Source organism: Schistocerca gregaria, chromosome 2 (assembly GCF_023897955.1).
Source record: "Schistocerca gregaria isolate iqSchGreg1 chromosome 2, iqSchGreg1.2, whole genome shotgun sequence".
NCBI lineage: Eukaryota > Metazoa > Arthropoda > Insecta > Orthoptera > Acrididae > Schistocerca > Schistocerca gregaria.
The window spans coordinates 670,311,106-670,887,821 of NC_064921.1; the positions used below are offsets into that span (position 1 = coordinate 670,311,106).

The 576,716-nt window shown below is 40.9% G+C and overlaps 2 protein-coding genes, 2 non-coding genes and 1 pseudogene across 6 annotated transcripts; 2 read left to right on the forward strand and 3 right to left on the reverse strand.

The window, feature by feature from the left end:
- Positions 1–35,834: 35,834 nt before the first annotated feature.
- LOC126334714 (eukaryotic translation initiation factor 3 subunit B) lies at positions 35,835–115,265 on the reverse strand. The gene is made up of 13 exons (XM_049997225.1): positions 114,744–115,265; positions 87,107–87,302; positions 86,899–87,018; positions 70,175–70,361; positions 58,254–58,408; positions 48,598–48,802; positions 48,368–48,510; positions 47,468–47,609; positions 44,221–44,416; positions 43,803–44,011; positions 37,390–37,593; positions 37,186–37,294; positions 35,835–36,324 (listed from the first exon to the last, which is right to left on the reverse strand). The coding sequence occupies exons 1-13, from the start codon at positions 114,877–114,879 to the stop codon at positions 36,230–36,232; spliced, it is 2,097 nt and encodes a 698-aa protein (XP_049853182.1). The 5' UTR covers positions 114,880–115,265; the 3' UTR covers positions 35,835–36,229.
- A 66,724-nt stretch (positions 115,266–181,989) lies between these two features.
- Positions 181,990–471,340, forward strand: LOC126334715 (multiple inositol polyphosphate phosphatase 1). 3 transcript variants are annotated; one of them, XM_049997228.1, is made up of 11 exons: positions 182,007–182,098; positions 251,544–251,773; positions 335,484–335,770; positions 386,060–386,191; positions 420,443–420,621; positions 429,248–429,367; positions 438,139–438,289; positions 438,372–438,472; positions 462,066–462,175; positions 463,009–463,212; positions 470,171–471,340. In XM_049997228.1, exons 3-11 carry the CDS (start codon positions 335,578–335,580, stop codon positions 470,415–470,417), a joined length of 1,437 nt encoding a protein of 478 aa, XP_049853185.1. In that variant the 5' UTR covers positions 182,007–182,098; positions 251,544–251,773; positions 335,484–335,577; the 3' UTR covers positions 470,418–471,340. The 3 variants fall into 3 exon arrangements, with proteins under 3 accessions (XP_049853183.1, XP_049853185.1, XP_049853186.1); XM_049997226.1 differs by lacking the exon at positions 251,544–251,773 and having other exon boundaries at positions 181,990–182,098; XM_049997229.1 differs by lacking the exons at positions 182,007–182,098; positions 251,544–251,773 and adding an exon at positions 318,739–318,879.
- On the reverse strand, positions 336,039–336,112 carry Trnap-ugg (transfer RNA proline (anticodon UGG)). Its single transcript has one exon. It is a non-coding gene; the product is annotated as a tRNA-Pro (tRNA).
- LOC126337515 (U6 spliceosomal RNA) lies at positions 336,805–336,913 on the forward strand. The gene has a single exon (XR_007565087.1). It is a non-coding gene; the product is annotated as a U6 spliceosomal RNA (small nuclear RNA).
- On the reverse strand, positions 447,758–447,875 carry LOC126337406 (5S ribosomal RNA; annotated as a pseudogene).
- Positions 471,341–576,716: the final 105,376 nt, after the last annotated feature.

Here is a 576,716-nt window from a genome sequence, read left to right on the forward strand (position 1 = left end):
GGACTAATTTTTGTTTAACATGGGTTGGAAAATTTTCTAAACTTTTGAATTGCATGTAGGGAGGAGAGCGATTTCCGGCAAGCTGTGACTGTTCTTCCCAGTTTAGGTGTTCATCCAAGATTATTCCAAGGTCTTTTACTGTTTTTTGGTATGGTAGTTGGGTACCATTGAGGAGTATTTTAGGGACTGTTTCGCGAAAGTACCGGCTGATTAACTTTGGATGAGATATAAGTATGACCTGGGATTTCTTGGGGTTTAGTTTCAGACCTAGGTTCTGTGCCCATCGAGAAACAGAACAAAGATCTGCGTTCATACTCGCTACTGCGCCAGCAATGTTTTTGGGGCTTGCACTTATGTACAGTTGGATGTCGTCGGCATAAAGATGGTAGTTGCAGGAGTGAATCACTGAAGAAATATCATTAATGTACAGTGAGAAGAGTAGTGGACCAAGGACGGAGCCTTGGGGAACTCCAGAGCGCACGCTTTTCCATGATGACTTTTCCGACCCACAAATGACTTGTTGACTTCTGTTTTTGAGGTAGCTGTCGAACCATTGTATTGCGCTGTTTGAGAAATTCAGCTGTTTCATTTTAATTAGTAATATATCGAAGTCAACTGTGTCAAAAGCCTTGCTAAAGTCAAGCAGTGTTAGGATAGTAGCTTCACGTCTGTCCATAGCATGTTTAATGTCATCAGTTACTTTGATTAATGCGGTTGCTGTACTATGGTGCTTTCGAAAGCCTGACTGATATTCGTCATGGATGTTATGAGTGTTGAGGTAATCCGTCAGTTGTTCATGGACGATGTGCTCTAGGGCTTTAGAAATTGCAGGTAGTATGCTGATCGGCCTGTAGTCACCTGGCGACTTAGGGTTGTCAGTCTTGGGTATAGGCTTAATTAAACTTTGCTTCCACTCAGTAGGATATGTACTACTGACAAGAGACAGGTTGAAGATGTCTGTGATAACTGGAATAATAGTGTCTACGACGTTCTTAATCATGCCAATGCTCACTCCATCACTTCCTACTGCCTCGGAAGAGATTCCCATAATTGCCTTGTGTACTGTGCCGGTAGTGACATGTTTTAGGAAAAACTTGTCTCTCGAGAGATTGATATCTTGGGGCTGGTAATTTGTCGCTGCGTGGCAGTTTGCAGCTGTTGAGAAGAAATCGTTTAATTCTTCTGCAGACGCTTGATATACAGCGTCAGATCTTCGCTTCCCTATACCGAAACTGCGCAGCTTTTTCCACAGTGCAGCAGGTTTTGATATGCCGCATACGACAGAGCGGGCATGTCTGATTTTGGCATTCCTCACGCTTTGCTTGGTTCTGTTTCGGAGTTTCCTATAAGCTTCGTACGCCTCGGGAGTTGGGTTACGCTTGAAGGCCCTATGTGCAGCATCACGTTTATTCATTAACTGACGTAATGCAGTGGTGAGCCACGGAGCGGGAGCTCTCTTTACCTTAACAGTGCGTTGAGGAGCATGTTTATCATACAGTGCAATAATTTTGCGACATAATTGCCGAATTTTTTCGTCTAAAGTCGGTTCATCGTTTATATCATGCCAAGGGATGTCTGAGCAATCCTTTTGAAGAGCGTCATGGTTAACATTTTTTAAGTTTCTGTAGGTTACCAGGTGAGATTTTTCTTTGGTAGTATGCATTGAGTAATTTAAAAATATCACGTCATGAGCAGAGAGTCCCGGAGCGGATGTCTGATTGGCGCGGATTATTTTATCTGGTCGCTTTGTTGCTATTATATCTATGATTGTGTGGCTGTGTGGCGTGTGATGAGTTGGGTCCAGCGGTGTTAAACTCATATCATTGGAGTGGAACAGTCGCCTTAGTTTTTCGGCAGAGGGAGATTTTAACTGTAAGTCGATGTTTGTGTCGCCCATAATGATTATGTGTTCATACTGTGTCACGAGTGAGGACAGGGCAGACTGAAAGGAGGACATGGCACCGACGTTTGGAGGTTTATAGATTACTCCAATTAGCAGTTTCTGATTTGATGTATTTATTTCGAAAAACAAGAACTCTGCTTCTCCTTCGCCCTTTGCATCCGATGTGCATAGCACAGTAGGTGTCAGATCAGAGCGAACATAGGCACCCACACCACCCCCGCGTCGTGTTTCACGATCTGCCCTTAGGAGAGAGTAACCAGCGATTCGGATAGCGTCGGAAGAAATGTTTGGTTTCAACCAAGTTTCCGAGACGAGGATAATGTGGAACAGCGATTGGCAGAACAGGTCACAGAACTCGTCGAAGTGAGCCGTTAGCGACTGCGCGTTCGCGTGGGCCACAAAGAGCCCGCCGCCTGAACCGGTCCGTCCCATTGTGGCCGCCTGTAGGACCGAGGGCGCTCCGTTTACCTGCTGGCCGGAAGAGGGACAAAAGCTGGATTTCGCGGGGCAAGACATATTTACAGGTGTGTCCTAGGTCGTGACTGACTCAAGCGTCTGTGGACTAAAGGTGAAAAACACGCTGGAAGTATCGAAGAAGGGAGTGAAAAGAAAGATGGAAAGTGGCAGTAGTAGTTACGAAAAAGATAGTAGTAGTAGTAGTAGTAGTGGTAGTGGCGAAGATGGAAATAACAGATATAGAAAGGCGGTTGTAAGGAGATTCCTGTTAATGGAGGATGTTAATTCCCATTTGACTGACAATATGAATATACATGAGCACTTATAATAGACAAATAAAGAAACAATATTTTTGTGAAACAATTGACTGATTTTAAATAGAGTACTTATGGTACTTATAGAAATAACGGAGCAGTATTTAAGCTAAAGAAATGAAAAGAAAGAATAAAAAAATTAACTTATATTAGACAGATTACAATATGAGACTTTGTGTCTCGCGAGATTTCGCTCAGTCTTTCAGTTCGAACATGTTTGTCACCGTTTTCCTCCCTCCTTCCGTCTTGATTACGATCCTGCCATCCTGGGTCCATACATTTTGAAGGCCAAACTGTGTGATCGCAGCGTTCAAAACTTTTAGTCTTTCGCGCGTCAGATCTTCCCTCAGGGTAACCCCACTCTTGGCGAGTTTTCTTTTCTGAGCAAACACTTCAGCTCTTTTCCGGTAAGACACAAATTTAATTATTATGGGCCTGGGTTTCATGGCACCTGGTGTCCTGCGCCCAACACGGTGGCTTCTGTCAATATCGGCCACGTCGATCTGCACGCCAAGTTTCTCACGCACGAGGCTAATGGCCAGGTCGTCGGTGTTTTCGCGATCGTTTTCAGCTACCCCGAACAAGCGCAAGCTGTTCCTTCGCTGATACTGCTCAATTTCATCGGTGGCAGCAGACAGTTTAGCCTCTAGGTCGGCGGCTTTTTTCTCTTGTGCGCCCAGGGACTTTCTAAGAGACTGGATTTCGGTGCTGTTGCGCCCGACAGACTCTTGTAGTTTGTCCATGACCGCGGCCGTCACGGAGTCCGTGATGGATTGGACGATTACGTCTAGCGTGTCTTTGCTGTGCAGCGCCGCACTCACCTGGGACCGGACGAGCTCCCCGATGTCGGGAAGCGGGGCCTCACCTGCCGCCGGAGACCGGGCGCCCGCGCTGCCTGCACCCCTGTAGCCTCGCCTGCTGCCGCTTACTCGTGCTCTTCCCATTTTTCACTCACTTATCACTTATCACTTGTGGTAATCAACGGAGAACAACACACTACGGCAAGTAACACTTGTTTAGTCGGATGCACACGTTGTGGACTGCCGCACTTCTCTGTAACACCTTCAATGAGCGGAAAAACTCGCGAGCCGAAGAAACGCGCGTCACTCAGTGGCCGCCATATTGGATTAACCTTCACATAACGACTAAGTATGTCTCAGGTTCAGAAATAAACACTGAAATGCTTTGTTTTCAAATGAGAAATAAATATTTCAGACTGGTGTATTAGTGACGGTTACTAGCAAACAAAATATTACTGCCAAATTTATCGCTGCAGTTTCCCCAGCATGAAATCTAAAATCTCGCTCTGGACTCCACCTGAAATTTGCAAACAGAACGTTGTCATTTTGTAATTGTCGTACCTCTGTTATTTAGAAACTTTTTTTAACTACAGTCGCTTTTGCGTTTTCTTTTTCTGGCGTCTTACCGTCACTATAAACGGAGCGCAAGCTCCCAAACAAAGAAGAGAGCCCGTAGCAGACTACTTGCAGAATGAGGCAACGTATGGACACAAGAATGCCCATGCATACATGCATTTCTTATGTGCATTCCCTTTTATTCTCATGTATCTGCAATTGTGCACGTGGAATGAGGCCAGAATGTGGATATACCTTAGAATTAGTCGGTATTTTTTTTTCCTCTGGAAGTTAGCTAGCTTTTCACAAATTACTCTTAGAGAAATCTGCCAATGGTTTATAATTATTCATGTCAGCTGTACTACCGTTTTTTAGAGTGACTTTGTAACGGATTTGCTGTATATCTCATATCTCTGTTCTTTACCCAGTATCACCTTTTCATCACAATAAACACATCACAAACTCCCAAGCAAAGAAGGGAGATCCACAATAATCCACTTGAGCAATGAGGCAACATGTGGACCTGAGAACATACACGTGCACATATTTTTGTGCTTGTCCTTTTAATCCCGTGCTTCTGCGATTTCGTATGACCACATGGTGAAAGAGGCATTGTGTGGATATACTTCATAGGTATGTCCACACAATGCCTGTTTCGTCGTGAGCAATCGCAGACGCATGGGAATAAAAGGGCAGGCAATAAAATTGCCGAAAAAATGTATGTATGTATGGCTGTTCTTGTATCCACATGTTGCCTGATTGCGCAAGCAGTCTGCTATGAATATCCTTCTTTTCTTGGGAGCTTGTGTTGTGCTTATTGTGATGAAAAGCAGACAAAAAAGAAAACGCAAAAGCGGCTGTAGGTAAAGAAGTATATGAGTAAAAGGTGTACAAGAAATAGAAAGTGATGACAACCTTTTGTCTGCTAATTGCGGGAGGAGGCCACGACGAGATTTTAAATTTTCTTTCTTGGAAACGGCAGCGAGAAGGCTGGCGATAGAATTTTGTTAGCTAGTAATTGGCATCTTTACATACTCATTTGAGTTATTTATTCCTCATTTCAAAACAAAGCATTTCAATTCTATCAAATTTGTTATTTGTTATGTGGAAAGATCGTAATTTAGTAATTGATTACTTTATACCTCTTTTCACCACAGGAAATGCCCAGACTTGTAATTATTATAATATTTTATTCCCATACAATAGTAGCATCTATGAGTACTGTTCTCATGTATATCTTTACGACTTGTTCGATATCCGGGGTGGGGGGTGGGGGGGAGTCACTTGTATACTAGAACATCAGAACAGGAACAAATAAATAAAATAATAGCGGTTATTCTCGAAACTGAGAAATGGTTCTTAGTTGTTATATTAAGGTTAATTTACATTTAATATTTCTTTGTATTTAAGCATGAAACACGATATGTAGATTAGCATCCTCGGACTCGACAAATTTGGGAATTTCATAGACGCCAGAATCCACTAGAATGGAGGTTGCGTTTTTCAGTTTCGTAATTTTTGCATCATCAATGCACTTCATTTCTATTTCTTTGTGATTTGTTGATGAGCTTTGCTACCCCATCATTTCTGTTGTTCCGACATCAAGCTCCTCAGTAATAGTGCTTTTAAGTCGCCATAGCATGAATACTCGTCCACAGTTTTCACATATTCTTTTCATAAATATTTGCATTATTCTTCTCAGTTTTTTTACTTCGAAACTTACGGTATCTTATTGTTTACAAAAATATTATAGGAGACTTTTTGTCTATTGTGTGATGGTCAGGCCAACACATATCGAATCTTATTCAAATAACGTTTAGAAGCGGCATTACATACGACTTCTGTCTTTGCTTGTAATCACCTATTAACTTAAGTGTGTTTCCTTTGAAGTCAACATACATTATTGCACAGTCATCACTTTACAGCATAACCTCAATGTGCTACAAGTCAAACACATCTGGACCCCAGCTCCCCACCATCTGCTAAAAAGCACAATCATTCCCACTGATGGCAGGTAGCAATGGGCTGTATGCACAGCCAGTATTACCAGGCAATTACGCATTCACAATTGTGCATGCATGGTTGTGCTACTGGAAATTAATGGGCATGCACAAAGTTGAACAGATAAAAGGCATAGTGTGGACACACCAGTTCAATCTTTCTCTCAAATAAACAACCTCAAGGTCCCCAACCCTCCCACAACACACTACTAATACATGTTTCAGTTTGTCAACACTGTACAAAAAGACAGATTGCAACTGACATGTCAAGTTCCAGACAGGCATGATTAAAAGACTCTTATTGTTCATATATCTTTCAGCCACAACCTTCATCATCCAGCCAGAGATGCTAAAGTTGGCGGTCATGTGTGCGTGAAGTGTGCTTACTTGTGTGTTTGCGTCTCTTTTTACTGATGAATGTCGTGGTCGAAAGCTATATGCATGTGTCTTTTAATTATGCCCATCTGCACTTGACATCTCTTCTCTATGGAAAGTAACGATCTGTCTTCTTGTAAACCATTGATATTCCTTCCTGGAGTTTCAATTCTTTTTTATTTCAGTTTGTGTTTTACATTAGTTTTATTGTGTATTGATTTCTTAACATTCGTACACATTAGGTTATTCAGTTTTTCAGTAGTTGTCAGTAGAAAAAGTTACTGTAGAAGATGAGATATAAACTTTAGGCAAATGACTGTAGAAAAAGGGATAAAATATTCTAACATAAAAATCGCCTTCACCATTTAATGGTAACGAAAGAAGATAATGTCCCACAGTGGAACCAAAATGCGCCATTTCACTTCGCTCTTTCTATGAGAACACATGTACATTGGTACAGAGAGTAGAAATTAATTAATTTATTTTATACTCGAGCATTATGCGTGCTATTGATGTTAATAGTTTGTACAAATCGAATAATACGTAATAGTAAGTATAACAATAAAAAACTATTAAATCATGTGGATTTACATACAAACATACAATGAGTATAAGGAAAATTTAGATCATCTTTTGCATAAGCGGAGAAGTCCTGTGTGGAATAGAAAACCTTCCTTTTAAGCCAGTTTTGTAGAAGATTTCCAAAAGTTTTTAATAAGGTAGTGTGTGCTTCTGGTGGCAGTGCACTGAAGAGTTTTACTACAAGGTATATTAACTGTAGTGAGGCTTGTAAACGGTTGGTCAGTCTTTTTTTTTGCAGAAATGAAATGATTGCCTTAATCTGTAGCTCTCTTGGTTTTCTTGTGTAGACTAGGCAATTAAGAATAACAGGGCCATCAAAACACTCAGTTCCTTGAAAAGTGGCCTACAAGACATGTTGTTTCTGAAAATACCCATTACTCATCCGATAACGTTTTTCTGTCACAAAAAAAACTGTTTGCCCCAATGGAGCTGCCCCAAGCAGCGTGCAGTATAACGATGGCTATGAAAAAATGCATAGTAGGAGCTGGGCATCATGTTTTCACTCACACATGCTCTTTAGGTGTATGTAACAAGCATTTGACTCTTGATAACTTAGTGCATTTAGAATCTGTGGACGTTAGTCGATTTGGAATCCTAGTGCACACCAAGAAGTTTAATTGATACACAATCACTATTGGGACTGCATAAACAAAAAAATTCATTTTATGTTTTATTTTGGTGTACAGTTAATTCATTGTGTTTGAAACATAACAGTCTAATTGAAACTAATTTCAACACATAAATTTTAACCACAACAGTAATTTCTGACATAGTGGTGTATGGAAATATGTACTTGTGGAAAAGTTACGAAGAAAATAATTATGGAATCTTAATTACACTAATGTGTAGAAGTCTATTAACTGGTAACAACATTTAATATGATATGAATCTTCTGTAATTCGTTAATATAACAAGTGTATTGATAACATTTGATATCTAAGCATTTATACACGATACAAGTTATATAAAGATTAGAATTAACTAATGTGTTTAATATATAAGAGTCAATGTAATCATAGAAATGTATCATTTGTTTTAGGATGAGAGTTTTAATTGTTAATTAATCAAAGATGGTTCTAAGCAATGTAGAAGATTGTTTGAGATTGTTAAGAAAGTATAAATAGTCACAGACATAGTGGCATACAGGATTTTATAAACTTTTATCGGGCAAAATCGTGGCTTTAGCAGAAAAAAAATCTAGCGGCTTTTTAGGTAGTCAAGACTATGTTACCTTTTACATCTTTTGCATATGAATCGGTCTTAAAACTCAGTCGCTTTCGGCTATGGACCACAGCTACATCTTCAGTGTTGTGCTAATTTTCTTTCCTAATAAATAGCAACATTCTTTTACTTCCCTAATTCCCATTGTGGGGAGGGAAAATAAAAGATTACTCTATGGAGAAAAATTTAACACATGCATATTGTACCGCAAAATACTTTTACACCACCAGTATCCACTAGAGACTTTAATTAACTCTTTGTTTAACTCGTATAATATAGTCTATTGCCACTCAAAGCGCTTCCTTGCTATCATGAACTTTCTTACGATCTGTTAATTTTAACAATTTTTTTGGAAACTTATATGCAGCTATCTTAATTATGTACAAAAAGATCCACATATTTCCTTAATCTAGTACAAAAATGCACATCTGTGTTTACTTTTCTTTTTTAATGAAACCAAATACTAGTATATTAATAGGTACAGACTGGAAAAGTTGTCAACTGACAAGCTTATTTGTATCCCAGAAACTGTCGGCCATTTACACAGTAGTAACATCATGAAAAGATGATAAAGAGATTTTTGCCAGTCTCGTTAAGTGTCTAAGTTCTGATGCCAAACGAGTGAATAGAAAATATAAAAATATTTTTCTTGCAAGCCTAAAAGTGTAAGTATGTTAAAATGGGTATTTTTTAAAAATTCCTATAATATTATTCACATCCCTCACAGCATTCTTTGGAAATCTAAAAAGTGATAGTTTTGAAAGCTGCTGCAATTTATGGTCCCGTAATAAGTCCGAAATACGACCACATTTTTATTTTGAATGGCTTTTGCATTTCATTTACAAAACGCACTATCGTTTCACAGCGTTTATACAGAGCTGCCCCTTGGCGGCACTGCAGTAGCGAACCTGCAGAAAAACTGTAGCTTCTTCGTGACTCAACAATGAGTGAGAACAAGAGTACTGTATTGGAACTGGACTGTTTGGAATGTCATATTCATTTTAGTTGTATCGATGCGTTGCGGTGTCGTTAGTTCTTGCAGTTGTTTACAAATTATCGGTTTTGATTGTGTAACGATAGTAGTTGTGTGGGATTAACGCAGTTATAAAAAAAATCATGGAAGTGCCGCCTAAAAGAAAAGTCTACAGCCAGTGTTATAGAAAAGAGAGGGAGAAATGTATGGAGTTCAAACATTGGTTGAAGCCTGTGTCAGGTAACTCAACTAAAGCCTATTGTAGCTATTGTCAGTCCGAAATGTATGCAAAAATTAATGATTTGAAAAAGCATTTGGAAACGAAAAAAACATAGAGCAAAATACGAACTACTTTCTCAAAATAAGCAACTGACATTTTCTGCAGTACCAGTGAAAGCATGTAATTCATGTGCAAGAGCTGAGTCTACATTAGCGTTGTACATTGCTGAACATAGCTCAATTTCCAACATTGATCACTTGACTGATATCTGTAAAAAATTCTTTTAAGGATTCGAAATCAACATACGATATGAAATTTCATAGAACCAAATGTATGGAGCTAATAAATTATATTCTAGCACCACATTTCAAAAAGGAACTTTTAAGTGGCATAGTTGACCAAGAATATAGTTTATTATTAGACGAATCAACAGATCTAAGCATCAGGAAATATCTCGGGACCGGTGTAAGATATTTCAGTTTAAATAAAAAAAGTTGTGTGTGCATTTTTAAGTTTGCAGCCCCTGGAGAGTTCTGATGCCATTGGAATGGTATCGACACTTTTACGGTGCTTAAAAGCTGAGGGCCTCAAACTACAAAATTTAATTGCAATGGGAATCGATAATGCAGCTTTTATGACTGGTTTCAGCCATAGCATGTATGCAATTCTGAATAAGCAACACAATCTTCTACATCGCATCTCTTCCACATCTCATCATACATAGTGCATGTCACTCATTACTGTTGGCAATAACGCACGCATCAGAATTCACTTTGCCACGAAACAGAGTTTCTGGTCCGTGAAACCTACACCTGTTTCTCACACTTGTCAAAGCGCCAAATTGAGTTTAAAAATATTTTTAAGCTAATTAATTGCGGTGATGCACTGTTAAAAATACTGAAAGCGTGTTACACATGATGGCTAACTATCGAACTGGTTATAGCGAGAATTTTATCCCAGTGGGATGAATTAAAATTACATTTTAAGACTACTGAAGATGGATATTACACGGCGGAAATGCTTTATAATATGTATTCAGATGAACAGAATCGACTCTACATGTATATTTTGAAAACAATTCTTGGTGAGTTGCAAGAAAATCAAAATCTTTGTGATTGAAAAAGCAAACCCCATAAAACTGTTAAGTTGTTTGATGGCTTTGCTACGTCGTTCAGTCTGCCAAAGAATTCTGTTGCCGAAGGCAGTAACAACCGATCAAGACTACATAGATCTCAAAATAAGAGACCACCTTAATCCCGTCCCTTACCACAGATATCTTTTTGAGTCACATGTGCAGAAGCTTCCAGTAAATCACAATGTTAGTATTGCAGGAATAATAATAATAATAAAACAGTGTATTGATTTTAACGTAAAGTTAGGAGAAGTAACCCAAAAAAGACTTCCAGCCAACTGCAAAGCTTTAGAAAAAATGACACTCTTGAGTGAGGAAGAAACTTTGAAACAATCAAAAGACACATCATTAACTAATCTTGTAAAGGAAATGGGATGCCTTGACGAAAAAATTGATAAAATCTTGCAGCAGTGGCAAACTATTCACTTCGTTGATTGGAATCGTCTAAATAGGAGCACTATTTGCTTTAGGACTAAGTAGCCAAACATAAAAATGCGATTGGAATAAACACCTTCAAGGATTTAAGTTATTTCGCCATTGCTGTTCTATCTTTACCACATTCAAACGCGGAAGTAGAAATACTAAGAATACTGTGAAAAATAAGCTTCGGAACAGACTTTCTGAACAAACTGTAAATTCTCTTCTTCTCATCAGAAACCAACTCAAGAATAAAAATATGATTTGCTCGAATTATGGTCTCCCAGAAGACGTTATTAACCAAGTCGGCAAAGGAAGACCAAGAGAAAAGGGAGAGGCTTCAATTTCTTCTTCAGTTAACGCAATTGATGATCCTGGAGACTTCTTACATGATTTTGTCCTTAAGAAAGTTTAGCGACATCTAGCGGATTTTTAGTGACCGTTATTTTACATATCTAGCGGATTTTTTAACAACGGCTAGCGACTTCACACATTATGCAACGGCAATTCTGGTGGCATAATAAGTCAGTCTGGTTTTTTTTTTTTGTTTTTGAGCAGTGAGCATGTAGGTGTTCCTTTTGTATTGTAATTGCCTTTGTAATAATAATTTAATTTTGCTTTCAAAGTATAATAAATATAATGAAACATAGTAAAAAATTGATTTTTAATTTTAACTTTTCCGAAGTTAAATTTTTTTACAGTTACTGAGAACGTAGGACTCTAGCTGCAACAGATCTGCAGGAAGGATGATGTAAACCAATCTTGTATTTTGTTTCAGAGCTAACCCGCTTGTTTAAATAATATTCCATTTTTTCGAGAACATGACAAAGAAGAAAGTGAGTAACACTACAAAGGACGTAGTGATGCTTATGTGAAAACGCAACTTGGAGAACCAACTGTAAATAGAAAAGTTATTTGAATTTTCACTTTTGGAAATTGTTTTTCGTCTGCATTGTCATTATGGAGGGTAATAGGGAGATTGACAACAATAGGGAAGTTGAAGATAACAGGGAGGTTAATGGAAACTTGCAAAACAGCGTAGATATTACTGATAATAATGTAGTTAATTGAGACAATGAAATCGGAGAGGATAGTGATCACAGTAGTGTATGTTCACTCTTTCGCGGATTTGAACCTAATGCATCAGCTTTGGATACCTTAGTTCAGCTTATGGAAGAACAGAAAAAGACAATTGAAAAATCGTTTGGTGAACGTAAAACCTTTCTTGATCAGAAGCTTGATTCTATCGGTAAAATGTTAGAGAACCATGGAACCCAAATTCGCGAGACAAAGGAGAGTTTCGATAAACGTCGGGAAAAAGTAGACGAAAATTCCAGTAACGTGTCGACTATACAAGGGGAAATTGTCACCTTGAAACAAGAACACCAAAAATTAGAAGAGAGACTAGATTTCGTAGAAAATTTCGGAAAAGTTGCTACTGCTGATGTGCTAGAATTTAAAAAATTCAACAAAGATTTCGTAAAGAAGTTCACAGAAACTGACCAAAATATACAAAATTTCGCCAAAATTGCAAATGAGAATTTCGCGGAGTTAAAAGAAGATGTAGGCACTTGTTTAGGTGAAATTTCGAACTTCAAATCTCAATTTCGAAATCGAAGATACCGTCGTTGTGAAATCTTTCTGTAGTTGCAGTCCATTGTGGAACAATTGTACATAAAAACATTTTCAAGGGAGGGCAATATACATCCAGTTGATTTCATGTACCAGATAAAAGACAATTTCAACGATAAAATGAGCAATAAATTGAAAGTTAAATGTCTTAAAAAGTTGTTAAATGGGGAGCCTTTGTCATGGGCGAACCAAGCAATCAAACCCAAAATGTCATTTAATGAGGTAGAACAAGCTTTCGTGAACAAATTCTCGTCAGAAACTGAACAAGTTAGAATTAATTCAGAATTTTTGAATGGGCCAAATTGGCTAGTGGACGCAGGAAAACCTTTTGTGAATAACAGTTAAGAACTTTAGTACATCTTGATAAACCACTTGTTGAAATTATCAAATAGACACATTAAAATGAACAGGAATGGAATTTGGCCTATGGGCCTGACGACACCATTGACGAATTTTTAAGATTTGTAGACAAATTGGACTTAGTATATGAAAGAAATGAAGGCTAAAACGACAGGCAAAATGGCAGTAGAAAAAAATGGTTCAAATGGCTCTGAGCACTATGGGACTTAAAAGCTGTGGTCATCAGTCCCCTAGAACTTAGAACTACTTAAACCTAACTAACCTAAGGACATCACACACATCCATGCCCAAGGCAGGATTCGAACCTGCGACCGTAGCAGTTGCGCGGTTCCGGACTGAGCACCTAGAACAGCTAGACCACCGCGGCCGGCAAATGGCAGTAGAAATAGAAACATAGCTTACAATTTCAGAAAGGGAAGGCGTAAAACAAACATGACATACCAAAACTACGCATCCCAAAGACAATCTGTAGTGGACAGAATAAATTTTGATAGGGAATTTCGGGAGAATTTTCTATCTGAAAACAACGATGAACAAAGAAAGAAAAGAAAATCTTAATTAAAAGTAGAAGAAAACATTTTGACAAATTTCTTTAACAGTAGTGATGCAGTAGTAGTTGTTGACAGTGATGAGAACAGATCTGATGAATATGGTTTAGTGAGAATGTTGAATGATTGTGAAATGAGTGAAAATGCTGATACTGGTGCTGTATGTGTGGAAGCTGATGTTCATGTGCTCAGCAATGGAAATGAGAATGACAGAGTAATTCCAGATGAAATTGCAGTAGACAATAGACAGGAAAATAAGTATGAAGTAGAACAGAGTAGTCATAGTGTTAAGGGGGTTGAAGAAGTGTGTGAAGAAAGAAATGAGTTTGGTGTTGAAAATAATATTAAGTGTGGTGGTGATGTTTCTAATGAGAATGTATCAGATGATGATTATAATGATGTTGACAATGATATGTTACTTACAGAATTAGATGGGGTGGTACATGTAGCCTAGAAGTTAAAGTTGATGATTTGATGCTGAATGATTCAGGAAATTTCTGGTTGTGTTCGAGTAATGAGTTAGAAACCATTAGAGCAGTGCCTAATAGATTATTGTTAGCAGTTGATGTTAGTGATGTTGTGTCTGAATGTGTTTGTGAAAATGGAAAAGAAGATCTAATTAGTGATAGAGTACGAAGTGTAGTCAATGAGCATAGTAACAAATGGCAGTATGGTGATCAAAAGTGTAAGGTCTTAAGTGAAATTTGTCAAAGTGTGTACTCAGATGATGAAATAGCCATAAAAATATGGAACAGTCTCCTGGTGGTAATATGATTAGTAAATGTGTAGAATCTGTAGTAAAAGGTAGTGATTGTGATAAAGTGTTGAAAATAGAGTTTGAAACGATAAATGAAATTTATCAAAATGTGCATTTAGGAAAGGAAAGTTGTTTTGGAAATTTGGAACAGGCATATGATAGTAACTCAATTAGTGAATGTGTAAAAGTTGCAAAGGAAGGGAATGTGTGTGTGTGTGTGTGTGTGTTGAAATCAGTAGCTTGCAGACAGATTTGAGGGAGCTTTGCAAAAACAATTACCTAGTTAATGAAAGTACCACAAAACCGAATAAACAACCAGCAAATAGAAAGCTTGTGTTGAAGAATGTATACTCTATGGCACACAGAAAAACCCATGCTGTACACCTTGTTAAGACACGTTATGAATATTCTGACCCAATAATAAAGAAGATACTAATTGAAAGAAAATTACAACTCATAAAAGATACAGTTAATGTTCACTGGTTTTTGCAAATGCTAACACTGAGAAGTGAGAAATCAGATAACTTAAAACATTTGAAACTAGTACTGTAAAATATTTTTTGTAGTTTTTATTCATATTTCCTTTGTGTGTGAATATTTGCATTTTTTACCTATTTTTGTCTATTCAAAGAGTGGGGGTTAAAAAGGGTACGTTTAACATTTGTGTATGCTTTTACATGGCATAGATTGGGGGTTGTTTTATATTTATGTAAGACTATTTGAATGTGTTGTTATTTGGACTAAGGAACATGACACAGCTGAAATTGCGCAGACTACTTTAATCACCCATTCAGCATAATTACATTTGTTCTTTAATATTTGACACACCATTGGAAATTTATTTGTTATGCATCTTACCTTGCACAGTCATGATCGTACTGTATACTTAATCAAACTCTACAGTGAGTACTTTAACCCAGTAAAAGTGAAATAACCAATAAGAGGAAATTTATTTTCATTTTTTGCTATCTCTGAATATTTGACTTTTTTTTGAGTTGAAATAGTTGAGAATACATTTTGTGCACTGCATAGTCAAGGCAAAATCTGGGGGTGAACATGCTCTCAGAAACATTTTTCAGTACTTTTGTGGTGAAATTTAACAAGTAGGATCTGTGGTACTTTCATAGTACAAATGTATAAGAAGTACAGGTTACAATAAAAAGCCTCAAACTGAAACACTGCAGGCGTGAACGATATATCTGATTTCATTATAAAGAAATATGGGGACTTGATCACTGATCCCTTAACTCACCTATGGAACCTATCTTTTGCTAAAGAAATTTTCCTTCATGTTTGAAAATAGCAAAAGTAAAGCCATTATACAAGAAAGGAAACAAAGATGATATTTCCAACTACAGACCATTGGCACTTTTGTCCGTTTTCTCAAAAATATTAGAAAGGCTCTTCAATAAGAGGCTAACAGCCTTCTTAGAGGATAATGGCATTCTGTCAGGATCTCAACATGGATTTATAGGAAACCGTTCAACTGAATCAGCAGTTCAGTCCTTTTTATTAGAGGCACTGATAGCATTAGACAACAAAAAACTTACCATGGGCATATTTTTAGATTTGTCAAAGGCATTTGACACCATAAATCATGACAAATTGCTAGACAAACTAGAAAATCTTGGCATTAGGGGAACAGCTAACAACTGGCTCAGCTCTTATCTTAAGAACAGGGAACAATATGTGGAAATAGATCAGGAAAGGGATAATGTCATTAGAAAATACAATTCCAAGCTACTGACTGTTAAATATGGTGTGCCACAAGGATCAGTAATGAGTCCCGTTCTGTTCTTACTATATGTAAATGACCCAAACTTAAGCAATGACAGCAGTAAAATATTTCAATTTGCTGATGATGCGAGTGTTCTAATTACAGAAAACTTAGAAGAAACGCTTGTAAAAAACATAAGAGAAGCCACTGACAGGCTAACATGTTACTTTGATGACAATTACTTAAATAATTAACGCTAGAAAAACTGTAGCAATGGATATACACACAGCACAAACAAAAAATCTGATATCACCCAATCTAGAGCTATATGGACAGACAATTGCCAAAACAGCCTGTACCAAATTTCTTGGACTCCATCTTCAAGACAACTTGAAATGGAAAGCACATATTGAGCCATAAATCCCAAGAGAATTGGATGAACTACTTGAAAACACAGAAGCAATCAAGCAACATCATTCGCAGTGAAAAAAGACAGTATAATAAACGGCGACTGACAGAGGTCGAATCGGACCTCATGAAGAACAATACAAGAAACTTCTACAGAACTTTCAGAGAAAATATGACTGGATATCAACCACCCAACTTATGCTTCAGAAGACCGGATGAAACCCCAGAAACCAATACCAAAAACAATTGTGACATGCTGGCAAAGTACTTTCAAAAGCTGCTCAACACAGACCCCCCAATGGAAGAAATGATGACAGAAACGGGCACGTGCAATCCAGATAGTGAACCTCCAACTCTAGAAGAAGTTAAAGAAATAATCAAGTCACTCAATAATCATAGAGCACCAGGAGAAGATGGCATCATCGCGGAAATATGGAAGTTAGAAGACCCAGAACTCAACAAAGACATACACAGGATCTTGGAAGACATCTGGAAGACCATGGAAATTCCTGACGACTGGAAAACTGCCCTGATACACCCACTACACAAAAAAGGTGACAAGACTGACCCGAACAACTACAGAGGAATATCCCTACTACCGGTCACATACAAGATCCTCTCTAAAGCTTTACTGAACACACTAGAATGCCAGACCAACCACTTGATTGGGGAATACCAAGCAGGCTTCCGTAAAGGGTGGTCTTGTGCGGAACAAATTTGGAACCTGAAAATGATTTTACAACACAAACAGAACCTGATCATTACCTTTGTCGACTTCAAAAAGGCGTACGACTCTATCGACTGGAAAACTCTCTTAAAAATTATAGCAGAATACAAAGTAGACAACAAAACACAGGCTATCACAGAGCAAACTTTAACCAACCTGACGTCCAAAGTAAAGTTCTGTGGGGAACTATCAGAGCCCTTTGAAATTCGCACAGGTGTCCAACAAGACGATGGCCTCTCACCTCTCCTTTTCAATCTGGTGTTAGATAAGGTCATAGAAGAATGGGAAACATCACAACAGGGGATAACCTAAGGAAACCTACATATTAAATGCCTGGCTTTTGCAGACGATTTGGCGATTGTCACAAAAGGTATAAAGGAAACAAAAGACGCTATTGAAAAACTGCACGAAATCGCTTCCAAAACTGGACTACAGATCTCTTACGAAAAGACACAGTTTATGAGCACAAAGAAACTCTCATCTCTGAACACAAAGTATGGCACGATTTACAAAACGGCAAACTTCAAATACCTCGGTGAAACACTACAAACGAGTAGACATAAAAGAGACTCAAAGAAAGAAAGAAAGACTAAACTGGACAAGGCATACAAATTAGTGTGGAATCATTACAACAAGAAGTCTATCTCACAAAAAGCAAAATTACGCCATTATGACACAGTGGTGCTCCCCGAGGCACTATATGCAGCAGAGACCACATTAATCCTAGGGCATACACGTATCAGACAATTAGAAAAAGTAGAACGGAAAATACTTAGGAAAATATTTGGCGCAATTAACAACAATGGAATATGGATCAAGAACCCTACAGAGGAACTATACAAACATACGGAGACAATCACAGAAAAGATTAGAAAACGCAGACTACAATTCTATGGACACCTATACAGAATGCCATCACACAGGCTGACCCAACAGATCTTTGACTGGGTAACAACTAGAAACAACAAATGGGTGGCAGAGGTAGAAAACGACCTGAACCAACTCAACATAACAGCAGACACAATAAACGACAGAATAAAATTCAGAAACATGATTAAGGAAAGTAAACTACATGAGATACAATGCGACAAACGAACAGGCATAAAATGGACTGAAGAATGCAAGCAAGATCACAGCCAGAAGATGTAAGAAATATGGGCAGCCAAAAAGGGAATCAAGATGAAGCAGAAGACAGAAAGCCGACAAGAAGCATGGACAGAGGACCGGAAACAGAAACACAGCGAGCAAATGAGGGAAGTTTGGGCAGCAAGGAAGGCAGCAAAAGGAACTGGCCATGTAGTTTAGTCCAAATGCGCTCTTTAAGGGCAAAACACCAATAATAATAATAATAATAATACAAAGTTGATGTGACTTACCAAAAAAGCGCTGGCAGGTCGATAGATACACAAACATACACACAAAATTCAAGCTTTCGCAACCAACGGTTGCTTCTTCAGGAAAGAGGGAAGGAGAGGGAAAGACGAAAGGATGTGGGTTTTAAGGGAGAGGGTAAGGAGTCATTCCAATCCCAGGTAAGTCTTTCTGCTCCCGGGATTGGAATGACTCCTTACCCTCTCCCTTAAAACCCACATCCTTTCGTCTTTCCCTCTCCTTCCCTCTTTCCTGATGAAGCAACCGTTGGTTGTGAAAGCTTGAATTTTGTGTGTATGTTTGTGTGTCTATCAGCCTGCCAGCACTTTCATTGGTAAGTGAACTTACATACAAAAAGGCCACTCAACACTCAAAATCACACAATACACAGCTATGATACAAGACAAAAATTGGATGTACATGTTCAAAGTGCCAACAAAGTTATTTCAAAACGGTCTTATCCATTCTAGTGTCGACAATGCCTTACCAAATACCATTAACCACATACAAAACATTGGTCACTTCAAGTCTAAATTGAAGTCGTACTTGGTTGATCACTGCTTTTACATAGTTACTGAATACCTACAAAAATAAATTTTTCTAAGTTAACCCAATGTAGTCTCATTCAGAAGAACATTTGTATTTTATCTCTCTGTATATAGCGTAACAACATTTATTGAAGTATTCATCATTTATTTATAAATTAATGTGTGTTATTATGTACAAAGGTATATTATATGTAAAATTGTTAATATTAACACAAAAATCCAAATATCTCTTGTACATTGTGCAGCTGTAGATGAAAATAAATCAATAGATACACCGTGTGGCATATGGTGCCTTGCCCCAGCCAGTGACTCCATATTTATTTTCTGGAATCACTTCCCTTTTATTATCCTATCTAGTTAGTAAGAGCAGTTAGGACCCTTCTACTATCTTAGAGTATACAGTGTGCAAATTGTAAGACCCAAGTCTATATCTTGACCAGGCACTTAGTGTGGAAGAACAAAACAACACAATTTCAATTTTTTTTGGTAACCAGTATTTTAAAAATAATATCCATTTTTTATTGAGATTTATCGTATAGTGGTTTGCTACTGTGTACCAGTAAAATATGAACAGAATAATTTAGTATATGGTTCTTCAACGTGAAGGAACAGGATTTATTACACGAAATTTTCAATGTAAAAGCAGATGATGTGACTGACTGTTTGTGTGGTAGGGATATTAAAATCTCTGACAGATGATGTTCAAAAATATTGTGTGATTCTATGAAAGCCATGAATTCTGATGAAACATGTAGTGACAAACATAACAATTCTGTGAGAACAGTAAGTACAGATGCTATTTCAAATGGTGGCAGCCTCAAATCATTTTAAAAACATATTCCTCAGGAAGTTGCAAGCTCTTTTCGCAATTTGGGGGTGGCAAACCCAAGGCTCTGAGCTGGTGTGTGACTTTCCCTTTCAAGTCACATCCTCTCTTACTTTTCTGTACAAACTCAACCTCTTCCACTTTCTTATTTGGACAAATAGAGACTGGATGCCAAAAGGAACTGGTGCACATAGTTTATACTAAATAAGCTGCCTTTTTCTGGTTATCTGGATACGAGTACAAACTATGGGCACGTTTAATAATACAACCAGAGTATGAATTTTGAGGAGAGTTGGTGTATAGTGACATTCTATCACTTTACAACTGAGATGTCATTACGGTTAGGTCGGACTGTTTGTAGCCTTATATTTGTGTTCTCATTTGGTTGGTCCTGTTACTATACCTATTATGTGAAAGTCACTGGATAGCCATTGATTTACTATCAAGTATGAAAATACTTTGTCATGATCCTGTCCTTAACATGTATTTGATCTACTAATTAATTGGAAAAGGAACATTCATTCATCAGAAAGAAATTTATTATGTTTGTATTACTTCTGTAATCCATCTCTGGAGGATAAAGAAAATGGAGATTTATGTTGGAGATAGGTATTGGGGCAGAAGTGTTCTGATTCCCAGTTTTATTTTCATGTAATTTCTACCGCTTCAATGACTAGACCATTAGTAGTCTTATTTAATTATTCTTTTGCCATCTTAATACTATAAAAAAGGAATAAGGTTTGCTATTGTCTAGTATCTGTATAAGTCATGCTATCACCTGAGTATAGATATGAGGTGTTCTTTGTCACAATGTGTACACAAATTTGAACTGTTCAATACTGCTGTATGTTACAGTCAGTCAGTGCTTTTCTATGGATACAAATGTTAGCTTACTATCTGATTCTTAATGAAAACTGGTCAGATTTCTCCAAGATCTTATTGAAAATACTCTGATGACCTCTAAAGATTCATATGTAATGAGTAATGGAGCAAAAACTAAAGACTGAGGATTTGTATTCATGACAGCTACTTTCAACTGAAGTCTAGTTGATTCATTAATATGTATATGAGGAGGAAATATATGTATTTCTCATACCTTTAGAGTGGCTGAACTAACCATTTTTATGTTGGAATTTACCTTAATCTGTGCCCAATTTTATTTGCTGTCTGATCTGATGTCGCTACATCGTGTCTAATACACTCCTGGAAATTGAAATAAGAACACTGTGAATTCATTGTCCCAGGAAGGGGAAACTTTATTGACACATTCCTGGGGTCAGATACATCACATGATCACACTGACAGAACCACAGGCACATAGACACAGGCAACAGAGCATGCACAATGTCGGCACTAGTACAGTGTATACTAGTACAGTGTATACTAGTACAGTGTATACTAGTACAGTGTATACTAGTACAGTGTATACTAGTACAGTGTATATCCACCTTTCGCAGCAATGCAGGCTGCTATTCTCCCATGGAGACGATCGTAGAGATGCTGGATGTAGTCCTGTGGAACGGCTTGCCATGCCATTTCCACCTGGCGCCTCAGTTGGACCAGCGTTCGTGCTGGACGTGCAGACCGCGTGAGACGACGCTTCATACAGTCCCAAACATGCTCAATGGGGGACAGATCCGGAGATCTTGCTGGCCAGGGTAGTTGACTTACACCTTCTAGAGCACGTTGGGTGGTACGGGATACATGCGGACGTGCATTGTCCTGTTGGAACAGCAAGTTCCCTTGCCGGTCTAGGAATGGTAGAACGATGGGTTCGATGATGGTTTGGATGTACCGTGCACTATTCAGTGTCCCCTCGACGATCACCAGACGTGTACGGCCAGTGTAGGAGATCGCTCCCCACACCATGATGCCGGGTGTTGGCCCTGTGTGCCTCAGTCGTATGCAGTCCTGATTGTGGCACTCACCTGCACAGCGCCAAACACGCATACGACCATCACTGGCATGAAGGCAGAAGCGACTCTCATCTCTAAAGACGACACGTCTCCATTCGTCCCTCCATTCACGCCTGTCGCGACACCACTGGAGGCGGGCTGCACGATGTTGGGGCGTGGGCGGAAGACGGCCTAACGGTGTGCAGGACCGTAGCCCAGCTTCATGGAGACGGCTGCGAATGGTCCTCACCGATACCCCAGGAGCAACAGTGTCCCTAATTTGCTGGGAAGTGGCGGTGCGGTCCCCTACGGCACTGCGTAGGATCCTACGATCTTGGCATGCATCCGTGCGTCGCTGCGGTCCGGTCCCAGGTCGACGGGCACGTGCACCTTCCGCCGACCACTGGCGACAACATCGATGTACTGTGGAGACTTCATGCCCCACGTGTTGAGCAATTCGGCGGTACATCCACCCGGCCTCCCGCATGCCCACTATACGCCCTCGCTCAAAGTCCGTCAACTGCACGTACGGTTCACATCCACGCTGTCGCGGCATGCTACCAGTGTTAAAGACTGCGATGGAGCTTCGTATGCCACGGCAAACTGGCTGACACTGACGGCGGCGGTGCACAAATGCTGCGCAGCTAGCGCCATTCAACGGCCAACACCGCGGTTCCTGGTGTGTCCGCTGTGCCGTACGTGTGATCATTGCTTGTACAGCCCTCTCGCAGTGTCCGGAGCAAGTATGGTGGGTCTGACACACCGGTGTCAATGTGTTCTTTTTTCCATTTCCAGGAGTGTATTATCAATGCTCTATTCCTTTCAAAAGAAATGCACATACTATAATTAATCTACAACATACAGGCACAAAATTAGAACTACTGATGTATTTACATATACTATGATGTACTGTCACATGCAAACTAATTCTCTGTAATTATTTATTGTATATGTGGTAAACTGCTTTCTTGTGGCATACTGCCTACCCCAGCTATTATTAACAGCAATATCATAACTATAACTTTGCTTTGTATAAAATTTTGTAACATTATAAACACATGAAATATGTCCTTGAACTTATTTCAGTAACTTTAATTTTATATCTCAGACCTGCTCCCTGCTTAATTTTGAAAGTGCAACAAAAAATTTTCTGTTGTTGTTATCATACTTAGCTCTGTGGTGTTTAGCAAATACATGAATGCATATGAAAGTACTTCACATAATGTGAACATTGTAACAATTGGTTGATCTGCCCTATGAGGCAGTTGACCTTGTTTATTTTTTTATACGAGGTACGCTGTAATTCGACGCATTTGGCTACCTTATTTCTATCTTTACATATTTATATAATATGTTTATGTTTAAGCAGCAACAGATATCAGAGGAACACAGTAATTCTGTACCTCACTTTAGTAATTTTCATGTATATGTCTTAGATATGCCACAGGTTTCAATATTTTATGTTTATGTAATTGATTATATTTAGTCAAGCCCAGATACAAAAGGGACTGCTTGTAAGTCAGCTGATATGATCTAGCATTTGTTACTTGGTTAATAAATTCAGCATTGTATTTGTCATTTACTCTGTGCAACAGAATGCTATTTGTTCATCCTTCGTTGATCAATCAGTAGGGAGTGTTGGGGTTAATTTTCGGGGACTGGGAAGGTGAAGCTGTGGCAAGTTTGTTCTGCAGGGAATGCCGAATACTCTTCTGCCTCTTCCGCCACAATGAAGTACTGGAACAGTGGGGGTCCTGGGTAGGAGGTTTCCTGTCTGTGGGGTGTATCATCTTTTCTTCTTCAACTCCAACATTCCAAATTTTCTATGTCATTTCTTACGTACCATCAGAGTACAAAGCTATTCTTCCCCCATGCCCGCCCCCCCCCCCCCCCCCAACTCACACACTATATGCTCAAACCAACTTAATGTATAAAACCTATTCATATTTTGTCATGATGTACCAGTCATTTAGGATTCGTTTATTGTGTATCCACACCTAAGTGGTGAACACTTACCAATGTATAATACCTAACCATGTTTTGTCATGATGTACCACACATTTTTAATTCATTTATTGTGTATACTCACCCAAGTGGTGAACCTTACACGTTCCACACCATTACTAAGTGTTTTATTCATGATCTATGGAACAAGTACTAATATAATCTCTAATCACATAGCTGTTGTTGGTGCTGTTTCAATTACTTATAGAACACAATATGATGTATTAGTCACTTATTCAAGTTATTGTATATTGTCACTCAAAGTAATACGTAGCCGCACCCATATCATTCCGTTATTGTTAGCACTTACTGTGAAGGGAAAAGCAACAACTGCGTTGCACAAATATTCCTGAAAAAATACATTAATTAATGTCTGGAGGATTGTAAAAGACGGGAGTGAAGCATTGGAAGTGCCTTGACAAATGAAAAATAGAGAGAGATTGGACATTGGTCAGACATTTCATTCTATATATGTAGGGTGAATTATGTTAACTGCTGAGGAACTGTACTCCAAGAATTTAGTTGTACTGTATTATAGAAATATATTTGTTATTCAATACTGTATGTAAATGTCAATATAAATTGCAGAGAATAGTGCTGTAGCACTTTAAACATTTTTTGTACTAGTATGATTTTAGTGCTATGTTATCAAAGAACAAGTTAAAATTACAGTATGAGATTTAAGACAGGAAATGTGTAAATATGAACAGTTCGAATTTTGCTCAATTGACTATTTTTTCAAAACAATTAATTACACAATATATATGGTGGTCATAAGGTGTGGAGTATGAGCAACATTTCAGGTTTTTGCAACGAACTTCTGATGAACAGAAATCTACAGTGTACTTCAATTCAGTCCTCTTCATTGCACGTAGAGGAGACTGAACACTTTGTTAATTATAGTCTAATACTTTGTATTTAGCCACCTCGTATCTTTGGCAAGTACACAAACTAATATGGATTTTGAGTATTGTAGTATCTGATTCTACCGCTCGTTCCTCAGGGCATCGTCAATATTGAGAGAGTTACACACACCAGTATCTCCATTGCACTCAGGAGAACCTGGAGGATCTAATGACAGACATAAATATACAGAAACCAGACCAATTCAGCTAGCTTCCAATAGATAATTTTTCTGATTGAAATACATTTACCTCATATTCATGTTGTAATACATGCTGCAGACAAATCCTACGAACTAACTTGTTCTTTCTTTGTGCTATTAATAAATGTTTTGTTTAACCTACTTGTATCTGATACAAAATAATTTATGATAATTTTACATACTTGGTTGTACATATCTTTCGCAAATTGTTTGTTCATCCAGTTGATTGTAAAATGAGGACTGTTGTGTAGAACTGCCAGAAAAATTTTGTTCAACTTTCAGTTGCACAAATCCTTTTGGGGGTTGTTGAAATGTAACAGTAATTGAAACTAATTTCAACACGTCAATTTTAACCATAAACAATAATTTCTGACAGGTGTATAGAAATATGTAGTTGTGGAAAAGTTATGAAGAAAATAATTATGGAATCTTAATCACACTAATGTGAAAGTCCGTTGATTTGTAGGAACATTTTACATGATATGAATCTTCTGTAATTGATAAATATAACAACTGTATTGTTAACATTTGATACCCAAGCATTTATATACGATACACGTTATATAGAGATTGGAATACGCTCGTGTTTAATATGTAAGAGGCAAGGTAATCATTGAAATGTATCATTTATTTTAGGATGAGAGTTTTAATTGTTATTTAATCAAAGAATGTTTCTAAACAATGCCGAGGATTGTTCAGGATTGTCAAGAAAGTATAAATATTTACAGCCATATTGGCATAGTAAGTCAGTCTGGATTTGGTTTTTGAGCAGTGAGCATGTATTGTAAGTAATGTTTGCCTTTGTAATAATACTTTAATTTTGTTTTGAAAGTATAATGAATATATTGAAACATAAGACAATTGATTTTTAATTGTAACTTTTCTGAAGTTAAAATTTTTTACAGTTACTGAGAACTTAGGACTCCAGCTGCGACAGATCTGCAGAAAGGATGAGTGCACATAAACCTCAAAATAAATGTTAAATCTAAGAATAGTTACATTTTATAGTTACATTACAGTGTTTAAAGCAGTTGTTATAAGTTCTTGGATTGGATTGGCTTTGCTTTGTTCATTTAGAACATCTGTCATTCCCAGTTGCAGTGAAAGTGGTATCATCAGCATACAGAACAGATTTGTGTAGCATGTATAGTCATTAATGTAATTATAAACAGTAAGGGTCCCAGTAAGGAACTTTGATGCACACCTCATGAAACACAAAGGACTCCAAAATTTACTTTCAACTTTGTGTTGTCAAGATACAAGTCCATAAAGGTGAGTCCTGTCAGTCAGTAGAGCATCATCAGATAATGTTGCTTCAAAGACACTCGAGTATGGTTGAAACCAGATTTTCAACAGCTTTCAGTATCAATGAATTTGTCCTGGAGCCATATTGAGTGTTTTCCAGTTGTCCACTGAGGTGTAATGTTTGTAAATTTGTTGGTACAAGCAATATTCAACTATTGTCGAAAGTATTGTTATAAGAGAAATAGAATGGTAGTTGTCAACACAGGACTTGTCTCCTTTGTTTATGTATGGGGATAACTGCTGTTATCTTTAAGCAGGTTGGAAAACAATAACTCATAAAAGTCCCATTTTTTAACACAAAGTGGTTGTAGTATATGTCCACAATCTTTTTAATAACAAAATTAGATAGACCAAACAAGTCTTCAGAGTTTGAGTTGCTGAATTTTGCTATAGCTACAGCGACAGCAATTTGTGTCCACTTCACTCTAACTGTTGCAGGTTTGCTGTGCAATATGAATGAGCGAACTGACATCTTGGTTTGCTTGGTAACAAATACTTGTATGCAATTATATTTTCTCTTGCGTGGTAATGTAAATATTTGATTCTGTTAACTTTCCCCAGATTGCAAATATAGGAGTGAATTTGTTAGATGACATGCATTCAGTTTGGGTTGATCTTTCATCAAAACAGAGAATCTGAGAAGCTCTTGAAATCTGTTCTTTTTCAAAACATCCATGATGGAAGTAGGTCCCCAAGAATACAGCCAGAGATGTCCTTTGGCAAGTTTTGCCAGACCGGGATTCGAACTCTGCTTAGTAGGCAGATGTGCTGACCACTATGCCATCCAAACAAAGTGGTTACCACAACTGCATGGACAACTGTAGCATGCCTTCCACAGACCCAAATTCTCAAATTATACCACATACTACTGATGTAGTGCCCCTGCTCATTAGCCTCATTACTCGCAACATCTCTTAAGAGTCTGATGTGCATCTGCACAGATTTTTTCTAATGGATGGAAATGTAATGGGGAGACTTCATGAAGCAGAGGCCATCAATTTAAAAGACAACTTTCTTTTCTATTGAGACACCAAGATGGGATATTCAAAGGGCTGACACGGTACCACTACATATTTCAAAATTTCGTCATTAACGTTACGAATCATAAATGCCATGAGTTGTGAAAGATATGGACTTCATTAATGGGCTGCAGACAAATAACTTCACCTTGAAATCTGATCATATGAGAAAACCCTAATTTCCAGATAAGTGTTAGAAGGAAGCAAAGTACCCACAAGGGTGAAGAAAATTGAAGATATTAGAAAAATGTGTAAATTTGTTTCTGATAGTGAAAGTGTGTCATCTTTCTGAAATGAAATATTAACTTGGCCTATTGCAGACGGGGAAAAAAACTTTGCAGGCCTACACTAAACCTTCAATACAATTTGTTTTTGTACCTCACAAATTTTTTTATCCCCACACACACTGATTGCAAAAACAACTTAAACGCACAGCATAAAATTACATTTTACAATACAAATGGCATAACACGATGATGTGAGATATTGTTAATAAACTTTTTGAGTGCTACTTAATCTTCAGTTTAAGTTTCACCACATTCTAACACGCCATGTGTAAATTGTATTTTTTTCCTTCTTAAAATTAGGTCAATGTGACTTAAGTTGTCTTTGCAATATGTGATTCATATGTAGTCTCACTTGTAATATATCATTGAGATATCTAACTTTGTATTCAAGCAACTCATTAAAATCTTTCAGCTTGTAGAAAACGGCCTGATCTCTGTACATCCGCTTTTTAATAGATAATGACATGACATCTTCAGGTGTATTTATGTGTCTTACTTGGCAGTCTATTTTGGTGTAAACATTACATGCTTTTTTACCCTCCCACTGTTCACACTATACCCAAGAAAGGAGGTTAAGCATAGCATAGCCGACTTCGATTTTTTGTACCCTCTGTAAGATTTATGATTTTTATCTGGAAGCCGCATGATCATCTGGTATCTTAGAGGAGTTTGAAGATGGAATAATGTAACACTGAGATCAGTTGCAAATAAAACCTATTTAAACAGCTGAAGGTGTTATCACTATTACATCAACAACTGCCACAGCGACTACACGAGGTCGAATCAAAAAGCGACTACACGAGGTCGAATCAAAAAGCGACTACACGAGGTCGAATCAAAAAGCGACTACACGAGGTCGAATCAAAAAGCGACTACACGAGGTCGAATCAAAAAGCGACTACACGAGGTCGAATCAAAAAGCGACTACACGAGGTCGAATCAAAAAGCGACTACACGAGGTCGAATCAAAAAGCGACTACACGAGGTCGAATCAAAAAGCGACTACACGAGGTCGAATCAAAAAGCGACTACACGAGGTCGAATCAAAAAGCGACTACACGAGGTCGAATCAAAAAGCGACTACACGAGGTCGAATCAAAAAGCGACTACACGAGGTCGAATCAAAAAGCGACTACACGAGGTCGAATCAAAAAGCGACTACACGAGGTCGAATCAAAAAGCGACTACACGAGGTCGAATCAAAAAGCGACTACACGAGGTCGAATCAAAAAGCGACTACACGAGGTCGAATCAAAAAGCGACTACACGAGGTCGAATCAAAAAGCGACTACACGAGGTCGAATCAAAAAGCGACTACACGAGGTCGAATCAAAAAGCGACTACACGAGGTCGAATCAAAAAGCGACTACACGAGGTCGAATCAAAAAGCGACTACACGAGGTCGAATCAAAAAGCGACTACACGAGGTCGAATCAAAAAGCGACTACACGAGGTCGAATCAAAAAGCGACTACACGAGGTCGAATCAAAAAGTGAGTTACGCTTCCAAGTTATGGTCACTTATTAAATGATATACACACAGGCAACACAAGAAGTATGACAACATACAATGTAACTATTCTACATAGTGGATGATTATTACGAAACAAGGTGATTTCTACTCATTCAGTTGGTTACACATTCCAAAAAATGTTTACTGTCTCTCAGGGACTGAGATCTTTTTGCATCTTGCCCGACATACGACAATTACATGGTGCTAGGTCTGGACTGTACACCACATACCTCCCACTCTAACTGCACAGCAGTTCTGATGTTTGATGGTCCGAGTGTGGTGTTGTGATCATGCAACAAAAATCACTCCAGCACTCTTGTTTTCCCTGCCACTTTTCTTAAACTGCTTTATGCGGCAGGTGCAGGATTACTCTCTGCTGTCATAAAAGCTATGGAAGAGTATAGAACACTGTGGACCCATTTACGGCATGTTATCTCTTTGCCTTCTGATAGCTATCTTTGGCAGCAGTTATTGTCTGTGGTGCAGAAATATAAACATTTCCGTTCTGCTGTTAGTGTGAAAATTATGACACTGTTCAAGCTTTTTTGTATGATTTACCATTTAAAATGTCAAGATATAGTGGTAAAGCATTTAAGAAAGTGGCTAAAGCTTGCCATTTACACGTGGATAAACAGTTTCTACAAGTGAGTCAACGTAATTCAGCGGAAGATAATTGTGAAGCTAAGACGACGAGCAGATCACAGAGCAAACTTGGAACTGGTGTAGAGTTTCAGTCCAATAGTGGTTTTAGGACAACTGATTTAGAAATTGTGTGTTCTATTGTTAGACTTTCATGTGCACATTGTAACTGTGGCAATAAATTTTTAAGATTATATGACAGCAATGACAGAGATGGTATTGTGTGCAATATGCACTTGTTTTGTGACAGCTGTCAAACTACCATTCAATTCAAAATATCAACTGCTAAGAATTGGGCGTATGAAGCCAATGTAAGATTCTGCTATGGGATGAGATGTGTTGGAAGGAAGGTAGCAATTTGTTTTGTGCAATAATGAATATGCCATCTCCATCTGCCTTATACTCAACATTAAGCAATTATCTTCTGAACACCTTGGAAACTGAATGCAACAGCAGTTTGTCAGCAGCCCTGAAAGTTGCAGTTTTACTTAACAAAGACCTTCAGACAGAAGTAAATGACTCTTTGCCGTCTACAGATCTGTGTGTTTCATCAGTTATAAATATTGACACAGGAAAAGCTTTGGATTTGCAGGTGACATCCAAATATTGCTCTGTTTGTGCACAGAGGAAAATGTTAGATAATAAGGAAGAAGAGAGACAATGGAAAATAAAATACAAAATAATTATGCAGCAAAAATTATGATTATGATGGTTCTGGTGGTGGCATGCAGCCAGCAGGAATGAAATTAATATTTCATCGGAGCGAAATGAGGCTTGGAGTTAAGATATGTGAAATAATGGTGATGGAGATTCTAGTGCTTTCAAATCTGTTGTGGAAAACAAGCCATATAGAAATGTATGCAACAATGAAAATCTAGAGTGTGTGGGGCACATTCTGAAGAGGATGGGTGGGAGATTTGTGAAACTGAAACAAGAACAAAAAGGTGCAAAACTCAAAAGATGGAAAGCCACTGGGTGGGCCACAATGCCTGCCTGACAGATGCACAGTTTGCAAATATATTATGGCAGAGCAATAAGGTAAAACACTGGAGATTTGAAGGCAATGTGTGCAATATTTTTTTCACATGTTGTCAACTGATGAGAAGCCAGTACAGGAATTGTGTGATATATCGTGGTGCAAAAATAAGCAGGAAACAAAACCTATTCACATAAACACAGCATTCCTGAAGCAGTCTTAAAACACCATAAAGCCAACATCCCAGTTTCTAGCTCATCCAGAATTGTTAAAGAAATGTACTTTTAGTGGAACACAAAACCCAAACGAGGGCTTCAACAGTCTCATTTGGAAGAGATGCCCCAAAACAACATTTAGCTCATCTCCTGTGTTAAAATTGCCATATAATATGCATGTCATGTTTAATCATGGTAACATTGGAAGAATAAAGACCTTTACTGGTCTCGGATTTGTTGCAGGTTGCTTCAATGAGAAGCTATTGAAGAAGAGATACTGTGTGTGTTGCACATTCTGAACTGTCTGAAGGATATAGCCAAAAGGGGGTGCCAGAAACATCAGATAAAGAGGAAATAGGTACATGAAGAGCAAGAAGACAATGTATGGTTATGGTCAACATTAAGATACTAGTTTATGGTGTAAATCCTTATAAAATCTTTTATGTGCACTTCCTAAAACTTTCATTTTTCAGTGTATAAGGAACATTTTCCACTGAACCACTGCAGATAGAAAAGTGAAATTTTCTGCAGACTTTGTTCATAGTATAACACAACTTTCTGTAGTACATTTTTTTGAAGTGTATTTCTAAAAAAAAATTTACTTTTCTGTGAAATTGCTTTGTTTTATAGATGTAATTTTTTTTAAAATTAATTGTAAGAGCTCTAAAACCGATATTAAAAATCAGTTCCACACGTTTGCTTATGAATTACTTACCACAATATGAAAGTTTTTAAAGAAAAGTAATTTTTGTGAAAATGTTCCTGCATGACAGCATGAGTTGCGAAAATTTCCATCAATTCCATGATCAAATTTTTTGGGCAGAAAATTTGAAAAAATTTGAGTAGCCAATAACATAATTACCTTACATGTAAGATTTGATTCTATTATCTTTCTAACACCAAAAACTGTGTTAGATTATGAAAACACGTCCATTTTCTTCTATGTCCCCTCTTAAGCCCAACTGATGGAAGGAAAGACAGCTAAAAACAAGGACTTCGAGAAAGGACCATAAAATACGCCACTGAGAAATGGAGGGCTTTAACTAAAGATTAAATGTCCTTCCTCATATTGCTACAATGGATAAAAAGTAAAACATGGTCAACAGCCTGTGCATCATTTGTTAAAAGCCGGTAATTCAGGTTGTAAAAATAAATGAGAAATATATGGGGGTTAAAAAAAGAACATTCTGTCAAGAAAAGGTGAACTGTCAGAGGTTGAGGGCAATGAGCACATAGTGGTGGGGAGCTTCATTTAACAAAATGATGATGGTTAAAAAGACAGTGCTCAATTCAAAACCTGGCTAAAATGATCTCGCGGCGAGAGCTTGTTTCCATGAAGGGAGGACCAGTGCTGGTGCGAAAGTGACACCATGTACTGACACATGGGAAAACAGATCATTGGAAGAAGTGAAAGAACTAGCAGGCCGAGGTACGAGGACTGCAACCTTGGCAGCAGCATCAGCAGCCTCATTGCCCATCAGATCGATGTGGCCAGGAACCCACAAACATCACTGGCTCCACCAAGAGTGAGCAAGTGACACCTTTCCTGTACCCACTGCACTAAGGGATGGACTGTGCTCAGCACAAAGAGGCTTTGAAGGTCACAGAGAGGGCTGGAGCAGATAACAATTGAAAGGCCTGTGTCGCCAGATGTACTACGCAGCCTGAAACAGAGCAGAGCTCTGATGTAAATACTGTGCAGTGTTCCGGAAGCCAACACCGAAAAACATTGTTCCCACTGATGAAGGTACACCCGACACCACAATCAGTCTCAGAGCCATCAGTATACACAAAGGTACTATCACGAAGTTTTGTGCAATGTTTATGAGACTTACAGTGATAGAGTGAGGCTGGAGTAGTGTCTTTAGGAAGCACTTTTCCACTGGGAAACTTGCAGGGAGCGTGAAGTTAATCTGCCGGAGCAAGAGCAGAAAGTGAACTCCAGGAGGTAACAGAAGAGGGAGCCACCCCATACTGATGATCAAAGGAGTCACCAAAGAACACATAGGATGGGTGGCCAGGTATGGCAGACAAATGGCACGCGTATCTGCTGAGGAGAAAGTCAAGGCAGTTTGACAGCGGTAGTCTGGCAGCTTCGGCATACACACTCAACTGGGCTAGCGTTATCAGGTACCAGTGGCCAGACAGGTGCCACGATGGTGGATAGTACTGAGATGGCTTAGGAGGGATGGACATGCAGATGCATTAACGAAACACTCTCAGTCTAATTTCAAACGGACAATGGACTGATACAAACCGAGGGAGTCAGAGATGCCCGGAGACAGGCTATTACAGGGTTAGTGACGATAGCAAAGAAGATGACACTCAGAATGAAACACTGAGGCACACAGTTTTCCTGGATAACTATGTCCGACAAGGCAGAACCCATATGTACCTTGAAAACTCATTCTTTTAACAATTCCTGAAGGAAAAGGGACATGCAACCAAGGAAGCCCCACATGTAGAGAGCATGGAGGATACCAGTCCTCCAGCAGGTGTCATAGGCTTTCTCCAAATCGAAAAGCATGGCCACAGTGATATTTTCACAGAAAACCGTACATTAAATGGATTGACAAAGTGAAAAGATAGACAACCACAGCATGCACTAAATCCACACTGTGCAGTGGTTAGTAAATTGCAAAACTCAAGCCACCATACCAGCCGGGTGTGAATCCTATGTTCCATCACCTTGCAAACACAGCTGGAGAGAGAAATGGGGTGATAGTTAGATGGAAGGTGTTTGTCCTTGCCAAGTTTAGGCACAGGACTGACAGTGGTTTCGTGCCAGCATCTGAAAAATGTGCCCTCTGCTCAGATGCGATTGTACATATGAAGGAGAAAAAGCTTGCCCGCAAACTTGCAAAATCTGAATGTTAACATTGTCCAGTCCTGGGGTGGAGGATAGGGATAAAGTGAGAGCATGATCTAGCTCCCTCATAATAAAGGTGGCATTGTAGCAATCACGATTCTGAGAAGTCTCCTCCACTCGCTTCAGAGGGATGAAGACAGGGTGATTGTGGGTGGAGCTCAAAATCTTCACAAAATAGTGACCCAAGGTGTTAGAGATAGTAGGGTCCACTATATCTGCACCTGTCACACTGGAAATTGGGGAACGGACCTTCATCTCAGAGAGCCGTTTGAGGTTGGCCCATACTCCAGAAGAGGGAGTAGAACTGTTAAAACAACAAGTAAGGGAAATCCAGATAGCTGGTCATCACAACTGGGGAAATGTTCATCGAAGGTTTCCATGGAGTATTAAAGACTGCTGTCAGCTTGGAAAGTTGCCACTTGGGTGTTTATGTAGGTGGGGTAAGTCAGCAGTCTGATAACACATGGGAAATGGTTGCTCAAGTACGTGTCACGGAGAACAGATTACTCAAGATGATGGGCAAGCTGGGAAGTGTAGGAGAGGTCCAAATGGAAATATATATGAGTGAAGTGTGGAAGGCAAATGGCTGCTCCCATGTTAAGCTAGATGAGATTAAGGTTACTGAGAAGGTAACCCAAGACGGAATCTCTGACAGGTTCTGAGTGAGCCCCAAAGGGGATGGTGTGCATTAAAGTCACCCAGCAGCAGCAATGGGCGAGGGAGTTGTGCAGTAAGCTATGAGAAATCTGTCCTGGGGACACTGAATGACAGAGGGATGTGAACGGTACAAACGGGGAAAGGTCAAGCGAGAAAGGAAAAATGGGGACTACAACAGCTTGAAGCCCAGTAGTCACGCAGATGTGTTGATTATCATCATCCCTGATGAACAACATGACTCCCCCACGAGATGGAGGAAAGTCAAAGGGGACCAGGAAAAAATGTGAGAGATCAAAATGGTCGTGAGGACACAGTTTGTTTCCTGGAGGCAGAGAACAAGCGGATGCTGCGATTCTAAGAGCAGCTGTAAGTCCTCTTTGTGGGGTTGATGGCCGTGAACGTTCCATTGGAGGAGAGCCATGACAATGGAAGAGGAGGAAAAAATGAACGAGTGTCTCCGTGCGGCTAACAAGTGCCTGCCAGCCTTTGAAGACTCACTGCTACAGAGCACAGGGGCTGGAGGATTCTGCTCCATGAGCTCTACAAAGGTGTCAGCATTCTCCCCCTGTTGATCTTCGGAGTCTAGTGCAGAAAAACTGTGGTGCGCACCAGCCACATCGATGTCAGCCACACAAAGGTGTCATATGGGGACACCATCCAAGAGGATCTCTGAGTCAGCAAAGGAGAACAACATTTGGCTTCTTGGAGCCTTTCTGGTTGGCAGAGGAAGGATAGCAAAAGGGGAATGAAGAAAGGAAAAAACAAACGAAAAACCAGTGAGGAGACTGTTCTGATATCGGCTACTGAATATGCAGAACATATTTCCAAAACGTCCCAGACATGGTCCCCAAGGCAGGGGAAAAAGAATAGCCAAGAGGACAGAAGGCAGCATGATGTGGCAAAGGCTGAGGCTCCGTAGTAACTGAGCATGAACCCACGAAAAAGCTAGAAAGTGGGCTGCCATCCAGTTATTTCTTTTCGAAGTACTTGGTGTGGTTCAGCTTACCTTATAAACATAAACTGGAGGAACTCAAGCTACACCGACTAATGTAAACAACATTGCCACAAAATTTTTGAAATAGCGTAAATGAAAGTCAGTCATCCTAATTCGTTCACTGAGCACTGCCGTCACTAAGAACATGGGGCAACAAGAAGCCCTCATTACTAACACAGAGTTCTTGGAACAACTGGCCAAAATTATCCCTTGATGGACATCTGATATCCAGTGACTCAACAGTCTATACTGAACTGTAAGTTTTGTGCTACAATAGTACTTACTAATGAAAAAGGGTTGAAATGATGCCACAAAGACTAAAATACTTCAGTAATTTTAAACACAGTTTTTACTATGTGGCACCGATAGGCACTGTACAGTGTAATATAGTATACTCTTTTTGCGATTTTCCAAATGATTACGAACACTTTTCTTATTTCCAGCTATTATAGCACAATCTGTACAGATGAAATGCAATTAAAAAAAATAAAATAAAATAAAAAAAATAAAAAAAATAAAAAATAAAATACATTTATTTAATTGCTGGTATATTCTATATGGAACATGGTAGAGTTTGCCAAAATACAGTTTGAATGGTAATATTTTATAACAATGTACTGGTAAGCAACTCAGTATTACAAGGCCACAACACACAAATGAAATTACCGACTTAAGCACAGACTGCCCTGGACAGTTTTTCATAAATGTCATTCTAGAAAAACAGAGTTCGCAGTGATAGGAAGTCACACTCCCCCAATACTTCTCCACACAATACAGAGACATACTGAAGTTACACATGGGGACCGCTCCCCACATTCACCAATACTTAACAGTATATCTACAAATACTGTATTCCTGTATGTCCACTGTCAGAGGTTTCCAAGAATGGCTTCTACTTCAGATCCTCACTTTAGTCCAACAATATCCTCTCTTCTTTGACAAAAAATTCTACTACTTCCTCTTCAAAGTTTCTTGGGTCTGAATCAAGTTCATCAGTATCAATATCTGCAAGAAAGATAACAATAATGAGTAAATTTGAGATAAAACATAGGCACAAATTACATATTTAATGTTGCGACAGAAATGCAAAAGTATAAATAATGAAAGAAACAATAAGACTTAGAAAAGGTTACCATTTTCTAATAGGAAAAACTAGAACCATACGAGCAAGGATGGGAAAAAACCCACTAACTTTTAGAGTCAGTCATTTTTTTTACATGTGCATGTGATGCCAGAAGGAACGATGAAACGATGGAATTTCAAAGAATAAGATTTGAAGCACCAGAAAAATATAATTCAACAGGGACAATATAACCGCGCGCTGTGTGTACATACACAATTTCTTTATTAGTTAGCTCTGAAGACGGGCACTGTCTAAAAGCATAGCAACATTTTTGATCTCTTATCTGTGTTTATCGACCACTCAACACCATATATCATAAGTGGTTGCATTCATAGCCACATTTGTCTCTCTAACTTTCCACTGTTTCATTAAAATTTTTGTAGCTATCGTTGACAACAATGACTTTAATGCTTTCTTGTAAACACACAAGCAGCTGTACATAACAGAAACAAGTGCACCAGTTAACATATTTATTTGATTATAGCTAATACTGCTTACCTTTAAATATACATAAATGATAAATCTTTTATTTGGAAGAGATTCTGAATCGCTGATAGGAAGGACCAGCTAAGAAAGGGCAATAATATCTAAATTGCAATACTTGACATAGGAATATCTCATACACAAAGTAATATGGTCAAGCATTGCTAATGGAAATGAAGAATGTAAAAACCAGTGATATTTGTATTAAAGTAATGACGAGCCTGCTGATACAACAAAAAATGGGTAAAACAAACACTCACTGTTTCTGAGAGCCATACGCCTATCCTTTTGCTGCATCCATTGATCAGTGCATTTAGCTCTATACTCTGCAAATTCATCCTTTAGTTTTGCTCGTTTCTCTATCAATTCCTGGAAGTTTAAATGGTTAACGTTTAAGAAGCTGAAGTAACAACAACAAACTGGGCTACAGAAATAGTTACACGAATAATGAAATCAACAGTCACCTTTGATGCCTTCCACATACGTGTACGATCTTTTGATTCAAACTGAGAGCTATATTTTTTAAGATTCTTTTTTATTTCATTCTGTTGTTTCTGTGTCAACAAAGTTGGCAACCGAGGTCGCCATGTAAAGCAATAAAGCATATCCACAGGTGTCCGACTCAGTATTTTTCCTTGGAATGACCAGATCCAGTAAGCATTGTCTTCCTTAAATAAGAAAAATTGAAATGGCTTTATTTTCTCATATGCAAGCAGTATTTGTCAGATAAACAATGAATAATTAAAAATACATGTCCCCAAGCAGGGAAACTCTTCTACCACTTTAGATTTACTTAGATACATACATATTAAATTGTGAAGCATAGTTACTTATTAATGCAGGGTTTTCAGTAGCGAGTCTTCTAATGAAAAAATTGTTTCTACAGTACAAAAAACATTTTTTACTTTTATCTGCACTGTGAATATGCAGGTCAGGCAGTCACCCCTCCCTGGGCCTAGCCTGTACCACGGATATGCGCGAACCCTACCTATAAATCCGGGACTGGGAATTACGCGTTACCCAATCACCTGTTACGCACCAGGCGCCTTCAGGAGCTCACAGGGAGGAAGAAGAGGGAACTCAAACACCGAAGCAGAGGAGGTATAAGAGAAGGGGAACGAAGAAAGAGAAAAGGAACGAAAAACAGAGGAGAGGGTTTTCTGATATCTGTTACTGAAAACACAGAACACCTTTCTGAAAATATCCCAGACATGTTCCCCAAGGCAGGGGGAAAAAGAATAGCAAGATAACGGACATGCAGCACAAAAGGGGAAATATGCTGCAAAGGCTGGGGCCCCGTGGTAGTCAAGCACGAACCCACCAAATAGTGGCGAGCCTCTGGGGTAACTTGTTATTGGCAAAGGACAATATAATGCCAATGTCTGAATGTGATTTGATGAAATTCTGCCAGGCTCGTAACTGTGAATTGCCAAGTAGTAGTGTATATGCAAACTTAAGGTGAAACTGGCCCACTTTATATTATATCAACATTACAGGCTATAACAACTTTAAGTGCTGTTTCCCTCACAATTAGGTCACATCTTGCAGGCATAAGTGTGAACTTATTAAGCAGTGTGCATTATTATTTTTAGTGGTGTACGTGAAATAACTAATGAAATTGAAATCGGATAATAGCAAAGTAGACAAATAAATTAATACAGATTGTGGAAGGAACATGAGTAACTAATTCTGTTTGATTACAATAGGTATGTAGTATTAGCAACTACATAAAAGGGAAGATTCTAATCAGTAACAAAGAATGAAGTAAATATAAGAAATCAATGCTACCGTAATTTTCAGAAATAACCCTTCATCCTAGAAGCAGCAATGATTTTGCCGTGGTAGTTAAGTTTCTCTGTTGCCAATGGAGAAGATTGTCAAGGAGTTAGGCTCACTACCTATTCACTGCATTTTCACATTTGGCAGCAAGACTTAGAGGAAATTTATTCTACCATGGGCAAAACTGCCTGCCTGCATTCTCCTAGTTTGTATTTCATTAAATCATATAGAATTTAGCAAAATTGTTTAGTTTGCTAGTTTTTTGTCAAGAGCTGAAAAATAGAAATTAGAAACTGCCAGAGGCAAATTGTTTTTGAAAGAGAATCCGACAATATGTACATGAACAGGTTTCAGCAAATGCATGTTTTGCAACAAAAAGAACCACAAAGCAAGTAATATTTGTGACATTACCTACAGCATGCGTACACATGCACACCGCCTTGGATAGGAATAAGGTGAATACCAGGATTATTTTAAGCTGCATTTAATTTCAAATTAGGCTGGCACTCAGTGGACAGAAACACTTTCTGTTAATACCTTCTCACAAATAACTAGGATGCAGCACAGCAAGCATTCTAACAATAAATGGATACTGGAGTATATTTTGTCAAACAATGGAAAATCCAGGATGAAATACTGACAGTATTATAGTAAAGGATAGATTTTTAACACTTTTGTGGCTACTTGATGATGACCTGCTTGTTGGCTTTTGTCTCGGGTTCTTTGGCTGATGCTCGTTTGATGATTTCTCTGATGTTTTGCCAGCATGAGTGGCTGGCATTGTCAGAGCTTCACCCTCCATTACTGGTGATAGACTGAGTTGAGTTCGTGGCCACAGACTATATGTACCTGGTGTGCCAACATCCAAGAGCTCTTCTGTGGTGATTTCAGGTTTTGTTCTCCCCGTTATCTGCAGCAGGCATTCACAGCAGCACGGGAATCCAGGATCCGTTTACCTTGAGGCTTTCTTCTTTCTTGTTGAAGCTGTTCTTAGGTATGTGCATTTCTATAGCTTCTCAGAACAAGCAGGTGTGAGAGGTCTTGTCTATAGCCAAGAACTTCTGCGTTGGCAAATTTTGTTATGTGGTTGCCTCACACACTGCGTGCGCCACGGACAATTTCTCCACCTGCCCCAACCTGCAACACTATGTTCTGTGATTGTGGTGTTGATTGATCGTCCTGTCATTCCAACATAAACTTTTCTGCATTACATGGTATGTGGTATATTCCAGACACTGCAAGTACTCTTTTCTCCTTTGCCAATCTGAGATACTCTTTGATCATCTTTATTGGTTTATAGTCTTTACACACTGTCTGCGCAATTTATGGTCCATTCTGTCCTCCACTCTGGGAGTGTATGGCAGAAAGGTTGTACCCTACATTTCTTTTTACAGTGTGTCATTTTGCCGAGTGTTTGACTGTGACAATTCTTGTGTAAATGGTGGAGCACTTATTGCTCCTCATAACACGTTCCAGGTGTTGCATCATGTGTCTGAGGTGCTGCAACTCATGTATTCCTCTTGCTCACATTACGAGCATATTAATAGTGCCTCTTTTCTGGCTCTGGTGATGATTCAACAGTTTGTGCAGGTTTCAGTCCCTGTGAGTCGGTTTTTGATACATGCTGTGTCCCAGGGTATCACCACCACTTGTGGCCAGCACATCTAGAAACTGTAGCTGTTTGTCCTTTTCTACTTCCATGGTAAATTTTATGTTGGCATGGAGGCTGTTCAGATGTTTTAAGAAGTCATCAAGCTGTTTCTCACCATGACTCCACACATATGAAGGTATCATCGACATATCTGTACTACACCTTAGGTTTACAAGGTGCAGAGTTCAATGTCTGCACTTCAAAATGAAAAATCATCAAAAAAATATCAGCCCAAAAACCTGAGAAAGTGTGAATGACGTTCTCTCTCACCTTTCTGTCATGGTGTGGGGTGACGGGGCTATGTCAAAGTTCTTAAAATGTCTTTTGACCACCACCTGAGGACACTGAATATGACAGAATGGAATAAGTTTTGCTTTGTGAGTGAATTCATGTAGCACGGAGATACTTGGCAACAACAGATGAAGTTTTGGACGTTCTGTAACAATTAAGCAGCAGAATGCATTGAGACAACTGAGGTAAGATCAACAGCATCACTCGCAGGGGCATGCAGAGTGAACTTGAGTGCTGCACTGGAGCAATAGAAGAGAAAGTCTGCAAGACGCTGGAACCAGCTTAACAAGACGATTCCTGGCTTGTCTTGCACAGTGGTCAATCTCACTAAATGACAACTTATCAAAGAGTCTATCCTTCAAAAAGGAGGGAATTTTACTATCACCCCAAGAACTATACCCATTGAGGACATCATTGCTAATACCGCAGCAGCCATCTGGACCCTTCCTTGTAAAAGAGCTGAGGAAATATGCACTAAAACAACCAGGGTACTGCACAAAGCAAACCCACCAGCTTGCAACCAGAATAAAGAAGACGCACAAGCTATGAAGTCTTAATCCCAACAGGAGTATATTGGTTCTGCCTGCCGATAGGGGAAATGCGACCTTCGTAATGAAGACTGAAGATTACAAGTGGAAGATCCTGGACTTACTTGGTCCAAAGACGCACCGAAAACCAAGTGCAGATCCCGACGCAGTAGATCACACGAAATACTGATTGGTTAATCAAAGTGTCTTCTCTCTCAGCGGGCATACAGAGGAACATGTGCAACATAGGAGCCGTATCACCTTTGCTGTATAGATCACCAGATGACCATAAGAATATGTACCATTAAGACCAATTGTTAGTGCTCCTGGCTCACTGACGTATAAACTGGCCTTGGCCTGTCTGCTGTAGCTGCACATGGGGAAGACATACATACATAAAGAACTCAGGGCATTTCACCAAGAAGTTGAAGGAACTAAAACATTGACCAAATGACATCCTGACCAGTTTTAATGTTGTGTCTCTGTTTACCAAAATGCCATTCAGTGACACTCTGGAGCAAATTGGTTCCCTTTTCCTCCAACAGATAACCAAGCTCTTTCACGCATGGTTCACCGCGCGTTATTTCACATGGAATGCCATCTTTTACAAACAGCTGGAAGGCATCACCATGGGTAGTCCTCTTTTGTGTCACTATGGGTAGTTCTCTTAGTCCAGTTGTGGCAAACTACTTCGTGAAACATTTCGAAGCACAGGCATTGACTTGGCACCTCATGAACCTAAGGTGTGGTGCGTATATGTCGATGATACCTTCACTGTGTGCAGCCATGGTGAGGAACAGCTCGGTGACTTCTTAAGACACCTGAACAGCCTCCATGCCAACATAAAATTTACCATGGAAGTAGAAAAGGGCAAACAACTACCTTTCTAGATGTGCTGGTCACAAGGGATGGTGAGAAACTGGTACACAGCATGTATCTAAAAATGACCGAACGGATCAATACGGGCACAAACCGTCAAATCACAACCCGAGCCAGATAAGAGGCATGACTAATACGCTCGTAACTAAAGCGAGACGAATATGTGAGCCACAGCACATCAGACATGAAATGCAACAACTGGTAAATGTTCTGAGGAGCATTTTCACCAGTTACGTAAGAAGTATTATAGAGTCAAACACATGACTAAGTGACACATCGGAAACAGAAATTTTGTGTACAGCCTCTCTACAATTCCCAGAGTGATGAACACAGTGGTCGTATGCTGAGCAGAGAGTGTAAAAACTATTTATAAACCGACAAAGAAGATCAAAGAGCTTTTTAGGTTAGCAAAGGAGAAAAGGGGCCTAATTGCTATGTCGGGAATATTCCGCACATCATGTACATGTGGGAAAGTTTATGTCAGAATGACTGGACAATCAATCAACACGAGGGTCTGAGACCATAGTGGCACTGCAGGTTGGGACAGGTGGAGAAATTGACCATGGCAGAGTACACACTCCGAGAGACCAAAAAGTAAAATTGGCCGACACAGAAGTTCGTGCTATAGGGAAGAGCTATCACGCCCACTTGTTCAGAGAAGCTATAGAAACACACAAAGAAGAACAGCTTCAACAAGAAAGAAGAAAGCCTCAAGGAGAATCGATCCTGGATTCCTGTGCTGCAGTGAATGACCACTACACGTAACAAGGAGAAAACCAAACTGAAATGACCACGGAAAGCCTTTTGACACTGGCGCACGAGGTACATATAATTTGTGGCTGCGAACTCTACTACATTACATAACCAGCAATGGAGCGTGAAGCTTTGACAATGCCAGCAACCTGTGCTCACAAAATGACAGAAAAATCATTGAACAAACATTGGCTGAAGAATCCAAGACAGAAGCCAACAGGCAGTTTGTCAAAGCATGTATTGCTGCTTGCCATATAGAGGAGATGTTCATTCACAAACAAGCACAACAAAAAGACTGCTATACATTTGAGCCATCGGCCAAAAGGCCTTCTCCTAAAGTATAAAACCCATGCCCCTCCCCCCACCCATCAATACACCCCTCATTCACACACGTGATCACTGTATGTGAGTTGTGTGTGTGTGTGTGTGTGTGTGTGTGTGTGTGTGTGTGTGTGTGTGTGTGTGTGTGTGTGCACTTTAGAAGGCCTTTTGGCTGAAACCTCAAATGTATAGCAGACTCCTGTCCCCTTCCAATAGCAAGAGAGAACTGATTCAGATTAGAGAGTACCACTTGTTACAGCAGAAAATGAAATTTCAAAAATGTGGAGGCACACTTAAGCAATTTTAAATTAATAAACACATTAATTTTCACATATTTTTATAAATTAATTCTAACTAATACCCAACTGGTTTGTAAATTTGTCACAACGAAGGGAATCGCTTACAATTCTGGCAAAACATCAAATGCATCAGGCCCAGCTTACTGACAAACTTAAGGAATTTCCCATGGTAGGTCCTTATGAAACTAATTAATGACCTGACATAACGAAGAGTTCAGTAAGGAGTTAAGGAAATAATTGGCGGAGAAGCAAGATATTAGGCAAATTACTGTCTTTAGTTGTTTGTTTGAAACAAGGAAATGTTGAAGGTCTAGTTCAATTACTATAGAAGCGATATACCTTAATTTAACTTACAAATATATTAAAAGTGGTCTCACCTTCGCTTTCCAGACTGTCACCGCAGTAACAACATACCGACCTGTTGGGTCCCACTCAATATGTGACACATTAAAATGTTCTGTTGTATTCATTATAACAAAATCATTTGTGTCAACAAACTCCAACGATCCAGCATCACTGGCTAAAACAATGAACTGTCCGCATGGTGCCCAATACATTTTGTTACAGTTCCTCTTCTCAAATTTTTCTGAAAAGCATAACAACCTCTGCTAATACTGGTACATTTTCAAATTTACATAGAAATAAATGTGATCAAAGGAACATTACTAACTAGAGAAGTAAAATTCAGAATAAATTAAAAAGGGGTTAGCCTATGTAATTTATTATAAATATTTATTTCTGAAGATGAACACAAAAAGTACTGCACATGAATGTGTAGGAAAGATGAGAACATACTCAGGAGTGTTGGTGCTTGTCCTGTTTTGACACCATAGAAGCTTACACTAGTATTGTTTGTATCACCATGGATAATTGCAAACTTTGAACCAACTGGTTCCCAATCAAACTGCAGGATGTTTTCTTTGATTTCAACACTGTCTACAGGTATCTGCTTTTCCCTCATGTGAAAAATTTCAAAATTGTAATACATTCCCTGAAAAAGAATACACACATACATAAATAAATACTGAAATGCTCTAGATTTAGTCAATCCAAAAATTGTATTGTGTGAATCCTTTAAGCTAAACATGAGAAACTGGAGAAAAAAGGACACAAGGAGAAGAGTAAATGGTATGTCAAATTAACATAGCATAGCAATAAAAGAAATTATTCATATAGTGAAGGGAGATGAAAATTTAATAGTCATGGGTGACTGGAATTCAGTAGTAGGAAATGGGAGAGAAGGAAACTTAGTAGGTGAATATGGACTGGGGCAAAGAAATGAAAGAGGAAGCCGCCTGGTAAAATTTTGCACAGAGCACAACTTAATCATAGCTAACACTTGGTTCAAGGATCATGAAAGAAGGCTGTATACATGGAAGAAGCCTGGAGATACTGACAGGTTTCAGATAGATTATATAATGGTAAGACAGAGATTTAGGAACCAGGTTTTAAATTGTAAGACATTTCCAGGGGCAGATGTGGATTCTGACCACAATCTATTGGTTATGACCTGTAGATTAAAACTAAAGAAACTGCATAAAGATGGGATTTTAAGGAGATGGGACCTGGATAAACTAAAAGAACCAGAGGTTGTACATAGTTTCAGGGAGAGCACAAGGCAGCAATTGACAGGAATGGGGGAAAGAAATACAGTATAAGAAGAATGGGTAGCTTTGAGGGATGAAGTAGTGAAGGCAGCAGAGGATCAAGTAGGTAAAAAGACGAGGGCTAGTAGAAATCCTTGGGCAACTGAAGAAATATTGAATGTAATTGATGAAAGGAGAAAATATAAAAATGCAGTAAATGAAGCAGGCAAAAAGGAATACAGACGTCTCAAAAATGAGATCGACAGGAAGTGCAAAATGGCTAAGCAGGGATGGCTAGAGGACAAATGTAAGGATGTAGAAGCTTCTCTCACTACGGGTAAGATAGATACTGCCTACAGGAAAATTAAAGACACCTTTGGAGATAAGAGAACCATTTGTATGAACATCAAGAGCTCAGATGGAAACCCAGTTCTAAGCAAAGAAGGGAAAGCAGAAAGGTGGAAGGAGTATATAGAGGGTCTATACAAGGGCGATGTACTTGAAGACAATATTATGGAAATGGAAGAGGATGTAGATGAAAATGAAATGAGAGATATGATACTGCGTGAAGAGTTTGACAGAGCACTGAAAGACCTGAGTCGAAACAAGGCCCCCGGAGTAGACAACATTCCATTGGAACTACTGACGGCCTTTGGAGAGCCAGTCCTGACTAAACTATACCATCTGGTGAGCAAGATGTATCAGACAGGCGAAATACCCTCAGACTTCAAGAAGAATATAATAATTCCAATCCCAAAGAAAGCAGGTGTTGACAAATGTGAAAATTACCCAACTATCAGTTTAATAAGTCACAGCTGCAAAATACTAACACAAATTCTTTACAGACGAATGGAAAAACAAGTAGAAGACGACCGCAGGGGAAGATCAGTTTGGATTCCGTAGAAATGTTGGAACACGTGAGGCAATACTGACCCTACGACTTATCTTCGAAGCTACATTAAGGAAGGGCAAACCCACGTTTCTAGCATTTGTAGACTTACAGAAAGCTTTTGACAATGTTCACTGGAATACTCTCTTTAAAATTCTGAAGGTGGCAGGGGAAAAATATAGGGAGCGAAAGGCTATTTACAATTTGTACAGAAACCAGATGGCAGTTATAAGAGTCGAGGGACATGAAAGGGAAGCAGTGGTTGGGAAAGGAGTGAGACAGGGTTGTAGCTTCTCCCCGACGTTATTCAATCTGTATATTGAGCAAGCAGTAAAGGAAACAAAAGAAAAATTCAGAGTAGGTATTAAAATCCATGGAGAAGAAATAAAAACTTTGCGGTTCGCCGATGACATCGTAATTCTGTCAAACACAGCAAAGGACTTGGAAGAGCAGTTGAACGAATGGATAGTGTCTTGAAACGAGGATATAAGAAACATCAACAAAAGCAAAACGAAAATAATGGAATGTAGTCGAATGAAGTCGGGTGATGCTGAGGGAATTAGATTAGGAAATGACACACTTAAAGTAGTAAAGGAGTTTTGCTATTTGGGGAGCAAAATAACTGATGATGGTCGAAGTAGAGAGGATATAAAATGTAGACTGGCAATGGCAAGGAAAGCATATCTGAAAAAGAGAAATTTGTTGACATCGAGTATAGGTATAAGTGTCAGGAAGTCATTTCTGAAAGTATTTGTATAGAGTGTAACCATGTATGGAAGTGAAACGTGGACGATAAATAGTTTGGACAAGAAGAGAATACAAGCTTTCGAAATGTGGTGCTACAGAAGAATGCTGAAGATTAGATGGGTAGATCACATAACTAATGAGAAAGTATTGAATAGGATTGGGGAGAAGAGAAGTTTGTGGCACAACTTGACCAGAAGAAGGGATCGGTTGGTAGGACATGTTATGAGGCATCAAGGGATCACCAATTAAGTATTGGAGGGCAGCGTAGAGTGTAAAAATCGTAGAGGGAGACCAAGAGATGACTACACTAAGCAGATTCAGAAGGATGTGGGTTGCAGTGGGTTCTGGGAGATGATGAAGCTTGCACAGGATAGGTTAGCATGGAGATCTGCATCAAACCAGTCTCAGGACTGAAGACCACAACAACAACAGCAATTTAATAACACAATGGGGGGAAAAAAACTTTTTCCAAAGATGTTTGCGCATTATTTATGACCTGAACAACAATCTGTGTATAGAAAGCTTAAATTTTATCTCACTTATGTAGAATTTTCCGAAGTAAAACAGTTAATTACAAGAGGTTTTCCCTCTACTTACTAGTACAGCATTTCCTCTGGATAACAATCAACTAACACTCTGGTACAGTATTTATATTTGATGCTAACTACCAACCACCAATTGGTTGAAACAACTTTTAATTAAATGACAAGCAGTAGACATGTTATTTGTAAATCTGAGACAACATGATCACAACAAAACAGTTTTATGACAAACAGTTTAACATCTAAACAGAATTAATTACTGGAAAACATCTACTCACACTGTATTTGATTTCATTCTTTTCCTTCCTTGTAAGTTTCATATATCGATTCACATTCACACACAAATAGTCTCCTGTCTTTTGCCAATACATCTTGCAATCTGCGACATTGAAAAGATTCTTTGCTCTGACTTCATTGCGACTGTAAAAAATGCATTTTTTCTTAATCAAGATTATTTAACAACAACCATTTTTTTACATATATTAATATAATTACATCATTCCATTTACAGTTACACTCCACAAGTGACCATACAAACAGAGGACTTTCATTTGCCACTTTTTTATTCCACTTACATAGGAAAAATTGCAAGAAAACCCGCTTGTAACTAGACGCTGCAAAACAGAAGCTCATTGCTTCAAAACCTCAAACAGGCACCAAACAGCAAGTCTATTGTTCACTGCATAATTACGAATTATCCCAATTACAAAGTTGGTAGTACACCGTTGTAAATCGGTTTCTCCTCTGCAGAGGAAAGTGCTGCAGCAAAATGGGTAGCATTAATAAAAGTGATTCGAAACATTACTGCCTGTTAAGTTTAACTCTTGTATCAATAAATGTATTTTTTCAGCTGTATTACTCAATATGTTAACATTCAATAATTTTGATATGCAAATGCTTTTGCACATAGTACCCCAGCTAATAGGAATTAATCAACTGAAGATATCTTGTGCTTGTTCCATTTAGCAAAAATTTTGCATTCAGATAAACTAACTTAACATTGAACATTCCTAACACTAAAATTACAAGTTAGAGCATCATGAGCCCAGACCTATACCTTTGATAAATGTTCATAACAAATACTGAAGTGTATCTCACATACAATACAAAATTCAGCCTCCAGAAGGCCAATGGCAATTGTCTGAAATACATATAGTTGCAGTGGAACAGTAGCATACCTTGGTATCTCAAGAAGTGAAACTCTGGCTGGCACGTCCTTATCTTCTGCTACCCAGTATGCCAAAACATTATCAGATGGTGACCAGCTGAAATCTCTTATACCAGTAATCTTTATACTCTTCTTGTCCAGTAAACCAAATGACTGAAATATCCAAAGATTTATAGATACAAACAATGATCTGTAATAATGTCAAGATATTTCCCATAGAAAATATGTTCATACACTTACCGGTGTTTCATAGACACTAAGAATATCAGTACCTAATTTTGCAAAATATCTGTCATCGTGAGACCAACGAAGAATTGGCCATATTGTCGTCGTCGTCGTATCTAGAGGAAATGATCTTTTTTCCTGTCCAGTGCGAATGTCCCATGCAATTGAGGTTTTTTTATCACTATGACCATCAGCTACTGGCGAACAAGTAACAAGGTATCTGTAAAAATAGATTAGAAACCATCTGTCTAACCACTTCTTGTCCATATCTGCAGTTTATTTAGGGGTGAATTCCACTACAGTAGAGAAATTTACAAGATAAAATTGAGGCAATAACCCACTGTAACTCAAAAGCAATTTTTTGCTCAAATTAGAACAATACAACTGAATACTCAACACAGAATTTTATTCAAATATAAGTCAGAATTCCTGAAAATTACAAGTATTGCACACCATGAGAATAATTGCAATATTTCAGTTTACTATAATCAACAGAAATTACAAAATGATGGGTGGAAGTATCTACTTATATTTGCTTATACAAACAGTGTACATGTATCATTAAAAGCACAGGTGTTTACTAGTCTCTTTCTGATGACTATAAGCCTACATTTTCAACATACAGCATTTAACAAATATCTTACTAAAATAGAACTTTCTTCTAGAACTCGGGTTCTAACAGTTGCCATTTCTGAAGAACACTTTTCTCAAATGCAATACAGTACAGACGTAAGGCTGGAGTAAACTTTCTCATTATAGATTACAAAAACTTCATATGAAGGATGTGTTTAAAGTGACTAATGCTCGTTTCAAAAATCTTCCTGGAATTCACATGGATTTTGATTCAAGACTGACTTGGGCTACCATTACAGAGATTACCAACAAGTGCAGTACATTTAAAAAAATACTGATTAACAAAAACTAAATGTCACAAACGATATATTCATTAGGAATTAATAAATCTGGCCAATTTCTGTCAAGTGATTTTAAGCAGATAATAGACACCTAGTGAGAGCGTTTTCCTGGTACACACAAGATAACAAAAACTAAGTATTTTAAATTAGAGACAGATAATCCTAGAAGAGACTAACTAAATAACTCGTCGCATATGTAAGGCTGGCTAATCACTGGCAGGAAAAAAAATGGGAACGGCCAATCACTTTGAGACAAATGTCCAACACAAAATCTTAAAAATCATCCTTGCTCCAACAGAAAATTTATTATCTATCAGAACCACAAGAATGGTGTTGGTGAGCGCACGTGTTCGTGTGTCAAATACACAAAACCTGGTAATTTGGAAAAATGCTGTAATTGTAAACATAATGGACAATGCCTGAAGCACCCACACGAGACTGATGAAATGAAATGGGCTGAGAACACATGTGATGTTACTTCAGTGGGGGAGGGGGACTTTGAAGTATGAGCCCACTTATCAACAGAATGTTGCATCACCTGTTGACAGGATGTGGGCAATGATATCGTTGGCAAGGATGTCATAACACTGATGTATCCTATCCCACGCTGATGTATCCCATCCAAAGGCAAGCTGGCCCACAACTGCTGAAACTGGTCCCTGATGTCCTGGTTATTGGCATTAGGATATATTCAATGTGAGCTTTTCCCACAAATGTTCTGTCGGAGACCAAACTGGGGATCACAGACAATTCATTCATTAACACTTGTGCCATATGTAAAACACTGTCATATTGAAAAATGGCACTACAATACTGTCAAATGAGAGGTAACACATGAGAACACAGTATGTTCATGACCTACCATGGTGCTATCAGAGTTCTATCCATCACTAATAGCTGTGACCTGAAGTCACATCCGATGGTTCCCACGCTGTACCATGAGTAACATTGCTGTGCCTCATCGAAACATTGGAAGAATAGGACCCCTCCCCAGGTCACCACCATACTCGACAATAATGTTCATCTGGTATAGAGAAAAACTGCGATTCTTGCTCAACACGATGAGACACCATTCATTAGATATCCATGTTTCCCAGTTACAGCACCACTCCAAACACAGCTATTTGTGTTGTGATGTTAACAGCAGCCCAGGCTTGGAACAGCAATTCTGGAGTCTCGGTGCTGCCAGCTGCCAACCAAAGGTGCAGAATGACACACAATGGTGTAGGGACCCTGTTACGTGGTCAACTGGAATTTTGACAACATGCCTGCCCCCACGTTCCTGTGCAGTCTAATTTAAGCCACTGACATCTGAATGCCATATAGATTGCATCATTTGACCAGCAGCCAAATTGAGAACTACTATGGGGCTCCTTCCAAACTCTGCCAGGTGCTGATAATGCTATCTTACATGAATATACAGTGACCACTAGAACCCAGATTTTACATAATTAAATGTCCTATTCCTTTATATGTAATTATTTAAAAAAATAATTTCAACAGATTACACTGAAAGAACCATTACTGCAAATAAATTACAAATTTTACACACTTTGTGGTATAATACATATTTCACACTATACTAGATAATTTAACATATGTTAATATTATTGTGAAACTATTATACATTTTCATTAAGTTCCATAAATTTTTGTTATATAGCTAGAAGGGGGGGAAAAACGTTAAGTTTTATTATTGTGTCTCACACTGTTGTCCATCCCGTTGCTAAACTGCACGAGTTCAATGAGAACAACAATGACTCATTTTAAATGCTTTCTTTTCTTGTGCTCAAATGCTTCACAATGTGTAACAGTCAGTTTCATTTAAGTTAACCATGGCAATGGTCATGTCTTCGTTGTCATCAGAGCTGAAACATGGATTTCTATTGCCAGTGCTTTAATCACTGATAGTAAAATAGTCCTCTGTCCAACTTGTGATAAATATACAGGATGCAGATGATACCTCAAACTGAGCAATATTTACAAAGGAATCTACATATTAGGAATAAACAACGGATTTCTTCAGACAAACAGGTTCTACTTACACAGTTGGAGCGACAGCCTACATAATCCAATAATGAATATTTCAAAGAACTGTGTTTTGCATTGATTTTAGGGAACAAACCCTGCAACAAATGTCAAGTACCTAAATTTAAACATTTGTAATAAAAATACTGCAACCGCAACATTCCTGACGAGTCCCCTCAGGAAGAATTTTATACAAACATTCGATATGTGAACCATGAGTGACCCAGCAGACACCCATAAGGTAATCAAATTCTTGCCATACCCATCCCAGCATGGCATTGTCGACTGTGGCAGACGCTTCATGTATTCTGTCCCGGAGCTCTGCTACAGCACATGGCAAAGGCAGTACATACACCAGATTTTAATGTGTCCCCACAGAAGAGAGTCACACAGAGGGAGATCTGGTGATACCAGGAAGCCATTTAACGAAACAGCTGTCCCCTTCAATAGCACGGCCGACCCATCAATGCAGTAGCTCTGTGTTCAGGTACCCAAGAACTTCACAATGAAAATGGGGTGGAGCCCCATCCTGCTGAAAAATGAAAGAAGCGACTGATTGCATTTGATGCATCAGCCATTGCAGCAACATGCTTAAGTAGGAATATCCAGTGACTGTGCTCTCGGCGAAGAAGAATGGCCCATACAGTTTTCGACGTGACAAGACACAAAAACCATTTACTTTTGGGTAATTACCCTCAAATTTCAGTGCATTCGTGGGGATGCTTTGTACCCCAGATTGGGCAATTATGCCTGTTCACTTTCTAATTAGTGTGAGAAGTGGCTTTGTCGATGAAAATTAAGTGATCAACAATGCAATGCCATCCCCATCCAATTGTTGCAACTGCGAACAAAACTCTAAATGCCTGTCTTTGTTGTCATCATTGAGCTTCTGCACTAGCCCTAATTTGAATGGTTTCATAGACAGCTTCTGTCGCAGGACTTTCCACACTGTCATTGGAGCCATTTCGAGTTCACAGGATGCACTATGAAGCAATTTCTTTGGACCCCTTACGAATGTGTCTCATATGTGCTCCACATTCACTTCACTCACACTGGGACGTCCGCTTCTATCTGCCGTGCACAAGCAACCCACCATAATGAATTTGTTGTGCCAGTGGTAAGTGGCCTTCCTTGTTGGTAGCTTCTTACCATAATTGGTTCTAAATATCTGTTGAACAGTTATAGTACACTTGGTTTCATCTAACTCCAACACAGAAAGCTCGCTCCGCACTCGAACTCGCCATGTTTCCCCACTAGCGCTGACTATGGGCAAATTACCAAACTATGCTGTGGCAGTATACATGGAGAAAAGAAAAAACTTTCAGGGGTTTTCTTCAAAATGACATAATATCTGTGCAATGTTGGTTCTTGTGCAATAAATAAAAGTGTTCCCCGACTATGTACACCATGTGTAGATTTCTGCTGAGGAGATGACATGTTGTAGCCCATTTCATCAATAACCTAATTATGAGCAAGTTGGGCTTTGAGGTAGAAGACGGCGAAAGAAATGCACTGCCAAGTATTTGGGGGGGGGGTTACATTTTCGCCGCACAAAGAACAGCTTATAACAGTGGTTTGTACAGCCCGGCCCACATAGTGCGTGACTCAGCAAATCACTCACGCAGTGCCGCTTAGCGGAATTATCCGGATTCACAGACACCAATTTTAAGCACTTAAAAGCCCGGTTTACAATGGAACGAATGGAAGCGAACATGTGCAAGTGAGCATTTACAGAAAATTCATTACCATTTGCTTGTACATGGGTAGAACCGTTCATACTAGAGGGAACAGAAGAGAACACGCGGTAGTGAACAGTGCCTATGAAGGCAGTGTTGTTAGTTTATGGAGCTAATATTCAGCATACAATTCTATCTTGTTAGAGCCACAATGCGAAGTTTTGCTATTCAGTGAGGATTATTTTGCATTGTGAGCGCACTGTTCTTGATGTAGTACACAAAACGGCACCAAGAACGAAAGCGTCTCAATTTGTATGGAAACATGACATGCGTGGAGATTGTACACTTGTCTCAATTGCATCTCCATCTCCTTAGCAGTGGTCCAAAATTTTCCTTGTACGTCAGTTGCCATTTTTCCCTGGCTTTTCATTACAACTGAAGGGAAATTTAAGAACAGAACACTAATTACTGGCATCAAGCATCATCTCAAGAGGTGACACATAGAAGGTCTAATGGTCATTTTTTTCCACCTCTAAAACCAAAATGGTCTATAGTGGTAACATGCATGCTTCATGATCCAGAGAGTGCAGAATCAAATCCCATTCAGACCACAACTTTCATTATTTTCAACCGTAGATTCACTTCTCACAGATGTTGGAGAAGCCACGAAGTACATGTGGTTTGGATTCCATGTTCAACTGTAGGTCTCCATTTTCTGGTAAGGTAACTGGGGAAGGTTACGGACACGCAAGTAGCTGCAGTGGCGTCTAGTTGAAAGACCTGCAAGAGGCATACCAGGTACACAAGAAAATTCTCTTTTGCTTGTGTTTGTTAACTTGTTTGTTCCGTTGAAAACCTAGCTTAAACTATACAAACATTTTTTTTTTTAATAACTTCATATCGACAGTTCAATTCTTGCATATGTAATTCTGATAAGTGGCCAGCAGAGAAAATAAAATCATTGCAATGTTTGATGTAACATACTTCCATCAATGAGGACTTTTAGTTTGTTGAAAGTATTACATTTTATAACAATTCCTGTAGGCCACTCCTTATAATAATTTTTGAATGCAGTACATTTGACAATCAGTGAAACAGTTCTTTGTTTATTCTCTGTAGTCACAAAAATGCGAAGTGTGTATTGAATGGCAAAACATTTTGCTTGCTCCAGGCACACCGGACAAAGGAAAAATTGACGCTGTCAGGCACTTCACAGTAACCCCTAGTCTTATTTAGACATAACTGGGATGGAATCAGAAATGGTACCAGCCATTGTTCTGCATGTTGTGCTGCATACCAAGCATACTTTATCAAATGTATGGCAAAGAAAACTGGTAATGAACAAATGACAAGCTTAAGAATACTGTTCTGCTGATAAACCTGAAATGAGAGAAGTATTGGAAATTAAGTTGTCTGATAATTTCCTGAAAAATTCTTTCCACTGTTGAAAAAATTCTTTTTCGAGAGGTCGAATCGCACTAGTAGTTCCAGGCAGATTTCATATTACATCAACAAATTTTTTGTCGACCTCATTACCATGAATCCAACAAAAGCAATGAATTAGTTTCTGCAGATAATAGGAATACGTTGCAAAGGGAATGTTGAAAATTATCCTTTTCCCATTTTTTCCAGATTTTAATACGTCAAATACAAGATTTTTGCAACTAAGCAGTCCATCTTTTATTTTTGGTCCTAATTTGCCTTGTGGTTCTTATCAGAGTTGTAAACAGCAGTTGCGGGGATAACAGCAAGATTTGTCTTTATATCAGCTATGAATTTCTCTTTAACACTGTTAATCACCGGCACCTGCTCCAATGTTTAAATGATGTAAACTTGGTAATTTTGTGACTTCCTATTCTGTATGATTTCCTGAACCTGCAAAGCCAAGTTGATGAAGCCTGGAAATTAGAAATGTTCATGTCATATGCACTTTGGTGGGCACAGTCTTTTATATCTCCATCGATAACAGTGTATAGCCTCTCATGAGCGGTTCTAAATCTTTCGAACAGTTTTTCATTCAGATGGTTTCGGGATTCCGTTTCTTACTTCATGTAATTTATTCTTCCATTTGTACAGTTCAAGCTTCAATTTTATGAAACAAAAATGCCTTCACACACTGTAACTTCAAGCGTTTTTCCTCTCCTTCATTTAACCAGTGTTTCCACTACCTTTTCTTTGTCACTGAAAGCTGTTACAGTCCATATTTTTATTAGACTTGGAAGGCATTCGTCTTCGGAACTGTTACTGGCACAATTGACATCATCTGAACCACAATTCGTGGAATCATCACAGTTATTTCCTATTTCTTCTAACATGTCCACAATTTCAAAAGAAAGTTGATATCATTCGGATGAATGTCAAGGAAATCAACTAACAAGTGACACATATGTACGTCCTCAGGAGAAGTAGGTGATTTCAGCTGGAAACCATGTTCTTCATATTTCATCATAGCTAAATTGAGAATGTCAATTGGATTCCACATTACTGTGAAACTGGAGAAAAAGGTACTATTAGCAAGCATGCCTTACAAAAGAACAATAAATATTAATTCAGCTTTGTGTGTGTTGTCAATACTCGCCCATACTGCAAAAAGCAACTGATAATTTTGAACAGATGTTACTTAAGCGACTAATTCAAGAGAATAGTAACTGTACTGTAGTGTAGTGTCAGAGAAACTATCAACGAATGGTAACCTGAAATGTCCTTTACAAATTACAGTTAAAACGGAACAGTGGAGACTACAGATCTGCTCCGTGAGAATTTTTCTGATCAATGCTGACAGCTCACCTCGTTTTTGCTTTTTGTGTGGCAAGTTTGGATATTTCATTGCTTTTGATGACTTCTTTTACAGTCTTAAAGAGAAGCCAATATTATTAAGTCATGCAGTGAATTACTTCATGGTGACCTTATGTGTAGTTCAAGGAATTTACATTTGTTACCACCAGACATTATGTCAATATTTAAGACATGAATGTTAACAGGCCCAACTGTATCACTGGAAAATAAGCATTTCTGCATATTTCTTTGTAGGCTCTAGAGAGACCGGCGATTTCTATGACCCATTGTGGGTGTAGCAACTGTGCTGGCTAAAGTTGATGCATAACCTAAGCAACTTCCTTGGCATGATCTGAGGCAAACTGTTTTAAGCTTCCTTGTTCACAGTGCTAGGCACTGTGGGGCAGGCCAATGCTGGTTTCTTGCACATTATAAGGATTAAAATATCCAAAAAGTAAGAATCATTAGAGAAGCTGTACAGGAAGAGTACCACTATCCAGAATATATTGTACGGTAAATGTTATATAGCATAATATTACACAAAATATGAACTTTTCTGTCAGCAATAATAATAGCTGTAGCTATTAAGAAGAGTGTAGTGGCAGCTTAAACCATCTCACCCCTGAAGTTCTTCATTCCACAGATAGTGATACCTTTGAGCTTAAGGGTGTCAGTTCATCTCAAGCAGGTCTCCTGCAGACAAACACTGGCCTTTTGCAAAGGATTTCTCTGCCTCTATGTGGGTCTGAAATGTCCACTTTCCAATCTAGTACTAATACAATGTTGACCATTAGTCAGACATTTTTTTTAGAGTAGTTCAGTTCTTCTGATTCATCGAACTGACCACATACTGGGCACACTACTTTTTAGGTATTATTCTGATGATTTTTCTTATTTCTGATACTGCAGCTACATCGATCACCGAAACTAGTTTCAAGTCAGTAGTAGACTCATTCGCAACTCCACTTCTGCAGATGCAGTGAATGAGCACTTCCTTGACTAGTGGAAGCATTTATCATTGTTTACTTTTTGCTACTTTTTACTGAGTACTCACAAAATTTTTTGATGATTTAGAGGGCAACTTCTACACTTTTGTCTTAGTATACGGTGCTTAATCACTTTCAATTCTTGTGCTTTTCTTGAAAGCTGTAGCTTTTGAGGCTCCACAATATGAGCCGGAGAAATTGACTCCAAGGCAGATTTATGTCTTTCCTTCAGTATGTATAGCAATGTGACGCTACCTGATGTTAAATACAACTTCACTATACCTACATTATGCAAGACACCTAGCAGTGTGTTGAGGGACCTTTGTGTATCACTGTCACTCCTCCCTTCACCACTCCAGTTGTGAATGGTGGGTAGAAGAACAATTGTTGGTAAGCCTCTAGTTGAGCTTGAATCTCTTCATTTTACCTTCAACATCTTTTCACTAGATACATGCATGTGAGAGAGTAATATATTTGTGACTTCTCTAAGAGCATGTGCTCTGAATTTTAATACTAAACCACACTGTTATGCCCAACATTTCTCCTAAGCATCTGCAGCTGGAGATGACATTATCTCCATGATGCTTTTGCATTTACTAAATGAACCTGTAATGAAAAGCGCTGCTGCACTTTCAATCATCTTATTTCCTCTATCAATCCAGTCTGACTATTAACACTTAAGATACGCCCTTTCCTGATGATTCTTCTAATGAATCTCAGTCGAGCATGTGCCTCACCTGTGATTTGTATGTGTACATTCCATTTTAGCTCAAACTAAGTGGTTACTTCCACATTCTTATGGCAGTTACACTGTATTGTGATGTGTCATCAATAGCGCAATGAAACATTAGTGGATCTCTGTCTTTTTATGCATAACACACTACATTTACAGCTTCAGTCTACTGCCAGTGCCTGCACCAAGATCATTAATACATATTGTAAATATGTGGAAACCCTACATATCTCCCCTGGGATACACCCAAATATAAATCTACGCCCAAAATCTCTACACTGAGATGACTCTTCAATCCCACAACACAGCTGTTCTGCGCACTTTTATTTTGTTCATTAGGCAGCAGGGTAGAACTGTACTTAATACCTTCTGGAGATCAAGAAGGAAAGCATTAATCTGGGTGCCAGTAAATGATGCCTCCTGGGTTTTGAGGACGGACAAAATGAACTGGGTTTTATACAATACAGCTACTTTACTATACTAACATGAAAGACTTTTCCACAATGCATATCAATAAATTAATGTTATTCACAAATTAAAATTTGACAGAATTAACTTACTTTTCACATGGTGAAAAATTAATAAACTGAATTCCAGGATGTGAAAATCTGAGTTTATCGAATTTTTCTCCATACCACAAAGCCACACCTTGCTTGTGGAAGGTAGCAAGGTAAGTTCCGAGTGGGGACCATATTGTGTGGGACTCTGACCAGCGCTAAAACAGAGCAACATCTAGTAATGAAACATCACAAAGAATTAAACAACTTACAAAAACATGGAGAGAGTATTGTTCAAATACTAAATACCAGAAAAAATGTCAAATATGCCAATGTTATTTCACAATTAATACTGTGAAGGATCTGGAGGGGTGACATCACATGTGGCTGGCTGTACACAAACTCCATTGCTAAGCACAGTTTACACAAAAGAACTGGAATAAAAAGGAACCCAATTCAGATCTGTGAAAATACATGTACTGTACCAGTAAATATAAAACTGTCATCAACCTTATTTTTTTTTTTACCATGACAGTGCTTTACTAGGCATGGTCCTACTGGAAGTGGCATGCTATGGCCTTCCTCCAAATCTCTAAACTGGCTAATCCACAACAGTTATAGGGGATCTACAGTTCTTCCGACACCTCCAAGGAAAGCAAGGTCAGCCAACAGTTTTGCTACATCACCACGGCATCATGCCAAACAGCCCACAGTTAATGTGTACATAACAGTTTGCAGGAACCCCAGCATTAAATTGCATATGAAGGATGCAAAAACTGTTGCCAACACACTTCCAAAATCAGTCAGCAGTGTAACTAAAGTTGAAAATGTTCTGAAGTTATGTACAGAATTAATTACTGTCAGACAAGAGAGAGAGAGAGAGAGAGAGAGAGAGAGAGAGAGAGAGAGAGAGAGAGATTCAAACATATGTTCTTCACTCCCTCCTTGAAACTTCACCAGTTACAGAAGGTATGAAGAACTACAATGCCCTTTCAATCCAAGGCTTATCATAAATTTGATACAGAGCTTTTTATTCTATACTATTTCCCACATGCTTACAAGTTTCTGCAATCATCTGATTTTGTCCTTCTACTGCGCCCAAATTCATTAACAAAGCTCAGCTGCAGTATAAATGTGAACCCAAGTAATTCTGAAGTCACTTGAAGGATGAAGTTTGATGTGTGGAACAACGTAAACTGTGTGGCCTGTGTGTTTATGCGAGATCCACATCAAGCTACACACAGATTTTAAGGCAGGAAATATTACTGGACTGGCTTTGGATACTGCTGATGCAGCAGCCAGGGCACATGTATTCACGATTCAGAGTATTCTTTCTGCTTTCAAAAAGATTGTGTATACACTGCCTGTGAAGAAACTGAATGCAGAAATGTTGTTTAAAATATGATTAAACTGGTTACTGAAGAGTTCCATGACTATGTTGAAAATGGTTTGGTTGAGTTGGGGCCAGTTCATAATGTAGAAAATTGGGAGGGTACAGCCAAATTTACAAATTTGATTAGGACCTTGTGGTACAGTGTAAACCCTTTAACTGCTCTGGACATGTTAATGTGCATGCCTTTGTACCTGTCTCTGTGTGCTCTGAACGTGTTTACGCGCACCACCAGTCCTTCCACATGGTACTCTTGAATGTGCGTATGCGTAGACACATTCAGAGTTCCAGATAGAAGGACTGGTGACACGTGTAAACATGTTCAGAGTATAGAGGGTAAGGTGCAAGAGCGTGTGCAGTAACATGTCCAGAGCAGTTAAAGGGTTAATGTTAAAGCACCTCTGAAAGGAATTCAGCATAAGGAAGAAATGCTACAGGCTCTGACCAATAAAGCAGCAGACATGTGTTATACTTTCCTGGATAAATTTATTACTTAGCACAATTCAGTCTATACAGATAATATACAGACAATTAGGTGATGCCAGTATTATATCTCACTTAGGCAGTTGTTGGAAACTGGAAAGAAATTGAGACTCATGAGTATCTTAAAACTAAATGTGCGTCAACAAGAAAAGCTGAGAATTTTAGAGAAGCATAGTTGTGATGAAAGTACCGTGAGCATGTGATATTAGTGATTCATTTTTTAATTTCAATGTCAGTAATGATGATTTCAAACATGTTGAATTTGATCTCAGAGTTATAACATACATTGTTGGTTCCTGTTGCGACACATTGATAAGGAACTTCAATGTACAAAGTGCAGAGATTTTTTTTGGCAATTTATAGTCTGTGGCAACTGATAAGCAGTTTAATTAGGCAATAGGGCAGAGTGTCCGTAATTCCCATATGAATTTCCTGTGACAGTAGTTACATAAAGCTATTTATACAGAGAACCAAAAAAACTGGTACACCTGCCTAATATCGTGTATGGCCCCAGTGAGCATGCAGAAGTGCCACAAAACAACATGACGTGGGCTCAACTAATGTCTGAAGTAGTGCTGGAGGGAACTGACCCCATGAATCCTGCAGGGCTGTCCATAAATCAGTCTGTCGGAATGCTCAATGGACATTAATGGATGCAGATGATCAGACAATGCTTACGTACGTGATCCCTGTCAGAGTCGTTTCTAAATGCATCAGGGGTCCCATATCACTCCAACTGCACACACCACACACCATTACAGAGCCACAACCAGCTTGAACGGACCCCTGCTGACATGCAGGGTCCATGGATTCATACCTGTACACGCCCATCCCCTTGATATAATTTGAAACAAGACTTGTCTGACCAGGCAACATGATTCCAGTCATCAGCAGTCCAATGTCAGAGTTGACAGGCCCAGGCGAGACATAAAGCTTTGTGTCGTGCAGTCATCAAGGCTACACGAGTGAGCCTTCAGCCCCGAAAGCCCATATTATCGATGTTTCATTGAACGATTCGCATGCTGACACTTATCGATGGCCCAGCATTTAAATCTGCAACAATTTATGGAAGGGTTGCACTTCTGTCACATTGAACGATCCTCTTCAGTTGTCATTGGTCCTGTTCTTGCAGGATCTTTTTCCAGTCGCACTGATGTTGGAGAATTGACATTTTACCGGATTCCTGGTATTCATGGTACCCTTTCTGAAAGGTTCCACAGGAAAATCCCCACTTCATAGTGCGACCTCAGAGATGCTGTGTCCCATCACTCATCCGCAGACTATAACACCACGTTCAAACTCACTTGAATCTTGATAACCTGCCACTGTAGCAGCAGTAACTGACCTAACAATTGCACCACACACTTGTTGTCTTATATAGGCGTTGCCAGCCACAGTGCTGTATTCTGCCTGTTTACATATCTTTCTATATTTGAATACACATGCCTATACCAGTTTCTTTGGTGCTTCGGTGTATGTGTGGTGTCTGTTCTTTCAGGCATTTTGCTCCAGCGACCCTTAAGACACAGGAATTACAGACATTGGCTGCAAGTGACATTGATTTAAATCAATGGGGACAGACGAAAATTTGTGCCAGACCAAACATGGGTTTCCTGCTTAATAGACAGATGCTTTGATCATTGGCCATCCAGACACTGCTACTGCATGGACTACCAATGATTGGCAAGGGGCACTACGTTAGTAATGCGTGTATAAGCTGAGAATTTTAGTCTGGCAGGAGGCATGTTAGGGTAGCCCGAGCAGTTGTGATGATCACTGTCTCCAGATGGTTCAGTAGAGCATCTGCCTAATAACCAGGAGACCTGTGTTCGAACCTCAATCCAGCAGAAATTTTCAACTTCTGCCCATTGGTTTCAATCAATGCCCACTTGCATCCAATGTCTGCAATTCCTTTGTGTCAAAGTTATTCGACATTGCAAAAGTTGTTTGTATAACACTTTCCTTCATGAAGCCACTGAATCAGAACAGTAGCAGCTGAACTCTTTTTGAATATAATTATGGCTGATGTGATTTGTGAAAATTGTTGTCCTCAACACACTGTACCAGAAATATCTAACAAAATTATATGGACTACTGGAAATATTCTAATGAATAATTAGTACAAAAAAATGAAACATTTGTGCAATCTCTTGAAGGCTTTAAGAGGGGGAAACTTGTGTGCTCTAACCTGAAACTTTTTAAAATTTTTGTCTCTTTAATCTTTACTACTTATTACTGCCTTTCACAGATCTTCAATGCATAACGCTTTACTATTCGATGCCATGCATAATGTTTTTAGTGTAAAATCAAATGGCTATGAGCACTATGGGATTTAATATCTGAGGTCATCAGGCCCCTAACTTAGAACTACTGAAACCCACCTAACCTAAGAACATCACACACATGGCAGGATTCGAACCTGCAACCGTAGCGGTCACGCGGTTTCAGACTGAAGAGCCAACAACCACTCGGCCATACTGGCAGGCCCAAACTTAAGTGCTGTACATTGTCTTGAAGATATTGAGAAACAAAACTCAAATTTTTAGGACACTGACAACATTGTCTTTTATTGTTTTAGTTACCTGTCACTAGTCTACAGACAAGCCCAAAATAAAATGCTTTTACTCTTTAAATGAATGCTGCAATACATATTGTGCTCAGTAGAAAGTGTAAAATGGAATATGTTGCACAATCTCTTGAAAATGCTAAGAAATAAAAAGTCCAAAGTTTTTGGGCACAGTCTGATATGAAATTCTGTTTACATGTTTAATAAACAAAGGCTTTTGTGGCCACTTGCTGACAAATTTCTTGTTGGCTTCTGTCTCGGGTTCTTCAGACAATGTTTTTTGATGATTTTTCTGATGTTTAGTCAGCCCGAGTTGCTGGCTTTGTTGAAGTTTCACCCTCAATTGCTGGTGGTGGATAATAACATATACACTTAGAGTGCCAGTTTTAAATAAGTAATACATGCTGATATTCAGAAACTGGCTACATAAGAAAACAGAAAATTTTTCAGTGTTTATTTTTTGCTCCCCCCTCTGATTACATAGCTAGTCCTAAAATCTATTTATGTTTACAAATGCAACTGCTTTCTGAAGTAACATGTTACTGTCCCCCCCCCCCCCCCCCCTCCTCCCATAAAGAGCTTATTTCAAGTGGAGGGTAGGTCATTTAGTATAACTTTTCACTGCTAAATGAAGACAAAAAGCACAATAATTAGTTGACTGAATTGCAGTATTTTGTGAATGAGTAACAAGTGTAGCAGGCCATGCGATGTAGCAGTTTACGTGGGCCGCTAAGCATGACGTCACAAGGTTGGTGGCATGCCTTGTATTTTTGGAAGTGTCGGTTCAGCGTGGACTCTAAACTATGGTACACCTTGGCATTTTTTTTATATTAACAAAGTTTTTCAGAGGTGTAGAAGTGTTATGTGACAGATACAAATATGTACAGTTAACGTACTTATAAATTTACTTTTAACACATGAAAAATTAATTGATTGGAAAATTAAGAAACCTGATCTACTTTGTAAACATTTACAGGGTGTATACGTGGACAAGGAAAAAAATTCCCGGATTTTTCCCAGATTTCCCAGTTAAAAATACACTTTCTCCCGTGTGAAAAGACACTTTTTCCGTGTTAAGTGACAGTATACTCTTCTCGGCACTGTAAAACTCATCAATTCTGTGAATGTTTATGCTTCTATATACCGATGTTTTTAAAGACCTTTGATGTGCAGTAACATGTATCCTGCATATTTCTGTATTACAAAGGTATAAAGTTGATTTCCACTAAACACCGCATGTCACTTTCCGAAGCATTGAACTCTAGATTGTGAGGTGCTTTTGTAAGCCAGTCATGGCTCACTGTCACGTGATCTCGCCAGCTGATGACAGCACGGACACGTGATGTAGGAGGCCAATAGCAGGATCACTTAAGTAGCGCGAACACACAAATAAGAAAAGTTAATGGTTTAAATTAATATACATAGCATTCACATATAATATTGGTTTCTAAGATTAATAAGCTGGAAGAGAAGCTAAACTTACACATATAATGTTGATCTTTTTGCGTGTGTTACATTTTAAGATACATCACATAAATGTGCCAGTAAAATTTTTAATAACGATGTAAATGTTTGATCTTGTGGGCTCGAAATTCTTCTAAATAGTCATCCTCAAGAGCTGGTTTTTTAATGAGAGGCAAACGTTTTGTGATTTAAGTAATTCATCGTACATTTTCACACATAGTTCATCTTGCGTAAAAGGAAATTTGGTTTGAATGTAACGCTTTTCAAACCACCATTCGCAATATTTTCCTGCGACCTGTTACAAATAGGTTTATTTCCAGTTGGAAGAGAGCTCTAGATAATAGGCGTCACCGCAATTACGCAGCTATGATGACACAGGAAGCCCATATGTTCGTACATGTAAAACATTAAAAGATCTTACATTATATCATACAAGAAACAAGACATCAGAGGATACTTCAAGGGCACTGGAATTTCGTGAACCATGCTAAAATGCATAATTCAGCTTAAAATGCATATTCATATGTCCAGATTCGTGTGTAAATTTTCTTGGAGAATCAGTACTGTATTATCTCATGTTTGGTTCTTTATTATGGCATAATGCCATACGTGCACTTGAAATGCAGCGAACAGTTGAAACTAGCCAGAAGCCGAAATGAAACACCTCGCTTCAAATAAAACAGAAAATATTAATGAAAGCCAAATCTCTTTCGCAAACCGCCAAAAATAACTTCATTGTTCTGCAAGGCCATTAATGCTTAACTGTCAGGAAGATGGAAATAAAATCTAAAATTAATAACATTTTAGCCTTCTGTAATTATGCGAAAGTATTTTAATTCATCTGATAACTCCCGGCCGCAAAAATCCGTTTTTGTTATCATTTAACATGAGAGCAATAAACTAAGAGGAAACAACAAAATCATTGAACTTAAACACAGGTCACATGGTGATGACCCATCTCCCGACCACAACTCAGACTGTTCTGGGCATCAGTGCCAGATTTCCGAACCGTTGTAATATTAAGAAGTGGTGCCCAGCCATAATTCTGTAACCAGAAGCGAAAGAAGGTACTACTCATACGCGACAACTGCGCATGCGCAAGAGCCCGCCCGCCTCTGCTCAAATGAATCCAATTTGGACAGTTGTCACATCACGGTCATTGAGGCAATTTGTTGTTAGGAAGCATTGCATAGTCTTCCTAAAGCCTTTGACACGCTTTGCTGTTGGCAGATGGTTGTATGAGCACTGTGTTTTGTTGTTCTATATGGCACATTTCCTTTGCAACTTATTTTTTTACTTTTTTTCTCTCGTTCATGTTTTGTTGTTGCAGTATTATTCTGCAATAGCGGTATACAGTAATATCCTTTGTTAGAATATTGGTTCTTACCAGACAAAATTCACAAAAATTTAGCTGAAAACAGAAACAATGAAAATTTCCCGGAATTCTAAAAAAATTCCCGGGTTTTTCCCGGATCTCCCGGGTCGTATACACCCTGATTTAATAATGTAATAACAAGTCCATTAAGAAATATTATTTTAAATGGATTTCAGTATAAATTACGTGGAGTGAAGATGTAGTTTCAATTTCCAACTGTGACAACAGATGTGTTAAACATAACTGTGGATAAACACTGCCTATTATGATTAGCACACTGAAAAATTTCTTATAGATGAATTATTACTCAAACTGATGCCACTTGTAATGGAACTGACAAATAGACATCATTTTGTTATGTTATACACTAAAGTGGTGTTAAAAAAGCTTTTGCTTAAGATAATACTAAGTTAGGTGTTGCGATCAATAATCGATATTGGAATTGTATGTTCTTTGTAGCTTATGACTGTGATCTTTGGTCTACAATGGGTTTACGGCCACTTGAGTGTTGGCCATGATTGAGTGTAGTTGTGTATATAGTTTTGGCAATAAATGTGTTTTTGATACAAAGAAACCATGAAGTACTGCGTCATTTTTCAACAGTCCAGTAATAATTAAAAAACCCACACCTCTTCTTGGACCCAGAGCATCAAACGAATCATTGCCTAGACAACGAGAAACCACATGGACAACGCAGACTCAGCAGCATCAACAAAGGAGACATCATACCCAGCTCTACTGAAGTATTATGCAGCCATTAGCTACACCGTAACGGTGTCCTTATGGAGATAAATTTTCCTGAACAGTAGAGCGGGTTCGTGACACACTGTAAATTACTTAGTGGAAGAAAGCAAAATGCACTAATCTACAGAGTGTCTGACCTCATAACATTTTTTTGTTTTACTCTTATGATTTTAAAAGACTAATAAAATACAAAACTCAACAGGCTAGTCATGGGCAGCCCATGATCAAATATCTGTTAACAACATTTATTTAGACGTGTACTTATTTTGTGAGTTCCTTTTACCATTTTACACATCTAAAAAAACATTTCAGCTGGGTAACAGTTCCTTGATCCAGGAGTAGCGTCTGATTAGTAATCAAAATGTCCTCGGTCCCGAGTTTGAAACCCGCCACCAATTATATTTTGATTAATAATCAGCATTGGTGGCCAAAGATTTCCAGCATAAGAAGTCACTCTCATTCTGCCAATGGCCTTGTCGAAGAGGGCTGAGGAGTGGAGGGAAGTTCAGGGAACACTCTTGCCCTTGGGGTGCGAAACTGCCTCTAAAGGCAGAAGAATTAGCCATGATCAACGGCATGAGGATGCAGAAGGTAATGGAAGCCAATGCATTAAAGACACATATGGTGTATCCATAGGACATGTGGCCTGCAACTGAAAAAGTTTCCTGCTGATCGCTCCATTGGAAACAGACTCCTGAATAGTCCCCCATGCAGATATGTGGGAGGGGACTGCTAAGGGAGAGGTGTCCATGATAAGAAGATTGAATAACCAATGATGTGACAACATTCTATGAGTTGGGACATAGAATATCAGAAGCTTGAATATGGTAGAGAAGCTAGAAAATCTGAAAAGGGTAATGCAAAGGCTCAATATAGATATAGTAGGGGTCAGTGAAGCCAAATGGAAAGAATACAAGAATTTCTAAACAGATCTAAAAATCAACAGCAGCAAAAAATGATATAATGGGAGTAGGATTCATTATGGATTGGAAAGTAGTGCAGAGTGTGTGTTACTGTGAACAGTTCAGTTATAGGGTTGTTCTTATTAGAATCAACAGCAAACCACCACTGACAACGATAGTTCAGATAAATATGCCGACGTCACAAGCTAAAGATGAAGAGACAGAGAAAGTATATGAGAATATTGGAAGGGCAAAACAGTATGTAAGGGGAGACGAAAATCTAATAGTCATGGGGGATTGGAATGCAGCTGTAGGGGAAGGAGAAGAAAAGTTTACAGGAGAATATGGGCTTGGGACAAGGAATGAGAGGGAAGAAAGATTAATTGAGTTATGCAATGAATTCCAGCTAGTAGTAGCTAATACTCTATTCAAGAACCACAAGAGGAGGTGGTACAAGTATACTTGTAAAAGACAGGGTGATACAGGAAGATTTCAATTAGATTACATCATGGTCAGACAGAGATTCCGAAATCAGATACTGCATTGTAAGGCCTACCCAGGAGCAGATACAGACTCAGTTCTCAATTTAGTAGTGGTGAAGAGTAAGGTGAAGTTTAAGACATTGGCCAGGAAGAATCAATATGCAAAGAAGTTGGGTACAGAAGTACTAAGGAATGATGAGATATGGTTGAAGTTCTCGAAGGGAATACAGCAGTAAGGAATAGCTCAGTAGGCAGTACTGTTGAAGAGGAATGGGAATTTCTAGGAAGGGCAATTGCAGAAACTGGAAAGATAGACATAGGTACAAAGAAGTTAACTGCGAAGAAACCATGTGTAACAGAAGAAATACTTCAGTTAATCGATGAAAGAATGAAGTACAAAAATGTTCACAGAAATACAAGTTACTGAGGAAAATAAATAAATAGGAAGTGCAGGGAAACAAACGAAATAGCGGCTTGAAAAATGTAAAGAAATTGAAAAAGAAATGATTGTCGGAAGGACTGATTAAACATCCAGAAAAATTGAAAACAAACAGCCTTTGGTGAAATTCAAAGCAAGGATCATAACATTGAGAATGCAATGAGTATTCCACTGTTAAAGAGGAGAGAGTGAATATGTGAAAAGGGAACTCAAGGCCTTTATGAGGGGGAGAAGCCGTTCGACAATGTAAAATAGTGCAAGACGTTCAAAATTCTGAGAAAAATAACGACAGGCTATAGGGAGAGATGGGTAATACACAATACTTTGAACAAGAGCCAAGAGGGAATAATAAGAGTGGATGATCAAGAACGAAGTGCTTGGATTAAAAAAGGTGTAAGGCAGATGTAGTCTTTTCTCTCTACTGTTCAGTCTGTACATTGAAACAATGATGGAAATAAAACACAGGTTCAGGAGTTGGATTAAAATTTAAGGTGAAAGGATATCACTGTTACGAACTGCTAATGACACTGCTGTCTTGAGTGAAAGTGAAGAAGAATTACAGGATCTGTTGAATGGAAAGAAGTATAATTGGTAGATTATGGATTGAGAATAAATTTAAGAGAGACGAAAGTAATGAGAAGAAGCAGAAATGAGAACAGCCACAAAATTAACATCAGACTGTTGGTCACAAAGTAGACGAAGTTAAGGAATTGTGCTACCTAGGCAGAAAAATCACCAATGACGGACAGGGCAAAGAGGGCATCAAAAGCACTTTCATTGGCAAAAAGAGCATTCCTGGCCAAGAGAAGTCTACTAGTATTAAACATAGGCCTTAATTTGAGGAAGAAATTTCTGAGAATGTATGTTTGAAGCACAGCATTGTATGGTAGTGAAACATGGACTGTAGGAAAACCAGAACAGAAGAATATCTAAGTGTTTGAGATGTGGTGCTACAGGTGAATGTTGAAAATTAGGGGACTGATAAGGTAAGGAAAGAGGTGGCTCTGCGCAGAATTGGAGGGGAAAGGAATGTACGGAAAACTCTGACAAGAAGAAGGGACAGGATGATAAGACATCTATTACGACATCAGGTAATGACTTCTGTGGTATTAAATGGAGTTTTAGAAAGGAAGAACTGTAGTGGAAAACAGATATTGGAATACATTGAGCGAACAATTGAGGACATAGGTCACAAGTGCTACTCTAAGCTGAAGAGATTGGCAAAGTAGAGAACGTCCTGCTACTTCTCACAAATCAAACAAGATTTTTGTTCTTTTCAATAACTTAAATGTTAAGTATTATCTCACAGCTCACTGTAACCTGATATCAAAGACCACACGTATTATCATCAGATTTATAAGTTATCCATTTTTTAAACTGTGTAAAATTCGACTATAGTTGTTTTGAACATTACAAATACTTACAACAGACAGATGTAAGATTTATTACCTCATGAAAGACATCAATATAAATTCAATAAATCATTCATCCAATTGCCAGCAATCCACATTGTCATTTTATGAGGAATATCTGCGAACTACAAAAACAAACATGTTCCAATCATACCACCACCATATTTAGGCCTTTCTTAAGAGGTACTACAAATAAGTGTGAATGTTAATACATGACAGAGCTGCTACTTATGTATTTTTTCAAATAATGCATGCAGCACTTATCATGAGACATGACAGGAATGCAAGGGCTGTGACAAAAGCTGGTCTGAAATGGCTAATCAAGATATTAGCAGACAGACACTGGCTTTCACAGTGATTAATTGAAGTTAGCTTTTTATGTCTCAACCTACCCACTACCTTGTACCTACAATGTGTTAATACGGCATTCTACAACTCTTTGCAGCTACTGCAACCTGTAACAACAATTTGGGCTACACTACAAAGTCAAGTACCAATTGCTAACATGGCACAATCTCTTAATATCGAAGATCTCAACTGCAGCATTCAAAAGTCATCCCTCATTTTATACTCACTCAGTGCTTCAGTAAAACTAGCATCCCATCAGTTATGTACAACTGATGTGTTGCTAACATATAAGGAATGTATGAAAAAGTTCTGGCTGGCACTTTTTCTGTTCTTAACTTTAGTTCATACAACTAAGCATAAAAACAATACTCCTACTTACATCACGTTCCATTATCAACTCAGGGGTTGGACTGCTGTTGAGCCAAATAGACACTTTCAATTCACCCCCATGTGAAACACAATACTGGTCAAATGCATCCTGTTCTAGCATGTAATAATGTAGATTTCCCTGCTCCTTATATGGCTGGGGTTCTGGTGGCTCCCATTCATCAGAAATTTCTTCATATCTTGAAGAGAAGGTTCTTTATTACTAAGAGGTAATGCTTCTCAATAACTAAAATTTACATGAACATTTTAAGCACAGCAACACAAATTGGCTCCTTCCCACCGTACTCCATCTACGTTTTTTGGCATTTTTATGAGGCTGCTTTAGTTTCCATTGAAGTGACATCAGCAGTCTAATTTCTTTGACATCAGAAAGATGTCAAAGTTCCTTTTTGTATTTAAATTTAAGTTGCTAACCAGAAATTAGGGGGCAACAGTACAACAAGCAATCAACATTAGCTGAACCTAAGTACACAGTCAAAAATGATTTTAACGCAGCATGCACAGTTAAATCTTCAATTTGTCATCCATGAACAAAAAATACAAAGCATCAAAATTCACCCCGTATTCGATGTTGAAATTGTAATAAATATCAAGGTGTTCTAATGGTGGTCGTTGACTGCAGACGAAGGGAGAAATATAGAATACCACTGTTTTCAATTTTTCATGTACAACATTTCCGATGTGTTGCTTCATGGATACTCTTCACACTACAGTATTTGAATTTTTAACTACTTGGGTATTTAACCACCCTAAGAAAAACCTTTACTTCAGAAACTTACTGGTATTTTATAAATTAATGGGATAAAACTAAGACAAAGTTAAATCTTCACCAATCAAGTATCTAGACTTAAAAAGAGCAGTGGAGAGAAGTGGAGGCTGGATTTATCAAGCCATCAAAATGGGCAAAATGACACAGTTTTACTTATGCAAGGGTCTTACTTCTGAAAAATGACATTTTGTTGCAATAGGTAACAGTGATATCTTTTTATTATTTTATGAACAAAAAACAAAGATTCCAAGACTTACCAAGCGGGAAAGCACCGGCAGACAGGCACATTAACAAAACACACAAACACACACACACAGAATTACTAGCTTTCGCAACCGATGGTTGCTTCTTCAGGAAGGAGAGGGAAAGATGAAAGGATGTGGGTTTTAAGGGAGAGGGTAAGGAGTCATTCCATTCCCGGGAGCGGAAAGACTTCCCTTAGGGGAAAAAAAGGACAGACACAAGTCTGTGTATGTGCGGATGGATATGTGTGTGTATGTGTGTGCGAGTGTACACCTGTCCTTTTTTTCCCCTAAGGGAAGTCTTTCCGCTCCCGGGATTGGAATGACTCCTTACCCTCTCCCTTAAAACCCACATCCTTTCGTCTTTCCCTCTCCTTCCTGAAGAAGCAACCATCGGTTGCGAAAGCTAGTAATTCTGTGTGTGTCATATATATATATATATATTACACAAAATAAAGCAGCTGAGGTGTACTGTTACAAATGAGAAATCATCAAAAGCTTATTGATCATATATGAAAGTAGGTCAGCGATACAGTGTCACAATCTTGATCAAATGTATTGTTGTTGTCAGTCCAAGGGCCAGTTCAGTTCAATGCAGCTCTTCGTACTAGTCTACTCTGTGAAGGCCTCCTTATCTCTACATAGCTGCTACAACCTACATCCACTTTAACCTGTTTACTGTAATCAAGCCTCAGACTTACTCCACAGTTTTTAACTGCCACACTTCCTTTAATTACCAAATTAACAATTATTTGATGACACCACATATGTCCTATTGCTGATCACTTCTTTTAGGTAAGTTATGCCATAATTTTTTTCCTTCCTCAATCTGATTCTGTAACTCCCCATTTGTTATCCAGTCTACCCATATAACCTTCAGCATTCTTCTGTAGCACTGCATTTCAAAAGCTTCTGTTCTCTTCTTGTCTGAACTGTTTACCATCCACATTTCACTTCTGTACAAGGTTACGCTTGGCCAAAAATCTTCAGGAAAGACTGCCTAACACTTAAATTTATGTTTTATGATAAATTTCTCATTTTATTACTCAAATAGCAAAAGCTCATCTCCTATTTTGTTTTATTAGCTAATCTAATTCCTCACTATCACTTTATTTAATTCAAATACACTTCACTACCCTTGTTCTGCTTTTGGTATGTTCATCCTACATCATCCTTCAAGACACTGTTGATTCTTTTCAACAACTCTTCCAAGTCCGTTGCTGCTTCAGACAGATTTACAATGCCATTGGCAAATCACAGTTTTTATTTCTTCTCCCTGAATTTTAATGCCTTTTCCAAATTTCTCCTTGGTTTCTTTCACTGTTTGCTCAATGTACAGAGTGAGTAACATTGGAGATAGGCTACAACCCTGCCACACTCCATTCTCAACCAACCACTGCTTCGTTTTCTTGTATCTGCCATCTGGTTTTTGTAAAAGCTGAAATAAGCTTTTGCTCCCTGTATTTTACCATTGCTACATTCAAAAATATAGAGTATTCTGGTCAATATTGTCAATACAAATCTACAAATACTAGAAACATAGTTTTGTCTTTCTTTGACCTATTTTCTAAGATAGGTCATAGGGCCAAGCATTACCTCATGCGATCCAAACTTTCTACAGAAACCAAACTTATCGTCCCCAATGATGGTTTCAACCAATTTTCTCGTCCTTCTGTAAAAAATTTATGACCTTTTTTCAATCATAACTTATTAAACTGACAGTTCAGTAATATTTACACCTGTCAGCTCCTGGCTTCTCTGGCACTAGAATAATCACATTCTCCTTTAAGTGCGAATGTATTTCACCAAGACTGAATGTATTTCACCTGTCTCATATCTTACACACTTGGTGGAATGTTTTTGTCCCCCAAAGATCTCAATAATTCAGAGGGGAATATCACCTGTCCCATGGGTCTTATTTAGACTTACACCAGTCAGTAATATCTCCAATTATTCTCCTAATACTGTATCTCCCATCTCCCCTTCAACTACTTGCTCTGCTCTTTCTATTGTGTTGGCAAGTTTGTTTCCCTTAAGGTATGCATCCACTAGCAAGCAGAAGCAGCACATGGCATGGGTCAAGGGGTTTCTGTCCACAGACTCATGTCTTCAAGGTTATTGCAGTATTTTTTAACCAATGAAAAATGTTCAGCTAGGACCATTAAAAAGTCTTGATCACAACTAGAGATTTTACTCATCATAGGGCAATAAATCCCAATGGCTAGCAAGCATCTAGTGACATTAACTTACAACATTTGCTTTTGAAAAACTAGTCTGCAGTATGATTACGTAAAGGTGGAGGATACCTGGGCCCATAGTTCTCAAAACGTTTTGTATCAGCTATCCATTGTTTCCAGTTTATAGTTTCAGTGATCTAACAGGAATGGCGTATGAGCAGCAGTCCTACATGTTGTTATTAATCATTACGCGTCATTGACAATCTACAGAATAAATAATGAGTGACAAAGTAATTGCTAGCCCATCAATGCCTGCCCCCATGACACCCGGAAGAGTTAGAAGCTATAGGAGAAATGTCATTTGTGGCGAGGCTACGAAAATAATAAATCAGGTCACAGAATGCAGCAGTCTGAAGGAGGACACTGGTGAAATACTGTCCTGCATTTGAAGCTGGCCGTCCTTATAACCCACTTACACAAATCGTTACTTCTGTATGTAATTTATACCATAGCTACAGACCAGTATAAGGTGCATACATCAGTGGGTTGCCAGCCCTGGCCGACAATGGAGGCCTATAGTGCGCGTCATTTCGAAGGCGGCCGAGTTTAGGTTCCTTCTACGCATCTGACGTCACAAAACACAGTCAGCCAATGAACATAGAACGACGTTGCCAGAGCTCGACTGCAGTGCACAGCACGGACGAGTAGCTTTAGTTTTAGAAATGTTCAGTCATGAATAAAGTAATTGAACAAAAGCAATGTCTTGATAGCAGACTCTTTTATAGAAAGATTGGAAAAGCATTCTTTATACCAATTGCTTCATTTTCTATTAATTAAGTAAACCAAGCAAGCAACAAGCCTCCTAATTCAGGCGATAACAAGGAAAGGTGTTTGTATCATTCTCACGAACCACTTTTTCGCAATAAAGAACAGTGGTAATTGTTTATTTCCTATTGTGCTTAGATGAAACATGAATAATTCATAGTCATACCAACAGTGTTTGTCGGTATTTTACGTTATATTTTAGAGTCCTACAGAAGCTCTGTCATATGACTAGCTGCGTTAGCGTAATGGTTATGGTGTTTGGCTGCTAAGCTAAAGGTACTGAGTTCAAACCTTGTTTGGTGCTTAATATTTTCTCTATTTAAAAGCAATATCGAATAGTCTTACTTCATGAATTTTAATCGTTTGAATGTAATTTTTGGAAATTTCGAGTGCTTTGTCTTTTCATTATATTCAGAATAAGTTTTCGGTTTTTCTAATTTTGTCCATTATTTCTTTTCACAGCAATTAAAAACAATGAAAAGGCACACATACAATATTCATATTATCTGTTTTGTTTGTGTATCTTCTCTTCCGCAGTCACTGTTTTACTATTCATATTGAGATATATTCTTTGCAACAGTATTAAAAGGCATGGAGAGCTGCATCAAACCAGTCTCAGGACTGAAGACCACAACAACAACAACAACAACAACAACAACAACAACAGTATTAAAAGTATTATTTAGAGCAGAATTTCGACTCTTATGTTGCCGAGCTACTTGACTGACGCAATTCTTTGCTTTGCTGCTTTGGCAGCATCATTATATTCAATTTTTTCGTCAACTGATCAAGGTTTTACAAGTTTTTGCTGTCCGTTGTGACAAACGGAAATTGTTTGCGCGCTGCACCCCACTGACAATATATTTTAGTTTCTATGTTTTATTACGTCCACAATTCAGTTTTGTTTACTTCACCAATTTTGTTTTAATCAGAACATTTAGAAAAAAGTGAAATGACTCTGGTATAAATAAAACAATTATTACATTCGCGAAAGATAGAATATTTCTTAATATTACATATGACTGGTAATTAAATTAAATGAGATATTGTTATACAGTAATTTTTATATGCAAATTAGGTATCTTGTCCACATTTCATTTTCAACATTGTGGCAACTAAAATCAACCATACGGAAAGTACACACTATGGACTTACCTCTGCAAACTCTTCAAAATTTCGTGCAATGGTTTACTACATTTAATGCTATGCAATAACTGCGTTGAACATCGAAACAGAATTAAGTCATTCATGGGGGGACGGTATCAGTCAAGAAGATGTGTAATAATCAAATTTTTTGGCCAAATAGTTTTTGTGAAACCGAATGATAAGTGTGTCAAAGCAGTTGGAACACCATGTGTCAGCACAGTGATGACAAAATCGCGCACAGTGCTGTAGCAGCGAAAGGGTTAATGCGGCCGTGGTGGCTTTACTTCATAAACTGCGCGCTCCCCCCTAAACGTAAGTTTGCGAACTATACTATACTATGGCGCTGCTTCTCTTGGCGAGTGCGTCGTTTGCAATGGGCAACACAGCAATCTCCCACATCTGGGCGGGCATGCGCGAGCCACCAAGATAAAAGAACCGAACTATAGTCATTGTCCGTCCTATCGCCACTTTCCCTTAGCCTACGCGCCTTGTTTCCATAATTGTACTGTACCTGTCCATTATATGTTTGTTGACAGCAGAATGTAGAACTCAACTTTGTTTACATACAGACGAAACCAGATGGCCAAAGAAATGTGAATGACGCGTGCAGCACAGCACTGTACGGTCACATCAATACTCAAACATTATTATTACTATATATTCTCAACATCTGTTGAAATGGATAAATCAACACACAAACATACAAAATGGAAGAATACGATCAGAAGGTAAGGCTTTAACAAATAACCTACATAAATTTTGTCATGAAGAAAAGTAAAAATGTTAATATCATTAGCAAGAACTATGGAGGGTGCAAAAGCAACAGTATGAAGTAGTGTAAGAATATTCATACTGTGAACACTGTAAATGAAGATCCAGAAATTAATTTCAAAGGGAAATTAAACACTTCCTGGAAAAGTAGGTCGGATTTCGTTTTATAAACTAGTGCTCCAGATGACATTCCACTTTTGGGCGAACAGCGATTTGACATAGATCTACATATCCGCAGCTGAAATCATGAAAGGAAATGGTGGGTAAATATCAGTATACAGGAGACATATAGGCACAATATGCTGAACTGAAAGCGGCACACCACAGAATGATGGATCATCCTGCCAGAAGAGGAAGCCTTGTGTGAAAGGGCTTTGCTGGTAAGTCTGGTAAGTAAATCCTGCTCCTAGTGGCGAGGCTGACACGAAGTCCGTCAAGCCTTTGTGGTAGATTTGTTGTCTAACACCTGCAACCATTCAGTCTGGGATAATGCATTGCAACGGGATGGGTCATTGATGGACAGCACCATCCCAACATGCTTCCTTGACAGCTTTGTCAGCCATGTTGCCCTGTATCCCAATGTGGCCAGGTACCCAGAAAAAGATTGGAGCTGCTGTAAAAAGTCATGGATGAGCTGAAATCAGCAGGTCTCCCCTGATACATTTGGTGAAGTGCTTGTAGTGCACTAAGAGAGTCAGAACAGACAAGAAAACTCATATGGCGATGTCTGTGAACCCTCTCCAGTGCCATCAGAATGCCAGATAACTCTGCATCATAATTTGTAAATTGTTCTGGAAGACTTACTTTAAAAACCTCACCAGGGAAAACCACAGAACAACCGAGAGCATTCTCCTGCTGGGATTCATCAGTGTAAATAACGATAAAACTATGGTACATACTTAACATAGACGAAAACAAAGTTGTAAAAACCACATCTGGGGTACAACTTTGATTTTCAGCACCTGTTGAACCAAAAGGATGCGTCACCGAATCCAGAGTGGTTGTTCACGAGCCTCACCACAGGTCCGAAAGGCTCTAGTCGATATCCAAATGCGCTCATGATGGACAACATCTAACATCTAGAGGTGTGAAGAACAGGCCAATCCGCAGACCGCACTGCCATAGGCTAGGCATGATCGAACAAATGTCCTATAAAATTGCAGGAGCCGGGACCTGTCAGCTCCCCAAGGCATTTCAAAATGTTCAACAACCAGAAGCCCTTTGTTTGTAGGTCTCTCAGGTGTGATGTTCATTTTGAGTCAGATAATAAACCCGGAAAGTGAACAGTGCCTTGAAAACACAAAATACGGTCCCCCACTGTAAGCTGTGTGGGGTTACGTGAGTGACGCGAGTGCGGGGTTACGTGACGCGCGCACGCACGCACACACACGCATGCCACAAACAAAGAGCAGTACAGGCTGGATTAAAAGAAGGGGAAAAGGACCAAACGTTGGGGTCATCAGTCCCTTGTGCCAAATAAACCAATGCCACAAGTGTGAGAATAAAACAAACGAGACTGACAACTCAAAACAGAATGAAAGGAAAAATCACAAGACCGATGAGGAGTAATAACATGTAAATGGACAAAAGGGGGCAGGAAAACCACAGAAACGCAAGAAACGAGATGAAGAAATTAAAACAACAAAGCAGATTACATGGCTGGCTGACCATGAGAATAAAAAAAGGAGAAGCCAGCTACTCTGCAACACATTAAACCTCCACCCTAGGAGCACTAGGGTGGAGGACACAGAGGGACAAAGGACATGTGCTAAAATTTAGACCAAATGATAAATCCCACCCTCACAAATAAAATGTAAAACTAAATCAGCCAATGAGGCATTGTCAGATAAAATTAGCAGCAACGAGTCCGGTAACCCAAGACTTCATTGCTGGGCAGTCAAAGTGGGACAGTGCACCAGAATATGGGCCATTGTCAACCGGGAGCCGCACAGACACTCAGGCAGGTCTTCACAGTGCAGGAGGTAACCGTGGGTTGCCAAAGTGTGGCCAATGCAGAGCCGGCAGAGTACAACTAATTCCCTGCGAGAGGGCATGGAAGACTTCCACACATTCATAGTCTCTTTAATGACAAGCTGTTTGTTGTGTGTACTGTTCTGCCATTCCGCCTCTCAAAGCCGAAAAACCCTAGGTGTAAGTCAGAGCGCAGGTCAGGTCCAGAGATGCCCATCTCCAGAAGCGGTTTCCACGTAGCCTGTTTGGCCAGCCTTTCGGCAAGTTCATTGCCTGGGATGTCTAAGTGTCCTAGGGTCCACAAAAACACCACTGAATGACGGGACCGTTCCAGGGCATAGACTCCTAGATGCACACTACCAGAGGATGGCGAGGGTAGCACTGGTCGATAGCTCGTAGGCTGCTCAAGGAGTAAAGTACATAGAAGAAATGATTCAACGGAGCGTGAACAGATATACTGAAGTGCATGAGAGATGGCCACCAGCTTTGCAGTGAATACACTGCAGCTATCGGGCAAGGAATGCTGTTCAAAAAGGCCTCTGTGGACATAGGCGACCATCAGTCATCGAGCCATTGGTGTAAACCACTTCAGAGCCCTGGAACACACCAAGAATCGAGAGGAAGTGACAGCGGAGCGCGGCAGGACTAACTGGGTCCTTCGGGTCACGCGGAAGGTCCAGACAAATCTGTGGCCTAGGTGTACAACATGGAGGTGCATGCGGATGGACCTGGATGGGAGGTGGTAAAGGGAAAGACTGCATTTCAGACAGAAGGGATTGCACACACACCACAATCATTAGCCCCAATTTGGGCTGTTGATGCGGGAGATGAACTGCTGTGGGTGGAAAAAAAAGACGGTAATTCGGATGCTCAGGAGAACTATGAATGTGAACAATTTAACTGGCGAGCAGTTGTGCACGGTTTTGCAAGGGCATTGTAGAGCCCCAGCAGAGTAGAGTGATCTGCACCCCTGTTGGCGTTGCTCAGGCAGTGGAGGCCATTGAGGTGCTGCTAGCACTTCCGCTTAAGCTGACAAAGGTGAGGTAGCCAAGTCAATTGGGCATCTAAAACCAGTCATAAGAATCAATATATATCCACTACAGTGAGTGGATCATCATTAAGGTAGAGTTCTGGTTCCGGACGAACAGTACGATGTCGACAGACGTGCATGACACACGACTTAGCAGCCGAAAATTGGAAGCCATGGGCAAGAGCCCATGACTGCGCCTAGTGGATGGCTCCCTGTAGCTGCCACTCGGCAACACCAGTACTGGTGGAGCAGTATGAAATGCAAAAGTCATCTACATACAGAGAGGGTGAGATGGACGACCTACAGCTGCTGCTAGATCGTTAATGGCCACTAAAAATAGTGATACACTCAACACAGAATCCTTCGAGACCCCATTCTCCTGGATATGACGGGGAGGGAGGGGGGGGGGGGGGGAAACTATGGGAGGCACCAACTTGGGACACGGAAAGTACGGAGCGACAGGAAATTCTGGATAAAAATCTGGAGCGGACCTCAGAAACCCCATCCATATAATAGGGCAAGGATATGATGTCACCAGGTGGTGTCATATGCTCTGCGTGGATAAAGAGAGACTGCAACAAGGTGTTGGCATCTGGAAAAGGCTGTTCAGATGGCAGACTCGAGGGACACAAGATTATCAGTGGTAGAGTGCCCCAGGCGACAGCCACCCTGACATGGAGCCAGTAGGCCAAGTGACTCCAGGACCCAATCCAATCGCCGACACACCGTATGTTCCAGCAGCTTACGAACAACGTTGGTGAGCCTGATGGGCCGATGGTGCTCTCTGGCCATTGCGATGGAATGACACCATCACACCAGATCCGGTTGAAGATGGCACGGAGGTGGCGCTTGTAGTCAGACGAGACGATTGATCATCTGACTGTGGATCCTATCCAGCCCAGGAGCTGTGTTGGGGCAATGTGTTAGTGTACTTTAGAGGGTTCACTGTGGTGTGTAGTGAACAAGAGGACTTCCCTTTCCATCTGCCTCTTGCGAGTGCGAAACTCTGAGGGGTAGTTCTCCGACAAAGAGGCTCGAGCGTAGTACTCAGCAATCCTGTTTGCGTCGGTACATAGCATGCCACTGATGGTAACACCAGAGACACCTGTTGGGGTCTGGTACCCAAAAAGACGTCTGATCTCCGTCCAGGCTTGGGAAGGTGGTGTGTGGCACCCAATGGTCGACACGTACCTCTGCCAGCACTCCTGTTTCCATCGTTTCATAAGCTGGCGTACACTAGCACGGAGCCACTTAAAGGCTATCACATGCTCTAGGGAAGAGTGTCACGTATGCCACTGTAGAGCTCAGCAATTTCTGTGACCAACAAATGACTGTCTTACGCCGGGGGCACGCTAAAGAGCAAGAGATTGCATTTTCTGCTGTAGATAAGATTCGGGTAGTCACCTGCTCAACCATCACATTAATGTTACCAAATGGGAGTGTGTCAACGGTGACATCAGAGGTGAAAGTTCCCCTGTCCGCCTTGTTTAAAGCCCATCTGGGCAGGCATCCGTGGGCTTGATGCCAGGGCAGTGACAGGAAGATGGGGAAGTGTTCACTACCATACAGGTCGTTATGTGCATTCCAGTGGATAGATGAGAGAAGTCATGGGCTGCAAGTTGATAAATCAATGGCCAAGTAACTACCTCTAGCCACACTGAAATGCGTGGCGGCCCCAGTATTTAAGAGGCAGAGGTCGAACAGAGTTTCGACATCTTTGCCTTGACCAGTAAGCATGGTTTCAACCCACAAGGGGTTATGGGTGTTAAAATTTCCCAAAAGTAGGAAAGGTTTAGGGAGTTGATAATTCAGTGCAGCTAACAGAGGCACTGTACCATCTGGAGGCAGATATATATTGTAGACAGTTATTTCCTGCATTGCCCGTATTCTGACAGCCACAGCTTCAAGAGGGGTTTGAAGCGGCACAGTTTCACTACAGACCAAGTTGAGGACAAACACAAACTCCACCTGACAATTATAGTCACTATGGTTCCCGTAATATCCCTTATAGCCATGGAGGGCAGGGGTCTGCATTGTCAGAAACCAGGTTTCCTGGAGGGCAATGCAGAAAGCAGGTGAAAAGCGTAACAGTTGCCATAACTCAGCCAGGCAGTGTAAAAAACTGCTGCAATTCCACTGGAGGATGACATCATCTTGAGACTGGGAAGGCATGGAACATTCAATGAGGCAGTCTACACCTCAGGGTCACCTGCTGCCACAGACTTTTTGCCTAAACAGTCTATATCCATTGTGCCTGAGGGTCCAGCGAGATCCAGGTCCTCAGCGGATGCCAGCATCTTCACCCCATCCTCAGACGCAGAGCTAGGTAGCAGTGGTGTGGGTGCCACTGCAAGTTCCTTGTTCTGGGGGGGGGGGGGGGCTTTTTCGGTTTCTCGTGCTGTTCCTTGGTTTCCCTGGCTGGGAGGACTTCACTGAATCAGTCTCCAGGACTGACAATGAGCTTGAAGCCTTATGACCAGCTGCTTTTGGGCTCTTCAACCACTGGCAGGTGTCATCTCTCCCACTAGCAGAAACTTGTGAAGGAAGTGATCCAAGGGACCCCTTCCTACCAAGGGGAGCCGAAGAAGCCTTGTGTTTCTCTGGCTCATTAGTGGGGACTCAAATCCCAGATGGTTGGGGGTGGGGGGTTTGCTCCTGAAGTAGGTTGTGTGGGAGCAACAGGCAGGGAAGTGCTCCCACCATCGAAGGGGCAGGTGTAGTCTCCCTGTTCTCAGAGGTGACCGGAATTTGAGGAACTGATGGGGCAGCAACTGTTCTCGTAGTGGCAGCATATGAGGTGGTCACAGCCACAGGATGTAGGCGCTCAAATTTCCTCTTAGCCTCGGTGTAGGTCTGTCTGTCCAGGGTCTTATATTCCATGATTTTCCTGTCTTTCCATAAAATCCTGCAGTCTGGTGAGCAAGGTGAATGATGCTCTCCGCAGTTGACATAGACGGGAGATGGAGCACATGGAGTATTGGGATGCAATGGACATCACCATCTTGACAGATGAGGCTGGAAGTACAGGGGAACTCCCAGCACTTTAAGTACCACATCGGGGGAGGGATATGTGGCTGGAGTCACAATAGTAGACAATGGATGCACCAGACGAAATGAACACCTTGCCCCTCTAAATTGGTGTGCAAGCTCGTCATCAGATTGCAAAAGAAGGTCCCTGTGGAATATAATACCCTGGACCATATTTAAGCTCTTATGAGGCATGATGGTAACAGAAACATCCCCAACTTGCCACAATCGAGTAATGCCCGCGACTGGGCAGAGGATGCTGTTTTTTTTAGCAAAACTGACCCAGAGCACATTGTGAACAATCCCTCCACCTTCCCAAACTTTCCTCCAAATGCTCCATAAAAAACTGAGGCTTCATGGACATGCAAGATTCCCCATCAACTCTCGTACATACGAGGTATTGGGGCGAATAAGCTTCACTGCCATCCTTAGCCTGGCTTTCCTCCCGTGGTTTGGCCAGGGAGGGGAACGACTTGGGGTCGTATTCCTTTGCATTACAGTTAGACTGTCCGCTTAGAGACTGCTGGCGGCGGACCACCAGCAAAAGATGACTTACTACGCTTCATGGCATGTCATCCACCCTGATGCCACCCACTCCAACCAGGGGCCCTCCCCATGGGCGCCACCCAGCTGCAGCAAAGGCCACCTGGCAAGATGGCCATTGCCGGGAGTCCTGATGCCCCAGGGTGACGTGCATCTACTCCTTGGCATACACAGGAGTTAATGGCACAGCTCTCAGCAGAGCAATCCCTGTGTTGTCAGAGGGGTACAACCAACAGGATACATGGTGGCCCCACAAGAGACTGGCTACTGTGCTGGATGTGAGGTGCAAAGAATTATATGGTCATTGTCGGCACAAAGTGACACTGCATAGTGCATGGTGGAAAATGCACCCAGGAATGTGTCCTTGCCCAAGAGATGGGGAGTGGATGGGACTGCAATGAGACGACGAGAAAGTGGGCTAAAGATCTCCATGCACGATGGACATGATGCACCATGTAAGGCGCCCTTCCCCAATTGGCTCACTCTTCAGGAAAATTTTGAAAAATGGAGGTCGAACCCTACGGGGACCATCACATAAAGGCCAAAATGTGTGAGGCTCCTTTTAGTCACCTCTTACGAGAGGCAGGAATACATCAGGCCTTTTCTAACCTACGGGCCCGCAAGGGGAGGACAAAAGGCTGAGAGATTCGAGTACCCAACATAATCTGAAGCTGATCATCCTTTCGATCAGTTTACAAAGTACATTTGTCAGGCTAATTGGGCAGTAGCTGTCTAGAGATGTTGGATTTTTTCCGGGCTTAAGGACGGGTATAACTATACTCTCGCACCATTGTGACAGAGAAGCACCCATGAACCAAATGTGGTTGAAGACCCTGAGGAGCTATTGCCTCAGGGGAGCAGCCAAGTGTTGCATCATCTCGTGGATGGAATCTGGGCCTGGGGATGTTTGCACCAACTCCCATCCAGTGAAGGGTGTGTTATAGGGCTCAACGTGGTGCGGCATGAAACAGAGGGGGATCTGTTCAACTCTACATTGCTGCCAGAGAAAGGTAATAGAGTAGGAAGAGGACAACGATGCCGCTGCAAAGTGTGCCTCGAGGTTTTCTGTGAGAACCAATGTAACAGTGCACAGAGCACCTTGGAGGTTAAGACCCTGGACAGTGGACTAACACTGGTGGCCCAGAAGCACTGCATAGATGGAGGGACATACGGTTTCACGTCATATCTGTATCACACAACCTTGACCTTCTCTGAGAGGGTATCCCCCTCCAAAGCCAGAATGAAGGCGCCAGTAGCAGTGCAGTTGTCTAATCTTCTCCAGATTAGCAGTTTCTCATCAGTTTGCAGGATGAGATCCCAATGAAAAATTACTCCCTGGACCATATTCAGAGATTGGTGAGGAGTAACAGACACTGGGACATTGCCAAGACAATCACAGGCATGAAGAGCTGTGGAAGAAGAAACTTTGATCAACAGGGAGTGCGACTGCCACCTTACTAAGAGATTCAACTTCACCAAACTTGTACTTTATATTTTCCACAAAAAACAATTGTTCTGTGGTGGTGAATGTGTCCCCATTTGTCCTAGTACAGATGAGGTAATGGAGAAAGGGTTTCATCCAAAGACAGCGGCCTGGCCCTCCTCTCATGATGTAGCCGGGAAAGGCGATGTTGCTAGGTCATACAAACCAGCATTGAATGATCCTGCCCTATCTGAAGAGAATGCCATTTAAGAATGGCCAAATTTTTGCAGCTTGATACGCTTCATGTGCCATGGCATGGCAGCTGTTGCCGGGAGTTCCAATGCTCCAAGAAGATAAGCAATCACTCCTTGGCATACATGGGAAGGGAACAGCTCAGGTATCAGTAGCGTTATCCCTGTGTTGTCGGGCAGCTCAGCCATATGGGTACATAACAGCCCCAACACACAAACTAGCTACACATGCTGGTGACCTATCAGGGTGGAAGGTGGCTACAATTGGGAAGGGAGAGGGGAAGGAAGGGGGAGAGGAATCCAGACTGTAGGTGCTAGGGAGGGAGTTCTTCCCCATATGGCTCACCCAAAAAACAGGAAGTTTTGAAATGGAGGTCAAACCTCAAGTCGGGACCTAAGTGCCAAAAAGGGATGAAAGAACAGGCAAAAGGGATAAAATTGCAACCAATACAGGAAACCAGGTGGATAGCCAGGTCAACATAAATCAGAGCACAGAGAGGGGAAGCAGCCAGCAACGGGGAAGGAGCGAGGATAGGGTGGGAGTTTAGGGGGAAGGAAACGCAGCCAGGGAACAAAGAATTAGCTGCAATAGCTCGGTGCCCCGTGTGAGCCATGCACCAACTCACGAAAGAACTGTGTGCCCCCTCGGGGTGTCACACACACATTGACTAAATGAGTGCGAGAGTGTCTGGTGTCACAGAAAGACAGCAGTCAGCCAGAGCGTGCTCATCATGTCATTACCCCTTCTTCCATTGCTGCAATGCATGCTACCATTAAAAATAAACAAAAGCTGATGGTGAAGACATTCAGCTCATGTTGGGCATGAGAATCTGAAGTTCCAGAAAATCTGTGCACAGTGGATTCCTCGCAGTCTGGTCTGCATCATTGTAGCATCTCAAATGTCCTCAAGATATCCTCTATTGTGATAGGAGAGCAAATGTCAGAGCCAACAAAGGAAGCACTTCGATTCAACCCCACTGCAAAAAAATCCAAAGCTGTGTATGTGGGCTCTGGGAAAGTCATTATGACCTCTTCCTTTGACTGCAAGGGCCCACTGACTTCCCAGAGCACAGCACCACAATAATGCACAGCAGTCAGTGGACACTTCCATGGCAGCAACGACCATCTTGCCTCACAGTGAGATACATATATTAAAAGTTATGGCAATTTCTCTTGAAACAAGCAGTTCATTTATGAGGTCTGTTCAAAAAATTCCCAAACTTTGTCCACAAAATGCTTCAAAGCTACCTTTTACGTACTGTAAACAGTCTCCAAAATAATCTCTTCCACACTTGATAAACTGCTCCCAACACCGTTTCCACTTCCAGAAGCAGTCTTTGTATGTCTTTTGCTAAACAACAAAAAGTGCCGCCTGTTAATTTTCTCTTATCTAACATTACAAATATTCATCTTTCCAACAGGGTTTTCAACTCATTTGGGGGGGGGGGGGGGGGGGAAGAAGACCACAAGGGACAGCTCTGGTGAGTACAGAGGATGAGGCAGCACAGTGATTTCGTTTTTGTGCAATACTCACGCACCAATAGGGATGAGTACGAGTGCATCATCATGATGCACGAGCCACAAATTGTCTCGCCACATTTCAGGCCATTTCCTTCTTATGTTCTCACAGACGACGCATCCCATAGAACCATCTATTAACATTTATGATGAGCTAATCCTTCAAAGTCAAAGAAACCTTTCAGCATGGTTTAGACATTTGACCTGACAAGTTTTTTTTTTGGTCTCTGAGAACCTTTTCGACCCAATGTGAAGATTGAACCTTGGTCTCAACATCGCATATGTAGACCCACGCAAGTTATGATTCTCTTAAGGAAAATCTCATTCTCATTTGCATTGCGAGGCAAAGGTCTTGACTCATGAGCCACCGGATAAACTTGGCAGCAGCATGATATGTTACAAGACGCTGTGTCAGTATTTCATGACATGATCAAACTGGAACATTACATTCTTCTGCAATCTCTTGGACTGTCAGTCTTTGATTGGCACGCACAATTTTGCTGACGTCCCTGATGAGAGAGTCGTCGGTACACGTCAAAGAGCATCCTGAACAAGGGTCATCTTTAACTTTCTTCCAGCCATTTTTAAACCGTGTGAACCATTCGGAACACTGGGTACGGCTCGAGCATTCATCACCGCTAGCTTCCTGCATCATTCGGTGTGTGTCCTTAACAGTTTTCTTGAGTTTTACGCAAAATTTAATGCAGACGCATTGCTCCTCTAACACTGCCACCTTGAAATTTGCAAACCGTGCAACACAACATTCTGCTCAATGCAGCACTGAATAATAAGTAATCGACGTACAACAGCGAGACTTTCGCCAATTACACATTAAACACAGGCGTGTGCAGGGATGCCAACTGCATTTCACTCCAACACGCCACTGGCACGAAATAACGAACGTTTCGGAATTTTTTGAACAGATCTCATAGCATTATCTCTTTTTTTCATTTGATTATCCCTTATACATATATTGAAAAAACAAACAAAAAATACTGAGTAAGTACGCAAATGTATACTCACTTCTTGAAATCTGTGAACAGATTTACCAAAAAGGTATGCTGCCTGTCTAGCTTGTGGTTATTCAGTGAGTCAACAGCATCCGAAGCAAACTTTGGGCTGCTGTACTCGAGGAATATGTACCTTAAAAATTAAAATATATTTTTTGACATTAGCAAACAAAAACTTGCTATTTCAAAAATGCAATGCATATACAGATAAAAATTGTTACCCTTTTGTTGTGCCATCTTCTGTTTTCGGATAGTATTCATTAACAATGACACCAGGTTTGGAAAACAGTTTGTTGATAACAGAGGATAATTTTTCAAATCTCTCTGGTCCAACCTGAGGTACTCCATCAACAACAACGACAGATTCAACTCCATCAGTTTCACGAGGTTTTTGCATCAACAGATCACCAAGCAATTCTGAAATAGTGCACAAGCCAAATCTTATACTGGCAATAGGGGAAAAAAAAGTCACAAATAAACAAATATACTTAAAGAAAATCTATTTCACTAAATTACAAAACGTGATGTATCTCTTATAATATTCATAATGCTAGAGACCACAACAGGCATAATTTATTAGGGCTAAGAAGTTTATTTATAGTTTTACTGACCTGTGGTTCACTTTTACAGGCATATTGTGCATGAAAGACTAATTTGCAAGAGATAGCAAATGCTAAATGATGCGAAGAATACTGTACATTAGCTTGATATTCTTGTGTTTATGGGGACTGTGTACAAAAGAGTGCTCCGCAAGCTGCCTGATGGTGCATCAGGAGACATAGATTTCTCCACAGCCCTGCTCCATGTCATTAATGGTGTATAGGAATGACTTAAATCTATATATGATTTCTCAGACTTTTACTATTTTGGTCATTTTACGAGAGGGTTAGATGAAAGAGCTACAACTCTTTTTGGACCGTGCAGGATTAGAAATTTTACATTAATCCTCTCCAAGACACACAACACCTATTTGTAAGGTCTTGCCAGTGGAGTTGTATGAGAACCTTTGTGATGCTCTCTCACTAAATGAACCTTTGCTGGAATGAAGTGAGCTATTGTTATTTAGGTCTTGCCTACCTTTCCTGTTAACAGTACATGGTGCAGATCACTCCATATCAAATGCACCAATTTTGGTTAATTTTTGGACCTTGATGACCCAGATTTCTGCAGTTGCCATTTCAAAGCTCTTGAACTGCACTTTAATTTGATGGATAATACTACATTACTGAGATTAACTTAATCTGCAAAAATCCATTAAATTTTGGTTTTTCAAAAATCTAAAACCACCCTTTTTATATAGTCTCTAAAAATATGTGATTCTTACACATTTCTGTTTGTTCTTCGTGTAATTTAAAGATGGAGGAAAGATGTGTTGAGAGGTGAATTAATTTTTGATATAGTACTGCACATGATTGATTTTCCTCGCCAACTTATGTTCATGATCAACAGTTATGTATCATTGAGAAGGCATTTGAATGTAATTGACCTCAGCTTCTATCATTAGACCATGTTCAGTGTATAATTTGTTGCACACCAGTTTTCTGGTTATACTAAATAACTCACAAGAGGCACAATATCTTGTAACATACAATTTTGCTGAAAATAGACTAATGGTGCTTTATGATGGATCATCAGACCACCAGCCAAGCCACAGTGCACTGTTTCATAATATGTGACCACGGGGATAACGCTGAACGCATACATGAAGTAAGGTTACCGTCACACTTCAGTAATTCAAAAACCATCCAACAGACTAAAACTACAGTCTTCCATCACAGTTCCTGAATTTCAGACAACAATTAAGCTGTACTCTTTGAATGGTAAATAGGTATACAACTTATTTCTACACAGCATACTTCCTCAGAAGATTTACACTGTCAGTAGTTACCACTAGCAGTTCCACTTCTCGCAGCTGGTAGCTGGCTTCTTGCATTCTGAAATATTATCATTAATCTAAAAAAACTCATCCAAAGAGGACACCTGCTTCATTTCTTTTCTTATCTAAACCCTGAAAACTTATATTAAATCCATCATACAAATGGGGCTTCACGTACCCTAGCTCAGGAGATTGCTCTGTGGGCTTCTTTTATTAATTTTTATCCTCTGGCAGAAAGACACAGTTAAAAAACTAAGTTTTTCTTAAGTAGTAGTTTCTATTTTAGGTAAATTTTATTACTCAAATATTTTGCCAGGTATTTACTTTAGAATTAATGAAGTTTTAATTCAATTTTTTGTAATACCTTAGCTGGGACCTTACATGAAAGTAGTGATTTCATGGTTTGTTACTTAATGAAATTTATAAATGAAAAATATTTTCTTAATTTTATTTCTCATAAACCCATTATTTCAAATTAATGACGATGTAAATAAAACAGAAAGAAACTTCCACATGGGAAAAATATATTAAAAACAAAGATTCCAAGACTTACCAAGCGGGAAAGCGCCGGCAGACAGGCACATGAACAAAACACACAAACACACACACAGAATTACGAGCTTTCGCAACTGGCAGTTGCTTCGTCAGGAAAGAGGGAAGGAGAGGGAAAAATGAAAGGATGTGGGTTTTAAGGGAGAGGGTAAGGAGTCATTCCAATCCTGGGAGCGGAAAGACTTCCCTTAGGGGAAAAAAAGGACAGGTGTACACTCGCGCGCGCGCGCACACACACACACACACACACACACACACACACACACACACACACACACACACACACACACACACACACACACACACACACACACACATATCCATCCGCACATACACAGACACCGCGTATGTGCGGATGGATGTGTGTGTGTGTGTGTGTGTGTGTGTGTGTGTGTGTGTGTGTGTGTGTGTGTGTGTGTGTGTGTGTGTGTGTGTGTGTGTGTGTGTGTGTGTGCGCGCGCGCGCGCGTGTACACCTGTCCTTTTTTCCCCTAAGGGAAGTCTTTCCGCTCCCGGGATTGGAATGACTCCTTACCCTCTCCCTTAAAACCCACATCCTTTCATTTTTCCCTCTCCTTCCCTCTTTCCTGACGAAGCAACTGCCAGTTGCGAAAGCTCGTAATTCTGTGTGTGTGTTTGTGTGTTTTGTTCATGTGCCTGTCTGCCGGCGCTTTCCCGCTTGGTAAGTCTTGGAATCTTTGTTTTTAATATAAACCCATTATTTCTTAATATTGAAGTTAAATGTACTTTTTGTCAACAAACAAGAAAAACAATTATTTTTGGATAACAAAGGGAGAATATTTTAAAGATTTTCCAACATTTATTTTTTGGATTTTAATCACATGAAGAAAATTTTACAGCTTTACTGTGCTCAGTACCAAACCAAAGCTTACATTAAGTCCTTTACAGTAACATATGTTTCAACTTTCAAGCCTCAACAGCTTTCAAATGGACATTTTGGTTTAGAAGACTCTCGGGATACGGGCCAATTTCCATTTCTTGATAAACAAACAAGCAACACTTCGAAAGAGGATGAAACACTGTAGTTTTTTTGTTAGTGAATAGGTATCAGCAACAATAAAATATTGACAAGAATCTGACTATTAGGTCCAAACCTTTGGTTGATCCATGGATTGGCCAGCAGTATGTGTGCCATAGCACCAAGCAACATCCTTCTTAATGGATGAATGATACTTCTGTAGGATTATTACATGTCAAACTGGCATAATTATGATGTTTTTATAGGGAGTCTACTATGGAAACAGCAACTTAAGTCTATCCAAATGCAAACTACTATAAATATAATGACTAATTCTTTCCAGTGTTTGCTCATTAATCAAGTAACTAACAAACAATGTGCCTTCCCAACTATTTGTTTGTAATGTTATAACTGCTTATATTAAGGATCAACTGTATCAAGTGTCAATCCTCTGCAGATGGTCCTAGATTTTGTTGAAAGTTTCTGGTTTTAGGACTTCCCCACATACATTAGCACAAGTTTAAAACAATAGTTGATCATACACTGGATAGATATTTACTCAGGAGAACAGTTCATAATGGTAGGGACCCTACATGGCACACAGTCAATCTCAAGAAACTCCTAAGGTAACAGAAACTACTGCTTAATAGATATAAAATAAAGCATAGCACTACAAATAAACACTAAATGGAATGTGTTTAGCTGTCAAGAGAACTAAGTATAAAACCTTGAATGACACCCATGGCAGAATATTGTCAAATGATATTTCACAAACCCCAAAGAAATTCTGCTTGTACGCAAACGCTGTTAGTGGCATCAAAGATAGTGCCCAGTCACCCATGAATGAAACAGGAACTGAAATCAAAGGACAGCAAAGCAAAGCTGAAATGCTTAAATCAGTTTTCAAATGCCCCTTTGCAAAGGAAAACCCAGGAGAATTGCCCCAATTTAATCCTCATACAATTTGAAAAGAAGAATGAACCAGGTGTTCATGTCAACAGATAAAACAAAAGTAAACAATGCTCCATGGCCCTATGAAATCCTATAAGATTCTATAGTGAATTTACAGTATAGTTTGATGTTCTAACTTCAATCTATCAGATTCCTTGGACAAAAAACCACTTCCAGGAGTTCAAAGAAAGCACACACCATACCCCTTTACAAGAAGGATAGTAATAGTGATTGACATTGATTTATTGTAGAATCTTAGAATATTCTGAGCTGAAGCATAATGAGGTATCTCTAACATAACGACCTCCTTCATGATAGCACCAACAACGACGACCTCCTTCATGACAACCAACATTGCTTATGCGAAACCCAAACTAATTTTCTCACGTGACACAATATAAGTTCAGGATGAAGGCACTGAGGTAGTTGCAATATTTCTTGATTACCAAAAAATATTTCACTCAGTGTCACACCTATGCTTATTGTCAAATGTACGATCACATGGTGCATCAAGCTAAATCTGATTGGAATGAGGATGTTTTGGTAAGAAGGATGCAGTGGATTCTCTTGGATGGAGCGACAGCAATAGATGTGTAAGTAACATTGGATGTGCCAGAGGGAAGTGTGTTGGGACCCTTGCTGATCATGTTGTATGAATAATCTTCCAGTCAATATTAATTACAACCTCAGACTTTTTGCACAAGATGTAGTTATCTATAATGAAGTACTGCCCGAAAGAATCTGTAAGAATATTCAGTCAGATATTGATAACATTTCAAAGTGAAGCAAAGATTGGGAACTTGTTTTATATGTTTAGAAACATTAAATTGTACACTTCACAAAATGAGAAAAAACTTAGCATCCTACAACTAAAACAGTAATCATCATAGCTGGAATCAGTCAACTCATACAAATACCTTGGTGTAGCACTTAGCAGGCGTATGAAATGGAATGATCACATAAGCTGTCATGTGTAACACAGATAGTAAACTTCAATTTATTAGTAGAAAACTGGGAAAATGCAGTCAGTCTACAAAGGAGACTGCTTAAAAATCACACAATCAAACCATTCTAGAATACTGCTCAAGTGTGTGGCAACTGTGCCAAACAGAACTATTGGGGGATATTGAACATATACAGAGAAGGGCAGCACAAATGGTCACAGGTTTGTTTGATCTGTGGGAGAATGTACCAAACATGTTGAAGAAACTTAACTGGAAGATAAATGTACACTATCTTGAGAAAACCATTCACCAAAAATCAAGCAATGGAAACTCCAGTAGGAATATCAAAACTGCAGAAAAAGACAGATTGCTACTTATTGTAAAGAAGACATGCCAAGTTGCGCAGACAGCACAATTAAAGACACCTACATAAAAGTTTTCAGCCACAGGCTTCATCAGTAAAAGAGAGACACATTCTCAAACACACAGGCAAGCACACCTCACACACAACCACAAACTCCAGCTGCTCGGACCAGAACACCACTGGCCCAAGATGCTGGAGTTGGCAGTCCTGTGCATGAGGGGTGCTTGCTTGTGTGTGTGTGAATGGTATGTGTCTCTTTTACTGGTGAAGGCTGTGGCCAAAAGCTTTATGGAAGTGTCTTAATTATGCCTGTCTGCAACTTGATATGTCTTCTTTACAGTAAGCATCAATCTGCCTTTCCTAAATTGTTGACATTCCTATCTCAAGAACTTTCTAAGTAAAGTTTCTTGAAACAGTTTTAATTTACGACTTTTAGGAATGTACAATCCTCTGTATCGATCGCTTAAGGATTGTAAGGACAAGATAAGATTAATGACAGCACTCAGACATTTAAACAATCATTCTTTCTGCAATCCATATGTGAAGGGAATGGTAAGAAACACTCCTAACTTGTGCAATGGCATGTAGCCCTCTGTCATGGTTCGCAAAGTATAGGTGTAGATAACCAACGGCACATCTGTCAACAGCCTCATGGAGCTTCAGACTTCTGGCAAGGTAGCTAGAAGGTGGAACCAATGTGAGATTTTCCTCAGAGAAATAATCTTGAAAGACAGAATTCAGTATTTTGAGCTCTTCTGTATCCTCCACCATTATGGTGGCAGTGCAATCACTTAATGACAACACTTTTCTGAATTTTTCCATCACTGATTTTCAGTTTCAAATTCATCAAACACTTCATATGCTCCTCACAAAACTTTTGGCTTCAATTAAATCTGAGATTACACGCACTACTTTAGCAACAAGTCCCAACAAGGTTTTCACCCATGAAAGATCTTGCCCATAGCTCATACAGTTACTTGGTGCAAATCATTTAGTGTTTATATAGGTGTCACAACCTAAGAAATCCATTTGTGTGCTTGCCAAAGTCTAAGCAAACACTCACTCAATGGAATGTAGCAATGATAAGCTGAATAACCAATAATGCCACCATATAACTTCTTCGTAATCAATGAGGAGCATCAACAATATCTGTGATGCTGAAGACATTGTATTGCTGGGAAATTGTGCTAACTCCCAAAGCTTCATTTCTAAATGTAAATCCATGCTGGCATATACAGTGTTATGTGCTGTTATTGTTTCCAACTTTGTTCACAGCAATATTTGTTCTCCACAGCTCTGTTCACATCAGTGCAAAAACTTTCGTATTAGAATCTGGTAAGGCCGCATAGAGTGACTACTAATTTGTGGAGGTTTATGAATAATACTCAACACTATAATGTGACAAAACTACCTCCACTTGAACACGCCAGGAAGGCCCAACAGTAACAACCGGCCACCGTGTCATCCTCAGCCCACAGGAGTCACTGGATGCGGGTATGGAGGGGCGTGTGGTCACATACCGCTCTCCCGGGCATATGTCAACTTACGAGACCGGAGCCACTACTTCTTGATCCAGTAGCTCCTCAACTTTCTTCGCAAGGACTGAATGTACCCTGCTTACCAACAGCGCTCAGCAGACCAGGTTGTCACCCACCCCAAGTGCTAGCCCAGCCCAGCAGCACTTAACTGATGTGAACTGGTGTTACCAGTGCATGAAGGCTGTTGGCAAAGTGATGAAGCTAAATTGGTAATTAAAACATCTATAGAAAATGTGATATACAAATCATTTCATAATCAGACCATGGAAGTTCAATTTGAAAATAATAATAATAATAATGATGTCAACAAAGCAACTTTAGCAAACCAGATACTTGCTGCTATTCTATTTTCAGGCGAGCAAAGATATTTCAGATTTCAAAGCGTACCGTAACTGAAATACTATGTGCAACACTGGTTGACTGATTTTGTAAAGATAACCATGTTATACAAATTACACTGAAGAGACTTTTGTTTCCTTCAACCATATTTAATTTCAGTATTGTATATTTCCATTTAATAGTTCTTGCAACACCGGAAAACAAATTAACAAATTATTTCAAATGCTGACAACTTTCAGTCACCGGTTATAAATAACAAACTTATTCGACCAAGAACTGCTCTTCCACCATTGCACAATAGAGACTGATGGGACCATTGTTCCTCAATGTCCCGTCCCAGAGGAAGAAATTGATTTTAATTGCAATTGTTAATTTATCAATATGCTACTTGCATTACTTGTAGCAAGCGGCACTTCTCTTCAAACAAGCTGGTTGCCAAAGAAGAGTTTCAGATGCAGGCGTGCTATAGAATGCCTCAACTGGCAAACTAGTACAAAAAGTTAACTAATTTTGTAACAAAACAACAGTTTGCATGGAGAAGGTTGAGGTGCTATCATAAGTTTCGGTAGCGAATAATGTATTCACGCTGTGTGAAACTTGACAGAGGAAGCTACTGACAAAAGGAAGGAGTGGAATTTTTTTATTACCTTTTATTAAGGGTATGAATGGTGACTTTCACTATCATGTTCCCTGTATGCAAGTCTTTTGGAAACTCCTGTTACTAGAATATGAGAAGGCAAAAAAAAAAAAAAAATTATTTATGTTAAGAATCACTCATTTATTTCTGTGTCCGGTCAGCATTTCCAGAAGGTTGCAACTCTGATGGCCTTGTTTCCCTCAATCAGGTTCTGTGTTATGCAGGGTTGTTCAGTTGAAGACAAATTTGCAGGTGGGCCGGGTCTTACGTTGTTCAGTGCTTGCAGGCTGTATCTCCATCAGCTGGAAGAATGCCCCCATTTTCGGCATGTTGGTCTTGCAAAGAGGAATGCCCACCCTAAGACAACTGAGCAATCTCCAAATAGTGTAGGGGAAGTCATTTCCTGGAGCTAGCTCTTCCTTTACAGGGATACCAGGTGGTAGCTTGATCTTCCACCTGGTGATGCGGTTTTGAATCTGGTGTTGCCTCTAGTGGTTGAGTCCTGGTGATTAAACTCACTCAACTTCAGTCAACGGACTACAGACTCATGATCATGCAGTGGATGTCGGGGATCATAAGTTTGCTTAGTCCTCTCTACATCAGCAGCAACAGCCTTTCTAATAGTGGGGGTAGCAATTCCAACAATCTGGTGGATTTTACTGACTGGAGTTGACTTCATATATCACAAAAAGATCTGGACAGTCTCACTGATTGCAATATCAACCTGTTTGGTGTGAGTGAGTGCACTCCACACAAATGAAGCATACTCTGCAGCGGACACACATAAAGCAAGAATAAAGACCTAGAATTTTGCTTTACAGTCAGCCCCTTATCACTATGACAAGCTATTTTGTAATACATTGCTTATATTGCCACCAAAAAATCCTAGCTTCCCACTATGACTTGAGTTTTCACATGTTTTAACCTTTGGACTCTTCTGTGTGGTTCATAAAAATTTAAATTATATAAGCTGTGATTATATAAATGTTGTGGTCTTCAGTTGGAGCTCTCTATACTAGCATATCCTGTGTAAACAACCTTACCTCTACGTAACTAAATGGTTCAAATGGCTCTGAGCACTACGGGACTTACTTCTGAGGTCATCAGTCCCCTAGAACTTAGAACTACTTAAACCTAACTAACCTAAGGACATCACACACATCCAGGCCCGAGGCAAGATTCGAACCTGCAACCGTAGCGGTTGCGCAGTTCCCGACTGTAGCGCCTAGAACCGCTCGGCCACTCCGTTCGCCTCTGCATAACTACCACAACCTCTATCCATTTAAACCTGTTTTCTGTATTCAAGCCTTGGCCTCACTATGCAATTTTAAACTCCCCAAACTTCCTTCAACTACGAAACTGACAATTTGTTGAGGCCTCAGGATGTGCTCTATCAACAGATTTCTTCTTTTAGTCAAGTTTTCCCACAAATTTCTTTTTCCCCCAATTTGATTCTGTACCAGCCCCCCCCCCCCCCCCAAGTTTCTTATTAGATCTATCCAATCTAATCTTCAGCATTCTTCGGCAGCAAAATAATTCAAAACCTTCTATTCCATTCTTGTCTGAACTGCTTATCGCCCATGTTTCACATTCATCCAAGGCTACACACTCCACACAAATACCTTCCGGAAAGGCTCCGTAACACTTAAATTTACATTTAATGGATTTCTCTTCAGAAATGCTTTTCTTGCCATTGCGAGTCTAAACTTTATATTCTCTCTACCTTGGCCATCACTCAGTTATTTCAGTACTCAAAAAACAAAACTCTTCCACTACTTTCAGTTCCTGTTTCCTAATCAAATTTCCTCAGCATCACCTCATTTAATTTGATTACACTCATTACCCTTGTTTCATTTCTGATGATCCATTCTGTTCTTTTAAGTCCACTGCTAACAGACGAGTTTGCAATGTCATTGGCAAACCTCTAAATTCTTATTTCTTCTCCCTCAATGAAGCCCCCCCCCCCCCCCCCATTCCAAATTTCTCCTTGCTTTCCTTCAAATCTTCTAACTGTACAGATTGAGTAACATTGCAACCCTGCAACCCTGTCACACTCCTTTTTCAACCACTGCTTCATTTTCTTGCCCTTCAACTCTTGTAATTGCCGTCTGGTTTCTGTGCAAGTTTTACATAAGCTTTCGCTCCGTGTATATACCCCCATCCCACATGAACCTTGCCGTTGGTGGGGAGGCTTGCGTGCCTCAGCGATACAGATAGCTGTACCGTAGGTTCAACCGCAACGGAGGGGTATCTGTTGAGAGGCCAGACAAACTTGTGGTTCCTGAAGAGGGGCAGCAGCCTTTTCAGTAGTTGCAGGGGCAACAGCCTGGACGATTGACTGATCTGGCCTTGTAACAATAACCAAAACAGCCTTGCTGTGCTGGTACTGCGAACGGCTGAAAGCAAGGGGAAACTACAGCCGTAATTTTTCCTGAGGGCATGCAGCTTTACTGTATGATTAAATGATGATGGCGTCTTCTTGGGTAAAACATTCCGGAGGTAAAATAGTCTCCCATTTTGATCTCCGGACAGGGACTACTCAAGAGGATGTCGTTATCAGGAGAAAAAAAACTGGCATTCTACAGATCGGAGCATGGAATGTCAGATCCATTAATCGGGCAGATAGTTTACAAAATTTAAAAAGGGAAATGGATAGGTTGAAGTTAGATATAGTGGGAATTAGTGAAGTTCGGTGGCAGGAGGAACAAGACTTCTGGTCAGGTGACTACAGGGTTATAAACACAAAATCAAATAGGGGTAATGCAGGAGTAGGTTTAATAATGAATAGGAAAATAGGAATGCGGGTAAGCTACTACAAACAGCATAGTGAACGCATTATTGTGGCCAAGATAGATACGAAGCCCACACCAACTACAGTAGTACAAGTTTATATGCCAACTAGCTCTGCAGATGATGAAGAAATTGAAGAAATGTATGATGAAATAAAAGAAATTATTCAGATAGTGAAGGGTGACAAATTTAATAGTCATGGGTGACTGGAATTTGGTAGCAGGAAAAAGGGGAGAAGGAAATGTAGTAGGTGAATATGGAGAGGAAGCCGCCTGGTAGAATTTTGCACAGAGCACAACTTAGTCATAGGTAACACTTGTTTAAGAATCATGAAAGAAGGTTGTATACATGGAAGAACCCTGGAGATACTGACAGGTTTCAGATAGATTATATAATGGTACGACAGAGATTTAGGAACCAGGTTTAAATTTTAAGACATTTCCAGGGGCAGATGTGGACTCTGACCAAAATCTGTTGGTTATGACCTGTAGATTAAAACTGAAGAAACTGCAAAAAGGTGGGAATTTAAGGAGATGGGACCTGGATAAACTAAAAGAACCAGAGGTTGTACGGAGTTTCAAGGAAAGCATACGGGAGCAATTGACAAGAACGAGGGAACGAAATACAATAGAATAAGAATGGTTAGCTTTGAGGGATGAAGTAGTGAAGGCAGCAGAGGATCAAATAGGTAAAAAGACGAGGGCTAGTAGAAATCCTTCGGTAACAGAAGAAATATTGAATTTAATTGATGAAAGGAGAAAATATAAATATGCAGTAAATGAAGCAGGCAAAAAGGAATACAAACGTCACAAAAATGACATCGGCAGGAAGTGCAAAATGGCTCAGCAGGGATGGCTAGAGGACAAATGTAACGATGTAGAGGCTTATCTCGCTAGGGGTAAGATAGATACTGCCTACAGGAAAATTAAAGAGACCTTTGGAGAAAAGAGAACCACTTGTATGAATATCAAGCGCTCAGATGGAAACCCAGAAGAAGGGAAAGCAGAAAGGTGGAAGGAGTATATAGAGGGTCTATACAAGGGCGATGTACTTGAGGACAGTATTATGGAAATGGAAGAGGATGTAGATGAAGATGAAATGGGAATACGATACTGCGTGTAGAGTGACGGATCACTGAAAGACCTGAGTCGAAAGAAGGCCCCCGGAGTAGACAACATTCCACTGGAACTACTGACGGCCTTGGGAGAGCCAGTCCTGACAAAACTATACCATCTGGTGAGCAAGATGTATGAGACAGGCGAAATACCCTCAGACTTCAAGAAGAATGTAATAATTCCAATCCCAAAGAAAGCAGGTGTTGACAGATGTGAAAATTACCGAACTATCAGTTTAATAAGCCACAGCTGCAAAATACTAACACGAATTCTTGCAGACGAATGGAAAAACTAGTAGAAGCCGACCTCGGGGAAGATCAGTTTGGATTCCGTAGAAATGTTGGAACACGTGAGGCAATACTGCCCCTACGAATTATCTTAGAAGCTAGATTAAGGAAGGGCATACCTACATTTCTAGCATTTGTAGACTTACAGAAAGCTTTTGACAATGTTGACTGGAATACTCTCTTTCAAATTCTGAAGGAGGCAGGGGTAAAATACAGGGAGTGAAAGGCTATTTACAATTTGTACAGAAACCAGATGGCAGTTATAAGAGTCGAGGGGCATGAAAGGGAAACAGTATTGGGAAAGGAGTGAGACAGGGTTGTAGCCTCTCTCCGATGTTATTCAATCTGTATATTGAGCAAGCAGTAAAGGAAACAAAAGAAAAATTCGGAGTAGGTATTAAAATTCATGGAGAAGAAGTAAAAACTTTGAGGTTCGCCGATGATGTTATTCTGTCAGAGACAGCAAAGGACCTGGAAGAGTAGTTGAACGGAATGGACAGTGTCTTGAAAGGAGGATATAAGATGAACATCAACAAAAGCAAAACGAGGATAATGGATTGTAGTCGAATTAAGTCGGGTGATGCTGAAGGAATTAGATTAGGAAATGAGACACTTAAAGTAGTAAAGGAGTTTTCTATTTGTGGAGCAAAATAACTGATGATGGTCAAAGTAGAGAGGATATAAAATGTAGACTGGCAATGGCAAGGAAAGTGTTTCTGAAGAAGAGAAATTTGTTAACATCGAGTACAGATTTAAGTGTCAGGAAGTCATTTCTAAAAGCATTTGTATAGAGTGTAACCATGTATGGAAGTGAAACATGGACGATAAATAGTTTGGACAAGAAGAGAATAGAAGCTTTCGAAATGTGGTGCTACAGAAGAATGCTGAAGATTAGATGGGTAGATCACATAACTAATGAGGAAGTATTGAACAGGATTGGGGAGAAGAGAAGTTTGTGGCACAACTTGATCAGAAGAAGGGATCGGTTGGTAGGACATGTTCTTTGGCATCAAGGGATCACCAATTTCGTATTGGAGGGCAGTGTGGAGGGTAAAAAGCGTAGAGAGAGACCAAGAGATGACTACACTAAGCAGATTCATAAGGATGTAGGTTGCCGTAGGTACTGGGAGACGAAGAAGCTTGCACAGGATAGAGTAGCATGGAGAGCTGCATCAAACCAGTCTCAGGACTGAAGAAGATAACAACAACAACATATACCCCCACTACCTTCAGAATTTCAAAGAAGGCATGCCAGTCAACACTGACAAAAGCTTTCTCTAAATCTTCAGGTGCTATACATGGGGTTTGTCTTTCTTTAACTTATATTGACTCTTATGACCAGTATTCCCTCAGATGTTTCTACATTTCTCCCAAAAAATTACTTGCCTTCTTTGGAATTATTAGTCTTCTTCAAGTGCAAAGGTATTTTGCCGGTCTCCTACATTTTGGACACCAGGTGGAATAGTTCTGTCATGACTAGCAGCCCTCCCAAGGATATCAGCAGTTATGAGAGATCACCCACACCAATGGACTTGTGTCAACCTAGTGCTCTGTCAAATTCTTCTTGCAGATCATATCACACACCTGATCCACATCGATTTCCCCCTCATCAGTTTCTATAATATTGCCTTCAAATTCAATTCCCTTGTAGAGGTCCTCTATATACTTCCTCATTCGCCTACTTTGCTTAGTACTGACTTAACATCCAAGTGCTTGATATTCATGCAGCTGCTCCTACTTTTCCAAACATCTCTCTAATTTTGCAATAGGCACCATATGTCTTTCCCCTTGTTATACATGTTTCTACTTACTTACACTTGTCCTCTAGCCATTCCTGATAGCCTTTTTACAGTTTCTGTGAACCTAATTTTTTTTTAGATGCCTGTATTCCCTTTTAGCCCGTTTGGCTGCTTCTGTATTCCTTCATCATGTTTCAGTCAATTGTTGCCTAATGCTTCCTATTAAATTCTCAATATGTTTCTTATCCCAGTCTCATCACCTTCATTCCTTGTCTTTTTGCAATTTCTTCAGTTTCGATCGGCAATTCGTAACTAATAAATTATGGGCTGAGTTCACATCTGCCACTGCAAACATGTTACAGTTTGGTTTCAAAATTTCTGTCTTATTACTTATGTAATTCTGAAACCAATCAATGCCCCTAGGTCTCTTCCACAGATACAATCTTTCACAAGTCTTGGTTGAAGTGTAAATGTTGATTAAATTATGCCCTGTGCTAAATTCCACCAGGTGGCTTTTCTTTCAGTCCTCCTCCCTCCCCCCCCCCCCCCCAATTTTTGAATTATAGTCTCCCATCACAATAAAATTTTTCTTTCCGTTTAGTTATCTGAATTAATTGCTTTTATCCCATCACACATCCTCTTGATCTCTGCTTCATCTGCAGAGCTAGTTGGCATATAAACCTGTATTAATATGTGTGTGTGTGTGTGTGTGTGTGTGTGTGTGTGTGTGTGTGTGTGTGTATCTACACACCCTATTTTTTCCATGTAACCTCCATCCAGTTCTATAGCCTTCCTCCAGCACTTCACTGTGTAATCACCTCATCGCCCTCAAAATGTCTTCTATGAATGGCATCCTTTAATGGCCCAAACAAGTGGAAGCTCGTTGCAACATTCAGGTGTGACAGCGGTGAATGTCTCCCCAACCACTGCAAATCATGTAGCTCCACTGGGCCTCTACCCAATTAAGGGATCTAACATTTCATGCTCTGATGCATGCAATACCAGTTTTGTTTTTCCTGATGACAACACTGAGCTGTCCATGCTCATATCAGAATATGGGACTAATGTACCTGCATAATGTTTTATTCAAGAGGGTGCCATCATTAAACTACACACTAGAACACCATGCTCTTAGGAAAAATTTAACAGCTATAGTTTCTTCTTGCTTCCCACCTCTCAAGTACCAGCACAGCAAGGCCACACTGGTTGATGTTAGAAATCCGGACCAGTCAATCATCCAGATCGTTCCCCTGTGCCCCCTCCACAAACCACGTTTGTATAGCCTCTCTACAGATACCCCTCCATTGTGGTTCCACCTACTTTATGGTTATGAGTATCAGAGGCGCATAAGTCACCACACCTCGTCAATATCTGTGGTTCACAACATTACTGATAGCATAATGGTCAGAAAATGCTGTGAATGGTTGCCTTGTTGATTGAATCACTGACCAAAGAAATGTTAAACTGTGTTCTTCACTACTTTCCCTTCGTGATTCTGGAAATATGGTTTTAGCTGTTAGACTTTGGATCTTACAATCAATATAAACTACCACGATTTGTATACATTATTTTTAGCCTGTCAGGTTGTTACTTTTTAAAATGCTGGTTAACGTGAAATATGTCTGAGAGGCATGACGCAAGACTTTTGAAGTTATTGATTTGCTTGATTTAATTGAAAAATCAATATTATATGTTTATTAGATGGCAGGGGTTTCAGAAATTTAGATCTATTTCCTGAACAAATAAGTTCACAACGAAACTGGTGATTTAGCATTTGCTAATTCATCACATTGAAATCAAAATGTCTGTTTGCTCATATGAAAGATTTCTAGCCATTTCAAGGCTCTGAACTGCAGGAACACAATAACCTTCAACCAGTAATCATTTCATACTTTATTACACAATGATCATGCTCTATATGGATGTGATGAAACAATTTCAAATGTGTTAATTGGCAAGGATAATATTATTAAACAGTTCTTGAACGATTTCCTTCTGTAACATACAAATTCACTGTCCTCCACAAGGATATCAGCACACTGTGTTAATATACAACATTACTGGTAACCTAACTTATTAACAATGATGTGGCCACTGTGTTGACTAACTTTGAACAGCTGATTTGGAGAAAGAATTAATCTAAAACAACTGACACTTGAAAAACTGGTGAGTCTATATGACTGTGACAGAAAAATCTATTCACTCATATCAACAAAAGTGAAAACTAGTTTGCGATTTGATTTTTATTTTCCAAAATATTGTGCAAGCATTTTGGGAACTATATTTCAAGCCTTTGAAACAGTATACCATAGCAAAAATTAACATAAACAGATTGGCAAAAACTTGTGTGTCAAAATTCACTGATCCAAGAATCACATGTGCTAAAATCTGAGAAATTTCAAACCTGTTGATATTGTTAAGTTTTGCGAACAGTTTTATTTAAAAACTTTACTGACATTTACATATTTCTATTTTACCAGACGTGGACGGTTTTGCATTCTTTCTTATTAGTAACTCAGTGAAACAGTCTTCTAAACAACCAGAGTGGAAATAGAAAGGTGTCTGTCGTTACTTTAAGACAACAAATCGCATGATCAAGAAATGCCGAAAGTGAAGTGCGGATGGTCAACCACAGAAGTCTCAGAAAAGTGATGTGTTGGAAGCTGCTGAAACTTCAAATACAAATATGGTTCTTTTTGCTGAAACGTTTGTTGTTGTCATGGTCATCTGAGTGTGACACTGGTAGCTGGTTTGTAGATAATGGTGCAGCAAGTCGGATCACAAATACTGAATTTTTACAAGACATTTGAACCATTTTCTATGACACCTACAGTTACATCAGCAGTTGGCGATACTGTTTTGAGTCTCTTTGCAAGGGCACACAATAAATGGAATCAGCAGTGAATGGACCCTGGCACAAACTCATTGAGTGATGTACGGTACATACTAAAAATTAAAAAGATTGTGTTTTCAGTCGTAGCAGCACAAGAAAAAATCCAAAAACTACATTTTCATCTACAACAGAAAGGTGTTATTTTAAAATTGGTGAAGTTACAAAACTAGTTGGCTATCATGACCAATATGGAAGACTGTTTGAATTAATGGGAAGCATTCCTGCTGAAGTAAATGAAACCAGTTGAGAGAATGTACTACAATAGTACCATGAAAGTTTTGTACATCAAAGTAAGCGACATGTCAAGATGTTAATCCCCAAAATCTTGGGCTTAAACCTGGGATTGGACTCTCAAGCTCTGTGAAGGCTGTATTTAAGTTTCAAGCTGTTTATTTCTTCAAGGAAAACAGACAGTTTATAACTGAAACAAACACTGCTGCACATACAATTAAAAACCTTTTAAGTGATAATGGAGGACAATCACAGGAGGGCATAATCCATCACTTTATTGTGCAATACACTCCACAGCAAAATGGATGTAGTGAAAGAGAAAATCATAATCTTTAAGCAACCAGGGCTATGATGCTCATGGAAACATTCTTTGGTTGTTTTGGGCTGAAATGATACATTCTAGTACACACATCATGAATCAAATGGGATCTCCTCCACATATAAAATATGGTATCAAAAGAAGCCTGGCATGAAGCACCTATGTATAATACGGTCTAAGCGTTATGCTCACATTCCAAAACAATTAAGGGGGTAAATTTATCGAAAAGCAGTAAAAGGGAGTCTGACTGACTATGTCTGATGACTTATCCTATCTGTTGTGAAGAAAATAGTCAGTTAATGAAATCACAAGCTGTTATTTTTGAAGATAAAATTATGAACCCCTCATTTGAGGTCTCAAGAGTAATCAGATGAAATTAAGATAAAGTGAAATTTAGTTGTCCAGGAGAAAATGAATTCAATAATGATGACAATTTACAGGATGAAACTGAAGAGAAATTAGAACAAACAGATGATGGAAGAATTACGCCACAACTGCATGAATGTTTAACGCTAAAAATGTCCAAAAAGACCTACTATGTAATGCAGTTAATGAATGACCTCTGAAGAAAAATAATTTTATTATGAACCTATAAATTCAAGTTGACGAGGTGACTGAAAAGTAGCAATGGATCGAGAAATGACAACGCGTGCGCACACAGATAGGGGTTTTTGGGTGGGGATAAACTAAATATAAACAAATTTAGACACCCACCCCCATACAAAACCACGCAAAACAACGAAAAAACTGACATCACTAAACTCCCCAAATACCACTAAACACAATATCATCTGGAATCTAACACTTCCCTTAACCTATATACCTCAAAAACCTCTCCTGATACCAATACCAACACTCACAGCCACACATTGGGATCGAACACTTCCTTGACCTGTTATCCTTACGACATCTCCACATACAGCCGTCCCCGCTCCGAGATGCCGGAACTTTAAGTAAGCCTTATTTCTTCACGACATACTGAACACTTCATGACTTCATCTAAAAATCCGAATAGTTGAAGATATTTTATTAGAGACAACGCACTGTCCCCCATCATAGCCGACAACTGGAAACTGTTGACCCTGTACGTCATATCCATACCTACCGAAGACATAAAAAAACAATTTACCAAAATTCACACACGACGCCACACTCAAACTAAACCAAAAACATCACCTAACACACCACCGATCACATCAAAACAACACCTACAAACATGCCACTCTCACAAACTAAATTCCGCGCCATAGTGACGTTACACACCATAACAGCCTTACGTCACGGGTCAAAGCCGATGGGTGGGATCAGACGCTTCGGCCGTCCCTGCATTTTCACCATGGCAATATGCAAAAAAGTGCCATTCAGCCGCCAATCCAAAGTCTTCTTGTTCTTATACTGACTACCACTTCCATCTGAAACTATATCAGCTTCATAACCTTAGGAAAATTTTCTTTTATGTAATTTATTATATAAAACTTCCTGGCAGATTAAAACTGTGTGCCCGACCGAGACTAACTCGGGACCTTTGCCTTTCGCAGGAAAGTGCGAAAGGCAAAGGTCCAGAGTTCGAGTCTTGGTCGGGCACACAGTTTTAATCTGCCAGGAAGTTTCATATCAGCGCACACTCCGCTGCAGAGTGAAAATTTCATTCTGGATTTATTATATACTTTTGAAACACATGTACAGCCAAAGTGTTGTGCTCCAAGTAGTCAATTAGAATGCAAATTGAAGAACTTCAAACTTCATCTATCTCATTTTTAAAGTACAGAATAAATGGATGCACTGTTGCCTGGTCATTGACCCAACACTAACCTTGTATTGCATCCTGAATCACAAATGTAAAATTTCCTGCAAAATCAGCTAGCACTATGCATTCAGTCTCGAAGTTGTGCTTATTTTGTCCTTCAAAAACTTACTTTGGATTTTTGAAATATAGTGGTGACTTGAGTTTTTGTAAGTTATCAATTAAAGATTCCAAGTACTCTTCCTGAGATTTAACCACAGTATCATTTCTGCCTCGTCAGTTGTGACCCACTGTTTGAAGGTAATACTGTCTGGCATTTCCTCATCATCTTTGTGAAACAATTCAATAACAGTTTCGGAAATACGGAAGCGTCCAATCCCACCCGTCTGCTTTGACCCACGTCGTCACAAATATGGCGGTAACGACCATAAACCACGATTCCAATATGGCGCATATAAACCTTCACGTAAAATCATTAACTCACTGAAACTAATTCCACTACAAACACAGCCGACGCTCTAACAATTCTGGATAATGAGCAAAAGCAAACTGAGCCCATTACACCACACAAACGAAAACAAACCACCAGAGAGCACAAGAAACCATGACACGACGACATCTATAAACACGCCACAGTCACAAACCAAACTCCATGCCGTCACGACATCACACACGACAACACCCTTATTTCATGGGTCAAAGCAGACTAGTGGGATCGGACGCTTCTGTCGACCCGCAGTTTCCTTACCAGGGCATTCATTACACAAACTCACCATGCAGTTATAACTGTTAGTGTCACAGACCATTAAATCTAGCAACTCTTTGTAGTTAAGGTCACTCAGATTTGCACCCACAATAATCAGTTTGACACTATGATGCTATAAACAAACACATATGGTGTGTTCATGAGGATCCAGCCAAAATACACCACTTAGGGCAAAGGTCACAAAACTTTGACATTCCAATTTTCCATCCAGGATGAGAATTTTTGAAAGCTACATGAAGTTCATATACATTTGACCCGCACTAGTCAATTCTGCTTTGTTACTATAATTCCAATAACAACAATCTTTGCAACATGGTCATGTTTCACTGTTTTCATCATCTTCAAAAAACTGCTGGACCTTTAATTGTTTCTTCACTTATACCTTTCTTCTTTCCTAAAACTGGAAAAATACCTTGATCTTTCACTAATTTTCATGTTAATTTAACCAAAGAATGAGAAAAATTGAATTCATGAACCATTTTTTTCTCTTGACCATGGGTCAGGGAGCAAACTTAAAAATAACTTTCCTCTTTCGATGTCACTGAACGTTTAATTTTTAATTTCTTTATTAAGCTCAAATACTCAGTGTCAGATAATGCGAGTGGTAGGTTTTCCTCCTCCTTTAGGAATAATGTTGGTATCTGTAATATTAAAGCACGATTTCAAATCTTTTCTAATTTTGTCTGAAATTTGTTGAACCTTATTTTTAATAGCTGCTTTTCTTTTACTGCTACTTAATTTTATTATTTTCAAAGCAGGAGATACGTCTAACTTAGAGCAAGCAAAATCCAGTATGCTAACACCTTCCGCATTACAAATATAAATGTCATTAACCCCACCAAGGTTACATGATTCTGGTTCTGGATTCAATACTAATATTTTTGAGTAACAATTTGGGCACAGGGAATTTCTAGGAATCACATTATGTTTCACTTGGGAAGCTGTTTCACTCTGACATAAGAGCAAATGTGCACGTATTTCCCTCAAACTTTCAGTAACAGACTTTTTATGAACTTCAAGTGGATCACAGCACTTCTTCCAAAAATATGGTTGTACTTCAGAATATATTTCTTCCCATGATAATCACACACTGATGTTACAGAACTTACTCGAAATTTAAATGTAGTTTGTCTAACTTAGTCAAAGTAATTGACATTTTTTCAAGTTTTTTTGAAACTGAACTCAACTGTTTTGTGACACACTTCACTTGCTATCTGTTAAACAGAGCACTGTTCATCCAAATGATTGCATTCCACTTAATCTGTCAAAATTAATTACATATTACACACAGAACAAATCACGTAACACATTCAACACTAAGTATATACAGCCACTGTAACAGAGGTTTCAGAACAGACTGACTACAACAATGACACACCCAGCAATAATTTAATTCTTTGTTGACAATAAACCTAAATGTAAATGGGCATTTTTATTACCACAAAACAAAAGTGAAAGCTCTTATTGTGTAATGTTGCATTATTAAAAATAAACTAAATGAATATTAGGTGATAGTGTTAACTAAATATGTCACAAATTTAATCACAATGAAACAATAAACCATTTAAATAGGCAACAGCCATAAGGTCAGTTTTAGAGTAGGCCTAATGTGAGTTATTTCCTCATTTTCAAAAATTTATATCTTTGATCACGAGTCATTCCATGTCAAATCAACACCTCACCCTCTTAGATTTTGCTGGAAGTTGGTATACTTCTAGTGGGCACTGAGACTAAGAAAAATACCAAATTTCAATTTTTTTTATCTCAAACCAATCCCGAAATATGGCTATTTAAACTTTTCAAAGACCAGCCAAAAATGTGTGAACACTTTTTTTTTTTTTTAAATTGTCCTAGGAGCTGCCCTAGTTGAGCTAGAGAACTGGGAAAGGTGTCATTTTGTAGCATTTTGTATGCTCTTTCCAGGGGTATACAACAAAACAGCTTCTAATTAATAACCTTTTTCAAAATGGTAATTAATATTTTGATTTAATTTTTTTGCAAAAAGTATATAATTGAAAGTGTTCAAAATATTTCCATAACTACTTCATACTGTTGCAAATCACATGGCAAAATATAAATGTGGGATGACGATGAGTTCATTGTTAAAAAAAATTTCACTATCGGCCTTAGTTTGACCAAATTGATCCTTAAGAAACAGGAATTTCTTTAAAATATACCGAAAGGTATAGAATATTAGAAATATCAAAACACCACCTTATTAAACCAAAACTAATCAGCATATTTTATAATTAAGTTGATTGCTTATTTTAATTTCATACAACTTCACTAACAGTATATTAACCAATATAACAAAAACAAGAAATTGAGCATTTAACTACAAACTGAAATAAAGTATGGGTAAGTACAAGTATTTACATAATTGTTCTGGTCCATGATGTTTGGAATGGAACTATTAAACAAATTAAATACGTAGTGCTTCTTTTTGTGCAACAGGTATCTGTACATAGCTAAATTTAACACAATAGGTACTAACAATAATTATGAAACAACTTTCTATAAAATATACATTAACACTAACCTGAGACAAAAATTAATTTTTGAGTTGAAAGCAGTTTCCCAATAAATTGTCTTGGAACTTCACATATTACATTTTAATAGAGCTGACTGGGTTTGGTTTACATCACTTTCATTATGAATGTATTTTCTCCCTGTCAGAGTAAATGGATTCACTTTTGTGAGAACACCCACAGGACATCTGCATGTGCAGGATAAGAGACTGACTTAGCTGGTCCACATGGATTAAGAAAAGTTATTTTCACTACATCAAGTTCTTCGGTTTTTTTTTTCCCCCTCTCTAAAATGTACCCAAGCCACCAGTTTCTGCCATATACAGTGGTGACGTAGCCTGATACATCTTGTAACTTCAGTTTGTCTGGTGACATAGTTACTTCCCTCTCCCAACTCTGCATATCACCTGAGAAGTATTTGACTATTAATTTTGATGTAGTGTTGGGAATGAAAGTGTGAAATTGTTGTGTTCCTTTGCTTGTCAATGCCTCTTCAAAATGGCTTTTTAAAAATATTTCTGAAGCAGCATACTCTTCTTGAGTGGAATATGCAAAATCAACATTTGTGATATTATCTACTGCCCACTCAAATAGATCTCGTGTGGTTTGTATCTGATTTTGGTATGGTCTTTGCAAACTTGCACGAGCTGCCAGTCTCTTCACTGAACCCACTACTCCATCACAAGGCCCTTTCCCATGTGCTGTGGCTGAAAATTGCCACTCAGCTTTTATTTTGAAGTCTTCCTCATGAAGGCAAAGGTTCAGGAAGTTTTTCTTATTTTTAAACTGAGTGGCAGAACCGCCAGAATAATAGTATATCTTTTTGGAATCTTTTGAAATTTATTAGTTAGATATGAAATTAGCTTCTTTTTAAAGGTGTACACCGCAGTTTTATTGTGCTCCAAGCAGTCAGAAACAACGACAAAGCTCATATGCTCAATTTCGTCTTCCTGTTTGTAATATATAACAAAAGGATGAATGGTATCTGTTGTCTTGTCCAGTGGAAACTGAGCTTCATCCTGTAGAACTATAGTATAATTTTCTGAAAAATCACATATGACAACAAATTCAGATTCCATAATGTTTTCTCTTGTGGAGTTAACGAATGTTCATTGTTGCTTGGCAGTGAAGTCATAACGAATCAAAGTCGACATCTTACTACAAAATACATATGAATTCTTCACAAGTTTTCTGAACAATTTCCAGATTACATCGGTCAACTGACATCCACTGTCAGAACTGAACTTGTTCAATTAAGTTTTCATGACAGGTGTCTTAAAATTTTACGTATAACACCTGGGCAGTATTCACAGTTTCCCATGTTGCAATCAACTGATGATGGGTTGCAAAGCATTTTTGCAATGCACTGCTTGTAATTGTTTAAGCTGCTGTTTGTTACTGTATTTAGTTTGGCATTTTCTACATTAATTTTATGTTTTGGTGAGTTGTGCACATGCAGACAGCATGTGTGCCACTCCAGCCAGCTAATACACAATGTTTTGGTCTCAACTCAGCAAATTTAGAGACACCTATTTTTATGTTAGGAAACTTGTCTTTAAAATGGTTGTAAGCTTCTTTAAGGTTACACAAAATAAGTCTTTGATATTTTTTATTTCCACTTGTTTCTGTAATTGTCACACAATCTTTAATACCTGGCATTGCCCTGCTAACCATCATTTTCATAAAATGAATGTACAGTTTTGACAGTTTCTGTTGGTAAACACTTCCCTGGTTTTGGGTTTGGACCTTCCATGAATCCTTTCTCTTTCAAATTTTTTTTGGACTGCTGAACAATGTAATTAGGAGCATTAAATTCCCTTATTTTCCTGACACTCCACTTTTCAGGTAAACTTGTAAGAATCATTAGTTTTTTTGCTCTACTTGTAGAATTTTTAAAGTTTCTTTTAAGATTTTCTAGAACGGATTCATCAGTATCAGTATCGAGCAACAAAAAGTGTGTGTGTCATCGATGAGATTTTCTTCACTTTGGATTTGGCGTAATTCCTAGATGTTAATTTTCTGTTGTCAATTGGGGACTCACCTAGTTCTTGAAGTGTTGTGCTAAATGTTTTACAACACTGCACTCTTTACTTGGTACCATATTTATACAAAAACCACTTATAAACTGTCCTTCAATGAACAGATTTACTTGAAAATGAACTATTAAATATAATAGATACAGACTGGTCAACAGAGGTAACAATGTGCACTAAAACCCCAGTACACAATAATGCTGTAGGCACACAAAGCCTTAGAAGGTAACAATGCAGACTACATCATCTCAACAATGGCTCCAGTCTCTGAATTATTGTACAGACATCAAGCCCTATGTATACTGTCCTCTATTGTCTTACTACCTTAAAGGTCAGTTTGGTCAAACTAGAACCATTAGTGAAAAACAAGAGTCCGGAATAATTTTTTTATTTTTATTTTTATTTTTTATTATTAAAACAATGAACCAATCATCATCCCACATTTATACTTTGCCATGTGATTTACAACAGTATGAAGTAGTTATCGAAATATTTTCAAAATTTTCAATTATGTACTTTTTGCTTGCAAAAAAAAAATCAAAATATTAATTAGCATTTTGGAAAGGTTATTAATTAGGAGCCATGGTTTTTTGTCTATCACTGGAAAGAACATGACAAATGCTGCAAAATGACACCTTTCCCAGTTCTCTAGCTCAATTAGGGCAGCTTCTAGGGCAATTTTAAAAAAGTCCATTCACACATTTTTGGCCAGTTTTTGAAAAGTTTAGATTACCATATTTAAGGAATGAAATTGAAATTTGGTATTTTATTAGTTTTAGCACCCGCTATAAGTATACCATCCTTCAGCAAAATTTAAGAGGGTGAGGTTAAATTTGACATGGAATGACTCTCACAGTTGGATATCTACATTGAAATTTGTACAGTACGTTGCTATCATATAGGTGTACATACTGTGCAAAAATCATATTTTTATATTCAGTCCCACCTGAGATAACTAACCCCAAACTTCACAAAAGTGAAAATTTTTCAAATTTCAAAAATTCATTGTAAATTAAGGAAACATTTGTAAGTGTTGTTGCTCTATTTGAAGCTGGTAGTGAACAATATTTAACTATAGGAAAACGTAAACTCATAAATCACTAATTGTTTGTTATTATTGGGCCTAAAAGTGAACTTTTGAAAATTTGGATAGTACCTAACTTTTGAGGTCATTTTGACCTGTTATTTTTGAATTTAGGGTATTTTGTGTAATAGACAATGTTGTAGAGGACACTTTTCAGAAAACAATAATGTCAATTGCAATGCTGTAACTTAACCTAGGGCAGAGATATTTAAATTTTCGCTAATGTCTCCAGGCCGAAAAATCGCCGTGTGCCTACAAATAAAAATGGCCGCTATCCAGTGAAGGTGCAACATAATAAATTATTTTAAAAAACTGTTTTGAACTTTTCAAATATAAGGCACCCACATAAAAAATTCAGATATTTAAAAATGGACTAATTAACCAGATACCACCCGTCTTCTTTGATCTATGCCAAAAATGTGGACATGAGTCACTCATTGAAATCCAATGTGCATAGAATACATGCCATATGAATTGTCTTTATTCCCATTACATTACATTCATGGGCTTCACCAACTTGTAACCAGACTTCCACCTTTTGACATAATCTAGCCTTCCGGTTAAATACGTTCCATTGATTCTAAATCTGTTGACCTGTACACAACATAGAAGCAAATCCCCAGCCTCTTGTGTTTTAAAATATTATCATCTTTCCTAAGATTTGATCCAAACTTTCAACATTATAGTTACTCATGTTAAATACAGCAGCAATTTGTTCTATGCAGTTGACAATTCAAAACTTCACAATGTACACATATACAAAATGAACGGCATTCGTGATTTTCTGCAATAGATCATGAATAATAGTTTATTATGAATTGTGGGACAACAACAGTAGTCTCCATTGCAAACATACACAGAACAGCAGAAGCTGTAAACAAGAGACAATACAGGTTTTAAGAAATGGGGCTCTAGTTGAATACATGTATGATGAATCAGACTACCATGATAATTGTCATTACTGCTAGGACAAGTAAGGTTGGAGAGAATCGCAAATCACATACTACAACACAACTACCCCTGGTATAAAAAATAGAAATGCAGACAATCAGTCACAAATATCTGCAAGCTTCTTCAGTAAAATAACACCTTTGCAATCCCAATTGGAGCTAATGCTTTGTAAATTGGAGCAGAATTTCCAACTTCTGCACAAAACGTAAATGTACAATGTGTTGCATATCTCGTGGTCTGAGGAATGATACTATACAGCATTTATGCTCTCCACTAAGGAATGAGTTCCTGTGTTTTGAGGTATATCAATCACTGACAAAATATACGAGAAACATCTACCACAGGAGAAAACTGTGAAGGCCTAAATGTGATGCGGAATGCCACCTACCACACTGTATCTTGGTTCTGGTGACGGACATTTGTAATCTACTCCATCTTTGGCTAACCGGCAGATAGTATTTAAATAAGCATTTTCCTATGTTTTGTACCAATAATAATTCAAAAAATTCTGACAGGAGGAAAACCATTCAGTTTCTGAATTTTTACAATAAAACTGCACTTTGCAATCAATGCCATAATTTCCAATGAAAAATATGAGCGCATGATCTGCCCAACCAACAGTTAATTACAGTCATTTGATGTAGGCCCATCCAAGTTGATGGAGAAACATCGAGTAGGTCGGGTTAGGCTGTAAGACATGTACAGCGCTATGTTTTGACAGATCTTAATAAAAAAAATGATTAGAAGGTAAGGGACGAATTCTGCACCCATAACTCAACATATGTAATGCTATATTCCGTATAGCGTCGGTGATACCCCTTTATCCAATGATAAATTAACACAAAACGCGTGATTCTCTCTTACCATTCACCAACATACGTCACCAATATAGTATTAGCACTGTACTTCGAGTCAAGCTCACGTCAATTTGACAATGTTTTGCATTCACCAGCACTATTCCGTTCGAAAACGTAAAAAAGCAGATAACTGCAGCTGCCACATGCATTTTACCTCTAATACCGTCTCGGCAAATTTTTTTCTGAGCGTGGGAATTTAGATTCTTCGCCGAATTTGGTTTATTCACATTTCTTGTTAAATTGCAGATCACATGTTGTAAATAACTCTCATCCACGCAACTTAATAGAAAAGCACAGCCCATATGCCAACTTCTAACGCCCCAAGTTATAAGACTACAATACCTTCATCAGTAATGTTGTCCACATAGCCCTCGGGATCATCGAAGTTAGGTTTTCCGTCGTCATGATTTTCTGTTTTGTCTTGTTTATTGGAATCAGCGTTTTGCGCTGATTTATCGCCATCCTTCTTCTTAGCCATCTTGGAAACCTCGTGGAGACAGTAAGATCAGACGCTACAGATTCGACTAAATGACGCTATCGATAAATATGGCTCTCAAAGACAAACCACTTCAGACATGCGCTTTGAGCCCTTGTTGAAACCACGAAATGGCCCGTTCACACGTAACGTTTTATCTGCGAGGATTACCTTGCTGTATTTGGTAATCCTTTTTAAACTGTGTCCATACGATTCCTCTTTTTCATGCACAATCACAGAGAAATGGAAACAAAAAAGTACGCACGAGAATTAATACATGGACACAAGTGCGTTCTCGAGCTCACACGTTGCCTCAATGCCCTTAGTATACGTTAATGGTAGACCTACACTACTTCCTTTAGTGCCAGAGACTATAACGCTTTACTGGTGCTATCTTTGATTTGAAACGGAAGGCGCCATATCCATTTTTAGTAAGTCTATGATTTTGGAATAATTAGCTGTTTTGTATTATAACTTCCAGTAAGCTGTTTAGAAGTAACGGCGCACTGAAAATTTGTCACAAGCACGTCATTATTATGATTACGTGTCAGTTAATAACGGATCAACGATATAAGTGTTCAAGAGGCACTGTGATAAAAGCCGGCCGCGGTGGTCTCGCGGTTAAGGCGCTCAGTCCGGAACCGCGTGACTGCTACGGTCGGTCGCAGGTTCGAATCCTGCCTCGGGCATGGATGTGTGTCATGTCCTTAGGTTAGTTGGGTTTAAGTAGTTCTAAGTTCTAGGGGACTGATGACCGCAGATGTTAAGTCCCATAGTGCTCAGAGCCATTTGAACCATTTGAACTATGATAAAATTTACCAGCTAGTCGTTCGGACTTACTTAAAAGGGGTGGGGTATTGTGGCAGAGAATAGAGTCGATAGAAGGACGCCAAAAAATATAATTCATGCCTTGCAAACTGCAACATATGTATTAGAGAGGACTCCAATGTAGGATTCTATACAACAAAGAAAACGACCCAAACCATTGCAAAAAACACTTCATGTTCTCCAGCAAACCAGATGAAACACACGGATTTAAATTGGAAGACTTTCTGCTCAAATTTTTTGGACAAATACTTCAATTCGAGGTTGCGGACAGCAGCTTAGACGTTTATAAATAATTTGACGTGACATCCGAGAGACACCATAGAATAAAGGTAACTGCCAGATCTGTGGAATGGTCGACTGCCATTCATTGAACAGTTGCTTACTTTTGAATTGCAGATCTATGGAAATAGATGAAATTTAAAGGAGTAAGTTTGCTATCAACCACTGTTAACGAAATAAATAGCAAGAAAATAATGTATATGGACATCAAAGCATCTGCATCATCCAAGACAAGAATTCTCACATAGTTCTTATATTGTTTTATAAACTACATCTTCAGCAAGGGAGAAAAGTCTATATGTTATCTGGGACAACGCTTGACGAACGAAAAATAAGACCTCCTCAACAAAAAAAATGAAAAGAGAAAAGTTCTTACCGTTTATAGGTCTTACATAAATGTTGCATTTAAAGTCAATGAAAATTTTTTGATATCTCTTTCTGAGTAAATTCATGGATTAGTGTAATTGATACTATCGAGAATTGCACAGTCAAAGGATGTGGATTCATGTCCTATATGCCAATATTTTTCATCCTAGCACTGTCTGTGACTTTCGTATGAAGCAATACAAGTATATTCTGCAATATTCTGTGATATTAACTGTTCCATCTGATTAGAGAATGAAGGATGAATAAAATTTTTGTCTATTTATCTATTTATTTCCTAGTATGTGGCGTTTTCTGAATGTGTGGTTAGGCAGAAATCTAAGAAAACCGCCTAAATTGCTGTGAATAAAACGAGGAGCAATAACATTCAAGTTCTTCCATGTCATAAACATTTCTCTGTTTATTTCGGAATATGAGACTACTTCCGAGTGTGTAGTTAGGTGGGAACCTAAGCAGGGAACTTAAAATTATGCAAGTGGAATGAGGAGGAATAACATTCATATTCTTCTTTGTCACATATATTTAGATGTCTATACCCTACCGTGTGCAAAGATCACAAAGGGACAGCAACTTGACAAGTTACAACCAATAGCATTTCTCGAATGTAATTTTCACTCTACAGCGGAGTGTGCGCTGATATGAAACTTCTTGGCAGATTAAAACTGTGTGCAGGACCGAGACTCGAACTCGGGACCTTTGCCTCTCCTGGGAAAGTGCTCTACTAATTGAGCTACCCAAGCACAACTCACACCCAATCCTCACAGCTTGACTTCTGCCAGTACCTCGTCTCCTACCTTCCAAATTTTACAGAAGCTCTCCTGCGAACCTTACCTGAAAGAAAGGATATATGTGAAGTATTGTTTCTTTAAACAATTTATAGGGTTCAAAGTGGTGTATGTAACATAGTTTATTTAAAGAACTTGTCAGGATATCGACTGCAGTGTGTGGAATATTTAAACAATTGCAGCTCTTTTCTTATTCTGATCATGTAAGGAAACACGTAAGTACACTGTCATAGACTGCTTAAACATATGTGAAAAACTTTCTTGCAATCTCCCCCAGCTGTGCACCCCAGGGCCCTTACAACTGTTGGTTGCTTCACTGTAAGGGCTGTGGAAGTAGCATCTATGCAGCGCACCATGCTTCAGTAGAGAGCCAACACTCAGAGATCGGAGAAAAATATCGCCATAAACGCGGTCCACGGCTACAGTCACAGAAGCATGTGTCAGCCAGAGAGAGAGAGAGAGAGAGAGAGAGAGAGAGAGAGAGTACTAATAGCCATGGAGGGCCTCACCAGCAGGACCTGAGAGGTAGGTAAACACTCGTCATATTGAATCTTCTCAATTTGCCATAGAGTATACTTGCAACATGTGCAGTCCCAAAGGTGACATAATGCATACTGTGTATTAGTTCATTATTCACCCATCCAGGGGGAGCTGTAAGCCAGATCATCATAAATCGTGACAGACCGGTAGCTTTCTCAGACTCTCTGAACTGGGGTACAAAGTATAGGATCGCCCCAGCCCGGAACAAAGGCGTCCTCTGAGACATTATATCCGGCCCCAACTGGCATGCTTCCTGATGTGTTTTCAACGGTCATCTCCAGACTCATAAGAAAATTGGGATCCAGGCACAAATTTATCAGTATAATTACAATTAAATATTTCCTTTGATGCTGCAATCTGACACTGAGTGACATACTGGAAATGTCTTCTCTTGACAGCAGTGGTTCGGGATGAATCTAACATTGAAATTTCAATTTCTGTAGTGCACATGATTTTCCATGTAAAATCTCTCTCATATCCTTACACCTATCGATGTACTGAATCTATACCTCACTCACGACCCATCTAAGGCATTTTATTTCTACATACTGCAACATAAACACAGTAACTTTAAACTGCACCATACACACTTTTCAGACAAAAAGTACAGTTACCATTTATATGTGTATAGCAATGTCAAAAATATAGTATGTCTACACTCACACCAGCTAGGTGTATCGATTCTCCTCAGTTCCAAGAAAATATTTGACGTTTAAGTCTTCCAGTCACTGCTTCCGGAAGTTGCTGCATCCTGACATGAATCTGTCAAACAAGTGTTGGTAAAGCCCAGGTTTCTGGCACTATATGATCATCAACAACGGTTCCACGGACGAAAGGGCTGGAAAGACATCACCCATATAGGTTGGTGCACTGTATTCAACATCACAGTCCACACTGAGGATCTGCTTAGGGGAGCCGAAGACTGGCATTCTGTGTACCCATTTTGTTACAGCCGTATTGCTCGAACTGTTTGTAAACTATAGCAGATACAGTTGAACCCTCAGTGCTCTATTGTATAGCTGTTTACGAAATTAATCTGTTACCCCTTGCATTCGGATATTCTCCTCAAAGAGTGGAAATCTCTATTTCCCATGTCAAACTATCCTTCCCTTTGGACTAGACATAGATAATTCTTTTTATGTAAATAATAGTCTGATTACTTCCCACAAACATCTGGTATTATGTCGGAACACAAGACACAAGACACAGTACATTTATGTTTAAGCAGCACAACGTTTCTATCATTTATAGTTGTATAAAAAAATTATGATATGTCCACCGGATAGTTACGTTATTTAAGGAAACAGGAAGTGTTAAGCCACATGTGAAACGTCAACCACGACCTGCAACAAATGATAATGTCCAAGTAGGTGTTTTAGCTGCTGTCGCGGCTGATCTGCACACCAGTAGCACACAAATTGCGCTAGATTGGGAATGTCAAAAACGTCGGTGTTGAGAATGCTACATCAACATCGATTGCACCCATACCATATTTCTATATACTGGGAATTGCATGGCGACGTCTTTGAACGTCGTGTACAGTTCTGCCACTGGGCACAAGAGAAATTACGGGACAATGACAGATTTTGTGCACTCGTTCTATTTAGCGTCGAAGCGTCATTCACCAACAGCGATAACGTAAACCGGCATAATATGCACTATTGGGCAATGGAAAATCCATGATGGCTGCGACAAGTGGAACGTCAGCGAACTTGGCGGATTAATGTATGGTGTGGCATTATGAGAGGAAGGATAATTGGCCCCCATTTTATCGATGATAATCTAAATGGTGCAATGAATGCTGATTGCCTACATAATGTTCTACCGATGTTACTACAAGATGTTTTACTGCATGACAGAATGGCGAAGTACTTCCCACATGATCGACGTCTGGCACATAGCTCGAGAGCGGTTGAAGTGGTATTGAATAGCATATTTCATGACAGGTGGATTGGTCGTCGAAGCACCATACCATGGCCCACACGTTCACCGGGTCTGACGTCCCCGGATTTCCTTCTGTGGGGAAAGTTGAAGGATATTTGCTATCGTGATCCACCGACAACACCTGACAACATGCGTCAGCGCATTGTCAATGCATGTGCGAACATTACGGAAGGCGAACTACTTGCTGTTGAGAGGAATGTCGTTACACATCTTGCCAAATGCATTGAGGTTGACGGACATCACTTTGAGCATTTATTGCATTCATGTGGTATTTACAGGTAATCACGCTGCAATAGCATGTATACTCAGAAATAATAAGTTCACAAAGGTACATGTATCACATTGGAAGAACCGAAATAAAATTTTCAAATGTACCTACGTTCTGTATTTTCATTTAAAAACCCTACCCGTTACCAACTGTTCGTCTAACATTGTGAGCCATATATTTGTGACTATTACAGCGCCATTTGTCACAAAGCAAAAAAAATGGTCCAACTGAAACACTCATATATTTTTACGTACTACACGAATATGTACTAAAAATGGGGGCTCCTATTTAAAAAAACGCAGATGGTATCCGTTTGACCTATGGCAGCGCCATCTAGCGGATCATCCATAGCGCCATCTGGTTTCCCCCTTCAAGCTAGACAAGTTTCGTTCTTTGTAGTTTTTTCGTTTGACGCTTATTTCGTGAGATATTTGGCCCGGTCACAATCAGTGGACCACCCTGTACACTAGAGTGCATCCATGTGGAGTTAATTTTCAAGGACCGATAAAATTGGTATAGAAACCACAAAACTGCTCTGTATAGAGTCTAAGCAAATTGTAAGTACTTGTTGCTAAGCACTATACCCCTTTAACACTTTCGATAAGGAGGAGGATCACCGCAAGACGGATCTGTTGTTGGCAAAATTGAGTTTGTTACGAGAAATCAGAAGAATCTGTTAGACCATTGTAAAGAGATTTTGTTTGTTACATGTGCGAGAAACGGCAACTGAATGATTCATATCTGTTTAGATACTATAACGTGTGTGTAGGAGCTGAATTTTCAAAAAGGAATACCATGATATGTAGAAAACTTCTGCGGTACCGCGCGCTGCGGAATCTGAATCCGCGCCAGAAGTTATGGATGTCGAAGGCCCATAGAGATCTCTGGACCATCGCGCCTTAAGCTGTGGCGGCGCGCGCCTCCTGGTCCGCTTTTACTGTGGGGGCACCACAGTGGAACACGTGATCCCATCGGCCAATAGTGGCGCCCCCGATAGCTTACTTAAATGCCGGCCACTCGCTGAGCCAGTCCCCCCCCCCCCCCCCCCCCCCACCGCTGAGGACATCATTAGGTTCCTCACCATTGTCTTACAAAAGTCCACCCTTTCCAGCGCCCTCACACCCTTCAACAGGTCTCCCTCGCTGCCCATTCCATTTTCCACTTGAAAATGTATGCCACCTACTCCAACAACCAGGCTCATTTCACCTTCTCCCGTCTTGACACCCTTGTCACAATCCCTGTCATGGCGCGACAGCACCGTATCCTTTTCAACAACATCCGCTCCCTTCCCGCCAACAAGAACCTCTTCCTGCACACCCTTGCCACCCACCACGTGGATGCCTTCCTCCTCAATGAAACTTTCCTCCAACCCCACCACACCGTCCACACGTCGCCCTACCTCCTTCACCGCTCTGATAATCCCCTCCCGATTGCGCGTGGCGGAGTTGCCATTGGTCACCACCATCAGATCCCAGTATGGCTCCAACCTCTCCTTCCCGACCCCACCGAACACCTGATCCTTAGTCTCTTCTTCCCTGGCCTTACCGTCACCTGCGCCACCATCTATGTCCGCCCTAACGTCCTTATTCCCTTCGACTTCCTCTCCCACATTGACCGTACCTTCTCCTCATACGTGATCGCTGCCGACCTCAACATCCATAGTCGTTCCACCGCCCAGTTACGGCGGTGGCATCGGTTCCTCTCCACCCTTCAAGGGGACCTCATCCCCATCCCCCAGCACACCCGTCCCAAATCCAACTCCACTCCCGATGTTATCCTTTCCTCCCCTAACCTCCTTGGCCACATAATGGTGGATGTCCTGGAGCCTATTGGTAGCGACCATCTCCCTGTCCTCCTCACCGTTTCCGACGGTCGTCGCCCCCGCCCCGACCCTCGTAATGACAATCCCCCAAAGTATATCCATGACTCTTCCAGTGCCAACTGGAATGCCTACCGGGATACCCTCTCCACCCAGGTCGATAGCCACCCCTTCACCTACCACCACTCTGACAATGTAACCCATACCGCCACCTTTCTCCAGCAGACCTTGTCTGAGGTCGTCGAGGCCCACGTCCCTACTGTCACCATCCACCCCCACCGTCCTACCTTACCCCAACAGGCCGTCCTCCTCCTCCATGAATCCCGTCGTCTCTACCGTGCCTTCCTCCAAACGCGTGACCCGGACACACTACGACGCCACCGGCAACTCCAGCGACACATTCGTAATTTGCTCACGGCCACAAAACGCTGGGACTGGCGACAAACATGCACCCGTTTGAATGCAACCCTACCTATCAACTCGTCCAAGTTATGGTCAGCCTTCCGTCGCCTTACTGGAACTAACCCCCCCCCCCCCTACTATCCTCTCCTCCATAATGATCACCCATTCCCTGACACCCTTAGTAAGGCCAATCACTTTGCCTCCTACCTCTCCGATGTATTTTCCATCCCCGACGATCCCCAGTTCGATTACTCCCTCTTCCCGGATGTCCGCGATCGAACTGACAACTCTGTCCATCCCCTAGCGCCTGGTTTCCAGTACTTGGACAACATTGCACACACAGAACTCAATGCCCCTATCACTACACAGGATTTCATTGCTACACTCCGCACAAAACGCAACACCGCTCTTGGTCACGATCGTGCCACCTACCGTCACTTTCGTGAAGCTCCTGTCTCTTTCCTCTCCACCCTGGCCAGGCTCTACAATGTAGACCTGTCCACCGGTTACTACCCCGACCTGTGGAAAACCTCATGTATCCTGATGTTCCTTAAACCTGGTAAACCACCATCCGCCGTCTCCTCCTACCGTCCCATCAGCCTTACCTCGGTCTTCAGCAAGATCCTGGAATCTATCCTCACCCGCCGCATCCACCAGCATCTCCGCCAGCACCGCCTCCTTCCCATCACCCAGTGTGGCTTTCGGCCATCCTTCTCTTCCGACGACCTTCTCCTTCACCTCACTCATCTCCTTTCTGAACAGCTTAATTCCCGTCGCTCTGCAATCTTTCTGACCCTGGACCTCGAACGTGCTTATAACCGTGTATGGCATTCCGGTCTCCTCTTCAAGCTCCAAATCTTTGCCCTTCCTATTAATTACGTCCGTCTGATGGGCTCCTTTCTCTCCCGCCGTCCTTCCTACGTCACCATCCATAACACAGATTCCTACACCTTTTTTCCCTCTGCTGGTGTGCCCCAAGGCTCCGTCCTCTCCCCCCTTCTGTACCTTTTGTATACGGCGGACATGCCGCCGACGTCACCCCCCGTCCACCTTCTCCGGTTTGCCGATGACACCGCCTTCCTTGCCCTTGCCCCCACCCTGCAGCGCTCCCAACACTTTCTCCAATCCCATCTTAACTGGTTCACCGCTTGGTGCAACCAGTGGTTGCTCAAGGTCAATCCCTCCAAAACCCAGGCGATCATTGTAGGAAAAACCACCCCTTCCTTCCGCCTCCTTGATTTCTATCTCACCGTCTATAGCCGTCCTATCGCCCTCACCCCCGCCCTCAAGTACCTTGGCGTCACCCTCGACCGTCAACTCTCCTGGAAACCACATCTCCGGACAATCCAAGCCAAGGCACGCTCCCGTCTCCATCTCCTCAAGCTCCTTTCCGCTCGTACGTGGTGTCTGGACCCCTCCACCATACTCCACACCTATAAGTCCCTCATCCGCCCTATCCTTTGTTACGCCCATCTGGCCAGGATCTCTGCCCCCGCTACCTAATACAAATCCCTCCAAATCCTTGAACGCCATGCTCTCTGCCTTACCTATTGCATCCGTCTCCCCTCCCCCACGTGGATCCTGTACGATCTCATTCCATTCCCCCACCTCCTCCTTTTCCTTGAGAGGATACGGATCAAGTACACCTCCCACAAACTCGATCCTCCTCACCCGCTTGTCTCGCCCATCCTCTCCCACCCCCACCCGCTGCCGTGCCTGTATTCCCACGTCCCATCCGGTCTCCATCTCTCTACCCTCCTTACCCTTTCCCAAGGTGGCTTCCGCCAGCTCCCCCTCCCTGATGATGTCCTCCTTCCCTTCATTTACCCCTCCTACCGACTTTGATCCTCCTTCCCTCTTCCTGTCTCTGTTCCTTTGGGCATCCTCCCTCCCTCATCCCTTTCTCCCCACTCCCCCCAGGGCTTCCCCTCCCCTGTCCCTCTACTCCTCCTCCCATCTCCTCAGCCATTGGCCTCTTTGTTCTCCCCTCTCCACCCCCCCCCTCCCGCCCTTCTTCCCCTCTTGGCAGATCCCCGGACTCGCACACGCTACGTGGACTTTCGCGCGCCGGAGATCATCGCCATCAGTGTCTCGTGTGTGCTGTCGTGTTTAGAGTTCAGTGTTCACCGTCGCACTCCATCGTTCACCTGTGCCATCGCCGTCTTCCGTGTTTGTGTGGCGTGTCAACAGTTTCAAGTGTGGACTATCATCGAGTGTGAATGGTTCCGTGTTTGCCTTTCCGTGTCAACTGTTTTCTTGCCCACTGTTCTGTAACCTATGTGTAATCTTTCTGTTTTTTCTCATTTTGTATCTTATGGCTGAAGAGCAGCATAGAACGCTGCTGACAGCCTGCCTGTTGTACAGGTTTTAAAATTACAATAAAGAAAAAAAAGCTGAGCCAGTCAGTCTAGTCTCGCTTACTATAGATTCTTTGGGAAAAGAGAATGTTACTGCTTACAGTGTGTTTGAACTCAAGAAATGTGAGTAATATGCTCTCAGGTATTTGTATGGCACTGATTAATCGTTGTCACCATATGAACATTTTTGATTACTATATGTTCCCTACACAACTTGACCATTACTATGTGATATATATCGCATAGATTTTATTTGCTACCTGACTTGTTTAAAAGGGATGGGCTCATTTCAAAGTATGAGACCTGCTTTAAGGAGTATGACTTAAATGCGTGATGCCACATTGATGGACCGCCATCAATGTTCGTTATCCCACTTTAGTTAAAGCTTTGCAGCATCGTGATACTTTGTTTCTGTGTCTTGTATGGCGCTTAATTTGTTATTAAAATCTTTGATTGTTTCAAGTGAACTCAAAATGCTGAAGACGAATTGTTCATTCCAAGAAAAATATTCAGATAAATGGTTTGTTATGACATGAGTAGGTGTGACTATGAAGCAGGACGTCCAATTTGTAAATGTTATGATATTATTGTGGATGGAAGAAGAGCAGATATTAAGGATCGTTAAGCTAATGTAAAGTACAAATCAAACATGTACTCTGGAAGCACTCAAAGAAATGGACAGTTAGTTTGTTTCAGATTCATTCAAACATGGTCAATTAATAACAGTAGCAAATCATCAATGTCCTGTCACACAATTATCATTCATTACTACGTGTTCCCTACACAACTTCTACCATTAATATGTGATATATATCACGCGTTTTCTACTTGACTTGTTTAAAAGGGATGAACTCATTTCAAAGTATGAGACCTCCTTTAGCACTATGACTTGAAAGCAGGACCAGTTACGCTGTATTGTGATGGGTGTACAGCTGAAAAGATCAATAATAATAATACTAATACTACTACTACTAATAATAATAATAATGTCAATAATAATAATAATAATAATGCCTGTTGCACAGCCTAGTAAGATACTAGTACCTTTATAATGACCTATTTCTTTACTTCATGGTTTCTATGATGATGAGTGTAGAGAACTCATATTTAAAGATATGGCATACACAGAAGATACTGAAATAATAGATATTCTCAGCAAATCATGCATCACTGTGTTCTGTCAACGATGTGAAATGTGCTAAAACACAGAAGAGTGGAAAGTGGTTAACACATTTCTATCGTGGAATTCACTGGGATGGTCATGGCATATACTATAAAGAGATGGTGATGTCACTTTGAGGGATAGATAAGATCATCTATGTGAAGGGGAAGAGGAAGATCTCATGGATGCATCAAATGTTCAAGTTTTCTGCTATTCAAGATCTGGAATCCTATGGGACTCTGCTCTTTATCCACTCAAAAAGAAGATGCATGAAAATAGTGTTGCTGTTGTATCAGCTTATGAAAATGTAAAATTACTTAAAGTTGGATCACAAATAAATGAAATTTTATCTCGGAATCTTTATTTTTCACCTCTTGGTAGTATATATTGCAATAGGGGATTGGTTTTCTGTAAATAAAAACAAAAAAGAGGTATGAAAACAATTTTTTTCGTTTATTCAATTCACACAGATACAATTCAGTTCTTGTATTACAATTCAGTTCTTAAGATTACAATTCATTTCTTGAGTTTACGATTGAGATTATAAATCAGTTCTTGAGATTACAATTTAAATCTCGAGGTATAGTTCAGTTCTTGAGATTACAATATGGTCCTTGAGGTACAGTTCAGTTCTTGATGTGCAGTACAGTATAGTTCTTGAGATACAATATAGTTCTGAAGGTACAATTTTACTCTGATATTTCAATGAAAAAATACTTTTAACTTACATGCTACAACAGTAACACTGGTCAAGAATATATTTATAATTATTTTTGTTGTAGCACTGGATGAGTATGTTTTTATATTTTTGTTGTAAATCTACACTAAAAACTAATGCAAAGATATCTTTTTTAACTATTGCAACTAAATTCCACAGTCCCAGTACCATAGTTCTTACAATAGTTGTGATGAATGATGGACTGTGTACACTTAGAAACTAATTTACACAGCTCCAATAGCCTGCTGCTAGCCATACAATTCACACTAATTTTTAAGTGTATATATATATATATATATATATATATATATATATATATATATATATATACTTAAAATTAGTGTGACATATGGCTATATATACACTTAAAAATTAGTGTGACTTGAATGGCTAGCAGCAGGCGGAAAACTTAAAAGCTAGTCTTACATACATTTTTTTTCTATTTACGCTTCTTAAAATATATGCATTTATTTTTTCTGTTTATACTTTTGTTTACGTTTTAAACTGTTTCTCATGCACATGGTGTGCACAACATTATTAATTACATGACACAACATTGGCTTTGAACCCGGGACTCTCCTGTACAGTTGCCCAGTAGTAGAACATTCAAAGATGCTCAGAGTGGTGACTCTGGACACTGATACACTGGTGCACTCGTTGAATGAAAGACTTATTTACTGCTTCCAGTGTTGCCTACTGAAGATAATTACAAGCAAGCATGATACGTTCCTGCATGTCTTCTGGAATAGTTGGAATATCGCGATAGACAAGATCATTAATGCATCCTCAAAGAATAAAGTCCATAGGATTTCCTCTTTTACCAATCCATCTGTCAGGATACGTTCGGTTCAGAACATAATGCATACACAAGGCATTATGTGCTGGACACTGTGCCGTTTTGACTACTATTGATGAAATAAGGACCAATAATTGTAGTACCAAGCATCCCACATCAGACGCTAGCTCTACATCGACGCCGATCTTCTACCTGTCTAAGCCATCGTGGGCTGTGGCTTGACCAATAATGCATGTTCCTAATATTTACCAGTCCTTTGTTTGAGAAGGAACATTCATCAGTAAATAGAACATTGGAGAAGATGTTCGGGATTGCGAGATTTGCTGCTGTGCCCACTGACAGAACTGTACACGATTCTGGAAATCATTCCCACGCAATTCTCGATGTTCCCATGCAATTCTTGATGTAGGTGTACATGGTAAGGATGGAACTGGTGAGCTGTAAGAATACGATATACACAGGTTTTAGGAATGTCAATCTCGTGTTCAAGCTGTCGTGTGCTCCCATGTGGATTGATAGCAACAGAAGCGAGAACGGTAACTTCGGCAGCTTCGCCTGTGCGAGTGCTATGTCGATTGCGTTGTCGTGGGTTGAAAGTTCCCGTTTCCTGAAGTTTTCGCAACAAGACTAGAAAACGTCTGTCCGGTTCGTGGATTTTTATCAGGATATCTCTCTCTGCACAGTTCAGCTGCATGCGTAGCATTTCACCTACCTTCAACAACAACAATAAAAGAAACATTAAGTCAATGCACTTTGTAGGAAGGACAGACTTCACTGTATGCCTACTCTACACAACAGTATTTAAAAGGACTAAACTACTGTACTAAATGTACCCGTACATAAGAAAACAGTGTTGCAATTACTGTTCTGGTAACTTACATTTCCCATAGATGAGTAGCATTTCCACCTTCTCTTCGTTGGTGTACATTCTACTCAAACAATTCTTCAACTGACAATGGTTGACAGAATGATGGGTGTGTATCTAAGTTCTAGGGGACTGATGACCTTGGAAGATAAGTCCCATAGTGCTCAGAGCCATTTGAACCATTTTTTACCTGCACTAAACGCTGGGAGCGTCAACGTCAGTGTTGTGTTATGTAATTAATAACTGTGTTTCAGTGAATGGTACACTGTGATACAATTTTGAATAGGTCTTCAGAAGAGGTAATGATTTACCAAATAAAAAATACAGGGTGCCATTTAAAAAAGACATACCACTGTTCATATCTTTGTATAAAACAACGAAGGTTGTCATACTGGTTGATGTCCCCCTGATGGCTAAAGAACATTTGCTTGAAACATTTTGTAATTTCTATCTGGACAAACAATATTTAGGGTGGTCAAGATAAATAGGACACCATGTATGTACAGTTTTCTTGTCTTTTATTCTTTTTTCCACACACAGTGTGTTTGTGTTTTGTGTGTGTGTGTGTGTGTGTGTGTGTGTGTGTGTGTGTGTGTGTGTGTGTGTGTGTGCAGACATGTACATAGTACACAGAAATAAATAAATATTTACATGACACACGCACATACACACACACACACACACACACACACACACACATACACACACAGAAGAACGCGCACGTGGGCACACAACGTTACTTATGCTATGATAAAAGTGTCATGCTACTACTCCACAGGCACACACACTCTCTTTCTCTCTGATTCTCTCTCCCAATCGGAGTCCATCCCCTCTTGCCTCGTTGCAAGTGAGTAGTGTAAGTATGAGAGAGTTCAATTCCATCATCAGAAATGACCCTTTTAATAATGAGGCGCCAGACTGATTTTAAATTGCAGCACAGTTTGTACCTCATGTCCTGTCGATCTAACATTAATTTGTTGTACCATATGTGGCGGCTCCAGTGCTGCTCTGCAAACACCACTGTACAGGCACTGCAAATAGTCTTCGACAGAGAGGCCTCTCGATGCCATATGACGTTCTCTCTTAGCCCACCTCTGGGTGGCACTTTCCAGCGTGTGATACACATAAATTTTTGATCGCAGACCTACAAACTCCACAATTGGCAGTCCATTCAGTACTGTGGCACGTCATTACTTCAAATGCATTACAGTTCTTCACTCAATAGATAAAGCTATCTGTAGCCATATTAAGTAATTTAGGATCTGCAAAATGAGATTTCGCAAGCTCATAACGAAAGCGGTATATGTGGAGTTTTGATAAGTCTAGTATGCACCTCCTCAGTTAAATAAGTATCCGAAACTCTACTGCTGAACCTGAACGTGTTCCCCATCCATGAGTTATTTGCACTTTCATGTTTATGGACGCATTGGCAAAGTCCCCCACGGATCCTTAGCACAAAGAAAAGAAGCATGTCAGAATTAGTCAATAACTCACTCCCACACTTCGTTTTCATGAGCATTGCATCCCACGACATCTCAGGTGCCATGTAATAAAAGGTGGGATTCAGAGAATATGTGGTAAAGCACAGACTCCGGAATTTCTCGAAAACGGCGGCAAGCGAGCTCATGTCTGTGTCCATGTAATGCTGTGCATACTCTCCTAAAGTGGAGATGTTGAATTCCCACTAGACATTCATGGCATGCTCATACCCTTCATCAATTATGGCGTCGCCTGTAAGGTTGCTATGAATGCGGTTATGTCAGGTAGACAGGTTTTATTGAGTTGTGCCATATTATCCACACACTCGTGTAAGAAATTCTCCATCCTAGTCGCAAGTTGAAACTTTTCCTCATCAAAAAATGCAGCTCGAGTGATATGCATATCCTCCTGAGGTAGAGCTTCAATAAGTTTCTGGAGTGACGCCTGCATAAAATGTAGTATGTCAAGGAAGTGGAACGTTATTCTTGGCGTCATTCGCTTGCAGAAACAAAATGTATTTCTCGACGCCCTCAGATAGGGCACTGACCTGATCTTTCTCCATTCCGAAATCAGTCAAGTGCTCAACAACAAAGTGTGCATCATCCCCTCTTAAATTATGGAAGAAAATGGGTATGTGCGCCTCTGTAACTGGTACTCGTAAGATGACAGTGGTCCCTATAAGGAGTTTCTGCTTTTCTATCTAACAGCAGTGCACAAATATGACATCCAATTGCGTTATTATACAAATCTTCATTCCCCTTCAATTTTGTTAAGGGAACATTGTTGTTGTAAATTTTATCAACTTCTCACGAAAGTTTCTCAAGCTTAGTGAGCAGCCAAACCGCTGGATTATCCCTGAGAAGATTTGTAGCTGTCAAGACTTGAAGCATAGGATGATACAATTTGGTACGCTGATACATATGGAATGTGTTTTTGTGTAAAGGTGCTATCTGAGGTCATATAGTAAAGTAGGCTGATATTGTATGTTCTGAGACACTAGGACAATTCTGTAAAAAGTAAAAAATTACCCTAATCTCATACATACAAAATCATCCTACTATCCCTTTTACCTAATAATAATATAATACAAAAAATAATATAATAATAGCTACAATAAAAAATCATTTATTTCACATACATTTCATATAGGTGAATGTAATAAAATAATTAAAGTGAATTAGTTAACAAAGTACATTCATTTAAGAAATCATATTGTGAATGTAAGTAAATAATTAAACTGTTTTAGTTAACAGAAGTAAATTTTTTACATTGTGAACTCTATATCATGAAATTCATTATTTCTGTTTCTAAGTTTCTTCACTCCTTTATATATTAGTTTCATTAGCCCTTTTCTAATTATTTCAAATTCCCAAGGATCTATTAATTTGTAATATCTGTTCATTAAAATAACTTTAAAATCATTATTAAGCTCCATACAATTTTTTCTCCATATCTAGTATTTAAATATACACAATCACTAACATTATATAAAATATTTATCTCTAGTTCAGTTATTTTTTTAATTTCTTTCGAGGCACTAACATCATTGAGCTTTTTGATTAGAGTCTCCATTTATATAGCAAAAAAATTATTAGCTTTGTATATAATAATTTTTATTACTTTTTCGATAATGAGTAATGACCATATGATAATGTATCTATTTTATTTTCCAATACATATCTTTTAATATCGTAAGGGCTTAGTGCTTTTTGTTTACTTTTATTTTATATATTTCATGTTTTTCACTTTTAATTAAATTAAATTTTCTATATTGTTCTATATTGTTAAACAAACAATCTTTATAATATTCTAAGCTTATTTTGTTTTTAACAACACATTTTTTAATTCCTTTAGATTTATTTTCGAACTTGTTACCAACTTAATAAGCATTCATCAGTGCCCTTAAGCCACAAAATTCTTCCATTATTTTTCAATTACATTCTTCTTTCATCTAACAAACAACTTTCTTATATATTATCTGTTGGATAATCACTTGTATCAAATGAAACTTTTACACCACATCTAGATTTGTTCATAAAAAGCAAAGTTTCTTCATTTAATTCGCCAGTAACCTCAATATTGTGTGTTGGTTGATGTAACATTAATGGTTCTCTTAATAATTCATCCCTAACTTGTGTTATTTCAGATTTTTGTGAAATCTAAGTAAACAAAATCAAATAAATTTTTAACCACCTTTTTCTTTTGCAGTTCTAAGCCTGGTTCAGCTATTATTATTTGCACAAACAGTATTAACAGAAGTATCTCCATTTAAATAGAATTGAAATAATATAATACATAAAGTGTTTTTTCATTTACAATTTAATTGAATCATAAGTACAAACAACAAATTTCAGCTAGTATTTATTTTTTGCAAAACAAATAAAAATATTTCTCATAAGTGGAATCGATTGTAGATCTGTTCAACAACAAGCTTACATACAACAACAAGCAAGTGTTTATGATTCTTGATAAAAAGAATAATCCATGGTTTAAAGCTAAAGATGTTGCTGAGATTTTACAACATAAAAACACAAATGATGCAATAATTAAGCATGTTGATTCAGAATATAGGTAAATTTTACTAATATTTTAAGTATCACATTTTGTGAGCCCATATCAAGACTTGATAAAAAAAACTATTTTCATCAATTAATCTGGATTGTATTCTGTAATTTTAAAATCAAAAAAGAAGAAGCTAAACAATTTAAAAATTACTCATGAATTTTTACGAATAAGTAGAAGACATGGAGAATATAAAATTGAACCTTTTTTCAAAGAGCAAATGAAAATTATTGTATACAACAACTACAAGAATTGAGTAAATTAAACAAAAAATAATTCAATTAAAAGGTGATAGAATTAAAATGAAAGATGATCATATTCAAAATTTGAGAGGAACATTTAAAATAAATAGTTTATTACCTCATGTAGTTCGTAAAACAATTGGTGACAGTTTTTTTTAAGACCAACTTTCATTCTTTTAAAATTATTTGATGATGAATATGAATATAACTATTATGTCAGTAGAACACAACGAAAAATTCACAGAATCAACTATATAAAAACGATAATAGACATCCAAATTGAAAGAAATGTTAAGATTGAATTATAATCCTAATTCAATAAATCTGCATCGAAGAATGAAGCAAATTTAAGGATTGTCTGTCATCTGAACTATTTCAGTATTTTGGATAACAATACACAAGAACAATTTATTAGTGATATAATTAGTCTTCCTCGAACTTAACTACTATAAAATTACTTTATCTTTATTTACCCAACTATTGTGTGAATTATCAAAACCTAACCGTTTAACATAAACTTTATTATCTTCCTTTTTTAAAACTTTTTCTACTAAGTATACATATTGAAATTGTGCTTTCTGTAGTTCTTGTAGATCTTTTAATTTAAATGTAACTGGATCAGAATGAGTACCATTTTCAATTTCAAATATTTCAGTTGACCAATTAGCTGTATATCCTTTTTCAAAAAGACCTTTAAGTTTATTAATTCTCACTTCATCACTTTTTTTTAAAAGTTAGCTGTTTCATTAGATACAGTGTTACTTACTTTTAAATTTTTTCATTTACATCTATTGGTTTCATTTTTATTGTAGAATGTATTCACTGCATTCATCAATTAGATCTTTAACTAAATTTAACCATTTATAATTTCCTTGTAGAGCAAATTTCTTCCATATCTTTTCTTTAAGAGTGTTATTAAATAGTTCAAGTTCAACAGTAGATGCTTTTAATTCTGAAAAAGGTGAATAATGATTAATGTTATATTTCTTCATTAAATCTTTAAATTCTTTTTTATAGAATTCTTCACGATTATCTGTTTGTAACTTATTTGTTTTTCTAATTATAATTTTTTTGAAAAGCATCAACTACATGCTAACCTCTTTTCTCTTTAACTAGAATTGCCCAAGAAAATTATGAGAAAAAAATCGATAAAAGTTGATAAATATTTATATCCTTTGTCTATTTTAGGAATTCCGTTCAAATTACCTGAAATCATCTGTACTAGATCAGCTTGTCATAAACCACTGCTTGTTTTAAAATTCTTTCTAATGGGTTGATGTAATTGATTAATTATATTTTCACGAATAATAATATTATTTAGGCTTTCACCATTTACAATTTTTTAAATAAATTTACTCTTTTTACTTTTGCATATTGCACAGACACCTTGAATTCTTTTTCTACCATTTCTAGTTGTTACTCTATGTGGATTATGTGTATCAGTAATGTGTTTACACTTTAAACCAGAAATGTGATAGTCATGTGAAGTATGATTTTCCATTTATATAGACAATTTTAAATTATGTCACCAAATATAATTAACTTTACTTCAACTGGAAAAGTTTTAACCGAATCTTTAACAGAATTTTTTAATTCTACAAATATAATGCTTGATCTGTGTACCAGTATTGATTGATTAGTATCATTTATTTGATATGTCCCACTAATTGAACTCACTGATATATCAAAATAATTAAAGTTTAAATATCCGTTTGTATGTTTACCATGAAAAATAATCATTTAAGTATGAAAATATATTGAGAACTGAACAGTTTTACTTCATCAGTTTTTGGAATAGTAAATTCAATTATTTGTTTATCATATACTTTTTCTTTAAGATTACTTAACTGTTCTAAGTATGGAGTTAAATCAACTTTTGAAAAATGATCTAAAATAGCTTTTTCTATGTTTTTTGGTACAATAATTTTTGAACTGTGTTAAAATTTTTGTGTATTCAGGTTTTTTAACATATTCTTTCTCTAAGTATTGTTTGTTAACTACATCTTTTTCAACAATTGTATAATTTCCATTAGGAAGTCATCTATTGTTAAAACCAATATATCCCTTAGTTATTTTAAAAATAACATTTTATTCTTTTTGAAATTGTTTAATTGCATTAGTTCCATTTGGATCTATTGATGATTGTAGTTGTTTAATATTATTTTCGATTTTTAATTTTTTCTAAATTTAATATAATTGTATTAACTAATTGTTCATTTTGTTTAAATAAATGTACCTTATTAAATCTAAAATATCATTAAAAATTATAATTATCACATAGTAATTTTAAAATGTGTAAACATAAATGAGCCTATATGTCTCCATCAAAACTTTGTTTTCTTTCTGTATTGTAATATAACTCATCTTTTCCTAAATAACTAAGTAATTTTTTTGTGTATTACCACGAAATAAAACAAAAACAACGTTTTTGTTTCATTTTATAAAAACAAATCCAATGTGTACCAGGATTATCAAATATAACAAAATTAACTACACCACATTCAATTTTAAATAGTTTATTTGGTAATTCATCAATCATGATTACACCACGAAAGTGTTTCATTTGTAACTGTTTAGTAAGTTCGTCTATATCAAAATTACTTAATGCATTAAGATACACTCCTGGAAATGGAAAAAAGAACACATTGACACCGGTGTGTCAGACCCACCATACTTGCTCCGGACACTGCGAGAGGGCTGTACAAGCAATGATCACACGCACAGCACAGCGGACACACCAGGAACCGCGGTGTTGGCCGTCGAATGGCGCTAGCTGCGCAGCATTTGTGCACCGCCGCCGTCAGTGTCAGCCAGTTTGCCGTGGCATACGCAGCTCCATCGCAGTCTTTAACACTGGTAGCATGCCGCGACAGCAAGGACGTGAAGCGTATGTGCAGTTGACGGACTTTGTGCGAGGGTGTATAGTGAGCATGCGGGAGGCCGGGTGGACGTACCGCCGAATTGCTCAACACGTGCGGCATGAGGTCTCCACAGTACATCGATGTTGTCGCCAGTGGTCGGCAGAAGGTGCACGTGCCCGTCGACCTGGGACCGGATCGCAGCGACGCACGGATGCACGCCAAGACCGTAGGATCCTATGCAGTGCCGTAGGGGACCGCAACGCCATTTCCCAGCAAATTAGGGACACTGTTGCTCCTGGGGTATCGGCGAGGACCATTCGCAACCGTCTCCATGAAGCTGGGCTACGGTCCCGCACACCGTTAGGCCGTCTTCCGCTCACGCCCCAACATCGTGCAGCCCGCCTCCAGTGGTGTCGCGACAGGCGTGAATGGAGGGACGAATGGAGACGTGTCGTCTTCAGCGATGAGAGTCGCTTCTGCCTTGGTGCCAATGATGGTCGTATGCGTGTTTGGCGCCGTGCAGGTGAGCGCTACAATCAGGACTGCATACGACCGAGGCACACTGGGCCAACACCCGACATCATGGTGTGGGGAGCGATCTCCTACACTGGCCGTACACCTCAAGTGATCGTCGAGGGGACACTGAATAGTGCACGGTACATCCAAACCGTCATCGAACCCATCGTTCTACCATTCCTAGACCGGCAAGGGAACTTGCTATTCCAACAGGACAATGCACGTCCGCATGTATCCTGTGCCACCCAACGTGCTCTAGAAGGTGTAAGTCAACTACCCTGGCCAGCAAGATCTCTGGATCTGTCCCCCATTGAGCATGTTTGGGACTGTATGAAGCGTCGTCTCACGCGGTCTGCACGTCCAGCACGAACGCTGGTCCAACTGAGGCGCCAGGTGGAAATGGCATGGCAAGCCGTTCCACAGGACTACATCCAGCATCTCTACGATCGTCTCCATGGGAGAATAGCAGCCTGCATTGCTGCGAAAGGTGGACAGACACTGTACTAGTGCCGACATTGTGGATGCTCTGTTGCCTGTGTCTATGTGCCTGTGGTTCTGTCAGTGTGATCATGTGATGTATCTGACCCCAGGAATGTGTCAATAAAGTTTCCCCTTCCGGGGACAATGAATTCACGGTGTTCTTATTTTAATTTCCAGGGGTGTATTTATCAATTACTTTTTCGAATTTTTCTGTTTTCTTTATTCTATTACCTGCTTTCTTTTCCATTTCTAAGTTTTGTCTTTTTTGTTTCTCTAATTCTTTATCAGCTTTCTTCTTATTTGTAACTGCATTTTGCATTTTCTGCACTCCACCAGGTAATGAATCAATTGTTCTTAAATAAGGTAATGCAACTAATAAATATGGTAAAAATCCGCATTCATATTGTGTTGACCCTTTACCATCTTTCTTTTTTGTTAAATACTTAATAATTTTTTTAACAACATGAGAGATTGGAATAGAAGGGAGAACCAATAGAGGTACTCAGGGTACCCTCCGCCACACACCATCAGGTGGCTTGTGGAGTATGGATGTAGATGTAGATGTAGATGTAACAAGTAAATTTCCACCAACTTTTTTTTCTTTCTTTCTTGTTTGAACATCTGTTAAAAATGGTTTGATTGCATCTAATTGTTCATTATCAAACTTTAATTTAATTGACTTTGGTTTTGTTTTGCCACAGGGTAGCAAAGTATAATCAGTTGTAAAGTAATTAATTTATATAGTTAAAAATTTAATAAAGATTTTTTTACATAGTTTAAAGATTTTTATAACCCCAACCATTTTCATCAACATCAATTCCAGAACTAAGTTTCCTTATACCATACATAATACCTCTAACTGCTGTTGTTGCAACTTTCTCTTACAAACTGGCATTACTTGCATGCATTCTTTCTTTTGTGGCTAACTGAAGTTGTTTATCTGATTCATGTGTAATTCGTTTATTTTTATTATATCTAGAAGCAATATCACGTTTTTACAAGCTTCATCTAATGGATTTAGAGCTTTATCAGATTTGGCTAATCTTTCTTCAAGTTTAGTAAACAGTCCACAGTAATTATATCCTGGTAGTTGCATCTCAGGCATTGGAACATTATTTAAAAGCCAATCGACTAATCCTTTACCATGTTTATTACTTTTTCAAATCTATGTGAAGATTAATAAAAATCTAAATAAATATGCAATTACTTTAGGTTATCATTTATAAAATCGCTAAATTTATTTGTTAACATTTGTGCAATACTAAATTTTTCATTGTGATAATTTTTATTTCCTGCTAATTCCTCACCATAAACTACTGCCCATTTATCAATTAATTATCTAACATCATCCATCCAAACACTTTCAATTGATTTATCTGTACATTTTTTAACTAAACGTTCGCCTATTTTTGTTTTTCTTGAAAACTAAAATCTGAAGAATCATTAGTTGATTTTCTTCTTAAGTTTGGAAAACAATCTTCAACAATTGGTTTCATTAAATATAAATATTTCTTACCTTTACCTGATCTTATTTTATTTGGATAATTATCAGAATATAATGCTCCTGTATTTAATAATATTTCTTCATAATGACAATGAAAATGTTGAGCATCAATGGACAAAGTTCAAGAGCATTGCACAATTTGCTTTAGACAAGTATGTGACGAACAAACGTATGAGGTATGGAAAAGACCTGCTGTGATTTGGTTCAAAAATTGTTCGAATGGCTCTGAACACTATGGGACTTAGCATATATGGTCATCAGTGACCTAGAACTTAGAACTACTTGTTGTTGTGGGCTTCAGTCCTGAGACTGGTTTGATGCAGCTCTCCATGCTACTCTATCCTGTGCAAGCTTCTTCATCTCCCAGTAACTGCTGCTACCTACATCCTTCTGAATCTGCTTAGTGTATTCATCTCTTGGTCTCCCTCTAAAATTTTTACCCTCCACGTTGCCCTCCAATACTAAATTTGTGATCCCTTGATTTCTCAGAACATGTCTTACCAACCAATCCCTTCTTCTAGTCAAGTTGTGCCACAAATTTCTCTTCTCCCCAATCCTACTCAATACCTCCTCATTAGTTATGTGATCTACCCATCTAATCTTTAGCATTCTTTTGTACCACCACATTTCAAAAGCTTCTATTCTCTGCTTGTCCCAACTATTTATCGTTCATGTTTCACTTCCATATATGGCTACACTCCATACAAATACTTTCAGAAACGACTTCCTGACACTTGAATCTTTAATCGATGTTAACAAATTTCTCTTCTTCAGAAAAGCTTTCCTTGCCATTGCCATTCTACATTTTATATCCTCTCTACTTCGACCATCATCAGTTATTTTGCTCCCCAAATAGCAAAACTCCTTTACTACTTTAAGTGTCTCATTTCCTAATCTAATTCCCTCAGTATCACCCGACTTAATTCGACTACATTCCATTATCCTCATTTTGCTTTTGTTGATGTTCATCTTATATCCTCGTTTCAAGACACTATCCATTCCGTTCAACTGCTCTTCCAAATAATTTGCTGTCTCTGACAGAATTACAATGTCATCGGCGACCCTCAACATTTTTATTTCTTCTCCCTAGATTATAATACCTACTCCTAACTTTTCTTTTGTTTCCTTTACTGCTTGCTCAATATACAGATTGAATAACATCAGGGAGAGGCTACAACCATGTCTCACTCCCTTCCCAACCACTGCTTCTCTTTTATGTCCCTCGACTCTTATAACTGCCATCTGGTTTCTGTACAAATTGTAAATAGCCTTTCGCTCCCTGTATTTTACCTCTGCCACATCCAGATTTTTGAAAGAGAGTATTCCAGTCAACATAGTCAAAAGCTTTCTCTAAGTCTACAAATGCTAGAAACTTAGGTTTGCCTTTCCTTAATCTAGCTTCTAAGATTGTTGTAGGGTCAGTATTGCCCCACGTATTCCAATATTTCTACGGAATCCAAACTAGTATTCCCCGAGGTCCGCATCTACTACTTTTCCCATTCGTCTGTAAAGAATTTGTGTTAGTATTTTGCAGCCGTGACTTATTAAACTGACAGTTTGGTAATTTTCACATCTGTCAACATCTGCTTTTTTTGAGATTGGAATTATTATATTCTTCTTGAAGTCTGAGGGTATTTCGCCTGTCTCATTTATCTTTCTCACCAGATGGTAGAGTTTTGTCAGTACTGGGTCTCCCAAGGCCGTCATTAGTTCCAATGGAATGTTGTCTACTCCGGGGGCCTTGTTTCGACTCAGGTCTTTCAGTGCTCTGTCAAACTCTTTATGGAGTATCATATCTCCCATTTCATCTTCATCTACTTCCTCTTCCATTTCCATAATATTGTCCTCAAGTACATCGCCCTTGTATAGAGCCTCTATATACTCCTTCCACTTATCTGCTTTCCCTTCTTTTCATAGAACTGGGTTTCCATCTGAGCTCTTGATATTCATACAAGTGGTTCTCTTTTCTGCAAAGGTCTCTTTAATTTTCCTTTAGGCAGTATCTATCTTACCCCTCGTGAGATAGGCCTCTACATCCTTACATTTGTCCTCTATCCATCCCTGCTTAGCCATTTTGCAGTTCCTGTCGATCTGATTTTTGAGACGTTTGTATTCCTTTTTGCATGCTTCACTTCACTTTTGCAGTTTATTCAGTTTTAATCTATAGTTCATAACCAATAGATTGTGGTCAGAGTCCACATCTGCCCTGGAAATGTCTTGCAATTTAAAACCTGGTTCCTAAATCTGTCGTACAATTATATAATCTATCTGAAACCTATCAGTATCTCCAGGGTTCTTCCACGTATACAGCCTTCTTTTATGATTCTTGAACCAAGTGTTAGCTATGATTAAATTGTGCTCTGTGCAAAATTCTGCCAGACAGCTTCCTGTTTCATTTCTTCCCCCCCCCCCCCAATTCATATTCACCTACTACGTTTCCTTCTCTCCCTTTTCCTAATACCAAATTCCAGTCACCCATGACTATTAAATTTGTCACCCTTCACTATCTGAATAATTTCTTTTATTTCATCATACATTTCTTCCATTTCTTCGTCATCTGCAGAGCTAGTTGGCACATAAACTTGTACTATTGTGGCAGGCATGGGTTTCGTTTCTATCTTGGCCACAATAATGAGTTCACTATGCTGTTTGTAGTAGCGTATCCTCACCCCTATTTTCCTATTCATTATTAAACCTACTCCTGCATTAATCCTATTTGATTTTGTGTTTAAAACCCTGTATTCGCCTGACCAAAAGTCTTGTTCCTCTTGCCACCGAACTTCACTAATTCCCACTATATCTAACTTTAACCTATCCAACTCCCTTTTTAAATTTTCTAACCTACCTGCCCGATTAAGGGATCTGACATTCCACGCTCCGATCCGTAGAACGCCAGTTTAAAAAAAAAAATCATCCATAGTAATTTGTTTTTAAGTTAAAATCCTCATTAGCCCATCTGTACGTTGATACGTTTTTTCACCAATTGTTAGTTCATCACCATTAAATTCAACAGGTAATTTACCATTATATTTAAACATACCAACAGCTTTAAACCAAATACTTTATCCTCACTATGATTTATATACTTTAACATTCTTTCACTAACATTTATCTTTTTAGTTTGATTTATGTTTTTAGTTTCGTTTTGACGACTACTTGTTTCTTTTTCTTCTTGATATTTGATTCTTTTTGGTTGATATTTATTAATTATGTCTTGAATTTCTGATTCACTTAATGTATAATCGTATTTTCCAGGAATATCATCAGACCAATGTGTTAATGGTTTAATTGGTGATAAATCTCAAGAATCTTCTATATGATGACGACATGGAATCATTTGTTTTTCAACTTATCTATTTTTTCAATTGCTTTCATAACCTAAACCTTCAATACTGTGTTGTACTTTTTCAATAGCATCATTAACAGGTTACCTTCCTTTTTATATTGCTCATATTCTGTTCTCGGATGCTTTTTCCAAAGCTTAAATTGTTCTTTTAATTCTTCAGCTTTCTTTCGATTTTGTTTAGCTTTTTTAACAACTTCTTCATCAAACTTTGAAAACATTATTAAGAAAGAAAAAGATTAGTTACGTTTATGTTTTATGTTTATATTTATCTTTGCCTTATCATATATGTTTATATTTCAATTTAACGTTTACATTTACGTTTATATTTAACATTTAATGTTTATGTTTTCAAGAAATATATTTTATTCCTAAACTTACCATCAGTTGATATTCTAGACACATCTATTGTGAAAAATCCAAACCCATCGTTCCAACATTTGCTACATACTTCTTTAAAATTTTCAAACTTTAAATATCCACCAACAAATTCACGATAAATATGATTGAAATTTGTATAATCTTGTCTGAGGACATTGTAAAAAATTGGGTTATCTCTGACTAACTGTTTTGGTATCTTTGAATAAGTATTAGCTAATAAAAGCTATCCATACCTTTGTGTCTGCCTCTAGTAAAGTATTCTCTTACAATTTCCTGATTTTCTAGTATGAAGTCATCAAATATAACAATGGAATTTTCTTCACATTCATCAAATGTATTAATTCTCCATTATTTTCAATAAATTAATAATATTTTTATTAATTTTTACATTGTTTTTTGAATTCTAGATACTTTGGTTGTCCTAAACTTTTTGAATAAGTTTATAAATGTTTAATTTTATTCCAGTTTAACCAGCCTGGAGCTAAAATATAATTACCAATCATCAATGTTGTTTTTCCACAACCATTTGTTCCAATTATTACACATCTAATAGAATTTGGTAAAAAGTTAGCATGTTATGTTCCCAATCTGTCTTGTTCATTTATTTAACAATTTTTTTGCAATAGTAAATAAGTAGATTATTTCAACTTAGTGATAAATCTTCAATACTCAGAAAAAGATTAGCTGATCCAATACGTGATAGTCATTGTATTGTTCCATTAGTTGGTTTTTATTCAAATTTTTTAAATCCAAATATTACACCAAAAATAGTCTTTATTGTGATGGAGAAACGATAGAAATTCCTCTAAGTTAATAAAGTTTTAAAAATGTAAAAAAATTCATTAATTCGAAAAAGCCTAATGTAAATATTAAACCAGATGAAATATTAAACAGAATAACTATTGAAAGTGATGTAAAATTGCATATGGAAATAGAAGATAGTATTGGAAAATTATTCGGTTTTAATAATCAAGTTATTTTACCTAATGAAAAATCTGTAGCTAAATATGTTCCCCGAATACTTCCTTTTCAATTAATAAATACCAATTTTAATCTTGATGATGGAATGTATGAAAAACGTAATGGTCATTTTCATAAAGAATCTAATATTATTGCTTCATTTAAACATAATGCAGATTTTGGGGGACTAATAATTTATGAACCAAAATATCCTGTAAATGTTCCTATTTTTGATACAATTCAAGATTTAGTTGCTACTGTAACAGTTATTTTAGAAACACCTTAATATTATAATAAATTTTTTACTTAATTAATAAGTAATTGCTAAAACAATCATGAATAAAATTTAAAGTTATCAGTTTTACTCATTTCCTGTGAATGAGAAAACCAAAAAGTAATTTATATGTTCCTAACAAAGATACAGAAATTGAATTAAATATTGGAGATGGATGGATTCATCCAAATCATCCACAATTGTATATGAATTTTAGTATTATTGGAAATGATGGAACAGATTATCCAACTTATGATGGATAATCAAATAAAAAATTAATTGGTTATTATGTAGCTAAATTGTTTGACTTGGTAACTTAAAGTAAGGAAATAATATTTTATTTAGGATTGAACATCCTTTGATTTCATCAACAGTTTTATTACATTTAACTTTATCTTTTACTGACCAAATAAGTTTAGAGGGACATAATTAATACAGGAAAAATATAATAATAGAAGAAATGAAATACTTGATTCATTATCAATACTTGGTGGATTTTTTAAAAGATTGTAAAGAAATTATGTGGGAAGGAGATTTAACTGTAATTTTCACAAGTTGTTTATCTTCTAGAGATGTAATTCTTTGTTGGTCTGATAAAAATGATGCTGGAATTGAAATAAAAGATTCTCTTTCTAAATAAGGTAAAATTGTTGTAGAATCTAATGATATTTCTATACCTGTTGTTAAATATGAATCAGTTTACGAACTTGAACAATGTGAAAATAGTCTTAGAAATCCGAAAATACCAACTTCTTTTTATGAACTTCAAACAGAAGAAGTTGCTGGTATATCTAATAAAAACAGTTTTGATCTAGATATTACAAATTACTATAAGTCCACAGAATTTGATATGCCATATTTTGTTTTTGTTGTATTTCAGACAAATCGTAAAAATCATCAATTAGTTGAGTCACCATTACTTGATCATGTTAAACTAGAGAATGTTTATTTACAAAATGGTAGAAATGAAGTATTTCTCCAAGAAATGTGGAATATTAATCTGCCAAATAACTTTCTAAAAGCATATGATGCATTTTAAGATTTTAAAGGAATTACTTTACTAAAATCAGATATTGATATTAGTCCATTTAGTTTTATAAATAATTATACAATTTATGTAATGAACATCACACAAAGAAAGAATGTTGTATCTACAAAAAAGCAACTATGAAACGTTGTGCAACTTTTAATGATAAAATTCCAAATGATACACTTGTTGTGTAATTATGTATGGTAAAAAGAATCTCACCTATGATGCACAACATAGATTACTTACTGAAAATTTTTAATTATAAATATTTGCTTCTATATAGACGAATGAAACACTTAAAAAATTAATGAAAGTGTTAACTTCATACTTATACACATTTCTGAATCATTTTAAGAAAGATAGAAAAATAAAAAATGAAAATTTTAAATATAATTTGCTTTTGTTAATTAATTTATTTTAATTATTTACTTTTGTAAACTAATACACTTCAATTATTTACTTTGTTAACTAATACATTTTAATTATTTACTAACATTCACAAGGCGTTTTTTTAAAATAATGTACATTGTTAACTGATTCATTTTAATTATTTTATTATGTTCCCCAATGTGAAATGTATGTAAAGTAAATCATTTTTTATTATAGCTATTATTATACTATTTTATTATATTATATTATTATTAGGTAAAAGGAAAGTAGGATGATTTTGTATGTTCTGGGAGATTAGGACAATCTTATGAAAAATTAAAAATTGCTAGTGTTAACAAGCAATTTTTTATTTTTCACAAAATTGTCCTAGTGCCTCAGAACATAGAAAATCACCCTACTGAGTCACATTCACAGCAGGTCAGAGGAGCGAGGAGGCATTGAAAATCGGTGTACACTACAAATTGGCATTGCTCCTGATGGTGAGAATTTTTAAACTTTATGAATATGTTTTCCTCAGTAGGCATAATACCATGCACCAGGTCCTTGGAAGCACAATCTACTAAATGTGCTGTTAATAACTTGTCTGAGGAAAAATAATTCAGGCCCTTTAAGAAAATATGCTTTTTACTCTTGTAGTTATTCAGTTGAGATAATAAGAGTCCGGACATGTCTTTCATCCAGACATAATTGCCTTTCTCCTCATTTTCCTCATCAGAGAATAAGAGCATGTTTACATGGCTCTTACACTCAGCAGCAAATTTTGAGAAATAGAGGGGGCCGATGACTATATGCCTGTCATGCTTATCTGGCTCGCTTTTCTTCTCCATGCCACAAAGAAGAGCCGATATTCCAGTATTCTGCAGCTGAAATTTAGGTATGTCCTGGTTCCTGATATGGAACTTGATACCGTCAAAGTTTTACCCTCCAGGGGTAGTATCTTTAGGTACACGGTATTTACCTGTACACAGCGGATCTTTTGTGTAATTTCTCTCACAAGCCTGGATTGATCATGCAAAACAAGACTGATCCTTTCTGTTTTCGACATTAATGCATGCCCTCTTATTAGCTATATCTTCAGGTAGTTCTTTGTGGCTAGACCTTCCATTTACTGGATCTTAGACATTTGTATGGATGTCCAGGTGTAGTACTCAGCTTAGTGTTTTAGCTGACGCCCTAACTTCGATCTCAGAAAACTGGTCCAATATAGCGCTCAGGGTGGATTCACGAAACCGCTCGATGATTTATGTGCTCCACGTTATCACGCCAGTTACCCCCCAAAAAGAGAATTAAGGCTGGCTCTTAAATGCCAGAAGTATCTTTGAGGAGGTGCGACAGTTCCATGCAGAGCAATGCACTGCATTTAATGGCGGGATAGCACAGATAATTAACAACTTTGAAGAAATCCGTTTCCATGAGACACTCTCAGAAACTCGGCAGGTTCGTGATACCCTTCTGCTGTATTCTCGATCCTTGTGAACGAGATTGGCTCCTCAAAGGCGCCTGCAATCGTATCGTAACTGTGGTATGGTGTCATTGACCTGGTGTCTTTCACTAAAATGAAGCTGCTGCCGGTGATGTGTTGAGGGGTAGGTGCCATACCTCACGAGATCGGCGAGGGCGGGATGGTGGAAGAGGAAAAGGAGGAGAAGGAGACGCTACAGAATCGAGCCAGTGTGAGTAGCCCAGCTGCTGCAGCCCTGACCTGCTTGCCAGAGGGAGTCTCGCCCAAGATCGCCAGTGGAGCGGGGGCGGCGGTGGCTTTCCATGCGGTGATTAGCGGCGCCCTTGCTTGCGGAGCGTGCCACACAGGAGCCCGTCTCGATGTTACAGATTTCGCCACCCCCAGTTCTCGAGCCACGGTGGGATATTGGAAAATGTTCCACAGATGCCTCCGTTCTAAAAGACATAAAGAATAATGAACACAAATATGTACAACATTCCAGACATGGCCCGCTGCTGCTTTCTGCAAGGAAATAAAGAACACTGATTATTTGTAAGCAGAGTGAGTACTTATTACCTATTTCGCTCTGGCTCCCTGTCATCTCCCTCACCTCCCACACCAACGAAGGTCCCTCTCCATCTCCTCCACCCACTGTGGCATTTCGTCCTCGCCTGAACCACCGAGGATTCTTCGATCTAGCTCCCCTATATCACTTACATCATAACGATCTAATGATAAAAACATATACACCCAAAGACTACAGAAAGAAAAATATATTTTTTTGAATATACACTTACATGACATCTATGATGCCTCGTGCATATCTTCAGCACCTACCCCTCCATGTCTACCAGGAAATCGTCTACAACAATGAATCTGCCCCTTATTACGTATACGACGAAATTTTTGTCAAACAGCAACATACAGCTTAAGCACAGTAATATATATATATATATATATATATATATATATATATATATATATATATATATATGAAACAATACGAAATTCTTGGTGAATAGAAAAGAAGTAACGTTTTGTCGAGTTTGTTCCTCGAAATCATTTGCGACAACAACAATGCGACACGTAAACGACGAAATTTTCAGAAAGGAGCTACATATACACGACATGTACTGAAAAAATGCGAAATTCTTTGTGAAAAAAATAATATTTATCGATTTTGGTTCCTCGAAATCATTTACAACAACCTTAGACTCGTCGGTCACAATGTATTACGTATTCGATGAAAAGTATATATACTACTTACGATGATATTACTACTGCTGCAGTTTCTGCCACTGCTGTTGCTGTTGCTGCAGTTCCTGCACAGCTGCTGCCGCTGCAGCTGCTGCTCCCACTGCCGTTGATGCTGCTGCTGGTGCAGATGTTGCTACTGCCACTGCTGGTGAAGCTGCAGCCACTGTTGTTGCTGCTGCTGCAGGGGTAGCTGCTGCCACTGCTGCCGCTGTTGCTGCAGCTGTCGCCTCTCAGCCTCCTGCATTAGCCGCTGGATACATGCTAAAGCAATATTCAATACGAAATTCTTAGTGAAAAATAGCAGCTGCTGCCACTATCTCTGCTTTTGCACTACAGCATTAACGCCGAAGAAATGCATTCAATACTACGAAATTCTTAGTGAAAGAGAAAAGTTACAGTTATCGATCTGTGTCTGCACTCACGTTGCCGGCCGCGGTGGTCTCGCGGTTCTAGGGGCGCAGTCCGGAACCGTGCGACTGCTACGGTCGCAGGTTCGAATCCTGCCTCGGGCATGGATGTGTGTGATGTCCTTAGGTTAGTTAGGTTTAAGTAGTTCTAAGTTCTAGGGGACTGATAACCGCAGCAGTTGAGTCCCATAGTGCTCAGAGCCATTTGAACCATTTTTTTTTCTACTCACGGCTAATTGTCCATCCTGCTTCAACGGCCTCTGCCGTTTGCCACCACTGGCACAATCGATGGCGCTTGATGCCCCTGAATGCTTCATGTTAGATGAACCAAAATAACGATTAACGCACACGAGCAGTAGCAAGACAATCGACCTGACACTAAGGGGGTTGACGACAGAATAAGGGCTACTGGGGGTGGGGTAGCCTTTATAATTCTCTGCCCTTCCACCTACCACTTCCTCTGGTGACACAATAGGAACGCAGCATCCACGTGTAGATGACGCTGCTGACTCACTGCGGGTCACATCGCTGCTGCTCTCGCTCGCTGCATCAACATGCCTGGACGCCCGAAGCGAAAACGAGGAGAACTAGAAGCCGCGATCGTCAGCCTCCCCGGATAAGTGCTGGGGATGGACAGCTAGCCTGTACAGTGCTTCCGCTGTCAGAAGCTGGGGCACTTCGCCGCGGACTGCACCGCCGTACTCGCGTGTTTGAAGTGTGCACGGCACACACGCCGCCAACTACCGTGGCTGCAATTATCTCGAGAGCTGTGGCCGCTGGAAGGGGCGGCACACACGTCGACGGCCAATCACGGCGCAAGAGGAGGGGCAATGGACCAAGATGCGGTAAATGCCCTGCCTGCGCATCGCACCATTGGCGCTTCTGCCGGTGTTGCCGTGAGTGCTGCTGCACCCCTGACAGGATTCTCTTGGTCGATGATGCTATCGCCAATTCAGTTGCCGCTCTCAAATCTTCCATTGAAGAGGAGAGGGCTGCACTTCGGGCTGAGGTGGACGAGGTGCGTCTTCAGCTCGCTCATCTCCGCGAGTCGCTGACCTGCAAATCTCGCAAGGGGCGAGACGTTGCGACTGCCACCATCGCCACACAGACGGACGCTCTCCCAGCTCCTGCGGCAACGCAGGGCTCTGTGGGTGTGCCCACGGAGGAGGCGATAGAGATGTCTGCCCCCTCCTCGAAAGGAGAGGGGCTACGAAAACAATATTCCGAGGCAGCTCCACCAGCAACACGGGATGACGTGGCCAAAGACATGGAACCACCCGCCCGCCCTCCCGAGGGCGAGGTCGAACAGCCGCTGCTGGCAGATGAAGACACAACTGTTACGCCCATCCAAGAATAGGACACAGAAGAGATAGTCAATACGCCTCCATCAAAGACAGAGATGACTGCGGTAGGACTACTGAAGATGGTCGCAAAATCATTGCGTGACAAGACCTACGCGCAACACAATACCCCCTACCCTTTCACGGATTCCAGAGTTCCTAAACCTCCTCTACCACACAAGCCTTATGACTGAGCGCCGTCGTTCTAAGAGGGATTTGGACCTCATAAACCGCTTCCCTATTTTTACCGAGTATGACTGGCAACGCATAATCACTGCTATTGCAAGCAGGAGCGCCTGCAGGTTTTTGTCTCAGTAGGGGCAAAATATTTTCACCATATATATATGAACACTCGTATATATATTCCCAGATTTTATGTTTCTGAACGGTATTCTGTCAATAAATTGTTTTCTTACCACTAATAATTGTTTAAGCGCTTAAAAACACTGCTCATGCAGTGAACACAGTTGGATTTAAATTAACAGTCCGGAAAAAAACGGTTCACTACACTCAACTGTGTAAACCTGGTCAAATTCACTTACTTTACTGTGAAAGCTTATTTTATGTACTTAACAATAGTGTTCTGCAGCTGCGTAGTGCACTAACTAAGAACGATTCTTTCATGTGATAGAGCTCTATCTTGGAATAGGCCTACACATTCTAATATGCTTACTGAATTACTATTGTTCTCTGAAGAGCATTTGTCGTTTCATGGTAAGCCAGATGTTTTCCCCTTATACACTCCTGGAAATGGAAAAAAGAACACATTGACACCGGTGTGTCAGACCCACCATACTTGCTCCGGACACTGCGAGAGGGCTGTACAAGCAATGATCACACGCACGGCACAGCGGACACACCAGGAACCGCGTTGTTGGCCGTTGAATGGCACTAGCTGCACAGCAGTTGTACATCGCCGCCGTCAGTGTCAGCCAGTTTGCCGTGGCATACGGAGCTCCATCGCAGTCTTTAACACTGGTAGCATGCCGCGACAGCGTGGACGTGAACCGTATGTGCAGTTGACGGACTTTGAGCGAGGGCATATAGTGGGCATGCGGGAGGCCGGGTGGACGTACCGCCGAATTGCTCAACACGTGCGGCGTGAGGTCTCCACAGTACATCGATGTTGTCGCCAGTGGTCGGCGGAAGGTGCACGTGCCCGTCGACCTGGGACCGTACCGCAGCAACGCACGGATGCACGCCAAGACTGTAGGATCCTACGCAGTGACGTAGGGGACCGCACCGCCACTTCCCAGCAAATTAGGGACACTGTTGCTCCTGGGGTATCGGCGAGGACCATTCGCAACCGTCTCCATGAAGCTGGGCTACGGTCCCGCACACCGTTAGGCCGTCTTCCGCTCACGCCCCAACATCGTGCATCCCGCCTCCAGTGGTGTCACGACAGGCGTGAATGGGGGACGAATGGAGACGTGTCGTCTTCAGCGATGAGAGTTGCTTCTGCCTTGGTGCCAATGATGGTCGTATGCGTGTTTGGCGCCGTGCAGGTGAGCGCCAAAATCAGGACTGCATACAACCGAGCCACACAGGGCCAAAACCCAGCATCATGGTGTGGGGAGCAATCTCCTACACTGGCCGTACACCTCAAGTGATCGTCGAGGGGACACTGCATAGTGCACGGTACATCCAAACCGTCATCGAACCCATCGTTCTACCATTCCTAGACCGGCAAGGGAACTTGCTGTTCCAACAGGACAATGCACATCCACATGTATCCCGTGCCACCCAACGTGCTCTAGAAGGTGTAAGTCAACTACCCTGGCCAGCAAGATCTTCGGATCTGTCCCCCAATGAGCATGTTTGGGACTGGATGAAGCGTCGTCTCACGCGGTCTGCACATCCGGCACGAACACTGGTCCAACTGAGGCGCCAGGTGGAAATGGCATGGCAAGCCGTTCCACAGGACTACATCCAGCATCTCTACGATCGTCTGCATGGGAGAATAGCAGCCTGCATTGCTGCGAAAGGTGGATATACACTGTACTAGTGCCGACATTGTACATGCTCTGTTGCCTGTGTCTATGTGCCTGTGGTTCTGTCAGTGTGATCATATGATGTATCTGACAACAAGAATGTGTCAATAAAGTTTCCCCTTCCTATGACAATGAATTCACGGTGTTCTTATTTCAATTTCCAGGAGTGTATTTCTTAAAGAAAACACACATTTTTAAAATTTGTCATCATTTTTTAGTTTTAGTTCGATTCTCCTTTAAAGTTTTTCATTGCTCTAGTTCATCCTCTAATTCTGTTTACATATGTTTTATATCATTTTTACGTCAATTTATCGATATTTTCCGGTTATTTTAGTGGTAATTTTGCAGGTATTTTAAATCATATATAACTGAGCCCTAAAGTTACAGGTATTTTTTATATTCGTAAACTGAATGAATTCTCACTAGGGGCTACTGCCCCCACTGCTCTCCCCCCCCCCCCCCCCCTCCTGCTGGCGCCTCTGATTCCAAGAGTAAGCAGAAGAAGAACAAACATTCCTCTTCCTCGCACCGCTAGTTTCCTAGCACCCACAGTATTTTATCCTGTCGATCTCAGACAAGTTTTAGCCAATTTTTTTAATCTCATTCAATTTTATCTTATATGTGTGGAGTAAATGTCAACAGACAAGCACTCCGATGTTGTAGACTACATTAGGGGAGGTTGTCCATACCAGAGAGCAGAGAGAGAGGTGTGTAGATGAATGCTCGTCTGAATGCGCTCGACAGTCCGGTGCCAACCTGAGAATGCTGGACAAATAGATGCCTGCGTCCTGCTGGTTCTGGTTTTTTTTGCGTTTTCACAAAACCGAATGCAAGATTAAATGTAGGTAACCGTCTCCCCACTTAGCGAAAGCTATACATTCAGCTTTTTATGTATTCAGGTTTGCCATAATTTCTGTCTGACAAACCGGGGCAATTCTCTCAATATGACTGAAAATGAACATAATTTGGGAAGGAGAAATGGGGACAAAGACAGTTACATTTCTTAAGCTTAAAAAGTGGGGACAAAGCGGGTTACTTTTCTTAAGCTTAAGAAAGAGAAAGATTAGAGCAAAATCCGCTTTTGGTTGCGAACAGATGGAGCTACACCAAAAATTAGGAACTCTGGAGAATCATTGTGTATATGTTTGACAATGTCAGGCGCTAACAGTTGTTTCACAATTGCTGTTGGTTTTGTTGTGCCCAACGTTACTTTTTTTTGCAGATTCATAAACATTCAAAAGGTTTGAGCTTAGCGTGAAAGTATAGTTCACTGATTTAAAAGACATGATGATCATAATGGTATGACAGGACACTCATGATTTCACTGCTGTTATTAATTGACCGTTTTTGAATGAATATGAAACAAAGCAACTCTCCATTTCCTTGAGTTCTTCCAGAGTGCAGGTTTGATTTATACTATACATTTGCTAAACGGCCCTAAATATTGTAATAGGATAACAAGAGCGGGTGAGGTGGTTGGGGGTGCAGGGCATGGCTGGGTGGAAGATGGTGACTGTTTTTGGCAGTCTTCATCTTTATTGTTGGTTCTCCCAGTCCATTTTCCGGTAGCTCAACCCCACCGCTGGTGTCGTGGTGGATACGTGCTGATGCACGCAGCCCCGGGGAACGCGGCTGCGCGGGCGGTAGGAGGTTAGTGGCGCGAGGCACGGCCCAGCTCACAGATGTGGCGGCTCGTGACGACGCCGGGAGTCGCCGGTGCAGCAGCAGGCAACGGCCCCCGCCGACCGGTCCTCGGAGACAGCGTCACTGATGACGACGACGTGACAGCGACTGAACGCCCAGTCGGTCGAACCGAATGCCGACGCCCACCTCTGATGCCCTTAAATAGTGCAGACCGCTGCTCAATCCGCCGATTACGCGGCGGGGCGTGTTTACTAGAAGATTCTCGATGAGTTGGCTAACGCAACCGTGCCACAGGCGCCTGCTAATGCTGCGTTCTGATGGCTGCCGCGCACGTACACACATGCTCGTTGCAAAACTTGTCTCACTTGCATAACGCACCGGCCAGCCTTCGTCCGCCGTTTGCCGTGAGGCTGGCGCATCGCGCACTGAAACACACTAAATCACAATATCGCACCGTATTTCCTCAAAATAACTTACAAATTACACATCCTGCTTCATAGTCACGACCCCTCGTGTTGTGAAGAACCATTCATTTGAATATTTTTCTTGGAACGAACAATTTCTCTTCGGCATTTTGAGTTCACTTGAAACAATCAAACACTTTAATAACAAATTAAGCGCCACACGAGTCACAGAAACAGAGTATCACGTTGCTGCAAAGCTTTAACTAAAGTGGGATAACGGACATTGACGGTAGTCCATCAATCTGACATCGCGCATTCGAGTCATTGTTCTTAAAGCAGGTCTCATGCTTTGAAATGAGTTCATCCCTTTTAAAAAAGTCAGGTAACAAATAAAATCTGTGCGATATATATCACACAGTAATGGTCAAATTGTGTAGGGAACATGTAGTAACCAAAAGTGTTCACATGGTGACGACAATTAATCAGTCTCATATAAATATACGAGAGCGAATTACACACATTCCTTGACTTCACCCGCTCAAACACGTTGTCAGCAGCAACATTCTATTTTCCCAGCGAAACCGTAGTCCTCAAAGCTAATTATCGTTACGTACTGAAGAGGTAAGAGCTCTAGAATATTTTTTCCAATGTGTGGATGCAGCTGTGTTCTTGAATAAGCAGAGTTGTGTAGTCACTATCCCCCTTTAATAGCGATAACTAAAGCATAACTATACTTTACACAATACACCCACTACCACTCCTCAAATTCACTATTCGAATTACAAAATTACCTTATTCAAAGACATCCTGCACACACTTGAAATTGAATAACAGAATGCTGATGGATTCATGGTGATCATTCAGTTACATACAACTGTTGCACTGAAAGGGACAAGCAGAAGTCTACTGTACGCTTGGAATTAAGCATTCTTTGCATACAAGGCTATAGAAGGTTTCTACACAACATGGTATTCCTTGTTGAAAATTCAGCTCCTACACACACGTTATAGTGTCTAAACAGGTATGAATAATTAAGTCGCCCTTTCTCGCACATGTAACAAACAAAATATTACTATGGTGCTCTAACAGATTCATCTGTTTTTTCGTAACGAACGTGATTTTGCCAGCTGCAACAACAGATCCGTCTCGCGGTGATCCTCCTCATGCTCGAAAGTGCTACAGTGTTACAGGTACGGTGCTTAACAATGAGAACTTAAAATGTGCTTCGACTCGATACAGCACAGTTTTGTGGTTTCTACATCCATTTGCTTGTCCCTTGAAAATTAAATCCAAATGGACGTACTCTAGTATACACTCCTGGAAATGGAAAAAAGAACACATTGACACCGGTGTGTCAGACCCACTATACTTGCTCCGGACACTGCGAGAGGGCTGTACAAGCAATGATCACACACACGGCACAGCGGACACACCAGGAACCGCGGTGTTGGCCGTCGAATGGCGCTATCTGCGCAGCATTTGTGCACCGCCGCCGTCAGTGTCAGCCAGTTTGCCGTGGCATACGGAGCTCCATCGCAGTCTTTAACACTGGTAGCATGCCGCGACAGCGTGGACGTGAACCGTATGTGCAGTTGACGGACTTTGAGCGAGGGCGTATAGTGGGCATGCGGGAGGCCGGGTGGACGTACCGCCAAATTGCTCAACACGTGGGGCGTGAGGTCTCCACAGTACATCGATGTTGTCGCCAGTGGTCGGCGGAAGGTGCACGTGCCCGTCGACCTGTGACCGGACCGCAGCGACGCACGGATGCACGCCAAGACCGTAGGATCCTACGCAGTGCCGTAGGGGACCGCACCGCCACTTCCCAGCAAATTAGGGACACTGTTGCTCCTGGGGTATCGGCGAGGACCATTCGCAACCGTCTCCATGAAGCTGGGCTACGGTCCCGCACACCGTTAGGCCGTCTTCCGCTCACGCCCCAACATCGTGCAGCCCGCCTCCAGTGGTGTCGCGACAGGCGTGAATGGAGGGACGAATGGAGACGTGTCGTCTTCAGCGATGAGAGTCGCTTCTGCCTTGGTGCCAATGATGGTCGTATGGTGTTTGGCGCCTTGCAGGTGAGCGCCACAATCAGGACTGCATACGACTGAGGCACACAGGGCCAACACCCGGCATCATGGTGTGGGGAGCGATCTCCTACACTGGCCGTACACCTCTGGTGATCGTCGAGGGGGCACTACATAGTGCACGGTACATCCAAACCGTCATCGAACCCATCGTTCTACCATTCCTAGACCGGCAAGGGAACTTGCTGTTCCAACAGGACAATGCACGTCCGCATGTACCCCGTGCCACCCAACGTGCTCTAGAAGGTGTAAGTCAACTACCCTGGCCAGCAAGATCTCCGGATCTGTCCCCCATTGAGCATGTTTGGGACTGTATGAAGCGTCGTCTCACGCGGTCTGCACGTCCAGCACGAACGCTGGTCCAACTGAGGCGCCAGGTGGAAATGGCATGGCAAGCCGTTCCACAGGACTACATCCAGCATCTCTACAATCGTCTCCATGGGAGAATAGCAGTCTGCATTGCTGCGAAAGGTGGACAGACACTGTACTAGTGCCGACATTGTGCATGCTCTGTTGCCTGTGTCTATGTGCCTGTGGTTCTGTCAGTGTGATCATGTGATGTATCTGATCCCAGGAATGTGTCAATAAAGTTTCCCCTTCCTGGGACAATGAATTCACGGTGTTCTTATTTCAATTTCCAGGAGTGTATATTGAACTCATAATGATTTCTTAGCCGGGGTAAATTTGTACGATCTGAGTGGTAAGTAGGTCTACGGTAGCAATGCTTGGAATGCACAGACACAAACCCCAACTTGGCGGCCTGAGCATATATGAGGCCACTGTGTGTTGGATGGATTTACAAGTATCAAGTGGAAGTGGTGAAGTCGATAAAACAAAAAACAAAAATGCTAGGGCATTTTAAATTGTAATTACCTCTTTTATTCATTGACAAGTACGTGATGGTACGGTGCCTTTTTGCTGCCGGGCTGTGCGAAAACGATACCCTGCTGGTGCAAGTGTGGACATATCATAATTTTTTTTATAAACTATAAATGATAGAAACGTTGTGCTGCTTGAACATAAAGGTACTGTGTCTTGTGTTCCGACATAATACCAGACGTTTGTGGGAAGAAATCAGACTATTATTTACGTAAAAAGAATTATGTATGTCTAGTTTTAGAAAATTTCTAGTTTTAGAAGGTTATGTAGAAGGGAAAAGAAAACGAGGAAGGAAGAGATTCCAGATACTGGATGACATGATGGACGGTACAACATACTGCAACCTTAAGAAGGAAGCAATGAATCGCAGAAAATGGAAGGCAAAGGACCTGCTTATATAGCAGATAACTGATGATGATGATGATGTATAGTCAAAAGGGAAGGATAGCTTGACATGGGGAATAGAAATTTCCACTCTTTGAGGAGTATAGCCGAATGCAAGGGGTAACAGATTCATTTCATAAACAGCTACACAATAGAGCACTGAGGGTTCAACTGTATCTGCTCTAGTTTACAAACAGTATGGGCAATAGGGCTGCAACAAAATGGATACACAGAATGCCCCTCTTCGGCTCCCCTAAGCAGATCCTCCGTATGGACTGCAATGTTGAATACGGTACACCAACCAATATGGGTGATGTCCTTCCAGCCATTTCGTCCGTGGAACCGCTGTGGATGATCATATAGGCCAGACGCCTGTGCTTTACCAACACTTGTTTGACAGATTCGTGCCAGGATGCAGCAACTACCAGAAGCGGTGACTGGAAGACTTAAACGTCAAATATTTTCTTGGAATTGAGGAGAATCGAGACACCTAGCTGGTGTGAGTGTAGACATACTATATTTTTTCCATTGCTATACACATATAAATGATAACTGCACTTTTTGTCTGAAAAGTGTATATGGTGCAGTTTAAAGTTACTTTGTTTATGTTGCAGTATGTACAAAGAAAATGCCTCAGATGGGTCGTGAGTGAGGTATAGATTCAGTACATCGATAGGTGTAAGGATATGCGAGAAACTTTACATGGAAAATTATGTGCACTACAGAAATTGAAATATCAATGTGAGATTCGTTCCACAACCACTGCTGTAAAGAGGAGACATTTCCCATACATCACTCAGTGTCAGCTTGCAGTAGCAAACATAATACTTAATTGTAATTACACTGATAAATTTGTGGCGTATTTGTAAAAGGGCCAATGTCAAGTATCTTGGTTTTAAGTTACAAGATTCTGAATATTTTATGTAATTTTTTGAGAACTATTAACAATGTATTGGGTGGTCTTTGATACTATCATTATAGTAAATCAACTTAACTAAAACTTATTTTTAAGTAGTAAATTTCTAGAGTTTTCACCTTAAAAATTAAAGGACTTGAGTGGACATTGGCCCTTTTTAACATCATGATCTCTCTTAAATTATTTGACAGTGGACCGTTGGACATCAGGGTCAGGTACACCGAATAACCAGAAACAGGTAATTATAAGATAAATATTTCCTTGTACTCATTAATTTAATAACTGATAGCAACTGTTACATGTTCAAAAAATCACATTTTATCACCATACATAATGAAAACACTGGTTAGACTCGTAATCAGGGGGTAAACTGTTTATTTACATTTCTTAATATCAGACAAATAATTTGCTTACACTATTGTTGATACTGTAAAAGAGAAGAGAAAATATATATCACTCGTTTCCGTCATCATCGCCATCCTCATCCTCCCCTTCGTAAGATATCTGTTTATCTCTTTCATCTGACTGTGTATTGGCTCTCACGTGATTGATGAACTGCATGTAGAATGGACGACTGCTTACACTGATGTATGGAAGGAGACCCCTTAAGTCCTTTTATTTCTTTTCTGAAATGGGTATGATGGCATCAGATAAAGGAGCAAGTTTTGGCATAGACAAGCGTCGAGTTTTCTTTCTGTTCAGATCTATCATCATCAATGGTTCTTTTGGGAAGTAACTGTGTTTGTAGGAGACAGTTCCTGGCATACCTGAGTGATACTTCATCCATTTTATCTTGTTCCAAACAATAGGACTCCCTTCTATATTAATATTCTTGTGCAGTTAATGACTTCTCATCAAGTTTTTAAAGTTGTAGAAGTCCTTTTTTTCCAGCTCTATTGCAGTTATGGGTGGCTGTCGGGAAACCATGCATACTAATTTGGCCTAGTCTCTTGGCAGTTCTACTTCAACAGTTGTTGTTTTCTTTGTCTTCTCAATGGCTGCGTGATTTGAGTCAGCTTCTAAATGAGTATGTCCACTTATGGTCGATTTCCAAACGTCTTCCCTGAATCATGAATCCTTAAACTACTCTCGGAAGCATGATGGCAACAAAAATATTTCTGTTTTGTCCTCTACTCGAAACGCTATACAGGTGTACCTCAACAATTTCGTCGGTCAGTTTCATCAAATAATCATATCGACCAGAAGGTATTTCTTGGCCACCTCTTCCTGCCACTGTTTCATTCCAAATGTAACATACTGGACAACATTCTTTATATCTCTTTACATAGTTGGTCAAGTTGAAGGTCCAAAGGTGTCTTTTGTAAAATGCCACACCACAGCGTACAAAAGAAGTGGGTAGACATTTCTGCAAATCAAAGGCCAGGGTTACTACATGGGAATGCTGCTCAGCTTTCTTTTTATCACTGTCTTTCTGATCGTAAAAAGCCTGTGCTAAATCCAAATGTTGCTGCAGTCCCACTTCAACCTTACAACGTTCAACAACATCAATACAATTCTTAAGTAACATGACGTACACTCCTGGAAATTGAAATAAGAACATCGTCAATTCATTGTCCCAGGAAGGGGAAACTTTATTGACACATTCCTGGGATCAGATACATCACATGATCACACTGACAGAACCACAGGCACATAGACACAGGCAACAGAGCATGCACAATGTCGGCGCTAGTACAGTGTATATCCACCTTTCGCAGCAATGCAGGCTGCTATTCTCCCATGCAGACGATCGTAGAGATGCTGGATGTAGTCCTGTGGAACGGCTTGCCATGCCATTTCCACCTGGCGCCTCAGTTGGACCAGCGTTCGTGCTGGACGTGCAGACCGCGTGAGACGACGCTTCATACAGTCCCAAACATGCTCAATGGGGGACAGATCCGGAGATCTTGCTGGCCAGGGTAGTTGACTTACACCTTCTAGAGCACGTTGGGTGGCACGGGATACATGCGGACGTGCATTGTCCTGTTGGAACAGCAAGTTCCCTTGCTGGTCTAGGAATGGTAGAACGATGGGTTCGATGACGGTTTGGATGTACCGTGCACTATTCAGTGCCCCCTCGACGATCACCAGAGGTGTACGGCCAGTGTAGGAGATCGCTCCCCACACCATGATGCCGGGTGTTGGCCCTGTGTGCCTCGGTCGTATGCAGTCCTGATTGTGGCGCTCACCTGCAAGGCGCCAAACACCATACGACCATCATTGGCACCAAGGCAGAAGCGACTCTCATCGCTGAAAACGACACGTCTCCATTCGTCCCTCCATTCACGCCTGTCGCGACACCACTGGAGGCGGGCTGCACGATGTTGGGGCGTGAGCGGAAGACGGCCTAACGGTGTGCGGGACCGTAGCCCAGCTTCATGGAGACGGTTGCGAATGGTCCTCGCCGATACCCCAGGAGCAACAGTGTCCCTAATTTGCTGGGAAGTGGCGGTGCGGTCCCCTACGGCACTGCGTAGGATCCTACGGTCTTGGCGTGCATCCGTGCGTCGCTGCGGTCCGGTCACAGGTCGACGGGCACGTGCACCTTCCGCCGACCACTGGCGACAACATCGATGTACTGTGGAGACCTCACGCCGCACGTGTTGAGCAATTCGGCGGTACGTCCACCCGGCCTCCCGCATGCCCACTATATGCCCTCGCTCAAAGTCCGTCAACTGCACATACGGTTCACGTCCACGCTGTCGCGGCATGCTACCAGTGTTAAAGACTGCGATGGAGCTCCGTATGCCACGACAAACTGGCTGACACTGACGGCGGCGGTGCACAAATGCTGCGCAGCTAGCGCTATTCGACGGCCAACACCGCGGTTCCTGGTGTGTCCGCTGTGCCGTGCGTGTGATCATTGCTTGTACAGCCCTCTCGCAGTGTCCGGAGCAAGTATGGTGATCTGACACACCGGTGTCAATGTGTTCTTTTTTCCATTTCCAGGAGTGTATTTGTCACATTTTGCAGAAGTGTCAGTATTCGGTTAGTGGAAGCTAAGATTGAAACATGTCTCAGAAACTCTTCGATAACACGCTTCACTTCTTGGCTTCATACCTTTGGTTTGGCAAAATTCTTGATAGAGCCGGTACATTGCTGAAATACTCAAGTCTGGAGATAAATATTTCTTAGAACAATGAGATCGAGATAATGGCTTTCGTAGGAAGGAAACATGTTAATGTGTTCCTTTATTAAATCAATGTCGTCAGGTGGAACTTCCAGATGATTAGAATGTTTACCATGTCCATCTTCAAAACACACTCCTCCTGCAGAGACCCGTCTTTTCTCCACAATTATTCTTACCTTCTTTTGTGTTAAAGAAAATGTACTAAGGAACATATTCTGACATACTTCTATCTTAGTCTGCAAAGAAGGACTGTAAAGAAAGTACATCCTGGAATATTTTCGCCTGCTTGCAGTTCCTTCAGGTTTGTGCCTTAAACGCCCCACATGTTTCTTTTCCTCAGACACATGATTAGCTATGAATTGATTTTGAGCTTCTGGGGACAGTTTGTAATATTCTATGAACATCTTCTCTCTCTTGTAGTCATTTACTTTTCCTCCGCAATTTTTCCTGCACTTGCACGATGATTTCAGAACTTTAGCAGGTGTAAGTTTTTTTCAACGTCACATACTACTTTCCAGTAGTTTTCAGTTCTTTCCTCCGATTTTTCTCCCATAATTTTTCGTTTCGCTTTCTTTTTCTGGATGAATCCTACGGATCATATTTCTTCCTCCCCCTTCCACTGAACTTTGTTGTTTCATTACCAGGCTGCTGTTGAATTAGACCAATTTCTTCAATCCTTGAAGATCTTGTAACTGTCTGCCGTACAGCTGTATTCCCTCCGTCATTGCTTTCAACATTACTTTCGCCACCACTTGGAACATATACATCAGAACTTCCAAATACATCTTCATGAGAACTTTAAATCACATGTGTCAATAATGACGAACATGCATTTCCTTCTCTACAGGTACTGGGATAACCTTAAAGGGAAAAAAATGAAATAAATTTAATAGGCAGTTGATAATATTTTATATGGGCATTAAGTAGAGATACCAGTCAATTTATGGTCTTGTGTTGGAAAAATTAGGGATAAATGCTACTGATACCAGTTTATTTTAGTAAACTTACCTTCAAGGAAAAGTGACGACTTCAGCGGTGATATTTCTGGTGCAATTTGTTCCTCAAGCTCTTTCTTATCGCCTTTGTGAAACATGATGTTTGCGCCCACGATGACTGTCTAGACTCTTCACTAACAATGCACCGAATGGTTAGGGGAAGTGTTAAAGGAACAACTTATTATTGTGTATTCCTGTCAGATTTAAGTCTAATGTCACAGCACTGTATTAATTGTTGAAACCATTGTTGGTCCTTCTTGCAACAAATGTAAAACAAGAGGGAGGGCCAATGTCGAGATTGACCTTTTTATGCTGGTTGTAAATTTGATAAAACACTTTGGGGCTTACATCTTAAAACCCCAGTATCTCTCATCTTAGACTCTGGCCGTTTTAACATTATGAAGAGCACGTGAAACTATATGGTGTATGCCAATAAAACCAGTTTTGACAAATATTGACATTTGCCTTTTAGAACCAAGCCGCAGAAATATGTGCGTGGCTCCCAATATTCCTGTGAGTCTGGAGATTGCTGTTGAAAGCATATCAAGAAGCAAGTGGGTTGGGTCTGGAAATAATGTCTCAACGGACACTTTTGTTCTGAGCTGGGGCTGCCCTTACTTTGTACACCAGTTCGTAGAGTCCGAGAGAGCTTCCAGTCTGCCACGGCTTATGACGATTTGGCTTGCAGCTCCTGCTGGCCGAGTGAATAATGAACTAACACACAGTAAGTGTTAAGCCTTTGGGACAGCGCGTGTTGCAAGTATACACCGTGGAAATTTGAGAAGATTCAATGCGACAAGTGTTTGCGTTGGAAGTATTGATAGCACTCGAATTCCTACCTCTCAGGACCTCCTGGGGAGGACCCTCCACGGCTGGTAATACTCTCTCTCTCTGGCTGAAAGGCGCTTCTGTGGCTGGTTGTGGGCCGCGTTTACGGCGATTGTTTTTTCCGGTCTCTGAGTGTTGGCTCTGTACTGCAGCATGGTGCATGGCGTAGCGACATTCGGAAGGTGAGTATGTGGGATGTAAGAGTGTTTTCAGCGATCTTAAGCATCTAGCCGTGAATGGCTTGTGTTTCTCAATACGTCGCTGCAGTATTTGTTATTGTTACTATTCTATTCATGGCAGACCCTTTCCTCCCTCCTTCTTCGTCGTGGTGTAGCTGAGAGAACCAGTCAGTTAGAAATTCTATAGAACTTAAAAAAAGAAAATACACTAGCAAGCCTATAGCGGTTGGGAATTCCATAACAATGACTATATAAATTCATGTCAAAATCTGAAATTCCAACTAGCATTTCATACACCACCATTTCCAATCGGACGCCAAACAATAAAATGTTTGTATTACTTAATGAAATGTGTCTTCAAAAACATAACATTATTGTTTAAGCATGCAAACTACTGCACAGGGTCGATAATTTTTTATTTCGAGTAGTTTTATTTCGAGTAGTGTGTGTGTGTGTGTGTGTGTGTGTGTGTGTGTGTGTGTGTGTGTGTGTCTGAAGGAAATTATTTAAACACCTGTATTAACGATTTAATTAATATTTCCTGGGGCACATCTTCTGAAGTAACATTTGTGGCATCTTAAAGGTATGATATTCCGCACCATATTTAGTAACCCCTGAAGCAGTTTGTGAAGTGCACTGCAAGAAAGTGCACCAGCAAGGCTGGGGCAGTTTAGAGTCCATGGCAGAATCAAAAAGCGCCGCAGTTGTTTAAATATCTCAAGTTAGTTGCTGTGACTTCTGCAAGATACGCTTGCGACAATAGTCCACACATTGCTTGAGAACCAGATGTCATAACTCCTGAGGGAGTTCGAGTACAACAAGAGCTTTCGGTGCAGCAGTGGTGAGGCTGGAGGCTGCGGATATTTTCAGTGCGACAGGAAGTGCTTAGCCATTCCAAGTCCTCCTGGCGCATCCCGACTCTAGGCTGCCTGCGTGGTTGGCGAGATGCGAGAAGGTTTTCCAGATATGTTTATGTGTTCTGTGACACTGTAACTATGTGGTTCCTTATGCGATCGGAGTGAAAAAGCGCTGCTATTGTTTGACGTCGTCTAAACTGTTTAAAACACTAGTACCAATTTCGAGGTGTATTGCGATTTCTGAAATAAATAAACAATATTCTTAAACAAATTGTTTAAACAGTGCCTTGCATGCTCTGTATTAACCTACCGTCGTGAGATCCTCCCAGTCCAGCAGCTAGATACAGACTGAGCGAATTTCCAGCCATTTTTTTCCCTGGGCCGCTATCTTGGATTACATTATAACAGAGAAAGATGGGGAGGGTCAACAGCATCATGTGGTCGTGGTATTGTGAACTAGGTGAGTTGGACTCCAGACCTCAGGGTGCACACAGTGGATGGAGCTATTGTCTAGTACTCAATCAATGAAAACTCAAATTGTTTAAATAAACAATGTAACAAAATGTATGCAAAACTAACGACTTGCTACCCAGCAGCCCAGCACAGACTGAGTCCTTTTCCCACCAATTTCCAGACAGGGGAGGGGAAGTGAGGGGAGGAGAGGGGAGGCAGGGTGGAGGATGGGGGAGTTACGTTAGTGGAGGTAGCCCAACTGAACTATTTGCCCTCCCAAATTTGAATTTCCTGCCATGAAGTTAGTGGGATGTTGCCACATCTGTGGCCGCCACCTTCGGTCCGACATCTTAAATAAATTTGGCATCAGTGCAGAGTAGAGTGGTGCCCCTTTACCCTACTACTCACGATGTAAGTTAGTTTGCATCATGGTCACTATGTGGAAGTTGTGGAAAGAATTGGCGGCATGTACAAGTCGCGTGAAGCTCACTCTGAATAAGGAAATGTTATCTGACATTGAAATCAACGTAAAAGATTGGGTCTCCGCCAACTCTAGCCACATGACAAATAAAGGGCTCGGCTGAATCGGAAAGTTAATTAATTTAATCAGAAGAAAAAGACTCTTAAGAGAACATTCATTTTACTATCACTCGTAAAGAATGGGATGTAATTACTAGTTTGGTCCAGGCATTGTTCACGTGAATAAAATATTAAAATAAAGTAGATAATGCGTGAACACTGTTCATAAGAGCAGCTTGCAGTGGCACTCCTGAAAGCAACATCTATTCTAAAGAATTTATTTTAAATAAAAATAGAACACTAATTATTGGACCTGTGCACATGGAAACGCTATGGATGGGCTATCAAGGAAACTACAAGGTAAATGGCGTACGTAATAGAGACGTAACATCGGTACACAGGATAAGATTGGTGGCAAAATTATTTATTCCTTAAAACACTGATGTAATGCATCTACACAACTGCCATTGCCTGGTAACTAAGTACAATTTCTTGTGAAACAGTACATGATTCACAACACACTCGACTGCCCAGATGGTTTGCGGACACACAATTTCTACATACCGCGGCCAAGTTTTAATCACATTAGACCATGCAGCCGCGAACAATTAACATTTTTCAGAAGGCACATTTGAATGGACAAACACTAATATTAAACCACGTGGATGGCTTCCAACGGACATAGAGACAAAGAAAATTCATGAAGAGGCAAAATTATGAAGGTTCCGGAAGGATTAGAACGTATTCAGACGCAGTTGCAGGCAGACAAACATTCGCACTGAACCGAGGGCGCACTTTTTACTTATACAACACCTTTGTGTTACGTTCTTCTTACGTATCAAAGTCTGCATTAGGAATCAAACTGAAAGTCCGCAGAAGCCTTGCATTCCTTACTGCGACAAGGTTAAACAATCCTTATAAGACGAGACGCGAGACCAAAGGCTAAAAGCTGCCCTTTCGCTACGACACAACGAGCCACGCGGTTAAACCAACTCACTGTGCTTCGAAGAGAGCTCGGCTGCAGGCCCTCGGTGCGCTGCAAGCAGACTGACCGTCTTACACACTCCAGTCTCCCACGCGATTCCGTGACCAGGAAAACCCAGACATGAAGCTACCGCCACCAACCTAACACCGGTAACTTTCACGCAAGGAGAGCAAACGTCTTTGCCTACCTGAAAAATACAGGGGTTGTCCATTCTGTACGACTACCGCTGATCCTCTGCAGCAGACTAAACCACCATATAGCAACATGAAACACACCCACATTCATTACCTCATGCCTGCCAGAGAGTTTTGTATCACTGGGAAGTAAATAAAATTATGATGAAATGTGACTAAAGGACCCTTTCAACGACTTTGAGGTCTATTTCAGTTGCTAAACTGATATTAACACGTCTTGTTCTATTGGCTGTCGCAGATAGCAGGACATCTCATGGTGTGAACTATGCTGCTCCCATAACGCACAGGATGGTTGAAATAAAAGACAGAGGTGGTGTTTCTTATTGATAAAAATATGGAGGAAATCGCAACATATGAAAACTGGAAGCGTCTGTGGCATTGAGGAGCTCTGATTACTTGTACTATGGGTTCTGCGTATTCAAGACGCAAATTAGAATCCTCATCGCCTGTCTCTCTACTTTCCTACACCTCTGTCGTATGCTGACCTAGGTTTTCTGTGCCTTGGCGTACATTATCCTCGTTATGGTGCGTTATAAGTCCTATTTCTCGCGATACTGCATCGTCTGTTGTACTGTCCTCTATTCTCTGTCCATTTTCATGCTGGGTCTCTACCTCAATTCGGTCAAGGTCTCGATCTGCCATTGCTAATCTTTTCGAATACCTTATTTTCTGTTTTAAAAGCAATTCACGCGCCCTACTTCGCGTCAACATGCACTCATATGATCTCACGCGTTTCATAAACTTTTTGCACACACGACTTGAGAATCAATTCACTTACTTGTTCGGTCAGAACCAACTTGTCAACGATGTATCCGCCACCTGCGCGCTTGCATTGGAGAGAAAACTTAATTCTAACAATTTTGAAAATCCATCACTTAATTGTGCTGTTGTCTCTGCTAGAATGTCTCTATTGAATACTTTCTTACTATCTATTGCTGCAGCTACTGTTTTCGACTATTTATAATGTTCAAAAAAATTTTTTTTATTACGAAAATTTTTCAACAGGATATTTTTCTGACCTAGATAGGCATGTGGTCGACCTTCAATCATGGCATTTTACCATCCTGGCAGGGTCGCCATTTTCTAACATTCTGCGTGGTGTCTGATTGTTCTATATCATGTCTCCCTACCACTTTCGCGCAACGACGCTTTGAGCGTGTTTTTTTAGGGAATTTACTAGTTTGAACCTGGGACCTGTTGCTGGTAAGGAGACGCCAGACCACACATGACATGTAGAATTCAGAAGAGTTCAGTGAGACTAGCGATGATATTACCAAATACTTAATGATTTCAGCGTCAGCTCCACTGCACTCCTTGTAAAAGAATCTTAATAATAACTAAATTTAGTGGAAGGGGTTCAAGGCTTTCCTATTTTTAGTTAGCTGGTAAAATAACGTCGAAAAAGCAGTTACGTTTACCATTGGAAATTTTATTCTACTCACAAAACATCGTTTATAAATTGCACTATTGATAAAAGGAAATGTTTTAATACAGGATGGTAAAAACCAACTGCGTTCAACAAAAATGTGAACGAATACTCCCTGGATGGGTTTCCAAGTTCAACAATGGATCGAAGGATGACCTATGCCATATCACATCTATAATCTAGGTTTAAATTAAGTTTCACAAAAGAGAAAACTATCAAAATGGTCTACAGTGGCCCTCAATTATCTTTAATTACTTATCTAACTTGTCGTAAATTACAGTGGCTGATGTGGCTTCTCAATAACTATATAACAGAAAAATCATCGCGTTTCAGATTTTTACTTCAAGTGGCAAATGTGAACACCATGAGCTTTAATTGAGGATCGACACTAGTATTACGCAAAAAGGAGGTGTAACAGATGAGACTTCTGCAGTTCTGAGTGAAGCTTTATGCGCTGTTATGCGGCATCGCGAGCGTTCATTACCTTGTCGGTGTTCGTCAGGGAGCGGCGATGAGCACAGCTCCGCTCACCTCGCCGTCTCGGAAGTAACTAACCTCTCCTAACTTCTCCTTACTACCATTTACCGAAGTTGGTTTAAAAAAAAAACTATCTGGCTGTGTTTTCATCTGACCAATCAGGGTCTCAATGTTAACCTTAAGCTCCGCCTACAAAAATTCTGTCTATTCAATGAGAAACGTTATACTTTTCGTGGTGGGGCAATATTTTTAAGGTTTGCAACGTAACAGAAACGCGAAAATGTCTCACGCTAAAACTTGCAGCTAGTGCGGTCCTTTTAGCGTTATTGTAAAATCTATACTGTTCTTCTGGAGGGGTCTATCTCTTAAAATGGGCTGGGCGGTGGTCCTAACGTAACAGAGACACGAAAAATTCTCAAGTTAAAACTTGCGGGTGGTGTGGCCCTTTTTGTGTTATCGTAAGATCTATACTGTTGTTCTGGAGGGCTCTAGCTTTTAACATGGGCTGGGGGTGGTCCTCCTCTTCTCCCCAATCCTATTCAATACTTCCTCATTAGTTATGTGATCTGCCCACCTAATCTTCAGCATTCTTCTGTAACACCACATTTCGAAAGCTTCTATTCTCTACTTGTCCAAACTATTTATCGTCCATGTTTCACTTCCATACATGGCTACACTCCATACAAATACTTTCAGAAATGACTTTCTGACACTTAAATTTATATTCGATGTTAACAAATTTCTCCTCTTCAGAAACACTTCCCTTGCCATTGCCAGTCTACATTTTATATCCTCTCTACTTTGACCATCATCAGTTGTTTTGCTCCCCAAATAGGAAAACTCCTTTACTACTTTAAGTGTCTCGTTTCCTAATCTAATTCCTTCAGCATCACCTGACTTAATTCGACTACATTCCATTATCCTCGTTTGGCTTTTGTTGATGTTCATTTTATATCCTCCTTTCTAGACACTGTCCATTCCATTCAACTGCTCTTCCAAGTCCTTTGCTGTCTCTGACAGAATTACAATATCATCGGTGAACCTCAACGTTTTTATTTTTTCTCCATGGATTTTAATACCTACTCCTAACTTTTCTTTTGTTTCCTCCACTGCTTGCTCAACATACAATTGAATAACACCGGGTAGAGACTACAGCCCTGTCTCACTCCCTTCCCAACCACTGCTTCCCTTTCATGCCCCTCCACTCTTATACCTGCCATCTGGTTTCTGTACAAATTGTAAATAGCCTTTCCCTCCCTGTATTTTACCCCTGTCACCTTTAGAATTTGAAAGAGAGTATTCCAGTCAACATTGTCAAAAGCTTTCTCTAAGTCTACAAATGCTAGAAACGTACGTTTGCCTTTCCTTAATCTTTCTTCTAAGATTAGTTTAAGGTCAGTATTTCCTCACTTGTTCCAGTATTTCTACGGAATCCAAACTGATCTTCCCCGAGGTCGGCTTCTACCAGTTTTTCCATTCGTCTGTAAGGAATTCGTGTTAGTATTTTGCAGCTGTGGCTTATTAAATTGATTGTTCGGTAATTTTCACATCTGTCAACACCTGCTTTCTTTGGGATTGGAATTATTATATTCTTCTTGAAGTCTGAGGGTATTTCGCTCGTTTCATACATCTTCCTCACCAGATGGTAGAGTTATGTCAGGACCGGCTTTCCCAAGGTACTCCGGGGGCCTTGTTTCGACTCAGGTCCTTCAGTGCTCTGTCAAAATCTTCACCCAGTATCGCATCTCCCATTTCATCCTCATCTACATCCTCTTCCATTTCCATAATATTGTCCTCAAGTACATCGTCCTTGTATAGACCCTCTATGTACTCTTTCCACCTTTCTACTTTCCCTTCTTTGCTTAGAACTGGGTTTCCATTTGAGCTCTTGATGTTCATACAAGTGTTTCTCTTATCTCTAAAGGTTTCTTTAATTTTCCTGTAGGCTATATCTATCTTACCCCTCGTGAGATAAGCCTCTACATCCTTACATTTGTCCTCGAGCCATGTCTGTGCAAAATTTATGCCCGTGGTTGGCCATAATTTCCTGTGTGAGTGGAAGTCACAGTATTCTTGTATTTGTATGAAAAAGTTGGAGATTGAAAGAGCCCCCCGCATTGCCTCTGACCAATCTTCCTTGTGACGGTTTACCCGATTTAACTTGCAACTGACCAACAGTAGAAGGATACGATTCCCGCTACATTCCACATATCGTGAAGGAAGAGAGCGAGCTGAGACCATAAATGCGGTTCAGCAAAGACTGTTCCACACCAATCTTACTCACGGCACCCATCCAAGGGCACAAGATCTCTCCGGATGCGTGCATCGTGAGGAGGTTAGTGCTGTGGCCTTCTCCACCAGATATCACTGCGCCCCTAGAGTATCAGTAACCAAACTGACAGCCTGCAGCCGCGGGTTACCCGCTTTGGCAGGCACACCGAAGCACTACACAACCGACAGGCAATATTGATGAACGTCTACAACAACAACAGCAACAACACAGCACCAGCGGCCACCAGGGCCACTACCAGCCCATATAAACATAAGGAAGAGGTCGCTGCAGATCTCGGGACTATTTTCACACGTCAAACTACGTGATGGAAATTGTTCCGAGGTACTCATCCGCCGAAGCGCTATAAAGGCCGGCGCTCCGCCGCACATCGGCAGTTCATCGACCGCCAGCAGACGTGGATATCTGCCGCCCCAGCAGCCCGGCTTGGATCTTCTCGCTGATCTCTGGATTAGCTTGCTTAGGCTTGGTATATCGGAGAAGTCTCTGGTGGAGACTAGTAGGAAATTATTTCAGTTGTTTTCTATATTATTCTTGTATGTACACTCCTGGAAATGGAAAAAAGAACACATTGACACCGGTGTGTCAGACCCACCATACTTGCTCCGGACACTGCGAGAGGGCTGTACACGCAATGATCACACGCACAGCACAGCGGACACACCAGGAACCGCGGTGTTGGCCGTCGAATGGCGCTAGCTGCGCAGCATTTGTGCACCGCCGCCGTCAGTGTCAGCCAGTTTGTCGTGGCATACGGAGCTCCATCGCAGTCTTTAACACTGGTAGCACGCCGCGACAGCGTGGACGTGAACCGTATGTACAGTTGACGGACTTTGAGCGAGGACGTATAGTGGGCATGCGGGAGGCCGGGTGGACGTACCGCCGAATTGCTCAACACGTGGGGCGTGAGGTCTCCACAGTACATCGATGTTGTCGCCAGTGGTCGGCGGAAGGTGCACGTGTCCGTCGACCTGGGACCGGACAGCAGCGACGCACGGATGCACGCCAAGACCGTAGGATCCTACGCAGTGCCGTAGGGGACCGCACCGCCACTTCCCAGCAAATTAGGGACACTGTTGCTCCTGGGGTATCGGCGAGGACCATTCGCAACCGTCTCCATGAAGCTGGGCTACGGTCCCGCACACCGTTAGGCCGTCTTCCGCTCACGCCCCAACATCGTGCAGCCCGCCTCCAGTGGTGTCGCGACAGGCGTGAATGGAGGGACGAATGGAGACGTTTCGTCTTCAGCGATGAGAGTCGCTTCTGCCTTGGTGCCAATGATGGTCGTATGCGTGTTTGGCGCCGTGCAGGTGAGCGCCACAATCAGGACTGCATACGACCGAGGCACATAGGGCCAACACGTGGCATCATGGTGTGGGGAGCGATCTCCTACACTGGCCGTACATCTCTGGTGATCGTCGAGGGGACACTGAATAGTGCACGGTACATCCAAACCGTCATCGAACCCATCGTTCTACCATTCCTAGACCAGCAAGGGAACTTGCTGTTCCAACAGGACAATGCACGTCCGCATGTATCCCGTACCACCCAACGTGCTCTAGAAGGTGTAAGTCAACTACCATGGCCAGCGAGATCTCCGGATCTGTCCCCCATTGAGCATGTTTGGGACTGGATGAAGCGTCGTCTCACGCGGTCTGCACGTCCAGCACGAACGCTGGTCCAACTGAGGCGCCAGGTGGAAATGGCATGGCAAGCCGTTCCACAGGACTACATCCAGCATCTCTACGATCGTCGCCATGGGAGAATAGCAGCCTGCATTGCTGCGAAAGGTGGTTCTGTCAGTGTGATCATGTGATGTATCTGACCCCAGTAATGTGTCAATAAAGTTTCCCCTTCCTGGGACAATGAATTCACGGTGTTCTTATTTTGATTTCCAGGAGTGTAGTTGTGATTCGAAGACGGATCACTATTGTGTGTTGGTGTTATACTTGGAGAATTTGTTTTGGTTAATGGAACAGTCCAATAAATTGTTTTCGGACGTTGATCGTTAGTTTCTTCTGCTTACGCAGACATATCAGTTAGCACTCCTTATTGGTGTATAGTAGATATGAGAGTGTTGTGGTGATGTAATAGACGGTTAAAAAGAGACATGTGGTTTATGCATGATGGAGATCCAGATGGACAGAGTTTGAAGCATTTCGTGTAAATCACTTGCGCTAACATTTCTGAAGTACTGTTCCCATGCCTGGTGTCCATACCAAGGGCTAACGGCTCTGCACTTAAACACGCTATGAAGTTACAGCTGTGCAGTTTCAGACCTATTAGTTGTGTGAAATGCAGGAAATACTTTTACTACACGTGACATACATTCTCGCTGCAAGTTTGGTAACAAACTGTAAGGTGATGAAGCAACTACCTTGCACGCTAAAGAAAACAACGATACTCTTTAACACGAACAGTACATATGTTTCAGAAGGTGTATGATGCCTGCTATTTATGTAGTTCAAGGCTGATTACGGTTCAAAAACTATGATATGTTCACAATTGCATGTGAATAGACAACATCTTACGAGGAAATAAACAGCATGATCAGTATTTAAAGGAGATATAACAGTCTTATCACAGTTCACCATTGCCCGTACTAACCTTCCTCTTGTACGCAGAAGTCATGATCTGACGTTAGGTTGTATTGCTCATGTGTGGGATAATATCGCTGTTTCCCCAGACATCACGTCTCTAGAATGTCTCCTCTTTCCACTATTGAGGTGTGTGATATGTAGCAGCAGTCCAGAACACGCAATTTTGTTTTCAGTCAGTAGTCATTTCATGGTGTGTTTTTTCTCTAATGTTATGTCTTCTCAGTCAGTTTCCATAATTTTGCTAGTTTTTCATGGTTTTACGTTCTCAATCGTATTTTCCTCAATTTTACATGTTTCACATCGATTTTTCGTAATTATTCCAGGTTTCCCTCGAATTATACCGATTTTATGTCATTCTTCATATTTTTTCGACAGTTTTCCATATGTATATGGTCATATTGTTGAAGTACCCACGCGTTGTTTGATTTTGTACAAGAATATTTACGCACCTTATACACCAACCTATTAAAAAATCCTAAGACTTCCCCTCTTCCTGATGATCCACATGCATATATTTTGGATAGGACGATCATGAAAAGTAAAGCAACAGTCGCTTCATACTTATACGAGGTTCAGATGATAAATGTATTCGAAACTCGAAGTCAGCCTGTCTGCAGACATGTTGTGTTGCACTTGATGGAAAATAAACGTTTAGAAAAAGTTCTACATTTTTTATTTGATTTCTATTCCATCGTGTAGGGATCTGCAACAGGGAGTTGACATCTGTACAGAGCTGATTTCCGCTGGTGCTCAGATTTTCTTTTATTAAATTTATTTAAATTTCTTTTATTAAAACAAAATACAAATGAAAATGAAAATCCTTTTACATACAAGTAGTGGTATCTTTCAAGAGTAACATTACTCAATGTAACCTCCTTCAGCCACAACGACCGCCTCCAATCTTGTCCTGAAGCAATCGCACTCAATCTTTAAAACAGCACTGTCTGTATTTGCGAATGCTGCTTCGATAGCGGTGCTTAGAGATGCGATATTAGTGTGCCTCGTCTTACTGGTAACTCTTTCGACTGCCTTCCAAACGTGGTAATCGAGGGGGTTCAAATCTGGCTGTTTGGAAGCCAGAGCTCCTTTGGGCAGAACATGTCAACATTACCCGAGAGCCATTTTTGGACTAAATGGCTTGTATGAGGTTCTCCTCAGCCATCTGGCACCTTGTTTGGTCGCTGACATTTGCCACTGACGCCTATTTCCTCAGAGATTGCCTCCAATCCTCTGAAATCAGCGCCTAAGCCTTTTCAATGACTGCTGCAGTTCGTGACATGCGTTTCCCCAAATGAGGTTTCCTAGCCAAGTTAGCGGAACTTTCTCCAGACTTCTCTGAAGCTTTATGCTTGGCTACAATACCTTTTATGCTCTAAAGATCCACAATGGCAGCACATGACCACGCCAGTCACGCGATTTTGTGTGCTAGATGTCCATTGGATGGAGGGAGTATCATTCTTATGTATGAGGTAGAACAGCACATTAGTCAGATGGTATGCTATAGCACTCTACTCGAATGCAACAAGTCACTACCAATCACACATTATATATATATATATATATATATATATATATATATATATATATATATATACACCCCCCCATGAACCATGGACCTTGCCGTTGGTGGGGAGGCTTGCGTGCCTCAGCGATACAGATGGCCGTACCGTAGGTGCAACCACAACGGAGGGGTATCTGTTGAGAGGCCAGACAAACGTGTGGTTCCTGAAGAGGGGCAGCAGCCTTTTCAGTAGTTGCAGGGGCAACAGTCTGGATGATTGACTGATCTGGCCTTGCAACATTAACCAAAACGGCGTTGCTGTGCTGGTACTGCGAACGGCTGAAAGCAAGGGGAAACTACAGCCGTAATTTTTCCCGAGGACATGCAGCTTTACTGTATGATTAAATGATGATGGCATCCTCTTGGGTAAAATATTCCGGAGGTAAAATAGTCCCCCATTCGGATCTCCGGGCGGGGACTACTCAGGAGGATGTCGTTCTCAGGAGAAAGAAAACTGGCGTTCTACGGATCGGAGCGTGGAATGTCAGATCCCTTAATCGGGCAGGTAGGTTAGAAAATTTAAAAAGGGAAATGGATAGGTTAAAGTTAGATATAGTGGTAATTAGTGAAGTTCGGTGGCAGGAGGAACAAGACTTCTGGTCAGGTGATTACAGGGTTATAAACACAAAATCAAATAGGGGTAATGCAGGAGTAGGTTTAATAATGAATAGGAAAATAGGAATGCGGGTAAGCTACTACAAACAGCATAGTGAACGCATTATTGTGGCCAAGATAGATACGAAGCCCACACTTACTACAGTAGTACAAGTTTATATGCCAACTAGCTCTGCAGATGACGAAGAAATTGAAGAAATGTACGATGAAATAAAAGAAATTATTCAGATAGTGAAGGGAGACGAAAATTTAATAGTAATGGGTGACTGGAATTCGAGTGTAGGAAAAGGGAGAGAAGGAAACATAGTAGGTGAATATGGATTGGGGCTAAGAAATGAAAGAGGAAGCCGCCTAGTAGAATTTTGTACAGAGCACAACTTAGTCATAGGTAACACTTGGTTTAAGAACCATGAAAGAAGGTTGTATACGTGGAAGAACCCTGGAGATACTAAAAGATTATATAATGGTAAGACAGAGATTTAGGAACCAGGTTTTAAGTTGTAAGACATTTCCAGGGGCAGATGTGGACTCTGACCACAATCTATTGGTTATGACCTGTAGATTAAAACTGAAGAAACTGCAAAAATGTGGGAAATTAAGGAGATGGGACCTGGATAAACTGAAAGAACCAGAGGTTGTACAGAGTTTCAGGGAGAGCATAAGGGAACAATTGACAGGAATAGGGGAAAGAAATACAGTAGAAGAAGAATGGGTAGCTCTGAGGGATGAAGTAGTGAAGGCAGCAGAGGATAAAGTAGGTAAAAAGACGAGGGCTGCTAGAAATCCTTGGGTAACAGAAGAAATATTGAATTTAATTGATGAAAGGAGAAAATATAAAAATGCAGTAAATGAAGCAGGCAAAAAGGAATACAAACGTCTCAAAAATGAGATCGAGAGGAAGTGCAAAATGGCTAAACAGGGATGGCTAGAGGATAAATGTAAGGATGTAGAGGCTTATCTCACTAGGGGTAAGATAGATACTGCCTACAGGAAAATTAAAGAGACCTATGGAGAGAAGAGAACCACGTGTATGAATATCAAGAGCTCAGATGGCAACCCAGTTCTAAGCAAAGAAGGGAAGGCAGAAAGGTGGAAGGAGTATATAGAAGGTTTATACAAGGGTGATGTACTTGAGGACAATATTATGGAAATGGAAGAGGATGTAGATGAAGACGAAATGGGTGATACGATATTGCGTGAAGAGTTTGACAGAGCACTGAAAGACCTGAGTCGGAACAAGGCCCCCGGAGTAGACAACATTCCATTAGAACTACTGACGGCCTTGGGAGAGCCAGTCATGACAAAACTCTACCAGCTGGTGAGCAAGATGTATGAGACAGGCCAAATACCCTCAGACTTCAAGAAGAATATAATAATTCCAATCCCAAAGAAAGCAGGTGCTGACAGATGTGAAAATTACCGAACTATCAGTTTAATAAGTCACAGCTGCAAAATACTAACGCGAATTCTTTACAGACGAATGGAAAAACTGATAGATGCGGACCTCGGGGAGGATCAGTTTGGATTCCGTCGAAATGTTGGAACACGTGAGGCAATACTGACCTTACGACTTATCTTAGAAGAAAGATTAAGAAAAGGCAAACCTACGTTTCTAGCATTTGTAGACTTAGAGAAAGCTTTTGACAATGTTGACTGGAATACTCTTTTTCAAATTCTAAAGGTGGCAGGGGTAAAATACAGGGAGCGAAAGGCTATTTACAATTTGTACAGAAACCAGATGGCAGTCATAAGAGTCGAGGGGCATGAAAGGGAAGCAGTGGTTGGGAAAGGAGTGAGACAGGGTTGTAGCCTCTCCCCGTTTTTATTCAATCTGTATATTGAGCAAGCAGTAAAGGAAACAAAAGAAAAATTTGGAGTAGGTATTAAAATTCATGGTGACGAAGTAAAAACTTTGAGGTTCGCCGATGACATTGTAATTCTGTCAGAGACGGCAAAGGACTTGGAAGAGCAGTTGAACGGAATGGACAGTGTCTTGAAAGGAGGATATAAGATGAACATCAACAAAAGCAAAACGAGGATAATGGAATGTAGTCCAATTAAATCGGGTGATGCTGAGGGAATTAGATTAGGAAATGAGACACTTAAAGTAGTAAAGGAGTTTTGCTATTTAGGAAGTAAAATAACTGATGATGGTCGAAGTAGAGAGGATATAAAATGTAGACTGGCAATGGCAAGGAAAGCGTTTCTGAAGAAGAGAAATTTGTTAACATCGAATATAGATTTAAGTGTCAGGAAGTCATTTCTGAAAATATTTGTTTGGAGTGTAGCCATGTATGGAAGTGAAACATGGACGATAACTAGTCTGGACAAGAAGAGAATAGAAGCTTTCGAAATGTGGTGCTACAGAAGAATACTGAAGATAAGGTGGATAGATCACGTAACTAATGAGGAGGTATTGAATAGGATTGGGGAGAAGAGAAGTTTGTGGCACAACTTGACTAGAAGAAGGGATCGGTTGGTAGGACATGTTTTGAGGCATCAAGGGATCACAAATTTAGCATTGGAGGGCAGTGTGGAGGGTAAAAATCGTAGAGGGAGACCGAGAGATGAGTACACTAAGCAGATTCAGAAGGATGTAGGTTGCAGTAGGTACTGGGAGATGAAGAAGCTTGCACAGGATAGAGTAGCATGGAGAGCTGCATCAAACCAGTCTCAGGACTGAAGACAACAATATATATATATATATATATATATATATATATATATATATATATATATATATATATGTGTGTGTGTGTGTGTGTGTGTGTGTGTGGTTCAGATGGCTGAGTACTATGGGACTTCTGAGGTCATCAGTCACTTAGAACTACTTAAACCAAACTAACCTAAGGCCATCACACACATCCATGCCCGAGGCAGGATTCGAACCTGCGACCGTAGCACCTAGAACCGCTCGTGTGTGTGTGTGTGTGTGTGTGTGTGTGTGTGTGTGTGTGTGTGTATGCGTGCTGCAGATGGCTCCCATAAACCTGACCCAGTCCTCACACTGGTGGATCCACCTTCAGCCACAGAACACATCTCCAGATGAAGAGTGTGGTGGATCCACCTTCGAACACTACGCTGGACATAATGCGTTGTGGATCCACCTCTAGACATCACTCTGGATGTAATGCATGGTGGAGTCACCTTTGAACCCTATCCCAGATGTATCGTATCTCGGATCCACCTCCGAACATTACTCCAGATATAATGCATGGTTGGCTCCTATGTCCCAGAGTAGATCCAAGTTAATGGTCGAGTGTGGATTTTCCCTATAAGAAACACCACCATAACTGCTCGTACCGTATTTTCCATTACTTCGTGTTACGAGAGAAAGCTTCGTTTGGCGCTGGCCTTACACGTTGTACACGGTTGGCAGAGCTACGACATGTTCCCATTTCCACCGAGTGCTAAAAACACGTGTCCTGTCGCATAAACTCAGCTCACCCTCTTTCTCCACGGGATGCAGAAGGTGCTAGATGTAGCGCTCTCCGACTTCTGCTCAGTTTCGACTCAAACTGGAACTACTACGTGGATAAAGCTGCAGGGAGGGCGCGGCAGTGACTGAGGGACAAGATGCAACGCTGGAGTTTTGCTGTATGGGGTCCTTAGCACACAGGTTCGAAAAGGTGACTCGTTTCGAGATATGAGAGTGCCACGAATGTGACTCACCAGTGGCTGTAATCATTAAGAGACTTCTCCATAGGATCCAACGCAAGTGTGTGGTTGAATGGAGAGAGTTGATACCAAATCACTGACAGAATTTCTACCAGAAAGTACAGCACTATAGATCTGAAAAACCGGTGTTTTGGTCATAGGCTTTTGTACCATTCTTATGACTTCAATTTAGCATTGTATTTTTTAAGTGATTCCTCACATAGCACAGCAGCTACTGTATGTGATCATTCTCAGTTAACCATCATCCTGCCCTGCATATAACCCCGTGGATGTATCGCAGAACCTCTGTTACACTGTGTACCTGGCATCTAAATGGAATGCGTTACAAATACTGTTTGTTAGCGTGAGAAATTTGTAGCAGCGGCAATATGGAGTCAAATATCGGCTTAATATCACGTTCCTGAGCCAAATCGCTTTCTAAATTCGGTGAGAAGGGTGACTTTTATTACGAGCTTATACAGCTGGTCACGTGCAACGTGCACCTGTACTTTCGGTCTGTTAATACAGACCTCAGTGGATACATTCTTTCTACCGCAACAGCTGTTCCACTACACCAGTTATTAGATCATCTTTTAGTTCCAGCTTGAAAGCCTCTACGCGCGCCGTAATCACAGTAATCTCGTCAACGTCCACGTAGGTACGGCGCTGTAATATACTTCAAGATTCCACTACCAAAGCTGCTTCTTCAAAGTTTTTGAGTAGGCTTACATGGCATAATCTGTTTCTGCCTTCATGTGTCTGCCAAATCAGTTTTTTTTTTTTCACCATTTCCGTGAAGCTCTCCCATAGTCAGACAAAACCTGTGACTATTTCGTGTTGCTTTTCTTGGTGTAGTACGAAGGAACAAGCAATATTGGTTGCAATTTTAAAGTTTCTTTGTTATTTCCGAATGGCGCGTTTCACCTTTAGTTAGGCATCTTCGGATTGGCCTACGGAAGAAATATAAAATTTTATTACGATCCCATTTAGTGAGACTGGATTACTAAGAAAGTACTAAACAATTTACTGATATTTGGTTCAAATGGCTCTGAGCACTATGGGACTTAACATCTGAGGTCATCAGTCCCCTAGACTACTTAATCCCAACTAACGTATGGACATCACACACATCCATGCCAGAGGCAGGATTCGAACCTGCGACCGTAGCGGATGCGCGGTTCCAGACTGAAGCGCCTAGAACCGCATAGCCACTTCAGCCGGCAGGTATTTTTAAAAAAATACCTAACCTATTTTGTCCTTAAATCGGCAACGCGCACTGGAAATAAGAAGGTAGCAGCAAATTACCTTATGTCAGCATGTGGCGCAGTCGAATGCAAACCAAACTGGAAGAGACCGACAGTATAGCTTTTACTTCGAAAAAATGACGGAGGGTAGTGCATATTCTGGTTGCACACATCACACTAGAAATGAAAAGATACAAGACCCGTAAGACTAATGCACGCAGCTCTCGGCAGACGGCGCCTGCAGGCTGTGAGCTACGATTGTGTTTAAAGCTAATCACGTCTTAATGACAAACCATGACAGTTGGTATAGGTGACTAGAGTTCCAAAAATTGCTGATAAGTAGCTTACATCAGTAGCCAGAATAATCAGGTTGAACAAAAATTAGAAACTAAAGTATATAAAAAATACATTGCTGTGAAGGGAGCTCCGGATAGCAATTTTGAGCATCCCAAGTAGTTTTATGGCCAACAACATTGTGCTTACCTGGATATCCCAAAAATTAAAATCTACGGCCCTCGCCCCCCCCCCCCCTCCCCCGATGCACGAGATCGTGCCATGATCAATGACCTTACAAAAAAAGCTTTGACAGGGGGAATTTACCCGCTGGGATATTCTATGCGCAGAATCCCAAGTCCCCATCGCTATCAAATATCAGTAAATTTTTAAATATTTCTTGGTAATCCAATCTTACTAAATGTGGCCACGCTACTATTGCGAAATTTTGATTTCTTCGGTAGGCCAGTCCGAAGATGCCTAAATAAAGGTGAAAGCCATAATCGGGAAATAAAAGAAAAAAATTAACTCTGCAACAAAGACTGCTTGTTTCTTCATATCACACATAGGCCTACTGGTGTACCAACCCCATTATGAACTGGAAAATTTGGAAATTTGTCGTAAGTTCCTATGGAACCAAACTGCTGAGGTCTCTCGTCCCTAGGCTTACACAATACTTAATTTAACTTAAACTAATTTACGCTAAGGGCAACACACACACACCCATGCCCGAGGGAGGACTCGAACCTCCGACGCCTTAGATCGCTCGGCTACCCCACGCGGCATTATGAACTGGAAAAAATCTCTTGGTATACGTTGAATATCCCCTGCTAGTCTTATTTGACTAGAGCAGTATTCTACGATGGGGCCCACGACTGTTTTATGAGCATTCTTCTTTGCAGACTGATTACAGTTTCCTAGTATCCAGCCAACGAAACAGAAACCTGCCACCTGCCTCGTCTACGGCTGAGTCTAAGTGATCGTTCCATTTTATACCACTACAGGCTGTTACACCTACGTATTTGTACGAGTTGACCGATTCCAGTTGCAACTGTTGGGTACCATGTTCGCTGGATACGTTGATTCGCGTTGTGAAGGCCACATTGTTACATTTCTGAACTTTTAAAACTAGTTGCAATCTTTGCACCATCTGAAATCTTATCCAGATTTTATTCAATATTTGTGCAGCTTTTTTCAGACTACTTCATTTTAGATTCTGCATCACCTCCGAAATATATGAGGTTACAATTAATGTGGTATGCAAAGTCATTAATACACAAAATGAACAGCAAGAGGCCTCAACACTCAGAGATTGGAAAAACGACAAGAATGCATGTGTGAACATAAATGCAGGTGCTAGCCAAGCCTGCAGGTTGGCCGGCCGTGATGGCCGAGCGGTTCTAGACGCTTCAGTCAGGAACCTTGCGACCGCTACGGTCGCAGGTTCGAATCCTGCAGCGGGTATGGACGTGTGTGATGTCCTTAGGTTAGTCAGGTTTAAGTAGTTCTAAGTTCTAGGGGACTAATGACACCAGATATTAAGTCCCATAGTGCTCAGAGCCATTTGAACTATTTGCACCTGCAGGTTGCGCTGGTCTCTTTGACCACGAACAGCACCAGTGCCGTGTCCTCAGTAACTGCAAGCGTCAGTCGTGGTCAGGTGGACTCTGAGTAGCTGTGAGAGAATTATGTCGGAGCTAAGTGGATTCAAACGTGCGCAAATTGTTGCTGCTTGTATCATAGGTGCGTCCGTAACCAAGGTAGTCGAAGTGTTCGATGTTTCAGAAGACATCGTATCGAAGATTCGTACCACATACAGGGAAAGCGGAAAAATATCATCCTCTAAGTCACAATGCGGACAAAAAAGCGTTGGTTGAGTGATTGTGACAGACTGTCACTAAAGAGGACTGTGGCGAAAAGTAAAAGGATGATAGCAGCGAAAATCACTACAGAACCAAAGGTCCCACTCACGAACCCTGTCAGTATCAAAACAGCACGAATGTAGTCTCAGAAGCAAGGTATTGCAGGACGAGCTGGATTTCGAAAACCACTCGTCAGCGACGCAAATGCCCGAAACAGAAAAACGTGCTGCTGAAGCCATGAAATTTGGACTACGGAAGCATTGGAAGAATGTCATTTGTTCGGATGAGTCTTAGGTTCACAGTGTTTCCAACTTCTGGCCGAGTTGCCGTCCCGAGAGTGAAACATGGCGGAGATTCGGTGAGTTTTGAACAGCCATATTGTGGCATTCCAAGGGCATTTCTGTCAAGGATTATGTGACCATTTCGGCTGATCAGGTCCGTCCCATGGTACAATGTTTTTCGCCAAGACGATAGGGCCCCTATTGACACAGTTCGCATCTTTGAAGGTTGGTTTTGTATCGTATCTCCCCCGGTCACCACACTCGCTAGATCTCAATGTTGTTGAGCCTTTGTGGTCTGCTTTGAAGACAAGGGCGCACGATCGGTATCCACCTCCGTCATTGCTACCAGAACGTGCCACTATTTTGCATGAAGAGTGTTATAAAGATTCCTTTGAAAACTATCCAGGAGTTGTGTTTATCCAATCCGAGACGACCGGAAGCTGTTTTCAAAGCCAACGGTTGTCCTGCACGGTATTACACACGGTAATGTGTTGCGTTTTTGGTGATTCCAAATGGTTGTTCACTTCTACATCCTTTTCGGCACTGTGGAACAGGAGAGGCTTTCACCGTGGGATCCCGCCACTTGTGCACACGAATTGTTGGAGAAAGCGATAATCTGGGCGCGCGCGCGCACACACACACACACACAGCTGGACCAGCTCCATCAAAGGGCAACGGCCGCCGATGTCCCAGATGTTGTTACCTGCACCACCGCGCCGCACCGCACGGCGGCGCGCGTCGGCGGCGCTGACGTCATCACCCGAACAGCCACAGCGTCGCTGCTGTCGGAAGCAGCAGTCGCTCGCTGGCGTGGCTCAGTCGCCGCGGACGCGAGCCAGCAAGCTTACGCAGCCACCTGCTGCCTCCCTCACAGCAGGTAAACAGACGCGCAGCTTAGCCAGCTTTCCTCGTGTCTTCTCTCCTTGCAAAAGATGCTTCTGGAAGGTCAGATTGGGCAGGTTACTGTACACTGATACTCGAGAGTTATGCTTCCAGAGAGTGTTATTATTCGCATTTCCATGTAAACAGTGAGTCACATGTCAACAGAATGCCGTTGCTCCTCCTGATTGGCGGCGTTACCTACAGAGCAACAACGAAATCAGTTGTTAATCTTACTGAGAGTGGAAATGGCTTATGCAGACAGTGTTAAAAAAAAAAAAAAAAAAAAAAAAAAAAAAAAAAAAAAAAAAAAAAAGCAGTATTCTTCATCCGTTATTTCAGGAAGTGTTATACGTTTGAAACTTCTACGCAGCGTACAACTTAGCTTATTGTTTTTGCTACCCTACTACTTTTAGATCTACGCTCTAGAAAAATGAGGTATCACTTTTAGAAATAATGACGCATTTTTTGTGCATGATGAATGAAAATACGAAAGTTTCATGTAGTGCAGATGATTACATTCGAAGTGATGACTTTGTCAGCTCACTCCACTTCTACTTGAGCAACAGATTAAATAGAAATCCGTAACACAGAGGATGACGAAGAAGAAGCAAAGGAAGAAGAAGAGGAGCAAAATGATGTCCCTAGAAACATTAATACGCCTGAAGATGCCATTATATGCATAAACGATGTTATGCAATTTGCAGCACACACGAGTTCTCCCAACTTGTTGGAACTATTGTATGGTACAAAGAGTTCATTTATAAGTTGTGGTTTCTTACTAGGAATCTGCATGAACCATTGTAGTCATTATATTCTGTTCTGTTTAAATTTAATCTTCTGCTATTCACGGATGTTGCCTCCTGGGTCACATTGCCTAGAAAATTAATTTTGAACAGTAAATTAAAACAACTTTCCCTCCTTGATATGTGGCGATAAAAGTGGTAAAACAAATAAACATGGGAATAATATATATGTGCATACAATAATAAACGAATTTAAAGTTCGAGTAAAAATATAGAAATGCTGTGTTATTTATCAATTAGTGTAATAGTCCAGTGCTCTGTTGTCCAATATACAGTAAATGAACATCTACTGCGCTGCAGTGAAGGTACGTAAATTCAGTATATGCATAATTAAAAATCTTTACTGTACTTTTGTACATGATACCTCACAAATTTTATATAGCCCAGTGAGTTTTGTGTAATCCGGAATTTTGACCAATTTGGAAAAATATTTTAGTCCCAGGCGATTCCGTTTTGAGCAAGTATTACTTTACTTCTACTTTTCCCGGTCGTTTATTGTCTCAATCCTCAAGCAGCAAGTTTCACTCCCAATTGCCCCACAACATTTATTCTCCATTCACTTTCATCATTAGATTTGATGGTAGCACCTTTACTTCATGTCTACGTTTCTGATATCCAACAAATGCGTTTTTGAAGTCGTGACCAAATAACATTGTTGAAAGACTCATTGACACAGTCACCTTTTGCAATCGAATGGAAATCAAGCGTTTGAAATTCACAGCTAAGTTTGAAGAAAAGATATGGAATATTTAAGTCGAAATATCTGTGAGGATCTGGAATGGTGGAGGACACTCTTAATCGGTGTACAGCTAAAGAACTAATTTTAGACTGCAGGATGTACTGATAATATCGATATGAATTTTAAGTTTAAAGTTGTGTTTGTTGCTGTGGCAGCATGTCAATACAGTTTCATGCGGAACCAATTGCGCAGAATGGTGAGAATGTATTCTGTGCTATAAATGATTCAATATATTGCTTTGTTTTTTTTCTGCTGTGACTTAGTTGGAAGCGAAAGTCAATTTGGTGTGTTCTGTATAAAATAGAGCTGGGATTCTACAGGCTAATAGATAGATATTAGTGTTTGTCTGCGTGCGGCATTCTTTTAATTAAACCGCAGGCACTATAATGTACGAAAACAAACCGAACTATTTACTCGGAACAGCTTTGCAACTCTGTGTTAACTCTGGACTTGTTTGTTAAATTTTATGGCGTGGTATTCTGGAGGTAAGGATTAAGTCTGTCGGCAGATATAAAAGTCCGAGATAAGTTCAGAATGAGTCGTTCGTCTGCAGCGGATTGTGCGCTGTTTTGAAATTTCCTGGTAGATTAAAACATAGTGCTCTGCAGAGTGAATGATTCATTCTGTGAATAATCCCCCAGTCTGTAATATCCTTCCCTCCAAGAGAGATAGTCCACTAACATAAGCAAGAGAGATTTTGTCAAGTTTGGAAGTAGGAATAGGTACTGGCAGAGTCGTCCTGCAACGTGGGACAGCCGGAAAAAGTGCAGGGCCTCTTGCGAGTTACGCAAAGAATAATTGAAACCTTCTCTTGCGGATGTAAGTGACGCAGAGCGACATCACCCTATGTGACAGAGGAGACGCGGAGTGGTGAAACCACTATACATCTGCCATGAAACAGGATTTTTGATCGGGCTCGAATCCTCTTGAATCTCGAAGAGGCGTCATTGTGGCCAAGAATGAGGACACTTTTCCATGCTTTAAGCATTAAGTATGTTGATTTGAAGTTCGGTATCATTTCAATGCTACTAACCGAATGTTTTACAGCTCTCTTCTGCAATACAGTGTATCAAGAATATTTAGAAGCAAAATTATACAGATTCGTGAAGGCCCTAGAGTTAATTTTTTGATATTAGGAACGAATGGTTAGAAATTAATACCGTGTGATTATAATTCAAGTGCAACTCTTCATGGAGGTCCAGTGTGGGCTGTATTATCATAAGGCAGCGGAACTTGGTAGCGATTTGCGCTGGAAAAAAATTAGTCCCAATTCTGGCCACGAGATGCAAATGTGATGCTGTATAGCATCTCATTGACGTCTCCGGTACTCATATAGAACGAAGTGTGTAAGTGGCGATTAATGATAAAATCAACATTATGCCTTTCTCACTTGTCTGACCTTTTCTGCCCACGTGTCGCCTCTAATCCATTACATATGGAAACACTTCACTACTTATTTCTTGCATTCACAGAGCCAGATTTGCACCTTGTGGTCGAAATTGGAACTAATTTTTTTCCAGCGTAAATCGGTTTCTCAGTAACGCACCAGAGTGTCAACCAAGTTTCGATGCCTTACGATAATTACAGCTCACACTGAACCTCTGTGAGTAGCTGCGCTTTAACGGTAGCCACCCGGGATTTAGTTTCTTATTGAGATAAACAGCTTACAAGTTATAATGACAACCTCAGATCATACAAACTGCACAAAGTGATGACATCAATCAGTCACAATGTATGCATTACAAAAGGGCACCCAGCTTCCCTCCTCTTTCTATTACATTTTCATATACCATTGATTTCGTGCAATTTATTAGGGAATTCACTGTGTATATATCACAGATGTAGAGGATTCCTTTACGTTAAGTGGCGCTGGCAACGTCGACGTAGAAACATAACCAGTATACAAACGTGTACCTCAAACACATTGCTCTTTCCAGATTTCACACCGCCCAAATTATTTCCCTCCGATCATTCATATTCAAATAGAAAATTATCTTTACCTTAAAAATTTCTATTCTCCCCAATCCTATTCAATACCTCCTCATTAGTTATGTGATCTACCCACCTAATCTTCAACATTCTTCTGTAGCACCACATTTCGAAAGCTTCTATTCTCTTCTTGTCCAAACTATTTATTGTCCATGTTTCACTTCTGTACATGGCTACACTCCATACGAATACTTTCAGAAACGACTTCCTGACACTTGAATCTATTCTCGATATCAACAAATTTCTCTTCTTCAGAAACGCTTTCCTTGCCATTGCCAGTGTACATTTTATATCCTCTGTACTTCGACCATCATTAGTTATTTTGCTCCCCAAATAGCAAAATTCCTCTACTACTTTAAGCGTCTCATTTCCTAATCTAATTCCCGCAGCATCACGCGACTTAATTCGACTACATTCCATTATCTTCGTTTTACTTTTGTTGATGTTCATATTATACCCTCCTTTCAAGTCACTGTCCATTCCGTTCAACTGCTCTCCCAAGTCCTTTGCTGTCTCTGACAGAATTACAATGTCATCGGCAAACCTCAAAGTTTTTGTTTCTTCTCCCTGGATTTTAATACCTACTCCAAATTTTTCTTTTGTTTCCTTTACTGCTTGCTCAATATACATTTTGAATAACATCGGAGAGAGGCTACAACCCTGTCTCACTCCCCTCCCAACCACTGCTTCCCTTTCATGCCCCTCGACTCTTATAACTGCCATCTGGTTTCTGTACAAATTGTAAATAGCTTTTCGCTCCCTGTATTTTACCCCTGTCACCTTTAGAATTTGAAAGAGAGTATTCCAGTCAACATTGTCTAAAGCTTTCTCTAAGTCTACAAATGCTAGAAACGTAAGTTTGCCTTTCCTTAATCTTTCTTCTAAGATAAGTCGTAAAGTCAGTATTGCCTCATGTGTTCCAACATTTCTACGGAATCCAAACTGATCTTCCCCGAGGTCGGCTTCTACCAGTTTTTCCATTCGTCTGTAAATAATTCGTACTTACACACCAATGTAATTGTTCAGAAAATAATATCTGAGCCAAAAACTTCATTTGTGATGTGCAGTGGGATGTGAAAACACTGTTCCTATAATATCTTTTACTTGGCAATATCTCTGCAGTATATATTATTTATTCCCCTATTAACGCATCATATCAACCAACAAGAAATCTAATTAGAAGCAGGTATTTATTCTTTTACTAGAGTCATTTGCAGCTACATACCTTACAGTCGCCTTTAGATAGAATGGGAAGAGACTCTGCATTTCGTACAACACTCTTTCATGAGAGTGTAAAATATGGAAGCTGTGTTGAAATGTAATTTATGCTACGTGTAGTCACAAAAAAATGTATCCATCACAGCTGATTTTATTTGTCTACTCGTGTCAAAAGTGTTTTATAAAAGTAGACAAAAGGGGAAAAACAGACTAATTACACAAAATTAATACATATAAACAGAACCATATAATGATATTATATTTACATGTAAACAGACCACAAACACTAAATACAATCAGACCAGAAATTAGTGACGTCGACGGAATTGTCCCTGGACCACGACAGGTCCTCCAGCCTGCAGGAAACTTGGTCACTGAGGACAGCTGTACATGTGCTTGGTGGTTTATCCTGCTCCAGAATCGCATGCAATTGATGGGTCCTCACGGTAGTTCAGTTTGGCCATATTATCCTGTGGTCTACCCACACCACTAAGGTCTGTTGAGGGACTTGGGCTGTTTCCAATGCAGGTTTTTACCTGGGGGGAGGGCTTCCGAAGGTGGAATCCATGACGTGGTATCTGCGTTTCTGGTTGTCCACAGGTTTTTGTCGTGCCATTGGCTGTGATGTACTGCCTTTGACGGAAATTTTTAGAAAGCTCTTCCTAGATTTCATCCTGCTTGGGCAGGTTGGTGTCCATGCAGCGAGTGACCTGCGTTTAGTTCCTCTTTGCTTCTCTCTGTGTTCGTAGAAACTTTCCCACCTTATATCTGGTGGAGTTGTCCCCGGGAGGCTGTAGAGTTTGTAGACAGGCGTTACTCTCAGGCATCCTGGTGTTATTCTACATGACTCGTTGAGGGCAACATCCACATGTCTGGCATGAACAGAACTATACCAAACAGGGCAGGCGTATTCAGCGGCAGAGTAACATAATGCAAGTGCCAACGTTCTGAGTACTGTCGTTTGGGCACCCGATCCGCTACCTGTGAGCTTTCTGATGATGTTATTGCGGGCGTATACTTTTTGTTTTGTATTTAGGCAGTGCTTCCTGAATGTCAGCACACGGTCCAGCGTGACCCTCAGGTATTTTGGATTGTGACAGTGCTCCAACTCCATACCATCCCATACAAGTAAATTTTCTGTTGGCGTCTTTGTTTCTTAGATGAAAAGCGCATACTTGAGTTTTAGCCGGATTCGTTTTCAGGCAATTATTTGGATAGTATGCCGGGGGAGTGTGAAGTCCATTTGTTAGATGTCTCTCTACTGCTTCGAAGTCTTTGGCTTCAAATATTAGTGCCAGATCGTCAGCATAGACGAAACTTTTTGTGTCAAGAGGTTGTGGCTGATCGTTAGTATAGATGTTAAACAAGGCTGGTGCTAGGACCCAACCTTGAGGGAGACGGCTATTTTGTATTCTCCGCCTACTTTTCTTGCCGCATAGTTCTACGTAGAATCTACGGTTCTGAAGGAGGGTTTCTATGAAGCTGGTAAATTCATAATCTCTCGTTAGTTGTGCAAAATGATATTGTGCTACACAGTAGCATAGGCTGCGGAGAGATCCACGAATACTGCTCCAGTGACGAGACCATGTTCAAAACCATCATCGATATTTTGTGTCAGACTGCGTATTTGTGCTGTACAATTTTTATTTGGTCTAAATCCAGCTTTTTGTGGAATCAGCTGTGGCTCGGTGACAGGCCTGAGACGATTGTTCAACATTCTTTCGAGGGTTTTGTAAAGATGGCACAAAAGAGATACACGGAGGAAGTTCTTGGCATCGCAAGCTGGATTGCCGGGTTCAAGTATGGCGCCAATCTTTGTCCTTCTCTATATTTTAGGAATCTGCTGTCTTGTGAGGCAGTTACGAGGCGTGTTTTTAAGTAAGTATCGTTTTGAAATTAAAAAGAAGACGTGCTAAGATATCTCAATAATTTTATTTTTACATGAAAGCCTGTACCTTAATCTACTTTTCTACGTAATTTCCGTCAATATTGAGGCACTTGTCATAACGTTGTACCAGTTTTTGAATACCCTCCTCATAGAAGTCTGCCGCCTGAATTGTTAACCACTGCATCGCCACTGTTTTGACTTCGTCATCGTCTTGAAGACGCTGGCCGCTCAGGTGTTTCTTCAAGTGCAGGAACAGATGGTAGTCACTGCGCGCAAGATCGGGGCTGTAGGAAGTTTCCCATCGAAAAGATGTGGTGAGATCGTTGGTCTGATTCGCCACATGCGGACGGGCATTGTCTTGCAGCAAAACGATGCCCTTGCTCAACTTCCATGGACTGTTGCTTTGATTCTGGTGTGACGTAGGCCACCCATGTTTCATTGCCCGTAACAATTTAGCTTAAGAACTCATCACTGTCTTTGTGGTACCGCTCAAGGAAAGTCAATGCACTGTCTAAACGTTTGGTTTTGTGCACATCCGTCAACATTTTCAGTACCCAACGTGCACACAAATTTCGGTAATTGAAGTGCTCGGTCACAATGCCATGCAAAACACTACGAGAAACATTAGGAAAGTCATCCCGCAAGGAGGAAATCGTAAAGCGTCTGTTTTCTCTCACCTTATTATCCACTTCCTGCACCGAACTTTCATTAACGACCTAAGGACGCCCACTCCGTTGTTCATCATGCACATTTGTGCAGCCGTCTTTAAATGCTCTCACCCACTTTCTTACCATTCCATCACTCATAATGTTTTCTCCGTAAACTGCACAGATCTCACGATGAATATCGATCGCTTTTAGGCCTTTAGCGCTAAGAAATCTTATAACAGCGTGTACTTCACAGTCAGCGGGACTCACGATTATCGGAGGCATCTTAAACACTCAGTACACAACATAAACAAGGAAGAATCAGACTGTAATGGCGTCAGTGCGTAGATTAAGCTACAGGCTTTCATGTAAAAACAAAATTATTGAGATATCTTAGCAAGTCTTTTTTTAATTTCAAAACGGTACTTAAAAAACACGCCTCGTTTTATAGAACTGCAGTAGCCATCTCATAGCCGCAGGGCCAAAATGTACTATCTGCTCCACCAATAAATCGTCAACTTCTGACGCCTTGCCGTGTTCACGCTTCTTAATAGCAGCTTTCAGTTATTCCGAAGTAAACTTAGCGGACAACACTTTCGTTTGTGGATGTTGCTGGGATATCCCTATTTTTTCTTTCTTTCTTGCTTCAGTTTTCCCATGCAGCAGCACCTGGTGGGCGACTTCATTTGGGGTTACGTTGGATCTCTGGCGACACATGGGTCATTACTGAGTCGTTTGAGTAGTTAACAAGCTTTTCTGCTGCTCTTGGACATGTCAATGCTCTCTACTGTTTCAATCCATCAGTTTTGTATGGCTTTCGCCAATTCCTGGGATAGTGTCTGTCCTAATTTTACTGTATCCGTGTTGAAAGGGTCTAAGGTATTCTTGCAGTTTTGACGTTAATTCATCATTCATACCCGGAATGTATGTTGTCCGGCAGCCTCTGGGAATCGAAGCGCGAAAGCATTTCTTCACAGTATCTACAAAACGGTTGTAGGAGTGTCTCACGGGTTCAATGTTTAGTGTTGTCTCCTCCAGAATTTCCGCAAAACTATTCCAGTTGGCCTTCTTCAAGTTGAATCGCCTACAAAACGGGATCACCTGTGGTTTGATAGCTGCAAACACCTGATAGCAGATTGGCCTACATTGTGTGCCAGGTATAGGTAATGGTTCAAATGGCTCTAAGCACTATGGGACTTAACATTGGAGGTCATCAGTCCCCTAGACTTAGAACTACTTAAACCTAACTAACCTAAGGACATCACACACATCCATGCCCTAGGCAGGATTCGAACCTGCGAGCGTAGCAGCAGCGCGGTTCTAGACTGAAGCGCCCAGAACCGCTCGGTCACAGCGGCCGGCCATGTACAGGTAATGATGCAGTCTTCACACAGTGGCGGGAAACAGTGTCGCTGCTCGGGATTATATCCCCTTTTCCAGCGGCTGCTGTTAAATGAAGCTGGTAGTTTGCTGTCATCTAAGAAAGTTAATCTTCTGCAGTTAGCCCACTTCAGTAAGTCCTCTTCGTTCACATCATCATCCTCGTAGCCCCATACGCTACTATGGCTGTTAATGTCACCCACGACAATATGAGTGTCCTGATTTTGAAAATTCACTGGGGGACTGAAGTTATATTTTTCATCAGGAGCTTTGTAGACGGATTTTACTGTATAACTTCTTATCTCAACTGTCAAGATTTCAATAGCCTTCTCCTTTGTTAGAGTAACGAATGAGGGTAATTTCAACCATTTCCCAGGGGACGCTCGAGTGTATGTAAAGCGCTAAGCACACTCTCTCCTTGGAGGCTCTTTCCGTGTCCCCCAGCAAAGCTGATGAGGCGAAGTTGAGCACATGTTCATTACTAGGAAGCAGCTAGCTCGATTCCTGGAATTTCACCCCTGAGCTACTCAAGCGCGATTCACGACCCGTCCACACAGCCTTAATTCCGCCAGTACCTCGTCTCCCACCTTCCAAACTTCACAGAAGCTCTTCCGTTGCAGAGTGAAAATCTCATTCTGGAAACATCCCCCAGGCTGTGGCTAAGCCATGTCTCCGCAATATCCTTTCTTTCAGGAGTGCTAGTTCTGCAAGTTTCACAGAAGAGCTTCTGTGAAGTTTGGAAGGTGGGAGACGAGGTACTGGCAGAATTAAAGCTGTGCGGAGGGGTTGTGAGTTGTGCCTGGATAGCTCAGAGGTAAAGCACTTGCGTCCCGAGTTCGAGTCTCGGTCTGGTAAACAGTTTTAATCTGCCAGGAAGTTTCGTATCATCGAACACTCCTCTGCAGAGTGAAAATCTCATTCTGGATAGCTGTATGCTTTACGCCCACTTGTCTCGTTTAGTCTCCGTGCTGACTGCAATGTCCTGCACTCGCGCTCTTTTACTCTAAATATAGCAGTTGTTCTGCGTTGTTTTATACGAATTTGAACAGCTTCTAACAGTAGTTTCAGCTGTGTTCATTGGGAGACAGAGAACTGAGATAATGAGCTGAAAAGAAGCATCTTCAAAAATGTTTGAAGGAAGTAAGTGGAGCAGAGTATGGAACATTGCAAAGACAATGCTCCAGTGTACTAACTCACAAATGTTCATGAAAATTTCAGTTCAGAAAAGGATAAGTGTGTCCAAGACGATCTTTAAAATGGAAGTCAGCTGTGTGATAATATACAAGGGGTCTTAGTTACACATTATTATGAGAGACCACGTAACTTTTATTGAATCCTACAGTAGACAGATACACGACACTCCTTTTCAACATAGTTACCAAGTATGTGTAAACAACTGTCGGAACGTTCTACCAATCATTTAATATTTCGAGGACAGAAACCCGCTACTTGGTCGTTATAGAATCACTATGTGAACGTTCTTATCGTCGGAAATTCTGCGGTTGCTGCGAATCAGTTCCTCGTTTTCCTGGCCGACGTCGATGGTCAGCATCACCCACATCTGTGCGGTCTTGGTCAAACAGTTGGCACACTTCACTGCTGTTGGGCGTGACATTGCATTTAGTCCATCTTGCGCCAGAGTTTCATAGTAAATCTGTGGGAGATTTAGACTTTTGCCCACAAGAATTGTGGTGTCCCGCGTACTTCAACTTTGGAGTACATTTCCAGTTGTCGTGCCACTTCCCTCGCACACTGTGACGAAAAGGTTATCCTTACCCCGCCAGAGCTATGCCTACAGGGAAACCAAAACACATGCTGTCTCCCGAGAACGCACCACGCTTATTGGGCGAAGGTCTTAGCACGGGACGACACGTTGAAATATCCCCTCACAAAAATTTATAAATGACAGTGCTGGAAAACCTCTACGTTATTAGATTTTCAAGCAGCTAAGAAAAACTGAACGTTCTCAGACATTCCTCTCTTTACTTATTCTGATCAACACTAAACTGACACACAAAATATATATAGCGCAACGCAATCTGACTTTCAATAATCCCTACAAAAGAATGGCCATGGCTGACAATAACCTATACCTTTCATGAATCACTTACCTCACAAAAATCTTCGCTACCCAAACTACTGCAATACAGCGAGCGCCAATACTGCCAGCTAAATAAAAGATTCTAACTACTGAAGGCACTAACTACTGATAGACATAGTTAGCACATGAAAGATTTTGCTAGAGAACAAACAATGTATTTACCTTAATAGTGTTCAGAAGTCATTATATATATAATCAGTTCATGACACCCAGTCTTGCAAATTTCCTTTTGCTGACGGACACACGTCCAGATCTCCGCTCTCAAAACACTGCCATTTCTCTCCCCACATCCACCACTGCTGGCGGCTCACATCCAACTGCGCAACGCTACGCGCTGTTCACATCCAACTGCCCAACACTACAATAGTCAATATTTCAACAATGCCAACCAGCCACAGACTGCACATAGCAGTCAGTGATTTTCATACAGAGCGCTACATGGCGTTACCAACATAAAAACCTAAACAGCCTACTTACAATGTGTAACTTACTTTTGAAGTCCTTTCTTACAAGTGATGAGCATTACAGAACCGTGCTTAGCCTCTGATTTTGAGAATTTACTATGGTGTGGAGATCCCACGTTGTGCGACAAATCTAAATAGATTGTGAAACGTAAATGACAATGATCTGGATCAATACCTCGGGAATAGCCTATATAGGTCTAGCTATCGTAGTGTCCGCATGTAGCGCTTGCTGCTATTGTTATTCTCCAATCGTCTCCGCACGCAGACGAACTGTAGTACACCGTGTTACCAGACGTCTGTGATAGTGTAGTGTTGTAGGAACTGTGACCATGGTGTATTCGAACTCTGAAAAGGTGGAGATGATACTCATCTACGGCGAGTGTCGACGAAATGCAGCTGAAACCTGCAGGGTGTATGCAGAACGGTACCCGGACAGAGAGCATCCAACGTGCCGCACATTGCAAAACATCTACCGCCAACTGTATGCAACAGGTATGGTCGTAGCACGCAAACGGGTCTGTAACAGTCCCGTCACAGGAGAAGCGGGTGCAGTTGGTGTGTTAGCTGCTGTTGCCATGAACCCACACATGAGTACACGGGACATTGCGAGAGCCGGTGGACAGAGTCAAAGTAGTGTCATGCGCATACTGCATCGTCACCTCTCACCCGTTTCATCTGTCGCTACATCAGCAATTACATGCACATGACTTTAATCATTCTGTCAATGGGCATTAACAGAGAATGCGTTGCAGTTCTACCTGTTTACCGAGGAAGCGGGTTTCACAAACCACGGGGCAGTGAATCTACGGAACATGGATTACTGGTCCGCGGACAATCCTCGCTGGCTCAGACAGGTAGAGCGACAGCGACCGTGGACTGTAAATGTATGGTGCGGAATCATTGGCGACCACCTCATTGGTCCTCACTTCATTGCAGGGGCCCAAACAGCTGCAACATACATCGCGTTTCTACAGAATGATCTGCCAACGTTGCTCGAAAACGTCCCACTGGAAACGCGTCGACGTATGTGGTATCAGCATGATGGTGCTCCTGCACATTCCGCAATTAACACTAGGCTGACCCTTGACAGGATGTTCGACGGGCGTTTCATAGGACGTGGAGGACGCATAAATTGGCCAGCCCGTTCTCCTGATCTTACACCTCTGGACTTCTTTCTTTGGGGTACGTTAAAGCAGAATGTGTACCGTGATGTGCCTACAACCCCAGAGGATATGAAACAACGTATTGTGGCAGCGTGCGGCGACATTGCACCAGATGTACTACGGCGTGTACGACATTCATTACGCCAGAGATTGCAATTGTGTGCAGCAAATGATGGCCACCACATTGAACATCTATTGGGCTGACATGTCGGGACACACTCTATTCCACTCTGTAATTGAATGCACATGTGCGTCAGCGAAAATGACCAATAAAAAGGTGTTAGCATGTGGACGTAATGTGCTGTTCCAGTCTATTCTGTACCTAAGGTCCATCACCGTTCCCTTTGGATCCGTACGTAATGCGGTGCTCTCCGCTACACACGATCGAACAGCGGAGGAGTGGTACTCAAGCATCAACTTTAGGTTAAAATATCTCCGGATGTAATTAATATTTTACAATGCAACTAACGGCACTGATTACGTATTTGTTTATATGTTCAGATGTGCTAACAAAGCTAACGGGTTTCCATTTTAAAAAAACGTAGGTTTGTGTTAAAAAACATACTTCTGTGCATTTTTTTTATGGTTTGTATTAACCAATTACACTAGCCCCTCTCCGCACGTTCGGTATGTGGAATCGATTCATCAGTATTTGATGTGGTTTACGAAATATATCCAGCGGTAATGTTAGGTGACTCACCCTGTATATGGTCCGTATATTTTTTTAAGCGTCAACAGTGACTGCTGTTGGACCACGACAAGTCAGTTGCCCGTAAACCATATTTTAGATCTGTTCATGGGCGAGGCGTCAGTTGACCGACGGTAAAGAAAGCAGTAGTGTTCTTCGTTCTTAAAAGAAGGGCATTGCCACGTCAAAGTGCGACAGTGGAGAGGCTATATCTCCGGCTTGAAGTGTCTCCTAAATGACTGCTCAACTTATGTTATAATTTGAGCAGAATTGGAGTAATTTAAACTGATTCCTGGGCGTTAGGCGCCGTGGTGTGGGATCAGAAGACTAAACATCTCCTAAAACAAACATATACATGCAAAAATAATTGGATATTGGGACTGATTTAACCCAGTCTATCAGGGAAATTATCAAGATTTTATTGTCATCATGAATGATAAATGGTATTTGAACAATTACAAAACCCAACGTGAGATTCCCTCTCAAAGGTCGAACTACTGGCTATTAGGCTCAAGTATAGTTTAAAAAATGTGAACAGGAATGTGCTTAGGAGCTATTTACGGTTTTAGGGATCGCAGATCTTCTCGCATGCACGCAGCTTATGGAATCGCTCTTCGTCCAGCATCCATATGTATACCATAGCACTGTCTGCTGGGCTGCGCACTGCATTCAGTGTTGATATAAGTCGGGAGTCTGCACACCGTTAACTCGCAACCGAGCAGTTCCTTCGTTTTGGGCGTCTAGTGCCAGAATATTTGTTCTACATATCCAAATCAAAGTAACTCTTTCTTCGGTGCTGCCTATATATGGCAAACATTAGCTATATTCTTTCTGATTAGTTGGAATATTGCTCTCCTTCATTACATGGTGTTAATTTCCGCACAAACGCGGTCAAAATACGCGACTGCCGCAATTCTGTTCCCGTTGCTGTTTTCTTTTCATTCTCATAGTGTACACTGACTAACAGATTGTTCCCTTGAGCTTCAGTAGCACGTAGGATTTGAATTCTGTAGTCAGAATTCTCCACCGTCGCAAATTTAAAGTTCTTAGGAGGAAGTTTTTCTCGGAAAATGTTGTGCTGAACACACAGTTTTGAGCGGGAGACTTGAGTAATCCTTCTCCACCCGTGCTGCGCGACTGCCTGTGTGTGCGTCTTGGCAGCAGATGTATTAAGGAGATAGGGGCAAGGCGATAATGATAGTCTTTGATATCACTACTGAATGTGAGTCCAATTCCGGCTCTCGCTTCCGATTCACTTTATGAAGTCAGTAAAAAAAATGGGGAGGCTGTCATCTACTGGAAGGTTGGTTTGAACACCACGGTGCCTTACTAGACACCGTCCTGTTGGAGGTAGTATGCCGTTGTCTTCCTCCGACCTTTCAACTGATTTACCCAGCAAATTATGGTGGGTTCTAGAGTTTAGCGTTAGCTCCGAACTGTTATGCATATCGAAAGTGAAAGACGTGGTAAGTGACAGATAAAAATCCTATGACTGACTGGCGAGTGAACTGCTGGCATTTGGATTTTTAGTTTGGCTTTGTGCTCTTGTGCCACCTGATCACTGACATCTCTGATTAACTTGCCGATGTAGAAGTTACTGCTCAGATTGTCCTCATTAGTAGGAGTCAGGATTTGATATTGTATCCAATGGCATGCAAACTAATGCAGGTTACCAAATTAAGGTCACTACGATAGCGTCTAATTTTTAGGCGGTCATCGCTGCAGAAAAGGTTCGATGTGGTTTGGCTCGGAAACCCTAAGTTTTGAAACTCAGCCTGCTTGTGACAGTGTTGGCAGGCTCTTTACGCCCTGAGGGGTAGTAGTTTCTGGCAACTGGAGGCCTAGACAATGACATGCATACTCACTGCCCAACCAACAGTAGACGGCATTGGACAACCGAGGCGTACAGGGGAGCGACGCAGCGTCGAGCCAACACTGAGGCCGCACTGTACGGCCCGCCGACGCCTCACGGACAGGATGGCTGCGTCTCGAACTGTAGTCGCACTGTGTGATCCTCTATCTTGCTCGTCGCTGTCACCGATCCTCTTTAACGCACTGGTTCCGCTCTAGTTCCACTGCCGCAACAGTATGCATTGCACGAAGTGAAATGTCACATTAGGATAAACCTGCGTGATTAATATCGATCGTTCTACCCTCTTATAACTTACAAACATGCTGATATCGTGTGCCGCACCATTGACCTAGTATACACGCACTTACTTCCACGTTTTCTATTCGGCTTTTCACTGTTCCAGCTCGGCGTAGCTCTAGCTCTAGCTCTGCTCTCATCCGAGAGGAGCACGAGCCCCTATTCCTGGATGGGCCTATCGCTATGCTCTTGGCGAAATCGCAAACGGTGCCACTGATGAGCGGGTGTTAACAGAACACAACAAACCAGTCGTCGGACGAAGAGAACAGCTGTGCTACAGCTGACTGTGGTCGACCACCTCCCCTCTTTTGGGCAGCAGTGCTTGTAGTCCAGAACGCACACCATGCCCTTGAAACACTGCTGCGAGCAGTTCCAAACTCTTGGCCACACCCATCGCACTTTTTTCCTATGATTCTTTGTGTCATGACCATTTTGTAATGAAGAGGACCACCACAGTGTACGTAACTGCTTGCTGATTGACACACACCGCCTTTCCCGGTCCTTCAACTGCATCGCGTCGCAGGGCCACCCAATCTGACACTATAGTCACGATGACGTCACGCCATGTCACGTCCAGCTTCATGTGGACGTTTGAGAGATCTCTGATAACATGTTCATTTCCACCGAGTAGTTAATGTATCCTACCCCAATGAACCATGGACCTTGCCGTTGGTGGGGAAGCTTGCGTGCCTCAGCGATACAGATGGCCGTACCGTAGGTGCAACCACAACGGAGGGGTACCTGTTGAGGGGCCAGACAAACGTGTGGTTCGTGAAGAGGAGCAGCAGCCTTTTCAGTAGTTGCAGGGGAAACAGTCTGGATGATTGACTGATCTGGCCTTGTAACACTAGCAAAAACTGCCTTGCTGTGCTGGTACTGCGAACGGCTGAAAGCAAGGGGAAACTACAGCCGTAATTTTTCCCGAGGACATGCAGCTTTACTGTATGGTTAAATGATGATGGCGTCTTCTTGGGTAAAATATTCCGGGGGTAAAATAGTCCCCCAATCGGATCTCCAGGCGGGGACTACTCAAGCGGACGTCGTTATCAGGAGAAAGAAAACTGGCATTCTACGGATCGAAGCGTGGAATGTCAGATCCCTTAATCAGGCAGGTAGGTTAGAAAATTTAAAAAGGGAAATGGATAGGTTAAAGTTAGATATAGTGGGAATTAGTGAAGTTCGGTGGCAGGAGGAACAAGACTTTTGGTCAGGTGAATACAGGATTATAAATACAAAATCAAATAGGAGTAATGCAGGACTAGGTTTAATAATGAATAAAAAATAGGAGTGCGGGTAAGCTACTACCAACAGCATAGTGAACGCATTATTATGGCCAAGATAGACACGAAGCCCACGCCTACTACAGTAGTACAAGTTTATATGCCAACTAGCTCTGCAGATGATGAAGAAATTGATGAAATGTATGATGAGATAAAAGAAATTAATCAGGTAGTGAAGGGAGACGTAAATTTAATAGTCATGGGTGACTGGAATTCGAGAGTAGGAAAAGGGAGAGAAGGAAACATAGTGGATGAATATGGATTAGAGGGGAGAAATGAAAGAGTAAGCCGTCTCGTAGAACTTTGCACAGAGCATAACTCAATCATAGCTAACACTTGGTTCAAGAATCATAAAATAAGGTTGTATACGTGGAAGAATCCTGGAGACACTAGAAGGTATCAGATAAATTATATATAATCCGACCACAATTTATTGGTTAAGAACTGTAGACTAAAACTGAAGAAACTGCAAAAACATCGGAATTTCAGGAGATGGGACCTGGATAAACTGAAAGAACCAGAGGTTGTACAGAGTTTCAGGGAGAGCATAATGGAACAATTAACAGGAATGGGGGAAAGAAATACAAGAGAAAAAGAATGGGTAGATTTGAGGAATGACATAGTGAAGGCAGCAGAGGATCAAGTAGGTAAAAATCCTTGGGTAACAGAAGAGATACTGAATTTAATTGATGAAAGAGGAAAATACAAAAACGCAGTAAGTGAAGCATGCAATAAGGAATACAAACGTCTCAAAAATGAGATCAACAGGAAGTGCAAAATTGCTAAGCAGGGATGGCTAGAGGACAAATGTAAGAACGTAGAGGCTTGTCTCACGAGGGGGAAGATAGATACTGCTTACAGGAAAATTAAAGAGACCTTTGGAGAAAAGAGAGCCACTTGTATGAATATCAAGATCTCAGATGGAAACCCAGTTCTAAGAAAAGAAGCGAAAGCAGATAGGTGGAAGGAGTATATAGAGGGTCTATACAATGGCGATGTACTTGAGGACAATATTATGGAAATGGAAGAGGATGTAGATGAAGATGAAATGGGAGATACGATACTGCGTGAAGAGTTTGACAGAGCACTGAAAGAACTGAGTCGAAACAAGGCCCCCGGAGTAGACAACATTCCATTGGAACTACTGACGGCCTTGGGAGAGCCAGTCCTGACAAAACCTACCATCTGGAGAGCAAGATGTATGAGACTGGCGAAATACCCTCAGACTTCAAAAAGAATATAATAATTCCAATCCCAAAGAAAGCAGGTGTCGATAGATGTGAAAATTACCGACGTATCAGTTTAATACGTCACAGCTGCAAAATACTAACGCGAATTCTTTACAGACGAATGGAAAAACTGGTAGAAGCTGACCTCGGGGAAGATCAGTTTGGATTCTGCAGAAATGTTGGAACACGTGAGGCAATGCTGACCCTACGACTTATCTTAGAAAATAGATTAAGGAAAGGCAAATCTACATTTCTAGCATTTGTAGACTTAGAGAAAGCTTTTGACAATGTTGACTGGAATACTCTCTCTCAAATTCTAAAGGTGACAGGGGTAAAATACAGGGAGCGAATAGCTATTTACAATTTGTACAGAAACCAGATGGCAGTTATAAGAGTCGAGGGAGATGTAAGGGAAGCAGTGGTTGGAAAGGGAGTGAGGCAGGGTTGTAGTCTCTCCCCGATGTTATTCAATCTGTATACTGAGCAAGCAGTAAAGGAAACAAAAGAAAAATTTGGAGTAGGTATTAAAATCCATGGAGAAGAAATAAAAATGTTGAGGTTCGCCGATGACATTGTAATTCTGTCAGAGACAGCAAAGGACTTGGAAGAGCAGTTGAACGGAATGGATAGTATCTTGAAAGGAGGATATAAGATGAACATCAACAAAAGCAAAACGAGAATAATGGAATGTAGTCGAATTAAGTCGGGTGATGTTGAGGGAATTAGATTAGGAAATGAGACACTTAAAGTAGTAAAGGAGTTTTGCTATTTGGGGAGCAAAATAACTGATGATGGTCGAAGTAGAGAGGATATAAAATGTAGACTGACAATGGCAAGGAAAGCGTTTCTGAAGAAGAAAAATTTGTTAACATCTAGTATTGATTTAAGTGTCAGGAAGAATGCTGAAGATTAGATGGGTAGATCACATAACTAATGAGGAGGTATTGAGTAGAATTGCGGAGAACAGGAGTTTGTGGCACAACTTGATTAGAAGAAGGGATCGGTTGGTAGGACTTGTTCTGAGGCAACAAGGGATCACCAATTTAGTATTGGAGGGCAGCATGGAGGGTAAAAATCGTAGGAGACCAAGAGATGGATACACTAAGCAGATTCAGAAAGATGTAGGCTGCAGTAGGTACTGGGAGACGTAGAAGCTTGCACAGGATAGAGTAGCATGGAGAGCTGCATCAAACCAGTCTCAGAACTGAATACAACAACAACAACAACAGACAGTTAATGTACTATGTTACTTTAGCTATCTCGTCCTTAGGTTTTGCAGATCAAGTACACGACTAAACGTATAAGTTATTTGCGAGTGTACAGGGTACGGAATTTTGTATAGAGGGCGATGAATTCGGGCAAGAATGACAAACAGGAGTACGTCATTCCGTGGAGCTTGAACACTGTGTGAGAGTTCATCTACATCTATTGTAGTGCTTGGCGAGCGGTAGTAGGCCATTCCCTCGTCTGCCCGTGATCAGATGTCTTCATTGGATGAGAGATCTGGAGAATGTGTTCCCCAGGGCAACACTCGAACATCCTCTGCATCGAGATAGGTCAAGATAGCACGGGCAACATGCAGTCTTGTGGTGTCCTGTTGAAAGATAATGTGACTGTGACCTCGGAAATACGATATAGCCATCAGCCTTAGCATGTCAGGAACGTAACACATGCTACCCAAATCACCAGCAATGCGAAACATAGGCGACCGCGTTCTGTACCCAATGCCAACCTATACAATCACGCAGCATGTTGGGCATTTATGATAATGGTGAAAGCGACCTGGCAACGTTCGATCTCGTCGTAGTCTCCACGCTCGTTTGACAGGATCAGGTGAGACATTTCCTGAATCCGGTGTTGTCGATGGACACATTACTGTCAGCGCGCCTCTCTCTGCTACCGCGTCAACGGAAGCCTCAATAATGGTCACTGAGCAGACGGACGGTGGTGGTTCTGCACTCTGAGTTCATAGTTGTCTTTCTTCAAAGAGTCAAGGTACGTGAACTTGTACGTTCCTGCACAGCCGAGCAATAGGCAGTACGAGGGAACCTCAAAAAGTAAGTTACGCACAACCCCTGTGACTTTAATTGAATGCTTCACAACACTTCAAAGTCACACAGATACCTCACACTCTTTTTCATCATAGTCATCAAATCTCCGTAAAAGACGATCACAACGTTCAACCAATAGTTCAGTACCTCGACGAAAGAAATCCTCGTCTTGGACACAGAACCATTCGAGAATCACTGTGTGAACGTCCTCATCGTTGGATCGTTGGAAAATCAGACTTTCTTTCAGCTTCCCGAAAAGACGGAAATCGCATGGGGCAAAAGCTTTCTTTATTGCCGATCAGCAGCATTCATGTCTGTGCAGAACTGATCAAACTGTTGGCGCTATTTGACTACGGATGGACTTGACCTTGTATTAGTTCGACAAACCGCCAGTAAACAGTGAATCTGTGTGCAATTTAGGCATTTTGTCCACAAGAATCGCACTGCCTAGTGTACTTCAACTTTCGAGAGTGTTTCCAGTTGCGACTCCATTTCGATCGCTCACTATGATACACCTGTTATCCGTACGGCAGCAGAAGTGTATCTGCAGGAAACCAAGTACATGTAGTCCGTTCTGAAAAGCACCACTCTTGTTGCGCAGTGGTATTAGCGTTGGACGACGTGTGTAACTTTGATGTCACTACGTAGCCTGGGGCGACTGCGATCTCTCGAGGGCCTCCTAACCCCATCTAATCCAAATTCGCGCGACAGAATGTGATATTTACTAAAGCGAGCTGCAATATCGTGGGAATTCTGACATGTGCTGGTAGACGTTGCTCTTTCTCGCAAATGGCATAACTCAAATTTCTGAGAAACACCAACATTCAAATGCGACTTCAGAAAGACAAACCCGCTGCATAATCTTTCCTCACATACATAATGTAAATGGTGATAGTACTACCTGCTGTTTGCAGTTAAATGTCAATCATTTCCATATCGAAGTGTCTAGTGCACTTCATTCCAATTTGATGTTTGCTGAATGTTGCCTTTATGGTTTAAGAATTTTAATTCCCAGCAATGTATACAGAGGTTGGATCAAAATATGGAAGCACCACGAGAAATGCATGCTTTGACATAAATGCAGATAGATGCTACCCAAGCCTGCAGGTTGCACTGTTGTATTCGATCACTAAAGGCGCCTGTGCAATGTTCTCAATACGTTTCAAGTGTCTGTAATCGTCAGTACAATGTTAGGTATAGTTGTGAGTGGATTATGTCGGAGTTAAATCAATTCAAAAGTGAGCAGATTGTTTGAAGCTGGTATGGTGGACGCTTCCGTAACCAACGGGACCGAAGTGTTTATTGCTTAAGATTTATACCGCATACATGGAAACCGGAAAAACATCATCCGCGAAGCCATAATGTGAACGAGAATGTGTGTCGAGTGATCGAGACAGACTGTCATCGAAGAAGATTGTGGCAATAAATAAGACAGCTGCAAAAGTCGCTGCAGAACTGTGTGAACGTTATGGATTATGAGATCATTTTGGTTGATCAGGTCCGTGCCGTGGTACGTTGTTTGTTCCCCAATGGTGATTCTATGTTCCAAGGCGAAAAGGTCCATGTTCACAAAGTTCGCATCGTCCAGGACTGGTTTTAGAGCACGAGGATGGACTGTCACTTCTCACCTGGCCACCACGGTCACGAGAGCTCAATGTTATTGAGCCTTTGTGGTCTATTTTGGAGAGAAAGATGCGTTACCTGAACTTGCCACTGTTATGCAGGAAGAATGGTATAAGATTCCAGTGAAAATTATACAGAGCCTTCATTTGTCCATTCCGGCTCGACCAGAAGCAGTTTTGAATGACAGCGGGTTTCCTACACCGTTTTAGGTGTGGTAATGTTCTGTATTTCTGATACTACCATATTTTTGTCCAACCTCTTTATATGCTCCAACTTCGAATTTTTCGGGCCATTCTTTCCATGTGCTGCAGTTTCCTCAGACCTAGAGGAATACGGTTTACGGATAAACTGACCATCAGTACAGACATAATTCTTATGCGTAAATAGTGAGTTTTTCCGAGTTCGGGCGATCGGATAGCCTATTGGTAAGGTAAATGATTAGGCGAATTTCGAAAAGGGGCTTGGACTTATCGACTATAGTAGGCTACATTGGGTACAGACTCTTGTGCCACATTAAGTGGCTACACCCAGTCTCCGTGCATAGGAGAATTGACGGAAACAAAACAGGAGGAATGTGAGTGATCCCAGCTGTCATAATAGCTCAAGTTTGATAAAGTTACTGGTGCACCATAGGCGAATGGAAAACAAAGTCTACCGCCATAGTGCGGAGGTGCATAAAATGCTTGCAGAAAGCGGCTATTCTGGTCGAGATCAGGAAACCAAGTGAATTCTTGGTTCGACTGGCTTCGCCGAAGACAGTGGAGTCATGTCACAAGACTGGTTATTCGGATAAACCACACGTTCAGTGCTGGACGCGACAAACGTGTCCTAGGTTAGCCAAATAAGGCGAGCTCGAACTGCACTATGGCATTCTCCGGTCGAAGGAAGAAAAGCTCATCAGATTAGTGCGCTAATTGGTTTTATGTTCCTTGAATCATTTTGCACGATAAATCGCATTGATGATGTGGAACGAGTCATTTTACATTAATGTGTGAATAAGGCTACATACTGAACGTTTATAAGGTTTTTTAAGAAAGGTATACAGACGTGAGTAAGTAATGCCTACCCACCACCTTTTATACATTACAATAGGAATTCTTCTATAGAATAGAAGAATTTGTCAAGCAGAACCTTTTACAGATTTTACTTTGCTGCCTATCAGAAATTTTATATATTACTGGGTAAGTGACCAAACAGTTTTGTTGCACCTGAGACAACGAATGTCATTTCTCCTTCTGGTATTGTATTTATGCACATCATTGTTGCTTTTGAATTGTAGTACACTATTTACAATAAAATTTATGAGGGAATAAATATTTTCTTTCTTCAAGATGAGTTACTCCAGAACATTACTCTATACGCAAATATTGAAATTATGTAGTGCTACTGATAGTGTACGTCTCTCCCCAAGATTTGCAGTGATTGTAAGTGCATTCGTGGCGGAACTAAGTTGTTTTCTTAGTTTAGTCAGTATGGATACCAAAGAATTTTGAAGTTTTCACCTTAATTGTTATTTCCTCATCATGTATTACACTTATCATTAGTGTAGTACCCATAGATGTTCTGAACTGAATATGTTGTGTATTTTTAAAGTTGAGGGTGAGACCATTCGTAGAAAACAAGTCAATGATACTTCTGAGAACATTGTTTACCATTTCTTCTATTTCTGTATGTACGCTTGGATTGGTTACAATACCAGTGTCATTTCCAAAAAGAACTAATTTTGCTTGTTGTATAATAGATGGAAGATCTTATACATATATTAGGAACAATAATGGACCTAAGATTGAGCCTTGGGGAATGCCGTACATGATTTCTCCACAATTCGCATTACGTCTCCGGCTTATATCGGTTGAGTTAGTGAGTACTACTTTAAGTAATCTTTTGGTTAGATACGACGTTGTCCATTGGTTGGCTATATCACCAAACCCATAAAACTTCAATGTATATAGGAAAACACTGTGATTCATACAGTCAAATGCCTTAGATAAGTCGCAGAAATCACCAACCAGCGATATTTTATTATTTACTACTTTTAAAATTTGATGAGTGAACTGCTGCTATGGTCGCAGGTTCGAATCCTGCCTCAGGCATGGGTATGAGTGACGTCCTTAGGTTAGTTAGGTTTAAGTAGTTCTAAGTCTAGGGGACTGATGACCTCAGATGTTAAATCCCATAGTGCTTAGAGCCATTTGAACCATTTTGATTAGTGAACATGTAAATGGCATTCTCAGAAGAGCAACGCCTCCAAAACTCAAAAAAATGTTCAAATGTGTGTGAAATCTTATGGGACTTAACTGCTAAGGTCATCAGTCCCTAAGCTTACACACTACTTAACCTAAATTATCCTAAGGACAAACACACACATCCATGCCCGAGGGAGGACTCAAACCTCCACCGAGATCAGCCGCACGGTCCATGACTGCAGCGCCTAGACCGGTCGGCTAATCCCACGCGGCTCCAACAAAAATCAAACTGTAATTTTCTGATGATATTATTCTTGATGAGGTGAAGTACTACACTAGAATGCATCACCTTCTTAACATTATGAAAAATGATGTGAGCAGTAGCGAGCAGAATTTTGTATTATTCATTACAAAGAAACTGTTCTAAGTCTTTTGGAGAAACCATAACTAGGTAACAGGTAGAACATCCACCTAATGCGGTATAATACACACATGACGACCAGCACAGCCTCAAACCTAGGATGTGGTCAGTCATTTATCGCACATAAACTGTGCCAACTTCTTGAGAGACGCTAGCACAGAAAAACAGGAATAACAGGTTTTCATTTATTTCCCAATACGGGACAGAATGATACGATAATATTAAAGTCTAACGGTTCTGGAGACCAGAGAAATTGTATCATTTACTCTTCATATCCATCAAAACAAATTTGGACCTTTCCAACCGTCCCAAAGAAGGAATTATCTTCTTGTAACGTTTGATGTTCTACTGAGAACAATGCATGCGCTACTGAATAAATCTAAAATGATTTCTTGGACCTTACCAGTTACCTTTTATTTCATTGTTACCGTATGACCAACAACGATGTGACCTCTCAAACAGTGACATAAACTCCATCATGCTTCTGAGTTGGAAAAACACGGCCTAGTATTTATTTTCCATTTAAAATACGTATGCGCTTGGAAGCCAAGACTGTTTGGCTGAAAGCGAATGCCGCCAAGACGTAGATAGTGAAAATCCATGCAAGAGATACGAGAAAGCTGAAAGTGAACAATGATGATGTTGAGAAGGTAAATTAGTGCACATTTCTTGGATGTGTAGTTACTGAAGACGGAGCAGCAGCTGCTGACGTCAGACCAAGAATCCTAAAGGAGGATGGGGCTTTCATCCAGCTGTCTCCATTATGGAAGGTAAGAGCGATTTGCATAACAACTAAACTACAAATTTTTAGAACAAACGTGAAAGTAGTGCTGCTATACTGATATGAAACTTGGAAAATTACCTTTACAATCGCCAAGAGCTTGCAAGTCTTCTGTAACAAATATCTTGCCTCGTGCTTCAATCATTCCGCTGTGAGCTATATCTGCAACAGCATTGAAGCACACGTGTGTATCGTCAACGTGACATCCAATGAAGACCTTTGGAACAGACCTAGAGAAGAACCTATTACCATCCAAATCAAAAGACGGAAGTGGAGGCGGATCGGACATACCCTCCAGAAAACCACGATGCTCTAGAGAGATGAGCTTTCTGCTGAAACCCACAGAGTTAAAGGAAAGGAAATCATGGAGGACCGTACAGGAAGAGCCCAAAGAAGAGGGGAAAACATTTCCAGTGTTGAAGATCCTCGCTCTAACTCAAGTGCGCCGACGCAGCTTCGCCGAAGCCCTGCGCTGTGGATAAGAGCAACGGGAAATAAGTCAAGTAAGTCAGTCACTCAAAACAATGCAAATGCGAACTGTTTGAAAATGGTTAAAATGACTCTGAGCACTATGGGACTTAATATTTGAGGTCATCAGTCCCCTAGAACTTAGAACTACTTAAACCTAACTCACCTAAGGACATCACACACAACCATGCCCGAGGCAGGATTCGAGCCTGCAACCGTAGCAGTCCCGCGGTTCCGGACTGAAGCGTCTATATTCAGTCTTCAGGGCCCTCACCTCTCTATTAACTTCTCTCCTGCTAATTGGTGCAGCGACGACGTTTAGCCACGACACTAGTCGCAGCAGCTCTAAATATACTATGTGATCAGAAGTATCCGGATACCCCCGAAAACATACATTTGTCAAATTAGGAGCATTGTGCTGCCACCTCCTCGGAACTCACGGACTTCGAACGTGCTCAGGTGATTGGCTGTCACTTGGGTCTGTAGGCGAGATTTCCACACTCCTAAACATCCGTAGGTCCACTGTTTCCGATGTGATAGTGAAGTGGAAACGTGAAGGGACACGTACAGCATAAAAGCGTACAGGCCGATGTTGTCTGTTGGCTGACAGAGACTGCCAACAGTTGAAGAGGGTCGTAAAGTGTAAAAGGCAGACATCTATCCAGACCATCACACAGGAATTCCACACTGCATCAGGACCACTGCAAGCACTATGACAGCTAGGCGGGACGTGAGAAAACTTGGATTTCATGGCCTAGCGTCTGCTCATAAGCCACACATGACGCCGGTAAATGCCAAACGACGCCTCGCTTGGTGTAAGGAGCGTAAACATTCGACGATTGAACAGTGAAAAAACGTTGTGTGGAATGATGAATCAGCGTACACAATGTGGCGATCCGATAGCAGGGTGTGGGTATGGCCAATGCCCGGTGAACGTTATCTGCCATCGTGTATAGTGCCAACTATAAGACCCGGAGGTGAAGGTGTTATGGTGTGGTCGTGTTTTTCATTGAGGAGATTGCACCCCTTGTTGTTTCCCGTAGCACTATCACAGCACAGGCCTACCTTGATGTCTTAAGCATCTGCTTGCTTCCCACTGTTGAAGAGCAATTCGGGGAAGGCGATTGCATCTTTCAACACGATCGAGTAGCTGTTCATAATGCACGGTATGTGGCGGAGTGGTTACAAAACAATAACATCCCTGTAATGGACTAGCGTGCACAAAGTCCTGACCGGAATCCTATAGAATACATTTGGGATGTTTTGGAACGCCGTCTTCGTGCCAGGCCTCACAGACCGACATCGACACCTATCCTGAGTGTAGCACTCCGTGAAGAACGGTCTGCCATTCCCCAAGAACACTTCCAGCGCCTGATTGAACGTATGACTGCGAGAGTGGAAGCTGTCATCAAAGCTTAGGGTGAGCCAACAACATATTGATTTCCAGCATTACCAATGGAGGGTGCCGCGAACTTGTAAGTCGTTTTTAAGCCAGGTGTCCGGATACTTTTTATCACATAGTGTACCTGCGTCGACGAACATCATCGCTGGCGTTCGAGCGGGACCTCGCACAGAACTCCCCGACTGTTAGCACGCCATATGACTTCGTTGATTTCGGGTGCTTCTGAAAAGTACGCTCCTTTCGTCAATAAAAGTGTGTTACATTATATTTGTGCTGTGATTGTTCGTCTTCATCGCTGCCTATAGCTCATTAGTACTACCCATAGTGAAATTGGACTGTTGTCGTAGTGCACCTACAGCTTGCTGTTGGCAGCCTTGTGTGAGGGTAACACCAACACCATAACAAACATTGACCTGCTGGGAAATCACAGCACACGACGATGTGACAGTACATCTACATCTACATCTACATGACTACTCTGCAATTCACATTTAAGTGCTTGGCAGAGGGATCATCGAACCACAATCATACTATCTCTCTACTATTCCACTCCCGAACAGCGAGCGGGAAAAACGAACACCTAAACCTTTCTGTTCGAGCTCTCATTTCTCTTATTTTATTTTGATGATCATTCCTACCTATGTAGGTTAGGCTCAACAAAATATTTTCGCATTCGGAAGAGAAAGTTGGTGACTGAAATTTCGTAAAAAGGTCTCGCCGCGACGAAAAACGTCTATGCTGTAATGACTTCCATCCCAACTCGTGTATCATATCTGCCACACTCTCTCCCCTATAACGTGATAATACAAAACGAGCTGCCCTTTTTTGCACCCTTTCGATGTCCTCCGACAATCCCACCTGGTAAGGATCCCACACCGCGCAGCAATATTCTAACAGAGGACGAACGAGTGTAGTGTAAGCTGTCTCTTTAGTGGACTTGTTGCATCTTCTAAGTGTCCTGCCAATGAAACGCAACCTTTGGCTCGCCTTCCCGACAATATTATCTATGTGGTCCTTCCAACTGAAGTTGTTCGTAATTTTAACACCCAGGTACTTAGTTGAATTGACAGCCATGAGAATTGTACTATTTATCGAGTAATCGAATTCCAACGGATTTCTTTTGGAACTCATGTGGATCATCTCACACTTTTCGTTATTTAGCGTCAACTGCCACCTGACACAACATACAGCAATCTTTTCTAAATCGCTTTGCAACTGATACTGGTCTTCGGATGACCTTACTAGACGGTAAATTACAGCATCATCTGCGAACAGTCTAAGAGAACTGCTCAGATTGTCACCCAGGTCATTTATATAGATCAGGAACAGTAGAGGTCCCAGGACGCTTCCCTGGGGAACACCTGATATCACTTCAGTTTTACTCGATGATTTGCCATCTATTACTACGAACTGCGACCTTCCTGATAGGAAATCACGAATCCAGTCGCACAACTGACACGATACCCCATAGCTCCGCAGCTTGATTAGAAGTCACTTATGAGGAACGGTGTCAAAAGCTTTCCGGAAATCTAGAAATACGGAATCAACTTGAGATCCCCTGTCGATAGCGGCCATTACTTCGTGCGAATAAAGAGCTAGCTGCGTTGCACAACAGCGATGTTTTCTGAAGCCATGCTGATTACGTGTCAATAGATCGTTCCCTTCGAGGTGATTCATAATGTTTGAATACAGTATATGCTCCAAAACCCTACTGCAAACCGACGTCAATGATATAGGTATGTAGTTAAATGGATTACTCCTACTACCCTTCTTGAACACTGGTGCGACCTGCGCAATTTTCCAATCTGTAGGTACAGATCTATCGGTGAGCGAGCGGTTGTATATGAGTGCTAAGTAGGGAGCTATAGTATCAGCGTAATCTGAAAGGAACCTAATCGGTATACAATCTGGATCTGAAGACTTACCCGTATCAAGCGATTTGAGTTGCTTCGCAACCCCTAAGGTATCTACTTCTAAGAAACTCATGCTAGCAGATGTTCGTGTTTCAAATTCTGGAATATTCCTTTCGTCTTCCCTGGTGAAGGAATTTCGGAAAACTGCGTTCAATAACTCCGCTTTAGCGGCACAGTCGTCGATAACAGTACCATCGGCACTGCGCAGCGAAGGTATTGACTGCGTCTTGCCGCTTGTGTACTTTACATACGACCAGAATTTCTTCGGATTTTCTACCAAATTTCGAGACAATGTTTCGTTGTGGAACCTATTAAAGGCATCTCGCATCGAAGTACGTGCCAAATTTCGCGCGTCTGTAAATTTTAGCCCATCTTCGGGATTTCGCGTTCTTCTGAACTTCGCATGCTTTTTCCGTTGCCTCTGCAACAGCGTTCGGACCTTTTTTGTGTACCACGGGGGATCCGTTCCATCTCTTACCAATTTATGAGGTATGAATATCTCAATTGCTCTTGCTACTATATCTTTGAATTTGAGCCACATCTCGTCTACATTCGCATAGTCAGTTCGGAAGGAATGGAAATTGTCTTTTAGGAAGGCTTCTAGTGGCACTTTATCCGCTTTTTTAAATAAAATTATTTTGCGTTTGTTTCTGATGGATTTGGAAGAAATGGTATTGAGCCTAGCTACAATGACCTTGTGATCACTAATCCCTGTATCAGTCATGATGCTCTCTATCAGCTCTGGATTGTTTGTTTTCGCAAACATTTACAATTCGCGTGGGTTCGTGGACTAACTGCTCGAAATAATTTTCGGAGAATGCATTTAGGACAATCTCGGAAGACGTTTTCTGCCTACCACCGGTTTTGAACAAGTTTTTTTGCCAACATACCGAGGGCAGGTTGAAGTCCCCACCAACTATAACCGTATGAGTGGGGTATTTATTTGTTACGAGACTCAAACTTTCTCTGAACTGTTCCGCAACTGTATCATCGGAGTCTGGGGGTCGGTAGAAGGAGCCAATTATTAACTTAATTCGGCTGTTAAGTATAACCTCCACCCATACCAATTCGCACGGAGTATCTACTTCGACTTCACTACAAGATAAACCACCACTAATTCTGCCTAATCTATCTTTCCTGAACACCGTCTGAGACTTCGTAAAAATTTCTGCAGAACTTATTTCAGGCTTTAGCCAGCTTTCTGTACCTATAACGATATCAGCTTCTGTGCTTTCTATTAGCGCTTGAAGCTCAGGGACTTTTCCAGCGCAACTACAACAATTTACAAATATAATTCCGACTGTTCCTTGCTCCAAGCACGTCCTGTAATTGCCAAGCACCCTTTGACATTGCAGCCCATCCCGCACTTTCCCGAGGCCTTCTAACCTAAAAAACCGCCCAGTCCACGCCACACAGCCTCCGCTACCCGTGTAGCCGCCAGCTGAGCGTAGTGAAGGGGATCACAAAGGACAACGGTCGTGCGTTTGGAATAAGTAATAATACGAGCTCCTTCGATTAAGAGATCATACAGTGGAGGTGGCAAGCCGTTGGTTATTCACAACTTGCGATTCTTCTCAGCTTTGTCTGTCACTCCTTCTTTCTGTTACATTCACAGACAGAACGAAGGGAAACTGTCGCCGTCAGTTTGCCTCCATAGGCGCCTAGTTGTGTCTTATCTTTACGGTTGTGTGTTTAAATGTCTTCGAGAGAGTAGCATCTGAAAGTCCATGAATGTATGTCTCAAACAACTACAAATACAGAGGAGCCGATAAACACGATTCGAAAGTCGAAGCTTGTTTTCTTATCACACTGCAAGCAAGCAACCTAAAATACTAGTAAGAAAAGTAAAACAAAAGAACAATAGAGATCAAATGTAACAATGGTCATGTGTACCAGAGATAACGTAGTGGTGTTTACTTTCTGCTAGTTTAATTAGATCAGTGAAAGCAAAGAAATGTCGTTGCTCGAGGACTGCTAGGTACTTTCTTTTATACTGAAAATGCGAGCCGGCCGTGGTGGCCGTGCGGTTCTAGGCACTTCCGCCAGGAACCGCGTGAGTGCTACGGTCGCAGGTTCGAATCCTGCCTCGGGCATGGATGCGTGTGATGTCCTTAGGTTAGGTTAGGTTTAAGTAGTTCTAAGTTCTAGGGGACTGATGACCTCAGAAGTAAGTCCCGTAGTGCTCAGAGCCATTTTTTGAACCATTTGAATATGCGAAGTGGACAATAATATGAATACTATCAGGATTGTTTGGCATTTCCTTGCATAAAAAGTGAAGCATTTCATTCCGAAACTTTTGAGGGAAACATTTGACTCTACTACCAACGTTTTTCAAAACGTCTGTAAAACCAGCAGAAAAGTGATCCCGAATGATCGATCAGTGATTTACAGAAAAATTTCCAAAATGTGTGAAAAGTGTCTGTGCTAACAGTCCGTAGATGCTATCGGTAGTCTGATTTGTTCCGTTTGGATGTGTCCTTCACATTCGTGGGCGTCTTCTGACAGGTTGTTTGATAACTTCGTGCGGAAGCCTACACAGCTGCTACTAATTATACATGTACATACCGTTCCTCTCAAAGAAGAACACGCAAACCGAATTGGTGGCTTGACTAATTGGTTGTAAAGTGGCAAAAACCTAACATGTCAGTTCGAAACTAAGTTAGCACTACAATTCTATGTCCGCTCCCGCTATGTGAGTGGTCAGGGCGACAGACTGTCAACCCTAAGGGTCCGGTTTCGATTCCCGGCTGGGTCGGAGATTTACTCTGCTCAGGCACTGGATGTTGTGTTTTCCTAATCATCATCATTTCAACCCCATGGACGCGCAAGTCTCCGAAGTGGCAACAAATCGAAAGACTTGCACCCGGCGGACGGTCTGCCAGACGGGAGGCCCTAGTCACACGACGACTACAATTTTATTTCTGATTCATAAGTTGAGCCATTCACTTACGATCTGAGTTACTTGATGAATCAGAAAAATTGACAAACAGCATGTGACATGAGACATAATTATCGTATGTGGTCAGACGGACAATTTTTGCACCCAGACTTGGATTATAAACTGATGGAAATCAACAGAAAGTAACAAATAATTCTGAAGTTATATGTAGGGTTCCCCAAGGAAGCATCATATGTTCTGTGTTGTTCTAAATCTGTTCTAACCATTTAGGAGACAATCTGTGCAGTACTCTTAGGTTATTTGCAGATGATGCTTTCTTTTACAATGAAGTAAAGTCATCAGAAGGTCCAAACGCATTACAAAGGTTTTAACAAGGTATCTGAACGGTGCGAAAATTGGCAGTTGAGCCCGGGCAATGAAATGTGTGAGGCCCTTCACATGAGTACTAAAAAATTCCGGCAAGTTTCGGTTAAACGACAAATCACACAAATTAAAAGGTTGCCCATTCATCTAAGTACCTAAGGATTACAGTTGCGAACAACTGAAATTGGAGCTAGCGCACACACAAAATGTTCTGAGGAAGAAGAATGAAAGATTGTTTAATTGGCAGAACACTTCGAAAATGCAAAATATCTTCTAGAGACTCACTTACGGCAATAATTAAAACAAAGGCATCTTTTCGTTGCGGCGAGATATTTTCACCAAATATGAAGCACCAGTTTTTCCTTCGAATGTCAAATATTTTGTTGACTCCCACCTGCAGAGGGAAAAAATAGGAGAAATCAGAGCTCGCGACCTTTAGGTTTTGCTCACTCGCCTTCTGACACCCCAAAGATACTTACAAATAATCCTGTGTGTCTCATCCCTACCCGCATTAGAAAACAAAACTTCGGGAAACATTTTTTTCATTTTGTCTGACTACGACATTAATTAAAATAACCATTTATTAATGTCGTTCAATCCGAGAAAAAACTGAATAATTGTTACAGTTCCTATGTCAACCATTAAAAAAAAGTGTTGATACGTAGAGTGTACAGTCGCTGACTAGCAATAAGATAATCTTTAATGTTATATAACCAAAACAGTTAAGAAACAGAAATCACGAATAAAACTCCGACCTACAGGAAAAAGTGTTAATGCAGCTTAGAATTAGAACTGTTGTTAAATGAGCAGAGACGAAACACGGAAACAATGAGTGAACAGTTTTAATTCTTGAAGACTAAGTTCAATGCAGATGCAAATGCAAATGTCACAGCCGGTAACACTGGTCAGTGTGGCTCTGGAAGGTACCCATAGGGATGCGGAGCCACGCTGAATCCAGTACCGTGGCCAGCTGCATTAGGTTAGGTTTCCTCGTTTGTGGATCCAAGTCGCGAAGAGCCCGATCGAACTGCTTGTACACATTCTCGTTTGGTTTTAAATCTGGAGAGTCTGGTGGCCAGGTGAGTACGGTAAACTCATCCTTTTGCTCTTCGAATCACGCACGTACACTGTGAGCTGTGTGACACGATACATTGTCCTGTTGGTTGATGCCATCGTGCTGAGGGAAAACAAACTGTATCACAAGCTGCTACATGGGCGGTTCTAGGCGCTACAGTCTGGAACCGCGCGACCGCTACGGTCGCAGGTTCGAATCCTGCCTCGGGCAAGGATGTGTGTGATGTCCTTAGGTTCGTTAGGTTTATGTAGTTCTAAGTTCTAGGGGACTGATGACCTCAGAAGTTAAGTCCCATAGTGGTCAGAGCCATTTGAACCATCTTCAGAACTATTTTATAAAAACATATCCTAATATACCGGTACTGGAGCCATGATGGCACCGTCAAATACTGTACGCAAAACCAATGCCAGCATCGTCAAATATATAAAAATAATAGTATACAGGGTGGTCCATTGATCGTGACCAGGCCAAATATCTCACAAAATAAGCCTCAAACGAAAAAACTACAAACAATAAAACTTGTCTAGCTTCAAAGGGGAAACCAGATGGCGCTATAGCTGGGCTGCTAGTTGGCGCTGCCATAGGTCAAATGGATATCAATTGCGTTTTTTTAATAGTAACCCCTATTTTTATTACATATTCGTGTAGTACGTAAACAAATATGAATGTTTTAGTTGGACCATTTTTTTCGCTTTGCGATAAATCGCGCTGTAATAGTCTTTGTTTACATTCAGTACGTTCTCTCAGCAGCGCAGCAGATGACTCATCTTCCAATGTTCTGATTTCCCTGACTCAAACCTATTTCTTTCTATAGATAACACGATTCTTTGCGTGGCACTCCGGAGAAGTCTGCCATAAAGAGTCCACGACAGAGAACCGTAGCAATGAGTCTCGACACTGCATCACATGGCTTAAGCTTTACGAGAAGGGTGCTGTAGCACGAGCTAAACATGTACATGATGCAAGTTTTTGGCTTTATTTTGTTCTTTTAAATTTTGCCGTCTCAGCCAGCCTTCGATACGTGTTGAATCGCTCTCACCCATATATACGCCATTGATTTGCATACAATATTGACGTTGATGATAAGCTTATTCCTTACATCACGATATGCTCCCGTCTTTGCCATGAGATGTCTCTCCAAACGCCAATTAATTATGGAGTTCGTAACATTCAGGCCTCTAGACAACTTTCCTGACGTGCCCTGCTTACATGGGACAAGTTATATTCATTGGCTTAACGTTGTTCTCTGAATTTTATTTACAACGCTACGCACTGGCCCATAAACGCGTGGCCCATAGACAAGTCGTTTGGCTGTACGTACTTAATGATACCGTTCGAAATATGAATAGTTTATGAATAAAACAGTGTACTGCTCACAGATTTCATTCCTCAGTTTACAGTGTCGAATTGCATTGACAAGCGCGTAAAGCTAGTCGTGAGAAAATCAGATGCCAGTCTGAGATTCATATGAAGAACCCTCAGGAAATTTAGTCCACCCATGAAGGAGATATGATTTCGTAGACTTTCCCGGCGTAATAACTGCTGATATTCTTCACGGGTTTGCAGCCGGATCATTTCGTCCTCCAGACACAATATTTCGGCGGACCAGCTGGCCGCCATCCTCAGGTGAGTTAATGCTGGTGCACTGCCTCGCCGGAACTGAGTTTCAGCCACAACGACGGAAACCTTTATACACCACAAACCGTTCACCGCGCCTGCGCGAGAAGATAGCGCCTCCTGGCGGTAAGAAGACACGCAGCGCGCCGGTGGAGAAAGACGGCGGAAACGATAAATCGCATCAGGAAGGATCCAGAGATCGAAAAGAAGAACGTTTTTGTTTAATGTCCGACAACATCGGATTCCATATTTTGCTTAGAGGAAAACCTCTATCCCTGTTAATAATATTGCTTGCTAATCTGATTTCAATAGATTCTTTAAGAATACATTCCCAATAGCGAGAAGCAGGAGAGATCAATTGTGTCCTGTCGTACATCATTCTGTGTCCCTCGTTAAGGCAATGTTCCGCCACTGCAGATTTCTCGGGCTGGAGCAACCGAGTGTGCCGATGATGTTCCACACACCGGTCCTTAATCGTTCGAATAGTCTGACCAATGTACTTCTTTCCACAGTGACACGGGATTTCATATACACCGGGTTTCCTTAAACCCAAATTATCCTTAACTGAGCCGAGAAGGGCTCTAGTCTTGGCCACCGGCGTAAAAACACTTTTAATATCATATCTCCTTAGAATTCTTGAAATTTTAGATGATATACTTCCCGCAAAGGGTAAATAAGCAACAGCTACAAAAGTATCCTCTATAGGCTCGCGTGACGGACCAAACTGAAGAGCACGGCATATTTGTTGTTCCGTATATCCATTCTGTTTGAAAACAGTTTTCAAATGGTCAAGTTCTTCTTTCAAATGTTCCTCGTCAGAAATGGCATAAGCTCTTTTTACCAAAGTCCGCAAAACTCCACTACGTTGGTGTGGTGGATGACAGCTGGTCGCATGAAGATAACGGTCAGTATGAGTAGGTTTCCGATACACGCTGTGTCCGAAAGTCCCATCGTCCTTTCTTTCAACCAAAACATCAAGAAATGGAAGTTTGCCATCACTTTCAATTTCCATGGTAAACTGAATGCTCGGATGTAGACAATTAAAGTGATCCAAAAAACGATTCAAGGCATCAATTCCATGCGGCCAAACCATAAAAATGTCATCAACATATCTGAAAAAACACTTAGGTTTAAGAAACGAAGTTTTGAGTGCCATGTCCTCAAAGTCTTCCATAAAAAGGTTAGCGACTATGGGGGAGAGGGGACTCCCCATAGCCACTCCGTCAGTTTGCTCAAAATATACATCATTAAAAAGGAAATACGTCGAAGTCAACACATGACGACATAACTTGGTGGTTTCTTCATCTAATTTCTCACTGATTAGTGACAGAGACTCTTCAAGAGGAACCCGAGTAAAAAGAGAAATAACATCAAAGCTGACAAGCAAGTCAGAAGGACCAGAGTATAATGATTTTAATCGTCGAATGAAGTCAGACGAAAAAAAATATGGAATCCGATGTTGTCGGACATTAAACAAAAACGTTCTTCTTTTCGATCTCTGGATCCTTCCTGATGCGATTTATCGTTTCCGCCGTCTTTCTCCACCGGCGCGCTGCGTGTCTTCTTACCGCCAGGAGGCGCTATCTTCTCGCGCAGGCGCGGTGAACGGTTTGTGGTGTATAAAGGTTTCCGTCGTTGTGGCTGGAACTCAGTTCCGGCGAGGCAGTGCACCAGCATTAACTCACCTGAGGATGGCGGCCAGCTGGTCCGCCGAAATATTGTGTCTGGAGGACGAAATGATCCGGCTGCAAACCCGTGAAGAATATCAGCAGTTATTACGCCGGGAAAGTCTACGAAATCACATCCAAAACCTCTACGGGGAGGAGATGGTGAGTCTTGTTAGAAAGTTGGATAATTTTCGCAAGAAGAAAGGGAAGTTACTGAGTGCACTTGTGTTTTTATTGAGATGTCGGGACGAGGGTATTATCCCTAAATTCGCCAGAATTAATCATTATATTGACACAAAAGCGGCCAACAAAATCAAGAAGCGGGCCAGTCGTGCATTGGTACGGGAACGTATTCGCTTTACGCGTCGACGATTGGATTTTATATCCAAAGATTTATTTTATTTGCATCTGGAAATATCTTCGAGACTGTCTGCCACATCATGGGAATGGGTGGATAGCGCTTCATGGGCTTTTTCGGACTCAGTGCAGAAAATTGCTGCTGGTAAACAGTCATCTAAGTTCCAACGTCTCTCTGTTTCTCCTATTATGTCTGGTGACGACACCCGTCAACGGGTGGTTATTAATCTTACGACTCAGGAATTTGATGATGCTACATTATCTGTTTTAAAAAAAGGGTTAAATTTCGCACCTACTCCCAAGAGGACTCCTATTACGGATTTTATTTGTGCTGTAGAACAAGCTGTGGCCCGCCTTCCTGAGGACAGGGCAGAAGAGATCAGGCAGGAGGTTGCCTATAAACTTCGTCGAACTCCACCTCCAAGGAATAATATTCCATCTTGTGAAAGGGCTGCTATTCGGTCTCTGAGAGAAAATCGGGATCTAATCATTCTTCCGGCTGATAAAGGCAATGCCACGGTTATTCTCGCACGTGAGGATTATGTTGCCAAAATGGATCTTTTGCTACAGGAATCGGCCTATCGGAAAATCAAAAATGATCCCACGGATTGTATAAAACGAAAGACTCTCTCACTTTTAAAGAAGAGCTCTTTACCTAGTGATGTCATCAAGAAACTTCATCCTGGTGCGGCGGTTCCTCCGAGATTGTATGGTTTACCCAAAATACATAAGAGTGGTATTCCTCTGCGTCCCATTGTCAGCAACTTGGGCGCCCCTACCTATAATTTGGCCAAATATTTAGCTTCGGTTCTCAGGCCATATGTGGGAAAATGTGAACATCACATATCTAATTCGTCTGACTTCATTCGACGATTAAAATCATTATACTCTGGTCCTTCTGACTTGCTTGTCAGCTTTGATGTTATTTCTCTTTTTACTCGGGTTCCTCTTGAAGAGTCTCTGTCACTAATCAGTGAGAAATTAGATGAAGAAACCACCAAGTTATGTCGTCATGTGTTGACTTCGACGTATTTCCTTTTTAATGATGTATATTTTGAGCAAACTGACGGAGTGGCTATGGGGAGTCCCCTCTCCCCCATAGTCGCTAACCTTTTTATGGAAGACTTTGAGGACATGGCACTCAAAACTTCGTTTCTTAAACCTAAGTGTTTTTTCAGATATGTTGATGACATTTTTATGGTTTGGCCGCATGGAATTGATGCCTTGAATCGTTTTTTGGATCACTTTAATTGTCTACATCCGAGCATTCAGTTTACCATGGAAATTGAAAGTGATGGCAAACTTCCATTTCTTGATGTTTTGGTTGAAAGAAAGGACGATGGGACTTTCGGACACAGCGTGTATCGGAAACCTACTCATACTGACCGTTATCTTCATGCGACCAGCTGTCATCCACCACACCAACGTAGTGGAGTTTTGCGGACTTTGGTAAAAAGAGCTTATGCCATTTCTGACGAGGAACATTTGAAAGAAGAACTTGACCATTTGAAAACTGTTTTCAAACAGAATGGATATACGGAACAACAAATATGCCGTGCTCTTCAGTTTGGTCCGTCACGCGAGCCTATAGAGGATACTTTTGTAGCTGTTGCTTATTTACCCTTTGCGGGAAGTATATCATCTAAAATTTCAAGAATTCTAAGGAGATATGATATTAAAAGTGTTTTTACGCCGGTGGCCAAGACTAGAGCCCTTCTCGGCTCAGTTAAGGATAATTTGGGTTTAAGGAAACCCGGTGTATATGAAATCCCGTGTCACTGTGGAAAGAAGTACATTGGTCAGACTATTCGAACGATTAAGGACCGGTGTGTGGAACATCATCGGCACACTCGGTTGCTCCAGCCCGAGAAATCTGCAGTGGCGGAACATTGCCTTAACGAGGGACACAGAATGATGTACGACAGGACACAATTGATCTCTCCTGCTTCTCGCTATTGGGAATGTATTCTTAAAGAATCTATTGAAATCAGATTAGCAAGCAATATTATTAACAGGGATAGAGGTTTTCCTCTAAGCAAAATATGGAATCCGATGTTGTCGGACATTAAACAAAAACGTTCTTCTTTTCGATCTCTGGATCCTTCCTGATGCGATTTATCGTTTCCGCCGTCTTTCTCCACCGGCGCGCTGCGTGTCTTCTTACCGCCAGGAGGCGCTATCTTCTCGCGCAGGCGCGGTGAACGGTTTGTGGTGTATAAAGGTTTCCGTCGTTGTGGCTGGAACTCAGTTCCGGCGAGGCAGTGCACCAGCATTAACTCACCTGAGGATGGCGGCCAGCTGGTCCGCCGAAATATTGTGTCTGGAGGACGAAATGATCCGGCTGCAAACCCGTGAAGAATATCATGAAGGAGATAGTTTACAAGACCCACGTTCGACTGATACCTGAGTATTGGCCCTCAGTCTGGGACTGTAACCAGGTAAAATTGACAAAGGAAGTAGAGGCCACCCAGAGAAGAGCAGTGCTTTTCGTCAAATGTTCGTTCACAAAGCCCAAAAGTGTCACAGGGACGCTCACTAAACTCCAGTATCATTCACTACAAGATATACGTTGTGCACCACTGTGCGGTTTACCGTTAAAAATCCGAGACCACACCTTCCTAGAAAAATCAACCAACATATCCTCTTCCTTCCAAGGGTACTCACACGTGGATGTGGAGAATTCAAGTCGTAAAATTAATAAACCGTTTTTACCAAGCCAAGACCTTTATGACACTTTTATGTAGGTTGCGTAGTTTCGATTTTTATCGCTTGATCGCGCCGCACTCCGCTTGCTGTGCCACTTCGAAGTTATGATTCAGCAGAATGGGGAAGAATGCCTCTAAACGCAGCTATGAAGGGTGCGCTTCATGCAAAAGAACAGTATACAACAAGCGAAACATATATATATATATATATATATATATACTTAAAAACAATTGCTTTTAAGAACTCCATGAACAAAAAATTATTATCTGTTACAAAATATTCTTCTTCTATTGGTTAAAACCCGAAGCACCTGTATATGTACCTTAAATATTTTAGAAAAAAAGAAAAATTAAAACAATGTAATTTAGAATGCATCTATTTGTAACAACAATAAAACAGACAATGAAAACATTTTTTCCTTATTTTATCGCGGGGGCTAAAGAGGGTATAGCATTCTCGTACACACATCTCACCAAGAAACAGTGCAGGTAAAATAAAGAGAGATTACGTAGTACGCTTCCCATAATTGTTCATGGAATCGCAGAGAGAGAGAGAGAGAGAGAGAGAGTGAGAGAGAGAGAGAGAGCGATAGTGACATCGGTGTACAAACAGTCCCCTAGAACTTAGAACTACTTAAACCTAACTAACCTATGGACATCACACACGTCCATGCCCGAGGCAGGATTCGAACCTACGACCGTAGCGGTCGCGCGGTTCCAGACGGAAGCGCCTAGAACCGCTGTCACAACAGCCAGACGCAGAGTTTCTAGTAACGGGTAACTGTAGTACACCATTTCAGCAGAGAAATTTATTTCTGTTTAAGAGTTTGCCATTTCGAGGCATAGTGAGAAATCTGCAGAATAGTTTTTAGTGTTTCTCTATTCTCCTCGTTATATTTTTCGTACATTCCAAACCCAGTAGCGCCATTTGAGATCGTATATCTATTTTTACACACTACAATATGACTAAGGACTGTGCTTGTGAGCGTACACAAGGAGAGTTGGCTACCGTCGACATGCATCTGGTTAATGCTCATAGTTGTGGCGGCATCGGAGTGCCGGGAACGAGACATGCGACACTTTTGCTTCCGTTGGTATCCCCTGGTGACCCTTGGGTCGCTGCACTTCTGGTGCGCAACATCTGGCCGGTCCGTCCTCACTCGTGTGGGGTGGGTAGGGTAGGGGGGGGGGGGGGGGGAGGCAGCGATGGGCTCGCGTGATCGCGTGTCAGTGGGTGGAAGGCGAAAGACATGAAAGGTCGGGCGGCTGGTTCCCTACCTCTGACCAACAGTTGGGAGGAGCTACCCGGTGTTGATGATGACTCTTAGCCTGCACAGGATGCCTCTCCTGTTGGGCCAGCGGCCGATTTTTCTACCCAGTGCAAAGGGTGGGTATGTTTGCCATTATGAGCTCCAATGTTAGGAGGGAGATGGAGCTCCTCAGGGAAACAGCAGCAAGGCGGGAAAGAATGCCAGTGTGTATTCGGTATGTTTGCCGGAGGTCTCGTCCGTGATGTGGAAGAGGCCCTGCCGGCGGCTATCGAGCGCGCTGGTTGCAAACAACTGGACATAGTGGCACATGTCGACCCGAATGAGTCCTGCCGCTTGGGTTCTGAGGGCATCCTCGGCTCCTTTCGGCGGATGGTTGATTTGCTGAGGACAACTAGCATCGCATTCGGAGTTCAGGCTGTCTATCTTAGCATAGTACCCAGGGTTGATCGTGGTGCTCTGGTCTGGAGCAGAGTGGAAGGTCTAAAGCAGAGGCTCAGACGACTCTGCGACGGTATCGGATGCAAATTTCTCGACCTCCACCGTCGGGTACAGAGTTGTAGGGTTCCCCTTAACAGGTTGGGCGTGCACTAGACGCAGGAAGCGGAGTATGTGTGACGTGCACAAGGGGATTTTTTTTAGTTTAGAGAAACCCTCCCTTGGGATTTGCCTGATAAATTACCCACAATATCGTCAGAGAATGTTCGCCGTCACAGCTCAAAGAAAAAAAGGTTAATATGATTTTAATAAACGCTTACTGATCGTAAGGAGAGCAGTGAGAAAAATTCAATGATCTGAATAAAAACCCTAAGAGGTTTTGGTCGTATGTAACACCAGTAAGTGCGTCAAAATCATCTATTCATTCACTCTGTGACCATAGTGGCACCGAAACCTACTGATGTCGCACATTTGCTGCAAATTTCAATGCTGGACCATCAACAGGTGTCAGCGCGCGAAGCATTCAACGAAACGTCATCGATATAGGCTTTCGAAGTCGAAGGCCCACTCGTGTACCTTAATGACTGCACGACTCGAAGCTTTACGCCTCTTCTGGGCCCATCAACACCGACGTTGGAGTGTTGATGTTTTGAAACATGTTGCCTGGTCGTACGAGTCTCGTTTCAAATTGTTTCGAGCGGATGGACGTATACGGCTATGGAGACAGCCTCATGAATCCATGGACCCTGCATGTCAGCAGGGAACTGTTGAAGCTGTTGGAAGCTCTGTAATGGTGCGGGGCGTATGCAGTTGGGGTGATATGGGACCCCTGATACGTGTAGATACGACTCTGACAGGTGACACGTAGGTAAGAATTCTGTCTGATCACATGCATCCCTTGTGCATTCCGACGGACTTGGTCAATCCCAGCAGGACAATGCGGTAACCCACATGTCCAGAATTGCTACAGAGTACCTCCAGGAACGCTCTTCTGAGTTTAAACACTTCCGCTGGCCACCAATCTCCCCAGTCATGAACATTATTGAGCATATCTGGGATGCCTTGCAGCGTGCTGTTCAGAAGAGATCTCCACCCCCTTGTACTCTTACGAATTTATGGACAACCCTGCAGGAGTAATGGTGTCAATTCCCTTCAGCCCTACTTCAGACATTAGTAGAGTCCATGCCACCACGTGCTGCGGCATTTCTGCGTGCTCGCGAGTGCCCTACACGATATTAGGCAGGTGTACCAGTTTCTTTGGCTCGTCAGTGTATTTCCAACTGTCTTGAGGCTTTTCTGTTACGCAGGTAGAATGCGCATAATTGCGTTTTCCTGGATTAGATCGTAGGTTATAACATTCATAGAGTTCCCCAAAGAACACAGAGCCTCTGTCAGTTTTGTGCTAACTTCTTCAAATGTCCTTCCATGAGCAGTATTGTAGTAACTTCAGGACACACGAATCTTTTTACTTCCGACTGGTGGTTTGTGCACATGTTATATACACTAGGATAAAGAACACTCCCATGTGGCCGGCCCGTTTGGCCGAGCGGCTCTAGGCGCTTCAGTCTGGAACCGCGCGACCGCTACGCTCGAAGGATCGAATCCTGCCTCGGGCATGGATGTGTGTGCTGTCCTTAGGTTAGTTAGGTTTAAGTAGTTCTAAGTTCTAGGGGACTGATGACCCATAGTGCTCAGAGCCATTTGAACCATTTGAACTCCCATGTGGCAATCCATTCTTTTGTTTTCTCCATCTGCTTTTCTTCTCTTGGAGAGTTGTGTAGAATAACCGATTCTGCAATATGCCTCTTAACATGTAAGTCAATCTAATGTCCTTTGTTACTTCATAGATTTTCGTGAGGAGTCGCTGGTGGTTTATTCTATCATTCGCAGGAGAAAGGTCAAAAAAGACAGCAGCAGTTATCAATTTCCTTTCAAAACCGTCTTCAATGTGTTGAGTCAGGTTTAGTATTTCATTGCAGCATGATTTCCCTGGTCTGAATCGAGCTTGTTCAGGAATAAGTGTTGTATAGACTTTGATAGCTATTCGTGATAAATCATTCTTCCAAATAACTTGTATAGGTGGCAGCTTAAGGAAACATGATGGGGCCTCCGCTAATGATTGCTGTAGAGAGAACACAATCTGGTTAACCTGGAAACGTTGAACTAGTATCATTGGCTAATCCTTCTAGCAACGGGAAAAGGAGGAAACGGTAGAAATTTCACTATCTACGCGCAGCCAAGGTGCTGAAACTGCCAGATACTCATAAGGATCTAAGGCGCTGCTGTCATGGATTGTGCGCCTGCTCCCGGCGGAGGTTCAAGTCCTCCCTCGGGCATGGGTGTGTGTGTTAGTCCTTAGGATAATTTATGTTAAGTAGTGTGTAAGCTTAGGGACTGCTGACCTTAGCAGTTAAGTCCCATAAGATTTCACATGCATTTTTTTACTCATGCGGAACACTGGAAATGAGTAAACTCTTTAACGTTAGGCCTTTTGTTTCTTTCGACTTTTCAAGTGAAGCTTTTTCTTCATCTGTGGCGCTTTTATGACCACTGTAAAGAAGGGTCGTTAAAGCTTATAAAACAACAAAGTGCTGTCAGCCCCAGGCGACAGCAGTAGCTATTTAACGCCAAGTGCAGCAGCAGTGGTATCTCAAGAAGCTGAGAAAGAAACATATCGTGTTTCCTGTTCATTCATTGAGCGTGTTACGCTGTTACTGCCGTCCGGGATGGCGCGAGTGACGTATAATTATTAGTACATGCTGTCTTTTAGTTCGAGTTTCTCAGCTCTATAAAACAACGCAAAAAGCATCGTCAATGTGAAGAGGACAATCTGATTGATGTTCTCACCGCCCAGAAGATACTACCGCACTTATTCCGCAAGTTTTAAAGGAAAAACTAAAGTCATTCAGGAATAGTCGGAGGCCATGTTGAAAGCGGCTCTACAGATCTGTTTGTCAAAGAACACTGATTTCTACAAGTTGAGGTAACTGAAAGATACTGACGAGTATATGGATTTCTGTGTCAAATGTGAAGAAATTCAACCAGAGTGCAGGAAGGTAAGTTCCAGAGAATTTTTGTTAGAGTTTCGAAAATTTGCTTGGTACAAAAGAAGTAACGTCATTGCAGAATGTGATTATCTAAGACAGCAACACAGCACGCTCAGCGATATGTGGAGCTGTCGACGACGGCGTCTAAAGGGCACCAACAGGAATAGCTGCCCAACTTCTGCACTCAGTCACATTCTTTGGAGTCTTATAGCGCCATTACTATGCAGTACAGAGAAATGACGCTGTGGATTACGTCGAAAGGTCCATGAGGCTGTTCGCGACTGTCCTGTAATGCACAGACAAGTCGTAAAATTAGAAAACTGCAGAGAAATGGAGGAACACCTGCAGAGGACCGACGCTCGTTGCAGGAGTTGGCAGTTCTTCCTCAACGTAAGTGTTACATACTGTGCATAAATAGAAGGAAAGACCCTCTATTGTCTGACTGCACTGATGCCCAACAACCACTGGAACCAAGGAAGGGAAGAAGAAAGATTAAGAGTTAAACGACTCGTCGATAACGAGATCGTTATAGACTTGAGTTTCGGAAGGATGCGGGAAGAAAATCAGCCGTGCTCTATTTGAAGGAACCATACTGGAATTGCCTAAAGAAATTCAGGGAAATACCTGAGATTGGATAAGTCAAACGACTACATAACACTCTTTTATTCATAAATGTAGCAAAAGCGAGTACGGCCTGCTGGGGACACAGTGACAATTGTAATAAACATTCAGATAAAACAGATACACGTCTTACTAAATTCGATTTTATAACCGGTTTCATTCGTCAAACGAGAGATTCATCAGATAATCATTGCCCTGTTGGAAGCACATCAGGGAGTTATAAGTACCGCTCGGCTACTCAGTCAAACACAAAGTGCTGTGAATTGGGTCTTGTCACAAGATACAGGATATTTAGTTCTGATATTTTGATTCGAAACGATTAACTATAATGAATCTATCAAAGGCGATCACGACATCTCTTCTCTTTCTACATAAATTAAAGTCGCCTTTTCGCGCCCGTCTATATGTGAGGGCTAATCTGAGGAACTGCTGTAGAGATTTTGGTACAATTTTCGCTAACAGATACACTACTGACGAGGTACGTTTCTGTATATAATTTACAAATATTTCGTACAAATTGTCTGAATTATGATGAATTACAGTAATGCTGTGAAAATGATGCCATTGTCACTCAGCATAAAGCTACCATCTCGAGAGACCAGCAGTGGTTTGAGTGTGCAGCAAGCATGACCAAATTCTCATTTGACTTGGTGATCTAGCAGTAGAGCATGTGACGAAACCAAGTGGTTTTGGGATTGAATCTCAGCTGCATCATATTTTTCACTCTGCCTCTTAATCTAAGTAGTGTTCACGTCTCAGCGATGTGGAGACTCGCAAGAAACAATCCGCTGGATAACTGATTAGGGACATACATGCCGGCTAAGACACATCCAGTTGATTGCAATCATTTCAAGACAACAGAATAGCGAAAAACATGAGAATCCAAAACATGTGGTTTTCAATTCTTTGTGCATAAAGTAAAATGTTTTCCGAAAATCTACTTCAGCATGAGATGGAGCTTTGTTTCGTTTATACAGTTGTTTGAAAAATAACTCCCTAGTTTTAAGTATAAATTGAATGGAGAAATTAATGAAAAATTTTATCAATGAGTACGTATCACGAAAGAGAATTCCTTCCAGTTTTGTTTAGTGTTGGTAGACGTCAGCGTGGGATCCATTTTTTGCCTTGCACACGTCGAGACGGTATCCCACTTCTCGCCACGTATCCACCAACATTTCAGTTGTAACAGTCCCAACCGCCGCGACGATTCTTTGCCGTAAATGATTGATGTCTCTGATCTTTTCACTGTACACAACATTTTTTGTGTGGCCCGAAAGGAAAAACTCCAGTGGGGTTAAGTCTGGGCTTCGTGGTGGCCAAGGTTTTGGGCCAACTCTGCCTATCCACCTTCTTGGAAAGCGAGTGACAAGAGGCGCACGCCTCAACATCGTCAATTTGGGGAAAGATGTACTCTGTCAACGTCTCATAGTGAAAGTCCCCATTTACTGTTTTTTTCTACAAAAATGAAAGGACCAATCACACGATCTTCCATCGAACCACACCAGATGTTAACTTTGGGAGAGTCACATTGAAGCTGAATAACTTCCTGTGGATGCTCTGCCCCCCCCCCCCCCCCCCCAAATTATGCAGTTATGACGATTAACTGTTCCACTGGCGCATAAAATGTAGCCTCACCAGAAAAGAGAATCTTTTTTAAAAAATCATCAATTCTGTGTAGAAAGTCAACAGCAAACTCATACCTTTCGATTTTATCAGTAGGTTTTATTTCATGTAACAGTTGAAATCTGTAGGCACGCAACTTAAGTCTTTTATGCACATCATACACTGCACTTTTAGGCACTCCTAATTGTAGACTACGTCTGGCCAATGACTTATTCGGGTTCCGAACCCACGAAACAGGGATCTCTTCAACATCTTCAGAAGTTCTCGGTCTACCTGGTGATTATCTTTTTAAAACACTACCGGTTTCCTTGAAAGACTTTAGCCAGTAACGGATAGTTTTTGCTGTAGGTGGTTCACCACCATACTGAAGTCAAAAATTATGTTGTTCTGTTATAACTGACTCAGTTTTCAGAAGGCAAATAACGCACTGCGCCTTCTGTTGCGGAGTACACATTGTTGCTGAGTTGCTCTGCACCGTGCTGGACGCACGCCTGGACTGAACTGAGGGAACAGAGGAAAAAAAAAAAAAAAAAAAAAAAAAAAAAAAAAAAAAAAAAAAAAACAGCACTGGTCCTGTCTCAAATTCAAGCAGACTTTCCAACTGCAGGGGAGCCAAACTTGGAGAGTTGATTAATCAAACACCACAAACTAGAATAGTATATGTCACTTTGTACAGATTGTAGGACACATTAAAATTAGGGAGTTCTTTTTCAAATACCCTGAACGAAAGTTTTGCAGCATCGCAGCAGATGACTCAACTTTTAGCTTTCTGCTTTTCTTGAGTCAAACATGGATGTGAACATGATGTTTATCGTTGTAGGATGGAAGACATTGTTTGTTTGGACACATTAAAATTATACAAAGGCTGTAGTTGGAGTCACGAACGATGGCGGTTGGGTTTAGGCTTGTTCTGCGCACTTATGTTATGTATTCTCCGACAGCCAATGAGCATTCAGTAGTGTTCTGAGGGCTCTGCTGTGAGTGCCGTAGCCAATGCTAGCATTAAACATGTTTAGTGAATTTCGATTCCATTTGCTGCGAGTTCTCGTCGTTGGTTATGGTGGTAAGTGATAAATTCTGCATAAGCAAGCGAGAGACATAATTTGCAGGATATACGCTTTTTTCCAGTAGAAAGCACGCGCATGTGCGTACCGCAGTAGTCGCTTGGAATCGTCAACAATGCAATCCCCGTCTGTACCTCGACATGCGCGAACCGCCATCGTTCGTGGATCGGACTACAGTGAACGAATCGCACTGGTTGGAACGAGATTTACGCCTTTTAAAGATCATAAAGACGTGAGTTCAATAAAGACACGAATTCGATCTTCTTGAATGGCATCCAGATGAATAAGAAAAATATCGAATTATTTCAACAGATGGTTGGAGAACGTGTTTCGAAATATTACGACGATTTCAGACTGCCAATTTCTGTTCCCTGGACTGTCAGTTTCTGTTTCCCTTTGGATCAGCACTCGCAATTCACTCTCTTAATACATTGCAAATACTTCGTACAACTGGCAGTGAGTTCTAAGTTCTAGGGGACTGATGCCCTCAGAAGTTAAGTCCCATAGCGCTCAGAGCCATTTGAACCAATTTTAGAAACTCTGCTTGCCAGCAAGCTGCTGCACGAGATAAGTATGCAGACTAGAATGCACTGGTCTAAACTACACCCATAAAAAAAGAGTTATGCATCGGCTCGGTTCCGAGAGTTCCAGAACCTGTACAGAAAATTGGAATAGAGATCGACACAGACACCATTTCCACGCTTTTTATTGCTCGTGAAAACAACACATTGCATGTTGTACCACCATACAGTGAGACCTTCAGAGGTGGTGCTCCAGATTGCTGTACACATAGGTACCTCTAATACCCAGAAGCACCTCCTTTTGCATTGATGCATGCCTGTATTCGTCGTGGCACTTTTGGTCGAGATTGTCCCACTCCTCAACGGCGATTCGGCGTAGATCACTCAGAGTGGTTGGTCAGTCACGTCGTCCATAAACAGCCCTTTTCAATCTATCCCATGCATGTTTGATGGAGTTCATGTCTGGAGAGCCTGCTGGCCACTATAGTCGAGCGATGTCGTTATCCTGAAGGAAGTCATTCACAAGATGTGCACGGCTGGGGGCGTGGATTGTCGCCCACGAAGACGAATGACTCGTTAATGTGCTGCCGATATGGTTGCACTGTCGGTCAGAGAATGGCATTCACGCATCGTACAGCCGTTACGGTGCTTTTCATGACCACCAGTAGCGTACGTCGGCCCCACATAGTGTCACCCCAAAACAGCAGGGAACCTCCACATTGCTGGACAGTGTGTCTAAGCCGCTCAGCCCGACCGGGATGCTTCCAAACACGTCTCCGTCGATTGTGTGGTTGAACGCATATGCGACACTCATCGGTGAAGAGAACGTGATGCCAATCCTGAGCGATCCATTCGGCATGTTGTTGGGCCAAACTGTAGCGCGCTGCATGGTGTCGTGATTGCATAGATGGACCTCGCCATGGACGTTGGGATTGAAGTTGCGCATCATGCAGCCTATTGCGCACAGTCTGAGTGGTAACACGACGTCCTGTGGCTGCACGAAAAGCATATTTCGACTTGGTGGCGTTGCTGTCAGGGTTCCTCCGAGCCATAATCCGTAGGTAGCGCTCATCCACTGCAGTAGTAGCCCTTGAGCGGACTGAGCGAAGCATGTCATCGACAGTTCCTGTCTCTCTGTATCTACTCCATGTCCCAACAACATCGCTTTGGTACACTCTGGGACGCTTGGACACTTCACATGTTGAGAGCCCTTCCTGACACAAAGCAACAATGTGGACGCGGTCTAACCGCGGTATTGACCGCCTGGGCATGGTTGAACTACAGACAATACGAGCCGTGTACCTCCTTCCTCGTGGAATGACTGGAACTGATCGGCTGTCGGACCCCCTACGTCTAATAGGCGCTGCTCATGCATTGTTGTTTACATCTTTGGGCGGGTAAGTGACATCTCTCAACAGTCAAAGGGACTGTGTCTGTGATACAATATCCACAGTCAATGTCTATATTCCCGAGTTCTGGGAACCAGGGAGATGGAAAACTTTTTTGATGTGTGTGTATACGCTGCGTACCAGCACGAAATTTAAACTTAGTAGAGTGGCTTGACGGTCCGACGGCGGGAAAATCACACAAGGAAGCCGTCGTACACCAGGATATGCACCAAGATTTACACAAAAATAAAAACTTACAGTAATTTGCTAACCAATAATCTTCACACTAGCACAGAAGCATGTGAAAAAAAAAGAAACAGAAACTAAACTAAATTAGTGTCTATCACACAAATGCTGCCCTGCTACGACAGCTGGCGCATCTGCTCGGGTCGGCGTCTGCCGGTACATTTAGACTCATTAGATATCGTTCGTGATGGTATCACCAGATAAACGTTAGTTCTACTGCCAGATAGCTTTAAACCTGTGCTGTTGATATATGGCAGTTTTTATTTTCGTCCTATATGAAAATTCGTGTAGACACTAAAGACAAATTTACATAACACGTATTATGAGGTATGTCTGATACTACTGGACGTGGTTATTTCAGAACTCCAAAATGGCAGTACTCGTTACAGGAGGTGGTATTATACTGAATCTGGTCAGAAGTAACTACACTTATTTCTAACATTTGGGATAAAAGTTCACTAAACATAATGTAGTGACGAAGCCACAGTTTCAAACATCTGCTAAAAGCTCTGAAAGAAGTAAAAAATTCGAGAAACCGCTTACACTAACGTTCTGAGTGTAAACTATAGTGGCACAGAACATTTCCTGTCTGTATGAAAAAACAGTCACGAGTCTGATGTGAAACAGTGACAAAGAGGTGATTACCTTTGTGCGTAACGATTGCCTCTGATGGAAGCAGCGGATTGTGCACGTCAGTCAACGCGTACTGTTAAGTACCGGTTTACCAGAGGTGACAGGATTCCGGTCCACAAGGAACACAATTCAGAACTGAGGTCGAGAAACGATCAGGAGGCTCTGAGACCGTCAGCACGTGCCGCAGCTTGTAGATGAAATTGCATCGCTAAGATGCGAGAAAAGCTGTAAGATGCCAAAAGTGGTTCTTCCAAACGTGTTTCCAAATGGACGTTCTGGAGGGAATTGCTTCTTTTGAACATTTGCAGCAGCAAGATATATTTATCTACTACTGCACGTTTAGAGTGCATTAGAGAGACGCTGCCAGTGAATCGAGATGGACTGGAACCGTGATAAAATAATCGCATTTGTGACGTAAGTGAATGCTTTACCTCGTAGTCCTCAGTAACGAGCCAGAGGTTGTGGTTAGCACACAGGACTCACATTCCGGAAGACGACGGTTCAAATCCGCGTCCGACCGTCCAGAGCTAGGTCTTTCGTGATTTTCCTAAATTACTCCAGACAAATGCTGTGATGTTTCCTTTGAAGGGGTACAGCCGATTTCCTTCCAAATCCTTTAAAAAAAAGGGAAAAAAAGTAACCCGAGTCTCTAATAACATCGTTGTCGACGAGACGTTAAACCTTAACTTTCTACTCTTTCTTTTTCATAACGCTTATTGTGGACGCCAAGACTATTGCGAGAGGAATACATCTGACGACTGCTGCAAGCAGGAGGAGGAGGCTCTTTGAAGCTGTGGTAGAGTTTTACTGCGCAAAAGTTGGTGTTTTGACTGGGCAGGCTGCTCGGCTACTTGTATCGCAATTCGCCACTCAACGAAATCCATGTTATTAACAGTCCTCCATTGTAAACCAATTAACGCATTAAAGAATAGTCAGTGAACTGGGGTGGCCTGCTCACAGTCCGGATTTTAACGCAACTGATAACCTCTGCACCTGCCTCCAACACGGCTCCGAACACTCACGGAATCTGGTCGTTCTGAACGACTTTTAGTGGCGAGCAGTTTTCGACGTTTATATCTCCAGCGTCTAGGAAGGTCGCATCCGTACCACAGCGCGTGACAGCTGTTATCAGTGGTCGTGGAGGCACTGGGCGCTGTTGTAATAAAAGTGACAAGTTTTTCACGGGATGAGCTCATCTTCTGTCTCGTGCGCACTTCGAGATTATCTTCGGAAGGAAAGAAGGAAAACTTGAATATTTACGACAGCAATGTTACCTCACTTTATTTTACGAAATTTCCTCATCGAATACTAACGAAGTTGGCGGTACATGTTTCAGTTGGCACTGTTCTCTTAAGGCGTCTCGAAAGAGAACCAACAGACACAGAAACTGTTCACGTTTATGGGACAATGTCATTATTTCATTGGCAACCACGCTGCACTGCGAACAAAGACTAGTGAGTGAGAGTCTCGTATCTGCTAGTATTCAGTACAAGGACGCTGTATCGCTACGTTGACGATCGTCGCAGATGTCTGCTGGCCTTCGACACTGGTATTTCGTGAACTGCGCGGCTGCTCGAATCGTCTTTCGGCTTTATTTACCGACTGCAGGGCTGTCTTGTACGACATTCCATTTCTACATCTGTATCCCAACTAGAACAAGAAAAGCGAAGAGCAAAGTAAGAATCCAGCCAACCGTAATGTAGTTTCTTTGAGGAGTTAAGGTATTCACGAGACAGATCTGGTAAAGATACCGCCTACACTATGCTTGTTCGTCCTCTGCTAGAGTACTGGATTGACGTACAACATCGAAAAAGTTCAAAGAAAGGCAGCTGGTTTTGTATTATTTCACGAAATTTCCATCGTCGACTTTCTCTTCTGAATGTGAAACTATTTTACTGTCGCTAACCTACGCAGGGAGAAAATAAAAGAAAGAAAGTCGGAGCTTGTAGAGAAAGATTTAAGTATTCAATTTTCCCTCGCGCTAAGAGAGTGGAACAGTAGAGAAATAAGAGTTCGGTGTTGAAGACCAGATCTGAAGTGGAAACTTCATAGAAGCACTTAATCCAATCGTCGCTCGGCCAGAGCTAACAGTTGACCGATAGGGGCCGTCGACTTGTTCTGCACTCTGCTGTGCTGCACTGGCATCGTTATCAGCTGCTGAGGAGTACTTTGAGTGCAGCTCAGGAAAGAACGATGTTCGACTGGTTATGCTGCTTCGCAGAAGCCACTTATTACAACAACGAATACGAAGCATCGTTTTGAGCGCAGAAAACTGCGTCGCCATTGGCTTCGGCAGTAGAAAAATGTTATGTGGAGCGACAAATCACGATATATGTTGACGAACTCTTATGGGTACGTGTGGGCCTGCCAGATGCCTGGACAGTCGTGTTTAGCTGGGAGGGGATGACAGCGAAATTCAAGCAAACTGATGCTATGGTCTAGAGCAGTTTTTGATCGTTTGGCGCATTAGTTTGGATAGATTGAAAACTGGACATAGGAGTAGTAGAAAATATTGTAGACAAAATGATACTTACCGCACAATGGCAACGATTTGGAATTGGATGGACAAGGTTACTCAGATTCTCTACTGGAACCTCATGGGCGGTGCAAGAGTGTTTGAAGCATGTTCCTCTGGAACAGAGGTCACCAAACGTTTTCCACAACGGTCAGGGTAGCTGACAAAATGAGGAGCGCGAGCTGCATAATAGTTCTGTACAATACTTGCAAACCAGGACGAATGCTCTGGGAAAAAAGGACGAAAAACCAAATTCAAATTCAACATTCCGTGTTAATCGTGGGTGAGACGCATGCAACGTACAGAAAACAAGGACCCAACACATTTATTTGCTAAAGAAAGTGACGTTAGCAAAACGATCCATCAGACCTACTGTACACAAAGCCGAATATCTCAGATTAAGCACGAAAGACTTTAGTGAGACTTATGAAACCGACGTTTGACTTACGAGATATCATCAATGTTTGATTTGGTATTGCTGCATGTAATCAAGAGAGGCTTTCTTATGTTCCTCAGCAAATCTCGTTCGATGCCCTGTTTTCACATACTTCATTTTTGAAAATGTTTGCCCTCAGACAGAAGTTGTCCCAAACACTGCAGCCATACCATCGGCAAATTTCTTCCGTTTCGGAAACTCAACAAAGGGATAGTATCGATAAAATTCAATAAGTTTTCCTTGTCTGTACTTGTCTCTCAAGAAGTCATTTGCTTGCAGACCAATGAGCTGTAACTGTATTTTAACTGGCACATTATAAAAGTAACAATCAAACGGATGCGGAAACAGAAGAATGCCACTCTCAATTCTGTGTGTTCATTCCGTGTCAGTACTAGGTAAGTGCCCGTGTACGGTGTTTGTAACACTGATGTGACAGAGTCGGTACGCGGCATGACATGAGAACACTTCTGTAGGTCCTTATGTACAAACATATTCAGGACCGTACGCCGGGATGCTGGCGACGGACGAAATTTAGAGATGGAACTCTTGAATTGCTGCAGTAGAAACGGATGTTCTGTTGGCGAATGGCCGTTAGGTTGCTCGAAAAATTCTGAAGGGAGTCTGAGCGGTTCACAATACATTAATTATACTGCACAAACTGCAACGTCGGGTTTAACGGATGCGTGTAATCCTAGTAACTCCATCGGTAGGTCAAATAAGTCTCGTGTTCTATACGTTTGATGAAGCAAATTCAAGTGCCGTCGGGAAAGGGAGCGGGGTTGGGGGGGGGGGGGGGGTGCCAGGATGAAATGATGTCAGATCCTGCCTGCGGGTCCTAGTGATGTGATCCATGTTCAAGAAAGCAAATCCACTCCGTTAACCGCTGTGCAACCTCACTCGACAGTCGCCTTTGAACCCAACAGCAAGAAGTGCCTGGAGTCTTTCGGGCACCCTGTGCAGAATTCAGCTGGCTGAAATATATTTTTGTAGAATCAGTGTCTTTTCCACGAATGGTAAAATTTAAGACAGCACACAACGATGATATCGACGCATTTTATGAAATGCGTCGATATCATCGTTGTGTACTGTCTTTATTTTATGAAATGGATCTTAAAGAAAGCTCTTGTATGTCAACTAGAGCGAAGAAGCTGATGTAACCACCAATAATGTGAACTATGTATCGTAACAGGGAACTGAGTCTAATCCGTGATGGATATGGTGATGATAATTACAAACGAAATGTATGTGAGACATAAACAAACATCACTAAATGAAATATCATATTTGTATCGGTAGTTCTTCATTCTTTTGTTCCATACATATTCCGCAAGCCACTGTATGGTGCATGGCAGAAGGTACCTTGTACCACTACCACTCATTTTCTTTCTTGTCCCACTCGCAAACAGAGCGAAGGAAAAGTGACTAATTATATGCCTCCAGACGAACCCTTATTTCTGTTATCTTAGTGGTCTTTACGCGAAATGAACATTCGCGGTTGCAGAATAATTCTGCAGTCAGCTTCACGTGCCGGTCCTCTAAATTTTCACAATAGTGTTCCTCGAAAAGAACGTCGTCTTCACTCCAGGGATTCCCATTTGAGCTGACGAAGCGTTTCCGTGAAAATCTGTGTTTATCGAATCTATCGGTAGCAAATCTAGCGGTTCGTTTCCACAATGCTTCGTTGTCTTCCCTTAATCCGATCTGGTGGGGATTCAACACACTCGAACAGTGCTCAACAGTGGGTCACACTAGTGTTCTATGCACGGTCTCCCTCAAATTCTCTCAATAAGTCGAGGTCGACCATTCGCCTCTCCTACTTATCCCATTTCACATCGCTTTGCAACGTTACACCTCAATATTAAATCGATGTGACTGCAACAAGTAGCATACCACCAATGTTGTATTCAAACATTAAGGGATTTCCTGCTCATCTGCATTAACTTACATTTTTCTACATTTGGATCATTGCCACTGGCCACACCGCCTAGAAATATTGTCTGAGTCATCTTGTATTCTCTCAAAACTCCACCATCTCACTCCCCACATCCACCAGTGCTGGCGGCTCACTTCCAACTGCGCAACGCTACACGCTTTTAACAGCCAACTGCCCAACACTACAATAGCGACTATTCCAACAATGCCACCCAGCCACAGACTGCACACAGCACAGCCAGTGATTTTCATACAGAGCGCTACGTGGCGTTACCAATATAAAAACGTAAACAGCCTACTTACAAAGTCTTCAAGCACTCACGTGTCTGCGAATCTAATACGTATGTTTAGACCTTCGTTAACATATTGTAGTGGAGCACCGTGCCAAATACTTTACGGAAATGAAAAAAATGTGTGTGTTGCCCTTAATCCGTGGTTCACAGGGTATCATGTGAAAAAAGGGCAACCTTCGTTTCGTAATAGCGATGCTTTCTAAATCCGTGGTGATTTCTGGGTAGAACCGTTTCCGTGTCAAGGAGATCTATTATATGCAAACTCAGAATATGTTCATAACGTATAACAGTCTACAATCTAGAGCGACATGAACACTGAAGGTAAAAATTCTCATACGAAAGAAAATCGACAAACAGAAGCGGCACCGTTTCTCTGTTGTGAACGAAACAAGCAGCTACGAACTAAACCAAATGATGAAAGCAACTGTGAAGGTAAATGCGTCACCTCGAACACCCAAAACCGCACGAAAATGGGTTTAGAATATTAAATGATCACCCCCAGAACAGTGGTATGATCCATCCTCATGCAAAACTGCCTGTCTTACCACGAGAATCATTTGAATGATCGCCTGTTCAAGGCCTAAGAGAGGGACTTTGGTAAATATCTATGTAACTCGACCAAAAAGACACAAATTTAAATATAGCGACTATTTGTTACATTTCCAGCTGCCTCAAATAATGACGGAATTTGGACAACAAACTTTTCCTGCTGACTTGATAGTGTAGAATAGCTACGCAATCTTTAAAGTTGCAGGTGTGGGTTTTCGGTGAAATGGTCAAAGCAAACTGCTATACAGTCGACTTTCTGCAGCGAAGTGTAGACGTATCGCATAAAATGTGCATGAAAACAGGCAGGTTGTAACACTTACATACTAATATCATCATTTGATAATGTGATTAGAGTGGCGCTTGGTGCTGAATGGCTTGAATGTGGAAGTGATGTTGAATGTGAAAAAATATCTTTAGTCAGATGTACATATTGTTTACTTCATTAAAATCCCTCACATGCAACACTATCAAGTCAGTAGAAAAAGTTTGTTGTTCAGAGAGCATAATCGTTTTAAACAGAGGGAAATTTAGAATTAAGTCATGACTTTTGATCCTATTATATCGATATTCAGTTTCTTCTCGTTACCGAAGTTCCTCTCTTAGATCTTGAGAAGCCGATCATTCAAACGGCTCTCGTGGTGTGACGCGATGTTTTGCATGTGAATAGCTCATTTGTACCTCTGTTTTTTTAGGATGGGCGATTTATATTCTAAGCACGTTTTCGTGCATTTTTAAACGTTAGAGGTCTCGAATTACTCTTGTGAGTAAAAACGTGTTTAGCAGAATAGATATGTGTGCAGTACTTCTATTCAAATCTCCTTTATATAGACAGGTTCGTTCCCTGCTGCTATTGTATAAACGACCGCTTACCCTAAAGGCAGTCCACCAAAAATAAATTAAAATTAACAGTAAAAAGAAACGGTCAAAAACGTGGTATTTTTGGGCCAAGAATAATATAAACTGCTCAAAAACGTTTTTCACCAAGCGTAGTTTTGCTTTAAGGCGAGACTAGAATGAAACAATAAACGTTGTTAAGAATTTAAAAGAATAACTTTGCAGTAAAATAAAAACAAAGCAATAACCAAAATATAGACAACCTTTTCCAACGTGCACATATTGTCATATCTGTGCCATCAAAATCTGCTGCTGAGAAACCTTGAATACAGTGCTGCTCCACCATACTCGTTGTGACGTGGCTGGATCCTCCGTGGCAAGGTGTGCACAAAAGAGTTGAGGCGTGGCTGTTCACCACGTCCCATTCTTCTATGGCGGCGTTCCCGACGTCATCCAGCGCGTGAGCGTGATTCGTTCTTGCGGCGACGCAATGTTGATCTCAACTGGTCGCAAATGTTCTCAATGGACCCCTGAAGCAAATACTGCCGACCATATCATTGATTTCTGCCTCTCGAAGGAAGACGTAGCGATTTCCTGCGCACAATTCACTACTGAGACACATGGTTTCCGATTTAAACAATACCAACTATTCAAGGCATGATGCTGTGCAAAACCTTTTTTACACCAGTTTGTATGCAGACGCATTGTGTTCACAAACGTAGCAATAATTTCTACCTATTCTAAGCTAAAATGTGAGCTCCTTTCTTTGTGCGCCAACATTATCTGGAAGTATATGTTCTCCTCGTTTCTGTTACCCAAGTCTACATTACTTCAAACAGCACTTGGGCACCAAGTACGAAGGGCATTTAATAAGTAATGCAACCCATATTTATCCGAAAACAGGTTAGCTTTATTCAGAATTCCAATACTCCATATTATTCCTCGCTTTTTTGGCTACAAAACCATATTTTTTAACAAAATCTCCGTTCAATGCGACGGCTTTACGCTACTTTACATAGGGCCTGTATGCGTGCCAGGTACCACTCTACTGGTCGACGTCGAAGCTAACGTCGTCGAGCTGCTTCAATAACGTCCAAATCATTTACGTGTTCCTTCCCGCGGAGTGCATCCTGCATTGGACCAAAAACATGGAAGACGGAAGTTGCGGGATCCGGGCCGTAGTGTGGCTGAGAAGGAGCAGTCCAATGAGTTCCTCCGGACTTCTGTGAGGACTTGCGTTGACACAGAGAAGGGGAAGTTCTTTTGCATTTTTCTGCCGACGTACACGCTGAAGCCGTTTCTTCAATTTCCTGAGAGCACCACAGTACGCTTCAGAGCTGGTCGTTGCGCCAAGATCAGAGGACATCAGAATAGCCCCTTCAGTGTCCTGGAACACCGTCGCCATGATTTTGTCGATTGAGTGAGCAGCTTTGAACTTTTCTTCGGAGGAGAGGTGCTGTGGGGCCAGTCCGTGGATTGTCATTTTACTTACAGTTCGAAAAAAATTAACCGCTGTTTTATCGCCTGTGACGATGTTTGACAAAAAGTTATCACGATGAGCCTCGTAAGGCGCAAGCAATTCCGCACAAGTGGTCCTTGCTCTTTATGGTCTCCCGTTAGGCGGCAACGGCGAGGAACCCCAGCTGGCACATGCTTTTGAGTACCCCAGCTGGTGGGCGACTGTGTCAGCACTACCAAGAGACATCCAGCTGAGCAGTGAGGTGTTTGTGATCCGTAGATCACCACGAATGAGTGTGTCCACACGTTCCAACATTGCAGGAGTCACAGTTGTATGCAGTCGTCCGGCACGCTGGAGATCGGATAGGTGTGCGCGACCTTGTTACTATGATGACAGACGCCTCGTCCAACAAATGACTGTCCTTTTTTTCGCGGCCGCGGGCCCGTAGACATTCTGCAAGCGACTATGAGTATCTGAGATGCTCAGGTGGCTGGGGGGGGGGGGGGGGGGGAGACCAGACAGCGAGGTCACCGGTCTCATCGGATTAGGGAAGGACGGGTTAAGGAAGTCGGCCGTGCCCTTTCAAAGGAACCATCCCGGGATTTGCCTGGAGCGATTTTGGAAAATCACGGAAAACCTAAATCAGGATGGCCGGCCGCGGGACTGAACCATCGTCCTCCCGAATGCGAGTACAGTGTGCTAGCCACTGCCCAACCTCGCTCGGTCTGCGATGCTCTGGTTTTCCGCCAAAAGAAACTCAATGACAGCTCTCTGCTTTGAAGTACCTCAGTTACAGACACCGTTTTGAATGCTACGTTTAGCGCCACCATCTATCGGAACTTAGTGAAACTATAGGGACTGAAGCGGGAATATTCCACGATGTTCCACAACAAATTAAATTGGCCGAGAAATAATGTATTGCACTAGTTATTGGACGCCCTTCGTACATGTAGACGTACGAGTACGCACTTTCTGATTATGAGTGTTAGCCATATCGATGATACATACATGTTTCGGCGCATTTCATGTTGGGCTGCTTGTTATGATGTAGCTGCAGTATGTTCTACAGCCGGCCCGGGTAGCCGAGCGATTCTAGGAGCTACAGTCTGGAGCCGCGCAGGTTCGAATCCTGCCTCGGGCATGGACGTGTGAGATGTCCTTAGGTTGGTTAGGTTTAAGTAGTTCTAAGTTCTAGCCGACTGATGACCTCAGCAGTTAAATCCCATAGTGTTCAGAGCCATTTGAACCCTTTGATGTTCAGCAAAAGAGTCCCTGATCTTAAAACGAAATACTGTAACATGAAAACCCAGATCGACAGAGGCATGCAAGAAACAGTAGTGTATGTTAATTGTGAAAGCTGCAAGAACCGCAATCAGAAGTTCCGAAGTGTTAGTTACAAAAACTCTAACAGATGGCGCAATACGTAGTGCCCATAAATACCGTATTTTACGGACTATAAGCCGCTACGGGCTATAAAATGCAACTTCATTTTAAGCAATTTTTAAAAAGATCTTTATTATTATATTGCAAAGCCTGACTAAAATAAAATTCTTAGTTTACAAAACCAAACTGACTTTTAAAATCCCTGAATATCAACATCTAGTTTTGGTCACTTTGCATTAAGTCCTCTATTTCCATATTTAGTCTTCATCATTTTTTCAATTCTTCTTTTCTAGCCCGACAAGGGTTTTTTCTGTTGGCGGAGGGCCGAAATGCCGCTCAGCTGCTCTGTTTCCATGTTCTTCTGCCTGTGCTTTTATTTACAATTTATAATGCGCTTCATATGAATACGTTTTAGCTTGTTCCATTACAAAACCAGCTACTAACAAAAATATTGTACTGTTGCCAATAACACAAATCACTTTCAAGTCCACTGGCACCTGGACTGCAACGACGCTTCATAGGCTGTATGGGCGGGGCGGGTGGGAGACGGTTTTAGGAAGCTTGTGAATTCGTCCCGCCACTCACGTTCGTCGCATCGGTGCTCTGCTGCTTCCAGTTGAATCCAGTTACCTTATACGTTTCCCGCGGTATCGAATATATGGCCATTTTTAAACTTGGCGGGGAATTTAATTCAAACATTGGACATTTTTATATTGATTTCGAGTATAAGACGCACTTGAAGTTTGGAGGCAATTTTTCGAAGAAAAAAGTGCGTCTTATAGTCCGTAAAATAGTTACTGACACCCAGAGCGATCTTTTCCACCGTTGATACATGAAAGGTGGTCAGTGTACTGAAGGTAGAGAGTGAAGTCCGGTGTTCCCCTGTTTCTGGTTGTGGAATACTACAGATTAGAACACAGTAATACGGCATCAAGAAGCAGTTTTGAAACACTGTTTAATGTTCTAAAGGACCTGTTAGGAGAATCGTTAACAAGCTCTTCGTCAAATTCGAACGGACTAGCAGTGTGGCTGATTCTCGGGGGGGGGGGGGGGGGGGGGGGGGGGGGGGGGGGACTGGCCCAAGGCCAAATGTAGTTGCTCCTGAAAATGTCACCAAAGCAATATCCGAGAAATCTGTCCCAAGAACTGCTGCAGAGACACGTCCCAGCATGCATACAATGTGTTAATTGTAAGTTGGCTGATTGCCATATGTGGATGCGGGGAGAGAAAGAAGCAATTCCAGCCACCACATAGATCGTCGCGGCGTGAAAAGCTCTGCGAAAAGATTGATTGGCGGACGGTGGAGGGCGATGAGATCGGCAGGAGGGGAGGGAGGGGAGGAGGGGACATATTACGCCTGCCTCTCACAGTGCATGCACTGAATCTGTGCTTCATGCTTCCGCGGAAGCAGAGGTAAAAGTCACTTTAAAGTTGTTCGGAATCGGTTATGAAGTCGTCTTATGTATCCACATGTTTAGTAAAGATCCTAACTGCAACAATTACATACACTCATCACAAAGAAAGGAATAAGTACGAAATAGTGAAGTCAAAACAGTAACAAAGCAGACAACAATGGCTACCTCAAACTGTACTTTCAGCTACGTAATGTTTGCTGCAACTAAAGACAAATGACTGATGTTCAAAGCCTCCCGTTTCTACCTATTCAGATCTTGGTAGCCGTTCGCCCAACTTATAAACATACTGAACAATACTGAGAAACATTGTACACACATTTTCATCCAAAATTGCGAAGTCTTATCAGAATCCACTGTGTTGCAAAGGCCTGACTTTGCTAAGCAGATTCTCACAGAGATTGATAATGGAGACTTTGATGTTGGCTGCATCTGGTTCACAGGTGAAGCGCTCTTCAACTGAATAGATTTGTGAATAAACAAAAACGGCGATTTTGGGATTCTGAAAATCTCCATTTATGTGAAGAGAAACTACTGAATTCTGTCAAAGTTACTCTTTGGGATGTGATATGCAGCAGAGCCATTAGCTCCCTCTTTCCATGCGAGAATCAGTAAGCAGTCTACGACACGTGCAACTTTGGAACAATTTGCCACACAGGAAACGTTAGAGGATCGACCATGCATTGAGTGGTTCACGCGCGACCACAGCGCGCTTTCTTGATGAGTACTTCGTGAACAATCGTTTCTGACGCATGCTTGTATTGGACATCATTTTAACCCGAGGGGGCTACTTATGCTACTGCTAGTGAGGTACACTGTGTTATCAATAGTATCCGGGCACCTGGCTGAAAACGACTTAGAAGTTTGTGGCGCCCTCCACCGGTAATGCTGGAATTCAGTATGGTGTTAGCCCATCCTTAGCCTTGATGACAGCTTCCACTCTCGCAGGCATAAGTTCAATCAGGTGCTGGAAGGTTTCTTGGGAAATGGCAGCCCATTCTTCACGAAGTGCTGCACTGGGGAGAGTTATCGATGTTGGTCGGTGAGGCCTGGCACGAAATCGGCGTTCTTAAACATTCCGAAGGTGTTCTATAGGATTCAGGTCAGGACTCTGTGCAGGCCAGTCCATTATAGGGATGTTATTGTCGTGTAACCACTCCGCCACAGGTCGTGGGTTATGAACATACGCTCGATCGTGTTGAAAGATGCAATCGTGATGCCCGAATTGCTCTTCAACAGTGAGAAGCAAGAAGATGCTTAAAACATAAATGTAGGCCCGTGCTGTGATAGTGCCACGCAAAACAATAAGGGGTGCAAGCCCCTCAATAAAAAACACGACCACACCATGACACCTTCACCTCCGAATTTTCCTGTTGGCACTACACAAGCTGGCAGATGACGTTCACCGGTCTTACACCATACCCACACCCTGCCATCGGATCACCACACTGTGTACGGTGATTCGTCACTCCACGCAACGTTTTTCCACTGTTCAGTCGTCCAAAGTTTGCGCTCCTTACACCAAGCGAGGCGTCGTTTGGCATTTACCGGCGTCATGTGTGGATTTTGAGCAGCCGCTCGACCATGAAATTCAAGTTTTCCCACCTCCCGCCTAACTGTCATAGTACTTGCAGGGGATCCTGATGCAGTAAGCAATTCCCGTGTGATGGTCTGTATAGATGTCTGCCTATTACATATTACGACTTTCTTCAACAGTCGGCGATCTCTGTCAGTAAAGAGATGAGGTCAGCCTGTACGCTTCTGTGCCGTATGTGCCCCTTCACGCTTCCACTTCACACAGTGGACCAAGGGATATTTAGGAGTTTGGAAACATCGCGTACAGACGTGTGACACCAATTCACATGACCATGTTCGAAGTCCGTGAGTTCCGCGGAGCGCACCATTCTGATCTCTCACGATGTCGAATGACTACTGAGGTCGCCGATATGGAGTGCCTGGCACTAGATGGCAGCACAATGGACCTAATATGAAAAACGTATGTTTTTGGGGGTGTCCGGATATTTTTAATAACTTAGTGTACATTGAAAGACAGTCTACCGGAAGTCGAAACTATGTCACCACTGTGGAAAACTTGAATCGTCGACCTTTGCTGCAACTGAATCTGTTACCGTTGATACAACGAGAAGTGATGGCAAATTTCGTTGCCCGTTTGCGCTCGTTCTCTAGTGCAAGAGGTGGCTCTTTTGAAAAGCACCTTTTGTAGTTAGTATTTCTAAACTTCGGTATAAAATACTTACACCTTTCAGTAAACATACTGTTTGTTTCTTTCGTTGTCGATTTTTATTTTCAAGTTATTCAGTTTTAAAATCAGGGAGTCTTTTGTTGTAAATCCTTTATATTCATTTACACTGTGACTTGTTATCGCATATCCCAAGACAGTGGACGCTAAATTGTTTTATAAGGTGGAACCGAATGTAAAGAAACTTTTGTTGCTTCCAGACATAAGTTTACAATAAAAGCTTAGAAATGTTAACAAATGTCTTTTGTTTTTAGCAAAATGATTTCTCGATCCTCAGGATGAGCCCTATTAACCAATCCTTTTTTTTGGTCAACCTATACAATAAATTTATTTTCTCGCCTAATTCGATTCATTAGCTTTTCAGCAGTTATCTGATCCATCAATTTCACTACCTGATCCATCAATTTAACGTTCAGTTTTCTCCTGTTGCACAATATTTCAAAGGCTTCTGTTATTGTCTGAACAGTACATCGTTCACATTTCACTTTCTTACAAGGCTACGCTCCGTAGAAATACTTTCAGAAATAACATCCTAGCATTTAAATTTCTATTCGATGTTAATAAACTTCCCTTTTTCAAGAGGGCTTTTGTTACAATTGCGAGTGGGCATTTTTTATTCCCTCTTTACCGTGGCCATTGACAGTTATTTTGTTGTCCAAGTAGCAAAACCTGTCAATTACTTTTAGTGTTTCATATCCCAATGTAGCGTCGCCTGGTTTAATTCAACTACGCTCTATTACCTTTTGCTAATGTTGTTTTTGTTGTGGTCTTCAGTCCTGAGGCTGGTTTGATGCAGCTCTATCTTGTGCTACTCTATCTTGTGCAAGCTTCTTCATCTCCCAATACCTACTGCAACCTACATCCTTCTGAATCTGCTTAGTGTAGTCATCTCTTGGTCTCCCTCTACGATTTTTACCCTCTACGCTGCCCTCCAATACTAAATTGGTGATCCCTTGATGCCTCAGAACATGTCCTACTGGTCAATTTATCCCACAAACTTCTCTTCTCCCCAATCCTATTCAATACTTCCTCATTAGTTATGTGATCTACCCATCTAATCTTCAGCATTCTTCTGTAGCACCACATTTAGAAAGCTTCTATTCTCTTCTTGTCCAAACTATTTATCGTCCATATTTCATTTCCATACATGGCTACACCCCATACAAATACTTTCAGAAATGACTTCCTAACACTTAAATCTCTACTCGATGTTAACAAATTTCTCTTTTTCAGAAACGCTTTCCTTGCCATTGCCAGTCTACATTTTATATCCTCTCTACTTCGACCATCATCAGTTATTTTGATCCCCAAATACCAAAACTCCTTTACTACTTTAAGTGTCTCATTTCCTAATCTAATTCCCTCAGCATCACCCGACTTAATTCGACTACATTCCATTATCCCCATTTTGCTTTTGTTGATGTTCATCTTATATCCTCCTTTCAAGACACTATCCATTCCGTTCAACTGCTCTTCCAAGTCCTTTGCTGTCTCTGACAGAATTACAATGTCATCGGCGAACCTCAAACTTTTTATTTCTTCTCCATAGATTTTAATACCTACTCCGAATTTTTCTTTTGTTTCCTTCACTGCTTGCTCAATATACAGATTGAATAACATCGGGGAGAGACTACAACCCTGTCTCACTCCCTTCCCGACCACTGCTTCCTTTTCATGTCTCTCGACTCTTATAACTGCCATCTGGTTTCTGTACAAATTGTAAATAGCTTTTCGCTCCCTGTATTTTACCCCTGCCACCTTCAGAATTTGAAAGAGAGTATTCCGGTCAACATTGTCAAAAGCTTTCTCTAAGTCTACAAATGGTAGAAACGTAGGTTTGCCCTTCCTTATTCTAGCTTCTAAGATAAGTCGTAGGGACAGTATTGCCTCACGTGTTCCAACATTTCTACGGAATCCAAACTGATCTTCCCCGAGGTCGGCTTCTACTAGTTTTTCCATTCGTCTGTAAGGAATTCGCGTTAGTATTTTGCAGCTGTGACGTATTAAACTGATAGGTCAGTAATTTTCACATCTGTCGACACCTGCTTTCTTTGCGATTGGAATTATTATATTCTTCTTGAAGTCTGAGGGTATTTCGCCTGTCTCATACATCTTGCTCACCAGATGGTAGAGTTTTGTCGATCTCATTTTTGAGACGTTTGTATTCCTTTTTGCCTGCTTCATTTACTGCATTTTTATATTTTCTCCTTTCATCAATTAAATTCAATATTTCTTCTGTTACCCAAGGATTTCTACTAGCCCTCGTATTTTTACCTACTTGATCCTCTGCTGCCTTCACTACTTCATCCTTCAGAGCTACCCATTCTTCTTCTGCTGTATTTCTTTCCTCCATTCCTGTCAGTTGTTCCCTTATGCTCTCCCTGAAACTCTGTACAACCTCTGGTTTAGTCAGTTTATCCAGGTACCATCTCCTTAAATTCCCACCTTTTTGCAATTTCTTCAGTTTCGAATCTACAGTTCATAACTAATAGATTGTGGTCAGAGTCCACATCTGCCCCTGGAAATGTCTTACAATTTAAAACCTGGTTCCTAAATCTCTGTCTTACCATTATGTAATCTATCTGAAACCTGTCAGTATCTCCAGGGTCCTTCCATGTATACAGCCTTCTTTTATGATTCTTGAACCAAGTGTTAGCTATGATTAAATTGTGCTCTGTGCAAAATTCTACCAGGCGGCTTCGTCTTTCATTTCTTTGCCCCAGTCCATATTCACCTACTACGTTTCCTTCTCCCCCATTTCCTACACTCGAATTCCAGTCACCCATGACTATTAAATTTTCGCCACCCTTCACTAACTGAATAATTTCTTTTATTTGATTTAACATTTCTTCAATTTCTTCGTCATCTGCAGAGCTAGTTGGCATATAAACTTGAACTAGTGTAGTAGGTGTGGGCTTCGTATCTATCTTGGCCACAATAATGCGTTCACTATGCTGTTTGTAGTAGCTTACCTGCACTCCTATTTTTTTATTCATTATTAAACCTACTCCTGTATTACCCTTATCTGATTTTGTGTTTATAACCCTCCTGCCACCGAACTTCACTAACTCGCACTATATCTAACTTTAACCTATCCATTTCCCTTTTTAAATTTTCTGACCTACCTGCCCGATTAAGGGATCTGACATTCCACGCTCCGATTCGTAGAACGCCAGTTTTTTTTCTCCTGATGACGACATCCTCCTGAGTAGTCCCCGCCCAGAGATCCGAATGGGGGATTATTTTACCTCCGGCATATTTTACCCAAGAGGACGCTATCATCATTTAATCATACAGTAAAGCTGCATGCCCTCGGGAAAAATTACGGCCGTAGTTTCCCCTTGCTTTCAGCCGTTCGCAGTACCAGCACAGCAAGGCCGTTTTGGTTATTGTTACAAGGCCAGATCAGTCAATCATCCAGACTGTTGCCCCTGCAACTACTGACAAGGCTGCTGCCCCTCTTCAGGAACCACACGTTTGCCTGGCCTCTCAGCAGATACTGCTGATATTCATCTTAAAACCTCTTTTCACAACACTATCAGTTGCACTCAACTGAAGTATACCGTCTCTGATAGCATTACATTGTCATCGACAAAACTTAGCGCTTTTCTCGTCCTTTTGTCTGAATTGTAATTTCATTTCCAAATGTCTCCTTGGTTTACTGCATCCCGCACGACACTGACTGTGTAACATCGGGGATAGCCTACAAACCTGTCTCACTCCTTTCGCAACCACTGCTTCCCCTTGATGTCCTTCGACTCTTATAACTACAATCTTGTTTCTGTGCAAGATGTAAATAACCTTTTGATATCTGTATTTTATTACTGATACGTTCAAAGTTTCAAAAAATGTAGTCTAGGTACTATTGTGAAGAGCATTCTCTAAGTGAACAATAATTACTATTATCGTAAGCTCGTTTTCTTCGGTCTACCTTCTAAGAGTTTGTTGTTGAGATCTTCAGTCTGAAGACTGGTTTGATTCATCTCTCCATGCTTCTCTATCCTGTGAAAACCTCTTCATCTCTGAATAGCTACTGCAACGTACATCCTTCTGAGTCCTGCTTACTACATTCGTCTCCTGGTCTTCCTCTACGATTTTCACCCCTCACATTTGCATCCAGTACGTATTCAGTGATCTCTTGATGTCTCGGAATGTATCCTATCAACCGATCCCTTCTTCTAGTCAGGTTGTGACACAAATTTCTTTTCTCCCTAGTTCTATCCAGCACATCCTCATTGGTTACATGATCTAGCCAGCTTGTCTTCAGCATTCTTCTGTAGCATCAGTTTTTAGAAGTTTCTGTTCTCTTCTTGTGTAAATTGTTTATCGTCTATGTTTTACTTCTGTACACGGCTACACTCCAAAGAAATATGTTTCCAAAAGACTGCCTAGCACTTAAATCTCTATTCAATGTTGACAAAAACATAGCTTATAGTATTGTCTCCCATGTTCTTGCACATCTACATCTACATCCATACTCCGCAAGCCACCTGACGGTGTGTGGCATAGGGTACCTCGAGTACCTCTATCGGTTCTCCCTTCTATTCCAGGCTCGTATTGTTCGTGGAAAGAAGGATTGTCGGTATGCCTCTGTGTGGGCTCTAATCTCTCTGATTTTATCCTCATGGTCTCTTCGTGAGATATACGTAGGAGGGAGCAATATACTGCTTGACTCCTGGGTGAAGGTATGTTCTAGAAACTTCAACAAAAGCTCGTACCGAGCTACTGAACGTCTCTCCTGCAAAGTCTTCCACTGGAGTTCATCTATCATCTCGGTAACGCTTTCGCGTTTACTAAATAATCCTGTAACGAAGCGCGCTGCTCTCCATTGGATCTTATCTATCTCTTCTGTCAACCCTATCTGGTACGGATCCCACACTGCTGAGCAGTATTCTAGCAGTGGGCGAACAAGTGTACTGTAACCTACTTCCTTTGTTTTCGGATTGCATTTCTTTAGGATTCTTCCAATGAATCTCAGTCTGGCATTTGCTTTACTGACGATCAACTTTATATGATCATTCCGTTTTAAATCACTCCTAATGCGTACTCCCAGATATTTTATGGAATTAACTGCTTCCAATTGCTGACCTGCTATATTGTAGCTAAATGATAAAGGATCTTTCTTTCTATGTATTCGCAGCACATTACACTTGTCTACATTGAGATTCAATTGCCATTCCCTGCAGCATGCGTCAATTCGCTGCAGATCCTCCTGCATTTCAGTACAATTTTCCATTGTTACAACCTCTCGATATACCACAGCATCATCCGCAAAAAGCCTCAGTGAACTTCCGACGTCATCCACAAGGGCATTTATGTATATGGTGAATACCAACGGTCCTACGACACTCCCCTGCGGCACACCTGAAATCACTCTTACTTCGGAAGACTTCTCTCCATTGAGAATGACATACTGCATTCTGTTATCTAGGAACTCTTCAAGCCAATCATACAATTGGTCTGATAGTCCATATTCTCTTACTTTGTTCATTAATGGACTATGGGGAACTGTATCGAACACCTTGCGGAAGTCAAGAGACACGGCATCTACCTGTGAACTTGTGTGTATAGCCCTCTGAGTCTCGTGGACGAAAAGCGCGAGCTGGGTTGCATACGACCGTCTTTTTCGAAACCCATGCTGATTCTTACAGAGTACATTTCTAGTCTCCAGAAAAGTCATTATACTCGAACATAATACGTGTTCCAAAACTCTACAACTGATCGACCTTAGAGATATAGGTCTATAGTTCTGCACATATGTTTGATGTCCCTTCTTGAAAACGGGAATGACCTGTGCCCTTTTCCAATCCTTTGGAATCCTACGCTCTTCTAGAGACCTACGGTACACCACTGCAAGAAGGGGGGCAAGTTCCTTCGCGTACTCTGTGTACAATCGAACTGGTATCCCATCAGGTCCAGCGGCCTTTCCTCTTTTGAGCGATTTTAATTGTTTCTCTATCGCTCTGTCGTCTATTTCGATATCTACTATTTTGTCATCTATGCTACAATCTAGAGAAGGAACAACAGTGCAGTCTTCTTCTGTGAAACAGCTTTGGAAAAAGACATCTAGTATTTCGGCCTTTAGTCTGTCATCCACATCTGTGGAACTCAAACTGATCTTTCCAGAGGTCACATGTAACAGCTTTTCCGTTCTTCTGTAAATAATTCTTGTGTCTCATACACCCTGCATACGACGTGTGACAGGGTTACCAGTTTATGAAACGCTTAAACCGTATTTTGTGTGTACGGTAGACGCTCTTGTAACTCTCGCGTCACTCGCCTGTCTTCGCTGCGTGGGCGGCGGCGACATCCGCGCGCCAAGCTGTGGTGGAATTCTCGCGCCGCAGCTGCGTCAGGGCGCGGGTGGGCGTGGCCGGCGCTCGGCGCGTCTCGGCTTCACACTCCACAGCCTGCCGTGACGTCACGAAACGCTCCCGTGAACCCGCCTGCCGGACTGCACCAGCACGTCTCCCAAGCATAGAGTGAGCATTGCGTTCTGCGCATGTTGTTAACATTAAACCAGGACTGTCACGTGTTTTCGGAACTTCGCTGTTCGCGTGTGTTCTTTCTGCAGCGTTTGAAGTTTATAATATCAAGAGTTTTTGTTGTGTTTCACCGTTCGTTGATAGTGTAATAGCGATGGTGAATTACTGTTGTTGCTACGGATGCAAAGAAAAATATGTGAAAGGAGGGATATTAACTTTTCACGGACTCATACAATGTAGCTCTAATTATACACTCCTGGAAATGAAAAAAAGAACACATTGACACCGGTGTGTCAGACCCACCATACTTGCTCCGGACACTGCGAGAGGGCTGTACAAGCAATGATCACACGCACGGCACAGCGGACACACCAGGAACCGCGGTGTTGGCCGTCGAATGGCGCTAGCTGCGCAGCATTTGTGCACCGCCGCCGTCAGTGTCAGCCAGTTTTCCGTGGCATACGGAGCTCCATCGCAGTCTTTAACACTGGTAGCATGCCGCGACAGCGTGGACGTGAACCGTATGTGCAGTTGACGGACTTTGGGCGAGGGCGTATAGTGGGCATGCGGGAGGCCGGGTGGACGTACTGCCAAATTGCTCAACACGTGGGGCGTGAGGTCTCCACAGTACATCGATGTTGTCGCCAGTGGTCGGCGGAAGGTGCACGTGCCCGTCGACCTGGGACCGGACCGCAGCGACGCACGGATGCACGCCAAGACCGTAGGATCCTACGCAGTGCCGTAGGGAACCGCACCGCCACTTCCCAGCAAATTAGGGACACTGTTGCTCCTGGGGTATCGGCGAGGACCATTCGCAACCGTCTCCATGAAGCTGGGCTACGGTCCCGCACACCGTTAGGCCGTCTTCCGCTCACGCCCCAACATCGTGCAGCCCGCCTCCAGTGGAGTCGCGACAGGCGTGAATGGAGGGACGAACGGAGACGTGTCGTCTTCAGCGATGAGAGTCGCTTCTGCCTTGGTGCCAATGATGGTCGTATGCGTGTTTGGCGCCGTGCAGGTGAGCGCCACAATCAGGACTGCATACGACCGAGGCACACAGGGCCAACACCCGGCATCATGGTATGGGGAGCGATCTCCTACACTGGCCGTACACCTCTGGTGATCGTCGAGGGGACACTGAATAGTGCACGGTACATCCAAACCGTCATCGAACCCATCGTTCTACCATTCCTAGACCGGCAAGGGAACTTGCTGTTCCAACAGGACAATGCACGTCCGCATGTATCCCGTGCCACCCAACGTGCTCTAGAAGGTGTAAGTCAACTACCCTGGCCAGCAAGATCTCCGGATCTGTCCCCCATTGAGCATGTTTGGGACTGGATGAAGCGTCGTCTCACGCGGTCCGCACGTCCAGCACGAACGCTGGTCCAACTGAGGCGCCAGGTGGAAATGGCATGGCAAGCCGTTCCACAGGACTACATCCAGCATCTCTACGATCGTCTCCATGGGAGAATAGCAGCCTGCATTGCTGCGAAAGGTGGATACACACTGTACTAGTGCCGACATTGTGCATGCTCTGTTGCCTGTGTCTATGTGCCTGTGGTTCTGTCAGTGTGATCATGTGATGTATCTGACCCCAGGAATGTGTCAATAAAGTTTCCCCTTCCTGGGACAATGAATTCACGGTGTTCTTGTTTCAATTTCCAGGAGTGTAGTTATCTTATTAGTAAGAGACACTGTATATGTTTTAAAATTTCGAGACGCATTATAATTAAGGCTTGATTCTGTAGACCTATTTTTCTACGATTTTATGACTATATAATAGATATTACGACTCGTACAAAAGCTTACAAACAATCGCTTCCTCTCCTAAATTTGCTAGTGGAACAGGAAAGGAAATGGTTAGTTGTCTCAGTAAATACTATCCTCCATGCATTTATCAGTGCCTTGTTGATTATGTATATACATTACTCAGCCTACTATTTATCTAATAAACTGGGAGCAAGTACGTAAAATATGTTAAATTAATACTTCAATGTGTCACCATCATCATCATCATTTAAGAATGATTATGCCTTTCAGCGTTCAGCCTGGAGCATAGTCCCCCTTATAAAATTCCTCCATGATCCCCTATTCAGTGCTAACATTGGTGCCTCTTCTGATGTTAAGCCTATTACTTCAAAATCATTCTTAACCGAATCTAGGTACCTTCTCCTTGGTCTACCCCGACTCCTCCTACCCTCTACTGCTGAACCCATGAGTCTCTTGGGTAACCTTGATTCTCCCATGCGTGTAACATGACCCCACCATCTAAGCCTGTTCGCCCTGACTGATACATCTATAGAGTTCATTCCCAGTTTTTCTTTGATTTCCTCATTGTGCACACCCTCCTGCCATTGTTCCCATCTACTAGTACCTGCAATCATCCTAGCTACTTTCATATCCGTAACCTCAACCTTGTTGATAAGGTAATCTGAATAAATCCAGCTTTCGTTCCAATACAACAAAGTTGGTCGAAAGACTGAACGGTGCACAGATGACTTAGTCTTGGTACTGATTTCCTTCTTGCAGAAGAGAGTAGATCGTAGTTGAGCGCTCACTGCATTAGCTTTGCTACACCTCGCTTCCAGTTCTTTCACTATGTTGCCATCCTGTGGGAATATGCATCCTAAGTACTTGAAACTGTCCACATGTTCTAACTTTGTTTCTCCTATTTGGCACTCAATCCGTTTATATATCTTTCTCACTGACATTACTTTTGTTTTGGAGATGCTAATCTTCATATCATAGTCAAAGTGTCACCAGTAAGAAAAATTGTGCTTTAGGTCGCAAAAACGAGAAAATAAATACGCAGAAATAGTAGAAAAAAGAACGAATTAGCAGGGATATAATCGCTAATGTGTGGCAAATTCGGTGTTTTTCGGACACTTGCAAAAGTACTAGCGTACTGTCAAGTCGTTTTGCAAGACTGTTACTGCAAAAATGTACCTCAGGCTCTGTAATACTATAAAGTGCCGTATCATATCGAAAACTACCAAAAATCTAGTGCATCTGAACTGTGACACCTGTCGCAAAGAAGCAGAATGTAATATCACTTGCCCTTGAAAGTTACGTAGCTGGTTTATTGCCGGTATCAAATGGATACTGTTAAAATGTCTGCGCAACATATATAAATAATCCACGACACGTACGTAAAGAATCCGTCTGTACTACGGATGTAGTGACATCCTAAATGTACAGGGCGGTATACGGACAAACACACGACGTCCCGAGAACACGTGATCAGGCCGGCAATGTACGTTGACCAACAAAATCTGTTCTGCGCATGTGAATGCTCACTCCAGAGATATTTACTCTATGCTCGCAAGCACAGACGCAGCGCGATTTCTTCCTTACTGACCATGTTTCTGTTTAGTAGCGGTGGACGCGGCTTCGGCAGTCATCCAACACACCCTGACGAATCAATGAAACGATTACATCAGTAAGACGTATAAAAATCGCACGGGTTTCTTTCTATCATCCAAGCGTTCACCCCGTACAGCAAGTTCCAAATTATCCCGGTTGTGGATTATCGGCTTGACGATTATCGTAATTTAAATAATGAAAAATTGCACCAGTTATCTATTCAAGCTATTTTTCCACGCTTAGCACAACGTGTTCCGATAATATTTTTGTGAGGTTCACATGTGCGACTTTCTGCATCTCTTGCACTGTAGTTGTCTTTTTGAGGTTACACAGTAATCGGAAAATTGGACAAGCTAATCTTGGAATGTTCTTTATACGCTAATGTTAGAGTTAGCATTTTTGTTTTTCCACTTCCAAGTATTGGGGCTTCTCCTTTACACAGAATCTCACCCATAAGCAAATCATCACTTACACTGCTTGTTTTTGTAATCAAAACATGCTATAGAGATAGTACGACAGTATGGTTTCACAAAGAGTTTGTATAAAGTCAGGGGTGTTACATTTTCTGAGCATTACATTACATACATAAAGTTGGTCAGTTACAAAATTTATTTTACTGTTATTGACTGTTGAATTATCGATTAAATTTCTATTTTGTTGCAGATGTTGAGTAGAACCTATGTAGGAATGAACATATTTATGGAAAATACTACAGTTATCTTATGGAGGAAGACACATTTGCAAATAATTAATTCGCTATTTAGTTTGTCACTGAGAAGCCACCAAAAATCTGTATGTAGACAGATGCATTTGAAAATGAGAATAATTTCTCGAAACACATTGTGCTAATCATGAAAAAAAGTAACTGCTGCACTTTTTCACTATCTAAATCGTGAATGACACAGTTGTTAGCTGTCCAAAAACATCGATTATGATGAACGAAACTGAAGAGTATCAGCGCATAGTCCAGCAAATTTTTAAAAAAAGTGGGAAACGATGCCTACAAAATTATATTATTCAACAACAAACGAGTAACCCACCGAGTCTTTAAAGACTCGAACTCCCATAAATAAAACAGCTCAAACGTATGCAAAAATCTAGTAAGTGATAAACGGGGGGCTAGCGAGAAAAAGTTTAGTACACGTTTGAAATGATGTGTAAAGTTCGTTAGAAGTCGTTAAGCGCTCTCGTTCTTAAATATAAAATGCTGAATGAACTACACACAAAAATCAAATTCACAATGGAACCTGAAACCAATAAAACTATATATTTTTTGGACTTGACAACCGTAAATAGTAACAAGGAGCACAACTCTTGCCACCCAAAAACACACAACTACACATACATTAACACAATGATTAACAGAATAATAAATCTGCCTTTAGAACATACTGCCGTACAAAAAGAATTTGCAGTCCTTACCTACAAATCTCAATAAAATAACTTAGATCCAAGCATAGTGAGAAAACTATACGATAAACGCCTTAAACCAAAATCCACTACAATCCATAGCGAGATAAAATTGACGACAGAAATACCCACAAGACAAAAGTTCAGACACACACCGGAAACACATAGGACAAATATCCAACGAACTAAACCATTACTAAAGAAGACAGCAGTTAAATTCGCGTACAGAACCAGACGCAACCTCAAACCACTAATAAATTTCGATAAAGCAAAACCACCTCACATACACAACCAGGCATATATAAAATAAATTGTAAAAACTGTGATAAATTCTATATAGGCAGAAACTTCGAAATTAGGTACAGAGAACACACAAGAATTAGCGACACAAACCAATCCACGATATTCAACCATCTAAAAACAGAAAATCGTGAAGCTGATCACATAAGAAACTCAATGAAAATCTTGCATATAACATCAAATGGATTTAAAATGAAAATTTTGGAAGATATCGAAATCTATATACTCACAGGAACAATCCCTGGTAGAATACTAAACGAACAGCCGGACCTAAAACATAAAAAGTTTCTAGATAAATTTATTGAAATCGTACAGCTTGATTCGAGTTACTCGTAATAAAATAAAAACACAGATATATACACACTACAAAAACGTAACAAAGATTATAATACCACGTCATAGATAATCACAAACGAATAAACAAATTGTAACCATACAGCATCGCCAGATTAGCTGCCAATCGTAGCTCTCAAAAGCACATCAGTACGTAGATGCGACAAAAGACCTAGCTTATATCTGCGAACAACAACAATTAATAGAAATTAAGGTAAATATTTAAAAACTTGGCTGCAGATGGAAACGACCTATCCGACAGTAAGATTAAAACAGCGGCAGCGCCACGATGCAATATGGAAGTAACTACTGGCACACAGTAAAACAAAATTTTTATTGGTTATAATGTTACAGCTTTTAACAAAGAATATTTAGCTGCAGATAGCCCGAATATGGCGATAATACCGAAACAGGCCTATTGATAATGTAAAACGTCTAGCAATTAATAATTATAGCAACATTCTGGTACATTACCGTCTTTTATTTTATTATGTCATTACGAGATATTTACCATGCTGCGGGCCCCAAGATAAAGTGCAAATTTTTAGAGGTGCTGAGGAAGGTAGAATGTAGCAGCTGGTAACCCATTTCTCAGTAAGAGCCTTTCAATAAACAGGAAAACATTAGCATTTTTTGTGGTTCGATAGGAGCATTTTTTCATTGGTCGGAGCATGCTGGAGAAAATTCACTCGACTATACCGACGTTTTCACTTCCCAGAAAATGAGAACCGTTGTCCGAAAACCAGTGACTGAAGAACAGAAACAGAAAACAATACACAATTGTTTCCTGGAAAATGAACTGAAAGCAGATATGGTGTGTTCTGAATGCAACTTTGTAAATAAGTAGCCAGTTTCTGGCGAGTAACGCGTGAGTAATGTAGTGGGCTTTCAAATGCCTCCTGTAGCCTGCTCTGTAAATATCATTTACTTGTAAGAACTTGTGTATTTTGGATTATCCGTGCAATCTTTGATTCATATTAACCAGGGTAATTGAGAGATTACTATATTTCAATATAATATCAGTCATAAATAATAAAACGATATGCTGTTTAGCTCTGTATCCTATTTGCACAGCGAAGAATGGGTAGCTTTGAGGACTGAAATAGTGAAGGCAGCAGAGGATCAAGTAGGTAAAAAGACAAGGGCTAGTACAAATCCTTGGGTAACAGAAGAGACACTGAATTTAATTGATGAAAGGAGAAATTACAAAAATGCAGTAAGTGAAGCATGCAAAAAGGAATACAAACGTCTCAAAAATGAGATCGACAGGAAGTGCAAAATGGCTAAGCAGGGATGGCTAGAGGACAAATGTAAGGATGTAGAAGCTTCTCTCACTACGGGTAAGATAGATACTGCCTACAGGAAAATTAAAGAGACCTTTGGAGAAAAGAGAACCACTTGCATGAATATCAAGAGCTCAGATGGAAACCCAGTTCTAAGCAAAGAAGGGAAAGCAGAAAGGTGGAAGGAGTATGTAGAGGGTCTACACAGGGGCGATGTACTTGAGGACAATATTATGGAAATGGAAGAGGATGTAGATGAAGATGAAATGGAAGATATCATACTGCGTGAAGAGTTTGACAGAGCACTGAAAGACCTGAGTCGAAACAAGGCACCGGGAGTAGACAATATTCCATTAGAACTAATGACAGCCTTGGGAGAGCCAGTCCTGACAAAACCATCTGGTGAGCAAGATGTATGAGACAGGCGAAATTCCCTCAGACTTCAAGAAAAATATAATAATTCCAATCCCAAAGAAAGCAGATGTTGACAGATGTGAAAATTACCGAACTATCAGTTTAATAAGTCACGGCTGCAAAATACTAACGCGAATTCTTTACAGACGAATGGAAAAACTGGTAGAAGCCGACCTCGGGGAAGATCAGTTTGGATTCCGTAGAAATGTTGGAACACGTGAGGCAATACTGACCCTACGACTTACCTTAGAAGCTAGAATAAGAAAGGGCAAACCTACGTTTCTACCATTTGTAGACTTAGAGAAAGCTTTTGACAATGTTGACCGGAATACTCTCTTTCAAATTCTGAAGGTAGCAGGGGTAAAATACAGGGAGCGAAAAGCTATTTACAGTTTGTACAGAAACCAGATGGCAGTTATAAGAGTCGAGGGACATGAAAGGGAAGCAGTGGTTGGGAAGGGAGTGAGACAGAGTTGTAGCCTCTCCCCGACGCTATTCAATCTTTATATTGAGCAAGCAGTAAAGGAATCAAAAGAAAATTTCGGAGTAGGTATTAAAATCCATGGAGAAGAAATAAAAACTTTGAGGTTCGCCGATGACATTGAAATTCTGTCAGAGACAGCAAAGGACTTGAAAGAGCAATTGAACGGAATGGACAGTGTTTTGAAAGGCGGATATAAGATGAACATCAACAAAAGCAAAACAAGGATAGTGGAATTTAGTGGAATTAAGTCGGGCGACGCTGAGGGAATTAGATTAGGGAATGAGACACTTAAAGTAGTAAGGGAGTTTTGCTATTTGAGGAGCAAAATAACTGATGATGGTCACAGTAGAGAGGATATAAAATGTAGACTGGCAATGGCAAGGAAAGCGTTTCTGAAGAAGAAAAATTTGTTAATATCGAGTATATAGATTTAAATATCAGGAAGTCGTTTCTGAAAGTATATGTATGGAGTGTAGCCATGTATGGGAGTGAAACATGGACGATAAATAGTTTAGACAAGAAGAGAATAGAAGCTTTCGAAATGTGATGCTACAGAAGAATGCTGAAGATTAGATGGGTAGATAACGTAACTAATGAGGAGGTATTGAATAGAATTGGGGAGAAGAGGAGTTCGTGGCACAACTTGACCAGAAGAAGGCATCGGTTGGTGGGACATGTTCTGAGGCATCAAGGGATCACCAGTTTAGTACTGAAGGGCAGCGTGGAGGGTAAACATCGTAGAGGGAGACCAAGGGATGAATACACTAAGCAGATTCAGAAGGATGTAGGTTGCAGTAGGTACTGGGAGATGAAGGAGCTTGCACAGGATAGAGTAACATGGAGAGTTGCATCAAACCAGTCTCAGGACTGAAGACCACAACAACAACAACAATACACCTGAATGTGTATGGTACTTTAGTGACACCAGCGTTCTCGTGACGTAACATCTGTTATAGCTCCAAATTATTTATTTTGTTTCACACTTTCGAAATTTCATCTTTATTTCATTTACAATATATTAGCGTTGACCGTGATTTTCTAGATTTAGTTCACTGAGGTAAGAAACTGAAGTTCAGAGATTAATTTGTAGCTATCTTATTGGCTTGAAAACAAGAACTTAAACTCACTGCATCTGTTCAAAGTAATGACCGCTAGTCACGATGCGTGCATTACTGTATGTCCCATTGACTGAATTGTGCGCTGCTTTCAAAAGCATCTTGCATAAGATGTTTATTGTGGGCGTGTATCCGTTGCTCCACAGGTACTGTCCACACTGTATTTTCGAAATGCATTTACGGGTGTTATTGATGGATCTTCTGGCTGCAATTTTCTCAAATTCTTCTGTTTGAACTTTTGTTTGTCGAGAACCTCGGCCAGTTCTCTGAGACGTGAAGGACCTAGTCTCTCGGGAGGTCTTATCCACAGCGTTAAAGTCCTTCTAGTCAGCGTGACGCCTATTGTGAAACTTGCCTTTGTACATTCGTTCAGCTATCGGTGCAGGTAAACTGCGGACACTGTTACGTGGCTGTTTTAGGTGCGGAATAATATAAGTTACCTATACTTTGATTAATAACTACTCCATGTGCGATTATCAGGAAATAATATCCAGACTTACTGACTCTTCGAACACCACATACGTTGTTATATCCATCAAGTCCATCCACCACCATGCGTATCAGCGGGTTGTACAAAAATCGGTCCTTAAATGAAGGTAATTTTAATATTTATTACTTACAACTAATAACGCGCATGATAGAGATTGACTTCTTAACGGGCAAGTGAGGAATCTGAAAAGCGACGCACACACACCACATGACTGGGGAATATACTATCTTGATTTTAACCATTCGACTTCTCTCACAATACTAGCCAACTTAACTGGGCGTTGTGTTAATCAGGGCGTTAGAACACAATGTGAGTTGGAGGGAGACGGAGGAATAGGCCTGAGCGTGCTTTAGAATATCAGAAATCATCCATAGATTTAGTACTTGATCAAGATGAATCACTGCTATACATACAGTCACAAGACATTAATGGGCCTCAGAAAATACATCAGTAATCAAATTGCCACACATAGTTCCGTCCAGGAGCACCCGAACAAATGCATTTAAAGGGTAACTACAAATACGTGTCAACAATTTGTAATCCTCTGGGTCTGCTGCGTAATAAATGTCTTCCAAGGACATAATAAATTTGTATAACCAGTTACGCTGCTATGACTATTATTTTATTTCAACTATAGGCCTATTTCAGCTGTACAGACATCATCAGGTTCTCTGCAGTAGAACATCTTTGAAATGTTGGTACATTTGTTGTATTACTTCTGTGCAATAATGTTATTTCTGTTGCTGTTTATTTGCTACTGATTAGATTTTACATTAACGTAGCAATAACAATCAGTTCTGTAGTATGTTCTGACTTTTCTTTTAGTAGAAGCCAGAAATAAATCTGAATCTATAGTTGACATTTAGTGAGAGCAGTTGTAGCAGATGATTTCTGTTCTTGTCTATTTGTTTATTGATTATATTCTTTCGTTGTTATTCTAGTAGTAATCAGTTGTGTGCTGTATTCTGACTTTTCATTAATAATAGTCAGTAGTAAAATTAATTTCCAGTTGAAATTTCCTGACAGCAATTACGTCAGATGATCAGCGTTACTGTATGGCTACAACCCCTTGTTGAGATTTCTATCAGCGATATTATTGGGTCAGATTGAATGGATATCTGTGGTGTTGTTATTTAAGTTAAATTTTGTATCTGGTTGCATTATGGTTTATCTAGGATTTTGATGGTCCAGTCGAGGAAGTTTATGGATTTTTTTTCTCTCTGTTTCCATGGCAAATTTTGTTTTGGGATGTTGAGTATTGATATCCGTTTTTGATGCTCAAGAGTGTCCCGAACGTGAGTCATCTTCGCCGTCTTCTCGACCATCTTGGAAACGTTTGAACCATTCAAAAACGGGCACACGTGTAGTAGTAGTAGTAGTAGTAGTAGTAGTAGTTTTATTCATCCGTAGATCTCTTTTTACAAGGATATAGGACATGTCAAAGTATTTACAAGCTTAGATCAATTTACAATAAGCTAATTCGTATACACATATATTTACAGACTTCTAGTTGAGACAATCATTAGATTTTACTCCTGGTATACAATAATTTATTTACAAATAACTCATAAAATAATGTAATGCCACACTATTCACTCATATTTCACTATCAGTCACTGCACACACTATACACACATTGTTTCATAACACTTCACTCACTACATACACACACACACACACACACACACACACACACAGGTGATCCTTGGGCCATTTTCTGTACTGCAAGTTCCCATTTGCTATCCTGAAAAACTGAGTCAGCATCCCTTCATAATGAGTGAGATGTTGAGCTCAGAAAGAGGAAGAGGTGTTAGTATTGTGCTATGCATAGCTTGAGGGGAGAGTGTCTCTAGAAAGGAAAAAAGAAGAAAAATAATAAAGTGAAGGTGTTATGTGGAATATTGGATGTTTTATAATCATCATTATTATTATTATTTGTTTGTATAACATTTTTTTTATCAAACCCCTACTCTGCTTTATCTAAGTAATCCTTCAATGTATAAAATGTGTTGCATAACAGGTACTTTTTAGCTGCCTTCTTAAATAAGTGTATTTTTGAAATTTCTTTAATCTCTTTTGGTAATTTATTGTACAGTTTTATTCCTTGGTAGAAAATGCTGTTTTGAGTTTTATGTTTATTTTTTCTTGGTAAATATAAGTTGAGTCTATCTCTTGTTGCATGGTCATGGACAGAGCTGTTTGTGCAGTAATTGCCAATGTTGCTTTTGATGTGTACAACTGACTGGTAAATGTGTACACATGGAGCAGTTAAAATTCCCAGTGTTTTGAACAGATCTTTACAATGAGCTCGACTACTATTTCTGGTTATTATTCTTATGGCTCTTTTCTGGACGTGACAAACAGTCTTCCTCATACACTTTTTTTCTTAAAAGATAGGTTTCAGTAGCAATTTTTTTGAAGTCTCATGTCAAATATGCGTCAGTTCGTTTCTTTATTATTTCACTTGTCATTTGTCCAGCGAAACAAAATAAAAGCTCTTACACAAACGAAGGCAACGGTCACGCTGATTTTTCTGCAGACACCAGAAGTGATGATAGTAACGTCATTGTACTTAGTGCAAGTTTACTTACTTTGCGTCAGACCCGTTATTTCATAGCCACACCACGTATACTAAATCCTACTATACCATATGCGGCACGTAGCAAGTTTTTGTAACGAGTAATGCTCTATCTTCGACAATCAGTCATAAATGTAAACAGTGCTACACTCCACCATGAATACATTAAAGAAAATTGTGTTTGTATCGATCATTGTTCTCGCCTTAAAGTACATGCTTTAGGAATTTCAGCTGTGAAGGCGTTACCCGACAAAGTAAAGTATAGATCCAGTAATAGCAGGAAGTAAACTTCACCGTGAGATGAGGTAAATCAGCGTTCACGCTCTAAGTTGTGATTTTCCTTATTTCATAGGTCAAGTACAGAATACGGTGATGGAAAACGCCTTCACGGTCAGGTGCCTTGGCTTGCTATTAGGATTATTGAATAGTAGTAGAAGAGAAGAGAAATGTCGACGGAGAATATGCAAGAAATCGAAAAATGAAAAGTATCTTCTGGTGCACTGCTCTTGTTACGTTAACTACACTTCTCGTTCCGTAGATTGGTAATGAGGAGATCCCCAACAATGCACAACACGTCATAAAACAAGAATACATAACAGAAACTTACAAAAATGCAAATGCTCCTTTCACATACTCGGAGTGAAATAGTCATGAACATAGAACAACTAAAAAATATGAAACAAAAGATTTTTGTTTAAGACAGAACACGAAACTTGTGACAGACACGTAAATTTATGTACGCTGAAGTCCGTGATATAATCCTTTGACTATTACATCTATGCCTCGTTAAACGGAAATCAGTTTACAACACTTTCTACGCTGCTCGAATTACTGCACTGAAGATGTGCGAAATTCAGATTTTACGTATGGGCAACACTCACGTCATTAGATATTACGGATAATGTAAACACTGATTGATTATACAAAGAAATTCATCAATGAAGCCGCTCCTCTTAATCTTACTTTTTATGGTAGCTGGTAACTTACTGAAAACGTGTCTTATCTGGTTATTTGGCACTTTTCTAGAAATTACGTTGCTAACGCCTTATGTAGATTGTTCTTATTTCTGTTACTTATTCTACGACTTTAAGCTGTTGTTTTCAGAGAGTCATATGTTATTTATAACGAATTTCATCATGGAATAAATATATTGGAACGCAATAACTACACTCCTGGAAATTGAAATAAGAACACCGTCAATTCATTGTCCCAGGAAGGGGAAACTTTATTGACACATTCCTGGGGTCAGATACATCACATGATCACACTGACAGAACCACAGGCACATAGACACAGGCAACAGAGCATGCACAATGTCGGCACTAGTACAGTGTATATCCACCTTTCGCAGCAATGCAGGCTGCTATTCTCCCATGGAGACGATCGTAGAGATGCTGGATGTAGTCCTGTGGAACGGCTTGCCATGCCATTTCCACCTGGCGCCTCAGTTGGACCAGCGTTCGTGCTGGACGTGCGGACCGCGTGAGACGACGCTTCATCCAGTCCCAAACATGCTCAATGGGAGACAGATCCGGAGATCTTGCTGGCCAGGGTAGTTGACTTACACCTTCTAAAGCACGTTGGGTGGCACGGGATACATGCGGACGTGCATTGTCCTGTTGGAACAGCAAGTTCCCTTGCCGGTCTAGGAATGGTAGAACGATGGATTCGATGACAATTTGGATGTACCATGCACTATTCAGTGTCCCCTCGACGATCACCAGAGGTGTACGGCCAGTGTAGGAGATCGCTCCCCACACCATGATGCCGGGTGTTGGCCCTGTGTGCCTCGGTCGTATGCAGTCCTGATTGTGGCGCTCACCTGCACGGCGCCAAACACGCATACGACCATCATTGGCACCAAGGCAGAAGCGACTCTCATCGCTGAAGACGACACGTCTCCATTCGTCCCTCCATTCACGCCTGTCGCGACACCACTGGAGGCGGGCTGCACGATGTTGGGGCGTGAGCGGAAGACGGCCTAACGGTGTGCGGGACCGTAGCCCAGCTTCATGGAGACGGTTGCGAATGGTCCTCGCTGATACCCCAGGAGCAACAGTGTCCCTAATTTGCTGGGAAGTGGCGGTGCGGTCCCCTACGGCACTGCGTAGGATCCTACGGTCTTGGCGTGCATCCGTGCGTCGCTGCGGTCCGGTCCCAGGTCGACGGGCACGTGCACCTTCCGCCGACCACTGGCGACAACATCGATGTACTGTGGAGACCTCACGCCTCACGTGTTGAGCAATTTGGCGGTACGTCCAACCGGCCTCCCGCATGCCCACTATACGCCCTCGCTCAAAGTCCGTCAACTGCACATACGGTTCACGTCCACGCTGTCGCGGCATGCTACCAGTGTTAAAGACTGCGATGGAGCTCCGTATGCCACGGCAAACTGGCTGACACTGACGGCGGCAGTGCACAAATACTGCGCAGCTAGCGCCATTCGACGGCCAACACCGCGGTTCCTGGTGTGTCCGCTGTGCCGTGCGTGTGATCATTGCTTGTACAGCCCTCTCGCAGTGTCCGGAGCAAGTATGGTAGGTCTGACACACCGGTGTCAATGTGTTCTTTTTTCCATTTCCAGGAGTGTAGTATACCCAGTTCTTTGAAGAGTTCTCTAGAGAGCGGTCTTGTGTTCCCACCACAAATGACTGACTCGAAAACTTTAGCTGGGTTCAATGACTTACGCCAGAAAACGATTCCGTGTGACATATGGAACAAAAGTAAGCTAAATATGTCAGACTTTTTTATTTTTATGTGGCTTATTTTTATTAGGTGAACAGAAACGTAGGGGATCATATTAAAACCATATGCGATGATTGCTTGGCGACGCCTGCTTTAACCCAGACTCTACCAAGGGCGCGGGTGGAGGGGAGTTACTTTGGGCCCATCTTTCGAAAATATTGTAATCTAGTCTGGTACTTCATATTTCAAAATTTTGAAAAAAAATATTATTTTTTTTAATGAATTCTTATATCAGATTCTGAAACAATGTTAAATTTTTTAGTAAAACTGAACCCAAAATTTTGAGTCTTAGTAGTGAATGTGACTTTTCACAACAAATGTCATATTCATGTTTTCAGTTTCAGGACCATTCTTATACAGCTAAAATCAACTGCAGGTGATGAAATCTGCATTTTTTAAAAAAAAATTTGTTGTGATCATAAAGTACCCTTCCACTCGGTGTACACATTACAGAAAATGCGTTGGTATCCTAAAATTGTGCTGAAAGATATTTTCAGTTTCTGTACCCTACTTACGCATCACTATATATTTGTGAAGTACGTTGTTAATGCAAGTTAAAGACATTAAACGAAATTTGTTTTATTTTGGTCTCTTGGTGGTGGGCACAAACTATACTTCCCTCCCCCCTTTGGTATTACGTGTTATAGGAAATGCACTAGTACTGCTAAGGTTAATGGATAATGTAACTGAAACTACTGTTATATCAGACTGACTCAGGCAATTCATCAGTATCATACCATACAGAATCAATAGAATCACAGACGAGAAAGATCACTATAAACAGTAATTGCCCAGGTACTGCAAACATAACATCTTTAGTCGAATAAGCAGTTGAAGCATGTGACATGTCTCCTCCGATTGATCATATAATGACTGTTGTGTCCATAGTTGGTACGGGTTGGCCTGGCTAGCTATGGACACTCCAAACGACATCTCCACTTTCATTTACAACATGTACAAAACGTGAAATATATGTAATTTGGAACCCCTGAGTCAGTTTCAGTAATATACATCAGTCTGACTATTGGTTGTAATTTCACTGCGAGTCTTTCTAGATCTGAGAGCGGAACTAGGTACGCAACGTCTTAAGAGGACGCGCGAACGGATAGAGTTGCCCACAGCGAGTGGAACGAAGGTGGCGTGCACTGGTGACGTCCGTAGCCTCACTCGTAGGAATGTACTTGGTGAGATCCGCGATGGCACTTGACGTGTGTTGCGCGCGCCCCGTGAGGTCGACATAGACACCGTCAGTGCCGCAATGACAGCGCCTCGTGTTCTCCAAAGCTCGAAGCTGAACGCTTTACTCCGTCCCCCACAACACGCCAGTGTATACAGTAGAGGCAGTGGCAAATATGCGCCTCTCCGTCAGGCTGCCTGGTGTGAACAAAATTTTGATCAAATCTTTCTGGTTAAGGGTACGATCGGGTCACAACAACCCATCAGTGCGGAAGGACAGCAGAGTTCGTCTTAGGAGCATAATGCAGAACATGCTTGTGCTGCTACTCTATGGAACTAGAGTGAGCCTTCTCTAGACAACAGCGCACTAAGGCATCCAATAGAATGTTGCCTATGGCCGTATCCTACGATAAGCACAGATTTCACCAGTAGTATGAGATAAGTATTGTGACACTTTTTTTTATGAAAGCAAGTTGATTTTATTCAGGTTTCCGATACATCATTTTATTCCCCAATCTTTTCCTACAATACCCTATTTTTCTACATAATTTCCGTTGAATGCGACGGCCTTACGCAACCTTACTGGAAGGGCCTGGAGGCCCGCATGGCACCACTCTAACCCACGTATTGGTTCCCGCTGACTGCATCATTCATTGGGCTAACCACACGGAAATCGAGAGGTGCGAGTTCCGGGTTGTAGGGTGGATGAGGAAACGTAGCCAGGTTTCCTGGGCTTCTGTCGGGTACGCAGACTTGTGAGGCCTTGCGTTGTCATTGAGGAGAAGTTCGTTTGCACTTTTGTGGTGATGGATACGCTGAATTCTAATCTTCAGTTTTCTGAGAGCAGCGCAATACACTTCAGATTTGATCGTTGCACCAGGATGGAGGGCATCAAACAGAATAATCCCTTCAAATTCTCAGAACACTGTCGCCATAACTTTACCGGCTGAGTGTGCGGCTTTGAACTACTTCTTCGCAGGAGAAGTCATTTTGTGCCACTCCATGGATTGCCGTTTCCTTTACAGTTCGAATAAATGAACCGAAGTGTCATCGTCTTTGACGCTGTTCCACAAATATTGCCACGATCAGCCTCGTAAAGCGCAAGAAATTCCGCACAAATGGTGCTCTTCACTTACGCGGCGAGGAACCCAGCGGAAAACACCTTTGAGTACCCCAACAGGTGGACAAGTATGTCAGCACTACCAACAGAGATATTCAATTCAGCAGCGTGGTGTTTGATTGTGATCGGCCCATCACTTCGAATCATAATATCCGCACGTTCCAACATTTTGGGAGTCACACCTTTGTGCGACTGGTCGGCACGCTCGAGATCGGGCAGGTTTGCGCGAAGTTGTTGCAATGACAGACGCCTCGCACAACGACTCACCGTGCTTTTGTTCACTGCCAGGTCTCCGTAGACATTCTGCAAGCGCCTATGAATATCTGCGATGCTGCGGTTTCCCGCCAAAAGAAACTCAATGACAGCTCTCTGCTTGGTACGCACCTCTGTTACAGACCCCATTTAGAACGCGACGTACAGAGCCGACACTTATCGGAACGTCATGAAACTATTGAGAATCGTGAATAACCTTAGATGTACCACAACAAATTCCGCTTGTTTCCAGCCGAAATTTGCCAAGAAAAACAATGCGTTGCATCACTTATTGAACGCTCGTTGTATAATTTGCAAACTCCTCCCAGCAGAAGATGTTGGTTTACAAACTAGACAAGAGAGAGACGGCATCTATAGGTAATGTGCTGCAAACTGACACACTTTCGTCACAGAAACTTCCTCAGTCACCTCCACGGGATAGGTGCCGGAAACTACGCACCTTGCTCATAAGACTCGTGAAGGGAGATCATCTAGACATCGGGACGAGCAAGGCACCTTATGCTAAGCAAGCTGAATCACTAACTATCTATACTATTAACACCACTTTGCTTCATCAAATAACACATCATATAGAATTTTCAGGAATATACGAGGGTTGGAACTTTAATAGTGGCAATTATTTATTTACATCTCGTACAAAATTGATACGTGTTTCAAAGTTTTACTGACCTTCAAAGTAGGTACCAACTTTGTGTATAACCCGTTGTCAGCGATGTGGAAGTCCTAGGATACTCTTAGCAGTGCCAGTTATGTTGACACTTCGAGCGGCGCGGTCTATTGCCCGACGACTTTGTAGCAGTTATGAAGCGAATGCCGTGAAGTGTTTCCTTCAGTTTAGAAATCGAGTTGAACTTACGAGGGCTTAAGTGAGGGGAGTGCAGTAGGTGGTATAGCACTTAGGAGTCCCATCAGTCAAACAAATCAGTAACAGATTACACTGCACGTGCTTGAGCATTGTCCTGCAAAATGATGGTCAAGTCCTGCAGAAAGTGTCATCACTTCTGTCTCTAAGCTGGTCGTATGTTGTGTTCCAAAAATGAACAGCATAGAGACAACTGACTCGTAATCAGCCCAATGTATCCAATTTTTTTCTTAACAATTTTTCCCAGCACACTCAATAACGATACATTTATGAGCTAAAAACAAATACAAAAATTTTACACTGAGGTGACAAAAATGAAGGGGTACTCCTAATATTGTGACGGACCTGCTTCTGCCCGGAGCAGAGCAGCAACTCGACGTGGCATGGACTCAATTAAGTAGTTGAAGATCCGCTGCAGAAACGTTGCGCATCCATAATTGCGAAAATGTTGCCAGTGAAGGATCTTGTGCACGAACTGACCTCTGGAATGTACCCATCATATGGTCAATGGGTAGCCAAATCATTCGCTCGAATCATCCAGAATGTTTTTCAAACCAGTAGCGAACAGTTGTGGCCTGGTGACATGGCGCATTGTTATCCATAAAAATTACGTCGTTGTTTGGGGACACGAAGACGATGAATCGCTGGAAATGTTTTTCAAGTAGCCAAACATAACATAACAGTCAATGGTCGCTTCAGTTGGACCAGAGGACCCAGCCTATGCCATGTAAACACAGCCCACACTATTGTTGAGTCGCCACCAGTTTGCACAGTGACTTGTTGACAACTTGGAACCACTGCTTCGTGAGATCTGCGCCATACTCGAACCGTACCACCAGCTCTTACCAACTGAAATCGGGACCCGTCTGACAAGGCCACGGTCTTCCACTCGTCTAGGGTACATCCGATAGGGTCAAGAGCCCAGGATAGGCGCTGTTAACAAAGCCACTCGCGTCGAACGTCTGTTGACACATGTCATTAAGCCCATATTTCGCAGCAATATCCTAACAGATATGTTCACCGCACGTTCCACACTGATTTCTGCGGTTATTTCAAGCAGTGTAGCTTGCCTGTTAACACTTATTACACTAAGAAAACGCCACTGCTCCTGGTCGTCAAATAAAGGCTGTCGGCCATTGCGTTGTCCGTGGTGAGAGGCAATGCCTAAAATATATTCTTGCCACACTGTTGACACTGTGGACCTCTGAATACAGTACCCCTAACGATTTCCGAAAGTGAATATTCCTTGCGTCTAACTCCATCTACCATTTCCCGTTTAGTCTGTTAATTCCCCGTCGTTCGGCCATAGTCACGTCGGAAACCTTTACACGTTAGTCATTTGAGCAAATGACAGTTCCGCCAATGCACTGCACTTTTAAAACTGGTGTACGTAATACTACCGCTATCTGTGCAGATGCATATCGCTATCCCACGACTTTTGTCACTTCGCATCATTAACGAGTTTAGCAGTGAGTACAGCCTTAGCCTACCAAATGCGAGTTTATTTTGCTTGAGTTGGCACCTAACTGTGCTAAGACACATACGCACACTCACTCACTCACTCACACACACACACACACACACACACACACACACACACACATGCGCGATCGCAAATGAGCATGTGCGCGCGCCACACATTATACTGAAAACCTAGGTATGGCACATTCTGCACTGCAGCTATTCGCCTCAGGGATCCCTTTATGAAGTGACCCGGACGGGAATGATGGAGTGTGTCGTGAGGAGGAGTAATGGCGGAATAGACTCTCCTCATGGAGGCTGCGCACGTGTCGGCGCGGCGGCAGCGATGCAGTCAGACCGTGAACGACTACTCGCATAACTACCCACAGAGATTTATTTTTTATTACTTTGCATTCCCTGCCACTGAGTCAGGAGGACAGGCTAGGAGGCCCAGATGTTCGGGAGCGTCTTTGCTGCTCTTTTCAGTCTTTTCGGGTACATACGAGGGTGGTTTGAAAAGTTCTCGATCGCCACGAGAGAGGTCAGATTTTCACTCTGCAGCGGGGTGTGCGCTGATATGAAACTTTCTGGCAGATTAAAACTGTTTTCCGGACAGAGACTCGAACTCGGGACCTTTGCCTTTCGAGGGCAAGTGCTCTACTATCTGAGCTACCCAAACACGACTCACGCCCCGTCCTCACAGCTTTACTTCTGCCAGTATCTCGTCTCCTACCTTACAGACTTTACAGAAGCTCTCCTGCGAGAGAGTTTGGGTAGCACAGATAGTAGAGCACTTGCCCGCGAAAGGCAAAGGTTCTGAGTTCGAGTCTCGGTCCGGCTCACAGTTTTAATCTGCCAGCAAGTTTCTAGCGTAACGAGTTGTTCACGTGTTCATTGGACTGTTGCCTGTAAACACGAGCCACGTCAGTGCTTTTGGAAGAGAGCTGTGGCGGTGACGTGGCTCTGATGTTGTTCCCACGTAGTGAATTGCGAAGATGGAAAAAATCGAGACTCGAGCAGTGATTAAGCACTTCTTAAAGAAAGGTATGAAAGCAAAGGACATTCATGCTGATTTCCAGAATACACTGTAGGACTCTGCTCCTTCACATTCAGCTGTTGCCAAGTGAACAAAAGAATTTAAATTTGGTCAGGAGAGCTTAGATGATTATCAGCGTAGTGGTCGGCCAAGATGTGTCACTACTCCAGAAATAATTGCAGAAGTGCACAAAATGGTCGTGGAGGATTGACGATTGAAAGTGCATGAAATTGCTCACACTTGTCTGATGTCACCTCAAAGCGTGTATCACATTTTAACTGAAGATTTAGAAATGAAAAAATTATCTGCAAGACGGGTGCCGCGCCTCTTGACGTTGAAGCAAAAACGAATGAGAATGGACATATCGGAACAATGTTTGGTCCGTTTTAGGAGAAACGAACAATAATTTTTGCGCCTGTTTGTGACCACAGATGGAACTTGAGTGCACTACTGTACCCCAGAGACAAAACAACAGTGAAAGCAGTGGAAAATTGCTGATTCTCCGCCACTAAAGGAAGCAAAGACAATTCTTTCGGCGAGAAAGGTTCTGGGATGCGAAGGTGATTCTGTTCGTAGATTACCTCCCCAACGGGCAAACAGTTACTGGAGATTACTATTCTAACATCCTGGACAAATTGCAACAAAAGGTACATGAAAAAAAAGGCCAGGTTTGGCAAGGAAGAAAGTCATCTTCCATCAAGACAATGCGCGCCCGCACACATGAGCCGTCGCCATGGGAAAATTACACTAAGTTATGAATTGTTGCCACACCTGCCTTATTCATCCGATATGGCTCCATCAGACTTCCATCTCTTCCCAAAACTGAAAATTTTTCTTGATGGACGAAGATTCACATTGATACGTCCCCTTAGAAAAATTCTACAAGACTGTGCTTAAACTGACACACAATAGTTTTTAGCGCAACGCAATCTGACTTTCAATAATCCCTACAAGAGAATGGCCCTGACTAACATTAACCTATATGTTTCACAAATCACTTACCTCACAAAAATCTTCGTTACTCGAACTACTGCAATACAGCGAGCGCCACTACTGCCAGCTAACTAAAAGATTCAAACTACGGAAGTCACTAACTACTGATAGGCACAGTTAGCAAATGAAAGATTTTAATAGAGAACAAACAATGTATTTACCTTTATAGTCATTATATATATATATATATATATATCAGTTCATGACACCAATTCTTACAAATTTCAAAACTCCGCCATCTCTCTCCCCACGTCCACCACTGCTGGCGGCTCACCTCCAACTGCGCAACGCTACGCGCTGTTAGCATCCAGCTGCCGCTGCCCAACACTACAATGGTAGACAACAATGCAAACCAGCCACAGACTGCACACGGCACAGCCAATGATTTTTATACAGAGCGCTACGTGGCGGCGGCGTTACCAATAAAAAAACCTAAACAGCCTAATTACAACATCAAAGATTTGATAGCCGGAGTTGACAACTATTTTGCAGGCCTGGAGGAAACTCATTTTCGAGATGAGATCAAGGCACTGGAACAACGTTGGACCAAGTGCATTAATCTACAAGGAGACTACATTGAATAATAAAAAGAGTTTCAGGGATGTAAGTACATTTTTTTATATCCGTTCCAAGAACTTTTCAAACCACCGTCGTAGTTTTTCCATTTAGTTTGATAGTAATTTTATGAGTTTTTGTGTTACATTATTTCCCAGTTTTAGTTAACATGGAGGAACAAAACTTGTATTTATACACCTAAATTTATACATCTCAGTTGATACATTGTTTTCACACGCGTCGTCGTAACGTGCGTCTTGTCACTACATTTTTTATTTTGTTAAGCTTGTGAGGCAGTCTGAAACTTAAGTATCTTGTATTTGTATATCATGATTATTAAGGTGTTTGTTTTTACACATATTTTAGTTGCATGTGTGTTGTTTTAAAATGTTTCGTGTTTGAGTTTAGCATAATGCTGCTTACTTTTACCATTTCAAGTTTTCCCATGCCGTGTGATGCATGAAGTTTGGGTATATAATCATTTCTTAAGGTCTAATTGCTCCTACTGCTATGCAGTCGTTTTATGGTGTTAATTGCTCAGGGCGCGGATGGGGTTCAAGTGGTGCACGTTCGTCTACATGTTACGGAGTTTGTGCTCCGTTGTGGGTGTCATTGTGAGAGCCAGTTTCAGAAATACACTCCTGGAAATTGAAATAAGAACACCGTCAATTCATTGTCCCAGGAAGGGGAAACTTTATTGACACATTCCTGGGTCAGATACATCACATGATCACGCTGACAGAACCACAGGCACATAGACACAGGCAACAGAGCATGCACAATGTCGGCACTAGTACAGTGTATATCCACCTTTCGCAGCAATGCAGGCTGCTATTCTCCCATGGAGACGATCGTAGAAATGCTGGATGTAGTCCTGTGGAACGGCTTGCCATGCCATTTCCACCTGGCGCCTCAGTTGGACCAGCGTTTGTGCTGGACGTGCAGACCGCGTGAGACGACGCTTCATCCAGTCCCAAACATGCTCAATGGGGGACAGATCCGGAGATCTTGCTGGCCAGGGTAGTTGACTTACACCTTCTAGAGCACGTTGGGTGGCACGGGATACATGCGGACGTGCATTGTCCTGTTGGAACAGCAAGTTCCCTTGCCGATCTAGGAATGGTAGAACGATGGATTCAATGACGGTTTGGATGTACCGTGCACTATTCAGTGTCCCCTCAACGATCACCAGAGGTGTACGGCCAGTGTAGGAGATCGCTCCCCACACCATGATGCCGGGTGTTGGCCCTGTGTGCCTCGGTCGTATGCAGTCCTGATTGTGGCGCTCAACTGCACGGCGCCAAACACGCATACGACCAAGGCAGAAGCGACTCTCATCGCTGAAGACGACACGTCTCCATTCGTCCCTCCATTCACGCCTGTCACGACACCACTGGAGGCGGGCTGCACGATGTTGGGGCGTGAGCGGAAGACGGACTAACGGTGTGCGGGACCGTAGCCCAGCTTCATGGAGACAGTTGCGAATGGTCCTCGCCGATACCCCAGGAGCAACAGTGTCCCTAATTTGCTGGGAAGTGGCGGTGCAGTCCCCTACGGCACTGCGTAGGATCCTACGGTCTTGACGTGCATCTGTGCGTCGCTGCGGTCCGGTCCCAGGTCGACGGGCACGTGCACCTTCCGCCGACCACTGGCGACAACATCGATGTACTGTGGAGACCTCACGCCCCACGTGTTGAGCAATTCGGCGGTACGTCCACCTGGCCTCCCGCATGCCCACTATACGCCCTCGCTCAAAGTCCGTCAACTCTACATACGGTTCACGTCCACGCTGTCGCGGCGTGCTACCAGTGTTAAAGACTGCGATGGAGCTCCGTATGCCACGGCAAACTGGCTGACACTGACGGCGGCGGTTCACAAATGCTGCGCAGCTAGCGCCATTCGACGGCCAACACCGCGGTTCCTGGTGTGTCCGCTGTGCCGTGCGTGTGATCATTGCTTGTACAGCCCTCTCGCAGTGTCCGGAGCAAGTATGGTGGGTCTGACACACCGGTGTCAATGTGTTCTTTTTTCCATTTCCTGGAGTGTATTTTGGTTTTGTTCTGGCTGGGTTTATGTATTTTTGTTTCGGTTTCCTAGATATCGTTGGCTTGGCTGTTATCGACTCCAAGTCCGGTCGGTTTTTCAGCAGATGTGGTTCATATCGTGCCTTCATGAGGACTAGTCTTGTTTGGAGAGGCATTGTTTCTTTGTATTGTACACTTTTTTACTGTTGGTAGTGTGTGGAAATTTTGCAGGACTTCGTAGTAAGCGCTCTTCCGTTTCATACAGTTTCAGTGTCATTGTTTTGTTTGCTCCTCCTAGGGTTGATGCTTCATATTCCAGTACAGGCCTGATAAAAGTTTTGTAGCTATGGAGGGCTGTTTTACTAATGCAACCTTGGGATCTTCCCTGCTGCTGTCTCATGGGTCCTTGTCGCTGTCTTATTCTGTTTAAAGGTATTGCAGAAGTTGGTCTAAACGTAGTCAAAAGTAAGTTGCCATGTCATTACGACATAGTGGGGTGTCCATAGCATCGGCTGGATGTCCCTTTCGTCGTTTCGTCTTTGTTAAGTGGAATTTTCACAGCTTTATAGCCGCAGAGTTCCGATTTTTCTGTTGAGCAAGGCCCCACACCCTCTTGCTCCGGATACCAACTCAAGTAGGGGTGACCTGAAAAGATTCGCCCCGACTCTTTCCTAGCCAAAACCAACGGCGAGCGTACCCTGCAGTTGGCAAGACGTAGCAGAAACGTGATGATACAACCTCTTAATTTGGCCAAGAAGGGAAACGAGGAAAGGATGGATCAATGGGGATTTAGCACAGTTCATTCACTGGCAAAATATTGTACAATTTGTTTTGCACAGAGTGTATTACATTAAATCAAATTAAGAATTTAATTATACAACGATTAATTTCAACACTGAACAGTAATCAGTGATGCCAGAAGATGTCAATTATAGCTGGCACGCAATCACTGTTTGCCAAACCATAAGATAAGACTAATGATACAAGCTTCAGTCAGAATTTAAACAGCCATAAAAATTACCAAACTTCGTGAGCAAATAAAAAATAATTTAATAATAGGCTAAGGCTAAAAAATTCTTATATTAAAATTCAAAGTGACCAAAGAAGGAGAACAAATATTTAAAATATCATAACACAGACATGGTAGCAAAGCTTACAGTGTTCCACAATAATAAAATGTTTACATAACTTAAAGAAGCAATAGGGTTATAAAAAGGGAAGCTCTTTTAATTAACAAGTAAAATGACTCAGAATTTCTCTAAAATTTGAACTTAACTTTCAACAACAGCATTAAATGCTACGGCTGCGCTTCCGAGAAATAACGCTGGAGAAGACGGGCAGCGCGAGCTTTCGCTGCTCGAGACTTGTGCACAGGATTGCATAAACAGGCGGCTGTGTAAGCAGACTGTGCCCAGAATGAGTGGGCCGCACAAGGGGGGATCAGTACCAGTATAGCCACAGGGTAGTTCAACACGTGAAGTAAAACCTCTAACAGAAATTGAGACCAGACATTTCCATTTGGCTCACATAATTGCAATTAGATGGAGGGAAGACATACTAATAATGCTCCAGATAATTTCCTTTTTAATCTTAAATGTAGATTAATAGACACAGAGAGGATAAGACATGCACTTTGTTCAAAATGACGGAAAACGAGATTTAGATTCAATTTAACAATCGCTGACCGAGTAAGAAATGAGATAGTAATTTTTAATGATTAAATTCACAATTAGTTTTCATATTGGTGTCATATAATTATGTTTTTCATAATCGCTACTTCATTTCCATGAGAGAAATTAAACCCTCAATTATCAGTAATATTACGAATTAAAGAGCGTGCCACATTTACCTGGCGTTACGTAGAAAACGTATATTGGCTTGGGCGAATTGGGGCGAAAATACTTCAGCGAAGGAGATATTATAAGCGCTCTGAGACACTGCTTACGTTGTTATTTTTCACGAGTTTCTTAGTCGATTTATTGTTGCTACGAACAGCGAATCAGTCTCTGAGCGTGAGGTGCATACACATCGCATTTCCGTCGTCCGAAATACTTTGAAATAATTTCAGGCGTCGCAAATATGATCCATCACAGTTGACACAATGTTTTAACACTTTATACCGCAGTTTGCTCTACCGAATGATGCTACATTGTTTTTGTTTGTTTCTAGTTCACACATCAAGTACAAAATAACTTATTACTATTGTAACAAGAAATGGAATAGGGAATTCAGCAGGCACGTTAAAATCACAGTAAGTGTAACTGGTACGTTTATAAACCATTGAAAATGTGAAATGTTTTGTATATTATCAGTTTTGGAATATAACGACGTCATTCGCATTTCAGTTCAGATGGGTAGTTAATATTTAAGAGCTACGACAATACGTTAATTTTTATTTGCTCTGACGAATCTCTCTCTTTCTCTCTCTCTCTCTCTCTCTCTCTCTCTCTCTCTCACTCTCTCTCTCTCTCGCTGTGTATGTGTGTGTGTGTGTGTGTGTTGAATTCGTTATGACATGGAAGGCGCCAGTACTGTATATTACAACGGACACGCCATTCAAATGTTTGGCTAATTTGAATAATTGTAGCCAGGGCTTGATTTCAGAGGGTACGCGCTGGTACGCTGTACCGGTACTTCTGACGAAAAAAAGCATCTACATTTAAAAGAACACGCCGCTTCCACCTCCCCCCCCCCCCCCCCCCCGCCGTCTCGCCCCAGACTCCACCTCCCCCCCCCCGTCCCCTGGGAAGGACAGAGTACCGTAACCTCTTTTTTTACAAATCAAGCACTGGTTTACTTAAGCTACAACTACGATCAAACGAGTTTAATTCACTCTACTCTCTTCCTTACCAAGACTGAATAACGGATAGTACATGTCTTTTCTCTTCCAGTACTATACTTGAGAAACTTAAGAGTTAATTTTGAAATGCGATTGAAAAGTTGACATCAAATTTCATGAGGAAATATATGCAATGTGTGGCTGTAATCAGTATACCAAGTTCTCTATCCTAATTACATTTTGTTGTTGTGGTCTTCAGTCCTGAGACTGGTTTGATGTAGCTCTCCACGCTACTCTATCCTGTGCAAGCTTCTTCATCTCCCAGTACCTACTGCAACCTACATCGTTCTGAAACTGCTTAGTGTATTCATCTCTTGGTTCCCTCTACATTTTTTACCCTCCACGCTGCCCTCCAATACTAAATTGGTGATCCCTTGATGCCTCAGAACATGTCCTACCAACCGATCCCTTCTTCTAGTCAAGTTGTCCCACAAACTTCTCTTTTCCCCAATCCTGTTCAATACTTCGTCATTAGTTATGTGATATACCCATCTAATCTTCAGCATTCTTCTGTAGCACCACATTTCGAAAGCTTCTATTCTCTTCTTGTCCAAACTATTTATCGTCTATGTTTCACTTCCATACATGGCTGCACTCCATACAAATACTTTTAGAAACGACTTCCTGACACTTATACCTATACTCGATGTCAACAAATTTCTCTTTTTCAGATATGCTTTCCTTGCCATTGCCAGTCTACATTTTATATCCTCTCTACTTCGACCATCATCAGTTATTTTGCTCCCCAAATAGCAAAACTCCTTTACTACTTTAAGTGTCTCATTTCCTAATCTAATTCCCTCAGCATCACCCGACTTAATTCGACTACATTCCATTATTCTCGTTTTGCTTTTGATGATGTTCATCTTACATCCAACTTTTAGGACACTGTCCATTCCGTTCAACTGCTCTTCCAAGTCCTTTGCTGTCACTGACAGAAGTACAATGTCATCGGCGAACCTCAAAATTTTTATTTCTTCTCCATGGATTTTAATACCTACTCTAAATTTTTCTTTTGTTACCTTTACTGCTTGCTCAATATACAGATTGAATAATATCGGGGAGAGGCTACAACCCTGTCCTCACTCCCTTCCCAACTGCTGCTTCCCTTTCATGCCCCTTGACTCGTACAACTGCCATCTGGTTTCTGTACAAACTGTAAATAGCTTTTCGCTCCCTGTATTTTACTCCTGCCACCTTCAGAATTTGAAAGAGAGTATTCCAGTCAACATTCTCAAAAGCTTTCTCTAAGTCTACAAATGATAGAAACGTAGGTTTGCTCTTACTTATTTTAGCTTCTAAGGTAAGTCGTAGGGACAGTATTGCCTCACGTGTTCCAACATTTCTACGGAATCCAAACTGATCTTTCCCGAGGTCGGCTTCCACCAGTTTTTCCATTCGTCTGTATAGAATTCGCGTTAGTATTTCGCAGCCGTGACTTATTAAACTGATAGTTCGGTAATTTTCACATCTGTCAACACCTGCTTTCTTTGGGATTGGAATCATTATATTCTTCTTAAAGTCTGTCTCATACATCTTGCTCACCAGATGGTAGAGTTTCGTCAGGACTGGCTCTCCCAAGGCTATCAGTAGTTCTAATGGAATGTTGTCTACTCCCGGAGCTTTGTTTCGACTCAGGTCTTTCAATGCTCTGTCAAACTCTTCACGCAGTATGATATCTTCCATTTCATCTTCATCTACATCCTCTTCCATTTCCATAATATTGTCCTCAAGTACATCGCCCCTGTGTAGACCCTTTACATACTCCTTCCACCTTTCTGCTTTCCCTTCTTTGCTTAGAACTGGTTTTCCATCTGAGCTCTTGATACTCATACAAGTGTTTCTCTTTTCTCCAAAGGTCTCTTTAATTCTCCTGTAGGCAGTATCTATCTTACCCCTAGTGAGATAAGCGTCTACATCCTTCCATTTGTCCTCTAGCCATCCCTGCTTAGCCATTTTGCACTTCCTGTCGATCTCATTTTTGAGACGTTTGTATTCCTTTTTGCCTGCTTCATTTACTGCATTTTTATATTTTCTCCTTTCATCAATTAAATTCAGTGTCTCTTCTGTTACCCAAGGATTTCTACTAGCCCTTGTCTTTTTACCTACTTGATCCTCTGCTGCCTTCACTACTTCATCCCTCAAAGCTACCCATTCTTCTTCTAATGTATTTCTTTCCCCCATTCCTACCATTTGCTCCCTTACGCTCTCCCTGAAACTCTGTACAACCTCTGGTTTAGTTAGTTTATCCAGGTCCCATCTCTTTAAATCCTCACCTTTTGCAGTTTCTTCAGTTTTAATCTACAGTTCATAACCAATAGATTGTGGTCAGTGTCCACTTCTGCCCTTGGAAATGTCTTACAACTTAAAACCTGGTTCCTAAATCTCTGTCTTACCATTACATCATCTATCTGAAACCTGTCAGTATCTCCAGGCTTCTTCCATGTATACAATCTTCTTTTATGATTCTTGAACCAAGTGTTAGCTATGATTAAGTTGTGCTCTGTGCAAAATTCTACTAGGCGGCTTCCTCTTTTGTTTCTTACCCCCAATCCATATTCACCTATTACGTTTCCTTCTCTCCCTTTTCCTACTGACGAATTCCAGTCACCCATGACTTTTAAATTTTCGTCTCCCTTCACTATCTGAATAATTTCTTTTATTTCATCATACATTTCTTCAATTTCTTCGTCATCTGCAGAGCCAGTAGGCATATAAACTTCTACTACTGTGGTAGGCGTGAGCTTCGTATCTATCTTGGCCACAATAATGCGTTCACTATGCAGTTTGTAGTAGCTTACCCGCATTCCTATTTACCTATTCATTATTAAACCTACTCCTGCATTACCCCTATTTGATTTTTGTTTATAACCCTGTAGTCACCTGACCAGAAGTCTTGTTCCTCCTCCCACCGAACTTCACATATCTCTGATTAATGAATGCTTAGTTAATTAATGATCTCCTCCATACTCTGATGTTACCGTAACATAAAAGTATATGCGAAGGCGTGCTGAAACATAATGCCTCCGAATTTTTTATATGAAACTCTTAAATATTTTTAAATGAAATTTTTTTAACATTCTCCATCTTTATACTTCTTATCTACATATTTGCATCTCTTTGTCGCACGAGGGCTCCGAAATGCAATGTGTAACACAGCGATGCGTAAAATAACAATGTCGGTTTGAGAGAAACTGCATGCAGTAATCGAGTTCAGAAATCGAAGAGTACGTCCACATATGAATAACCCTCTCCTTTTGTATGACAATGCCAGGCACACAACACACGACCGCTGCGACATCTTTGACAACGCGACCGCTTGGGCTTACTGTCATCGATCATCCTCCTTAGAGCCCCGATTGGGCCCCATCCGATTTTCATGTGTTTCCAAAACTTAAACAACACCTTCAAGGCTCCGCGGACGAAGTCCACAGTGGTGGCATCAACAGACCGGTCTCTCGCTGGGAGACATGTGTTCGTCGTCAGGGTGGCTATATTGAGAAATAAATTTGTAGACACGCAGAGTAAGTATGTAAAATGTTAATAACGTTTCATTTATTTAAAAATGTTTATGAATTATGATATAAAAATTCAGAGGTATTATTTTTCAGCGCTCGCTCGTATACTCTATCTTTGTATACAGTGTGTCCTTGGGGGAATGGCCAATATTCAGGGATATGACAGGAACGATGATTGGAAGCAAAAAGTTTAGTAAACATGTGCTCTAAAATACATATCCTGAGAGCTATGAACACTTGTTCAGTAGAAGAGATGTTTTCCACAGGTAACGAAGATGAACAAGTGCTGGTGGCTTTTAAAGTATGCAACTTAGTGTACATGCTTACTGGACATGTTCTTCCTCGTTTTGTCTATACTACCAAATCACAAAATATGGAAAGCAAAGACCTTGCAGTAGAAGAGATTTGTTTCACAGTATCGAAGTTGTCATAGCTCTTAAGATATTCGTTTTTAGGCCTATGTTTACTAGACGTTTTTGCTTCGAATGATCGTTCTTCTCATATCTTTGAATATTGAGTGTGTCTCCTGGGACACCCTGTATATATTTGCGTGTGTAAGTTTTGCACGTTCTCCAACACGCAGAAGAGGCGGGAGGTGCCCAGAGAGAATGTATGTGAGCATGTGCAGCTGTCAAGCCGTGCCTGTACGCTTAGCGGCTTTCTTGTCACCTGTTCACACTTGCAAGCAATTCTCACCTTCATGTAGGTCACACTGCCTGCCAGAGGCTGTTTGCATAGCAGTGTCAAACTTGTCCTTGAATTATGGAAGCCTCTGGGTTTCCTCGCCAAACCTGTTGAGGTACAGATAAACGTAGAAGCTTGTATGATAACAGTCACAAACCGCCAGAAGGTCGAGAGCACTACAGTATAAAATTCTAGAGGTCTCCAGATGAGTGATTGTAACAAGAAATTGCTGTTCTGGTGAATTTGTTTGTCTCCAGCTCTCCCTCGACCGCAACAGAATGTCCTCTCTTTGCGTAAAATGTTGGCTTCTCGATACTTCGTCATTAAACATTACATTAATCCAGAACAATACTGTACGCACAGAACGTAATGTTGAAGCGCTAATACAAAGTTAAGTGATAAATGGACGTTTCGTTATATTTCCTTTCGAATTGTTACCTAATAAATGTATGCGTCACACCTAATTCAGTTCCTCAGACAAAAGTAGATGAGTTAAACATCTGAACTGAAATCGTCGTAGAACGGAAACGGTAGGTTTCCGGACGTGGGTTTCTATTGAAAATATTATGTACTCACTTCTCCTACGAGTCCTAGACGTTTATAACGTGAATTTCCGGACACTGTATATTCTCCTTTGTTTTTCTACTTTTCGGCCTGTTCCTCTCCTTCGCTATCTACTTTCGTCTAACTTGCGAACGTTAACTTAATAAATAGCGAGTTTTTCATTGGTAATCTCATGAAAATGGTAAAAATTATAGGGGATGACAGAGACTGGAAAATAACCAACAAATAACTAAGGATGTCCAATGTATGTAAGTGCTACTCTGAGATGAAGAGATCGCCACAGGAGAGAAAGTCTTGGCGGGCTGCATCAAACCAGAGGCCAGAGGATCCAAAAATAAATAAGAAAAAAGCACCGCTGTGAAGGGCTGCGGCAGTACGAAGACATTCTCCTCAGCTGCTGTGCTGCGGAACGTGGTGTCCTTGGCCTCCTGCGAATTGCGCCATCTCTCCTGGGAACGGCCCGCGTATCGCTTCTCCAGAGAATCTTTTTCATCGCATGTTGATTCAGTTCCTTACTACTTTTATCCAGGTCTACCATCTGTTTCAGCGTCTAAAAAAATTTCGTCAAAATTTTCTTGCTGGCATGGCGAGTCACGAGATTGTTTTACGAAAAAAAAAATTCTTAACATTTGTTTACATCTTTTAATGCAGACGTCTTTTTGACATGCGATGTGTGTGGCCAGTTCGGGAGACAACACATTACTGTTCCGTGGTTTACAAGGAAGTTATTCATGCTCTTCGATCAACCTATAAGTAGAACACGAAGTATAGGCTTTTTTTCACCCGTCCTAAGCTTACACCTGTTTAATAAAATTTTTCTGCATATTTGTTTCGCTTCATTGGTAAAGCACCATCAGTGGTGAATCTGTGAACATATTGAGTGTATAATCCAATTTAACATTTCGATTTTTTATACTTTTCACGACGGTTTTTTTTTTACACTTGTTATGATGACAATTGGTTTTTCCTTCTGTCAGTAGGGGTTGGGGTCAAAAAAATTTAAAATCACTTTCACTATTCGCTATTTTCGGCTTTTAAAAGACCACTTTCCCGTTAGCTGTATCTGGTTTTTATTTGTATTTCATTTCAATTTAATAAAACTTGACACAAACTCTGCAGTGACTCCATTTTTCTATTCCCAGTACTGTGTTGTTGCGCGTTCATCGTGCAAAATAAATACAGTTGCATTAGAATTTGTGTGAAGTTATCTACAACAAAGAACTTTAAGACAGTAAATTGAAGCCCATTTAAAAACCAAATACCCTTAAAGGAAAAATAAGCATCCAAAAACTGAAGAATACGAGTAGTGAAAATGACATCACTTCTTTTTTCCAGTTCTCTCTGTCAACAACGAGACTGTCATTATCTCATGCGAACAGTGGTTAACACACTGGACTCGCAATCGGGAGGACGACAGTTCAATGCCGCGTTCGGCCATCTTGATTTATGTTTTCCGTGATTTCCCAAAATCGCTCCAGGCAAATGCCGGCATGGTTCCTTTGAAAGGGCACGGCCGATCTCCTTCCCCGTCCGTCCCTAATCCGATGAGACCGATGACCTCGCTGTCTGGTCTCCTCCCCCAAGCAACCCAACCAACCCCATTACATCGTGCGAAAAGGCGAGTGTACTAAAACAGCACTCATACTACAACGAAGACGATTAGGCCATTCAGAAATCTCAATTCGTATACACTCCTGCATAAAGACACACACTAACAACGAAAATAATTTAATTTATTCCACACCTACATTAGGAGTACTACCTTACAATTTAATTTATTTCACACCTACATTAGAAGAGCTTTACGTTAATACATTTTAGAGCGAGATGTGTAGAGTAAAATGAAACTCTGACCCGCAAGCTGTGCACCTTAGCGTCAGGAGAGAAGCCTAGTTTCCACAAGGAAGTAAAATCGCGCTACTCCATTAGCGCCACCAGCGTTACATGTGGAAACACGCAGATTCTTTTCGCTGAGCCAGAAAAAATGTTAAGTTCTTTTAGTGTTGTGCTGCCAGTGGCCTTCCCCCATCACCGATTGACATCCGTCGACTGCCACTTGGTGGTTTCACCACAATATACCATCAGCCCGTTTCAGTTTTCACAGTGTGTCACAGCAAGTTAAAGTATGATTTTTGTGAGTGACATGAAACTTAATTTGAGGGAATCTACTTCGTATTGTTACACTTACTGTTAAATGTACTATAAATTATAAAAGAGGTAAGGTAATGTGTGCGAATTGCGTTAAAATTAAATTGTTACTACTGTGCTCATAACTAGTGAACTACAGTGTGTTTCATGTTGAATGCTAAAAGCCCAGCGACCATCAAAGAAGAATGATAATACTGCCCATAAACAGGAGCATATTATTCTCTTTCTAAACCTTATTTACAACTTGTTGGTCACAAAGAGTTATTTCAGTCCTCTTCCGAGCACAAAATAAAAAAAAAATTATACAGATATCATCTGATCCACGAATAAGAATTATTAGTATACAATTTGCATTGTAGGTTAACATGTGTAACTCATTAATTAATAAAGGCTTTTGCAGCGGAGTTAATTTAAAAATCGAAGAAAAATGGAGCTTTACATTGGTGAGATCTATCGTTCATTACTGACAGCGGTTTCAGATTTGCGTACTGACGGTATAATATGATTATAAATCAAAAACTGAACTCACTCGAGAACTTTTTGAAAGCTAAAAGTAGAATAGCTTCAGTCTGACTTGTTGCAGTTGTTGTGGTCTTCAGTACAAAGATTGATCTGATGCAACCCTCCACGCTAGTCTCTTCTGCGCTAGGCTCCTCATCTCTGCGTAACTGTTGCAACCTATATCCATTCGAATCTGTTTATTATCGTACGGCCTTGTTCTGTCTCTACAAATTTAAAACTAACCCCTCTTCCCCGAACTTACCTCCATCACCAAACTAACTATTCTTCGATGCTTCCGGAAGTGTCCTATCAACCGAACTCTTATCAAATTCTCCTCTTGGGTGTACTGTTTATTGTTCACGTTTCACTTCCAATCAAGGCCATACTTCAAATAAATACCTTCAGAAGCACTCCCTAAGACTTAAGTTTATATTCGACGTTGCCAGTCATTACTACGGCCATCATCAATAGGCCGGCCGTTGTGGGCGAGAGGTTCTTGGCGCTTCAGTCCGGAACCGCGCTGCTGCTACGGTCGCAGGTTCGAATCCTCCAACAGGTATGGATGTGTGTGATGTCCTTAGGTTAGTTAGGTTTAAGTAGTTCTAAGTCTAGGGGACTGACGACCTCAGATATTAAGTCCCATAGTGCTCAGAGCCATTTGAACTATTTGTACCATCATCAATAATGTTGCTGCCAAAATACCAAAACTCGTGTACTGCTTTTAAGGTCTCCATTTCTAAACTAATCCCTTCAGCATCACCGGATTTAATTCATTTACATTCCAATACCTTAGTTTCATTTTTGTTTAATTTTCACCAAACAACTTCTTTTCAAAACACTACCAATTCCGTTCAGTTGATCTTCCAAGCCTTTGCAGACTCCGACAAAAATTAAATAGCACTGGCAAACCTGAAAATTTTAATTTCTTCTCCTTGAACGTTAATTTGCTTTCCATATTTCTCCGTGGTTTCCTTTACTGATTCCTCAGTCACAGGTTGACGTTTACTTTCATGTCACAATAACAAGAACTGAACACTATCTCACACCGCTGTATTCCACAACTCTCGAAATCCCAGGCGGTGAAAACGAAAGGAGCTTAATCCACTTTGTGTTGATGTCAACAGGCCGGGATTTTAGATTGATTACCTGTCCAGCGTTCGACCATGTAAGGCACTGGCGACGTTTCTGCATGCAGGGGGTCACTGATTTGTTAGATATACTGGGAAAGATGCGAGAATATCACAACTTTAATAAGAAAAAAACAGAGAATAATAAAAAATCATATAATCTGAATTTAGAATTAGGAAAAACGCAGTTTTAGCCTAGGGCAGCATTCACTAACGTTACACACGGTAAAACGAAACAGAGTACATGTACTCAACCGTAGCTAGGTACACAGAACACGGTCACCGTGGGGAGAGATTACTGGGCCAAAGACCAGATGAGAATAACGAAAGGGGGAGGGGGGGGGGGGGTCTGGTGAATCTTACATCGCGGCGCCGTTACTTTGTGGTCAGAAAGCGAGATACTTGCTCTCTCCGAACGAACGAAACGGTGTGCGTATGTGAGCGACAGTGCTGTGTTCTGCTCAAGGCGATGGACAGCTAAACTGCTACTAACGGCAAGGTGGTTGACGACAATAGGAAGTGACGAAGCTGCAGCTGTTGGTCCATCTCGAAGCTCAAACCGAATGGGCAGAATGTGGCGACTGCTATACTTTTTATGGTTTCGCCAGCACCGTACTCTATCTTTCCGACTTCAAAAAAACAGCGGCATTGCCAACTACTTGGGAAGGCAGGGACCAAAGCTTGCCCCTGCTGAGGCATTGGAGCTGACCACACCTTTTTGCCAACAGGCGTTTCCAGTTCCAGCTCAGTTCCAACTGTCGGAAAGGTTATTCTGACTGTGACCCTACGCATCCACGAGGAAGAGTAATTTGAGTAGTTATTTGCAGTTGCCAACGTTTTGAGTAAATTATCAACTCATCACAAAATGACGGTGGCTCAAAACTGTTTTCAGATTTTGGTTCCTCTGTATGTTAGGGAGGGAGGCGCGCTAGGGTAGTCTAGTGGCGCAGTGGTTAAGGCATCTGCCTAGTGAGCAGGAAACCCAGTTTTGAATCCCGGCCTTGGTACAAATTTTCATTCGTCGCTTCAGTCTGCGTATGTACATCAGAGATGCTTCAGACTTGAAAAGGTCTCTGGAACCGTATAGTTTCCTTTCTCTCGGAAATTTCGAAATGGTTCAAATGGCTCTGAGCACTATGGGACTCAACTGCTGAGGTCATAAGTCCCCTAGAACTTAGAACTACTTAAACCTACCTAACCTGAGGACATCACAGACATCCATGCCCGAGACAGGATTCGAACCTGCGTCGTAGCGGTCTCGCGGTTCCAGACTGTAGTGCCTAGAACCGCTTGGCCACTCCGGCCGGCCGGAAATTTCGTTAATGGTTTAAACCTCGAGTCAGCTTCCAACGAACTCGAAATAAAAATGGTAGGGCAATTATCGATACACCGGTGGGTTGATAATTACCAAAGGACATGAATCTATCATCTCACTGATTGCTTATTAATTCGTAGTCGGCCCTCTCTTTCTTTGCAGCCTTGTGCAGTTATCCACGTTCACATCTCGCCACTTGGCATTTCTGGAAAGGTCACAAACTGTATCTGTTACTGTGAACTTAATGACAGAATTGATGAGTGAAGCTCCACTTTTGTTAAGTTGCATAATGCATGACAGCTCAAAATTTGTTACAGGATAATCAATGAAACTTCGTGTTCATCAGTGTATTTGTGACCGAATATTTTTGCTTTTTACATCTCTTACATACTCGACGAAGCTATCCTGCCATAATATGCATAGTGACAGTAATGATAATCTGTATAATTTCAGTTGCATCAGTATTGAAAATTGTGCCACTAGGGCGTATTTATCAGTGAGGCGATACGATAAGCGATCCCGAGACTGTTATCCTTGGGACACCCGTATTCTCAAAAGAGGGACACAATTAGCAACAAGACACAACAGCTGCCGATAGCCTCGTGTGCGGAATGTTGCTGCCAGCTTCGTTCCAAACAACTTCCAAATATTTCACGTATTTACTTGAGACTGGAAAGAGATATGGGCCTCCTTCCAGCGTTAAAAACAGTTTCGGTATGTTAGCTACATTTGTTATGCAGCGTTGTATGACCTAAAACGAACCAAATGGAAACTGGACAGCGATTACATTTATTACTGCAAACTTTGCAAAATATTCACTGTGTTTTAGTTACTCATAATTTGTAATTGTATCACAATAACTATGGATAACTGCAAAACGTAAACTAGTTCATTATCAAGCTCTGGTAGCAGGCTGTAAGATACGTTTTTTTAACCGAATAGTTTCCTCAAAATCGAATGAGAAAGATTGCATGTCGAAGAAACTGTGTGAATCCCAAACCAGGAAATTCTAATTTTTTATGTGAAATTTAAGAGTTTTATTGAGGAACTAACTAGAGCGACGAATGTAGCACTGTTTCATATACTTGAAACAATTCTTTTGAGGTACGTCAGACGACTTGAAATGTATATTTGCACGATACAGCTGCATGTAGCAAACCCAGCTCCCCGTGTTGCGCCGGGCGCCACGACAGAGGTCGTATCGGTGTTGTATCGCTACCTTCCCAATATGAACCATTTTCGTCCCTTCAGCTACGTTTCTATGCGTTCCACCAATGCGGGTAGCCTCTGCATCGTATCGTGTACCGCATCGTGTGTAGTATCGCAGATCTTGTCGCCTCAGTGAAAATCGCTTCATGCCGTATTAGATCGGCAGCCAAGGGGCTATCACTTTGGGTGTTTCACAGCAGCGTAGATGAACAAGTGTTCATACATTAAAGAACCAGATAAAGTGGCACACCTGCTTAATATCGTGTAGCGTCCCCGAGAGCACGCAGAAGTGCCGCAACACGATGCGGCATGGACTCGACTAATGTCTGGAGTAGTACTGGAGGAAACAGACAACATGAATCGTGCAGGGCTGTCCCTAAATCCGTAAGAGTACGAGGGGGTGGAGATCTTTTCTGAATAGCTCGTTGCAAGGCATCCCAGATATGCTCAATAACGTTCAATTCTGGGCAGTTTGGTGGCCAGCGGAAGTGTTTAAACTCAGAAGAGTGTTCCTGGAGCCACTCTGTAGCAATTCTGGACGTGTGGGGTGTCGCATTATCATGCTGGGATGGTCCAAGTCCGCCGGAATGCACAATTCACATGAATGGATGCAGGTGATCAGACAGGGTGCTTACATACGTGTCACCCGTCAGAGTCGCATCTAGACGCTTCAGGGTTTCCATATAAACCCAACTGCACACGCCCCACACCATTACAGAGCCTCCACCAGCTTGAACAGTGCCCTGCTGACACGCAGGGTCCATGGATTCATCGATTCATTTTGAAACGGGATTCGTCCGATCAGGTAACATGTTTCCAGTCATCAACAGTCCAACGTCGGTGTTGAAGGGTACTCGAGTGGGTCTTCGGCTTCAAAAGCCCAAAGCGATGATGTTTCGTTGAATGGATCGCACGCTGATACTTGATGGCCCAGCATTGAAATCTGCAGAAATTTGCGGAAGGATTGCATTTCTGTCTAGTTGAACGATTCTCTTCAGTCTTCGTTGTTTCCATTCTTGTAGGACCTTTTTCCGGCCGCAGCGACGTAGGAGATTTGATGTTTTACTGGATTCCTGATATTCACGATACACATGTGAAATGGTCGTATGGGAAAATACCCACTTCATCGCTACCTCGGAGATGCCGTGTCCCATCCCTTGTGGGCCGACTATAACACCACATTCAATCTCACTTTAATCTTGATAACCTGCCATGTAGCAGCAGTAACGGATCTAACAAGTGCGCCAGATACTTGTTGTCTTGTATAGAGTTTTTTGCTTCGAATGATTGTTTTTGTCATATCCATGAGTAATGAGCACCCCTCTTTAAGCACACAATATAGTAACTTCCCAGAAAAACCAAAGTTCGAAGTATGATGGTTGAAAAAAAAACCATTATTGTTGTTCTTGTTTGACTGAAAATGTTGTCGACTGTTCATGCTGATATTCTCCTTGCCCGAAGTCAACTTCGACAAAGACAGCGAAGGAGACAAGAAAAAGTGAGGGGTGTGTACCTTTCACTTATTTCTTTTCTACATAATTGCTTCTAACGTTGAGGCACTTAGACGGGATTTTTCGTGTCGTCGCAGCAGTCTCCAATATAGCATTATGGCGAATATTCTAGCCCCGTAAGTTGTGTAGCTAGCTGCAGAAACGTCACTGTGAAGGTCGGCCGAAAACATAACTTTAAAATAACATGCGCTCTTAAATAATAACTTTTTACTTGCACTAATACTGCAAATTGTGCTGCTCCGACAGCAAAATTTGAAAGTAAAGAATCAGATTAAAGCTCAGCTAACAGAAAAGAACAGAATGCAAAAATTGTGAAACTTAGCCTTGCGCTTGTACTCAGTCTGAATTTAGTTTTCAATGAATGTGGGTTTCCATGGTCATTTGGATTAAATTAAATCGCCAAGTCATGGGGTGCAATAAATAACCATTAAAATACACTAATGAATAACCTGAATGTTGTAATAGAAAGAAATTTTGTAATAGTATTTCTACCAGTTGCACCTACGTCATGAAGTTTGCCGCTAGTGATCACATAAGTTGGTATCTACGAGGGTCAGTCAAAAAGTAATGCCTCCTTTTTTTTTTCTACGTTTAATTGTCAGGAAATTTAAATGCAATTACATAGGTTGAAAATCACAACATTGAGGATCATTTTGTCATTTTTCAATGTAATCTCCGCCCATCTCTACAGTTTTGGTCCATCTTTGAACAAGGGCATGTATCCCAGCACGGTAAAAATCACAGCTCTGCTTCCTAAGCCATTGACGCACGGATGTTTTGACGGCCTCCTCATCTTCAAAATGAATCCCACGATGAGCTTCTTTTAGTGGCCCGAACAGATGGAAGTCTGATGGTGCCAGGTCAGGGCTGTATGGGGGATGAGGCAAAACTTCCCACCCAATTTTGACAATCTCGTCAGAGGTGTGACGACTGGTGTGTGGTCTTGCATTGTCATGCAAAAGAAGAACATCTGCCATTGATTTTGTTGGGCGAACTCGCTGAAGACGTGCTTTAAATTTTTTGAGGGTTGTGACGTATTGAACAGAATTTATTGTGCATCCCTGCTCCAAAAAATCAACCAGAATCACACCCTCTGTATCCCAGAAAACTGTTGCCATAACTTTTCCTGCCGATCGCACAGTTTTGAATTTTTTCTTCCTCGGCGAGCTTGTGTGACGCCACTCCATTGACTGCCTCTTTGATTCGGGTTCAAAAAAATGCACCCATGTTTCGTCCCCGATCACAATTTTTTTCAGAAACTCATCTCCCTCCAAACGGAAGCGCTGCAAGTGTTGGGAGGCTATTGTTTTCCTTGCTTCTTTATTCTGATCGGTTAACATTCTTGGAACCCACCGTGCACAAACTTTTGAGTACCCCAGTTGTTTAATAATCGTGATCACACTGCCTTTACTAAGAGAAATAATGCGACACGCTTCATCTGCAGTCACCCGATGGTCACCACGAATGATGTCATCAACTTGCTGAATGTTGTGTGGAGTCACTGCACTCACCGGCCTGCCGCTCCGCTTTTCGTCAGTCAACGGTGTTTGCCCTTCAGCTTCCTTACAACGACGAACCCATCGTCTAACAGTGTTGACATCCACTGTCACAACACCATACACCTTCTTCAGTCTTTCATGAATGCGTATGGGCGTTTCACCTTCTGCATTCAAGAATTCAATCACACAACGCTGTCTCAAACGGACATCGATGTCGGCCATCTTACAAACTTCTGCTGTGCTGCCACCTGTTGACACAGAAAGTTACTACTGCAGTGGATTGCAGAAGAAGGTTTGAGGAATGACGTCAAATTCAAATTTTTCACTTAACTTAATTTTTTTAAGTAGAAAAAAATGGGAGGCATTACTTTTTGACCGACCCTCGTATTTCTTTCACGACGTCATCGTCATCGTCATCGTCATCGTCATCGTCATCGTCATCGTCATCGTCATGGAAGCAAGAAGCACGAGTGTCGTCATTGTGTACCGTTAGCTCTATCAAAACGCGATCTTTCGCCAGTTGTTAATCATATTTCACGCACGAACTCACGATTCGCTCTTCATCTCAACATTCTCGCCCATTCACAAACTATGCGTTTCCTCGTCACCATAATTTTTCATTTCCAAAACAACTGAGATTTTGCATTGATATTACTGATGGCTTTCATGAGCGATGCTATATTTTTGTAAGCGTGTAGAAAAGCAAAAAAAGCATTTACTGAAGCAGTGACACTGTGGTAACCAAACGTGTTGAAGGTGTGGGCGCACAGTACGCCAACCTCTGTGATTGGCCTGAATAAATCCTTACTCGATAGATGTGTATAAAAGTATACCAGGTAAGACTGAGTTTGAAGAGGAATAGTGGACACGTAGGTTCCGGCAATGACCTCTCTTGAACGTCTTGAAAGATCTGTCAAGCTTATCTGGTGAAGAGAAAACAATGCAAAAGTAGCTCATCGTCGAGATGAAAGTGCGTAGTGTCAGCTCGTGAGTGAGAATCAACAGAAGAGAACAGTCATATCGTAAAATGACAGCTCGGACAGAGCACAGTACTACGACAAAAGGAAGAAGGAAGATCAGGATTTAACGTTCCCTCCACAGATAGGTTATTAGAGACGGATATGCTATGACAGTCGCGATGTTTAGTTGGGCTCAAAGACTCAGTGAACATAAACTGATTTTCACTTTTGATTGGTGATACAGCCTTTGCAGTGTCGATTTTGAAAATCTGATTCTGGCTACCGGATTTCAATTTCCACAATCGGTTTTCGGTCCTATATAAAAACTCTACCACATTTGAGTCGTGACTGGGTTGTTAGGTTGCTACTTACTTTTTTTAAAGATTTTGGTTAACGTGGATGAAGTGATTTTGTGTGGAGAGAAAGAGACGTGGAAGCACAGGACTGAAAAGGAAGTTATTAATTCCCCTAATTTAAATGTGATATACATTTTCCGTTTATGCAGTGGAAAGAGATAAATGAATTCTCACATATTTATTATCCTGTATAGAAGGCTAACATGCTATATTGTCTCACTAATTTTATTCACATGATTAAGAAAGTCTCTTTATTCATTAGGAAGTTGTGTCACCATTCCAAGTGTCCAAAACACCGTTTGTAATCATATTCGGTCATTATCGCTTCACAATTTATCAGCAGGGCATCGCTAATCAGAGGACGTAAATAACTGTTGTTATTTCCATATTAACAAATACATCTTTGGCCTGAGACGTCAACTGCTTTATAAAAGTAATTAAATGCAGAACCTTTTATACATTTTGGAATGCATAAGTGCTGTAATTAAGAACTGGGATTAATTAACTGAAATAATTTAATGCCAAGTGCAACGTTGTTATTATCTGAGTAACGAGTTAACAGTTTTGTATAATTAAATGTTTCCATGAGACATTTAAGTCTCTTTTTATTATCTACGATCATTATCGTAGAGTTAAGAGTTGTGAACATAACGTGGTAGAGTATAACTGGTAAGTATAATTTTCATTAGTAGTAAGTTGTACTGTACACTCGTTTGTGGTGCGCTAATGATCTCTATAATTATTTATGAGCTTAACGCAAAAAGATCCGTGTGATCGTTATAATATTATAGTGTTTGAAAGCTTATTTACAATCTCGATCAGGTACACGAGTGCTGAGTGTTTTCAGAATTGCTCATGCAGTGTTTCGGAGAGCCTGTTGTCTTCTGAGAGGTTAGCCTAAGATCTGTTGCGCGTCTCCACTAATTATTAGCAATTTATTGCATCTGTATTTATTCTTTTATCTATTTCCTCTTGTACTGGGTTGGGATGACGCATGAACGTTTTATCACGGCTGTATACATGAACTCTCGTAGGTGGAATTTCCGACACAGTGCAAGAGGAATGTTGTAGACATCTCTGAGACAAATTTCAAACTTATAATTCGCAATGGGAGACAATTACGGGGATTTCGGTAAAAGTGGTTATTTCTGTTGCGCATTGTTGAAGTAACGTTTGATCGTGACTCTTATATACTGCGTGAAATCTGAACAGCAACAGCCACACAACAGAGGTTATACATCCCGATGTACTGTACCTTCCTCTGACCACTGCAAACCCGATACTCTATCAGAACAGCGTTCGGTGAAGCGTGATGAGAAACGTGGAAGACTTCTTAGTGGTCCAACTAGCACCCCTGCTCCAGTGGGTGCACAGTGAGAGAATACTCTATGATACTCTAATAATCTAAACTTTCAGTGCCACATACTCAAACGAAATAAATCTAACATGTGTGGGATATGGCAGGGCAACATGTTGTTGACGGTCCTCCAGGATCAATTGCATGGCTTTGTGGACACAGATAGAGTCCTTGAGAAGGGAAAATTTCCCAGAAAAACGGCCATAAAAAGAATGAGTTACGGGGAACTGAAGTGAAATGAATGCCTGAAACCAGTGAAAATGCAGTGTCATGAAGAGACATCAGTGCAAACCGTTCAAATTTGCGGAACCTACAAGGTAATGAATATATCGTGACAACTGAAACTACTAAGGAGACTGCCTACACTACGCTTGTCCGTCCTCTTTCAGAATACTGCTGCGCGGTGTGGGATCCTTGCCAGATAAGACTGACGGAGTACATCGAAAAAGTTCAAAGAAGGGCAGCACGTTTTGTATTATACCGAAATATGGGAGAGAGAGTCACTGAAATGATACAGGATTTGCGCTGGACATCATTAAAAGAAAGGCGTTTTTCGTTGCGACGGAATCTTCTCACGAAATTCCTATCACCAACTCTCTCCTCCGAATGCGAAAATATTTTGTTGACACCGACCTACATAGGGAGAAACGATCACCACGATAAAATAAGGGAAATCCGACCTCGTACGGAAAGATATAGATGTTCCTTCTTTCCGCGCGCTGTACGAGATTGGAATAATAGAGAATTGTGAAGGTGGTTCGATGAACTCTCTGCCAGGCACTTAAATGTGATTTGCAGAGTATCCATGTAGATGTAGATGTAGATGAAAGGATTTTAACTCAGAATTCTTTATATAAGTAGACACCTGAACCATGAAATCCCTGCCGGCCAAAGTGGCCATGCGGTTCTAGGCGCTGCAGTCTGGAACCGCGAGACCGCTACGGTCGCAGGTTCGAATCCTGCCTTGGACATGGATGTGTATGATGTCCTTAGGTTAGTTAAGTTTAACTAGTTCTAAGTTCTAGGGGACTAATGACCTCAGAAGTTGAGTCCCATAGTGCTCAGAGCCATTTGAACCATGAAATCCCTTTAGTTCTAAGTTCTAGGGGACTAATGACCTCAGAAGTTGAGTCCCATAGTGCTCAGAGCCATTAGAACCACGAAATCCCTTTCACAAGGGACTTCTTTGTCTCAATCGTCTAGTCATGACAAGAGTCCGCTGCAGTACTCCTGGCGTATTAGTCGTGTACTGAAGCTCTTCTGTCACCAGTGGTCGTTTTAGTATACACGTCGGCGACAAAATTATGTATGTTGTGAGTTTCGTGTGCTGTGCAGTTAGACACCTGAACGGTAAAAGAGAGAGTTTGTCTCAGTATAGTAACAGAATGAAAGAACTGGCAATTATAATAGGGTTTATTAATAATCAAAGCAAAATTATTGGTAGACCTTCTTAAAAAAAGGTCGTATGGTGAATTCTTCACTCTGCTGAGAACTAAAAGAATAGAAAAAATGTCTTCCAAATATTTCAAAACAGGGACATTTATTTGCCCGACAAATATCTGCTTACAAATATATCAAATAATATTTAGAAGGCACCACATAGTTCCTTTTGATTTTATTCTTTTGGTGTCGTGTTCTTACTGAGCCAGATAACCTCTAAAAATATTTTCCTCCTTCACCCTAAAGTTTCCTATCTACAGTGGTGCATAAAGTTTCATTAAAATACGTTTTTCGCCATCTACGTCTTCTTTTGTTCAGATATTGTAAAAGATAAATAGCTTTGGTTGCCATGGTGCCATGTTTCGGTGTATGCGCAGTCAAGTGATGATTGATGTCACCGCCCCACTTGCGACGTGATTGGTGGCTGAAGAACACGCTGTCTGGTATGTTATGCGTACTCATTTTGACCAGTCATTTTGACCAAAAAATCGCTCGTGTAAAAAAGGCTTTGGGCTCCTTGAGCATGCCACCAGGTTATTTTCCATGTGCCACGTGGGAGATCCTGATCGTAGTGTTTGGACATTATAGATGGAAACATTGACTACACTGAAGGTTTCAGTAACGCCTGGGGGCGTTCTCTTATGGTCCAATAAACAGAAATTTATATTTGAGTCATGTTTCTGTAGGTCCCTGGTCTGATACTGTATCTTCATGACGGGTCGTTTATGCCAATATGAAATTCTAATCTGCAAATCTTAAGGACGAATAGTGCTCAGAGCCATTTGAACCATTTGAAGGGCTCCCCTATCCTCCTCACCCCTTCCCAGCATGAGGCAGTTGAAAGAGTAGGAACAGCAGTGTGTGTGTGTGTGTGTGTGTGTGTGTGTGTGTGTGTGTGTGTGTGTGTGTGTGCGTGTGTTTAGTCGTGGCGTATAGACAACTTTTGGATGACTTTCACATAGGGAATAATCATCGGGAAACTGGAAGAAGGACAACGTGCTAAGAGTGTAGCCCAGGAATTTGAAATTACTCACAGCACTGTTTTAAGTGAATGAGAAGCATTCTGAACCACAGGCACTGCTGCCCTATGGAGGGGAGGTGGTCGACCATGATCAGCTACATAGCAGGTAACCGCTACATGGCGCAACAGGGAATAAATGACCCACGACAAACTGTGGGTTCAAAGTCAGCCACACTGAACAGGGCTGCAAGGTCCACAGTGGCAGGATCACTGCATGAGGATGATCTCTTTGCCCGACGACCAATACGATGTGTTCTGTTGAGACTCACAAATCGGCGGCACCGTTTGCGATGGCGCCAAGCGCTAGGTACTTTATCAACGAGAAGTGGAGTCGCATGAAACCGGATTCAGTCTGAGTAATTATTTTGGACGTACGGTCACATGGCGAGAGGTGGGAACATGTAATGCATTCAGGAACATTGTCGAACAAAATCGTTTTGGTGGTCCAAACGTTATGGCGTGGGGAGGAATAATAATGCAAGGACGCGTTGACCTCCAAATCATTGAACACGGTACACTCACTGGTCAACGTTATTGTGACACTTCACTCCTTCCCCATGTGCATCGTTTCAGGGGCGCTTTCGGCCGTGACTTGATTTTTGTGGATGACAATGCGCGACCGCATCGAACAGTGCAGGTGGAGGAGCTCCTGGATGAGAGGGTATTCGGTGAATGTACTGGCCCGCCAGTTCCCCCGACTTAAATCCCGCCGAGCTCGTGTGGGACGTGTGTGGGGACATACGAGTACTGCACACTTCCACACGCACCGACTACCATCTAGCAGTTGTCAAGCGCAGTGGTGGAAGAATGGAACGCCCTACCAAAACTCCTTACCAACCTTGTGGCCATCATGGGACCACGTAGCAGAGCATGCATTGCTGCTCGTAATAATTACACCCTCTATTAAGAAGAATGTCCTACCGTTTGTAATGACCAGGGGGCCATCATAAATTGCGGCGACTTCAGTGTACTTATTCTCTTTGAATAAAAGTGACATTTCTGTTGGTCTCTTTACCTGGCAGTGACACATCACGCGAAGGTTACTTTCGTTCTTAAGTTTTGCTCACCAGTGTATTTTGTGAAGGTGGTGACCCACAATATTCAATATATGTCCTAGTTCACCAGCCAGAACTACTAACAAATAATTCTTTATTGCAACCAGTTTTAGCCCTCAAACCATCATAACGTATTTTTAAACATTTAAAACAGCTTACAAAGCGAAGTAGTTCCAATTGCTTCCAAAATAACATATTGGAACGAAAAACAAAACCGCGCGGAGTTGTCGCGCGGTTTGAGACGCGATGTCACTGATTGTGCGCCCCCCCCCCCCCCCCCCCCCACCTGCCGAAGGTTCGAGCCCTTCCTCGGGCACGGGTGTGTGTGTTGTTCTTAGGAGGAGTTAGTTTCAGTTACTTTAAGTACTGTGTATGTCTAGGGTCCGATGATCTCAGCAGTTTGGTCCTTTAGGGATTCACATACATTTGAACATTTTTTTATAAAACAAAGACTAATAGCGTTTGGCACATTTTATTACAGACAACGTCGTTTATTTCACTACGCGATAACAATAATTTTGATGGATTTTATACTATTTGACGTATAGTTTTTATGTCGCCATATAAACTGTTTCAAATTTCTTAAGATACCTGATGTTGGTCTGAGGACTGAAACCAGTTGTAATAAAGAAGTGTTTATTAGCAGCTCTGGGAGGTGACCTAAGGAGTTTTTTTAAGTATATGTGTCAGAAACATTTGATAATGAAGCAACAAGCCTCGAAATCGATCGTGGTATAATAAAATTTCAATTAAATGCAGACTGAGACATTTCCTTTTTCATAACTAAGTTACATTTTATGTAAAAAGATAGTTACTGTTGCAATGCGGCAGTTACGTTGTTTCAAATGTTGTGTATGTCTTCCTGTACGTAATGCTATTTCTTATATTCTGCATTTCTGCTATAGTTTTCTCTGCGTCTTAGCATGCTTGAAACTGCTACTAAATGTCTTGCTTCAAGTTTTTATTCATGTATGCCTTTATTGAATTTGTTGTACTAACCAAGTTCACTTGTTACCTCCAATAGCGTAGGGGCCAATCTCTTATAAATACGAGTGGTGCCACTTATTACATTGCACCAACCATGATCTGTCCGAGAGGTACAATGGTTTCAAATAAATCGGGAACAACAACCGAAACTCCCTTTATCATCGCAACGACTGAGTTGCCTCAGTGGTTACGCGACTGAACTCGTATTTTTTTGGAAATTTGTGGTAAGTTCCTAGGGGACCAAACTGCTGAGGTCATCGGTCCATAGACTTACATTGTACTTAATCTAACTTAAACTAACTTACGCTAAGGACAACGCACACACCCATGCCCAAACTCGAATTCAGAGTAAATATCCCAGCCCGCACTAGTTTGGGTTTTCCGTGATTTACCTATATTATTTCAAGTGTGAACTGTGACGATTTCTTTGACCAGACTACAGCCAATTTATTCCCTCCCCCTCCCCCCTTTCCCCGCACCAATCCTTAACAATCCAATATTTTCCTATATCTCAAATGGTCCTGGCATATACGTGGCATCAAATTAGACCTCCTTTTTTTTTTGCTGCCGGGGATAGGGTGGCGTGTTCCATTTCCATTATCACTACAAATTTGAAAGACAGAAGTTTAATTTCAGTTAAATTATGTCTAAAAGAGGCAAATACACTGCAAGACAAAAGACGCACCTTGAAGGAATTATCCAAGTGTGATGGAAATCGATTACAAGTTCACAAAAATTGGATAATTTTCTTTTCAAGGGAAAGAGCTTCGCAAATTGAGCAAGTTAATAACGCGTTGGTTCACCTCGAGCCCTTATGCAAGCAGTTATTGCCGGCCGCTTTGGCCGAGCGGTTCTAGGCGCTTCAATTCGGAGCCGCGCTGGTGCTATGGTCGCAGGTTCGAATCCTGCCTCGGGCATGGATGTGTGTGATGTCCTTAGGTTAGTTGGGTTTAAGTAGTTCTAAGTCTAGGGGACTGATGACCTCAGATGTTAAGTTTCATAGTGTTTAGAGCCATTTGAACCATCTTCAACAGAGAACAGTACCGTTCGTGATCTCAAAACAGTAATTGTTCTTCATAGTACTCGTCACTATACGCTTCCTCAGAGCATCAGTCGTTGGAATTTATCTGTCTCAGAACGAATGGAATTGAGAGACGCAGCAGCATCGACGTAATTATGGATCGCTACCGCCGTCTCCTTCTAAGTGTGCGTTCCTAAGAAGTGTGGCTATGGTCATGACCCGAAAAATCAAATCTCGCCGAGAACGTTTAGGATTGTAATCGCGTTAGGCACACACAAAGTATAAACTTTGTTGGCAAAGTACAAATCTGTGAGTGTGCTTTTAGCGCCGTTGTCAAAGGTAAATTAGGAAATGTGTGATAAGCTTACACACTACTTAATCTAACTTTAACTTATGCTAAGGGCAACATTCACACCAGTGGCAGAGGGAGGACTCAAACCTCCGACGGGGGAGTCGCGCGAACAGTGGCAAGGCGTCTCGCACCGCTCGGCTACCACGTGCGGCTCGAAGGAAAACCGTTGACGTGTAGCGAAAATGTTTCCTGTTTACCTCCAGCAGGGAACATTGGAAATTTGTCGTAAGGTCTTATTGAACCAAACTGCTGAGGGCATCGGTCTCTAAGCTTACGCACTACTTAACCTAACTTTTTACCTAACTTACGCTAAGGATAACACACACACACACACACACACACACACACACACACACGCACACAAACAGATGCCCGAGGGAGGACTCGAACCTCCGACGGGGGGAGCCGCGCGTACCGTGGCAAGCCGCCCCTGACCGCGCTGCTATTCCGAGCGGAGAGAAGAGGTTAGCTTGCAACTGAAACACTGATAAATCCTTATCACACGGTTATCTAAGGCAAGCATCTGAAATGTTGTGATCGCCGTTGATAATATTCGGACGTCAATTTGCTGGAACCCTGTTCGTGAATAACAAATGTCGGCTTTTGATGAATATCGTAACGGTGATGTTTATCGGATAAGTATCAATGCCTTGAGATTAATAATCAAAAGCTAAAGTGAAGTGGATACAAAATGTACCTCTGTTAAAGAAACAAATAATTTCGATTGCTGACAATACACACTGAACCTTGAGCACGGAAAACAGAGTTCAGTTACTTCGACCTACATCTCAGCAATAGATACGACTCTTCATACACCCATTTTTGTATTACTATAATATTGGATTGGTGCATAATTTCGTAGTGCTTTTCCATAAGTTTCATAAATGGTTCAAATGGCTCTGAGCACTAAGGGACTTAACTGCTGAGATCATCAGTCCTGCCGGCCGCGGTGGTCTCGCGGTTCTAGGCGCGCAGTCCGGAACCGTGCGACTGCTACGGTCGCAGGTTCGAATCCTGCCTCGGGCATGGATGTGTGTGATGTCCTTAGGTTAGTTAGGTTTAAGTAGTTCTAAGTTCTAGGGGACTAATGACCACAGCAGTTGAGTCCCATAGTGCTCAGAGCCATTTGAACCATTTCATCAGTCCTCTAGAACTTAGAACTACTTAAACTTAAGTACATCACACACATCCATGCACGAGGCAGGATTCGAACCTTCGACCGTAGCGGTTGCGTGGTTCCAGATTATATCGCCTAGAAGCTCTCGGCCACTCCGGCCGGCAGTTTCATAAATACAAGATACACGGAGCAGAGATTTTAGTCATCAGTAGTATATTATCCTTCACTATTTACAACAGTCTGCCAACGCTGGGGTAACATTTCGATTCCACGACTATAGAAACCACGTGGTTTTGAGAAGACGAGCTCGTCGAGCCATCTTCGAAGCGCATTTTCATCCTGAAAGGATGTTCCTTGAAGGTTGTTCAATAGACAACAGTAAAGAAGAAAATAAGAGGGCGCGAGATTAGGTAAATAATGTGGATGCAGAATGACTCGCAAACCCATCTCTTGTGTGCCGTTTTTTCCAGTCAAGCAGAATGGGGGCGAGCGTTATCGTGGGGTAGTATCACTTCACACAGTCTTCCGAGTCATTGTTCTTCGACTGAGTCTGCAAGAGGTCCTAGTTATTGACAGTAAATATCAGCAGTGATGGTTACACCTCGGTGAAGCAATTCGTAGTCCACCAGACCGTCGTTGTTCCACGTGATGCCTCACATTATCTTTTGTGACTTCGCGCAGGTCTTTGTATGGGGGGTTGTTTCTTTGTTTGGGCTCAGCCGTTCCTTTACCTTGTGTAAGCATAAAGACCCCAGTTTTCACCACCACTAACGGTACAGGGTAGGAATGATCGGTGTTGCTCACCAACCATTTTTTTTTTTTTTTTTTTTTTGGCTGAGGGCATGTAAAACCCATACACCCGATTTTTTCACCTTCTCCGGTGCATGCAAATGTCGCACGATGGTGGAATACTAAAAGCATATGACATTTACCGGTTCTTGAGTATACTGACGCGGATTATTGTAGATTAATGCGTTCAGACTATCTTCATCAGACCGCGATGGCCTTCCTGGACGTGGAGAGTCAATGTCAAAACGATCATCCTTAAAACGAGATAATTATTTTCTAACCGTGCTCTGTCCAATGGCATTATCCCCACACGGCGAAAATGTTTCTAGATATCTCCGCTGCTGTCATCCCAAATTCAACTTGTACAGGACGATGTGTTAGTAATGTTCCGATTTCTCCACTTGACAATCCATTTACTAGCGATCACAGCTACACTCAATATCTCGAAATGATAAAACGACAATATTTTAACTCAAATAATAACAGTGAATTATAAATAAAAACGGCAATCGAAAAATACGCCCGTAGCAACCGGAATTTTCTAGAGTTCACAGCTACACTCACTATCTCGAAATGATAAAATGACAAGAAACCCGTGTGGCCGAGCGGTTCTAGGCGCTACAGTCTGGAACCGCGTGACCGCTACGGTCACAGGTTCGAATCCTGCGTCGGGCATGGATGTGTGTGATGTCCTTAGGTTAGTTAGGTTTAAGTAGTTCTAAGCTCTAGGGGACTGATGACCTCAGAAGTTAAATCCCATACTGCTCAGAGCCATTTGAACCATTTGATAAAATGACAATATGTGAACTCAAATAGTAATAGTGAATTATAAACAAAAAAAGGCAATCGATAAATACACCCGTAGCAACCGGAATACCAACATGCAAAACAAAAGCGCTACGGATTTATGCACTAACCTAATATTATACGAGAGTGGGTGAAAAGTAATGGCTCTGAATTTCATATGTGAAAACCCTTACAGCTTTTTAAATAAAGCCGACCGCTATGGCCAAGCGGTTCTAGGCGCTTCAGTCCGGAGCTGCGCTGCTGCTACGGTCGCAGGTTCGATTCCTGCCTCGGGCATGGATGTGTGTGATGTCAGGTTAACTAGGTTTTAGTAGTTCTGAGTCTAGGGGACTGTTGACCTGTGATGTTATGTCCCATAGTGCTTCGAACCATTTTAAATAAAACGAATGTTATTAACATTCTACAGTTTTATTGTTCATATCCGTGTATTTATTTCTCAACATTGTCAACCTGAGGACGAATACATTTCTCCAAACGAGATACCTGTTTGTTAATACCGCCACTGTAGAACGTTTGACTTTTTTGACGCAGCCACAACCTCGCCTCTGCTTACACCGCTTCATCACATTAAAAATGAAGTTCTCGAATGTAATCTTAAAATTCTGGAGGCATATGAAAATAGGATGGGGCCAAGTTAAGACTGTATGGAGGATGATTGATGACAGTGAAACCAAAGCGTCGGATTTTTGCAGAAGTCGCAGCGCCCATGTGTGGTCTAGCATTGTAATATGCTGAGGGAGACGGTGCTCCACGTGAGGACGAACTCTTCGGATTCGAAACTCGATTACAGTACGCTGTTTCTCACCCACCGACATAGTTGCGTTATCCGCTGCCATGTTACACTCTGTAGTTCGGAGCTCTCTTGCGGCAGAGGGCTGTAAATATGGAGACATGAAAAATAAAGATGTAGAATCTTAATAACGGTTGTTTTATTTAAACAGATTTAAGAGTTTCCACATAAAAAATACGGAGGCAATACTTCTTAGGATGCACTCGTAGTTTTAAAAGAAGAGAGGTGTCCGCGCGCAGTAATATCTACTCAGTCTTTAAATTACACGACACAACGTTTCAGTCAATACATCTTACGGCCACTACATAGAAGAAATTCCGAGAGAAAAGGAGGAAGCTAATTACCGTATTGTGATAAGATATTTGCAGAGCGAATACTACGGGTAAAATATAATATTCGTTGGGTAGAAAGAAGACTTGGACAAATAAATAAAGGTACCAAGATTGGAATTGTAACATCTCGTTGACGCTTATATTTAGAATCAATAAAACTCTATATGGTCTATTAGAAATCACAAATAATTTATTAAGGAATTAATGTAATATGTAAACATAAAAGGGCATTCCCTTGCTGCACTGACTTGACGGGACGAATGTTGGTTTAGAGCATATCGGATGCATCTTTAGTAAAGCCACAACTCTGAAATGCGTCCACATTTTGCTAAACGTCACGCTAGTACGTAACCTTGAGAGAGCAGCTCATGTTTCGTAATACTTGCGGTTTCTCGTTTCCGTCGCGCTGCGCTGCTGCTGCATGGACGGTGTGGGTGCTGAAAACCAATCCGCGCTCAGGAGTAGGAAGTGAGTGACTTACGGGATGACGTGGCGGACGAACAGGTGCTAGCGTACTTCAAGGTCCAAAACAAAACACAAATGCGAACCAAGACTTTTCACTGACGGGTGTGGAAAGACCTTTGACCGCGCCTCTCCTCTACAGCTATAAACTCTGATGGAAACGGGAAGTGCTACACCACGAAGCACCCGTCCCATGTTTATCAAAAAGGGTGTTAGATGATTACCCTGTTCTTTCCGTTTGGAACTGCTGTCAGTAATAGATGTGGCACCTAAGCAAGTTAAACACACTACTGTACTCCCTGTGGCAAACAACCACCGAATATCGCCTTGAGGGATTTCTTGCCATACGTGAAACACAGGCTGCATCTGTTCATGATTATTGCTGGCTGGATGCTGGTATGAAAGTATACGTCTTACCTCACTTCGCAAACCTGCCCTGTGGCTGAGGGATCAGGTGACCTGGCAGGTCAATCAGGGATCTTACATTACTCAAGGTGTTTGTGATGTGAACTGCAGGGCGGGGGATCTTGCGTTCTCATGCTGGAATTTCCCATTTTGTATCCTGGGCATGCAGGGCATGACAACAGGATTTAGCATTCGTATCACATGATCAGGTAGCATTCAGCCTTTCTACAATCGTTACCAAAACGGTTCTGTTGTTATAACCGCTGGCTGCGCACATCACGATTCCAAGACTTGGGTGATATGCGTCTATACAGTCGCAGCTTCCTGTAACCTTTCGGCAGGTCGGCTACAGACACGTTGGCGTCTATCTGAACTTCACAAACAGAAAAAAGGCTGTAACTTCCTGGCAAATTAAAACTGTGCACCGGACCAGGACTCGAACCCGGGTTTGAAACCCTATTCGGCACAGATTTTTAATGTGACAGGACGTTTCTTATCAAACATACCAACGCAGAGTAAAAAATTTATGCACGAAGTAAGACTTATCGGCCAATGCAATGTCCCAGCTGTCCCTGGCTCTAAAATACAAGGGGCGTTTGAAAAGTCCGTGCAAAAATAAAAACTACTTACGTGTTTGGGGTAAACCTTTTTTTTATTTTTCGACATAGTCTCCTTTTGGACTTACACACTTCGTCCAATGCTGTTCTAATTTGTTGATCCCTTCAGAATAATAGGAATTGTCTAAGTCTGCAAAATAGCTATTAGTTGCTGCAATCACCTCCTCGTTTAAATAAAATCTTTGTCCAGCCAGCCATATCTTCAAATTGAGGAACAAATAGTAATCCGAGGAGGGAGCGAAGTCTGGAGAATAGGGGGGCTGTGAAACGAGTTGGAATCCTATTTCCATTAATTTTGCGACCAAAACTGCTGAGGTGTGTGCTCGTGCATTGTCGTGATGGAAAAGAACATTTTTGCGGTCCAATCGCCGGCGTTTTTGTTGCAGCTCGGTCTTCGAACGGTCCAGTAACGATGAATAATATTCACCTGTAATAGTTTTACCCTTTTTCAGATATTCGATGAGGATTATCCCTTGCGAATCCCAAAATACAGTCGCCATAACCTTTCCGGTGCAGATTCTCCCTTGGTAACCCATTGTTTAGATTGTAGTTTGGTCTCAGGAGTATAATAATGTATCCATGTTTCACCTACAGCGACAAAACGACGTTTAAAGTTCTGCGGATTCTTCCCGAACAGCTGCAAACCATCCCTGTAACACTTCACACGATTCCGTTTTTGGTCAAGCGCGAGCAATCGCGGAACCCATCTTGCGGATAGCGTTCTCATGTCCAAATGTTTATGCAAAATATTATGTACTCGTTCATTCGAGATGCCCACAGCACTAACAATCTCTCGCACCTTAACTCTTCTGTCATCCATCACCATATCAACAGGGGATTTCAAATTGATTCCGTGTATCTAGTTTTGCACAAGGCTTTTGACACCGTACCTCATAAGCGGCTCGTAATCAAATTGTGTGCTTACGGAATATCGTCTCAATTATACGACTGGATTCGTGATTTACTGAGAGATCACAGTTCATAGTAATTGATGAAAGGTCATCCAGTAAAACAGAAGTGACTTATGACGTTCCCCAAGGTAGTGTTATGGGCCCTCTGCTGCTCCTTATAAACGATTTATAAGACAATGTGAACCGCCGTCTTAGGTTGTTTACAGACGACGCTGTCGTTTATCATCTAGTAAAGTGACCAGAAGACCAAAACCAATTGCAAAACGGATATGTTAAAATTGTGCGAAAATTGGCAGTTGTCCCTAAATAACGAAAAGTATGAGGTCATCATCATGAGTGCTAAAAGGAATCCGTTAAGTTTCAATTTCACTATAAAGCAACCAAACCTAAAGGCAGTAAATTCAACTAAATACCTCGGAATTACAATTACGGACAAATTCAATTGGAAACAACACATAGAAAATGTTGTGAGAAAGGCGAACCCAAGGCTACGTTTTATTGGCAGAACACTTAGAAGATGCTATAGATCTACTGAAGACACTGCCTACACTACGCCTGTCCGTCTTCTTTTGGAGTACTGCTGCACGGTGTGGAATCATTATCAGATAGGATTAATGGAGTACATCGAGAAAGTTCAGAGAAGGGCAGCACGTTTTGTATTATCGAGAAGTAGGGGAGAGAGGGTCACATACATGATACAGGATTTTGGGGTTGACACCACTGAAACAAAGGCGTTACTCGCTGCGGCGGTATCTTCTCACAAAATTTCAATCACCAACTTTCTCCTCCGAATACGAAAATATGTTGTTGACTCCGAAGGAATAGGGAGAAATGATCATCAAAATAAAATAAGAGAAATCAGAGCTCGCACGGAAACATATAGGTTCAAATGGCTCAAATGGCTCTGAGCACTGTGGGACTTAACATCTATGGTCATCAGTCCCCTAGAACTTAGAACTACTTAAACCTAACTAACCTAAGGACGTCACACAACACCCAGCCATCACGAGGCAGAGAAAATCCCTGACCCCGCCGGAATCGAACCCGGGCGTGGGAAGCGAGAACGCTACCGCACGACCACGAGATGCAGGCAAACATATAGGTGTTCTTTTTTCCCGTGCTCTGTTCGAGAGTGGAATAACAGACAACTATTGTGAAGATGGTTCGATGAGCACTCTGCCAGACACTTAAGTATGGTTGTAGCCATGTGTGGCCTGCAGGTGTACATGTAGATGTTATTGTTCCGTTATTTGTAATGTTAGAGTTACGCATTGAACAATAATACTGAAATTGGTCGATACTAAGGAGAACAATCATGGCATCGTTGTAAACTGTGCTGTTGTTAGTGGCTTAACATTTACGACAATTAACACGTTTATTGACTAATTTCATATCATTTTTTCATATCTACTTAATTTCCAGAGAAGTGGCCGTTTCCAAAAATGGTATGTGTCGACCGCGATGAAAATTAGCCAAAGAACAAATAGCATTTCGTAGATAAAATATAAAGTTATAGGTATAGGAATGAAATTTTCACTCAAAAGTTGAATGTGTATGAAATGTAAGTATCGTTAACATGAGTGTGCATTTTTTATCACAGGTAGACTGTGTCTCGTCGACTGATATTCCTTTTATGAACTTATATAAATAGATTACAGCTGCTCTTCTCGCTTACCGAACGACACTTCGCTTGTCAGTGAAGAGCACCGACCTTCGTTGTTCTGTTGTGTGACGTGGACTGACACAAACTAGGCAAATCCACGTGGAGTGTGGAAACCAAAAGTGACGTTACGCCTATGGCTGAAAACGCCATAAGTAGCGAACATTAAAAGTACAAGAAACGTAGCCCAAATCAGTACCGACGAACCGAACTAGAAAATAACCTACCACACAACAAACAATCGTAGAGTTCCGAATTAAAGTTCACCTCCAGATAAACTAGGTAACAGTTATGTTCGAAATTCAGCGTAATGAAAACATCTATGGCACGATACGAACTGCCGATTCACCCGACGGAGGGGATATTAGCCCTGGCAATAACAAGGCAATTTTCGTAACGTTCATTACCAAGGAAGGATACTTTGTGCTTACACTCAAAAAAATTAAAAAAAGACAAATTTTGTTAATTGTTGTTGAATTATATTAACAATATACATCTTAAAGAGGGACTGATGTGTAAGTGGGGTCTAGAACTTGAAAATAACTTTAGGGTCCAGAACCTGAAAATAACTTTTAGCACACTCTTAGCAATCTCAACGCACTTTCAATGACTTGCACTTATGACAAACAAACAAACAAAAATTACAAATGCAAATTTCGTTCATTGTTGTTAGCTTTTACTCTTGACACTCTTCTTAAAGAGATATTGATGTGTAAGTACGGCCCTGAACCTAGACGTACTAAACACAACATTCATTGGGGAAAATGACATCTGCTATTGATAAATTTTTCGGTTGAGTTTAACTGAAAAATATAAAACATACACGGAATCTGGTAGAAGAATTCATTAAAAACAACAAACTTTTTTTTTAGAAATTTTAAAATGTGAAGCAACTGAGTAGATAGCAATATTTTCATAAAGTGGCCATAAAGTAACATCCCTCCCCCCCTCCCCCACTGATATTGCGAGGATTAAATTATGCAGTAACGGCCATCCCCACGTGACATGTTTGCCACCACCGCTGCAGAAAGCTGACTGGAGAAGGCAGAACTCAGCGCCGTATATTATTATATCACTGAGAATGAACATACGAGTGGCTGATTGCCTCGCACACGTGCCAACTTAGTGAAGGCTCTTGCTAACGGTACTCAATTTTGCAGCTCTTCAGATCGCTGCAGCAAAAGCGGAGCAGATTTGGGACGGACATTTCCCCCAGCGGTTAACAGTAAATACTGGTCTCGGACGCAAGCCATTGCTGCCGTCAATCAATGCCGTTGAGTATCCTGGGGTGAATTTTCTGTAAATGAGATCTGTTATTAACACTTGTTGCTACTGTTTATGAACGAAAAACGAACGAACATTAACCACCCACACCATCTTTCTGACTTACTCCCAATCCGCTGAACTCTTCTTCGCAAGGACGACGGCTTTAATCCACGTCCGACTATCCTGGTTTAGGTTTTCCATTATTTCCCCAAATCACTCCAGGCTAATGTCGGACGTGTTCGTTTGAAAGGGCAAGACCTATTTCCTCCCCATTATTGCAACAATGTGAGCGTGTGTCTCGTCTCTATGATTCCGTTGTCGACGGGGCGTTAAACCCTAATCTTCCTTCCTTCCTTCTCCCAGTCTACTGTGTAGCTCCATTTAATTTCGCCTCGTAAAATAATATACTTTCACACACACACACACACACACACATACACACACACACACACACACACACACACACACACAAACACAAACACAAACACACACACACGCACACACACACACACACACACACACACACACACACACACACACACACACACACCACACTTAGGATTTTTTTAGCCTAAATCCTGATTCCTTTCCCAATTCTTGTGCTATTCGTGTCTGGGTCTCTGTCGGTTTCACAGCGCGAACAGCTGCCGTTTGTTTTCCCCTCAAACATGCAGCTGCCTGCTGTCTGTAGATTATGCAAAAGGGCTTCAACGCTGCTGGATTGCACGTGCCACTAAGGTGACAATATTGGCTAATTCCATGTGGTTTATGATTTTATGGTTTTCCCAAGTAATTGTTGTTTTACCATAAACATATTTGTTTTGATTGCAATATGAAGATCTCAGAGAGCTCGTAATTTATCACGCTGGTAGTGAACTAGGCACATTTTGAACGTCTTGACAATTTGCTGTTTGCAATCCGCCCATGTTGGTTACATCTTATGATATGCTTTATGATTCTAATTACATTAGGAGCTGCGTCTGTAAACTTTTTTTAAAAAAAGAATACCCCTTTATTGAACGTGATTTCCTTGCTCCTATCAGTTTCTTCCTTCTCTCTTTTTTTTTTTTTTTTTTTTTTTTTTTTTTTTTTTTTTAAGATCTGAAGGTGGTTGCTCTGCAAACGAAATAGGTTATCTAACTGTTTCCTTATATTCCGAACATGAAAAATAAATTTACTACGGGTTCGCGTGTCTCTTTAGCTGGCTGTTTCATGTCCTACAAACTGGCTTAGAAATTTTTACTTAATTTATGAAAACTGGCTTAGCATTCGATCGCAATTTTGTACACTATGCAACGACTTTTCGCGTACGAATAATAGTTATTTGTGTTTCGCTGGATGCTACTCTATTAAAATCTGTCAGAATTTATAAGACTAGTAACACAAATCCTATTTTGCTAGAATATTCTAAGAAGTTTATAATTTTACAACGCCGCTTTTATAATACCACGTTTCTGTTATCATTTCCGTTCGTTGCGTGCGAGCAAGAGATGTGCTCTGAGAAACATCCGTGCATAGAACCAAACGTGCTGTGGTAGTGTGACCGAAGGATTGGTGACGCAATCCACTTGATTGTCAGACGGTGCTGACCGGCTCGAGGAAGAGGAAGAGACCAGTGTTAAACGTCCCATCGACAACGAGATCATTAGAGACGGAGCACAAGCTAGGATTAGAGAAGGATGGAGAAAGAAAGTGCCCTTGCTCTTTCGAAGGAACCATCCAGGTACTTGCCTTAAGCGATTGAGGACAATCACGGAAAACCTAAATCAGGATCAGCGGACGCGGGTTTGAACCGCCGTACTCCCAAATGCGAGTCCAGGGTGCTAGCCAATGCGCTACCCCGCTCGGTGATTGTCTCGAAGCAACAGTAATGTTCCATCCAAGCTGTATCCTAGTAACGTTTCAGGCACCGTTGCTAACCATCATGCATCGCCATCGCAAGTCCAACGTGTTTCCGGAGATATATAGCACAGGTCATGCAGTTTCCGTAAATGACTAGGTAGTGGTTTGTGAGCCCGGAATTGACGCCCAATAGTGTTCCACAAGTGTTGCATTGGTTTCAGATTAGGCGAGTTTGTTGGACTAGACAGAGTGAGTTCATTATCATGCTCCTCGAACCACTTAGCAGGACTCCGGTCTTGTGACACGGGCAGTTATCACTCTAGAAGATACTATCGTTGCCGGAGAAGGAATCCAGGTGGTCTTCAATAACGTTCACGTAGCCCTCCGCTGTGATGATGATGATGTTTGGTGTTGTGGGGCGCTCAACTGCGCGGTCATCAACGCCTGTACAAAGTCCCAATTTTTACACAGTGTAAGTTATGTACACAGTCCATTCTACCCGCTACCACTAACGATGATGATGATAATGACGATGATGAAATAAAGAGAACAAAACAAACATACAGTCCCCGGGCAGGGAAAATCCCAAACCCGGAAGGGAATCGAACTCGGGTCCCATGATCCAGAGGCAGTAACGCTAGCCACTTTTTTAAATCTTATTTTATTCTATATTGTTCGTTGAGTTGGTTCGGGCGGACGTCCGATGGCACCCGTTTAGGTTCTTCGTTCATCCGTTCGCTCAGTTTTTTGTTACAGAGAGCAGCTAACCCTCTGACCGAACACGCTGAGCTACCGTGCCGGCGTCACAAGACCACGAACTGTCCTGGTACCTTAGATTACTACTGCAGGTCCCATGTAAGCGCAGGTGAATATCCCTCATACCACAACACCGCCCCCGCCGGCCTGTGTCTGTGGCGCTGTGCGTGTTTCAAGAGGCCGTATGCTCGAATGATAACGTATCCAGACACAACAATCGACGAAATGTAATAGGAAATATTATTCATTCGATCAGGTGACAGGTTCCGCTTATCCACGGTCGTATCTTGATGATTCTGTACTCGCTGCAGTATAAACTGATAATGTCATTGGATCAACGTGAGAACACGTAGATGTCGTCTGCTGCAGAGTCCCATTTCAACAGTTCGCGCTGAGCTGAGTGCTCCGAAACACTTGTACTTACACCAGCATCTGTCGCAAGATCTGGAACGGATTGCCACAAATCCCGCTTTTCAGAGTGAGCAAGCCTCGAACGTGCACGTTCTGCGATGAGGCGTTGAAGTCCAACACCCTATCGCCAATTGTGGTTTCACCCTCCTTCAAACGCTGTCCACAGATGCTCAAGGCAGTAGCACGTAAACAGTTGATCATCTTATCGCTTCCGAGATTCTTGTTCCCAGGCTCCAGGTCATTGCAACGTGCCCTTCGTCAAAGTCGCCTCTTTTGTCATTGGAATTAGCTAGTTGCGGTCCATATCATCGCTAGAATGATTCGCCATTCACCTCTGTTCCGTGTATACGCTTTCGGCGTTACCTGCCCGCCAAGCCACGAGGCGGCATTTCAGTGTCTTGATGCCCTGCGTGATAATCTTTTGTCACATAAACGTAAAACGTAAGACAATTTTATAACACAAAATTCAAGTGTACGTTCGAACAGTGAAGCAGTGCATCGGTGCTTAAATCCAGATAAACGTCCTGGAATATTAGGTATTGCAGTAGCCCCAGTAGGTCCTGTTCAGTCAGTTATCATTTGATAGTCGAACCAAGTTTCTTTTCTCCTCAGGGGAACTCTGTGTAACATCACAGCTGAAACACTGTCAGTTTTTCCAGAGCCTTCCTGCTTTTCTAAAAACTTTGCACTTTAAATGAATGTGCACCAATAAAGCTTTTTCGTATTGTGTACTGCTTCTACGAGGGTAATCCCAAAAGTAAGCTCTCATAATTTTTTTTTTATTTCTACAATGGCTTACATCAGTTTATAGCTTGAACATTCAGCTATTTTTCGACATAATCACCATTTCTGTCGATGCATTTTTGTAGTCTCTATGGCGGTTTTTGTATGCCCATGTCATACCAGCTCACCGCCATGCTGTTCAGAAAGTTATGAACCTAATCTTTCACCTCGTTGTTGGACCTGAATTGCTTTCCTGCCAAATGTTCTTTTAATCTAGGGAACAGGCGATAGTCACTGGGCGCCAGGTCAGGACTACAGGGTTGGTGGGTGAGTGTGTTCCACTGAAGCTGTTGCAGGAGAGCAATGGTTTGCCGAGCGATGTGTGGGCGAGCGTTGTCGTGGAGAATGTGTACGCCCTTGCTCAACATTCCTCTTCTCCGGTTCTGAATTGCCCGTTTGAGTTTTTTCACAGTCCCACAGTGGCTGTCAGCGTTAATTGTGGTTCCAGTAGGCATAAAGTCGCCCAACAATACCCCTTTCTGATCCCACAAAACGGTTGTCATGACTTTACCGCCAGACTGTGTTTGTTTGAATTTCCGCGGCTTTAGCGAAGAATGATGCCGCCACTGGCGTGATTGTTGCTTGGTCTCAGGTGTAAAGTGGTATGCCCAGGTTTCGTCACCCGTGACAATGTAGTCCAGGAAGTTATCCTGTTCGGCTGCAAGGCGGTGAAGAAATGCGCGGGAAGCATCAACTCGTTGCCTCGTGTGGCTCTCAGTGAGCACCCGTGGCACCCATCTTGTGCACACCTTCCGGTAGTTCAATGCTTCCCTTAAAATTCTGCGAGCAGTGCTTCGGGAAACGACAGGAGCCAACGTGCAGAGATCATCCAGGGTGATCCGCCGATCTTCACGCATGCTTTGCTCAGCATTCAACACTGTCTCCTCAGAAACTAACGGTCTCCCGCTCCTTTGTTCGTCGTGGATTTCGGTCCGACCAGCTGCAATCTCTCTACACCACTTACGAACATTTTTGACATCCATGCCCGGCGAACCATACACTTCCGTCAATTGGCGATGGATTTCAATCGGCGCAGTGCCCTTTGCGTTCAAAAACCGAATAACTGCAAGCAATTCGCACTTGGCGGTAACATCCAATCGGAGCTCCATTCTCAACGGCTGTCAAGCCACGACTGAGCGCCTCAGCGCGGCGTGCGCATGTTTACACACAGCGCGTGAAGCACTCTTCATAACAGTGTGACCAACTGCCACATAAACAGAGTTCTGTACTTATAAAAAAATAGGAGACCTTACTTTTGGGGCTACCCTCGTATATCTAGAGAGTTCTACACCTACATTTACATATATACATTCCAAGACAAAAAGACAGAGACTCACCACGAAGGAATTATCCGAATGGGGCGGAAATCGGAGGTTGTGACGTAAATGTAGAGACAAACAAATGATTGCACCTTAAAAAAATGTGTGATCTATTCCAACACAAGAGCTCCACAAATTGTGCAATTACGTTGGTCCACCTCTGGCCCTTATAGCAAGGACAAAGACAAACAGTACAAACTCTCGCCGTGTGCGGAAGGGAGTTATCTTGCATAGCTTGGATAGTTTGTTATTAAGAGCAACAAAACGAGGTGTATAATATCACCAACGAATCGCAGTGCTGTAAGGGGGCCACAGATGACAACCAAACGGGTCCTGCTAGAAAATGAAGTGGCGCTCCAGACCATCACTCACACATCGCGGATAACTGTCACTCTGGTATTCCACCGCTGTCCGGGGCGTCTCCTGGCACGTCTTCGCTATTCATCGGGGCTCAGTTCGAAGGGGGCTCATCCCTGAAGACAGACCTTACTCCAGCCAGTGGGATTCCATTGTCGTTGGTATACAGAGGTCAATGGTAACTGGGCAAGGAGTGACGTCAGCTGGGCTCCCTTTCTGGGAGACGCCTGTTAATGGCCCTTGTGGAGCGCCAGTTGGTCATCGGATCGTTGATAATAACGGATCCGGGGGTGTGAGTGTCCCTTTATCGATTGCTCGGTCTTCTCGTTCTGTCGTGTCTCTAGGTTGACTACACCCTTCTTGACGCTGTGTTCGCCAACATTGTCGAATAGTGGCATCGCGCTCGAGCGATTCACCTATTACTCCCAACGGATTCTTTTGACGGACCTACAGTCCTTTCTCAACTGCTGAGAACTGCGTAAGTGGTTCACGCGCCAGTCTGCGAGGCATAGTTACTGTCCAACTGAGAACGCGGAATGAAATTCGCAAGGCCTTTATGCCCTTGTATCGACATGAGCCATGTTTACTATCCTTGCCATCTGCGCTGCGAAATTGAGCTCCAGTGTCAGAAATTCATCCACCGGCATTTTATCTTTTGTATTTTTAGGCCTTTTTGCCTTAGAGTGAACACTGCAAGTCGAGTACAGTGAATGCCGGAACGAAAATGACTTTCTATGTATGCTTCTGAAATACATCCAGCAGATACACTACTGGCCATTAAAATTGCTACACCAAGAAGATATGCAGATGATAAACGGGTATTCATTGGACAAATATATTATGCTAGAACTGACATGTGATTACGTTTCCACGCAATTTGGGTGCATAGATCCTGAGAAATCAGTACCCACATCAACCACCTCTGGCCGTAATAACGGCCTTGATACGCCTAGGCATCGAGTCAAACAGAGCTTGGATGGCGTGTACAGGTACAATTGCCCATGCAGCTTCAACACGATACCACAGTTCATCAAGTAACTGGCGTATTGTGACGAGCCAGTTGCTCGGCCACCATTGAAAAGACGTTTTCAATTGGTGAGAGATCCGGAGAATGTGCAGGCCAGGGCAGCAGTCGAACATTTTCTGTATCCATAAAGGCCAGTACAGGACCTCCAACATGCGGTCGTGCATTATCCTGCTGAAATGTAGGGTAGAGCCACGGGTCATAACACATTTGAAACGTAACGTCCACTGTTCAAAGTGCCGTCAATGCGAACAAGACGTGACCGAGATGTGTAACCAATGGCACGCCTTACCATCACGCCGGGTGATACGCCAGTATGGCGATGACGAATATACGCTTCCAACGTGCGTTCACCGCGATGTTGCCAAACACGGATGCGGCCATCGTGATGCTGTAAAAATAACCTGGATTCATCCGAAAAAATGACGTTTTGCCATTCGTGCACCCAGGTTCGTCGTTGAGTACACCAACGCAGGCGCTCCTGTCTGTGATGCAGCGTCAAGGGTAACTGCAGCCATGGTCTCCGAGCTGACAGTCCATGCTGCTGCAAACGTCGTCGAACTGTTCGTGCAGATGGTTGGTGTCTCGCAAACGTCCCCATCTGTTGTCTCAGGGATCGAAACGTGGCTGCAAGCTCCATTAAAGCCATACAGATAAGATGCCTGTCATCTCGACTGCTAGTGATACGAGGCCTTTGGGATCCAGCACGGCGTTCCATATTACCCTCCCGAACCCACCGATTCCATATTGTACAAACAGTCATTGGATCTCAACCAACGCGAGCAGCAACGCCGCGATACGATAAACCGCAATCGCGATATGCTACAATCCGACGTTTATCAATGTCGGAAACGTGATGGCACGCATTTCTCCTCCTTGCACGAGGCATCACAACAACGTTTCACCAGGCAACGCCGGTCAACTGCTGTTTGTGTATGATAAATAGGTTGGAAACTTTCCTCATGTCAGCACGTTGTAAGTGTCGCCACCGGCACCAACCTTGTATGAATGCTCTGAAAAGCTAATCATTTGCATATCACAGCATCTTCTTCCTGTCGGTTAAATTTCGCGCTTGTAGCGCGTCATCTTCCTGGTGTAGCAATTGCAATGACCAGTAGTGTAATTGAGGATGTAGGTTGCTACTCTGAGATGAAGAGTTTGACACAGGAGAGGAATTCGTGGCGGGCCGCATCAAACCAGTCAGAAGACTGATAACCATAAACGCGCTTCAGTCTTATTCTCCCTCAGCGATATGTTTGATGTGGGCAGCAGCATTGTCTGTCTTCTTCGAATACGGGTTATCTAAATTTACCCCACAGGATTTCTCTAGAGCGACATCGCCTTTTTTGCAAGGGTTCCCATTTACATTCCCCCAAACGTTTCTGTTGCACTTTGTGTATGGACTGTAGCGACTTGTTACGATCCTAATACCGCATCTCTAAATCCGCTCGACCCCTGTCCTTAAAGGAGAATGCTCAGAACTCGAAAAGGTCTGAAAAGTAGGTAACTGCGGTAAGCTTTGATAAAAGGAACGAATAAATACGACAGAATACGAAAGAATATTTCATGTCTTTGACCTAGAATATTTTTATTAGCAAAAGCCTTAGCACTGCGTGTTTGGTGACCGGCAGTGAGACATTAACTACCTTCACCGCTAAAACGCTCTCACAGGCGACGAAAAAATTTGGCGTCGCTGTCTCCAGACGAGGCACTGTTGATGTGGAAGCATCCGTGGCGAGAAATTGGACAAGAAAGTGGGGGAAGGGGAGCGGGCAGGCGGGGTGAGTTGCGTGGGACGTAATTGCGGCTGGAGATGCTGCGTCCGTCCCCGCCATTCCTGCCGTGCAGTAAGCAGTGAGCACTTCTCGCCACAGCGGGAGACCAGCCTAGCTCTGTCAGCGCCCGACGGGAAGGCGAAAGAGTGCGAGAGGGGACGATGCTGCAGACGTCTGTACCCGCGTCTGTTCCTCTCAGGTCGGTTAGCCTGTAACGGTTATCCCGTTAGTGAACATACAAGTGGCACTAGACCTATATTATTCTTGAAGAATCAAGTTGGCCAGGATTGCTAGCAATTCTTTTTATTACTATGAACGGTTTCGACAGATCTACGCTGTATCAGATCACTTATAGAATAACACTCAATTAAAAATTCGATTCGATGCTACTCTACCCTGTGCAAGCCTCTTCATCTCTAAATAACTGCTGCTTCTGAATCTTCTTACTGTACTCATCTCTTGGTCTCGGTCTACGATTTTTTCCCCCTTCTCTCCCCCCCCCCCCCTTTTAGTCAAGTGGTGTCAGAAATTTCTTTTCTCCCCAATTCTTTTCACTGCCTCCTCATTATTTCCGCAATTTTCTTCTTTAGCTCCATATATCAAAAGCCTCTATTTTTCTCTTGTCTAAACTCTTTATCGTCCATGATTCACAGTGCCGTACATGGTTACACTCCAGACAAATACTTTCAGAAAAGACTTCCTAATACCTAAATCTATATTCGATATTAAAAAATTTCTCTTCTTCATAAACGCTTGTCTGTGTTTTAGCCTCTCTTCTTCGGCCGTCATCAGTTATTTTGGTGCCCAAATAGCAAAACTCATTTACTACTTTTAGTGTCTCGTTTCCCTCAGCATTAGCTTCTTTAATTCGATGCATTCCATTATCCTTGTTTTCCTTTGTTGATGTTCAAATTAGACCTTTGCTGTCTCTGACAGAATTACGATGTCATCTGGAAACCTCATTTTTTTAAAATTTCTTCTCCCTGAATTTTAATTCCTACTCCAAATTTTTCGTGGTTTCTGTTACTGCTTCCACGGTGTACAGAAGAATAACATAGGGGATAGGCTACAGCCCTGTCTCACTCCGTTCCCAGCCCCTTCTTCATTTTCATGCCCCTCGATTCTTATAACTGCCGTCTGGTTTCTGTTGACGTTTGGAACAGCCTTTCGCTCCTTGTATTTTATCTCTGCTACTTTCAGATTTTCAAAGAGATAATTTCAGGGAACAATCCGAAATTTTTCTCTGAATCTACAACTACCACGAATAAACGTAGGTTTTCCTTTCCTTAACTGATTTTCTAAGACAAGTCGTAGGGTCAGTAGTGCCTTGCGTGTTCTACATCTCTCCAGAATCCAAACTGATTTTCACCGAGGGTGACTTCTACCAGTTTTTCTATTCTGCTGTAAGGAATTCGTGTTAGTATTTTGCAACCATGACTTACTAAATAGTTCATTAATACTGACATCTGTCAGCATCTGCTTACGTTGGAATTGGAACAATTACTTTCTTCGTGAAGTCTGAGGGTACTTCGCCTGTCTTATAAATCTTGCGCACCAGGTGGAGTCAGTTTTGTCATGGCTAGCCCTGCCAAGGCTATCAGTAGTTCTGACGGAATATCGTCTACTCCAGGGATCTTTTTCGACTTAGGACTTACAGCGCTCCGTTGAATTCTTCTCGCAGTAGCATATCCCCCATCTTATTTTCATCTACGTCCTCTTCCCTTTCTGTAATATTGCCTTCATGTTCAGTTCCGTTGTACAGACCTTCTGTACTCCATCCAGTTTTTTATTTTGTCTTCTTTGCTTAGTACCGGTTTTCCATCTGAGTTCCTGATATTAATACGGTCGCATTCCTCCAAAGGCCGCTTAAATTTTTTTTGTAGGCGGCATGTATCCTTCCCTTAGTGAAATACGCTCCTAAATTCTTACATTTGTCTTCTAGCTATCCCTTCTTAGCCATTTTGCACTTTCTATTTGTATTCCTCTTCCCTTCCTATATTTTCTTCTTTCGTCAGTTACATTCAATATGTCCTGTGATATCCAAGGATTTCCACTAGCCATCGTCTTTTTACATACTTGATCCTCTGCTGCCTTCACCGTTTCATCTCTCAAAGCTACCTATTATTCTTCTTCTGTGTTCCTTCCCCTGTTCTAGTCAATCGGTGCCTAATATTTCCTCTGAAACTCTCGACAACCTCTCGTTCTTTCAACTTATCCTGTTTCCAACCCCTTAATTTCCTATCTTTTTGCAGTTTCTTCCGTTTTAATCTACAGCTCATAACTAATAAATAGTGGTCAGAGTCCACATCTGCCCCTGGAAATACATAACAATTTAAAATCTGGTTCCGAAATCTCTGTATTGCTATTCCATAACCAGTCGGAAACCTTTCGGTCTCTTCCACGGATACAACCTTCTTTCATGGTTCTTAAACCAAGTGGTAGCGATGATTAAATTATGCTCTGTGCAAAATTCCCCCAGCCCATTTCCACCTACTATTGTTCCTTCTCTCACTATCAAATGCCATACCCCCATCACAATTAAACGTTCGCCTCCCTTCACTGTCTGAATAATTTCTTTTATCTCTTCATACATTCCTTCAATCTCTTCATCACCTGCGGAGCTAACTGGCATAAATAAACTTGCGCTGCTGTGGTCGGTGTAGGCTTAGTGTCTGTCTTGGCTACAGTAATGCGTTAACTGTGCTGTTCGTAGTAGCAACTGGCATTCATATTTTCTTATTCATATTAAACTTACTCCTGGATTACACCTATTTTGTTTTGTATTTATAGACATTTATTCATCTGGCCAGAAGTTCTTTCCTTCCTGCCACTGAACTTCACTAATTCCCTCTGCATCTAACTTCTACCTATCTATTTCCCTTTTAAATTTTCTAACCTATTTGCCCACTCTCCTCCCCGCAGAGCATCAGTTTTGTTCCTTCTGGTGACGATCTCCTTATATGTAGTTCCCGCCCGGAAATCCGAATGGAAAACTACTTCATACCCGGAATAGACCTGCATGCCCCACGGACAAATTATGGCTGTTTCCCCTTGCGTTCATAGAGTATAATTATATATTTTGTTTATATCTATATTTTCGGCTACTAATTGTTGTTGTATTACCAAGACAATTCGTATATCTTTGAGACTGTTCTTGAATGAGTAGAAATAAATTCTTTCATTTCTTGTTACTTCAGACGGCCATGTTGGTGTAATTAGTATTTCTATTGAGCTTCGCCGGCCGCGGTGGTCTCGCGGTTCTAGGCGTTCAGTTCGGAACCGCGGGACTGCTGCGGTCGCAGGTTCGAATCCTGCCTCGGGCATGGATGTGTGTGATGTCCTTAAGTTAGTTAGGTTTAAGTAGTTCTAAGTTCTAGGGGACTGATGACCTTAGAAGTTAAGTCCCATAGTGCTCAGAGCCATTTTTTTTTCTATTGAGCTTCTGGCCGACGATATATGTACTTGTGTCATCACACGTCCCACTTGCCTACATGCAGGGGCAAGTGCCTAGAACATAACAGTTGTTGTATTACCAAGACTATTCGTTTTGGCCAAGGAAAGGGTTTTGTGTCCGAAGCAGTGAGTGCTGTGATTTTGACGGTCCTCGGGCCTTTCATGTTTATTTCTGTCACCATTTTCTGACACGTGTCTCATATTTTGGGACTGCTTTGACAAGTGAAACGATGCTCCAGGGTGCCCACACTGTTGCAAGCTTCGCATTTGTCTGTTGATATTGGTTTTATTTGCGCCAGCCTTTGGTTTCTCCGGATTGTTCTGTTTACTGTTCGAGTCGCTTTGGCGTGTTTTCATATCACGCTTTCGTAGATGTTTCCCCGTATTTCTGACCAATTATATTCCGGAAACTTAATTTCAGTTTTGTTCCTCGTTCGCTTCCCATTCAGGGCTCTTTATATTTTCTTTGTAGTTGTGTGTCTGTGGCAAGGTACGATGATAATAGCATAGTTCTTGCTGAGGCATAGCTGCTTGACGTGTCGTGTTTATACAGGACGTGGCTGGTGTCTACCGGCGCTTCCTCCGACGCAGGCCTAAATCTCGCCAGAACGTTGCTTTGGCGCTTCACGAGTTTTTGTACTGCATGGCGGGTGTCCGTTTCAGCAGCAGCGCGGCACATTTGGTTCATTCGTCCACCAGGCCGAATACCCCTTCGGGTGCCGGCAGCGAGCACGTTGTTTGCACCCCTTAAAATGTTACCCTTTCGCCTTAAGAGATAGTGGACGGGGTCCTTAGCGCTCTGATATTTCCCCAGAGATACAGAGGATTTGCGTGAGGTACTAGGCTTTCGACAGGATCGTTCTGTTTCAGTGTACTCTGACGAGAACCCGTATAGTGTGTATCACTTCCAGTTGTAAGTGGCCATTTTGAGAGGACAGGGCTGCATCGAGTACTTTATGTCTCTCTACTGCCTCGTACCACTGATCAGCTGCATTTAGTTGTTCGTTGCCAATCGGCAGTAGTACTATTTTCGTTTTATTGATTTTTGTGCCCGACACGTCTTCAAAATAATGTACGATTTCGTATTTTGGCTGTGTCTTGTTGTTCTTAAATGAAAATATCATGTCATCTGCGTAGGCCACGCAGGCTACTGTTCGCGATTTTTCTCAGCAGTGGTTTCAGGACTACTTCAGAGAGCGCCATCGACAATCTCATTGATCTGTTTAGCTTTACGGGTTGGGTGATCCATCCATTTACAGCTATTTTTGACCTCACATTCTTTAATATCTTGTCGATGATTTCGCTATTTTTTCCCCTAAACCGAGCGTCGTGAGCGTGTCATCAGGTAACTGGGATCGATCCTGTCGAAAGCCTTGTGAAAGTCAACTGATGGCATGGCAGCTGGAATTCTGGTTGTGGCTCCTTGTACCCTGGCATCTCTGTGTGTGCAGGTGGCGTCACAAATGCTTGTGCCGGACACTGCGCACGCCTGCCACGTGCTTATCGCTTTCTTCATCGCGGTTTTCACGTTATTTGCGACACATTTTGATATCAGTTTGTAGTCAGCGTTGGGGAACGTGATCTGGCGGGAATACTTCAATGAGGCGGGCACCTTTGTTCTTTGGGACGAATGTTATTGTACCTTCCAGCAGTGGAGATGGAATTTCTCCCACACTCGAAGTCTCGTTGATCATTTCCATGATTTGTCCTCCTACGATAACGCAGCAGGCGAGGTAGAACTCGAGCAGGATGCCGTCAGCACCTGACGCACTCCCTCTGGCTCTGCTCTCGATTACGTCTTTTACTTCTTCTTCATCAAAGTTATCCGTCAGTAACGCCCTGTCTGCAACTGTTAGCATCCCTCTTGTTTGCTGCAGTATGTTTGCAACTGACGCATTTTTTGTTTCATTTCCTTGGAAGACAAAAGTATTTTTCTATGTGCCTTTTTATTTCTGCTTTTGTTTTGTGAGTTTTCCCGTCCCTGTCTCGCAGCTCATTTATAAGTTTGCTGTTGGCCCTTTCCCTCTCTACATCTACATCTACATGGATACTCTGCAAATCACATTTAAGTGGCTGGCAGAGGGTCCATCGAACCACCTTCACAATTCTCTATTATTCCAATCCCGTACAGCGCGCGGAAAGAATGGGCACCTATAGCTTTCCGTTCGAGCACTGATTTCCCTTATTTTATCTAGATGATCGTTCCTCCCTATGTAGGGCGGTGTCAACAAAATCTTTTCGCATTTGGAGGAGAAGGTTGGTGATTGGAATTTGGTGAGAAGATTTCGTCGCAACGAAAACCGCCTTTCTCTTAATGATGTTCGGCCCAAATCCTGTATCATTTCTGTGACACGCTCTCCCATATTTCGCGAAAATACAAAACGTGCTGCCCTTCTTTCAACTTTTTCGATGTACTCCGTCAGTCCTATCTGGTAAGGATACCACACCGCGCAGCAGTATTCTAAAAGAGGACGGACAAGCCTAGTGTAGGCAGTCTCCTTAGTAGACCTGTTACATTTTCTAACTGTCCTGCCAGTAAAAGGCAGTCTTTGGTTAGCCTTCCCCACAACATTTTCTGTGTGTTCCTTCCAATATAAGTTATTCATAATTGTAATACCTAGGTATTTTGTTGAATTTACGGCTTTTAGATTGACTGATTTATCGTGTAACCGAAGTTTAACGAGTTCCTTTTAGCACTCATGTGGATGACCTCACACTTTTCGTTATTTAGGGTCAACTGCCACTTTTCGCACCATTCAGATATATTTTCTAAATCGAAGGCGGCTGCTCAGATTGTCTCCAAAATCGTCAAAATAGATAAGGAACAGCAAAAGGCCTATAATACTACTTTGGGGAACGCCAGAAATCAGTTCTGTTTTACTCGATGACTTTCCGTCAATTACTACGAACTGTGACCTCTCTGACAGGAAATCACAAATCCAGTCACATAAATGAGACGATATTCCATAAGCACGTAATTTCACTACGAGCCGCTCGTGTGGTACAGTGTCAAAAGCTTTCCGGAAATCCAGAAATATGCAATCAATCTGAGATCCCTTGTCAATAGCACTCATCACTTCATGTGAATAAAGAGCTAATTGTGTTTCGCCGGCCGCGGTGGCCATGCGGTTCTAGGCGCTGTAGTCCGGAACCGGGCGACTGCTACGGTCGCAGTTTCGAATCCTGCCTCGGGCATGGATGTGTGTGATGTCCTTAGGTTAGTTAGGTTTAAGTAGTTCTAAGTTCTATGGGACTGATGACCTCAGATGTTAAGTCCCATAGTGCTCAGAGCCATTTTTTAAATTGTGTTTCACAGGAACGATATTTTCTACACCCATGTTGACTGTGTGTCAATAGATCGTTTTCCTCGAGGTAATTCATAATGTTCGAGCACAACATACGTTCTAAAACCCTACTGCATATCGATGTTAACGATATGGGCCTGTAATTTAGTGGATTACTCTACAAGCTTTCTTGCATATTGGTGTGACCTGTGGAACTTTCCATTCTTTGGGTACGGATCTCTGTTGAGATGGTGCAACGTGACGGCCTCCTCTTCCACTTCGCCGTATGTTCTGTTCCTAGAGATCGCAACTTTCATTTACTGGGGCTTCATCTACAGAATTTCAGCTTTAATTTCTCGCCCTCGATGCAGGAGTTGTTGGTGGACTGGCGGTTCATTTGCGCATCTTTCAGAGTTGGTAGAATTCTACTGTGATTCTCCTTCAAAAAGCTTTCTCTGCACTGTAATGAATTAGCAGACTTGGCATCATCTCTTTCACTCGCGTGACCCACCACTCATATGCAGTGCTGTACTGGACCCGCTGTACCAAGCATGCTTGCCACGAGGCTCCTACTTCGTCGCGTAACTTTGCGTCTGGCAGGTGTTCCAGCTGCCTTTCCTTCCACGATCTTTTTTCCCTGGAGGAGTGTGCTACATTCGCAGCTGCAGTGGTCTGAGAATATGACAGAGACTCGAACCCGGATGCTCCGCTTCTCTGGAACGGCTGCCTTAATCGGCCTCGGACATCCCAATACGATTTCCGCCAGACCCAAATTCTCAACTTCCTACTCGCCGCATCACAACGACCGCCGCCCGTTTATGCCCTCCGCGCAGATTTCTGATTCCAGTAAGAGTTCGGACGTTGGGTTCAGAACAAGCCCCATAGCCAGCCTCTATGCAGAGGCTGGCGAACCGCCACTTCACGTCAGACGACGGCTTCTTACGGTGAGGCAGGCGAATAAAACACTGTCCACACTATACACACCGACCTACCATACCGCTGCTCAGCCTCCACTGGGAAGGCTTTCTCGTAACCGGCAACAGGCAACGAGGCGCTGCAGGATTCGTGCAGAAGATTGCCTTCTAGAGATGGGTGTACTCGGTCTTCGTGTTTTACATCGTGGTGGTAGCAGATTTCCACCTTGGCTTGTCCGGAGGTTCAAATGGCTCTGAGCACTATGGGACTCAACATCTGTGGTCATAAGTCCCCTAGAACTTAGAACTACTTAAACCTAACTAACCTAAGGACATCACACACATCCATGCCGGAGGCAGGATTCGAACCTGCGACCGCAGCGGTCCCGCGGTTCCCGACTGAGCGCCTAGAACCGCTAGACCACCGCGGCCGGCTTGTCCGGAGGCCCAGACGAATTTTAAGAAATATCGTACGTCAGATATTACATTCCAGTCTCTGTTTTCCAACATTTTAAATATGCATCACGGTTTCACAATAGTGTACACTGATACTTCCAATCAAAGGAATTCCCTTGGCTGCTCTATCCTGTTCCCAAACCATGTCCCCAGGATCCTGAAGGCACTGGAGCAGATGGGCCTTATTCGAGGCAAATAGTTTCTCATTTTCTCCGGTTCCCTTAGTGCCTTACAGTCGTTACAGAGCCTGTACGCAGCTGAGGAGCTGGTCCGGCTGATATGACAAACTGCACTTGCTCCGACGGGAGGATAAGTAGGCGCCACTCTGCTGGGCGCCAGGTCATGTTGGAATATGGGGAAATGAACAGGCCAATCGGGCTGCGAAGGAGGCCTGCAGAGAACAGGACGTGGCACAGTGTGGTGTTTCCTTGCAGGCTGTCGTTTCTGCAGTACACGGGAAGTGCATGCGGTTGTGGGATGAGGAATGGGCGGCGGTGACGGCCAACGAGCTGCGGTTGGTCAAGTGAACAAGCCGGCCATGGCGTTGCTCCGGCCAGTTGCTCAGGCGGGATGAAGTGACCCTCACGCGTCTTACAATTGGACACTGCCCTCTTACACATAGCTTTGTACTACGGTGACAGGATCCCCCGTTTTATAATGCTTGTGGCGTGCACATCTCTGTCCGCCATACATCTGCTTTATCTGATGATGAGGCGAGTGCGACTAAGGTTTTAAAGTTTTGTGATGTGTGTGGATTCTGGCCTAAAGTTGTAGGTTAGAGTTTTTAGTGTGTTGCAGAGTAGCTGACTACTCCATTTTTTAATTCTTGTGGTCAGCCAGCCATGTCCATATGCTACATCGTTTTAGCTTCTTATACCACTTTCTTCCTGATTCGCTAATGTTTTACAACTGACGCAATACTTCGCTCCGTCGTTCTGTGTGGGTACACACATAGTTTTCCAACTGTTGCTACTTGTGTTCTACATACTGTTTTAACTTCCTGTTTTGTGTATTTTACTGACACTCGTCTCAATATGTTTTCGCGCGGGCGCTAAAGACCTTGCTGTTTTGCACCCATACAAACATGTACACGTCCATGTCCGAACGTTGGCTGTACACCCGCATTGAAACATTTTAATCAAACAGCTGTCGCACCCATATAATTATAGATGTGAGTGGTGTCTGTTGTGTGAGACACGTCCTTGAGAATAGACACCACTCATACACGCACCCGTGACATACTGGGTTCGACATACACAGCAACACAGCAGACATTCGGGCTTGAATTTCACTCCCACAGTAAAAAACCGCAGTACAGCCCGCTATTCCTCTCTCCTGGCCGCCATACTGAAGTCGGACACACGCATGGCTCGCTGACATCGTGTCGAATACCTCGAAAAGATACGAGGGCCATTCAGTAATTAAAGAGAAAAACTGGTCAGCAAAAAAAAGCGTTTTTTCTACTTATCAACATAATCCCCTTGAAATTTATTAACTTGTTCAACGGGATACAATTTTTTTTTATTCCGGCTGCAAAGAACTCTTTATCTTGATATTTGAACCAATTTCCCACAAACTTTTTCACGTCTTCGTTGTTATGGAACCTCTTCCCACGTAATGCCTCCTTCAGTGCACCAAACAAATGGAAATCACTTGGTGCTAAATCAGGACTGCAAGGGATATGAGGCAGTTCTTCCCAGCCCATTTTGTCGATGGTTTCACGGGTTCGTTGAGCAATATGAGGACGTATGTTGTCTCGCTGGAGAATCAGACCTCTTCTTTGAGATCCACGACGTCTCTCTCTCATGGCTGGTTTCACCTTGTTTAAAACTAAATCCAAGTAGTACTGGCTGTTCATTGTACGCTACTCTTCGAGACAGTCACAAAAAACTGGACCTTCAGCATCCCAAAACACCGACAGCAAGACTTTTCCTACTGATGCTTGGGTTTCGAATTTTTTCTTGACAAGTGAGTTGGTGTGCTTCTACTCCATGCTTTGTCTTTTTGATTCTGGCTCATAATAGTGAACCCAAGTTTCATCTCAAGTTAAAATTTTGTTGAGGAAGTGCGCATATTCTCTTTCATAGCGTTCCTTTAGTTCTGTGCACACTCTCAACCTTGTTTCCTTTTGTAGCTGCGTCAACTCCTTTGGGACCCATCTTCCACATGTTTTGCGGTACTTTTTACAGACAGTGTTATGAACTGTACCAGTACTAACTTGAACCTTATCAACTATCATTTCCACAGTCACATGGCGGTCGGCACGAATAATGTCATCAATTCGACTTTCAAGTGAGGAAGTTGAAACTGCAACTGGTCGGCCAGAACAGTATTTTATTCCGTCACTGAGTCGCGACCATTTTTGAACCGATCTACCTACTTTTAAAAATGTTCACGATTCTTACAACCTTCACCATAACCTTTAGACATTCTATAGTATATATTCACTGCTTTCTCGCCTTCGGCAAGTGAAAAACGAAAAACAGAACGTTGTTCAATTAATGTGGACGTTTCAATAGGACGCTCCATCTTGAAATGTATTTTTGAGATTATAAATAAAACAATGTTGACACATCAGCTGATCAGGGCTCATCCCAGTGATACCAACTTAAAGCCATAAAAGTACCAAACTTGCCCTACTAACAGTACTTTTCCCAAACGAGAGTGTCTCTTTAGTTATGGCACAGTGGTGAGCGTTCGTGCTGTTCCTTCCTGATTCCCAATAGAGGGCACTTCTGTCCACATACCTACCTGTGTCACCAACGTCCGAGCCGTGCTCATAATAATTATAGTATGCCTTTTTTTCATCTGACTACCTCTTGTTCAGTGGTGTGTGCTCACCCATCGACAATGTGCAGGCGTTACAGGAGCGTGTGACCAATGCATGTGACGCAATCCTAACGTAGCCAGGTATGTTTGAAATAATGCGTTCACTGCGAAGAAGCTCTGAAAGATGTGTCAGGACGCGGGGTAACCAGAACACGCAGTCCTGCCTCTGGTGTCTACATCTATGTGACAGGCAGAAGGGAATGCGGGGACAGATTGGCCTATATTTCAACAGATATTGTCATTACAGGAATTTTTCTTCTGGTTTACCAATAATACGTCCTGTAGGAATATGTGACGCTTTTTAAATATCTTGTAAACACAAATTTTAAAGAGGAATAGTAAATATTTTAGTAGACTGCAGTATAGATTAATTCGAATAAAACGTTCCATATAACATATGTCAAAATTTTATTGGCTTTAGAGATACATCTGGTTACAGAGATAAGGTTTCTTTCCATTCTGAAACTCCCTTACTGTGGATTTGTTTAACCATGGTCATTTTTGTTTTGATGTTCAAGTTATGAATTTGTGCTCGAGTCTACATAGTCGAATTTTTCGACTGTGACTGAGACAGGGATTTGTTGCAGAAATCTGCTCAACCATTTAAGCATGCCGTACATACGCACGAGTCCTGAATAAGCCGGTATATTATTTGTACACGGGTTTTGCTATGGAAACCCTGCTGCCGCTTGCAGAGAATACGGTAGACGATTTTCTAACTGCAGAGCACCAGACTCAAGAACTTTTCAGTTAATCAACATGAGACTGGTGCAGTGCACTGTGGTCACATTTAATGAGATCGTGCAAATGAACAGACAGGGGGTCAAGTAGAATATATTACTCATTTGACAGAACGTAGTCTTTCAACGAACATATGGAGAATTTGTTCACTTATTGGTGTTTCACATACAAGAATATGGCGGATATAACATAAATACGGCCTATTCTCATCATTCATAGCGGACCCAATACCTTCGAGTAAGAGATGAACATAGACAATAGGAATTTTTTCAGTGGCTGATTTCAAACAGCTGAGTAAACCCATTAATATTGTTTAGTGACGGGTCCACTTCCCCCCGTAACAGAATCAGTATCACTGGCAACTCACAACGGTGGTCCGATGCAGATGTTTCTGTGAAGACATATTTTCAGTAACGCTTTTCTGTGAATGTGTAGTGTAGTATAATAGACAGTTAGCTGACTGGCCCTGTTTCCGTATCGTATCGTCTCCTAAGGCCCCGTTATCTACACCTTGTCGAAAACGAGTTTCCAGCAATAATGATAAAGGTTTGGCTACAAGAATGGATAAGTTCTTCCGGCCAGACGAGACTACTGCAAATTCTAGTCTACATCTACACCTGTTCCAAAACTGTATTCCGCAGGCCATCTTACGGTGTTTGTCGGAGGGTACCTTGTATACTGCTGTCACTACCCTCTTTCCTGTTCCTGTCGCGAATGGTTCGCGGGAAGAACGATTGCTGTTAAGTCTCTGTATGAGCCCGAATCTGTTTCATTTTACCTTCATGGTCTTTTCGCGAGATATACGTAGAAGGAAATAATACACTGGTTGGCTCTTCTAGGGATGTAAGCCCTCGGAATTGTAACGGGACCCCACATCGTGATGCAGAACGCCTCTCTTGGTGCGTCTGCGCCCGGCCGGTGTGGCCGAGGGGTTCTAAGCGCTTCAGTCTGGAACCGCGCGGCCGCTACGGTCGCAGGTTCGAATCCTGCCTCGGGCCTGGATGTGTGTGATGTCCTTAGGTTAGTTAGTTTTAAGTAGTTCTAAGTTCTACACTTTCGCGCTTACTAAATGAATCTGTAAAGAAACGCTCTGCTCTTCTTTGGACCTTTTCTGTTCCTTTTATCAATCCTGTCTGTCAGGGATACCACACTGACGAGCAAAATTCAAGACGTACTCGTACTACTATGTAGTCGTCAGGTACCAAGTCACTTAAACATTCCCTGGAAGATGAACCGGAATAAAAACTCACTTTTCTTGACCACCGATATCTGGTGCTTACCCCCTTTGATTTTTACCTGTGGGGATCGTAGACAGGCAAAGTCTACGAAGAAACGTTAAACAAAGGACGAATTAATCATTTGACTTATGGACAATGTTAAGAACAACACATATACCAATTTCCAGGGGATGATTCGAGCCTCCGGCGGAAGGAGCTGCGCAATCCGTGATATGACGCCTTAAACCGCACGACCACTCCTCGCGGCTATAGCATTTTGAGAAGTTCCCATACCGACACTTGTTTGTTCCATGCAGCCTGCGTAGTTGCTAGCTACGATATTGTTATGTTTGCTTACAGTGTGCTTCTGTGTACCTTGAGTGCTTTGCGACTTGCTAGTCAGTTATCGTGTGACATTCCAAGCAGTAGGTCGTAAGTAGACGATAGGATTTAGCAGTGCAGAAAAAGCCGACACGCTCATGGTGTATAAAGAGTGTAGGAAGAATGCATTTCGTTCTTATACGGTGTATGCGGCAAGATATCCCAATAGGCATCAACCATCTCGGCAATTATTTATCAGCCTCTTCAATCAGCTACGTGATGAAAATGGAAGTGTAACACCTAGACGGCGTAACATAAGGAAACAAGTGATGACAGAAGAGGGAGAAATTAATGTTGTTGCTGCTGTTGCAGTTGATCTACATGTTAGATCCCGTGGAGTTGAATGAGCAAGTTTCCTACGCAATTTTCATGGACATAGGTACCATGCCTATCGCATGTCTCACCATCACGGGCTGCATGGAAACCATTATGAGAATCGTGTTAACTTTGTAACCTCCCAACAGCAAAAATATTTATGTCACTCATGTTCAGTGTAACCTCCCAATAGTATATTATTCCGTAAAATCGCAATAATAACGTGATTAACCTCCGAATAAAAAATGTGACTCATATATAACCTTTCAATAATTAACTGATTGTGAATCTAAACTGGTAAATTTGGCCGTGGAAGATCATACTGAACAAATTGAAAATTCGTACCTCAATGAAGTCGCCGGATAACGCTTATATATCTGCTAAAATAAGAAATTTTTTTCTGGCACAGCCCAGTGCAATGCTTGCCGCTAGATTTGTCATGTATAGAAAGAAACAACTGATTTTTCTTTACGATAATCGGGATGACCATAGATTGCAGAAATTAGTAAATTCAGATGAATTATTGTCAAAAAGTTAATTTTATAAAAAATATTATTGAAAGATTTTTTGTGAAAAATTTACATGGGATTTGTTACAACAATAGTAAAAATTTAGTTGTAACAAACTACATATGCTCGCGGCTGTTTTTACCTTATACTACATCGCTCAGCCACTGCCATCGCTCCCCACGACTGGTCCCGCCAACTCCATACCAAACTGCTAGCTATCACCTCTACTGCCGACAAAGCTCTTACTGAAGCCAACACTGCTCTCTGGTTTGAGATTCTCTTATAGCTTACATGTCGCAGGCAGCGCGTGAGCAATCCATCGAAATTACATCTGCTCGAGTGCGCTAGCAATAAATTCCTTACTCATGGACCTCTTACAACTTTTGTACATGGGCATTGAGAAAGGATACTCCAGATGTATCATGAAACTTGTTTAGTGTTGAATCAACATTTACCAATATGGCCAAGTAAACCACTGAAATATGCACTATAGGCCAGTTGACAATCCCCGCTGGCTTCGTCAGGTGGAACGTGAGCGTCCGAGAAGTGTAGACGTGTGGCGTGGGGCAGTGGCCCACCAGCTCATAGGCCCGTTTTTTCATAGCCAGAACACTGAATGCGCTCAGGTATCGTAGATTTCTAACAGGCCACGTTCCTCGAATACTAGCAGCCGTTCCTTTGAGATTAGGAGGAACCTATGGTACCAACATGATGGCTGTCTAGCCTATAGTGCACTAAGTACCACAACATGTCTTCATGAATTGCTTCCAAATAGTTGAACTGGACGCAGAGGACCTGTACCTTGGCGGCCCGCTCCCCAGATGCGACACCTGTAGCCTTTTATCTGTTGGGAAAGTTGAAGGTCGCTGTCTACGAAGGCATGATATGCAACGACGAATTACTGCAGCCTGCTCGGCTATCTCCGCTGGAATGGTAGCACGTGTGCAGCGTCTTCTCTTACCTGACAGGAAGCGTGTACTGCCGCTGTCGGTGGTCATTTTGAATACAACCTGTGTTGGTTAGTTGTCTCGTTACTGATCAGAATCCGCGTAACTAGTGTGTGCACCTGTGTTGTTTTTTAGTGTGTGTTATTGTACAGGGTGTCCGAAAAGTCTTTCCCTGATTACATAAATTGATAACTCAGGCTACAAGTAAGATACAAATATGAAACTGGTGTCTAATTGTTTACAGACTATCAAAGTTTTTTTCACACATCAGTAAACGTCCACTTCCATTGTTACCCAATGACAGTACACGTCGATATGATTTTGCGGTCGAAATGCTAGCACGTATTGAGGACAATGATACCTTTTCCGACGAAGCGACCTTTTTTGTCAGTGGAGTAGTGAATCGCCATAATGTGCGCATTTGTGGTTCACAACCCCCTGGCGAGGTCACGGAGTGCACCAGAGGCAGTCCTAAGGTGCAGGTTTGGTGCGCGCAATTGCACGATCGAATTATCGGGCCATTCTTCTTCGCTGAGGCTACCATCACATCTGCGGTGTATCTAGACATATTGAACTGTATGCTGTTCCTCAGCTGCTTCAGTATCACCCCGATGTCTTGTTTCAGCAAGACGGTGCACCGCCTCATTGGGGTTTGGACGTCCGCGCCTATCTCGAAGTGACCTTTCCTGGGCGATGGATTGGTCGTGATGCCCCAACGGTTTGGCCTCCACGCTCTCCTGACATAACCCCATTAGAATTCTTTTTATGGGCTTATGTCAAGGACGAGGTCTACCGAACACGTGTACCAGATCTTGAAACCCTGCGGCAATGGCTAACCACAGTCGTTTAATAGATCCCTCCAGTCGTGTTAGCTTGTGTGGACGGAAATTGAATATCGCCTAGATGTGCTACGTGCTACCAAGGGTGCTCGTGTGGAAGTTTACTGATGTGTGAAAAAAACTTTGATAGTTTGTAAACAATTAGAAACCGTTTCATATTTCTATCTTACTTCTAGCCTGAGTTATCAATTTATGTAATCAGGGAAAGACTTTTCGGACACCCTGTACAAGCGTCAGTGTGGGCACTTTTCAAAGTACGATAGTTCGTAAACGACTCACGCTAGAGTTCTGCAACAAACACCACTGGCGTTCTAATTTACCCTACTTTTAGTTTGTTTTTGTCAATAGGCATTTTTCCGTGTAAGAGGTCTGTATTTGAACAAAACGCACTCTCTAAGTATTATTAAAATGTTGAAGGGCTAGCAATACGAATCCCTGACTATCAAAAATGTTGAAATGTGTGTGAAATCTTATGGGACTTAACTACTAAGGTCATCAGTCCCTAAGCTTACACACTACTTAACCCAAATTATCCTAAGGACAAGCACACACACCCATGCCAGAGGGAGGACTCGAACCTCTAGCCGCACAGTCCATGACTGCAGCGCCGTTGACAGCTTGACTAATCCCGCACGGCCCCTGACTACCAATCGATTTTTTGAAAACCGCACATTAATAGCACTTTGCATTTCCACAATATTTGCAGTGCAGATTGTTGGTGATTTACACTACATAACATCCGGAACTCTGTAAGTAATAAATATTGGACGCAAGTTTCTTGGAATATTATTTGTGTTTTTTTCCGAATTAACCTGTACTACCACCTCCTAAAATATTTACTATTCCTTGTGAAGTAGTTTTGTCATTTCGACCGGCACGGACGGTGGGCTTGTCTGAGAGTGTCCCCGCTGGTTGCAGGTAACGGGCGCAGAGAGCCCACGATCATCGGCAGATAGCGGCTGCGCGGGCGGCTATAAAGCAGAGAGGCAGCGAGCGCGGCGAGGCGAGCGAGATGGCTGCGATGACGAGGACGTGGGCGGCGCCGGCAGTGGTCGCGCTGTGGCTGTGGCTGCTGGCCGGCAGCGCCGCGGCAGCGCGCTCCTCCTGCTACGCCGACAACACGACGCCCTACCTGCTGCTGGGCGCCAAGACCGCCTACGAGTTCGTCTACGGAAGGCCCACGCCGCAGCAGACCACCGTACCCTGTAAGTCTCCATCCACATCGATACTCTGCAACAGTTTGTGCTACGTGGCCTTTCACGTTTAGGCCAACACTTTGATCAAGCCACTTTGAAAGACTATTTTACTGTATGCGTAGCGGCGTAGAGTCTCAGATAGTGTAGAAAGTGGTGCGTCTCCACCAAAGTACTGTGGTTACTGGATCATTCCCTTTCAAATCGCCTGATTTCGAGACATTTTCTTCCTCGACCATCACTGTTTTCTATATGAAGATGGATCCTGTTCTTTCGGACATGCCCCCACCAGGACTCGAACCCGGGATCTCCTGCTTCCATGGCAGACGCTCTATCCGACTGAGCCATCGAGGACACAGAGGATGTGCGACTGCAGGGACTCATCTCTGGCACGCTCCCCGTGCGACCCACATTTCCAACTTGCTGTCCACACACTACATTTGTAGTGCCCCTGCCCACTATACTCAGTACTCGCGGCAGTCAATCCACCAATCATCTAATGGTAGCCCGCATCTCGTGGTCGTGCGGTAGCGTTCTCGCTTCCCACGCCCGGGTTCCCGGGTTCGATTCACGGAGGGGTCAGGGATTTTCTCTGCCTCGTGATGGCCGGGTGTTGTGTGATGTCCTTAGGTTGGTTAGGTTTAAGTAGTTCTAAGTTCTAGGGGACTGATGACCATAGCTGTTAAGTCTCATAGTGCTCAGAGCCATTTGAACCATCTAATGGTCTGGATTTCATTGTAATTTCATTTTTCGAGAGCTGCAAAATCACCAGTGGTGTTCGTTCTTTCGGACATGTCCGAAAGAACAGATACCAGTTTCATATAGAATAGGCTTATCGGCCAATGATCTTCTTCAGTGCGGATGCACTCACATTGCCCAAACTCTCACGGGAATCGGTATATTGACTGCCGCGAGTAATGAGTATTGTGGGCAGCGGCACTACAAATGTAGTGTGTGCACAGCAAGTTGGAAATGTGGGTCTCACGGGGAGCGTGCCAGGGATAAGACCCTGTAGTAGCTCTATCCTCTGTGTCCTCGATGACTTAGCACTCCCTTCGGAGGTACATATACAAAAATTCGAACGATACATAGAAGATTAGTATGACCGTTGCGCAAGGATGACAAGCAAAAAGCCGGCATGGTAGCTCAGCATGTTCGGTCAGAGGGTAAGCAGCCCTCTATAATAAAAAAAAAAAAAAAAAAACTGAGTTGTTGGACCAACGATGCACTTAAGCAAACGTCATGGGACGTCCGCCTCAAACAAATACAACGAACATTAACGAACAAAATGACATAAGAAAGGGTGGATAGAGCGTCTACCATCTAATAAGAATTTCCGGTTAGAATCCCGGTCAGGCCACACATATTCCACTGTCCCCGTTGATATTTATCAACGCCTGTAAGCAGTTTACGGTCTGGATTTCATTCTAATTTCATCACAGATTTCGAGGTGATTTTATGTGAATATTTACACATATCCCCGATAAATACTGCTAAAGTTTGACGTACGTCGAAGCAATTTATGCAACATTGTTAGCCCATTTTGAAAATGTTACCCTCTGTCGTGGGGGAGCTTAAAACACGTTATTTTATATGAGAAGGTTTTGACGTTTCAATAGAAAACCGTATTTGTGAAAAAAGTGTCCAAGTTTTTACCTTTCCACAAAAATCATCTTTTCGACGAATATGGAAAATCATTGGAAAATAGTAGATGAACGAAACTTTGCATTCCACAATCTTCTCCTACCGAGCTATTATGTGTTAAGTTCATGTTCAGCGTGCGTTTTCTCTCCGAGATTCAAGAATCCGAAGTTTACATTTTTTTGCTTAGCTTTCATTCAAATTATCTATCATTGTTAGAGCGCTCTGGATAGTCAAAACATTTTTCAGGCGGTTAAGATCGTGCTCTTTCTAACGAACCCAGTTTGAAAAGTTTTATAGAACAAAGCATTTTTGCAAAATCAGGCCGAAAATACCGTATTTTTCACATTTGTACAAAATCTTCAACTCTGCACTTAGTTTATTCCATATTGGCAGATGGTTACATGAATTAAACTTTATATTTGAGACCCTTGTGTTGTTAAGTTACTACATGCCAAGTTTCGCGTCCCTGCGATATAATAAGCTAAACTTTGTCTAAATTTTTCTGGCTGAATATGGCTCGTAAAATTCTTTTCATCTTTATTCTTAGAAGAACGCATATGTTTGTAGAAGATGGCCAAATTTCATTCCTTCCAACAAAATATTGCCCGAGATATAACAGCTCGAAGTCGCCAAAAATTCACCCTAGCTCTTCTCAAGATCGTACATTGAGTCAAACAATCGTTTGGATCTAGGCCGGCATTGCGTCGACGAATGTTAAACTTTACCAACGTTCAGTGAGGACATGTCCGAATATTCACATAACATTTCTTCGAAATCCGTGATGGTCGAGCAGGGAGACCTCGGTAAGTGCGCGATAGGAGGAAACAATACCGATAACATTGCTGCTAAAACAGAGTTACTAAATACAGCCTTCCGAAATTCCTTCACCAGAGAAAACGAAGTTGACATTCCAGAATTCGAATCAAGAACAGCTGCCAACACGAGTTAATAAAAGCAAGTCTTCCAGTCCACATCGTATACCAGTTAGGCTCCTTTCAGAGCATGCTGATGCAATAGCTCCATACTTAACAATCACATACAACCGCTCGCTCAACGAAAGATCCGTGCCCAAAGACGGGAGAGTTGCGCAGGTCACACCATTATTCACGATAGGCAACTGGAGTAATCCACGAATTTACAGGCCCACATCATTAACGTCAATATGCAGCAGGATTCTGGAACATACTCGTATATTGTGTTTGAACATTGTGAACGGTCTATTGTCAAAAAGTTTGGACATTTGTAGTAAGGTCTTAATGGGACCAAACTGCTGAGGTCATCGGTCCTTAAGCTTACGCACTACTTAATCTAACTTAAACTCACTTACGCTAGGGACAACACACACACCCGTGCTCGTGAGAGGAATCGAAACTCCGACGGGGGGAGCCGCGCGGACCGTGACAAGACGCCTAAGACCGCGCTGCTACCCCGCGTGGCCGGTCTATTGACACAGTTTGTGAATTCCTAAGGGACGAAACTGCTAAGGTCATCGGTCCCTAGTCTTAGACAATACTTAAAACAAAATTAGACTAACTTATGCTAAGAATAACACACACACCCATGCCTGAGGGAGGACACGAAACTCCGACGTGGGGGGGGGGGGGGGGGGGAGGGGGGGAGCCGCGAGCCGCACGAACCGTGGCAAGACGCCCGCGACGCTCGGCTATTCCGTGCTGCCTGACACACAGTCAACCCTGATTTAGAAAACACAACCACCTCTTTACTTGCACGAAGTGTGAACTTCTATCGATAAAGGATTTTCAATTGATTCCGTATTTCTAGATTTCCAGATTTTAAAACACCGTACCTCACAAACGGGTTGTGCTTATGGAATATCGTCTTAGTTATGCGATTGCATTTGTTGTTTCCTGTCGGAGAGGTCCTAGTTCGTAGTAACTGACGGGAAGTCATCAAGCAAAACAGAAATGATTTCTGGCATTCCCTAGGTAGTATTATAGGCCCTTTGCTGTGCCTTATCTACATAAACGATTTAGAAGACAATCTAAGCAGCCGTCTTACGTTGTTTACAGATGACGCTGTCGTTTATCATCTAGTAAAGACATTAGAAGATCAAAACAAATTCTAAAACGAATAAGATAAGACATCTGTATGGTACGAAAATTGACATTTCGCCCTGAATAATGGAAAGTATTAGGTCATCCACTTGAGTGCTAAAAGGAATCCGTTAAACGTCGGCTACACGATAAATCAATCAAATCTAACAGTCGTAAATTCAACTGAATACCTAGGAATTACAATTACGAACAACTTAAATTGGAAAGAACACGTAGAAAATGTTTTGGGAAAGGCGAACCAAAGATTGCATTTTATTGGCAGAACACATAGAAGATGCTGCAGATCTACTAAAGAGACTGCTTACACTACACCTGCCCGTCTTCTTTTTGAATACTGCTGCGCGTCGTGAGATCTTTACCATATAGGATTAATGAAGTACATCGAGAAAGTTCAAAGAAAGGCAACACGTTTTGTATAATCGAGAAACAGGGGAGAGTCACTGAGGTGATACAGAATTTGGGGTGGACATCAATAACATAAAGGCGTTTCTCGTCGCAGCAGTATCTTCTCACAAAATTCCAATCACTAACTTTCTCCGCCGAATGAGAAAATATTTTATTGAGCTACATAGGGAGAAACAATCATCAAAATAAAATAAGAAAATTTAGGGTTCGCACGGAAAGATATAGGTATTCTCTTTTCTCCGCGCAGTGTTCGAGGGTGGAATAATAGAGAATTATTGTGAAGGTGGTTCTATGAAGCCTCTGTCAGGCACTTTAGTGTGATTTGCAGAATAGCCAAGCAGAAGTAGTTGTAGATGTAGAAATGGAATGACCGCATTGTTATTTTAATTTTCTGGCACTTCTCTTGTTGCCATTCGCCTTCAGCGGTTGTTGTAGACATGGTGTAAATTTTATTGTATCGTGTACTGAATCTCCTTTGCTTTTTATTCACGACTGGACTGTGAGAATATTGTTTCCCTGTATACCTTTTATCTTACAGATTCCTACGGTGCTCACCCACGATCATCTTGTAGATTACGTAATAGATGTAGATCTGTGTAAATCATTGAGCTAGAGCATCGTCGGCATCGATAGCTGAGTAGTCAGCGCCATGGAATACTATGCTAAGCACATTTCATTTCAGTTGAGCATCTCTGTTAAGAAATTATTTCTGCATAATCTATTTCAATTCAGAAGGAACAGACAAAACCGAGTACCATTACGACTTCGTTATGTCATACGTCACATTACCTGTAATTGCATTCATAAAGTGGAAAACTGATTGGCTATGTCCCTCTGTGGCAGATTTAGTCAGTCTTTTTTGGTTTTCCGAAACTTGTGGTATCGTCTTGAAGACAGGGAGGTAGATCTTTTAACCACCCCGTCGCTCTTGGCGAAATTTCTTGTATACAATGATGGGTTTAATGACGCCTATCATCGCTACAAAGTATTTGATCAGGTGAACATTTGCAACTGAGGAACTTATTTATAGAATAAAAATCCGCTTCAAATAATTATGAGAACAGAAATGTGTGGCGGTCGGGTCAGCCAGTCACGTGGGAGTGTAGAACAAGCAACCACAGCGCCGGCCTGAACAGCGCGAAACGGAAGTTTGTTCGACGTGAGTGTGATTCTCCTCCTCCTCCCCCCCCCCCCCCCCCCCCCCACTCCCGCCATGATTGACTGACGCGACCGCAACAAATTTGTGTTCCAATAATTATTTGGTGGCACCTGTAGATGAAGCTTGAGGCTTCGAAAGCGCTACTGGAATAAATTAAGAAAATAACTGCCAGCTGGAGCGGATTTCTATTCTCTAAATAAATGACATTGACGGGGTGCATACGAAAAGCACACTGTTTTTTTCTTAGAGTCGGAAAATGCGAAACATTTTTTTGTTCAATTCTCTGGCTTCTTTGTCTCTGTCTCTTTCCTTCTGTTACTTGTCAGCCCTCTACTGTATATCTACGGACTCACTAGATAATCCCTACAGTTGCCTCTAGCAATGACACCCATTCTGCTTATCAAAATTAATCATTGCCTTTACATCTGAGGCTTTGGAGTGAGCTAATAATTTTCTACTTGGTAAGGGATCTTTTCTTGAGTGAATCACATCACCGTTCTGTCTTCCAAAATAAAATGAATAAATACTTTTAAAGACACGACACGGGAACTCCTATGTGCTCTGGAACGATTATTTAAACGTACAGCGTTGCTGAAATATCTAAGTTAACAATAATCAAGAGCCACACCACATTAGACTCTAAAACATCTTCCAGTTTAAAAGGTAGAACTCAATACGAAGGCTAGATAATCTACCCAGATTCTACTACATTTGGCATAGCCTTTATTTTTCCCTAAATTACTCATATAATATTATAAATATGAAAAATCCACCCACTGAAAATATGCTGTATGGAAAAAATTTAGAGGTTTCTGCCATATTTGGTCTTTCTAGTTCCTTTTTTTCCCCAAAAAGATACACTTAACACAAAACGTTTTACTTAACCATTTTTGAGATTTGACAAGTGTTATCCTGATACTTCCTGGCAGATTAGAACTGTGCGTAGCCTCGGTAATCGAACCTTGGCCGGCCGCGGTGGTCTCGCGGTTCTAGGCGCGCAGTCCGGAACCGTGAGACTGCTACGGTCGCAGGTTCGAATCCTGCCTCAGGCATGGATGTGTGTGATGTCCTTAGGTTAGTTAGGTTTAAGTAGTTCTAAGTTCTAGGGGACTGATGACCACAGCAGTTGAGTCCCATAGTGCTCAGAGCCATTTGAACCATCGAACCTTGGACCTTTACCTTTCGCAGGCAGTTGCTCTACCGGCTAACATATTCAAGCACGACTTTCGAGCAACCCTCACTGCTTTGAGGAAAAAGTCCCAGTTTTAAGCCCCGGTCCAGCATACAGTTTTAATCTTCCAGGAAATTTCGTATCAGCGCATTCAATAACCTAGTCTGCGGCTTGGTTAAGCCCTTTTCCCGCAGTATAATTTCTTATAGGAGTGCTAGTTCCGCAAGGGCTTCTGTGAAGTCTGGAAGGAAGGCAGGAGGTACTGGCGGAAGGAAAGTTGTAAGGGCGGGTCGCGATTCTTACCTGAATACCTCTCTCAGCAGAGCAACTACCCGTGAAAGGTGAAGGTCTCGGGTTCGAAACCCGGTGCGGCACACAGTTATAGTTTGCTAGGAAGTTTCAGATCAGCGTACACTCCACTCTAGTGTGACAATTCACCCTGAAAGTGTCATCTTCTTTCATATGTTTCAAAATAGTGATAGTAAAGTTATTATGTAAATAACACTAATATAGAATGATACCAAATGAAAGTGGTGACATGTGGAAAAGCGGTGCGCTGGCAGAAGTAGTCGACGCTTACTCTAACAGTCAAAACCATTTGGACATATTGCCGACACCGATACTACATTAGCGAGTAACGTACATGTTTCCTCACAACATTCATTAAAACTTAATTGTTTCATGCATTACATATCCTATTTTTCCATCCACGGTTGGAGAATGTAAAATTTGATTGCCTCCGTACTTGCTGTCATTAATTTTTCTTCGTCATCCGAACTGTGCTCATCCAAAGTCAACTTGTAGGCAACTGTTGAAGGAAATAGACGCAGTCGTATTACGTAATTTGTTGTACATACCCTAGCCCAAGTCAGAAGGAGTAATGACGTCCATAGTGCCCTTACCAGTGAAAAATGGCATTCAAAACTCTTCATTAAGACTATGTTTAACTCGGGACGGGATCAGTAATGCTACTACCAAAATCTTCAATCACTTTCATAACGAAATAAAATTACTGAAAGATAGCAATTTTGAATCAACGATAGGAAAGTTCCTTCTTGTCAACTCCTTATCTCCCATACAAGATTGATGAAATGCCATGCGTAAAAATATTAAGAACTTATTTCTGCTGTTACTCTAAACATTTTATTTCTGTTATGTGAACTCGTCCACAGATGCTCAACAAATTAAATTAACACCTGTAAATTCACTCTTTCCACGTCATTGTGGTATACCATGCAGATGACTCAGCAAGTCAGTAAGTTATTGTGGGATCTATCTGTAAGGGACTGATGAACATTCGGAGAGTCCACCATACAAACGAGTTCTTTATTTATTTCAGTAAGCTGTCGCGTGGCTTTGAGCGTCTTGATTCATATACCTGGTAACTTCAAATTCGAAAGAGTTCTCCAAATTTATTCCGCCAGTTAAACAAGCATATGTCCTCACAATACGCTCTCGGTCAGTTCACCCTATCAGTCTAAACTTATTTAGATCCCGTACACTTGAGCAGTAATCCTGTATAGGCTGCTAAAACTTTAATAAATGCCCTCTTCCAACGCAACATCCTATCAATGACTTTATGACATCCACTTGTTTTATCCGCCCGTGAGCCTATGAGGTTGTTGTTGTTGTTGTTGTCTTCAGTCCTGAGACTGGTTTGATGCAGCTCTCCATGCTACCCTATCCTGTGCAAGCTTCTTCATCTTCCAGTACCTACTGCAACCTACATCCTTCTGAATCTGCTTAGTGTATTCATCTCTTGGTCTCCCTCTATGATTTTTACCCTCCACGCTGCCCTCCAGTACTAAATTGGTGATCCCTTGATGCCTCAGAACATGTCTATTTACCGTCCATGTTTCACTTCCATACATGGCTACACTCCATACAAATACTTTCAGAAACGACTTCCGGACACTTAAATCTATACTCGATGTTAACAAATTTCTCTTCTTCAGAAACGCTTTCCTTGCCGTTGCCAGTCTACATTTTATATCTTCTATACTTCGATCATCATTAGTTATTTTGCTCCCCAAATAGTAAAAATCCTTTACTACTTTAAGTGTCTCATTCAACTGCTCTTCCAAGTCCTTTGCTGTCTCTGACAGAATTACAATGCCATCGGCGAACCTCAAAGTTTTTATTTCTTCTCCATGGATTTTAATACTTACTCCGAATTTTTCTTTTGTTTCCTTTACTGCTTGCTCAACATACAGATTGAATAACATTGGGGAGAGGCTACAACCCTGTCTCACTCCCTTCCCAACCACTGCTTCATTTTCATGCCCCTCGACCCTTATAACTGCCATCTGGTTTCTGTACAAATTGTAAATAGCCTTTCGATCCATGTATTTTACCCCTGCCACCTTTAGAATTTGGACGAGAGTATTCCAGTCAACATTCGGGTATTCTTATAAAAAAAAAGTATCGCTACATATTGGTGTCATAAAGGTAATATTTTATTTATCTTTTTCAAATGAGATTCCTTTAAGGTGTCATCAAAGACTACCACATTTTTATCTTCGTAAAGTGTACAGCGTTGTATATGAATAATTAGGTGCCAGTCTTGACACCAGGTTAATATTTTTTCCCGATGTAGGTACATTTTGTTGCAATTTTTAACAAGCAACACCTCATAGGTTACCACATCTTCTTCTAAAAGCCTTAAAATGCAACTATCACGATCTAAACAGGCATGAAGGCTTAATATGAACATTAGTGACCGCTCCCCTGTGGTGCAAACATCTCTGTATCAGTAAATAACGCACTTCGTCTTGGAATGAAATTCTCAATATAGATGTTCTCCAAATGAAAGTTTCCTATAAAGCAGTCGTCAGGGAACTACTGAAAGTCTTGCGAAAACTTGGGAATTCAGAATCTATCTGATCATCTCTAAGGCCACGTGTGTCATCGCAGACGTTTTACACGCTGAGCGTTTCTAAAATCAGTGATGAGAGTGTACTTTGCTTCACGAAAACTATAATATTTGAACTCAGTTCAAAAATGCTCTGAGCACTACGGGACTTAACATCTGAGGTCATCAGTCCCCTAGAACTTAGAACTACTTAAACCTAACTAACCTAAGGACATCACACACATCCATGCCCGAGGCAGGATTCGAACTTGCGACCGTAGCAGTCACGCGGTTCCGGACTGAGCGCCTAGAACCGCGAGACCACCGCGACCGGCTTTGAACTCAGTGTATTTTCTAGAATTCTGCTACAACCAAAGGTGAGACATTAGTTTCGTGGCCCAGATTTGTTGCAATTTTTGTAAATGGGTGTGAGCTGTTTTCTCTTCCAGTCACTGGGATTAATTTTCTTCCCAGGACATTAAAATGGTTGCGAGTGGTGATAGCTCACTAGAAAATTCTGTTTAGAACCAAAAACACCCTTCTGTCACCGTTATTGCTAATTGTTTGCAACATCTCAGTGTTTCACCTTCCAGCTTTCCTTGTTCCTTCTATGATTCGTGACAGTTTTTTTTCTAGAGCATCATATAGAAGCCTGTGCCTGTCAACTTAAACTGAAGGAGGCCTCTTTTATAATTGTAACAGTGTATAGGTCCCCTTCAGGAAACTTTCATTTATTCCTGGAAAACCTGGATGCCTTGTTGTGCTATCTGTCAGACAGGGGAAAGCAAATTATTATTTGTGGGGACTTCAATGTTGATTCACTGAAAGACTGTGATAGTAAGAATTACCTGGAAGTCTTGCTCGGTTCTTTCTATTTGACATCTGTCATTAATTTTCTTACTCGGGTAGTAAAGGACAGCAGCACATTGATAGATAACACTTTTATAGACCTAGATAGGTTTAAAAACATAAATTCTTGTCCTGTTGAGAATGGGCTTTCTGATCATAATGCTCAGCTAGTTACAGTATATGACATAGCTCCATTCAGTAATTCAAAACTACCCTCCAAAGTTGTGCGTTCAGTTAATGACTCAACAATTAAAAATTTCAGAGAAAATCTTCAGCAGTTAGACTGGGATGTCGTGTAGAAGGAACCTGATGCTAATTTAAAATATAACGTATTTCATGATACACTGGTATGAGAGTATGAGAACTGTTTCCCCAAGAAAGTAGTTAAATCTAATTATAAGAAACCATGCAAAAAACCTTAGCTTACTAAAGGAATAAAAATATCTTGTAACCATAAAAGGGAACTGTATCTAACAACAAGTAAGAGTAATGACCCAGAAACAGCCATATATTATAAAAACTATTGTGCTACATTAAGAAAGGTTATTAAAAAATCCAAAAGCATGTGCATCGTGTCTGCGATTAATACCTCTGATAACAAAATCAAAACAATTTGTAATATTATTACAAGGGAGACAGGGCAACCAAGAGTAGAGGATGACGGCATCACCATGAAAGCGAAAGGAAACTTGATAAACAACAAGCCGGAACTCGAAAACAATTTGAATAATCATTTTTAAATGTTGTAGAGAAAATAGGATCTAAATATTCATTAGAAGAAGCAAGGCAGTTAATGGAATAGGCATTACCCACACCATCTGATACAATTGAAATTCCACCCACCTCTCCTCCTGAAATCAGGAAGATAATAAACTCACTCAAGAATAAAAGCTCACATGGAATTGATGGCATTTCCAGCAGGATAATAAAAGCTTGTGCCCAAGAAATATGTGGGATTCTTAGCCACATATGTAATAGCTCTCTGAAGCAGAGTATTTTCCCAGATAGACTGAAGTATGCCATTGTTAAACCACTGCATAAAAAAGGGTATACATCTGATGTCAACAACTACCGCCCAATCCCTCTTCTGACTGCCTTATCCAAAATTCTTGAAAAAGTAATGTATTGTAGAGTAGCTTCACACCTTTGTAAAAATAAAGTTTTAACAAAATGTCAGTTTGGTTTCCAGAAGGGTTTTTCAACGGAAAATGCTACATATACTTTCACTAATGAAATATTAAATGCTCTGAGTAACCGAAAGTCAACCATTGGTTTTTTTGTGACCTATCAAAGGCTTTTGATTGTGTAAACCAGGGAATACTTCTAGATAAGCTCAAGTATTGTGGTATGAATGGGACAGTGCTCAAATGGTTTAAATCATACATAACTGGAAGAGTGCAGAAAGTTGAAGTAAGCAGTTCACATAATATGCAAAAAACTAGTGATTTCTCAAGCTAGGGAATAATCAAGAATGGGGTGCCGCAAGGTTCGGTCTTGGGTCCTCTGCTATTCTTAATATATGTTAATGACTTGCCATTCTATATACACGAAGATGCAAAGCTGGTACTTTTTGCCGATGATACGAGTATAGCTGTCACACCCAACAGACAATAATTAACTGGTGAAATTGTAAATGATGTTTTTCAGAAAATCATTAAGTGATTCTCTGCAAATGGGCTCTAATTAAACTTTGACAAAACACAGTATATACAGTTCCACACAGTAAATGGAATGACATCATTAATAAATATAGACTTCGATCAGAAATCGGTAGCTAAGGTAGAATATTCAAATTTTCTAGGTGTACGCATTGATGAGGGGTTGAACTGGAAAAAACACGCTGAGGATCTGCTCAAACGTTTGAGTTCAACTGCTTATGCTATTAGAGTCGTTGCAAATTTTGGCGATATACATAAATTAGCTTACCACGCCTATTTTCATTCTCTGCTTTCGTATGGCATCATATTCTGGGATAACTCATCATTGAGTAAAAGAGTGTTCATTGCACAAAAGCGTGTAATCAGAATAATTGCTGGAGCTCATCCAAGATCATCCTGCATATACTTATTCAAAGAGCTAGAGATCTTCACTGTAGCGTCACAATATATATATTCACTTAAGAAATTTGTTATTAACAAACCGAACGGATTCAAAAGTAATAGCAGTGTACATGGCTACAACATTAGGAGAAAGGGTGATCTTCACTACTCAAAGTTAAATCTAACTTTGGCTCAGAAGGGGGTAAATTATGCTGCCACAAAAGTCTTTGTCACTTACCTAATAGCATCAAAAGTCTGGCAGATAGGCATATAGCATTTAAAAGGAAATTAAAAGAATTTGTTAATGACAACTCCTTCTACTCATTACCTGAATTTTTGGATGTAGTAACCCCACAAGAAAAAGTTAAAAATATTAAGTGTGATGTAATATTTTGTGCAATGTAATATATTTTACAGACACCTTCTATTAACCTGGCACGTTCCACATCATTACGAAGTGTCGTCTTCATGATCTATGGAACAAGTACCAATCTAATCTAATCTAGCTAAAGTGAGTTCAGCGCGGCTGATTAACGCTGTATTTTTGTAATCTTTGTGTAGCAATGCCTCTGTTTCGCCACAGTTCTAGGTAACTACAGTTTTCAATTAATGTTGCGGTAGCTTTTTCACTTAGCAGTTGAAAGTTAACTACAGCGCTGCCAGCTCTCAGAGATTTACTCTCGCTCAGTATAGTATACTAAGGAAAATTTATGAAACAAAACTGAAAGAAATAGTTTCTGGAATAATTAGAACTTTTTGGCAGAAAATCTAAATTTGAAAGGTATTAAAGAACACTCAGCTAGGTTACACATGTTGCGAAAGCATTTACATGGATACTCATAAAATCGAAGTAGGAAGATGAGAGACCATAGTAGCCCTCAGAACACAAATAGACGGAAGTTTAGGTTTTAAAACAATAATTTAGTTCACAGGAAATACTGGACACCTTTCTTTAGCCATTTCCCGTCCGTTATGTGGACTTAAAAATCCCGTCCACTTTCCAGTGCCATAAAACTTAAATGTAATAATGTTCTTTGAATTTGAGTAAGTTACAAAATGAGTTTAGGACTTTCAAGTCCCATCAGGCCATCAAAAGTGCTTCTGTACACTTGCGTTCTTCATTTACATGGCTTTGTTTTTTCGCAGAACATGACGTAATTACATTATTATGGCTTTGCGTGAAATGTTTATTTATCAGCTATATTCAATTACTATATTCATTTATCGCAGCCATAAGGTTTATCTCAAAATACGAACAGGAGAAGTAGTTTTGAAGCTGAGATCTGAGGAGAAAAAGCTGTCTCGTTTATTTCGATAATTACTCTGCATTCCTTCATTTGCTTCATTAAGATTCTAAAAATATACTACATACTTGCTTGTTGGACAATCAGAAGAAAAGAAAGGTATGCCTCTATTGACAGACAACAAACAATTATAAAGAGGTATGTTTGACCATAGAATCGCAGATTTGGGAATCTCTATGGTCAAGCGGGAGGAGGTATAAGTGCGACACTTGCCTCCAGTTACCGTGGAAATGAAGCATTCACTGTAAGCGGAAAAAGCAAAAGAATGGTACGAAGGTAAATATTCTATGTCCCATCTTAGTTAGAGATTACAATAAACAAATGGAAGGGGTATATTATGCAGGTCAACTCAGGCTGTTGTACAATGTTGATCATAAGTCACCAGCATGGTGGCACAGAATATGGTGATCCGTTATTGAGATAGCATTTATCGATACATATTCGCTCTATTGTAATTTGTACGATTCTATGCATATGTTACAATTCAGGAAACGAATGCACAGGGGTTGATGGCAACGAAAGATACTGAAAGTGGGAGAAGAGAAAGAAAAACATTCAGTCACATCTCCCAGAAATAGTGCTAGCATAATGAGTCAAACAAAGAGAAGAAAAGAATAGCATTCTACTCTGCCTAGGATGTTAGACTAAACAACAGAAGAATGCACTGGGCACTGATGGTGCACACCAGAGGGCGTTTTTAAGTGTGTGCAACTAACACGATTGAATCACGACCTCACGTAAAATGTAAAATGTGTAGGGATTTCTTGTTCCTGAATGAGGAAAAAATCGTGTTTCTGTGTGTGTGATAAGACATTTTGCCACAATAACCATGTTCTCTTTAAGTTTTTGGCACTTATTTACCCAAGTGCTACTAAGTAATTAACCGGATCAGATGGGATGATAATGCTCTGAAGGAACTGAGAGGTCTCACGTGTGTTTTGCACTAAATTAAACAAAATATATGCATTACAAAGGGCTACTCTGGTTTTAGTTATTTTGGTAATATACTCCTCGAATTTCAAATTCTTTGGTAGTTTTCACAGTTTGGGCAGGAAAGAGTGAAAAGCAGAATATATAGAAAAGAATGTTCCTTGTTCCTGTACTTACTTTGTTTCTTCATCAAAAATCAGATAAAAACTCTTAATTCCCAACACCAGGAGTAAACTTTCATAGAACCACAAATACCACGAGTACATTGATACACTGAACCACAATACATTATATCAGATTAGCTGCGCAGTGGTTTCTGACGGAGGAAGTAATATGCAGATGAATAAATGAGAAATTATTATGGAAGAATTCGTTACAGAGGAAGTGTAAATAAAACAATATATCTTGCGAAAACATAGAAGTAATAGCAACTACTGTAATTAGAAAGGACAAGATAACGCAAGTTCACAAGTTGAGCGATCTGGGCTTTATCATTACAGATAGCAAAAGATGCTCTACGGACTTAATTGGCTAGAAGAAAATCAATTGACAAGATAATCATTAAATTTAGGAATAGATCTAAGGGTAAATAAAAGACAGATGTTGTCAAGAGACACAGCTGGACCGTCACATTATGGATGCAAAGATTAGATTAGGCTTGCTTAAAGGATAATGCAAAACGTAACGCACTGAATAATGGAAATATGATTATGGAGGAAGATAACTAAAAGATTGCCAAAGTTTTGCAGAAGTTCGAAAGATAGCAGTGCTTCAATGCGAGATGCTTATAATAATTCCCACAACGAAACTCTGTCTCTGAATCTGGCAGAAAACCCAAAGAGATTATGGTCATACGTAAAGCACACCAGTGGCAAAACGCAATTAATACCTTCACTCGTGATAAGAACCGTGAAGTCACTGATGACAGTGCCACTAAAACAAAGTTATTAAACACGGTTTCCAAAACGCCTTCACCAAAGAAGGCCAAGTAAATATTCCTGAATTCCTGTCAAGAACAACTGCCAAGATGATAAACATAGAAGTAGGTATCCTCGGTGTCGCAAAACAAATCACTTAATAAAGGCAAGGCGTCCGGTCCAGATTATATACCAGTCAGGTCCAGTCAGGTTCCCTTCAGAGTATGCTGATACAATAGCTCCCTACTTTTCATTTACATACAACCGCTCTCTCACAGAACGATCCATACCTAAAAACTGGAAAATTGCTCATGTCACACCAGTACTCAAAACGGGAAATAGGAGTAATCCACTGAATTACAGGCCCACATCACTAACATCGATTTGCAGTTGGGTTTTCGAACACATACTGTGTTCGAACATTATGAAGTACCTCGAAGAAAGCGGTTTATTGACACACAGTCAGCACAGATTCAGAATATATCGCTCTTGCGAAACACAACTAGCTCTTTATACTCATGAAGTAATAATTGCTACCGACAGGGGATGTCAAACTGATTCCATATTTTTAGATTTCCAGAAGGCTTTTGACACTGTTCCTCACAACCGTCTTCTAATCTAACTGCGTGCCTCAGTTGTGCAACTGGATTCGCGATTACCAGTCACAAAGGTCACAATTCGTAGTAATAGACGGAAAGTCATCGAGTAAAACAGAAGTAATATCCGGCTTTTCCCAGGTAAGTGTTATAGGCCCTCTTTATTAACGACATAGGAGACAATCTGAGAAGTCCTGTTAGACTGTATGCAGATGATGCTGTCATTTACCGTCTTGTAAAATCATCAGATCACCAAAACGAAAAGCAAAATGATTTAGGTAAGATATCTGTATGGTGCGTAAAGTGACAATTGACCCTGAATAAAGCAAGTGTGAAGTTATTCACATGAGTACTAAAAGAAATAAGCTAAATTTCATTACGCGATAAGTCACACAAATCTGAAGGCTGTAAATTTAACTAAATACTTAGGGATTACAATTATAAATAACCTAAATATGAACGATCGCATAGATAATATTGTGGGTAGAGCAAACCAAAGACTGCGATTCATTGGTAGAACACTTAGAAGGTGCAACAGGTATACCAAAGAGACTGCTTGCACTACGTTTGTCCGCATCATGTGGGACCGACAGACGACATAGAAAAAGTACAAAGAAGGGCAGCTCGTTTTGTATTATTGCGAAATAGGTGAGATAGTGCCGCAGACATGATACATGGATTGGAGTGGTAATCATTAAAACAAAGGCGTTTTTCGTTGCGACGAGATCTTCTCATGAAATTTCAATCACCAGTTTTCTCCTCCAATTGCGAAAACATTCTGTTGGCACCCATCTACATATGGAGAGACGATCATCACAATAAAATAATAGAAATCAGGGCTCGCACAGAAAAATTTAAGTGCTCGTTTTATCCACGCGCCTTTCGAGAGTGGAACGGTAGAGAGACAGCTTGAAGGTGGTTCATTGAACCTTCTGCCAGGCACTTTGTTGTGAATAGCAGAGTAATCACGTAAATGTAGATGAAAACCAGAATGAACGAGGGAATCGATATTTACACAGAGAAATCTCCTTACAACTATCGGTATATGAAAATTGTCGCTCTTCGTTCACTTTTTATGTCTTAATCATTCCCATAAAAAGAAAGAAAATAAAAATCGAAGAAATTTAATAAGAAGAGTGTTATATCTCTGCTACCAAACTGCGATATCGACACACTGCGATGTCCTCTCCCAACGCCTTCGGAGGTCGGTGAGAGGCGCCAGTGGCCCTTCACATGGGCTGGAGATAAAACGAGACCACCGGGTTGTTACAAGACACTTCGAATTGTGCTGTACTCTACCTCGCTTACACTGTAGTTTTGCAACTTGGCTGTTTACATAATTTCAACAGAATTACGCTTTGGATTGCTTTCTACAGACTATTGACGGATTGCTTTGAACCTGGACTATCAGGATTATTCTCTTTGTGTGTTTTATAATTTATGACGGCATGGTGCGGACTGAAAAGTGAACTATCAAGTCATTACAGTGTATCTACATGTTCTGTGTGATAAAGTGTGTGTTGCACCGTAGCAGGTGTCATAAAGATACTCGATAAGGAAGAGGGGGAGCGAAAATACGAAGAAACGGCGTTCGGACAAGATGAATGAATGGTTTTAGTGAAAATTCATTAGAAACGTTAAATTTTCTTTATGTAATCTTGAACCCCATTGTAGGGTGATGAGCCATCAGCAGCGTCACTATGGGTGCACACTTGTATACCTGATCGAAGACTGGGTCTCGTTGATGGGACAATCCAGACATTTGCCTCGGATGATGCATATGCAAATAAAGGCGAAACCCAATTCAGAATTGTGATTTGTACCCCACTATTCACGAATAATAGTCGGGTGTTTTAAACTCTTCGCATTTTGCACGGAAGCAGTTAGCCATTCACAGATGAAAAATTAAAGGGCTTTCGTTATCGGGACTTAAGATCAGCTTGTATCTGGGAACATCGATTGCGTAAGCGTTCACAGTGCTTCATCTTCTCCTTGTCTCGTAGTTACGATGAGGTCATTGTCTGCTCTTCGAGTCCAGTCTTATCTTATGTAATCAAGTATACGAGTACACATCTTGAAAGTATTGCGGTAACATGTTAATCTCTCGTAAATTCTTAATGTAACGGTTTTTGCGTACGAGTCTCCTCTTATACTATATGAATACGTGATGTCTGTCACCTAGATGGGCAATGGATCCATCTTCTTCGTTGCGGATGCACAAGTACTTCCGACCTCCCGTGGGAATCTCTGAGTAGCGAGCATGGAGGAAGGGGACAGGATTTGCGGTAGGTGGCGCTCGGTGGGAGTGTGGATGGGCCACGAGCCGTGCTGAGGTAAGTCTGCGCAGGGCCGATGACACTGTGTCCCGGATGGCGTAGTGGTTGGCGCCCCTGGCTAGTAAGCACGAGATACCGGGTTCGAATCCGGGTCTGGTCTATATTTTCACTCATCGCCACTGATAGCGCGTAATGTCGCGATACAGCCGACGTTAACTTCTCGCCACATCCACCTTAAATTTACATATAATCCTCTTATACTAATTACAGTACTCACACTACCTCTCGAGTCGTTCTTCTGTGAAGACGTCAAATGTGAGCGCTTTCGATAAATGCTGTTATTCACTTAACTTATTATATTTTAGTAAACTCGCCAGCACTTGTTTCAGAAACTCTTCATAAATAAAGAGGGGACCATTACGCTTTTCGCGAGTGACTCGTTATCACCTTCGCTATCACTTGAACTCCTATTACGAAGGGCGTTCAATAAGTATTGGCAACCTCTGAAAGCAGGTTAAAATGGTTCAAATAGCTCTGAGCACTATGGGACTCAACATCTGTGGTCGTAAGTACCCTAGAACTGAGAACTACTTAAACCTAACTAACCTAATGACATCACTCACATCCGTGCCCGAGGCAGGAAAGCAGGTTAATTTTATTCAGGATTCAAATACACCATATTATTCCCCACTCTTTTGGCTACAAATCCATATTTTTCAACATAATCTCCATTCCATGCGATTGTAGATTGCCACTGTCTCAATAACATTTTCCGAAATGTACTATGAATAGTAAAACCAAAGTAACGCTAACTTGTAACAGTGTTATTTTTGTTTACAGGACGTCTTGGTACCTTCTACAGATCACTATTATCATTCATTTTATAGTAAGCCATTGAACGAACCCTTCTCTTTTTCGCAACTGTGGTTCCTTCAACATTTTTCATTTCATTATTGCCCGTTATCCAACAGCGTTCGTCTTGCATAACCGAAATCCGCTAGCTCGAGTTTCGGTGCATTCATATTATAGGGGTTAACGTTCCTTCGGTGACGTGGTCATTAGAGATGGGGCAACAGCTGGGAATGGGGAGAAAACCGGCTTTGCTGCGCTTTATTGAAGCGATTTACAGAAACTGCAGGAAGCCTAAAACTGTCTGGCTCAAAAATAGTTCAAATGGCTCTAAGCACTATGGGACTTAACAACTGAGGTCATCAGTACCCTAGACTTAGAACTACTTAAACCTAACTGACCTAAGGACATCACACACATCCATGCCCGAGACAGGATTCGAACCTGCGACCGTAGCAGCAGCGTAGTTCCGGAATGAAGCGCCTAGAACCGATCGGTCACAGCGGTCGGCCGAAACTGCCTGGCCAGGGATATAACCACCGTACTCCAGAATACGAGTGTATTGTGCTGCAACGGTATCCATATTATAGTCTATTTCACTCCAGAGATTTTGTTAATGGTCAGTCTTAATTTCTTTGTATACTGCGCAGTCAAACCTAATCAGTTTTCGTGTCACTCATGCGTCGTAAGGCCACATTGTAACATATGTTGCTAATGCGCTTTGAGATACCAGTATATTATCTTTGAAACAAGTATATTGTTCACTTCTTAGAGAATTATCCATGAATTGCACACATTACGTGTCGAGCAAGCCTTAGACTCAATTCTGTAGGCCTACGCATATTTATTTTACACTGAATCGCCAAAGAAATTGGCAAAGACATGCGTATTCAAATAAAGTGAGATGTAAACAGACAGAATACAGCACAGCGGTCGGCAACGCCTGTAGAAGATCAGTTACTGCTGCTACAATTGCAGGTTATCAAGATTTAAGTGACTTTGAACGTGGTGTTATAATCGGCGCACGAGCAATGGGACACAGCAGCTCCGAGGTAGCGATGAAGTGGGGATTTTCCCGTACGACCATTTCACGAGTGTACCATGAATATCAGCAATCAAATCTCCGTCATCACTGCGGCCGAAAAAAGATCCTGCAAGAATCGGCTCAACGACGACAGAAGAGAATCGTTGAACGTGACAGAAGTGCAACCTTTCCGCAAATTGCTGCCATCAAGTGTCAGCGAGAGAACCACTCAACGAAACGTCATCAACATGGGCTTTAGGAGTCGAAGGCCCACTCGTCTGCTCTTGATGACTCCACGATAGAGTTTCACGCCTCGCATGGGCCCGTCAAAACCGACATTGAACTGTTGATGACTGGAAACATGTTGTCTGGTCGGAGGAATCTCGTTTCAAACTGTATCGAGCGGATGGACGTGTACCGGTATAGAGACAACCTCATGAATCCATGGACCCTGTATGTCAGCTGGGGACTGTTCAACCCGGTGGAGGCTCTGTAATGGCGTGGGGTGTGTGCAATTGCAGTGATATGGTACCCCTGATATGTCTAGATCCGACTCTGACAGGTGACGCGTTCATAAGCATCCTGTCTGATCACCTGAATCCATTCATGTCCATTGTGCATTCCCACGGATATGGGCAATTCCAGCAGGACAATGCGACACCACATGTCCAGAATTGCTACAGAGTGGCTCCAGGAACTTCCTCTGACCACCAGGTTTCACAGACATGAACATTACTCAGCATATCTTGGATGCCTTGCAACGTGCTGTTCAGAAGAAATCCCTTCCCCTCGTACTCTTACGGATTTATTGACAACCCTGCAGGACTCATGGTGTCAGTTCCCTCCACCACTACTTCAGACATTAGTCGAGACCCTACCACGTCGTGTTGCGACAATTCTGGGTGCTCTCGGGGGCCCAACGCGATACTAGGCAGGTGTACCAGTTTCTTTGGCTCTTCAGTGTATTTATGCCCCGCTTCACTTTAGGATCGCCAACATGTTATTTGGAACGGCATAGGTCTTATTTCGCCATGTAAGCTGTTTAAGTGTCTTAAAAATACCTGATGGTGGTTTGAGGAGTGTAACTGATTGCAATAAAGAATTATTTCTTATCATCTGGTGGTGGTAAACGTCGACATTTTTAGATACTGCGGGGCACCAGCTTTACAAAGTACACTGGTGTGCAAAACTTAAGAACCAAAGTAATTTTCTCAACTAACATAACACGATGTAACTTGGACCATCCATAGGAAGAACTAGTACAGCATAGAACTGAAGGTAACTAAGAAATACGTAATGAGAAGAACAGAAATTACACTGAATTCGCCGCGATTTCTGAGATCCCCCGGACATTACAAATGGAGGGACATGGATCTAAACAGAGTGTGTGATGACTACCGACGGTAGCGCATGCTCTGCAACCCACTCCCGTGATGGCCACAAGGTTGGTAAGGTGTTCTCTGATAATGTATTCCATTCCTGCACCAGAGCGGTTGGCAGCTGGTGGATGGCCGTTGGTGCATGTAGACATGCTGCAATACATCCCACCACCGCATACCACAGGTGCTCGATGGTATTTATGTCGGGCGAACTAGCAGGCCAGTCCATTCACCGGCTATCCATCGTTCCACCTCCGCAGTTCGGTGCAGTCACTTGTTTTCATCCATAAAAATGAAGCCAGGCCCGACTGCACCCCTAAAAGGACCCACATGGGGAAGAAATATAGCTCCCAATAACGTTGACCTGTGACTTTACCGTGTTCAAAGAATTGGACCTGAGTATGCCCATGCAACATTAGGCCTCCCCGTACAATAGAACCACAACCAAGAAAACGATCATATTCGACGATACTGGAGTACCCTCATATCTCGAAAGGTTAGAACACGTAATGTGCCCATGAACATTCATCTCCATCTGAGTTTCATACGTTGTAAATTTGTGCGATAAGGTCCACGTTCAGTTAAGGAGTATACCATGCCTTGACTGAGTTTGACGTGGTCAATTCTTAATATCTGTCCAAAGTTAATCACTTAACTCCACTCTCTTCGCCAGGTATCCACTAGCCTGTTTTTGACCTGGAACTTGTTTATTTACGATTCAATCTTTTGTTTATATTACCTCTTAAAACAGTGGCACGAAAAGCCACCGCTAGCCTTCGAAGTACACCCCTCTGACATGGCCTGACAGTTATGCTGTTTCGCATAAGACAAGAGACTGTGTGCTCACTTGCTGGCTGCAAAACATCCAAGGCTGGGAGTCTTAGCCTTTTCGCCTCCAATGGCAGCAAGGCGTCTGCCGAATACTGTTCTCTTCATATGGACGGATCGGTGTCAACGGTGTGTCGAGGCCTCACATCATGGGACTCTGTGGATTAGTTGCGATTTATTCCAGGATATTGTCGCCGACTTGGGCGATAGGAACATCGCGTCTCCTTCTCGTGCAAGCTGAATATATATCGGTGATCAACATTTTTCCCTCACCAACATCATAGCTTACATTTTTAACTTCAGTTTCAGTAGATTAGTAGGCCATTTGTTGCTACACACACTATCCAAACAAATCCACTACAGTTTTAAATAGACTGCAAGCACCTTCACAGCCTGCTATTTTCTGTGACACCTTTAATTAAGTGAATTCGTCCGTTGATTTATGTATATTCCTACCGCACAAGTACGCGAAAGATCGTCGCTTTGGTAGGTTGCCCTACAATTCTTTCACGTACGTTCTGCCAGAGTTTTGTACTGTGCTGTTCCATTACCTTCGCAACTTCCGTTCACCAGTGTAATGACTTAACTACTAGAGTTTGTTGGTTGCTCTCTTAATAACTATTATCTTTTCGGAAATACTGCACGAAGTTCACAGCTATAGCTACACTGTTCGCAGTCTGTGAAGTCCAGTACAACCCACCCTTTTAACTCACGCTATGTCCGGCAGCAACAAGGCTATCGACCCGATTGTCACCACACGCTCTTGTTTCCGTCTCTCTATCTTTCGTCACGCACTTTGTTATGCTGTACATCACTGAATTACACTCCGACGCACGAATTTACATAAAGAAGTTTGCCAGTTTCATACTGCCGACAGTTACCATTATTAATATCATGGTGCTGCAGTCATGGACTGTGCGGCTGGTCCCGGCGGAGATTCGAGTCCTCCCTCAGGCATTGGTGTGTGTGTTTGTCCTTAGGATAATTTAGGTTAAGTAGTGTGTAAGCTTAGGGACCGATGACCTTAGCAGTTACGTCCCATAAGATTTCACACACATCTGAACAATATTATGGCACTTACTCGAAAACGACTGGCTCCCATCACTCTTTAACTTTAACTCCCAGTTTTGTGAATGACAGGTAATGCAAATTACTTTCTCCTCTTCGTACAAAGGGACGCAATATACGAGAGCGTGTTGAAAAGTAATGCTTCTAAATTTTTTAAATGAAAACTCTTAAACCTTTTTAAATAAAACAAATTTTATTAACTTTTGCATCTGTATTTTTCATGTCTTACGTATTTATTTCCCAACATAGTCAGGCGACGAACCCATTTCTTCCAACAAGAAGCCAATTTCTTGAATCGGCCCCTGTTGTATGTACAGCTCTGTTGACGGAGCCGCAACCTCATCTCTGCTTACACCGCTTCATCGCTATCAATATGAAGTCTTGGAAGACATTTTTTTGAGTTTTGAAAACAAATGAAAATGGGGGGTGGGGGAGCGGGGCAAGTCTAGACTGTATGGAGGAAGGTCGGTGACAGTAACCCTAAAACTTCGGATTGTTACAGATGGAACGCTCTGACATTGTCATCCTTAAGGAGAGAGTGCTCCATGTGTGGACGAACTCTTCGTAATTCTTGCTTTCAGTTTTCTGAGCTATTTCTGGCACAGCGACACAGTTACGTTACGCACCACCATGTTACAACCTTCTATTTGGAGCCCTCTAGTGGTAGAGGCCCGCAACTTCTGTGGTTGCCCTAAATTATTTCAGGCTAATGCCGGGATAGTTCCTACTATAAGGTCACCGCCGACTATTGTCCCATCCTTGTCATTCTATATCTGTGAGTCTGTAAATGTCTCTGTATCTGAATTACTTTACTTTTGTTGTTCTTAAATTGTATACCCAGACAGTCTAGTGTCCTTGCAAAAGAAATATAGGGATAAATAAAACTACCACTACTACTAACCCTGCTACTACTACCACCACAGCTGCTACAAACTTGCATCAGCGAAGCCGGAGAATCGAATGGGTAGAATGCGCGATATGTGATACCTCAATCGACATTAAGAACACAATAAAAAAAAAATTGGATTCATTACTTTTTAGCACGGTCTCGTATGACATGAAAAGTATGTCCATAGTGGTCCCGAAGAGCTTTAAGGGTTGTTATAGCTCCGCAGAGCTCCAGCAGACCCTCTGCTACTGAAATCTAACCTGTACTGCAGCAGCCACTTTGCGGCGCGTGGCGAATAGAGATGGGTCGTTCGCGAACTAACGGGTCCAAAGGAACGGTTCACCAAGATGAACGGAACGAGCGAGGAACGAATTCTAAGGAACGGTGTTTCATAGTTCACTTCGGTCACGGCTTTCTACGTTTAGTTCCCGGGAACGGGAAACGGTCGGTCTCGTTCTCGAACGGCACGTCGGCCGGTGTCGTTCCAGCCTCGGTCCCGTTCCCGTCTGTCTCGGTCTCGCTCGGCCGGACTCGTCCTTCTTCGCATGGCCACTCGTCGCAGTTCCACTGCCGACTGCTCACAGTTAAGTAATCGAGTTGTTGTTCGTTTCGTTCGCTTCGCACGACCATTCTAGATCTGTTTCAAACCTTTTTTGAACTCTGAACTTCTGGTTCTTTTCGTATTCTATTCAGCGTCGACGACCGGTAATTAAAATGTATTTTATAATTACGTAAATTACATAAAAATTACGAGGTATGTAATACATACATCTTTTCAGGTAACAAATCGGTGTATCGGCTTATTTCTCTGTTTCGATAAACAGCACAAGAATTATTTGTAAAAAGGCAAGATTTTTTGTTATTACACCTGCAAAGGACGTCGGCACGGCACACACGAGTGGCCATTTTCCATCTTTTTTTTTTTATCCAAGCTAAAAGAGCACGTTCATTGTTATGGAAGGCAGACCGACTCACAACCGAATGAAGCCCACGCTTCGTAATCAACTGTATGGTGTCGCATTTTCTAAAGAGAGTACGATAATTCCTACAATATTAGTTCAGTGGTACAGGGTGGCGCACGAAAAATCGGCCCCGAGTACTAGACTGCACATTGTCGCTTACCAATCGTCCTCTATTGTTTCGAAGTTGTTTACATTAGCTTATTTGTTATTTCCTCACTGCCTAATTATTACATGTTTATCTAGTCTGCTCGAAGCGGCAAGAAATCGTGCGTAATTGGCGAGCAGTCTGTACTCGGGGCCGGTTTTTCGTGCGCCACATTGTATTATTTCACTGCGATCAGCCACATAACGAGATGTTTTGCAGTATCACGAAAATTACAAGTGTGTGAGAATTCTGTTATGAGTAAAAACTCAGTACTCCAGGGGGGGAGGCAAGTGCCCCTCTTGGCGCTTTTCATCGTAAGTCACCTATGCCACTAATTTTCAATTTTTCGTAAGAACCATATACCAAGCACAATGAACGGTGAAGGAGTAAAAATGAACGGTTCCCAAAAAAGAGCCATCACCAGTGAACTAGTTCCCAAGAATGAACGATTTTGCCCATCTCTACTGGCGAAGGATACTTTGTGTGCCACACTTCCTGCCTTCCCTGTTCCAGTTGTAGAATGGTGCTCAGTAACAACAATCTTTGACAAGCCTTTACATTGAGATCGAACTTCTCTACTTGCACCTTCACGGCCTGTTCGCGAAGCATATCTATTAGGTTGGTGCAAAAGTTCGTAGCGTTTTCACGTAAGTTAAATAAGCACAACGGATATACATAACAGAGACTAGTCATCAACAATATAGTCTCCTTCACTATTTACAACAGTCCGCGAACGCTGGGGTAACTTTTCGATCCGCGACTGTAGAAATCACGTGGATTTGAGGCGAACTAGTTGAGGCATCTTCATCCGGAAGGCTGTTCGACAGAGAACACAAAAGGTGGAAATGTGAGAGCGCAAGATCGGGTGAATAAGGTAGGTGCGGAATGACTTGCCACCTCAACTGCCGTGTAGTGCCTTTTGTCTGTCTAGCAGAATGCAGGGGGCGTTATTGTGGAGTAGCATCACTTCACGCAGTCTTTCTGGTCATTGTTCTTGGATTGTGTCTGCAAAAGGTCTCAGTTGTTGACAGTTGCTGTGGTCTTCGGTCCTGAGACTGGTTTGATGCAGCTCTCCATGCTACTCTATCCTGTACAAGCCTCTTCATCTCCCAGTACCTACTGCAGCCTACATCCTTCTGTATCTGCTTAGTGTATTCATCTCTTGGTCTCCCACTACGATTTTTACCCTCCACGCTGCCCTCCAGTACTAAATTGGTGATCCCTTGATGCCCCAGAACATGTCCTACCAACCGATCCCTTCTTCTAGTCAACTTGTACCACAAACTCCTCTTCTCCCCAATTTTATTCAGTACCTCCTAATTAGTTATGTGATCTACCCATCTAATCTTCAGCATTCTTCTGTAGCACCGCATTTCGAAAGCTTCTATACTCTTCTTGTCTAAACTATTTATCGTCCATGTTTCACTTCCATACATGGCTACACTCCATACAAATACTGGATGTTACCAAATTTCTCTTCTTCAGAAACGCTTTCCTTGCCATTGCCAGTCTACATTTTATATCCTCTCTACTTCGACCATCATCAGTTATTTTGCTCCCCAAATAGCAAAACTCGTTTACTACTTTAAGTGTCTCACTTCCTAATCTAATCCCCGCAGCATCACCCGACTTAATTCGCCTACATTCCATTATCCTCGTTTTGCTTTTGTTCATGTTCATCTTATACCCTCCTTCCAAGACACTGTCCATTCCGTTCAACTGCTCTTCCAAGTCCTTTGCTGTCTCTGGTAGAATTACAGTGTCATCGGCGAACCTCATAGTTGTTGACAGTAAATATCAGCAATTCGTTGTACACCACACTGTCGCTGTTCACCAGATGCATAACATTATCTTTTGTAGATGCGCTCAGGTTTTTGTACGGGGAGTTGCTGCTTTGTTTGGGCTCAACCATTCTTCTCTTCGTGTTATGTCAGCGTAAAGACACCATTTCTCTGCCCCAGTAACAATACAGCATAGGAATCGTCGTTGTGTTCACCAGCCAATTGACGAGCAAGCAGAGTTGCACATATGGGCACCCACTGATTTTTGTGAGTTTGGCTTAGAATATGCAATACTCATGGACCCGATTTCTGAGCCTTCCCCATTTCATGCAAATATCGCACGGTGGTAGAATGATCGCGGTTCATCACATTTGTGTGTTCTCGAGTACACTAACCTGGATCATTGCGGGCTAATGAGTTTAAAAGGACTTCATCAAAACCTGAAAGTATTCCTGAATGTGGAAAGTCGCTAATGTCAAAATGATCTCCTTTAAAACAAGAAAAACATTTTTTGCGTGCTTGTCCGAAGGCTTTGTCAACACACGGCGGAAGTGTTTTTGGTTGCCTCACAGTTATCTCCCCATTATTCCACTCACTTGAAGAATATGTCGGAAATGTTCCGATTTCTGCTCTTGGCTCTCCATTTTCTGGCGTCCATAGCTCTGTTCAGTATCTTCAAATGACAAAATGCCGCTATATAGGGTCAGACAGCAACAGTGAACTACAAATAAAAAAATGACACTTGATAAATAAATTCATAGCAACCGGAATACCAACAGGCAAAACAAAAACGCTACGAACTTATGCGGTGACCTAATAGGAACAAGCACTATATGGACTGACTAATTTAAGAACATGTGCTTTCCGAATTTCAACAGTAAATCACATCGTGATGTATACCTCCTCTCTTGCATAGTCTTCCAGTGAAGCTTTAGTGCTTACCAAACGAACCTGTAATGAAACGCGCTGCTCTCCTTTGCATCTTCTCTATTTCATCTATCACTCCTGTCCGCTACGGTTCCCAGGCTGGCGAAAAACACTGAAGTATCAGTCGAACGAAGATCATGCAACCGGTCTTCTTTGTGGGTGGACAATGCCTCATCCGGATTCTTCTCATCCATTTTAGCATGACATATGTCATTCTCCGACATGTGTTATGTGGTCATTTCACTTCAAATTGCTCCGTAGGCGTACTCCCAGACAACGTGACTGTTTACAGTGCTAGTTTAGTAATCACGCGCTAACGGATCATTCTGGCGCACACAACAGCATCATCCAAGAACAGCTTCGTTGAGCTTCCGATGTTATCTACTAAGTCATTTAAATACAGGGTGTATCACAAAGAATCATCTGATTTCAAAAAAATCACAAATATTATGTTATTTGAAATATGTGCATGAACAAAGTACTGTTGGAAAGAGAAAACTCTCTAGTTTTGCATGATTCTGGCTAGGTAACAGCACCGTAGCCCGCTTCAGTTGATATTATTCAAAAGCCGGGTGCCGCAGTCTACACGGTTCTGCCATCCTCCCATCATTGCTGCACAACCGCCTCACATTATGACTTCAGATTAAGATTTTTCAGTATGGTGACGGAACAACAGAAAGCGTTTTGTGTTGTATGTTTTGCGCAGTGCGGATCAGTAATAACCGTTCAACGTGACTTTCGAACTAGGTGTGGTATGGATCCTCCTGCAGCACAGAGCACCAGACGATGACATGGACAATTCCGTGAAACAAGTTGTTTGTGTAAAGGCAAATCGCCGGTGCGTCCCCGAGCGTCTGACACAGACGTCGAACGCATCCGCCATAGTTTCACAAGGAGTCCGCAGAAATTCGTTCGCTGTGTATCTCGACAGTTCAACATGCCTTCCGATGTCCGTCTGGTGTGTGTTGCATCGACGTTTACACATGAAACCATAAAAAATTCAGCTGCTGCGAGCTCTTCGTGAAGTTGACAAACAACGTGAGTAGTTGCAATTTCGTTCTTGGCAAGAGGGAGGATGACAGTTTTCTTTCACCCTTAGTGTTTAGTGACGAGGCAACGTTCAATTTGAATGGAAAGGTGAACCGTCATAATGTGAGAATACGGGATACGAAACAACCATACGAAGTTGTACAACATGAGAGGGACTCAAGACATGCTCGCTGCAGTGTGGGAACAATTTGAATACCGCACTGGCATGTGCCGTGCATCTTAAAGGGGGAGTATTGAGTACCTCTGAAAAAGTGTGAAAAAAAAATTCGGTTCCCCATCCATCAAAAAACAAAATCCATTGTACATGTTTATTAGTTTCAGAAATCTGAACTGCCAAATCGGATGATTCTTTTTGATACACCCTGTATATTTTAAACAGTGATAGTCTTATGTCACTTCCTCAGAGTGCGCCGAGTACATCAGAATATTTCACTATGTTAAGAATACCATACTGTGTTCTATTTGCAACCAACTTTTCAGCCCAGTTACAAAGCTGGTTTGGTATTCCGTACGCACGTATTTTGCTCATTGAGTGACACTGAGGAATTGTGTCGAACGCCTTTAGGAAGTCAAGGGGTACCAATCTGGTCGCTGGTACCTACCAGCTTCTGGGTCTCGAAAGCAAATAAAGCGAGTTGGTATCACACGATCGTTGTTTGCGGAATCCATGTCGATTCCTACAGAGATTTTTCAGTCTGCGGGAGTCTCACAATACGGGTGCATAAGAGGTTTTCCACAAATATAAAACATATTGACGTCAGAGATATAGGTCTATAATTGTGTGCTTCAGTATCACCTCTACCATCAGCGTCGTTGGACGATAGTTCGAAGGGGTATGTGACTAACACAATGCTCTCCAAACCGTCACTGCCAAGATATGAAGCGGAACCACTATTTCTCTTGAAAGTAGCTTGTCGATAGCCTTCATGTGGGTTACTGCATCTCATCTCAGCCATCCTTGGCAGTATCAGTAATCGCACGAGAGTATTTGTGTGCCAGTCAGCCATCCACAAAATCTGTCTAAGAATTGGTGTGCGAGGACTTAATTTGTGTAAAGAACCACATAATACAAATTAAATGTCTTTAAAAATTAAACTAATTCATCGCCTGATTGTAGAGGGAACGGAAGCACCAGAATGAAGGCAGGAATAGATAATATACTTATGCACCAATCTTGGTCCACAGTGGAGCTTCGCTACTCAGCTCGAACGAGAAAGCCCAAGAGTAGCGAAAAGATAAAACATAATGTGTTTCTCTACATCTGCAGTATGTACGCTTTCATGGTGCCCTTTACATACCACAGTTTCATTTGTTGGACAAAGCAAATGGCTAATGATTTTCACTTCATCATCACATGTAATGACATGATATATGTATCGCAACACCTTTCTACTCAGGTCTGAAGATGGTCATTACCGATCGAAATTAATTACCTGATTACAAATAAACATTTTGATCCAAGACTGGATTTGTAGCAAAGCAAACGTGGATTCATCCTTCATCCAACTAACAGATTAGCACCACAGCAACTTGCTTGGGTCTAGATCGAGGTATAGCTTTACTGCCTAAACCCGCAGACTCACATTGGTCAATCCTCTCACGGTGAAGACAAAATACTCCTCTATCAGGTACTGGAACGAACCGAATCCGTGCACGTCAAACTCAGCAGTAATGAATGAAATGTACTCCTTAGATTTCGTGATAAAACAACAGATAGTCACAGGTAATTACGAAAACCTGCAAGTAATCATTATCTTACCGGCCATGAGTAAATCAAAACAAGATATCGAATATACACTACTGGTCATTAAAATTGCTACACCAAGAAGAAATGCAGATGATAAACGGGTATTGTTTGGACAAATATATTATACTAGAGCTGACATGTGTATACATTTTCACGCAATTTGGGTGCATAGATCCTGAGAAATAAGTACCCAGAACAAGCACCTCTGGCCGTAATAACGGCCTTGATACGCCTGGGTATTGAGTCAAACAGAGCTTCGATGGCGTGTACAGGTACAGCTGCCCATGCAGCTTCAACACCATACCACAGTTCATCAAGAGTAGTGACTGGCGTATTGTGACGAGCCAGTTGATCGGCCACCATTGACCAGACGTTTTCAGTTGGTGAGAGATCTGGAGAATGTGTAGGCCAGGGCAGCAGTCGAGCATTTTCTGTATCCAGAAAGGCCCGTACAGAACCTGCAACATGCGGTCGTGCATTATGCTGCTGAAATGTAGGGTTTCGCAGGTATCGAATGAAGAGTAGAGCCACGAGTCGTAACACATCTGAAATGTAACGTCCACTATTCAAAGTGCCGTCAATGCGAACAAGAGGTGACCGAGACGTGTAACCAATGGCACTCCATACCATTACGCCGGGTGATACACCAGTATGGCGCTGACAAATACACGCTTCCAATGTGCGTTCACCGCGATGTCACCAAACACAGATGCGACCATCGTGATGCTGTAAACAGAACCTGGATTCATCCGAAAAATGACGTTTTGCCGTTCGTGCACCCAGGTTCGTCGTTGAGTGCACCATCGCAGGCGTTCCTGTCTGTGATGCAGCGTCAAGGGTAACCGCAGCCACGGTCTCCGAGCTGATAATCCATGCTGCTGCAAATGTCGTCGAACTGTTCGTGCAGATGGTTGTTGTCTTGCAAACGTCCCCATCTGTTGACTCAGGGATCGAAACGTGGCTGCACGATTTGTTACAGCCATGCGGATAAGATGCCTGTCATCTCGACTGCTAGTGATACGAGGCCATTGGAACCCATCACGGCGTTCCGTATTACCCTCCTGCACCCACCGATTCCATATTCTGCTAACAGTCATTGGATCTCGACCAATGCGAGCAGCAATGTCGCGATACGATAAACCGCAATTGCGATTACAATCCGACCTTTATCAAAGTCGGAAACGTGATGGTACGCATTTCTCCTCCTTATACGAGGCATCACAACAACGTTTCACCAGGCAACGTCGGTCAACTGCTGTTTGTGTATGAAAAATCGGTTGGAAATTTTCTCGTGTCAGTACGTTGTAGGTGTCGCCATTGGCGCCAACCTTGTGTGAATGCGCTGAAAAGCTAATCATTTGCATACCACAGCATCTTCTTCCTGTCGGTTAAATTTCGCGTCTGTAGCACGTCATCTTCGTGGTGTAGCAATTTTAATGGCCAGTAGAGTATGTCTGTCACAAGAGGCATACTTCAGAAACAGTGCCTTGACTGCAACTTCCTACTGACGATAAGTACAAGAAAAAATTACAATGATTTTCACCAGTTCACAGCTTCACACATTTTCTCACAAGCTATGAACCACAACCCTTGTATTTGTGTGGAACGTGAAGAAAGAGGACATATGCGTATGAGTGTGTGACAGAGGCTGTATCACGTGAACACACACTGCCTGAACGTCCCAATTATTCTGTTTGAGGCCAACATACACCATTCTCACGAACGAAAAAGGTTCAGAAAAATGAACCACCTAGTGGAAATTATCGCAAGATGACTTCGCAAGGCACACGAACTTCCAATGTCTTAAAAATCATATTGCATTTTGATGGTAGCCTGCGAAACTAATATTCGTGGAAATGCTTTGCGCTTTACGAGAAGAGAATATGTAATGCATTACTATTATTAAAATCAAACGACCTTGTCGCAGTGGTAACACCAGCTCCCCTCAGATCACCGAAGCTAAGCGCTTGGATAGGCCAAAGTCCTGGTCTGCCGAGGGCTGTTGGCAAGCGGGCTGCGCTCAGCCCTTGTGAGGCCAATTGAGGAGCTACTTGACTGAGAAGTAGCCGCACCGGTTACGAAAACTGACAACGGCCGCGAATGTGGTGTGCTGCTGACCACATGCCCTTTCATATCTGCAACCGGTGACGCCTAAAGGCTGAGAATGACACAGCAGCCGGTCGGTATCGTTGCGCATTCAAGGCCTGTTCGTTTTTTTTTTTTTTTTTTTTTTTTTTTTACTGCGGTTAACAGATTTATTGTGTTAAAATGTGTGTATCTCAGTGTCACATTAAAGAGGGACTTCGAATGCCCTTCTCCCAATGACAGGAATTATAACTTGCAGGTTTCTTTGTAGAAAAGGGCCGGGACTACTTACACAGAGATGAAGATGTATGAAAAGAACAAATCACAGTACACATTGCTGTAATAACAGCAATATCACTGAGATAACAGAGACTATTATAAAGACTATAAGCTGATGTACAAAGAATAAGTTCAACAGAAATATTATATCCGCATCCACATTTCGGCGCGATTGTGGAACCTTGTAGATTACAGAGCGTGGGAAATTTTGATACTACTTCATGAAGCCCAAGGACCGAATAAACTTCTGTAATAAATTTGTGAGCATAACAGTGGGTAATGCATCATACCAAAGATATGCATCATCAATGTGTTAACACTAACAAGCAAGAAACATCCGGTGGTACTGCAACACCCTACCCATTCAGATATTTGGGGCTCTGTTGAGCAGTCTTCAGGTTGTCTAGCTGCTCGTACTATGACAATGAAGCTGTCAAATCTAAACGTGGGACGCATAACGGAGTAGGTTGTTAGACCTCTTAGCAAAAAGACAGTTTGGGAAGGTAGGCTCCTCCTAATGGTAACTCTGCACTGTCTGCGATGTTATCTTCTCTCACCGATGCCGACTCCGTCCAGCAAAGTGTCGCAGAAAGAGTGATTTCAGCTTGCAAAGCCCGCTAAAACGTAATGAAGTGTCATCGACCACTAGTGCACTTGATCGGCAAACTCAAATCTGTCATGTTTTCTTCCGCCGCCACTTTCATTAGCTAAATAAGAGTATGATCTCTTAGTGGTTGCCATGAAACTGTCGTATGTGACAGCTAAACTAATCACAGGCCGCCTGAATGTGTTACGCATGCGAGTCGGTAATCGTTATGCTCCGCGGAGCCAAATGTTAGGTCCTTGCTGCCTGTGACAAATGGGTGGAAGGCGACCAAAGGGATCTGTCGTCGTAGGAATCTGGGCAGGTAAGCAAAAGATTAGTTGACGAGAGCGCACTTTAAATAAATTATTGTACTCGACTTGTGGGTGAAAAAATGCTACACTGTTGACAACTTGTGGCAGCCGTCGTTAGTTGCAAGCAGAGACCCGACACGAGAGTGCGTCTATATACACTGAACATTTGCCGGTAGAGCAGTCAACAACTCGGTGTAACGTTCGGCACCAACTAGCAACTTGAAATAATTTTGAACTAGCAGACTGGTGCCCATGTGCCCCGCCGCTTATAACGCTGTCTGGGTGGTGTCCATTGGTCTGCGGCCGGGAGGTTCTTCATTGGTGGCGACGTTCAAAGGAGGAATCTTCCAGGCGCCTTCTCCGGCAGTATCGGTAGGCTACGATACTACAGAATGTTTTAATCCGGCGCCTCTGCAACGTCAGGAAATGCGTTGCAATGGCGTTAGTCCCACTGCACACGCAGTTGTTTCGACAGAGCAGAAACTATGTCCAATAACAAGTGCAGAGGAACAGAAGACAAAAACCATGTACCGTTTTGGTTTATTTTTAAAATTACGTTATATCCGCAATAGCGACCTTAGTTTAAGGAGGTACCCAATCAGTTATCATTACGAAATTAGAAAGTATTTATCATCACAGAAAGATGTCTACTTATGATTTGCATGGCGGATTCACTACAAGGTTTATTAGATTGAACTGAGAATATCTTTTCAAGTGTCTTTACTCTCCTTCACTCTCTCGCCTCCCACTCCCATATCTAGGACTGGTAGGGATGTCCTATAATCACAGTACTTCTTTTTGTTCCTAGGTAGTTAGCCTTACTAGTGTCAAGTTTTGTTGAAATTGCTCCGGGTGATACAAATCCACCACTTTCCCACCCTCACCACCACAAAAGGGAGTGCTAGCGCGTCTTCCCTCTACGATAATTGTTTCCTGGTTCTAAGTCATACGTGTACGAACTTTGGTTGAAATCACTCCCAGCGCTCCAAACCTACGTCGCAATTACCTCTCCCTCCCTTTTTACATGAACATGCGGGCGCGTGCTCGTTTTGCAGTTTTCCTCCAGTGTGTCAACATATATACGCAATTTTGTTTTTGCATAGGTGGAGTCAGGCCCAATAACATTATTGATCATGCTAATCGCAAGGTCAACAGATAATAATTGGTAGGGTTCAACAGTAATGTTTATCCTACACCCAACTCAACAATGTGTTTCGAAAGACAGTGCTATCGTCATGATCATCAGCTTGCACAACTTAGTTCATGAGGTTAAAACGCTGAAAAGTCTACCAAAACAAATGCGACTTTCACAAAATGAAATGAAATTCAAACACATTGGACTATGGGTCGTCGCCTCACATAAAAACAGACGACTCCTGTCAGTCGCCGTTCCATCTCATACCGCTCACTCCTGATCTGCCGTGGGCTCCAAGAGTGTCAAGTTGATGCTTATCTGCTGCTCCCGGCGTTGTTGTGAACAGACATGTTCGCGATATTACACAGCCCACAGCATTACAACAGGACGTGGTGTGCGGTGAGAGTTGTGATGGCCTCTGACAGAAGTCGTCGATTTTTATGTGAGACGGCGACCCATAGCCCAATGTGTTGGTATTCCGTTTCATTTTGTGAAAGTCGCAGTTGTGTTGGTAGACTTCTTAATGTTTTATCCTTGTGAACTAAGCTCTACAGCCTGATGAGCTCCGCCTCTCGAAACGCGTTGTTCAGTTGTGTGTGAGACAAAAACTATAACTGGATGCTACCAATTATTACTGTAGTAACATAGCAGCCATTACCTCACATCCGTAACGGATAGTACCAAATGAACAGAGCCGACCGTGGTGGCAGAGCGGTTCTAGGCGCTTCAGTCTGGAACCGCGCGACCGCTACGGTCGCAGGTTCGAATCCTGCCTTGGGCATGGACGTGTGTGATGTCCTAGGTTAGTTAGGTTTAAGTAGTTCTAAGTTTTAAGGGACTGATGACCTCAGATGTTAAGTCCCATAGTGCTCAGAGCCATTTTGAACCAAATGAACAGACTATAACTTTATTTCTCGTTACAAGCAAAATATTTTGTACAGAGGAATATTATGTGTCCATTCGCTCCCAAAATAATCCAGTAAGATATTTGATTAACGATATGTCTGAGCTGGATCAGTAAAACATCGGGTTGTTCCTGTGAAAATGTCTGTTTGGTTTTGTTAGATTCCATCGGTAGCTACTCTTATCGTCAAGGGCTCTAGGCAACCTGAAGGTTCAGTTTGTTAGCTTCTATAACCTGGCAATTTATTTCTAGGCTGTTTCTAACGTTTTATTCTTCTGTTATTTTATTCGATTATTGCAATATCAATAAAAGCAGGATTTCGCAAAGGGTTTAGCACAGTGGACCTTATTCAAACCATTAATCAGATAATAGAAAAATCGGAAGATCACCACCTCAAAATATATGTACCTTGCTTATGTTGATTGCACCAAAGCATTCGATAACTTCAAGTTCTAAGAAATCAAGGAGTTAAAGCAAAATACATCCAATTACTAACAAACATTCAAAACCACAGCTTCGCTAGAGTTAAAACCGAAAAGACAGGCCAACCTTTCCGCGTGGAAAGAGGAGTTAGATAAGGGGATCCCATCTCCCCAAAACTATTTACCCGCATACTGGAGGTTAGCTTTAATGAGACTCGACAAGATCTGTGGTCAATTACCGTAAAACTTTCCCGGAAAAATGGAATTAAAACTGCGAAGATTGGTCGCCAGCTGTGAGGAAGAAATTTCAGTTAACGTTTCCGAAGGAAATGTAACTGCAACTAAATTTCCAAACCAGAATTTATCTGAAATCTTTGTTTAAAAAACCTGACCTCACTTTTAAACTGAAATGTTTACGTATTCTGCGTTAAATCTCTCTGTAAACTCACACAATGTGGAAAAGATGACTTTAATTTAATTGCAGCACAATTGCTGCCAATGCAAAACACTGTTGTGCAATGTGATTAAAAATTTTTTTAGAAAATTCGATCGAGAAAATTTACTCTAACTGAAACATGATCTCAGCAACTTTAAATAATAAACGCGATCATAGATTTTATTAACGATTATTGAGCTATAAGGAAGTGTTCAATATCGTAGTCTTCTGATGTAGTGGCAAATGGATTAGAAACCCCAATATATCTTGAAGGAACGGAACTAATGTATGCATCACAGTACGTATACCTAGGCCAAATAATTTCCTTTAACAACAAAATGAAGAAAGAAATAAAACGAAGAGTTTCCGTAGCTTGGAAAGCTTTCTGGGCTTTAAAGTTCATAAGAGGCTCAAAATGGAGGCACTCCAAAGCGTTTTTCGAGTGTTATTATATGGATGTCAGACGTGGGCTTTCAAATGCAAAGAGGGAAATACTCTACAGGTATGCCAATGGAAAATGCAGAGGAAGATCCTTGGCATCTCTCTGAAAGACAGAATATCGAACACCTCGATACACAAATGTCAGAAAGAACAGACATAGCACAATAGGCTACGAAGACGAAATGGAAATGGGGCCATGTAGCGAGGCTGCGACACGACAGGTGGACGGCACGAGCTACCACATGGGACTCCTACATCGGCAACAGACTCCCAGAAAAACCAAGACGCAAATTGTCGGACTTATTCAGAAAACAATGAGGACGACAGTGGACCAGCTAGCCAGAAACAGAATGGAGTGCAAAGAACTAGAACTACAACTTACTGATCAAATGCAAATAAAATATGTAGTGTGCATTACGTGCGGTGCTCATTTACGCGGACTAGTTCACCACCTGAGTCTTTAAAAGCAGCTACCCCTGTTATCCTTTGTCGATTTTCCATCAGAAATTACGGTTGCCTCAGAAGGTCGCCGTACGTAGAGGACTCAAATTCGTGACATCTTTCTCTAATCTACCAGACTCCTGGTTCTTACTGTTGAGCTTGTTTACTGTCCCATAACATAGAACTTTTATCCGAATCAGTACCTGTGTCTCTGTGTGGTATTCTGTCCAAATGTAGCTTCGTTTCTCTTTCTATAGGATGGTCACTTTCAAACAGATCCTTTCGGAACAAGACTTGCCATGAATGCTAGGCGCGGCGAACTAATAATTACACGGCCTGATAAAAAAAGTGAAGTATCCAGAGACATGGTCGGATGTCAGTGTAGCTTCGTGCACGTGCACACGTAACTGATTAGAGTTATAATTCTCTGCGACAGCGGATCTAGGACATACTGTTCTATAATGTGATGAAATTAACGATACTGGCATTCTATCACAGTTATACAGTCTTTAGCAGCTCTTATGCAAGAACGCGCGAATTTTCATATTCTTTCGCACGTTGCGCACTAACTATTAGTCCTACAGACAAAATGAACAGGACCTTTTTGTAGGAAATTTAAGTTATTTAAATTTTATACTCATATATGTTTCGCTAAAGCCTATAGTTACCGAATTATTCAAGAAAAATTTACAAAAGCCACTGTCAAACGCATTTTCCTTGAAAAACTCGAAACCGTGTCCTCCAGCGTAAACGTATCTTAGTACAGAATTTAAATACATTAGATTTCCTACCAAAATGTCCTTTTCATTTTTTTCTGTAGGACTGTAGTTTGTGGGTAGCAAGTGAGAGAATACGAAAAACTCCTTACGTAGATTTTGAATGCGTTGCGGATTGCATAAAATCCATAGGTTGTGGCCGATGAATCACCTTGTATACCTCACGTTTGTCATGCGTTATTGTTCTAAATACGAAATGGACTTTTTAGATCGAGGATCGCCTGTGGATGGTACTGTGCACCTAAACCGGTAGCCAGTAGGCAAAGATAATTAAATTGCGATTGTAGACTAAAAACAATACTTTTTCAATATTGCATTGGTCACCATTCCACCGACGGCAAGACGGGAATATAAAAACCATTGCAATGTGCGTGGCACAGGGTGTTTCACACTATTCTCAGAAATTTTCTGCCCTGTTTCATTCGGAGAGGGAAAAATGACTGCATATATGTGTCTCTATATGCACCACAATCTCACTTATGTCATTCTCATAATCCCTACGTGGGATATACGATTACATATTAGAAATTGTAAAATATTATAGGATGTTCTGCCATTATGGGATAAATTTTTTAATGAAACCGAGATTTCTTCTCCGTCTGCAGAGGGCATACCCAAGCGGGCTGCACCTTTTTCGAAGGTTAGATGTATACCCTTGCTAGCTGCTGATTGAAGTAAAATTCTGTTCCCACGTGCTCCCGTCTAGAATCGTGATGTCGCATGTTTTGGAAACTCCAGTGCAATCGACCGTTATTGGTAACTGTCCTCCGATGCTTTTGTCACCCTCCACGTGTAAAACTAAATAGTATCCGGATGCTGGTGCTGAAGAAGGTGTGTACCAGTCTTCCACGATTGGTCAAAAGCACTAGTGGACATCATCAACTGATTACGGCCAAGTGCGCTCGAGTTTCCAAGACATTGTGACGTTCGTGCCTCTGTGCCGAAGACGCGAAATCGGAGTTTTACTTCATTTAGGGACCTTTTGGAAAAACGCAACACCCCGACTTGAAGATCTCATCAACGGACGGGAACGAAATGTTTGAGTCTGTGATAGAACGCTCGTGGCAACTTTCACTTAAATCCCACGCGACCTGATGGGTTTGAAGTTTAAGTTCGCATATTTCTTTTCGTAGTATTGTAATTTGAGCTTCACTACGATAAACATCAGCTTACGTGCCTGTGCGCTTATTGCCACGTTCATTGATAGGATTTTACGAAATGATAAATCTTTCTTTGCCTTGGGAATTTAACAGAATCTGCGGCCGCACACTGCAGTTTTCGTTGTGAAGATCGTCACGCATTTGCCTAGTTGGGCCTGTACGTGTTTCTACAGTCGACAAAATTAAATCTTTCCCGCCTTTTATGTTACAAAATATTTACTGAACCTTTGACCATATTCTTAATGATTTTTTCCAATCAGGTAAAGCATTTATTGTAACGAACTTTATCACCAATGAGCAGAAATGATTGGACGGTTCGACCCACAATAGAACAATGCCCTAATCATCAAACAAAACAAATCACTGTCTTCTTTGGTTCTAATCACCTTCCGCAACAGCAGTTAGCTTTAATGAGACTCGACAAGATCTGTGGTCAATTACCGTAAAACTTTCCCGGAAAAATGGAATTAAAACTGCGAAGATTGGTCGCCAGCTGTGAGGAAGAAATTTCAGTTAACGTTTCCGAAGGAAATGTAACTGCAACTAAATTTCCAAACCAGAATTTATCTGAAATCTTTGTTTAAAAAACCTGACCTCACTTTTAAACTGAAATGTTTACGTATTCTGCGTTAAATCTCTCTGTAAACTCACACAATGTGGAAAAGATGACTTTAATTTAATTGCAGCACAATTGCTGCCAATGCAAAACACTGTTGTGCAATGTGATTAAAATTTTTTTTAGAAAATTCGATCGAGAAAATTTACTCTAACTGAAACATGATCTCAGCAACTTTAAATAATAAACGCGATCATAGATTTTATTAACGATTATTGAGCTATAAGGAAGTGTTCAATATCGTAGTCTTCTGATGTAGTGGCAAATGGATTAGAAACCCCAATATATCTTGAAGGAACGGAACTAATGTATGCATCACAGTACGTATACCTAGGCCAAATAATTTCCTTTAACAACAAAATGAAGAAAGAAATAAAACGAAGAGTTTCCGTAGCTTGGAAAGCTTTCTGGGCTTTAAAGTTCATAAGAGGCTCAAAATGGAGGCACTCCAAAGCGTTTTTCGAGTGTTATTATATGGATGTCAGACGTGGGCTTTCAAATGCAAAGAGGGAAATACTCTACAGGTATGCCAATGGAAAATGCAGAGGAAGATCCTTGGCATCTCTCTGAAAGACAGAATATCGAACACCTCGATACACAAATGTCAGAAAGAACAGACATAGCACAATAGGCTACGAAGACGAAATGGAAATGGGGCCATGTAGCGAGGCTGCGACACGACAGGTGGACGGCACGAGCTACCACATGGGACTCCTACATCGGCAACAGACTCCCAGAAAAACCAAGACGCAAATTGTCGGACTTATTCAGAAAACAATGAGGACGACAGTGGACCAGCTAGCCAGAAACAGAATGGAGTGCAAAGAACTAGAACTACAACTTACTGATCAAATGCAAATAAAATATGTAGTGTGCATTACGTGCGGTGCTCATTTACGCGGACTAGTTCACCACCTGAGTCTTTAAAAGCAGCTACCCCTGTTATCCTTTGTCGATTTTCCATCAGAAATTACGGTTGCCTCAGAAGGTCGCCGTACGTAGAGGACTCAAATTCGTGACATCTTTCTCTAATCTACCAGACTCCTGGTTCTTACTGTTGAGCTTGTTTACTGTCCCATAACATAGAACTTTTATCCGAATCAGTACCTGTGTCTCTGTGTGGTATTCTGTCCAAATGTAGCTTCGTTTCTCTTTCTATAGGATGGTCACTTTCAAACAGATCCTTTCGGAACAAGACTTGCCATGAATGCTAGGCGCGGCGAACTAATAATTACACGGCCTGATAAAAAAAGTGAAGTATCCAGAGACATGGTCGGATGTCAGTGTAGCTTCGTGCACGTGCACACGTAACTGATTAGAGTTATAATTCTCTGCGACAGCGGATCTAGGACATACTGTTCTATAATGTGATGAAATTAACGATACTGGCATTCTATCACAGTTATACAGTCTTTAGCAGCTCTTATGCAAGAACGCGCGAATTTTCATATTCTTTCGCACGTTGCGCACTAACTATTAGTCCTACAGACAAAATGAACAGGACCTTTTTGTAGGAAATTTAAGTTATTTAAATTTTATACTCATATATGTTTCGCTAAAGCCTATAGTTACCGAATTATTCAAGAAAAATTTACAAAAGCCACTGTCAAACGCATTTTCCTTGAAAAACTCGAAACCGTGTCCTCCAGCGTAAACGTATCTTAGTACAGAATTTAAATACATTAGATTTCCTACCAAAATGTCCTTTTCATTTTTTTCTGTAGGACTGTAGTTTGTGGGTAGCAAGTGAGAGAATACGAAAAACTCCTTACGTAGATTTTGAATGCGTTGCGGATTGCATAAAATCCATAGGTTGTGGCCGATGAATCACCTTGTATACCTCACGTTTGTCATGCGTTATTGTTCTAAATACGAAATGGACTTTTTAGATCGAGGATCGCCTGTGGATGGTACTGTGCACCTAAACCGGTAGCCAGTAGGCAAAGATAATTAAATTGCGATTGTAGACTAAAAACAATACTTTTTCAATATTGCATTGGTCACCATTCCACCGACGGCAAGACGGGAATATAAAAACCATTGCAATGTGCGTGGCACAGGGTGTTTCACACTATTCTCAGAAATTTTCTGCCCTGTTTCATTCGGAGAGGGAAAAATGACTGCATATATGTGTCTCTATATGCACCACAATCTCACTTATGTCATTCTCATAATCCCTACGTGGGATATACGATTACATATTAGAAATTGTAAAATATTATAGGATGTTCTGCCATTATGGGATAAATTTTTTAATGAAACCGAGATTTCTTCTCCGTCTGCAGAGGGCATACCCAAGCGGGCTGCACCTTTTTCGAAGGTTAGATGTATACCCTTGCTAGCTGCTGATTGAAGTAAAATTCTGTTCCCACGTGCTCCCGTCTAGAATCGTGATGTCGCATGTTTTGGAAACTCCAGTGCAATCGACCGTTATTGGTAACTGTCCTCCGATGCTTTTGTCACCCTCCACGTGTAAAACTAAATAGTATCCGGATGCTGGTGCTGAAGAAGGTGTGTACCAGTCTTCCACGATTGGTCAAAAGCACTAGTGGACATCATCAACTGATTACGGCCAAGTGCGCTCGAGTTTCCAAGACATTGTGACGTTCGTGCCTCTGTGCCGAAGACGCGAAATCGGAGTTTTACTTCATTTAGGGACCTTTTGGAAAAACGCAACACCCCGACTTGAAGATCTCATCAACGGACGGGAACGAAATGTTTGAGTCTGTGATAGAACGCTCGTGGCAACTTTCACTTAAATCCCACGCGACCTGATGGGTTTGAAGTTTAAGTTCGCATATTTCTTTTCGTAGTATTGTAATTTGAGCTTCACTACGATAAACATCAGCTTACGTGCCTGTGCGCTTATTGCCACGTTCATTGATAGGATTTTACGAAATGATAAATCTTTCTTTGCCTTGGGAATTTAACAGAATCTGCGGCCGCACACTGCAGTTTTCGTTGTGAAGATCGTCACGCATTTGCCTAGTTGGGCCTGTACGTGTTTCTACAGTCGACAAAATTAAATCTTTCCCGCCTTTTATGTTACAAAATATTTACTGAACCTTTGACCATATTCTTAATGATTTTTTCCAATCAGGTAAAGCATTTATTGTAACGAACTTTATCACCAATGAGCAGAAATGATTGGACGGTTCGACCCACAATAGAACAATGCCCTAATCATCAAACAAAACAAATCACTGTCTTCTTTGGTTCTAATCACCTTCCGCAACAGCAGTTAGCTTTAATGAGACTCGACAAGATCTGTGGTCAATTACCGTAAAACTTTCCCGGAAAAATGGAATTAAAACTGCGAAGATTGGTCGCCAGCTGTGAGGAAGAAATTTCAGTTAACGTTTCCGAAGGAAATGTAACTGCAACTAAATTTCCAAACCAGAATTTATCTGAAATCTTTGTTTAAAAAACCTGACCTCACTTTTAAACTGAAATGTTTACGTATTCTGCGTTAAATCTCTCTGTAAACTCACACAATGTGGAAAAGATGACTTTAATTTAATTGCAGCACAATTGCTGCCAATGCAAAACACTGTTGTGCAATGTGATTAAAATTTTTTTTAGAAAATTCGATCGAGAAAATTTACTCTAACTGAAACATGATCTCAGCAACTTTAAATAATAAACGCGATCATAGATTTTATTAACGATTATTGAGCTATAAGGAAGTGTTCAATATCGTAGTCTTCTGATGTAGTGGCAAATGGATTAGAAACCCCAATATATCTTGAAGGAACGGAACTAATGTATGCATCACAGTACGTATACCTAGGCCAAATAATTTCCTTTAACAACAAAATGAAGAAAGAAATAAAACGAAGAGTTTCCGTAGCTTGGAAAGCTTTCTGGGCTTTAAAGTTCATAAGAGGCTCAAAATGGAGGCACTCCAAAGCGTTTTTCGAGTGTTATTATATGGATGTCAGACGTGGGCTTTCAAATGCAAAGAGGGAAATACTCTACAGGTATGCCAATGGAAAATGCAGAGGAAGATCCTTGGCATCTCTCTGAAAGACAGAATATCGAACACCTCGATACACAAATGTCAGAAAGAACAGACATAGCACAATAGGCTACGAAGACGAAATGGAAATGGGGCCATGTAGCGAGGCTGCGACACGACAGGTGGACGGCACGAGCTACCACATGGGACTCCTACATCGGCAACAGACTCCCAGAAAAACCAAGACGCAAATTGTCGGACTTATTCAGAAAACAATGAGGACGACAGTGGACCAGCTAGCCAGAAACAGAATGGAGTGCAAAGAACTAGAACTACAACTTACTGATCAAATGCAAATAAAATATGTAGTGTGCATTACGTGCGGTGCTCATTTACGCGGACTAGTTCACCACCTGAGTCTTTAAAAGCAGCTACCCCTGTTATCCTTTGTCGATTTTCCATCAGAAATTACGGTTGCCTCAGAAGGTCGCCGTACGTAGAGGACTCAAATTCGTGACATCTTTCTCTAATCTACCAGACTCCTGGTTCTTACTGTTGAGCTTGTTTACTGTCCCATAACATAGAACTTTTATCCGAATCAGTACCTGTGTCTCTGTGTGGTATTCTGTCCAAATGTAGCTTCGTTTCTCTTTCTATAGGATGGTCACTTTCAAACAGATCCTTTCGGAACAAGACTTGCCATGAATGCTAGGCGCGGCGAACTAATAATTACACGGCCTGATAAAAAAAGTGAAGTATCCAGAGACATGGTCGGATGTCAGTGTAGCTTCGTGCACGTGCACACGTAACTGATTAGAGTTATAATTCTCTGCGACAGCGGATCTAGGACATACTGTTCTATAATGTGATGAAATTAACGATACTGGCATTCTATCACAGTTATACAGTCTTTAGCAGCTCTTATGCAAGAACGCGCGAATTTTCATATTCTTTCGCACGTTGCGCACTAACTATTAGTCCTACAGACAAAATGAACAGGACCTTTTTGTAGGAAATTTAAGTTATTTAAATTTTATACTCATATATGTTTCGCTAAAGCCTATAGTTACCGAATTATTCAAGAAAAATTTACAAAAGCCACTGTCAAACGCATTTTCCTTGAAAAACTCGAAACCGTGTCCTCCAGCGTAAACGTATCTTAGTACAGAATTTAAATACATTAGATTTCCTACCAAAATGTCCTTTTCATTTTTTTCTGTAGGACTGTAGTTTGTGGGTAGCAAGTGAGAGAATACGAAAAACTCCTTACGTAGATTTTGAATGCGTTGCGGATTGCATAAAATCCATAGGTTGTGGCCGATGAATCACCTTGTATACCTCACGTTTGTCATGCGTTATTGTTCTAAATACGAAATGGACTTTTTAGATCGAGGATCGCCTGTGGATGGTACTGTGCACCTAAACCGGTAGCCAGTAGGCAAAGATAATTAAATTGCGATTGTAGACTAAAAACAATACTTTTTCAATATTGCATTGGTCACCATTCCACCGACGGCAAGACGGGAATATAAAAACCATTGCAATGTGCGTGGCACAGGGTGTTTCACACTATTCTCAGAAATTTTCTGCCCTGTTTCATTCGGAGAGGGAAAAATGACTGCATATATGTGTCTCTATATGCACCACAATCTCACTTATGTCATTCTCATAATCCCTACGTGGGATATACGATTACATATTAGAAATTGTAAAATATTATAGGATGTTCTGCCATTATGGGATAAATTTTTTAATGAAACCGAGATTTCTTCTCCGTCTGCAGAGGGCATACCCAAGCGGGCTGCACCTTTTTCGAAGGTTAGATGTATACCCTTGCTAGCTGCTGATTGAAGTAAAATTCTGTTCCCACGTGCTCCCGTCTAGAATCGTGATGTCGCATGTTTTGGAAACTCCAGTGCAATCGACCGTTATTGGTAACTGTCCTCCGATGCTTTTGTCACCCTCCACGTGTAAAACTAAATAGTATCCGGATGCTGGTGCTGAAGAAGGTGTGTACCAGTCTTCCACGATTGGTCAAAAGCACTAGTGGACATCATCAACTGATTACGGCCAAGTGCGCTCGAGTTTCCAAGACATTGTGACGTTCGTGCCTCTGTGCCGAAGACGCGAAATCGGAGTTTTACTTCATTTAGGGACCTTTTGGAAAAACGCAACACCCCGACTTGAAGATCTCATCAACGGACGGGAACGAAATGTTTGAGTCTGTGATAGAACGCTCGTGGCAACTTTCACTTAAATCCCACGCGACCTGATGGGTTTGAAGTTTAAGTTCGCATATTTCTTTTCGTAGTATTGTAATTTGAGCTTCACTACGATAAACATCAGCTTACGTGCCTGTGCGCTTATTGCCACGTTCATTGATAGGATTTTACGAAATGATAAATCTTTCTTTGCCTTGGGAATTTAACAGAATCTGCGGCCGCACACTGCAGTTTTCGTTGTGAAGATCGTCACGCATTTGCCTAGTTGGGCCTGTACGTGTTTCTACAGTCGACAAAATTAAATCTTTCCCGCCTTTTATGTTACAAAATATTTACTGAACCTTTGACCATATTCTTAATGATTTTTTCCAATCAGGTAAAGCATTTATTGTAACGAACTTTATCACCAATGAGCAGAAATGATTGGACGGTTCGACCCACAATAGAACAATGCCCTAATCATCAAACAAAACAAATCACTGTCTTCTTTGGTTCTAATCACCTTCCGCAACAGCAGTTAGCTTTAATGAGACTCGACAAGATCTGTGGTCAATTACCGTAAAACTTTCCCGGAAAAATGGAATTAAAACTGCGAAGATTGGTCGCCAGCTGTGAGGAAGAAATTTCAGTTAACGTTTCCGAAGGAAATGTAACTGCAACTAAATTTCCAAACCAGAATTTATCTGAAATCTTTGTTTAAAAAACCTGACCTCACTTTTAAACTGAAATGTTTACGTATTCTGCGTTAAATCTCTCTGTAAACTCACACAATGTGGAAAAGATGACTTTAATTTAATTGCAGCACAATTGCTGCCAATGCAAAACACTGTTGTGCAATGTGATTAAAAATTTTTTTAGAAAATTCGATCGAGAAAATTTACTCTAACTGAAACATGATCTCAGCAACTTTAAATAATAAACGCGATCATAGATTTTATTAACGATTATTGAGCTATAAGGAAGTGTTCAATATCGTAGTCTTCTGATGTTTATAACGACAAGGTTTTTTCGTTATCATGAATTTGTAAAAAACATTTATACTCTCAAACTTATCACTTAAACTTACTTGAGCAGAGGAAACAGGTAGCTTGTTAAGGTAAATAACATTCTAAATGCAATTAACTTGAATTACTGAATTTTTCAAGAGTGCATGACTTATTTTGAAATTCTCATCATTACTAATGTGAGGGCAGAGTTTTTCCCTCGCGTCCATACCTTCTGCCTACTTACCTGTCTTTTTCACCGCTTGCATACGGCTCGGCATCGGGAGGTCACTCTGTCCGCCGAAAGGAGAACCCAGGCTGGGCGCCCTTCATAACTGCATCTACACTCCTGGAAATGGAAAAAAGAACACATTGACACCGGTGTGTCAGACCCACCATACTTGCTCCGGACACTGCGAGAGGGCTGTACAGGCAATGATCACACGCACGGCACAGCGGACACACCAGGAACCGCGGTGTTGGCCGTCGAATGGCGCTAGCTGCGCAGCATTTGTGCACCGCCGCCGTCAGTGTCAGCCAGTTTGTCGTGGCATACGGAGCTCCATCGCAGTGTTTAACACTGGTAGCAAGCCGCGACAGCGTGGACGTGAACCGTATGTGCAGTTGACGGACTTTGAGCGAGGGCGTATAGTGGGCATGCGGGAGGCCGGGTGGACGTACCGCCGAATTGCTCAACACGTGGGGCGTGAGGTCTCCACAGTACATCGATGTCGTCGCCAGTGGTCGGCGGAAGGTGCACGTGCCCGTCGACCTGGGACCGGACCGCAGCGACGCACGGATGCACGCCAAGACCGTAGGATCCTACGCAGTGCCGTAGGGGACCGCACCGCCACTTCCCAGCAAATTAGGGACACTGTTGCTCCTGGGGTATCGGCGAGGACCATTCGCAACCGTCTCCATGAAGATGGGCTACGGTTCCGCACACCGTTAGGCCGTCTTCCGCTCACGCCCCAACATCGTGCAGCCCGCCTCCAGTGGTGTCGCGACAGGCGTGAATGGAGGGACGAATGGAGACGTGTCGTCTTCAGCGATGAGAGTCGCTTCTGCCTTGGTGCCAATGATGGTCGTATGCGTGTTTGGCGCCGTGCAGGTGAGCGCCACAATCAGGACTGCATACGACCGAGGCACACAGGGCCAACACCCGGCATCATGGTGTGGGGAGCGATCCCCTACACTGGCCGTACACCTCTGGTGATCGTCGAGGGGACACTGAATAGTGCACGGTACATCCAAACCGTCATCGAACCCATCGTTCTACCATTCCTAGACCGGCAAGGGAACTTGCTGTTCCAACAGGACAATGCACGTCCGCATGTATCCCGTGCCACCCAACGTGCTCTAGAAGGTGTAAGTCAACTACCCTGGCCAGCAAGATCTCCGGATCTGTCCCCCATTGAGCATGTTTGGGACTGGATGAAGCGTCGTCTCACGCGGTCTGCACGTCCAGCACGAACGCTGGTCCAACTGAGGCGCCAGGTGGAAATGGCATGGCAAGCCGTTCCACAGGACTACATCCAGCATCTCTACGATCGTCTCCTTGGGAGAATAGCAGCCTGCATTGCTGTGAAAGGTGGATATACACTGTACTAGTGCCGACATTGTGCATGCTCTGTTGCCTGTGTCTGTGCCTGTGGTTCTGTCAGTGTGATCATGTGATGTATCTGACCCCAGGAATGTGTCAATAAAGTTTCCCCTTCCTGGGACAATGAATTCACGGTGTTCTTATTTCAATTTCCAGGAGTGTACATTATTTTACTGAATCCTGAGATGAGAAATTTCTCCCACAATTCTCTCTTTCTCTCTCTCTCTCTCTCTCTCTCTCTCTCTTTTTATTGGGAAAAATTCTGAACACAAATGGTATAACAGCCCGGAATATTTAAGTAAGTGTGATATTTCCGGCTGAGAAAGCTTATATTTTACAAAGGCAACAAAACTGCCGCACAGTCTTCATCAACACCTGTTCACTAAGTTAATCTACCACGTTATCAACAGAACAACGTTGCTTATCTTGAAAATATTCCCAATTAAGTTCCTCGAGCAGATCTGTCAAATGTGCTATTGAGTACACACTTGTTCTGATCCTAGTAACATGTTCTTAATTCGCTGTTATATACTGGTAACACTTCTTGATCGTGAATTTAAATGCTGGAACAGTACTCTAGAACTGGTCTCACTTGCTTTACAATTACACGTCACTCTCTCAGAAACCACCCAACAAACCTCCCAACTGCCTTCCCTATTATAGACAACGTGTCCGTTCCGTTTCATATCGCTTCTATTTTCCACAAATATTTGAACGATTTGACGTGCTCGAGCTTAGTGGTCCATTTACGCTTCCTTGGGGGACACCCCGCGTGAAAAGAGCTACGTAGAAATCCTTGTCGAGTCACGCTTATTCAAGTTTTTCTTGTTATCACCAAATACTTTATGCGATGCAAATCCCAGAACGACTCATTAGACAGGCCACAGTCTGTTTCGTTTCAGATCATGCACAACTGAAGTGATAGAGATCCGTCTTCTGGACCATTCTGCCAATGAAACACTGAATCCAAACCTCTCTCCTTGTTCGCGTAATTCCATCGTGTCGATCACCTGTCAACCTCTCTTTTTTTGAAAGGCAGTGTGGACAATAACATGCTCGTTTGAACAAATGTTTTCAGACTGCGAGCCACAGCAAATATGGATCCTGTCACGGCACGGCACCCGCTATCCAGATTCGGACGATTACGACAAGCTGAACAGCCTGGCGAGCTTTCGTGACCAGGTCATTCGCAACCACGAAGTAAATCATGGTAAGTACGCCAAAAACATTATCCTATCGTTACTGCCATAGTCGTTTTAGCACCTGAAATCAGCAAGGGCCCACTGACCATTTTCTTCACAAAAGTTTCGAGAACAAAAGACTTCTTTTCATTCTTCTTTTTGTGGTTTATTCCCAAGGAATTACTTAGACTATCCGGTTTAAAAGAACGAATCTTCCGCTCTGCAGCGAACTGTGCGCTGTTTCCTAGCTTCCTAACACGTTGAAATGGTTTGCCACACGGGGACTTGAATCCGAAACTTAGCCAATCGGTAAGAGCATTGCCGTGAAGGGCTATCTAGGCACAACATTTTAATGTAGCAGAAAGTTTCAAAACAGTACACGCCCCACTGCAGAGTGAGGGATTCAACCCGGAAACATTCACTAGGCCAACGCTGAGGCTTTGCACAGTCTCTGTCAAAATAATGTCAACCTAAAGAACACAGTACATCATGTCTTGTCATACATGGAGAAAACCAGCTCTCACAAATATCATATCAAAGTTGGTTTGATAAAAAATATTTTTCTCTCTCAGTGCGTATAGCCAAAAATGAGGTGACGAGCAACATAATAAATCTACAATCATGCTACTATCAGAAGCAACAAACAGAAGTATATAGCTTGTACAAGAAGGTATGTGGTGCCTCGATACTCATCACTACACGTGCACGCAGGGGCCGTGCTGATGCTCCCCCCCCCCCCCCCTCTCTCACTCTCTCTCTCTCTCTCTCTCTCTCTCTCTCTGCACGCCGTCTCGTCTACACATACTGCGAACTTTCCACTACGCTTTCTCCATGTCTTTCGCATGCACAAACACGTCGAACCGCGCTGAAGGATTTTTGTCGCTTCGCTATCTCAGCCACACTACTCGGGGAATACAAGCCAACACCGCGCAACACGAAGTACAGTGAGTGCCTAATCGAGTTTGTGATTGCAATGCACGGTCCAGGTCAGGAAGGCAAATCCGCGCACCATTCGTTGACAAGAGCATATTCAATTTGTGTTTGTTACTGACTGTTTTGTAAAATTCAGACCGAGGTGGCGCAGTGGTTAGCACACTGGACTCGCATTCGGGAGGACGACGGTTCAATCCCGTCTCCGGCCATCCTCATTTAGGTTTTCCATGATTTCCCTAAATCGCTTCAGGCAAATGCCGGGATGGTTCCTTTGAAAGGGCACGGCCGATTTCCTTCCCCATCCTTCCCTCACCCGAGCTTGCGCTCCGTCTCTAATGCCCTCGTTGTCGACGGGACGTTAAACACCAAGATCCTCCTCCTCCTCCTTGTAAAATTCAGTACCTTGTGGCGATATTATTCTGTGTTTGTCATACTGTAAAATTAAACTGATTAAAGTAGATAGAATCCTGCATCGAAAGTTCGATGGTGGTTTGTCCGGAAGACGCGGCATTAACCTCAAAGATTTCCGATCAAGACTATGAGATTCATTAAGGTGATACAACGACTACAGACTCCATTGTTGCAAGCGGTAAAATATATAACCTCTCACTAAAAATGAAAAAAATAAAGTATCATGAAGCTTACATTAATCCCTGATATGTTGAGTTTAACGGCTCACCTCTCTGTATGTTATGTAGCAAGCTACTTCTGAACAGTTCTACGGACGTTTAGAAACTATATACCCCGACTGCAAAGACAAAACTGAAAAATTTTTTTATAGTAAGAAAGAACAGTTATTAAAAAACTATAAACTTATGAATTTGCGAGCCAAATTGTGAAAGAAACTGCCGTGGAGGCATCGTTTTTAGTCAGCTACTACATTTCACAAGCGGGTCAAATTCACACAGTCTCTAAGAATCTGCTAAAATCGTATGTGGCAGACGTAACATTATGTATGCTCGATGAAAAATCTTCAATGCGTCTTTCTACAGTGTCGCTGCCGACTAACACTACCGGAAAAGAAATTTTTTACACGATCAACAATCTTGAAATAAACCATATCGACTGGAAAGATTGTGTCGATAATGGTACAGATGGGGGCACGGCCTTGACTGGTGAAACAGCAGGAGAGGTATCTGAAAAGCAAAGCGCCTAATTATAGTTCCAGCCACTGTAACATGCACAGACAAACGCTCGCAATAATGAAGGACCGTAAAATCTCAAATTGGTTCTTCATGTAGCCGTAAAAATAATCAGTTACTTTAAATCTCGCACTCACAGTGTCGATTGTTTTCAATAATGTGTGAAGATCGTGGGAGCAAACATAAAACACTACTGCTCTACACTGAAGTTAATTGGTTATCTCACGGTAAGACCTTAACAAAATTATTCGAAGAAAGAGCTGAATTACAAGTTTTTATGACGGACATTTCTATCAAATTAAAAGACTGCTTGTGCGATCTGACTTAGTTTTTTTTGGTTAATAGATTCGTAAAAATTAATGAATTAAATCTATCTTTACAAGGAAACAGACAACAGTTTTCAGTACTAATAAAGTAACCACATTTAAAAAGATTAAATTTCTGGATTGTTTGTCTTGACAACAGAGAACTAGAAAGCTTTGGTCAAATCAATCGTGTATAAGATTAAAACTATCTGAATGTATACATGGCAGTCCGTGCCATTCCTCACTTTTATAACATATTTGGCTTATACATCCGTACACTTTTAATCTCTGAGTATAGTGTAATATGAGATTTATTTCTTCAAAGCCTCATTGGATTTTACATTAGGCTCGTACAATATCACTTATCTTTGAATAACAATCCTTTTACAGCTATGAACTCTCGCTGACGTGTGTCCTATCTGTTTAGTATTGAGTTATCTGACGATGGCCTAGTACGCCAGAAGCCAGATCAAATATATTAAATAAATATTATTGTGGGACGTTAATACTGTGAATTCAAGTTTTTAATATGTCTATGTTCCTCCAAGAGTCGACGGAATATTCCATAAATGGTTTTGTATTGTAACATTGTATATAGTAGTAGTCAGTAACGTAGGCCTATAATATACCTATTGTATATGAATTTCCTTAAATGATTATAATTAGAGGTTTTGCTTATTTTAGGTCCCTTTAAAACATTTAGTATTTCAAAAGAGTTCCGTCGCCACAAGCGTTTGAGAACCGTTGCTCTAGACTGTGACACAGCCATTTCTTCATGGTACCCTTTCTCGCAAGAGTACTGGTAACTTCGGTGTTGAGCGCCCGTAAGCTCCTCCTTTCTTCCAAGAGTGTTAGTCTTAGCAGGGGAAAATAAGTGTGGAATAACAACCGCAGAAAAAAAATTATCAACTTACATTCAAAGTCTGATTATGTGAAAAACAAAGAAAAAACTAAGCATTGTACCCGACGTGGTGGTACACAGGTTTCTCTGTAAGGCACAATATCGTGTATGGAAATGGACTCGTGAAAAGTCGGTGAACACCAACAGAACTTCCCCCTCGCCCCCCTCGACGGCAGTCTCGACAAAAAGAGTTCATAATTGCAGAATAGAATTTTCATTCTGCAGCGGAGCGTGCTCTGGTATTAAACTTACTGGCAGATTATAACTGTGTGCCGTACCGAGACTCGAACTCGGGACATTTGCTATTGACGGGCAAGTGCTCTATCTACTGAGCTACCCAAGCTCGACTTAGAGTTCATCCTGACAGCTTTACTTCTGTCATCTTTTGTCCTTCAAACTTCAAAGAAGCTCTCCTGCGAGGTTTACAAGACTAGCACTCCAAGAATAAATGGTATTGTGGAGTCAAGGCTTAGCCACAGCCTGGAAGATGTTTCCAGAATGGAATTTTCACTCTGCAGCGGTGTAGGAGCGCTTCTGTGAAGTTTGGAAGGTAGGAGAGATACTAGTGATAGTAAAGCTAATTATATGAATTAGCGTGTCCGTTCTTTTGGACATGTCCGAAAGAACAGTCAGCATGCAGAATCTGGAGCTGTTATATATTATAAGTAAATTAATAATGGAGAGGGGAATAAAGGAAAGGAAAGCGATTCTTGATGTCAGTTGCATCGTTACATTACGCGGAATCAGCGGCGACTACTGAAAATGTGTACCAGACCAGGACTCGAACACGTGATCTCCTGCTTACGAGGGAGGTGCGGCAACCACTGCGCCATCCGGGACACACCGTTATCGCTATCTCGGCACGCCTCACGGCCGTTGCACACTCCCATCGAACGTCACCCATCCGAAGTCCCTGTCCATTTCCTCAATATTCGCTCTCTGAGATTCCCACAGGAGGTCGGACATATTTGTGCATCCGCACTGAAGAAGGTGGATCCATGGCCTAGCTAGGCCAATAAAACTACGAGGGTTAGAACTTTAGTAGTGGCAACTATTTATTTACAGCTCGTTCAAAATCGGTATGAGTTTCAAAATTTTACTGACCTTCAAAACAGTCACCAGCATTGTGTATAACCCGTTGCCAGCGATACAGAAGTCGTAGGATAACCTTAGTAGTGCCAGTTGTGTTGACAGTTCGAGCAGCGCGGCCTATTTCCCGGCGAATTTGCAGCTGTTCATTTTTAAAACACAACCTACGACCAGCTTAGAGACAGAAGTGATGAAACTTTCCGCAGGACCTAACCATCAGTTTTCAGGACATTGCTCAAGCAAGTACAGTGCAAGCTGTTACTGATTTGATTGACTGACAGGGCTGCTAAGTGCTATACCACCTACTGCACTCCCCTGACTTAAGCCCTCGTAAGTTTAACTCGATTTCTAAACTGAAGGATACACTTCACGGCATTCGCTTCAGAACTGCTACAAATTCGTCGGGCAATAGACCGCACCGCTCTAACTGTCAACACAACTGGCTCTGCTAAGAGTATCCTTCGACTTCCACATCGCAGGCAACGGGTTATACACAATGCTGGTGACTACTTTGAAGGTCAGTAAAACTTTGAAACACGTATCTATTTTGTACGAGCTGTAAATAAATAGTTACCACTATTAAAGTTCCAATCCCCGTATATGAATGTGTGGTGTCTGTTCTTTCGACATATCCAAAAGAACAGACATGCAATCTGCGCTGAAGAAGGTGGTTCCATTGCCCAGCTAGGCCAATCAAATTATATGTATTAATGGTGTCTGTTCTCTTGGATATGTCCGAAAGAACAAACACCATGCATTCATATAATTTTATTGGCCTAGTTGGGCAAAGAACAGACTCCACACATTCATAGACTTAGACTGACTGTATTTTGCCAATATCCTCCCAATGAAATGAAGTCTGCTGCCTGCTATTACTTATGATTTAGCTTATTTTATCGTTACATTTCATATCCCTAAAATTGTTACAGTCAGGTGTTTGTAAGAGTTTATGGATTCCAGTTGCGTTTCAGTGATATTGTGTAGTCACAATTAGTTTTTTCTCGATGTTTTCATCTCTTTTGAACCTTATCAATATCTGACTTAATATCTGTACATTGCTATTTCAGTCATTACTGCATTGTAGACGACTGTCTTATTTGTAAAAGTTTTAGGGTACTATTAATATGCTCTGCCAAGTGATTAACGTACAACATGAACGCCAAGGGCCGCAGTACACTTCCCTTGGGCATGCCTGAAGTTACTTCTACTTTTGTCGATCTCTCTCAATCCAAAATAACATTTGTATCCTCCTCGCAAAGAAATCATCAACTCAGTCACTAGTTGTGTTTGATACCTCGTATGATCGTACTTCTGTTTATAAATGTCGGTGTAGTACTGAGTCAAATGACTTTTAGAAGCAAAGAAATACAGCTATCACTTGACTGACTTGATCCATGGCTTTCAGAGTACTTTGTGAGAAAAGAGCAAGTTTGCTGTCGCACCACTGATGTTACGGAGCTAACTCTACTGTAAATGCTGCATAGATTCCAATAGGCTAGGCAGCTTTGCTAAATTTTACCGATTTCAGTTGTTCCTCAATTCTGTAGTAATCCATAAATTAAAATGTGGCAGGACTTCTGTGTCTTCTACGTAATGGTTAGTTTAAAAGCGGAGTTCAGAATGTCTGCTTTTGTTTTGCTACTATCAGTTTCGTTTCCTTAGACATCCACGAGTGTCAGGACATTAACTTTGGAACCACTTACAGCCTTTAAGTAGGACCAGAATTTCTTTTGGTTTCGTGAGAGGTCATTCGTTAAAATTCTACTACAGAGGTCATTGAAGACTTTTGAGATCCAAATACGTTTTATTTAGTATGTTCCTATCTGAATCACTATGTTTAGTTTTACACACATTATGCGGTAGTCGCTGTTTGCGAAGAAGTTTCTTCACAGAGGCTGTATATCATGGAGGATCGCTACCTTAGCGAACTCTTGTACTAAGTATTATCCACTGCCTCATTGTCACTGACACCAGTTTCGTTAACGCATCTTCAAAGAGGTCAAGCGTGTTTGTTTCCATTCGATTCATCATGTACATGCTTCTCAATTGTTTGTTCCAAGTAGTGTTCAAAGAATTATTATATTATTTCGCAGAATATCGCCTAATACCCACAAAATTGTAATTTTTCCCATTGACTTTTAGGTGATTAAAAGTCTTACTCAGTCTTGACACTGTGGGTGGGGGACGTACACGGGGTAAATCACCTAAAACTTGCACCGCAAATATTGTGAAAGTGGAAAGTGCTCCCGGTGTGCGGTTTTAACGGCATAATTGATAGCTAGGGGTTCGTATTGTTAGCCCTTCAACTTAGAAAGTGTATTTTTTGTGCAAACATACGCTTTTTTTAAATGGAACAATGCCTATTGACATTAACTAACTAAAATAGGGTAAATTATAATGTCAGCAGTGTTTGTTGCAGATTTTAGTGCGTGTCGTTTACGAGATATCATTTTGCTCAGTACCTGTGGTAGCTCACACCTAAGAACGAAACAAGTGCTGGTCCCAGCGGAGGTTCGAGTGCTCGTAAGCTTAGGGACTGATGACCTTAGTAGTTAAGTCCCATAAGATTAGTTATGTGGATTCCGACCAGTAACGAGATGATTGACCATCACAGGGTGTATTCAAAATGACCACCGGAAGTGGCAATACACGCTTCCTGTCTGGTATGGAACGGCTGCTGCACACATGGTAGCATTTCAGCGGAGATGTCCGAGTAGGCTGCAATAATACGTCGATGCATAACATTGGGTGTAGTTGGTATGTCCTTGTAGACATCGTGCTTCAACTTTCCCCAAAGAAAAGAGTTTACAGGCGTAAAATTCGGGGAACGGGTCGGACAAGATACAGGTCTTCTGCGTCAAATCCAGCGATTTGGAAACAATTCGTGGAGGCATGCTGTAGTACTTGTGTGCACAGTGATCTAGACAGCCATCATGTTGATACCATAGTTTCCTCCTAGTCTCATAGGAACGTCTTCTGGCAGCCATGGAAGACGGCCTGTTAGAAGGCTGCAATACTTGTGCGCATTCAGTGTTCCATCTAAGGACAACGGGCCTATGAGCTGATGATTCACTATCCCATACCACACGTTTACACTACTTGGATGCTGACGCTCAACTGGCGAAGACAACAGCGATGGTCAATACACCTATAGTGCATATTTCGGCGGTTTACCTGGCCATGCTTGGTAAAAGTGCCTTCTCACAAAATAATAATATTAATGATACGTCTGGAGTATCCCGTCCCAGCGCCCATGCACTGAAGCTAACACGATTCTCATAATTGTTTCCTTGCGGCCCGTGATGGAGAGAGATGTGGTAGGGATGGGACCTATGTCGATGGAGGATGTGTAGGACACTTCCCTGACTCATACCACTTCCCCGTGCGATTGTGCAGGAGCAAACATGTGAATCAGCTGCAACAGCAGCAAGTACATTAATTTCCCTCTCTTCTGTCATCACTTGTTTCCTTCCGTTAGGTTGTCTAGGTGTTACCCTACCACTTCCATCACTTACCTGGTTGAAGAGGCTAATAAATAATTGCAGAGATGGTTGACGTCTATTGGGATAACTTGTCGCATACACCCTATAAGAACGAAATGCACTCTTCCTATTCTCCCCATGCACTACGAACATGTCAGCTTCTTCTTCGATGGTATATCCCATCTTCCACTTATCACCTTCTACTTGGAATTTCACACCCTGACTGACTAGCTAGTCGCAATGCACTTAAGGAACACAGAAGCACACAGTGAGCAAATATAACAACATCGTACCTATCAACTACACAGGCTGAACGATGCAGTCAAGCACTGGTTTGTAAACTTTTCAAAATGTATCTTGTAAACGACTCGCATTAGAATGCTGCAACAGGCTCCACTGACATTCTAATTTACCCTACTTATAGTCTGTTAGTGTCAATAGGCATTTTTCCATTTAAAAAAGTGTATGTTTGCACAAAAATACGCTTTCTAAGTACTATTAAACCTGTATGTTTGTACAAAAATACGTTTTCTAAGTATTATTATAATCTGTTGACAAGCTAACAGTACAAGTCACTGACTACCACATCAATAGCAGTTTTCATTTTCGCAATATTTGTGGCGCAGGTTTTAGGTGATTCACCTTGTATGCTAGTTAGCATATATTTTCTCTTAAATTTTCGGATGCATCTCGGAGTGAGTCTGGTAGTCGATATAATGACTTATTTATACGTTAATGCCCACGGTTGATATTAGGGTTTGACCAAACCATCTCATAAACTAAACTAAAAAACTAAACTCCGCCTAAACAGGCCATGAAGGCCTAACGGTACCGAGCGGCCGCCGTGTCATCCTCAGCCCACAGGCATCGCTGGATGCTGATATGGAGGGGCATGTGGTCAGCACACCGCTCTCCCGGCCGTATGTCAGTTTACGAGACTGGAGCCGCTACTTCTCAGTCACGTAGCTCCTCAGTTTGCCCCACGGGGGCTGGGTGCACACCTCTTACCAACAGCGCTTAACTTCTGTGATCTGACGGGAATCGTTGTTAACACTGAGGCAAGGCCGTTGGCCAAACAATCTCATATCCAGCTTCAATTTCTATCTTGGTGGATTTGAGTTTCTTGTCTGCTGCAACAGATACGCCACTGTCATTTCCCATTCTTCTGATATAGACTTAAGTTAAACCTAAAAGTTTCACTGCTGTCAATGTTTGGTTTTAGTCAGTATTTTGTGCCTTGGAAGTTGATCACTAGGTTTTTAATCTTTTAATCTGTGGATGGGGAGAGGGGCATAATTTATCTGGATCTTACACTAATACTTCAGGTCTCCTACAGCTCTCATTATCCAGCTTGGATGGAGACTTACCTAGGTTAAAAAATCTCCACTCCACACAAAATCAACCACATAAGTAGAAAAGTCTGATGTGTAGTGCATTTTTGACTTATTTAAAGTGCCCCTGCAGTTCTCAACTATAGGACGCAAGTCTAGCAAGTCACAGCCTAGCTTCTTAAAGAACTCTCAACGTCTCTGATTCAAGCCTTGTATTTGTCTCACAGGGCACCGATTAGCTCTGGGGACAATGCTACAAATTGTGTACTTACTGAAACTCTGTGTACAAGGCTGTGTTTATTGAAACACTCTGCCAGTGGGTGGAATGAACCAAGTGTGACCGCAGAGCCCAGATGACGGGCATTGTTCATTACAACGTGTGCCACACTCGGCAGTTGATTACATTTTATGCCGTCCGTCGCTGCCAGAACAAGGTCTTCGGCATGCTGAATGAGCCGTCTAGGCATACACCGAGAGTACGTGAGGTGACCTTCCTACATCTACATCCACATTCACATCTGCAGTTATAGTCCACAAGCCACCTTACGATGCATGTAGCTCCATAAGCATACTCCTAGATATTTTATGGCAGTAACTGCTTCCAGTGGCTGTTCTGGAATTATTTAATCATACAATAATGCAGCCTTCTGTCTATGTACACGTGATTGATGACATTTGTTTATATTGAGGGTCAATTGTCAACCCCAGCACGAAGCGCCGATCCTCTGCACGTCTTACTGCATTTCGCTATAATTTTCTAGCGTTGCGACTTCTCTGTATACAGCAGCATCATTACGATGTTATGTATCAGGTCATTTGTATACATCGTGAAAAGTAATGGGCCTATAACACTTCCATGAGGTACGCTCAAAGCTACTTTTCTCTGTTGAATATGTCATACTGTTTTATGTTTTGCTAGAAGCACGTCAATCCAGTCACACACTTCGTCTGACGTTCTATATGCTTGTATTTTGTTTATTAAGTGGCAGTGCGGAACTGTATCGAATGCCTTCCAGAAGTCAAGGGACATGACATCTACCTGCTTTCTGGACCTCGTGGACAAACGTAGTAAATTTGGTTTGTCACAATCGTTGTCGGAACCCATGTTGATTCCGAAAGAGGATATTTTCGTTCTCCAAAGGTGTCGTAATACGAAAGCATAAAACATGTTTCAGAATTTTACAACGGACAGGCGTCAGAGATATAGGCCTATAGTTTTTTGCGACTGTTGCGTGACCTTTCTCGAAAACTGGAATTACCTGTGCTCTTATCTACATCGATACTTCGCAATCCACCTTACGGCGCGTGGTGGAGGATACCACGTACCACTTCTAGTCATTTCCTTTCCTGTTCCACTCGCAAATAGAACGAGGGAAAAAGGACTATCTATATGCCACCGTACGAGCCCTAATTTCTCGTGCCTTATCATAGTGGTCCTTAGACGCAATATATGTCGGAGGCAACAGAATCGGTCTACTGTTAGCTTCAAATACCGATCCTCTAAATTTTCTCAGTAGTGTTCCTCGAGAAGAACTTCGACTGTCCTCCAGGAATTCCCATTTTGAGTTCCCGAAGCATCTCAGTAGCACTTGCGCGTTGTTCGAACCTACCGGTAACAAATCTAGCAGTCCCAAACACTCGAACAGTACTCAAGAATAGTTCGCACTAGCGTCCTTATGAGCGCTCTCCTTCACAGATGAGCCACACTTTCCTAGAATTCTCCCAATAAACCGAAGTCGACCATTCGCCTTTCCTGCCGCAAACTTCATATGCTCGTTCCGTTTCATATCACTTTGCAACGTTACACTCAGGTCTTTAAACGACATGACTATGTCATGCAGAACACTACTGATGCTGAACCCGAATATTACGGTTTTTCCCCCTACTCAGTCCTCACTAACTTACATTCTTTCCACATTTAGAGCTAGCTGACATTCATCACACCAACTAGAAATTTTGTCTTAGTCATCTTGTGTCCTGTCACTCAACTTCAACACCTTACCTTACACGCCAGCATCATCAGCAAAGAATCGCAGATTGCTACCCTCCCTGTCCACCAACTCATTTATGTATGTAGAGAATCTACATACATAAATATACATGAATTCTGTCACACTTCCCTGGGGCACTCGTGACGATACCTTTGTCTCTGATGAACACTCACTGTCATGGACAACATACTGGGTCCTATAACATAAGAAGTCTTCGAGCCACTCACATATGTGTGAACCGATTCCATATGCTTGTGCCTTCTTCAACAGCCTACAGTGGAGCACTGTGACAAATGCTTTCCACAAATCTAGAAATATGAAATCTGCCTGTTGCCCCTCACCCACAGTTCACAGTACATCATGTGAGAACAGAGCAAGCTGAGTTTCGCACGAGCGACGCTTTCTAAAACCATGCTGATTCGTGGACATAAGCTTCTTGATCTCAAGAACATTTTTTGTAGTTGTACTAAGAATATGTTCAAGAATTCGGCAGCAAACTGATATTATGGGTATTGGTCTGCAATTAAGCAGGTCCAATCTTTTTCCTTTCTTATACACAGGAGTCACCTGCGCTTCTTTCCAGTCACTTAGGATTTTCCACTGGGCTAGAGATTCACTATAAATGCAAGCTAAGTAAGGGGCCAGTGCTGTAGAGTACTTTTTGAAACATCGATTTGAGATTCCATCTGGACCTGGTGACTTATTTGTTTTCAGCTGTTTCTTTATGCCAATAATGGAGCAAAAAGAGCATGGCCCCACTCTTCATTGTTGCCAGATGCATCCAAGATGGCGGCGATGACGTCATCCAAGATGGCGGCATGTAGACTTGGCAACAGCGCATGACATCATCCAAGATGGCGGCGATAACATCATTCAAGATGGCGGCTTTTGGCGGGAAGTTTGAATGTTGCTGGGAAGATAGATAAATTGGGCTACCTCCACTAGTGTAACCCCCTCCCCCCAGAAAATGGCATGAAGCTCAAATTTCATCAGGACAATGCGGCCTCTACTAATGTAAGAAAAGCGGCGGGAAAGAAAGGGCATTAGAACTATCTCCACTAACCTAAGTCATCTGACCACCACCTCTTCCTAGGGATTGGGGGAAAGGACCCAGCCTGCACTGGGCTGCTGGAGAGAGGAAGGAATGTACTCTATTTATTTTGTGACAATTTATTTGGGAGCGTATTTTGAGAGGTAGTATATTTATTACATTGATAGAAAACACATGCTCTGACGTGCTTGGGGTCATGCCACACAGCCTAGAGACCTGCAAACCACTCGTAAATAATGCAATACATTTATGTCCAGAGAGCCAAACAACTCGTAAATCGTCAAAATAATAATCCATCTAAAAGACTCTGCAAGCATGCTTGCTATTCATCAACTGTTGAAATCATTCACCAGTCTTTATTTAAATAATTTGAGGCACTACCACCATCCAGTGTGTTCAACACGAGGTCCAGAATCCAACTGACCTATTACACAGTACTACCACCAGAGGGCACTGTCGTCTGTTCCATGACTTAATCCGAGATGGCGGCCATGATGTCAGCTGATGATGCAAGTACCGTATCCATGATGGCGGGAAACAGTGTGTTCGCCATGAGGTCTGCACCTAGTACACAGTAATGCCACCAGAGAGCACTGTCGTCCATTCTGTGACATGACCCAAGATGGTGGGAAAATGGCAGGAAACAGTGTGGTCGCCACAAGGTCTGGGCCTAGTACACAGTACTGTCACCAGAGGTCGCTGTTATCCGTTCCATGACATAACACAAGATGACTGTCTGGAGGGGAAAATGACAGCCTGCGCTGGGCTGCTGGAGAGAGGAAGGAGTGTAATTTATTTATTTTGGAACAATTTATTTAGGGATGGATTTGAGATAATATATTTATCACACTGATACAAAACACATACACTTACACGCTTGGGCTCATGCCACACAGCCCACAGACCTATAAACTACTCCTAAATAATGCTCCGTAGACACGCAAATAACTCCTAAATTACCCAAATAATTTCAGTACACAGCACACAGACATGCAAACTCCTCCTAAATAAAGCAGTACACTGATGTGCAGACACGAAATCAACTCGTAAACTGTCCAAATAACCTACCGCACAGCCAACCTACCTGCTCGCAAAATAATGCAACAAACACCAAAACATCTCCTAAATCGTCAAAAGATAATGCATGTGTAACGCTCACAACGCTTAAACAGCCGAAAATAATCCAGTGCACAAACCCTCAGCGCCCATAAAAAACGCTTCTGAACTATCATCAACCACAACTATCAGAGGCTCCAGCATGCTCTGCAGGGCCGGCTGGATCAAGCCAGTGCAGGACTGCTGCCAACGGCATCCCAAAGTTATTCAAGTATTAGAATGACGTCAAATGTCTACCAAAATAAGTGCCAAGTGATCATCTGGCCGCGCTCTCATGTGTTCACCATTGCTGGTGTGATCCCCTCTCTCTACCTGCGGTCTGGAGCGCCGAGCGACGCTTCAGAAATCCATTCCAGAATAGCACAGGCTGTTTTCTCCCTAATGACTCTTAACGGTCCATGCGTGACGCGCATACTCACGTATCGCTGCGCGTAGCTACAAACCATCACAAGCGTATCTAACAAGGTTCTCAATATTATACTGATATCACATGGCTATCTAAAATAAGAACCAAGTCAAACTCTCAGAAATTGTATAGTGACATAGAAATACTTAACATGCGCTTTTCTAGTAGCTTTTGTGATGTCTCGGCGTGTATGCGCGGAAATTCTTGCGCTAACAGAACCTGTTTACGAAAATAGCGCAGAATAACATCGAATTCATTCTTCCTCCCGGTCCTAACGTGGCACCTCGTCCATGACGTGTTACCCTTCCTGCTTTCAACATACACAAACGTTCTCACAGCTATGTGGAGACTCCTATACATCAGCACTAAGGATGTCTTGTGAATGAATTGAGCATTATGATTGGCTCTTATCGAATTTACCCGCAGAATTACTGATGCCGCTGGTGTGGAAGCACCGTCCACCTTTTCTTTTTCTTTCTGCAGCGGCAAAAAACATTTTTACACAAATCGCACCGACAATTAAACCCTGCAAAGTGGCCTACAGAGCGCCAAATACAGAAAGACTCGTACTCAATTACACTGCTCTCCACTGGGCTATAGGCAATGGTTGATCGAGAAGAATCACAAACAGTAGATGGTGTGATGATTCCAAGCTAGTGTACATTTTTTACGATTTCAGTCAAGTGCCCCCATTCAAGCACATACCAGCGTTGGATCCTATCGAGAAGTCTTTTAATGATTTCAGCCTCTAGTGGATCATATTTCTGGCACTCTCATATCTCGAAACGAGTCACCTTCTCGAACCTATCTGATACAGCAAAATTCCCGTCTCATTTTAGGTAGCACCTATGCATCCTGCAACTGACCCCTGAGACTCTGCACTACCATCCCTGCAGCTTTGTACATGTGATCATTCCAATGTAAGTCGGAGCTGAGTAGGGGTCGGAGGAAACTATATCTACCACCTTCTGCAACCCAGGTAGAAACAGGCGAAGATGAGTTACTCCGATAGAACTGTGTTTTAACCATTCGACAGAAACGAAGCCTGCTCCTGCAACACGAGGTAGCATCAAAGACAGTACGGGAACTGAAGGTAGGACGTGGATTTTGCTACCGCATTGTGGTGCTTCTCCAAACTATAAGCAGGTACTACAGATCCACATCCCTCAGGGTTCATTACCCTCCATCAACCCAACCTTCTATCATCATTGTTCTGGTCAATCCACCAGAGAAAAATTACGAACTATTAAAGCTCCACTAACTTCATCCAATAGAGAACTCGATAAGATTTTTACTGTATCCCTGTCCACCCATATACCGAAAACAAATACCACATGCGCGCTGGCTTCGAGCACATGTGATGATCCTATTAAATATACAGGTACTGATGCATTGCAGAGACCACTTTAAAGTTTCTTCACCTGTACTATAGGAGAATGATCGTATCCCACGGAATATACCGTAAATCGCAAGGGAAGCTCCCTGTGGCTCTGTCTCATTGCTTGTAATGTTATTTTTTTCTGCTGTAGCGTGCTTTGTACACTGCCGTACATTTTGTTTTTCTGCCACGACTTTGAGGTCTATGCCAGGTTCTAAACTGACATTTAGACATTCCACAGCCTCTCGCAGAAAACTAGATGTCACACAGTACAAATCATATTGGTAGTGTGGCTACCATAACACCCCATACACACTGGATGATTTTAAATAAAAGACAGTTACAACATAAGGAAACTGGAAGAGTTTGATTGCATTGTGGAGAGTTTCCAAAGTACAGTCTGGAAGGTGATCCACGAGCTCTACATTTAAACTCATCTGTCATAGTGACGGAATAGCTGATCACTCTACATTCTGTTTAGACTGATTCATCATATTGCAGTCATGTTCGCGATCACTGTTTCAGCGCTATCCACCCCAGAAGATTATTCTTCCACCGAAACTCAAACAAGTGATGTCAGTAAATCACTATCCGTTAACCAATAGCGTGCTAGTGGATGTACTCTAACAATTAGCGAACCACCCGCCACTCACCCTGCTGTGTGGGCACATCAGCTGTGTTGAGTACACTAGGAGGTGCCTTGGTAACAGAGCCCATGGGTGAAATAAGCGGCAACTGAGGTGTCCCACGCGACACGGTAGATTCTCCGCCCCCACTACACACTGAGGCAGCAGCCTTAAGGTGGCTGACCATAGCCAAAAGTGTAGTCAGCTGTTCGCAAACTGTGGCCAGCTCCTCCTGCGTCTGCAAACAGCATGCACACGCCATCCTCATCCTAGCAAGACTAAGTGAAGAAGTAAACCACAAAAGAAGACAGAATCCTAGATATGTGACTTGCTACCTGCGTGATATGTCACCAATAGACGCTGATGCCTCTGTGAGCTATTTAGCTGGCTTAAACGGAAACACGCAATAACTTTAATAAATTTACTACGATCAAAAGACAGGTAAAGATACACATTTAAATTGTCGTTCTGTAGATCTTAATCGGGCGAGAGCTGGAGCCCTGCTTACTGTCGTACTAAACTAACGGATGTTCGTCTTCAATGCGAAACAAATGAGCAATTATTGTACTACAGACTGAATGAATTTACGCTAGCAAAAACGCGAGATTAAACCTCTGAAACAGAAAAACATGCACGAAAGTTAATAAATATACTGCGAGGAAAAGACAGAAAAGGTTAGTCAATTTTGTCGCTTTGTCTGTATAAGGCGAGAGGTGGAGCCACACTAATTGCCTTAACTGGCTTACTGAACAGACGGCCGCCTTTCTTCAAAACAAAACAAATGAGCAACTAATGCGCTACAGAGTTCCAATCATTAAGAAAGCTTCGTTCCCCTAAACATCTACGATGCACTGCTGCTAGAAGATGGGCTCATTCTTTCGCATACTCTATGTAGAATCAAAATGGTATCCCATAAGGTGCAATGGTCTTCCCTCTGTTGAGTGATTTCAGTTGCTTTTCCATCCCATGGCCACTTATTTTGATGTCTGTCATCTTGTCGTTCGTGCGACATTTAAAGGAGAAACAACAGTGTGATCTTCCTCTGTGAAACAGTTTTGGAAAAACATGTTTAGTATCTCGGCCTTTTATGTTTCTCTGTTTCCATGCTATTATGGTCATAGAGTGTCTGGATAGATGGCGTCGATCCGTTTACTGCTTTAACATAGGACAAAATCTTCATAGGTCTTCTGTCAAGTCTGTAGATAGAATTTAACTTTTTATTTCTCTGAATGCCTCACGATTGGCCCTCCTTACCCCAGTTTTGGCTTCGTTTAGTTTTTGTTTATCTATCGAGCTTTGACTACGTTTAAATTTGCAAAACTTTGTTTGCTTTTGTAGTAGCTGTCTAACACTCTTGTCAAATCACAGCAGTCCGCAGCTTGTGGTCATGTGGTAGCGTTCTCGCTTCCCAGGTTCGATTCCCGGCGGGGTCAGTGATTTTCTCTGCCTCGTGATGACTGGGTGTTGTGTGATGTCCATAGGTTAGTTAGTTTTGAATGGAAAATCTAGTAGAAGCTGACCTCAGAGAAGATCAGTTTGGATTCCGTAGAAATGTTGGAACACGTGAGGCAATACTGACCCTACGACTTATCTTAAAAGCTAGATTAAGGAAGGGCAAACCTACATTTCTAGCATTTATAGACTTAGAGAAAGCTTTTGACAATGTTGACAGGAATACTCTCTTTCAAATTCTGAAGGTGGAAGGGGTAAAATACAGGGAGCGAAAAGCTATTTACAATTTGTACAGAAAACAAGGTGGCAGTTATAAGAGTCGAGGGACATCAAAGGGAAGCAGTGGTTGGGAAGGGAGTGAGGCAGAGTTGTAGCCTCTCCCCGCTGTTATTCAATCTGTATATTGAGCAAGCAGTGAAGGAAACAAAAGAAAAATTCGGAGTAGGTATTAAAATCCATGGAGAAGAAATAAAAACTTTGAGGTTCGCTGATGACATCATAATTCTGTCAGAGACAGCAAAGGACTTTGAAGAGCAGTTGAATGGAATGGATAGTGTCTTGAAAGGAGGATATAAGATGAACATCAACAAAAGCAAAACGAGGATAATGGAATGTAGTCGAATTAAGTCGGGTGATGCTGAGGGAATTAGATTAGGAAATGACACACTTAAAGTAGTGAAGGAGTTTTGCTATTGGGGGAGCAAAATAACTGATGATGGTCGAAGTAGAGAGGATATAAAATGTAGACTGGCAATGGCAAGGAAAGCGTTTGTGAGGAAGAGAAATTTGTTAACATCTAGTATAGATTTAAGTGTCAGGAAGTCAGTTCTGAAAGTATTTGTATGGAGTGTAGCCATGTATGGAAGTGAAACATGGACGATAAGTAGTTTGGACAAGAAGAGAATAGAAGCTTTCGAAATGTGGTGCTACAGAAGAATGCTGAAGATTATATGGGTAGAACACATAACTAATGAGGAAGTATTGAATAGGATTGGGGACAAGAGAAGTTTGCGGCACAACTTGACCAGAAGAAGGGATCGGTTTGTAGGGCATGTTCTGAGGCATCAAGAGATCACCAATTTAGTACTGGAGGGCAGCGTGGAGGGTAAAAATCGTAGAGGGAGACCAAGAGATGACTACACTAAGCAGATTCAGAAGGATGTGGGTTGCAGTGGATACTGGGAGATGAAGAAGTTTGCACAAGATAGAGTAGCATGGAGAGCTGCATCAAACCAGTCTCAGGACTGGAGACCACAACTACAAAATGTAATTTTGCCCAGTGCATTGCAGCAGTTCGATGCGGCAGGGACTCAACAAGTCATTGGAAGTCCTCTGCAGAAATATTCAGCTATGCTGCCTCTACAGCCGTCCATAACTGCGAAAGTGTTGCCAGTGGAGGATTTGGTGCACAAACTGACCTCTCGATCATGTCCCATAAATGATTGATGGGGTTCATGTCAGGCGATATGGGTGGCCAAGTCGTTCACTTGAATTGTCTAGAATGTTCTTCAAACCAATCGTGAACAATTATGGCCCAGTGATGTGTTTGTAAACATGAAATCCGTGAATGGCTACAAATAGTCTCCAAATAACCGAACATAACCATTTCTAGTCAATGATCGGTTCAGCTAGACAAGAGGACCCAGTCCATTCCATGTAACACAGCCCACACCATCAAATAGCCGCCACCAGCCTGCACAGTGCCTTGTTGAATGTTGTGGTCTGTTCCACGCTTTAACCGTACCATTTCCTCTTATCAATTGAAATCGGGACTCATCTGACCAGGACACGGTTTTCCCGTCATATAGGGCCCAGCCGAGGCACGCTAGGTGATGTGTGTTTAACAAAGGCATTAGCATTGTTCGTCTGCTGTCATAGCTCATTATCGCCAAATTTTGCGTCACTATCCTTACGGGCATGTTCGTCATGCACCCCACTTTTATTTTTGCAGTTATTTCACGCAGTGCTGCTTGTCTGGTAGCACTGACATCTGTGCGCAAACGCCACTCATCTCGGTCGTCAAGTGAAGGCCATCGGCTACTGTGTTCTCTGTGGTGAGAGGTAAATCCCGAAATTTTATATTCTCAGCACACTTGTGACACTGCAGGTCTCAGAATACTGAATTCCCCAACGGTTTCCAAAATTGAATGTCCCATGCAGCTAGCTCCAACTACCATTCCACATTCAATGTCTGTTAACTCACATCATGTGGCCATAATCACGTCGGACCCTTCTCACATAAATCACCTGAATGGAAATGACAGCTCCGCCAATATTGTGCCCTTCTACACTGAAGCGCCAAATAAACTGGTGTAGGTATGCGTATTCAAATACAGAGATACGTAAACAGTCAGTATACGGCACTGGGATCGGCAATGTCTATATGAGACAACCAATGTCTGTCACTGTTGTTAGATCTGTTACTGCTGATACAATGGCAGGTTATCAAGATTTAAGTGAGTTTGAACGTGGTGTTACAATCGACGCATGAGCGATGGGACACAGTATTTCCGAGGTAGTGATGAAGTGGAGATTTTCCCGTACCACCAGTTCACGAGTTTACCATGAATATCAGGAATAGAGTACAACATCGTATGTCCCACACTGTTGTGACTGGAAAAAGATCCTGGAGGAACAGGGCCGTTGACAACTGAAGAGAACTGTTCAACGTGACAGAAGTGCAATCCTTCCGCAAACTGCTCCAGATTTCAATGTTGACCATCAACAAGTGTCAGGTGTGAAACATTCAATGAAATATCATCGATATAGGCTTTCGGAGCCGAAAGCCCACTCGTGTACCCTTGATGACTGCAAAATACAAAGCTTTATGCCTCGCCTGGGCTAGTCAACACTGACATTGGACTTTTGATGACTGGAAATGTGTTGCCTGATCAGACAAGTCTCGTTTCAAATTGTATTGAGCAGATGGATGTGTACGGGTATGGAGACAACCTCATGAATCCATGGACTGTTCAAGCTTGGGAGGTTGTGTAAGGGGATGGCATGTGTGCAGTTGGAGTGATATGGGACCCGTGATATGTCTAAATGTCTCGGAAAAGTGACATGTATGTAAGCATCCTGTCTGATCACCTGTTTCTGTTTATGCCCGTTTTGCATTCCGATGGATCTGGGCAATTCCAGTAGGACAATGTGACACCCCACAAGTCCAGAATTGCTACAGAGTGCCTCCAGGAACACTCTCTGAGTTTAAACACTTTCGCTGGTCACCAAACTCCCCAGACATAAACATTATTGAGCATATCTGGCGTGTCTTGCAACATGTCATTCAGAAGAGATCTTCAGTCCCTCATATTCTTACGAATTTATGGATAGCCCAGCAGGATTCATGGTGTCAGTTCCCTCCAGCGCTACTTTAGACATTAGTCGAGTCCCTGCTATGTCATGTTGTGGCTCTTCTGCATTTTCGGTGGGGGGGGGGGGGGGGGGCTACATGATATCATGGTATTGGCCAGGTGTGCCAGTTTCTGTATCTTTCCAGCATATACCTCGTGTACGCAATACTGCAGGCATCTGTATGTGCGCAAATGATATTCCATGACTTTTGTCATGTCAGTGTACAGCCATATTCAGTGATGCCAATATGGGCCTATAATTATAGATTCTCTGTTCCCCACTGGGTCATAAAGTTCGAGTCTGTTTGTCACCAGCAGGTCTAAGCGTTACTTCCACAAGTCAGTTCTCTCATTAAGTGCTCAAAAAAGTTTTCGAATAAGGAATGTGGAACAATTTCACATGATTCAATGCACCTACCACCCACTGTAACCACTTGAGTCTCCCAGTCTAAAGCTGGTAGCTGAAATCTTCACCTAAAACTATTACATGAGAAATATTCTCCAAGTGTTCAGCGTATTTCACTACGAAACGCGACGACGCTATGCAAATCATGCGGCACTAACATATCTCATGATTGACAAAGAAAAGCTTGAAACTGAACAAAAATTATTCTATTGTAAGTCTCATATTCATATTGCTAATTAACTGAGATGGTGAAATTTATCTTGGAAAATAATCTGAGTAATGTTCCTAAAGAAATTATGAAACCGGAAAAAATGCTCTTGAAAAAATCCCAACTCCATCAGAGGCTGAACGCTGCTTCTCAGCACTGAAAAGAGTAAAAACTTTCCTCAGAACAATATGAATGCGGGAAGACTAAATGCGTGCACAGTGTAGAAAAATTTCCTCAGTTGTCATCCAGAGACCAAGAAAAAAATTATTGATCTTTTCAAAGATTAAACGAAGAAGCATGAATCTAATTTTTAAGTGATTAGATCAAGCCTGAATTGTAACAGTTTAGGTTAAAGTGGGTGAAAAGGGCTTCATTGCATTCTTTTAGGATTTTATCAAGTTTCTGGATAAATTTTCTTTTTAAATGTGTTTATACAATTTTAAAACAAAGGCTAAAACTTTTCTGCAGCAGCACCCCCACTAACTTTAGCTCTGAGATGTCACAGTACCAGAGATGTCAATAGCACCTCAAGTACTACCCTCTCCCATAGACACCATTTCCTAATTATCCAATTGATTGTAAGTGGTGTCTCAGTAATAGGTCTAGGGGCCCTGTAATCGGGAGACAGGAACCAAGGAAAACTCAGTGTGTTATACTTATTCCCATAACCAACAAGTCTGAGGTGATATCTTCCACTGAACTGCAGCGAATAATAGTATGCATTAGGGAAATGGCAGCAGGGAACAGGAGTGTAGTGGCTGTCACTGAGCCAAACAGTCATGTCTGTGTGCTGCCATATTTTTAACATTGTAAAAATACTGACTCATTCCATATCCTTGCAACTCCAATGCTATCAGTATAAACAGAACTCGCAATAAAATAAAATAATACATCCATAAAAAAGCTGCAACAGTTTCTGTTTTACACAGAGTAATTAAGTTTAGTTTGTTTTCACGTACTTTTGCAAATTTTACTGTTTATTTTACTGTGAAGACTAGTGTTTACTAACATACTATAAGGATAATGTGTAAATTTTAGTGCATTATCTTTGTGTGAGCCAACTTTTGGTATAAACTAGAGGCAATGTAGCAGCAGAACTTCTTTGGTTAGGGATACATTACTTGTGAGACAGACAAAAACTGATAGAGATTGATAGGGACTGCACCTGTTGTGCATGGATGTGGGAGGAATTGGCCCCTATCTGTAAACAGCTGGGAGCTGTGTTGGTCATGGTCAACAGACTTAGGCTGCAGTAGCGATGGCGCATCTGAGACAAATGCTTCAGTACCTCTGGAGTCAATAGTGTCACCTAAGATCTCTGATACTGCTGCACCTTCCAATTCGCATGTCCCAATTGGTTGACATTACCGGACGTGACTGGCGAACAGCGGAGGTATTGCAAATCTCTTGGCAGAAAGCAACAGTTGCTATCGGCCAAAAGGCTATTCCTTTATGCCTTAAAAACAGGTTCATTAACAGCAATGAAATTCTAAACTCCAACTGAAATGTATATCTCAAAGATCAGTTGAATGGTGGTGGTCGACACTTGTTTATTGGAATAAAAATATGATAATATCCAGTGATATTGATGCAGATTCAGAATGCACAATTATTTGGGTGAAAAGAAGTGTTAAAGGTCAGTCAAACATGGTCATCAGATGCTTTTATAGACGCCCAGCCTCAGCAGCAGTAATGGTGGAACATTTTTGATAAAGATACAGTACGTCCACCATTTTACTAAGCTCACAAATGGACCATTGATGATCTCGGTCTATAATCAATGATAAAATTGGCTACAGATGTAAAAATTATTTATTTCTAAAAAGGAAAGCACTAACCAGTTTCAGGAGATGTATCCCACTTCATGTGCATCTGCAAAATTGTAAAGGAAATAATAACACCTATCGAGATAGTTAACATAATCAAAGCTACACAGAAGCAACAGAAATTCTTAAGGAAAAAGTCCTATACGTACATTAAAATGTGAGTCCACAAAGGACGCATAACTGAGATAAAAAATGTTAAAACATTTAACATTTTCACTTATTTTAGCCCCAGATATATATCTTTTATGGACTCACATTTAATGTACATAGAGAATTTCTAAGAATTTCTGTTGGTCCTTTCTAGCTTTGATTATCTTAAAGATGTGGATAGAATTCTGCAAATGCCTCTGAAGATGGGACATATGTACTGAAATATCGCTGTGCTTTCTTTTTTAGAAATAAATAATTGTTACAACTGCATCAGATTTTATCATTGATTATTAATAACTGTTGTGGACATACCATCAAGAGAAACATGGGTCTCAGTCTAACTGTAGATGACATTTGTGGTATACAATAGGACTTCATAACCAGCACATTATTCATGAGATTTATGAATCTGGATACTTGCTACAGAATAGAGAGCAAAAACAGGGTAGACGTAAACTGAAATATCATGATGGGAGCGTGTGTATTGTGGTTTTGTCTCATGCAGGTTACGGAATTAGCCGGGTTTGCGTGTTTGCCGTTTGGGATACATAACCAGATGATTGTGCAGTCTGATGCCTTATGGAAAAATAGTCTCAATCATTAATGAAACATGGGGTACTGGTTTCAAACTGAAATTTTACAACAGTGTTTGGAGTGTCCATATGTCACTCAGGACTTTCTGTTTTTGCTCATCATCACCGAGGGGGGTAGTGCAATGGTTAGCAGACTGAGCTCACATTCGGGATGACAACAGATGAAATCTGCTTGGGCCATCTTGATTTAGGTTTTCTGTGATTTCCGTAAATTGTTTAAGGCAAATGGCAGGATGGTTCCTTCAAAATGGCACAGCTTCTTTCCTTCTCCATCCTTCCCTAATCTGGTCTTGTGCTCCACCTCCAATGGCCTTGTTGTCGACAGGATGTTAAACCCTAACCTCCTCCTTGTCATTGGTGGCTACAGGTCTTTAGTATCATATAACGACCAACCCCAGATATGTTCATCTTGTAACTGCACAGGCACCTTAGACAAAACTGTCTGAACTGATGGCTGCCATTGCAACTCCCTGCAAATAGTCAGGTAGGGGATGGCAAAATGAAATTACCAAATGAAATTATGTATGCATCCATTACATTAGGTACGACTCCGACACAGCCGCAGCGCATGGCCATGGCTACTGGAGAAATTGTTGGTACTAACAGACAGTCTAACACCGCATACAAAAATTTAACTAAAAACCAGAAAGCCCCAGGATGTTTCTGTGCACTTGCGACAGCCGCCGCACAAGAAGTAATGCAGATCTGAAACAAATTGATGGACAGCCCAACTGTTTCTCATAGTCCTCAGTCGAGTGAGACAGTTCCAAACCCACCATCGTCACCTGCAACTAATGCAACAGATGATAAGACCTAGAGGAAAAGGGAAAGGGAGACAGAGGGAAAAAGCAAAACTTCTAGTTTGTCCCAAAAATGCAGGGAAGCCAAAATGAGTGCAACATGCTGCTGGCATGTGCCTCTCATACCCTGCTGTCTATTTCTGCAGTTGAGAAAAAGCAGTACAACAAACAAAGGGTCAAGCAACTCAAACTCGTGCTCAAAACAAACAAGGACGAAACTGAGGCCCAACTAAATGCAAAATTGATGGTAATGATTCAGTAACATCACAACATGCATGTTGACTTTTACTCTGTAATATCAGACAGTATGTCTGCCAATGGTGGTGCCATGATGCACCATAATCACGTTGGCAAGGAGATAATCAAAGCTCCCGTTCACACAGAGTCTGCCAAAGTTCCTTTCTGGTGGGAGAACATGGAGCAGGACCTCAGTAAACAACCTGTCCTTCTTTATGCCCAGAAAAAAAGAAAAAAATTCTCAGTAATGTATGGTCACACGTAAATTTGTCTGTTTCGATTGTGTTATGAATAATTAAATTCTGATTTAAAAGACTGTCCTCTCCTTTGTCTCAACATCATTAATACCAAGAAAAGAGCAATATTTAGCAAAATGTCATCTCCTTTGTCTAGTGATTGTGGAACATCTCACATTTCTTTAAAATACTGGCAATGCAAAAGTATTTAATTTCATATTCTGTTCACGAAATGGTCGAAAATAAGCTGATCATATTTATTTGTCACACTTTGAGGCGTGCTTCAACTAGTGTCCACTTAGTATATGCAGCACCTAACAACTTAAGCTTTATGCCATTGGTTGGTTGGTTGATTTGGGGGAGGAGACCAAACAGGGAGGTCATTGGTCCCATCAGATTAGGGAAGGATGGGGAAGGAAATCAGCTGTGCTCTTTCAAAGAAACCATTCTGGTATTTGCTTGAAGTGATTTTGGGATAACCATGGAAAACCTAAATCAGGATAGCCAGACATGAGTTTGAACTGTCATCCTCCTGAATGCGAGTCCAGTGTGCTAACCACTGCACCACCTCATTCAGTTTTATGTCATTGAAGCAATGGCAAAGAATAACCACTATCATCTGCAATATCACCTTATTTTGTTCTATAGGCTCCTAAATTTCTAACAAAAATAGGAAGATGGGAGTGTTTCCTGTCTTAACATTAAACATAAACACTATGTGTGGGTGTGGAAATGAAAGTGTCTCTGAAGAACAGAGTTTCAGGTGGATTATTCATCTGAATGATCAACATGATATGATGGTCTCTTGCAACAGGTGTCAGTTTGATTTGGTAGGACTCTGAAGCATTTTCTGATGAACTGCAGCCACATTTTCTTGTGTGCAAGAATGTTTTGGAATGTTTTTTCACACTGTCTTCGCAGCTTTGGTGTCACATATCTTTTCACAATGAACACCTGTCTCCACTGTAAATATTATTGTCCCCTTTGCACTGCTCCACTCACTACACTCTGAACTGGAGTGGATCTCTTGGCAGGTGTACATGTGGTGGTGTGCATGTCTCGGGGTATAGTTATATGCATACATTCACATCCAATTGCATCCATTCATCTGGGCCACTTTTATTTGCCCCACCCTGCATATCAGCATTCCATAAAATTCTGTTTTAACTGATTTTGTAAAGTATGGCAATTTTGATGTCAGTCTTCCTTAGGAAGTGATTTCCATAATTTTTATTAACATAACTGACTGTACGGTAATTTACAATATTGATTCCAACACTAACTGTAGCACAGCCATTTTATTTAAAGACACTTTCGTGCCCAAAAAAATTCAGGATTACTGAGTGTTGTATGGGAGGGAAAGGGCGAAGGGGGAGGGGGGGGTGGTTTATTAACATTTATTCACCCTCTGGTAATGACCAAAGTTGAGTAAGGTCTGCTATTTTCAACCACGAACTCTGCCCAGGTTCCACCACACAGATATTGGTGGCAATTTTAATTGTGTAACAGTTGCAGTGGATCAATACCCTATGCCTATGAAATGTCCAGAAATCGTGGCCCTCATAGCTACCAAAGAATTATGGGACACATGGAGTCATTTTTATCCAATCTCTATGCAGTTCACTCATATACATAATAGTGGTGCCAGCAGAATAGATCGAATTTATGTCTCTAAATATCTTACTGACAGTCTACAAGGTGTCAAAGTGCTCACAGTGGCATTTAGTGATTGCTGTTTCTTGGAATGCGCCATCCACCTGCAGGGTGTTAGTCAGGTGACTGGTTCCTATTGTTGGTAGCTCAGTACGCATCATCTTGCTGCAACTGGTTTCCGTTTCCAAGTGCAATCCACATGGAAGCTCAAGTCTTAAATGGTGGACAGATCTCACGAAGCCACAACTGAGAAATACTACAATCACAAGGAATCCTTTGAATACAATGCACACTAGATTTTTATCAGCAACAACTAAAAGATGCACTCAATACTCCTGAAAGGAACAATGGAAACCTTTGCCAGCATCTAAATAAAATTAAGAACAATGTCCTTCATTTCCACAATGAAAAGGCAGAAGATATTTTGGTTTGGAGCCATCCTCTGTATGACTTGGATGGCAAGAAACATACAGCTTACCACCAGGTGGGCAAAAACCGACTGGTGCAAAGGAAGCATGTTGCTCTCTGAGAGGACACAGAATGTCATGTACAACACAGAAGACTGTAACACCTTATTCTGCAATATTTAAGGCACCAAAACTGCCACACACCTTGCTTGATGAGCTAGTGGGTACCATATATGATTCTGTCGACACGGGGCATGGAATCTGTGTTGAAGACATGTTCAAAAGGGAAGTCTCCAGAACCTGATAGACCCCAATAGTTCTATCAGGTTTTATGGAAAGCCATTGGGGACAAATTCATAGAAATTGATGGTATTGCAGTTCCGTTCAAATTTCTCGATGGGAGAATCGTGATCATCCCTAAGATGCAGGTAACATGCCATATCCAAGACTTCAGACCCATAACCCTGTTGAATTCAGATTATAAAATCACTGCAAGGTGTTTTGCATGGAAGATGAAACTAGTTATGGACAAAGTAATCACTATGTACTAGGCATTTGTAGTGACTCAAAGATTTTTTTTTTCACACAGCCTCTGCTTATAGAGACTTAGTGTCACCCACACTTAACAGACTTTTGGCAGGAATATTGTCAGCTAACTTTGCACATGTTTTTGACCACATAAACCACACCCATTTATTATGTGTGATAGATAACATGGCATTCAGGCCCCAGTCCCCTGACATTATTCAAGACTTTCTTACAGGAGCCAGGTCAGTGGTGATGATCGGTGGTTGGGAAACAAAACCATTCCAATATTTCGGTCTGTTTGATAGGTCTGTGTTTTGTATGCCATTACGGTAGACCCAGGCTGAGGGTTATAGTCCACACTGTTAATGCTATTCGGATACACAATGCTACAATCAAGTGTATGGGTTCTGTGAGAATGTAAGATCCTAGGACTCAAACGCCTGCAACAGAGGAAGACAGGAAATTTGATGAAATACCTTGTTACCATAAGGTCTCTGCACAAGTCAGCCCTCTTGGCAGCTTAATCTCAACCAAAAAGTGACCCTAATAAACACCTTCATTCTCTCCAAGACCTGGCATGTTGCACAATTGCTAAGTGTGCCAAAACACACAAGTAGACCAGTCTCACAAATAACTTATTGGTTGCTGTGGTGGCACAAAGTAGGAACAGCCACCTGCATATTGGAGAAGTGACTCAGTGGTCATGGACTTGTAGTTCTTAAACGTAAGTGCACAGCTCTGGTGGTGCACCACACAGCCTCCATACAGCCCAGCAGCTCAAATGGATTGACAGCAACACTATTGAGCACATACTGGCCACACTCCAAGCAAGCCCCTGTGACAGTAGCTGACATTCCATATCAGCTGTTGTTTGTTAAAGAGTACTTCCTCAACAGAAGCTATGTCCTACGAACAGCTATGGATTGACACACCATGACTCAAGGCCTTATGCTGACCTGCTACGATGATCTCCAGTACAGTAGTTACCATCCCAAGTATCCACAGTGAATTGGAAAAATGACAACAGATGCTTCTGCATTGTAGTATAAATTAGTAAATAACATGTTCCCAACTAACCAGCATCTTGTTGGCGTTAACCTGCTCATTTCAGCCAAGTGTGAAAAATGTAATTCCCCTGACACTCATTTCCAGTGGAACGATGTCCCAGTAGCATGAGAACTCTATAGAAAAATGATTGCATTCATCAATAGGTCCACTCCTGCAAACATGACTTGTCAAACTGTCACTGTGCTGGATTTCAAATCATTCCCAAAAGTGATGCACAATGCTACAGTGTCACTGGTAGGCCACACAGTTAGTGCCATTATAGATCTGCAAGTCAATGATCCTGTCACATATCTGTTGTACTTATGGACACAGTATCTCAAAATAAAAATAGCCAGTAACTATTGAAAACTATTTGAAAATTTTATGCCTGCTGATTTAGAGCATGGATAAAAGAAGGCAAAATGTGAAAGTTTTCGTTTTTCCTTTTCTTGCTTGATGAAACTTCTCAGTTAAGAATTGTAATAAGAACAACTCTCTTTAACCATCATACGAAATCTACCCCTGAATTGATTTATTAATTATTTAGTATATTTTTTAATGTGGTTCATATCTCCTAGGAGAATTTTTTTTTATTTACAAAGAAGGAAATTTGGGAATTGGACAGAATCCTTCTAACCTTAAAAGGCTATTAATTAGGGAATCAAGTAGTGGGGTCTATGTAACAATTTAGCTGTTACTATGTGTTTAGTGGAAGAATACCTGTCCATTATATCCTTCACCTCTTCTTTCAATGAGAACTGCATACTTACTGTGAAAATTTCTGTCTGAGTGGAAGCAAAGCCTATGAGGATTCCTTCACTGCAGCATTTATAGAAGTGGCTATTGAAACTGGCAGGAAGTCATGTAACATATGATATGTAGCAGAAATGATGTTACTCAAGTTGTGGTGTAGCTTCATAACCATTACATTCAGACCTCCTGACACTATCTGTGCTAATCATTGCTCTTGATCAAATGTTATTCCCATCCTAACCCCCTTTCTTTCCCCACCTTCCTATCTCAACAGATTCATAACTCTCCATAGTTATCACAGCAGACACATACAGAGTGAGTCAGGAGGAAAGGTGTAGGATTTAAGGGGTGATAGTACTCGTGATACTGAACAAAAAACTTTGTATGGACATATGCCCTATTTCAAATGGTTTCCGAGATAGAACGCATTTAATATCACTTTTGTACATTTTTCCTGAATAGTGCGAAAACCACACCCTCCAGCAAAAATGTGCCGCAGTGCAAAATCAAACTATATTAAATTTTCTATGAAAAAAGTCCTAGCCATTTTTGCTCTAGAACTAACAGTTTATGCAAAGAGATCATGAGAATATTGAAAAGGTCACACGGCATGCATGTGCTGTGTCTTGTGTAGTTTTTGTAGGGCAATTTGAGGTAGTTTCCCAACTTAATAGACGGCAAGTGTCCCGTATCAAACTGTTCATCTCAACTTGCTCCACACTACTGTGGACATTGTAAGCAGTAGCAATCTTTGATAGCACAGAAAATAAATAACAATGAATATTAAATGTGTTCTATCTTGGAAACCATTCAGAATAGGGCATAAGTCCATATGAAGTTTTTTATTGAATATCATGAGTAATACCACATCTCAAAGCATCTACCTTTCCTCCTGACTCGCACTGGATATAGATCCATAGACCCTCATCCATACTATTTTCTTAGCAGTCTGCCCCTGTCCTGCAGCTCCACTCCCCAACAATTCTCCTGACTACCATCGTACATGATATGATAATCAAGCCTCGAATAAGCATTCTTAGGTCCCTCCCCAAAACTGTTTATTTTACACTTTTTTTATTAATCCAGAAAAAATAAAAAGTAAAAAAATCAAACAAAACATGTTTTAAGAAACTTTTTTTAATGTTTACTATTTACATAAATTTTATGCTTTACAAAATTATACTTTCTTTCTAACTTTCTTAGATGTGAATTCTTCTGTAACCTCAGTATAATCTAATAAGTGGGCTAGCTCTGACTCTATTATGATCAGAGCTAATCCAACAAGCCATTCTTGCCCCTCTGTAGTTCTCAAACAATTTGTTATTAACTCTTGTCAGAAATCTGAATAACGACTCTGCTTGGACAACAGTAACAGGCAAAGTGCACAAAATCTGTAAGGCTATCATTATATTTGGAAATAGCATGGTTCATTAAAATTGCACTTATGAATAGCATTGAGAAGGTGCAGAGAGGGAAATGGCTCAGACTCAAAATAAGATGTATGTATATTTCTTAGCTGCAAAGTGGTTTGTGGTAGTGGGCCAGAGTACTTTTACCCCACTTCCCCCACCTTCCCACTGACCATCCACAGCATCAGCCCTGGCCTCATGTACATATGTCAGCAATCTCTCAGGTTTCTTCAGCATGATGGGTGTGCTTCCAGTTGTTCAGCCAAGTTATTATTTCCATTTTATGCAAAACACTTACACAATTGACCAGTCATCTTCTTCAGGTGCTGCAAGTTATGCTTGTATATGTACTCGCTGCCTGGTCTCCAACCAGTTGTGCATTTACAGCATCTGCAGACTAGGTTGATAATCAAAATATTGTGTATAAAATGGAAATAATAACATCACTGGACCTGTGGAAGCAATCCATTAACTGTGTCAGTACCTGGGCTAATGTTTGCTGGTCCCATATTCATACTTCTTTCCCCATTGTCCTTCCATCTTGCTAGCACTTTACTACCACTTCCCCTTGGCTTTTCCATATTTTAACTTATGTAAGATAACAACTGTGCCAGTGAGGCCACAGTAATGAGAGAGTCTCTCTCTCTCTTTCTTTCCTCTTCGTTGTGTGTGTGTGTGGGGGGGGGGGGGGGGGGAGGGGGATGGGTTGGCTTGGAATCACATATTATTTTATATAGATTTTGGTAGGAGCCTGTAATATAAATAAGATTAGCTGTAAGTGCATACAGTGTTAACAGTTCTATTTTTTTATACAAAAAGGAAATTTATCACTTAGCACTACTCATTTAATAGAAAACTAGATAAATGTAAAGAAGCTAGTTATTGGAATGCATGCATTTTAACTTGTCTGGATCAAGTGGCAAGCAATATAAATTGTACTGTATCCTCTGTCAAACTAGGATTTTCAGACCACAGTGCATTAATTGTGCAGGTCTGGTTGCAAAATAACAGTCATGAACACAATAAAATCACTGTACAGAGGAGAAACTTCAATAAAACCCACATGCATACTTTCCTCTTTGATATACAAAATGAAAACTGGCAAAATGTATATGAGGCTCAAACAGTAGACAGCAAATATGAAGCATTCTTGGATATTTTCTGTTATTATTTTAATTGCCACTTTCCCTTACAAACAAAACGTATGAACAAAGATAGGAAACTCTCCAGCTGGATCACCCCAGGAATCATTAGATCATCACAAAGAAAAAGAGAACTTTTTTACATTAGCAAATCCAAACTAGGCAGTAGTGAAGCATTTAAGTCATACTTTACTCTATATAAAAAGATATTAAGGAACGTAGTAAATGCAGCCAAAAAGCTACAGAATGATAAGTGCCTCAAATTGTCATCAAATAAGAGCAAAAGCATGTGGCAACTTATTAATATGAATACTAATAGAGGAAAACAACTACAAAGTGATATTAACTTAAAAATAAATGGAAAATTAGTCTCCAGTGGGAAAGAAACAGCAGAGGAATTCAATAACTACTTTACAGAAACAGTAGAAAACCTGGCTAACCATCTTAAAAATAGCTGTCCCTTACAACTAGAACCAAACTTATGCTCTGAGATTCTATTTTTAAGACCTACATCTGAAACTGAAATAGAAAAGACACTTCACAGCAGAATTAAAAAAAAAATCATCTGCTGGACAAGATCAAATTCCATGCTTCCTCCTTCACAATTGCAGTAACTTTATCAGTAAACCCCTAGCCCATATAATAAACTTCTCATTCCTGAATGGTGTATTTCCTGGTATGCTCAAAATTGCAAAAATTATACCTGTCCACAAAAAAGGAAGCAGAGAGGATCCCAGTAATTATCGACCCATTGCACTGCTTTCAACTTTTAGTAAAGTATTTGAATATATAATGTCCACAAGAATCATGTCCTTTCTAGACAAAGAAAATATCCTGTCACCTGCTCAGTTCAGCTTCCAAAGTAAGAAAGCTACAACTGATGCAATACAAGAATTTCTAGATCATGCACTGGAGCTTGTATACAAAAAAACTCCCAGCCATAGGTGTCTTCCTTGATCTAACAAAGGCCTTCGACATGGTTAATCATAGTATACTTTTGCAAAAAATGCATTCCTATGGAATAAGAGGAAATGCCTATGACTGGTTTAAAAGCTATCTGGAAGATCGACAGCAGTATGTCGAATTAAATGAAACTAAGCTCTCAGGTACAGCTAGCACTGTACATTCCTCCATGCATACCATAAAGCAAGGCGTTCCCCAAGGCTCCGTCCTGGGCCCCTTGCTGTTCTTACTTTACATAAATGACCTTTCTCACAGCCTACCAAACACAAAAACCCTTTTGTTTGCTGATGACACCTCTATACTCATATCTGCACCTGAACAAATTCTCCAATCTCATATAGATAGGACCACAGATCAAATAAGTCGATGGCTTCAAAGTAACAGGCTGCTGCTAAATGCAAAAAAGACAATTGGAATAACCTTCCACACGGCCCAAAACAGAAATCCATTACTACCAACTATATCACTGGAAAAAAATAATGTTAAACTTGAAAATGAAATAAAATTTTTGGGCGTCACTATTACTGAAAAGCTCACATGGAAAAGGCACATTGATGTTACCAGCACAAAACTTAGTAAAGTATGCTTCATGATTAGATCAATAAGGAATGTCACTAACACAAGTACCCTAACCACAATGTACCATGCACTCTTTCACTCTGTACTTAGCTACGGAATCATCTTCTGGGGCCAAAATTCTGAATCAATTAAGATATTCAAACTGCAGAAGAAGATAGTCAGAACAATTATGTTCAAAAAACAAAGAGACACTTGTAAACCATTATTTAAGAAACTAAATATTTTGCCCCTCCCATGCCAATACATACTAGAATTATTATTCTTTACCAAAAAAAGTATCAACAAAATTAGCAAAAATATGGATTACCACGATTATGACACAAGATCAAAAACCTCTCTAAGAATATTTACCCACTCAACAAAACTGTACAGTGACGGTGTCAAGTGTATGGGAATAAAATTATATAATCATCTTCCAACTTTTATACAAGAAATCCAAGTAATAAATAAATTCAAACAGACAGTGAAGTCTCTTTTAATAAAAGACTGCTTTTATACCATCCAGGAATATTTGGAATCAAAATTGTCTTAGTGCATGATAATGTATCAAAGCTGAATGTTGTTAAGTCAATTTTGTCACATCATGTAACAATTCTCTGTAAAGCCGTAACTTTAAGTAACATAATTTTGTAACTAATGTAAAATAATCATTCTTCTGTGTTCTTGTTTACTGTTTTAGACTCCTGTAAACTGTATATTTGTATTGACTTATCCCATATCAGTTGTACAAGCCATTGTACTGATTTGATCTATGGGACAAATAATAAATAAACCATTTATCTTGCAGAAGGTGACCTCTGTGACAAGGATCTAGATAATCTCCGAAACTGGACACTTAAATTCACTGCTGACATGGGAGATGTTCTTACAAAGCAAGGGGAGGATGATATGAGACTGATGGCACAACGTTTCAAAAACCGTTATCCATCCCTTTTTAGTGAAGGCTACAGGCAAGATTTATATGAGGTAAGTAATTGGGACAATAGTATTCCAGTGTTTCAACAAGACAGTTTTTTTCATAATAGTAATGAGGAAAATAAGTGAAAGTGAAAAAGCAGAAAAACAAAAAAGTAAGTATCATGTATTTTATTTTACTGTAATTACCTAAAATAAAATAATAAATATCAATACTGCTTGTCATTGCTAAAAGAAGAGACATTTAATATTAATGCACTGTGTTTCTAAGTATTCCTTTTTGTAAACTTCAATAAATTTCATGTCTGTGTGTAATGTTATAAAACAGAATCAATTTTTTTTAAGAGAGAGAGAAAAGGGGGGGGGGGGGTGGCAGAGGCTGTTTAACTGAATCCAATTTTGTTTGTGTAATGGTTTTCCCATTGCACTCGTATCTTCATATGTAGTATGATAATTGTGTTATATTACTCAGTATTCATTTACTTACTTGGTGCTAAAAATCCAGAACAACACAATGCAGAAGACACATTGGATCAGTCTTGAAAAACTACACACCAGTTTTAACCAGAATTTTTCAACACATTCCACAGATCAGAATGCAGAATATTAGATTTCTTAATTAGATAGGTAAGTTAGAAAATTTAAAGTTAGATATAGTGGGAGCTAGTGAAATTGAGTGACAAGAGGAAAAGGACTTCAGATCAGGTTAGTAAGGAGCTACAAATACCAAATCAAGTAGGAGGAAGTCCAATAATGAATGAAAAAATAAGAATGTGGGTATGCTTCTATGGATAGCAGTGTTATCTGAGGCTCATTTTCATTGGTGGGCCCAAATAAAAAGTCGAACTTTATAACAGAAATGTTCTGAAGTGTTACTCGTATAACCTTAATTTATGTTATGCTGCTTTTTTTTTTTTTTTTTTTTTTTTAAAAAAAAGAAAGAAATCTGTTCGGCTGGCCACTGTTCCTCAATCCATATTTTTATGATGGATTTATGAATATTGCATTTGGTTTCCCTGTGCTTAACAGCTTGATTTATAATTTATCTTCCATAATTAATAAATTGAAGGGAATATTTAGCAAACAGTCTACTTTATTCATTTTAAAATCACTGTAAGAATATATGAGCTTCAACACAGCTCCAGACTATGGAATACTACTAAGAGATGGTCCGCTAGCTATTTGAGACATTTCCCATTGACGAGTGGCAGTATATATGTGTGTGTGGAGTGGGGGGGGGGGGTGTCATGGGGAGGGGGGAGAGGGGGGGGGGGGGAAGAAATGCAGTAAGTCAAGTGACAGTGACTACAAGTAGATGCATAAAGTGATGCAAATAAAAATATGAGCTACCATCGGGGCTGTACCGAGGCCCTGGCAAGTTAGACCTGCACCAAGGGCACAGGCATAGAAGGGGTGCAAAGGCTGTCAAGTTAAAGAAAAGAGAGAGAGACGATTTAAGAGTTAACTGGGAGAGACACATGAGCTCTCTTACCCCATGCACCAATCTTCTGCCTGTGCAAGAAATCTGCCTCGACATGAGACTGAAAACCCATGCCATTGTCACAGTGTCATTTCATCCAAGCAGCATGTAAAATAATGACTGCTAACAAACTTGCATTACTTGGGCTATATGTCAACAGTGTATTTTGTTCGTATAGCTGCTGCCTACCCAACTTGCTCATGTTCAGCAATGGAGTTTTTGCTGCAGTTTCGCTACAATATTGTAGGAACTCAAGGTCGCTCATCGTGTCTTGAAGTCAATATTACGCTATTAAACTGAAGGCTTCCTATTTTCTCTGGTTTCTCCCAACTGGAGAGAAATTTTCTAAGCTAGACTGCTTCAAAATATTTGATAGAATAATAAGTGAAATGAGAAACAGATCTCACATATAACTCTCTATTTCAGCTCACTTTCAGTTCCTGTCAGGGAAAGTGTTAAATGAGAGCTCTGTATCTTATTATTACTTAAGGCAATTTCAATGCAGTTTCAGAAAATTAAAAGTGATAAAAAACTAAAGTCAAATATAGGTGAAGCAAACAATCCAGTTTAGCTATTTCGTTGATATAATATGACGCAGCTGCTAAATTGGACTTCTGTGACATTATCAATGGACTTGCTACACTCATGCTAAGGAAAAGGACAGTAAAATCATAATAAGAACACACCTCTTGTAAAGGAATGTGTTCTCTGTGCTTAATTAAAACCATTTTTATTTTTGTTTCTACTAATGATTCATAAACTGTTAATAATTTAATAGGAGCAAATAAAAATCAATGTGCAGCAGCTGCCACTAACAGTAAGAGATAGATTTTGTTTTACTTTAAGATTTTTAGAAAGTTTGTACAATTTGTAATATATTTGCTAGAATGATACACTTAATTTGTCGTGTGCAATATTTTTCATCTATACAGATCATTTAACTAATACAGGGTAGCACACAAAAAACTGGCCCCAAGTACAGACAGTTTGCTGGTTATGCACAAATTGTTGCCTGCCAAAAGCAATTAAAATCACTCAAAAGAGGAAAGGCTGCTGGAGCTGATGGGATACCATTTCAATTTTATGCAGAGTACGCAAAGGAACTTGCCCCCCAGCAGTGTACCGTAGGTCTCTAGAAGAGCGTAGCGTTCCAAAGGATTGGAAAAGGGCACAGGTCATTCCCGTTTTCAAGAAGGGTCATCGAACAGATGTGCAGAACTATAGACCTATATCTCTAATGCCAATCAGTTGTAGAATTTTGGAACACGTATTATGTTAGAGTATAATGACTTTCCTGGAGACTAGCAATCTACTCTGTAGGAATCAGCATGGGTTTCGAAAAAGACGGTCATGTGAAACCCAGCTCGCGCTATTCGTCCACGAGACTCAGAGGGCCACAGACACGAGTTCACAGGTAGATGCCATGTTTCTTGACTTCCGCAAGGTGTTCGATGCAGTTCCCCACAGTCATTTAATGGATAAAGTAACAGCATATGGACTATCAGACCAATTGTGTGATTGGATTGAAGAGTTCCTAGATAACAGGACGCAGCATGTCATTCTCAATGGGGAAAAGTCTTCCGAAGTAAGAGTGATTTCAGGTGTGCCGCAGGGGAGTGTCGTAGGACCGTTGCTATTCAAAGTATACATAAATGACCTTGTGGGTGACATCGGAAGTTCACTGAGGCTTTTTGCAGATGATGCTGTGGTACATCAAGAGGTTGCAACAATGGAAAATTGTACTGAAATGCAGGAGGATCTGCAGCGAATTGACACATGGTGCAGGGAATGGCAATTGAATCTCAATGTAGACAAGTGCAATGTGCTGTGAATACATAGAAAGAAAGATCCCCTATCATTTAGCTACAATATAGCAGTTAATTCCATAAATTATCTGGGAGTAGGCATTGGGAGTGATTTAAAATGGAATGATCATATAAAGTTGATTGTCGGTATAGCAGATGCCAAACTGAGATTCATTGGAAGAATCCTAAGGAAATGCAATCCGAAAACAAAGAAGTAGGTTACAGTACAGTTGTTCACCCACTGCTTGAATACTGCTCAGCAGTGTGGGATCTGTACCAGATATGGTTGATAGAAGAGATAGAGAAGATCCAACAGAGAGCAGCGCGCTTCATTACAGGGTTGTTTAGTAATCGTGAAAGCGTTACAGAAATGATAGATAAGCTCCAGTGGAAGACTCTGCAGGAGAGATGCTCAGTAGCTTGGTATGGGCTTTTGTTGAAGTTTTGAGAACGTATCTTCACCAAGGAGTCAAGCAGTATATTTCTCCCTCCTACGTATATCTCATGAAGAGACCATGAGGATAAAATCAGAGAGATTAGAGCCCACACAGAGGCATGCCGACAATCCTTATTTCCATGAACAATACGAGACTAGAATAGAAGGGAGAACCGATAGAGGTACTCAAGGTACCCTCCACCTCACACTGTCAGGTGACTTGCGGAGTATGGATGTAGATGTAGATGTAGAAAGGAGCTAAAGGTTATTTACAACTTATACAGAAACCAGACAGCAGCTACAAGATTCAGAGGGCATGCAAGGGAAACAGAGGTAGGAAAGGAAGCGAGACAGGGCTGTAGTCTGTCTCTGATGCTGTTCAGTCTGAGCATTTAGTAATCAGCAAAGGAAACAAAAGAAAAATTTGGTGAAAGTATTAGAGTGCAGAGAGTAGAAAGAAAAAATAATTGAGGTTTGCCAATACCATTGTAATCCTACCAGAGGAGCAAAGGATTTGGAAGAACAGTTGAAAGCAGTGGACAGTAACTTGAAAGGAGAATATAAGAAGAACATCGGCAAAAACAAAACAAGGGTGGTGGAATGTAGTGTAAATTAAATCAGGTGATGCTGAGGAAATTAGATTAGGAAATGAGACACTAAAAGTAGTCAGTATCTTTTGTTATGTGGACAGTAAAATAACTGATGATGACCTAAATAGAGAAGATATAAAATGTAGTCTGTCAATGACAAGAAAAGCATTGCTGGAGAGGAGGAATGCGTCAACACTGAATATAAATTTAAGTATTAAATTTGTCTGGAGTGCAGCCTTATATGAAAGTGAAATGTGGACAATAAGCATTGCATATAAGGAGAGAATAAAAGCTTTTAAAATGTGTTGCTACAGAAGACTGCTGAAAATTGTATGGCTAGATCATGTTATTAATGAGGAGATGCTGAACAGAATTAAAGAGAAAAGAAATTTATGGCACAACTTGACTAAAAGAAGAGACTGGTCTATATGACAAATTCTATGACCTCAGGGAATCATTAATTTGCTATTGGAGTGGAGGGAGGGGGGGTTAAAAATTGTAGAGGAGACCAAGAAAGAAATACAGTAAACAGTTTCAAATGAATGTAGTTTCCAGTACTTATATGGAGATGGAGAGGTCTGCACAAGACAGGGTATTATGGTGAGATGCGTCAAACCATTCTTTCAATGGAAGACCACAACAACATCATAATACAATGAAAATAAAGAGCTCAAAATACACATACATATAAAATATATCAGCATGTTTTACAAGAACAGAATAAGTGGTCAGTGGTGGCCTAGCAGAGGGAACCATCCCAGCAGTTGGCTGAAATGATTTGGGAAAACCATGGAAATCTAAATCAGGATAGCCAGACAGAGAAAACTCCATCCTCTTGAAAATGAGATCGATGTCTAAACAACTCCACTGCATCATTCGGTTGGTCCCTATACTACAATGTTATTTTGATCATTCACAGTTTGCACCAGATAATCTGTAATATAAAGCATAGCTTGACACAGCACACACTATGGACACCTGCTGGTGGTTCTTGAATGATGAACGTGCTATCATGCCCCTGCCCTCCCACCTTTCTTTCTTTTTATAAAACTGACTCTAGGCCTGTAAACTTGTAGCTACATCCCATGCATTTCTTCGTGCCTCTCGTTCAGTCTGTCTGAAAAACTGAGTCAGCATCTAGTCTAAGAAACATATTTCCTGTGCCAGAATTTGGTGTGACACTAACAAACACATAACAACTGTGAACCAACCACTAATTGGTTCTCCTCTCTTCACTGAATATCACCCAGACCTTAAAAACATCAACCACATTCTTTGCTAGAGCTTCAGCTAGCTGTTGTACCCTGAGATGAGAGATATATTACTCAAAATCCTTCTTTATAACCCAAATAATGTTTCATTACCAATTCAATGCGAATATCAAATTTCCAACAGTTTTAATTTCAATTTGTAAATTACAGTCATAAATTAGTAATGGTTAATAACACTGTTTAAGCAGTGTGAACTTAAAATAGTTTGAGTCTCCATTTATAAGCATAATTTACAAGTGCTATGATTCAAAATTCAATAATTTTTTTTATAGAATAAAAGAGATGTTCAATAAGAAATTATTTATATTTATTTTTGAAGGAATTTTTATTTCTCTGTTGTTTCACATGACAAGTTAAGCTTTAAATAATTGAAATGTTATGCTTGAAACACTTCTCTGCAACAACACTTTTTGGGAATTGTGAATTATGACTCATTTAGATGACATGATTTGTAAAGTTCATTCTAATCATGAAATCATATCAAATTTATTTCCATGTTGTGGCTATGGGCATCTTTACTTTTTTGCAGTTCTGTTGCCCTGGTTAAGTGATATTTATAACTAGAATAAACTTTCTTGGCAGGCCACTCATGCTTCATTCATGTATTCATAAAGGGAACCATCAAACAGTGTAACACTAACATGATGACAACTTACTTGCTTCCACCGTATGAGCAGGGTAATATATTTCTAATAGGGAAATGCAAAGCTTCACAAAAGCTCTTGCTCTCACAGCCAGTGCTTCATTTAAGCAAGAAACATTTCCATATCTGTGGCTATCCCCAATAACCATAAATTTTGCTAGGTGATTACAGTCTGTATGATATTGATGGTATTCCATAAAGCTTTTGTAGGAAAAATATAGAATTGTTTGATGAACAAAATGTCATATCACAGTAAGTATTCTACACATAGAACACATACAGCATTCACTGCCTCAGTACTTACAGAAATGATTCTGCTGGGCTAAGCCATTCCAATGCGCTCCAAATTTTAAAAAAAATTATGTGAACGTTTTATACCCCCCCCCCCTCTCTCTCTCTCTCTCTCTCTCTCTCTCTCTCTCTCTCTCTCTCTCTCTCTCTGTGTGTGTGTGTGTGTGTGTGTGTGTGTGTGTGTGTGTGTGTGTGTGTGTGTGTGTGTGTGTTTTATCCATTGAATGCAATAATGTATGTAGTCCGTTGTCTACGATTTACTGTTCAGCTGTTCCGAGAAGGCACCCGAAGAGGTAGTACAGAACAGGGTGAGTGTTACCTCACATCCTGTCCTTTTTTTCAGTGCCTATGCTGGCTTCTTTAAGAAAGGTGATAAGAGAGTCGTCAGTACCTATTGACCTATTTCACTGCTGACATCATTTTCCAAAATTTTTAGAAGGTGATGTGTTCTAGAATGGTATCTCACCTTGGCAACAATATCCTCATGAAATCACTGTTTGGGGTTCAGAAGGGTTGTTCTACTGAGAATGCCATTTATATGTTTACACACCAGATATTACAAGCATTAAGTGACAAAATACACCAACAGGTATTTTCATTCAGTAATGTCATATGGAATAATGTTTAACAAAGAAGGTCTCCATTGCCCAAACGTGCTGTAATAATAATATGTGGTGCTCACCCACAATCATTTTGTATAAATCTGTTTAAGGAGTTGGGCATTATGACTATTGCTTCTCAGTATATTTATTCCATCACGAAGTTTGTTGTAAATAATCCATTACAGTTCAAAGGGAACAATGTGGTACACAATTAAAATACTAGAGGAAAAAAATGACATTCATTACTCAACATTAGGTTTGTCTTTAGCACGAAAAGGGATGCACAGTGCTGCAATAAAAATTTTTGACCACTTACTCAGTTATATAAAATGTCTAACAGACAACAAGGTAAAATTTGAAAATAAATTGAAAAAGTTTCTCCTTGACAGCTCCTCCTATTCCATAGAAGAATTTCTGTTTGTAATGTGTAAAAGGTGATGGGTAGGAATTGCTAACTCAATCTATATATCTTGTTTTCATATCAGGGAAAATAATGATAATAATAATATGGTGGTGTTTAGAGCACAAATAGATGCACAAGTTAACTTGCATAATGAATGTAAAATGACTTGTTCCACACCATGACAATTTATCATGCAAAATGATACATGAAACATGAAAGTAACTAACTAACTAACTAACTAATTAGCTTCTTAATCTCAGAGCAGATTAATTTCCTCAACCCTTTTCTCCATTTTGTGAAATGTAGGTAGCTCTGCTTCCAAACACTACCACTAATTTTCCCCTTTGTCTGCTGTTGGTTGTTGTTTTTGTTGTGGTTTTCAGCCTAAATTCTGATTTGATGCAGCTCTCCATGCTTCTCTATCTTGTGGAAGCCTCTTTGTTTCTGAATAACTACTGCAACATACATCTTTCTAAATCTACTTACTGTACTCATTTCTTCGTCTGCCTCTACAATTTTCATCCCATCACTTCCCTCCAGTACTAAATTGATGATCCCTTGATGTCTCAGAACATGTCCTATCACCCAGTCCATTCTTGCAGTCAGATTGTGCCACAAACTTCCTTTCTCCCCAATTCTATTCAGTACTTTCTCATCAGGTATGTGATCTACCCAGCTAATCTTCAGCATTCTTCCAAAGCACCACATTTCAAAAACTTGTAGTCAAAAATGTTTTTGGTCATGAGTCACTTCCACAGACCCCATACAAAAACTTTCAGAAAAGACTTCCAAACACTCAGATACCTATTTGATGTTAGCAAATTTCTCTTCTTCAGAAATGCGTTAGTTTTGGAGATACTTATTCTTAAGAGTGATACTCAACTATGATCAAGTTAATAAGTATGGTCCATTTTCTGTTATTGTTAAACTATTGGTGCTGTATTTAGTAGTTTGTGCAAATACAGCAAATGCTGTGAATCTCAGAAACTATGTCGCCTTACTGTGTAACAATATAAAATGTTTGCATAGCAAGGTTGATAAAAGTGCACTGTTTTAATGTTAATATGTCTTCTGGTAAAATAAAAATATGCATACTTTTTGACCAGTGGTAATCTCACTGAATAACAGTTACTTACAATAATTTGTTTGCCACTAGTTTCGCTACACCAACACGCAGAGAACCCAAGCAAGTGCAGAAAAATTTGCTGAAGGATTATTTGGTTCAAGTCAAGGAGTATATTTTCCTACCCCTCTGGAAAATGACACTCTGTTGAAGGTAAGTGATCTGTGTAGCTATTTAAGTAAATAGAAAATAAGTTGTGATAGTAAGAAATGGTGAAAAACTTAAGATCAGATCTTAAAATTGCAGAGAAGAATACCACTGTGTGTGTGTTTTGACTTTATGGGCACTCAGTGGTAAGGTTATCAGCACCATGACACAAATGTGAATTAAAGTGCTAACATTGAAAATTGTTGCACACAGTAAGAATGAAACCTACAATATAACTCCACGCACTCACTCCCACCACACTCACATTCACTCACACAATCACTCTGTCTGACAAGCTTTAAGACAACAGAGAAAGAGTGAAAGATACTGCACCAGGGATTAAAGCAGAAGTAAACTGACAGAAGAGGTAAAACAACAACCCAAGGATATGTGACCAGCTGACCACTTACAAAAAAACATGAGTGGCCAGTCACCCCTGTTAACACAATGAGAACATTTCCCTAAAATGTTTGGAAACAAGTTGGACAAATCACAAATCCTTAAAAGTTTTGCCACATTTGTTTCAATGTCACTTAAAATAGAGGGCTGCTGCAGCCCCCTGGTTCAAAAATAAAACACAGTCTAGTAATGTGTGGCCACAGTGATCTGTTTGCAACAAGCACCGCACATTGGAGTGTCATTATACTGGAGCAAGAAGCTATGTGTCAGAGGGCTCTGGCTTATGTGAATACAAGTAAGAAGGACCTCATCTCATCTTCATGGTTGAAAGGAGGTATGCCATGGCCATGTGGTGGCTTTTACTAGATGCAGCTTATTATCTGTCACTTCCAGCTACTTATTTTCCCATTGATGCATGACTCTGTACCTCAGCAGCAAGGAGATAGCACGTAGGGGAATGGCACACTGAAACATTTGAGCATCATGACACATTTCCTTGGCTGCTACATCTGCCCATTTGTTCCCCGCCTTACCCATGTGTCCTGGTACCCAACAGAAACAAACCTCCTCCCCCAGCCATTGTAGTTGGATAAGGATGTCCTAGATGTTATGGACTACTTTTATCTGCTGGGTACAAGTATTATAGAGAGTGAAGGGCATTCAGAAAATTAGGACATGTAAGGAATTTAGCACTTGATGAACTTCTCATCTGCTTCAGTGCCTGCAAGATCACATACAATTCTGCATTGAAGACAATAAAGTCTCAAAATAGTCAGACCTCAAGAAAAAGATTACAGAAAACAACAGAGCAACCAATGGAGTCCCCCTGTTTTGACGCATCTGTAAAGACCACTGTTAAGTTATGATGCCCAGTTAAAATGTCATAAAATAAAGTATTAAAACATATGCAGGAGTGCACTAAACCTAAAATTACCATGCCCCTCTGCAGTAACAAATGTGCCAGGCAATCAAACAACTGGATTTGGGATTGCACTTGCTACACACTAAGTGACTTCAGCACATGCTGAAAGTGAATTCCAAACACCATTGTTGCTCATTGACAATGGGGAAAAAGGCTTTCCAGAGGCAGACAAGCAACAGTATGTTATGCAGGCGAATTTGGAGCTGTGAGGAACTTACATGTCTGAGGCACCACGGGCAGCTACCACTGGATGCTGAGTGGTGGTTCCACAGTCTCAGCAAAGAGACTGGGTATGGGGCTGGTCCTATAAGCAACCATGGTCAGCCTAATCCCCCCCCCCCCCCCTGATGGATAGCATCAGAAATCCTCAGGTAAGATGGCCTTGCTGACCCCACTGTGCCTCCATAGTCTGGGTGTGAATGCACAAAAGCCCTACAAAACTGGAGCAGACACACCCTGTATGTTCCCAAAGACCTGTGGCCAAGGTTTTGTATGATATTCAGTGCCTTGTTCTGGCTTTCAGGTCTCTCAGGTGTGGTAACTGTGACAATTTGAAGTTGAAAATGAAGCCCAGAAACCTCACTGAGTCTTTAAAATGTAGAATGGTGTCTCTCATATGCAAATCATGTGAATCAAAAATATGATGAGAATGATTAAAACAAACAAGCACACATGCTTATCTGTAGAAAACTGAAAACCTGTCTTCGCAGACCACTCCTCCAACTCCCGCACTGTAAGTTGTGATTGACAGATCACTGTTCCAAAACTGGAGGAGAAACAGAAAATTGTCCACAAATAAGGAGTGCTGTAAAGTACTCCTTACAGTAGCTGAGATACTGGTTGTGGCCATGGCAAACAGGGTAAAACTTGAAACACTGCCCTGAGCTACATCATTCTTCTACTCAAAATGATCTGACAGAACATCACCAACTTGGGACCTAAAAAAGTGCTTAGACAGGAAGGACTGTATGAAGATGGGGAGGAAGCCATGAAAGCCCAATCATTGGAGTTGCATGAGAATACTGTGTTTCCAAGTAGTGTCATACACCTTTCTGATATCAAAGAATGCAGCAAGACACTGATGTTTACACAGGAAAGCCTGCTGAGTGGCTGCCACTAGTAGGGGCAGGTTTTCGACAGTGGACCAAAATCTCCAGGATCCACACTGAAAGCAGCTAAGGAGTTGCCTGGTCTCTAACAACCAGATAAAATGTTGGTTAACCATTCACTCCAGGATCTTTCTTACGCAGCTCATTAATGCGATGTTACGGTAACTACTGGGATGTGTATGACCCTTTCCTGGGTTCAGGAGAGGTATCAGAATATCCTCTCTCCTCAAGATGGGAAAGCTGCATGTCTGTCATACAAGATTAAAACATTCAAAGAGGAGTTCCTTTGATTCTGCTGGCAAATGTTGAAGCATGCTGTATTGGATTTGGTCTTGACTGGACGCAGTATCAGGAGTCTCAGACAGTTTCAATTCCAGTTCTCAAACTGAAAAAGGGCAGTTGTATGACTTATAAATGTGTGATCTGAAATCCAGCTTGCCCCTCTCTGCAGTCACATGGTAGTGTCAAAACGCCATATCCTGGCTAGCATCAGCAATAGTTGCTGCAAAATGCTTTGCCAGTGTCAGAACAATGTCTCAGGCGTTGTTTGGAGACACCCCTGTTTCAGCACTGCACCTGTTAGCAACCTACCATGTTTACTGGAAATCCCCTGGATGGATTCCCATAGTTTCTCTCCTTAATTACACATTGATCCTCGACTCTCACGACTCTAAAGGTTATGAGATTGTTTGCTTTTGGGCAACATTTAAAGTGTCAAAGAGCTCCACACCTGCCTTGATAGCTGAATGTCAATCATCAGTCCACTAAGGGACAGGTTGCCTCGTAAGATGACCTGACGACTTTGAATGGATAATTCAGCAGCATTACAGATAACTCATGTGATGTGGTACACCCATTCCTGGACACCATTGCAGTGTTCCTTTACATAAATGCAATGTCCAAACATAGCAAGCTGGTGGAACAGTATCCAGTTAGCCCTTCTGGCCATCCATTTTGGTGGCTTCTGTTCAGATAATACCCCATTGTAAGTGCATATGGAGTGGGAAATGGTCACTGGAATGAATGTCATCAGTGACTTTCCACTGAACAGAGTCCATGAGGGCTGCTGAGAAGAAAGAGAGGTCAATGCCTGAGAATGACCCAGAAGCAGCACAGAAATGACTGGGAGTACCTCTGTTGAGGATGCACAGCTCGTGAGACATTATGAGGTTCTCCAAAGCCCAATCCCAAGGGCAAGTAGAGGTCAAGCCCCACAAGACATGAAGGGTCTTGGAGTCTCCCATTAGGATAAATGGTCAGGGGAGTTGTTCCATAAGATCTACAAGAGCCTATTGAATCTCGTGGAGTTAAATACACTCCTGGAAATGGAAAAAAGAACACATTGACACCGGTGTGTCAGACCCACCATACTTGCTCCGGACACTTAGAGAGGGCTGTACAAGCAATGATCACACGCACGGCACAGCGGACACACCAGGAACCGTGGTGTTGGCCGTCGAATGGCGCTAGCTGCGCAGCATTTGTGCACCGCCGCCGTCAGTGTCAGCCAGTTTGCCGTGGCATACGGAGCTCCATCGCAGTCTTTAACACTGGTAGCATGCCGCGACAGTGTGGACGTGAACCGTATGTGCAGTTGACGGACTTTAGCGAGGGCGTATAGTGGGCATGCGGGAGGCCGAGTGGACGTACCGCCGAATTGCTCAACACGTGGGACGTGAGGTCTCCACAGTACATCGATGTTGTCTTCAGTGGTCGGCGGAAGGTGCACGTGCCCGTCGACCTGGGACCGGACCGCAGCGACGCATGGATGCACGCCAAGACCGTAGGATCCTACGCAGTGCCGTAGGGGACCGCACTGCCACTTCCCAGCAAATTAGGGACACTGTTGCTCCTGGGGTATCGGCGAGGACCATTCGCAACTGTCTCCATGAAGCTGGGCTACGGTCCCGCACACCGTTAGGCCGTCTTCCGCTCACGCCCCAACATCGTGCAGCCCGCCTCCAGTGGTGTCGCGACAGGCGTGAATGGAGGGACGAGTGGAGACGTGTCGTCTTCAGCAATGAGAGTCGCTTCTGCCTTGGTGCCAATGATGGTCGTATGCATGTTTGGCGCCGTGCAGGTGAGCGCCACAATCAGGACTGCATACGACCGAGGCACACAGGGCCAACACCCGGCATCATGGTGTGGGGAGCGATCTCCTACACTGGCCGTACACCTCTGGTGATCGTCGAGGGGACACTGAATAGTGCACAGTACATCCAAACCGTCATCGAACCCATCGTTCTACCATTCCTAGACCAGCAAGGGAACTTGCTGTTCCAACAGGACAATCCACGTCCGCATGTATCCCGTGCCACCCAACGTGCTCTAGAAGGTGTAAGTCAACTACCCTGGCCAGCAAGATCTCCGGATCTGTCCCCCGTTGAGCATGTTTGGGACTGGATGAAGCGTCGTCTCACGCGGTCTGCACGTCCAGCATGAACGCTGGTCCAACTGAGGCGCCAGGTGGAAATGGCATGGCAAGCCGTTCCACAGGACTACATCCAGCATCTCTACAATCGTCTCCATGGGAGAATAGCAGCCTGCATTGCTACGAAAGGTGGATATACACTGTACTAGTGCCGACATTGTGCATGCTCTGTTGCCTGTGTCTATGTGCCTGTGGTTCTGTCAGTGTGATCATGTGATGTATCTGACCCCAGGAATGTGTCAATAAAGTTTCCCCTTCCTGGGACAATGAATTCACGGTGTTCTTATTTCAATTTCCAGGAGTGTACAATGAACAAACGGTGATCCTCTGACATGCATGAATTTCAACTGCAGCTGCTTGCACACCAATAACTAGGGAAAGAGCAAAGGAGTAGTGCATATTATTGACGAACACAGCTACCCCTCTCTATGCCTTTTCCTGAGTCAGGTCATCTTTCTGTTAGTGCATATAGCTGCATAATACAGGGGCATCAGATGCTTAGAAATGCATTTCTTGTAAACACAAGCACAAGTGGTTTCCTATCCTAGGGGTTTCAGTTGCTCAACATGTGTCCTGAACCCATTAACATTCCAATGTAGGATGGGAGCCATCTATCATGGGAGTAGTACTTTTATACTGTCTTTCTGCTGTGGAGGGGAGTCCATAATGGGAGGACGTTCAGACTTTGGGTGAGATGATTGCCCCGGTCCAAAATTGAGATCCATTAGCTCTAAAAGAGAAGACTCATTGGAAATGACAGAGAGGATGACACTGATATCATAGGACCGTTTACTTATCCACTCTGTCAGTGGTGGATGCTTGATCTTTGATTTTTTGCTCTGGGTAGGCTTCCAAGCCACAACTATGGCTGTGGTAGTAGCAGCACTGGGCAGCAGAGCAGACAGAATCTTTAGAGAGGCATGGAGCTCTGCAACATCAGCAACCACCACCTTTTCTGATGTTCTGAGGGAGGTACAGGTGGTGAAATAATTGCTGCAACACAAGTGCATCGACAAATGCAGGTGTTAGTGCTGACACTAGTAACCTCTGTTTGTGTAACGTCATTGATCTTCTGCGCTGGCTGTTTCGTAACTGAAGCAAAGGAGGTAGTGAACAATGGAGACAGCATGACTTAATACTTCTTTTTGGCGTCACCATATGGGATACACTTCATAATCTTAAGCTCTTGTATCTTCCATTATTTAAGGTATATGCTGGAATCCTGACCCCAGACAGGGTGAGCCCCAGAGCAATTTACACACATCAGAGGTGAAGAACATGTGAGTTCTTCATGGATGGTTCAAATGGCTCTGAGCACTATGGGACTTAACTGCTTTTGTCATCAGTCCCCTAGAACTTAGAACTACTTAGACCTAATGAACCTAAGGACATCACACACATCCATGCCCGAGGCAGGATTCAAACCTGCGACCGTAGCGGTCGCGCGGTTCCAGACTGAAGCGCCTAGATCCGCTCGGCCACACTGGCCGACTCTTCATGGATGGCCTTACCACATTTATCACAAGTGGCTTCTTCCTTACGCCCAAGAGTAGTATGCCAAAAGCACTGTCATTTCAAGCAGCACTTTCTGTCGGGAACATAAAGCCACATGCTTAGGTGAAGAAAACCTGCCTTAATGTGCTCCGGAAGTGCTGTGCTACTGGACATCAGGATAAAGAATTCATATTTTACAAGATCCCCATATCTTCTGGAGTCCACTCCTCATCCATAATGGATAAAAGTTTTGTGAACTGATAATGTGAAACAAATTTAAAACTGAAAGTCACTCAGTGAGAATATCACAAGTGGAATCAATCAGTTCTTACATATCCTACAGTGTAAAAATTTGTGAGGATACATAGTGGAATGACCACATAGGCTGAACCATAGGTAAACCAGGTAGCAGACCTCAGTTTGTTGACAGGATACTAGGAAAATGCAGTTAATGTGCAAAGCAGATCACTTACAACAGGAGACACTCACACAACCCATCCTTGAATATTCCTCAAGTGTGTGGAGACACATGCCAAATAAGACTAATGGGGGACATTTAATGTATACAAAGAAGAGCAGCATGAACATGTTTGTTAGACCCAAGCGAGAGTGTTATGGAAGTTCTGAAAAACGAGAACTGGTAGATGCTGTCTATCATGTGAAAGCCTACTTATAGAGGTTTAAGTAAGGAGTCAAGAAACAGACTACAACGCTCTATGTATCACTCCCATAAGAGCCACAGAGACAAGATTACACTTATTTTAGCAAACACAGATGCATTTATCAGTTATTCTCCCTGCACTCAGCATGAAAATGGAACAAGAAGAAACCTCAATACATGGTGCAGTGGGAAGTAGTCTCTGACTTGCATTTCATGGTGGTTTGCAGTAAGTGGATGTAGGGTGTAGCTGTAGATGTAGAGAGTTGCATGTTGGAAGCTGTCAGGAGAGACAGAAAAACAAACAAGTGGAACAGGAGTCAGTATAGATAGTCAGATCTAACTATGACCATAAAGATATGAATATAATAGAGGGAAACATTCCACGTGGGAAAAATATATCTAAAAACAAAGATGATGTGACTTACCAAATAAAAACTGCTGGCAGGTCGATAGGCACACAAACAAACACAAACATACACACAAAATTCAAGCTTTTGCAACCAACGGTTGCTTCTTCAGGAAAGAGGGAAGGAGAGGGAAAGACGAAAGGATGTGGGTTTTAAGGGAGAGGGTAAGGAGTCATTCCAATCCCGGGTAAGTCTTTCTGCTCCCGGGATTGGAATGACTCCTTACCCTCTCCCTTAAAAGCCACATCCTTTAGTCTTTCCCTCTCCTTCCCTCTTTCCTGAAGAAGCAACCGTTGGTTGCGAAGCTCGAATTTTGTGTGTATGTTTGTGTTTGTTTGTGTACCTATCGATCTGCCAGCGCTTTTGTTTGGTAAGTCACATCATCTTTGTTTTTAGATTTGAGACCATAAAGAAAATGAAATGGAAATGGGCATGAAATGCAGCTAGGTGAACAGATCTTAGATCAAGGAAGGTATTTGCTGGATTCCAGGAGATAAGGAAAGACCATGATGGAGACGTAATGGATGGTGGGTAGATGACATTAGAAAACATGCAAGTGGAGTGTGAATGACAAACTTGACTATGCACCAAAGCTCAGTTTTTTTAATCAAATTATTCCATAGCTGTAACTTTCTTCTTTCTAATACTGACTTTATTTTCAAAATATAAAAAAATTGTAATTCTACGCAACATATTGGTTGTAGACCATACATCCTTTAGTGACTGAAACTGTCATGGAGAACAAGTTTGTAATCCTGGCACTCTGATACAGCTCAGTTAGAGAGTATTCCAGTGTTATGTACTTTTGATTGAATAACGTTAGTCCTTTTGCTTTTAGCATGACATAATACAATTTCTGAGGAAAATGAGAAGTAGTCAAAGCCATGGCTTTCATGGTTGCTGGGGGTGTTCAGAAGATTAGGGGCATGTGTGGACAAGGTTTCGAGGGGGGGGGGGGGGGGGGAGGGGAGGAGGAAAGGGGCAATGCCTGGCTATGAAAATCTTTCTTACTAACACCTTCTGTGTACTGAGCAAGAGCTTGCTCACCACCAATAGACAGGGCATCTGCAGAAAAACTACATTAATTATGTATAAATCATCTGAAATATAGTTTCAGACAGACCACTTTTATCAAAAGTAAATTGCTTTAATTCACCATTTAACCACCATAGCCATATGTCAAGCAACAAACAAGAATGTAAGAGTTTCATTTATTATAAAAGATTGCTGTACATCTTTAAAATTTGCAACATTTTATTCACTAGTGAAACACAGATGCTATGATCTAAATTTTAAGTTTTTTGCTGTTCTGTATTACCTACTCCACAAATGACAAGACATAATTTTCTTCTAGCCATATGACACCTGCAATGCATGGAAAACAATGGTAGATGATAACCCTGATGCAAAAATTGAACAAACACTGTTTGAAGAGGGGCCATGGATGGAGGAAGTGATAGCTAATGTTAGCCAGAGACTGGGGTTTCGTTATCAACTGAAATATGGTAAAATATCATTAATGCATCTCAATTTTTTTAATAGCAACATACAAAGTCAGGTTAAATAAATCACAACATTTTGTTACAGATGATATATCTACAATATATGACATGTGTCGGTATGACAAAGCATGGAATCTGGTTGCAGTTTCTCCTTGGTGTGCAGCATTTTCTGACAGTGAGTTAAAAGTAAGTACACTAATGACAATGAGTATATTAATTATGGAACAACAATTTATGCATACTTGTGCATGAAATGATATACTCATAACAGAAACTGCTATACTATCTTTCTAGTATTTCAGAAATGCCACAAGGTCATAAAAATTATGTGAGGACAATATACAGAGATACACATAAGGAAAATGGAAATAATTATAATCAAAGTACGACAAGCAGACCCAATTAACAAGATATTCCATTTTAATATTTTTTGCTCCAAGCTATTAGTCTAGTATTCTGTTTAAAAACTAGTTACAGTGACTAAATTTATTAGCAGTACATTACAAATTATAGAACTTTAGAGTCTACACAAAGAGTGGAAAATCCAGGATGGAATATAACAATATAATGAAATGTATAGTTGTTGCTCACATATAGTGGAGATGCTGAGTCGTAGAGAGGTACAACAAGAAGATCGTAGGAAAGTTAGCTTTTGGCCAACAAGGTCTTCCTCAAAAATAGGCCAAAACACACACACACACACACACACACACACACACACACACACACACACACACACACACGGCCACAAGTAAGTGCACCCCATGCATTGATGCATTGAGATATGGGAAGTCAACAATGGCTGTAAAAGTAGTGTATTGACCTTTTCATCATAAGGATAAGATGACATGGTGCCCGGTCAGCACCAGATGGTCCAGCAGGGCCAGAATGTGGAGCAATGGTAATTATCACATATGTTTTATGGATGAAATGTGCTGCCAGTAGGCCACAGATCTCACACAAATGCAAAGGACTGGGGTCAGTTAATGATTTCAGTGTTTGTAACAAGCGTAATATATTAGAGTAAGACCTTAACACAAAATGAAGCATACTTTTGACTTGGTCAAATTATATGGTTAAAAAGCAGGTGATTAAGTCACCAAACAATTCTAAAAAGAAGTATCTTCTATACTATCTGTTCATGTCACCTCACCATTTACCAAAAGATGATTTCGGTGATGGGTCCAAACCAGTGGAAAGAGAGAGACCGAGACCCAATAAATTTAAATTACGATAGTAATTGTTCATTTATGTAGCTATAAATGTACAATGTAGCACCAATTATTAAACTTTTAAAACCAACCAAAAATTGATATTTAATGAAAGGAGTATGGATATTTTGTATTTAAATAAATAAATGCAAAATTTTAAAAGTACTTCATTCATGGAAATATACTTTTCTATTCCTCTTCTTGAAACAATATAAATTCTTTGCCTTTAAATGAATAGACAATACTAGTCAGCTCTCATATATCATTGAAAAGGCTGAAAAAGTATACATGCAAGGGCACTCCTAACTGGAGACTGAGTGATGTAAACATCAGTGACTTGTCAGTCAGTTATCTGACATTAAGCAAAAGCATTCAAACCTGGAGACTGAATAGGAAACAGTCATAGAGGTAATGTGGTTGCAGAGATCAGTTTCAGTTAGTTGTTTCATTCAACTGAAAATACTGATAGAACAAAAAAAATCAACTTTCTAATCAGTAGTCCCATTGCATATAATTCTGGCCCTTAACAATGATATCCAAGTAATATATGCAGAATGGTGCAACTTAAAGTTTGAATAAGTATGTAAAATTGCTGGTGCACTGGCTGCATCCAGAAATAAGCACTTATACCTATATAACTAAAAAATCATATTTACCATCACCAAATTCTGTGATTGACATCAAATGGCAGTTGTTAATATATGTCTGACAAATCTCTCTGCAAAAAGCACATACACTTTTCCACCACAATAAAATATCTTCTAAGCAAAGAGAGGGTATGATTCCATCTCTGATTGAGTGAAGTGGCACAGTGATTATCACACTGGACTTGCATTCAGGAAGATGATGGTTCAGATCCAAGTCCAGCCATTCAGATATAGTTTTCTGTGATTTCCCTAAATGACTCCAGGCAAATGCCAGGATGCTTGCTTTGAAAGGGCATGACTGATTTCCTTCTCCTTCCTTAAAACAATAAAAACTTGTTCTCCAACTCTAATGACCTTGCTGTTGATGGGATGTTAAATCTAATCTTCCTTCCTTCGTTCTTCCATCTCTGACTAAGAATTTATTGCATCTTTGAAATCATCATTCAGATGCAATTTACTTCTGACACAAATATCCACTAATAACTGCATTTTAACTTTGACTGTATCTATAAACAGGCATGAAAAAATCATGGGGTTGCTAAGGGAAGGAAAGAGATGTGTAGTGACGAAGCACAAACCAATCTGGGGGCAAATAATTCTGATAATTCTTGACAAAGATCTTTTCAAAACTTGGAAGGGTATGGATCTGTCATATGTGATATGGACAACACAACACTATTTACCACATAATCTCTACTTTCTGCTTTCATTTGGTTCTATGCTTATCATCATTTCTTAATATGCAATGTAATAAATAAATTATGTGCTGTTCCTTATGCTGGATTCCAAGGAGATGAAATCAGATACATATTAGATACAGAGCATTTTCATTTTACTGTCTGGCAGACATTGCGGATATGCCCAATTCTGTGACAGTAAATGCATTCAGTACAGTTATGATGGCAGCTATGCCAAGCACAAGTCTCAAAACATATTAGATACAATAGCAGCCTTGAAGAAGTAGGTGATTATTAAGTAGAATCAGATGATAATGATTGAGATTGGGAAGTTTTGTGTGGTTTAAGAATTGTCCTTTTGTTACACAGAGGACCAAATCCACCTTGTGTCAATGTTGACAGAGCTGCTTAGAGCTAACCAGAATGTTATTGTGTCATACTCAATGCTGCAATCTGCCATCCATACTGTGAATATTGCTCTGCAATTATGGGAACTTCATGTACTTGAGCTACTGCCACAGTTTCATAGAAGGACAGTGCCAAAATCACTAACACTTCCATCTGTATCTCTCAATCTTTTGTGTTGCAGACAGTGTCATGGAGCAAAAACCTGCATAATTACTTGCACTAAGGGTTAGCTCTGACAAAATGACAAGGGAAGCTAAGCCCTTTCAAGTTATCAAACCAAGGCTTATAAGTCTGTAATGATAACTTATGACACTGTAGAAATTCTGACCTATTTATTACAACCTGTAACCAACGTAGCTGAGAGGTCAGTATGTCTGACTACCATGGAGAGGACCCAGGTTCAATTCCTGGTACTGTCAGGAATTTTGCACTGGTGGGACGACTGTCACATGGTGCACTCAGCTTTCTGAGATCTCAGGTTTGAGATCTGGGAAGTCAACAGTGGCTGGAAAAATAGTGTATTGACACCTTGACCATACTGCATCAAGAGGATGCCATAAGGGATAAGATGACATGGTGGCCAGTCGGCACCAGATGGACCATCAGGACCAGAATGTATGATGAGTGTAATTATGACATGTGCTTTATGGATGAAATGTGCTGTCAGTAAGCCACAAACTTCACACAAATGCAAAGAATTAGGTTCAGGTAATGATTTTAGTCTTTGTAACAAGCATAGTATATTATAATAAGACTTGGTCACGTTACATAAAAAGCTTGACCACAGTGTTATAAATGTCAGAGGTAGAACTTCCATTCCTGAACATTCATTGAAAGGAGTGAGTGCTGGCAGAGAAGAATGTATTGTCACTGAGCTTTTTATTAACAAGAACAACATCTGCTTTTGCTGTTGCCATTCTTACATATTTCACTGACTGTGCCAGCTGCTGATATTGCTGACTTCCCAGATAATGTATGAGTTGCATAAGTTCAGACTGCATACTCTACTAGCATAATTCATAAACTCTTGATGTCACTGCTGATGACATACAACATGTTGTTTATTTGGAGGATGGGATCACTCACAGAAACAATACACAAACATGTAGCAGGTCTGTTAATAAATATTTGGCAGCCTTGGACACTGAGATAGCCAAGTCCATAGCAGTGATTCAGGTATTGTAATTTACATGGCCTGCAATAACATTCGGCACAGTTCCTGAGGAGAAGACACTTGAAATTGGAGCTGTAACAGGATTCCCCTAGTAAAACTGGGCTGTTATATCACTGGAAACAATTAAAACAAACTTGGAAGCCCAACACTAACAGCTGACCATTGTGTCACCCTCAGCCCATAGGAGTCATAGGAAGTTGATAATGAGAAGCATATGGACATTACTCTGCTCTGCCGGCCACTGCCAGTTTTCATGACCAGAGCCACTACTTCTCAGTCAAGTAGCTCCTCAGCTGCCCTCACAAGCCTGAGTACACTCTGCTTGGCAGACCTTGTTTGTCACTCTTCCAAGTGCCAGTCAAGCCTGACAACATGTAACTTTGATGACCTGATGGAAACTGGTGTCACCACTGTAACAGGACCACCGGATTTGTAACTACTAAACCAGATTAAAAAAAAGAAACACAGTGTACTGGTGCAATGAATTTGGCATTGAACTCTATTGGCAGTGTGAAACAAGACCTGGTAGACAGGTGGAACAGACATGTGACATTTTGTGGTCAGTTGTTTGCAGGGGACATAGTCAGGTGTTAAAAAGAAGATGGATCCATTCAGCAATATAAGGAAAAGATAGATTGTCACTTACCATCAATATAATACGTTAGGTGGCAGATAGGCACAATGAAAAGACACTTACATTTTAGCTTTGTGCCAAAGCCTTAATTGGAAAAGGAAACACACACATACACACACACATTCATTCACACCAAGTAATTGCACCTCACTCACACATGGCTGTCATCTCTGGCAGTTTGTACCAGAGTGCAACTGTCACACAGAATGGAAGCAGCAGACTGAAGGGGATATGTAAGGGAAAGGGATAGGAGGGTGTGGGTGGGGGGAGAGAAGATCACTGTCTGGCAGAGTGTACGGGACTAGACTGCCAACAGATGCAGCATTGGGAGGTCCCTTTGGGGAAGGGAGATGGGGAAAGGGGGAGGGGTCAACAGGAAGCAAAAAAGAGAGGAGTGGGGAAGGGAAAATATGGGTGGGTGTGTTTACACACAAAAAGGATGGCAGATGAGAATAGAGAGAAGGTGATAGGCCAGAGTGGGTGAAAACTGTTGGGTGGAGGGTGTGGTGACACCAGGTTACTGTGGGCTGTGACCAGGATAATTTTAGGAGCAGAGAACGTATTGTAAAGGTAACTCTCATCTGCACAGTTCTGAAAAGATGGTGCTGGAGGGGAAGATCCAGATGGCTTAGGTATTGAAATCAAGCATGTTGAGTTCAACTGCATGTTGTGCACAGGGTGGTCTACTTTGCTCTTGGCTTCAGTTATGCAGTCACAATTCATCGTGCTGGACAGTTGGTTGATAGTCATATCAACATAAAAAGCTGCACAATGATTGCAGCAGAGACAGCATACAGCGTAACCACTTTCACAGGTTGCCCAGCCTCTGATAGGGCAGGATAAGCCAGTGACAGGACTGGAATAGGAAGTGATTGGTGGACCACAAACTATCACCTATCCTAAAGAAAAACCATGTGGACTCCACAAGTAACCTTCTGTCCAAGTAACTGCTTCCTGGTAGTGCATCCCTGACTTATCAAGGGCAATTCTACATAACTTCTCCCCATAATGAAGGTCCAGAAAACTGCAGCCTATACCATCACAGAATCAACAAATCCTCTGTTAGAGGCGCACCAGTTGACTCCTGATCAATGGAACCCAATCAGTTCATGGAATGATACTGCAAATTGTGAGTTCCACTTGCACCCCATGACCTAGGCTGCAGTCTTCACTACTTCTTACATCCATCTGTAGAAATTGAGAATGGCCTCAGAACCCAAGCAATAGGGGTCACTACCACATCTTGAAGATGACTGAGCTCTGTATGCTTGATAGCTGCAGGCTGGGTCTCCTCCACATCTCAGACGAGCCGCCCTGGCAGACACACTGAGCAGACATTGCATTTCTTTCCAGCCCTGTGTGCTATTTTCCTAAGGGGCTCTCTAACATGCTCTATAACATTAGAGTGCCCAGTACCTAGTACACCCCTTTTTCCATGTGCCTGCTCATAACCAGCTGAAGGAGTGGCCTCCTGTCCACACACAGTATGAATGGGCAAGGCTAGATGGCCAGTCCCCACATTCACTTTCTGCCTCAAACAATGCAAATGCTTTACAACCATCACTCAACTTATTTCAATTGTCAGTTATTCTCCAGGGTTCACTCTCATATTATTTTTATTAAACAATATGTGTTTCAGTGTGGAAACACCAAACAGAGAAGCTTTATGTAAAATTAATAACCAAACATCTTGCAGAAGCCTCTTTGAGAAACTAGGGATTCTCACACTCAGGCACCAAATCATTTACATCCTAAATGTAGTTCAGGTTAATAATAAGTTTCTATAGGAAACTGACAAACAAATTACTAAAAGTAAAAATAATTTTTGTATAGATCCGGAGCTGGGAGCAGAAAAAGATAGGAGTGTTGCCTGGTTGGGTGAGTCTCATTTCAAATTGTATCAAGTGGATGGACGTGTATGGGTATGGAGACAACCTCATGAATCCAAGGACCCTGCATGTCAGCAGGGGACTGTTCAAGCTGGTGGAGGCTCTGTAATGATGTAAGGCACGTGCAGTTGGAGTGATATGGGACCCCTGATATGTCTACATCAAACTCTGAGAGGTGACATGTATGTAAGCATCCTGCCTGATCAATGCATCTATTCATGCCCTTTGTACATTCCAGTGGACTCGAGCAATTCCAGCAGGACAGTGTGACATCCCACATATCCAGAACTGCTACAGAGTGGCTAGAGGAACCCTGTTCTGGGTTTAAACATTTCCGCTGGTCACCAAACTCCCCAGAAATGAACATTAGTGAGCATATCTGGGATGACTTGCAAAGTGCTGTTCACAAGAGATCTCCTCCCCCTCATACTCTTACAGATTTATGGACAGCCCTGCAGGATTCATGGTGTCAGTTACCTCCAGCACTACTTCAGACACTAGTCAAGTCCATGCCACATCGTGTTGCGGCACTTCTGCACACTCATAGGGGCCTACACGATATTGAGCTGGTGCACCAGTTTCTTTGGCTCTTCAATGTGTCTATAGATATGTTCAGAATAGTGCTTAGTACTCTGAAGCAAAATTTTTCATAAGTTGTCAGTAGACATCAGACAGGAAATTGTAAATCTCCATAAATGGGATATTACAATTTCCTGTCTAATGTCCACTGACAACTTAATGAGAAATTACTTGAGAGTGCAAAGCATTATTCTGAGCACACACACAGATATATATTAAAAGCAAAGATTCCAAGACTTACCAAGCGGGAAAGCGCCGGCAGACAGGCACATGAACAAACCACACAAACACACACACACAGAATTACTAGCTTTCGCAACCGATGGTTGCTTCTTCAGGAAGGAGAGGGAAAGACGAAAGGATGTGGGTTTTAAGGGAGAGGGTAAGGAGTCATTCCAATCCCGGGAGCGGAAAGACTTCCCTTAGGGGAAAAAAAGGACAGGTGTACACTCGCACACACACACACACACACACACACACACACACACACACACACACACACACACATATCCATCCGCACATACACAGACACAAGCAGATGTCTGCCTGTGTCTGTGTATGTGCGGATGGATATGTGTGTGTGTGTGTGTGTGTGTGTGTGTGTGTGTGTGTGTGTGTGTGTGTGTGTGTGTGTGCGAGTGTACACCTGTCCTTTTTTTCCCCTAAGGGAAGTCTTTCCGCTCCCGGGATTGGAATGACTCCTTACCCTCTCCCTTAAAACCCACATCCTTTCGTCTTTCCCTCTCCTTCCTGAAGAAGCAACCATCGGTTGCGAAAGCTAGTAATTCTGTGTGTGTGTGTTTGTGTGTTTTGTTCATGTGCCTGTCTGCCGGCACTTTCCCGCTTAGTAAGTCTTGGAATCTTTGCTTTTAATATATTTTTCCCATGTGGAAGTTTCTTTCTATTTTATTTACATCATATATATATGTATATATAACATGTAGGGCCCTCTGAGCAAGGAGAACGGCCACAACACAACATGACATGGACTTTGACTAAACCCTGAAGTAGTGCTGGAGGGAATTAACACCATGAATCCTGCAGGGCTGTCCATAAATGTGTAAGAGTATGAGGGGGTGGAGATCTCTTCTGAATAGCAAGTCGCAAGGCATCCCAGATATACTCAATAATGTTCATGTGTGTGGGAATTTTGGTAGCCAGCAGAAGTGATTAAACTCAGAAGAGTGCTCCTAGAGCCACTCTGTAACAATTCTGGACATGTGGGGTCTCACATTCTCCTGCTGGAATTGCCGAAGTCCATCAGAAAGCACAAAGGGCATGAATAGATGCAGTGATCATATACAGAATGCTTGCATACGTGTCACCTGCCAGAGTCGTACCTAGACGCATCAGGGGTCCTATATCACTCCAACTGCACATGCCCTACACCATTGCGTAGCCTTCACCAGCTTGAACAGTCCCCTGCTGACATGCAGGGTCCATGGATTCATGAGGTTGTCTCCATACTTGTACACATCCACCTGCTTGATACAATTTGAAAACAGACTCATCCCACCACACAACATGTTTCCAGTCATCAGCAGTCCAATGTTGGTGTTGAGGGCTTCAGGTGAGGAGTAAAGCTTTGTGTCATGCAGTCACCAAGGGTACATGAGTTAGCCTTAGGCTCCAAAAGCCCATAACAATGATGTTTTGTTGAATAGTTCACATGCTACCATTTTTTTATGGTCTAGAATTGAAATTTGCAGAAGGGTTGCACTTCTGTCATGTTGAATAATTCCCTTCAGTCATCATTGGTCCTATTCTTGCAGGATCTTTAGCTGCAACAATGTCACAGATTTGATGTTTTACTGGACTCCTGATATCCATGGTACACTCGTGAAACGGTCATATGGGAAAATCCCCACTTCATCACTACCTCAGAGATGCTGTGGCCCATCACTCTTGTGCCAACTATAACACCATGTTCAAACTCACTTAAATCTTGATAACCTGCCATTGTAGCAGCAGTAACTGATTTAAGAACTGTGCCACACACTTGTCGCCTTATATAGGCTTTGCTGACCACAGCACAGTATTCTGCTCCTCCCGAACAGGCCATGAAGGCCCAACAGTACCAACTGGCTGCCATGTCATCCTCAGCCCCTAGACATCACTGGATGTGTATGTGGAGGGACATGTGGTCAGCACGCTGCTCTCCTGGCCGTATTTCAGTTTCTGAGACCAGAGCTGCTACTTTTCCATCAAGTAGCTCCTCAATTTTGCCTCACAAGGGCTGTGTGCAACGTGCTTGCCAACAACACTTGGCAGACCAAATGGTCACCCATCCAAGTGCTAACCCAGCCCAACAGTGCTTACCTTCGGTGATCTGACGTGAACCGGTGTTACCACCATGGCCAGGATGTTGGTAGCACTGTATTCTGCCTATTTACATATCTCTGTATTTGAATATGCTTTCCTATACCAGTCTTGTTGGCACTTCAGTGAGTAATTCACTGTATTCTATGAAGTCTGTGAGGTTGCACAAATACTTACTGTTGTTGTTGTGTTCTTCAGTCCAAAGAATGGTTTGATGGAGCTCTCCATGCTACTCCATCCTATGGAAGCCTCTCCATCTCTGAATAGCTGCTGCAACCTACATCCTTTTGAATCTGCTTATATCTTGCTCTCTCTACAATTTTTACCTGACACTTCCCTCCAGTAACAGATTGGTGCTCCTTGATGTCTCAGAATATGTCCTATCAACTGATCTCTTCTTTTATTCAAGTTATGCCACAAAGTACTTGTCTCCCTATTTCTATTCAGTACCTGTTTACTGCCAGTGTTTTACTGGGACACATGGCTACACTCCAGACAAATACCTTCAGAAAAGACTTGACATAGTTAAACCATGTTACAAAGTTTATTGTGAAATTCTAAGCAAGTCATCTGTTCATCAAAGTGTACTTTCAAGAAAGAGTAAATTCCTCTGGTAACAAGATGAGGACAATTTGGAAAATAGCAAAGAGTGAGACAAGAAATATGAATCATGAAGATGACATTTCTGTAAAGACAGACAATCGAATGATCAAAGATAGCACCAAAATCAGAAAAATGAGGTGGGTAGGTTTTGTTGTCTGTCTGTCCGTCTGTTAAGACCCCTTTTTCTCAGGAAAGCTTGTTGCACCAAGTTGGAATTTATATCACACAAAGTCTTGGTGGAGTAAAAAAATGTAAGCTTCTACATCAGTGCTATCAAAATGTTTGGTCGTCTGTGTCACATATTCTGCTATCTTATTAGAATTGATATTGATAACAGGCAAAAATTGTAAAATTCTCATTCTATCTACAAACATAATAAAGTTTGTATGGAACCCTTGATGCAAGAATTCTACTTGCACTTATCCAGATTTTTATTTATTTATGCATGTTCCATAAAGTTATGAGCATGCTGTGGATGTCAAAAATATCCAGATTATGTTTACATATATTTACATGCATATTCAATTACAATTTACTACTCAACAGAACTATAAACAGATGGTTCACTATTACAAATAAAAAAATGAATTTTATCTTCACACTTCAATGATGGCTTCATCAGAATAGTTTGACAAAACTATTGTTATCACACATCTGGGCAATCAGCTCATCAATACATACATAATAAAAATATACAGTATGTTTCACAATTCCTATTACAGGCTGCTAGGGCTGTATGCAGGACATAATAGATAAAGTTTTGATAAGGAACCGATGTCCAGAAATGTACTAATGGATGGAAAATAAGTTTGAAGTTTGGATCACTTTCAGATCCACCACTTCACAGGTCACACAAAAACTGAAAAGAGGGCACCATCATCAGTCTATTTTGGCATTACGACATCACATACCACTTTTGTCTGACCACAGCAACAGCTGTGAGAAACTGGTATGTTTGCAATGAGGAAGGTTGATTGTGGTACTCCATCAATGAGTTGCACTCGCAGGTTTGAAGAAGATGTCCTACATCATGTTGAAGAGAAACCAATGATGAGTACTTAAAAGTTTTTTCATGCCATGGGCTGCTGTAGAGCACACAGGTCAGAGATTATTGTTCCCACTTTCTGAATACCATGAAGCAGGATATTTTAAATTGATTTAGTCTACAAACATATGTTACATCCAAATAGTGCATTTCTGTACAAGGGTTCCTTATCAAAACTTAATCTACTAAGTTCACTCCACAACCCTAAGAGGCCTGTCACGGCAACAATGAAACATTCTCTATATTTGCACGGCACAGTAACTGAAAGAAAATAAGCTCATCTACATAAAATATGGTACCTCTATTGACATTTGATGATCATAAATCTATTTAACTATATCTTTTCTTTTGTAAGTCACCATAAACATGTGAGATGTGAACCTTCAACAAAAAGGGCCTCTTCTAAAGTGGATAACATACACACAAGCACAAGTCACACACTCGTGACCACAGTCTATAACCTTGATCTTTGTAAGCTTTCATTTACAAAATCCTCAGTAGAATAGGAAGATAGATTCAAGAACAATTGGCATAGTTTAGCTGTGAATGTAAATTTTCTATTTCTTAACTTTTTAAGCTCAGTAGAAAGAAAGCTTAACATATTTGTTCTGGCATGCGTAGCATCTCTCTGCACCAAGGACAGAATTTTATGTTGGTAGTATATGTCATTGTTATGTTTGGTGTCATACATGTAGACTGTTGAGTTGCTTTCAAAAAGAGTAGTGTTCTTTATAATGAAGTGTGCCAGAGAAACAATGTATTGAGAAACAATTATATGAATTTTTGTCTGACTAGACAATTTGTGACAGGTATGATCTTGGACTTACGTTATGGAGGGTGGTCCATTGATAGTGATCAGGCCAAATATCTCACAAAATAAGTATCAAATGAAAAAACTACAAAGAACGAAACTCATCTAACTTGAAGGGGGAAACCAGATGGTGCTATGGTTGGCCTGCCATAGGTCAAATGGACATCAACTGCGTCTTTTTAAATAGGAACCCCCATTTTTTATTACATATTCGTGTAGTTCATAAAGAAATATAAATGTTTTAGTTGGACCACTTTTTTCACATTGTGATAGATGGCACTGTAATAGTCACAAACATATAAGTACGTGGTATCATGTAACATTCCACTAGTGCAGACGGTATTTGCTTCGATATACATTACCTGTGTCAAAATGGACCGTTTACCAATTGCGGAAAAGGTCGATATCATGTTGATGTATAGCTATTGTGATCGGAATGCACAACAGGCCTGTGCTATGTATGCTGCTCAGTATCCTGGATGACATCATCTAAGTGTCCAGACTGTTCGCCGGATAGTTATGTTATTTAAGGAAACAGGAAGTGTTCAGCCACATGTGAAATATCAACCATGACCTGCAACAAATGATGATGCCCAAGTAGGTGTTTTAGCTGCTGTCGCAGCTAATCCGCACATCAGCAGAGACAAATTGCACGAGAATTGGGAATCTCAAAAACATCGGTGTTGAGAATGCTACATCAACATTGATTGCACCCGTACCATATTTCTATGCACCAGGAGTTGCATGGCAATGACTTTGAACATCATGTACAGTCCTGCTGCTGGGCAGAAGAGAAATTATGAGACAATGACAGAGTTTTTGTACGCATTCTATTTAGCAATGAAGCATCATTCACCAACAGCGGTAATGTAAACCGGCATAATATGCAGTATTGGGCAACAGAAAATCCATGATGGCTGCTACAAGTCGAACATCAGTGACCTTGGCAGGTCAATGTATGGTGCAGAATTATGGGAGGAAGGATAATTGGCCCCCATTTTATCGATGGCAATCTAAATGGTGCAATATATTCTGATTTCCTACATAATGTTCTACCCATGTTACTACAAGATGTTTCACTGCATGATAGAATGACAATGTACTTCCAACATGATGGATGTCCAGCACATAGGTCGTGTGTGGTTGAAGCGGTATTGAATATCATATTTCATGACAGATGGATTGGTCATCAGAGCACCATACCATTGCCCACACATTCACCGGATCTGATGTCCCCGGATTTCTTTCTGTGGGGGAAGTTGAAGGATATTTGCTATCGAGAGCCACTGACAATGCCTGACAACATGCGTCAGTGCATTGTCAATGCATGTGTGAACATTACAGAAGCCGAACTACTCACTGTTGAGAGAAATGTCATTACACGTACTGCCAAATGTATTGAGGTTGACGGACATCATTTTGAGCATTTATTGCATTAATGTGGTAGTTACAGGTAATCACACTGTAACAGCAGGCATTCTCAGAAATGATAGGTTCCCAAAGGTACATGTATCACATTAGAACAACCACAATAAAATGTTCAAACCTACCTACATTTGTATTTTAATTTAAAAAACCTACTGTTAGTCTAAAATTGTGAGCCATATGTTTGTGACTATTACAGTGCCATCTATCACAAAGCGAAAAAAGTGGTCCCTCTAAAGCATAGATGTCAAATACTTTTAGGTAGTTATGAAATGCTATATCTACCTGAATATCTTGATACAAAGCTTGTAATGAAACCAGTAGTTCCTCTAATAAACTGTGTTCTCAAGGATGGTGTGTTCACTGACAAGTTGAAACTATCTGTGGTGAAACCAATACACAAAAAGAAGGCAATGAAGCATGTACAGAACTACAGACCCATTGCCCTAATCTAAACTTCCAGCAAACTGATAGAGAAAATAATATTTTTTAAAAAAATCTTGGAACATTACAATAATGCTGACATATTAAGTGATTTCCAGCATTGTTTCAGAATAGATCGAAGTACCATGTCAGCAGCAGTAAAATTTGTTCATAGTGTACTTGAAAAAAATGAATGAAAAATCCCAAGCATCAGGAGTATTCCTGGACCTCTCAAAGGCTTTTGACAGAGTACATAATAACATGCTCTTATCAAAAATAGTGAAGAGTGGTATCACTGGAAAACTCGTGCAACTGCTAGAAACATATTTAAAGAGTAGACAACAGTACCCGGAGATTATGTACCCTAATGGAGAAATACGGGAGAGGAGAAGGTCAAGTATAAGAAATATATATTTTGGTGTTCCTCGGGGCTCTATTTTAGGTCCGCTCCTATTCATATGCTGTGTAAATAATTTCCCAAGTTCTCTTCACAATAAGCAATTGATCACTATGCATGCAAATGATACATCTGGTGTTTCCTATGCAGACAATGAGCCCAGCCTAGTTGAAGAGATAGATAACTTTATTGAAAAGGCAAGGGCTCATATCAGAAGTTGTGTTTTTCCTTCATTCGTTTTCATTTTATTTTCGATTAACCATTCTTTAATGTTTTGGAAGAGTACATCTGTTTCTTGGACTGATTCTGCAGCAGTTCCTCCTTTGGCAAAAAGGGAGGTGTCATCAGCAAACTGTAACATATTGTTGTTATAACCCATATCATTGACATAAATAAGGAACAGGAGAGGCCCTATGATGGACCCTTGGGGTATTCCAAATTCCAGCTTTTGTTCTTGTGATGTTGCTCCATGAATTGATACCACTTGTCTCCTATTTTCTAGATAAGACTGAAAAGTTGCTAGAACAACACCTCCGACACCATAACACTTCAATTTATTGTGGAGTATCTTGTGGGATGCAGTCAAATGCCTTGCTAAGATCACAGAGTGCCAGTGCCACACTTTCTCTGTCTTCGAATCCTTGCCTTATTTTTCTGGTTAAATCCAGTGCTGCCGTAAACGTTGACTTTCCCTTGTGAAAACCATGCTGTGTGTCCTGGAAGAGCTTATTTTCTTCAAAATAATTCTGTAACTGGAGCTTCATAACAGACTCCATAACTTTAGCAAAGTAGGAATGATGGAAATTGGTCTGTAGCTGGACACTTCATACGGGTCACCTTTTTTGTAGGTTGATACTGTCCGTGCTAGTTTAAGAAATTTTGGGAAGACACTAGAGGATAAGCATTTGTTAATTGCTATAGATAATGATTGAGCAAGCTCTAGAATAATTTTCTTCAGCATTGTGCAAGACATACCATAGATATATTTGCTCTCTGAGTTCTTGTATTACTTAACTATTTTTATGATATCCTTAGGGTACACTTCCTTCCAGATTTCAAAAGTGCTACTGGTTACATTTCTCATGTTACTTGCGGGACTAAGCCTGAGTCACGTATTTCATTAATAGTATCTTTCACTATCCTAACAAAGTGCTGATTGAAGGGCTACCAGAATTTAAGGCTGAGGTGGGCTTTTTTCTGCACTCGTTTACCAGATTCCAAGCTGCTCTGCATGGATTTTGAGCCTCTTTAATGAACCTCTCATTGTATCTCTTTTTTGCCTCCTCCTTTTGCTTTCTGTAAATTCGTTTGGCTCTTACATAATTGCAATGAAGCAGGTCTTTAGATGGGAGACCTCTAGCTGCTTTCATAATGTCCCTGAAAATCAGCACAATGCATTTTAATTTGTTTAGCTCAGGGGTATACCACATCTTCCCTGTAGTACATTTGTCCCTTCCTTTAACTTTGCCTGTAGGATACTTCTTGTGGATTTCTGGAAATAAATCATCAAATTTAGCTTTTAATCATTGGCACAGACATTTGAATGAGGCACTGGCCCCCATTCCTGCAATTTTTTGCTGCCAGTTTACACTTGACAGGGCTATTTTAAGGTAATTTAGTCTTTCTACTTTTATGATCCTTTAACACAGGACTGGAGTGCCATGAGCTTCGTTGCAGTTGACTCAAGCATTTCACACTTATTTCCATTACCAATGCATTATGGTCAGCAACTACACTGATATTATAGTCCCAGATATTGAGGTAGTGATAACTGTGTCTAGGCAGGCATCACCTCTTGTTGGCAGTCAGTTTGCAACAAAAAGCCCATAACTATTTATCAAAGTCATGAAGACTCTCTCTTTAGTGCCTCCATCACTTATATGAATGTTGAAATCTCCACACAGTGAAATTTTAGATTTAAGATGTGTTAGGTAGGACAAACAGGTTTCCATTTGTGCAATAAAGTTTTCAAAATTACCAACTGATGAGTGGTACACAGAGACAATAATAAGGTCATTATCTGTTAACACTAGTGAAGCTAATTCTAGATCTAGATCTGTGGAAATGTTTTTTAAGTCTATTTCCTTTACACTAAGAGTCTTGCTTGTATATACAGATACACCACCATGAATTGTGGTAGTTCAATACCAACAATTTACCATGTCCAAATATTCAATGGCTCTGTAATAGTCACCTTCTGCTTCATCTAACCAGTGTTCACAGATACATAAAACATCTGGTTTGACTTCTTCTACAAAGAATGATAGAAGGTCCACCTTGGTTCTTAAACACTGTATATTAACAACTGTTATAACTATGGGCATATAACTAATATCTCTACTGTTACTTCTGTGAGATATTATGGGGCCTTGGGTTTTTATTTCAGGCACTATTTTACTGGGTCACTGGTCAATCTCCGAAACAAAAAACACCTGACAACAATATTCTTTGGCCATAGTGTTGTGTCCATCACCTTGTGCTTTAGATGGAAGTCCACACCAATCTTGAAGCTGCTGTTCACACCCTTTGATTCCAGTTTTTCTACATGAAAGTTGCTATATCCTGGAAAGATTTTCTCAAGGAATTTGGTTATATTATCAGTTGTGGCATTTTTCACTTTTCCTAAATGAAACTATCAGTGGTTCAGGACCTTTCATCAGTATTGGCCACTCCTCAGTCTTCAACAGTGAAAGACTGCAGCAGCTTCACCATCATCAGCAGTAACAGAAGAAGCACAAGAACCAGGAAACATACAACTCTACAGGATTTTTGGTACCTGGCCAAAGTTCCAAGACTAACATAAGGCAGATACCTTCAGGTAGACCTGCAATAATCTCTAATTCCAGTTCGCAACAAAGAAGTGCCATTGAATCAAAGAGTTTAGGAAATGACAAACTTCACTTATTTCGTCAAAATATTATGGGTCTAAGGAACAAACTGGACCAGTTGTCTGTTTGCATTTATGACAGTGATGCAATAAACAATGCCCATATTTTATGTTTTACTGAATGTCACATGAAGGAAAGGATTGAAATGATGCAACTATATAAGTACAACTTAGCAACTTTTTATATTTGAAGTAAAATGGACAAAGGAGGAATGATAATGTATTTTAGAAATAATACAGTGTACAAATCTATGGATGTAAAAAAATATTGTGTTGACCAGCATTTTGAGGTTTGTTGCATTGACGTCCTTGTCAATACATTGCCTATTTATGTTATTGCTTCCTAAAGAGCTCACTCAGGAAAAGTCAGTGTATTCTTCGAGCAAGTAGAATCACTTTTAACTTACTTGAATTCAAAAACCAAAGAAATAATAATGCTTGGTGATTTTAATGTACATTTTCTTACCTGTAACAATGATAGAACAGAGTTTGAGAATGTAATGAATTCTTTCAATCTGAGGACAGTTGTTGACTTTCCCACCAGGGTAACAAAGAACTGTACAAGTCTGATGGACAATATTTTTGTAGATAATAATAGAATCGAAAATATATTTGTAACAAAAATCTTAAATGGTCTCTCATACCATGATTGGCAGCTGTTGGAAATACATGATGTAAGCCCTCCTAACAAGAGCAGATCTATCAGTAGACCATACAGGTTAATCAACAGTGAGAATCTGGAAACCTTCAGAAGGCATTTGGAGCAGTTAGATTTTGAGGCACTATATCAGGCTAAAAATATAAATGATAAATTCAACCTTTTCCTAAATGAATTTGTTACTCTTTTTGAAGCTTTAATTCCTAAGAAAATTTCAAAAAGTACAAACCAGAATGATTGTAGGAGACAGTGGCTCACTAAGGGAATAAAAACTTCATGCAGAAAACGAGAATGCTTTATGTTTCACTCAGAAATTCTGATAAAGCTCAGGATAGGAAACACTGTAGATTGTAATGTAACATCCTAAAAATGTTATTAAAAAACCCAAGAGTATGTTTATCAAATCTGAAACTGACAGATAAAATAATAAAATAAGAACAATCTGGAAGGTGGTAAAAAGAGAGACAGGAAAAGTTTCATAGGATACAGACAGTATCCAAGTGTGTCACAATGGAAGCATGGTAGATGAAGGGAAATAGTGGCCAGTATCTTCAACAATCATTTTCTGACAGCAGTGGATCAAATTGGATATAAAGGGTCTATGGATGAAGCCATGAACCTTCTACAAAAAGCAGTGCAGAGAAAAATTAGCCTGATGTATATACCCTACATCACAGCAGATGAGATTGAGAAGATGATATGCCAAATGAAAAACAAATATTCCACTGGTGTGGGCAATATATCTACCAAAGTACCGAAACATTGCCACAAATATATTCTTAAAGTTCTGTGTCACATATTTAAGGAATCTCTAAATCAAGGTACTGTCCCTAATAGACTAAAATTTGCAGTTGTTAAACCACTCTTCAAAAAGGGTGATAAAGCAGAGGTTTCCAACTACTGCCCAATTTCATTGTTAACAAGTCTTTCAAAAATCCTTGAGAAACTTATGTACAATAGAGTCATGGCTCACCTTAATAACTATAACATCCTTAGTAAAAATCAGTTTGGATTCCAAAAGGGTGTCAACTGAACAAGCCATTTTCTCATTTGTCATTTACCTCTTTGAATCAATAAACCAGAAAATGTCACCAGTTGGAATCTCTTGTGATCCGTCAAAAGCATTTGCCTGTATAGATCACAAGATTCTACTAAGAAAGGCTGAGCATTATGGCTTAAAAGATAAAGTAGGGAAGTGGCTTGAGTCATATGTAGATGACAGAAATCAGAAGGTAGTATTAAACAATTGTGCAAAGGCACCTGCCAGCTCTGATTGCGGGACATTAAAACGTGGAGTGCTGCAGGGCTCAGTGCTTGGTCCCTTACTTTTCTTAATCTTTGTAAATGACTTCCCATGGTGTGTGACCCAAGAAGCACACTTCACCCCATTTGCAGATGACACAACCATTATGATTGACAAGGTACCCAACTGCAGTCTGGTGAATGCTGTGATCACTATATTCCAAGAAGTTCTACACTTGTTCATTGCAAATTGTCTGTCCCTCAATGTTAATAAGACACATTTCATTCAGTTTCAAACAGTAAACAAAAAATTGGAAAATGCTGAAATAAAATGTGGAGACAAGGAAATAGTGAAAGTTCCAAATTTCTGGGTTTACATATTGATAACAAACTGAACTGGTCTGCCCACATGACTGACCTATGTAAAAGACTAAATTCAACATCATTTGCCATTTGGTCGATTGCATCTGTTTGTGACATGGAAAGAATCAAAGCTGCATATGTTGGTTATTTCCATTCACTTATGACATATGGCATCATCTTCTCGGGAAATCAACCACAAGCAAATAAAGTCTTTGTTGCACAGAAGAGAGTTATCAGGGTTATGAGTAGAATGCATCTTAGATCTTCTTGCAGAAATTTATTCAAACAGCTGTGGATCCTCACCATCCCTTGTCAATACATCTTGTCACTATTGTGCTTCGTGAACAAAAATTATGCAATTTACAAAATGAATAGTGCGTACCATGCTCACAATACAAGAAGAAAACATGATCTTCACAAAGATTTTAAAAATATCAGCATGGTACAGAAAGGAGACCATTATTCAAGTATAAAAGTGTTCAATAAACTTCCCTGCCATATTAAATCAGTCATTGGGGATCTTACTAAATTCAAAGCAGAACTAAAACTTTATCTTTTGGCTAATTCTTTCTATTCTTTACAGTAATTCTTTGATAATGTGTAATACTTCTTGAATTTGTGTTTAATTTTATGCATTTCTAATAGAACTGATTATGTAGATTAGCATATCACTTGTTGGCAGGATATTTTTAGATGAATTACTTTAAATTTGTTTATGTAATCATCTGTGTCATTACTGCACTATTATTTATGCAATCATCTATGTCATTACTGTACTATTATCTGTGCTGTTATCTGAATTTTTGTGTGTAATTATTTGACATGTGGATGTCCTTTTTCATGCATCTGCTTATATATGTTAAATTGGATGCTTCATGATCATCTACATGTGGCTATTTCTGTAATAACCTGACACGTTCTACATCCTAGTGATACATTCGCATCAAGGATCCACAGAACTCGAAAATAAATAAATAAATAATAACTAAAAGACAAAATACTGTGACTGATGAAATTCTACCAACAACCTGTACAGAATGTAAATTCTTGGGATTGTGCATAGGTGATCGACTTTTATGGAAACAGTAAGCTGATTATGTCTGTAAAAATATAAGACCCAATCCAGAAGATTATCACCATATCTTAATTCTGAAATCCTAAGGACTGTATATTATGCATTGGTGAATCCTTTCTTGTCTTATGGAATAGTACTGTGGGGTGGGACATGCCAAACTAATGTGAAAATAGTTTTCATACTGCAGAACCGAGCCTTGAGGATTCTAGCAAAAGTAAATCAGGAACTTCTTGCAAACCCATATTCATTAGACACAATATTCTCACAGTTAATGCCATGTATATACTAGAAACTATAATGCTAGTGAAAGAAAACCCTAAGATCACAAAAAGAAATATGGATATTCACAACTATGAAACAAGGAATAGAAGAGATTTTCATATGCTTAACAGAAGATTAACTTCAACAGTGAAAAGCATCTATATCAAAGGAGCTGTTTTTAATAACTTATTATGAAATGAAGTTAAGATATTGACAGGGGATATTTTTAAAAAGTGAGTCAAGCAGTGGCTTATTCAAAAATGCCCTTATAACCAGAATTTATAATGAATTAAAATTTAATAAGAAATAATGTAAACTAAAAAAAATTGTAATTATAAAAACTTTATGCTTAGTTGAAAAAGCACATGCATGTAAAATTACATGTTATGAGCAATAAATTGAATTGAGTGTCTGTAATAAGAATGTGCGTTTGGTTTAAAATGATTCATATTTTCAGAATCTACACTGGTTGGCATAGAGCAGATCATTTTGTTTGAGATATCTCATTATGTTTGAACTCAGAATATGTTCTAAGATTCTACAAATAATCATAGTCAAGGATACTGGGTGGCAGTTTTGTGGATCACTTTTACTAGCCTTGGTACAGGCTGGTGTGTCCTGTGCTTTCTTCCAAATATTGAGCACAGTTTTTGGTCCAATATATCTAACTCAGCCCCATATTCATTATAGAAACTGTCAGAATTTTCATCAGATCTTGGAGGTTTGTTCATTTGTAACTATTTCAGCTGTTTCTCAACACCACTGACACTTATTACATTCATATTTTCAGTGGTACAAGGATTTGGGATTTCCTTTGTAAAGGAACACACACACACTGATCAGCTAGAACATTGTGATTTTGCGTAGATAACAGTGGCAATTCATCATGGCATGGAAGCAATGAGGCCTTGGTAGGTCGCTTGAGGGAGTTGGCACCACATCTGCACACAGAAGTCACCTAATTCCCATATATTCTGGGGGAGGGACGGGGGAGGGGGGGGGGGGGCGGAGCAGCAGGGTGGGGGGTCATCACATCAATTAGAACTCACCAATGCATTCTTCAAAACAGTCCATCACATTCTAGGCCTTGTAACATGGCGCATTATCTTGTTGAAAAATGCCACTGCCATCGGTAAACATGATCATCATGAAGAGGTATACGTTGACTGCAACCAGTTTGCTACACTCCTTGGGCATCATGGTGCCTTACACAAGCTCCACTGGAATCTTGGATGCCCATATGAATTTCCCCAAGTATAATGCAGCTGCCACCAGCTTATATCCATCCCACAGTACAGTTATCAAGCAGCTGTTTCCCTGGAGGATGATTGATTTGTGCCCTCACATCAGTACGGTGAAGAAGGTACCAGGGTTTGTGAAAGCATGCAATGCTCTCTCACTGTACCAACATCCAGTGCCAATGGTCATGTGCCTATTGCAGTCATAATTGCCAAAACTGTACTGTTAACATTGGCAGAGATGTGGGTCATCAGCTACAGAGGCCCATCATTAGGAGTATTCGGTGTAGTGTGTGTTCAGACACACTTGTACTCTACCCAGCATTGAAGTCTGATGTTAATTCCACCACAGTTCACTGCCTGTCCTGTTTTACCAGTCTGTCCTGCCTAAAATGTCGAACATCTGTAATGAGGGGTGGTTGCCCAACCCAACGATGCTGCTATCACTTGGATTGGGTTTATGTCTATAATAGGTCGGTGGTCATAATGTTGTGGCTGATCAGGGTACATTGTCTGTATGCTATCCCTATTGGAGCGTGTTATCTAATATAGTTCCCAAAATATTTATAGTGATACCTTTTCCAGTCTTGTTTCACCTAAGTATGTGATCTATCTTTTTTCTATTCAAGGACATATAAACATTGTCTTTTTTTTAAAAAAAAATAAAGATTTATAATTAAGTCATTCTGTTTGAGTCAATGCTCTGTATTGTTTATTGACATAAACATGTTGCTTTCCATTTCCTTAATTTTTTATACATTTACATATGTCATCAGCCAGTAGTACTTTTTTGTTCCTTCTCACTGACTTCAATATTGCTTATAAAAAGAGTGAACAAAAGTGGACCAAATATAGATCCTTGAGGTACACCTCTCTAATGGCCTTGGTTTCAGGTCAACATCCAGACCCTGTAGTCACATACTGCATTCTGTTGCCATCATATGATTTTATACATTGTGCTGCAACCACATGAGTCATTAATTCTGTATGACAGGATGAGTGCACATTAGCAAAATAAGCTGTGCAAAAGCATCTAAGCTCAACATTTTCACAATTAAAAGTATGTGATTTTTCCAGTTAAGTTTGCTGTTTACATGAAGGATCAGGAACTTTGTGCGCTCAGCTCTCTGTAACTCTTGATCATCAAACATCAGAGTATTCCTCTGAGTCTTTTGTAACTTGATCAAAATGTCATGCAACTTATCTTGCTTGGGTAGGCAGAAAGGAATTTAAACATAAAACAGTTAAAATTGTTTGATAAAATGTTGTCCATGGCTATCGTTGACAGATTTTGCAGGTGTCATCTGCAAATATAGTGACATAGCACTCGTTATGATTCCTAGCTGCATCAGTAAAAAACATTTAAGGGTCCAGTACAGAATGCTGTGGGAGTCTATGATGAATAACACCTACATGATGTAGCAGCTACTCCCAACATACAATCCTCAGCTTCAAAAATTATTTTCTGCTTTTGTTCTTGAGATGGGATTCTGGCATATTATCCAAGATGCCATACTGCTAAGGTTTTCTCTAAAAGTAATTGGTTCTTTTACAGTGGCACTTTTTGAGAGGGATTTAAGCATGCTGGTGGTAAGCCACTTCACAAAAAGGAAATGAAACAAGAGTAAAGAATTACGAGCTTGTCTCATTAGTGCCACTATATTCAGTAATTTTCGAGAAATTCTAATGACAGTTCAAAAATTATTATGTGATACCATGATATTATTTGCAGTGTATTTAAGTGTAAATACATCCCAAGTTAAGCACATCATGAAAATATGAATTGTCCACTAATGGTCAAATTTTTATTAAGGTTATGGAATACAAGGAAGACCTCAAGTACTACTACAAAAGTGGATATGGCCACGATATAAATGTTGAACTGGGTTGCACTACTCTTAAAGATCTCATGGATCATTTTCAGTAAGTTGTTTGTGTTTGTTTTGAATTTAGTCAAAGCCTTATGATACAACAGTAACAATGGCAGTAATTTAGTCTTCTGCTATGCAATCAACATTCTTCATTTGAAACACAGTATAGACTAGAGCATCATGTGCAGTTTCCACATTAGTTGTGGATTATAATTTCCACTATACAATGGAACATACATATTTTGATGTAACAGTATTCTACTCTTACGTTCTTTGAATGTAATGCAGGCTATTTAAGTGCAATATTGAAATTAAATTACAGCTATGTTTTCTGACCCGTTAGCTACATATATGAGCTGAACATGCCCTCTGTTTAACACATTTCAAAAGTTTTTATGACAATGGAGATCCATTCTAGAAATAAAAGCAATAATGTGAAGGACTATGCTCACCAATGAAATGATAAAATAAATAGTCTCTCCACTATTATTTTTTTCATTACATTTTACTCTGTTCCCTTTAATATATTCCTTTGTTTCAGTCTGATTTTTTTTTCGCCTATCTCTGTTACTGCTTCCCTCTCCTTCTCAAATAAAAAGAAGTTTCCAAAAAGAATCACTGTTCGTTCTGCTGATGTTATTTACTACGCAACTCCTGAATGTCATGTACAGAAAAAATACTCATTGTGGAGTCTTAGGAATAGCTTTTTATATCAATATTTAGTACATTATTGTTCAGTATTTTTGTTACTGATTGTTGAAGGTAGTATAAGAAACAGAAAAGTATGAATGCTGTAAGAATTTTTTGTTTTAAACCATTCCGAATATTAAATAGTATAAGTATTTTTGCCAATGTATAAACTACTAACCAGGAATTTTGTTTCAGAAATCTTGAGTCTAATAAAACTAGTGCTAAAGGGGTTTTTTACTTCTCACATTCAAGTATGTTGCACATGATGCAATCACGTATGGGTATAGCCAAAGACAGTGAACCTCTAACACATGATGGTTATAACACAACACAAAAACGGAAATGGAGAATTTCTAAGATTGGATCATTTGCAACTAACATTGCTGCAGTTTTTCTGAAGTAAGTATTAAAATTGTTTCAATATTTTATATGCAATCTGTCACCTATAAAATAGTCACAGTAATTACTCATTTTACTTGATGTATGATGCCTATCCTTATTGGAGTTGCATGAAATCAGCAAATAAAGTTTGAAAATTTAGCATTTAAAAATTAGAATTTAGCTTTTTTCCCAATGTGTTATTTTCCAATAATACCATATCAACCCGGTGAAAGTTTTTACAAAAAAATGTAGCTTTACTCATACTTTAGAAAATCTTGTTCAATAAATATAAAATAAAGAAACAGCTATTTCAAAAATTCAATTGACCGACATATGTTTGCCACTTTCCTGATGAAAACTGCTGTGTTAGTGTAAGAATGCTATATTTATATTTGGATAGGGAATGAAGTAAATAAAATTGAAGCAAAAAATTGTAAGTATCAAACTAAAAAAATCTACAGTATTATACTTTCACATGCAACAAAGCAAGAAATATACTGTTCAAAGTTTTGTTAGCATCAAGTAATGTAATGTAATCTAAATTTTCCTGACAATGTCTGAAAACTTTTTGTTATATGGGCAGAAAATAAATAAATAAATAAATAAATATTCTACTATGTATCTCAGATCTGCTGCTTTTTTCTTGCCTCACTTTTATTTTTTTCATTATTCTATCCAGGTGTAAACAAAACATCCTTGGTTTAGTGTTCGTTTTTCAGTGAGGTAAAATATGGCAGGACATGTTTTATCTATTCCATGGTAACACAATAGGCCATAAATATGTGTGTTGGAGAGGTTATTAGAATGTTGTGTCTAGCACATCTATAGTCACACAACAAGTTTTTGTTTGCAGTCATAATTTTTGCACTTTTTGTCGTCTTTATGTGATTATCTCACACACAATCATTAATATATTTAGAACACCTGTATATTCAGATATTTTGGGGCTTATGTAACAAATTTTGCTGAAATGTATTAATTATTAAAAAATTTTGCTGAAATATACTTATTTTGCATTTTATTGCACATTGAAATTGACCAAAAACATGACACACTATACCCAGTAACCACTGGAATAAACATTCTTTACACTTTCAAAGCATTTAGTATTGATAGCATATGCAAATTTTACATAGCTCTACCCGTTGTTGTTGTTGATGTTGTTGTGGTCTTCAGTCGTGAGACTGGTTTGATGCAGCTCTCCATGCTACTCTATCCTGTGCAACCTTCTTCATCTCCCAGTACCTACTGCAACATACATCCTTTTGAATCTGCTTAGTGTATTCATCTCTTGGTCTCCCTTTATGACTTTTACCCTCCACGCTGCCCTCCAATACTAAATTGGTGATCCCTTGATGCCTCAGAACATGTCCTACCAACTGATCCCTTCTTCTAGTCAACTTGTCCCACAAACTTCTCCTCTCCCCAATCCTATTCAATACCTCCTCTTTAGTTATGTGATCTACCCATCTAATCTTCAGCATTCTTCTGTAGCACCACATCTCGAAAGCTTCTATGCTCTTCTTGTCTAAACTATTTATCGTCCATGTTTCACTTCCATACATGGCTACACTCCATACAAATACTTTCAGAAACAACTTCCTGACACTTAAATCTATATGCGATGTTAACAAATTTCTCTTCTTTAGAAACGCTTTCCTTGCCATTGCCAGTCTACATTTTAGATCCTCTCTACTTCGGCCATCATCAGTTATTTTGCTCCCCAAATAGCAAAACTCGTTTACTACTTTAAGTGTGTCATTTCCTAATCTAATTCCCTCAGTATCACCCGACGTAATTCGACTACATTCCATTGCCCTTGTTTTGCTTTTGTTGATGTTCATCTTATATCCTCCTTTCAAGACACTATCCATTCCATTCAACTGCTTTCCAAATCCTTTGCTGTCTCTGACAGAATTACAATGTCATCAGCAAACCTCAAAGTTCTTATTACTTCTCAATGGATTTTAATACCTACTCTGAATTTTTCTTTTGTTTCCTTCACTGCTTGCTCAATATAAAGATTGAATAACATCGGGGAAAGGCTACAACCTTGTTTCACTCCCTTCCCAACCACTGCTTCCCTTTCATGTCCCTCGACTCTTATAACTGCCATCTGGTTTCTGTACAAACTGTAAATAGCCTTTCGCTCCCTGCCATCTGGTTTCTGTACAAATTGTAAATAGCCTTTCGCTACCTGTATTTTACCCCTGCCACCTTCAGAATTTGAAAGAGAGTATTCCAGTCAACATTGTCAAACGCTTTTTCTAAGTCTACAAATGCTAGAAACATAGGTTTGTCCTTCCTTAATCAAGATTCTGAGATGAGTCTTAGCGTCAGTATTGCCTCACGTGTTCCAATATTTCTACGGAATCCAAACTTATCTTCCCCGAGGTTGGGTTCTACTAGCTTTCCCATTCATCTGTAAAGAATTTGCGTTAGTATTTTGCAGCTGTGGCTTATTAAACTGATTGTTCGGTAATTTTCACATCTGTCAACACCTGCTTTCTTTGGGATTGGAATTATTACATTCTTCTTGAAGTCTGAGGGTATTTCGCCTGTCTCATACATCTTGCTAACCAGATGGTAGAGTTTTGTCAGGGCTGGCTCTCCCAAGGCTGTCAGTAGTTCTGATGGAATGTTGTCTACTCCGGGGGCCTTGTTTCGACTCAGGTCTTTCAGTGCTCTGTCAAACTCTTCATGTAGCATATCTCCCAGTTCATCTTCATCTACATCCTCATCCATTTCCATAATATTGTCCTCAAGTACATCGCCCTTGTATAGACCCTCTATATACTCCTTCCACCTTTCTGCTTTCCTGTCTTTGCTTAGAACTGGGTTTCCATCTGAGCGCTTGATATTCATACAAGTGGTTCTCTTTTCTCCAAAGGTCTCTTTAATTTTCCTGTAGGCAGTATCTATCTTACCCCTAGCGATATATGTCTCTACATCTTTACATTCGTCCTCTAGCCATCCCTGCTTAGCCATTTTGGGCTTCCTGTCAATCTCATTTTTGAGACTTTGTATTCCTTTTTGCCTGCTTCATTTACTGCATTTTTATATTTTCTCCTTTCATCAATTACATTCAATATTTCTTCTGTTACACAAGGAGTTCTACTAGCCCTTGTCTTTTTACCTACTTTATCCTTTGCTGCCTTCACTACTTCATTCCTCAGAGGTACCCATTCTTCTTCTACTGTATTTCTTTCTCCCATTCTTGTCAATCATTCCCTTATGATCTCCCTGAAACTCTGTACAACCTCTGGTTTATTCATTTTATACAGGTCCCATCTCCTTAAATTCCCACCTTTTTGCAGTTTCTTCAGTTTTAATCTACAGTTCATAACCAATAGATTGTGGTCAGAGTCCACATCTGCCCCTAGAAATGTCTTACAATTTAAAACCTAGTTCCTAAATCTTTGTCTTACCATTATATAATCTATCTGATACCTTCTAGTATCTCCAGGATTCTTCCATGTATACAGCCTTCTTTCATGATTCTTGAATCAAGTGTTAGCTATGATTAAGTTATGCTCTGTTCAAAATTCTACCAGGCGGCTTCCTCTTTCATTTCTTAGCCCCAAACCATAATCACCTACTATGTTTCCCTCTCTCCCTTTTCCTACTGACGAATTCCAGTCACCCATGACTATTAAATTTTTGTCTCCCTTCACTACCTGAATAATTTCTTTTATTTCATCATACATTTCATCATCATCTACAGAGCTAGTTAGCATATAAACTTGTACTACTGTAGTAGGTGTGGGTTTCGTGTCTATCTTGGCCACAATAATGCGTTCACTATGCTGTTTGTAGTAGTTTACCCACACTCCTATTTTTTTTATTCATTATTAAACCTACTCCTGCATTACCTCTATTTGATTTTGTATTTATAATCCTGTATTCAACTGACCAAAAGTCTTGTCCCTCCTGCCACCAAACTTCACTAATTCCCACTATATTTAACTTTAACCTAACCATTTCCCTTTTTAAATTTTCTAACCTACCTGCCCAATTAAGGGATCTGTCATTCGACGCTCCGAGCTGTAGAGTGCCAGTTTTATTTCTCCTAATAATGACGTCCTCTTGAGTAGTCCCCGCCCGGAGATCCAAATGGGGTACTATTTTACCTCCGGAATATTTTACCCAAGAGGACGCCATCATCATTTAACCATACAGTAAAGCTGCATGCCCTCGGGAAAAATTATGGCTGTAGTTTCCCCTTGCTTTCAGCTGTTCATAGTACCAGCACAGCAAAGCTGTTTTGGTTAGTGATACAAGGCCAGATCAGTCAATCATCCAGACTGTTGCCCCTGCAAGTACTGAAAAGGCTGCTGCCCCTCTTCAGGAACTACATGTTTGTCTGGCCACTCAACAGATACCACTCCATTGTGGTTGCACCTATGGTACAGCTATCTGTATCGCTGAGGCACACAAGCCTCCCCACCAACGGCAAGGTCCATGGTTCATGGGGGGAGCTCTACCCGTTATACAGAATTAGTTCAAACTTTTTTCCATTACCAGGTTTTTCAGTGTGGTATCTTCTTGTTTTCAAGCCACATCAATTGGAATTAACTTTTTGAGTGCTCAGTAACTATCACTGCCAGTTCATTCAGGAGCTAAAACTGTTGGCACTAGGAAGGGCAAGGTATCCTAGTCATATGTGTGAAGTGGCAGAGTCAAATATTCAAGAAGTTATCTGAATTAACATATGTTTACCATCCAAACAATTGCATGTAGCAGCAGTTCAGTATCACTCAACACACTTTGATGTAGTAACCTGTGGAACAAATGGCTGTTCTGTGTGATTGGTAATGACTTCAGTTCACATAGCGTGCACCTGGCTAGATGTAACTCCAAAACACACCAAGCTCATTGTAAGCATACAAGATCAGTCCAGAGTGAATATCAAAAGAGAGAATAATGTGGATGAGTAGGAAGATCAAGCCTGTAATGTAAGCATACTAGTGTCCTGCTTGACTCAGTCAAGTCATGTAAATATCTGGACCTAATATTGCAAAGCTATATGAGGTGGAACAAGCATGTCAGAATTGTGGTCAGGAAGGTGAATGATTGACTTTTGTTTATTGGGAGGATATTAGAAAAGAATGGTTCACCTGTAAAGGAACCTGCATGTAGGATGCTGGTGCAACCTATTCTTGAGCACTGGTTGAGTGTTTTGGATCCATACCAAGTCAGACTGACGGAAGTTTTGAACAACACATAAGTGTTATGCAGATGCTTCAGTATTCAAATAAGAATCCCTGGAGGGAAGGTGACTTTCTTTTCGAGAAACATTATTGAGAAAATTTAGAGAACCGGCATTTGAAGGTGACTGCTGAGTGATTCTATTGCAGCCAACATACACTGCATGTGAGAACCATGTAGATAAGATATGAGAAATTACAGTTCATATGGAGGCATACAGACAGTCATTTTACCCTCTCCGTTTGTGAGTGGAACGTGAGTGAAAATCACAGGTAATAGTACAGTGTACGCTGCACCATGCACTGTATGGTGGCTTGCAGAGTATCTGTGTAGATGTAGATGTAGATGTACACTTGTCTTGCTCCATCTGCGAGTCTCAAAAATTTACATCTAGGTCTATTTGCTAACTGCAGTAGCTCAGACTCTTTATCAATACTGCAGCTTTGAAATTAATCCTGAAAATTATCAGTTACAGGACCCTTCCTGCTTTACTAAGCACAGGGGACTGCAAGTGGCCAGGTCTGTGTGTGGATCACTGAGAAAGGGAGAGGTGGAGACAGAGAGAGAGAGAGAGAGAGAGAGAGAGAGAGAGAGAGAGAGAGAGAGAGAGAGAGGGATGCTGTGATCCCCACTAGAGGAGAGAGAGAGAGAGAGAGAGAGAGAGAGAGAGAGAGAGAGAGAGAGAGAGGGAGGGAGGGAGGGATGCTGTGATCCCCACTAGAGGATTCTGTGGCATCTCCATTATGATCAGCATGTAATGGAACAAGTGGTGCCGTTATTTGCACTGACCAATCATATACTCAATTCTGCTGCTTGAGATTTCCTGTGGGGCAGAGGTGCAGGGGACTGGAAATGGATCAACCTCAAGTGACACCTCACTGTTTCACAGATTGATTGTTATGTGCAATTCATGATGGGGGTCACAGGTGATTGTGGGTTGCCAGAAGTGGCTTAGGCAGTGGCAAAGGTTCCACTTCCATTTCTGGTTGCTGTAAACCCCTTACATCACTGTAAGCAGGGGCAGATATAGAAATCATACTGATGGTAGGAGATAGACTTTGGGTTTGATTTGTTACAGACATGGTTGCCCTAGTGAGACTTTGGGTTTGATTTGTTACAGACATGGTTGCCCTAGTGAGACTTTGGGTTTGATTTGTTACAGACATTGTTGCCCTAGTGAGCAGTAGGGTGAGGTTATGAGGACTGCCCTGACCAGACGTTTTGATGCTGCATTATCTATTCATGCCTGGCCATTGACTCACAAAACTGTTTGAATTTGCTTTGTATAATAATCAGCCACAGCTTTCCATAAAACAGTTAAAATAAAGCATATGTCTTGTCCAGAGAGTTAATATTTATACACTAGTCAAACATTATAGTAAACCTGTTAGATTATTGGAATTGGGAAGGGAAGCAATGCAGTGATAATCACACAAATCATAACACTCACATAAAGAATATTATTCATATATTTCCTTCAGCATCAGACCACAGAACTTTTTGAGTAGCTACTTGGTTCTGTAGTTTCCACATTCGATAATTTTCATTTAGGAATGCAATACAGTTGTACAAATTTCATTTGGGGTGTAGCATAGTTTAACTTCATAAAATTGCTAAAGCGTTTGCTAATAACTTTCTCGTAAATTTTCCTTCTGGGTATGTTTTTAGCTGTCTATTACTGTCCTATTTTATTATATATGTTTACGGTATACGTATTCCACAGATTAGCATGTGAAAGTAAATCACTTGACACTGCTCTTTTTTGCAGGTGTACTGAAGGAGATACATATCGTATCATGTTCTATGTAGCCGAAAATGTGGCAGACATTGAAGGTTGTCAAGTAGGCCTTTGTTCATGGGATACTGTGAAAGCAAAATATGCTGATATAGCTGAAAAATGCAATCTGGATTTCTGCAATATGAACAGAAGTGGAACAACTGGAATTCACAGACTCCCATGGTTTTATGCATTGATAAATGCAATTATAGTCATTTTGTTGTTGAAGAGGAATTAAAAATAAGAAGACTGTATCATTATGTAACAATAAAAATTAATGTATAAAAAAATTTCCATTGCCATGATCTGATGATCACAGCATTTTTTCTTCTCATTACACACTTCACATCAACAATCTCAATTAGTCATTGACACTATAAAATGATGAAAGCTCCATCATTGCTGCATGTTAAAAATCAGTAACACAATTAGAAAATACAGTTAATATGCAAAGCTACTAAACACACTAATTAATTTTAAATACAGTTAATAAATTAATACATATTTATTTACATGGAGATTATTACAATAGTGGATATAGTCATTGTCTTACCAACCAGTAACCATTAATAGCCATAGGAAGCTTGAACTATAGTTATTACCTTGAAAAATTATCGGCATTGTTTAGTTCACAGAATTCTTTTATAGTGTAAACTAAGTTACATGTCAACCAGTTATATGTCTTACTTCGAGATCTTTTAATGTCAAGAACTGAGCAAACTGTGGCAATTTATGGCAGATTTCCAAGAATTCAGACAGTTCTCAATTTTTTGTAAACCTGTGCCTTGGAATACATCTGACTTCTGTCTGTTGTGGTAGCTATATATTTCTTCTGTGACAATAGGCTTCATGATGTTGTTTTGGGCAAAGAATACACCTATGCAAATGTACTTCTTTACAAACAATCACAACAACAAATCTGCTAAAATGAGGGCATCGGATCTCACACACCGTTGGATAGGATAAATTATTCATCCTTTTAGTAAAGTATTATGTTTATGAATGTAACTGTTGTTTACAAACTGCGACTGAATGTTGGCAACAAACTTAATAAGGAAGTAAATTTGGTGTGATGATGTTGAAAGTATGCCCAACTGTTTAAACCTTCCATAGTTGAAACATATTTTTTATGTACTTGGAAAATAAAATGTCAAAAACTGTCCCCTGTTATGATCAATAATACATTTTCATTACCAAAGAATTTTAAGCTGAATGATTTTGAACCTATGACTTTCAAAGTTAAATTTTTGTTTCTGTATTGATTAATCATGATAGTAAATATTACAAAAAGTATAACAAATCAGCACCAAAATACAGTTATTCTCATGACAATGGAAAACATGAAATACAGCACATAAATTTTCGGTATAAAATTTCAAGATGGCTTTGATATATCAAATAACAATGTTTCCTACTTCTATGGCATATACATCCCACTAAATACAAATTAGATACAAACTAGCAGAACTACTAAGCAGGTGCACCCATAATATGCCATAAGCACAGAAATATGTAAAATTGTGTTGCAAACAGGCTAAACAGAAGAACTGCTAAACAAGTACCGGTAAGCTATTCAACAAAAGACCTTCTTCTGGAGTAGACAACACACACATTCACACAAACACAACTGGCACACAAATGACCACTGTCCTAGGCCACTGAGGTCTTATCAATATTCTGTTCTGGATTTTAAATTGTTTGATTTGGAATATATAAAATTGTTATTTATGCAAAATCTTATTGGAAATTGTAGCTCAGTTGCTTGCAGTTATGTTCCTAATTGCAATAATGTAATTAGTGTTACCAAAAGATATGGAAATTAAAAGAAAAGATAATTAAAGTTATGACCTGTCAAGCAACAGTGAAAGAATTGTGAGCTAAGAAGCAACAGGGGAGTTATTGTTACCAATCATCTGAAAGCAGACATCCCTGAATTTCCAAGAAAATATTTGAAATTATGTAAAAGTTGTTAACTTATGAAATAATAGATATCTATTGTTCAGATGTTCAAAATTTCAGTCATATTGTGGTACTTTCTGTCCTTTGTTGTACAATGAAGGAATATAAATCACCAACACAAGATACATTGTGCACAATTCATTCACTAACTGCAAGAACACACACTGAACAAATGTGAGATACCCACACAATGTGAAGTTGGCAATGAACATAGAACTAAGAGTCTGCAAGATAAAACTTACAGGGAACACTTCCCTAGATAGTGCGGAACATGGAGGAGGAACTGAATAACTGAATGGAAGATGCTATCTGTGACAAAATCTTGAAGCCGTGTAGGTGAATGAAGCTGAGGTCCTGCATGAGAGTGAGGAAGTTCATCAAATGGAGTGATATTCATGAACTGTGGGCGGAAAGAAACAACAATAGATTTAGGCTGCTGTGGTCCTGCTCAGCATTTGGACGGAGCTTGAAGTAGTTCAGTAGCTGTGTGTGAGTTGTTGGGGCATCATGTTTCATTGGCAGAGAGACAATGAAAATGAAGACAGTGCCATCTCAGATCTTAATGGGGAAGTTGTCAAGGTTAATGTTTGTGATGTTGGTGGTAAACAGTGTATCAGGTGGGGGTGAAGAGGTAGAGAGGGGAGTTACACACAGAAGGGCAAATTCAAAGCACACTTCATGAGCTGCATCTCATAGAGATGCCTTGCTGGAGAGAGAGAGATGTCATTGACTGTGGCTGGTGAATCTGTAGAAAAAGGCATGTATAGGCCATTAGCAAATGACCAGACTTGCTTTAGTCTATTCACTGATACTGTTTGGTGTTTGCCATTTAGTAGTAAGTCTAATGTGTTCTGTCCCCAGTTGAGGACCTCGTGAGGGCCTGAGTATGGTGGGCTGGAGAGATGCAGAGCCAAAGTCATCACAAGGCATAACATTATCACTGAGGGAGAGCTCTTTGTGAATGGTGACTCATGGTACTAAATGTGGTTTTGGTGGAGGAGTATGGATGTGCAAAAATGTTCATGAACTCACTCTGCTAGAACTGAGAGCTCGACATTGTTCAGGAAGTAAGAGTCCATGACAAACTCGGCAGGAAGAATGAGCGGTTCACCATAGAGGATGTCTCAAGCAATGCTTGTAGATCCTCTTTGTGTGTGGCATGTATTCTCAGGAGGATCCATGCTAGGACCTCCAGCCAGGAAATGTTGTGACATATAAGTGCTGCCTTACGAGTGCAGTGCCAGCACTCCACAAGGCCACTGCTCTGCAGGTGGTAGGCAGTAGTATGGAACTTGTCAAAACAACATACGAGTGTCACTCCAAAAGAAATGCACACTATTTTTTTTTAAATCCATCTTTTATTCTACATGTTTTAAAGTTTTAGTGTGTAGATACATCCTTTAGAAACAATATTTTCATTTCTCCACATAATTTCCATCCCTGTCAACTGCCTTACGCCATCTTAGAACCAGCACCTGTATACCCTCACAGTAAAATTCTGGACCAACCTGTCAGAGCCATTGTTTGGCAGCAAGCACAAGGGAGTTATCATCTTCAAACCTTGTTCCATGAAGAGAGTCTTTCAGTTTCCCAAAGAGATGATAGTCACATGGAGCCAGGTCAGGACTGTAAAGCGGGTGTTTCAGAGTTGTCCATCCGAGTTTTGTGATTGCTTCCATGGTTTTTTGACTAACATGTGGCCGTGCATTGTCGTGCAACAGCAAAATGTCCTGCTTTTGCCAATGTGGTTGAACTCGACTCAGTTGAGCTTGACGTTTCTTCAGTGTCATCACATATGCATCAGAATTTATGGTGGTTCCAGGCATTTGATCAAATTAATCACAAATACCTGATAGAGGCAATGTGCTGAATGGACTTCCTGCCAAAAACCATCGACATCATCAAGAACATGGCAATGGGTGTTACTGCACAAATCTCCGTTAACTGTCAACTGACAAAAAAATTGAAATAAAAAGGGGTGTTACCCAAGGAAGCCCCTTATCCACGCTCCTGTTCGTTATATCACTGGAACCTTTCTTGAGACAGCTACAGCACAGGCTGACAGGCATTACCATTCAAGGAACAAAGGCCGTGGTAGGTGCTTACGTGGACGATGTAGGTGTAATCATCAGAGACCAAACAGATGTGATACAACTAGAGACGATACTTGCAAAATACTGTTCCACATCAGGTGTGAGGGTAAATGAAAATAAAAGTAAATTTCTAAATATAAAGTGGCTTGCTAACTTGCGCATTGAGTGGGCGAACCACGTTAATGAACACAAAGTTCTTGGAATGGCATTGGCAATGTCCCTTTTAAAAATAATAGCAGTAAATTGGCGAGAGGTGGCAAGAAAAATCAAGGGAGCTTTGATTGAAAACTGTCAACATAGCATAGACCAGTTCCAGAGAATACTATTTATCAACACGTATATTTTATCCAAGGCCTACTACATAGCACAGGTTCTCCCCATTCCATCAATGGTGGTGCAGATGATCATGTCCACCTTAGCAAAGTTCTTGTGGAAAGGGGAATTGTTTCGAGTGCCGGTGAAGACAGCAGTTTTGGATCCAAGCAATGGAGGAATGAGTCTAACCGACATCAAGTCTAAAGTGATGGCATTGTATGTCAAACAAACATGGAGCATAATGTGTAATTATCCAGGGTGCATTACAGCAAAACTATACAATATTGTCAGGCCAGAAAGTGTAGAGCCGCCGATAAATATACAAAAAATAAGTTTTAAGCTGAAACACATAAGGGAGTATTATCTTGAACTAAGTTATCTCAGCAAAAAGCTTTTAAACTCCAAAAACATTACAGCAAAGGCAATTTTAGCTGAAAGACGGAAACATGAAAGGAAAAATAACATAGAAACCAAATATGCTGGGATAGCATCGAATGTGGTCTGGAAAAACATAAGTAGTGATGTTCTTTCATCTGACGTGAGAACAGCGTGGTACAAGGTCGTCAATAACATCATCAGCACTAATGAGCATCTTTTTGCGATCGGTTTAAGTGACACTAACCTCTGCAGAAAATGCAACCTCATTGATAGTGTGCCTCATTGTTACAGTTTTGGAGATCAGATTATCAACTGAAGGTGGACCAGGAAGAAAATTGCTCAAATAACAAGAACTTCAGCAAACAATGTACCGACTAACATTTTCTTCAGACCAGAGGAAAGTTACTACCCTCAGGCAAAAAATAATGCGGTGATTTGGTTAATGGGCAAATATACAAGTTATGTTCTTAACAATATTGGGAGCGATGAACATATTGAATACAAGATGTATATGGAAAATGAATTTGAGAAAATACTTAAATATCAGAATCACAATAATAAATATGGTAACATGCTCTGAATTGTCTTCAACCAAATGAGTATAGGTTAGGAACTGAATTCCTAGTAGAGAGGGAATGGGTTGGGTCACGTTCCCAACCCTAACCTAACTTTCAATTCACACATGAAAAATAAGTCAGTAGTACAGCAGATACAAGAATATGGCAAGAAACATCTGGTGTCCGATATAAAGGAAGATCTTGAACTCCCTATAGATGCCTTTATAAGGCTGGAACTGAGAAAAATAACAAGGCAGTGAAATATTTTGCGATGTCGCTGATCGGGACTTCTCTTCTGTCCATGCAATTTACCCTGGAAGAAACACACATCAAGGATTTACTGAATGATTAATTTGGGTCTGGGAAATGATGATGAGGAACTGGCTGCAGAAGAAGAAAATGTGCATGCTGATCTGCCACCAGTTGAAGGTGACAGTGAAGGTGCTAAATTGTGCAACTGCTAAAGACTAATTTTTTGAATGCTGTAATTTATGACTGCAATTATCTGTCACCTTATTTATGTTATTTCATTGTGGCCATTTTTGTTACTGTTTTTGGTGAATTAAAAAAAAACTTGGCATAATGTCCACGAGCAAGAGTCCTTTGGAATTGAAAAACACCATAGCCATAACTTTTCCAGCAGAAGGTGTGGTTTTGAATATGCTTTTTCTTGGGTGAATTTGCTTGATGCCACTCCACTGATTGCCTCTTCATCTCTGGTGAAAAATGATGGAGCCATGTTTCATCACCCTTCATAAGTCTTCCAAGAAATTCATCTCCACCATTCTCATACTGTTCCAAAATTTTGCTGCATACTGTTTTTCTTGTTTCTCTGTGAGCCACTGTCAATATCCTGGGAACCTACCTGGCACAAGCCTTTTCTAACGCCAACACTTTCAGTATTCTGCAAACAGTGCCTTCCCCTATCCCAACATGGCATGACAATTTGTTCACTGTGATGCGTCTATCTGCAGTCACCAATTTGTTAACTCTCTGCACTGAAGTGTGTGCAGTATGAGGCCTGCTGCTGCAAGGACAATCCTCAATATTGCCGTGCTCGCTTTCATCTCATTACCCGCTTGTCCACCAACTAACTGTACTGTGATCGACAGCAGCCTCTCCATACACCTTTTTCAACCTCTTGTGGATGTTTCCCACTGTCCCATTTTCACAGCACAGGAATGCTATGACAGCATATTGCTTCTGGCGAACATCAAGTGTAGCAGCCATCTTGAAGACATGCTGTGATGGCATCACTCACAGGAGCAGGTTGAACTAAGTTTGAAAACAAGCAGGAAGTATGTATCTACACACTGTAAAACTATCACACATGCAGAATGAAAACTGTATTTTTACAAAAATAGTGTGCATTGCTTTTGGAGTGACCCTCATAGCTTGCATGGTTGAGCAAATAGAGATGATCATAATTGATGGTCCTGACTGTTGGTTACAGATGAGAGACACCTGATGCAAGACATCCAGGAGTTGATGAAGGCACGGGTAATCAAATATTGGATAGAGGGTCGGCTACACCCCACCTCATGATGTGGTCAGTGAATGAGAGTACACATCAAAAGCCCTCAGAGGGAGAGGGCAAGGCAATAATGTCAATAAGTACATAACATAGGCAGCCTTTGGGAATGCTAAATTGTCCTAGGAGGGCTGCACATGTTTTCTGACTTTACTTATCTGGCAAGGGATACAGGCAAACATCCAATCATGACAATCATTCTTAATTCCTGGCCAGAAGAATCATTTGGTAACCAGTTTCTAGTGATCTTGAAGTCTGGTGAGCAAGAACATGTGGGGATACAGACACTGTTCATCAGAGAGAGGGCGGCACAACTAGTCAGAGAATACCCCTTGAGGTGTCGCATACAGTGGGGGCAGACAACCGTGGTAGTAGATACGACTCGAGAGTCAGTGCACATTTTGTGTCCTTTAGCGTGTCTGTAATCTTGGTACTGTTGGATTGCAGCTGGGCCAACTCATCCATGTCAGTGGAGGACATGATAATGTTTATCCTGGAAAGATAGTCAACAACAGCACTATCAGAACCATGTATATAGCATACATATGTAGAATACTGGCTGATTAGGCCCAAGTGCCACAAGCTTCAGGATTGAACATCTTTTCCATGATTGCAGATGGCATCTGCAAGGGGCCAGTGATCCATAAAAATAGTAAACTTACAATGTTCGATATCATCATGGAAGTGTCTGACTGCCTCATAGACCATGAGGAGTTCACAGTTCAACAACGATCACTTGTATTGTGCAGACAAAAGTTTTTGTAGAAAATCAGAGAGGCACCGGTGCATACTGATGTGCTGTTGCAAAACTGTGCCTATTGACGTATCTTGAGACTGGATTCCATTAGAAAAATTGTACACCATCACCACACAACAAGTATTGCAAACAAGGAAAACTCCAGCATTGGTTATATACATTTATTGCATATCGATCTCAATCACAGAGTGATCATTTTCCAATGTGACAGGGACAGCCATGGTCTTCATATCCAGCAACAGTATGCTTTCATGCGGAGCAAGAACATGATGTGTGTGTCACTCGAGGCCCCCATGGAGGGGTTGGGGGAGGGGGGTGGGAGATTTTCTGACACTGAAGGTGCAAAAGCATGGTTGGCCATTGCAAGTGATACAGCCATGGCTATGAAAGGCAAACCACAGAAGATGTATAGCATACAGAATCGGAGAACATACAGTACCTTGCGGGGCATGCTGGGTGTAGTAGTTTAGTTTGGTGGCCACTGAGCATCAATGGAAATGTATGTAGCAAATCAGTCCCACATTAGGTGGTAATATCAGGTCCAGAAAAACATGCATTCATCAGTTGTGGAACTTGTGGTGTGCCAAGATCAAAATGACCTTGTGTAAATACTGAAGACATTGCACATGGTTCACACCATCATGAATTTGGATAGGATAAAGAGCTCACTTATGCTGCACGAGGAAGGAATCATTCCTGATCCATTTTGACAGTGGTATGTGATGGGTGGTACATTGAGATTCACATTTCAAAGGCAAAACATGATGAGAGAACATGGGGTTCAGTGTGTTGTGCAGCAAAAAGCTCATAGTTCATAACATGCACACATTACTACAGTAAACATTCACTGGAAGAACATGTGAAGAAACAAAAGTGAGTCCAGGATCACCACTGTGGTAGTTTTGGTCCCTTAGTTGTATAATGAAGGGATAGAAATCACCAACATATGATATGCTGTAGAACACACAATGAACAAACATGAGAAAACCTACACAATGTGAAGCAAAAAATGTAGAGCTTAGAGTCTATATATCAAAACCCAGAGGTGGTCAATAGCTACCACAGGCTATTTTGCCTTAATGACTGCAAGATTTCAAACTCTTACAATATAATTTTAGTGCTGTATTTCTTCTGAATCAGACAACATTGCTCACTATCTAATTCAATCAGTAATTAAGATTTTGAGTAATTAATAATCATAAACAAGTTATTTCAAGATGGATGCCATACTTATAAATACAGAATTCAAAAAACCACACACTAATGTTCCATTTAATATTCTGAATTGCTAACCTGAAACATTTTACATGAACCAAACAATAAACAGAATGAGATTTTCACTCTGCAGCAGAGTGTGCGCTGATATGAAACTTCCTGGCAGATTATAACTGTGTGCCCTACCGAGACTCAAACTCGGAACATTTGCCTTTCGCAGGCAAGTGATCTGCCATCTGAGCTACCCAAGCATGACTCACGCCTGTCCTCACAGATTTACTTCTGCCAGTACCTTGTCTCCTACTTTCTAAACTTCACAGAAGCTCTCCTGTGAACCTTGTAGAATTAGCACTCCTGGAAGAAAGGATATTGCTGAGACATGGCTTAGCCACAGCCAGTAGGGCACTTGTCAGTGAAAGGCAAAGGTCCTGAGTTCGATACTCGGTCCAGCACACAGTTTTAATCTGCCAGGAAGTTTCAAACAATAAACAGTCTTTAAGTCCATGCAAAATAGTTAAATCCATCCTACCTGAATTTCAAAGCATTATGTAATTTCAGAATTCACATCATGTTCTTACACCAGTCTTTACATAGCCCTACCACAAAGTCTGCAGTTCATGGTTGGCCAATGTAAAGTTAATATCTGTATGCCAGAACATGTGAGAGGCTACTTGCAAGTCATACACAGTTAACAATTATGTGTTACTTAACATTAAAAGTTCGTGGCCAGCACTTACTAGACAGCATCAATATTTTGAGTTATGTGAAAATCTGCATATTACTAACCTAAAGCTCACATTTCCATGACAGTTAAAGTGCAATTCGGTGCTTCAGTGTAATACACACAACAAGTACATTTGTAAAGAGTATAAAACTGTGTAATACCATGTCCCCTGAACATTGTAGTGTACTATAAGATTTCTGTGGGAAAGGCCATGGCACACTGTTTTCCTCTTCAAAGTATGGCGGATAGCCAGGTGGAGAAATATATATATATATATATATATATATATATATATATATATATATATATATAAAACAGAAAGAAACTTCCACATGGGAAAAATATATTAAAAACAAAGATTCCAAGACTTACCAAGCGGGAAAGCGCCGGCAGACAGGCACATGAACAAAACACACAAACACACACACAGAATTACAAGCTTTCGCAACTGGCAGTTGCTTTCCTGACGAAGCAACTGCCAGTTGCGAAAGCTTGTAATTCTGTGTGTGTGTTTGTGTGTTTTGTTCATGTGCCTGTCTGCCGGCGCTTTCCCGCTTGGTAAGTCTTGGAATCTTTGTTTTTAATATATATATATATATATATAATAAATAAAAATAAAGATAAATTGTATAAATGAGGGCTATCCACAAAGTACATTACGTTTTCATTTGTGTCCATTAGGGGCGGGGCTAGCGCGGCCATCTTGGTGTCATGGCATTCAGCCGCTCAGTCTGCATCCTGCCGTGCTAGTGAGAGGCTTGTGCTGTACTCCGCTGAGTTACTGTGACAGTTTTAAATGTCAGCGTTAATTGAAAATGCCACAAAGTGTGAAGTGTTTGCTGTAATAAGGTTTCTGATTTCAAAAAACTGTACAACAATAGAAATCTATCGGCAGATTTGTGAAGTGTATGGGGACAACATAATCACTGAAGGTGAAGTGCATCAATGGGTCATAAAATTTAAAAATGGCTGAACTAACGTTCACGATGATGAGCGAAGTGGAAGACCCAGCATAGTGACTGCCAAACTTGTCGAAAAGGTCGATGCTGTGGTCCGTGAAAACCGTAATTTCACAATAACGGAACTCTCTATGAGTTTGCCACAAATTTCACAAAGTTTGTTGCATGAAATCGTTCCCGAAAAGCTTGGTTACCACAAGATTTGTGCAAGATGGATACCAAAAATCTTGACAGAGATTCACAAAAATCAGTGAATGGCTGCAGCGTTAATGTTTTTGGACGCTTACGAGAAAGATGGCGACTCATTACTCGATCGCATTGTTACTGGTGACAAAACGTTGGTTAAGCATGTGAACTGCGAGACAAAATTGCAGTCAATGCAGTGGGGGCACACAAATTCCCCCCAAAAACCGAAGAAATGCATGCAGACAATGTCGGCAAGGAAGGTGATGGCGACTGTCTTTTGGGACAGAAAAGGTGTGATTTTTGTGGATTTCCTGGAAAGAGGCACTACAATAAACTCTCAAAGGTATTGCCAAACTCTGCACAACCTCAGAAGACCAATACAAAACAAGCGCAGGGGAAAGTTGGGCTCAAAGATCTTGCTGATTCATGACAATGCCCGGGCCCACACAGCAAATGCCATTCGTGAAGTTCTCGAATCTTTTAAGTAGGAGTTGTTTCCTCATCCACCGTACAGTCCCAACCTGGCACCGAGCAACTTCCACTTATTCCCAGCAATGAAGAAGTGGTTGGCTATGCAGCATTTTGATGACGACACACAGCTTCAAGAAGAGGTAAGCACGTGGTTGAAGGCACAGGCGGCCGAATTTTACAACTAAGAAATTTCCAAGCTCGTCCATTGCTACGATAAGTGCCTTAATTTAAATGGCAACTATGTAGAAAAGTAGTATTTAAGTGTGGCTTTCATCTGTATATAATAAAAAATTCCAATCCTTTATTTATTTTTAATTCCAAAACGTAATGTACTTTGTGGATAGTCCTCGTAGCTTAGATGGACATTGTACATGCAGATGTAGACGTAAAAATAGTACATCAAAAAGAGGTGTCTCTTTGCAGAGAATCAAGTGAGATAAGACACAACCTGAGTGCATGGCCTGAGCAGTGAGCAGGCATCTACACTTCTGATGGAGTGTGTTACTCTATGCTACAAAAAGCTGAAGGTGCTTTGGAGGGGCCAGCATAGAATATGCAAGAAGACCTCTCCAAGAATGTCGATACTAGTGAAGACATGAAAGAGATTGGTTGATTTGGGTGAAGGTACAGATTTGAAATTATTGTTATATGATTTTTAACTGTAATTGTGCAAGTTTATGGAAGAAAATATAGTGTTTAATGCATGCTGTTAGCAAAAATAATTAATGAAGCTAAGGATAGCAGAAACCCCACTCTCTTCTGATGAAGCACTTGCACTTCAGAAAAGAAGTTACCGAGCATGGCAAGAAGTCAAATTAGAACTGACTAACATATTGGGCTCATAATTATTATTACAGGTGACCATCAATCCAGTGTTAACATATTGTACATTCAATTAGCTAATGAGAAGGCAGCAGTTACACCTTCTATCAAGTACAGTGAAGCACAGCAGCACCAGGGAACATGACAAACACCGCATATGTTGACCATTATGGCCAGAACAGATGGTGATAAGTGAATGAGAGTAGAAAAATGAAATTTTGAAGAATTTAAACAGTTTTAAGTGGGCGATTTGGAGAGATACGGCATTGCCAAGAACAACCACCACCATTGGCTACAAAATAATAAGAGGCTAGTGATCAATAAACAGTGGTTTTTGCTCAAAGAAGTCACTCACAGAAGTGAGACTGAAGGTATTTTTTTTAATACACAAAATTATGAAGAAGAGTGGTGGCTGCAAATACTGGATGGCTGTAGTCTGTGTTGAAAGACAGCGTGCACAATTAGGTGGTTCATTGGTGGCTGATGACACTGTGGTGACATGGACACTCACCACATCAAGCTGAGTGCAAACACAGTGAACTGCTGATACAAGAAGCTACATGTCATGCCGATGTCTGTCACCATTATGTTCAATCTGCTGACAATGTTTTGTGGGCTGATGATGCTGTGACACAATTTCCTCCCACCACTCTGAGTGAACAGTTTTAGACTGACATTTGTTTGTAATGGCATATCTTTGTGGAACACAGTATTGTTTAAGAGAGTATTTTATGAAAGATGTCATAAAAGCATTTGAGATTTTATACAACTGGTGACTTACAATTAGTGTATGCCTATAATTATGAGGAATATGGCATCAGTTGTAATTTTTCCCGAGGGCATGCAGCTTTACTATATGGTATTAGAAGGCAATGTGGAAGGTAAAAATCGTGGAGGGAGATCAAGAGATGAATACACTGAGCAGATTCAGAAGGATGTAGGTTGCAGTAGGTACTGGGAGATGAAGAAGCTTGCACAGGATAGAGTAGCATCAAGAGCTGTGTCAAAACAGTTTCTGGACTGAAGACCACAACAACAACACATGGCATCAGAAATTCCTGAATGGTTCCACATATTTCAGAAAGAGGCTAGAAAGGGAGACAAAGAGGCTAGGAAGAGGGATTAAAGTCTGTTACAATACTTCGAACGTAGCATCAAGGAAATGAAAAGAAATAACACAAATGTGAAACTTGTGGTAAGTGAGGACATCCAAAATTTACATAAAAGTATCTATGAAAGTTTTAGGTTACATAAGGAAGAAGTGATTGAAGTTATTGAGGAGCAAAGTCAGCAGTTTTAAGAATTACATCAGAAGGTTACCATTTTTTCACAGTGTAGTTTAGCGCACATGGAAGTATGGATATGTTAAGGAGCTTCATAGAAATGTGGAGGAGGTCAGACAATTTGTGGAATAAAGAATGAATCTCAGAAGTGTGTACACATATTGAAGTGTTGGAATAAGATAATGAGTTCTGTGACACTGTTGCATCAAATAAATCCACAAATAGTTTGGAGGGAAAGGTACAGGCTTTAGTAGACCAGAAGTTTCAAGAAAAGATAGGAAATCTGTGTAATATTAACTCATGTGGGAATGATACTACTAGAAAAAGGAGGAATTTAAATAATTGTATGATGAAATTGCAAAAACCCAGCAGACACTAAAAACAGGTGAACAAGAGGATAGTATCCGAAAACTAAATCTATTAGAAGAGTTGCAGTTAGGGAATGCCTTGAATTTGTCTAAGCATTTCCCTAATTTCAAGCCAGATATGGATGTATACCCAACATACTTCTTGAGAGTATTTTCAAGATCCTTGCCACAAAAATGGGAAGATGCAAAAAGAATAGACTTCACACTAAGTTATTTGACAGGTGATGTGGTGGGATGGGAAACACACCATTCTGAGGAGTTTGCTTCCTGGCCCAGTTTTCATGAATAGTTTAAGAAAAAGTAATGGTCTCAGGCAATTCAGGAGAAGTTAACATTAGGACTGTTAGAGCCCAAATACTATAACAGTTCCTGGAGCACTTTTCCAAAAATGTATTAAATGGCACCTAACACGATCAAAGTATTTAGATAATCTAGTAGGGAGATTCATCTCCCAAAGGTTTTGGTAAGGAGATTGACTTATTGTGTATAAAAAGAGATTTTGTACTAGGGATGGTCCACAGTGGATGATCTGTTGATGTTCGTGGAAAGTTTAGATGCAATGAACAAAGAGTGTGGGGATTTTAGTCAAAGAGCTTGAATGGGTATCGAAATGGAGTCATAAATAGAGTAGGAACTAATAACAACAGATTTCAAAAGAAAAGAGAAGTGAATTTTTGTTGGTTAGCCATAAATAACCCAAAAAAGGGGCAACAAACAAAACAACTACTGAAAAACTCAAACATGCATGCCCTGGATCCAAATTCTGTAACAGATAGTAATCTACAGAACAATTCAATTATTTCATCACAACCAATGATAGTGGTGGGAAACAGACAATGTCCTGGAATTGGGGCCAAGATCCAGGATGTGTCAATGCAAAGCAAGGCCCATACATCAAAAGCTAGTTTATTTCGTGTAAATTATACCAGTGAAAGAGTGGATTTTAGAAAAATGACAATTAGAAGAAACTGAGGATAATTTTAAAGCAACAGTATTTTCAGTGTCATTATTATTACTGTTAAGACCCAAGATGGTATACCCTATGCTTTCAGTGCTGGTGGTATTACAGGTTCTAAAACAATACAAATAAAACAAGAAATAGGGTTATCTTTAACACTGTGGAATATTATAGCTATGCAAACACTTTTAGTAGGGCCCAGGGTCAATTTGGAATTATTGCTTGGCATTGATTGGCTTATTGTGTGTAAAGTAACTTTGTATTGACATATACTTACAACAATCAGTGTTATGTGAGACCATTTAAGAATAGGGGAGTAAGAAGTAAAGTAAAATATGAGATAAGGTTAGTGGCCACATAAAGCACATTGAGTTGTAAGGAACCCAGTGATCAGCAAGAATTGTTACACTTGCAAATGAAGCTAGAAGCATTTGAATCAGATTTGTTAACAGACAAACAAAAGATGACTTATACAAAATATTGTTATGGTACAGAAAAGTGTTTTCAGGTAAACCAGGGGTACTTGGAAATTATGTAGGTAGCTTTCAGACAAAGGATGATACCATTTTTTTTGTAAACCTCATTCCATACCACTGCATATGCAACCATCAGTGCTGGAGGAGATAGACAGGATTCTTGCAAATGATGTTACTGAATGTAGTCTTAATATATATAATAATCCCCTGACAGTGATACACATGCTTACTGTAGGAGTCAGGTTTATCCTGAACCTATGTATGGCGAATAAACATAAAAAAATGGAATGAGATAGACCAGTCTGTATTGACGAATTTCAGACAAAATTTGAACAAGCACAGTATCTTAGCTCCTTGAATTTGACCTTGGGGTATTGACAGGTCAAAATTGATGACAATTCAAGAAAATATAGAGCATTTTTGTACAAAGATAAGTCTTACAAATCTAAAGTGTTGCTATTTTATCTGAATATTTGTGTTTCTGTATTCATTAGAGCTTTGGATGCAGCATTAGGTAAGGCTCTACTAAAAGAGTTAATTGTTTATGTAGATCATGTCTTGTTAGTATCAAAAACATGGGAGGAATACTGTAATCCATTAACAATAACTTTGGAAAAATTTTATGTTAAAGGTATTATAGTTCAGTTTTATAAGAAGAACTAAAATTTATTGGACACCTGGTAAGCATAAATTGGATAAAACCCAATCCACTGAACAAACATGAGTTAAATTATACTACAACAGAAAAAGAGTTATTAGGCACAGTACAGAATATAAAGAAGTTTCAGGCTCTGATTTGGGAGTCTAAAATTATGATTTATGCCAACCTTCAAGCCCTGTCCTTCTTAACAGAAAGTCATCTATTACAAGGAGATTCATAAGACAGCTACTTTTCCTACAGGGTATCACATAGTGATAAATTACGCAAAAGCTTCACAGAACGTGGTTCCTGATGTGTTGTCATGCCTACCTATAGATATGAATGCTATTGTGAGAACCGAGGGTCCTGGAGTAACATTCAATACAAATTTTTATCCTTTAGTTATACCAATAAATCTGTATGGAACATGGTGACAAAAATAAGGGAGGTTGTACCTGATGATCCATATATTAAAGAGAAGTGGGAATTCCTTAGAGTTGGTAGGGAGGGGGGCGGTGTGAGGGTGAGTGGGTCAGGGTGGTAAGAGATTGATTGTGTCTTTTGGGGCTGTCTTATTCCTTTCTTTGACCTTAACAAATCCATTCTTTAATTTCCTCTCTTCCTTCTCTGCCAGGAATACCAGTTCTGTCTTTCCCTCTCTCCATTTTCATAAGTTTCTTATGGTGAAACCATTTCTTTTCAACATGTTTCTATCTCAACCTGTTGTCACAGGATGGCCAAGGGAAGCAACACATGTGTGATGACATGACTTGGACAAGTGGACATAATTTTCGTGCCACACACATTACTTCTATTGTGTATGACATCAGTATACCACATATTAGGCACATCACACATTGTGGGGAAAATATCAGGAGAAACCCCATGCATGCAGCACAACAGTCTGAAATAGGATATGCTAACATGAGTGTAAGGAGTAGCAGATAACAGTGCCATCTAGTGAGAAATTGATTAATTGGCAACACAGAATGCATGATAAATAAAACAAGATTGTTTTAGTAGTAGACACAAAAATTACGCTGTATTTAAGTAACATGTTGTCTGATTAGTGTCAGAAGACATAAATGATGTTTACTCACCCAGCTACATGTATTATGATACAAATGATTTATAAAGTAAGTGACTATGGAGATAAAGAAATAGATGACATGCTAACACTGGAATACGAGAGAACACAGTCACACAAGATGGAAATGGGAAGAGAATGTGCCACAGGGAAGTGAAGGAGATGTTGAGAACCAAAAGGAAGACATGAACAAGGTGTATAGTGAAACTAACAGGAAGTCAACAGGTCTGATAAGAAGGCACCAGGAGATGTGGCAAGAAGGTTGAAGAGCAATGAAAGGGTTGGGATACTTCAGTATTCAGTAGTAGTTATTCTATATGTGCATCTCATGAAGAGAGAAAGAAGGGAAATTTATAGAGTAGGTTACCCCACTGATGCGAACCTATGTCGAGCAAGGGTGGACCCGAAGGAGGGATGGCCCAACCACATTTTTTAGGGTGATGAGAGAAGAAGATAAGAGCTGTGCATTCCATCAAGCTTGTGTACAAGGGGGGTAAGAGAAATTATCCCTGAAATTGCTGTAGAGGAAAGAAAGCTTAGTAAAGGGCAAATGTTTTATCTGAAATGAGTTTTCCTCCAGACTGAAGAAAGTATGACATGACAGTAATAAGGAAATTATGAGACTTACCTTTTTCTGTGCTTCACTATGCACTATGCTGGCTGCACCGTGTTCTGAGGTCTGGTGCTAAAAAGTAAGACTGAAGTGCTGGCACATCTCTGAACCACCATATCTGAGTTAAAATGCGATGGTTACCTGAACTCGGTATTCTTATATGAGAAGTATAGATAATTTTTGGAATATTATTGGTTTTGGAGCTGTGAGTTCCCTTTGGCCAACACAATGAAATTTAATGAATAATTTTAATTATAAAGAAAGATAAAAAAGTGGATATGATCAATTTCCATCTTAAATAATTATGAAAATGTTCAAAAGATACTTAAAGAAAACAAATGCAGAGTATTATTAAGTATTAGAGAAAATATTCAATGGTGAATCTGTAGGATTATTTAATTCAATAGATAAAGAATCTACTCACCAAGTGGCGGCAGAACTCACACATGAAAGACTGTTGTGATTGGCAAGCTTTTGGAGCCAGTGGCTCCTTCTTCAGCCAAAAGGGATGAAGGGAAAGGAAGAAGGGTGAAGGAAAATGGCTGGAGAGGTCTAAAAAAAGGTGTAGATTTTGGGAAAGTCACCCAGAGCTGCAGGTCAGGGGAGACTTACTGCATGGGATGAGAAGGGAATGGCTGATTGTTGTGGACTGCATTTGGATGAGATTTGAAAACCTGAGTGCTTAAAGGTGGAAGACAGGGTAATAAGCAAGATAGAGATTAGTACTAAAATATCATGCACGATTTAATTAGAGTGAGAAGCTAAGAACATTTTACATAATGAAGGTGGGAGGGAGCAGTGAAAAATAGATGGAAAAGACAATGAAAGATGTAGAAAACTAAAACAGAGTGAAGCAAGAGTCGTTACAATGATGAAAAGCTGAGTTGGAAGGAATTAATGTAAATTAAGACCAAGTGGGTGGCGAGAATTGAGGACATTTTGTAGTGCTAGTTCCCACTTGCAGAGTTTTGGGCAACTGGTGTCTGGGGAAGAATCCAGATGGCAAATGTGGTGAAACAGGTGCTGAGGTCATGAATGTCATGTTGTAGAGTATGCAAGTTGAGAATATATACCCTCTGCCTATGCCCATTCATCCCAAGGCTGTTCTGCCTTCTACATTGACATGACTACCATCAGATTATCAATTAGGATGAATGGGCATAGGCAGAAGGTATATACTGACAACTCACATTATCCTGTTGCAGAGCATGCTCTACAACATGACATTTATGATCTAAGTGCCTGTTTCACCACACGTGTCATCTGGATTCTTCCCCCAGATACCAGTTTCTCACAATTATGCAAGTGGGAACAAGCACTACATGTCCTTGGTTCTTGCCTTCCACCTGGCCTCAATCTGCATTAATTTCTTCCTTCTCAGATTTTCTTCACTGTAACTACTCTTTGTTTCACTCCGTTTTAGTTTTCTACATATTTCATTGTCTTTCCCATCTACTTTTCACTGCTCCCTCCCACCTTCATTATGTAAAATGCTCTTAGCTTCTCACTCTTATTAAATCATGCATGATGTTTTAGTAGTAATCTCTGTCTTGCATATTACCCTGTCTTCCACCTTTAAGCTCTCAGGTTTTCAAATCTCATCCAATGCAGTCCCCAATAATCAGCCTTTCCTTCTCATCCCATGGAGTAAGTCTCCCCTGACCTGCAGCTCTGGGTGACTTTCCCAAAATCTACCTCTTTTCATAGACCTCTCCAGTCTTTTTCCTTCGCCATTCTTTCTTCCCCTTCAGCCTTTCTGCCTGAAGAGGGAGCCTTTGGCTCCAAAAGCTTGCCAGTCACAAAAGTCTTTTATGTGTGAGTCCTGCTGCTGCTTGGTGAGTAGATTTTTTATCTATCCAATTAATTAATTTGATCAATAATTGATTGTTTTTGTTGTTATGAGACTAATAGATGTGTTAGTGACAATACCAGAGAAGTAAAGTTGCTATTCACCATATAGCAGAGATGCTGAGTCATGATAGGCACAATAAAAAGATTCACACACTCATAGATACCAAACATTTCCTCAACCAACTCTCCACAGTTCCTTTCCCTTTACCATATGGTGCCTTGCTTGTCACTATTGATGCCACCTCCCTGTACACTAACATTTCTAATGCCCATGGCCTTAATGCTATCGAACACTACCTTTCCAGACGCCCTATGGATTCCAAACCAACAACCTCCTTCCTAGTCTCCATGACCAACTATATCCTCACCCACAATTACATCTCCTTTGAAGGCATTACCTACAAACAAATCCACAGTATGGCTATGCTAATCTATTCATGGGCCATCTAGAGGAATCCTTCCTAAAAACCCAGAATCCTAAACCCCTCACTTGGTTCAGATTCATTAATGACATCTTAGCTATCTGGATTGAAGGAGAGAACACCTTATTCACATTCCTCCAGAACCTCAACAACTTCTCCCCCATTTGCTTCACCTGGTCCTTCTCAACCCAACAAGCCACCTTCCTAGATGTTGACCTCCACCTCAGAGATGGCTACATCAGTACCTCTGTCCATATAAAACCTACTAACCAGCAGCAATACCTCCACTTCGACAGCTGCCACCCATTCCATACCAAGAAGTCCCTTCTGTACAGCCTAGCCACCCATGGTCATCGCATCTGCAGTGACAAGCAGTCCTTCTCTAAATATACTGAGGGTCTCATTGAAGCCTTCACTGACTGTAATTATCCTCCCATCCTTGTACAACAACAAATCTCCTGTGCCTTATCTTTCCAGTCTCCTACCACCTCCCAAAGTCCCACAGTCTGGCCACAGAGGAGCATTCCTCTTGTGACTCAGTACCATCCAGGACTGGGGCAACTGAATTACATTCTCCACCAGGGTTTTTATTACCTCTCGTCGTGCCCAGAAACGATAAATGTCCTACCCACTATCCTTCCCACCCCTCCTACTGTGGTATTCCGCCATCCTTACACAACCCCTGCTCCCAATCCCTTACCTCATGGCTCATACCCCTGTAATAGACCTAGATGCAAGACCTGTCCCATACATCCTCCTACCACCGCCTACTCCAGTCCAGTCACTAATGTCACCTATCCCATCAAAGGCAAGGCTTCATGTGAAACCAGTCATATGATTTACAAGCTAAGCTGCAACCACTGTGCTGCATTCTGTGTAGGCATGGTAACCAAGAAGCTGTCTGTCCACAGACAAGTGGACCACGCTGTAGCTGAACACACTGCCAAACATTATACCCCTCATCCCGATGACTGCTTCACAGCCTGTGCCATATGGATCCTTCCCACCAACACCAGCTTTTCTGAATTGCACAGTGTTGTAACAGCGACCAGGACGGTCACGGGGTAGTTGTGACGGAAACGCAGAGGGACCCGTGGAGCGGCCCACAAACAACAACACAATGGGAGAGGACAGACACTACCAACAGAGCACCTTACGACATAACAAGAACAGACGACAGAGTAACGACCCAAACAAGACAATCATGTCCACTGGAATAGAAACGCGAAGTTAATACACTGTCTGAGACGATATGTCCTGAGGCACAACGCAATGTCAGACTGCCGGCTGAGCACGAGGCAGGTGCATAAGTATGCTATCGTGGGCGCCGCTATTGACCGCTGGGACCACTTGTTCCACTGTGGTGCCCTCACACTAAAAGCGGGCCATGAGGTGTGTGCCACCACAGCTTACGGCGTGATGGTGCAGAGACCTCTATGGGTCTTCGACGTCCATGACTTCTGGTGCAGATTCAAATTCCGTGGTGCACAGTACCAGACACAGGTGGGAACTTTCCCTGCAATATATCCTACATTCCCATAACCCTCCTGGTCTCAACCTTCATTAATCACTGTCCATACCCATCCAGCCCCCTCCCTGTTCCCATTCCAGCACTACACAGCCATCATTTCACCACCACACCCAGTCTTTTTTTTATTTTTATTTTTATTTCTCTCCTTTCCACTACTTACCCCCTCCCCCATCCACACCTTCTCTCTTGCTCTCCATCTAAACTTCACTGGCCGCCACTCCCACCATACTAGACCTCCCCCTCCCCGCCACAGCCTCCTCCTTACCCCCACCCAGCCGCCGCTCCCATCATGCACTGGTGCTGCTGCTTGCAGCATAGTTTCAGCTCTCTGAGACTGCTGACGTGTGTGCAAGTTGCATTTGCATGAGGGTGTGTGTGTGTGTGTCTGTGTATGTGTGTCTACTGCTGACAAATGACTTAATGGCTGAAAGCTCTGAGTGTGTGAATCTTGTGCCTATCATAACTCAGCATCTCCACTATATGGTGAGTAGCAACTTTCCTTCTCTGGTATTGTTATATTCCATCCTCGATTTTCCATTGTTAGGTGTGTTAGTGAGTGATATAAAGAAGTATGAAAGTCATTAAAGTGTTGTCCTCTGTTAGGAGTTGAGTATGGGATGTCCAATGGAATTTCCATGGGGAAGGCCATGGCACACCATTAGGTTTTCAAAGTACAGTGGACAGCCACATGAATGAAATGCAAAACACTATAGATTATTTAGATAGGCATTGTAAAAATAGTACACTGACAAATGGTCCGTCTTTGTACAGAGTCAAGTGAGATGAAGGCACAACCTGAGCAAGCGGTCTGAGCTGTGGGCCAGCATCTACACTTGCTGATGGAATGCGCTATTCCATGTTGCTACCAGCTGAAGGTGCTTTGCCCATAGAATACACAAGCAGACTTCTCCAAGAATGTCAATGCTAACAAAGACACAAAAGAGACCAGATAATTTTGGGTGAAGGTCCAGACTAAAAAAGTATGGTTGTATTATTGCAAATTGTAATTGTGTAAGTCTGTGGAAGACAATTCATTGTTTAAGAAAATCTGCCATTGAAAATAATTTAGTAGTTGAAGATAGCAGAAATGCCCCTCTCTTTCAGTGAAGCAGTCGCACTTTGGAAAAGAAGTTACCAAGTATGGCAAGAAGCCAAGTTGGAACTGACTAGCGGGTCCAGCTCACAATTGTTATTATAGGTAACTGTCAATCCAATGTTAACATATTGTGCATTCAACTAGCTAAAGAGAAAGCTGCATTACACTTGGTGTCAAATATGGTGAAGCACAGCAGCGCCAGGGAACATGATAAAGGCCACAACATCTCATCTGAAACTGTAAACATGTGATTCAGAGTGCTAGTATTCTCCTAACAACATTTATGGGAAAGTGTTGTTAATTATGTGATCCTCTTACTAACTGTTTTGTTTGCACTGTTACATTATATTTCTGTCATTGTATATTCTTCCATTATAAACTTTAACCAATTCTATGATGTTGTGTAGTAGTCAGTTGATTCTCCTTCCTTATGAGATTACTAAGAATGATATTTCCCTTTAATTTACTCATCTATACTGTGAATTGTGAAATTGGAACTGCCCACCAACTTTATATGGCTCAAATATATGTGGATTAACCATGTTTAAAACTCACTTCATGTCCAGTTGAAAAGGTTGCAGTCTCTTCTACCTAATGGCAGTTTTCAGTATGTAATTCCAGTTCATTGAGATTTGACTTCAAGATTCTTTGAAATCTAGAGCAACAGATCAACAGGTAAATGCAACATCACAAGTTTAGTGACATTTCAAAACAAATGTTTATTGTATATATGAAAATGCGGTTAAACAATGGAAAATCCAGGATGGAATGTAACAATATTAGAAAAAGGATAGTTGCCACTCACTGTATAGCAGAGATGCCAAGTCACAGGTAGGAACAACAAAAAGACTGTCAGAAAGTGAGCTTTTGGCCAACAAGGCCTTAAATGGAAATAGACAATACACCTTGGTTTTGTATTGCATGAAGTAAATTACAAACTACAATGTATTGTGTTGTTTACAGGCATACACCATCCTCTTTGTCTACTTTGTAATTGAGCATCCTGCTAATTTATTTGTATTAATTTTATGTTGCACTATCTCTATAATGTAGTAAAAACTATTTTTTCATCAATATTCTTTAAGATATATGTAAATTGAAGGGGTATTACTACTGTCAGCTGCAGCAGGACATTATGTGGAATCAGCGGCTATGAGTGAAACTGTGTACGAGACTGGGATTCGTATCCATGATCACTTACTAGGCACCAGCATTAACCATTGTGCCATCCAAAATACAGTGTTATCACAACTGCATGGGCTATCTCAGCATGCCTCACCACTGATCCATGTTCCTCTGCAGCACCACCTATCCGATGTCCCTGTCAATTGTGCTCACATTCGCTACTCTGAGATTCCCACAGGAGGGCAGACATATTTGTGCATCTTCACTGAAGAAGGTGGATCCATTGCTCACCTAGACATACCAATTATATGCATGCATGGTGTCTGTTCTTTTGGAGATGACCAAAAGAATGCTGTTTTATTGTATACACCCACTGAGTTTCATAATACAACACACCATATCCTCTTAGTTACAAAGGATGAAAATCAACTACCAACAAGATCTCTAATACAGGGTGGCTATCATTAAACTTTCACTGTGGCAAATGAGTGATCATAGGGCATTGAAGCTCCTCTTTGTAAGGAATGCAGAACAGAAATAATAAATAAACCATAGAAAGAAACACACTTTAATTTCCACATGAGAGGAGTAACATTTGTTAATTGCATACCAGTGTTACAATCCAAGTTAAAAATGTTTCTCAATGTCACACCCATTTGCAACCATGGCAGCCTGGTAACATACCAGAGATTACTCTACTGCTGCCCAAAGCAATGGTGGACCATCGAATGTTTAACTTTCATAACACAGCTCATGTATGGCTTGAACATCGCACATTGCATCCAGCATTCTCAGCCAAGACAACAGCAACTTCTTCAACAATGTTTGGCACAATTGGCCATTGGTTCTCCCAGGAACAATTCCAAAACCACTAGTTTTAATTCAAACTACTGAATCACATTGATCCCCTATATAGAAAGTGGACTTTTCCATATTCCTTTAATGGATCAATACTCATGAAGAGCAGTGACACTATTGCTGCTATTTTGATGAAATGACCTTATGAGTAAAGCTCTGCTCACCTTGCCCAGACCCACGTTGCCTATCTGCAACTATAATTCATACTGTTGCCTGTGTTTCAACCCTACATTGCCATACCAGTACCAGCACCTAAGACAGATCTTCATGCTAACACTGCTAATAATGCAAATCCTGGAATACACAGTCTGAACATCATTTCTATAAAGTTGTATTACTATATGGTAAATAGTGTTCCATCTATACTTGTGCAAATAGTGAAACTGTAATCATAACCAGCTTGTATTTTAGTTCTTGTAATATGGGACCATAGCTTCTTTGACTTTTATCTCTTTTTTGTTTTATTTTATTATATTATTTTTTTAATGATGTAATCATGTTTTTAACTGTTAATGTTTTATTTTATGATTGCAATTTCAGCATTTTCAAGTGCCTACAACACATAATACAATGTAATGAGAAAATGTAAAGTGGGATTAACAGTATGTAAAATCAGTTTTGTAGTTTGTTGACATTATCATACTCACAAAATTTGCGACATATAGGTTGACATTAGTCAGAGATAACAACATAAACTATACATCAAAGAACAACTTGCCAGTGATCCCTTTTATATACCACAATTCTGAGTAGATTTTATGCATCACAACAGATTGGGACATCTAAAAGTATGCACTTAAAGTACATTAAAGTAAGTGAAAAATTTTAATTCTGAGGTCTGTTTGTTCATTGAACATGTATTTTGGTTGTTCCTTGAAGGCACTTTGAATTTCTGTTTCTTCTAAAGTGTCCATTATTCTGCCACTCTGTGCACTATGTAGTATGGTTGAAGATTCCTCAATGCTGTTGGTATTATGACTGTAGTTTTAGAGATGTCCACTAAATGAAGATTTACAATACTCACCTATGTTTGTGTGCTCTCTCAATCTAGCGAAGAAACATCTACCTGTTTGCCCCTGCCTAGAAACTTTCACATTTGTCATATTTGACAGTGTAAATGAAACAATGGAAACTCAAGGTTGGAATATCAACAATAGCGGGAGTAGGTAGATTGTTACTGACTGTAAAGATTACCTGTTGAGTTGGAGACAGGCAGAGTGAAAAGACTGTTATACATTATAGCTTCAGCCAAATCCTTCTTCAGCAAAGAAAACACACATACTTTCACCAAAGCAAGCACACTTCATGCATACATGACCACTACCACCAGCAGTCTGGCTCCATTATGTGACAATCTACTTTCGATTGTGGGAGACAAAGTTAGTATTGTGTATATATTAATAATTTTGAGCCCCATATTAGAGTCTGGAGCATCTATAGACTACAAACAATTAATAAAAACTCTTTAACAGAAGATAAGTAATTCACCTTATGTATACTAACACTGCAATTAAAAAAGGCTTTATTCCAGTATACTCCATCTTGAGGATCTGTTCTACTCAGAACCATTCACAACCCAAGCCATATTTTGCTGCATCAGAGGACAGTTTAAATGCTTGATTCAATGGAGGATGACACAAAATCTTAGCTTCTACAAGAGCTTGTATAATATTACTAATAGCTTCAGCTGTACCATTGTCCCAGAGCCACGTGCGTCTTTGTTTTAATAATTACAATAAACGAGGATACTTCATTGCCTGGCCCCTTATAAATCTTCTGTAGGAGCCAGATAAACCTAGAAAAATCACAATTGTTTTAAATTCATTAGTTCCAGACAGACATTTATAGCTTGTGTTCTTTCTCCATCAACATCATCCACAAACTTCAACTCCTGCTGCTCAAAACGTGGCTTGCAAAGTTTTATTGGTATTCCTTGCTCTTATAATCCGTTAGAGTTCATGTTAGTAATTCATTGAATTCTTCCCTAATCTCAGAAACTTGCAATAAATTATCTACACACATTGTTAGTCCTTGTACTAATTCCCTTCCTAGCGATTTATCTAGTGCACCAATGAAAACTACCACTGAAATGTTCAACCCAAGTGGTAACATTTTACCCTTTAATAAGAAACCCTTGTTTGGTCTTGATATTCCATTTAATGGAACATTTGTATGTTAAATCCACTGAACCAAAGAATTCAGATTTCTCAAACCTAAACAATAAATATTCTTTGCTCATGAGTCTATACTGTTCAGTTTCCAAGTGTACACTGGAGTTCATGCATTCAAAACAACACAAGCACTTCCTGCAGCTTTCTTAACAATTAAAAACAGATTAATGTAGACTCTAAGACTGTGTTCAATTACAGTGTTGTCATTCATCTGCTGTAGCTCCACTCTCACTGCAGTCTGAAGATTCATTGGTGCTGGATGGGACTCACAAATAAGTGGCTTATTGTCTTTTACTTTAAACCTACAGACTCCTTAAACCAGGGGTGTGTGACAGTGGCCCATGGGCTGGATCTGCCCACAGTTGCTTTCAGTCTTTCTTGTAGAAGAAATTCATAGAGGAGAGAAAGAGGTACTTGCACTGTACTCTGTATCCATGATGCAATTGCAGATATTTTTGCCAATACCTCATACCAGTGAAAGTTTAGTGTATTTTGAGCATCCAGAATTCTGTTTTGCTGCTGCTGGATTTGAATAACAAAGATAAAACATTACCAGTCTGTGCATGGAGTTATGGCCCATGCATGTGTCACTGAGTGTGGTGGCACAGTGGTTAGAGCACTGGACTCGCATTCGGGAGGACAAATGCTTAAACCCGTGTCCGGCCATTCTGATTTTGATCTTCCGTGGTATCCCTAAATCACTTCAGATAAATGTTGGGATGGTTCCTGTTAAAGGGCATGGCTGACTTCCTTCCCTAATCTGATGGCACTGATGACCTTGCTGTTTGGTCCCCTCCTCCCTGAATCAACCAACCCATATGTGTTGTGGGGAAAGGGGGAATCAGCTCACTATGGATGTGGGGAGAAGTATTTTCGTCTGTAGATGAGTGCTGCCAACTGCTGCCAACACAGACACATTATTTACTGCTTACTGCCCATGTCTGTATTGCACACTGATAGATCGCAAACTGTGGTAGTAAGCAAAAATGGTATAAAAGCTACTGATTATTTTCAAAATGTGACAGTTTGTACAATGGTAACAAGAGCCATAACTTTGTGAACAAACTGCTTATCTGTTGTCACTTTATGTGTAAAGTTCTGTGCTTGTTGTACGTTAATTTTGTGCAAGTGTTTCTGTGCATGTTTACTGATTTTATTTATGTCTGGCAATATCAAAAGTAAAAGCAGTTACTGAATGCCTTTTATTCCAGGAGAAATGGGTGGATGATTATTTCATTGCTGTGTACACAGATAAACCTGTTAGCTTGTTTTGTAGTGAATAACTATCTGTTGTGAAGGAATATAATATGAAGATGCATTTTTCTACAACAGTGGAAACACAAAATTAAAATATTCATTTGTAATTTGGACAAGCAGTAGCAAATATTTGCTGAACCAAGATACAGTGTGACAGCTAGTTTTATAGTGAAACGAAAATTGCCAAATCCTTCAAGTCTCTTTGTGAAGATAAATTTGTAAAGGAGTGCCTCCTGGATGTTGCAGAGTTCAAAGAAACAAGTTTACCAAGATGAACATTTGGTCATTATTGTTTTGATGGTTGATGACATTAAAAAAAAGTCAATGAATCTAGAATCCCAAACCCCTCACCTGGTTCAGATTCACTGGTGACATGTCTGTGATCAGGAACAAGGGTGAGGACACCATATCCACATTCCTCCAGAACCCCAGCATCTTCTCCTCCATTTGCATCAATTGTTTCTCCTAAACCTAACAATCCGAATTCTTTCATATTGACCCCAACCTCTAGGATGGGTACATCTGTATATTCATTCATGTTAAAAATACCAACCTTCAGCAATACCTCCACTTTGACACTGCCACCCAATCCACAGTCCATTCCATACAGTCAATCCATATGTGGTCATCACATCTGCTGTGATGAGCAGTCCCTCTCCAGACATACCAAGGGTCTCACTGAGACCTGCAAAGAGTGAAATTGTCCACCCAACCTTGTACAGAAACAGATTTCCCATGCACTGTCTATCCAGTCACCTACCACTTCCCGTAACCCACTGTCCAGCTGCAAAGAGCACTCCCCTCATGACTCAGCATCACAAAAGACTGGAGTAACTGAATAACATTATCTGCCAAAGTTTTGACTACCTCTCATCATGCCTTGAAGTGAGCAATATCCTACCTATTATTCTTCCCACCTCTCCCACAGTGGTATTCTATCACCCATCAAACGAGTGCAATATTCTTGTCCATCCTTACTCCACACCTGTCCCCCACCCCTTGCTTCATGGCTCATATTCCTGCAATAGACTTAGGTGCAAGACTTTTTCAATACATCCTCCCACCATCATGACCTACTATAGTGTGGTCACAGGCATCTCTTATCCCATCTAAGGCAGATCCACCTATGAAAACAGTCATGTGATCTACAAACTAAGCTGCAACCACTGTACTGCTTTCTACATGGGGGTGACAACTAACAAGCTGTCTGTCTGCATGAATGGACACTGACAGACTATGGCCAAGAGACAACTGCACCAAACAGCTGCTGAACACACTGCCCAACACAATATGCTCCACTTTAACAAGTGCTTCATAGCCTGTGCCATCCGATTCCCAGTTTGATGAAGTAGAATACCACTGTTAGGTTAGATAAGATGTATAAAGGTTGAATATAATAGCTAGAATTTGTTGTCATTTTTAAATTTTGAAAGAGGAATACTTTTGGAAACTGTATATATCAAATATGAGGATCAACATTTTATTGTTTTCTTGAGCGAGGCTCCATGGGTAACTGTGTATAGCAAACTCATTGTAGTGTCTTTTATTTTCTTCACTAGTAGAGACTAGTAGAGACTATTAGTCAGTAACAATTTAGGCTGTATGATTTTTACGTCTGGCAGAAGGAAATGTCTCTGTAGATAGAAAACAGTATTGTTAGGTTGGGAAATCAAACAGACTACATTTCTTGCATTTTTCAAGGATACATTTATTTAAAGGCTATACTTAAGAAGCTGAATATATAATTTTTCTTCCTCTCTAGACTGTAAGGTGTCTATTAAAACTGAGAATATCAATTTCATAATTCTGAGTACAAAGTTCTTCTGTCTCAGTGACAAAAAGAGTATGCTCACAGCATACCAGTTGGGCTTTATACAAAATGTCATTTGTGGCGATACCTGTAAGACACCGCTAGCCCACGCCTCTCGCGGTGTGCGTTTAGCCCCATTTAAATGACGCGCCAAGCGCGCGCCCAGCGGCTGTACGATTAATTAAATAATCGGCGTGCTAATCACAGTTGAAATCTCTGGTCCAGAGGGACGTGAAGAGGCTGTGGTCCAGAGAGAGAGTAGAGTCAGTCGAGTCTTGTTCAGTCTTAAGAGTCAGTCGAGCTAGAAAGTGTCTTGTGAAACGATCATTCTGTGGATAATATTAGTGTGATGATTTCTTTTATATGTGTTGTGTTGTCTTCTTCGATGAGTAAAAAAAAAAAAAAAAAAAAATAGGTAAAATAAATTTTTGTGATGTCCATCAATAAGTTCATTCCAGTAAAAATAGAACCACTTCCCTTCACCTTTATTCACCCTTTTTTTTCTTTCCTTTCAACAAAACAAAAAATTACCACCCTCCCCTTTTTTTTTTTTTTTTTTTAATTCCGGACATCACACTGGCGACCGTTTACAGGACGCCAATCTTCGGATTTTACTGGAATGAACTTAACAAGGGCAAATTAAAGTAAAATCATACGTGTAGTAATATTTATTGTCTTGTACATTGGCTAAAAAACTGTAATTTTCTCTTTCATGCCCAATATGAAAACGAGAGCTAACGTTGTTTCAAGATTAACAAGATTTCTGCAAGCTTCAACGCAGCGCGGTGAGTAGTGCAAAAGCATTTGTTCTGCTATGCCATTGTCCAGCGTGCGCCTCCCGCCTATGCTAACTTTTATTCCCATTTCCCATGCCTTTCCCTAAACAAGAATCATACCCTTTGTCAATGGAATTTCTATTATTGTAACATTGAAATTCAACAGTAAGATATGCAGAAGTCATTGTTATGAGTCAATCCTGTTTGTTACGTCATGTCACCACTTTCAGATTAGCTACGCGAATACGGTTACAACCACAATAATAATTCAGACATTTTTGGAAATTCAATCAAGTAATAGTTATTACCGTCTAACTATTTAAATTTTATTTATCTTTTGTACTTTGCAAGCCATCGCCATTCTGGGTGTACTATTTGTATATTTCACGTTTGTTAATTATTGGCAAAAATGGAACAACAGCAACAGCAAACTGATAACGGTGATGCTACTGTATCATCAGCATCCCCTTTCCTAGGCTTTTCCAGCCCAGCATCTATGGAATTTACTGCAGGTGTATCACATCAAATAATACTAAGTAACGAAAGTAATTCATCAGGTGACACACCCAATAATCCTGACCCTATGGAAAACGATAGTAGACGTGTCCAACTAGGGATTTCCCACTCCGATCCTAATTTGCACAACTCTAGTGAAAGGAACAATGATCCAAACATTGATCCGAATCAGTACGGAATTTTAATACAACTTCTTACGCGAAGTATGGATAGCATCCTTAATGAAAGGTTTGATAAACTAGACACTAGATTTGATAAACAGGAGCAGAGTACAAAAGAATTAAACAGCAAAATCGATCAATTGTCTTCTGAGGTAACATCTACTCTGGAAAAACAGGCTAACCAAATCTCAGAACTTAATTCAAAAACGACACAATTGACCGAAAGTTTCAACGAATTGTCATGTCGTGTAAACACTCACGAAAATTCCTTTGTTAAATATCAAACAGTGACAAATTCCGTATTTGCAGTCATGTAAAACCAAGTTGGATCAGGTCACGAACGCTCAGGCTCAGGTCAATGATCTAGTTCAGAATTTCGTGCAAAATCAAACCACCTCACAAAATAAAATTTCGATGGATATCGAAGGTATTACTCAACAAGTTAGCGTAGTATGCTTACAACAATTAGAAATGAAAGAAAAAATTTCCCATTTGGAGGAAAAAACAGAATCGCTTTCTTTAGAGTGTAACGCAAACATTGCAGAAAAATTAGTGCACGAATGTGGTATTTGCAACAAGCTCATTGAGCAAAGGGTAGAAACCGCTACAAAAGAGATTTTACACCAGGCCATGTCGCAGGTGCAAACCGAGACCAACACTTTAAAAAACCAAATTTCTCAGTTATTAACTCCCGATTCTAACGTAGTTACTGTTCCGCCTACAACCCCGCTCACAACGAGTTCAGCGCCTAATTTCACTGTGCAGTTTGTTCCACAGTCTAACAGCGAATCACTTGCGAGCGAAAAACATCAAACAGAGCCGCTCTCAGTGATCGCACAAAACAGTAATTCTCAACCACCCTTGTGCCATGAAGTTTCACCAGGGAACAATAGTTCAGGCCCTATAGTGCCAGCCGGTATTGTTGACGGTAACATGATTAAACATGCCTATTGTCCAACGTTCAGTTCCGATGATACCCAAGCGGTGCACCCGATTGTTTTTATTAGGTCTTTTGACGGAATGTTTCCGCACAACTGGTCAGATGCGGAAAAGATTTTTTTTGAAAGTAATCTGTTGAGGGGGCGAGCATCCAGATGGGGAGCTGAAATAAAAAGGCAAAATTTAACTTTCAAGTAATTTGAAGAGGCTTTTCTGCAGGAATTCTGGTCAGAACATGAGCAAAAACAACTTCGACGTGAAGTTCACAATCCCGAACCATACAACCCTCGTAAAGAAACTTTGCGTCAATATTTTGAAAGATACCTGGACAAAACACTTTATTGGTCAAAACCGTCCGATCTTGCCGATGTGATTAACACCTTAAAAAGTCATTTACCCCTGCATTACCGGACACAATTAATTGGTGTTCCGGAAACTAACATCAAGAAATTTCTAGATTATTTGAATGAAGTAGACCTTGTGTTTAGAGGAGATTCAGGGAACACTCCACATATTTATAATGCTAATTCCAACTCTAGCCAAAACAATTGCCATAATTTCAATCAAAATAACAACAGCGGTAACATGTGGAATGCAAACCCGCTTCCTCAAAATCAGGGGCAAAAATCACAACAGCCCAACTCCACACAATATTCGCAGCAATCTTGCGATCCCCGATTCCAAAATTCCAACAATTACAACAGTTTTGGTAATTGTCCATTTTACCGAAAAAGTAATAGTAATGGCAACAGACGCAATGGTAGTTTCAACAACAATCAGTACTCCAGAGGCAACAACAACCGTAACCAAAACAACAACAATCAAAACAGACGTCAGGATGGAAGATACAACCCTGGTTATTTTGAGAGAAATTCGCCATATCAGCAGAATAATTCAAATTGTCAAAATTCTAGAGTCAGTTATCCACCCCCGCAGTGGGGAAACCCGAACTATACACCACACAACTACAATTATATGTTTCCGAATGCACGACACTTTGTACCAACAAACAATGCTAATAATCAGGACTGCGGTAATCAAACTCCACCGAATACCAAACATGTCCATGAACAAAGGATAAATATTATTGAGGTAAGTGATGACCAAAATGCGTCGCCTAATAACGCGGCGGAAAACATGAGCAGACCGGCGTAAGCGCCCAACCCCCGGTCGAGAACGTGAGCACGGGCGAAATAATCTTGCAAATTGTTTTTTGAGATTCCAAGACGGACACACTATGGAACATGACCTTCTTGCCGAGAATAATAAGTCTAGTAATAACGACAAAGTAAAGGTAACGGTTCAGGCAACTGCTGTTTTATCGTTAGAGAAATCCATTGTAGAAGTGTTATTCGACACTGGAGCGTCAGCAAGCGTGATTTCTAGTTCCCTGTACTTGGATCTAGATAAAGGTTCTAAACTTCCGACGTTTCCAGTGCAGAACTGCCGAATCATCGGTGCCACTGGAAACAAATCAAAAAATGTCAAATTACAAGTTCTTCTAACTTTTGTTGTTTCCAACGTGCATGTTCGTTATCATTTCCTTGTTGTGGATAATTTAACAGTTCAATGTCTTTTCGGCATCGATTTCTTAAATCAGTATCGAGCAGTGATTGACTTAGGGAATGGTATCTGTCAATTGACGGTTGAAAAGCAAAGAATTTTGATACCTTTATCTAAAACAATTAATAACAACAATTCTTATCGGGACGTACGTCACTTGAAAGTACAATCTGTGCCCATCACTAATTTTTCTATGACAAACAATTGCAATTCTTCTTACAATGCTGATAGTAAAACTCTGTGGGAAAAGTGTGCCGAAGCCTACCATCTAACTGATTTGCAAAAACAGAATCTGTTTCACCTTCTTCAACAATTTTCAGTAGTCTTTCAAGATAAACCTGGTATCATACGTGGGTATGTGTACAAGATGGATGTCAAACCCCACCTAACATTTTGTCGTACACACTACAATATACCGTGGTCTAAAAAACCAGCGGTTATGCAGGAAATTAACAGAATGCTACGTTGGAAAATCATAGAAAATTCGCACTCGCCGTATTGGAACCCTTTGTTGTCAGTTTCGAAACCCGATGGAAGCGTGCGTCTTGTTCTCGATGCACGCGAAATCAACAAAATTATTATACCGGTAAATACTCGCCCTGTAAATCTGGACGAACAACTCCTGAAATTTCACAACGCCAAATTTCTGACTAATATCGACCTACGATCGTCCTACTACCAGGTTCTTCTACATCCTGAATCACGTAAATATACCGCATTTTTGTGCGAAGGACGATCATGCCAATTCCGTGTTTTGCCATTCGGGTTACGAATAAGTGCAGGAATCTTTATCGAGGCGCTTGACGACGTCCTCGGGCCAGATTTACTTTCACAAATCACTCCCTATGTGGATGATTTAGTTGTGGCGACTGCCACCTGGGAAGAACATGTCGATCTTCTAAGACAAATTTTGATTAAATTCGCCGATGCAGGCGTGACAATCAATTTGGAAAAATCAAGGTTCGCCCGACAACAGATTAAGTTCCTTGGCCACATCATCACGCCGGAAGGCATCAGGCCGGACTCTAAAAAGACTGAAGCAATTCGCAACTTTCCTGCACCCCGAACCAAAAAACAACTTAAAGCATTTTTGGGTCTTTCGTCATTTTTCAGAAAGTTCGTGACACAGCAAGCTCTTAACAGCCCACATCTTCTAAATCTTCTAAAGAAAACTTCCCTTTGGCGATGGACTACAGAATGTCGAGCCGATTTTGAAAAAATTAAACAATCATTAATCCACGCACCACTCCTCTGTCATCCGGACATGTCAAAAGACTTCTGCCTATCGACCGATGCGTCATCTTATGGACTTGGGGCCTTTTTGTTTCAACTGTCTGTTGAACATGATCGAACAATAGTAAAACCTATCAGTTTTGCCAGTCGCACCTTAACTGAATGCGAGAGATCGTATTCAGTTACGGAACGCGAGACCCTTGCAATTATTTGGTCTATGCGAAAATTTCAATATTTTCTCTGGGGAAAACATACACGCATCTATACAGACCACCAAGCTTTATCATTTTTACTGTCTTGCAAATTACTTCATTCCCGGCTCACTCGTTGGTGTTTGTCGTTACAAGAATACGATTTCGAAATTATTTACATCTCCGGCGAAACCAATATTGTTGCGGACGCTCTTTCTCGTCTTCCGCACGATGCGAAAAATCTTTCAGATTTGCATGAGCAAACTTCCGACTTTCAGGTCATGTTAATGTATGACGAATCCTACAACCGCTACTATCACCGAATCTGCAGGGATTTTGCACAGTTACAAGATGCCGATCCTAGGTGGTCTACAGTAAAAACAAAATTATGTCAGAATTCAAATTCTAATCTTCAAAATTACTACAAGATCAACAATGGTGTACTGTTTCATCGTTCCCATCTCGTGTCAGAGCGTTGGTTGGTATGTTTACCGGAAGCTTATGTTGACGACTTCATTTTGTTCACCCACAAAACCTGGGGACATTATGGCATTAATAAATGTGCCGCCAAGATCCTACGCTTCTGCTATTTTCCTAACATGCGACGTACAGTCCTGCAGGTCATTCGCAAATGTATCATTTGCCAGAAGGCAAAATATTTGAACAAACATGCATCAATTGTATTGCATCCCATTCTTCCAAAGCAACCGCTTGATTTGATTTCCGTAGACATTGGCGGACCCTATCCACAATCCCGCGGTGGTGCTAAATACATTTTGGCTATATTGGACGTTTTTACTAAGTATGTGAAATTGTACGCCTTGCGCACAGCCACTGTTGCGGCTATCATTCGACGCTTTTCGGCCGACTACCTAGCCCGCGTCGGAAAACCTGTCGCTGTTCTAACGGACAATGCATCGTACTTTACGAGTGCAAAGTGGAAATCATTTCTGCAAGATTCCGATATTAAACATGTTCTTACTTCCCGATTTCACCCACAGGGTAACCCCGTTGAGCGAATTTTTAAAGAATTTAATCAATTTATGCGCATCCATTCTTCTACAAAACATTCCAAATGGATAGAATACCTCGCTCCGTTCGAGTACATTGTGAACAATTTGCCACATAGTTCAACCGGATTCTCACCTGCCGAGTTATTATCAGACGAACCAGAAAAAAACTCATGGTCAAGTCCCCTGCCTAAGTTGTCTTCGAACAATATTTCTTTGCAGGAAAAGGTAAGGCAAGCTGCCATTACCCTGGCACACACTGCGGAGCTCCGGAAGAAAAAATTTGATAAACGGGTCAGACCGACACGTGTGTTCGAAATTGATGATTTGGTATTGCTCACAACCCATCCCAAATCTACGAGGCTAAAACGTTTGCTTAAGAAATGGCAATTAGTTTACTCAGGTCCATACCGGATCGTCGATATTCCTCACCCTGGATGTTATTTATTAGCATACCCTACAACACAGAAAGTTAAAGGACTTTACGCCCACCACCACTTAAAGCAGTATGTAAAGTAAGAGAAAGAGAAAGGATGTGCTAGTTACAGCTAAAATGTTAGTGTTAATTGTTAGTCAATGCAAAGAATCATAACGCATTAAACTATAGCAAATCTACGTTAAACATTACATGCAATCCAAGAACTATTTAATCTACGTTATATTTACTATGCTACGAATAATTTGACTACTAGCCAAGGACAACGAAGTTAGCGACCAAACTTACTCCTTAAACAGGCATTTTCTAGAACAGGAAACTATGTACAAGAAAAAAGATTTTTATTATGTTAATAACTGTGATGAATTTGAGAGCCACCAGAATGCTATACTATACGCCAGCATGAGTTAATGATTGTGCTGAAATGAGTGTGAAAGAATGAATGTGAATTTTAGTTTATAAGGTAGTTTTTATGATGATGATGAGGATTTCGTTGTGTGTGAGCCAATGATGCCACCACGTAGTATTATTTGATGGTTTGCGATTTATATTGAAGCTGTTCTATGAGAAGAAAGGTGTATATTAATTATATGAAGCTGTATGAATGAAAACGATACGTGTGTATGAATACTGATAGATGTTAATGAGAAATGATTCGCCGTGTAGGCAATAAGAAAGGAGAAAGAAAAACTTATTTGGTATGTGCCCTATTTAAAAAACCATTATCTCACGCTTGGCATAAAGAGTTTGTGTGCTCTCCATCGTAACAAACGTAAATTTTGTACATAGGTCATTGTGGAGGAAAAATGTTTATCAGCCACAGCGAAATAAATAATCTGCTTACGTAGCGAATAAAAATTGCTGTCGTTATAGAATCTCATTCTTTACACAGGCTAATTGTGTAGTACCATGCATTCAGGCTGCCTTCGTAAGATTCGTATTCTACATTTACGAAGGTCGTGTTTAATGGTTACGAACTTATGAACTCACTAACATTAACACTATTTTAAAAAAATGTTTTTATCCTGTGAAGTAATTTAGGTGAAATCTAGCACTCATTACTTGATACTGTGAGGACATGGACATATGTATTTGTGTAAGTGAGATAGTATATAAGTTATGCAATTTTATGTCGTTCTGTCTGGACCAGAGTTAAGAAAATGCGACTCTCATAAAACAATTGCTAGGATACGAAGTCTCCCGCTCTCTGCTCATGTTCTCGACCAGGAAACAAAAACTACACGACTACCGGTACGACGTACAATTCACGATTACAAGAAAACATACTTTAGTGTATGAGATTTTTCTTTCTCTTTCAGCAAAGTGGATAAGTCTTTGAAGATTTGTGTGTGAAGCAGTACGACGCAGCTGTCTTCGTGGACACAGCGATTTTCTTGTCTTTATGGAAACTAAAGCGCATTCATTTTCCTTTACCTACAGGAAATTCATATATTTATTTTACTACGTGATACTCACTAAAGTACACCTCTTATGGAAGGATCCTATAGTCATTTATTAGTACGTTTACTGACCGAATTTTTTTCAGGAATATAAACTACCGTGTCATTAAGCGCGTATTTACCTAAACATGACTGATTCAACGAGTGAATTAAACCATATACGGTACTCACATTGATTCTTGCAAAAATCTTTGACTGATTTACAGGAAGTGACTGACAATGATCATTGAATTTCTTTTTGCTTAAACAGCAATTCGGATCAACTTTAAAGGATGAAACTGAATACAACATGAATTGGCTTAAAGTCAGTGACACTTGCGCAATGGCAAAGTTTATGATGCATACGTTACGCAAACAGATACACTATTCGTCGCACACATGTGTGAAAACACTACTGTATTGATGAAGATTTTGTAAATATGAATATAACCCAACCCTTCTATCTTGATCCTACTCCCACCTCCTTGCCCACTGCTGGACGATGGATAGTGGGGTAGTGAGGTTTTTGCACTATTCTTTTGTATATTTTGTCCATTCATAATTTGCAGCACTTAGGGTCTCTCGTCGAGTTTTGCAGAATTCTTGATGGCAGATGCCATAGATTTCAATATTCTGTAAAGAAGGAGATAGTACTCCGTTAGTGCACGTGCACAGCAAGAAATAGAGGGCACAACCTGAATTTCGTGTACATAAATATGTCATGTCATGTCTAATTGTAAAATTTTGTAAATGTAAACAACTAGCAATCTCAATATAAATCTGAATTTTGTAAAGTTTCACAGGACACGACTAGCAAAACATGTCTAATTGTAAGTTTTTGAAGATGTAAACAACTAGTATTCTCTATATAAATATGAATTTTGGGAGAGTTTCACAGGTCACGACTAGCAAAGTATTTCAATGGCTATGTAGCAACTTAGCTACGAAGAAGTTCATTTGTATTATGTATATTGAATTTCATGTCTATAGTAGGTAATCATTTTATGTATATGTACATGTCCATTTTTTCTATGTAATTTTGAACTTGCCTATTCAAAACTTAAATGTCCTCTTGTGAAGGCTACACACAAAACAGTCTTACTATGTGCACCTAATATAAAAGGAGAAAAGATGCAAAATGTAATTTTGCTCAAAAGTGAAGTGTCTGTGAAAATGTGTTCTCAGAAGGAACAGGGCGTTGAACCTCCCTTCTGAACAGTGTAAAAAAAATCAAATAGTGTTGATAAAGAGAAATCAACCAGTCAAGATTAAAAATATGATAGAAAAGTGTTTTCCGTACAAAGTGATAAGTTTAATCTCAAATTCTACGATAAAGTGCAATGATGCGTATCACAGTGATCCCTACCTTGGAAAGTGCTTGGAAGTCTGCGTTGTACGGTCTTCGGATGCGGCTACCAGTACTGTCGCGTCCGTCGTAAGGGGTGGCGCCGCCAGACGTGTCACCGCCTATTATACCTCAACAGCGGACCCGAGCGCGAGGCTGTACGCAGTGCCGCGATGCGTGGTGGATGGACCACTTTATCAAAATTACTGCACTCGTGCACGCACAGCCACTCTTAAACACCAACAATACTGACATGAACTTTGTTGTCATCGACAACTTAAAACCAAATTGTATGACCTTTTGTGTTCTTTTGTCGTAAGCAGATTCATTACCTATTGTCCTGATGTGCAAACTGTAAAGTAAACAAAGTTGTGGTGCTGTGACTTTTACTGTGCTTCGCACGACGCACCACACTGAACTGAGGCAAAGCATAGTGCTCACTGGTCGACACAATAAGAACTGTGAATACAGGGTAGCAGCTATTGTTTTAATAACAGGACTGCCAACGGTGCAGGCATCTCTCTAAAAAAAATGAATCATCCATTGATCAATTTCAAAGTGGCTATTTTGTAATGTGCAACAATTTATGTATATTTACTTAAACTTTGTACTTTAGGCTATAATTCTTTATATATGTATGTACTTGTCATATGTTTGAAAATGTTGTATAATGCTGGTGCAAACACTGCCCAACCTTGTTCGTCAACTCAAATCTGGTACTGCCGCGAAGTTTGAAAAACTTACGCACCAGTAGAGGGGGCCGTGTCGCGATACCTGTAAGACACCGCTAGCCCACGCCTCTCGCGGTGTGCGTTTAACCCCATTTAAATGACGCGCCAAGCGCGCGCCCAGCGGCTGTACGATTAATTAAATAATCGGCGTGCTAATCACAGTTGAAATCTCTGGTCCAGAGGGACGTGAAGAGGCTGTGGTCCAGAGAGAGAGTAGAGTCAGTCGAGTCTTGTTCAGTCTTAAGAGTCAGTCGAGCTAGAAAGTGTCTTGTGAAACGATCATTCTGTGGATAATATTAGTGTGATGATTTCTTTTATATGTGTTGTGTTGTCTTCTTCGATGAGTAAAAAAAAAAAAAAAGGTAAAATAAATTTTTGTGATGTCCATCAATAAGTTCATTCCAGTGAAAATAGAACCACTTCCCTTCACCTTTATTCACCCTTTTTTCTTTCTTTCCTTACAACAAACCGAAAAAAAAACAAAAAAATTACCACCCTCCTTTTTTTTTTAATTCCGGACATCACACATTACATTACATTAGTACTTCTTCCATAGATCATGTATATGATCATGTAAATGCCCAGATTCAGTGAGCTACTACATATGTGGTTGGGAATCCTACTTATATGTTATAAACAAGCTTTTGTTACTTTGTTGGAAATGCCATCAATTCAATGTGAGCTTTACTTTTGAGTGAATGTATTACTTTACTAATTTCAGTAGGAGAGGTGGGCTGAATTTAAATTTTATCAAATTGCATAGGTATTGCCCCTTCAATGTACTGCTTAATGGCTAGCTATATACTATTTTCTATAGAACACTTAAAAATGATTATTAAAAATGTTTTCTACTTCTGACTTTTAGTTAACAAACTTTTCATTGAGCTTGATAGAAATACAGTCTTCTTGTGCTCTTGGTTGCCCTTATGGGAACAGGATATGAATAGCGGTACACAGAATAAACTGTCCCCACTAACATCTGCACATACATATATTTTGACAATTATCATACACGTGCACACAGTACAAGGTATAAGAACAGACTGAATTAATATGGCGGCTCGGATGAGTGACCTAAGTCCCAAAGATTAATGTTGTCTATGGTTGATAAAACCTATTGATGACACAAAGCACCCCCCCCCCCTCCCCCCTTTCCCACAGTATGGAGTACCACATGTGAGTCTTGAGGGAAGACCATGTGGGCATCGACACTGTTGGTGGTTGTACGAGCTGGTAGACACACAGACTGGGACCTCCAGCCCAACTGGGGTGTGGAGGAGGAGCGACGGGAGGCAGGTCCACCTCAGAGTCGTTGCGCCAGTGAGGATGGACAATGCGGTGGCCAGCCCGAGACCAGGCAAGTTGAATGGTGTGTGACAGGGTGTACGTATGGCAAGCCTGGATGCTAATCGAGCTGTCTGGTGAGGGAGAGGCTATGCACAACGCTGACGTTTAACCGGTCGTTGGGTGGTGAGACCACGTTGTTGTGAGTACAATGAGAACGCGTTCGTCAAGAGTGAAGACTGAAAAGTCGTCCACATGGTGTGGGGGTACATTGCAGAGCAGGGTGACTATGGGAGAGTGTGTCTGCATAGTCGATGAGGTAGCAGCAAAACCTGCACCTGGGATGGAGGGTGACGTGTCTGAGAAACCCGTGAAAGGTGATGGGGAGGCTCCGGGTCAACAAAATCGCCAGGTGGCCCAAGGAGAAACATTGTCAGACTCCACAGTGGGAGCAAGACACGGGAGAGTAGTTAGGAGAATCAGACTGAGCCAGCAGAGGGATGTCGGCATCCACGAATGCTGGTTTGAGTTGGTGTAACAAAACAGTTTGGGGACTTTGATGATGATGTTGAAAGTTGTATCGCCCCACAGGAGGACTTTAAAGGGGCCAAAATAAAGTGGTTGCAGAGGTTCTTGGACTGAATCATCTCTCAGCATTACATGGGGGCCAGTGTTGAGAGCAGTGGCACATAAGTGTCTGATGGGGAATGGCTGATAGTTGGGTGCAGGTGTGCATGTTTGAAGTGGGTGCACATGCAACTTATGAAATCTGGAAAGGGGGGAAGTCTTCAGGTACTTGAGGCTGAATGAGTTCTCCTGGTAGGATGGGATTCTCCCTGAAAATGAATGCTGGGACAGTTCCCTGTAAGTCGGGCTTGAAAGTTGAAAAGAGGCTGAGCAGTACACATGGAAATGCTTTGGACCAGAGGAAGTCGTGGTACCCAAGCGCCGTTTTTAGAGTGTAATGCCACCATTCCACTAACTCATTACTTTGTGGGTGGTAGGCTGTGGTGTGAATTTTCTTTATGCCACAAACTTTACATAAAATGGTGAACAGGGAAGACTCAAACTGCCAACCCTGGTCGGTGGTGGTGGTGGTCGGACAATTGAACCTAGCAATCCATGAGGAGATAAAACCCTTGGCCATAGTCTCGGCAGTAATGTTAGGTAAGGGGACTGCCTCTACCCAGCAGGATGTGTGGTCAGTTGTGGATAGAATGTATCTGTGGCTCTCGGATGGTGGAAAAGGGCCGATAAGATTGATAGGTACATGACAAAATCATCCTGGAGGGATATCGAACTTGACCAGTGGTGGGGTGGTGTGGCAGCCAATGTTGTTGCACTGACAGGGGATGCAGCTGTGTGTCCAGGTCTGACAGTCCCGTTTTATATTTTTCCACACAAAACTCTCGGAGGCAAGCCATGTAGTGGCATGGATGCCAGGGTGAGTGAGGTTAGGCAGAGTGTCGAAGGCCTGCCAATGCATGGGGGAGGGGGCCAGAGGGGGGGGGGGAGGGGGAGTAACAGGTGTAAGGTACTGGTAGAAGAGTCGCACCACACCTCATCCACAACACTGGAGAATTTAGCTTTAGTAAACAACATAAGGTATGTTTGAAGGTCCGTGAAGAGAGCTTGAGATTCCTCATTGGAGGCTTGTAAGGCGGCCAGGTTGGATAAGTCAATGATGCGTGAAATAGCATTGATCCATGAAACAAAATCTGTGCGATGTTGTTCATGCCTCTGATGTAGCAAATGTCGGTTGCGAATTGGGAGACTAGATCAAAGTGACGGAAACGCCGAGGGGTGGGTCCTCTGCGGGGTTGCAGAAAGCATCTGCAAGTTGTTTGTGATCCGTGAGGATGAAGAACGAGCGACCCTCCACGTCAGAGCGGAAGTGTCTGATGGCCTTGTAGACTGCAAGGAGTTATTTATCAAAAGTGGAGTAGTTCTTCTGAGCTGTTGATAGTTTTTTTTAGAGAAGAAATGAAGAGGGGTAACCGTGTCTGCCTTGCGTTTCTGTAGTACTGCTCCCACTGCGATGTCACTGGAGTCCATAGTGATGAACAACTTGGCCGAGGGGTTGGGGTGGGCAAGTGTCACAGGGTGTGCTAAAGAAGTCTTTAATGCATTGAAAGCCTCCAGCATAGGTGCAGTCCAGTGAACGGGTTTGAGTCCTGAAGTCTGTTTACTCAACAGTGAGTCTGTCAGCGGTGACTGCACAGGGGCGGTAGAGGGCAGGTGAAGATGGTAGTAATTTATTGTGCCCAGGAAACATATGAGTTCTTTGTAAGTAGCCAGGGGTGGCAGTGAAATGATGGCATCCACCTGAGATTTGGGAGGATGTATTCCATCGGTGGAGATGGTGTAACCCAAGAAAGTGACTGAAGGCTGACGCAACTGGAATTTTCCTTTGTTGACCTCAATGCCTTTGGAGTTCAAGGTCTGGAGGACCATGAATAAGTGATTTTCATGTTCCTTGGATGACATGCTGAAAATGAGTATGGCGTCCAGATATGCAAAGCAAAACTCAAACTGTTGTAAGATCGGGTCAATGAAACGCTGTCGCATTTGCACCATATTTTTTAGGCCGAAGGGCATGAAGTTGGATTGGAACAAACCAAACAGTGTGATGATAGATGTTTTAGGGATGTCATCCAGTGCTACAGGAATCTGGTGGTAGGCACGTTTACAGTCAATAACACTGAAGATTGTAGTGCCCGATAACATATGAGTGAAATCATTTATGTTAGGCATGGGGTAATTGTCCATGACAGTACGAGCGTTTGAACATCTGTAGTCACCGCACGTTCAGAAAGAACTGTCATGTTTGAGGACGAGGTGGATCGGTGAAGACCAGTTGCTGTCTGAAGGTTGCAGGATACCGGCCTCCAAAAGTTCATTAATTTGCTGCCGGGCTGCGCGCAACTTAATAGGATTGAGGCATCTACCCTTGTGCCTAATAGGAGGGTTAGCAGTGGTAACTTTCTTGTGTGTTGTTCCATCAGTGATGGAAGAAACTGAGAACTGCACATGAGACTGATCAGTGTCCTAATGCAGAGTTTTTTGATGGGTAGGGCGTGACAAGGAGTAGCCGTTAGTGTGAGTGGGAAAAGGCTGCAAGAAAGTCACATGTCTAGTATGTGAGTACGGCGTGCACTTGTTTGAAGATGGCATCTGTGCATGCAGTACGGAGCAGGTTGGAAAGCACAACTGTCTGCTGTCAACCATGCACTTGGTACCCAGCTCAGGTGAGAGCTGCATTGGCATTGCATTTGGAACAGTGACGGGCGCCAAGTCAGATGGCTGACGAGTGAGAGAGGGGGAATGCTTATCAACAGGTGGGGTGGCTGCTCGTACTGTGGGCGTGTTTTGTATTGCGCATGTGACTGTTATTAGAAGCACTGTCTGACACATATGGCAGTGAAAGTGGCGAGTGCATTGGGAATGTGGAGTCTTCCAAGCACAAATCATCACATGCAATTAATATTTTTGGACTAAACTGATGAATGTCCAAGCTGGTGTCTACTGAAGAAACCCGATTAGGTGGTGGGAGTGTGGACTGCAGTGTCAGCAGCAAGGTATGAGCCATGACAAGCTCGTTGTACGTGTGTGCTATTCGTTGTTTCAGCTCATTGTTTTCCTGGCAGAGTTGTGCTGTTGAGTCATATTCTGACAGCAGGTTAGTGACACAGGTCACAATGTCACCCGCGATGGTGGAGCACTCGCATATCAACTCACACGTCACTAGAGAAACAGAACATGGAACATAAGTGCTTGAGTATCTGAGTGTTAGTGGAATGGTGTAGTACTCAGTCCTGAACTACATTTGGAGAGAGTTAGTAATGCGACAAAAAATCCATACTGAGAATTGGTTCATTGATGTCGGCAATGTAGAAAGTCCACGAAAAACACAGAGGAGAGAGGTGCACCGTAACTTTGACAGAGCCTGAGGTTTGTAACGTTGATGCGTTGACAGCTCATAGAAGTGACTTCATTGGTGAAAAGATGGAAGGAGCCATGATGTAGGTATGATAGACACTTCAGCACCAATGTCGAATAGGAAAACAAGCCATGACGAAATGCCAGTCATGTACAAACGACCACTTGGCCGGGCGGTCGAGTTGACAGAGTGCAGTGATGAGGACTCCTGTGAGGTTCCCCACAGGACTTGGCATCTTTTAGGTCCTGCAGCTTTCGTGTCCCTTGGAAAACTGACTGACTGGTCTGTGGCAGGAGGGGCTGTACAGCAGGCCCGCACAGTAGACGTGGGTGTGTTACTGGTAAGAACGTCCATAGCAATGGTGGATTGCATTGTCCTTGACGTGTCACAAAAACATGACACAGCTGGCACGGTCTGTACCATGGGTATGAGTGGTTGCACGATACATGTAGGGGTCCCGTAAACTGGACCATAGGTTACAGGTACTGATTTGAATTTGCCCACCACAGAAATAAAGCAGAAGGCCAGCGCAGCAGACACTGGCAGATGTGTTGGAGAAGCGAGCAGCTGAGTGGCCAGAACCAGGGCCCACTGCAAGTGTGAGGGGGAGGGGAGGGGAAGGGGGGGTGGTAACTCATGTGACAATGGTGTGAGTTCTCCGCACACATTGAAAACACACCCCATGGGGTTGGACTATAAATTACCAGTGGAACTTGTGAAAGGTCACTGCAGTGTGGTAACATGCTCCTGGAAGGCAAAATGCCAAAAGATGTACTTGAACCCACATGGTCAAAAAGTTGAGCAATAGGTCTGGGGGTTGAGCAAGGAGAATTTTGTGCATGAGAATGGCCATTGTTAGTCTGAAACTGAGGCAAAACCAGAACAGGTCATGTTTGATAGCAGCTGGGTGCATTTTGCGCAAATGATGGCATTGCACATGGCATGACAGTAACTGTTGTTGCAGCCTATTGAGAGTCATAGTATGTGTGTGAATGTAGATCACTTTGAACATTATATGATCGATTGGTAGGTACACAGTTCTCAATATTATCCATGTTCATATGTTGGCGAGCACGGTCTGGCAACACAAAACCTGAGTCCTTTGTTTGAGTTAACGGTGTAGCACTCGACCATTGCAGAACATCAAAGTTGGAGGTTAATATGGTTGCAGGTAGTGAATCACTATGGAGTAATGGAGAGCTGGCCATTGGCAAAGGATTGAAGGGGCCTGTCAGTCGTAGTTGGGCATCCAAATCTTTGAACCAAGCATAGGGTGAGGTGGCCATGGTGGCATGCAGCCACATAACCTATTGATTTACAACACCCAGCGCGGAAGTCGCGGAAGATGTAGAAACTCTGGGGTCACCAGTATGGGAACAGGATAAGAATAGCAATATACGGAACAAACTGTGCCCACTAATATCTGCACATACATATGTTTTGATAATCATCATACCCATGCACACAGTACAAGGTTAAGAACAGAATGAATTAACATGGCAGCTCGGATGAGTGACCTGAGTCGCAAAGATTAATGTTGTTTATGGTCGATATTACCTATCAACGCCACACCCTTTTCCCCTTTTAACAATATTCCAACTTGTTTTAATTTTATTATCAGATGTGCAAATCTCAGACATAATTTGTGGACGTTTCTCAATGCTGAGCAGCATTTTTATAATGTTTCACTGTTTCTGGATCATTACTCCCTCTAGCTTTAACATACATTTCCCTTTTCTGTTTAAAAGGTATTTTTATGCCTTCAGTAAGCCATGGCTTTTTACATGGTTTCTTATAATCATATTTCACTTTTTAGGAAAACTGTTTTCAAATACACTCACAAAGGTACAATGAAATAGGTTAAATCTTACATTGGCACCAATTTCCCTGTACACATCATCCCAGTCTAACTGTTGCAATATTACCCTAAAATTTTCACTTGTTAAATCATTAATTGAGTGTACTACTTTGGAGGACTGTTTTGCGTTACTGTATGGAGCTATATCACTTACTGTAACTAGTTGTGCATCATCATCAGACAGAACATTCTTAACAGGAAAAGTTTTTATTTGATTAAATTTATCTTGGTCTATAAAAACATTATCTATCAGTGCACTACTCTCCTATACCATCTGAGTAGGAAAATCAATAATTGATGTCAAATTGAAAGAAACAAGTAATACTTAAAGATCGAGCCTTCTATTGGACTCTTTTAGAAAATCTACATTGAAATCCCCATGAACAATAATTTTCTTCCCTCTGTCTGACAGATAGCACAACAAAGAATCCAAGTTTTTTCAAAAATAGCTGAAAATCTCTCAGTGGGGATCTATACATGGCTACAATTATAAAAGTACCATTACTTAGTTTAATCTCACACGCACATGCTTCTATACATCGCTCTACACAAAAAGTTTAGTGTCTAAATTTTTCATACTATGACAGGTTTTAACATATATGACAACTCTTGCTCTCTCCCTAGTGTCTCTACTTACATGTGCTTAAAGGTTATATCACTTGCATTTACATTTTCCATATCTGTGACTATATGATGTTCAGACAGACATAGTACATCTATTCCATCCTCAGTTTATAAATCTTCCAAGCAAACAAGAAGCTCATCTGCTTTTTTTTTAATCCCATGATATGCTGATGCAATATACTAACATTATTTTTCACTGTGCTTTTGTGAGAATCTTGTGACATACTAACATTATTTTTTACTGTACTTTTATGAGAATCTTGTGATATTTTAACGTCTCTAGTACCTGCATATCTGAGCTTCTGTTTAAGCTTCATTTCATTCAATATTGAATCACTGGACACTGATCTTAGCCTAAAAAAGAAGTACTCCCATGAGTTTCAACAACCCCCTCAAAGATTCTTCTGTCATCCCAGCCAATTTACCCTTCCATTTCCTATAGATATGCAGGCCATGTCTTGTGAAGTCCCACCTACCAATACCATCAACAGGAACCAAACATGTGACTGACAAAGAAGCCACCCAAAGCAGCTAATCTAGCTCCATTTTGATCCTCCTCACAGAGCTGTTCAATTGCAGCTGATCATATAGCATTAGAGCAGGAACCAAGCCAACATTTGTATGGTTCTTTGTGGATGCTATTTTTACCAGGTCACACTCAATATTGTAGCCTTGATCCCTATCAATACTCTTTCCTGCTCCACCAACTACCACAATATGATCCTGCTTCATAAAACTCTTGCACAATGATCCTACATCCTCTATCACTTGGCTGTGATATGCAGTGGGCTTGAAAAAACTTGTGACTTGGTACCTGTCACCAAAGTTTTCATGCAAGATCTGGCCCACACCTCTTCCATGGTTACTACTTAGCAACAGGACCTTCCTCCTACTTTTGAAAGAGTTGGTTTCTCAATGAAAGTCTGTTGAGTGCTGACTTCACTAACATTTTTACTGGAGCCTCTTCCTTAATTAGCTGAGGTAGCAAGGTAAATCTGTTGTTTGTGCCAACGATGAAATTGTCTGACACTGTTCTCTTTCTGTGGCCCCTGTTCCTTGCTACCATTTCCCACCTCTCCTCACCCTTCTTCCCCCTTAACCTCATCAATTCCTCCCTAGTACTATCCAGTTCAGCCTTAAGGGCTCTAATCTTCCCTTCCTGTTCAGCTATTTTCCTATCCCTTGAATATACTATATAATACCATGGAAGAGACCCATTTACTTCCCCAGTTCCCATGCCACTAAATGCCCTCCAGTGTAATCACCTGTCACAACAGCTGCATAAAACCACAGAACTATATTTCCTTCAGCAGATCAAATGCTTCTCACTCTTAGTTGTTTACAATATTTTTATAAAATTTATCTAGGCAATAACAGTTACATTCTATTAACTACAGATTACAAGAGTCACTGAAGTTGTGTGGACCACTAATTTATGTGTATACTATTAACATAATAATGTAATACCCTTAAATGAATCTTAAAACTCAAAACTTGTATACCTGAAAAATTAGACCTTGGATCACATATGTACGATATGGACTTTTTTTATACTTTTATACTTATGTTGTCAAATGTATATCTTGGAGTAGGTTAGTTTTACTACATCACATTCACACGTAATGACTGTGGGAGGTATATTCATTTTCTACGTATTAGCTTCATGATTCTGGAATACATAACTGCCTTTTAACTCATATGTATTTATGTACACCAGAGTTCAACTAGTCTCACAGAAACAATATGAGGGTGTAATCTGGATGAGAGAACTGTATCACAAATCAGATTGTAACTTGATGAGAACAAGAGCCACACTAAACCAAAGATGTGACTCATAAAAGAATTAGGTCTTCAACAATAAATGATCATGGAGAAAAATAAAACAATGGAAAATCCAGGATGGAATCTAACAATTTCATGAGAAGGAAAGTTGCTACTCAGCACATAGCGGAGATGCTCAGCATCTCCACTACATGGAAAAAGTGAGTAGAACCAGTGAAGAATTTTACATAAAAGCAGTCTGTGGAGTACAAACTTGTGAAAATTTACATGCCATTTTAGCATTTTAATTTATGCTTTCTCGGTATTATCTGTCAACTAAATTATCATACAAAAATGTATGCACAGATAGTTTAATGCTTTTATGACTATTTTCTCAAAAGTAACTGTTAATGTCATCAATGTTTGAACTTGTCTTATAAGCTTTCAGTTAGCAGATACTAGACTGCACACAATATTAAAATTACTAAATAACTATAATAATTATCTCATACTCTGTCTAATCACATATGTGTCATTTTACACTACATTGCAAACTCACAGTTTATTTCTTCACTGTTTGACAAACAAGTGATTGTAAGTAATATTAGATGGACATTTTAAAAAATTTTCTTAATTTTATTTTCTTATTCAAATTGTCTTCATTGATGTTAATTAAAAGTATGAAATAAGGTTTGAAAAATTTTCTTTGCTAAAGAACGATAGTAACTTTTGTTTGTAACTTACATGTAGTTTCATTTTGCATTACTAGTATTTTGCATCCTCATTTTAAGATAACTTTTGATGGTGTTTTGTATGTTCAAACATACTTGCCATTTAACAAACAGTCATGTCATATTGTGAAAAGTCCAAGACTCTTGATAACAGATAGTTTTACATCTTGCTTGTACTCTGTAACACAGTCAATTTTACAAACATTTTGTCAAAATTCATACCTTTTGCTTCACAGTAAAAAATTGTGGTTTGTACTGTCATAACAAAGACAATTAAATTATCTGTTTCCCATACACCACTTTAACAAGAGAGAGAGAGAGAGAGAGAGAGAGAGAGAGAGAGTTTGCAATTAAGATTTCATGAGATGAAACTACTCTTCTTATAATTTCTTCTACTATACTGGATGACTATATTTTTAGGAAGTAGTAGGTCTCATAGCATCACAAAATGTAATACATTCAGGAATTGGACAAAAACATGGAAACACTATGAGAAATGCACAGTTGAATATAGATGCAGTTGCTAGCCAAGCTGCAGGTTACACAGTTGTATTTGACTACAAACGTCATCTATGCAATGTGCTCTACACTTTTTAAGTGTCAGTCACACTCAGAACAGTATTCTATGTAGTTGTAAGAGCATTATACCAAAGCTAAGTGAATTCCAATGTCGGCAAATTTTTAGTGCTCGTATGGTAGGTACTTTCTTAAACAAGGTAAACAAAGTGTTTGGTGTTTCAGGAGATCCAGAATCAAAGCTTTACACGGCATATAGGGAAAGCAGAAAAGCATCATATGAGAAGTCACAATGCAGACAAAACAGCATATTGAGTGATCATGACAGATAGTTATTGAAGAGGATCATGATGAGAAATAAGAGGATGAAAGGTGTGAAATCAATGTGGAACTGAATGTCACACTAGCAAACCCTGTCAGCACCAAGACAACATCTGTATTTAAATATACAGCAATACTCTGGAAGCCACCTAATTGTGTGTGGTGGAGGGTACTTTTGATACTACTAACTGATCTTCCTTTCCCTGTCCGACTCACAGATGGTGCATGGGGAAAATGATTGTCGGTAACCTCTGTATAAGCTCTAATTTCTCATTTTTCCTCATCATGGTCATTTCACAAACCGCCTGTGGGAGGAAGAAGTATACTGTCCGACTCTTCCCAGAGAGTACTCACAACATAAAGGGAGCTCTAAAAGCAGGGAACTGCAGGGCGGGCTCGAATTCCAGAATCACACATCAGTGATGCAAATGCCTGTACCAGGAAAATGTGCTGCTGCCTATGGAGAGATGAAAGAATATTATTTGGTTGGATGAGACTTGTTTCACACTGTTTCTATTTTCTGGCCGAGTTTACATACTAAGAGAGAAACATGGTAGGGGTTTGGTGATGATTCAGGCAGCCATGTCATGATATTCTACAGTCCCCATGGTTATTCTGTAATTTAGCATTACTGCCAATAATTATGTGATGATTTTGAGTGTTCAGTCCCATTCTATGGTACAATGTTTGTTCCTCAATGGTAATGCTGTTGTGTAACCTCACAATCAATCCAGCTTCACAATGAATGATATTTGGTGTTGACTGTGTATTGACAGTGTGCTCTATGGTTTCAAATTGATCAGTCATGTTCATTCACTATGTACTGCTTGAATGTAATAAAGTATTATTTCCATATCGTATCAAGTTGGATATATAATCCACAACACCAACACTGTACAGATCTAAAAATATATTTTGTAAAGTAAAATAATTCACTGTAACAGATAAATACATAAATAAGAATTCTGTTGTTAACAATGAAAATCATAGAAAATATTTATACTGATATGAAGACTTCAATGTTCATCTTTGCAACAATATTGGTAAGTGCCTCATTGGTGGTCTGGTCTGAAAATGGCAGTTGTGATGTATTAAGAGCTACCTTGATGTAACAGTTTTATGAAGCGTACACTAGATTGTGTGAACATTTTTTCCCTATATCTGTAAAAATTGTTTTGATAATGTGGTTATTGTGGTTTGTCTATGAAATAAATGTTAAGTGGAATAATGAAAATAGTGTTCCAACAACAAAAATTAGACCTGATATTAGAGAATTTTTCAACAAGATTGCAGATCCTAGTCATTGTTGCCAGGAATCAAGACAAGTACCGTTTATTATATATACACTGCCTGTGAGATAAAACTTTCATCACAATTGCACAAAAGTAATTGTGTCCTTAGTTAACAATTTGTATCATTCTTTGAGTTCTTTATATGCCAACATTGTAATAGGTAGTTATAATGGTCATCATGAGATGCCAATTCTGGCTCATGTGCAACTAATGGTCACTTGTAATCTGTCACAGATCTGTTGCTCAAGAATATATATGACATGCATATCCCACTTACAGAATTTCATTATATCATGTGGGGCACTCTTTCAGCTCACCTGCACACCATGCTGACACTGGATCACTACATATGCAGTTTACACTACTGTATGACACTGATGTGGGGAAAGCAGTTGATTTTCAGGACTGCCTTATCTAAAAGCTGACAAAAAATTTGAGATTCTGCAAAGCCATTTCAATCCTGTTGGGTATTAAGGAGGAGGTCAATGGTGAACTAGACCAACTGGAATGACAACAAGTACTGTTCCCCATGTCCTACAGTCAGTGGGGTTTGGCATTACTGGTGGTTAGGAAACCTGGGAGCTCTCTTCGATTGTGTGGGTATTTTAAGAAAATCATTAATACTCAAGTGGATATTGATTCTTGTCCCTTGCTTTATTTGAATGAACTCTTTTCTTAAGTTACAAAATTCTTTGAAATTGATTTTACAGATATGTATTTTCAGTTGACTCTTGACAATGTGTCATGGAAGAAATTAGTCTTGAACAAGCCATTCAGACTATGTCAATGCAACAGATTGCCTTTTGGCATGAGTAGAACCCCCACCATATTCCAGAGGTTTGTTGAAAACACTGTTGCCAGAATTCTGTAATGTGTAGATTACCTCATTGATATTCTGGTCACTGATTGTACAACAGATGAACTTTTGTGTAGTCTCCATCTGGTTTTTGTGACCCTTGTGCACGCGACTTAAGTGTAACTTTTCTAACTGTGCCTTCTTGCAGCCTTCAGTCTCTTATTTAGGTTAAATCCTCAGTGAAGAGGGTAGAGGCTATTCAGTATATCACTATCTCTAAATCTATTAAGGACCACCTATTATTTCTAGCAAAAGTGAACTTCTGTGCACAATTTATTTCCCAGGCAGCCTCCACAGCCCACTCACTCAACAGTCTCCGTAAAAAAGGAGGGCTTTTTCAATAATCTGAAGAGTGAAAATTGGACCTCCAAACAGTTTTGTGCTTTACCAGACCCACTTGTTATTGATATTGGTTGTAGATGCATACCCACATGACTTTAGGACAGTTCTCTATCAGAGGTTAGAGAACAGAACAGACAAGGCAATCACATGTATGGGAAATATGCTTACTCTAGATCTGGAAAATTACTCTCAAATTGAAAAGGAAGGGGGAAAGGAGAACAATTGCCTTAATAATATATAATACATTATTATAAACTATGGGCAAAATCTCTTCATATTTCACTACTGCTTACTCTGGATCTGGAAAATTACTCTCAAATTGTGAAGAAAGGGGGAAAGGAGAACAATTGCCTTAATAAAATATAATACATTATTATAAACTATGGGCAAAATCTCTTCATATTTCACTACTGCTTACTCTGGATCTGGAAAATTACTCTCAAATTGAAAAGGAAGGGGGAAAGGAGAACAATTGCCTTAATAATATATAATACATTATTATAAACTATGGGCAAAATCTCTTCATATTTCACTACTATATCATCTTAAAGGCTGCTTCACACTAGGTTGTCACATCATGTCAGTGTGTATCCACACCAGGCATCATGTCAAGTCAGTTTGATTAAGAACAGTACTCAATGGTGAAAATGAGGTTACAAGATATGAGGTTATGAATTACTGTCCATGATACAAAAAGTCAAGAGTACAGAATCAAAATTAAGCAACTGACAACAATAAAGTTTATTAATGACTAAAGCAAACTTCATAGCATATACTCTTGATTCATTTTGTGTGGTAAATTGTTGAGAAGTAGAACAACAGTTCAAAACATCAATATTTATTTGCCAGTAAAAATATATAATACAACAAAATATCAAACAGTATTTATAAGGGAACAAATGGAGCCTGTTTACGTCATCCAATTCTTTTTTTTTCTTTCTTTTTATGTAATTAATAACATCCTAAACAACTGTATTTTCTTCTTTCAATTGAGCTGACTTTTTGACTTGAAAATGTTATTTAACAAAAATTGTTTAATAAATTTATTTTCTTATTTATAACAGTGTAAGTATCAGCTGTTTTTTTGTTATGGTAAAATATAAATAATTTTTTCTTTTATGTATCCGATCTTTCCTACGGAAGAATACTCAATAGAAAAAATACCTAAAACATCATTAAACACTGCAAGCTGCCACAAAATCAAGGCAAAAAATAAACAAGGATTAACAAGAGACAAAAGCACAAAATCACATAACTGAGTGTGGCAAAAATATGTTAACTTCTGATGTTAACAGATGTTGAAACCTGCAAAATTTCCATCGTGAGAAACCTTGATGGTGACATGATGTGACGTGACATGATGTGGTGGTCCTTTGTTGATCTATGGGAGTGTGGAATATTTTGACATGACAAGTAAGAACTGGAATTTACTGTTGTTAACAGAACACATTTTCTTTTCTGAGAGTTTCATAAACACAACCCAACATTAATTAACATTTCCCAAATGCATCAAAAAATATCTATACTGTGTTGGCATTGGCAAATGTTTCAACTTCAGACGGCCATACTGATGATATGGTAAGACTGGGCCATGTCAAGGGCACAAGCACAGAGGGGTACAAAAACTGATGGTGAAAAATAGAAAAATAAAAAGTGAGAGAATGTGTGAATTAATCATGAAAGGTAAATGAGTTATTCTGCCCATTCTGTACCAGTCTTGTGCCTATGAGAAGAAGTCTTTTCCTTGGACCGTGGCTGTGGATGCATGCAGTTGTAACAGTGTCACTTCTAAAATGTCATTTCATCCAAGTGTCATAATAAAGGAATGAATACTATTTAACTGACATCTATTGCTCCACTTGGTACATACAGCTGCCATCTAAACAACTCCCTCATGTTTAACAATGAAGTTCTTGCTGCTATTTTATCATGGTATTATAGGATCTCAAATACCAGTACTCAATCAAATATGGTATTTGACTCATGGACATACGCAGAAATTTTTCCAGGAGGATGGAGTGGGAGGAGGTGATAAGGCTCTAATATTGTCATCCTTTATATAATCTAGATGGTTGTTTTTAACACATGTCATGCATTAAGAATTAAATGTTACAAGTGTCACAAAAAACGTATTATAGCTTAGAAAATTGATAATTAACTGCTAAATATATGAATAACAACTCTTGCTGCTTGCAGATTGCAGATGCCTATGATCTGACTGAAGGCTGCTAATTTTTACCGATTTCCACTGAATTGAGGTTTGAGTGAGACATGACAGTGGAGGAAAGAAGTGGGGAAGATGGAGGTGGAGCTATGTAAGTGTGGTTGACACAATCTGCTATGCAAATAGAAAATAAGTCAAGAATAAAACTTTGTGGCTGATTAATACTATTTGGGAGTTGTTAGCTGTAGTACCTTTATTTAGGTATATGTATTCTGTTCATTTAAATACAAGTAGAACTCTCATGTAAACAAACACATGCTCTGTCATTAATCACTTGATTTGCTCAAGCATCAAGATTAGATTAGATTAGATTTACTTTCATTCATATTGATCCTTAGTGAGGAGGTCCTCCAGGATGTAGAACATGTCAGAAAAACAATAATACATGACAAGTATTTAAGACTGAAATAAATAAGCTAATGTATCTTCCACAAGTCCCAAGTGGATTATTTTTAATGAATGCTATATGAAAGGATGCTTTTACAACACTCATTTACTAAGATCACATTAATGCATTGAATTTAAAATTTTTAAAAAAAGGTTTTTTTATTTATAATGTAATAAACATATAATATAATTACTACAATACTTATTTACAATGAGCACATTGTTGGAATGAAATGGTGCAGAAGTTAGATTGTACTTTACACACACACACACACACACACACACACACACACACACACACACACACACACAGAGAGAGAGAGAGAGAGAGAGAGAGAGAGAGTTATAAGATCAGTTGGTTCTACTGAGAAATTCATCAATGGAGTAGAAGTAGTTCGCCACCAATAAAACCTATAGGCTTCTCTTAAAATGAATTTTGTTGATTGTTAAGCTTTTTATGGCTGTTGGCATGTTATTGAAATGTGTGTTCCTGAATAATGCACACATCTTTTTGTACAAGAATAAGTGATTTTAAATCCTTTTGAAGTGTCATAAAGCCATTGAAGTAGGCCTTACTTAAGTATGACGTATTTTTTTGTTACTTTTCTGTGAATGAAACTGGCACACACTACAGCGTCAGAAGTCTTAAGTTACTTTACTTATCATCTTGCCAAAACCTTTGAAACACATCAGTCAAGTAGTGGACTGACACATTTCATCTATCACTGCTACCAATTCCATTTGTCATAATCAATTTAATTTTTCTACCAGTCCGTGAATATTTCATGCAACGGTCACACTGCTAACATGTCTTAATTTCTCTCTACATGCAAAGTTAATTTCATGTTTCATATTTGTTATACTGTATGACCTTGCCAGAATTTTGCATGAGACACCTGGTAGGAAAAGGCAAGGGCCACTGATGACCAGCCCCTAGAACTCCCATGAAGTGGAGGATAGTGTTATGGGTATTGACCACCAGGTAGAAGTTTACAGGTCCCCTATTGTCTGATGCAACATCATCTGAGCACATGCAGCCGAGATTTCACAAAATGTGACCCATGAACTCTGCAGTCCTGGATTCTGGCTAAAAAACCCACTATAATTAATCATATTGTGTGTTTGGCCAGTGGAGAATAAATTATTTTTACAAGTTGGTCTCTCTTTTCAAAGAACACATTGGTGGGATATTGTTTCCACTGGTAACACTTTTATAAAAAACTGGAGGGTGCCAGGCTGGTTGAGAGATATTCATTCCTGCTTTCTTGTGGGAAGCTCGATGGCCATCTATCGTTAAAAGTTTTTTCTTCTCCTTCAGTGGGGGAGGAAGCACAGAAGATGTGCATCACTCCAGGTGGAGTGAGAATTTTTTTTTTACTTTATTATTATTATTATTATTATTATTATTTCCAAGGTTCAAAAATAGCTCATTGGGTAAGCTAGAAAAATATCTGTCAGTGGAAGTTCCAGACACCATTACCTACAAAGTTCCAATTGAAAAACAGCCCATTGGGCAACATTAGAACATAACTGAGAGTAGGAGTTTGGAACTTAATTTTCACAGAGATGTATATACAGGAAGGGCAGTTCATTGGATAACTTATAATTCATTTGCTAGTAGGAGCATTGGACAATGGTTTAAAAAAAATCATTGATCAATATTTGGTGAAGCCTACTCAGTGCTAAAGCCTTCTCATTAGTAATATATCTTGTACATGGGTTTTGTACAGAGCAGAGAGGGACAATCAACTTTGTGGATGCAGAAGAATAGACAATGGATGGAGATATGGAAGAGGAGTTGTGGAAGAAGTTAGGAAGGGCAGTTAATTGGATAACATATAATACATTTGCTACTAGGAGAATTGGACAATGGTTTTAAAAAATTATTGATCAATATTTGGTGAAGCCTTCTCAGTGCTAAAGCATTCTCATTGGTGAAATATCTTGTACATGGGTTTTGTACAGAGCAGAGAGGGACACTCAGGTTTTGTGGATGCAGAAGAATAGACCCTGGATGGAGATACAGAGGAGGAGTTGTGGAAGAAGGCAGGAACTGCAGTTCACTGGATAACTTATAATACATTCGCTACTTGCAGCATTGGACAATGGTTTAAAAAGATCATTGATCAATATTTGGTGAAGACTTCTCAGCGCTACAGCCTTCTCATTGATGAAATATCTTGTACATGGGCTTTGTACAGAGCAGAAAGGGACACTCAGGTTTTGTGGATGCAGAACAAAAGAACATGGATGGAGATATGGAGCAGTATTTGCGAAAGAAGGCAGGAAGCTCAGTTCATTGGATAATTTATAATACATTTGCTACTAGTAGCATTCGACAATGGTTTAAAAAAATCATTGATCATTATTTGGTGAATCCTTCTCAGTTCCAATGCATTCTCATTTGTGAAATAATTTGTACATGAGTTTTGTACAGAGCAGAGAGGAACACTCAGGTTTTGTAGATGCAGAAGAATAGAGTATGGATGGAGATATGGAGGAGAAGTTTTGGAAGAAGGCAGGAAGGGCATTTCATTGGATAAATTTGCTACTTGGAACATTGGACAATGGTTTAAAAAATCATTGATCAATAATTGGTGAAGCTTTCTCAGTGCTAAAGCCTTCTCATTGGTGAAATATCTTGTACATGTGTTTTGTACAGAGCAGAGAGGGACACTCAGGTTTTGTGGATACAGAAGAATAGACTCTAGATGGAGATAATTAGGATGAGTTTTGGAAGAAGGCAGGAAGGGCAGTTCATTCGATATTTTATAATACCTTTGCTACTAGGAGCATAGGACAATGCTTTAAAAATTTCTTTGATCAATATTTGGTAAAGCCCTATCAGTCCTAAAGCCTTCTCATTGGTGAAATATCTTGTACATGGGTTTTGTACAGATTAGAGAGGGACACTCAGGTTTTGTGGATACAGAAGAATAGACCCTGGATGGAGATATTTAGGAGGAGTTTTGGAAGAAGGCAGGAAGGGCAGTTCATTGGATAACTTATAATTCATTTGCTACTAGGAGCATTAGACAATGGTTTAAAAAATTCATTGATCAATATTTGGTGAATCCTTCTCAGTGCTAAAGCCTTCTTATTGGTGAAATATCTTCTACATGGATTTTGTACAGAGCAGAGAGGGACACTCAGGTTTTGTGGATGCAGAAGAATAAACCCTAAATGCAGATATGGAGGAGGAGTTGTGGAAGAAGGCAGGAAGGGCAGTTCATTGGGTAACTTATAATAGATTTGCTACTAGGAGCATTGGAGAATAGTTTAAAGAAATCATTGATCAATGGTTGGTGAGGAATTCTTAGTGCTAAAGACTTCACATTGGTGAAATATCTCATACATGGGTTTTGTACAGATTAGAGAGGGACACTCAGGTTTTGTGGATACTGAAGAATAGACCCTGAATGGAGATATTTAGGAGGAGTTTTGGAAGAAGGCAGAAAGGGCAGTTCATTAGATAACTTATAATTCATTTGCTACTAGGAGCATTGGACAATGGTTTAATAAATTCATTGATCAATATTTGGTGAATCCTTCTCAGTGCTAAAGCCTTCTTATTGGTGAAATACCTTCTACATGGATTTTGTACAGAGCAGAGACGGACACTCAGGTTTTGTGGATGCAGAAGAATAAACCCTAAATGCAGATATGGAGGAGGAGTTGTGGGAGAAGGCAGGAAGGGAAGTTCATTGGGTAACTTATAATAGATTTGCTACTAGGAGCATTGGAGAATAGTTTAAAAAAATCATTGATCAATATTTGGTGAAGAATTATCAGTGCTAAATTCTTCTCATTGGTGAAATATCTTGTACATGGGTTTTGTACAGATTAGAGAGGGACACTCTGGTTTTGTGGATACAGAAGAATAGACCCTGGATGGAGATATTTAGGAGGAGTTTTGGAAGAAGGCAGTAAGGGCAGTTCATTGGATAAGTTATAATTCATTTGCTACTAGGAGCATTGGACAATGGTTTAAAAAATTCATTGATCAATACTTGATGAATCCTTCTCAGTGCTAAAGCCTTCTTATTGATGAAATATCTTCTACATGGATTTTGTACAGAGCAGAGAGGGACACTCAGGTTTTGTGGAAGCAGAAGAATAACCCCTGCATGCAGATATGGAGGAGGAGTTGTGGAAGAAGGCAGGAAGGGCAGTTCATTGGGTAACTTATAATACATTTGCTACTAGGAGCATTGAAGAATAGTTTTAAAAAATCGGTGATCAATATTAGGTGAAGAATTCTCAGTGCTAAAGACTTCTCATTGGTGAAATATCTCATACATGGGTTTTGTACAGATTAGAGAGGGACACTCAGGTTTTGTGGATACAGAAGAATAGACCCTGGATGGAGATATTTAGGAGGAGTATTGGAAGAAGGCAGGAAGGGCAGTTCATTGGATAACTTATAATTCATTTGCTACTAGGAGCATTGGACAATGGTTTAAAAAATTCATTGATCATTATTTGGTGAATCCTTCTCAGTTCCAATGCCTTCTCATTTGTGAAATAATTTGTACATGAGTCTTCTACACTCAGGTTTTGTAGATGCAGAAGAATAGAGTATGGATGGAGATATGGAGGAGGAGTTTTGGAAGAAGGCAGGAAGGGCGTTTCATTGGATAAATTTGCTACTGGGAACATTGGACAATGGTTTAAAAAATCATTGATCAATAATTGGTGAAGCTTTCTCAGTGCTAAAGCCTTCTCATTGGTGAAATATCTTGTACATGTGTTTTGTACAGAGCAGAGAGGGACACTCAGGTTTTGTGGATGCAGAAGAATAAACCCTAAATGCAGATATGGAGGAGGAGTTGTGGAAGAAGGCAGGAAGGGCAGTTCATTGGGTAACTTATAATAGATTTGCTACTAGGAGCATTGGAGAATAGTTTAAAGAAATCATTGATCAATGTTTAGTGAGGAATTCTTAGTGCTAAAAACTTCTCATTGGTGAAATATCTCATACATGGGTTTTGTACAGATTAGAGAGGGACACTCAGGTTTTGTGGATACAGAAGAATAGACCCTGGATGGAGATATTTAGGAGGAGTTTTGGAGGAAGGCAGGAAGGGCAGTTCATTAGATAACTTATAATTCATTTGCTACTAGGAGCATTGGAGAATAGTTTAAAAAAATCATTGATCAATATTTGGTGAAGAATTATCAGTGCTAAATTCTTCTCATTGGTGAAATATCTTGTACATGGGTTTTGTACAGATTAGAGAGGGACACTCAGGTTTTGTGGATACAGAATAATAGACCCTGGATTGAGATATTTAGGAGGAGTTTTGGAAGAAGGCAGTAAGGGCAGTTCTTTGGATAAGTTATATTTCATTTGCTACTAGGAGCATTGGACAATGGTTTAAAAAATTCATTGATCAATACTTGGTGAATCCTTCTCAGTGCTAAGGCCTTCTTATTGGTGAAATATCTTCTACATGGATTTTGTACAGAGCAGAGAGTGACTCTCAGGTTTTGTGGAAGCAGAAGAATAACCCCTGCATGCAGATATGGAGGAGGAGTTGTGGAAGAAGGCAGGAAGGGCAGTTCATTGGGTAACTTATAATACATTTGCTACTAGGAGCATTGAAGAATAGTTTAAAAAAATCAGTGATCAATATTAGGTGAAGAATTCTCAGTGCTTAAGACTTCTCATTGGTGAAATATGTCGTACATGGGTTTTGTACAGATTACAGAGGGACACTCAGGTTTTGTGGATACAGAAGAATAGATCCTGAATGGAGATATTTAGGAGGAGTATTGGAAGAAGGCAGGAAGGGCAGTTCATTGGATAACTTATAATTCATTTGCTACAAGGAGCATTGGACAATGGTTTAAAAAATTCATTGATCAATAATTGGTGAATCCTTCTCAGTGCTAAAGCCTTCTTATTGGTGAAATACCTTCTACATGGATTTTGTACAGAGCAGAGAGGGACACTCAGGTTTTGTGGATGAAGAAGAATAAACCCTAGATGCAGATATGGAGGAGGAGTTGTGGAACAAGGCAGGAAGGGCAGTTCATTGGGTAACCTATAATACATTTGCTACTAGGAGAATTGGACAATAGTTTTAAAAAAATCATTGATCAATATTTGGAGAAAAATTCTCAGTGCTAAAGACTTCTCATTAGTGAAACATCTTGTACATGGGTTTTGTACAGAGCAGAGAGGGACACACAGGTTTTGTGGATGCAGAAGAATAGACCATGGATGGAGATATGGAGGAGTATTAGTAAAAGAAGGCAGGAAGCTCAGTTCATTGGATAACTTACAATACATTTGCTAATAGTAGCATTGGACAATGGTTCAAAAGAGCCATTGATCAATATTTGCTGAGGCCTTCTCATTGCTAAACCCTTCTCATTGGTGAAATATTTTGTACAAGGTTTTGTACAGATCAGTGAGGGACACTCTGGTTTTGTGGATGCAGAAGAATAGACACTGGATGGAGATATGGAGGAGGAGTTGTGGAAGAAGGCAGGAAGTGCAGTTCATTGGATAACTTATAATACGTTTGCTACTAGGAGCATTGGACAATGGTTTAAAAAAATTATTGAGCAATATTTGGTGAAGCCTACTCAGTGCTAAAGCTTTCTCATTAGTGAAATATCTTGAACACCGATTTTGTACATAGCAGAGAGAGACACTCACGATTTGTGGATGCAGAAGTATAGACCCTGGATGGGATATGGAGGAGGAGCTGTGGAAGAAGGCAGGAAGGGCAGTTCATCGGATAACTTGTAATAAATTTGCTACTAGGAGCATTGGACAATGGTTTAAAAAAATCATTGATCAATATTTGGTGAAGCCTTCTCATTGCTAAAGCCTTCTCACTGGTGAAATATCTTGTACATGGGTTTTGTACACAGCAGAGAGGGACACTCAGGTTTTGTGGAAGCAGAAGAATAACCCCTGCATGCAGATATGGAGGAGGAGTTGTGGAAGAAGGCAGGAAGGGCAGTTCATTGGATAACTTATAATTCATTTGCTACTAGGAGCATTGGACAATGGTTTAAAAAATTCATTGATCAATAATTGGTGAATCCTTCTCAGTGCTAAAGCCTTCTTATTGGCGAAATATCTTCTACATGGATTTTGTACAGAGCAGAGAGGGACACTCAGGTTTTGTGGATGCAGAAGAATAAACCCTAGATGCAGATATGGAGGATGAGTTGTGGAAGAAGACAGGAAGGGCAGTTCATTGGATAACTTATAATACAGTTGCTACTAGGAGCATTGGACAATGGTTTAAAAAAATCATTGATCAATATTTGGTGAAGCCTTCGCAATGCTAAAGCCTTCTCTTTGGTGAAATATTTACTACAAGGGTTTTGTACAGTGCAGAGAGGGACACTCAGGTTTTGCGATTGCAGAAGAATAGACCCTGGATGGAGATATGGAGGAGAAGTTGTGGAAGAAGTTAGGAAGGGCAGTTCATTGGATAACTTATAATACATTTGCTACTAGGAGCATTGGACAATGGTTTTAAAAAATCTATGATCAATATTTTGTGAGGTATTCTCAGATCTAAACCCTTCTCGTTGGTGAAATATCTTGTACATGGGTTTTGTACGGAACAGAGAGGGACACTGAGGTTTTGTGGATGCAGAAGAATAGACCATGGATGGATATATGGAGGAGGAGTTGTGGAAGAAGGCACGAAGCTCAGTTCATCGGATAACTTACAATACATTTCCTACTTGGCGCATTGGACAATGGTTTAAAAAGATCATTGATCAATATTTGGTGAAGACCTCTCAGTGCAACAGCCTTCTCATTGATGAAATATCTTGTACATGGGCTTTGTACAGAGCAGAGAGGGACACTCAGGTTTTGTGGATGCAGAACAATAGAACATGGAAGGAGATATGGAGGAGTATTTGCGAAAGTAGGCAGGAAGCTCAGTTCATTGAATAATTTATAATACATTTGCTACTAGTAGCATTGGACAATGGTTTAAAAAAATCATTGATCATTATTTGGTGAAACCTTCTTAGTGCCAATGCCTTCTCATTTGTGAAATATTTTGTACAAGAGTTTTGTACAGAGCAAAGAGGAACACTCAGGTTTTGTGGATGCAGAAGAAAAGAGTATGGATGGAGATATGGAGGACGAGTTTTGGAAGAAGGCAGGAATGGCATTTCATTGGATAAATTTGCTACTTGGAACATTGGACAATAGTTTAAAAAATCATTGATCAATAATTGGTGAAGCTTTCTCAGTGCTAAAGCCTTCTCATTGGTGAAATATTTTGTACAAGGGTTTTGTACAGAGCAGAGAGGGACACTCAGAATTTGTGGATGCAGAAGAATAGACTCTGGATGCAGATATGGAGTTGGAGTTGTGGAATAAGGCAGGAAGGGCAGTTCATTAGATAATTAATAGTACATTTGCTACTAGGAGCATTGGCAATGGTTTAAATGGTTTAAATAAACCATCAGTGCTAAAGCCTTCTCATTGTCTAAATATCTTGTACATGGGCTTTGTACAGAGCAGAGAGGGACACTCACGTTTTGTGGATGCAGAAGAATAGACCATGGATGGAGATATTGAGGGGGAGTTGTGGAAGGAGGCAGGAAGGGCAGTTCATTGGATAACTTATAATACATTTGCTACTATTAGCATTGGACAATGGTTTTAAAAAAAATATTTTTGATCAATATATGGTGAAGCCTTCTCAGTGCTAAAGACTACTCCTTGTAAAATAATTTGTACATGGCCTTAGTACAGAGCAAAGAGGGACAGTCAGGTTTTGTGGATGCAGAAGAATATACTCTGGATGGAGATTTGGAGGAGGAGTTGTGGGAGAAGGCAGGAAGCTCATCTCATTAGATAACTTATAGTACATTTGCTACTAGGAGCATTGGACAATGGTTTAAAAAATTATTGATCAATATTTGGTGAAGCCTTCTCAGTGCTAAAGCATTCTCATTGGTGAAATATCTTGTACATGGGTTTTGTACAGAGCAGAGATGGACACTCAGGTTTTGTGGATGCAGAAGAATAAACACTGGATAGAGATATGGAGAAGTAGTTGTCGAAGAACACAGGAAGGGCAGTTAATTCGATAACTTATAATACATTTGGTACTAGGAGCATTGGACAATGGTTTTAAAAAATCATTGATCAATATTTTGTGAAGTATTCTCAGAGCTAAACCCTTCTCTTTGGTGAAATATCTTGCACATGGGTTTTGTACAGAACAGAGAGGGACACTCAGGTTTTGTGGATGCAGAAGAATAGACTGTGGATGGAGTTTTGGAGGAGGAGTTGTGGAAGAAGGCAGCAAGCTCAGCTCATTGGATAACTTATAATACATTTGCTACTAGGCGCATTGGACAATGGTTTAAAAAAATGAATGATCAATATTTGGTGAAGCCTTCTCAATGCTAAAGCCTTATCATTGGTGAAATATCTTGCACGTAGGTTTTGTACAGAGCAGAGAGGGACACTCACAATTTGTGGATGCAGAAGAATAGACCCACGATGGAGATATAGAAGGGGGGCTGTGGAAGGAGGCAGGAAGGGCAGTACATTGGATAACTTATAATACATTTGCTACTAGGAGCATTGGACAATGGTTTTAAAAAAAAATTTTGATCAATATTTGGTGAAGCCTTCTCAGTGATAAAGCCTTCTCATTGTAAAATTGCATTGTACATGGGCTTTGTATAGAGCGGAGAGGGACACTCAGGTTTTGTGGCTGCAGAAGAATAGACTGTGGATGGAGATTTGGAGGAGGAGTTGTGGAAGAAGGCAGGATGCTCAGCTCATTAGATAACTTATAATACATTTGCAACTAGGCGCATTGGACAATGGTTTAAAAAAATGATTGATCAATATTTGATGAAGACTTCTCAGTGCTAAAGCCTTCTCATTAGTGAAATATCTTGTACATTGATCTTGTACGGATAAGAGAGGGACACTCAGGTTTTGTGGATGCAGAAGAATAGACCCTCAATGGAGATATTGAGGGGGAGTTGTGGAAGGAGGCACGAACTGCAGTTCATTGGATAACTTATAATACATTTGCTACTAGGAGCATTGGACAATGGTTTTTTAAAAAAAAATTTTGATCAATATTTGGTGAAGCCTTCTCAGTGATAAAGACTTCTCCTGGTAAAATAATTTGTACATGGCCTTAGTACAGAGTAGAAAGGGACACTCAGGTTTTGTGGACGCAGAAGAATTGACTCTGGATGGAGATTTGGAGGATGAGTTCTGGAAGCAGGCAGAAAGCTCAGCTAATTGGATAACTTAAAATACATTTGCTACTAGGTGCGTTGGACAATGGTTTAAAAAAATCTTTGTCCAATACTTGGTAAAGCCTTCTCAGTGCTAAAGCCTTCTCATTGTTGAAATATCTTATACACGGATTTTGTACAGAGCAGAGAGGGACACTCAGGTTTTGTGGATGGAGAAGAATACACACTGGATTTAGATATGGAGGAGGAGTTGTGGATGAATGCAGGAAAGGACAGTTCATTGGATAACTTATAATGCATTTGCTACTAGGAGCATTGGACAATGGTTTAAAAAAATCATTGATCAATATTTGATGAAGAATTCTCAGTGCTAAAGCTTTCTCATTGTAAAATAACTTGTACATGGGTTTTGTACAGATCAGAGAGGGACACTCAGGTTTTGTGGAAGAATAGACTCTAGCTGTAGATATGGAGGAGGAGTTGTGGAAGAAGGCAGCAAGCTCAGTTCATTGGATAACTTATAATACATTTGCTACTAGGCGCATTGGACAATGGTTTAAAAAAATGATTGATCAATATTTGGTGAAGCCTTCTCAATGCTAAAGACTTATCATTGGTGAAATATCTTGCACATGGGTTTTGTACAGAGCAGAGATTGACATTCAGGTTATGCGATTGCAGAAGTATAGGCTCTAGATGGAAATATGGAGGAGGAGTTGTGGAAGAAGGAACGAAGGCAGGAAGGGCAGTTCATTGGATAACTTATAACACATTTGGCACTAGGCGCATTAGACAATGGTTTAAAAAAGTCATTGATCATTATTTGGGGAATACTTCTTAGTGCTAAAGCTTTCTCATTGGTGAAATATCTTGTACATGGGTTTTGTACAGAGCAGAGAGGGACACTCAGGTTTTGTGGATGCAGAAGAATAGACCCTGGATGGAGATATGGTGCAGGAGTTGAGGAAAAAGTCAGGAAGAGCAGTTCATTGGTTAACTTATAATACATTTGCTACTAGGAGCATTGGACAATGGTTTAAAAAAATCATTGATCAATATTTGGTGATGCATATTCAGTGCTAAAGCCTTCTCATTAGTGAAATATCTTGTACATGGATTTTGTACAGAGCACAGAGGGACACTCAGCTTTTGTGGATGCAGAAGAATAGGCCCTGGATGGAGATATGGAAGAGGAGTTGTGGAAGAAGGCAGGAATGGCAGTTCATTGGATAACTTATAATGCATTTGCTACTCGGAGCATTGGACAATGGTTTAAAAAAATCATTGATCAATATTTGGTGAAGCCTTCTCAGTGCTAAACCCTTCTCATTGTTGAAAAGTCTTGGACATGGGTTTTCTACAAAGCAGAGAGGGACACACAGGTTTTGTGGATGCAGAAGAATACAGCATGGATGGAGATATGGAGAAGGAGTTTTGGAAGAATGCAGGAAGGGCAGTTCATTGGATAACTTATAATACATTTACTACTAGGAGCATTGGACAATGGTTTAAAAAAATCATTAATCAATATTTGGTGAAGCCTTCTCAGTGCTAAAGCCTTCTCATATGTAAAATAACTTGTACATGAGCATTGTACAGAGCAGAGAGACACACTCAGTTTTTGTGGATGCAGAAGAATAGACCCTGGATTTAGATATGGAGGAGGAGTTGTGGAAGAAGGCAGGAGGGGCAGTTCATTGGATAACTTTAATACAGTTGCTACTAGGAGCATTGTACAATGGATTAAAAAAATCATTGATTAATATTTGGTGAAGCCTTCTCACTGCTAAAGCCTTCTCATTGGTGAAATATCTTGCACACAGGCTTTGTTCAGAGCAAAGGGGGACACTCACGTTTTGTGGATGCAGAAGAATAGACCCTGGATGGAGATATTGAGGGGGAGTTGTGGAAGGACGCACGAACTGCAGTTCATTGGATAACTTATAATACATTTGCTACTAGGAGCATTGGACAATGGTTTTTAAAAAAAAATTTTGATCAATATTTGGTGAAGCCTCCTCAGTGATAAAGACTTCTCCTTGTAAAATAATTTGTACATGGCCTTAGTACAGAGTAGAAAGGGACACTCAGGTTTTGTGGATGCAGAAGAATTGACTCTGGATGGAGATATAGAGGAGGAGTTGTGGAAGAAGGCAGGAAGCTCAGCACATTGGATAACTTATAATACATTTGATATTAGGCGCATTGGACAATGGTCTAAAAAAATCTTTGTTCAATACTTGGTGAAGCCTTCTCAGTGCTAAAGCCTTCTCATTGTTGAAATATCTTATACATGGATTTTGTACAGAGCAGAGAGGGACACTCAGGTTTTGTGGTTGGAGAAGAATACACACTGGATTAAGATATGGAGGAGGAGTTGTGAATGAATGCAGGAAGGGCAGTTCATTGGATAACTTATAATACATTTGCTACTAGGAGCATTGGACAATGGTTTAAAAAAATCATTGATCAATATTTGGTGAAGCCTTCTCAGTGCTAAAGCCTTCTCATTGGTGAAATATCTTGCACATGGACTTTGTACATAGCAAAGAGGGACCCTCACGTTTTGTGGATGCAGAAGAATATACCCTGGATGGAGATATTGAGGGGGAGCTGTGGAAGGAGGCAGGAAGGGCAGTTCATTGAATAACTTATAATACATTTGCTACTAGGAGCATTGGACAATGGTTTAAAAAAAAAAATTGATCAATATTTGGTGAAGCCTTCTCAGTGGTGAAGCCTTCTCATTGGTGAAATATCTTGTACATGGGTTCTGTACAGAGCAGAGAGGGACAGCCAGGTTATGTGGATGCAAAAGAATAGACCCTTAATTGAGATATGGAGGAGGAGTTGTGGAAGAAGGCAGGAAGGGCAGTTCATTGGATAACTTATAATACATTTGTTACTAGGAGCATTGGACAGTGGTTTAAAACAATCATTGATCAATATTTCGTGAAGCCTTCTCAGTGCTAAAGCCTTCTCATTGGTGAAATTTCTTGTACTTGGGTTTTGTACATAGCATAGAGGTACATTAAGGCCTTGTGGATGCAGAAGAATAGACCCTGTATGGAGATATGGAGGAGGAGTTGTTTAAGGAGGCAGGAAAGGCAGTTCATCGGATAACTTATAATACATTTGCTACTAGTAGCATTTGACAATGGTTTAAAGAAAAATTATTGATCAATATTTGGTGTAGCCTACTCAGTGCTAAAGTCTTTTCATTAGTGATATATCTTGCAAATGGTTTTTGTACAGAGCAGAAAGGGACACTCAGGTTATGCGGATGCAGAAGAATAGACCCTCAATGGAGATATGGAGGAGGAGTTGTGGAAGAAAGCAGGAAGGGCAGTTCATTGGATAACTTTTAATACATTTGCTACTAGGAGCATTGTACAATGGTTTAAAAAAATCATTGATCAATATTTGGTGAAGAATTCTCAGTGCTAAAGCTTTCTAATTGTAAAATAACTTGAACATCGGTTTTGTACAGATCAGAGATGGACACCCAGGTTTTGTGGATGCAGAAGAATAGACCCTGGATGTACATATGGAGGAGGATTCGTGGAGGAAGGCAGGAAGGGCATTTCATTGGTTAACTAATAATACATTTGCTACTTGGAGCATTTTACAATGGTTTAAAAAAATCGTTGATCAATATTTGGTGAAGCCTTCTCAGTGCTAAACCCTTCTCATTGTTGAAAAACTTGTACTTGGGTTTTCTACAAAGCAGACAGGGACACACAGGTTTTGTGGATGCAGAAGAATACAGCATGGATGGAGATATGGAGGAGGAGTTTTGGAAGAATGCATGAAGGGCACTTCATTGGATAACTTATAATATATTTGCTACTAGGAGCATTGGACAATGGGTTAAAAAAATCATTGATCAATATTTGGTGAAGCCTTCTCAGTGCTAGAGCCTTCTCATTTGTAAAATAACTTGTACATGGGCTTTGTACAGAGCAGAGAGAGACACTCAGTTTTTGTGGATGCAGAATAATAGACCCTGGATTTAGATATGGAGGAGGAGTTGTGGAAGTAGGCAGGAAAGGCAGTTCATTGGACAACTTATAATACATTTGCTACTAGGAGCATTGGGCAATAGTTTAAAACAATCATTGATCAATATTTGGTGAAGCCTTCTCAGTGCTAAACCCTTCTCATTGGTGAAATATCTTGAACATGGGTTCTGTACAGAGCAGAGAGGGACACCCAGTTTTGGTGGGTGCAGAAGGATAGACCCTGAATGCAGATATGGTGGAGGAGTTTGTGGAAGAAAGCAGGAAGGGCAGTTCATTGGATAACTTATAACATTTGTGCTACTAGGAGCATTGGACATTGGTTTAAAAAAATCATTGATCAACATTTCTTGAAGAGTTCTCAATGCTAAACCCTTCACATTGGTGAAATACCTTGTACATGGGTTTAGTACAGAGCAGAGAGGGACACTCAGGTTTTGTGGATGAAGAAGAATAGACCCTGGATGGAGATATGGAGGCGGAGTTGTGGAAGAAGCTAGGAAGGGCAGTTCATTGGATAACTTATAATACATTTGCTACTAGTAGCATTGGACAATGGTTTTAAAAAAATTATTTATCAATATTTGGTGAAGCATACTCAGTGCTAAAGCCTTCTCTTTAGTGATATATTTTGTACAAGGGTGTTATACAGAGCAGAGAGGGACACTCTGGTTTAGTGGATGCAGAAGAATGGACACTGGATGGAGATATGAAGGAGCAGATGTGGAAAAAGGCAAGAAGGGCAGTGCATTGGATAACTGATAATACATTTGCTACTAGTAGCATTGGACAGTGGTTTAAAAAAATCATTGATCTATATTTTGTGAAACCTTCTCATTTGCTTAAGTCTTCTCATTGGTGAAATATCTTGTACATGGGTTTTGTACAGAGCAGAGAGGTACACTCTGGTTTAGTGAATGCAGAAGAATTGACTCCGGATGGAGATATGGAGGAGGAGTTGTGGAAGAAGGCAGGAAGGGCAGTTCATTGGATAATTTATAATATATTTGCTACTATTAGCATTGGACAATGGTTTAATAAAAAATTTGATCAATATTTGGTGAAGCCTTCTCAGTGCTAAAGCCTTCTCATTTGTAAAATAACTTGTACATGGGCTTTGTACAGAGCAGAGAGAGACACTCAGTTTTTGTGGATGCAGAATAGTAGACCCTGGATTTAGATATGGAGGAGGAGTTGTAAAAGGAGGCAGGAAAGGCAGTTCATTGGACAACTTATAATACATTTGCTACTAGGAGCATTGGGCAATGATTTAAAACAATCATTGATCAATATTTGGTGAAGCCTTCTCAGTGCTAAAGCCTTCTCAATGGTGAAATATCTTGTACATGGGTTCTGTACAGAGCAGAGGGGGACACCCAGGTTTGGTGGATGCAGAAGGATAGAGCCTGAATGCAGATATGGTGGAGGAGTTTGTGGAAGAAAGCAGGAAGGGCAGTTCATTGGATAACTTATAACATTTCTGCTACTAGGAGCATTGGACATTGGTTTAAAAAAATCATTGATCAACATTTCTTGAAGAGTTCTCAGTGCTAAAGCCTTCTCATTGGTGAAATACCTTGTACATGGGTTTAGTACAGAGCAGAGAGGGACACTCAGGTTTTGTGGATGTAGAAGAATAGACCCTGGTTGGAAATATGGAGGAGGAGTTGTGGAAGAAGCTAGGAAGGGCAGTTCATTGGATAACTTATAATACATTTGCTACTAGTAGCATTGGACAATGGTTTTAAAAAAATTATTTATCAATATTTGGTGAAGCATACTCAGTGTTAAAGCCTTCTCATTAGTGATATATTTTGTACAAAGGTGTTATACAGAGCAGAGAGGGACACTGAGGTTTTGTGGATGCAGAAGAATAGACACTGGATGGAGATGTGGAGGAGGAGATGTGGAAAAAGGCAAGAAGGGCAGTTCATTGGATAACTGATAATACATTTGCTACTAAGTGCATTGGACAGTGGTTTAAAAAAATCATTGATCTAAATTTGGTGAAGCCTTCTCATTTGCTTAAGTCTTCTCATTGGTGAAATATCTTGTACATGGGTTATGTACAGAGCAGAGAGGTACACTCTGGTTTAGTGAATGCAGAAGAATAGACTCCGGATGGATATATGGAGGAGGAGTTGTGGAAAAAGGCAGGGCGGGCGGTTCATTGGATATCTCATAATACATTAGCTACTAGGAGCGTGGGACAATAGTTTAAAAAAATCATTGATCAATATTTGGTGAAGCCTTCTCAATGCTAAAGCTGTCTTAATGGTGAAATATCTTGTACATGGGTTTTGTACAGAGCAGAGAGGGACACTCAGGTTTTGTGGATGCAGAAGCATAGACTCTGGATGGAGAAATGGAGGACGAGTTGTGGAAGAAGGCAGGAAGGGCAATTCACTGCATAACTTTTAATACATTTGCTACTAGAAGCATTGGACAATGGTTTTTTCAAAAACATTATAGATCAATATTTGGTGAAGCCTTCTCAGTGCTAAATCCTCCTCATTGGTGAAATATCTTGTACATGGGTTTTGTACAGGACAGAGAGGGACACTCGGGTTTTGTGGATGCAGAAGCATAGACTCTCGATGGAGAAATGGAGAAGGAATTGTGGAAGAAGGATGGAGGGGCAGTTCATTTGGATAACTCATAATAAATTTGCTACTAGGAGCATTGGACAACGGTTTAAAAAAATCATTGATCAATATTTGGTGAAGCCTTCTCTGTGCTAAAGCATTCTCGTTGGTGAAATACCCTGTACATGGGTTTTGTACAGAGCAGAACACGTTCCACATCATTACGAAGTGTCGTATTCATGATCTATGGAACAAGTATTAATCTAATCTAATCTAATCTAATCTAATCAGAAGAATAGTCTGTGGATGGAGATACGGTGGAGGGGATGTGGAAGAAGGCAGGAAGGGCAGTTAATTGGAAATCTTATAATATATTTGCCACTAGGAGCATTGGACAATGGTTTAAAAAAATCATTGATTAATATTTTGTGAAGCTTTCTCAGTGCTAAAGCTGTCTTTTTGGTGAAATATCTTGTACATGGGTTTTTGTGCAGAGCAGGGTGGGACACTCAGGTTTCGTGGATGCAGAAAAATAGGCCATGGATGGAGATAGGGATGAAGAGTTGTGGGAGAAAGATGGAGGGGATGTTCATTGGATAACTTATATTACACTTGCTACAAGGAGCATTGGACAATGGTTTTAAAAACACCATTGATCAATATTTGGTGAAGAATTCTCAGTGCTAAATACTTCTCATTGGTAAAATATCTTGTACATGGGTTTTGTACGCAGCACAGAGAGAAACTCACGTTTTGTGGATGCAGAGGAATAGACACTGGATGAAGGTATGGAGGAGGAGTTATGGAAGAAGGCACGAAGGGCAGTTCATTAGATAACTGATGATACATTTGCTACTAGGAGCATTGGACAATGTGTTAAACAAATCATTGATCAATATTTGGTGAAGCCTTCTCAGTGCTAAAGCCTTCTCTTTGGTGAAATACCTTGTACATGGGTTTTGTACAGAGCAGAGAGGGACACTCAGGTTTTGAGAATGCAAAAGAATAGGCTCTGGATGGAGATATGGGGGAGGAGTTGTAGAAGCAGGCAGGAAGGGCAGTTCATTGGATATCCTATAATACATTTGCTACTAGGAGAATTGGACAATGGTTTAAAAAAATTGTTAAACAATTTTTTGTTAAGCCTTCTCAGTACTAAAGCCTTCTCATTGGTGAAACACCTTGTACATGGGTTTTGTACAGAGCAAGGAGGGATACTCAGGTTTTGTGGATGCAGAAATATAGTTTTGGACGGAGATAAGGTTTAGGAGTTGTGGGAGAAGGAAGGAGGGGATGTTCATTGGATAACTTATTTTATGTTTGCTACTAGGAGCTTTGGACAATTGTATAAATTAATTATTGATCAATATTTGGTGAAGCCTTCTCAGTGCAAAAGCCTTCTCATTGGTGAAATATCTTGTACATTGGTTTTGTACAGACCAGAGAGGCACACTCTGGTATTGTGGATGCAGAAGAACAGACTCTGTATCGAGATATGGAGGAGGAGCTGTGGAAGAAGGCAGGAAAGGTAGTTCATTGGATAACTTATGATACATTTGCTACTAGGAGCATTGGGCAATAGTTTAAAACAATCATTGATCAATATTTGGTGAAGCCTTCTCAGTGCTAAACCCTTCTCATTGGTGAAATATCTTGAACATGGGTTCTGTACAGAGCAGAGAGGGACACCCAGTTTTGGTGGGTGCAGAAGGATAGACCCTGAATGCAGATATGGTGGAGGAGTTTGTGGAAGAAAGCAGGAAGGGCAGTTCATTGGATAACTTATAACATTTCTGCTACTAGGAGCATTGGACTTGGTTTAAAAAAATCATTGATCAACATTTCTTGAAGAGTTCTCAATGCTAAACCCTTCACATTGGTGAAATACCTTGTACATGGGTTTAGTACAGAGCAGAGAGGGACACTCAGGTTTTGTGGATGAAGAAGAATAGACCCTGGATGGAGATATGGAGGCGGAGTTGTGGAAGAAGCTAGGAAGGGCAGTTCATTGGATAACTTATAATACATTTGCTACTAGTAGCATTGGACAATGGTTTTAAAAAAATTATTTATCAATATTTGGTGAAGCATACTCAGTGCTAAAGCCTTCTCTTTAGTGATATATTTTGTACAAGGGTGTTATACAGAGCAGAGAGGGACACTCTGGTTTAGTGGATGCAGAAGAATGGACACTGGATGGAGATATGAAGGAGCAGATGTGGAAAAAGGCAAGAAGGGCAGTGCATTGGATAACTGATAATACATTTGCTACTAGTAGCATTGGACAGTGGTTTAAAAAAATCATTGATCTATATTTTGTGAAACCTTCTCATTTGCTTAAGTCTTCTCATTGGTGAAATATCTTGTACATGGGTTTTGTACAGAGCAGAGAGGTACACTCTGGTTTAGTGAATGCAGAAGAATTGACTCCGGATGGAGATATGGAGGAGGAGTTGTGGAAGAAGGCAGGAAGGGCAGTTCATTGGATAATTTATAATATATTTGCTACTATTAGCATTGGACAATGGTTTAATAAAAAATTTGATCAATATTTGGTGAAGCCTTCTCAGTGCTAAAGCCTTCTCATTTGTAAAATAACTTGTACATGGGCTTTGTACAGAGCAGAGAGAGACACTCAGTTTTTGTGGATGCAGAATAGTAGACCCTGGATTTAGATATGGAGGAGGAGTTGTAAAAGGAGGCAGGAAAGGCAGTTCATTGGACAACTTATAATACATTTGCTACTAGGAGCATTGGGCAATGATTTAAAACAATCATTGATCAATATTTGGTGAAGCCTTCTCAGTGCTAAAGCCTTCTCAATGGTGAAATATCTTGTACATGGGTTCTGTACAGAGCAGAGGGGGACACCCAGGTTTGGTGGATGCAGAAGGATAGAGCCTGAATGCAGATATGGTGGAGGAGTTTGTGGAAGAAAGCAGGAAGGGCAGTTCATTGGATAACTTATAACATTTCTGCTACTAGGAGCATTGGACATTGGTTTAAAAAAATCATTGATCAACATTTCTTGAAGAGTTCTCAGTGCTAAAGCCTTCTCATTGGTGAAATACCTTGTACATGGGTTTAGTACAGAGCAGAGAGGGACACTCAGGTTTTGTGGATGTAGAAGAATAGACCCTGGTTGGAAATATGGAGGAGGAGTTGTGGAAGAAGCTAGGAAGGGCAGTTCATTGGATAACTTATAATACATTTGCTACTAGTAGCATTGGACAATGGTTTTAAAAAAATTATTTATCAATATTTGGTGAAGCATACTCAGTGTTAAAGCCTTCTCATTAGTGATATATTTTGTACAAAGGTGTTATACAGAGCAGAGAGGGACACTGAGGTTTTGTGGATGCAGAAGAATAGACACTGGATGGAGATGTGGAGGAGGAGATGTGGAAAAAGGCAAGAAGGGCAGTTCATTGGATAACTGATAATACATTTGCTACTAAGTGCATTGGACAGTGGTTTAAAAAAATCATTGATCTATATTTGGTGAAGCCTTCTCATTTGCTTAAGTCTTCTCATTGGTGAAATATCTTGTACATGGGTTATGTACAGAGCAGAGAGGTACACTCTGGTTTAGTGAATGCAGAAGAATAGACTCCGGATGGATATATGGAGGAGGAGTTGTGGAAAAAGGCAGGGCGGGCGGTTCATTGGATATCTCATAATACATTAGCTACTAGGAGCGTGGGACAATAGTTTAAAAAAATCATTGATCAATATTTGGTGAAGCCTTCTCAATGCTAAAGCTGTCTTAATGGTGAAATATCTTGTACATGGGTTTTGTACAGAGCAGAGAGGGACACTCAGGTTTTGTGGATGCAGAAGCATAGACTCTGGATGGAGAAATGGAGGACGAGTTGTGGAAGAAGGCAGGAAGGGCAATTCACTGCATAACTTTTAATACATTTGCTACTAGAAGCATTGGACAATGGTTTTTTCAAAAACATTATAGATCAATATTTGGTGAAGCCTTCTCAGTGCTAAATCCTCCTCATTGGTGAAATATCTTGTACATGGGTTTTGTACAGGACAGAGAGGGACACTCGGGTTTTGTGGATGCAGAAGCATAGACTCTCGATGGAGAAATGGAGAAGGAATTGTGGAAGAAGGATGGAGGGGCAGTTCATTTGGATAACTCATAATAAATTTGCTACTAGGAGCATTGGACAACGGTTTAAAAAAATCATTGATCAATATTTGGTGAAGCCTTCTCTGTGCTAAAGCATTCTCGTTGGTGAAATACCCTGTACATGGGTTTTGTACAGAGCAGAACACGTTCCACATCATTACGAAGTGTCGTATTCATGATCTATGGAACAAGTATTAATCTAATCTAATCTAATCTAATCTAATCAGAAGAATAGTCTGTGGATGGAGATACGGTGGAGGGGATGTGGAAGAAGGCAGGAAGGGCAGTTAATTGGAAATCTTATAATATATTTGCCACTAGGAGCATTGGACAATGGTTTAAAAAAATCATTGATTAATATTTTGTGAAGCTTTCTCAGTGCTAAAGCTGTCTTTTTGGTGAAATATCTTGTACATGGGTTTTTGTGCAGAGCAGGGTGGGACACTCAGGTTTCGTGGATGCAGAAAAATAGGCCATGGATGGAGATAGGGATGAAGAGTTGTGGGAGAAAGATGGAGGGGATGTTCATTGGATAACTTATATTACACTTGCTACAAGGAGCATTGGACAATGGTTTTAAAAACACCATTGATCAATATTTGGTGAAGAATTCTCAGTGCTAAATACTTCTCATTGGTAAAATATCTTGTACATGGGTTTTGTACGCAGCACAGAGAGAAACTCACGTTTTGTGGATGCAGAGGAATAGACACTGGATGAAGGTATGGAGGAGGAGTTATGGAAGAAGGCACGAAGGGCAGTTCATTAGATAACTGATGATACATTTGCTACTAGGAGCATTGGACAATGTGTTAAACAAATCATTGATCAATATTTGGTGAAGCCTTCTCAGTGCTAAAGCCTTCTCTTTGGTGAAATACCTTGTACATGGGTTTTGTACAGAGCAGAGAGGGACACTCAGGTTTTGAGAATGCAAAAGAATAGGCTCTGGATGGAGATATGGGGGAGGAGTTGTAGAAGCAGGCAGGAAGGGCAGTTCATTGGATATCCTATAATACATTTGCTACTAGGAGAATTGGACAATGGTTTAAAAAAATTGTTAAACAATTTTTTGTTAAGCCTTCTCAGTACTAAAGCCTTCTCATTGGTGAAACACCTTGTACATGGGTTTTGTACAGAGCAAGGAGGGATACTCAGGTTTTGTGGATGCAGAAATATATTTTTGGACGGAGATAAGGTTTAGGAGTTGTGGGAGAAGGAAGGAGGGGATGTTCATTGGATAACTTATTTTATGTTTGCTACTAGGAGCTTTGGACAATTGTATAAATTAATTATTGATCAATATTTGGTGAAGCCTTCTCAGTGCAAAAGCCTTCTCATTGGTGAAATATCTTGTACATTGGTTTTGTACAGACCAGAGAGGCACACTCTGGTATTGTGGATGCAGAAGAACAGACTCTGTATCGAGATATGGAGGAGGAGCTGTGGAAGAAGGCAGGAAAGGTAGTTCATTGGATAACTTATGATACATTTGCTACTAGGAGCATTAGACAAAGGTTTTAAAAACAAAATTGATCAATATTTGGAGAAGCCTTCTCAGTGCCAAATTGTTTCCATTGGTGAAATACATGTACATGTCTTTTGTACAGAGCAGAGAGGAACACTCACATTTTGTGGATGCGGAAGGATAGACACTGTATGCAGATATGGAGGAGGAGTTGTGGGAGATGGCAGGAGGGGATGTACATTCGATAACTTGTATTACCTACTAGGAGCTTTGGATAATTGTTTAAAATAATTATTGATCAATATTTGGTGAAACATTCTCAGTACCAAAGCGTTCTCATTGGTGATATATCTTGTACATTGGTTTTGTACAGAGGAGAGAGGCAAACTCCGGTTTTGTGGATGCAGAAGAATAGACTCTGTATCGAGATATGGAGGAGGGGTTGTGGAAGAAGGCAGGAAGGGCAGTTCATTGGATAAATTATAACACATTTGCTACGAGGAGCATTGGACATTGGTTTTAAAAAAACTATTGAACAATATTGGGTGAAAAATTCTCAGTGCTAAATTCTTCTCTTTGGTGACATATCTTGTACATGGGTTTTGTACAGAGCATAGAGGGACACTCACGTTTTGTGGATGCAAAAGAATAAACCCTGGATGGAGATATGGGGGAGGAGGTGTGGAAGAAGGCAGCAAGGGATGTTCATTGGATATCTTATATTACATTTGCTACTAGAGCTTTGGACAATAGTTTAAAGAAGTTATTCATGAATATTTGCTGAAGCCTTCTCAAACCAAAAGCCTTCTCATTGGTGAAATATCTTGTACATTGGTTATATACAGAGCAGAGAGGGACACTCAGGTTTTGTGAATGCAGAAAAATAGACCCTGGATCGAGATAAGGTTGGAGGAATTGTGGAAGAAGGCAGGAAGGGCAGTCATTGGAAAATTTATAATACGTTTGCTACTAGGAGCTTTGGACAATGGGTTAAACAAATCATTGATCAATATTTGGTGAAGCCTTCTCAGTGCTAAAGTCTTCTCATTGGTGAAATACCTTGTACATGGGTTTTGTACAGAGCAGGGAGGGACACTCAGGTTTTGAGGATGCAAAAGAATAGGCTCTGGATGGAGATATGGAGGAGGAGTTGTGGAAGAAGGCAGGAAGGGCAGTTCATTCGACATCCTATAACACATTTGCTACCAGGAGCATTGGACAATGGTTTAAGAAAATCCTTAAACAATATTTTGTGATGCCTTCTCAGTGCTAAAGCCTTCTCATTGGTGAAGTATCTTGTAAATGGGTTTTGTGCAGAGCGGTATACTCAGGTATTGTGGATGCAGAAAAAAAGCCCTGGATGGAGATAAGGAGGAAGAGTTGTGGGAGAAGGAAGGAGGGGATGTTCATTGGATAACTTATATTACGTTTGCTACAAGGAACATTGGATAATGGTTTTAAAAATATCATTGATCAATATTTGGCGAAGAATTCTCAGTGCTAAATACTTCTCATTGGTGAAATATCTTGTACATGGGTTTTGTACAGAGCAGAGTGGGACACTCACGATTTCTGGATGCAGAACAATAGACTCTGGATGGAGATATGGAGAGGGAATTGTGGAAGAAGGATGGAGGGGCAGTTCATTGGATAACTCATAATACATTTGCTACTAGTAGCATTGGACAACGGTTTTAAAAAATCATTGAACAATATTTGGTGAAGCCTTCTCAGTGCTAATGCCTTCTCGTTGGTGAATTACCTTGTACATGTATTTTCTACAGAGCAGAGAGGGTCACTCAGGTTTTGTGGATACAGAAGAATAGACTGTGGATGGAGATATGGTGGAGGGGATGTGGAAGAAGGCAGGAAGGGCAAATAATTGGATATCTTATAATACATTTGCCACTAGGAGCATTGGACAATTGTTTAAAAAAATCATTAATTAATATTTTGTGAAGCCTTCTCAGTGCTAAAGCTGTCTTTTTGGTGATATATCTTGTATATGGGTTTTTGTGCAGAGCAGGGTGGAACACTCAGGTTTCGTGGATGCAGAAAAATAGACCATGGATGGAGATAAGCATGAAGAGTTGTGGCAGAAAGATGGAGGGGATGTTCATTGGATAACTTATATTACACTTGCTACAAGGAGCATTGGACAATGGTTTTAAAAACATCATTGATCTATATTTGGTGAAGAATTCTCAGTGCTAAATACTTCTCATTGGTAAAATATCTTGTACATGGGTTTTGTACACAGCACAGTTGGACACTAACGTTTTGTGGATGCAGAAGAATAGACACTGGATGGAGATATGGAGGAGGAGTCGTGGAAGAAGGCTGGAGGGGCAGTTCATTGGATAACTTATGATACACTTGCTACTAGGAGCATTAAACAATGGTTTTAAAAACAACATTGATCAATTTTTGGTGAAGCCTTCTCAGTGCTAAATAGTTTGCATTTGTGAAACAACTTGTACATGTTTTTTGTACAGAGCAGAGAGGGACACTCAGGTTTTGTGGATGCAAAATAATAGACCCTCGATAGAGATACAGAGGAGGCATTGTGGAAGAAGGCGGGAAGGGATGTCCATTGGATAACTAATATTACATTTGCTACTAGAGCTTTGGACAATTGTTTAAAAAAGTTATTCATTAACATTTGGTGAAGCCTTCTCAAAGCAATAGCTTTCTCACTGGTGAAATATCTTTTACATTGGTTTTATACAGAGCAGAGAGGGACACTCAGGTTTTGTGTATGCAGTGGAATAGACCCTGGATGGAGATATAGAGGTGGAGTTGTGGAAGAAGGCAGGAAGAGCAGTTCATTGGATAACTTATAATAGATTTGCTACTAGGAGCATTGGACAATGATTTAAAAAAATCATTGATCAATATTTGGTGAAGAATTCTTAGTGCTAAATACTTCTCATTGGTAAAATATCTTGTACATGGGTTTTGTGCAGAGCAGAGAGGGACACTCAGGTTTTGTGGATGCAGAAGAATAGACCCTGGATGGAGATGAGGAGGGGGAATTGTGAAAGAAGGCAGGAAGGGCAGTCATTGGAAAATTAATAATACATTTGCTACTAGCAGCATTAGACAATGTGTTAAACAAATCATTGATCAATATTTGGTGAAGCCTTCTCAGTGCTGAAATACCTTGTACATGGGTTTTGTACAGAGCAGAGAGGGACACTCAGGTTCTGAGAATGCAAAAGAATAGGCTCTGGATGCAGATATGGAGGAGGAGTTGTGGAAGAAGGCAGGAAGGGCAGTTCATTGGATAATTTATAATACATTTGCTACTAGAAGCATTGGAAAATGGGTTAAAAAAAATCATTGATCGATAATTGGTGAAGTCTTCTCAGTGCTAAAGCATTCTCATTGGTGAAATGTCTTGTATATGTTTTTTGTACAGTGCAGAGAGGGACACTCAGGTTTAGTGGATGCAAAATAATAAACCCTTGATGGAGTAATGGAGGAGGAGTTGTGGAAGAAGGCAGGAGGGGATGTACAGTGGATAATTTGTATTACATTTGCTACTAGGAGCTTTGGACAAATGTTTAAAATAATTATTGATTAATATTTGGTAAAGCCTTTTCAGTGCAAAAGCCTTCTTATTGGTGATATATCTTGTACATTGGTCTTGTACAGAGGAGAGAGGCACACTCCGGTATTGTGGATGCAGAAGAATAGACTCTGTATCGAGATATGGAGGAGGGGTGTTGGAAGAAGGCAGGAAGGGCAGTTCATTGGATAAATTATGATACATTTGCTACTAGGAGCAATGGACAATGGTTGTAAAAACATCATTGATCAATATTTGGTGAAGAATTCTCAGTGATAAAAACTTCTCATTGGTGACATATCTTGTACATGTGTTTTGTACAGAGCGGTGCGGCACTTTCAGGTTTTGTTGATGCAAAACATAGTCCCTCGATGGAGATATGGAGGAGGAGTTGTGGAAAAAGGTAGGAAGGGATGGGTCATTGGATAACTTATAATACATTTGCTACTAGGAAGATTGGACTATGGTTTTAAAAATATCATTGATCAACATTTGGTGAAGAATCCTCAGTGCAAAGTATTTCTCATTGGTGAAATATCTTGTACATGGGTTTTGTACAGGGCAGAGAGGGACAATCAGGTTTTGTGGAGGCAAAAGAATAGACACTGGATACAGATATGGAAGAGGAGTTATGGAAGAAGGATGCAAGGTCAGTTCATTGGATAACCTATAATACATTTGCTACTAGGAGCATTGGACAACGGTTTAAAAAAACCATTGATCTATATTTGGTGAAACATTCTCAGTGCTAAATCCTTCTCATTGGTGAAATAGCTTGTACATGGGTTTTCTGCAGAGCAGAGAGGGACACACAGGTTTTGTGGATGCAGAAGTATAGACACTGGATGGAGATATGATGTAGGGGTTGTGGAAGAGGGCAGGAATGGCAGTTCATTGGATAACTTATAATACATTTGCTACTAGGAGCATTAGACTATGGTTTAAAAAAATCATTGATTAATATTGGTGAAGCCTTCTAAATGATGAAATATCTTGTACATGAATTTTGTACAGAGCAGAGAGGGACACTCAGGTTTTGTGGATGCAGAAGAATAGACCCTGGTTGGAGATATGGTGGAGGAGTTGTGGAAAAAGGCAGGAAGGGCAGTTCATTGGATAACTTATAATACATTTGCTACTAGGAGCATTAGACTATGGTATAAAAAAATCATTGATCAATATTTGGTGAAGCCTTGTCAGTGCTAAATCCTTCTCATTGGTGAAATATATTGTACATGGTTTTATTTTTTTTTACAGAGCAGAGAGGGACACTCAGGTTTTGTGGATGCAGATGAATAGACACTCGATGGAGGTATGGAGGAGGAAATGTGGAAAAAGGCAGAAGGGCAGTTCATTGGATAAATAATTTTACATTTGCTACTAGGAGCATTGGAAAATTGTTTAAAAAAATCATTGATCAATAGTTGGTGAAGCCTTCTTAGTGCTAAAGCTTTCTTATTGGTGAAATATCTTGTACATGGGTTTTGTACAGAGCAGAGAGGGACACTCACGTTTTGTGGATGCAGATGAATAGACCATGGATGGAGATATGGTGGACGATTTGTGGAAATAGCCCGGAAGGGCAGTTCATTGGATAACTTATAACACATTTGCTACTAGGAGCATTAGACAATGGTTTAAAAAAATCATTGATCATTATTTGGTGAAGGCTTCTTAGTGCTAAAGATTTCTCATTGGTGAAATATCTTGTACTTGGGTTTTGTACAGACTAGAGAGGTGCACTCTGGTTTTGTGGATGCAGAAGAATAGACCCTGGATGGAGATATGGTGGAGGAGATGTGGAAAAAGTCAGGAAGAGCAGTTCATTGGATAATTTATAATACATTTGCTACTGGGCGCATTAGACAATGGATTAAAAAAATCATTGATCAATATTTGTTGAAGCCTTCTCAGTGCTAAAGCCTTCTCATTGGTGAAGTATCTTGTACATGTGTTTGGTACAGAGCAGAGAGGGACAATCAGGTTTTGTGGATGCAGAAGAATAGACACTGGATACAGATATGGAAGAGGAGTTATGGAAGAACGATGCAAGGTCAGTTCATTGGATAACCTATAATTCATTTGCTACTAGGAGCATTGGACAACGGTTTAAAAAAACCATTGATCTACATTTGGTGAAGCCTTCTCAGTGCTAAAGCTTTCTCATTGGTGAGATAGCTCTTACATGTGTTTTGTACAGAGCAGAGAGGGACACTCACGTTTTGTGTATGCAGAAGAATAAACCCTGGATGGAGATATGGAGGTGGAGGTGTGGAAGAAGGCAGAAAGGGATAATTATTGGATAACTTATATTATACTTGCTATTAGGAGCTTTGGACAATTGTTTAAAAGAATCATTGATCAATATTAGGTGAAGCCTTCTCAGTGCTAAAGCATTCTCATTGGTGAAATATCTTGTACATGGGTTTTGTACAGAGCAGAGTGTCACACTCAGGTTTTGTTGATGCAATAGAATAGACCCTCGATGGAGATATGGAGGAGGAGTGGTTTAAAAAAAGCAGGAAGGGCAGTTCATCGGATAAGTTATAATACACTTGCTACTAGGAGCAATGGACAATGTGTGAAACAAATCATTGATCAATATTTGGTGGTGACTTCTCAGTGCTAAAGTCTTCTCATTGGTGAAATACCTTGTACATGGGTTTTGTACAGAGCAGAGAGGGACACTCAGGTTTTGAGAATGCAAAAGAATAGGCTCTGGATGCAGATAAGGAGGAGGAGTTGTGGAAGAAGGCAGGAAGGGCAGTTCATTGGATAACTTATTATACATTTGCTACTAGGAGCATTGGACAATGGGTTAAAGAAATCATTGATCGCTATTTGGTGAAGTCTTCTCAGTGCTAAAGCATTCTCATTGGTGAAATATCTTGTACATGTGTTTTGTACAGAGCAGAGAGGGACACTCTGGTTTTGTGGATGCAAAAGAATAGACCCTTGTTGGAGTTATGGAGGAAGAGTTCTGAAAGAAGGCAGGTGGGGGTGTTCATTGGATAACTTATATTGCATTTGCTACTAGGAGCTTTGGACAATTGTTTAAATTAATTATTGATCTATATTTGGTGAAGCCTTCTCAGTGCAAAAGCCTTCTCATTGGTGAAATATCTTGTACATTGGTTTTGTACAGAGCAGAGCAGAGAGGCACACTCTGGTTTTGTGGATGCAGAAGAACAGACTCTGTATCGAGATATGGAGGAGGGGTTATTGAAGAAGGCACGAAGGGCAGATCATTAGATAACTCATGATACATTTGCTACTAGGAGCATTAGTCAAAGGTTTTAAAAACAAAATTGATCAATATTTGGTGAAGCCTTCTCAGTGCTAAATAGTTTGCATTGGTGAAATACATTGTATATGTTTTTTGTACAGAGCAGAGAGGAACACTCACGTTTTGTGGATGCAGAAGGATAGACCCTGGATGCAGATATGGAGGAGGAGTTGTGGAAGAAGGCTGGAAGGGCAGTTCATTGGATAATTTATAATACATTTGCTACTAGGAGCATTGGAAAATGGGTTAAAAAAATCATTGATCGATAATTGGTGAAGTCTTCTCAGTGCTAAAGCATTCTCATTGGTGAAATGTCTTGTATATGTTTTTTGTACAGTGCAGAGAGGGAAACTCAGGTTTTGTGGATGCAAAAGAATAAATCCTCGATGGAGTAATGGAGGAGGAGTTGTGGAAGAAGGCAGGAGGGGATGTACATTGGATAATTTATATTACATTTGCTACTAAGAGCTTTGGACAACTGTTTAAAATAATTATTGATCAATATTTTGTGAAGCCTTCTCAGTGCAGAAGCCTTCTTATTGGTGATATATCTTGTACATTAGTTTTGTACAGAGGAGAGAGGCACACTCCGGTTTTGTGGATGCAGAAGAATAGACACTCGATGGAGATATGGAGGAGGAAATGTGGAAAAAGGCAGGAAGGGCAGTTCGTTGGATAACTAATATTACATTTGCTACTAGGAGCATTGGGCAATGGTTTAAACAAATCATTGTTCAATATTTGGTGAAGTCTTCTTAGTGCTAAAGCTTTCTTATTGGTGAAATATCCTGTACGTGGGTTGTGTACAGAGCAGAGAGGGACACTCAGGTTTTGTGGATGCAGAAGAATAGACCCTGGATGGAGATATGGTGAACGAGTTGTGGAAAAAGGCAGGAAGGGCAGTTCATTGGATAACTTATAATACATTAGCTACTAGGAGCATTGGACAATGGTTTAAAAAAATCATTGATCAATATCTGGTAAAGCCTTCTCAGTGCTAAAGCCTTCTCATTGGTGAAATATCTTGTACATGGATTTTGTACAGGGCATAGGGACACTCAGGTTTTATGGAAGCAGAAGAATATATCTTGGATGGAGATATGAAAGAGGTGTTGTGTAAGAATGCAGGAAAGGCAGTTCATTGGATAACTTATAATACTTTTGCTGCCAGGAGCATTGGACAATGGTTTAAAAAAACCATTGATCTATATTTGGTGAAGCCTTCTCAGTGCTAAAGCCTTCTCATTGGTGAGATAGCTCTTACATGTGTTTTGTACAGAGCAGAGAGGGACACTCACGTTTTGTGTATGCAGAAGAATAAACCCTGGATGGAGATATGGAGGTGGAGGTGTGGAAGAAGGCAGAAAGGGATAATCATTGGATAACTTATATTATACTTGCTATTAGGAGCTTTGGACAATTGTTTAAAAGAATCATTGATCAATATTAGGTGAAGCCTTCTCAGTGCTAAAGCATTCTCATTGGTGAAATATCTTGTACATGGGTTTTGTACAGAGCAGAGTGTCACACTCAGGTTTTGTTGATGCAATAGAATAGACCCTCGATGGAGATATGGAGGAGGAGTGGTTTAAAAAAAGCAGGAAGGGCAGTTCATTGGATAAGTTATAATACACTTGCTACTAGGAGCAATGGACAATGTGTGAAACAAATCATTGATCAATATTTGGTGGTGACTTCTCAGTGCTAAAGTCTTCTCATTGGTGAAATACCTTGTACATGGGTTTTGTACAGAGCAGAGAGGGACACTCAGGTTTTGAGAATGCAAAAGAATAGGCTCTGGATGCAGATAAGGAGGAGGAGTTGTGGAAGAAGGCAGGAAGGGCAGTTCATTGGATAACGTATTATACATTTGCTACTAGGAGCATTGAACAATGGGTTAAAAAAATCATTGATCGCTATTTGGTGAAGTCTTCTCAGTGCTAAAGCATTCTCATTGGTGAAATATCTTGTACATGTGTTTTGTACAGAGCAGAGAGGGACACTCTGGTTTTGTGGATGCAAAAGAATAGACCCTTGATGGAGTTATGGAGGAAGAGTTCTGAAAGAAGGCAGGTGGGGGTGTTCATTGGATAACTTATATTGCATTTGCTACTAGGAGCTTTGGACAATTGTTTAAATTAATTATTGATCTATATTTGGTGAAGCCTTCTCAGTTCAAAAGCCTTCTCATTGGTGAAATATCTTGTACATTGGTTTTGTACAGAGCAGAGCAGAGAGGCACACTCTGGTTTTGTGGATGCAGAAGAACAGACTCTGTATCGAGATATGGAGGAGGGGTTATTGAAGAAGGCACGAAGGGCAGATCATTAGATAACTCATGATACATTTGCTACTAGGAGCATTAGACAAAGGTTTTAAAAACAAAATTGATCAATATTTGGTGAAGCCTTCTCAGTGCTAAATAGTTTGCATTGGTGAAATACATTGTATATGTTTTTTGTACAGAGCAGAGAGGAACACTCACGTTTTGTGGATGCAGAAGGATAGACCCTGGATGCAGATATGGAGGAGGAGTTGTGGAAGAAGGCAGGAAGGGCAGTTAATTGGATAATTTATAATACATTTGCTACTAGGAGCATTGGAAAATGGGTTAAAAAAATCATTGATCGATAATTGGTGAAGTCTTCTCAGTGCTAAAGCATTCTCATTGGTGAAATGTCTTGTATATGTTTTTTGTACAGTGCAGAGAGGGAAACTCAGGTTTTGTGGATGCAAAAGAATAAACCCTCGATGGAGTAATGGAGGAGGAGTTGTGGAAGAAGGCAGGAGGGGATGTACATTGGATAATTTATATTACATTTGCTACTAAGAGCTTTGGACAACTGTTTAAAATAATTATTGATCAATATTTTGTGAAGCCTTCTCAGTGCAGAAGCCTTCTTATTGGTGATATATCTTGTACATTAGTTTTGTACAGAGGAGAGAGGCACACTCCGGTTTTGTGGATGCAGAAGAATAGACACTCGATGGAGATATGGAGGAGGAAATGTGGAAAAAGGCAGGAAGGGCAGTTCGTTGGATAACTAATATTACATTTGCTACTAGGAGCATTGGGCAATGGTTTAAACAAATCATTGTTCAATATTTGGTGAAGTCTTCTTAGTGCTAAAGCTTTCTTATTGGTGAAATATCCTGTACGTGGGTTGTGTACAGAGCAGAGAGGGACACTCAGGTTTTGTGGATGCAGAAGAATAGACCCTGGATGGAGATATGGTGAACGAGTTGTGGAAAAAGGCAGGAAGGGCAGTTCATTGGATAACTTATAATACATTAGCTACTAGGAGCATTGGACAATGGTTTAAAAAAATCATTGATCAATATCTGGTAAAGCCTTCTCAGTGCTAAAGCCTTCTCATTGGTGAAATATCTTGTACATGGATTTTGTACAGGGCATAGGGACACTCAGGTTTTATGGAAGCAGAAGAATATATCTTGGATGGAGATATGAAAGAGGTGTTGTGTAAGAATGCAGGAAAGGCAGTTCATTGGATAACTTATAATACTTTTGCTGCCAGGAGCATTGGACAATGGTTTAAAAAAATCATTGATCAATATCTGGTGAAGCCTTCTCAGTGCTAAAGCCTTCTCATTGGTGAAATGTCTTGTACATGGATTTTGTACAGAGCAGAGAGAGACACTCAGGTTTTGTGGAAGCAGAAGAATGGACCCTGGAAGGAGATATGGAAGAGGAGTTATCGAAGAAGTCACAAAGGGCAGTTCATTGGATAACTTATAATACATTTGTTACTAGGAGCATTGGACAATGGTTTAAAAAAATCATTGATCAGTATTTGGTAAAGCCTTCTCAGTGCTAAAGCCTTCTCATTGGTGAAATGTCTTGTACATAGGTTTTGTACAGAGCAGAGAGGAACACTCAAGTTTTGTGGATGCAGAAGAATAGACACTCGATGGAGATATGGAGGAGGAAATGTGGAAAAAGGCAGGAAGGGCAGTTCGTTGGATAACTAATATTACATTTGCTACTAGGAGCATTGGGCAATGGTTTAAACAAATCATTGTTCAATATTTGGTGAAGTCTTCTTAGTGCTAAAGCTTTCTTATTGGTGAAATATCCTGTACGTGGGTTGTGTACAGAGCAGAGAGGGACACTCAGGTTTTGTGGATGCAGAAGAATAGACCCTGGATGGAGATATGGTGAACGAGTTGTGGAAAAAGGCAGGAAGGGCAGTTCATTGGATAACTTATAATACATTAGCTACTAGGAGCATTGGACAATGGTTTAAAAAAATCATTGATCAATATCTGGTAAAGCCTTCTCAGTGCTAAAGCCTTCTCATTGGTGAAATATCTTGTACATGTGTTTGGTACAGAGCAGAGAGGGACAATCAGGTTTTGTGGATGCAGAAGAATAGACACTGGATACAGATTTGGAAGAGGAGTTATGGAAGAACGATGCAAGGTCAGTTCATTCTATAACCTATAATTCATTTGCTACCAGGAGCATTGGACAACAGTTTAAAAAAACCATTGATCTATATTTGGTGAAGCCTTCTCAGTGCTAAAGTCTTCTCATTGGTGAAATACCTTGTACATGGGTTTTGTACAGAGCAGAGAGGGACACTCAGGTTTTGACAATGCAAAAGAATAGGCTCTGGATGCAGATAAGGAGGAGGAGTTGTGGAAGAAGGCAGGAAGGGCAGTTCATTGGATAACTTATTATACATTTGCTACTAGATGCATTGGACAATGTGTTAAAAGAATCATTGATCGAAATTCGGAGAAATCTTCTCAGTGCTAAAGCATTCTCATTGGTGAAATATCTTGTACATGTGTTTTGTACAGAGCAGAGAGGGACACTCAGGTTTTGTGGATGCAAAAGAATAGACCCTTGATGGAGTTATGGAGGAAGAGTTCTGAAAGAAGGCAGGCGGGGGTGTTCATTGGATAACTTATATTACATTTGCTACTAGGAGCTTTGGACAATTGTTTAAATTAATTATTGATCTATATTTGGTGAAGCCTTCTCAGTGCAAAAGCCTTCTCATTGGTGAAATATATTGTACATTGGTTTTGTACAGAGCAGAGAGGCACACTCTGGTTTTGTGGATGCAGAAGAACAGACTCTGTATCGAGATATGGAGGAGGGGTTATTGAAGAAGGCACGAAGGACAGTTCATTAGATAACTCATGATACATTTGCTACTAGGAGCATTGGACAATGGTTTTAAAAAATTATTGATCAATATTTGGTGCAGCTTTCTCAGTGCTAAAGCTTTCTCATTAGTGAAATATTTTGTACATGGGTTTTGTACAGAGCAGAGAGGGACACTCAGGTTTTGTGGATGCAGATGAATAGACCCTCGATGGAGATATGGAGGAGGAGTTGTGAATGAAGGCAGGAAGGGCAGTTCATTTGATACTTTATAATACATTTGCTACTAGGAGCATTGAACAATGGTTTAAAAAAATCATTGATCAATAGTTGGTGAAAATTTCTCAGTGCTAAAACCTTCTCATTGGTGAAATATCTTGTACATGGGTTTTGCACAGAGCAGAGAGGAACACTCAAATTTTGTGGATGCAGAAGAATAGACTCTGGAAGGAGATATGGAAGACGAGTTGTGTAAGAAGGCAGGAAGGGCAGTTCATTGGATAACTTATAACACATTTGGCACTAGGCGCATTAGACAATGGTTTAAAAAAGTCATTGATCATTATTTGGGGAATACTTCTTAGTGCTAAAGCTTTCTCATTGGTGAAATATCTTGTACATGGGTTTTGTACAGAGCAGAGAGGGACACTCAGGTTTTGTGGATGCAGAAGAATAGACGCTGGATGGAGATATGGTGGAGGAGTTGTGGAAGAAGGCAGGAAGGGCAGTTCATTGGATAATTTATAATACATTTGCTACTAGGAGCATTGGAAAATGGGTTAAAAAAATCATTGATCGCTATTTGGTGAAGTCTTCTCAGTGCTAAAGCATTCTCATTGGTGAAATATCTTGTACATGTGTTTTGTACAGAGCAGAGAGGGACACTCTGGTTTTGTGGATGCAAAAGAATAGACCCTTGATGGAGTTATGGAGGAAGAGTTCTGAAAGAAGGCAGGTGGGGGTGTTCATTGGATAACTTATATTGCATTTGCTACTAGGAGCTTTGGACAATTGTTTAAATTAATTATTGATCTATATTTGGTGAAGCCTTCTCAGTGCAAAAGCCTTCTCATTGGTGAAATATCTTGTACATAGGTTTTGTACAGAGCAGAGCAGAGCAGAGAGGCACACTCTGGTTTTCTGGATGCAGAAGAACAGACTCTGTATCGAGATATGGAGGAGGGGTTATTGAAGAAGGCACGAAGGGCAGATCATTAGATAACTCATGATACATTTGCTACTAGGAGCATTAGACAAAGGTTTTAAAAACAAAATTGATCAATATTTGGTGAAGCCTTCTCAGTGCTAAATAGTTTGCATTGGTGAAATACATTGTATATGTTTTTTGTACAGAGCAGAGAGGAACACTCACGTTTTGTGGATGCAGAAGGATAGACCCTGGATGCAGATATGGAGGAGGAGTTGTGGAAGAAGGCAGGAAGGGCAGTTCATTGGATAATTTATAATACATTTGCTACTAGGAGCATTGGAAAATGGGTTAAAAAAATCATTGATCGATAATTGGTGAAGTCTTCTCAGTGCTAAAGCATTCTCATTGGTGAAATGTCTTGTATATGTTTTTTGTACAGTGCAGAGAGGGAAACTCAGGTTTTGTGGATGCAAAAGAATAAACCCTCGATGGAGTAATGGAGGAGGAGTTGTGGAAGAAGGCAGGAGGGGATGTACATTGGATAATTTATATTACATTTGCTACTAAGAGCTTTGGACAACTGTTTAAAATAATTATTGATCAATATTTTGTGAAGCCTTCTCAGTGCAGAAGCCTTCTTATTGGTGATATATCTTGTACATTAGTTTTGTACAGAGGAGAGAGGCACACTCCGGTTTTGTGGATGCAGAAGAATAGACCCTGGATGGAGATATGGTGAACGAGTTGTGGAAAAAGGCAGGAAGGGCAGTTCATTGGATAACTTATAATACATTAGCTGCTAGGAGCATTGGACAATGGTTTAAAAAAATCATTGATCAATATCTGGTAAAGCCTTCTCAGTGCTAAAGCCTTCTCATTGGTGAAATATCTTGTACATGGATTTTGTACAGGGCATAGGGACACTCAGGTTTTATGGAAGCAGAAGAATATATCTTGGATGGAGATATGAAAGAGGTGTTGTGTAAGAATGCAGGAAAGGCAGTTCATTGGATAACTTATAATACTTTTGCTGCCAGGAGCTTTGGACAATGGTTTAAAAAAATCATTGATCAATATCTGGTGAAGCCTTCTCAGTGCTAAAGCCTTCTCATTGGTGAAATGTCTTGTACATGGATTTTGTACAGAGCAGAGAGAGACACTCAGGTTTTGTGGAAGCAGAAGAATGGACCCTGGAAGGAGATATGGAAGAGAAGTTATCGAAGAAGTCACAAAGGGCAGTTCATTGGATAACTTATAATACATTTGTTACTAGGAGCATTGGACAATGGTTTAAAAAAATCATTGATCAGTATTTGGTAAAGCCTTCTCAGTGCTAAAGCCTTCTCATTGGTGAAATGTCTTGTACATAGGTTTTGTACAGAGCAGTGAGGAACACTCAAGTTTTGTGGATGCAGAAGAATAGACACTCGATGGAGGTATGGAGGAGGAAATGTGGAAAAAGGCAGAAGGGCAGTTCATTGGATAAATAATTTTACATTTGCTACTATGAGCATTGGAAAATTGTTTAAAAAAATCATTGATCAATAGTTGGTGAAGCCTTCTTAGTGCTAAAGCTTTCTTATTGGTGAAATATCTTGTACTTGGGTTTTGTACAGAGCAGAGAGGGACACTCTGGTTTTGTGGATGCAGGAGAATAGACCCTGGATGGAGATATGGTGGAGGAGGTGTGGAAGAAGGCAGGAAGTGATGTTCATTTTTATAACTTATATTATACTTGCTATTAGGAGCTTTGGACAATTGTTTAAAAGAATCATTGATCAATATTAGGTGAAGCCTTCTCAGTGCTAAAGCATTCTCATTGGTGAAATATCTTGTACATCGGTTTTGTACAGAGCAGAGTGTCACACTCAGGTTTTGTTGATGCAATAGAATAGACCCTCGATGGAGATATGGAGGAAGAGTGGTTTAAAAAAAGCAGGAAGGGCAGTTCATTGGATAAGTTATAATACATTTGCTACTAGGAGCAATGGACAACGTGTGAAACAAATCATTGATCAATATTTGGTGGTGCCTTCTCAGTGCTAAAGTCTTCTCATTGGTGAAATACCTTGTACATGGGTTTTGTACAGAGCAGAGAGGGACACTCAGGTTTTGACAATGCAAAAGAATAGGCTCTGGATGCAGATAAGGAGGAGGAGTTGTGGAAGAAGGCAGGAAGGGCAGTTCATTGGATAACTTATTATACATTTGCTACTAGATGCATTGGACAATGTGTTAAAAGAATCATTGATCGAAATTCGGAGAAATCTTCTCAGTGCTAAAGCATTCTCATTGGTGAAATATCTTGTACATGTGTTTTGTACAGAGCAGAGAGGGACACTCAGGTTTTGTGGATGCAAAAGATTAGACCCTTGATGGAGTTATGGAGGAAGAGTTCTGAAAGAAGGCAGGCGGGGGTGTTCATTGGATAACTTATATTACATTTGCTACTAGGAGCTTTGGACAATTGTTTAAATTAATTATTGATCTATATTTGGTGAAGCCTTCTCAGTGCAAAAGCCTTCTCATTGGTGAAATATATTGTACATTGGTTTTGTACAGAGCAGAGAGGCACACTCTGGTTTTGTGGATGCAGAAGAACAGACTCTGTATCGAGATATGGAGGAGGGGTTATTGAAGAAGGCACGAAGGACAGTTCATTAGATAACTCATGATACATTTGCTACTAGGAGCATTGGACAATGGTTTTAAAAAATTATTGATCAATATTTGGTGCAGCTTTCTCAGTGCTAAAGCTTTCTCATTAGTGAAATATTTTGTACATGGGTTTTGTACAGAGCAGAGAGGGACACTCAGGTTTTGTGGATGCAGATGAATAGACCCTTGATGGAGATATGGAGGAGGAGTTGTGGATGAAGGCAGGAAGGGCAGTTCATTTGATACTTTATAATACATTTGCTACTAGGAGCATTGAACAATGGTTTAAAAAAATCATTGATCAATATTTGGTGAAAATTTCTCAGTGCTAAAACCTTCTCATTGGTGAAATATCTTGTACATGGGTTTTGTACAGAGCAGAGAGGAACACTCAAATTTTGTGGATGCAGAAGAATAGACTCTGGAAGGAGATATGGAAGACGAGTTGTGTAAGAAGGCAGGAAGGGCAGTTCATTGGATAACTTATAACACATTTGGCACTAGGCGCATTAGACAATGGTTTAAAAAAGACATTGATCATTATTTGGGGAATACTTCTTAGTGCTAAAGCTTTCTCATTGGTGAAATATCTTGTACATGGGTTTTGTACAGAGCAGAGAGGGACACTCAGGTTTTGTGGATGCAGAAGAATAGACCCTGGATGGAGATATGGTGGAGGAGTTGAGGAAAAAGTCAGGAAGAGCAGTTCATTGGATAACTTATAATACATTTGCTACTGGGCGCATTAGACAATGGTTTAAAAAAATCATTGATCAATATTTGGTGAAGCCTTCTCAGTGCTAAAGCTTTCTCATTGGTGAAATATCTTGTACATGGGTTTTGTATAGAGCAGAGAGGGACACTCAGGTTTAGTGGATGCAGAAGAATAGACCCTGGAAGAAGATATGGAAGACGGGTTGTGTAAGAAGGCAGGAAGGGCAGTTCATTGGATAACTTATAACAAATTTGCTACTAGGAGCATTGGACAATGGTTTAAAAAAACCATTGATCTTTATTTGGTGAAGCCTGCTCATTGCTAAAGCTTTCTCATTGTTGAAATAACTTGTACATTAATTTTGTACAGATCAGAGAGGGACACTCAGGTTTTTTGGAGGCAGAAGAATACACCCTGGGTGGAGATATGAAAGAGGGTTTGTGTAAGAATGTATGAAGGGCAGTTCATTGGGTAACTTATAATACATTTGCTGCCAGGAGCATTGGACAATGGTTTAAAAAAAATCATTGATCAATATTTTGTGAAGCCTACTCAGTGCTAAAGCCTTCACATTGGTGAAATATCTTGTACATGGATTTTGTACAGAGCAGAGGGGGACACTCAGGTTTTGTGGAAGCAGAAGAATGGACCCTGGATGGAGATATGGACGAGGGGTTGTGGAAGAGGGCAGGAAGTCAGTTCATTGGATAACTTATAATACATTTGCTACTAGGAGCATTAGACAATGGTATAAAGAAATTATTGATCAATATTTGGTTAAGCATTTTCAGTGCTAAAGCTTCCTCATTAGTGAAATATTTTGTACATGGGTTTTGTACAGAGCAGAGAGGGACACTCAGGTTTTGTGGATGCAGATGAATAGACCCTCGATGGAGATATGGAGGAGGAGTTGTGGAAGAAGGCAGGAAGGGCAGTTCATTTGATACTTTATAATACATTTGCTACTAGGAGCATTGAACAATGGTTTAAAAAAATCATTGATCAATATTTGATGAAGACTTCTCAGTGCTAAATCCTTCTCAGTGGTGAAATATCTTGTACATGGGTTTTGTACAGAGCAGAGAGCTACACTCAGGTTTTGTTGAAGCAGAAGAATAGACCCTCAATGGAGATATGGGGGAGAAGTTGTGAAAGAAGGCAGGAAGGGCAGTTGATTTGAATACTTATAATACATTTGCTACTAGGAGCATTAGACAATGGTATAAAGAAATTATTGATCAATATTTGGTTAAGCATTTTCAGTGCTAAAGCTTCCTCATTAGTGAAATATTTTGTACATGGGTTTTGTACAGAGCAGAGAGGGACACTCAGGTTTTGCAGATGCAGAAGAATAGACCCTGGATGTAGATATGGAAGAGGAGTTGTGGAAGAAGGCAGGAAGGGCAGCTCATTGGATAACTTATAATACATTTCCTACTATGAGCTTTGGACAATGGTTTAAAAAAATCATTGTTTAATATTTGGTGAAGCCTTGTCAGTGCTAAAGCCTTCTCATTGGTGGAATATCTTGTACATGGGTATTGTACAGAGCAGAGAGGGACACTCAGGTTTTGTGAATGCAGAAGAATAGACTCTGGAAGGAGATATGGAAGACGAGTTGTGTAAGAAGGCAGGAAGGGCAGTTCATTGGATAATTTATAATACTTTTGCTACTATGAGCATTGGACAATGGTTTAAAAAAATCATTTATCAATATTTTTTGAACACTTCTCGGTGCTAAAGCCTTCTCATTGGTGAAATACCTTGTACATGGGTTTTGTAGAGAGCAGATAGGGACACTCAGGTTTTGTTAATGCAGAAGAATACAGCCTCGATGGAGGTATGGAGGAGGAGTTATGGAAAAAGGCAGGAGGGGCAGATCATTGGATCACTTACAATACATTTCCTAATACGAGCATTGGTTAATAGTTTAAAAAAATCATTGATCAATATTTGGTGAAGCCTTGTCTGTGCTAAAGCCTACTCATACGTGAAATGTTTTGTACATGGGTTTTGTACAGAGCAGAGAGGGGCACTCAGGTTTTTTTGGATGCAGAAGAATAGACACTGGATGGACATATGGAAGAGGAGTTGTGGAACAAGCCAGGAAGGGCAGTTCATTGGATTACTTATAATACATTTGCTACTAGGGCCATAGGACAAAGGTTTTAAAAAATCATTGATTAATATTTAGTGAAGCCTTCTCAGTGCTATAGCCTTCTCAATGGTGAAATATCTTGTACATGGGTTTTGTACAGGGCAGAGAGCGACACTCATGTTTTGTGGATGCAGAAGAATAAACCCTAGATGGACATATGGAAGACGAGTTGTGGAAGAAGGAAGGAAGTGCAGTTTATTGGATAACTTATAATAAATTGGCTACTAGGAGCATTGGACAATGGTGTAAAAAAATTATTGTTCAATATTTGATGAAAATTTCTCAGTGCTAAAGCCTTCTCACTGCTGAAATATCTTGTAGATGGATTTTGTACAGAGGAGAGAGGGACACTCAGGTGTTATGGAAGCAATAGAATAGACCCTGAATTGAGATATGGAAGACGAGTTGTGGAAGAAGGCAGGAAGGGCAGTTGATTGGATAACTTATAATACATTTGCTACTAGGAGTATTGGACAATGGTTTAAAATAATCATTGCTCAATATTTGGTGAAGCGTTCTCAGTGCTAAAGCCTTCACATTGGTGAGATATCTTGTACATGGGTTTTTTTACAGAGTAGATAGGGACACTCAGGTTTTGTGGATGCAGAGAATAGACACTGGATGGTGATATGGAGGAGGAGTTGTGGAAGAAGCCAGGAAGGGCAGTTCATTGGATAACTTTAAATACATTTCCTACTTGAGCATTGGACAATGGTTTCAAAAAATTAATGATCAATATTTATTGGAGCCTTCTCAGTGATAAAGACTACTCATTGGTGAAATATCTTGTACATGGGTTTTGTACAGAGCAGAGTGGGACACTTAGGTTCAGAGTATACAAAAAATAGACCCTGGATGGAGATATGGAGGAGGAGTTGTGGAAGAAGGCAGGAAGGGCAGTTCATTGGATAACTTTTAATACATTTACTACTAGAAGCATTGGATCATAGTAAAATAAATATTAATCAATATTTGGTGGAGCCTTCGCAGTGCTAAAGCCTTCTCTTTGGTGAAATATCTTTACATGGGTTTTGTACAGAGTAAAGAGGAAAATCAGATTTTGTTGATGCAAAAGAAGAGACCCTTGATGGAGATATGGAGGAGGAGTTGTTTAAAAAGGCAGAAAGGGAAGTTCATTGGATAACTTATAATACACTTGCTACGAGAAGCATTGGACAGTGGTTTAGAAAAATCATTGATGAATATTTGGTGGTGGCGTCTCAGTGCTAAAGACTTCTCATTGGTGAAATATCTTGTACATGGGTTTTGTAGAGAGCACAGAGGGTCACTCAGGTTTTGTGGATGCAGAAGAATAGAGTCTCGATGGAGATATGGATAAGGAGATTTGGAAAAAGTCAGGAGGGGCAGTTCATTGGATTACTTACAATACATTTGCTACTAGGAGCATTGAACAATGATATAAAAAAATCATTGATCAATATTTGGTGAAGTCTTCTCAGTGCTAAAGCCTTCTCATTGGTGAAACATCTTGTACATGGATTTTGTACATAGCAGAGAGGGACACTCAGGTTCAGTGAAAGCAGAAAAGTAGACCCTGGATGAAGATATGGAAGAGGATTTGTGGAAGAAGGCAGGAAGGGCAGTTCATTGGATTACTTACAATACATTTGCTACTAGGAGCATTGGACAATGATATAAAAAAATCATTGATCAATATTTGGTGAAGCCTTCTCAGTGCTAAAGGCTTCTCATTGGTGAAATATTTTGTACATGGGTTTTGTACAGAGCAGAAGGGGCACTCAGGTTTTGTGGATGCAGAAGAATAGACACTGGATGGACATACGGAGGAGGAGTTGTGGAAAAAGGCAGGAAGGGCAGTTCATTGGATTACTTAGAATACATTTGCTGCTACGAACATTGGACAATTCTTTAAAAAAATCATTGATCAATATTTGGTGAAGCCTTCTCAGTGCTGAAGCCTTTTCATTGGTGAAATATCTTGTACATGGGATTTGTACAGAGCAGAGAGGGACACTAAGGTTTTGTGGATGCCGAAGAAAAGACTCTGGATGGAGATTTGGAAGAGGAGTTGTGGAACAAGTTAGGAAGGGCAGTTAATTGGTTAAATTATAATACATTTGCTACTAGGAGCATTGGACAACGGTTTAAAAAAATCACTGATCAATATTTGGTGAAGCCTACTCAGTGCTAAAGCCCTCTGATGTGTAATATCTTGTACATGGGTTTGGTACAGAGCAGAGAGGGACACTCAGGTTTTGTGGATGCAGAAGAATAGACAAAGGATGGAGATATGGAAGAGGAGTAGTGTAAGAAGGCAGGAAGGGCAGTTCATTGGATAATTTATAATACATTTGCTACTAGGAGCATTGGACAATGGTTTAAAAAAATCATTGATCAAAATATGGGAAAACCTTCTTAGTGCTACAGCCTTCTCATTGGTGAAATATCTTGTACATGGGTTTTGTACAGAGCAGAGAGTGGCACTCAGGTTTTGTGCATGCAGAAGAATAGACACTGGATGGAGATATGGAAGAAGAGTTGTTGAAGAAGGCAGGAAAGGCAGTTCCTTGAATAAATTGTAATACATTTGCTACTAGGAGCATTGGACAATGGTTTAAAAAAATCATTGATCAATATTTGGTGAAACCTTCTCAGTGCTAAAGCCTTCTCATTGGTGAAGTATCTTGTACATGCCTTTAGTACAGAGCAGAGACGGACACTCAGGTTATTCTGGATGCAGAAGAATAAACCCTCGATGGAGATATGGAAGACGAGTTGTGGAAGAAGGAAGGAAGTGCAGTTCATTGGATAACTTATAATAAATTTGCTACTTGGAGCATTGGACAATGGTTTAAAAAAATCATTGATCAATATTTGGTGAAGCCTTCTCAGTGCTAAAGCCTTCTCATTGCTGAAATATCTTGTAGATGGATTTTGTACAGAGCAGAGAGGCACACTCAAGTTTTGTCGAAGCAAAAGAATAGACCCTGAATGGAGACATGGCAGACGAGTTGTAGAAGAAGGCAGGAATGGCAGTTCATTGGATGACTTTTAATACATTTGCTATTAGGAGTATAGGGCAATCGTTTAAAAAAATCATTGGTCAATATTTTGCGAAGCCTTCTCAGTGCTAAAGCCTTCTCATTGGTGAAATATATTGTAAATGGGTTTTGTACAGAGCAATGAGGAACACTCTGGTTTTGTGGATGCAGAAGAATAGACAAAGCATGGAGATATGGAAGAGGAGTTGTGTAAGAAGGCAGGAAGGGCAGTTCACTGCATAACTTATAATACATTTGCTGCTAGGAGCCTTGGACAATGGGTTAAAAACGTTATTGTTCAATATTTGGTGAAGCCTTGTCAGTGCTAAAGCCTATTCATTGGTGAAATATCTTGTACATGCTTTTTGTAGAGAGCAGAGAGGGACACTCAGGTCTTGTGGAAGCAGAAAAATAGACGCTGGATGGAGATAAGGAAGAGGAGTTGTGGAAAAAGGCAGGAAGGGATGTTCATTGGTATACTTACAATACATTTGCTACTATGAGCATTGGACAATTGTTTTAAAAAATCATTGATCAATAATTGGTGAAGCCTTCTCATTGCTAAAGCCTCCTCATTGGTGAAATATCTTGTACATGGGTGTTGTAGAGAGCAGACAAGGACACTGAGGTTTTGTGGATGCAGAACAATAGACACTGGATGGAGATATGGAGGAGGAGTTGTGGAAGAAGCCAGGGAGGGCAGTTAATTGGATAACTTTAAACGCATTTCCTACTTGAGCATTGGACATTGGTTTCACAAAATTATTGATCAATATTTGGTGGAGCCTTCTCAGTGATAAAGCCTACTCATTGGTGAAATATCTTGTACATGGGTTTTGTACAGAGCAGAGTGGGACACTCAGGTTCAGTGTAATAAAAAATAGACCCTTGATGGACATATGGAGGAGGAGTTGTGGACACTCAGGTTCAGTGTATACAAAAAATAGACCCTGGAAGTTGTGGAAGAAGGCAGGAAGGCAGTTCATTGGATAACGTATAATACATTTGCTACTAGGAGCATTGGACAATGCGTTAAAAACATTATTGTTCAATATTTGGTGAAGCCTTCTCAGTGCTGAAGCCTTTTCATTGGTAAAATAACTTGTACATGGGATTTGTACAGAGCAGAGAAGGACACTAAGGTTTTCTGGATGCAGAAGAAAAGACTCTGGATGGAGATTTGGAAGAGGAGTTGTGGAACAAGTTAGGAAGGGCAGTTCATTGGTTAACTTTTAATACATTTGCTATTAGGAGTATAGGTCAATAGTTTAAAAAAATCATTGGTGTATATTTGATGAAGCCTTCTGAGTGCTAAAGCCTTTTCATTGGTGAAATATATTGTACATGGGTTCTGTACAGAGCAATGAGGAACACTCTGGTTTCGTGGATGCAGAAGAATAGACAATGGATGGAGATATGGAAGAGGAGTTGTGGAAGAAGGCAGGAATGGCAGTTCATTGGATAACTTATAATGCATTTGCTACTCGGAGCATTGGACAATGGTTTAAAAAATTCATTGATCTATAATTGGTAAAGCCTTCTCAGTGCTAAAGCCTTCTCATTGGTGAAATATCTTGTATATGGGTTTTGTACAGAGCAGAGAGGGACACTCAGGATTTGTGGATGCAGAAGAATAGACCCTGGATGGAGATATGGTAGAGGAGATGTGGAAGAAGGCAGGAAGGGCATTGCATTGGATAACTTATAATACATTTGCTACTAGGAGCATTGGACAATGGTTTAAAACAATTATTGATCAATATTAGGTCAAGCCTTCTCAGTGCCAAAGCCTTCTCTTGGTGAAATAGCTTATACATGTGTTTTGTACAGAGCAGAGAGATCCACAAAGGTTTTGTGGATGCAGAAGAATAGACACTGGATGGAGATATGGAGGAAGGGTTGTGGAAGAACGCAGGAAGGGCAGTTCATTGGATAACTTATAACACATTTGCTACTAGGAGCACTGGACAATGGTTTAAAATAATTATTGATCAATATTAGGTGAAGCCTTCTCAGTGCCAAAGCCTTCTCTTGGTGAAATAGCTTGTACATGGGTTTTGTACATAGCAGAGAGGTACACACAGGTTTTGTGGATGCAGAAGAATAGACACTGGATGCAGATATGGAGGAAGGGTTGTGGAAGAAGGCAGGAAAGACAGTTCATTGGATAACTTCTAATATATTCTACTAGGAGCATTAGACAATGGTTTAAAAAAATTATTGATTAATATTTGGTTAACCCATTTCAGTGCTAAAGCCTACTCATTGGTAAAATATCTTGTACTTGGTTTATTTTGCAGAGCAGAAAGAAACACTCAGGTTTTGTGGATTAAAAGGAGTAGACCCTCGATTGAAACACTGAGAAGGAGTTGTGGAAAAAGGCTGGAAGGGCAGTTTATTGGATAACTTATAATACATTTGCTACTAGGAGCATTGGACAATGGTTTAAAAAAATCATTGATCAATATTTTTTGAAGCCTTGTCAGTGCTAAAGCCAACTTATTTTTGAAATATAATGTACATGGTTTTTTTTTTTTTTTTTTTTTTTTTCTTTTACAGAGCAGAGAGGGTCACTCACTTTTTGTGGATGCACAAGAATTGACCCTGGATGGAGATATGGTGGACGAATTGTGGAAAAAGGCAGGAAGGGCAGTTCATTGGATAACTTATAACACATATGCTAGTAGGAGCATTAGACAATGGTTTCATATAATCATTTATCAATACTTGGTGAAGAATTCTTAGTGCTAAAGCTTTCTCATTGGTGAAATATCTTGTACTTAGGTTTTGTACAGAGCAGAGAGGGATACACAGGTTTTGTGGATACAGAAGAGTAGACCCTGGATGGAGATATGGTGGAGGAGTTGTGGAAAAAGACACGAAGAGCAGTTCATTGGATAACTTATAATACATTTGCTACTGGGAGCATTAGACAGTGGTTTAAAAAAATCATTGATCTATATTTGGTGAAGACTTCATAGTGCTATAGCCTACTCATTGGTGAAATATCTTGTACATCGTATTTGTACAGAGCAGAGAGGAACACTCAGGTTTGGTGGATGCAGAAGAATAGACCCTCAATGGAGATATGGAGGAGGAGTTGTGGAAAAAGGCAGGAAGGGCAGTTCACTGAATAACTTACAATACATTTGCTACTATGAGCATTGGACAATGGTTTAAAAAATCATTGATCAATATTTGGTGAAGCCTTCTATGTGCTAAAACTTTCTCTTTGGTGAAATAGCTTGCACATGGGTTTTGTACACAGCAGAGAGGGACTCACAGGTTTTGTGGATGCAGCAGAATAGACATTGGATATAGATATGGAGGAGGGGTTGTGGAAGAAGCCAGGAAGGGCAGTTCATTGGATAACTTTAAATACATTTCCTACTTGAGCATTGGACAATGGTTTCAAAAAATTATTGATCAATATTTGGTGGAGCCTTCTCAGTGATAAAGCATACTCATTGGTCAAATGTCTTGTACATGGGTTTTGTACAGAGCAGAGTGGGACACTCAGGTTCAGTGTAATAAAAAATAGACCCTGGATGGACATATGGAGGAGGAGTTGTGGAAGAAGGCAGGAAGGGCAGTTCATTGGATAACTTATAATACATTTGCTACCAGGAGTATTGGACAATTGGTTAAAAACATTATTGTTCAATATTTGGTGAATCCTTCTCAGTGGTAGAGCCTTTTCATTGGTGATATATCTTGTACATGCATTTTTTAGAGAGCAGAGAGGGACACTCAGGTTTTGTGGAAGCAGAAGAATAGACGCTGGATGGAGATAAGGAGGAGGAGTTGTATAAAGAGGCAGGAAGGGCAGTTCATAAGGAAGAGGAGTTGTATAAAAAGGCAGGAAGGGCAGTTCATTGGATTACTTACAATACATTTGCTTCTACGAGCATAGGACAATGGTTTAAAAAATCATTGATCAATATTTGGTGATGCCTTCTCAGTGCTGAAGCCTTTTCATTGGTGAAATATCTTGTACATGGGATTTGTACAGAGCAGAGAGGGACACTAAGGTTTTGTGGATGCAGAAGAAAAGACTCTGGATGGAGATATGTAGGAGGAGACTTGGAAGAAGGCAGGAAGGCAGTTCATTGGATAACTTTTAATACATTTGCTATTAATAGTATTGGGCAATGGTTTAAAAAAATCATTTGTGAATATTTGGTGAAGCTTTCTCAGTGCTAAAGCCTTCTCATTGGTGAAATATATTGTACATGGGTTTTGTACAGAGCAATGAGGAACACTCTGGTTTTGTGGATGCAGAAGAATAGACACTCGATGGAGTTATGGAGGAGGAAATGTGGAAAAAGGCAGGAAGGGCAGTTCATTGGCTAACTAATTTTACATTTGCTACTAGGAGCATTGGGAAATGGTTTAATAATATCATTGATCAATATTTGGTGAAGCCTTCTATGTGCTAAAACTTTCTCATTGGTGAAATAGCTTGCACATGGGTTTTGTACAGAGAATAGAGGGACACACAGGTTTTGTGGATGCAGAAGAATAGACACTGGATGGAGTTATGGAAGAGGAGTTATGGAAGAAGGATGCACGGTAAGTTCATTGGATAACTTACAATACATTTGCTACTACGAGAATTGGACAATGGTTTAAAAAAATCGTTGATCAATATTTGGTGAAGCCTTCTCTTTGCTAAAGCCTTCTCATTGTTGAAATATCTTGTACATGGATTTTGTACAGTGCAGCGAGGGACACTCAGGTTTTGTGGAAGCAGAAGAATAGACCATGGATGCAGATATGGAAGAGGAGTTGTGGAAGAAGGCAGGAAGGGCAGTTCATTGGATATTTAATAATACATTTGCTACTAGGAGCATTGGACAATGGTTAAAAAAATTTTTTTACAAATATTTGGTGAAGACTTCTTAGTGCTAAAGTATTCTCATTGGTGAAATAGCTTGCACATGGGTTTTGTACAGAGCAGAGAGGGACACACAGGTCTTACGGATGCAGCAGAATAGACACTGGATATAGGTGTGGAGGAAGGGTTGTGCAAGAGGTCAGGAAGGGCAGTTCATTGGATAACTTATAATATATTTGCTACTAGGAGCATTAGACAATGGTTTAAAAAAATTATTGATCAATATTTGGTTAAGCATTTTCATTGCTAAAGCTTTCTCTTTGGTGAAATATCTTGTACATGGTTTTTTTTTTTACAGAGCAGAGAGGAACATTCAGGTACTGTGGATGCAAAAGAACAGACCCTCGATGGAGATATGGAGGACGAGTTGTGGAAGAAGGCAGGAAGCGCAGTTCATTGGATAACGTAGAATACACTTGCTACTAGGAGCATTGTACAATGGTTTTAAAAAACAATTGTTTAATATTTGGTGAATCTTTCTCAGTGCTAAAGCTTTCTCATTGATGAAATATCTTGTACACGGGTTTTATACAGAGCAGAGACTGACACTCAGGTTTTGTGGATGGAGAAGAATAGACCCTGGATGGAGATATGTTGGAGGAGTTGTGGAAAAAGGCAGGAAGGCAGTTCATTGGATAACTTATAATACATTTGCTACTACGGGCATTAGACAATGGTTTAAAAAAATCATTGATCAATAATTGGTAAAGCCTTCTCAGTGCTAAAGCATTCTCATTGGTGAAATATCTTGTACATGGGTTTTGTACAGAGCAGAGAGGGAAACTCAGGTTTTGTGGATGCAGAAGAATAGACCCTCAATGGAGATATGGAGGAGGAGTTGTGGAAAAAGGCAGGAAGGGCACTTCATTGGATAACTTACAAAAAATTTGCTACTAGGAGCATTGGACAATGGTTTAAAAAAATCATTGATGAATATTCGGTGAAGCCTTCTATGTGCTAAAACTTTCTCATTGGTGAAATAGCTTGCACATTGGTTATGTACAGAGCAGAGAGGGACACACAGGTTTTGTGGATGCAGAAGAATAGATCCCGGAAAGAGATATGGAAGACGAGTTGTGTAAGAGGCAGGAAGGGCAGTTCATTGGATAACTTATAATACATTTGCTACTAGGAGCATTGAACAATGGTTTAAAAAAATCATTGATCAATATTTGGTGAAGACTTCTCAGTGCTAAAGCCTTCTCATTGGTGAAATATCCTGTACATGGGTTTGGTACAGAGCAGAGAGCTACACTCAGGTTTTGTGGATGCAGAAGAATAGACCCTGGTTGGAGATATGGAGGAGGAGTAGTGGAAGAAGGTGGAAGGGCAGTTCATTGGATAACTTATAATACATTAGCTACTAGGAGCATTGGACAATGGTTTTAAAAAATTATAGATCAATATTTGGTGAAGCGTTCTCAGTGCTAAAGCCTTCTCATAGGTGAAATATTTTGTACATTGGTTTTGTACAGAGCAGAGAGGGACACTCAGGTTTTGCAGATGCAGAAGAATAGAC

Coding starts and splice junctions, on each gene's coding strand:
- LOC126334715 (XM_049997226.1), top strand. CDS start 335,578: ATGGCTGCGATGACGAGGACGTGGGCGGCGCCGGCAGTGGTCGCGCTG. Junction 420,622..429,247: donor ACAGGCAAGATTTATATGAG/GTAAGTAATTGG, acceptor GTTTGCCACTAG/TTTCGCTACACCAACACGCA. Junction 462,176..463,008: donor GATCTCATGGATCATTTTCA/GTAAGTTGTTTG, acceptor ATTTTGTTTCAG/AAATCTTGAGTCTAATAAAA.
- LOC126334714 (XM_049997225.1), bottom strand. CDS start 114,879: ATGGCTAAGAAGAAGGATGGCGATAAATCAGCGCAAAACGCTGATTCC. Junction 48,511..48,597: donor TTAGTGTCTATGAAACACCG/GTAAGTGTATGA, acceptor TGGATATTTCAG/TCATTTGGTTTACTGGACAA. Junction 44,417..47,467: donor AGAATGAAATCAAATACAGT/GTGAGTAGATGT, acceptor ATTCTTTTTCAG/GGAATGTATTACAATTTTGA.